This window comes from Peromyscus eremicus, chromosome 17, assembly GCF_949786415.1.
Source record: "Peromyscus eremicus chromosome 17, PerEre_H2_v1, whole genome shotgun sequence".
Taxonomy (NCBI): domain Eukaryota; kingdom Metazoa; phylum Chordata; class Mammalia; order Rodentia; family Cricetidae; genus Peromyscus; species Peromyscus eremicus.
In genome coordinates this window covers 17,725,537-18,299,803 of record NC_081433.1, presented here as the reverse complement: position 1 = coordinate 18,299,803, position 574,267 = coordinate 17,725,537, and the positions used below count along the sequence as shown (strand labels likewise).

General features: G+C 45.7%; 10 protein-coding genes, 2 long non-coding RNA genes, 3 other non-coding genes and 3 pseudogenes across 40 annotated transcripts; 7 read left to right on the top strand and 11 right to left on the bottom strand.

The window, feature by feature from the left end:
* Positions 1–1,807: 1,807 nt before the first annotated feature.
* Positions 1,808–36,188, top strand: Hgsnat (heparan-alpha-glucosaminide N-acetyltransferase). Its single transcript, XM_059244498.1, has 18 exons — positions 1,808–1,913; positions 5,603–5,718; positions 6,912–7,048; positions 7,456–7,577; positions 9,796–9,865; positions 13,674–13,743; positions 15,030–15,139; positions 17,802–17,878; positions 19,288–19,318; positions 20,874–21,034; positions 22,557–22,672; positions 24,171–24,292; positions 25,126–25,252; positions 26,421–26,507; positions 32,965–33,042; positions 34,532–34,602; positions 34,700–34,812; positions 35,484–36,188. Exons 1-18 carry the CDS (start codon positions 1,823–1,825, stop codon positions 35,663–35,665), a joined length of 1,881 nt encoding a protein of 626 aa, XP_059100481.1. The 5' UTR covers positions 1,808–1,822; the 3' UTR covers positions 35,666–36,188.
* An 11,392-nt stretch (positions 36,189–47,580) lies between these two features.
* Positions 47,581–135,621, bottom strand: Kcnu1 (potassium calcium-activated channel subfamily U member 1). 8 transcript variants are annotated; one of them, XM_059244400.1, is made up of 28 exons: positions 135,042–135,559; positions 131,588–131,736; positions 121,553–121,672; positions 118,112–118,173; positions 116,955–117,045; positions 115,287–115,398; positions 113,862–113,937; positions 110,506–110,581; positions 103,057–103,257; positions 101,678–101,769; positions 100,386–100,496; positions 96,934–97,039; positions 93,219–93,301; positions 91,545–91,614; positions 90,613–90,765; positions 87,319–87,431; positions 86,681–86,749; positions 84,729–84,818; positions 84,519–84,616; positions 79,156–79,261; positions 73,422–73,521; positions 69,822–70,046; positions 66,250–66,436; positions 64,137–64,214; positions 62,690–62,829; positions 52,959–53,153; positions 51,047–51,157; positions 47,581–47,999 (listed from the first exon to the last, which is right to left on the bottom strand). In XM_059244400.1, the coding sequence occupies exons 2-28, from the start codon at positions 131,621–131,623 to the stop codon at positions 47,739–47,741; spliced, it is 3,162 nt and encodes a 1,053-aa protein (XP_059100383.1). In that variant the 5' UTR covers positions 131,624–131,736; positions 135,042–135,559; the 3' UTR covers positions 47,581–47,738. The 8 variants fall into 8 exon arrangements, with proteins under 8 accessions (XP_059100383.1, XP_059100385.1, XP_059100386.1 ...); XM_059244402.1 differs by lacking the exon at positions 131,588–131,736 and having other exon boundaries at positions 135,042–135,557; XM_059244403.1 differs by lacking the exon at positions 131,588–131,736 and having other exon boundaries at positions 135,157–135,557.
* Positions 135,622–135,777: 156 nt separating this feature from the next.
* Positions 135,778–158,534, top strand: Ash2l (ASH2 like, histone lysine methyltransferase complex subunit). Of its 4 annotated transcripts, none has more exons than XM_059244406.1 (17): positions 135,778–135,984; positions 136,584–136,647; positions 136,762–136,907; positions 138,754–138,842; positions 139,490–139,584; positions 141,240–141,335; positions 142,618–142,713; positions 144,863–144,938; positions 146,231–146,311; positions 147,250–147,343; positions 150,135–150,352; positions 152,121–152,288; positions 152,535–152,728; positions 155,445–155,537; positions 156,711–156,809; positions 157,728–157,787; positions 157,886–158,534. In XM_059244406.1, the coding sequence occupies exons 1-17, from the start codon at positions 135,809–135,811 to the stop codon at positions 157,991–157,993; spliced, it is 1,953 nt and encodes a 650-aa protein (XP_059100389.1). In that variant the 5' UTR covers positions 135,778–135,808; the 3' UTR covers positions 157,994–158,534. The 4 variants fall into 4 exon arrangements, with proteins under 4 accessions (XP_059100389.1, XP_059100390.1, XP_059100391.1 ...); XM_059244408.1 differs by lacking the exon at positions 135,778–135,984 and adding an exon at positions 136,066–136,143; XM_059244409.1 differs by lacking the exon at positions 135,778–135,984 and adding an exon at positions 136,070–136,181.
* Positions 158,535–160,141: 1,607 nt separating this feature from the next.
* On the bottom strand, positions 160,142–167,860 carry Star (steroidogenic acute regulatory protein). Its single transcript, XM_059244255.1, has 7 exons — positions 167,706–167,860; positions 166,583–166,690; positions 166,230–166,357; positions 164,668–164,826; positions 164,347–164,531; positions 163,872–163,965; positions 160,142–162,556 (listed from the first exon to the last, which is right to left on the bottom strand). Exons 1-7 carry the CDS (start codon positions 167,767–167,769, stop codon positions 162,443–162,445), a joined length of 852 nt encoding a protein of 283 aa, XP_059100238.1. The 5' UTR covers positions 167,770–167,860; the 3' UTR covers positions 160,142–162,442.
* Positions 167,861–174,037: 6,177 nt separating this feature from the next.
* Positions 174,038–186,562, bottom strand: Lsm1 (LSM1 homolog, mRNA degradation associated). The gene is made up of 4 exons (XM_059245072.1): positions 186,192–186,562; positions 181,464–181,532; positions 179,572–179,687; positions 174,038–174,638 (listed from the first exon to the last, which is right to left on the bottom strand). The coding sequence occupies exons 1-4, from the start codon at positions 186,235–186,237 to the stop codon at positions 174,468–174,470; spliced, it is 402 nt and encodes a 133-aa protein (XP_059101055.1). The 5' UTR covers positions 186,238–186,562; the 3' UTR covers positions 174,038–174,467.
* LOC131894782 (U6 spliceosomal RNA) lies at positions 179,061–179,164 on the bottom strand. Its single transcript, XR_009375015.1, has one exon. It is a non-coding gene; the product is annotated as a U6 spliceosomal RNA (small nuclear RNA).
* On the top strand, positions 186,466–204,572 carry Bag4 (BAG cochaperone 4). Its single transcript, XM_059245071.1, has 5 exons — positions 186,466–187,018; positions 193,050–193,154; positions 200,796–201,050; positions 202,567–202,818; positions 203,979–204,572. Exons 1-5 carry the CDS (start codon positions 186,509–186,511, stop codon positions 204,462–204,464), a joined length of 1,608 nt encoding a protein of 535 aa, XP_059101054.1. The 5' UTR covers positions 186,466–186,508; the 3' UTR covers positions 204,465–204,572.
* Positions 194,068–196,522, top strand: LOC131894667 (electron transfer flavoprotein subunit alpha, mitochondrial-like; annotated as a pseudogene).
* On the bottom strand, positions 197,535–214,175 carry LOC131894758 (uncharacterized). Its single transcript, XR_009375000.1, has 4 exons — positions 214,111–214,175; positions 200,937–201,059; positions 198,027–198,130; positions 197,535–197,851 (listed from the first exon to the last, which is right to left on the bottom strand). It is a non-coding gene; the product is annotated as an uncharacterized LOC131894758 (long non-coding RNA).
* Positions 214,176–217,891: 3,716 nt separating this feature from the next.
* Ddhd2 (DDHD domain containing 2) lies at positions 217,892–248,435 on the top strand. 3 transcript variants are annotated; one of them, XM_059244250.1, is made up of 18 exons: positions 217,897–217,986; positions 219,257–219,482; positions 220,134–220,324; positions 221,742–221,831; positions 223,006–223,126; positions 224,807–224,896; positions 226,073–226,208; positions 230,836–231,044; positions 231,290–231,357; positions 233,817–233,939; positions 235,117–235,212; positions 235,909–235,992; positions 236,094–236,249; positions 237,129–237,231; positions 237,348–237,518; positions 239,129–239,285; positions 246,041–246,148; positions 246,472–248,435. In XM_059244250.1, the coding sequence occupies exons 2-17, from the start codon at positions 219,263–219,265 to the stop codon at positions 246,120–246,122; spliced, it is 2,097 nt and encodes a 698-aa protein (XP_059100233.1). In that variant the 5' UTR covers positions 217,897–217,986; positions 219,257–219,262; the 3' UTR covers positions 246,123–246,148; positions 246,472–248,435. The 3 variants fall into 3 exon arrangements, with proteins under 3 accessions (XP_059100234.1, XP_059100233.1, XP_059100232.1); XM_059244249.1 differs by having other exon boundaries at positions 217,901–217,986; positions 239,126–239,285; XM_059244251.1 differs by lacking the exons at positions 231,290–231,357; positions 235,117–235,212; positions 235,909–235,992; ... (4 more) ...; positions 246,041–246,148; positions 246,472–248,435 and having other exon boundaries at positions 217,892–217,986; positions 233,817–233,934.
* LOC131894777 (U6 spliceosomal RNA) lies at positions 224,058–224,164 on the bottom strand. The gene has a single exon (XR_009375011.1). It is a non-coding gene; the product is annotated as a U6 spliceosomal RNA (small nuclear RNA).
* LOC131894779 (U6 spliceosomal RNA) lies at positions 226,807–226,906 on the bottom strand (annotated as a pseudogene).
* A 555-nt stretch (positions 248,436–248,990) lies between the features above and the next one.
* On the bottom strand, positions 248,991–368,074 carry Nsd3 (nuclear receptor binding SET domain protein 3). Of its 3 annotated transcripts, XM_059244254.1 has the most exons (24): positions 367,627–368,074; positions 328,986–329,707; positions 319,819–319,890; positions 318,432–318,594; positions 309,830–309,984; positions 306,727–307,242; positions 303,728–303,854; positions 297,641–297,741; positions 295,351–295,396; positions 292,265–292,395; positions 290,791–290,919; positions 289,821–289,947; positions 286,814–287,011; positions 286,271–286,444; positions 280,183–280,329; positions 276,745–276,901; positions 273,329–273,531; positions 272,611–272,723; positions 271,563–271,832; positions 266,910–266,993; positions 264,763–264,904; positions 263,125–263,231; positions 260,699–260,900; positions 259,652–260,094 (listed from the first exon to the last, which is right to left on the bottom strand). In XM_059244254.1, the coding sequence occupies exons 2-24, from the start codon at positions 329,661–329,663 to the stop codon at positions 259,853–259,855; spliced, it is 4,284 nt and encodes a 1,427-aa protein (XP_059100237.1). In that variant the 5' UTR covers positions 329,664–329,707; positions 367,627–368,074; the 3' UTR covers positions 259,652–259,852. The 3 variants fall into 3 exon arrangements, with proteins under 3 accessions (XP_059100235.1, XP_059100236.1, XP_059100237.1); XM_059244252.1 differs by lacking the exons at positions 272,611–272,723; positions 273,329–273,531; positions 276,745–276,901; ... (13 more) ...; positions 328,986–329,707; positions 367,627–368,074 and adding exons at positions 248,991–249,814; positions 251,272–251,442; positions 252,311–252,435; ... (1 more) ...; positions 253,244–253,334; positions 253,510–253,618 and having other exon boundaries at positions 259,857–260,094; positions 271,563–271,824; XM_059244253.1 differs by lacking the exons at positions 259,652–260,094; positions 260,699–260,900; positions 263,125–263,231; ... (19 more) ...; positions 328,986–329,707; positions 367,627–368,074 and adding exons at positions 248,991–249,814; positions 251,272–251,442; positions 252,311–252,435; ... (2 more) ...; positions 253,510–253,618; positions 253,739–253,843.
* Positions 261,073–262,328, bottom strand: LOC131894666 (putative ribosomal protein uL10-like; annotated as a pseudogene).
* Positions 339,246–339,380, bottom strand: LOC131894787 (small nucleolar RNA SNORA70). The gene has a single exon (XR_009375018.1). It is a non-coding gene; the product is annotated as a small nucleolar RNA SNORA70 (small nucleolar RNA).
* A 5,363-nt stretch (positions 368,075–373,437) lies between the features above and the next one.
* Positions 373,438–392,549, top strand: Letm2 (leucine zipper and EF-hand containing transmembrane protein 2). 8 transcript variants are annotated; one of them, XM_059244560.1, is made up of 11 exons: positions 373,450–373,643; positions 374,734–374,815; positions 377,246–377,696; positions 378,763–378,906; positions 383,670–383,807; positions 384,518–384,718; positions 385,838–385,957; positions 389,256–389,369; positions 390,494–390,586; positions 391,254–391,328; positions 392,225–392,549. In XM_059244560.1, exons 2-11 carry the CDS (start codon positions 374,769–374,771, stop codon positions 392,285–392,287), a joined length of 1,446 nt encoding a protein of 481 aa, XP_059100543.1. In that variant the 5' UTR covers positions 373,450–373,643; positions 374,734–374,768; the 3' UTR covers positions 392,288–392,549. The 8 variants fall into 8 exon arrangements, 7 of the variants coding, with proteins under 7 accessions (XP_059100543.1, XP_059100542.1, XP_059100539.1 ...); XM_059244559.1 differs by having other exon boundaries at positions 373,543–373,643; positions 374,416–374,815; XM_059244556.1 differs by having other exon boundaries at positions 373,575–373,999; positions 374,416–374,815.
* Positions 392,550–397,140: 4,591 nt separating this feature from the next.
* Positions 397,141–456,483, bottom strand: Fgfr1 (fibroblast growth factor receptor 1). Of its 5 annotated transcripts, none has more exons than XM_059244552.1 (18): positions 455,899–456,483; positions 443,096–443,274; positions 415,109–415,375; positions 413,298–413,387; positions 412,870–413,042; positions 410,225–410,348; positions 408,835–409,025; positions 406,746–406,839; positions 403,981–404,177; positions 402,898–403,043; positions 402,522–402,643; positions 401,640–401,750; positions 400,703–400,893; positions 399,305–399,427; positions 399,017–399,087; positions 398,555–398,692; positions 398,198–398,303; positions 397,141–398,089 (listed from the first exon to the last, which is right to left on the bottom strand). In XM_059244552.1, exons 2-18 carry the CDS (start codon positions 443,184–443,186, stop codon positions 397,913–397,915), a joined length of 2,412 nt encoding a protein of 803 aa, XP_059100535.1. In that variant the 5' UTR covers positions 443,187–443,274; positions 455,899–456,483; the 3' UTR covers positions 397,141–397,912. The 5 variants fall into 5 exon arrangements, with proteins under 5 accessions (XP_059100535.1, XP_059100533.1, XP_059100534.1 ...); XM_059244550.1 differs by having other exon boundaries at positions 406,695–406,839; positions 455,899–456,482; XM_059244551.1 differs by having other exon boundaries at positions 406,695–406,839; positions 413,304–413,387; positions 455,899–456,482.
* LOC131894320 (uncharacterized) lies at positions 407,439–412,341 on the top strand. Its single transcript, XR_009374884.1, has 3 exons — positions 407,439–409,105; positions 410,878–411,049; positions 411,562–412,341. It is a non-coding gene; the product is annotated as an uncharacterized LOC131894320 (long non-coding RNA).
* Positions 456,484–574,267: the final 117,784 nt, after the last annotated feature.

The window sequence follows — 574,267 nt, the reverse complement described above, 5'->3', positions numbered from 1 at the left end:
GAGACAGGGTTTCTCTGTGTAGTTTTGGTGCCTGTCCTGGATCTCACTCTGTAGACCAGGCTGGCCTTGAACTCACTGAAATTGGCCTGGCTCTGCCTTCCGAGTGCTGGGATTAAAGGCGTGCGCCCGCTACCCGGCCAAGAATGACATTCTTTCGCATGCTACAGTGAGCAAGCCTTGAAAACATACTGCATGGAAGAAGCTGCTCATAGAAGATGGCATGTTACATAATTGTATCGGGACCATCCAGGTCTAAAACCACAGAAACAGGAAGATGAGTGTGTGTGTGTGAAGGGCTGGTAGCAGGGCGCAGATGAAGAATGGGAACTGACTGACTACTATTGGAAGTGATGACCTGCTCTGAGATCACACAATGAGAGATGTTTACACAACAGTACTCCTGCTGAGTTGTATCCAAAGGGAAAAACTGAAAAGATTGACCACGAGGCTGAAAGTTTCTGGGCCTCTCCCTTGATGAGGGCAATTGTGGTCAACCTCAGGGGTAGTTACCATGGAGTGGTCTGGAAGTACAGAGTCCAGAGAGGACACCGAATACAAGAGAGGATGTAAAACACAAAATCTTAATTCCTTGTCTCACGTCAGAGACACCTTTCCACACCCTAATAAGGAACTGTCACTTGGCACAGATTCAAAAAAGAAATATCAGAAGAGAAGTGAAATGGAACTAACCACATTGCTATAACTGGTAAAATGTGTGCTCTGTGCCTCTACATGCTTCTGAGAATGGGCTTTAAATGCTCCAAAAGTCTTGGCATGTTTTTTTTTTTTTAATTCCCACAAAAAAAAAAATCTATTTTTATAATTATTTCAGGTCTGGAAGGGAGAAGCCAAAAATCGTAAAAATAAGTAACAACACACATGACTGTATAAGTGACATGCATATGGTTTCCTGAAACTGGAGTTACAGGTGGTTGTGAGCCACCTGATGTGGGTGCTGGGAACTGAACCTGGGTCCTCTGCAAGAGCAGTAAGCATTCTTCCAGCATCATGAGTGGCTATGTGAAGGTCTGATCATTTGCACTGCGCAGTGTGATCCCATCCCATCTTTGGCCATTTGGATTGCTCACACAATTTTACAACTAGAAACAATTTTGTCACAAATTGTGCCTGTTCTCTTTCACAAGTGATGGTTTCTCTGGGAGTACAGACAGCAGTGTGGATCTGCAGAGTCCTCATCGGTGGGCACCTCTAACTTCCACAGAAGATTGGCAGCAGCCTCTTCACGGTGCCAGCACCAGGAGACTTTTTAGGGGGGTGTATCTTTCCCTCTAGTTAGTGAACGCCTAGAGCTTGTGCGTGTGCGGGGGAGGCTCTGCAGTCTTGTTTGTTACCCAGGAATCTCCTAGAAAGTAGACAGAGAGGCCTGTAACACCCGTTTGCACGTTGAAAAGCTAGGATGCAAGAATTTAGAATGCTGCTCAGGAAGGTGGTGAGGGTGAATGAAGGGAAGCAAAGGCCACTCTTCTGGATGTTTCTCCCCACAGAACGGAAACAAGGCGCAAAGGCTAGAAAACAGCCAGGCAGCAAAACACTGTGGCGCTAAGCATGGCACTAGCCGGGCACACACTTTCCCTCGGAGAGGGGCGGGGCTAGGGAAAGACAGGGGGCGGGGTCTACGGAGACTCGGCCACGCCCTCCCCTGCGGGACCGCGGCGGTGACGACACCGGAGCGGCTATGAAGGGCGGGTCGAGCTCGCGCAAGCGCCCGGCGGAGGAGCGCAGTTCGGCCGCGGGGACCGAGGAGCGCAGCTCGGCAGCGGGGACCGAGGAGCGCAGCTCCCCGAGGCAGGCGGCAGGCGGCATGGGCGCGGGCCCGGTGCTGGCCGCGCTGCTGCTGGCCGGCTCGGTGCTGAGCGCCGCGCTGCTGGCCCCCGGCCGCCGGGCGGAGCCAGGTGAGCGACCGACCGCGCGCACGGGCTCGGGGCGGCGGGGACCGCGCGTGGGCCTGCCCGGGACGTCCCCACCACCCCCGGGGCACAGGACCTGAGCGAGGCGCCGGGGCCGCCCTGGGGTGGACCGCAGTGCCGGCAGCGTCGCCGCGGGAGCTGCGACCCCGGCAGCCCAGCCCGGCCTGGCTTCCCGGCTGTGGGTGGCACCCAGCCCGGGGTGGGTGCTCAGTCCGTCTCCGAATCCACCAGGGGAAAGGGTGAGAAAAATAGGAATTCTCGACCCCTTCTTCTCAGGACCCCAGGGTCCTGCAGCACCATCTCACAAACTCCCCGAGCTAGTTTGGCTGGAGGACTGAGGCAAGTGGACAGACCCCCTTTGCGCATTGTTTTGGATAGGGCCTGTCATCTGACCGAGGTGTGCCGCCTGCCTCTTCCCCACCATCCACCCCCTTTTCCGTATCAGAACTTGGGTGGGGTGTCTGTGTGAAACACACCCCTCCACCTTCCAAACGTTAAAAAAATATATTGAAATAATGCAAAAAAAAAAAAAAAGTACAAAGGAAGGTGTAGGAATTCAGGACTTTAGGAGTCTTGTTGGGAGGAGAGGTTTTACAAACTCATGCGGAGTTTGGAGTCTGGTCAGGGTCTTTGAACTTTTTGTTGCTGTTGTTTTTGAAGCTTCCCGGGCAATTCTGATGTTCAGCTAGGACTCGGTATGGTCCTGAGTAACATAATAACAATGACCAGAGCTTTGCGAGTCTAGAACCCACAAGGGGAACCGAAGCATGAAACGCGCCGCTAAAGATGAAGGACTGGCAGTACAGTCATTCCCACCACGAAGGGATGCTGAAGTATAGAGAAAAGATGAACAGGTGCACAGGGAGTTACACTAAACTCGAAAAGGAAGACCGTCAGAAATGAACGATAGACTGGAGAGATGTCTCCAGGTTAAGCCTACTGGCTACTCTTCCAGACAACCCGAGTTCGATTCCCAGCACCCATATGGCAGCTCACAGCCATGTATGACTCAGCTTCTAGGGGTTCTGATGCTGTCTTCTGGCCTCTTCGGGGACCAGACACTCATGTGGTAGATATACATGCATGCAGGCAAGGCACCTAAACACACTTTAAAAAAAAACATTAACAGGAGAAATGAAAAAGAAAATTACGACAAAGATAAACAAACAAACAAAAAAAAACCTAAGAATACCTGGGTTTAGGAAAGGGATTAAATAAGCATTCCAACATATATATAGGAAAATAGTCACTCGGGAACATTGGGAGGACATGTTCAAATTTGGTTTTCTTTTTATCAACTGAAAAGTGAGGGAGACATCCAAAGGCTGGTTGAGAACCAGAGGCTACAAAGCAGATACAATTCCTCTCTGGAGTGTGGTAACCCAGACATTAGCTGCTACAGCTGCCTGGCCTTCACTTAGACCTGCCTGCTAGCAGGTCCTGACCGGGAAGCAAGTTCGTTGATTTCTCTAGGTCTCACAGTGGTGCCTGCCTGGAGCTCCAGCTATCTGGGAGACTGAGGCAGGAGGATCCCTAGAACCTGACAGTTCGAGGTCAATCACTGCAATGCAGAGAAACCCCAACTGGAAGGAAAAAAAAAAGGACACTAATACATTGTACAAGACTTTTGGGATGTGGCACATGGTTAGAAAGTCATTGTCAGCCCCACTGAATAGGACTGGAATTTCACAGTACTTTTGAGATTGTATTAAAATCTTTGAGGGGTTGGGGATTTAGCTCAGTGGTAGAGCGCTTGCTTAGCAAGCACAAGGCCCTGGGATCGGTCCTCAGCTCTGGGAAAAAAATAAATAAAATAAAATAAAATCTTTGAAAGACTATTTTGGGAGGATAACTTCCCTCATGAAAGTTCATTCTCTAGGTCCTTTGTAAATAAATTAAATAAATAAATAAATAAATAAATAAATAAATAAATAAATAAATAAATAAATAAATAACATACAAGGCTGACAAAATGTCTCAGCACTGAAGCGTGTTGTCAAGCCCGCCTGCTGAGTTCAGTGCCTGAAGTCTACATGGTGAGGGGAGAGGACACCCCAGTCCCTCAGTGATTATCACCTCTGTGCCACCCTCGTGACGTCACCTAGCCAGCCAGCTGTGACCTGGACCCCTTGAATGAATGCCGAAGCTGAGAGTCTTTCTGCCCTTGAGTCTTCTCACAGACTTCTTACCCCTTCCCAATCTGCTTGAAAGCTGGCAGGAGATTCAGAATCCCCCACCAGAAAGATGAGGCGCAAGAGGTCTCAAAATAGGAAGAGGCAGAATGGCCCAGGAGTCTTGCCCACCTGCACGTGTGAGTTGGGAGGGAGGGCTGCAGTCTGCATTTTTGTCTCTTGGTTGTTTGGTGTTTTTTTTTGTTGTTGTTGTTGTTTTTTTTTTTTTTGGTTTTTTTTTTTTTTGGTTTTTTTGAGACAGGGTTTCTCTGTGTAGCTTTGCGCCTTTCCTGGAACTCACTTGGTAGCCCAGGCTGGCCTCGAACTCACAGAGATCCGCCTGGCTCTGCCTCCCGAGTGCTGGGATTAAAGGCGTGCGCCACCGCCGCCTGGCTGCATTTCTGTTTCTTTTACTGCGCCAGTCAACGTAAGTGGGATTTTGTTACAGTTATTAGGATCCCAAGATCAGAGGCCTGGCATCCGCCCTCGGCTTTGCTTGGCCTTGGGTTGGAGGAGTGGCTTCAGCAGACAACTGGCAAGTGCAGGAGGGTGTAGCACTTGGGCCCGATCATCTCCTATCAGCTATGATGCTGGGAGAGCTGGATGAAGGTGCAGTAGTCGGTGCAGGCTGGACTGTTTCTAGACGGTGTCGCCCAAAGGAGTGTGGCTGGCCATGCCCCAGCTGCTTGTTGCTGTGCATCACGTGCTGGTGGTCAGGTTGGGCGCCCCGATTGGATCTTGACCTTGGTGCGCCTTCTCAGTGAAGTCACTGGGCTGGACTTTGACGGTGATGGTCTTGCCTGTCGGGGTTTTCATATACAGCTGCATCTGGGTGTCTCCTCATGTGATGTTTATGTGTGTGGGTGTTTTGTCTGCGTGAGTGTCTCTGCCGGAAGAGGATGTCAGATCTCCTGGAACTGCAGTTACAGATGGTTGTGGAGTTGTCATATGGGTGCTGGGAGTCGAACTAGTGTCCTCTGGAAGAGCGCTTAATGGCTGAGCCATCTCTCCAGCCTTTGATGTCTCCTGTTGCCTCCCTGGAGAGAGAGAGCTGCAGTCTGCATTTGTACCAAGCTGCTGGGGTTGAGCTCATAACTAATGTGGTAAAGTCTAGACGTGGGAATAATAGACTCTTGGTTCAGATCAGTGATTTCATTGAATGGCTGTGGCTGTGGGCGTGGGCAAAGCTGTGAGCTTTGTTCTCTTTGTAACCTAGCTCATGACATCTTTATCGTTGGAGACACCTCAGTTCAGTGAATGTTACCTCCTCACACACACTGCATGTGAATGATGCTGACGGAACCTCAGTTGTAGTTGACCATCTGTGCCAAAGGGCATCTGTGTGGCGTTGCACACAGGTACATCTGCACACTTGGGGCAGTGTGCTGGAGACTCCAATGCTCCAGCCTGTAGGTATTTGTGAAGCGCTGCTGCTGGGTTCTGTCTGTCTGTCACCCTCAGGTGCTTTGGGTTTTTGTAAATTTTCTTTCTGATTCTTATCAGATGTAGATGAAAAGAGGAATGTGGAGCTGAAGATGGATCAAGCTTTGCTTGTCATCCACAATGAACTGTTGGGAACAAGCTTCACTGTATACTGGAAATCTGACTACTGTTACCAAGTAAGTTTTGTATGCATCCTCACCATTGGCCCTGGGGCTTGTTTGATACACTCTTCTGATGTCCTTACATCTAAGCCCTTTTCTTGTTCCCTTCAGATTTACAGGTACGGAATGGTTGGCAGTGATAGGTATTGCTCCCTTCTCCTTTCTTTAAAAAAAAAAAAAAGAAAAAACAACTTATTTATTTGAGTACTTACTGCTAGGCCACATGTAACAGGAATTCTTATTAAAAATAAAATTTTTGTCTTGTTTTTTGAGACAGGGTTTTCTCTGTGTAGCCCTGGCTGTCCTAGAACTCACTCTGTAGACCAGGCTGGCCTCAAACTCAGAGATCCACCTGCCTCTTCCTCCTGAGTGCTGGGATTAAAGGTGTGCACCACCACCACCACCAACAACAACAACAACTAAGATAATTATTCTTATCCAGTAATTTTATTTTTAGAAATTTACATTAAGGAAAGAATTTAAAAAGAACAAGAACCTCATGTGTGGATATTTTAAAACAATCTATTTATATGACAAAAATGTAAAGCTGCAGTAGAAAAGCTTTGAAGACATAAGTACCCACAGTTATCATAGTTGGTGACATATGTGTATTAAATAGAAATATGTAACATCGGATCCTGTAAATTTAATAGTTAAATAATACTCATGGAAACAATAGGATGCAAGATTTAAAGTATTTATTAACTTGTGAAAAGTTTACTTATAAAGACTGTTCAACTCCATCCTGGAAGTCATCATTTTAATATAAAATGGGTAAATTTTATCCGAATTACTATAGTTTAAGTTTTTTTTTTTTTTTTTGGTTTTTTGAGACAGGGTTTCTCTGTGTAGCTTTGCACCTTACCTGGAACTCACTTGGTAGCCCAGGCTGGCCTCGAACTCATATAGATCCGCCTGGCTCTGCCTCCCGAGTGCTGGGATTAAAGGCGAGGGCCACCACCGCCCGGCGTTTAAGTTTTTTAAAGTACAAGGAAAAGTTAGGATTTTTCGCTTGGATATTGTGTCCCTCAACCACTGAGAGACTTTCGAGACCCCTAACAGGACGAGAGGTGTAGTTAATGGGAAAGACTGCCTAACAGTGCAAGGCCGTGGCTTTGATCCCCAGCACTGGCAAACAGCAGCAGCAGCAGCAGCACCCCGACACTGCGGACACCCCGACACTGTGCCTGTTGTCTCTGTCTCCACAGTGCGCCTTCCAGCCTCTGGCGAACGTCTCTCACGGTGGCAGGCCTGCAAAGCCGAGCGTGGCAGCCGCCTCTGTGAGCACCCAGCACGGGTCCATCCTGCAAGTTAATTATACCGGGGGAGAGACTGCAGCTTGCAGGTCTGTGCCTGCTCGTCATGGTCTAACTTGAGTCTGCTTTTTTCCCTCCACGGTGTTTGTTCTTCCTCTCTTTCAAACATGTTTTCTTAATCTTCCCGATCTGTATATAAGAATTCCCATTGCTCCTCACTGATGGTGTTACCAGAATCTAGCTTAAGTGGTTCTCAACCTTCCTAATACAGTTCCTCATGTAGTGGTGACCCCCCCCAAACCATAAAATTATTTCATTGCTACTTCATAACTGTAGTTTTGCTGCTGTTATGAATTGCATTGTAAATATCTGAGATGTAGAATAACTGATATTCAATGCCATGAAGGTCATGACCCACAGGTTGAGAACCACTGGTCCAGCTCCTTCCTTATTTCCTAGTGTAACTGTGTGCCTTCATTTTACCTGCTCTTTTTAGGCTGGAATACACATTTGGAGAATTTGGAAACTATTCCCTTATGGTACAGCATGCTGCCACTGGAGCCAATGAAATTGCCTGTGACCTGGTTGTTAATGAGAATCCAGTCGACAGTAACCTTCGTATGTATATGTTTCTTCGTTAGTTTCTTAAGTTTGTGTTTTCAAAGTCTTCAGGCTTGTTGCGTCTGATGCCTCATGACGTGTTCATTAATTTAAAACATGGATTATATATTGCCTCTACCATCTGTTTATGGTACAGTTGTAGTTTCTTTTTGGTGCTGGGGATTAAAATCAGGACCTCAGACATGCTGAAGCATGTGCTCTACTGTTGGCCTATACCTCCAATCCCAGTTTGGTGTTTTAGTAAGAAAATTACATGATGTAGCACCATATTTTGATGTTGCTAGGTCTACATATGCATTTTTACAGAGCACACGCTTTAAAGAGTCCATACAGTAGAAAGAAGCTAGAAAGAAGCAGTTAACTTTCTGTTTGGGGATTTAGGTCACAGTGTTTCCTGTGAGCCTTAACACTGACAGCTAGCTGAGGTTCCCTTACAGTAAACATCCTTCATTTTCTTATAATTCCACTGCAGAACATCTTGAGCCCTCTCTAGATATTAATGTGTGTGATGCTCTGTAAGGGACAGTAAGGAATCTTTGCATCATTAATAAGCTCTGTTCACAGAGAGCTAAGAGTGACATTATTTTAAAAGAATGTAGAGCTGTTACCCACGGGCCAGTGTGGGACAGCTTAAGCAGTTAAAAGAATAATGAGGCCCAGCAAGATGGCTTGGCAGGTAAAAGCACTGGACAGCAAGCCTGAGGATCCAAGTTCAGTTCCCTGAATCTCACATGGTAGGAGAGACCAGACGCCTACAAGTTGTCCTCCGGCCTCTACACACGCACAGTGCAGCACTCATACATACACACCAAACAGTCAAAAAATATGAATGTTACTGATGAAAAAATAACATATAAAAAGTGTAAAAACACAGGGTTACTATGGAACAAAGAAGATGAAAATAAAAGCAATACTTGAGTTGCCTTTGGAGTAACGGGCACTTAATGTGGACAGTAATTTAAAATTGTCAGTTGAGGGCCAGCGAGATGGCTCAGCAGGTGAAGGTGCTTATTGCAAAGCCTGAACCTGGCACCCACTGTTTGCTGTGACACCAGATACACAGGCTTTTGCCAGCTTAGCCAATCTGTGTCACGTGGTCAGCTGCAAGAGGTGCCACCTCAGTGTGTACATGTGTCGCGTGGTCAGTTGTGGGCGGAGTCTCCTCGGTGTGAAAGAGTTATGGGTACCTTTGCATGACACTGTCTGAAAAACTTTCTGAATACCCTTTATCTAGCTCTGCGTATGTCCTTAAACTATATAATCATACCATAATTTCCCTGTATATAATGAAACTTAACATTGACACAGCACCGCTCTGTAGACATTTAAACGTCCCAAGCTGTCTTTTTTTAACATACATTTGTTTATTGATTGTGCTGGGGTGCCACAGTCCACATGTTGTGGAATCCCAGGACAGCTCTGGGGCTTTTGCTCTCTTCTACCCCGTGGGTTCTGGGGTCGGAACTCGGGTTGTCAGGCTTGGTGGCAAGGGCATTGCTAAGCCGTTTTCCTTGGTGTCATTTCTCGGGATCTGACCCAGGATCCCGCGCTGCCTTAGCTGTGAGAACGGCTCTGTCCCTTCGGTGTCCCCCTGCCCTTCCTTTGTCTTCTTGACCTTGATGGTTTTGAAGAGAACTTGCTCTTGAGTAGACGGACCCTGTTGGCTGTTTTCTCATGAGGAGGTAGAGGTTTTCCATCTGGGGGTAGAAAATTCCCCAAGGAGAGTTGTAGTCTCCTCCATGTGGAATGACAGGAGACATCTGCGGTCCCCAGACCTTCTGCAGGACCCATATGTGTTATGAACATAGGGATGGAATGATACCATGTCTGGGCTTTAAAATATGTTAGCAAAACAAGAAGGAACTTAATATATGAGACCTAGCAGTGCCATTTTTTTTTTTCTGAAGATAGAACCCAAGTCCTTGAAAATGCAGGGTCCGTGCTCCGCTACTGAGCTGTGTCCCAAGCTCCAAGAGAGACGGTCTCTTGATAATAGTAATAAATCATCCAGGAGCTGAGTGGTAGATGGGAGTATATCATGACATGCTCCTGCATGCTCCATTCTTAATCGGTGATTCGAAGTTTAACATAAGAATGTGAGCTCTGCTCATATTTGTTCCAACTGTCACTGACAGGGTAGTGTAATGCCCCAACAGCGCTGATCCTTACGATGGCATTTTGAGGATAATAGTGGTTTTTTTTTTTTCCTTTATAGCTGTAAGTATCGCACTCCTTGTTGGTCTAGCACTCATCATCGCGATATCTTTCCTGAGGCTCCTGCTGAGGTAAGTTGTTGAGGAGAGCGTGACTAGGAAACAGACCCAGAATAATGTACCCAGAAAGGGAAATTTGGCCCTCAACTCACCGTTATCCCCTCTCAGGCCAGTCCCCAAAAGCAAACACACATAGCTGACGATTATTCTGTGTTTAATGAGCGTTTGTGCATCTGCTGTGTCTGTTCTGGTGCTGGGCATCCGAGCAGACGCTAACGTAGTCTCTGACCATAAGGCATGCTCGTGAAGGTGCAGATGGGCTTTTGCCTTCCATTCTCCCAACATGGTTGCAGAGGAAGATGTTTGAGAGACATTTAGTTCCTAAAGAACCTCCAGGATTGAGTTTGGTTAGTAGAGGTGGTTTCTAATATCTTTCGGAGAAGGCTGCCACACTGGAATCTCCTCCTCTTCTCTGTTTCTGAGTCTTGACGACCCCTCCACTCCATCTTTCTCTGCTCCCCATGAGCCCAGGGGTCAGGGGGCCAAAGTGCAGCACCAGGGCAGCACGTAGCTCAGGACCTCAGCGTGGACTCCCTTTCCTGTGGGCAGAAGCATCTGAGTGGAGAGGGCATTTGGCCTTCTCTGCCTAGTTAACACTGATCCTGGTGAGTGAACCAGTGGACAAGACAGATCCTGGTTTAATCAACTCGAAGATTTAATTAATTTATTTTTAAAAAGTAGTTTGTGTCTGTCTCTCTGTGTGTCTGTCTCTCTGTGTCTGTTTGTGTATCTGTCCGTGTGTGTGTGTGTGTGTGTGTGTGTGTGTGTCTGTCTGTCTGTCTGTCTGTCTCTGTGTGTGTGTGTGTGTGTGTGTGCGCGCGCCCACAGAGACCAGAGACATTGGATCTCCTGAAGTTGGAGTTAAGGTAGTTGTAAACCACCCAGTGTAGGTGCTGGGACCCAAACTCAGGTCTTCTTTAAGAACAGAATACATTCTTAATTGCCAAGCCATCTCTCTAGCCCTTCAATCAACTGTAAAGGATAGTTCTTTCATGTTTTAAAGGGAAGAAGGGTGGTCATTGGACACACACATGTAGCCCCAACAATTGGAGGGTAGAGGAAGGAGGATCTTGAGTTTGAGTTCAAAGCCAGCCTTTGCTACAGAGTGAACTTGGCCTCAGGAAGGAAGGAAGGACGGAAGGAAAGAAATACTGCATTTTTCACATGTTCTAGGGTCTTGGGTCTGCTGAAGGACTACATCATTAGTAAGCTGTGTTCTGTAATGAGTCTTTCTCTGGCCCGCCAGCAAGCTCCCAAGTAATGACATGGGGACTTCTTATTGTGAAAGCTCGGCCTATAGCTTAGGCTTGTCCCTAACTAACTCTTATAACTTAAGTTAACCTCTTTATATTAAGCTACGTTGTCTCATGTGGCATTCTCTCTCTTCCATCTTGTACCTCCTGTTTCCTCTCTGTGTCTCTTGGTATCTCCTGCCCCTTGATTCTTTCTCCTTTTTCTTTCTTTCCCTGGAAATCCCACCTATTCCTCCTGCCTAGCTATTGGATGTTCAGCTCTTTACTAAACCAATCACAGAATGTATCATCACATAGAGTACAAATGCCCCTCAACAGTGTTCAGATTGGGAGAATGAAAATATAACCGTAGTTTGGCTGCCTTGAGGGAGCTTATGTATTCTGAACTTTCTAGCTTTGTGAGTGTTGGAAACTGTTTCATCCCGTGTCTAAGAAACCTGACCTTATCACGCGCTGCTTGGATGTGAACATTTGACTCAGCAGCTTCCCGGGGAGAAAGTAGAATTCTTGCTGTTTCATTTCCTTGGAGTCAGTTATTAGCTTGTCAGTCTTCTGGTAAGATGGACCTGCTGTTTTCATATAGCAGTGTGCTTTCTCTTGGTGCCTCCATGTGAATGGATCTGCCCCTTCGCTCCATAGTGACAGACAGCTGGAATGAGCTGTTCGCGGGGAGGAGACGTGCATCTTGTCATCTTGCCCTCTGTGTAATTGGACTAATCTTTGCCTCTCCTGGGGTGGGGGTGTGGACTGAATGCTCTGGCGGGAGGGGCGCTAACGGCCACCCCTTACCTCGTTGTTTCCCAGTATCCCTGTGTAAGTTCAAGGACGTTTCAAGAGTGTCCCCCTCCACTTGGAGAAGAGGCAAAGACAAGTGTGTGTTTGTTTTAAGCGTTTCAACTTCCCCATTTTGGTGCCTCCTTGCCTGTGTCTATTTTAATGTTCTCATGTGATGGTGACGTGAGCAGTGCTGTGTGGACCGGAAGTGGTCCTGGTGTGGAAGAGGAATCACAAGTGGAAACGTTCGCTATGTGGAGTATGTGTGGGGCTCATCTGCACACTTGAAGTGTGAAGAACACCTATAGCCAGGGAAACTGAGCCGGCGATGGGACGGTGGTAAGGAATGTTGCTGTCATTCACATGCAGTGATGGGAAAGGCCTGCGCCATGGCACTGGCCACCAAGCCTGACGACCTGACCAACTCCAGTTCCACATGGAGGAGAGAACTAACTCGGGCAAGTTGTCCTCTGACCTCCACACCATGACATGTGCACACCTCCCCCACATTCTAAATAAACTCAAGAAAATCACTGTAAAGTATAATAACATCATGACTGTGTTTAGAAATAAAACAGTTTTTCCCTTTTACAGATACCTCAGTGTTTATGGATGAGGTGATTTTATGCCCGGGCTTTCTGAAAATTCTAAAAGGCAGTGAGTCAGGAGGGGAAGTTAAAGTAAAATTGCCCACGTGTGGATATTTGAAGCAAAGTGACTCATTGTATTTATTAAAACATGGGCGGCTTCGTTTTAAAGCAAGCCGAGATGTAATTTTTTGGTTTTTTGTTTTTTTGTTTTTTTGGTTTTTTTTAAGACAGGGTTTCTCTGTGTATCTCTGGCTATCCAACAACTCACTCTGTAGATCAGGCAGGCCTTGAACTCAGAGATCCACCCTTTTTTGCCTCCCGAGTGCTGGGACTAAAGGCATGCAACACCATGCCCTGCAAAATATTCTGTTTAAAAAAAAAAAAGTGTGTGTGTGTGTGTGTGTGTGTAGCAGGGGCATGCACATGTGTGGAGGTCAGAGGACACTTGGGAGTCAGTTCTCTCCTACCATATGGGTTCCTGAGATCAAACTCGGTTGTCAGATTAGGTGGCAAACTGATTTACTTGGTGAGCTGTCTTGTGGGCTGGAGATCTTTAGAGAGATGTATGCTCAGGTAGAAATCTCACCTTAAAGAAAATCAATGAGTGGATTTACCCTTTTGCCAACCGTGCAAATGAATTTAATTTTAAATTAGATCGACCATACAAAGAGAAGAATTGGATCATTGCCAACGAATGCTCGCTCCAGCTTGCTCGGTGTGCACGGGTGCATTTGTATGTAGCCGCAGTGTGCATTGTATGTAGTTGCAGTGTGCACGTGTGCATTTGTATGTAGCTGCAGCGTGCATAGGTGCATTTGTATGTAGCTGCAGTCACATAGACGGTGCTTTTTGCTTTTGTATGTAATCGTCCATCTCTTGTGTGTTCTGTGGAGTCATTCCTGGGTTGAGTGGTCATAATTGTTGCCGTGTGCTTGACTTCTGATTTTAATAGCAGTCAGAACCCTGGTGACAGAGAGCACCCTGGTGACAGAGAGCACTGTCTGGTGAGATTTTCACAGCTCTTTGAGTCTCCACCATTATTAACTCATGAGGCTCCTGCAAACTTTGATCTCTATTTTGCCATTTCTAAAAAACTTTCATAAAGTTTATGGAACTTAAATTTTATTTTAATATCTAGTCATTTTGAAGATATTACCATTCAAGAAAGAAAACTAATGGAGGCTTTTTTGTTTTTTAATACAGGTTGGATGACTTCACTAATTGGATTTCTAAGGCAATAACTTCTCGAGAAACTGACCGCCTCATCAATTCTGTGAGTTATTCGAGTTTACATGTGTTGTCTGGGAGGTTTTTCTGAATTTGAATTTATAATTTCCCTTTTAGTGAGCATTATTGTCCAGCTGAATACACTTTAATTATATCGTGGAAAGCCAGACTGTATGTCCTGAATGTTTTCCCTGTGCTGATTTCCTAAGCCAGGGCCTGTGCATGCTGCACAGACTCTCCACATGGAGCAACATTCCTCATCAGGACCTAGATTCCTCTTCCTGTCTGATAATCCTGGCATGTGGGATTGTCAGAGTAAGCCAGCATTCCTGCATGCTTACTTGTTTACCTGCTTCATTTTTCTTTTTCATTCTCTCTCCTTAGGAGACAGGGTCCCATGTAGCTTAGGCTGACCTCTAACTTTCTATGTAGTGTATAGCTAAGGATAGCCTTGAACTCCTGATCCTCCTTTTGTCCACCTCCTGAGGGATGAGGTTACAGGCATATGTCATCTTGTTTGATTTTGTGGTACAGGGAATCAAACCCAAGGCCTCAAACATGCTAGGGAAGCACCTTTCCAGTCATCCCAGCCCCCTCACATCTATTCTCTATTTTATTACTTATTTATTAATGCATGTGTATGAGAGAGACACATGGGTGTAAGTGTGTGCATGCATGTGCGGTGCCTGCATGTAGCGCTCAGAAGACAACCTTTGGAAGTAGATCTCCTCCTTCCACTGTGGGATCTGTGGTGAGGCCTGCACGGCAGCCACTTCGGCCTTGGCCGTCTTGCTAGCCCCCAGCATGTGTCCTAAGTAAAGAGTAGCCCTGTCCTCAGCTTCTGTGGAGGTCCTGTACCCCTCTCTTTCTCAGTGAGGGTGGAAGTCTGGGCTGCCTTAAGATGTACAGTTTTCACTAAGCAGCCAACCCTGTTGGAAAATGAGCTGAAACATCAGTATTAAACATGTAGATGCCAGTGGCCATTGCGATGATGAAATATACTAATAAGCAGTGCCCTTGTGTCCACGTCGGTTCTGGACGACCGAAGAACCAGTTCGCACCTTATTTTTTTTGGTGCAGGGGGCTGAACACGCGATCTCTCACGTGGTAGACAAGCACTCTGCCACTGAGTTACACCCTCGGCCCCAGAACCATAAAAATGCGAATAAAGAGAGAGAGAATCAAACCTCTGAATGGGATCCTTACAAAACCAAGTTGTTGTCCCAAAGTTCCCCTTGCTTTTCCACTCTAGTTTCTTTGCTGAAATGTCAAATAATGAAGTCTGTTCCTTAGCCTCATTAAGTACCGTCTCTTGCTCCCTTTCTTTGGAAGGAGCTAGGATCCCCCAGCAGAGCAGACCCTCTCAGTGGGGACTGCCAACCAGAGACGCGCCGCACATCTGCCTTGCCACACCGTCTCCGAAGTGTGGACACATTTAGGGGGTAAGTGGGGCTCACAACCTGGTGGGGACTGGTCCATGTCAGATTTTGTAGTCCCACACAAGCCCGTTCTTAGCTGAAGGTATTTGGCATATTTTTAATTTTCTACACTGGTGGAGTGTGGCACTCAGCACTCAGGCTGAGGCAAAAGGATTGCTGAGAATCCAGAGCCAACCTGGGACACCTAACAAGACCCTTTATCAAAAACCAAAAAGGAAAAGTAGTGTCTGCGGCCTCTTTCCTTGGATTTGTCGTGATAAGGGGCCGGAGTATAGGCAAAGCACTTACTTAGTCATTCGGAGGTCATTCCCCAGCACCACAGAAAGCAAACAGAAAAAGTGAAACAAAAGACGAAGTCCTCATGAGGTTGAGAGAGGAGAATGGAGGAACATAGCCAGAACAGTTTCCACTACTGTGGTTAGTAGTCTGGGCAAGTGGCTGTGTTTGGGCCACCCTGTGTCACTGTGTCTAGTGAGAAGCAGCAGCTGGGAAGGTGTACCAGCCCACAGCTGCATCCCACCCTTCAATATTAGAGCGCCTTGAATAACAAGCCCTCTGATGGCAGATCCACAGTCGTGTCGTAACTTGTCACACTGTGCTTCTGGTAGAAGGGCAGAGGCCAAACTCTGACAAAGTAGATAACTGTACAGCCCCAAACCAGATACACAGTGTCAACTCTTCAATTTCTTCTATCTGAGAAGGACTGGCTTCTGCCAGTAGCCCTACATATCCTTCCCAGACTCCAGAGTCCCGAGGACACCATTAGATAAATGGGCGCCGGGTCCTGTGTTGGGATAAGCTGCCCCTATCCAGAGCCCTTAGAGCCAGAAGTGTTTCAGAGTTCCGAGTGTTTAATGTTCACACTGAGAAATCTTGTGACTGGGACCCAAGTCTAAGCACAAGTTTACTTTTCTTTCCTGTATCCCACATGCATGATCTGAAAGTGACCTTAAACAGGATTTTCACTGTGCCTGTGGGTTGTTTGTTTGTTTGTTTGTGTCTTTTGGGGCAGAGTGAGGCATGCTGGGATTCATAGCAGGCTTTACTCAAGGACAGCAAAGACTGCGTCACCACCGGCCGCACCTGCATTTTTAGTGAGCTGTTGTGACAACAGTGTGGTGTGTCCTACCTGTGGCATCACGGACGCATGTGCTTTTCATAGGTGTGGGGGAACCCACCCCCAGTTTTTCCCCAGGGTACTCTTGAGGAGAGAGGGATAAGAGATATTAGGTAGAAAGATAGAGGGAGAGAAACAGAAACACAGGATAGCCTCGGGAGGGCCTGGACCAATATCCACTGGCCCCTTCTGTATCTTCTAAAGGGCTTTATAGGAACACCAAGGGATGGAGCAAAAGCCAAGTGCATACCCTACCCAATCTGGTAACCACACATGTGGTCAAGCAATCTTCTAATGCAGCCCTGCTGGGTAAAGCAAGCTCCGATCTCACTAGGAAACCTTTGTGGGCCTCCACACATAGGTGTGTTTCACAACTGGAGAAATAGAACCACTGAGTTAAATAACTTTCTCATTCACTGAGCTGCTCAGAGGGAGAGTTAGGCTTCTGTCGTAGGCGGTTGGGTCACAAGGCACACACAGGCAGGTAGATCTCTCAGCATGTCTGTGTGTTCCTTCTCAGGAGAGCTACAAGGATAGCCTGTTCAGAGTCCATTTGAGTGTATTCTTTTTCCATCTGTCTTCATTGACACTTGGAGATGAGAGGTTCATAGCAGGACAGAAACCAGCATTATGTGCCGAGGATGTGCCTAACAAGAAAGCAAGACTCAAGCTTTGGACCTTCTGTTTTCTGAGTCCCAAGCTTCTCTGTCTTCTGTGACAGTCAGCCTGAGATACCAAAATAATTTAAAAAGTCGCATTACTGGAAACATATCCCTTTGTTTTCAGATCATAAAATTCAGTAGCATAGGTAGGGTGTGGTGGCACACACTTTTGATCCCAGCACTCAGGAGGCAGAGGCAGGCTAATCTCTTTGAGTTTGAGGCCAGCTGATCTACAAAATGAGTTCCAGGATAGGCAGGACAGTTACACAGAGAAACTCTATCTTTAAAAAAAAATTGTTTTTTGTTTTTTGTTTTTTGTTTTTTTCTGAGACAGGGTTTCTCTGTGTAGCTTCAGAGCCTGTCCTGTATCTTGCTCTGTAGCCCAGCCTGGCCTCGAACTCACAGAGATCTGCCTGGCTCTGCCTCCCGAGTGCTGGGATTAAAGGCCTGTGCCACCATCACCCGGCGAAGTTTTTTTTAAGTGTGTGTGTGTGTGTGTGTGTGTGTGTGTGTGTGTGTGTGTATTAGTTGGGGATTCCTGGTCATGGCGCATCTGTGAAGTAAGAGACCGCTCACCGGACTGAATTCTCCCCTTCTGCTGTATAGGGCTGTGGTCTTTAGGCATGTAGTGAGGGTCTTCACTAACTGCGCCATATTTCCAGCCCAAGTGTACATTTTTCATGAGCTATTGTTAGAAATGTTGGTGACAGAACGTCACCGTGTGGTCCCTCATAGTGACACCAGATAATCATATCTTACATTCTCCGCTTGTGTCGCAGACTACTCTGCAGAGTCGCAGTGTTAGGGGACGCCCTTGTCTGAAAGTGTCCGTCTGCACTTACGGATTTGTCGTCGTCACACGGTCCTTCCTTTGTTTGCCTTACAGGATAGCGCTCATCGTCATGGTCTTCGTGAATTACGGAGGAGGAAAATACTGGTACTTCAAACATTCAAGTTGGAATGGTAAGCTACAAGTCCCCCAGCCTCACCCCCCCCACCCCCAGAACTGTGGACCAGAGGATGGCTCAACATTCCTGTGGGCGCCCCACCGGGGCCCTCGCAGCCCACTAGAACCACCCTGGGCACCCCACCGGGGCCCTCCCAGCCCTGTAGAACCACCCTGGGCGCCCCACCAGGGCCCTCCCAGCCCACGTAGAACCACCCTGGGCGCCCCACCACGGCCCTCGCAGCCCACGTAGAACCACCCTGGGCTTACTCAGAGCCCTTTGGTTTTGTTCTTCCGTGGATCTAGAGTGATTCTCTGTAATAACACAAAGACTGGATTTTTTCTGCTGTGAGACTCTGTGTCTCTGTGGGAAATATAAGACTTGGTTTTACATTATCATTGTTACAGTGTAGATAGCAGAGCTACCGTATTCTTGGGGGTGTCTGCCTCTTCTAAGACTTAGAGTCCTTCTTGGGGTGCCACTGAGTGTGAGTAGCACTTGATAATAGCTATAAATCTGGGTGGGTAGTTGCTGGACAATGGGTATTTTAGAACCAGGAAAATGGCATGGAATACCTGATCGTTACAGACACGGACTTTTGAGAACTTTTAGTTGTCTTTATTCTGGCCAGACAGAATATTTTCTTTTATAAAAATAAATGTTTTTTACAATATATAATATAGTTACAGAATATCTTTGTTCTGTAAAAGTCCGAGAAGCCTCTAAAAGATACTCATTATGTTTGACCACTGGTACCCAGATTCCATGCATGGAGGATGGAGTGTGCAGCTGATACAGCTCAGTACTCAGACCTGGAGTCCAGATGCTTGTAGAACCTGAATTGTTCTTATTTATTGTTCAATAGATAACCTTAAGTTATCTATTGAAAACAAGAGTTATTACTTGGCCTTTTGGCTGCGGTCAGGTGTAAAACAAGACTCGTGTGCTGGCAAAATTGCTCTTCAGGTAATGGTGTTGACTGCCGACTTGAGTTCAGTCCCCAGGACCCACATTCCTACAAGTTGTCCTCTCTCCACATGCCTCCCCATCATAAATAAACACCTAAAGTTAACAGAAGAAAAGAGTCCTGTCTCCCCTTCATCCCTAAACACCGGCTTCTCTCTTGTGTGACTCAGTGGTTTCTGTTACGATCCTTGCTGGACATTCTGCCGGAAGCCGTGGGTGTCTGGTGGAAGGTGATGAGTACTGCTGGGAGGTCACAAACCCGTCCACAGACGTCCAGTTTGAATGGTTTATGATCAGGGAGTCCTCCCCGGCCCCAGGCCCAGTGACTGTATGTGGCCCCTGTCTGTGGGTCGTACTTTCTGTGGAAATATGCGGGGAAATGTACACGTTTTGGAGTTGGGGAGTATTTCTGTCTTAGAACCCTTCTGTCTCACTGTTTGTTCTCGCGCCATTTCGCAGGACTGACTGTGGCCGACCTCGTCTTCCCATGGTGAGCTGACAGTATACTGTGAGGGTTAGACACGGTAGTGATGAATTCCGGGTGCCGATACTGCGTTGGTGATAATAACAGGAAGGGGCAAAAGCACTTCCCCTTCCCCTTGGAGTCATTTAACCACAAGCGAGCCCAGACTTGAAATCTCCTGCTCGTTGGCTTCCACCTCCTGTGTGTGGCTCGAGTCTGAACCCGTGTCTGCTGGAAGGGCTGTGTCTATCCCTCTGTCTGACTGTTGTGTGACTGTCCATTTCTGTCTGTGGGTGCTGTGTGTCTCCCTAACAAAGGACTTCACTCTGCGTTTGTTGAATGGCACCAATGGGGGAGGGATGGGATGCTTCACAGAAATCTTTAGTAGAGTTCTACAAGGGATTAAGTCGCTGGCGCCAGCTGATCCCACCTGACACAGACAATAAGCGTCATTATTTATCAACCAGTACAGTAGTAGAGTAAAAACACTCTTCCCTAGTGGACTCTCGGTCTTGTCAAGGCGTATTTCCTGTATGATGCGGCACTTGTGTTTACCCCAAGGCTTTGAGCATTTCCAGTGCTTTGTCATCGGAGACGGTTCCAGGAGAATGTCTCAGATGTTGGCACTCCGTGTTTCATTACTACCATACACTCAAGGTTTGAGGAGAAATATTTGTTTTTTTGAGAGGATTTGGATAGGGCGAGTATTGTTTGCCTGAGATCTGGTAATGACTTCAGCATGCTGCTCTATGAGACAGCTAAATCCTGGAAAGGAAGCCAGGGGACTCTGGGAGGCAGCCAGAGCAAGCTGCATCTCCCTAGCTCTGAGCCAATAACTAGGAAGAATATACTGTGGTTTTATATTGGTTACTTTTCTCCTCAGTGGGACAAAATACCTCACAAAAGCAACTTAGAGGAAGAAGTTACTTTAGCTCAGGGTTGTGTAGCAGTGGAAATGGGAGGCAGCTTTCTCACACTTGAGAACCAAGCAGGAAGCCGAGTCTCGTGGCAGGAGCAGGGCTGCTCCTGTCCTCTAGCCCCACCCTGCAGCCCTGTGCTGGCCCCGTAGGCCTGGTGTCCAGAAGGCCCCGTGATCTCCTAAAACCCCACCAAATGGGGACCAACTGAACACGTGAGCCTCTTTTTTTTTTCTTTCTTTTTTTTTTTTTTTAAAGGAGGTGACTCCTTCCTACCAAATGGCAAGAGACAGAGACAGAGACAGAGAGAGAAACAAACTTTTTTTTCTTTGAGGAGAAGGAAAGATTCGAATGTTTTGTTTCTGAAGGACTTGGATGGCGTGTTAACACAAGCCCCTTGGATCCCAGTGTCCATAGCTTTCTTCTCTTATAAAGTTTGCAGGGTTTGTCCATGGAAATCTCACTTACTAGCCAGTTTCCCTCCTACAGCAGGACTTGAAGATGTTCTGTCAAAATTCCCAGCTGTTCCCCCCCCCCAATATTATGACACTGTTTCTGTGACTGGCTGCTGTGGATGAATAGCATGTCACCTCTCTCCTATAAGATATTACGGATGCATGTGTAAAAATTGGAAATGGCCACCTACCAATAGCCTTTCTTTTTAGGTTTGTATTTATTATGGGAACTTCAACTTTCTTGTCAATGACCTCTATCCTACAACGAGGATCTTCAAAAATCAGACTGCTGGGGAAAATTGCATGGAGAAGTTTCCTGCTGATCTGTATAGGAATTGTCATTGTCAACCCCAACTATTGCCTTGGTCCATGTAAGTATCTCTGCCCCTTTGTTTATATATAGTCAGGTTGAACTATGAAAAAGACTTGTTTTATATATGTCCATGCATATTAAAAAATATGTGTGTGTATGTATGTATGTACATATGTACATACACACACACATTCACACACACATATTTTCAGTGTTTGGGTTCAAACCCAGGCCCTTGTACATGCTAAGCAAGCTTTTGGCCACTGAGCCCCACGTGTCATAATCTAACTTAATTCTTCCATCCCGGATCCCTCCCACAGGACTAATTATTAGAGAGTATGTGTGCTGCTTGTATATCGCTGGGCATTATTACACCTAGCTTGGGAATTTAGTAATGGGAGGCACCTCTGTGACTACTCCAATTCCTGTGATACGAAAGAAAAGTCAGGCTGAGTGAGGTTGAAGTCTTGTTTCTGGGCCATGTCCATGTGTGAAGGGACAGAGGAGGAAATGACCAGGTCACTTTGCTCTCCGACTCTGTCTCCTGGCCCTTTTGGTCCCACGGACTGTTAGTTTAAGAATCTGTCCTTGCTGGGTATGATGGCGCACGCCTTTAATCCCAGCACTTGGGAGGCAGAGGCAGGCGGATGTCTTGTGAGTTGGAGGCCAGCCTGGTCTACAGAGTGAATTCCAGGACAGCCAGAGAGCTACACAGAGAAAACCTGTCTTAAGAAAAAAAAAAAAAAAAAGGAAAAAGACTCTGTCCTTGCCTGTGTGCCAGCTGTCCTGCTGGGAAGGGGACTCTTCTCCTTGTTTCTGTGCTCTTCAGCGACACCAGGTAGTGACAGAGGATCTGAGCTCCTTGCTCTGTACCAGATACACAGGGAAAGCAGCAGTTACTGTTCCGGGGGCTTGCCTTGTCTCTGGCAAAGGAGAACAGATACTTGCACATCAGCCAAGTCTAGGCCTCGGGCAGGAAGTGCCTAGAAACCTCAGCGGTTCTCCACCTCCCTCTTGCTGCGGACCCTTTAATACAGTTCCTCATGTGGTGGTGACCCCCAACCATAAGATTATTTTTGTTGCTACTTCATACTTGTAATTTTGCTACTGTTATGATCATAATGTAAATGTCTGTGTTTTCCGATGGTCTTGAGAACCTCTGGCTTAGAGAGAGATCATTTTGCTGTATTCCACATGAAGTGTGCTCTTCCCAACCTCAGGGGAACCTTTATAGGGTTTGCTAAAGGCTCTCTTCCCCATACAGCCTGTAACCTGTTGTACAGGGTGAGCACTGTTTTGGGTTTGGTCTGCATGTTTCTGGTGACATGAGGGTTCTATCCATATTCCTAATAAGGAGCTGGATGCAGTGCCACAGGGAGTCCCTGCTTTATCCCCTACTGAGTGAAGCTGGCTGGCGGCTTGTTTACAGAGGGCACCACATCCTCAGTCCACGTGTATTCACGAGCTATGACAATGTACTTTAGAAATAACATAGACATGGCTCCCCTGCAGGAGACAGTACTGTCTCGGGGTAAGATGCATCTGCTGGCTTAGCCTTTGGGGGCTTGTGTCTTTGGCAGTGTCTTGGGATAAGGTGCGGATCCCGGGTGTCCTGCAGCGGTTGGGAGTGACGTACTTTGTGGTTGCTGTGTTGGAACTCATCTTCTCAAAGCCTGTCCCTGACAGCTGTACCTTGGTGAGAACCTTACCTGTGTGTGGGGTGGAGGCGGGGAGCCCTGCGGGCCGTTTATCAGGTACTGTTCCCCTTCTTTTTGAGTCAGGGGCTTTCATTGGCCTGGAACTCCTTGGGTAGGCTTGGCTGCTTGGCCAGTGAACCCTAGGGATCCTCCTTTACATGGGTTCCTGGGATGGAACCATGGTCCCCTACTGACCCACCTGCCTTCTCATCCCCAGAAATCCTGTTCTTTACATGAGGGGAAAGTTCATGGTATGGTTTCCTGAATTTTCTTTTGTCTTTTTTTTTTTTTTTTTTAGTTTTCTGAATTTTTATATTACATAGTGTACCACTGTACTTCTGCTAAGAAAATACTTTTTTCTGTTTCCATTAATTGTTTCCTTTTGTTTGTTTGTTTTTTGCGGCAGTGAGACAGGATCTCACTCTGTAGACCAGGCTGGCTTCAAACTCACAGAGATCCTCCTGCCTCTGCCTCCTGAGTGCTGGGATTAAAGGCGTGCACCACCAACACCATGCTCTCTCTATTTTTTTTTTCCTGATGTAGTACTAGGGATTAAACCCAGGGCCTCACATGTGCTGGGCAAGTGTTCTACACTGAGCTAACCCTCCAGCCCACGTATTTCTTTTTCCATATTTTTTTTTTTTTTTTTTTTTTTTTGGTTTTACGAGACAGGGTTTCTCTGTGTAGCTTTGCGCCTTTCCTGGGACTCACTTGGTAGCCCAGGCTGGCCTCGAACTCACAGAGATCCGCCTGGCTCTGCCTCCCGAGTGCTGGGATTAAAGGCGTGCGCCACCACCGCCCGGCCAGCCCACGTATTTCTAACTAATGTTTTACTGTGATATTTCAGAGTGCAAGAACATCAGACATCATCAAACATGTTAGATCATATTGGGTTGGGTTGGGTTTGGTTTTAGATAGGGCCTGTGTAGTCTAGACTGGCCTCAAACTCACTATGTTGCTGAAGGTTGACCTTCAACTCCTGATCCATCTGCCTCCACTTCTCAGGAGCCACTGTACCTCACATTGTTAGATCAGCTTATGTGTGCAGGCCAGAGAACACCCTTGGGGGCCACATGTTCCCTTTTTGAGATTGGGTCTCTCACTGGCCTGGACCTAACCAAGTAGTCTAGGCTTGCTGGCCAGCGAGCCGAGGCCTCTACACTAGGGTTACAGGCCACACACCAGCCCTTTGTGTTTGTTCTGGGCTTGGATGGGGTCCTTAAGATATCAACTGAACCATCGCCCCAGCCAGATGATTTGTTGTTGTTGTTGTTTTGTTTTTCTAGACAGGGTTTCTCTGTGTAGCTTTTGGAGCCTGTCCTCGAACTCACAGAGATCCGCCCGCCTCTGCCTCCCGAGTGCTGGGATTAAAGGCGTGCGCCACCACCGCCCGGCCTCAGATGATTTTTTTTTTATTCAGCTGTAAAGGCCCCAAACCAATCACCAGGCATTTCCCAGATTCACTGTTGCTTCACATGCCCTGTTCTTGCCTCTCAGGAGAGAAGCTGTCTTTCTCTTCGCGACATCACTTCCAGCTGGCCCCAGTGGCTTATCGTTTTGATGCTGGAAAGCATTTGGCTGGCTTTGACATTCTTTTTACCTGTCCCTGGGTGCCCTACGTAAGTGACCCCTTGCCAGGTAATCCCTGTGTGTGTGTGCTCCTGTTTGTGTGTGGGAGTGCATGTGTGTGCAGGTGGGGGGTGCATGTGTATGCGTCTGAAGGCTGGAGGACGGGGATTATTCCTCAGTGGCCATTCCTGTTTTGAGACACAGAGTTTGCCAGGTAGGCTGGCCAGGGAGTCCCAAGGATCCACCTATCCCCGCCTCTCCAGGGCTGGTGTTACAAGCATGTGCCACCATGCATGGCTTTCATTTTTTTTAAATAAAAAATTATTTTATGTGTATGAGTGTTTTACCTCCATGTATCTCTGCATACCATGTGCATGCAGCGCCCGAGGAGGCCAGAAGGAGGCATGGGATCCCTAGAACTGGAACCTCCATCTGGGTTCTGGGAATCAAACCCAGGTCCTCTGGAAGAGAAGCTTGTGCTCTTAACCACTGAGCCATCCCTCCAGCTCCAATGCATGGCTTGGCTGGCTTGCTGTCTCTGTCTTTCTCTCTCCTCCCTCTCTCTTTCCTCCCCTCCACCCCCCTTATGTGGGTTCTGGAATCTCTAGTCACAGGAGTTCTCTCACACTTTCCCCTCCTTTGAGGCTCTTTTCACATGGAGAAGAGGGTTGAGTCTCTCAGCATCACCCTGAGTAGAAAGCGGACCTGCCTTCCAGTGATGGCAGCTGCTGTCTGGTCAGAGAACACAGACAGGAGTTGAGAGGTCGGGCTGCTGTGAGCCGGTTTGTGTGAGGCTCTTTGGATCTGTCCCTTGGGGACCGCCACTGCTCAGCACTGTCCCTGCTGCGGTCCTGTTAATTAAGTACGCCTTTCACTTCCTTAGCGGCTACCTTGGCCCTGGCGGTATTGGGGACGAGGGGAAGTACCCTCATTGTACTGGAGGGGCAGCTGGCTACATCGACCGCCTGCTCCTGGGAGACAGTCATCTGTACCAGCACCCATCCTCCGCTGTGAGTGAGCCTTTCCTGCTCTTGGAACTGGAAAGTAGGGAAGTAGGAAGACCTAGCCAGTTGGACACCAGTGTGATGGGAATCGTTGTTGTTAGAAAACTGGCTGGTTTCATGCCTCACATGTTCACTCTGTTGGTAGGGGAGGGTATTTTTGATTGTGGAGAGAGACTGAACCATATAAAACAAGTAGCACTTTATTTATCTCTTTAGGCCTCCAGCCCCAGACTCTGGAGACAGGGACTAGAATGCAGGATGTGCGTGAGGCGTCCCCCCTGGGTTAGTCTCTGGGAGGAAGGCAGCTGAGGGAGTTGAACTGCCTGTGTCTGTCTCCTCAGGGCTCCCGTGCTCTCGGTGCAGCTGAGGTGGCATTTGAAAGCTCTTCCGCACCCACGGGGTGAGGGGCGGGTCCCACATGTTCCTTGTTGGATGTGGACTGTCCGCAGCCCAGGAACGGTTTGGAAAGACAAACAAAGTCCCATGCTTTCTTTTTTTCTTGTTTTATGTTGCTGGGATCGAACTCAGGGCCCAGGGAACTGTGACCTCATCCTGCAGCTCTCTTTAGTCAAGGACCCTGGACAAGGGTCTTGACTGAGACCTTTTAACAATTAATATTTCTAGTAGCTGGGGATGAATCTTTCAGGCCTTGCAATGGTTGAGGATACATTGTACATTTCCAGAGTTCTAGAATCTCATGTTAAAAATACAAATGTTTTATTTTAATTGACTAATTTTTTTTGTTGTGTTAGAGATTAAAACATGGGCCTTCTAAATGCTAAGCATACACTCTTCCACTGGACCACTCCCTCTTCCCAGATGTTTTATTAAATGTTAATTTGCCTGGAAAGAAGGTTAGGAGCTGTTGAAGCTACAGTGGGGTTGGCTAAAACGGAATGAACATGGAATTCCTGTCCCACTAGGCATTTGTATTTGGTTAAACGTGGTCCAACACTCTTGGCCACATGTGATAATGTGACTGAGCAGGATCATGGCTTACTGTGCCTATGATGCCTATAAATTGCCCATGAATTTCTGCTGTAAAAGCAAAAAACAAAGCAAAAAGGGAAGGAGGGAGGGAGGGAAGGAGGGAGCGAGCGAGCTAAAAAGCATCAACAATTGAAATGTATTCAAGTTTGCATTCTGTCTGAGAGCTGTATTCTGTTTCGTTAAGGTCCTCTATCGCACCGAGATGGCCTACGACCCAGAAGGGATCTTGGGGACTATCAACTCCATTGTGATGGCATTTTTAGGAGTTCAGGTATCTGCTCCTCTATTCGGCTATCTTTTCCAAGTTTGTGACGACTGCTAACATAACTAGAAACCACCTCACTGGAATAGTTGAAGGAGGTCCTCTGCTGCCCTCCAGGTCTGGTCAGTTCTGGTTAGGATCAAGATTGTGTCAACTAGGATGGGATGCCTCAGCAATTCAGATGACTGGCTGAACCCTTACATTCTGGGGACTAAATTCTTACTAGTTCTGGGTGTATTTTAGCCCAGGAGTTTGTACATAATGAGTTCCACTGATGGCCACATTTATTGTTTGTTTGTTTGTTTGTTTGTTTAGGTTCCTCTGTATAGCCCTGGCTGCCCTGGCTAGCCTCTAACCTAACTCCTTAGGGATAGGCCTGCCTCTGCCTCCAGAGTGCTGGGATTAAAGGTGTGTGCCACCAGTAACTTAAAGTCCAGAGGTGGCTGTATTGTACAGGATTCTTTTAGCTATCCTGGGTTTTTTGTTTTTCCATAAGAAGTTTAATATTATTCTTTCAAGGTCTGTGAAGAACTGTGTTGGGATTTTGATGGGGATTGCATTGAATCTGTAGATTGCTTTTGGTAAGGTTGCCATTTTTATTGTGTTGATCCTACCTATCCATGAGCATGGGAGATCTTTCTATTTTCTGATATCTTCTTCAATTTCTTTCTTCAAAGACTTAAAGTTCTTGTCATACAGGTCTTTCACTTGTTTGGTTAGAGTTACCCCAAGGTATTTTATATTATTTGTGGCTATGTACAGGATGATGTTTCTCTGATTTCTTTCTCAGCCCTTTTATCATTTGTATATAGGAGGGCTATTGATTTTTTTGAGTCAATCTTGCATCCTGCCACATTACTGAAGGTGTTTATCAGCTGTAAGAATTCCCTAGTAGAATTTTGGGGGTCACTTATGTATACTATCGTATCATCTGCAAATAGCGAATGTCTGACTTCTTCCTTTCCGACTTGTATCCCTTGATCTCCTCTTATTACTTGATCAGTTTTGTCTTACTGCTCTAGCTAGAACTCTGAGTACTATATTGAATAGATATGGAGAGAGTGGACAGCCTTGTCTTGTTCCTGATTTTAGTGGGATCGTTTTGAGTTTCTCTCCATTTAATTTGATGTTGGCTGTTGGCTTGCTTTATATTGCTTTTATTATGTTTAGGTATATTCCTTGTATCCCTGATCTCTCCAAGACTTTTATCATGAAGGGGTGCTGTATTTTGTCAAAACGCTTTTTCAACATCTAATAAGATGATTATGTGTTTTTTTTCTATTAGTTTGTTTATGTGGTGGATTACATTGACATATTTTCGTATGTTGAACCATCCCTGGATCTCTGGGATGAAGACTACTTGGTCATGGTCATGATTTTTTTTGATGTGTTCTTGGATTTGGTTTGCCAGTATTTTATTGAGTATTTTGCATCAATGTTCATGAGAGAGATTGGTCTGTATTTCTCTTTCTTTGTTTCATCTTTGTGTGGTTTGGGTATCAGGGTAACTGTAGCCTCATAAAAAAGAGTTTGGCAATGTTCCTTCTGTTTCTGTTGTGTGGAACAATTTGAGGAGTATTGGAATTAGTTCTTTGAAATTCTGGTAGAATTCTGCGCTGAAACCATCTGGCCCTAGGCTTTTTTTGTTTGGGAGACTTTTAATGACTGCTTCTATTTCCTTAGGGGTAATAAATCTATTTAAATGGTTTATCTGGTCTTGATTTAATTTTGGTATGTGGTACCTATCAAGAAAATTGTCCATTTCTTTTAGATTTTCCAGTTTTGTGGAGTACAGGTTTTTGAAGTATGACCTGATGATTCTCTGGATTTCCTCAGTGTCTATTGTTATATCCCACTTTTCATTTCTGATTTTGTTAATTTGGATATTCTCTCTCTGCCTTTTGGTTAGTTTGGATAAGGGTTTGTCTATCTTGTTCATTTTCTCAAAGAACTAACTCTTTGTTTCTTTGATTCTTTGTTTCTATTTTATTGATTTCAGCCCTCAATTTGATTATTTCCTGCTGTCTACTTCTCTTGGGTAAATTTGCTTCTTTTTGTTCTAGAACTTTCAGGTGTGCTGTTAAGTCACTAGTGTGAGATTTCTCCAAGTTCTTTATGAAGGCACTTAGTGCTATGAATTTTCCTCTTAGCACTGCTTTCATAGTGTCCCATAAGTTTGGGCATGCTGTGCCTTTGATTTCATTAAATTCTAGGAAGGTTTTAATTTCCTTCTTTATTTCTTCCTTGACCCAGTGGTAATTCAGTTGAGAGTTGTTCAGTTTCCATGAGTTTGTAAGCTAGCTGTAATTTGTGTTGTTGTTAATTCTAACTTTAAGCCATGGTGATCCAATAAGATACAGGGGTATTCCAATTTCTTTATATCTGTTGAGATTTGCTTTGTGACTGAGTATATGATCAGTTTTAGAGAAGGTTCCATGAGGTGCTGAGAAGGTATATTCTTTTGTGTTTGGGTGAAATGTTCCATAGATGTCTGTTAAGTCCATTTGAGTCATAACACCTGTTAGTTCCCTTATTTCTCTGTTAAGTTTCTATCTGGCAGACCTGTCCATTGGTAAGAGTGGGGTGTTGAAGTCTCCCACTATTAAGTGTGGGGTTTGATGTGTGATTTAAGCTTTAAGTAATGTTTCTTTTACAAATGTGGGTGCCCTTGTATTTGGAGCATAAATGTTCAGAATTGAGACTTCATCTTGATGGATTTTTCCTGTGATGAATATGAAATGTTCTTCTTCATCTCTTTTAATTAATTTTAGTTTGAAGTCTATTTTGTTAGATATTAGGATAGCTACACCAGCTTGCTTCTTAGGTCCATTTGATTGGAAAATCTTTTCCCAACCCTTTGCTCTGCGGTAGTGTCTGTCTTTGAAGTTGAGGTGTGTTTCTTGTATGCAGCAGAAAGATGGATCCTGTTTTCATATCCATTCTGTTAGCTTGTGTCTTTTTATAGGCGAATTGAGTCCATTGATATTAAGGGATGTTAATGATCAGTGATTGTTAATTTCTGTTATTTTTTGGTTTTGGTGGTGGTGGTAGTGTGTGTATATGTGTTTCCTTTCTTTGTGATTTACTGGTGTGAGATTATCTATTGCCTGTGTTTTCATGGGTGCAGCTTACTTCCTTGGGTTGGAGTTTTCCTTCTAGTACTTTCTGTAGGGCTGGATTTGTGAGTAGGTATTGTTTAAATGTGGTTTTGTCATGGAATCTCTTGTTTACTCTGTCTATGGTGATTGAAAGTTTTGCTTGGTATAGTAGTCTGGGCTGGCATCTGTGGTCTTTTAGTGTCTGCGAAACATCCATCCAGGACCTTTTGGCTTTTAGTCTCCATTGAGAAGTTGGTGTAATTCTGATAGGTCTGCCTTTATATGTTATTTGGCCATTTTCCTTTGCAGCTCTTAATATTCTTTCTTTATTCTATATGTTTAGTGCTTTGATTATTATGTGGCAAGGGGACTTTTTTTTTTGGTCTAGTCTATTTGGTGTTGGGCATGTCCTTTTTAGGTTGGGAAAGTTTTCTTCTATGATTTTGTTGAATATATTTACTGTGCCTTTGAGCTGGAATTCTTCTCCTTCTTCTATCCCTATTATTCTTAGGTTTGGTCTTTTAATGGTGTCCCAGATTTCCTGGATGTTTTGTGTTAAGAATTTATTGGATTTAACATTTTCTGTGACTGGTAAATCTCTTTCCTCTATCGTATCTTCAATACCTGAGATTCTCTCTTCCATCTCTTGCATTCTGTTGGTGATGCTTGCATCTGTTTCCTGTTCACTTACCCAGGTTTTCCATTTCCAGAATTTCCTTGGTTTCTGTGGTCTTTATTGCCTCTATTTCAGTTTTCAAGTCTTGAAATGTTTTCTTTACCTATTTGATTGTTTTTTTCTTGGCTTTCTTTAAGAGATTTATTGATTTCTTCCAATTTTTTGTTTGTCTTTTCCTCAATTTATTTAAGGGAATTTTTTATTTCCTCTTTAAAGGCCTCTATCATCTTCATGAAGTCATTTTTAAGGTCATTTTCTTCTGCTTCATCTGCATTGGGATGTTCAGGTCTTGCTGTTGCAAAATCACTAGGTTCTAGTGGTGACATATTGCTCTTTATGTTGTTACTTGTATTCTTACACTGCTGTTTCCCCATCTGGTTTGGGATAGTTATAGGTACAGGTGTTGATTCTTGTGATGTCTTTGTTAGATGGGTCTTTTGTTCCTTTATTGTCTTTTGGCCTGCATGGCCAAGGGTTCCGGTGGTTGGCTGGTCGTCAGGTCGAATAGGGTTGTCTCAGCTGAGGTTTGTGGGGTTTGGGTGCCTAAATGCAGCAGATCATCCAGTTCTTCTGGCTGGTGTGGGCTTTACTTGTGCCATGGAGCCTGTTCTTCCTACCGGTGTGTGTTGTGCCTGTCCTTCCGCCTCTTCTTCTGGCTGGTATAGGTGGTGCTGGTGCCTATAGGGGCTCCTGTAGGGGCTGCTGTTCTTCCAGCTGGAATGGGTGGGGCTTGTACAGGGGCTGCTGATGTTGCGGCGGATGGTTGGCCAAGGGACGATGATGGAGTCAGTGGGTTTGGACGGTGGAGTGGGTCACAGGTTACAGCGTCCAGTGGGTGTCGGGGATGGTAGTGCAGACTGCCCTCAGGTCTCTCACCAGTTGGCCGGCTGAGCATGCGTGTCTTATGCCCAAGTCAAATCTGGTTCCTCTTGGAGTATCTCGTGCACTTTTGTTATCATTCAGAACAGTCTTGGTTTCTCTACCCAAAGTTCTCTTTGCTGGCATTTGAATATATTCCTTGAGGCCAACAAACTGGCGAGGAGAAGGCTTGTACAGCCGTCCCAGAGAATGTAGTATGATGACGAGTTTCCCTGACCATCAGGGCAGCCACCGGAAGGGTCTGTGGAGTACAGAATGTGGCTGTAGTATGACTAGGAACCTCAGGTTTTAATTTTACTTGATTTAAAATTTAAATTGTCAAGTGATGGTGGCACAAGTCTTTAATCCCAGCACTTGGGAGTTTGAGGCCAGCCTGGTCTACAGAGCGAGTTCCAGGACATCAGGGCTACACAGAGAAACGCTGTCTCTAAAAACCAAAAAGAAAACTATTTTTTTAAATGATCACACATAGCTAGTGGTAGTCTTATTAAATGGTACAGATCTAAAGTGTAAACAGTTTGGGGATTAAGTCATTTTATATTAATGGGTTGAAACTCTCTCTCTCTGGCACTTGAGTCTCTGTTTTTACATACATTCACCTCCTCTCTGCACAGGCCTAGGCAAGCTGAAGTCTGCTAGAGCAGTGGGTGTAGTGTGGAAATTACAGGCCCAGAGCTACACTGCCTGGGTTTGACCCTGGTTCTCTCACTTACTGGCTGGGTGACATCTTGGTATGTCACTAGTGCCAACATCGTAGGGGTGTTATGAGGAACACCCCAAGAACTGGCACACAGGCAACACTTGCACATTTTAGCTATTATTATAAATTATTAACAGTATATATATCCTTTGATCCTTTCCAAGTTTGACTCTGGTTTCAGAGAGATTTCATGCAGTGTCCCGTCGGAGGTTTTCAGTTTTCCCTGCATCCAGTTCCCTTTTGCTCCTATGCATCTTGGGTAGTGCCACCAGACCAGACAGCGTAACCAGTTTGAGCTGGTCTCCTGTCACTTTGGTGGGCATTAGTTTTAGTTTCCTTTCTATTAATGTGCTCAAACACTGTCAAAAAGCCATGGAGGGAGGAAAGGGTTTGTTTCACGTACAGGTCACAGTCCACAGGGAAGTCAGGGTAGGAACTCAGGCAGGGACTTAAAGCAAAAGCCATGGAGAGATGCTGCCCGCTGCGTCGCCTTCAGGCTTATGCTCAGCCTGCTATCTTAGACATCCAGGTCCACCTGCCTAGGGGTGGTGCCACCCACAGTGGGCTAAGCTCTTCTGTGTCAGTTAGCGAAGCAGACAATCCCCCACAGACCGTCTGCAGGCCAGTTTGTCAATTGAGGTTCCCTTTTCCCAGGTGGTTTTAGGTTGGGTCAAATTGACAATAAAAACTAAGACAAGGGGTGACTTTGCTGGGCTCCCCATCACCTCTAGGAGAAAGGCCTGATCTGAGTGAGCGCTGCTGGGCCACCTGCTTGCTCCTGTTACTGCGCTCTCAACCTCCCGGCACGCAGAGCTGCTGTGACATACGGTTCTGTGTGTGCTGTCCCCTTCATCTGCACGTCCTGCCTGCTCTGACCCTCTCCGACATGTAGCCTCGACACTCCCCATATGACGTCCGCCTCTCTCGTTGGTCCCACGCTCCTCCCCAGCCTCCACAGGGTATAGCGGTCATTGTATTCCTCTGTATGCCCCCAGTGTCTAGAACCTGTACCTAGCAAATAACTCCGTGTGCTGGATAGTTAAGTTGATGGATGAAGAAGAATCAAGACTTCATCTTAGGTGATTCTCTTGGTCATGATGTTGTCTTCTCCAGGCAGGAAAAATACTGCTGTATTACAAGGATCAGACGAAGGCCGTCCTGATGAGACTCGCCGCCTGGTGCTGCATCCTTGTAAGTAACCCGTCTTCCCGCTCCAGCTGAGTTCTTGTTTGTTTGTTTTCTGAGACAGGGTTTCTCTGTGTAGCTTTGGTGCCTGGCCTGGATCTCGCTTTGTAGACCAGGCTGGCCTCGAACTCACAGAGATCCGCCTGGCTCTGCCTCCCGAGTGCTGGGCCAATTGTGTTCTTAAGACTGACACTTACTTAAGAAGAAATGAAATGCTGAGCAGCCGCTGGCTCAGCATGATGGAGAGCATTTCACTTGAATAACAGCATTCACAGAATAACATCTTTAAAAAATCATTCCTATTTTTTTCCTGAGCGTGGAACCCAGGGCCTGGTGCATGCCCAGTACACACTCTACCGCTAAGGTATGCTCCTAATCACAAGGAGGAAGACATCTTCACATCTAAATGCTCAGGCTTCTTCTCTTAGAAAACTGTGTTATATAAATAACTAAGAGCGCTTGCCATCAATGCTCCAGTGAAGGCTGCTGGAGGAAACATGTAAGGGGTGCTCTGCATGGGGAGCCTTATCAGAAGGAAGACCAGGCAAGGGGTGGGGCTGTAGCTCAGCAGAAGGTAGGCTTAGCATGCATGACGCCCTGGGTCCCATCCCCAGCACCCCCTAAGACCAGGTGTGGTGGCACATGTCTGTAATTGAGCATGAGGAAGCAGAGGACCCAAGATCACCCTTGACTACATAGTGAGTTTGAGGCCAGTCTGGGATACGTGAGACCCTGTCTCAAAAACAAGAGAGAAAATAAAGGGCTGGAGAGATGGTTCAGTGGTTAAGAGCACTTGCTGCCCTTCCAGAGGACCTGAGTTCAATTCCCAGCACCCACATGGCGGCTCACAACTATCTGTAATTCTAGTTCCAGAGGTCCAACACCCTTGTACAGACATACATGCAGGCAAACCACCAATGCACATAAAATAAAAAGTAAAAAAAAAAAAAAAAAAAAAAAGAAAAGAAAGAAATGGATATTTAGCTGGGCGGTGGTGGTGCCCACCTTTAATCCCAGCACTTAGGAGGCAGAGACAGGTGGATCTCTGTGAGTTCAAGGCCAGCCTGGTCTACAGAGCCAGATCCAGGACAGCCAGGGCTACAGAGAGAAACCCTGTCTTGAAAAACCAGAGAGAGAGAGAGAGAATAAAAGTGGAAACAGGCAGGTACGCATGCGATGGTTTTTCAGAGCAGGAGCATCCCAGTTAAGAACACGATGTACACCGACAGGCTGTTCCTTTCCCCAGCCTTGCGGAGTCACATTCTCTTAGAGTCGGTATGATTCCTCACTTACCTTCTCTGACTCAGAACACCAGAAATGGTTTTGCATGATAGTTTAGTTACACATTTTAGAGTAGGTTTCCAGTTAAAAGAGCAAAATAAAAGGTGTGATTTTCCGTCCTCACTAGCAGTTAAGTGACTAATCCTTTTTTTAGTCTTCAGTGGACTGTTTCGAGGTTGTAGTACACACCTTTAACATCCTCTTTTCTTCACAGGGGCTTATTTCTGTTGCCTTGACAAAAATGTCTGCAAATGAAGGCTTTATTCCAATAAACAAAAATCTCTGGTAAGCAGGGCGGAGGGTATCACGTTACGGGTATTTGTCACGTTGAAAGCAGGTGTTCCTGGGGTGCGGTGACCTTCCCTCACTCATCTCCCTCTAGGTCCATTTCCTATGTCACCACGCTGAGCTGCTTTGCCTTCTTCATCCTGCTCATCCTCTACCCAGTTGTGGATGTGAAGGGGCTGTGGACGGGAACCCCCTTCTTCTATCCCGGTGAGTCGGCTGGGACCCATTCATAGCAGGCGGTAGAGACCAGGCAGACTGGCTCAAAGAGGCACTGAGCAGCCTCAGAGCTGAAGGCTCTGTCCTGGGGACACATTTCCAGAAAGCAAGCTAAGAAGAATCCAGCAGGGGCTGTGCTGCCCCAGCTCACAGGAGGTCACTGGCCTGTTCCAAAGCACTCCACCCATCTTTACACATTCGGCTTCAAATAAACTCCGCTTATTTTCAGGCAGTATAAAATGGCACAGTACTGGATACGACCCAGGACATACTGATTTTAATAAGAGATAGGATTGTCCTTTTTATCCGTGTGTGTGTGTGTGTGTGTGTGTGTGTGTGTGTGTGTGTGTGTGTATGTGTGTATACAGGTGCACATGTGCCAGAGTACAACTTGCAGGTGTTGGTTCTCTCCACCATGAAGGTTCCTAGGATAGAACGGAAGTCATCAGGCTTGGCAAATGCCTTTACCTGCTGAGCCGGCTTGGTGCTCCTAATTCCTAAGAGTTTAGAAATGCACGTCGCACTTAACTGTCTAAGCTGTGCATCACTTATTTGGGGCAGTAAGTGATAATGCCAGCGCATGCTTTATGTTTTTTATTGAATTCATCTCAAGAATTGTATGATTGATTGATCTGGAAAAACCATGTTGTGATCTCTCTAAGGGATGAATTCTATTCTGGTGTATGTTGGTCACGAGGTGTTTGAGAACTACTTCCCTTTCCGGTGGAAGCTGCAGGATGACCAGTCACACAAAGAACATCTAATTCAGAACATAGTGGCCACTGCTCTCTGGGTGCTCATCGCTTACATTCTCTATAAAAAGAAGATATTTTGGAAAATCTAACGGCATTCACTCACTGGAACTCAATGTTGCTGGAGGAGCCAGTGGCCCTGAGAGGAAGATGAAAACATTCTCTATTAAAGGGATCCTCCCTCACAAAAGGGATGTACTTCCAGATGCTGTGTCCAAGCTGATTTGCTTAGACATCAGAAAGCTGCCTATATATTTTTTACTTACATATTTGAAATGTTATGCCCTCCATTTTCTATGAAATTGATACATTTGGAACATGTGTAGAAATCTCCTTGAACTTCCCAGAGCGGGTTTTCTATGGACATTTTGCCTCTAATGGAGGCCAAGGTTGGTGGGCTGGTTTGACTCAGAGGTAGAATGTCTTCCTAGCTTGGACAGTTTGGTTCTTGCTACCACAAACAAGCAAACAACAAGAACACAAGGAAACTCCCAAATAATTGAGGGACCGATTCTCAATTTCCTGAAACCTGCCTCCCGTGTGTCTGTACGTGCCGAAAACAAACGCCATGCTTCCTGTTGTGAGACTTCTATAAAGCTTTTTTAGTGGACTGTGTCATAATGCTGTCTTTTCTTTTTCATAGCATGCACTTTAATGTTTCTAGAAAGCCAAAGTAATTTTTCTTCCCGACGTTCAGGGCTTTGATGGGCCCACAAAATGCATTTTCCAAAGCTACTGGCTTCCTTTCCCCACCTGGAAAAAAAACCTGAAGTATAGACTTATTATTGTCAGCTACTCTGGTAGCTCTACCTGTCCACCCACCTTACTAGTTCCTGCTGTCTGTCTGTCTGCCTGTCTGTACTGGCATGTCTCCAGATGGTACCTTGGCATCTCTAGGTACCCAGAGATGTAGCCGAGGAAGGAAGAACATCTGTTCCTGCTGTGGGTCCTCTGAACTGCCTCCCGTGAAGGTACGGGCCAGTCCCATGGCCTGTCATCTGTGGAAGGAAAGAGATGGGATGCTCCGACAGGTCTCCCATGCTTAGATGTGATAAGGGGGGGTCAGGTCTCCCATGCTTAGATGTGGTAAGGTGGTGTCAGGTCTCCCATGCTTAGATATGATAAGGTGGGGTCAGGTCTTCCATGCTTAGATATGATAAGGTGGGGTCAGGTCTCCCATGCTTAGATGTGATAAGGTGGAGTCCGTCAGTAGCTTCTCTGAAATCCCCACTGTAATCTTACAGAAAACCCTGGAAAAGGAATAATAGCAAAACCTTTTACCACTCCATCAGAGCGAATCTTAGCGAATGGCTGTCCACAGTTTCCTAGGAGCGAGGGTGATATTTGTGAAAACAGCCCTTGTGTGTTGTCCATATAATTCCCTCTTGGGGATTTTCCCTGAGTATTCATATTTAAGGAGGATCATGGTGGGGTTGTACTTCAGGCCACTCTTCTGTGGTGACCTGGGGACATTTCAGTGATTGCTCATTCATTTGTGGCTTTTGAGTCTCTCTGCCTTATACATTCCCATTTTAAAAGTACATATTTAATCATTGCTAAGTCTCAGTTCTGTCTCCCTCTTCCATTCTGCCTGCCTCATTCTCCCTGTTATGACCACTGGGCTGGTCTAGAAGCTTGCCTCCTTCTGTGACTGGTCCACTGCCTCCAGATTAAACTCGATAAAGCAGGAGTTGGATCAAACCACCATCCTGTCCAGTCGACTGTGCCTGGGCCATCTCTGCCCGGTACAACCTCTTCATCTGATCCCAGCACCCTGCAGCGGCGTTTTCCCACCTCCTTCACAGCCTGCTTGCGGTCGGTCGGTCGCCCAGGGGCGGCCCTCCCTCCCTCTTCCTCTTCGTTTCTCCTGACCTGGATTTGATCTGTCATTTAAAATGCCCCACTGTGGAAGCACTACCTCTGATCCCATTCTCATCCAGAGCTGGTATCTTCTTCGGCGTTCTCAAATATTCATCTTGTGGCATTAATCGCTTCTGCCTGTGTGTGATGGTTATTTTTTTTTCTGTTATCGTGATATTAATGGCAAGAATGACACATTCTTCTGCATCTTTGTGGCGCCAAATGCACTGCTTTGTGCTCAGCCAGTGCTAAATAAACATTTATTAAAGCAAAACAATGTGGTTTGGGGTGTTTTTATTTAAGACTAATTTTTAATCATGTGTATGGGGGGTTGTGCACAGGAGTGCGGTGCCTGCAGAGGCTAGAAGAAGTCACTGGATCCCCTGGGGCTGGAGTTATAGGCACCATGAGCCACCCAGTGTGGGTGCTGGGAACGGAACTCCAGTCCCCTGCAAGAACAGTGAGCACTCTAAAGTGCTGAGCCATCTCTCCAGCCTGTTTTTGAATGGTTTGACCGCTAGTTATGATCGGCATGTCTGATGGTCTCTTGTGAATGCTGATGCAGCTGTAATGGGAACAGGCCGCATCAGACACGATTTCAGCTTCAACGTCTTTAACACATTTCTTGTGAAACTTTTAAGCAAGGTGGGAAAGCACATTGCTAATGTTCGTCTTTCATTATATATTTGTATAATGTTTTCTCCCAAGTTTAGTGAGCTGCTTTTCCTTTTGCTAGTTACGGTCCTTTGGACATCGGGTCCAAAATGGTATTCATCAAGCTGCCATCCTTTTCTACACTCAAGGCCGATGGAAATGCTAGATGTTTGCATCACACTGTAAAACGCCTCAGACTTCATAAACTGTGTTTTCAGTTGCACATGTCAAAACACTGTCAAGGCCAAACACATTAGCAGATGTCTGTGGTCCCAACATGTGAGGCAGAGGCAAGATCACAAAAAGATCAGCCTCAACTACATAGTAAGTTGGAGAGCAGATTGTGAGACCCTGTCTCTAAACAAAACAAAAAGGCACAAAAGACCAAATAAGCCAAAAGTGAGCTGTAAACCTTTCTCACGGCTGGTGGAGCGTGGAGCTACAGAATCCACGACCGTCGGGGTTCTGCTGTCTCTCTGTCTGGCAACTGGAGACTGTCCTATAGCGATGCGTTCTTTTTCTCAGTTGCCTGTGTTTCTCAGCCAGCTTTTCTTGTATTTTATCACGTTTGTGGTCACATCTCCACTGCTGTACTGTGTTTTTTCTTGGTACTTGTCTGGTGACCTGGTTGCTGTGACACTGGTGCCCAGGCAGAGCTTGGGGAAGAGGTAGTTCTGCCACTGAAGCAAACCGCAGGTCATTTCCACATCACAATCACCAATGATGGACAATGATATCACCCAAGCAAGGAAGAGAGTCCTCTGGACACCACGCCGAAGGCAAAAAGCAGCCACATTCTTTATCAAAACATCACAAGGAAGGTCTCTAGGCCACTTACTAACATTCTTCCCCTCTGAAACTTCTGGAGTTGAGCCCCCAAAGTTCAAACTGGCCTCAGCACTGTCTTCTATGCGTCTACAGGGATGGCCCATTAAACCACACCTAAAGTGTTCAACTGTTTTCCTAGCCCAAAGTTCCAGAGTCTTCCATGTTCCTCCAACAAACAACATGGTCAGGCCTGTCATGGCAATCCCCTAGTTGCTGGTACCAACATCTGATTTAGTCACTGTTCCGTTGCTGTGAAGAGACACCATGACCAAGGCAACTTACACAAGGAAGCATTTCATTGGGGCTTACTGTCTTAGTTTGGGTTACTATTGCTATGATGAAACACCCTGACCAGAGCAACTTGAGGAGGAAAAGGTTTATTCAGCTTATGCTGCCACAGCATCAAAGGAAGTCAGGGCAGGAACTCAAGCAGGGCAGGAACCTGGAGGCAGGAGCTGATGCAGAGGCCGTGGAGGGGTGCTGCTTACTGGCTTGTTCCTCATGGCTTGCTCAGCCTGCTTTCTTATGGAACCTAAGACCACCAGTCCAGGGATGGCATCACCCACAATGGGCGGGGCCCTCCCACATCAGTCACTAATTAAGAAAATGCTCTACAGACTTGCTTGTCTACACCCCAGTCTTATGGAGGCGTTTTCTCAATTGACTCCTCTCAGATGACTCTAGCCTGTGTCAAGTTGACACAGAATTAGCCAGCACACTTAATTTACAGTTCCAGAGGGCTAGTCTGTTATCATCATGGCAGAGAGCGTGGTGGCGTGCGGGCAGGTGCTGGAGCAGTAACTGAGAGCTACATCCTGATGGAGAGATGAGGAGAGAGAGACAGAGACAGAGAGACAGAGACAGGGACAGAGACAGAGACAGGGACAGAGACAGAGAGACAGAGGGAGCCTAGGCCTGGCATGGGCTATTGAAACCTCAAAGCCCACCTCCAGTGACACACTTCCTCCAACAAAGCCACACCTCCTAATCCTTTCAAATAGTACCAAGCATTCCAATATATGGTCCTATGGGGACCATTCTCATTCAATCCACCATACTTAAATTGTTGGTGGTGGGTTTGTTTGTTTGTTTTTTCTCAGTTGTCAGGCATTTCCTTAAACACAACCAGCTCACACTGCTATTCCTTTTGTCTGAGCCATTAACTTGTTCTTAGTTCCTGTACTCATTACATCAACTTAATTTGTTATAATTTCCTCAGGTACTCAAGTCAAGTGCATAATCTAATTTTCTTATGTTCCAATCGTCATTCTAATGGAGATAAATTTTATTTTCCAATTTTGTTTTTAAAAATTATTCATTTTTGTACACCTTTTGTACTTAATGTTCTTTGATTCATCTTATATTCATTTTAAATAAATAATTTTATATTCCATTAAAAAAATAGCATAGCATAGCTTAGCTGTCCTTTCAGAACAGAATACTACATTAAAGGACCGTTAATCTTCAGGAAGTAACTCAAGTCTGACAGATTGAAGCTGCAAATTCGTCCTTCTAAACAGCCAGCGTGCAACCTGACCGGGGAGTCGCTAGCGAAATGTGCCGAGAATTGGAATGCTGCTAAGCGTCACTGGCTAGAGTGGAGAATTCCCTGGACAAAAAAGCATTGAGATAATTATGAAAATGTAAATGATCCTTTGCAAAAAGCAATTGTGCAGGAGACTCCTTCAGTAGTGTTATGCATGTTTTGTTCCATAATCAAACTAATTAAAATGTTGTAAGGCACAAAGAAATGCCATCATTCTCTACAGAAAGCTGTTGTATTCCTGGCGGACAGGTTGTTCTAAGGAATTTGAAAATGTACTTATAATAAAATATTTTTTGAGATACAGTCTCTCAATATAGCTCTGGCTGTCCTGGAATCCACTATGTAGACCAGGCTAGCCTTGAACTCACAGAGATCCGCTTGCCTCTGCCTCCTGAGTGCTGGGATTAGAGGCATGCACTACTCCACCTGGCCATAATAGACAATTCTGTCAAGCAAATGAAAATTAAACAGGCAAAAAAAAAAAAGGTCGTTTTCTGCATCCCTCTCATCCTGAGTCCCAATACCCATTTGCTTTTGAAGAGCTGATTCTGTCAAAGGCTTTTTCTATTAAGATGATCATGTCAATTTTGTCTGTAAAGCCACTTATGTGGTTTATTACATTTATTGATCTATATACATGGATTAGTTAAACCATCCCTGCAACTTGGTCATGGTGTATGTTTGTTTGTATTCTGTTTGCAAGTATTTTATTGACTATTTTTGAGTTTATGTTCTTTCAGGATATTGGCCTATTGTTTTCCTTTTTTTTTTTTTTTATTGTGTCTTTACGTGGTTTGGGTATTAGAACGGTCCTGGGAGTGCTCCTTCTGCTTCCTTTTGGCTGTAGATCTTCTTGGAATGTTTGGTAGAATTCTGCTGTGACTCCATCTGTCCCTGAACATTTTTTTTTTTTTTTTTTTAGCTGAAGGCTTTTTATTATTGTTTCAATCTCCTCATTTGTTAGGGGTCTGTTTAGGTTGTTGGTCTCTCCTTGGATTAATTTTGGTGGTTTAACTGAAACTAGAAAACCATCCATTTCTTTTAGACTTTCCAGCTTCATGGAATACAGGTTTTAAAAATATTCCCATATAATATTCTGAGTTTCTTTGGTGTCTGTTCTCTGTTTCTGATTCTGTTTATTTGGGCTATCTTTTTCTTCCTTTTGGCTAGTTGGGCCAAGAATCTGTCAATCTTGTGTATCTTCTCAAAGAACGCAAAAATCAGCTTCTCAAAGAGCTTCTAAGTCCGCTCTTAGACTAGTTGAGTCTTTGCATTGTTTTTTGTTTGTTTCCATTTCATTGATTTCTGCTCTGATTTTTATTATTTCTCAGCATTGACTGGGTTTGGATTTGGTTTGTTCTTTTTTTCCAACTTTTTAGTTGCATTATTAAGCCATTTATTCATGCTCTGATTTTTTAATGTAAGTACATAGAGCTATAAATTTTCCTCATAGGACTGCTTTCAATATGTCCCAAAAGTTTCATGTTTTCATTTTCATTTAACTCCAGGAAATTTTTTTTCATTTCTTTCTTCATTTCTTCTCTGATCCATTCAACATTTAGTAATGAGTTGTTTCATCTCCAGGAGTATGTGTATTTACTAGAAGTTTGTTGTAAATTTTAAGTTTTATTGCATTGTGATCAGATTGGATAGGAGGTATTTCGATCTTTTTGAATTTGTAAAGATTTGTTTTATGTCTCAGGATGTGGTCGACTTTAGAAAAGCCCCCATGTGCTGCTGAGTAGAATGTGTATTCTTTGGCATTTGGATAGAATGTTCTGGAGCTATCTCTAAGGTACATTTGACATATGGTGTCAGTTAATTCTGGTGTTTCTGTGTTTATTTGTTGTCTAGGTGACTTGCCTGTTGAAGAAAGTTGGGTATTTAAGTCACCTACTATTAGTGGATTGGTGTTAATCTGTGTCTTTAGTTTCAGTAGTAGATTTATGATGAAATTGGGTGCCCCCAAGTTTGGTGCATATTTATTTAAGATTGCAATGTTGGGGCTGGAGAGGTGGCTTAGCAGTTAAGAGCACTTATTGCTCTTACAAAGGGCCTGGGTTCAGTTCCCTGCACCTACATGGTGGAGCACAAGCCTCTGTAACTCCAGTTCCAGGGGATCTATAGACCTCTTCTGACCTTACAGGACACTAGGCACATGCATGGCACACATACATACATGCAGGTAAAACACTTACATACATAAAAATAAAATAAGTACATCTAAAATGAAAACTTCTTAAAAGTGTAACAATTTTAAAAAGATAGTCGTCTTGGCTAGCTGTTCTCTTGAGTAGAATGGTGTCCCTCTTTCTCTCTTCTTATTGGTTTTATTTTGAAGTCTGTTTTGTCAGATATTAGGATAGAGACATCTGCTTACTTCTTGGACCCATTTGATTGGAGTGCTTTTGTCTATCCATTCACTCTATTGTAGTCCTGGGCTTTAAAACTAAGATGTGCTTCTTGTAAGGATCAGACAGGTGGGTTTTGTTTCTTGATCCATTCAGCCAGTCTGTGTCTTTTGACTGGAGAATTGAGTCCACTGATATTTAAAGTTATTACTGAAATGTGTTAGTTGTGGTCTTCATGCTGCTGATTTTTGGTGGTGGTGTGTTCTCAGTGGTCCTTTGTGTTTTAATAATTAAATTTCATATTTCTTCCCATGTTCTCTGCTATGCTCATTCCTCTCTTCATCCAGATATAATTCTTTCTATGTTTTCCTTAGGTTTGATTTGTTGGATGTAATTTTTTAGGCTGTTTATATCATAGAAAGTTTTTCTTTCTCCTTCAAACATGTCAGATAGTTTTGCTGGGTATATTATTCTGTGTTAGCTTTCAAAGTCTTTTAGAACATGGGATGTATTGTTCCAGGTTCTTCTGGCCTTCAAAGTTTCCATTGAAAAATCTGCTGCTACTCTGATGTGTTTTTTTTTTTATGTATGTTGTATTTTTCTCTCTTGTAGCTGTCATTACTCTTTCTTTGTTATGTATACTTTGTGTCTTAACTATGACATGCCATGGGAATTTTCTTTTCTGGTATTCTCTATACGGTGTTTTGTGTGCTTCTTGTATCTGTATGGGTATGTCTTTCTCATTTCCTCCTATGATCTTGTAGAAGATATGCTTAATGCCATTAACTTGGGATTCTTCTCTCTCATTGTACCCATAATTCGAAGGCCTTTCTCTCTCTCTCTCTCCCTCTCTCTCTCTCTCTCTCTCCTTTCTTTCTCGGTGTCCCACATCTCCTGTGTGTTTCTTTCTCGTGAGTTTTTTTTCATATTCCATGTTTATTTGGTCTAGATCTCCACTTTTATCTCTGAGACCTCGTATTCTGTCTTCTGTTTCATCTATTCTACTTGTAGGGCTTTCCTTTGTGTTTGGACTACTGGGTTTTTCAATTCTCTCTTCATTTCAGACTGAGTCCTCTTCAGTGTTTCCACTTCTCTGCTGAATTCCGTTGTCAAGCACTGGATTCTCTGTCATCTTCTTCGGTCTTAAGTTTGTGTGTTCTTGGCCATCACTCGGGAACTTACTCTCCTTCGGCACTTCTCATTTCACTGAGCTGTTTCTTTGTGTCTTCTTTTGATTCCTTGAAGTCTTTTATAATTGTTCTTTTAATGTCTGTGTCCTGGAGGTCATCCAGGTAATTCTCACTAGCAAGCATTTCTGCAGGAATGACTGCTGGGTTTGTTTGTTTGTTTGTGTTTTTGGAGCTGAGGACCGAACCCAGGGCCTTGTGCTTGCTAGGCAAGTGCTCTACCACTGAGCTAAATCCCCAACCCCAACTGCTGGGTTTTAGAGAGGATACTGGCTTGACCTTTCCTATTGTTATTTCTGCAGTGAACTCTGAGCCTGTGGACATCCTTTGTTAGCTTTGAGTTAATAATCAGTGGATCTGGATGGGGGAGATGATAGGATGTGGGGGTGGGGGTGGTCTAGAGGTTGGAAATGGCTTGGGTGGAATAAAGTCAGGTGGGCAGAGGGGACTAGGGTGGTATATGGGATCTGCATCCTGTTTTCTTTTTCTTTCTTCTTTCTTTCTTTCTTTCTTTCTTTCTTTCTTTCTTTCTTTCTTTCTTTTTCTTCCTTCCTTCCTTCCTTCCTTCCTTCCTTTCATCTTTATGTGCATTAGTGTTCTGCTTGCATGTCTGTGTGAAGCTATAAGATCTTGTAGTTACAGACAGTTGTCAGCTGCCATGTGGGTGCTGGGAACTGAACCCAGGTCCTCTGGAAGAACAATCAGTGCTCTTAACCACTGAGCCATCTCTCCAGCCCCTCTGTTTCCTGTTCTAAGCCAGGAGCGTGGGAATAGATGAGTGGAGAGTTTGGATATGACATGGGAGAGTGCTATGGGATGGCAGATGTTAGGGAGGATACTGGGCCCCTGTGGTGGTTTGAAAGAAAATGCCCCCCAAAGGGAGTGGCACTATTAGGAGGTGTGGCTTGTTGAAGTAGGTGTAGCCTTGTTGAAGGATGTATCTCACTATGGGGGCAGGCTTTGAGGTCTCCTATGCTCAAGATACTGCCCGGTGTGACAGATCACTTCCTGTTGCCTGTGAGTCAAGATGTAAGGACTCTCAGTTCCTTCTTGGGCACCATGTCTGCCTGCATGCGGCCTTGCTTCCTGCTGTGACGATAATGGACTAAACCTCTGAACTGTAAGTAAGCCACCCCAATGAAACGTTTTCTTTTATAAGAGTTGCCAGCTGGGCAGTGATGCCTTTAATCCCAGCACTCGAGAGACAGAGGCAGGCAGATCTCTGTGAGTTCGAGGCCAGCCTGGGCTACAGAGCAAGTTCCAAGAAAGGCTCCAAAAGCTACACAGAGAAATCCTGTCTCCAAAACAAAACAAAACAAAACAAACAAACAAACAAAAAACAAAAAAAAAGAGTTGCCATGGTCATGTTATCTCTTCACAGCAATAGAAACCCTAACTAAGACACCCATCCTAGAGCGCCCCTAAAGGGAAGGCAGGAATGGCCAGACCAGGATAAAGAACTGATTCTGGACTCAGGCTAAATGTGGTAGATTTTGGAAAATGCTTGGATGAGGAGGTCAGGGGTGCTCCAGGGCTAGACTCAGGAGGAGGATATGGGATGTGTGGTGGGTATGGAGTGGGGTGGAGGAGACGACACAAAGGGTCCTGTGGGTGGCTGCAGGTCCTGGTGGAAGCCTAGATATTGGGTACCTCGTGAGAGGAAGTGACGGAGCTAGGCTGTGCAGAAGGCTAGAAGAAGCCAGGCTGTGCCAGGGTACTGCTGGACCTGGGTTAGCTCCAGCAGGATGCAGAAAACAAGCGGAGGGGGGGGGTACTCACCAGGCTAGACCCTAGATGAGGATGTGGAAAGTCTGGGCCTGGAGCGGGGCGGTAGAGAGGGAACAAAGGGTCCTGTGGGGCGGGGGGCGTTTTAAAACTTCGTCATCTTGATTTCTAATTTAGGGGGTTGAAACATTGCCTGCTTGAAGCTACTGGTCTTCACTAGAAGCATTGTGTCCTGGTTAGGTTTTCTGGGGGGTTTGTTTTGTTTTGTCAATTTGATACAAGCTAGTCATCTGGGAAGAGAGAACCTCAACTGAGAAGATGCCTCCATCAGATGGTCTGCAGGTGAGTCTATGGGGGCATTTTCTTGATCAACGATTGTGAGACAGCCCAGCCCACTATGAGCAATGTCGCTCCTGACCAGACGGTCCTGAGAGGTATAAGAAAGCAATCAGAGTGAGCTCTGGGGAGACAGCCAGTAAGCAGCACTCCTCCATGGCCTCTGCATCAGCTCCTGCCACTAGGTTCCACCTGCCTTGAATTCCTGTCCTGACTTCCCTTCATAATGAACACAGTCCATAAGCTGAAATAAATCTTTTCTTCCCCCAGTGGCTTCTGGTCCTGCTGCTCATCACAGCAGTAGAAACCTCATTAGGATGTTATGGGATGTTGAGTGAGGCACAGGCACCTGGGGTGCTGCTGAGCTCATTCTATGGGGCAGACCAAGAACTATCCATCCTGGAAAGAAAATCCATTTAGGTAGGAGAGCGAAGTGACAGAGAAGAGCCGTGACAGAGAGACAGCTCGAGATCTGTGGTGGGGGACAGGAAAGCTGCAGCTGCTTAGAGTAAAAGGTGCAGAATCATGAGCATCCCTAAGAGAAAGGACAGTCACAGAGCCCAGGGCAGCTGGAAGGAAGTATAGACTGAGGAGGAACTTAGATGCACCAGCCACAGAGAGAAAAAAAGAACAAAAGTTATGTCATTAGAACAGAAAAACAGCTTCCATCAAGGGGCGTGAGAGGCCAGAGATGAAAGTACACCTGGGCTCTGGGTAGGACTTTTTAGTATTATTACTAAATTTTTTTCATACAATATATTTTGATCATGGTTTCCCCCTCTCAAATCCTCCCACCTCCTTACCCAAATTTATTTTCTTTATTTCTCTCTCTTTCAATAAAATAAAACACAAAAATGAAAATCAAAACAAACAACCAAAAAATCCAGTAAGACAAAAAATGCCTAAACAAAACAAGTGTCTTCCAGACACAACGGGCCTGATCGTCCTGGGCTCGCAGACTGTGACAGCACACAGAAGGCCTGCCCAGGTTCAAGCTGGGTGGGGGCCCAGTGCTCAGAGAGGGAAGTGGACACGGGCTCCCACCCCTAACGAAGAGACTATCTCTAATTTATACCCACTAGCAGAGGGATAATCAGTTTACTCCAGTGGAGTCTCACTGGGTATATGAACCGCACTGCAGGGCAGCCTCCTTGCCCAGGAGTAGTTGGCCAACACAAAATGGAGAGGACTTTTTACAGTCTCCCTAGCCTTAGCAGTCTGTAACAGCTGTAATGCCCAGGAGCAAGGAGTGGTCCTTCTGAAAGGAACTCATCCCTCCTACCTAGGTTGCCCAAATTCTGCTGACTCCTTGCTTCAGTGTGATCCCGAAATATTCATAATATTCATTTTAATAAACATCTGCCCCGTCCCAGGCAGGTACCTAGATCTCATTCATAGACCAATTAGTTCCGGTTCCCATCAGCATCTGTCCATGTGGAGGACGACTTCTTAATTCAGCTCAAAGGAACCCATTTCTTGTTCAAGGGAAAGAGGGCAATGGACTTTCCTTTAATACCATCTATCACGTTCATCTTTATTCATCACATCGGATCCAGCGGGATAAGAAGGTCCCTCCCACAGCAGCATGGGCTTGCCAGCCAGCGTGTCAGCCACTGAGCCATGGGCACAAAAACAGCATACTTCCTTCTTACTTTTCTTGACCACTGGAAGCAAACGCTTATGAAGGGTAGACTCGGGAGCTGAGGTGCTGAGACGTCTTCTCTGCCACTGTGCTGACTTTGGGGAGCTGTTCTGGGCTCTCTGGGGCCATGGCCATGACATTTGTGATGTCATCGAGAGTCTGGGCTGAGGGAACCTTTTCCAGTTTGTAAGGAATCTCTTTCGTTTTGTAACAGGTGGTGCTAAACGGGATGGCACAGAACACGAGATCTGAGGGCAGCAGGTGAAACTCATTAGCTGGCCTGGTGATCACAAACCTGTAAGGGAAGCCAGAGATAAATTCTGAGACCGCTCTTGGACAGTGCGGCTACAAGCCATGCCCCAACCAAAGATGACATTGTTCCCCCTTTCCTTCATTGGCACACTGTAACGGGAGGGGTCCTAGAGTCTGACGTTCTTCATCTCTCTACAGCACGCTCACTTTGGCATGGGATCTCAGCTCTCTGAGAGCAGTTGTTCCCATCATTTGAATGAGAGAGAAACAAGACTGTACTTGGGAGAGTCCATCCCTACTGGCTTATCTGACTCCAGGTTTGTCTGCTTTCAGTATACATGCACTAATAATACTTCCCGTTAGCACAACTGTGAGTGCTGAGGCAAACTGGGGTACAAGATGGGAAGACTGGGAACACTCGGTCCCAGGTGCAATGCCCTGGGTTCCACCCCTGGAACTGCAAACACACAAACAAAAGCCAGTGCAGTACTTGACTGGGGGAACGCTCCTTTGACCAGAGAAACCAAACAATAAGGTTTGCTTGCTACAACATGCCGGTGTCCCAGATATTTCCATATAGATTTATATCTGTCTTAACCTGATGTGTATGTCACCGAATTTTATACAGAATACAGCCTGACCAAGAATAAATGCATTTAAAAACCCAAATTTCTTTTCAGAAGAAATCTGAAAGAACACCCACAGCCTGGGCCTCCATGAGAAGACTTTCAGGAGAGCCAGACACCTCAACAAGATGTCAAGTTCGGAGCCAACCTCAGCAGGCACGAATTAGTACCCAGGACTCATGACCAACATGTAGGCAGGCTGACCTTGTGTGGCTTTCACCTGCCCTTCACTGCTCCCACAAAGGTCCCCCTGTAGATGTAACCAACCGTCTTATTAAATAAGAAACACAGAGCCGATTCAGAGAAGAAAGCCAAGAGGTCAGAGCTAAGAGCCTTACCCTTCCTGCTTCAGCTATCCTGCTTCAGCCAAGAGAGCTCAAATTCCCAAATTATGTGTAATTTTACTTTGTTAAGGTTAAAACCTTCCTTTTTGAAAAAAAAAAGGGGGGAAGTGCTGTGGGATGTATGGCAAATGTGTTGCTAATTAATCAATAAAACACTGATTGGCCGTTGGCTAGGCAGGAAGTGTAGGCGGGACAAGGAGGAGAATAAAGCTGGGAAGTGGAAGGCTGAGTCAGAGAGACACTGCCAGCCGCCACGATGAGAAACAGCTTGTGAAGATGCCGGTAAGCCACGAGCCATGTGGCAAGGTATAGATTAATAGAAATGGATTAATTTAAGCTGTAAGAACAATTAGCAAGAAGCCTGCCACGGCCATACAGTTTGTAACCAATTTAAGTCTCTGTGTTTACTTGGTCGGGTTTGAGCGGCTGTGGGACTGGCAGGTGAGAGAGATTTGTCCTGACTGTGGGCCAGGCAGGAAATCTCTAGCTACATCCCCCCTTTCTTAAGTATGCAGACACGACCTCCATCTCCTCTCTGCACAGTGTCCTCCTCCATCATCTCCTCTCTGCACAGTGTCCTCCTCCATCATCTCCTCTCTGTACAGTGTCCTCCTCCATCTCCTCTCTGCACAGTGTCCTCCTCCATCTCCTCTCTGCACAGTGTCCTCCTCCATCATCTCCTCTCTGCACAGTGTCCTCCTCCATCATCTCCTCTCTGCACAGTGTCCTCCTCCTCCATCATCTCCTCTCTGCACAGTGTCCTCCTCCATCTCCTCTCTGCACAGTGTCCTCCTCCATCATCTCCTCTCTACACAGTGTCCTCCTCCATCATCTCCTCTCTGCACAGTGTCCTCCTCCTCCATCATCTCCTCTCTGCACAGTGTCCTCCTCCTCCATCATCTCCTCTCTGCACAGTGTCCTCCTCCATCATCTCCTCTCTGCACAGCGTCCTCCTCCTCCATCTCCTCTCTGCACAGTGTCCTCCTCCATCATCTCCTCTCTGCACAGTGTCCTCCTCCTCCATCTCCTCTCTGCACAGTGTCCTCCTCCTCCATCATCTCCTCTCTGCACAGTGTCCTCCTCCATCATCTCCTCTCTGCACAGTGTCCTCCTCCTCCATCTCCTCTCTGCACAGTGTCCTCCTCCTCCATCATCTCCTCTCTGCACAGTGTCCTCCTCCTCCATCATCTCCTCTCTGCACAGTGTCCTCCTCCATCTCCTCTCTGCACAGTGTCCTCCTCCTCCATCTCCTCTCTGCACAGTGTCCTCCTCCTCCATCTCCTCTCTGCACAGTGTCCTCCTCCATCATCTCCTCTCTGCACAGCGTCCTCCATCATCTCCTGTATCTGCACTAAGAAATCTTCATGCTAAGAACCCCCACAGACAACCACCCTTACCTTACGTTGTTCATTTATCCCTTCCCTTGTTACTATAATGTTCTTCCTTCTCTTACGTCTTCCTCTCCTCCCCTTTCTCCTCACTTGAGCCCACTCTTTTGAGTAATTTTACTTGTTCTCTGCCTGGAATGGTTCCACCAACCCATTTCTCCCTGGCTTCTACCTACTTTCGTTCTGGTGACAGACAGTCCTGGCTGGAACTGCTGTTCTTGACTGTGTGCATGCATCTACCTTTCTTTTACCTTTTCCCTCTTTGATCCAGATGTTTTCTCTTTCCCACAGCTAGCAGAATGATCTCCTTTGAATAAAACTGGAGTCTGAACACAGTACACTGACGATTTAATAATACAAACCACCATGACCAGAAGGTAGCACTCATTAAACATTTCCCAGTGAATCCAGCAGGAAGCGAGGGCATCTCTCTGATGTAGACAGTGGCTTCATGATGGAGATAGGTCATAGAAGAACTCTTATTTAGAGCCTATATTTTAGTTTTCAATAGAGACAGAATCTCTGTTCTCCTTACGAGGTTCACGGGATTCTGATCACATGCTTCCTGTTGTTTAGACCCAGTCTTCCATATTCTTACATCATTATCTAGCCCCCTGCATCCTGGTACGCAAAGGCTGGTCTGGAGCTCTGGATTTGGCTTTCACTGAGACAAAGTAGCCTTGGTTCCCATGCTTACAAGATGGCTAGTACCTTTCCAGTCAGCATACTCCCCTTTTGTTTTCTAGGTTGTGTTCGCCTTCATCCATCACACGGTATAAGCCAACACATAGGATCCCATAATTATCTAATGAGCCACAGAACAGCTGTCCAAAGGTTTTTCTTGGCTGGGAAGAGAACAGAACAACAGGTGTTTGCTGAACACCTTAATCGAATGGTTTCAAGAACTTATTTGAGTTTGGTTCGCCTGCTCTCTGCTGCAGACATCTAGAAGACCTAACAGCCATTCATCTGCCTGTGGTGGCAGTGTGAAGTGGGCAGTCACCCCTTTATCACTCTGGCTTTCCCAGAAGCCTCTGGTGGGTGTAGTGTGGCGCATGTTCTTGAATGTTCTTTTCCTGTTGCTAGCTTTGGCCATTAAGAATTAATCACGGGCTGGAGAGATGGCTCAGAGGTTAAGAGCACTGACTGTTCTTCCAGAGGTCCTGAGTTCAATTCCCAGCAACCACATGATGGCTCACAACCATCTATAATAAGATCTGGTGCCCTCTTCTGGCCTGCAAGCATGCATACACTATATACATAATAAATAAATAAATCTAAAAAAAAAAAAAAAAGAATTAATCACGAGCAACAGGTTCAAAAACTCAGTTTTAGAGTAAACTTCAGGAAGTCTTAAGTATTCCTGCTCTAAAGCTCTGGTCAGCGAGGCCATAGTTCAAAGGCAGGGGCAGCTAGGTTAGATGCACCTGGAACAGCACGGTAAAGTACTGCTCAGCTCTGTGCTTCCTCTGGGCCCATCCCTCACCAGGCAAGTGCAGGTGAGAATAAATGTAGATGGTATTTGTGCCTGGAATTTGCAGGCACAGGCAGGCCATGCTCATTTGGGCAGTATATGTTGGGACATGTGCAGAGAGTGCAGAGGTCTAAAGAGCATGCTCCTTGGAAGGGGCCCCACTGATATCCACTGAAATAACACTGGACAGGTGGATGCAGCGTCACTCAAAACTAAAACAAAAAGCATAACACTGAGAAGCAGACCGTTTGTGATCAGGCTGCACTCTGGTTCCTCAATGAAGAGCTGCCACCCCACAAAGTTGCTCATGGTGTTATCTTGTTATGGGCCGCCTATATCGTGGGCCAAGACAGTGTCAGCATATTCTATGAACCAGTGACATTCTTAGACTCGGTCACCGAGTTCTGCCTGACCACAGCTAGCCTTCTAGCCTCACCAGAAGTCTTTAGCATTTCGGGTGTTGAGGTAATAATCAGAACCTGGACCACACTCCTTAGCTGGACCCCCACTGTGACATGGTTGAAACTGTGGCGGCCTCAGTAAGCCTCAGTGTCTCGATCTGTTAAGTGAAATTCGTTACTAACTCAGGTCATCCCTGGACAGATTAAACACAAGAGACGGAAGCAGACACAGAGGAGATCTAGGGCTTCTGGGAAGGCTGAGATCAAGGGGGCTGAGGTCTCCATAGGACGCCAACCTTGCTGCTGCACCGTCTCATGACAAGGCCAATGGGCAAGAGAGGCCGCATGTAGGAGAGAAGGGAGGAGCCAAGCCAATCCTTCTACAGATCCCCCACTTCCGCTAGTGATAGCTAGCCCATCACACCCCATCAGTCTTTTAATGGCTCATCCTTCAACACTGTTGCATTAGGGACTGAGTTTCTAATACAGGATCTATAGGGGACACATTCGGACAAAGTGTTGGGCCTCTCTGACAGTAAATGCAGCTTTAGCTGGAGAATGGAGAGAATTTCTTTCTTTACCTCTTGAGATTGTTGCAAAGAATAAACACAACTGATGAAAATGTACTGTGTATAGACACTGTAGCTATAACGCTGTATTGTATTCAACGTTTACTAATTATTATTTCTGTGCTAAGTGATTTATGAATTCAAGCAGCCTAGACCATTGAGACTCAGAGAGTTAAGGAAGTAGGAAATAAAGTAGACTCACCTTAATGTCTGAGAGAATGGTTTTGTCTAAAGAGAGAAGCCCCAGCTTACACCGTGCCCTCCCAGAGAGGACTGTGGCACAGCCTTCATGGAAACCATAGTGCTTCTCCTTAACCAGACATTGTTCCATCTGAGAGCTGATACCTCCTGTCACCAGCATCTGAAGTAATTCCAGGACATGATAGTTGTAGAAGGCCTGAAAAGCAAAAGCAAGCCATGTGTGAAATCAGAAGGGCCGGCACATGAATGGTGGAGGTGTTGGGACGTGGAGATTTCATAGGCATCACCATTTGATGGGGCTCATGGTGCAGGACACGGCTTTTCATTGTCACTGTGGAAATCGAGGGCAAGTTGGCAGTTTGGGTAGAGAGCTGGGCTGGTCAAAGCAAGGAGAAAAAAATCAGTGAGGCGGGTCTAGTTCCTACAGTGCAGACGCTGGAAAGTGAATACTGGTGCTGATCTCCAGAGCCCTCTCCCTCCATAAGTGAGCAGAGTAGTGTGTCAAGTCACAATCCTCAAGGATCTTCAATGCACATTTTAAAATGTATACATAATTAATGAGATCAATTTTTCCTTGAGGTCACACTGACATTTCTGTCATCTATTCTTGAGTTTTGTAAGAGTTGCCTTGGTCATGGGGGGTGGGGCGTCTCATCATGGGGATGTGAATTTACTTACATTCCTTTGAATAATGGCCTCTTTAAAGCCATGTAGTGATGTCACACAGAAACACATGGGGTTCCCATAGTTCTTTTCACCACAGTAGCAGTGATAGGTGTCAGATACATAAGCAGAGTTTTGGAATCTTTGGTGTCTTAGTCGCTGTTCTGCTGCTGTGACAAGACCCCATGACCAAGGCAACTCTTATAAAAGAAAGCATTCATTTGGGGGCTGGCTTACAGTTGCAGAGGTTAGTTCATCATCATCATGGTGGGGAGGATGGTGATACACGGCAGACATGGTGCTGGAGAAGTTGCTCAGAGTTCTACATCCTGAACCATAGGCAGAGAGAGAGAGACTCTGGGCTTGGCAGGGGCTTTTGAAACCTCAAAACCCACCCCCAGTGACACACTTCCTCCAACAAGGCCACACCTACGAATCCTTTGAATCCTTTCAAATAGTGCCACTCCCTGGTGACTAAACATTCCAACATTTGGGATTGTGAGAGCCATTCTTAGTCAAAGCAGACATTTGGCATCCAGGTGAAATCAAAAGAGGGAATGGCGACAAGTTCTCACACAGAAACAAGCTGGAGTCTAGACAATCTGAAGTGTCTCCCTAAACTCCCTCTCCAGAATGACGGCCACAACCTTTCTTATGTAGTAGGTTTTCTCAAGCTGACAGAACATATATTTTCTAAGAGTTTTATTTATTATTTACTTTTCAGGTTGATAGGACAAAGGAATGGATTCTGTAATGGCATCTGAGTATATATGTGTCTTTATATTTTCTTCCCAGTCCTCCCCTCTCCACCGTCCTCCCCATGCTCCTCTGCCATCCAGCTGGTTTCCTTTATTCCCCCAGTTAGTCCTCACTTTCCTATTACATATATTCTATTGCCTTGTATATTCCCACCTCCCTTAATATCACACTCCCCTCTCATGACCCCCTAGTTTCATGACCTAAACACACACACACACACACACACACACACACACACACACACGTACACACAACACAACACAAATATGCACATGTACACACACAAATACGCACACAGAGATATTATACACATATATGTATATAAAATTTTGGATTCTGCACACAAAAGAAACATGGAGTTTGTCTTTCTGCATTTGCCTTATCCCATTTAACATAGTGATTTGTGGGTGCATACCTTGTCCTGTGACTGTCATGGCTTCATTTTTTCTATGGCTGCAAACAATTCCATTGTGCTTATGTGCCACATTTATATTATAATAATGAATACTATTCATTATTCATACGTCGATGGATAGCTGGCTGGTTGTATTTCTCAACTGTTGTGAACAGTGCAGCTATAAATATCAATGTATAAGTACTTCTGCAGTATGATGGCTTGGAGCCTTTTGGATATATGCCTAGGAGTTAGTTGGGTCACATAACACTTCTATTTTAATTTTTTTTTTTACTTAAAAATATCAATTTTAGAAGAGGGTCAATTTTTAAAGAATATTTACCACTTTTTTCTTAAAATTGATTTAAAAAAAGAATGCCAATTCTAACTGTATATAAGTTCCTTAAGATGTATAGTCTTTGGGTCTGGAAATGGCATGTGATGTTTTTATTTGCAAGTTTTTTTAATAAGAAAGTTCATTAAATTTTTTCTGTGTGTACATATGTGTAAAAAGTGCATGCCCACATGGGTGCTGGTCCATGCTCCTGTGTGGGAATGTGGAGGCTAAAGGGAGAAACTGGGTGTATGCCTCCTGTCACTCTGGCCTTTACTACTTTGAAGGCAGGATCTCTCACTGCCCCTGGAGCTTACATTACTTTGGGTAGGCTGGCAGCCAGCAAAACCTAGCAACTCTGTCTCCATCCCCACCAGGCGTGCACGGGTCCACACTCAGCCTGTTCTGTAGACCCATCCCCACCAGGCGTGCACGGGTCCACACTCAGCCTGTTCTGTAGGTCCACCCCCACCAGGCGTGCACGGGTCCACACTCAGCCTGTTCTGTAGACCCATCCCCACCAGGCGTGCACGGGTCCACACTCAGCCTGTTCTGTAGGTCCATCCCCACCAGGCGTGCACAGGTCCACACTCAGCCTGTTCTGTAGGTCCACCCCCACCAGGTGTGCACAGGTCCACACTCAGCCTGTTCTGTAGGTCCATCCCCACAAGGCAGGCATGCACGGGTCCACACTCAGCCTGTTCTGTAGGTCCATCCCCACCAGGCAGGTGTGCACGGGTCCACACTCAGCCTGTTCTGTAGGTCCATCCCTACCAGGCGTGCACGGGTCCACACTTAGCCTGTTCTGTAGGTCCATCCCCACCAGGCAGGCGTGCACGGGTCCACACTCAGCCTGTTCTGTAGGTCCATCCCCACCAGGCAGGCGTGCACGGGTCCACACTCAGCCTGTTCTGTAGGTCCATCCCCACCAGGCAGGTGTGCACGGGTCCACACACAGCCTGTTCTGTAGGTCCATCCCCACCAGGCAGGCGTGCACGGGTCCACACTCAGCCTGTTCTGTAGGTCCATCCCCACCAGGCAGGCGTGCACGGGTCCACACTCAGCCTGTTCTGTAGGTCCATCCCCACCAGGCAGGCGTGCACGGGTCCACACTCAGCCTGTTCTGTAGATGCTGAAATCTAAACTCTGGGCTCCACACTTGCACAAGTACTCAGAACCATCGAGTCATTGCCCAGCCAGAGTTTTAGATTTGGGGGAGTCTGCACCCCGATTTCCAGGGTGTCTGCAGAAGTTTACTTTCCTACAGCCGTGGACAGGGTCCGTCATTCCCTGCATCCTGGCCAGCCTTGGCCTCATTGGTTCGGATGGCCATTCTGCCTGGGGTGAGAGAAGCCCGAAGCAGTTGACTCTTCATTTCCTGGTGGCTGAGGATTTTAGAATTGTTGGTGATGCTCTCCACTGTACTTTCCATTTGATTTTTTTCCCTTCCCACCCTTTGGTTTTTCTTCAAAAACGTCACTTTTCTTACTAAACTTGCTCTCACCTGGCTGACTTTGTTCATCTTTCTGACTCTCTTGTCCAGCCCGCTGGCTCCGTTCTCACTTCTGCTTCCCCGTCAAGGGCCTGGGGTTGGATCCATCTGCTGCCTGTGTCCTCCTCCGGGTCACTGACCTGGTCCTCACCTGGGGTTTTACCTATTTGAATGTCTGAGCAGTTGATGAACTCTGATGTTTCAGAGGCTCCATGCTGCCTTGCCCTCCTGCGTCCAGTGGCCGTTGGCACATCTTTTGGTTCCGATGCCTTTCTTGTTTGTGTGGATCTTCCCACTGAACAGCCTTCCCTGGAAAGCTCAGCTTCAGCACGGGGCAGCAAGAAGGAAACAGCTCTGCAGCACTACGTCAGCTCCCACAAGACAGACACACACTGGATCATTTATGACGCGCTAGTGTATCACCACAACCGAAAATAGCAAAACTGCTGTAGAGTGTGGTATGAAGTTAAAAAGCATCTGGGGCAAGTGTAGAAACAGTAAATGGAGCAGAAGAAAAGCCACTTTAAAAACACAAAAGGAGAAAGAAGAAGGAGAGTGGAGAAGAATGGCATGAAGGAGAAAAAAAGGAAAGAACACGGGATTGGGGAAAAAGTAGAAAGCTAAATAAAAAGAATTTTCAATGGTGAAAAAGTTTCAGAAACAAAACTAGACAAATAGAAGAAGGAGATAAAAATAGAAACAGAGTATTTTAAAAGACAAAGATGTCAAGATACTTTTAAATGTAGACAGAAAAGCCGGGCGGTGGTGGCACACAACTTTAATCCCAGCACTCGGGAGGCAGAGGCAGGTGGATCTCTGTGAGGTCCAGGACAGCCAGGACTGTTTCACAGAGAAACCCTGTCTTGAAACAAACCAGAAAAAAAAAAAAAAATAGAGAGACAGGAGGTGAAAAAACATGGAGGTCACAGAATACAAAAGGAAACTCAGGAAAATAATAAGTGTCCCCCAAATAGAAACTTGCATAAACAAGATTAGATGAATACATAAAGCAAAAATATAAATAACTGAAAAATAGAGCCGGGTGGTGGTGGTGGTGGTGGTGGTGCACGCCTTTAATCCCAGCACTCGGGAGGCAGAGCCAGGCGGATCTCTGTGAGTTCAAGGCCAGCCTGGTCTACAGAGCGAGATCCAGAACAGGCACCAAAACTACACAGAGAAACCCTGTCTCAAAAAACCAAAATAAATAAATGTAAATTAATTAATTAATAACTGAAAACAGTGCTGTAAAAATCGTGTTAACCATGTGGGAAAACAAAGGACTCGTGTGAGGGATAAAAAGATGAGGTGCTGAGGCGGTTACTTTCTGGGTCCTTGAACACTAGAGACTCCCATGCATGGGGAGGTCAGTGAACATGTGGCCTCCTTCTCTTCAGGTCTGTGCTGCTTACATATCTACTGTCCAGCTCCTCTGTCTTCCTGTGACTGGTTTCCTCCTTTGCTTATCAGCGGCCTCTGCTGGCCGCACTCTGCTTTGCAGTCTGTGTGCTGGGCAGTTTCTCACTTCCCTGACCCAGATTTTATCATCTGGGCAAGCTGCTTTAGCTGGCAATGTCTCCCAAGTGTGTTGGGAACACAGGAAGCAACCAACAGCCACTGGTAATGATACAGGCAGAGGAACTGCCTCTGTGCTTTCAAGGGCTCTTTCTGGAGGGATAGTACTGTATCATCTACACTCTTGGAGCTTCAGAGTTCTTAGGCTCTACAGCAGTGGACAAGCACATGGCTTCAGAATTTGATCCACCTGCTGACATCATGCTGATAACCATGAAAAGTCCAGGGTAATTCTCAGTTGGTGAGATCTGTTTCCAGCCCTAACTGTAGGGCTACTTTCCTAGTGTAATACTTTATAGCCAAGAGAAGACTCAGCATTAGCCAAGAAGCTACAGAAAGAAAATGAAGATATAATTACTGAAACATAAACTACACCTAAGAACACTGCGGGAGCCCACAAAAGCTTCCTAGTGAGATCTCAGCTTGCTTTACACAGCAGGGCTGCATTAGGGGATGGCTTGACCACAGGCGTGGTCACCAGGTGTCTGGGATGGTCTGCCCTTGGCTGTGCTGGGGGGAGGTCTTTTGTTCCACCCCTTGACATTCCTTTAAAAGCCCTTTAGAAGAGACAGAAGGGGCTGTGAGTTTTGACCCAGGCCCTCCCAAGGCTGTCCTATGTTTCTGCCCCTCTCCCTCTACATTTCTATCTACATATTCCTCGTTTCTCCCTACTCAAGAGTACCCTGGGGATAAAAAGAACACTAACAGCCCCAAACCAACAAAATGACAGCAACCAATATAAACGTATTTCAATATTAATGGCCTCAATCCCCAGTCAAAAGACACAGGTTAGTTGAATGAATTAAGAAAAAAAAATCCATCATTTTGTTGTCTACAGGAACCTCATCTTTATGAATAGGCATCACCTTAGAGTGGAAAGATGGAAAAAAAGTTTTCCAAGAATGGGACCAGAAAATGAGTAAGAGATTAAACAATTCATTACTGAAGAATGGATCAAAGAAGAAACTAAGAAATTAAAAATTCTTGGTAAATGAAAACAATACAGCAATACCTTTGGAACACATTAAAAGTAGTTCTAAGAGTGAAATTTATAATTCTAAGTACATATCTTGGTTAGGGTTTTTATTGCTGTGAAGAGACACCATGACCACAGCAACTCATAAGGAAAACATTTGAGGGGGCTCACTTACAGTTTCAGAGGTTCAGTCAATTATCATCATGGTGGGGAGCACGGCACACAGACGTGGTGCTGGAGAAAGAGCTGAGAGTCCTACATCTTGCAGGAAACAGGAAGTCAACTGAGACACTGGGTTGTATCCTGAGCATAGGAAACCTCAAAGCCCACCCCCGCAGTGACACACTTCCTCCAACAAGGCCATACCCACTCCAACAAAGCCCTATCTCCTAATAGTGCCATTCCCTATGAGATTATGGGGGCCAATTATATTCAAACTACTATAGTACAATTAAAAATAAAAATGAGTACAAATATATCATTTGATGGTACAACTCAAGAATATGGAAAAACAAGAACAAAACAAACCCAAATCCAGTAGATGGGGGAAAAAATAATAAAAACCAGAGCAGCTACTAATGAAACAGAAATAATACAAAGAATCAATTAATCCAAAAGCTACATTTTTTGTTTTGTTTTGTTTTACCCCGGAGACAGAGTTTCTCTGTGTAGTTTTGGTGCCTGTCCTGGATCTTGCTCTGCAGACCAGGCTGGCCTCGAACTCACAGAGATCCTCCTGGCTCTGCCTCCCGAGTGCTGGGATTAAAGGCATGTGCCATCACACCTTGTAGCTAGAGTTTTCCTGCCTGGCCCACAGTCAGGACAAATCTCTCTCACCTGCCAGTCCCCCAGCCGCTCAAACCCGACCAAGTAAACACAGATACTTATATTGGTTACAAACTGTATGGCCGTGGCAGGCTTCTTGCTAACTGTTCTTACAGCTTAAATTAATCCATTTCCATTCATCTATACCTTGCCATGTGGCTCGTGGCTTACCGACATCTTCTCATGCTGTTTCTCATCGTGGAGGCTGGCAGTGTCTCTCTGACTCAGCCTTCCACTTCCCAGCTTTATTCTCCTCCTTGTCCCGCCTATACTTCCTGCCTGGCCAATGGCCAATCAGTGTTTTATTTATTGACCAATCAGCAACACATTTGACATACAGACCATCCCACAGCAACACCTGGCTGCAAAAGCTCCTTTTTAGAAGGTAAACAAGATTGACAGAGCATTAGCCCGAAGAAAGAAGGAAAGAAAGAAAGAAAGAGAGAGAGAGAGAGAGAGAGAGAGAGAGAGAGAGAGAGAGAGAGAGAAGAAAGAAAGAAAGAAAGAAAGAAAGAGGGGAAGTAGTTGAACGACTGAAACCTGTAACAGTAAGAAGACTGAAATAGTAATAAAGAGCCTTCCGACTGAAGAAGCCCAGGACCAGATGGATTCACAGGAGGATTCTACCAAACCTTCAAAGGAGAGCTACAACTAGTACTTCTTAAATTATTAAAAAGAAGAGAAGAGGAAGAAAGCACCCCTAAATCCCTTCTGTGAAGGCAGTATCAACACCCTAATACCAAAACAGGTACAGACACAAAAAAAAAAAAAAGTAAAAATACAGGCCAATATCCCTGATGAACAGAGATACAAAAATTCTCAATAAAATACTTTAAAAAACTGAATACAGGCATAGAAAGATCATCCACCACAACTGAGCTGGCTTTGTCCCAGAGATGGAGGTCAACAGACCCAAGTCAATCAATATAATAAATCATATAAATGGCCCTAAAGACAAAAATCATGGGTTGGGGATTTAGCTCAGTGGTAGAGTGCTTGCCTAGCAAGCACAAGGCCCTGGGTTCGATCCTCAGCTCAAAAAAAAAGGGAAGACAAAAATCACATGATAATTTCAATCGACGCAGAACATTCAATATGCCTTCATGACAAAAAGCGTCCTGGGGAATGGGATTGGAGGAAACTTACCTAAACTTAATCAAGGATATATATATATGACAAACACAGGCAACATTACCCTGAATGGAGGAAAAACAAAGTAATATCATTACAATTAAGAACAAGACGGGACTGTCCAGTATCCAGACTCCTTTTCAGTACAATGCCTGGACCACCAGCTAGGGTAATAGGACAAAAAAAAACGGAAAATAAAGGGATACAAATGGAGAATACCGTCAAATTATCCCTCTTTGCAGATAACAGGATAGTATACAAAACGAATTCCAAAAATTCCACCACGGGGCTGGAGAGACGGCTCAGCGGTTAAGAACAATGGCTGTTCTTGCAGAGGACCTGGGTTCAATCGCCAGCACCCACATGGTGGCTCACACCCATCTGTTACTCCAGTCCCAAGGGATCCAACACCCTCTTGTGCCTTCTGAGGGACTGCACTTACACACACACACACACACACACACACACACAGAAATAAATAAAATTTTAAAAAAGATTTAATAGCTGGAAGAGAAGGCACCAGGTGGGTGTTTAGTGGTTCGAGATCCAAACTCACCTCCTTAGCATAAAGATGTCTTCTGCATTGATACTCCATTACTGCTCACGCCCTTATCCATTTAACCAAGACACAGTCCTAAGTTAAACATGTAGTACTAAGGGATCTTAGGGGTTAGTTGATGGCTAGTGTTGCTTTTGACCTCATGTGCTGAACACTTCTATAGGACACACTTTTGTGGCCTTGTCTCTTTCCCATAGACCTCACCATGGGCTTTAGAATATTTATTCTTAGGTTTTTGTTTTTGTTTTTTTTATAAATTGGAACCCCTTCCCCCAAGCCCCATATTTTCCTCTCCTCCGGCCCTTGCCCTTGTGACCCATGTTCAAGTCGGTCTCCACTGTATCCTGCACAGTGCCCAGCACAGTATAGGCGTTCGCTCTTTCAGAATGGATTCTACTTCAGAGAACCCTGTGATGGATGCCAAGGATCTACTTATGGCTAAAGAACTACTGAACCATCACCGGGCACTTCAAATGGATCCCAAGAGAGGCGCAATGCAGAGAGAGATCTGGCTTAGATCTGAGCAAACCTCCTGCTCCTACCCAAGGCGCAGCCTTTCCCCTTGGAAGTCCTGGGTCCCCTTACGGTGATTTCTACATGAACTTTTGGGGTGACCTACTGAGCTCTAACACTTGGTCTGCCCAGATGAATTCCAAGATCTATGTTTGGTACCCATCCTCCCAGCCATCTAGGACCCCCGAGCCAAGACTGCAAGATTGTAATCTGAAAAATTTGAAAAGACGAAATAATGACTGTGAAGTTGCCTTTTTGAAAATTCATAAGAGGTTAGAGCCAGGTGGCAGTGGCGCACGCCTTTAATCCCAGTACTCGGGAGGCAGAGGCAGGCGATCTCTGTGAGTTCGAGGCCAGCCTGGGCTACAGAGTGAGATCCAAAACTACACAGAGAAACCCTGTCTTGAAAAAGAGAGAGAGAGAGAGAGAGAGAGAGAGAGAGAGTTTAGAACCGTGAGCAGTGGCCTCTCCGTGAGGGGCTGGCTCAAGGGGACTCTGACTCAGCTGCACCTACCGTGGCCAGAAGAGAATCCAAGAAGTTGCCTGAGAAGACAGTGCCCGTGGAGAAGGAAGTGCTGAGATGCAGGCTAGTCCCTTTGAGTGCCCCGTCTAGTCCTCCGATCTGCTCAATAAAGTGGATGTTGGAGGGATTCTCTGTAAGACAAGATGAAAAGGCAAGGCCAGCGCACACGGGAGAATCAGAGACGGCTGCCCGCAGGCCTCAGCTCAGTCCTCTCTGGCCCAGCGAAGCTCTATGGTGGAGTGTGCCCCAGCAACGTTCCTTTGTGTCTCTCTGTGGTAGCCCAATCAGTAAAGTGCTTGACATACAGGCGGGAAGAGCCATTTGAGCCTAGAATTTATGTTTAAAAAAAGGGGCACCATGGGGCTGGAGAGATGGCTCAGCAGTTAATAGCACTGGCTGTTCTTCCAGAGGACCCGGGTTCACGTTCCAGCACCCACATGGTGGCTCACAACTGTCTGGAATTCCAGTTCCAGGGGATCCCACACTCTCTTTTGGCCTCTGTGAACACCAGACATGCGTGTGATACACAGACATGCAGGCAAAACACCCATACACATAAATTAAAATAATAACAATAAATAAAACAAGGAGAAGCTGGGCCTGGTGATTCATGCTTATGTCCCAGTGCTGGGGAGATAGAGGCAGATGGGCCCCTGGGGCTCTCTGGCCAGCCATACTAGCTCATTTCCTTTCTCAAAAAACAAAGTGGGGTCTAGAGAGATGGCCCAGTGGGTAAAGACACCTGCTGCCAACCTTGATGACCGAGTTTGATCCCTGGGACCCATGTGGTGAAAGGAGAGAACCACCTGCCCCATGGTGTCCTCTAACCTATTCATACACACACCATAAGACTTTGTCTGAATTCTGCTGGGTCATTTAAACCAGAGGCCTCCAAATTCCTCCCCACTCTCCCACAGGTTGCATATGCTATACCAAAGCCAGACCGAGGCTCGCATTTTAGCCTGACCCTTTCCAGCAAAGAAGAGCAAAGACTGAGGGTCCGGCAGGTGACTTGTTAGTTAATGTGGCAGTGGGTGTCTGTCTCCAGAAGGTCTTTGGCTGAACAAAGCCTGTGGTCCCTGCCGGGTGGTAGAACATACCTCGTCACCTCCCCACCCCTTGAATTTACCATCCCTCTACTTATACACTTAATTGTTACATCCTGGGAGTCAGAGACGGTTAAAGAGAAGAAACAAGATCTGCATTAAGTTTTCAGCCATCTAAGCAAGTAGACTGACAGGTGCCGGTTCAGTTGCTTGGAACAGACTTCAGTGGACAATGTCTCCATCTGGGTAGAAGCCCAGTGGGCATCCAGACAGCACCAAAAGGTTTCTGGGCCCCATTCTGGTTCCCTGGTCCTCTGACTGTGGATTCTAGAAAGAACTTGAGGTGCCATAAAAATCTCTCCCTTGAATATTCCGCTTCTAAGGCAACTTACTCAGTTCAGTGAGAATGGGGATCTGCTGGTATCTTCTCTTCCCTTCATGTTTACTAAAGGTGGGTACAGCCTTGGCTTCTACAGACAACGAAGAGAGGATAAGAACAAATAAACAGCTCGCAAACCTTGGTTGGATATACAGTAACACTATGTAACCCAGTGATTTAGCTCAGCAAAGTTACTTTCTGGTCCAAAGCCCAAATTCTCTCTATATTTAGAAAAAAGTCGACTATAATTTTCCCTTGGTATCTCCAGGGAGTGGAGTCCCTGTAAGTATCAATCCTTGGAAGCTCAAGCCTTTTCCTGGAAAATGCCAATTATTTGCATATCTCTGGTGCCCATTCTCTCAAATACCTTAACCTAACTTCAGATGGCCGCTAATCCCTACTACAGTGTAAATGGCTATAATAATGTTTACACAATAGCAATGTAAGGTCTGTAAATGTTTAGATGTTTAATATAGATGCCTTTTCCCTGGAATACCTTCTGTCTGTGGTTGGGGATAAATCCACAGATACAGAACCCACAGTTCAGAGGGTCAACTGTATTCAGTCTCTACTCTTTTTGAAAGGGATGGTACATGGTGTGTGTGTGTGTGTGTGTGTGTGTGTGTGTGTGACAAAAGTCTCCGACTAGTAAGGTATTAGTGTTTGAGTAATATCTCAGCCACATTAATATACTTATATTACTTCTAGGAAGCTATTACTGAGTTGACGCTGTCACTTCAGGTGTGCTTCTGGAGACCCCACAATGGGCTTCTGGCCCCTAATACTATCTGCCACTTCAAGATCCTCTGGAGGATACTGCTGTGTCTCCTTTCCGCTCCTCAGAGCCAAGCGGCACCTGTCTCTGAGAACCCTGCCTTTACCTGGAATGCCTTGGGATACTGTAAAGACTACTCTTTGATGTGGAGGAGGTAGCCATCAGAGTCCTGCACTGTCTAGAGTTGTCAACCTGTTCCCCACGCAATACGGCATGACCGGCAACCCTTCAAGCTTCCCACAGACATGCCCAGGAAGTCTGGTGCTCTTATGGATCCTTTGGAGAGTCCTCACTTCCGTCCCCACAACCCCAACCTCCCGGGATGAATCTCTACGGAAAGGTTAGGCTGGCTTCCTATGTGAGCTTATCAGGATGTCAAGATGCCGAAGATTTCCCGACCCTGTAAAAGGCTCACCAGACATGAGGGGCAAGCTTCCTCAATCTCAGTCCTGTGGACCTTTAGTGTGCGGCTGCCCTGGGTACTCAAAGAGTTTAACAAACAGCATGGATGACCTAACCAAGAGACGGCAGCAGCCCTCCAGTTATGACAACCAAAACTGTCGCCACTGACCTGGGGAAACCCAAAGGAGGCTGTCCACCATCAACTGGTGCATTATGGGCCAACCTCCAGCCCTGATATAGAAACTAATACATCACAGAAAATAGGCATCTTTTTCGCTGAATTAATAAAAGGTGGTTAATCACTAGCTATTAAAAACAAAAACATTTGACTGAGTGTGGTGGGTACACATTTAACCTCAGCCAGCACTCAGGAAGCAGAGGTAAGTAGATCTCTGTGAGTTTAAGGCCAGCGTGGTCTATAGAGTGCATTCCAGGACACAGTGAGACCCTGCCTCAAAAAAAAAAAAAAAAAAAAAAAAACAAAACAAAAAAAAACCAGAATAAAAAATTTTAAATCTTTCTATCCTATAAAGAAAGTTAAGGTTTTAAAACAATAACTGAATAACATCCTTAGTTTCTATGCTTTCCAATATTATATTAACAGCAAAAATAATGCCTCTTACATTTCAGTGCTTTTTTTCTTAAAACAGGAAACCAGCACATATGAATTCTACCTTGAAGATGGATATGGTTTTCATATGACTTAGAATTCCAGAGGAGATAACTGGGTTACTCCTACCATAATATTGTCAGAGTCAGAAAATCTGTGACTTCTGTCCCAATTATCCTCCTCCTCCTCCTCCTCCTCCTCCTCCTCCTCCTCCTCCTCCTCCTCCTTCTCCTCCTCCTCCCCCTTCTTCATCTTCATAGAAAAGTTGCTCAGGGAGGACTGAATTATCTTTCCTTACCCCACCCTCCCTAGGCTCTTCCCCTCGGGAGTCGTTCTGACCTAGCTCTGAAGGCCTCTGGGTAGGGCCGCTGACCCGCAGGGATTGGATGTTGAGGGTGGCCATGATGGTCTCGGTGTCCACCAGAATCTGGCTGCTCGGTGGCTTGGATGGGGCGGCTAGGACAGCACACATGGAGCACTGCTCTATGTTGACTGCGTGCAGATCTCCAGTGTAGAGTGCGGATCCCTAAGGAGAGAAGTCCACGTTGTGAAGGCGTTGTCAGAAGGGCATCTCGGAGGTCACGGTTCACGGTGGCGGGTCTTTGTGGGTGATGCAGGGTTTCAGCTAAAGCCTCCCCAATGGCTTGTCTTTAAAACTTAGTTTCCAGATGTCTGATACACTGTCCTGATCAACAGTTAATATCTCCTATGAACTGATGTCACAGACCTCTCTCAGAGGACAAGTTTGGATGAGACAAAGGGGAATGATGGGGAGCAAAAATCCATTTTCACAACCCAAGTAAGAGAAAAGGAAGCAAAAGGGGACCACAGTGATGAAAAAGTCAAAGAGAGGAGGCATCATGGAGCTGAAGGTCAATTCTACACCTCTCACCCTTGCTAGATGGCCATCCCGCTTGTATTCTCCAAATAGCCAGGAATGGAGGTCCACCTTTAGGAAGCTTGGGATCTGTCTTAGCATTTCTATTGCTGTGATAAAACACCATGACCAAAAGCAACTTGGGGAGGAAAGGGTTTATTTGACTTACACTTCTACATCACATTTCATCATAGAAGGAAGTCAGCGTAGGAACTCAAGTAGGGCAGGAACCCAGAGGCAGGAACTGAAGCAGAGGCCATGGAGGAGTGCTTCCTACTAGCTTACTCCTCAAGGCTGTGTGACCTGCTTTTTACAGCCCCCAGGGCCACCAGCCCAGTAGTGGCACCACCTACAGTGACTTGGGCCTTCCCATATCAATTATCAATGAAGAAAATGTACCACAGGCCAAATTGGTGGGGGCATTTTCTCAGTTGAGGTTCCCTCTTCCCAAACGACTCTGGCTTATGTAAACCATTACCTTTCCTTTCTTGTTCATCCCCACAATCTCCTATTAGTATTAATATCAGAACATAAAACATAAATAATTTTTAAAGTCTCACAGTCTTTAAAACTTTCAGTCTCTTTAAAAACATCCATCATTTCTATCAATGTTCAAAGCCTCTTCAAAATATATAAAGTCTTTCTAAACTATCCCAGGTCTCTTAACCATGGGATCCTATAATATAAAAAATAAGTTAAATATTCTCTTACTCCAAGAAGAATCAGGACATAGAATCAGATCAAAGTAAAACGAAGTCCAACGGTATATGGACTTCTAGGATTCAATCACAATCTTCCAGGCTCTAAGGGCTTCCAACAGTACACATAGCTCATCTCATGTCTCAGGCCAGCTCTACCCCATAGCTGACACTGTACTTGGTGGTCGTCCCAGGTAATGGAATTCCCACTCCGGGATTTCCTGCTGCAACTGGGCTCGACTTTCACCAACAGCCTCTCACAGGCTCTCTTCAGGGACTCTACCCCTGCTACATGGTGCGAAGCCTCAACTTTCTCTCTGACTCCTTTAACCCGGAGACTTCTGCTTTCAACTGAGGCTTCACCTTTACCAACGGCCTCTACCGGCCTCTCACATTGTCAGGTCTCAGCCACTCTCCATGACTCCTTGATGCCTCCAAATTAGTGCCATGAAGGGGACACTCTTACACATTACCAAGTTCAGCTGCCAGCATAAGGTACAGCCTTGGCCTCCTCAGGACCCACAGCTTCCATGTACTGAGCTTGAGGAAATCCTCCCAGATTTATGATGCTCAGTGATGCTGGTCTTTTCTTAGTCACCTCCAGCAAATCAGCATCCATTGTCGTAATAAAGCAAATGTTTCACCTTAGTGGTTCTGGTCCCTTCTTAACCACAGCCAACTCTTCAGCCCGGCTGAGCAGAACCACAAATTCTTAAAGCTCAAGATACGGAACAGCACGGACAGTCTTCGATGGACCCTCCAGCTTCCTTCTGAAACCCCATGAGCCTCCACTGTCTGCACCGCTCTCAGGGTTATCTTCAAAGGTCAAACAAAAGTTCATTAACTCAACACTCAGTGGCTGCTCCAGCCCCGAGTTCCAAGGTCCTTCCACAATCCTATCCAAAACACCGTCAGCTCTGTCGCAGCAGTACCCCAGGAGAGGGCCTAACATGAATCACTCCTAACACTAGCTAAGGCTGGAGAGTTCTAGGCATGTTTCTCTCCTGTTGTGTAGAGTGGAGCAGCGGGTGAGGGACAGGGGACTTTATGGTGGCTTTTTAAAAGACAGCAAATCCAATTTGCTTTTTACAAAATCAATACTCAGCCAGGCGGTGGTGGCACATGCCTTTAATCCCAGGACTCGGGAGGCAGAGGCAGATGGGTATGTGTGAGTTCGAGGCCAGCCTGGTCTACAGAGTGAGTTCCAGGAAAGGCTCCTGTCTTGAAAAACAAAACAAAAAACCAAAACCAAAAACTAAAAATAAAAACACACAAAAAAAGAAAATCTACTCCTTATACACTGCCAGGATTATTTCATAAAAATTCAAATGCTCTGGTGCATTTCAGAGTGCATATAATGGGCTTTTCATCCAGGGAAATGGTGGCATAGCTTGGAGTAGTTAAATGTAAATATGAAAGTTAAATGTAAATAGAATGTCAGCTAGAATGCTGCACACTCACACTGTTTTCTGTCTTAGCCCATTCTTCTGCTTCTGTAACAGAATGCCACAGACTGGGTGATTTATGAAGAAAACAAATTCATGTCCCATAATTCTGTAGTCCAGGAAATCCCAGAGTGAAGGCCCACATCTTATGAGTGGGGGTACTGGGGACCACCTGGCAAGAGTGCACACACAGGACAGATCATGAGGCCAACTTTCACAGGAACCCACCCCAGAGTAGCTAGCCCCGTTCTCACGGTGACAGCATTAACACATTCAGGGGAGCAGAGTCCTCATGCTTGATCACTTCCTTTAGGTCCCAGCCCTCAGCACAGTCACAATGGAACAGTGGCATTCCAACCACAGGTCCCTTTCAACAGAGCAGACGGAACCTCCTCTCCGTGTCCTCCCTGTGAGGGCCCACGTGTGGCTGTGTTCCATGTAAGATGTGACCAGAAAAGACGAGAAAGTCAGAGCTCAAAGGCCCAGCCAGCACCAGCTTAGGTTTAACCAGAAAAGGAGAAGCAGATTGGCAAACATGGAAAAAATTCTCATTTGTACACAGCCCATAAAACATGCTGGTCTGAACACAAACTCAGGAGCCATGATGTCTGGATTTCAATCCTACTCTGTCCACTCACCTGTTCTGTGATCTTGGACAAGCTGCCTACTTGGAAACCTACTGTTCCCACACCTAAGGTTCAGCATTTTTATATCCTACCCCAGATGATCATTTAGAGGATTAAATGAAGTAACACAGGCAAGCTGTTTAGCTGGGTCTCTGTCACACAGTGGGTACCACATAACTGCCATATAACCATATAACTATAAATAGCACTACTATCATTACGAATACTAGTACTATTATCATCATTATCCTTGTGCAATGCTTACAGGCATAATGTATATCTGGGGAAAGTTCCGGAGGAATCGCCATTCTCTGTGGAAGTATTCCAGAGGCCCGATAAATACAATGTCCTTCAGCTCCTGCCGGGTGTAGTTGCTGGCTCTCAGGGGCATCACGAAGTTCCGAAGCCCCACCAGGGCTGAGTGGGCGTCTCCAAACACGCACGCTACAATGTGGTCCCGAAATTCATGTTTCGACTTGTCAGTTCGTTTCTATGGATACACGTGCCAGACTTAGGTCAATTTTACAAACAGGCAGGAGTTCTGTGTTGAGCCCCACCTCTTCCCCTCCTGACTCTCTAGATGTCTCCAGAGTAGTATTTTCATAGGCCAATAAAATCTTTCAACTGCTTATACAAAAATGGAACTTATATATAACTGGTACAGTTATGGCATATATTCTATATATACACATACACGAAGGAAGTACACACATACACACATGTGGAGGGTGTATACGTGTATACTTCTTACTCTTCTTTTTGTTAACTTTCAGTCTGGATGAATGAATTAAAATTCAGGTCAGTATCATTATTCAGAATATGAAAATGTGTCAAACAGAAAATTTTAAATTGTGTTTTTAGCTTTGCCAATACTATATGGTATGATTAAATAAAAAACTGAAATTTATCTCTTCAAGAGAGCCCTGAATATTACATAAGGTTGCACATCATGTTCTAGTATTCAGTGTGTTCTCTTACAGTTGCTGGAATCATTGAAATTGCCTTTTTATGTATCAAGAATGGCTGATTATTGGCAGGTTCATATGATTACATCTAATAAACTGAACTGATTTGATAAATTCTTTATCAAGTTGACGAAATTCATAGTGAAGTTAAAACCACTCGCTGCTCCTCTGAGGATCAGAGTTCGGTTCCCAGACACTTTGGATGGCTCACAACTGCCTGTAACTCCAGATCCAGGGCATCTGATGCCCTCTTCTGGCCTCCATGGGTACACACACACACACACACACACACACACACACACACACACACACACACAATCTTATTTTAAAGCTCCATGTGATACCAAACATTTAATACAGCTCATGCTATCATCATCAGGAAAGTTCACTGTATCTCTACACTGGAAACTAAACAGCACGTAAGAGACACATTAGATTAGGATTCTGCCACATTCACAGAGAGACACGAAAGCAGCAAAGATATTGAAAACAGAGAGTGATTTCCTTCAGAGAACTGCAGTGGGAGTGACAGAGCGCTTGGTGAGGAGGCACCAGGAGACTCAATTTTGTGCTCTGCCTCTATCTTAGCTGGATAAATCAGCAAACTGTTTTTACCTTCTATGGTCTTTAAATGTACAAAATAGTCAATCTTTCACGTGGAAATTGACTAACCTTGAAGGTCCACACGTGCCAATCAACTTCCATTTGTATTGAGCTCCGAGATTGTGTTTTTGTTTGTTTGTTTGGGAGTGGTTTCTTGTTTTGTTTTTTTATATTTTTTAAAATTTTATAAATTTATTTTATTATTTTGTGTGGGGGGGGTCTATTGCCTCCATGTATGACTGTGCACTATATGTGTGCCTTATACCCACAGAGGCCGGGAAAAGGGTACTGGATTCCCCTGGAACTAGAGTTATGGACAGTTATGAGACATTATATGGGTGCTGGGAGTCAAATTTGGGTCCTCTGGAGGAGCAGCCAGTGTTCTTAACTGCTGAACTGTTTTTCTAGCCTCTGTGTGTGTGTGTGTGTGTGTGTGTGTGTGTGTGTGTGTGTGTGTTGAGATAGGATCTCATGGTGTAGCCTTGGCTGTCCTAGAACTCATTATATAGACCAAGCTGGCCTCCAATTCACAGAGACCCACCTGCCTTTTGTCTCCTAAGTGCTGGGGTTAAAGATGTGTACCACTACACCCCACCCAAAGCTTTGAGAATTGAAAAGGAGGATACTTGAATGTTGGTAGAGACTGTTACATGTATTTAAATTTCACATGTGTGATCTCTATAGCCTACACACATGAAAATTAGAGTATTTCAAATGGACATACATAACAGTAAGAAGTAACACCTGACACTTCCACTTATTTGATGAAATCACTACGTACTGGGGAAGAGTCTCTTTCTGTAGGGATTGCCTTCTGTGGGATAGAAAACTACTTTTCTGCAGAGCTACCTAGAGACTGATATGGATGCTAATTAAATTATTAGGTGGTTGTCTGTTTAATCTGATCAGTTTTAACTGGAATAATGAAGCCCCTAAGTCAATCTCATGTAACATGCTGAAGTCTAGTAGCTGCTCGGCTGAGGTGAACTGAACAATCAGAAACAATGTCCATGGCAGACTGCATCCAGGAACACAGGTAGGAAATCCATTGTCTCCAACCAACTATGGCAAAACCTGTCTCGAAGTTGAGAGAGATGTGGTTTGACAGAGTGCCATCTGTTCAAAGTAACACCGAATGAGCGTGTCAACTTGACCCTTCTGCAAGCAGAACCGAGTTCAAAGGCTCTGAGTTTCTGAAATCTGGAATTTTCATTCCTGGGGACAAAAAATTCAAAACCCTAAACATTATAAAAACCAGAGCACCTACTAAACTCAACAAATGACTCCGCATTTGCTCTGAGCTACATACATTCTACTGCTAGTATTTTAAGGGAAGTACAAAGACTTGTTTGCATGCTTAACAGATATAATCTAACAGAACCCTCTCTCCACAGCCCTCCCTGCATCTCTTGGGTGTGTGGATCTGGGTCCAGCTTTTCTTAAGACCTGCTTCCCACTGGAAAAGCTGAACACACATCTGGCCTCCTGCTCAGCGGGTGACGTTTACTTGTCACGGGTAGAATTGAGGGAATAATTGTTTGATGGCTGATCTATCTTCCAGCTGCTATGACAGCACTGAGAAATGGATGATTCTGATCACACGAGTGGTCGTGCTTTATAAATGTTTGGAACATATTCTGTCAGGCATTGATACTGGCATTGAAGCACAAAGGTGGGGTGCAGGAGGGATGGTATATGCACTAAAATGCTTTTGAAAAGCAAGAAAATATTTATAGTTATTAAATCGTCATAGGAGGGGAAATTACTGGAGAGCAGAGGTGGGAACAGAACTATAGTGTCTACAAGGCTTGGTTAACAGATACTGTTTTTAGTTAATGTGTTAAATATAAGTATAGGAAAGTCAAATTTTAACCAATAAATTAGGGACATTTTTAAAATTTTAAAACAAAAGAATGCAAAGTTCTTGTAAATATGTTTATCTGACACCTTTTGATTTGTTAGGTTCCAGGAAAGCATTGTTGAAAATAATTTCAGATAAACTGTTCTAAGAAGGACCTCACGGGGGAAGTCACCTGCGTTTTAAATCCCAGCACGTTGCCCACAGTCTTTGTTACGAGCCACATGGCTCATGGCCTGCGAACATGTGCGTGTGCGTGTGCGTGCGCATGCGTGCGTGCGTGCGTGTGTGTGTGTGTGTGTGTGTGTGTGTGTGTGTGTGTCTAATGTATCTTTCGTTCCAAACTCATGGTTTCCAGAAGAACTTCCTGTGACTCACAGATCAGTCTTCCCGCTTCAGACCATTTCTGTTACCTGAGCTTTGAGGTGTGGTCACCTACCAGAACCACCTTGTCCAAGGGCGTTGATCTGCACCAGTGAAACATGCCACTGCTGTCCAGCTGGTCAGAGTCCTCCGGTGTGTCGCTTACCATGATGCCCCTGAGCAGAGAGAATGGAGAGTTGGCCTGAGAAAGTTTAGAGAACTAGTCTAACACTAAGGGCAGAGCCGGAGTTCATTGGCCAGGGTCAGTCACGTGGCTCCTGCTAACACTTAAGGGCGCTGGGGAGTACCGATGTCTTTCCAATGAGATACAAGTTCACCAGCAAACAACAGAACCCTCCAAGTACAAAAGCCAACATTTCCATCTCTGCCAGGGACCCTGAAGAACTTTGTCTTGTGTTTTACGGACGAAAGGTGATAGCTAAAAAATTATAAAGCCTGTACTTAAGGCTTACTTGAGGGCACTCATGCTCAGAATACCCAGCTCTCCTTTCCTCCCACATATGGACTGGTGGACACAGCAAGTTAGGTCCGAAGATCTGTGAGGAACGAGGTCTGAGGTAGAGAGAGGCCCCTGTGGGAATCTGCACTGCTGGAACCACACACAAGGCTGAATTCAGTGCCCAGAGAGGAGAGCAGAGCAGGGCAGGCCATGAATACAGCCCCGGGAACGGGGAGGCTGGACGGGGCGTCTGAGACCGACAGGTCAGTAAAGCTGTCACTCCCGATCCCACCACTACTCTAGTGGCCAGGATCACGGGAAGGAGCACGACCGTGACCGGATACAGTCACAGAGACAACTCAGGAAGCAGGAGAAGAATGTGCTCGGCAAGCTGCGGACATTAGAACAGAAAAGGGTTCAGGACCTTGACCTGGAGAGACCGACCGTGCTCCTCACCTTCCCACCTCCACCACTGCCAGCCAAGCGGAAGGACAGGAAGGACGCGGAGGAGGCTGAGTGTGGTAGAGGCTTAACTCGGTGCGCCAGGTGAGGCGAGGGGGAGCAACACCAGAAAGGGGGTACAGGAGCTTGACGCCTGAGGTCAGAAACGCTCACCACCTCCCCGACCCCACCACTTGCAGGGTGAACAAGGAGTCAGGAGCGAGGGAAGAGCATGGGGCACGCAGAACGCGCAGCAGCCTGCGGGATAGCAGAAGAGGCATTTCTACACCACTAAGAGCTACACCCGGTTAGTATTCTTACGCTCTGGGCTTCTATGAACATATCTTGCTTTAAAATTTGTAAACAAAGATGAACTAAATATCAACTTTAAGGACGTCTGTCCTCTCCCAGGTATAGTGGTGCACGCCTTTAATCCCAGCACTCGGGGGAGGCAGAAGCAGGCAGATCTCTGTGAGTTCAAGGCCAGCCTGGTCTACAAAGCAAGTTCCAGGACAGCTCAGACTGTTACACAGAAGAACCCTGTTTCAAAAAAAAAAAAAACCTCTCTGGAGCGGCAAGTGAGATAACTTCAGGAAACCCAGTGTGATACAAGATGGATGGATAAGAACACCTAGACCCTCCTCTTACACGTCTGCCTTGGACCATTTCCTCGTTCTTCACACGGAATAGAAAAATTAAGGACAATAGAAGAACGACCACTGAGTTACTTGTTTTCACAGCCATATTAAAGAATGGGGAAAGCCAGTGAAATAAAATGTCTAAAACTACACTTACGGATTTTTTGTGGCTCTGGCTTTGCCCATAGCAAGACAACCCTTTATCATAGAGAGGGCCTGGGAAAGAGTCCATGAAGGCCCAGTCATGGCTGCTTCTAATTATGCACGATCACATATGTTGTCTCTGTAAACATAGCTCTCCAGTGTAAATCACGCTTTCTAGCAACTTTCTAGCAGGTGTGTAACCACGGTGTATGCACTCATGCCCTTGTGTGCATAATACCAAAAGCCAAGCATGTGTTCTTGAGAGATCAGGGATGTCATTTCTCACAGCACTCTGGTTGGGATGGCTCTCTGATGCACAGAGGCACCACATTCCCCCTTGGCTTGTCCATATTGCCTTCTCCCCACCTCTTCAAACCCCTCCTCTCACGTGAGGCTTTCTGGAAAAGTCCCTGAGGCATCACCTCTTCCTATGACTTTCTGCTGGACCCTTCACTGTAGCACCCGAGGAGATGCTCCCTCATTTGGCCTTGGATGTACTCCTACATCCTGTTTATCCAGTGGAGTTGCTGACAGTGTGCCGTCTATAGCCAGAGAAGCATCAGGCACAATGCCTATGCAGCACAGACGGCTCTCTGCAAACACCTATCTACCAGCTGTTTTTAAAGAGTGAAAAACCCACAGCCCAATGGTATTCTGTAGCTTTTGACCCAAATGTCTGTGATGTCCCAGTCCCTTTCCTTCATCTAAGCCTTGGACCTTCCTCACTGATTATCTCATCTAGTTTCAGAAAAATCCTAGAGTAGAAGGCAAGAAAGTTCCCACGGCCTTGCATGTCTCTTAGAGATGGCATCTTTTGGCATCTGAGACATATGAAATCTGCCCCACCTTATTATCCATTTAGACTCATTTCATTTATTTTCCCAAGTGTATAATGAGTACTAACCCAGGCCTGATGACACCAGCCAGTAATCATGCTCCTTGGGATTCCTAAAGTGTAGGACTGCCATTCTAAGGCCAGCCGGGGAATTTAGTAAGACACTGTCTCAAAGAAAACGTTCCTTTAAAGGAGGCCAGGAATAGAGCTAAGTGGTAGAGTGTTTGTCTATCATCTGCAAGACCCTGGGTTCTATCCCCGATACCATGAAGGAGAAAATATATTACAACATGTCTTAGTTAGGGTTTCTATTGCTGCAATGAAACACCATGACCAAAGAGCAAGTTGGGGAGGAAAGGGTTTAGTTGGCATACACTTCAGCATTGCTGTTCATCACTGTAGGAAGTCAGGACAGGAACTCAGGCAGGACAGGAACCTGCAGGCAGGAGCTGATGCAGAAGCTATGGAGGTGTGCTGCTTACTGGCTTGCTTCCTATGGCTTGTTCAGCCTGCTTTCTTACAGAACCCAGGACCACTGGCCCAGGGATAGAACCACTCACGATGGGCTGGGCCCTCTGCTTAATGATCACTGAATAAGAAAATTGCCTTACAGCTGGATCCTAAGGAGGCATTTCCTCAGCTGAGGCTCCTTCCTCTGATGACTCTAGCTTGTGTCAAGTTGACACACAAAACTATCAAGTACACAACACTAAGGAACATTTAGTGAGAAGTATACTTGTGTGTTGTTTTCTTGTTATTATTATTCACCTGGCTAGAACTCCCTTACCCTGCCACAGCCCCATGGCTGGCAAACACCTTCCAGTTTTCTGTGATATCTGCTTTAGATTTGATGTGTGTGTGTGACCATGCATTGCCCTGTCATGGACTTCCTTCACACCACACATCCTTGAAGTAATCCATTTTCTCCCAGAGGGCAGGATTGCCTTCTTCATAAAATGTGAATCTCCCTGAGTGTGGTGGCGCACACCTTTGATTGCAGCACTTGGGAGGCAGAGGCAGGCAGAGCTCTATGAGTTTAGGGCCACTTTGATCTACAAACTGATTTCCAGGAGAGTCAAAGCTACTCAGTGAGACCCTATATCAGAAAAACCAAAACCAACCAAACAAAAAACCACAAGAAAGTGTGACCCTGTTCCAGTGTGGATATACACAGACATATGCCGCATTTTCTTGACCCTTCCATCTTTGATCATGGGCCCCTCGGCTTGCCTACTGTGAAGGACGATGCAAACAAAGGGCCAGTTTGTTTGTTTGTTGGTTGGTTGGTTTTTTTTTTTTTTTTTTTTGACACAGGGTTTCTCTGTGTAGCTTTGCACCTTTCCTGGAACTCACTCTGTAACCCAGGCTGGCCTCAAACTCACAGAGATCCGCCTGCCTCTGCCTCCCGAGTGCTGGGATTAAAGGTGTGCACCACCACCGCCCGGCTGGAATCTTTTTGAGATACTAATTTCATTCCCTTCAGCTAAATATTCAGAAACTGGATTATTGGATCACATGTTGTGGTGATTTGAAAGAAAATGGCTCCCAAAGGGAGTGGCCCTATTAGGAGGTGTGGCCTTGTTGGAGGAAGTGTGTCACTGTGGGGGCGGGCTTTGAGGTCTCTTTTCTCAAGCTTCACTCAGTCAACAGTCAGTTGACTTCCTGCTGCCTTCTGGTCAAGATGTAGCCAGCACCACGTCTGCTGCACGCTGCCATGCTCCCCATCATGGTGATAATGGACTGAACTTCTGAAACTGTAAAGCTACTGCCTCAATTAAATGTTTTCTTTGTAAGAGTTACCACGGTCATGGTGTCTCTTCACAGTAATAAAGGAAAACAAAAAAACCAAAAAACCCTAACTAAGACACATGTATATTTTAATTTTTTTGAGAAACTTTCATACTATTTTATATAAAGGTTATACTAGCAAAGTACGTGTACAGTTAATGTCATTCAATCATTTAAAAATCTGCCATGTTGGTCATATTATATAATGTCATCATAATAGCTTATGTTCCACTGATAATATATTTACCTTTAGGTGATCACAATTCTCAATCCTTAAGGGTCCTCCTAGATTATTATTCTTACTAAATCGAAATGTTGCCTACATATTACAGATATGTTTTCATTAAAATTAGGAATGACAAATATTTTAGATTGACTTGTTTTTTTAGAATCAACTAAACAAATCTTTCTCCACCTTGCTTTCTGGTTGGTACATTTTTTTTCTTTGTTCTTGAGACAGGGTCTCCTCACGTAGTCAGGTTGGCCTCACACTCACTGTATAGGCAAGGATGACCTTGAACTCTCAATCTTCCCCAGTCACTGGACAAGTATCTGCTGACATGTCCAGTTTTATGTGGTGTCAGAAACTAAGCCCAGGGTTTTGTGTATGCTAGAGCAATCTACCAACTCGGCCATGTCTTCATCCCCAGGTAGTCATTTTAATACACTGAAGAACTGGAGAGAAAAGAGCTGTGGAGGGAGAATTCTTTGGTCCCATTTTGCAGATTTAAAAACTTAAGCAATTTCAGCTGGGCATAGTGGCACACACCTTAACCACAGCACTGGAGAGGCAGAGGCAGGTGGATCTCTAGAGTCCAAGGCCAGCCTGGTCTACAGAGTGAGTTCCTGGACAACCAGAGCTACATAGGGAGACCTCGTCTCAAAAGAACAAAACAAACAACAACAACAAACAAAACAAAAAACCTTAGGCATTATCAATTTGTTACAAGTATGAGGGTGGATTAATAACAAAAAAGCTACTTGGGGCTAGCTAAAAATTAGCTCTTTCACTTACAGAGTACCTGAAAGATGACCTGAAAGAATTGTATTGCAAAATAAAAATTAAAAAAAAAAAGAAATACAATAAAAAAAACATGAAAAATCAAAAAAAAAAAAAAAGAAAATCGGGTGCACAAAATTATTAGTGATTGGCACAGAGATCTGAGCAGTGGTAGGAAAAAGTATGTGGTATGGGGCCAAAGTAGGGATGAATGTATTTTGTAAACAGCGATTCCATTGGTCTACAGAGGTGCCAATAAAGCAAGTGTTTTAATCTAAGTCAATTATTTTGTTGTTATTGTTTTTTGAGATAGGGTCTCTGTGTGTAGTTTTGGGAGCCTGTCCTAGAACTCGCTCTGTAGACCAGGCTGGCCTCGAACTCACAGAGATCTGCCTGGCTCTGCCTTCCAAGTGCTGGGACTAAAGGCATGGGCCATCACCACCCGGCTTAAGTAAAATTTTTAATGTCGAGTGACATAAGATGTCGCCATTCTGTGGTTCTTACCGGTTCTTAAGGCTTGCGATGGAGAGCGAGCTCTCCTGTTCTCTTGCAGAATCCTGACATTCTGAAATGCAGGAGGTGCTGCTTTTCACCACCACCATGGCTGGTCCTGCACGTACACAGAAACCTCAGTGAGTGGCATGTCATCTCTCACCTTCTTACCAGGGTCTTTTTAACCATTTCCACTGACTGAGTCATTTCCAGGCACCTGCCTAGGAAGAATCTGAAGATCCTTAGCTATTGCTAGTCTGAAAAGATGGTTATAGAAAAGTCTTTGGTTTCCGTCTATACCAGTGGTTCTCAACCTGCAACCCTTTAATACAGTTCCTCACGTTGCGGTGACCCCCAACTATAAAATTATTTTTGCTGCTACTTCATAACTGTGATTTTGCTGCTGTCATGAATCATAAATATCTGATATGCAGGATATCTGACATGCAACCCAAGGGATCGCAACCCACAGACTGAGGACCACTGCCCTATAGACTCAGACTGCACAGGCTGCAAATCCCCCTGGCAATATCTCTGAGTTACTTCTGCACCTTCTTATGTCTTCCGAGGGGCAGAGGCTGGAGTTCCCTTAGGACCTGGAAAGCCCAACTACACAAACCCTGGCCTTCCTGCACATGCTGGGCAGGTGCCAATTCACTGTTGTCAGGTGTCGTCACTAGTTGACATTTGATCTTCCCTTTGAGGGCACTTTTATTACTAATTTAGACTTTTTTTTTTTTGGGTTTTCGAGACAGGATTTTTCTGTGTAGTTTTGGTGCCTGTCCTGGATCTCACTCTGTAGAGGCTGGCCTTGAACTCACAGAGATCCCCTGGCTCTGCCCCGCCCTCCCCCCCCCCCCCCCAGTGCTGGGATTAAAGGTGTGTACCACCGCCACCCAGCTAATTTAGACTTTAAAAAAAATCTTCATCTTCCCAAAGTATGTCTCAAACTGCTTGGGAATTTCCACATATTGAAATAACTTAAAAACTAATAATTTTCTCTTCGGCAAAAATGAGAAGGAACACACCCTGACTTTTAAGGATGTTCATGAGGATATATGCAAGAGTATTTGAAATCGGTAGATTAAATGAGCAATATTGAGATGCTGTAGGATGGGGAAAAGTGACACATGAGACATCACTTCTTCCTGTACACAAGTTCTGCTACTCAGTAACACCAATCTCTTCCTGAAACTCAGTTCAAGTTTATCAGTTTATGTTACTTATCTTTCTGTCCATCTGCCTTTCTATGATGACAGTGTACAAGTAATAATTTTCTCATATTTTAGGACAGAAATGGTAGAATGACTTCATGTTTTCAAAGTAAATTGTTAATATCATGACCCAGTTTACTAGGGTTTTCCAGTGAGTACCTTAAGGAAGATTTCTATATAAACAACTGTGGTGGTTTGAATAAGAATGGCCCCCAGAAATTCATAGATTTGAATACTTGGTCACTAGGGAGTGGCACTATTAGGAGATGTGGCCTTGTTAGATTAGGTGTGACTTTGTTGGAGGAAGTGTGTCACTGGGGGTGGGCTTTGAAGTTTCAGAAGCTCAAGCCAGGCCCAGTGTCACTTTCTCTTCCTGCTGCCTGACAATCCAGATGTAGAACTCTCAGCTACCTCTCCAGCACCATGTCTGCCTGTGTGCCACCATGCTTCCCACCATGATGATAATGGACTAACCCTCTGAACTGTAAGCCAGCCCTAGTTAAATGTTTTCTTTTATAAGAGTTGCTGTGGTCATGGTGTCTCTTCACAGCATTGAAACTCTAACTAAGACAATTAAACTTCAAAAAAAGAGAAATAGATCCAAGACCTGTAAAGACTGAAAGACATTAAAGTCCTACCATTCATGGCCAACATTTTAGGATCTTTCTTTTTCTTCAATGAGAAATGGCTTTTTAAAGAGTTTCAAAAGAGAAAAATTGGGTTTCCTAAAATACATGCATAATGGTTGATATTGTCAACAGAATCTAGAATCACCTAAGAGACATGGCTGTAGACATACCTGTGAGGAATTATATAGTTTAGGCTAATTGAGAAGGGAAGGCCCACCGTAACTATGGGTGGCCACAATCTATGGGCTGGGGTTGTGGACTGACTGAAAAGGAGAAAGCAAGCTGAATGTGAGCATCCATCACCTCTGTTTCCTCACTACAAACGTGTCGCTAGCTGCCTCACCAGTTGGTCCCTCAGCCAAGACTTCCCCACCATGATGAACTGTATCCTCGAATGGTGACCCCAAATAAACCCACCCACCCACCCTTCCTCCCTCCCTTCCTTCCTTCTTCCCCCTCTCCCTTCCGTCTGTGTTTCAATTGCTTTTGTTACAGCAATAAGTTACTAACAGGGAAAACTGGTACCAAAAAGTTGAGTCGATGGTGGGATAAATCTGATTATGTGTGTTTTAGGCCTTTGGAATGGGTTTTTGGAAAGAATGTGTAAGTTTTTTAACTTCGGGCTAGAAAAGCCCTTGAATACTGCAATTATAGCTAAATGGGAACTTCTGGTGGGAGACCAGAAGACAAGAACGCAGAGAAATATAGACAGTGAAGCCTGGCTCATGTTTCAGAAGGAACAGGGCTCTATAAGGGATTAGAACAAAGGTCACTCATGCGATATTCTGGCAAATAATACAGCTGCATTCTCTGCCTGTGTCCTGAAAACTTGAGAGAAGTTGAATTTAAAGTAATGGACTAATTTGTTTGATAGAAGAAATGTCAAGAGCATTGAGTATTCAGGCTGTGAAACAGTTACTGCTCACGGCTCTCACGCAGGTCTACAATAGGCAAGAGTAGAACAGAATGATGTTAAAGATGAGCATTTTGCCAAGAAAAAGAGCTCCAGAAAATTAAAGTTGCAGCCATGGCATGTGCCAGCAAGGCTCTGTCACAGAAACCTTCTGCTCTGCACTCAGACAGTAGGAAAGCCTCAAAGATAAGACCCCTCAACGAAGGCTCCAATGTAGAAGAATGCTAATTCATTTGAAAAGTCAGAGGGTCTAAACTGAGAAGGCCACCCAGGGGATGCCCTGATCCTAGAAAACATCTAGGAAAGGGTTTCCCCAGGGGCGGCATACAGAAGCTGTAAACACTCTGGTCCTGCGTATGGTACTGGTTTTGTAGCAGGAAAGGTGCAAGATTGAGGCGGTCATGGAGTCGTGCACTGTGGCCGCAGAGAGCCCTGAGGCCAGGCAGTGTGTAGCAGGCTCAGAGTCCCTGCAAGCGTGCCCTGAAAGCTGCTGTGTGTGTGGGGCTGCCCAAAATACCCGCTCCTGTCAGGACTGCGTGGGACTCTCACGTGGAGACTTCCTTGACTCCTGTTACATGTTCTTTGAGGTTTTTTGTTGTTGTTAAGTGCTCATAAATTACTTTGTGTAAGTATTTATCTGTCCTCTCATCTACTGACCAGTTGGTAAATATATTCATGATAATTTTTAAACATAATTGCTTTATGTGTTGTTTTACGTCCTAAGACAGATCTAAATAACAAAACTCACAGCCCTTTGATTTAGAATCTTCTAAAAGTTATCAATCATTGCTGTTAACATATGCCTAATTTTAAGATACATGTATGTGTATGGGTTGACCTGTATGTATATATAAACATATGTATATATAAACATTCTAAGGTAAATTCTGACCACTAAACACAAGTTTTGATTGCTAAATATGAGGGTTTGTTTTTTGGTTTTTCGAGACAGGGTTTCTCTGTGTAGCCCAGGCTGGCCTCGAACTCAAGAGATCTGCCTGGCTCTGCCTCCCGAGTGTTGGGCATAAAGGCGTGCGCCACTACTGCCTGGGAGAGGATTTTTTTTTTTTCAAGGTCTTTATCTGTGTCAAGCTGAAATAAGATACAATACAAAAATTGGGGGAGGGGATGATCATTGGAGAAAAAAGAGATCGGGAGGTTGGAGAGAGCTCAGTGGCTAAGAGCTCATGCTGCTCTTCAGGGGATCTGAGTTTGGTTTCCAGGACTCACATTAGGTAGCTCACAACTACCTGTAATTCCAGCTCCTAGGGGATGTGACACTCTCTTCTGGCCTTCACAGGCCCCTCTGCACACACATGGCATATACTCATACAGACACAGACCCATGCACAAAAATAAAAGTTAAAACACATCTGGAAGTATTAACTTGTTTAAAGATATACCAAGACATCTTAAGACTTACAGGCAAGCCTAGTCTGTTTTATTATGTTATAAATACAATTTCTCTTGCATAGTATTTGGGAGACAATACCTCATCTTTGTGCTTTCAGGGTTAGCATGTTTAACTCATGTCCGGGCACCGCCTCCTGTGGGCTGGGACCTCCCACATCAACCAATAATTGAGACAGTGCCCCACAGACCTGCTGACAGGCCAATCTTATGGAGGTATTTCTCAGCCGCGATTCACTCCTCTCAGATGATTCTAGCTCAGGTCAAGTTGACATAAAACTAGCCAGCACACGGTGTTTCCCTTCATCTATAATTGTTTTGTGGAGAAAAAAGTGTCTCAAGAATTGCGTAGGTAAGCCGGGCGGTGGTGGCACACGCCTTTAATCCCAGCACTCGGGAGGCAGAGGCAGGCGGATCTCTGTGAGTTCAAGGCCAGCCTGGTCTCCAAAGCGAGTTCCAGGAAAGGTGCAAAGCTACACAGAGAAACCCTGTCTCGAAAAACCAAAAAAAAAAAAAAAAATTGTGTAGGTAAATAAAATAAAGGGAATAAATAAATAAATAAATAAGATAACAAAGTTTAATCTATAAAATGTATTTTTGCCAGGAAAGTCATATTTGGACTTGATCAAGTTTTTGTTTTAAGATACTGGGATGAAAGCACTAATGTTTTCCTGCACTGAAGTGGCAAGAGTTGCTAGCGAGCCACTGGGTTCGACTAGACAAAAGCCAGAGTGACTTTCTCACATCACCGCGTCAGAATAAACTCCCCACTGTTGACAAGGGGAAAACGCTCAAAGACCGGTCAGAAGGCACTAACTTCGTGGACAGTCTAGCTGTCAAACATGGGCTGGATTTTCAGGCCGAGGTTGGGAAAATCGGTGTGCTGTAGGGAAACAGCAGTGGCTGCGAGTCAGCGTGGCCGAGGTAGAGTTTGAGGGTGCTACTTAGTGGCCATGTGACCGATCACCAAATCTCTTCGGAGTTCATTCTCCTGGCCTGTAAAGGGAGTTGAACTGGGCAACCACAAAGGTACTGTTGTTTTTCAGCTTTAAAAGACCACTTATCGGGCCTTGGATGCCCAGCGGGAAGCACATGCCTTATCTTGGCCAAGTTCAAATGGTCCTCATCTTGTCAGTGATGGAAGCCTCTTTCCTCTCCTTGACCAGACCCCCAGCAAACGGGCTGAAGACAGAGATAATCTGTGATTACCTGTGAGCTCTTCCTGGCTCCTGGTTTTGCAGCCACATTTTTCAATTAGCTCAGGATTGTGTACATCTTTGTGACAGTGGGAACAGTAAAAGAAGGCCCTGGACAATGAGAATAAATGGAGAATGATTTAAGTGACAACTAAGTCTGTCTCCCATTAGGTTCTGTTTGCTTTCCTGTGTCCTCTTCATAATGAATTGCAAAGTGAAGTACCTTTTGACAGCTTGTGAGGATTCGGCAATGAAGAACCCGAGGGTGTCCTTATCCAGCCTCACCTGAGCCGGGGGGTTTAGTATAAGACTCCTGGAAATGGAAGAACCAAGGTAGTGAGTTTCCGCTATCATCTGCAGCAATATTTGATATTTCATGCTGTCCTTAACAAGGGATTCTCTAAGTTGATGTATTAAAGAATTAAGTCTATTTTATTTACTGCTAAACATGGTAGGGAAAGTGAATTTGCCTACATTTAATCTGTTGTGTGATTGCTACTAAAGAATGCTGAGGGGGGCGGAGAAGAGCTTGACTGCTGGGCAGAGTGGACGCTCCTCCCTTGGAACAGTCAGGACCCTGAGACTGACTGACTAATCCACCACGTGCTTGCTGCCTTGTTGCCTGAGGCAACCCTGACAAAGGAGGCATGAACAGCCTTATAGAAATGCTAGTAGTGCTCATCCCTGGACCCCCTAATAAAACAAAACTACATCTAATGAGGTCTGGGATATAGCTCAGTGGAGTAGCATTGGCCCCGCACACACCAGGCCCAGGGTTGGGTCTTCAGAAAATCAAAATATTCCAGATGAACATTCTCTGGTGGCAACGCAGCTCAGTGCCTGTCTGCCTGAGCAGCTGGGTCTCTGGGGGGACAATCAAACAACAAAAAAGGAACTGTCACAGCAGTGTAACGAATTATCAAGGTGGATTCCAACGTCCCTTTTCTCTTCCAATGGCTTATGTGCTCGAAAACTGTCATGAGATTTACCCAGGTCTTCCTTGATGCAGCACTGGGCCTCAGGTAACCGTGGTCCTCAGTTTCCCTCACTGCTCAGGTAACCATGGCCCTCAGTTTCCCTCACTGCTCCTGCTACCAGAATGTCCTGTCTTTAGTTTCGTTGATGCGTACATCCAGGGTGATGAAGCCCTTCACCTCCTAATGCCCCTCAGTTCTTTCATTTCTGATACTGTCCTCCTTTCCTTCTCTAAAAGTTACTTTTGGCCAGGTTTGGTGGCACATGCCTTTAATCCCAGCACTTGGGAGGCAGAGGCAGGTGGATCTCTCTGAGCTCAAGGCCCGCTTGGTCTGCAAAGCAAATTCCAGACCAGGCAAGTAAGAGTCTACTTCAAACAATGAAAAGAAATAAATACTACATAAACAAATTTACTTTTCTTCTGTTCACTTTAGGATGAAGTTAAGTCTTGATTCTGGCTAACTCTGTTGTCAAGATAGTTTAGAGTACATTGGGAGTGTGAGAGAATCCTTATGAATAGACATGGGCGTCTAAACAAAAGCACACTGTTTTGGTAGACAATGTAGGGCATTTGGTGAATATTTAACTGAGAATAGTAATGAGGAGTGTGATTAGTTTTGACTCTCGAATAATATGGATTTGTGGCCCCTAAATATTATCATTAGCAAGCACATGCCTAACGCATCTAGGGACTGTTGAACAGCTCCTTTTGTGAGGAAGAGAAGATCTCTGAGTTCATGTTAAACTTCTACTTATCTCTTCTTGATCTTTTGGCAAAGGTCAAGTGTAAATATCTAGTTATAAAGATACTGTCACAAAATATATAGGTACTTGGTCTGAAAAATTGAGAAGAGGCACAATAATAACAATAATACACCTGATTGTACTTGTAAGAACTTATAAACTTATTTTGTCTTGTTATTTTTTCTTTTTTCTTTTTTTAATTTGGGGTGGAATCTTGCTATGTAGCCCAGCCTGGCCTCAAACTATCAGTGATCCTCCTGCCTCAACCTCTCGGGTGTCGAGGTTACAAGTCAGTGCTACCATATCCAGTTATAAACTCATAACTTACAAGCTCTTGAGAAATGCCAGTGGTCTGATCAGACCCCCTCTCTCCTTCATCTACTCTATCAGCAACAGGTCTAACTCCCCAACAACACACACCAAAACCTTGGAATCCGTGAAACGCTTTATCAGTACCGACAATTGTGGAAGACGGACTTGTGCTGGATGGCTATCAGCATGAGATGCAGCTTCACAAAGCAAAGCCTGGGGGAGAAAGCGAAGGAGTCAGGAGGAGAGACACAAGCAGGAGGCTGGTCTACATGAACAGAACCGATCCTTTACGCTCTGTGCTGAGAAGATGAACTCCGCTCAACAGAGAAAGAAACGCCTCAATATAGGTCAACACTTAAAACTGAATCCACCCAACACGAACTTTAGCAGAATGCCAACGGGGATGGAGGTGAGCCTGTCCCACGTGCCCTGAAAAGTGCTAGGATCTAAAGCTGCAGTTCTCACTCTGTGGGTCACGACCCCTCTACAGGTCAAATAGCAGATATCCCGTATATCAGATATCTATATTATGAGTCATAGCAGTAGCAAAAGTACAGTTATGAAGTAGCAACCAAAACAATGTTATGGCTGCGGGCGAGCACAACATGAGGAACTGTATTAAAGAGTCGCACGCAGCGTTAGGAAGGGTGAGACCCGCTGATCCAGAGGCTCTGAACTAACTGCTCTTCCATCTCCTGGGTTTGTACTGGAGCCTTCCTCCATCAACAGTGTGGGATGAGGGCATTGCAGGGAGAATCGGGGAAGGGCTTCATGTAACATACCGGCAGACCTCGGGAAATGTCATCCCGGTGAAGGCGTCAGAGAGGCGCTGGGTCAGAATTTTGTTCTTCAAGCTATTCAAGAAATATTTTTGCCAGGAATGTTTAGGAAAAACCTAGAAAATACAATCATACCATATAGAGAGTTACATATAGACACGTACATATACAAACATTAACATGTACAGCGTATTAATAAGGGAAACTGACGCTCTAACAGGCTGCATAGACCGCTAAGTACCAAATCAGTCTCCACTGCATGTACGTCACAGAGAGGAGCTACAGCCTAGTGTTCAGGTGGAACAATGTTAAAGCAGGAACTGAGACTCATCTGTTTTCAGTGGAGTCCAAGATGATGTGGGCCCTCAACATCAGTTTCTCCCCAGAAGGCACTGTGAAAGAATTCCGGGAAAGAAGCTGTGTCTGCAAAGGCTGGTTGACTAATTAAAACTCCAGTGCCCGTGGAGAGTTTGGAAGGTTGCAGGTCCAGAGCCTAATTACAATTTTTCACAAGCCTCCTAAAGAGCTATGCCTTACCTACCTCTGTCTGACCTAACTTCCTGATAAATAAATAAGAACCTTTGGAATATATTAACTTAATAAAGCCCTCCTTAATAAATTCTCCACCAATCAAAGGACTCAGAATGCAATCAGAAGCAGAGTCCTATAGCTGAGATTTCTCTGCCTGGCTGTAACCGCCTTCAGGCGTATCTACTGATGTCTTTTTAAAATGTCTTGATTTGTGACTTTCTTTGTTCTATTACTATAAAAACTCCATAAAACCACTTCCATATGGGAACATGAGATTCGTGGTAAAATAAATCTGTGTTCCTAATCCCTAGTTACTCAAATTTGGCTCCAGAATAAGCTAGCTTGTTCCCTTGGAGGTAAGAGCTACATTTTTAAGTTAAAACAGAATCAAGTTTCCTTGTCGGGATTGAAATAGTTTTCTCTGGCTCACTGCTAACTTTAGCACAGCAGCCTTACTGTTTTTTGAGACACTAACCGTAACCCGGGAGGGACCATGTGGAATCTAAGCTGTCATTCTCTGGATATGATGGCTTAGGACCGACTTTGATTAATCTTACTTTTGACTGAAAAATCGCATACCACAAAGAAAAGAATATCTGTGGCTCCTACTGAAAATGAGAACCCTTCACAGGTTCATAGAAATCAAAGATGATGTTGATCAGGATTGATAATAATGCCAACCCTAAGGCCAGCAGAAGGTCTCTAGAGAAATGAGACAGATGAAAGGTGGCTTTTCTCTGGAGTTACAATGGAACCCAGGACCTTGCACACGCAACATCCTGCCCCTAAGACACATCCCAGCTCTAGAATATACATTCTTAACAAGGCTGAATGCCACCTAGGGGAGGTCACTGGAAACTTCTCTTGGGATTTTGTATAAGGCAGCTCCTCATCTCCTCTCCTGCCCTACAATGAACCTTACAGTACTACCTCCACAAAGGAGAACATATGCCGGAACCATGGATGAAGACGGAAATCGCTAGTCTCTAGAGCAACTCTTGCTACGGAGATACACGGGACCTCAGATATTTCTCCTCAAACCATTTAGTGGTTTGAAAAGTGCCCCGCTAAAACTGGCCACCTCTTCCTGATAATTTGGCACCCTCCCCTAGTCCTTTCCTCCATACTGAGATCAAATGAATCTCCTGTGCGTTCTCAGTCTCAGACTGTCACAAGGAGAGCACGCGGCCATCAACGCCTCAACTACTAAAGAAACTGACCAAGTGTTTCCAGCCTGAATTATTTAGGTTTTAAAAGGATACACCTGTTGATGGAGATGAGCTCCTTAAAGCTCAGAAAAGACAGTACGAGGACAAAATGCATTTAGGCCAGAACAATCTGGGGACTCACACAATCCAGCTGGGTAAATTTCATCAAGATTGAAGCATAAGGTAACCAACCCTCTAGGCCTAGAGGCGACAGGAAATGTTCTTCCGGCTACAACATCTCACAATACAATTAATAAAGGAAACAAACACTGTATATAGGATCTTCATTTCATTTATGTTCTCCAGTCATGGATGTTGAAGTCACAACAATCAAAGAAGACACTGAAAGCCTGTCACTTTCTCTACACACTACACAAGTCATCCAGAGCCATACACAGTCACCGCCAAGTGATGGCCAGATCCTGGTCATATCCAGGCTCACTCACTCCCGACTACCCAAGGCTCACTTCTTTTGTTCTATGTATTACATCTTCTTATTCTCAGAAAGAATCACTGCAGAACTGTGTTTCTGCTGGAGTTAGCGTCCTGGAAATCTGAGCATCTCTCTACACTCTTGCTTTTCCTTAATAACACGGAGGAAGATGTAGAAGAAGCAAATGGAGTCCAGAGAGGCCAAGAGGAGCATGATTAAGTCCAGAGAGGCCAAGAGGAGCACCAGCGCACGAAGCAGTAAACGCAGGGTGAGAATGAGATGGGCAGTGAGGCCGTTCTTTGCAGGAGCTTTGGGAAAGGACAACAGAGCCTGCCCCCGGACCCCAGGGACATCTCAGGGAAGCCGCTGGACGGCCACCAGTGGGTACAAAACAGTGATCCCCTTTTGTCCCTCATTTTGTCCCACACAAGGGATCTAAGGTCTAAGGTGGGAAGTGGTGAGTGGATACCCAACGTCAGAGCCGGGAAGACTGAACCAGATGGCTCTGGCTCCTGGAGTGCTGCTCACCAGCTGACTCTACACACAACCTGGTTCCTAAGCTTTTCCACACCCTGCTGGTTACTTCCTGAAAACATCACTGAGAGGCAGCGTGTGACCACTATTTGATTTATGATCACTATTCCTGTTACTGGGTGGATCTGTCCTAAAGTAATCTAGAAATTAATTAGATTTTAGTTATTACTCATATCATTTCTATTTGATTAATATAATAATTATACTAATCATTTTATATTTTATTTACATTTAAATATTTCTCTGTTAAGACTAAAGCTGTTTACATTTTGACTCTCAATAACTCAAAGTACTTCTTAATTTATGAAACTATTTACATTTACAGCATCCTGGGATGTAGGTAGGAAGCAGACTAATATCCTCTGTTTTGCAGCTCGATGCTATAAATGTTTTAACAATGACTTCTTCAAGGCCAGGGAAACACCTGGAACTTGAATCCAGATCTTTCGATCCTTCCCTTCCCAAGAGACAAATCCTATTTCTTGGAGACTTCTTGCATTCTTCAATTTTTTTATTTTTCTTTCAACTTCGGATTCTACTGGGTGGGATGTGGAGAAAGAGCCAAGACTGAATATCACTTTGTAAAGTTACCTTTTGGTTCTGTTCGATAAACAGAGTCGTAAGAAAGGTGCACAGGCCTGGCACCAAGCAGCCTTGAGCGATAAATCCAAGCTTGAGTTCTGCGAAGCAGATAATATTGTCTCCGGCGCTCCAGTTCCAGGTGGGGATTTTTGACAGGAAAGCCTGTTTCACGGGAGAAAGGAAGTCGGGCGTTAAGAACACAGACACCGGGTTGGAGAGATGGCTCAAAGGTTAAGAGCACTGACTGCTCTTCCGGAGGTCCTGAGTTCAATTCCCAGCAACCACATGGTGGCTCACAACCATCTGTAATGAGATCTGGTGCCCTCTTCTGGTCATACATGCTGTATACAAAATAAATAAATAAATCTTTTAAAAAAAAAAAAAAAAAGAACACAGACACCAGCCGGGCGGTGGTGGTGCACGCCTTAAATCCCAACACTCGGGAGGCAGAGCCAGGTGGATCTCTGTGAGTTCGAGGCCAGCCTGGGCTACCAAGTGAGTTCCAGGAAAGGCGCAAAGCTACACAGAGAAACACTGTCTCGAAAAACCAAAAAAAAAAAAAAAAAAAAAAAAAAAAGAATGCAGACACCACAAGAAACCTCTCCTGGGTGCACACTTTCTTTAAGTAGTTTTCTCTTCACTCTTGAGAATAAAGGTAGCACCAAGGTCGATGGACTCAACAGACCACAGCCTGCATTTGACAGGGTCTGTCCACCTCCAGTGCTGCTACAAACAAACAAACAAACAAACAAGCTGAACTTGTAACGGTCGGGTCAAAGGGCCGAATTCTAATTCTGGTCCTTGCTGGTGTCCCTAAGTGAGCCGCCATTTTAAAGAGACTCCAAATCTCATCTATTGCTGACATTTATTTTTAATCTGTAGATCCATGAGGATACCTAAAGATGAGAAAACCAAGTGTGCTCACTCAACGGCCACGATACCTTGTTGTGGGACTGCAGGATCTGAATGATGATTCTGGTCTGTGAATTGTAGTTCTTGATAGAGAGCACCCTGAAAAAACAACAATATGCTCAACAGTCATGGGTCATATTGGCTTTGTAACATAATCCGATTCAGAGTTCAATTTCCTGTGAATAAGTGTGGGAGGGACTCAGTACATTACAAAACTGTTAGCTTGTTTCTACGTTCTATGTCAATAGTTATTTTTCATATACATATTTTCACTTTATGTATATGAGTGTTCCACTCAAACATATGTACGTGTACCACAGGGCCAGAAGAAGGTGTCTGAGTCCCTGGAACGGGAATTGCAGGAACTGAACTTGAGTCCTGTGAAAGAGCAGTGAGCCACTATACTGTTTTCTGAAACGTATTGACAATGATGTGACCAGAAAGGCAACACTGCTTAGGAGACCAAGTAACAAATCCATGGGAAGGTCAGGATCTAGTATTCGAAAACTGGAATCCATTGACAGGAAGAAATAAACAGTTTCACATACCTTAGCCTTGCCCCTGATGGCTTGAAGTGGCTAATAGAATGTTTTATTTTACAGGTTAAGAGCCTAAACTATATCTTCTGTTCAATGTACCATACATGATGTCATTTCTCAACTATTTCTTGCTCTGTGTAGAGTCATCTTCAACCACACATATTTATTTTGCTCTAGGAACAGAGCCACCAAAATCCTATTTTGAGTTTCTGTCACAAGGCAAGTTCCTGCTCACAGATACTCGACAGTTGAAGTTGGGAACACTGACTCCCTTCACCCTGAGAACCCTTGCCAGTGTGCACAAACACATCACACTCAACCGTGTGTCCTCTTTCCCTAGAACTACCAAAGAGGAATTCCAATAAATAAAGAATACAACTAGGATTTGTGGAATATTCCTTTATACTGTGGGAATATATGTCACTGTGATTGGGTTAATAAAGAAGCTGACTGGCCAATAGCTGGACAGGTAGAGGTTAGGTGGGACTTACAGACAAAAAGAGAGCGAGAAGAAGGGGAGGAGTCAGAGAATTGCGAAGAGATGCGGAGAGAAGGAGATAAACTTGCCGTACTGAGAAAAGGTACCAAGCCATCAGGTAGAGCGTAGATAAGAAATATGGGTTAATTTAAAATGTAAGAGTTAGCTAGCAACAAGCCTGAGTTATTGGCAGAGCATTTATAATTAATAAGTTTCTGTGTGACTACAAGGATTCACAAATGGCATCTTTGTTTTTGAACTGAGGAGGATCTTACTCAGAATGACACTATCTAAATACTAATCTGGAGTTACAGCTGGGAATGCAGCTCAGTTGGTAGAGTTAACACATGATGTCCTGGGTTTGATCCTTACCACCATAAAAAGGGGGAGAGGGTGTTTGTATGCTTGCTTTTAAAATGTTTCCTTATCTATAGGAAACATCAGGGGACATGATGGAGAAGGTCATACCCATTAGGATGTTCTACTTTCGCTTCCCTTTGCATTCACTGTTTTGGGGTGCATGGGGGACAAAAAGCAGGCAGAAACCTGGCATATGATGAACCCAGTGAATTAGAGATGCATCTCCCCTCATTTAGTGCTGTGTGATAGGCTTGGTTTTAGCGTATAAAGAAGAGCACTGTCCTTGGAGCATACAAGAATAAAACAGAGGCACGCCAGCGTCTCACCTCATGATGTTTGAAATGTCTTCGGCATGCAAGTCGCTGCACAGAGAGTTGGCTAGAATCAGGCAGGCTTCTGCAGACTCCACCTGTTCTTCAGATCAAACAGCGGCCGTCAGCTTAACGACAAAGGGCAATACTCTAGCATTCCCTCTTGGAAACTGTTTTACGGTTTCCTCAAACTACCGCCAACAAGAAGAGCACATGTAGGAAGGAGTCACGAACCACACGTCTTCATATCAAGACCACCGTCCTACAAATGCTCCCAAGGCTCTGAGGGCTGCAGCTGATGGACCAGGGCACAGGGTCTCTTACAGAAACTGAAAATTGCTTTACAATGGGTACAGTTTCAAGCTGTACTCTCCTATACTATATATCACCATTATTCACGTCTGCTGATGAGCAATAAGACCTTTTCCAGGGCTGGAGAGATGGCTCAGAGGTTAAGAGCACTGCTTGTTCTTTCAAAGGTCCTGAGTTCAATTCCCAGCAACCACATGGTGGCTCACAACCATCTGTAATGAGATCTGGTGCCCTCTTCTGGCTTGCAGGGATATGTGCAGGCAGAACACTGTATACATAATAAATAAATAAATAAATCTTAAAAAAAAAAAAAAAAGACCTTTTCCAGCAACTGCCAGCACATTTATCCACCTTAAGGACACCAAACAATGGCAGAATTGTTCACAATGAAGAGTCACTCAACATTTGGGATCTAAACTTTAAAGTGCCAGAAAATTATTGAAATTACTCCTACAGTAACAAATTATAAGACAAAAAGATTATGCTGAGTCTGTCATTTTCTGCTTGGGAGTCTTTGCATTAGCTCTATAGACCAGTGGTTCTCAACTTTCCTAATGCTGTGACCCTTTAATACCGTTCCTCATGGCGTGGTGACCTCTAACTATAAAATTATTTTCATTGCTATTTCATAACTGTAATTTTGCTACTGTTATGAATCACAATGTAAATATCTGTGTTTTCCAATGGTCTTAGGCAATCCTTGTGAAAGGTCATTTGTGCATGGATCACCCAGTGAAGGAGAAATAGATGAGATCTACATAAGCAAACTGGGGGTGAAGGGGGTAATGGAGGGCAAGGGATGGGGGATGAGAACATAGGGGAACGGGAGGTTCTAGCTGGAAGAGGGACAGAGTGGGAGAGCAAGGAAAGAGATACCATGATAAATGAAGACATCATGGGAATAGGGAGAAACAGAGTGCTAGGGAAGTTCCCAGGAATCCACAAGGATGACCCCACCTTAGACTACTGGCAATAGTCGAGAGGGTGCCTGAAATGGCCTACTCTGGTGATCAGATGGCTGAATACCCTAACTCATAGAGCCCTCATCCAGTGACTGATGGAAGCAGATGCAGAGATCCACAACCGGGCGCCAGGCCGAGCTCCAGGAGTCCAATCAATGAGAGAGAGGAGGAATTCTATGAGCAAGGGACATCAAGATCAAGATGGGAAAATGTACAGAGATGACCAGCCAAACTAGTGGAAACGCATGAACTGTGGACCAATAGCTGTGGAGCGCCCATGGTACTGGACTAGGCCCTCTGGATAGGCGAAACAGTTGTTTAGCTTGAACTGTTTAGGGGGCCCCCAGGCAGTGGAATCAGACCAGTCCCTGGTGCATGAGCCGGCTTTTTGGAGCCTAGTGCCTATGGTGGGACACTTTGCGTAGCCTTGGTGCAGGGAGGAGGAAATTGGACCTGCTTCAACTGAATCTACCAGGCTCTGCTGACTCCCCATGGGAGACCTTGCCTTGGAGGAGGTGGGAATGGGGGGTAGGTTGAGGGGGAAGACTGGGGGGCGGGAGGAGGGAGGAGGGAGAAGAGGCGAATCTGTGGTTGGTATGTAAAATGAATAGAAAATCTCTTAATTAAAATAAAAAGAAGGGGTCATTTGACCCCCAAAGGGGTCATGACCCACAGGCTGAGAACCACTGCTGTAGACTTTTGCTTTGAAGTGAATTATTTAGGTTTGTCACTTAGATACCAGGAAGCCATTTTTGATCCAACACCAAACTTTACTATTCACTTGGCCATTGTTCATTATTTTTAGCCTTGGCCTTGCTAGAATTTCCACTATTTTTCTTAATGTTTATCTTATCAAAGGTCAATATACCAATATCTAAGAAGAGAAGTTGATGTGAACCAACAAAGACCATATTTGGCTATGCAGCCTGCTGAGGGAGAAAAGTCATCAGCAGAAATCTTACCCAGCTGCGAACCTTGCAAGCTACAATAATAACTGGCCTAGCAAACTACAGCCATGCATGTAATAGTGGTATGGCTGCTACAGGAGTAACCAACTCTGATTAGATTTAGGGCCTGGGAGTAGAAAGAAACCCGGGCCTGGTACTGTAAAGCCAAACCCATGGCTGGGAAGTTCACAGACACTAGGAGAGAACCTACTAATATTACTTTGATAAATGGACATACTATCAAACCACCTTCTAAATACATTATCTCTAAACCCATAGGTAAGCATAGCTTCTCGTTAGAGAAGCTTCTTTACGTAGTGGACAGCAGTCAAAACAGAGCCAAGCATCTGGTCAAAGTGCAGAGGTTAAGTGTCTGTTAAGTGATCAGCCACAAAGTGGACATCTGTGTCACGCCCCTCCCCTCCAAGGTTCAGAGAACATAGTCAAATTGTGTGGTGGAAAGATCCGCAGAGACAAAGGTTGAGAAGTCCGGGGAGAAAGCGGTGCATTCTGGCCGTGCCAGGCCTGCTGCACCTATCAACCCCCAGTAGCTGTGCTTGCCTGCGTAAGACCTGAACAAGATCAAGCCAGTCAACATCCCCGCACGGACTGGGGACGGTACAGCCACCAGCCGAGGAGTTGTTGACAGTTCACCGCCACTAGTGGAGGAGGAAATGGGCTTTTCTTAGGAGTGTGGTTCCTGGGAGGCTGACCACACTCCAGTAAAGAGTCTCACACCCATGTGTATATGGGCAGCACTAATTGGACTCAGTGAGTTATAAACAATAAAACAAGAGCAAGAGAGAGAGAGAGAGAGGGAGTAATGTCAAGTTGGGTGGGAATCCAGAAGGAGCTAGATGGGGAGAGGAGCAAACATAGGTAAAACAGGTAGTATGTATATACAAAATTCTCCAGGAATAAATAAAAATAAAGGGCGTGGGAAGAGGACATCATATACTGTGCAAATAAATGTTTCTGATTTATATTTATTTATTTATTTATTATGTATACAGCATTCTGTCTGCATGTATGCCTGCAGGTCAGAAGAGGGCGCCAGATCTCATTACAGATGGTTGTGAGCCACCATGTGGTTGCTGGGAACTGAACTCAGGACCTCTGGAAGAGCAGCCAATGCTCTTAACCTCTGAGCCATCTCTCCAGCCCTGATTTAAATATTTTTAAAAATAAAAGACATAAAAGAACACACACTTTTATTATCTACAACTTTTTCCAGACCCCTTAAGTAATAGAATAAAATCTCATAGAGAGTATGATGGAATTTAAGAAGAATGTAAAAGTAGTATAGATCAACACTGAGGTCTACTTGCTGTGAGTCAAGAAGGATTTGGAAGTCAGTGATGTTCTTTTTCTGATCAATGTTTAAAATCGTGGAAGCTGTGTTTTCCTCCAGTCAAAAGACTTGGACTGCTAGCTTCTGACGCAGCAACCCAGCCCACCGTTCTCACTCCCGGCTTACGGAAGGGACAAACAGAGAGAGTTAGATCTTACTGAAACTCGCTTCAGATCCTCGAACTTCAGTGCGGAGCCACATACGAATGTCGTGAAGGACAAATTGCACTTGAGTAAGGTCTCCAGTTCCAAGGACGGAGGCGCCCTAGATGAAAGAGTTGAGTGGCAAAGATAAACCCAGAGCTTGGCTCTGCTTGGTGGTTATCTGACTTGGCACATTTACTAAATCCCTAATTCCATCAGAAGCCATCTGTATTCCATTATATATCCATACAGCTAGAGGACGTTGGCACAACTAACCCAATCTACAAATGGGTCTGTAGATGAGGCCTGAGCAACCCTAGTGCACAAAACCGAAATAGAGAAACCATGAATCAAATAATGCAAACAATTCAATTACTCAGAGGGATACAGCATTTCAGGGCTGGAAAGATGGCACAGTGGTTAAAGGCACTGACTGCTCTTAGGGCAGACCAGATTTCAGTTCCTGTGACCTACATAAGGTGGTTCACAACCACCTGCGAATTCCAGCTCCAGGTGGGCCAATGCCCTCCTCTGGCTTCCACAGGTACCTGCACTCAAACGTACATATCCACCAACATATATACATAATTTAAAATTAAATCTTAAATAGGAAAAGATATAGCATTTGCAGGCATGGTTTAACAAAATGGCTTCTAAATATATGAAGTGAATACAGACAGAACATGAGAATTGATCCTGTTACTGGCGTGAACAATTTCAACACACCTGTAAATGATAATCGGCAAGCATTTTAAACACGGGTTTAGTGTTGTGCGATTTTTTTTTCTTTTTCGAGACAGGGTTTCTCTGTGTAGCTTTACGCCTTTCCTAGAACTCGCTCTGTAGCCCAGGCTGGCCTCGAACTCACAGAGATGCGCCTGGGTCTGCCTCCTGAGTGCTGGGATTAAAGGCGTGCGCCACCTCCGCCCAGTGTTGTGTGGCATTTTCATTGTGTTCTGACAAATAAAGCTTGCTTGGAGTCAGAGGACAGAGCTAGCCACTAGCTGACCATAGAGGTTTGAAGAACTGTAGAGAGAGGAGACAGGAAGTGGTAAGACAAGGCTGAGAGAGGATCTCAGCCTTTTTGGACCGCCACCATGCCTGAATCAAGGCATTAATTTTAAGTCTCTTAGTGGAAAAAAAGGGCCAGGATGAATCTGATTTGACCACAAAACTCAACTACACTCTGAAAGAAGAACTACCTCTAATCCTTCACGAATTATTCAGAAAATAGAAAATTGGCTTCCAAATGTATTTTATGAAGCCAGTGTTAGGCTGACAGCAAAATCACATAAAGACACAACAACAAAACCATCTCCCTGGGGAAAAGAGAAACAGAAATCCTCAACAAAAGACCTGCAGACACATCAAAAAATTTCACTCACCATGATAACCTGACTTCATTGCAGGGATGCAGAAATCGTTCAACATATGCAAATCAATATGCTTGCCTCAGTGCATCAGTGAATTCAACTGCAGAAATCATAGACTTTGACAAAACCCAACATCCTTTCATGATAGACGTCCTGGGGAGATTAGGGTTAGGCCAACGTATCTCAACCTAACAAAAGCTAGACACAACAAACCTACAGCCAACATCATGTTAACACAACAAGCCTACAGCCAACATCATGTTAACACAACAAGCCTACAGCCAACAGCATGTTAACACAACAAGCCTACAGCCAACATCATGTTAACACAACAAACCTACAGCCAACATCATGTTAACACAACAAACCTACAGCCAACATCATGCTAATTACAGAAATGTCCAGAGTATTATCACTAAAATCAGACACCGATGCCCACTCTTTCCACTTCTATCTAAAGTCTTAGCTAGACCAAGAAGACAGAAGAGGAACTAAAAGGGTACAATCAGAAACAAAGTCAAAGAAGCCCAGTTTGTAGATGATATTGCAGTATATGTAAAAGATCCTAAAGACCCCACCAGAAAACCCCCCAAAACTGATCAACTCTTTCAGCAACGTGGCAAGCTTAAAATTTACACACACACACACACACACACACACACACAACAACAACAACAATAAAACCTAGTGGCCTTTCTATGTCAATAACAAATACATTAAACAAGAAATCAAAGAAACAAACCCCATTTTACAATATCCTCCAAAACAAAGAAAGAGGTTGGAATAAACATGACCAAAGACAGGAAAGATTTCCACAGGACAGTTTTAAAACACTGAAGAAGAAACTAAAAGATAGAAAGGTCTCCCATGCTCATGGATTTGAAGAATTAAGATTTCAAAAAGACTATTTTTGGCCAGGCATGGTAGTACACATCTTTAATTCTAGCATTCTGGAGACAGAGGTAGGCAGATCTCTGAGATAAAGGCCAGCCTGGACTACACAGTGAGTTCCAGGACAGCTAGGGCTCCATATAGAGATCTGTCTCAACAATAAATGAATGAATGAATGAATGAATGAATGAGTGACACTGGCTATCCCACCAAACGCAATTTACAGATTCAATATGATCTCCATAAAATTTCAGCACCATTCTCCACAGGGGGGTAGAAGGAATCTTAGATTTCTGATGAAAACAAAAAAGACTCTGGATTGCAAAACAATTCAGAGCAAAAATGATAATGAAGTTTCAATATGTGTGATTTCAAGTTATACTATAGAGATATAGTAATAAAAACACCGACACACAGGTGTGGACTACCTCTCTTTGAGTCATTGATCAAAAGGGTCCAATAGCCTTCCAAAAATAAAGGCCAATGCCGTTGTTCTTGGTTACCCACCAGAACTTGAAGGTAAGACTCTATTGCTGAAGACATCACATACCTGAATCCTGAGACACGGAAAACTCAAGCTGCTCCCGACCTGGAAGCTTCATCCCTACTGCTAGCTTTCATAGTACCAAAGTGTCCAAAAACCGAGGCACTTAAATAATGTAAGTAGAGATGCAGAAAAATATCTGGAAAGATAGACTCCAAAATTTTTGCACTGGTTAGGTCTGGACAGGAAGTTAATTTTCTTTTTCTACACTTCATCTTACCAGAAAGGCTGAGAAGTAATTATTTTTTCTATTTTTGTTTACTATTGTTTCCTAAAATTTCTATAAATGTTACAAGTGTAATTTCCTTCCATTAAAAAATACACACGGGGTTGGGGATTTAGCTCAGTGGTAGAGCACTTGCCTAGCAAGCACAAGGCCCTAGGTTCGGTCCTCAGCTCTGGAAAAAAAAAATACACACATAGCTGGGCAGTCGTGGCACACACCTTTAACCTCAGCACTCGGGAGGCAGAGGCAGGTGGATCTCTGTGAGTTCGAGGCCAGCCTGGTCTACAGAGCGAGTTCCAGGACAGGCTCCAAAGCTGCACAGTGAACCCTGTCTTGAAAAGCAAAAACAAATAACAGCAACAACGACAACAACAAATGTAGACACATTCCAACTATTCATTTAGAACATACTGAGCCACACTGATGCACTTACTCTCCGAGGAACACAATCTCAGTGTTGATTTCTCCCGACCTATGGCGGAGGAAATTCCTCAGAAAGGCAGTCACACTGTCAATCGTGATGTTTCCGCAGACCACGATGAACCTAGGCAACAAGAAAGGGGAAGAGGAGCATCTCAAGAATGGAAGGACCGCTCTCCACGGTATCGGAGGGAATGGACTCCAAGAACCGCGTCCCCCACCCACACACAAATGGTCGAAATCTATAGATGCTCCATGTCCTCATTTAAAATGGCGTAAACGTGCGTGTGACCTACACATGTCCCTGGCCTATGTGAAGTCATCTCTTGTAAAATCTAATGCAATGTAAATGTTATATGAATAGTTGTCACGGTGTGCTGTTCATGGAATAATGAAAAGGAAAGCAATCAATGCAAGTTCAGTACTGATGCAAATTGTTTTTAAATATTGTCTATCTGAGGCTGGTTGGACCCCGAGAATCTGATAGATCTGACTGTATCTTCCTGTCAAGATGATAGAAGGGCAATTAGCTTAAGTTGTTTTCAGTAAGTTTTGTCTATGAATCCTTTAGAATTTAGTAACATAAACACAAAGGAGTTCAAAGCATTGGAAGCCTCCAGTTCTATGGGCTTTTGCCTCATCTCAAAACATGCATGTATGCCAGGCGGTGGTGACGCACACCTTTAATCCCAGCACTTGGGAGGCCGAGCCAGGCAGATCTCTGTGAGTTCAAGGCCAGCCTGGTCTACAGAGCGAGATCCAGGACAGGCACCAAAACAACACAGAGAAACTCTGCCTCGAAAAAAAAAACCCCAAAAAAACCAAAACAAAACAAAAACAAACAACAACAACAAAACAAACCCAAAACAAAAAAACACCGTGCATGTCTCCAAACAGCTGCATTATACAAAGATTTCTGGGAAAGCTACCATTATGGTTATAATTGTCACAATTATCTATCACATAATAGACTTACTATCTCCTATACTTGCAAAACTCTGCTATTCACAAGTGTCATTATTTTGGGGGACTCTCGGTCTGTCTGTCTCTCTCTCCTCTCTCTCTTTTAGGTTGATAGAAGTTGATTAAACACTCTTATGAATAGATCTATCAGCAATTTGTAACAAGTAGTGAACATCCTGTTTATATGGCATTCATTCTAACACGATTCTCTTCAGTGAATGAAAACCTTTGGCAGGGCGTGCCCTTGGGTCTGTAGCTGTGACAGGCAGTATGCGTCCAGAACAATACACGTGGCCAACAGAACACTGTAAACTGTAGGAATTGTATGGAAGAGCTAATTACTTCTTTCCTTTGACTGCTTCATAGGACTTGGTATATTTCCTCCTGTTGGTAAAGAGCTCCACCATTTCCGGGATGCAGTTTGCAAATAGTATCTAAAAAAAAAGGAAAAAGAAAAGTTCCTCAGGGCTCATTACTTTGACAGATATTCCTAAGTTACAAGGCTATCAAGAAAAAGACAAGAACACATGAATGTCTTTCATCTAGCACAGTGGATCTCAACCTTCCTAACGCTGTGACCCTTTAATAGAGTTCATGTTGTAGTGACCCCACCATAAGATTATTTTCCCTGCGACTTCATAACTGTAATTTTTGTCACTGTGATGAATTGTAATGTACACAAATATTTTTGGAGCTAGAGATTTGTCAAAAGGGTCATAACCCACAGGTTGAGAACCACTGATTTAGCAGAAGGCTGTAACAGTGAGCTGCATTTAAAAGAGAGATTATATTTTCCCCAGTTTTTTAAGAGTTAGAATTTTGATTAAAATTAACAAATTGATGTTCAGTTTCAAAATAATAAACACAAATATTAGACAACTTCTCTACAAATTTGTCCCTTGATGGTTTCTAACTTCTTTCTTATTCTGATTTCACACTGTTTGGACTGGTTAAAAAAAAAAACAACAAAAAAAAAAAAAAAAAAAAAAAAACCAAGGGCTGGAGAGATGACTCAGCAGTTAAGAGCAGGGGCTGATCTTCCAAAGGTCCTGAGTTCAATTCCCAGAGCCCACAAACATCTGTAATGAGATCTGGCGCCCTCTTCTGGCTTGCAGGCATACATGCAGGCAGAACATGGTGTACGTAAGTAAATAAATCTAAAAAAACCCCAAAACTTCACATGTGACACTGGAGGGACCAGAGAGGATGACTGAAACGTCCGTCAGAAGGTGACCCTGGTCATGGCAATATAAAAACGGTGGAGTGGAGCACACAGTTATGTTTTTTAAAGAGATCGGAAATAAGAAATGAAGCTTCTTAGCCCCTCACCACTCCCCTGAGCCAAGCATAAATACTAGTTTATCTGGACTTTCCCTGGAACTAATTACTGGGGTAGTAAGTGACTGTCATTTGGGAGAGATGGCACAGAACCAAATCTCACATGATCTTCTTCAGGAGAAGATTTCAGTCTGATGGGGGAAAAAGTGGAGGAAAATGGACTTGCTTGATTCAATGTAGAATCTACCTCCGTTCACCCCGGAAACCAAGGAGCTGCACTCCAGGTTCCAGGGTACATGATTTGGAAAAGGTGGAATCTGTGCATCTTTTCATTTTCACATACACTGAATAAAGCGACATTCACTTTCAAATCTATATTGTTTCCTCACCATTAACTGAATGCTTTATTTGTATACTCAAGAGATAATAACAATACTCCTCACCAAACTTCCAAGGGAGAAGAAAACGATGAAAGTCCGTCCTAGGGAGGTCTTGGCCACCACATCCCCAAAACCAACGGTGGACATTGTTGCCGTTACCAGATAAATGGACTCAAAATAGGACATAGACTGTGAATTTCTACCGTTGAGCCAGGGATCACCAGAATTTTCCACCTGTCCAAAGAGAGATGGCAAAGGAAAGGTCTGTGAATAGAAGAGAAGGGAGGGAGAAGGCAAACACTCCATCAATTTCCCTCGATTCAGGCCAGAGACAAGAGCAAGTGACGGACTGCAGCTGCTGAGAGCCCTCCCAACCGTGAGTGCTGATCAGGAGGCCTTGTTTCCACAGTGAGGATTATCACTGACATCACTAGGGGCATGGGGCATGCACTCAGATCTGGAACACCCTACAGGGCTTGCTGCCTGCTTCCCTTGAGGCCCGGAGCATCCTGGAGCCAGGGGTCTCCGGCAATCACCATTCATTTTCATTTTTGAAGAATATGGGGAAAAGCAATAAGGGAGCTGAGCCTGGGTTTCAGTGAGCTTAAGCACATGGCCTTAACATCTAAGGAAAAGCAAACTTTTCCAGGTTGATTCGAATGAGGTGGTACCAATTGGCTTTTAGTCATGGTGTTTCCTCACAGCAATAGACACCCTAAGGCAAGTTGGTACCAGGATAGTTGAGGTGTTGCTGTGACAGATGTGACCGTGTTGTTTGGGGGAGGATTGTGGAAGGACTTTGGACCTTTGGGCTAGAAAGCCCATTGAGTGTTGAGAGCTCGGTGAGCCGTTCTGTCAGAGCTTAGGAGATAAGAATGTTGAGAGCAGTACAGACAATAGGAGACCTGGCTTATGACTTTTCAGAGGGAAGCAGATTCTACCAGGCCCTTTGTGTGCCGAATCTGTGGTTCTGGTCAGCGGGGGCTGAAGAATCGGCAGTGATGAACAAGAGACCAGGACCACTAAAGTAAAACCTTTGCTATACTGGGACAGTGGATGCTAAGAAGTTAGCTGTGATTAAGAGACCAACATCATTGAGGTGAAATCTTCTGGGAAGTGTTTTTTGAGAGTGAGCACACAGAAACTGTGTTCCAGAGGTGGCCAAGGTTGGACCTCCGACTGGCAGCCGAACTTGGTAGTGTAAGAGTGACCCAGGTGGTACTGGTTTTGAAAGCATGAAGGGGCCGTGGAGAACAGCTTAGGTTTGGCATGATGAAGAGAGCCTAGGAGAAGCTATTGGTCAAAGTGCAGTCCAGTTGCAGAAGACCCAGCGTTTTGGAGATGCTAGGACCGTGGGATGACCACCAAGAACAGCAGCAGCCGTGGAGTGGAGCCTGCCCTAGCTTAGAAGACAGTTGTGTGCGCGGCAGAGGGCAAGTTGGAGAAGCGACCCAAGCCCTTTGGAAGAGTCCAGAAGATGGTGAGTGAATCCCAGATAATTGGATGCTAGCTGTTTATACTGTTGGAGTTTAGTTTTGCTTTGTTCAGATTGTGACTGGGCCCTGGTTCTACCCTCTTGAAGTAAGGAGGTATTTAATTTTTATTTTTATAGGAGCCCACAGCTGAAAGACTTTGAACTTTAAAAAGAGATTTTGGATTTTTAGAGACTGGATATTTTAAGGAGACTTAAGTTTTAATGTGTTTGAACTTGTGAGGACTGTAGTACTTTTAAAGTTATTTATGTTTTGTATTATATCAACATTAACATGCCATCTTGGGGATAAACGAGAAAGGAAAACTTCTAACTGAAGAGTGGTGTGTTTGTGTGTCAAGGTGACAAGGGATCGGTTGTATTGGCTACTTTTATGTCAACCTGACACAAGCTAGAGTTATCTGAGAGAAGGGAACCTCCATTGAGAAAAAGCCTCTGTAAGACTGGGTTGTAGACAAGCCTGTGGGGCGTTTTCTTAACAGTGGGGAAGGGCTCCGCCCATTGTGGGTGGTGCCACCCCTGGGCTGGTGGTCCTGGGTTCTACAAGAAAACAGGCTGAACAACTGTAAGAGCAAGCCAGTCAGCAGCACTCCTCTATGGTCTCTGCATCAGCTCCTGCTCCAGGTTCCTGCCCTGCTTGAGAGTTCCTGTCCTGACTTCCTTCAGTGATGAACATGACATGGAAGTGTAAGCCAAACAAACCCGTTCTAAGACAGTAGGTACACATACCAGCATGCCACCATCATTTCCCTGGTCTTTAAATTCATTAATGACCACATTTTCACCATGACTCTCCATTCCCAACTTCTTAGTTTAATTCACTCCCTCTGTGGTTTGATTTTTTTGTTTGTTTGTTTTTTTGTTTTTTCGAGACAGGGTTTCTCCGTGTAGCTTTGTGCCTTTCCTGGAACTCACTTGATAGCCCAGGCTGGCCTCGAACTCACAGAGATCCACCTGGCTCTGCCTCCCGAGTGCTGGGATTAAAGGCGTGCGCCACCACCGCCCGGCTGGTTTGATTTTTTAATCAGCACACATTTCTGAAAGGGGTGTTGCTTTTCCCCTGCAGACTTACGATGCCAAGACATGTTTACTTTCAGACAGGTCTCATATCATCATCTGACATTGATCAGTGCTACCAAGCAATCTGATGCTGCTTTCTTTTGCTTCCTTCTAACAGTCTTTCCTTCTTCAGCTTGTCCTCTCTTCTTATCCTTGAAGATCAGGGACTGCTCCACACAGCGCAGAGAGGGTAGATCCATCCCTGCATTGACAGAACTGGACCGAGAATCATGTGCCTACCAGGGAAGAAGCAACCATTACTGTCCCTGAATGCTACAAGACACATCATCAGGAATCTTTCCTGTAATGCCACTGAGTTCTCAGGCTCAATGCAACACACAGGCATGCTTTATTTGATCTAATAACTTTATTAACTGAGAGTCATTTCCCCTAGTGCACAGTATGGCTTTTCATCTACAGATGCCAGACTTTCATTTCAAGCATTCCTTTGGGAACACTCGGTATGTGTCTAGTGTGTTAAGTCTCTTTGATGGCTCTGCTTCACTGATTTAAGTTTTTCTCCTCAGGTGGATCTGTCTGTTCTCATGCCAGTGCGTTCTCCACAGTGCTGTCCTCCTGGCTTCTCAATCTGTTCTGTCACTTTTTTTCTTTTGCATCTGGTTCCTTCTTTTTTTGCACATGGCTTCTGTTCCACTGGACAGTTTATTCTTCTGACGTCTTTGAGTCTACTCTTCAATTCTTTCTATTGTTTAGTAATCCGTTAGTCACATGTTTTTCAGTCAAGGTTTTTAGGAAGTGTTTTATTGTTTGATAATTTCATATATATATATATATATATACATGTATATTGGTCATTTTCACCTGCCCCCATTATGCTTTCTCCCACTGAATCCTTTCTTTGTCCAATAAGATCTGCTCCTACTTTTGTGACTTTATGTCGTTGTTAGTGTTGTCTGGGAGGTTTTGGGTCTGACTCTGAGTTCAATTAGGGTTGCTTTCATGAAGGTGAATGAGGAGGTATTTACTGCCATGGGCAAGTTACCCTGGCTATTGCACTGATAGTCAAAATAGTTTATGCCTTTGTATAAAGGATCCTGTTAGATTTTTATAGGCTCATTTGCACTTGTTCAAACAAGGAGGTATTTTTCTTAACTCTTCTATTGTTCCACTTGGCAAATCACATTAAGTAGCTTATAACCATTGTATTCTGTAACTACCTTTTATTATTTTTGTGAAATTTAAGCTTAGGCACTATACAAATTTCTATCTAGTTAATACTCAAATTTGAGGCGGGGTGGTGGTGGTGGGGTGGTGGTGGTGGTGCATGCTTTTAATCCCAGTTCTTGGGAGGCAGAGGTAGGTGGATCTCTGAGTTCAAGGCCAGCCTGGTCTACCGTCTTGAACCCTAAAAAAAATGGAATGGTATCACTGTTTAGCTGAAGGATAGTGTCAGTACAGGATGGCGAGGCAGTGGGTCAATCATAACTTTGATTTGGGGCTGTCATTTCTAACATCCTCTCAACAAAAGCTATTTTCTGTGCTCTTGGATAAAGCTCTTTTAGTTCAGGTGTTTGTTTTTTTTTTTTTTAATTTTTCTTTTGTTGTTGTTTACATTCTCAAAATCAGTGTGGTTCAAAATAGAACCCTCGGGGTTGGGGATTTAGCTCAGTGGTAGAGCACTTGCCTAGCAAGCGCAAGGCCCTGGGTTCGATCCTCAGCTTAAGAAAAAAAAAAAAAAAAAGGAACCCTCTTGTTCCCCAATCCTCTGATGGCTTCTCCTTTTTTTTTGAATGAACCCTTGCTGGAGACGTCCTCATCTCGAGGACCTGCATGTCCAGCATGCTCCCATGCTGAGAGGGCTGAAGCCCAGACTTCAAAGACTCATAGACATGTCCGGTCCAGCAGCACCTACACCCAGGCAGCAGCTATTCTGCTATGACCTCTGGTGACCTTGAGAGAACAGGGTGTCTAGACTCCTGTATGCGCCCAAAGAATCCAGAAATCCACATTTACATGAATGCTCCATAAGAGTTAGCAACTAACCAAAAAGAAAGGAAGGAAGGAAGGAAGGAAGGAAGGAAGGAAGGAAGGAAGGAAGGAAAAAGAAAGAAAAAAAGAAAAACCAAGACAAAAATTAATGAAAGAATTAGTCAAATAAAACATGCCTTTAGGCCCCACTGAGCCTGAGACCTTCTCACTGGAAGCAAAGGTACAGGATGTCTTAGTGGTATCTCCTGTAGAATTCTGGGACAGCAATTGTTGCTTCTGCCCTGGAAAGAATGTAACTCTTGGTCCAATACTATCACTGTGAAGAAAATCTACCCTTTCCGTTCTGACACTTCAAAAAAACCTCCCTCCTGGCTGGACACTGAGGAGCGGTGTGCCTAGTTTCAGATTCCAAGGTTCTGTCAGAGACCGCGCTTTATGTCTGACGCTTTTCTTCTCTTTTTTCAGAGCTGAGGACCGAACCCAGGGCCTTGTGCTTGTTAGGCAAGCGCTCTACCACGGAGCTAAATCCCCAACCTGGACTCTTTTCTTAAGAAGCTATGCTGTGGATCTTTTTATAGTCATTGTTTAGATTAATTTCAAGAGAGAGACTCAAGTCAAAAAGACTTCCGCTGTTTTCTTTTTGTTTTTCAGAAAACATTCTGAAGACTTTTGGCACTGCATTTCAATTTTCCCATCCTCTCATAACTCAACTGTCCTGGAGCACTGAAGCCTGGAACTTTTTCTATTGAGGAAACCTACAGTGTCTCACTCTGCAGGGTAGAAACAAGCCTTTCCCTGTGGGTAGTTCCAGAAGAATGGAAATATCCCTAAAGGGTAGCCATAAAGCTCTCTTGGCAATAGGAACTCAACCCCTCACAGCAACTATCCAGTTTTAATAATACTGGAATTCTTTCATTGTCTTTTTTCCCAATAAAACCTAGATCCTTGTACAGCAAGTGCTCTACTATGGAACTATACCCTAGCCCTAGCTTCATTCTTTCACTTTTATGTATTTATTTAAAAGTTGCCGGGCGGTGGTGGCGGCGCACGCCTTTAATCCCAGCACTCGGGAGGCAGAGCCAGGCGGATCTCTGTGAGTTCGAGGCCAGCCTGGGCTACAGAGCGAGTTCCAGGAAAGGCGCAAACCTACACAGAGAAACCCTGTCTCGAAAAACCAAAAATAAATAAATAAATAAATAAATAAATAAATAAATAAATAAATAAATAAAATTTAAGAACCCCAAACTTCATGAAGATTTATCAATAAATCTTATGTAAACCCCACCTGCCCAAAGACCAGGTAACTTCCTGGAATGCTGGAAGTTGTAGTTCTTAGAAAATAACAAAGCCACATGAGAAATAATGGTGACTGTGTGACTTTGTCCTTAGAAAGCCCCTACAACACGTGTCTTGCTGACACTCACTGGGAACCCAGAGGTAGGTGGACCTGATCAGAGTCCATTTTTCTGGTAGGTACTTTATTAAAGCTTACTTCAGATTTGGCTCAAAATTGTGGAACTGGTTTTTCTTTCATGAATCTCAGGATTAACACTTACCTATGCGTTATAACTTTAGCCCTAATGAGATTTTTCATTAAGACCATATTTTGAAATATCGGAAGAGGAAACAAAGCTATCTTGATGGTGGGAGATGCAAAAATCATGACAAATATGATGATGGGAAACAAAAAGTAAAACCAAAAAGGTGAAAGTGAAAAGATAAACCTCTGGTCTAGTCCCTCTCCAGTTTCAAAGAAAAAATGCTCACACTGGCGGATGCCACTGGGACTACAAAGATGCTCATACTGGTGGATGGTGATATTTTATTTGTACTGAAATGTAATTTTATTTGTATGTTAATAAATAAAGTTGCCTGGGGGTCAGAGCTAATAGCAAGCCATAACAGAAGCCAGGTAGTGGTGGTGCACACCTTTAATCCAGATCACATGACAGGCAGATCTCTGTGTGTTCAAGGATACTGCCAGCATGGAGACACATGCCTTTAATCTCAATACCAACCATAGAAGATCTGGAGGTCTGTATAGACAAGCAGTAATGAGGAGATCATGTGGTTGGGTTTACAACCAATGAGAAGGCAGAACAGAAAGTCAATAAAAAGACAGATACACAGGAAGTAGGTCACTTGCTGAGGGGAAGGACAGCAGCGGCAGGAAGGGTAAGAAGAAGGGTTTTTAGTATCAGCTCTTACTACTGCTCTGACCTTTTGGGCTTTTAACTCTGCATTTGGCTCTGTGTTTCTTATTTAATAATAAGACTGTTACATCTACACTGGCAGATGCCATTGGGACTGCAAGGATGCTCACACTGGCGGATGCCACTGGGACTACAAGGATGCTCACACTGGCAGATGCCATTGGGACTACAAGGATGCTCACACTGGCAGATGACACTGGGACTGCAAGGATGCTCACACTGGCGGATGCCACTGGGACTACAAGGATGCTCACACTGGCGGATGCCACTGGGACTACAAGAATGCTCACACTGGCAGATGCCATTGGGACTACAAGGATGCTCACACTGGCAGATGCCATTGGGACTACAAGGATGCTCACACTGGCAGATGACACTGGGACTGCAAGGATGCTCACACTGGCGGATGCCATTGGGACTACAAGGATGCTCACACTGGCGGATGCCACTGGGACTACAAGGATGCTCACACTGGCGGATGCCACTGGGACTACAAGGATGCTCACACTGGCAGATGCCATTGGGACTACAAGGATGCTCACACTGGCAGATGCCATTGGGACTACAAGGATGCTCACACTGGCAGATGCCATTGGGACTACAAGGATGCTCACACTGGCAGATGCCATTGGGACTACAAGGATGCTCACACTGGCAGATGCCATTGGAGACTGCAAGGATGCTCACACTGGTGGATGCCATTGGGACTACAAGGATGCTCACACTGGCAGATGCTACTGGGACTGCAAGGATGCTCACACTGGCAGAGGCCATTGGGGACTGCGGTGATCTGCTTACCAGGTGAAGGAATCCTGCAGCTGTGAACCAGGTACTGAGAACTATTGACATGAGTTTGGAAAGCTTCACTGAATTACTAAAAGGACAAAGACAAAGAACAGTTAGGTCTCTGCAGACAGATTCTCAATCAGCACCAACACATTGTTCTTCAAAAGCCCAGCTTTCTGCTCACAGAGTGGCCCACAGACTGGAAGGTACAGCACCACCTGGGGCTCTGCCCTCACCTGTCAGTCTGCACGGTTACAGGGCCTCTGGATCATTCATGTATGCATCAAGAGTCTAAGAAACACTGCTGGAAACACATCCAGTGTTGTGCATTTCTTCAAACGTTATAGGTTTTACTGTTACCGTCTATCAGTCTGGTGGTTTTTTTTTGGTTTTTGTTTTGTTTTGTTTTGTTTTGTTTTGTTTTGTTTTGTTTTCCGAGACAGGGTTTCTCTGTGTAGCTTTGTGCCTTTCCTGGGACTCACTTGGTAGCCCAGGCTGGCCTCGAACTCACAGAGATCCTCCTGGCTCTGCCTCCCGAGTGCTGGGATTAAAGGCGTGCACCACCACCGCCCGGCCCCAGTCTGATGTTTTAAAGGCATACATGTGATCAGTACTCAACAAATGTACAGGGTTATAAGAACAAAACAGCAGGAGTCCAGGCATGGATTTGTAATGTAGATTACAGGAATGTAGTGACACACGCTGGACTCATACAGGATCCTTGAGGGAAAAGTAGGCTTAAGTCTGTCAAGGAGAGCCTAGAGTTTAGCTGAAATAGCTGCAGTTCCTGGCCTGGCCACTTGTCATGTAAAAACAGTCTTTCCAGCCTTGACTTCCTCACGATGCATACTTACCCCCGAGATGCACTTAGACTACAATATTGACATTTCTCATAAGAATGTAGCAGTGTGTTGAAAGAGATAGTTTGTACCTTTATTATTGTCTTTTAGAGATATTTAGGTTGCACTATATTAACCTGTAATGCAGGGGTTTGAACCCAGGACCTTGTAGATGCTAGGTAAAATACTCTCCCATTAAGCCACACCCTAAGCTCATGGCTCTGCTTCTCTAAGCAATAGTTCACTGCTGCTAATGGATATCGCCCATGCTCAGGGGAGCTGTTACACCTCTAAACCTGAAGAAATGTTTCTTATTTTAGTAGCCAACAAGAGGTGATTTCTTTTTTTAATTGATTACGTCTGTTCTTTCATAATTGTATACATGCATAAAATGCATTCTGATTACTGTCTCCTGCAACCCTCACTCATCATCCTGTCAATCCCCACCCTACCAGTCCTTTACCCAGATTCGCTGACTCTTGATTTTGCCTTGTAACTCACTTAATTTAAGCAGGCCTATCTTCTGAACAGTGGATTTGAACCGTCCATTGGAACCTAGTGGGGTCACCACTGGGTACACAACTGATTCTCCAGCTCTCTGAATTTATCCGTATAAACGGTTCATCAGTGAGGGGTAGTACCCTCTGAGCCCCTCACTCCATCCATGCCTGATTGGCAGTGGGCACATTCTTATGCAGACCCAGGGCAGACATCCATGGCTACTGTGAGATCACAAATACAATGGCTGTGTGTTGTATTTTCTTTCTTTTACTCTAGCCCCACGTTGGGTGCCAAGATGTTGTTGGCTGTTTTTTATTCTTCTGTTCTTTGGCTCTTTTAGGGGGCCTGCCACCCAGTTCCCAAATAAATCACACATGGAGGTGTATTCTTAATTATAAATGCCCGGTCTTAATGTGGCTTGTTTCTTGCCAGCTTTTCTTAACTTTAAATTATCCCATCCACCTTTTGCCTCTAGGCTTTTTTCCTTTTCTTACTTGTGTATATCTTACTTTCACTCTTACTCCATGACTGGATGGCTGGCTCTAGCCCCTAACGTCCTCCTCTCCTTATTCTCTTGCTCTTTCTTCTCTTCCTCACAGATTTCTCCTTCTATTAATTCTTCCTGCCTGCCAGCCCCACCTATCCTTTCTCCTGCCTCACTATTGGCTGTTCAGCTCTTTATTAGACCATCAGGTGTTTTAGACAGGCAACGTAACACAGCCTCACAGAATTAAACAAATACAACATAAAAGAATGCAACATATCTTCGCGTCATTAAAAAAAATGTTGCACAGCATAAACAAATGTAACACATCTTAAAATAATATTCCACAACAGCTGTGTCTTGCTCAGAGATGGCATTTTGCAGCCTTTCTCCTGATCTTCTGGCTCTTACACTCATGCTTTCTGCCTCATCTTCTGCAATATTCCCTTAACCTTAGAGGGGATGGAATACGTGTCTTGTATTCGAGTAGGGCTGAGTACTCATGTATCACTTATTATCAGCACTTTGTACAGCCATGAGTCTCTGCACTCAACACTGATCACTAGAAAAAAATGGTGTCTCTGATTAAAGCTGAAAGTAGCATTTGTCTATGGGTATAAATGTAATTATTTAGAAGGCAGTTTTACAGTATGAAATATAGCTAATAATAGTATTCCATCCATGTGCCCTTTGCCCCTATGATATCCCCTAGCATGGGTTTTAACCGGGTTCACAGTATCACACATGGATTTCCTCCCACAGCGCAGGTCTCAAACCCAAGCAGAGAGCTTGGATCCCATGACAGCAGTGCCGCTGCTGCACGAGTGGGCACATCATGTCTAGCAAGTTGGTCTTATAGCTGTAGGGTTCACAACTGTGTAAGACCATTGATACCTTTTCTACCCCAGCAGCTTGCACGGCATCTTCATGGAAGGACTATAAAGGCTAGCCAGCAGGGAGGACACTTTCAGCTTAGTTCCAGGTTGATTTCTCTATATTATACAACTAAGATGTGTGGTGTCTTCAGCAACTGTACCTTATCATCTACTCCTTGTGGGAAATCAAGAGAAATGACAAGAGGCTGCATTGTTTGGGGGCCTGTGGTCCTGACCAGGAACTCTATGGGAGGAACCCCCCTCTGGCACTGTCTGTTTAACAATCCCCAGCTTCTCGAACAGCTTTCTCCAGCCACACACAGAGAGGTGATTCTTAATAACAAATATATGAGACCGAAACCTTTGTATTGGCTGACTATTTTTGTTTTGGGTAGAGAGACCTGGAATGAAAATCAAAGCAGATCTACATACTGTAATTTTGCAAAACAAGGAACGGGCCATCTCTTTACAAGGACTGCCAAGTTTCCAGCCAGGTGCTACATGCTACGTGGAGGAAGTGAGGGGGGGGAGTGAGCACACAGATGCTGAGGGATGTCCCAGTTTTCACACTGGAATTCTGCTGGGACACGGGGAGCTTGCGGACCAGTTCATGTTTTCATTTCCCAACCCAAACTGCCGAGCTAGCACGCCAGGCTGGGCTACAGTTACCTGGACTTGATGACATGGAGGATCTGTAAGATTTTCGGGAGTTCAAGCAGCCTCAGAGCTCTTAGAAATCTGAAACCTACAAAGCAACCAGGAGAGAGTAGCCTGAAATATAATGTGATTGGGATGCACACACTCTCCTTTCCTGAAACCCTTAAATATAATGTGCTGTCACGTTACAGGTTTAAGGACACAAAGTTTGAATCTTGGTCCTGAAAGTTAACTAACTACTACTACCTAGAATACCCACTTCCTTTTTTTTTTTTTTTTTTTTCCCCAAGACAGGGTTTCTCTGTGTAGCTTTGCACCTTTCCTGGAACTCACTCTGTACACCAGGCTGGCCTCGAACTCACAGAGATCCGCCTGCCTCTGCATCCCAAGTACTGGGATTAAAGGTGTGCACCACCACCGCCCGGCTAGGGTACCCACTTCTATAGTTCCTCATCCATAAAGTGAGAATTATTATAGGACCCACCTTACAGCATTGTAGACCTGATCCCAAGCACATAGACACCAGCCTTGCATTTAACAGTACTGTTCATTTTACTCTACATTAGAATTTATAGGAAACTTGACATGGGTCCATTAAGCTCCTGATTATTCAACTTTTCAATACTCTTAGTTTTACTTAATATAGTTTGTGAACAATAGCAAGAATTTTTTTTTGGTTTTTCGAGACAGGGTTTCTCTGTGTCTGCCCTGGAACTCACTTTGTAGACCAGGCTGGCCTCGAACTCACAGAGATCCACTTGCCTCTGCCTCCCGAGTGCTGGGATTAAAGGTGTGCACCGCCACCGCCTGGCCAAATTGGTGTGTATTTTATAAACAATAAATAAAACATAAAATTTTATAAAAACCGATTGTTAAAAGCCCATGCATCGTCAATATATCCACCTTAAAGACAAAACAACTAATGAACAATTTAAAGACATGTTACAGCATATCTATATATGATAATTGACCTTGAGAAGGCAGGGGAGGTCATTCTTGGAGTCCAAATGAGATCCCAGCATAAGGGTCCATGGGTGCTGGAGCCCTGCCCCCTCTGGTTGTAGATATGGTTATCCCATCAAAAACTATTGGGCACTTGCTCTGTACCAGGTGTATAGCTACACGCTGAGATCAAGAAATGATTTCTGATCATTCTGATGATGACACATCCCAGCATCCATGAGGCAGAGGCAGGAGGATCTCTGTGAGTCCAAGGCCAGCCAGAGCTACAGAGTGAGATCCTATCTCAAAATAAAACGACAAAACAAAACAAAAACTGTTTCTGCAAATATAGTACAAAACTCTACAGTCAAGAGAAGGTTCTTTGAAAAGGCAGTGAGGTATTTAAAAAGAAAGATAAATATTCTAAATGAATGTTGAGTGGTTTGGGGTTAAAACAACATTGATACTAATTAGTGATTGCCACAGCACACTTACCTAGCCAATTGCTCTTCAAATAATAAGAAATGAAGGTTGGTGGTATGGTAAAAATGTCTACAATTGAATTCATCTCCAACCAGAATTTGATCTTGTCATCAGCTGCCCAAAACTGAAATGGAAACAACACACCCAAATTAGATTACCTTCGGGATTTTTTTAAAAAGATTTTAAAATTACTTTATGTACATAAGTGTGTTTGTACGTATGTAAGCCTGCGTGTTTGTATGTGCCCCATGTGCAAGCCTGGTGCCCACAGAGGCCAGAAGAGGGCGTCAGAACCTTTGGAACTGAAATGACACACAGTTGTAAACTGCCATGTAGGAACAGGGAACTGAATGCAGGTCCTCTACAAAGCATCAGGTGCTCTTAACTGATAAGCTATTTCTCCATTACCTTCCTACCATCGAGAATTTTAAAGGGACTGTGAAGGATAGTTATTATTCAGCTATATTTTATTCATTAACGAAAGTTTTAATCTCATGCTATTTAACACAGATACAAATACATTTATGCAAACATGCAAATGCATACATATTACATACAGAGATTGTACCTTGGGCTGAGTGTGGTGATACACAACTTTAATCCCAGCACTTGGGAGGCAGAGGCAGGTGGGTTTCTGTGAGTCTGAGGCCACCCTGGTCTACAAAGAGAGTTCCAGGACAGCCAGGGCTATATAGTGTGACCTGTCTCAAAAACAACCAACCAGAACAAAAGAAAAGTGAGAGGGAGAGAGAAATCATACTTTTAATGAGTGTTCTATTAATGAGCATATAGTCATTTTACTTAGTGGGCCCTAACTCTCACATTTAAACACTTTGAGCTTTCTACTGTCCCTAGAGCTTTCTGATATATCTATATAGACACTATGTACATTAATATAGGATATAATTCTATATGTATATATTTCATTTTATAGATCTGTGTGTATGTCATATACATAGAGCTTATTATTTGGGATCAGTGATGACATATGATTTAGGGCAGTGTCCAATGAAGAAGCTACAGCTTGCTTCATGTTTTCTGAGCTTCTGAATTTAGATTTAGAACACTAAGTTTTGATCTGCAGAGATGGCTCAGTGTTTAAAAGCACTTGCTGCTCTTGCAGAGGACCCAGATTCAGGTCCCAGCACCCATATGGTGACTCAGAACCATCTGTGACCAGTTCCATGGAATACCATGCCCTCTTCTGGCCTCTGTGGGCACCGTAGGCAAGTGGTGCCCAGACATACATGAAGACATAACACCCATACACCTAATAACAAAATAAGTAGAACTTAAAAACACTTGAAAACCAAATCAAAGATACAAATATAAGATGGCACACACACGCCATTAGTATAGCAATGACATTCAAGTTTTACAAGCTTCTGATTGTCAGTCAAACTTCCCCAGTGGAAGGCCAGACGCCAGTAAGGACTGTGGACACGGTGTTCAATAGCGGGATTGTTTCAGTTGTGTTGGGATTCTGGACCTGGCTTACACTTTCAAGCACAGCAGACGAGGGGTTTAGGTCTCACTAAATATTTAACAGCTTAGTATAGATCTACCTTTAGAGCCCGAGAACCAAGGGAGGGTGGATAACTGGGGAACTAACTGGTCTCTTTACATTGCTTCTGTGGGCGGCAGGGGGCGTAGTTGTTATCATTTTACCTAGGTACTTACCCTCAATCCAAAATAGAAACTGAAGAAAGCATTGAAACTCAAATCAACAGAGAGGGTTTTGTCTTCGGATGTAGAACACATTCCAGTGGGGCTGGAAAGAAATGGGACCGTTTTTTGTAAAGATGAAGATTTAAAAACCTCTGTCTACAGAGACGCTATAAGGGCGGGACAGGCAATGCTCATATTCACCGTGAGTGCTCCATTCAAGAAAGACTCATGCTCACATCTGAATGGAATTATTCTCCTTTGGGGAGTGGAACTATGACTAAGTGAAGGCACTAGACCATCCCTGGAGCTGAGAACAGTGGGGGAATGGCCCACGACTCCATTACAGAGCTTATCGGCTCCACTTCAACTGCGTAAGCTCAGATCCAGAGTTTTATGGTCCTTTGCAGTTGAAAAACCATCTATCTAGTCAGGATTTTTCAGCTTCTCTACCCCTTTGAGATAAGGAGGCTGCTTTAGCCCAAATGACTGGATCTGAAACAAATTCAAAGGCAGCTTCTAAAAGATGTGTCAGGAATTTACAAAGCAAAGACTACCATTTCCCTGGGTTTTCTCAGTTGGCGCGGCTTTTGTGGCCTGCAATTCTTATTTTTACCCCAGCTGGGTACTTAATATAATTTTCAGAGGTTTGGCATGAAGTTTAAATTAGACTGAGTTTAGTGTTTTAAAAATATTGCCCTAGCCTTAAGATAAATAAGAAGGGGAGGACTTAAAAGAATTGATCCAAGGTTGAAGTTTCCAAACCACACAAAGGTCTCTGAAGCCTAACAGAGGCTCTGAGATACCCCAGGACTTCTTTTTCAACTTGTGAGGAATTCAAAATGGCCCCATGTGAGGGAGCTGACAGCTGGAAGTTTCGAGTCCCAGAAGCTCTGAAGTATAGCTGTACACCGCACCCCAACACTAGCAATGGGGTGGGTGGCGCAAAATGCAGGGCAGATGCAGGCGCTTACCACAGAACTGGAGTCAGTGCTCACGAGGGGCAGCTACACGCTTACCATTTTGATTTCGCTTCTGTGAGGGGTGGGAGGCTGGGGGGGGGTGCACACATGCAAGCAAAACTCTATTTGACATCCCTGAAGAGAAATTCTAAAGCTTTCTAAATTAAATTACTGATAAAGCAGACAAAAATAACTGGGGTTTTTACTCACTCTGTTGAATTGATGAAATAGATTATAAGAGAGCCGATACTTAGTACAAAGACAAGGATCACCTAAAAAATAGAAAAGGACAGGGACAGATGCTCTTTTATTGACATGGACTAAATAAGCCCATGAAATTGTGTTTTCTATTTTAAATGAAGTAAATATTATAGTGTATTTTAATTACTATGTGCAGGGAAGGAGGAAACTGGTTTCCCTTACCTCACCTATATGTATGTAGCACTATGTTCAACATTCATTTAGGCCAGTATTTATTCATTCATTCATCCGTTCACTCATTCATTCATTCATCCGTTCATTGAAGAAAAGTGGATGAAGCGCTATACTAACTCAACATGTACCCATTTTACTTAACTTTAACTCTCACACACTTGAGTTCAGTGACTGCTTCCTGAGTGCTTAGCATGTGTCACGTGCTTCATTTCATGACGGAAATGAGGGCTAATAAACAACAGTCTTGGACTTGAACTGCCCGTGATGTGTCCTTGTGGACACTCCCCTACCCGGGAAGACGTTATGTGAGAAGAAAGTGAGTGCTTTCACCATGCCAGTTAGTCTGGTATAGGAGGCACACACATTCGGTGGAACAAAGCCCCCAGCAGGAGGGGGTACATCAAAGAGGATAATAGGGGTGAGTGTGTTTATAATACATTGTATACATGCATTAAATTGTCCCCCCAAATCTTTCTTATACACCCAGGACTATCTGTCCAGAGTGGTATCACCCATAGTGGGCTGGGCACTCTCACATCATCAATCATTAATCAGGAAAATGCTAACAACTGATGAAAAGAGATGCCATGAATTTGAAGGAAAACAGGGAGGGGTACATGGGAGGGTTCAGAGGTTAGAAAGGGAAGGGAGAAATTTTGTAATTAAAATAAAGTCTTAAAAATAAACAAGAAAAAGAAAATGCCCACAGACTAAGTATATTCTCAAATAAATACAAGAATAAAAATCCAGCTATAAGCCGGGCGGTGGTGGTGGTGCATGCCTGTAATCCCAGCACTCGGGAGGCAGAGGCAGGCGGATCTCTGTGAGTTCGAGGCCAGCCTGGTCTACAGAGCTAGTCCAGGACAGGCTCCAAAGCTACAGAGAGAAACCCTGTCTTGAAAAACAAAAAACAAACAAAAAAATCCAGCTATATATATTTATGTTGGAATAGAATTATCCATAATAGAAGGTACCAAAAAGATAATAATTAAAATGCAAATATCAGCTAATATTTAATATGCCCTAAGTGGTTTATGCATATTATTATCTAATTCTCTATAATACTCCAAGAAGGCCTTATAAATCTCCTTTACAGTCATTGTATATAGGTGAAATCCAATTTATAAAAATCAGTTTATAAGGGCTGGAGAGATAGCTCAGCGGTTAAAAGCACTGGCTGCTTTTCCAGAGGTCCTGAGTTCAATTCCCAGCAACCACATGGTGGCTCACAACCATCTGTAATGAGATCTGGTGCCCTCTTCTGGTCTGTAGGCATACATGCAGGCAGAATGCTGTATACATAACAAGTAAAAAAAAAAAATCTTTAAAATGAAAAAAAAAAATCACCTTATAAAAAGTCAGCAAGCAATAGGCTGAATGTGAAGAGTGACCCCCAAGGCCAGACTGCCCTCCTCAAGGTCAGAGCAGGAAAACCCCCGCCTGTCTGGGACCTGTGCTCAGCTGACATTTTCTGGCTCAAGCTGGCTCCCCAGCCCTGTATCCCCTTCCAAAGCCTGAGGACACTAATCTGCCAGGCCAGGTTTAGCCCAAGAGAGACTGAAGAAGACCAGCTCCTACAAGCAGAGGCACAGCCTCTGTTGACAGCCGAGAAGAGTGTGCACACCAAGGAACAAGAAATGGCTGCAGTTAGCTGCCATGGATTGACCAAGATTGGCCTGTGGCCCTCATGGGTGTCCACTGGGCCTGTCAGCATCCACTGAAAAATCCCCCTGGTAAACTAAAAACAAAGTACGTTGTCTAATAAAAGCAAGAACAAAAATCCAGCTCTATGACACCTGCAAGAGACACAGGTCAGAGGAAACAGGACGAAAGGGTTGAAAGGGAACAAAAGTAGAATTTACATTATGCTGATACTATATTATAAGATATGCCAGAAGAAAACGGATATTCCCTATTGGCTAAGAACACTAACAAGACAGTTTAATAAGTGACTCTTTGCAAGTAAGACTATACCATTCAAATTCTGCTGGAAATGGAAGACATCCAATAAAAAAAAAAAAAAAATGAAGGCTTTGACATGCCCCTTTCAATCATTCAGCAAATAATTAGGGACACTGAAAAGTACTGCATGGGTATCAGACAACACATATTCTTTCACAATCCATTAAATGGTAGTAGAAGTTGATTGTGTACTAGGCAATGAAGCATTTCTCATATATTCTACAAAATGGCAGTGGTTAAAAACAGTCATCCTTGGATCATAACTTTCTTGTGGTGATATTTTGTTTGTGCGCAAACAAATAAAGCTTTCCTGGAGATAAGAGTGGTGAGCCAGGGGCTGGAGACATGGCTCAGAGGTTAAGAGCACTGACTGCCCTTCCAGAGGTCCTGAGTTCAATTCCCAGCACCCACATGGTGGCTCACAACCATCTGTAACGAAATCCGATGCCCTCTTCTGGCCTGCAGTCATACATACTGTATACATAATACGTAAATAAATCTTTAAAGAAAAAAAAAAGAGTGCTGAGCTAGCCACTAGAGGCCAGGCAGTGGTGGCACACACGTTTAATCCCAGCACTTGGGATCTTATGCCTTTGATCCCAGTACTTGGGAGGCAAATACCTTTAATCCTAGCACTTGGGAGGAAGAAACAGGACGAGACATGGCTGGGCAGAGAGAAAGGAAGTGATAAGGCAGGGTAGAGACAGGATCTTGGCCCCCTTTTGGTCTGAGGATTCGGCTGAGGTAAGAAGTCTGTCTTCTTACTCGGCTGTCTGCTCTGCTTCTCTGATCTTTCACCTTTCATCCTTGGTATCTGACTCCAGGCTTTATTATTAAGACCAATCAGAATTCATGCTACACTTTCCTTCTTAGAAACTAGAAAAATTAGCCACCTAATCTAAGCCCCTTCGCCTCTACAGGAAAGTCAAAGCATACAACACTTTCCAAACAGATGTTTTTCTAGTATTTATGTTCTAGACACATCTCTATGAAAAGCACAAAGTGCACACGACTTTACTAATAAAACTTTCCTTCTAGCAGAGGGGCAAACAATAAGTATAAAATCTAAGTAATTTTGCTAACTTAGAGAAAAATAAAGCAGATTGATGACTAGCGCACCCTACACACAGTGCTTAAACACAACTAAAACCACCACAGAAGAATGCCTACCTGTGTGACCAAAGTACAGAGGGGACTATGATCATGTCCACGGCTACAGTTCATTGGCATGAGAACAGTGTAAGTGAAACTCACCAACACTCGCCCCACGAAGGTCTGTGCAGAAAGCAACACTTCTATGCGGTCATGAAATACTCTATAAAAGTAAAATCTTCTTAAAGGATTAAGGCCACTTCTCCCTGATGAGAACAGTTTCTGTGAGCAAGAAAAAGGAATGGCCGGTGAGCTGCAGCTCAAGAGAAAGGATCCCTCTCTAGGCTGGGGAGGGTCTTGTCATGGTATTAGTCAGAAATGATTCTACCTTCCCCAACCCAGGAAACGAACACTGTGACCACTAAACATTTCCTAGAGCAGTCAACTAAAGAGATTTCTAAATGCTACAAACTACACAAACACACCAAACACACACACACACACACACACACACACACACACACACACACACACACACACAGCACACGTTCACCATACACATTAATCTGCAGAGTATCAGAATTCTTTCCCCAATAATTTTATAACATTGTTTAAAGTCTTGTCTTCAAAGGTTTTCTTTATTTTTATTTATATATATGGGTGTTTTGCCTGAATGTAATGTCTGTCCACCAAGCATATGCCTGGTGCCCAGGGTAGGCAGAAGAGGGCATCAGATCCTTTGGAACTAGAAGTATAGACAGTTGTGAGTCTCTGTGTGGGTGCTGGGAATTGAACCCAGATCCTCTAGAAGAGCACCCAGTGCTCTTAACCCCTGAGCCATCCCTCTAGCCCTGTTTAAAGTCTTTAAAGTAGAAACAACTGCAGAGTAAACTGGCTTATCAATAAAATCTAGGAACTTCAATACTAGATATTCTCAAATATAAAAACATAAAATCCCTATTACTAATAACCTTAACTTTTTATTCTTATTTCAAACTATGTTACTTTATACCACCTAAACATTAAGAGATATATTTAAGCAAAATTTGCAATATTAATTATGATACATACATAAAAATGTATTCTATCACAAAAAAACTACTATAATCTCTTCCAGGAAGAAACAAAAGTTTAAGAAGTGAAAATGATAACAAACTACAGAGGACTTGATGCAATTCTTCCACTGAGCTGATGGTGGTGGTGCACGCCTTTAATCCCAGCACACGGGAGGCAAAGGCGGATGAGTTAGAAGCCAGCCTGGTCTACATAGCAAGTTCCGGGCCATCCAGGGCTACATAGTGAGACTCTGTCTCAAAACAAACAACAACAAAAACACAATAGTCATGTGGCATTGAAGAAAGAAATTTTGCAGGGCGACGGTGGCGCACGCCTTTAATCCCAGCACTTGGGAGGCAGAGGCAGGCGGATCTCTGTGAGTTCAAGGCCAGCCTGGGCTACAGAGTGAGCTCCAGGTCAACCAAAAAAAAAAAAAAAAAAAAAAAAAGGAAGAGAGGAATTTCAAATAATGTCATCTTCATAAAGCATCATTTGTTCCCATTGTCACCATTTGTTCCAATCATTTGTTCCCACTGTCATCATTTGTTCCCACTGTCATCATTTGTTCCCATCATTTGTTCCTGTTGTCATCATTTGCCAGCAGTTAATCACATCAACCTTTGCAAAGTGAGTTAGGCTCCAGTAAACGCCCAGGCATTTGTGGCTGGTGTAGGTAACACATAAAAACACATAAAGCACATATACATACAGACACATACGAATCATGCACAAAGACTGTGCAAAAGAAAGACTGAGTTGCTGTCTGTGCCTCTATGACTCCCTTCAGTAATTAACAAAACTCTCTGAAACAAGGTCTTATGAAGCCTAGGCTTATCTCAAGCCTACATTGGACATACAGTCTTCGTAGCTCTGGCTGGCCTGGAACTTGCTATGTAGACCCTTATGTTCTTCTTTAAAATTATATATATTCTCTCTCTCTCTCTCTCTCTCTCTCTCACACACACACACACACACACACACACACACAGAGCAATCTTCCTGCCTCAAGTGACTAACCCACAAAGTACCACATTTGGCCTTAACTGGCAATGTTTACAGAAGTTTTCTCAGAACAGAGACTCTGGTGCGTCCATCGTCATCCATGCTCACCAAGTTTTGCACTGGTGGCCTTGAGCCCTGCTTTCTGCCCTTTATGACGCATCAGGCTCATTAGCCTGAAAAATCAAGGAAGGCCTAAACTGCTTGCTAAACACAGACATGTGCCAAACTTAGCTCCAGTCTTCACACACAGATGTCCCAAGCAAGGGAACTGACCAAGATGGCTCCTGAATGATTGATGCTTTGCCATTTTTTTGTGATTTTCAAGATTACTCTGAAAATGACTAAGATGATGAGTCCCCCGAAGAAAGTCACGCAGGAGGAAAGAATAAAGGCTCCTTGGATTTCAATATTGCAGGACTTTTCCTCCACTTCTTTCTCATTCAAATTGCCTAGGTGTGAGTGAAACATCTTGAGACCACACTGTTGGCCATTCTATGATGTCACGGTCACTTGGCAACAGTGTATTGCATCATCTTAGGACTGGATGTGAAAGCCAATGAGAAGTTCAAGGGACAAGAGTCTGGTGAAACCCACACTGCAGTTAACCGCTAGAAAATGGTAGGGCCTACCAAGGGCAGCCGTCAGTAGATGGGAATTCTGGACCCCATGGGTACTTCTCTATGCCCCTGAGGAATTATACACTCTGGGGCTGTTAGCAGCTGGCTGCCCATTTCAATGGACCTGTTTAGTCACACAACTTCAAATTTTGTTTCTGGTGAAATACATCCAATGATCTCAAAACCGGTTCTGCATCTTTCTGAGACAACATTACAGTCTTGATAACGTTAGAAAAAAAATTCTTAAAGATTTGGGTTGTGTTTATTCTTTTAAAAAGCTGTAGGTAAACAGTAAATTTAAGATACAACCTAAAGACTGGTTATTAATGTTGAAATTTGTGTATTTTTGCTGAGAGAGTGGAAGAGTAGATTCTGGGTGTTCTGGACACACATACATTGTCACATGCACATCCATACACACACAGTAACTATGAAATAGTGTGTTTGATGATAATTAACCATTTCAATATGTATAAATAGTTAAGAACACCAAAAACATATCTATTTCAAAAATTCATTTTAAGATTATTATATATATAGATATAATTTTGTTTTTCATTTAAATAAGAATGGCTTATTATTATATAGGTATATATATTATATAAATATAATGATTATATATATTATATAAAGTATTTCCACTAGTAATGTCATTGGTTGCTTGATGCAAGATCATCAAACTGCCCCCCCCCACCATCTATTCTTTGTCAAATCCTCCTCTTTCTTGTTTTTATCTCTGTCCTGTCAGTAAAACCTCTGGTCCAACAAAGTTCAGAAGGAGATGAATCCCTTTTATGTCATGCCTCATCGTTTATACACGAGCGGTAAGTGGAATTTTAATTTCCAGTGGCGAGCCTGTCTCGTCTCATCCTAGATGATATGACATGAGATGATGGGAAACAGGAAAACAGTGTGCTCCTCAGCAGCCCATCCTGATCACTTTGTGTAGCACGCTGTCTCCGGGAGACAACAGAGGCATTTCTTGGACTGCTATTACAGTTCTATGTCCTTCCTCTAAGCTTTTCTGTCGTTTCTACTACACCCCGACATTGGGCTGTAGCAGCAACATGACCCTCCCTGGTCTACATGTCAGAAGGTCTGAGTGTGGTGATATATTGTGTACCCTAATAAAATTTACCTGAAGAACCGAGAGACAAAGGAACAAGCCACCTCTTACCTCTAGGACTCCTCAGCCTGAAAAAACCTTTAGTTCCTGTCTCCTCCTGCCTTATATACCTTTCTCCACCCAGCCATCACTTCCTTCCTAGTGCTGGGATTAATGGCGTGTGCCTTCCCAAATACTGAGATTAAAAGCATGTGCCACCACCACCACCAGGCTGTTTTCTCTCCTACTGAGTCAATCTCATGTAGTCCAGGGTGGCTTTGAACTCACAGAGATCCAGACGGATCTCTGCCTCCTGAATGCTAGGTTTAAAGGCATGTGCCACCACTGTCCGACCTCTATGTTTAATCTAGTGGCTTGTTCTGTTCTCTGATCTTCAGGCAAATTTTATTAGGGTACACAATATATCACCACATCTGAGCGCCAGCCCTGGCCTTTCCGTTGAGTCACTGTGCAAGATCTATGTCAAACATGATGATTACTTGATAGAATTATTAATGGCATTCTATGGGGTTGGTTTGTTTGTTTATTTGGTTGGTTAGTTGGTTTTTGAGACAGGGTCTCTCGGTGTATCCCTGGCTGTCCAGGAACTCACTCTGTAGACCAGGCTAGCCTCAAACTCCAAGATATGCCTGCCTCTGCCTCCCAAGTGCTGGGATTAAAGGCATGTACCACCAGCACCTGGCTGGCATTCTATGTTTTAAAGAGAATACTTAAAACTAAATACAAGAAAAAATGTTATGCTAAGCACGGTGACACTGTGTGGTTCAGGATTCCAGACACTGAAGTAAGAGGATTGTGAGTTTGAGGCCAACCTGAGCTACATAGTGAGGCCTGGGTTCAGGATTCCAGACACTGAAGTAAGAGGATTGTGAGTTTGAGGCCAACCTGAGCTACATAGTGAGGCCTGTTTCAAAAAAAAAGAAGCAGGGGCATAGGAAAGGAGAGGAGAGGAGAGGAGAGGAGAGGAGAGGAGAGGAGGGAATAAATGAGTATAGAAAACAAAAACAGAGCCAGGCAGTAGTGGCACATGCCTTTAATCCTAGTACTCGGGAGGCAGAGCCAGGCGGATCTCTGTGAGTTCGAGGCCAGCCTGGGCTACAGAGCGAGATCCAGGACAGGCACCAAAACTATACAGAGAAATTCTTCTCTCAAAAGAAAGAAAGAAAGAAAGAAAGAAAGAAAGAAAGAAAGAAAGAAAGAAAGAAAGAAAAGAAAGAGAGAGAGAGAGAGAGAGAGAGAGAGAGAAAGAAAGAAAGAAAGAAAGAAAGAAAGAAAGAAAGAAAGAAAGAAAGAGGGCTGGAGAGATGGCTCAGAGGTTAAGAGCACCGACTGCTCTTCCAGAGGACCTGACTTCAATTCCCAGCAACCACATGGTGGCTCACGACTACTTGTAATGAGATCTGGTGCCCTCTTCTGGCCTGCAGGGACACATGCAGGCAGAATACTGTGCACATAATAAATAAATCTTTAAAAAAAAAAAAAAAAGAAAGAAAGAAAGAAAGAAGGAAGGACAAAAAGAGCCAGTGAGATGACTGGCGGGGAGTGTCTGACACTAAGGCCGACAACCTGAATTCAACCCCTGGACCCATACAGTGAAAAGAGAGAACAAGGTACTGCAGGTTGTCCCGACATCCACACTTGCACACGCAAGAAATAAATAAAATGTAGTAATTTTTATTTAAGAAAAGAATAGAGGGCTGGTGAAATGAAATGGCTGAATAGGTAAAGGGCCTGCCAGAAAGCCTGAGGACCTGAGTTCAATACCCAAGGACCCACGTTGGGAGAAGACCAATTCCTAAACATTGTTCTCTGACCTCTGCATTTCACCATGGAATTCGCGCGCGCGCGCGCGCACACACACACACACACACACACACACACACACACACAGCATTTAAAAATGTAATTTAATTAAAAACAAAAAAAAGATGCCAGTAACCATTGCAGTCCTTTTCCAAATGAAGAAAGAGGGAAGGAGATAAGTTCGTGAAGAATCATCTGCAGAGCTAGAGGGATGGCTCAGTGGTTAAGAACACTTGCTGCTCTTTGAGAGGACCTGAGCTTGGTTCCCAGCACCCCCATCAGGTGGCTCACAACCACCTGTAACTCCAGCGTCAGGGCATTCAACACCTTTGGCCTCCGATTCATTTGTTTGTTATAGACACATGCATGTGCTTCCATGATCAAGCATGTGCCCACGTACGAACATACGTATCCACAGGGAGGCTTACAGCTATCCGGAAAATAAAGTCAGATATCTATACACATTTATTCAGACTACTTCTGCTTCAGTTATTGTAATTATACTATTTTCACTTTTTTTTTTTTTTTTTTGGTTTTTCGAGACAGGGTTTCTGTGTAGCTTTGGTACCTGCCCTGGACTAGCTCTGTTGACCAGGCTGGCCTTGAACTCACAGAGATCCACCTGCCTCTGCCTCCCGAGTGCTGGGATTAAAGGTGTGCGCCACCACCGCCCGGCTATTTTCACTTTCTTAACTTTCACCATTTAATATTTACAACAATACGGCATCCTTTCCCATTCTCTTTTAGGCAACTAAGCTATTTTTCTCCTTAATATCCCCAGACCTACCTACATGGTGGAAGGAGAGAACTGACTCCCAAAACATGTCCTCTGACTTCCAAGTGTGTACTGTGGCACACTAAGGAAGTGTGCAAGTGGGGCTAGGGATATGGCTTCATTGGTCGAGTGCTTGCCTAACATGCACAAGACCCTGGTTTGAACCCCAGCACCACACCAAACCTGGCATGGTGGCACATGCTTGTAATGCTAACACTTGGGAGAGGGATGTTCAAAGTCATCCTGGGGGCAGATTCGGGGCAGACTTTGTTGGGGGTGGAAAAAAAAAAGCAAGCCTGGCATGGTGGTGCACACTTTTCCTCCCAGCCCTTAAGAGACAGAGGAAGGCAGATCTCTGTGAATTCCAGGCCAGCCTGGTCTACATGATGAGTTCTGGGACAACCAGAGCTACACAATGAGACCTTGTCTAAACAAATAAAAAGGAAAACAATACAAAAAAGAGACTAAGGAGATAGAACAGAGTTCTCTAAAGAAGAAATGCAAATGTACAATAAAGATGTTTAAAGACTGCAACATCCTTAGCCATGAACGAAATGATATTACTCAAACTACTCTGAGATTCCATCTCCAGTCAAAACAGCCATCCTCAAGAAAACAAACGACAACCAATTCTGAAGAGGATATGGGAAAGAAAAAACATTAATTCATGGTGGGTATGAGTGTAAATTGGGGCAGCCATTATGGAAGTCAGTGTGGAGGACTCTCAAAACCTAAAGACAGAGCTACCATCCAACGCAGCGATATCACTCCTGGGCACACACCTGAAAGGACTCTATGTCCTACAGCAGAAATACTCGCGCATCCACGGGCATTGCTGCTCTATTCACAGTAAGAGGGAAATGAAGTCAGCTCAGATGCCAACAACAGCTGAATGAAAATGAAAACGTGGTACACATGCGCAATGGAATTTTAATCACCCATCAAGAAAAATGAAATGACGCAGTTAGCAGGAGAATGTATGGGACTGGAAAATACTCTATTAAGTGAAGTAATGCGGTCTCAGAAAGACAAGCACCATATACTCTCACACGAATGCAGATCTTAGGTTCTAGGTTTTTTGTTTTGTTTTACATCATTTATTTTGTGTGCGTGTGTATGCATGTGGAGACATGCACACCGAGGCACATATATACAAGTAAGAGGACAACTTGCAGGAGTTGGCTTCTCTCCTTCCATTATGTGGCTCCCAGGAATCTAACTCAGGTCATCAGGCTTGGCTGCAAGTGCCTTTACCCACTGGCCACCTCACTATTCTCTTAACTTCTCATTTTTATATATGCTTCATCTAAATGGGAAAATGGAGCCTAGATGCCAAGAAAATAGAAAGCGGCCCATCCATGGGGGAATGTTACTTTACACACACACACACACACACACACACACACACACACACACACACACACTAGCTGTATATGCCTATCCTGGGTCTTTGGTGTTCTCATATGAAATTTAAGATTATTTTTTCAATTTCTGTAAAGAACCGTTAAAACTTTGATGGAGACTGTGTTGAATCTGTGGACTGCTTTTGGTAAGATGGCCATTTACACAATATTGATCCTACCAATCAATCCATGAGCATGGAGTCTTCCTCTCTTCTGGTATCTTTATCAATTCTCTTTGCAGTGTTGTGAAGTTTTAATAGTGTAAGTCTTTCACTTCCTTGGTTAGATTTATTCCAAGATTTTTTGAGACAACTTCGAATTGTATTGCTACCATGTTGTCTTGGAATGCTTGTTGTTTGTATAGAGGAAGGCTACTGACTTATATCCTGCTCCTTTGCTGAACGTGCTTATCAGCTGTATAGTTTTCTGGTGGAGTCTTTAGAATCTTTTATGTACAGAATCATATGTTGCTACTTTGGCTTCTCCCTTGTCTGTATTTATCTCCTTTATCCCCTTTATTTATCTTATTATTCTAGACAGGACTCCAAGTACTATGTTGAACAGGAGCGTGAAAAAATGGGACATCCTTGTCTTGTTCCTAATTTTGGGGGAAGGCTTCAAACACATGTTCTCTAGAGTGAGCAACATTTCCCAATTACCAAGAACTGGCTAGGCACAGTGATGCATACCTTTAAGCCCAGCACTTTGGAGGCAGAGGCAGAGGCAGATGGGGCTCTGTGAGTTCAAAGCCAATGTACTCTACACAGCAAGCTTCACAGTGAGACCATGTCTCAAAATAAAATTTGCCTCTTGCTCAATATGAAGTTGTATGCCCTGGGAAACTTCTCAGTCTTGGGCAAATTGAGATCACTGGTCACCCACATGACACCATTTGTGTGTTCCAGCCACATGACGCCCTCTTAGTGGGAACATACAAAGCCCTTCCTTCTGCAGTCCTTTGTGGTGTGCTGTCTCTGCTCTCTACCCGGTGCCCTCATGACTCTGGGACCTGCCATCCTTCAGGTCTCCACTTCCTCAGGTCTCAGCACCTCCTCCTGACTGCCCTAAGGAAGGAATCCCACTAGCTGCTCCGCTGGTCTCTCTTACGGTGTTCAGACCCTTTCTTGTTGGTTTTCATGGTAGAGTGGTGATGGTGGTGTTTTCTTTTAGACAGGCCTCACATAGCCAGGCTGGCCTTAACCTTTTGATCCTCCTGCCCTCACCTAAGAATTGTGGGAATTATAGGTGTGGGCCACCGCACCCGGCTCAGACCCTTTCTTTGTCCCACTCCATAGTACTCATAATTATTTGACTGGCCTGTTTTTCTCCCCTAAGACTGTGCACTCCACACACACACAGTGTGTCCTGCTTGTTTTACTCAGCACTAAGCGCCCTGCATCTAATATTGCACCTGACACACACCTGGCAAACTGTATGAATTTCATCGAGTGTGTAAATTACGGATCCTTAAAAATATTTGTTAGGGGGATGAAATGTAAAGCTACATAGACCTTAACCCAAGTTGTCCATACTTCTCTATTCCACATTCCTCACTTCTCACTGCAAACTATTGGGAGGGTAATACCTTCCACTCATGGATGTGTACCACAGTGGTGTGTGTGTGTGTGTGCATGTGTGTGTACACGTTGTTGTTGCAACCAAGTGCTATTCAAGGTATAATTATTCATGCTGCTAGCTTCAAATCCGATAACTTCATGGCACTACTGAGTTATTTTGTCATGGTAGGTAATCTATGTTTGGAGATTGGGAAGTGGGTAACTCCGCAGCAATATGACCCTCTACGATTACTAAGAAAGTACTTTGCTTATGCCTGAAAAGCTAGTAAGAATGAAAGGCAGTAGATACTCTTTTGAATATCTACTATAAGCCAGAATGTCAAATGTTGTGGGGCACACATGCAGATACGTCCTTTTTTTTTTTTTTTTTTTTTTTTTTTGGTTTTTGAAGACAAGAGTTTCTCTGTGTAGCTTTGGAGCCTGTCCTGAAATTTGCTCAGTAGACCAGGCTGGCCTCAAACTCACAGAGATCCACCTGCCTCAGCCCCCAAGTGCCGGAGTTAAAGGCCTGCATCCCCACCCCCTGCCTTTTAAGACTTAGAAAGTAAACAAACTTTAAAAAATACACAGGCAACTGCTTTATCCTCGAACCAGAGAAGGTATTTTAAGGCGCTTCAAGAACAAGGGAGAGAAGTGGGGTGCTGAAACACGGTCACATGATAGTAGAGGAGGAGAATACCAGGGGTGGGAAGGTTTGGGTGGGGTTGGGGTGGGGGATGGGGAAAGAGGAGTAGGGAGGGGTTAACCAAAACTAAAGATGTATGAAAAATACATGTGGAAACATACTATTCTGTAGGCTGTTCTTTAAAAAACGCACAAAAAAAATTAATGGAAGTACCTTGCATGGGTGGCTATTGCTGCTCCCAGAAGCCATAGGTTATTAAACAAAAATCCCAATGCCAGGTGTGAGGTATCTCCTTTGAGTTGTTGGTCAGGGAGGCCCCAGAGGCCTCCCCAAACAATACAAGCTCTTGCCATTCCTCTTGGCTGCCAACAGAAGTAGAAGGCAAGATCATATTGCTGAAGATATTATAGGACATAGAGAAATCAATCTGGAATTGACCTAAAAACTTTCTTCTTGTTGACTAGCATTCATAGTGCCAAAAGGAGCTATGTAGATTACTGGAGGAGAAATGATGTAGAGTCTTACTCAGATGTGTACCCCTGTGAGCTACGATACCAACCTGCAGGCAAGACGTGCCCTAATGCGACAGTATTACGACTGTTATGGAGTTAATAATCAAACACTTTCTGCTTAGATCAGAAGTCTGCTCCACAAGAAGGAATTCATGCCTGATAAACCTAGTCAAACACTCATGGCCCCAGAGGTGTTAGGCCCTAGTATGGTAGGTTTTGGGGAATATTATTTTAAGGTGTGTTACATTTATTTATGTTGTATTTGTTTAAATGTGTGAAGCTGTGTTACTGTGACTGTCTAAAACACCTGATGGCCTAATAAAGAGCTGAACGGTCAATAGTGAGGCAGGAGAAAGGATAGGCAGGGCTGGCAGGCAGAGAAAATTAATAGATGGAGAAATCTGAAAAAAAAAAAAAAAAAAAAAAAAAAACAAGTAGCCAGAGAAGGAGGGGGAATTGAGGGGCCAACCACCCAGCTACACAGCAAGCCACAGAGTAAGAAATAATGAAAGGTACACAGAAATAGAGAAAGATAAAAGCCCAAAGGCAAAAGATAGATGGGATAATTTAAGTAAAGTTGGTTAGAAATCAGCCAAGCTAAGGCCGGACATTTATAATTAAGAATAAGCCTCCATGTGTGATTTATTTGGGAGCCGGGTGGCAGGCCCCCCAAAAGAGCAAAAGCAACAATAGGTAGGGTTCCTTGAGAACCCTGGGAAACAAAAACAGAGAAGCAGGCCAAGCAATGTCCTTGAATGAATGTCAGCTTCCCCATATCCCTCTCACACAGCTCTTTACTTACTAAACCTTCCTGGAGGCCTTGGGAAAGGAGAAGAAACCACGCTGTGGTTTAGTCTCTGCCAAAATGCTTGTGTGACCTTGCTACATTCCTTGAGAAACCCTCCATTGCTCTACATATGATGGAGGTGTGGGTAGGGGGCTTCCAGCAAGGGTCTCCAGGGTTCTTGGTTCTTTTGAACAGATGTTTGGCTGGGTTTGCTAGCATAATTCAAAGCTATTTTCCTGAAGAAACCTCAGTTTTTTGAGGTTTTCTTTTCTTTTCTTTTCTTTTTTTTTTTTTGAGACAGGGTTTCTCCGTGTAGCTTTGCGCCTTTCCTGGAACTTACTTGGTAGCCCAGGCTGGCCTCAAACTCACAGAGATCCGCCTGGCTCTGCCTCCCGAGTGCTGGTGACATCACAACAATATGGCTGCCTGAAGAAGACCAGAACAATGACGATACTAATAGCCATGCTAACATGGAAGGGGCCCTACCTCTAGACAACTACAGATAAATAACTAGTGAGAGAAAGAAAATCAGTCTTCCCCAGGGATAGGACCCCTAATGGTTATATAGTACTGAGTGGTCAGCCTTGAAATCACTACATATACAGAACATTAAATGCACTCAACATACTATATTTATATATTTTATGCATATGTGTATGTAATCATATATATATACATATAACAATAATAAAATGAAATCATGAATTTGAGAGGGTAAGGTAGGGCATAGGAGGGGTTGGAGGAAGGAAAGGAAAAGGGGAAAAGAATGTAACTATATTTTAGTTGAAAGTTCTTCACACATGCTGTTTCTTGGGTAAGCATCTCTTTGTTGATGGACTGGACTATCACTTTGGGAATGCCACTTAAAAATGAATCAGTGTCTCAAGATGTGTATATGGAACTATTTAGTGGCTTTTCACCTTACTACTATTTATGTGGTTTTCAGTGGTGGGGATGGAACCCAGGGCCTCTCATGCATACCAGGCAAGAGGTCTACCACTGAGCCACATTTCCAGATCCATTACAGCTCCTCTATGTTTGCATTTAAGTTACCCTCTCTTTAGTTTTCATCAATAGAAATGATATTGTGATAACTACTTTCTTGGTTTTCTGATACAGGTATCCTAGGCTGGCCTCAAACTCTTTATGTGGCCAAAGATGATCTTGAATTTGGGTTTTCCTTGCCTCTACTACCACAGTAGATCACAGAGATATGTGACCATACTCAGTTCATGTGATATTGGTGACTTACTCTCAGGGCTTCTGCATGCTAGGTTACATTTCCAGCCTATACTAACTACTTTTGGTGAAAGTTTACTTTGGAAGGAACATGATCTGTGATGGTTTGAATGAGACATGTCCTCCACCGTCTTGGGGATCTGAACACTTGGTCCCCAGTTGGTGTGATATTTGGGGAGGCTTAGGAGGTGCAGCCTTGCAGGATCAAGTATGTCACTGGGGGCAGGCTTTATGAGTAAAAAGTAAGGCTGTTTTCTTGGAGTTCCCTCTCTCTGTGCTTGGCGATTCTGGCAAAGAATGTGAGTTCTCCTTAGCCGTCCTGGAACTTGCTCTGTAGACCAGGCTGGCCTTGAACTCGGAGATCCACCTGCCTCTGCATACCAAGCACTGGGATTACATGTGTGCACTACCACAGCCTGGCCTATCTAACTTTTATTACAACTATTGTTATAACAATTATAATATTGTTCATAACAAAAAAAAAAAAAAGAATGTGAGCTCTCAAGTCAAGCTGCCTGCTGCTGCCTGGGGTCATTTCTCTCCTCTATCATGTCTTATCCCTGTGAAACCCTCCGCCAAAATAAACTCACTTTCTTGCTTAAGTTACCTTTGCTCACAGAATTTTCTCATAGTAACAGGAAAGTAACTATCAGTAATCTAATCCCTAATTTTTTTTAAAATCTATGTTCTACTGCAATTCACTCTTTTAAAAAAAGCTAATGTAGGGTCAATGAGATGGCTCAGCGTTGTTGCTAAGCCTGAGTTGGATCCCCTAGAACCCACACGGTGGAAGGAAGGAAAGCATATTTTCCAGCGAGTTGTCCTAGCACGAGAGAGAGAGAGAGAGAGAGAGAGAGAGAGAGAGAGAGAGAGAGAGAAAGAAGAAGAAGAAGAGTTGGAGGAGGAGGAGGAGGAGGAGGAGGAGGAGGAGGAGGAGGAGGAGGGAAAAGAGAGGAGAGAGAAGGGAGGGCGGGTGGGGGAGGGAGAGGGAGAGAGAGAGAGAGAAAAGAAGAAGAAGAAGAAGAAGAAGAAGAAGAAGAAGAAGAAGAAGAAGAAGAAGAAGAAGAAGAAGAAAGGAGAGGAGGGGAGGGGAGGGCAGAGGAGAGAGAGAGAGACTGTTACAGTCTACCTCCTAGAGTCTGGAGACCATAGGCTTCCTTCCACTCACTCCAGGGTTTCAACTACCAGCTAACATCCACCTTCTCAGTCTTCCGTTTCCGCTCTTGTTTTGCTAGGCACCAAACCTGTCTAAACTCAGTTCTCCGGTAGCCGACTCTGCCCCGGGGCTTGCTTCCTTCAAGTCCTTCTGGAACAAGCCGCTTGCAGCTCGTCGCGAGCGCGCACGGTTCTTCCAGCCTCCTCGGGCCAGATGTTCACTCGCATCCTCTCCACCCTCTCCTCCCTCGGGCTCCGGAATCTATAGTCTCTCCAAAAGCCATGTGGAAACGGGCTCTGCGTGGCGAGCCACGAGGAGGAGGACAGCAGCTTACAACAGGTGTGAGCTAGCGAGTGCTGGGTTTTTTCTGGAAGTTTCAGACGTTTCATTAGGAACGTTCGCTCTGCACAAAACGGCGTAAAGGCAACGCTCTCTCTAATCCTCATATGCGCGGTGGCTCCCACTCTTAGCCACGAAAATGAGCGGGCTTTTTTTTTTTTAAGCAATAACGTACATCCTAGAGGAAAGCACAGGAGAGACCTCGTGCGGCTCGCCGCCCCAAACATGGGCTCTCCGTGTCCCGCTCTGCTTTTTATGGCCTTAAAGCGGGCTGCTCAGAGAGCGTGATTCACAAGCAAGCGGTGGGACCGGCGAAAAGTCGTTCCCACTTTAAGAAGCAGCGCAAGGCGGCAACTCACGGAACAGAAGCTATTCTCGCGAGAGCCGGCGAAGTGGCAGCCATGGCGGCGACGGGAGCAGGACCTGGCCCTGGAGCGGGCTCCGGTCCCGGTGCAGGAGCGGCTGCAAGTGCCACAGCGGCAGAAGAAGGAGAGGCGGAGCCGGTGGCCGCCGGGGCCGGAGAGGGGCCGTCGGCTGCCCCGGGAGCGGAGCCCAGCTCCGGAGAGGCCGAGAGTGGGTAAGACATCCGCAGCCCACGAGAGCGAGCGCGGGAGGGAGGGGAGGGGAGGGGAGGGGAGGGGTGCGACACCCCCCCCCCCCCCCCCCGAACCCAGGCCCTGCGGCCAACGGCTCGCTCTACCCGGTACCCTCTGCAACCCTGCGGGCTGCTTAGCAGGTTGGCTCTGAACTACACCTCAGACCTCATTTCCATCGGTACCAGTGGGATCCCGCCAAGCGTGTTTTCCTCTCTCCCTCCCGCCTTTGCACCCCTTAGGACCTAGCTGGTCACTCTTCTAATACTAGTTCCTGAAATAGCCCAGGAAGGAAACCTCCGGTCGTTACCGGTATGGAAGAAGTCACAGTCCTTCTGAAAGCACTAGGACACCGAGATCTTTGTGACTCTTCCAACTCCTTGCCATGTACACACATGTCTGTAATGACCAATTGGGCTTCACAGTCTTGAGTGCATCCTTTCTAATTTGGATTGTTTCCCTGGGCATCCAGTCCAGGACAGACTTAGACTGGGAACTCCATCAATGTTTGGTTCAACGGGTTTTGTTTCGGAGTAGGTGTTCTGAAGTTCATTTCTCTTGAAACTTCCTACTTTCTTTATAGGGATGCAAATTTGGTTGATGTAAGTGGTCTGGAGACAGAATCTTCTAATGGAAAAGATACTCTAGTAAGTATTATCTTCTTAGGCCTTTGAAAGACAAAGCAAGATTTTGTTTAAAGTTTTTTAATCTAATTTTAAAAGTGTAGTCAGTCAACCCATTTGATTGCCCTGTGCCTCCAGGAAGGTGCTGGCGATACTTCAGAAGTGATGGATACCCAGGCGGGCTCTGTGGATGAGGAGAATGGTCGACAGTTGGGAGAGGTGGAGTTGCAATGTGGAATATGTACAAAATGGTTTACAGCTGACACTTTCGGAATAGACACCTCGTGAGTACACTTTGTAGTCTTATAGAGAGCGCTGTGTAAAATTTCAACACTGGGCTGGAGAGGCGGCTCAGCAGTTAAGAGCACTGGCTGGCTGCTCTTCCAAAGGATGGGGTTTGATTCCCAGCATCCACATGGCAGCTCACAGGGGTCCGGGAACTTCAGTTCCCCAGGATCCACTACCTTCTGGCTTTTGCACAGATATACAAGCAGGCAAAAAAAACCCTATAATTGTGAAAATTTGAAGAGAAGGGTGCATGGGAGTGAAAAAAAAGGGGAAATTATGTAATTATAATCTCAAAAAAATGAAAAGCATTTTTAAAAACAACACCAAGGGAGAATTTTTTCTTCAACATATTCAGCAGTTGATTCAGTTTGTAGACAAAATGAGTAGGCAGTATTTTGTGCTCACCCTCACCCCTATTTAGTGACCAGTATGCTGACTGGAGAATTGTTATCAGTTAGTATATTTTAAGTATTGAAAGCAGAGGCCTATTAGGTAGACTGTGCTTGCTTTTAAACATACTACGATTGGGAAAAAAGACTATACAATTAGAAGAGATTATATAATTAGATTTGAGACTATATATTTTAAATCTTGTGTAGTTTGGGTTTGGTGTTTGCATTGGGCAAAGGCTGCTGTTGCAGAAATGTGAAGGTGTGGCATATAGTTCAGTGGTAGTGTTCTTGCCTGCTGTGTGCAGAACCCTGGATGATCACCATCATCAGAAGGAAACTTTTGATTTCTCAAGAACATTGAGATAATCAATGAGTGCTTTGCCTAAAGCATACTTTGTTTCCTTTCTGATTGCTTACAATCTATCCCATAGGTATCTTATATTTTTCTCAGACAAAAAAAAAATTATGTCTAGACATGTACCTATTCTGGAGAATATGATACAATTCAGAGAATTCAGAAAATCATATGATCCAGAGAGAAAGGTCTCCTTTTCTATGGAGTAGCTCATTAGCTAATAGGTGAGTCTTTTTGACTCGGTATGAGTAACTATTAAGTTGATGGCTCTCTAACTGTAGCTGTCCTGGAACACCCTTCGTAAATCGGGTTGGCCTTAAAATTGCAGAAAACAATTTCTGCAATTGCAGAGATAGCTCCGTGGTTAAGAGTACTGACTGCTCTTCCCTAGGATCCGGGTTCCATTCCCATATGGCAGTTCACAACTGTCTGTAACTCCAGTTGCAGGGGATTGGACACCATCACACATACATGCAGCAAAACACCATTGTACACAAAATAAAAATAAAGCATTAAAAAAAAGTTTCACATTAAAAAAAAAATGGCAGAAATCCTCCTGCCTTTGAGTAAGTCTTTGTGGTTAAATTTTGAGGCCAGGCAGGGCTGCATATTGAATATCAGGCTAGCTAGGGTGATACCACCAGACCTTAGAAGGAAAAAAAGAAATGTATATTGAGTGGAGCTGGTGGTGCATAACTATAATTCAGGTACTTAAGAGGGTAATTCAGGGACTTAGGAGGCTAAGGCAGGAGGATCACAAATTCAATCAGTATGGGCTGTAGCTCCTTCTAGACCAGGACCCTATCTCAGAAAAAGCCAAAGAGTGGACTGGCGAGATAGCTCAGTGGATACACACTTCCCAAGCAAGCCAGGCAACATGAGTTTGATCTCTGGGACCCTTATGAAGATGGCAGGAGAGAACTGAGCCACAGGGTTGGCCTCCCACACGCGCACCTTGGCAAGTGTGCCCATACATGTGTCATGTATACGCACGACAATAATGATAATAAATAAACTTTTTAAAGGAAGAACAAGTGAAGTCATAGAAACGTGTTCAGTGGTTCACTAATTCTGTGTAATCTGGCTTACCCACAGATCATGTCTACCTTTTATGACCAACTACAGTTTCCATTGCAATGTGTGCCATCACAGTGGGAATACCTACTTTCTCCGGAAGCAAGCAAGTAAGAATAACTCTGGAGTATTTTAAAAGATTGTCCCTTGGAAAACAAAAGGGATCCAGGTTAGCACACTTAGGATACCTTTGTTTAAGAACTGGTTGGAATTAACTTGGTATCTCCCTCTGAATAATGACAGTTGCCCATTTCAAATTTATTCAGTTACTGCTTTTGGCTGCCCCCGTTACTATTTTGTAGACCACTGTCTTGGTTTCTCTACCTGTTGATGCGATAAAAATACTCTGACAAAAGCAAGGTAAGGGAAAAGGTCTTGGGGGCTCACAGTTCCGGGTCACAGTGCATCATGACTGTGAAGTCGCAGCAGCCGGCCTTTGAGGGAGCTGGCCTCATTGACTTCATAATTAGAGACAGAGCAGTGTGTTTAAGCTCTGCTTGCTTTTCTCCTGTACAGTTCAGGGTCCCCTGCCCAGGAAATAGCACTACCTGCAGTGGGCAGGCCTTCTGAACGCCACAGAATCGAGATAATCCCCCACAGACTGGCCATAGGCCAGCCGGATGTGGATAATCCCTCCCTGAGACTCGGGTGGTCTAGATTGCGTCAAGTTGAAACATCACATCTACTGTGTTGAATGTGCTCCTGTTGATAGAAATCCAGTATCACAGATACATCTTTTCCTTTTGTTTTTTGATAGATTTAAAAGAAATGTGCCTTAGTGCTTTGGCAAATCTAACATGGCAGTCTCGGACACAGGATGAGCATCCGAAAACCATGTTCTCTAAAGATAAGGTATAGTGAGAATTAATGTAATTGCTGTATGCTAAAGAGTCAAGTGAAACTTCTAGATATCCTCTTTAACCACTCTAGTCTCGTCCATTTTATGGTAAATCATCTAGTACTTACCCTATTTTTTCCATATGGGGAAATGATAATTTACCAGTTTCTTAGTAGGTGTCATTTGGCTTAGCTGTTAGTATTATGAATCCTTAAATAAACTTGGTTGGCTTTTTGGAAGCAAGCAAGTCATCTACCACATAATCAAGTCTGGTGTAAACCAGTCTCTATATAGCCTTGGCTGGCCTGGAACTTGGCGGCATCAAACTGAGTCTTCCTGCTTCAGCCTCCCTGCTTCTTTCCCTAGAAAGAACACAGAACTGACTGCCTGGTTTCTGACCTCATCATTGTCCCTGCAGTGGAAAATTGCTAACTGGCCAGATGAGGGCCATTATGGGCAGCAGGCAAAAATGGACAGGATGGGGGCCACCAAGATACACTGCTGTCCTGTAATTTCTATCATTACTTTAGGATGTAGTCTTGTGAAGGAAAAGTACATGTAAAACACCATTGTGTTACAGGTCAATAGGCTCATACAGCTTGTGCTTACCGTGCGTGTCTTTATTATTGTTTTCTCTTGTGCTTGAGTTAATCTCACAATTCTTTCATTGTGACCCTAGAATCGATAATACATAACTGCATTATTGTCCACTGAATTTCTGACATTTGATTGTCTCTCATCTGACCAAGATAGCTTTGTCACCTTGACAGCCAAAACCTTTGACACGTGTGTTTCTGAACTCCTTGTTTTCAGAATGACAGAGTAGTCCAAACTGTCCTTATACTTTCCCCGATTTCCTTTTCTATGGAGTAAATACTTAGTTTCCAAAGGATTGACTGTGCTGGTTCTGGAAGGTGATCTAAAATGGTGGTGTTGTAATGCCAGAAAATCAAGGGCAGTTGTTGTTTTTATTGTGTAAGCAAGAGTTGGCAAGCTGGGTCACCATCAGAGTAGATGGAAAGGAGCCTTACAAGAGAAGTTTGTGGAATTTTTAAATTCATATTATGACTCTGGTTACAGAGGTTGTAAGTAAAGAGATGCATGAGTTAAGGGTATCTGGTTTATGATTCTGAGTGATCAGCAATTCTAATATTAAGAGCGAGAATAGAACTCCACAAAGCAAACTTAGAAGGTGCAGACCTCCATCTTAATTACAGAGAAGACTGAAACATCCTCAGGACACAGATACAGAAGCTCAGGAGAATGAACTTGGAAGTTGCCTTCCAGTTGACAGGGCAGGGAGTATAACTTATCCCCAAGTGGACTATAAGCCTGAGTACCAACAATCTGTGTGTACTGACTTGAGATCTCCATAATGTCTGTATTTGGTTGGTGGTTTGTGGTTGCTGGAGACAGACGTTTACACTTCCACTCTGTGCCCTGGCCTGAACCTCACAGCCACCTCCTGCCTGCACCAGGTGCTGAGACTGAAACTGAGCCACCCTGCAGGCTGTGGATTGTTTTTGAACAATTGAATATTTGTCCAGTACTTAGAGCTACAGGAGGATCTTTGTTTTTGTTGTAATGAAGTCTTTAAAAAAGGCTACTTTGTGTGTGTAACTTTGAAAGCAGTTTTAATTCTTAATAGATTTTTATTTCTTAAAAATAGGATATTATACCATTTATTGATAAATACTGGGAGTGTATGACAACCAGACAGAGACCTGGAAAAATGACTTGGCCCAATAACATTGTCAAAACAATGGTAAGTAAATGAAAATTGAATAGAGATGATCAGTTTCAAAATGCCAGTATTATTTCTAACAGTTAAATTATATTTAGTTTGAAATAATGTGACAGTTGAGAGAATGCAAATAATTTGATATTAATAATTGAATGAGATACAGGTAGTTATAAATTTTAATTTTTTTTCACACAAATTCAGTTAGTAACAGTGTTTTATGTGAATGTCATTGTCCAAAACTGCTCTTATGCTCTGAAACCCTGTCTGCAACTTTTTGGTTTGTTGGTTTTGTTTTCTTTAGATTTATTTATTTTTTATGTATATGTATGTGTATGTGCTTGAGTGTGTGTGTGTACCACGTGTTTCCAGTGCCCATGAAAGCCAGAAAGGACCACAGGGATCCCCTGAAATTAAAATGACAGATGGTTTGAGTCACCTAATACTGATGCTGGGAACTAAGCCTGGGTCCCCTGGAAAAGCAGCAGGCGCTCTTAACTGCAATTTAATTTTATACTAAACTTGGAGACCATTTTTGGGTTTTGATTAAGTAAAAAAAGTCTTGTTCTGAACATTAATTTTAGAAGTAAGGAGAGCACTTGGGGAGAATTCAGCAGTAGCTGCCCACTCTGCTTACTCTGTGAGAGGACAGAGGAGAGTTATGAAGCACTGGCTCTCACTTTTCTGTCTGTCCTGTGTCGGGTCTCTTGTAGCCCAGGCCTTGACCTCAGCACTAGACACAGGGGACTGGACTTCTGACCTTCCTCTACCTTCCTCTACCTCCAGAGTGCTAGTCATGGTCGTGTCCCACCTTACCTAGTGTCTGTGCTGTACTAGGGTCCAACCTGTCTTCATGCGTTCTGGGCAAGAACTCATCACCAGAGCTACTGCCTGATATGGGCTCTCTCTAAGTGCCTCTTTCATTTTTGTGGTCATGATTCATTTTCCTTGTCTCTCTCTCGCTCTCTCGCTCTCTCGCTCTCTCTCTTTCTCTTTTTGTTTGTATGTTTGTTTGGTTTTTTTTTTTTGTTTTTTGAGACGGGGGTCTCTATGTAATCCTGACTATCCTGGAACTCACTTTGTAGATTAGGCTAGCCTTGAACTCACAGAGATCCTCCTGCCTCTGTCTCCCTGAGTGCTGGGATTAGAGGTGTGAGCCACCACCTCCTGGTGTAACTTTCTAATAAGATGATCCTGAGGGTTTTTGGAGAGTACAATTAAGAATTGACATTTGGAGTTGATGACTAAACATCTGCACCTCTAAGTAAAAAATGTTCATTATTACTAAGATACTGTTTCCTCATAGAGTAAGGAAAGAGATGTCTTCTTGGTAAAGGAACACCCTGACCCAGGAAGCAAAGACCCAGAAGAAGATTACCCCAAATTTGGACTTTTGGATCAGGTACATTAATCTTCCTTCTTTCATTCTCCCTCTCTCTCTCCCTCTCCTTCCCCCCCCCCCCCCCATAGTGAAGCAAGTTTGGTTCACACTGGGCTGGAGATGTGCTGAGTTGATAGAGTGCCTGCCTAGCAGCACTGCCTAACCTGGGCTCGTGGTGTGCTCGTGGTAGAGCACTGGGGAGGTGCAAACAGGAGAGTCATGGCTTGAGGCCATCCTGGGTTACGTGAGGCCATCCTGGGCTACGTGAGGCCTTCTCTCCAAAAACAAGAGGCTGAGGAGATACTCCTGCTTCAGTTCTTGTACAAGCATGAGAACTTGAGTTCATATCCCCAGTTCCCCAGTACCCACATACAAGCTGGAAGTTAGCAGCATGCATCCATAAACCCAGGACAGAGACAGGCAGACGGGCAGATCCTGGAGCTTCCTGGCCAGTCAACCAAAATGCCAAGCTCGGGTTCAATGAGAGACAGTCTCAGGAAATAAGGTAGCGCCAGTGAGATGGCTCAGCTGGTACAAAGTGCCTGCCACTCACGCCTGATGACCCGAGTGATCTCTGGGGGCCGTGGTAGAAGGGAGAGAGCAGTTTGCAAAGTTGTCCTCTGGTCTTTTCTATTTTGGTTTTTCAAGACAGGGTTTCTCTGTGTATCTCTGCCTGTTCTGGAACTCACTCTGTAGCCCAGGCTGGCCTTGAACTCAGAGAATCACCTGCCTCTGCCTCCCGAGTGCTGGGATTAAAAGTGTGCGCCACTGCCACCCTGGAAAGTTGTCCCTTAACCCCTGCATTTGCGCTTGCACTCAGCCACATACCAAGAGGCAGCTTGATAGAGGATGCTTGGTTATGTGCAAGCCCCTCACGCAACACGCACGTGTATCTACTCATGCACACAGAATTGTCTGCATCTGTCTGTCAAAAACACAAAACATAGGGCTGGAGAGATGGCTCAGAGGTTAAGAGCACTGGCTGTTCTTCCAGAGGTCCTGAGTTCAATTCCCAGCAACCACATGGTGGCTCACAACCATCTGTAATGAGATCTGGCTCCCTCTTCTGGCCTGCAGAAATACATGCAAACAGAACATTGTATACATAATAAATAAATAAATCTTAAAAAAAAAAAAAAAAAAAAAAAAAAAAACACAAAACATAGGCCCGGAGCATGTTGGACTCCAGTTGAGTGGTTATTGATACCTGGAGGAAACACTCACCTTAACCAGTGACAAGTGTTTTAACTTTGTGTGACAGATCTCACTGTAGCCCAGGTTAGCTTAAACTCACGATAGTTGTTCCTGCCTCAGCCTTACACTTGCTAGGGTTACGTGTGTGAGCCACCATGCCTAACTCAGGAACCAGTTTTGATTCTGGTTGTTCCTCATTGTTAGGGCTTATTTTTTGTAAGTTTTTTCTAATCTTCCTGTTACCTGGAATTTTTCTCCTAAAAACATTTTTTGTGGTGAAGAAATTTTGGAGAATATGTTTTGCTAAGAACTTACGGTAAAAATTAATTTCCATTTTTTGTTGCATGGCAAAGGACACATTGGCAACTAAGAAGGCTTTTCGATTTGCCTTAAAATGCTTGATTTGCTACCTCTTTTTGAGATGAGATCTGTCAGTGTGGCATAGACTCAAGAACTCTCTGTTCTCGGCCCCCTCTTCCTAGCCACTGCAGTGGAAGCTGACTACAGCCTGTATAGATTTGAAGAGCTGGGGGTGTGTCTCAGTGGCATTTTTGTAGAATGGCCAGTGGAAATTCAGATTTCTGCCTCATCAGCGGAAAGACACAGCTATGTGAGCCCGAGTTCCTGGAGAGCAGAACCGGGGGATCTAAGCACATTGGCCTGCGCGGCTCACCCTCCTCACCTGCATGGTTGTTGAGTCCATCCTGGATTCATCCTGACCTGCTACACACACACACACGCACACGCACGCACGCACACACACGCACACGCACACACACACACACACACACACACACACACGCACACACACACTCCTTCATGAATTTATGAAGCGTCCGACTTGGGGACCTTGCAGGCTTGCTTTTTAGGATTATGGCTTTCATTTTCTTTGCTCTAATTTTGTCTGTTTTTTGAGCAATTGCCAGATTAATTTGTTCATGTGACCTTTTTTTTACTAGGCTATTTCTTCTTCTAGGATCTTAGTAACATTGGTCCTGCTTATGACAACCAAAAACAAAGCAGTGCTGTGTCTGCTAGTGGGAACCTAAATGGTATGTGCTTAAATATCCTGTCGGGGTTCTGTAGGATGACCCAGACCTGAGTGATTGTTAAGCTGCATGTGCATTCAAACTGAGATTTCAGCAGCTGGCCAGACACTTGGGAGATGACGTGGGAGAGCCCTCTGGCTACTTTACAGCAGGTCGGTCTCAGGAGGAGTACTATTAATATGTTAGTTATACACATTTATGGGATGTACTGTGAAGCTCTGATTATGTGAGCATTAATAATGTCTGAAATGACACAGATTTCATGTACTGTTTCTGAGGACTTTCCAGGTTAGACTTTCTGTGTTGTTAGATTTCATATCTGTATCATAATAAACTCTTAATTTGGGGAATCGTTTGCTCCCCACCCTTTTCCATAGCTCAGCTGTCACTTGGTAAGCTGCTATGTCCATCTCATTTTCTTGCCCTGAATTTCAGCCTATTCATATGACAAATTTCTGTATGGATCACCCACTGTGGCACCCCCCCCCCCCATTCCCTCTAATTAATAGAGGGAATACTCTTCGCTGCTAATCTACTGAGAACCGGGGGTGGGGCTGGGAGGTAGCTTAGTGGATGTCCATCCACACATGGCATCACTCATTAACTTGTCTGTTAGAATTGGAGCATCTTAGCTCTATAAATCCTATCCAGTTAACACTCTAAGGTGTGTCGGAAATACAAGTGTGTTTATTATCTTACACCATGCTTTCCCTTTCTAACTGTTGATGGTTGACAATACATAGTGCCGCTTCTGTTCTTACAGGTGGAGCCACTTTGGGAGGTGAATCCTCTCTGTCTTCTCTCAGCCTCAGACTTAAGTATCTTGTGGTTTGAAGTGCTTTTTGCTGAGCTTTGTAGAAGCTAAACTACGTAATTTACAGCGTTGTGAAAGTGGTGTGGCGGCACTTACTATGGAGCTGTAGTCAGTTCAGTGGTGGGAGTGAAAGCTTGATGTTGTCATATTCTGCATTCTGACCTAGCCAGCCAGAGTCCTCTGCAGGGCTGCTTGCTCTGTGCGAACAGCCCTGCATGGCAGCAGAGGATTTGGCAGGTTTTGATTGATAGTTATGTCATCACAACTGTTTAACATTAAACCTTTTATGAGCTCTATGAATAACAGCCAGGTTCATAAAAGGACATTCTGCATTAATCTGGTACTGTGTGTGCAGAATATGACCTGCCCTTCATGTCTTTATTCTTTTTATTGCAGCAGAAATGCTGATAACTTCCAAGCTTGTCCCCGATTTACATATAGTACTCTCTGCAGTTGTTTACATAAAGGTGTTTTTCTGCAGTTCAGGGACATTTTCTGGAAAGAGAAAAACAAACTGAGAGACATGATAGAAATGGACAAAAATTACAACAAAATACAGAAGGTAATACTTCTTGTGACCTGATATAGCTAAGTGTTCTAACATAAAATAAATAATTGTTTTATTTGCCCTAAATTCCACAAACCAGGTTCATGTAATGTACTGAATTCATTGGCTCAGTCTTCAGTGTATGATGTGGAACTAAAAACTGCCTACTAAATTTCAAGCCTCCATTCTCGAGTCATGTAACTATGAGGAATTTTCAAACACTGGAGAGAAACACCTTTTTAGTATTCTGTTTTTGTTCTCTGTTTGGTGTACTTTTGTCTTGTTGGGTAGTGCTTTAAGTAGATACCGCCTTATGTTTATGAAATAAGCAGTTCAAGTGAGTGGACACTGACCTACAATCAGGACATTCTCATCGATGTTTGTATTGAGTGGTGAAAAACAATCCATGCAATTGTTTCACTCTTTTTTAGCTGTGGGTGCTTGAATCTGAGTACAAATGCATTTGTGTCACAGCCCCCTGAAGTACCATTGGTTACAGTCCATTAGAAAGGGCTGGAGAGGGGACTTGGCCAGTGAAGGCACTTGCTGCTAAGCCTGGTGACTTTAGTAGGTCCCTGGAACCCATGTAAAGTACAGATACAACTCTACAGAGTTATCCTCTGACCTCCGCATACATTCATTGATTGATTGATTGGTTATTTAATCTTTTTCTTTTCTTTTTTTTTTTTTTAAGAAGAAAGGAAGGTTGAAGATATAACACAGATACCAGGCATATTAGATTTGTGTGACCTTACTGTCAGAACTGGCCCAGGACGTTGGCTGTGAGATACAGTGGATCCTTTCAGAACCAGGCTAAAATCCAGTCTACATCAAGAAAAATAAATCTCTGTGGTGTTACACAAATGCACATTGGTGAATGGTAGTCGCCATGGACTTTGAGGCCCTTGTGCCTCCACAGTGGCTCTGTGAAAACATGTGCCTTCTCTTCAAAGGGGGAATCGCAGCAGGAAGCAGTGGGAAAGGAAGAGGAGCCAAGCGTAAACAGCAGGATGGAGGGACAACAGGGACCACCAAGAAGGCCCGAAGGTGGGAGCTCCCCACCCCACCTCCCCCACCCCACCTACCCCACCCCACCTCCCCCACCCCACCTACCCCACCCCACCTACCCCACCCCACCTCCCCCACCCCACCTCCCCCACCCCACCTACCCCACCCCACCTCCCCCACCCCACCTACCCCACCCCACCTCCCCCACCCCACCTACCCCACCCCACCTACCCCACCCCACCTACCCTCATCCCACCTACCCCACCCCACCTACCCCACCCCACCTACCCCACCTACCCTCATCCCACCTACCTCACCCCACCTACCCCACCTACCCTCATCCCACCTACCTCACCCCACCTACCCCACCTACCCTCATCCCACCTACCTCACCCCACCTACCCCACCTACCCTCATCCCACCTACCTCACCCCACCTACCTCACCCCACCTACCCCACCTACCCTCATCCCACCTACCCTCATCCCACCTACCCCACCTACCCTCATCCCACCTACCCCACCCCACCTCCCCCACCCCACCTACCCTCATCCCACCTACCCCACCCCACCTACCCCACCCCACCTACCCCACCTACCCTCATCCCACCTACCCCACCCCACCTCCCCCACCCCACCTACCCTCATCCCACCTACCCTCATCCCACCTACCCTCATCCCACCTACCCCACCCCACCTCCCCCACCCCACCTACCCTCATCCCACCTACCCTCATCCCACCTACCCCACCTACCCTCATCCCACCTACCCTCATCCCACCTACCCCACCCCACCTACCCTCATCCCACCTACCTCACCCCACCTACCCCACCCCACCTACCCCACCTACCTACCCTCATCCCACCTACCCTCACCCCACTTACCCTCACCCCACCTACCTCACCCTGTTTATTTGCTGCAGGCAAATCCACTGAAAGGGAAAGAACCATCATGTTAAGGCTAAGAATATGGGGGTTGTTTGTTTGTTATTGTTGAGTTCTGAGCACCTGGTAAGACAGAATAAGTTCAAGTGAGGTCTTCTCTATGAACTCATGACTATAAAAATAGACCCTTGCACTGGAGATACAGTTCAGTAGTAGAGGGCTTTCCTGCATGTGTGGGGGTGAGGCTCCAGGTTGATTTCCTAGCGTTGAAACGACAAAAGGCCCAATAGTAGTGTCTTCTGTTCTGGGGAATAAAGTTCCCTTAGGAGAGCCCTAGAAAGAAGGCTAGATGGGGAAGAGGGAATAAAGCTTACTAACTGTTAGCTCCTCAACTTCTGCCTCTCCTTTCTCATGTCTCTTCCCTTCCCTTTGTCCAAAGCTGAGGTGATAAAATCCAGGTCACTTCTGATTTAGACTGGCAGCCAAGAGTAAATCTGCTGTCTCCAGGTTTCTATCCCTTGATTTATATATCAAATAACTACAGAAGGCCGGAGATGTGTATAGTCAGTTCATATACCGAATGAACTACAGAGGGCCAGAGATGTGTATAGTCAGTTCATATACCGAATGAACTACAGAGGGCCAGAGATGTGTATAGTCAGTTCATATACTGAATGAACTACAGAAGGCCGGAGATGTGTATAGTCAGTTCATATACTGAATGAACTACAGAGGGCTGGAGATGTGTATAGTCAGTTCATATACTGAATGAACTACAGAAGGCCGGAGATGTAATGAACTACAGAGGGCCGGAGATGTGTATAGTCAGTTCATATACTGAATGAACTACAGAAGGCCGGAGATGTGTATAGTCAGTTCATATACTGAATGAACTACAGAGGGCTGGAGATGTGTATAGTCAGTTCGTATACCAAATGAACTACAGAGGGCCGGAGATGTGTATAGTCAGTTCATATACCGAATGAACTACAGAGGGCCGGAGAAGTGTATAGTCAGTTCATATACCGAATGAACTACAGAGGGCTGGAGATGTGTATAGCTCAGTTGGTAGAGTTCTTCCTAACATATACAAAGCCCTGGGTTTGATCCCAGAACTGGATACCCCAGGAATGGTGGCATAGGCCTGTAGTCCTTCGCTGGGAAGGTAGAAGTAGGAGGATCAGGTTGGCAGGGCATCCTCAGCTACATAGTGGATTGGAGGCCAGCATGGGATACAGAACTCTTTGTCTCAAGAATTAAAGTGGGCCCAGAGAGACAGCTGTGGTCGAGCACTTGTTGGTCTTGCAGGGTACCTGGATTGGCTCCAGCACTTACATGGTGACTCACATCCGTCTATAACTACAGTTCCAGGGGAATCTGATGCCCCTTTCTGGCCTCCGTGGACGCCAGGTAGATGTACATGCAGGCAAAACATTCGTACACATAAAATAAAAATAAGTCTTTTGAAAATGAAATAAATGTGCTAAAAGAAGCCACCCTCATTCACCCTGTTTCTCCTCTGCCTTCTCCTTTAGTATGGCTGCTCAGTTTGTAAGACGACAGAGAGTGCATGTGTAAAGATTCCTCAGGCCTTAGTTGTCAGTCCCTACAAGCTACAAGTGATTTGATGACATTTTTGTTGTGGGTAAGGTGATTTAATGGAGTTAAAGAAAGCATTTGTTGTAAAGTTGAATGTGTTCCACCAGAAACAACAGATCAGAGGCCTTTTTTCTTTCTGAGACAGTGTTTCTCTGTTTTACCCGGGCTATCCTGAAACTCACTCTGTAGACCAGGCTGGCCTTGAACTCAGAGATGGCCTGCCTCTGCATCCCAAGGGCTGGGATTAAAGGCGTGCGCCACACCACCTGGTTTAGAAGCCTTTCTTCAGGATAGAACACAGGTGCACCAGAGTGCTTCAGTTTCTTCATTGAATCTTTCTTTTTTTCAGTGACCCTTTGTTTTCTGCTCAGCGTCTCCCCCCTCATGGCTACCCTTTGGAACACCCATTTAACAAAGATGGCTATCGGTATATTCTAGCTGAGCCTGACCCTCATGCCCCTGACCCGGAGAAGCTTGAACTTGACTGCTGGGCAGGAAAACCTATTCCTGGAGACCTCTACAGAGCCTGCCTGTATGAACGAGTTTTGTTGGCTCTACATGATCGAGGTGTGTACGTTTAAATGATGATTTGAAAATGGTGCTGGTTAGTTTTTTTGTAATCTGGGAAGAGGGAACCCTAACTGAGAAAATGCCTCCACCAGACTGGCCTGTGGGCAATCTGTAGGGCATTTTCATGATTGATGATTGATGTGGGAGGGCTCAGCCTATTGTAGGAGATGCTATCCCAGGAAGATGGTTCTGGGATACAAAAGAAAGCAGTCTGGTGGGCAGTGGTAGTACACGCCTTTAATCCCAGCATGTATCAAAGCTCACATGCAGCAACACACCTCCTCCAACAAGCACACACCTACTGATTATTCCCAACAGTTCATCTGCTTTGGACTAAACGTGCGAGTATATGAGCCTGTAGGGGTCATTCTCATTCAGATCACCACAAGCCCTCCTTAGGTTTACTTCATGATTTTAGTTATGACAGTGATGTCATGGAGGTAAGCTTTGTTCTCATAGTGCATCTCTTCCATCCATTACTGATTACTAGACTAAGATGGTGTCTTGTAGGCTTATCTGTAGCAGGCTTTCTCTTGGGCCACCAACCAGCTCCCAAATCATGACACAGAGACTTCTTATTAGTTAAGAATGCTCATCCTTATCTTATGCATAGCTAGCACTTAGAACTTAACCTGTTTCTCTTCATCTACATTTTGCCTCGGGGCTTCTTAACTTTCTTCTGTATGTCTTTCCTGCTGTCTCCTGGCTGTCTGGCTTCTGGCCCCTGCGTGACCCTCTCTTTCTGCCTCATTCTCTTTTCCTTCTCTTTCTTTCCTTTTTCTAGAGCCTAGATTTGGCCTCCTATTTACTCTCTGCCTGCCAGCCCTGCCTGTCCTCCTTCTGTCTAGCTATTGACTATTCAGCTCTTTATTAGACCAGTCAGGTGCCTTAGGCAGGCAAGGGAAAACAGTAACACATCTTTTCATAATTAAACAAATCCATCATAAACAAATGTAATATTCCACAACACTTACCTACTGTCATAGTTTTACAAGGAGGTATGTTCTTTACTACCCTGTAACATTTCTAATTCAACAGTATGTTGTGTTGAGTTAGGGTTGGACCAGAGGAGAAGTGTGATTGGATCATTGGCTTCTTTGAAGATGCTCTGGCTCCTGGAGCCAGGATAAGCTGTTGGGTGTCGTATCTCTTCCCAGATCAATAAGGCTTGGGCTCCGTTCTTCTGCGGTAGTCAATGCCACAGTACTGGTTCTTTGTTTCACTGGTTAGGGGGAAAGCCCTCTCCACAAGCCTTCTCACATCTGCCTGCCTGCCTTACGTCACTGTTATTTTTCTCTGGTTGTTCTGTTGTTGTTGTTGTTTTGACTGGTTTGCCTAAGCTGGCCTCAGACTTCTAGACTGCAGGGATCCCACTGTAGCTGCCTGAGTAACAGTTTTCTGGTTTCGGTGATGTTGCGGTTACAGATGATACCATTTAGAGATGTTGACAGAAGGGGCTCCCAGCTGTGCTGGACTACAAACACTTGGCCTAATAATTCCTGCCGTTCTCTTCTTTTTACAGTCTTTTTGTTGGTGTTTGAGTCAGGGTCTCACTGTTACCCTACCTGTCCTGGAACTCACTCTGTAGACCAGGCTGGCCTCTAACCCACAGAGATCAGCCTGCCTCTGCCTCCCAAGCGCTAGGATGAAAGGTGTGCGCAACCACACCTGGCTCTTTTTCTTCCGCCCTTTTTAAAAGTCTTTGTGTAGTCTAAGGGACTCGGGTCTCTGAATATCTCAAATCTTTGAATCTCTTTCACTGCAGCTCCCCAGTTAAAGATCTCTGATGACCGGCTGACTGTGATTGGAGAGAAGGGCTACTCCATGGTACGGGCCTCTCATGGGGTACGAAAAGGTGCCTGGTACTTTGAAATTACTGTGGATGAGATGCCACCAGATACTGCTGCCAGGCTGGGCTGGTCCCAGCCCTTGGGTAAGCAGGGGGCACTGTGTGAGCCTCACAGAAGGGGTAATCTGGCTCATGGTTTATGATTACTGGTTTTACTAGATTATGGTCTTAGAATTAAATTCCTGAAGTAGTAGCCAGTTTGGTATTCCTAGAAAACTGTAGAGATGGTTGGTAAGCGGTTTACAAAGTTGACTGAAGAGGTGTGGAGAGAAAAGTAGAATCAGAGTTAACTGTAACTGTCTGATTTCCATGTGTCTTTTCATTGGGCAGGTAACCTTCAGGCTCCCTTAGGTTATGATAAGTTTAGCTATTCTTGGCGGAGCAAAAAGGGAACCAAGTTCCACCAGTCTATTGGCAAACACTACTCATCTGGCTATGGACAAGGAGACGTCTTAGGGTTTTATATAAATCTTCCCGAAGATACAGAGACAGCCAAGTCACTGCCGGATACTTACAAAGATAAGGTGAGATTGCCCTCCTTCAACAGCATCCTGGCCTTGACGACCCGTGGCAGTCAGAGCCTATAACTATTGCTTGAGGTCTGTTGTGATGGTACCCCATGGTGTGTGTGTTTTCATATCCTTTTATATGAATGCTTTCAGAAATAGCAATACAACGGAAAGAATTAAGGGTTTACTACCTGAATAGTCCCCTAAATTCTACCATTAACATGTTATCAATTTATCCTTTTTTATTATGTATGTACCTCTGGAAAATTGATGGGCATCATTGTAATTCCCCTTATAGGTATGTCTGGAAATGTATTATTAGTCATTGTTCAACTTTGGTTTTATATATATATATATATATATATATATATATATATATTTTTTTTTTTTTTAAGGAAATATACAAATTTTAAGTTTTTTCAGGTACAGAGTTCTTTCCAAGTTTTTTTTTTTTCTTAAAGGATTTTAGGATTTAAGTCAAGCCCAGGGCTTCTACATGCTCAGCCAGCACCTTGCCGCTGAGCCCCGTCTTTTTTTTTTTTTTTTTTTTTAAAGATTTATTTATTTATTATTATGTATACAGTGTTATATCTGCAGGCCAGAAGAGGGCACCAGATCTCATTACGGATGGTTGTGAGCCACCATGTGGTTGCTGGGAATTGAACTCAGGACCTCTGGAAGAGCAGTCAGTGCTCTTAACCTCTGAGCCATCTCTCCAGCCCAGAGCCCCGTCTTTTTTTAAGTTGTTATGTATGTGAGTGTTTTGCCTGCGTGTGTGTATATGTATGCACCATGTGTGTGCGTGGTGCCTGAAGAAGGAATTGGATTCCCTAGAAGCAGAGATCTAGGTGGTTGTGAGTTGTCATGTCAATACCATGAATCAGACTGGGTCCTCTCTACAATTGGAACAGTTGTTCTCAACTGCTGAGCCATTTCCAGCCCCCTTTAAACAATTTTTAAATTGCCAAGAGGTGGTGGCACATGCCTTTAATTCCAATACTCGGGAGGTAGAGGTAGACAGATCTCTTGAGTTCCAGGACATCCTGGTCTACAGAGTGAGTTCAAGGACACCCAGGGCTACACAGAGAAACCCTGTCTTGGAAAAAAAAAAAAAAAAACAATTTTAAATTTATTTACTTTTATGAGTATTTTGTCTGTTTGTATGTATGTGCACTATGTGGGTACCTGTGCCCAGAGTCCAGAATAGGACAATGGATCCCCTAGGACTGGACTTACAGATTGTTCTAAGCTCCTATGTGGGTGCCAGGTCCTCTGGAAAAGCAGCCAAGTACTCTTAACTACTGAGCCATCTCTCTAGCCCCTCTATTCAATGTTGTTGTTGTTTAAGATTTATTATTTTTATTGTTTAAAGATTTATTTATGTATATGGGTACTTTGCGTGTACATCTAAACACCAGAAGAGGGCATCAGATCCCATTATAGAGCCTCCATGTGAGTGCTGGGAATTGAACTCAGGACCTCTAAAATAGCAACCAGTGCTTTGAACCACCAAGCCATCTCTCCAACCCCAACCCACTATTCAGTTTTAATGGTGCCTTTTTTAAAAGGAGATTTTTTTTTAAACTATTTTTAATTGTGTGTGTGTGTGTGTGTGTGTGTGTGTGTATACACACCTTAGTATACCACTCAAGAGGTCAGATGTGTGTGATCCCACTAGAGTTGGAGTTACAGGTAGTTGTGAGCCACCTCCCAGGGGGCTGGGAACCAAACTCAGGTCTTCTGCAAGAACAGTACCTGCTCCTAACCACAGAGCCATCTCTCCAGCCCTGATGGTGTCTTCTGATGAACCAAAATGTTAAGCCTATTTTCGGGTTTTCCTTCTGTGTGTATTTCGGTGACTTATTGATGTGCCCACGAGTCATGAAAATGTCCTCCCATGTTTACCTTTGGCCTCGAATTAGGTCATGGATGGCTTACTTTTTGTATAGGGTAGTGAGGTTGAACATATTTTTTCCCTTGGGAATAGCAAATTGTTCCAATGTTATCGGTTTAACTGCATTCTCCACTGAATTTCTTTGGTGTGTTTAGAGAAAATTCAAACAATCATACAAGTAACTCTTCCAGTGATCCCAAAAATGTTGTTATAGAATAAGAAGTTTGAGGCTCTGTGGAAAATTTTCCCCATAATTTTTCAATTAATTTACCTTCTTTAATAGGTATTTTGTGTATTTTTTAAAGTGTATATGTATAGTTCTCTTACTAAAGGCTTTTTTGGGAAATGTTTAACAAACATGGCCAGCTAGTCTCTTTCAAAAAGCACTTAGGAGCCAGGTGCTGGTAGCACATAACCTTTAATCCCAGCTCTCAGGGTAGAGGCAGGAGGATCTCTGAGTTCCAGGACATCCAAGACTGTCACGCAAAAAACCCTGTCTTGAAGGAGAAAAAAAAATCAGCACTTAGGAGCCAAGCATAGTGGCTCACACCTTTAATCCCAGCACTCGGGAGGCAGAAGCAGGCTGATCTCTGTGAGTTCAAGGCCAACCCTGGTCTACAGAGTGAGTTCCGGGACAGCCAGAGCTACACAGTGAGACCCTGTCTTGACAAAACAAAGCAAAACAAAAAATACTTAGGAATTGAAAAATTCACAAAACTCAGTGGCAAAGACTTTACAAGGACGTGGCACTGTTTGTGTGAGTCTGACTTTGTTTTCTCCATGGTGATGTAGCTGATTCTTCAATATCTGTTTTTTTTTCTTTCTTGATTTTTCAAGGCTTTGATAAAGTTCAAGAGTTATTTGTATTTTGAAGAAAAAGACTTTGTGGACAAAGCAGAGAAGAGCCTAAAACAGACGCCCCATAGTGAGGTGAGTCACAATCATAGACAAGTCAGGATAATAATGCTTTGAAGAGCCAGACTCCTGGAGGATAAAAGAGGCAGCGGCAGTGGCGCACGCCTTCAATCCCAGCACTAGGGAGGCAGAGGCAGGTGGATCTCTGTGAGTTCGAGGCCAGCCTGGTCTACAGAGCGAGTTCTAGGACTATCTTGAGTGAGGCAGCTGAGGCCAAAGGGTACTGAGGGAAACTGAAAAACTAGGCTGCCTGCAGCAGAGAGCTCACTTCAGTCCATCACCTGTGTCTTGTGTAGCATGAGAATGTTCTTTCTGGGACGCTAAAGAAAGGGCTGGAAGGACAGTGACCTGATAAGGAACCATGCAGGAGATTAAAGAAGCCAGTTAGATAGACACTCTTCTTGAAGGAGATGCCAAGGACAGAGGGAGACCGGAACTAGAGGAGGAGACCCTGCTGTGTCACTTGGAGATAGCAGGGGCTGGATGGCTCACTCTGTCATCTAGAACTCTCCCTGCCTTCCCTTCCCAGGAGCATATGAGTCAACCTCAAGAGCCAAAGATCAAAACAGAAAGGGGAGTGAGGAGAAGTTAAGTTCTGAGAAGCCACATGGGTCAGTGGTAGAAGTGGGATAAAGAAACTAGAGCTCTCAATGTTTTAGGGGGAGAAATTCTATCAATTAAAAACTAAAACAGGCAAGCAAAAGCCCTTGCCAGAAAGTCTGATACTTCTTACAAATACAGTGTAATGAAAGCTGGTGTGTGCATGTGCCTGTGAGCACAGTGCTTATGAGGTGTAAAGCAGGAGTTTAGAGTTACTCTCAGCTGCAGAATGAGCTGGAGGCCAGCCTGGACTACATGAGACTGTCTCAGTCCCTCCTCCAAGTAAAGTATAATGAATAATGGAATATTCATTATAAACATAAGAGTATATAGCATGGAAATTCAAAAACAAGCTTAAAGTCAACCGAAATAATGTATGTTTATATATTAATTTACTTGAAAAGTCTAAAGTAGCATATAAATTTAAGATACGATATAAAATGTATGTTATTCTTAGAATGAGTACATTATTGTCATTCTGGAGGGAGTATTAAGTATTCCACAATTGAGTTTTTTTGTTTTTGTTTTTTTTTTTTCTTATTTTGTTCTTTTAAAAATTCTGAAGAAAAACCTTGATCTTTGTTTCAGATAATATTTTATAAAAATGGCGTCAGTCAGGGTGTGGCCTATAAAGATATTTTTGAGGGGGTTTACTTTCCGGCTATCTCGCTGTACAAGAGCTGCACGGTATGTACCCTGCGTTTGGTCTGTCGTATGACTTAAAGGAAGTGTGTGTGGGTTGTGATGAAAGAGCCATTGATTTGGGAGGAAAGTGATTTCTAGAAAGAAGTCCAAACAGCCTCTGGGAGGCCTGGAAATGTATACACATCTGGATGTCTCAAGTATTTGCAGATGCACTGTGCTTTGTAGGTGTCATTGTTTAATATGAAAGATACAAAGCATATGCACTCGTGAGTCACTGGTGTCGTATGTTTGATGATATCATGTGTACTGCCATTGGTAACTATTGCTTATACTTAAAAAATGTATATAGCCAGGAATGGTGGTGGTTCATGCCTTTAATCCCAGCATTTGGGAGGCAGAGGAAGGCTGATCTCTTTGAGTTCAAGGCCAACCTGGTCTCCGCAGTGAGTTCCAGGACAGCCAGGCCTATGCAGTGAGACCCTGTCTCAAAAATAAAAACAAAAAACAAAAAGCCCTGCATGAAGGAAGGTTATTGCTTGTTCACAGAGGAAAAAATAGCACATGAAGATTTCCATGTATTAGTGTCATTACCTCTCTATCAAAGGAAGATTAGGAGATCTATAGGCTGCAAACAGAAATCAGTGAGAAATCTATTTCTACCTAGCGCTTGATAGACATTAGGGTGTTGACCACTTTTAACAATGTTAATGTATCTCTTGTTCCATTTTACCCTAATTATCTCAGCGACATTGTTTTTATTTTGAAACAGGGTCTGCTGTGTAGTTCAGGCTAGCTTCAAACTCAGGATCCTCCTGCCTCAGCCTCTCTAGTGTTGGGGTTACAGGCATGCACCACAGTTCCTACTTCCTGTAGTTTTCCTTTAAATATCCCCTGCCAAATGAAACGTTTATTTTCTTTTTCCATTTTTCCCCGTGTCTACTTGAATTGAACTTATCCCAGGTTTCCATTAACTTTGGACCATCCTTCAAATACCCTCCAAAGGACCTCACGTACCACCCTGTGAGTACCATTACCATGTCTACAATGATTCCTCAGCGTCTTTGTCTCTTGCTGTGGCTTTTGTAATCATCGTTTCCCTGTTTGAATTCCTCCTACAGGTGAGTGACATGGGCTGGGGGGCTGTGGTAGAGCACACACTGGCTGATGTTCTGTACCACGTGGAGACGGAAGTGGATGGAAGGCGCAGTCCACCCTGGGAACCCTAACCAGTCCTTGCTTCGGACATCTTTCTCTGGAATAACATTGGGGTGTTGCTTTTGTTTATAAAGTGTCAAATGTTTTCCCAAAGATGCTGCAATACACTTTTTGTCGATGTAATAGAGGCTGGCTCGGTGGACTGCAGCTGTTTCCCCACCCTTCAGCATTCCCTCCCCTCTTCCAGCTCCCACTCTTACTTTGTTGAGTGCCATACACCAACAGCTGCTGATTCTGAAGAGCCCACAGACTCCCTGTGAAACTGGTGCTGTGCAACGTGCCTGCCAGCAGGACTTGTTACCTTCCTGTATTTTCTAAGAAGTGAATAATCATGCCCATTATGCATATTTAAAGATGTTGGCATCCCTCCTGGTTTCTGAGAGGGGCTGAAATCAGTGGCAGTACATTCCAGAGCAGTCTAAAAGTTACCTTTTTTTGGTGTGGAGTTTGGGGATCTGTGAAGCTAGTGGGTTTCTACGAACTGTAATTGTGAAAGGAATTTGCCTGCAGGTTTAACACTTAGATCTTTTCTCCAATAAAACTTGTTCTCAAGCTTGTGTGGTTCTTGTCTTCATTTGAGGTTGAGTTCCTCCTGGTGAGTGTCAGCAGTGTGAACAGGAGCACTGGAAGGCTGGACAGGCTTCCGACTTAGACTTCACTTTCTTCCTTTGCTCTCTTCTGGTGACAGTGTGAGCAGTGTGTGAACAGGAGCAGCACTGGAAGGCTGGTCAGGCTTCCGACTTAGACTTCACCCTCTTCCTTTGCTCTCCTCCTCCCTGGGCAGCCAGGCATTTCCACTGTCATGTGGGAACTGGAATCTCCAAGAGAGCAGGAGTGTAAGGCCTCCTCCAGCAGGAGTGTAGGGCCTCCTCTAGCAGGAGTGTAGGGCCTCCTCCAGCAGGAGTGTAGGGCCTCCTCTAGCAGGAGTGTAGGGCCTCCTCCAGCAGGAGTGTAGGGCCTCCTCTAGCAGGAGTGTAGGGCCTCCTCCAGCAGGAGTGTGGGGCCTCCTCTAGCAGGAGTGTAAGGCCTCCTCTAGCAGGAGTGTAAGGCCTCCTCCAGCAGGAGTGTAAGGCCTCCTCTAGCAGGAGTGTAAGGCCTCCTCCAGCTCTCTCTTCTCTTTGATGTTGTTGGATGTTGATGTGTCCAGGTTTTCTTGCCTGCCTTCCTTTCTACTGGCCAGCCAGTGGTTAAGATACAAGAATGACAATGATCCTTCCTTTAGGAGGACCCCTTAATGGCCTCCCTTTTTAAATACATCGGTCTGTGGCAAATGCAAACCCCTAGACTTCCCTAAAGGCTGCCCTCTATAGTGTTTTTGTTTTTTTAACCTAAGTGCTAGGTAAAGTGATTCACCAGGAGCTAGGTGGGATGCAGAATTATCAGAGCATTCCTATTGTTCTTCTAATTACTTTGTTTTGCTATTTAAGAATTTCCTCAAGGTTCAAATGAATATCGTCTTAACACAAATGGCAATACTATTACACCTGTCTCCTACTGAATCACTCATCCGTTCAGTACCTTGTTTGGTTTTGATTTTTGAGGCAGGGTCTATGTAGCCTGGCTGGCTGCAGACTGACAGATATCTGCCTCCTTTATGGGCTAGGATTAAAGATGGATCACCACAATTGGCTCATCCTTTTACTATCTTAACAAGAAAACTACTGGAGTCGGTATTGTAAACTGGGGTCACAGCCTATCAGTTTCTAGACACCTACTAATGCAAGGATTGGTCTGAGAAAGACAAGCCACTTACAAAGTGAGACCATGAAGTTATGAGTAGAAACTAGAGGTGAAGTATTGGCATATAAATAGCCATGTATAAGTCTTCTATTCTACCTCAAAACTAGATGTTTGTGTATTTGGCTTTCATATGTTGAAGGTTACCAAAGTAGTGCTTTACTTAACAATACTTAGTGTCTGAAAGGAAAAGGCCAAATGGTGGTGGGTCATACTATTAATCCCAGTACTCAAGATGCTGAGGCAGGAGCATTCATAGGAGTTCCAAGCCATCCTAGGCTACAGAGTGAGTGAGACCCTGTCTCAAATGAACAATATTGAAAAAACAATGAAAAGCGTATGTACAGTTGTGAACTTGCATGTGTTACTAAGTTTCATTTGAAAGATTCAAAAAATAACTACCCATCTATAGTTGCCTATAATGAGATTACCATTGACAATTAGTTTTATTCAAATGTAAAATTAAACAAAGGGGTAAAACATCTCAGACAGCACAAAGATACAGTTACAGGGTGTGAAGGAGCAAATGATAGTTCAGTGTTTGCTAAAGGGCCTTTTCTTCACCATCGGCCTTTTCTCTCGAAGCCAGCATACTTGGTGTGGGACTGACTCAGCAAGCGACTGCGTTCCCTTAGCTGATCATGACGGTTCTGGCAGAAAAGCCCTACAACTGCCCTTCCTCACCCTGAAGCTCCTGGATGAGCAACAGTCTTAATCTGTGTCCAAAGTAGACTGGAAGCAATCAGAATGAGTTATAATAAATACCAGTTGTTATATCTTAAAACTTCAATAAATAAGTATTCACACTGCTTCTGCTTTACTCTTAAATAAGCTAAAATTCTTTGCAAAAGACAGGAAAATGGGCTGGCAAGACAGCACTTCAGATAAAAGTGCTTGCTGCCTACCCAGTGAAAAGCTTTAGTTGTAATAGTTGGGGGTTTTCCCATCCTTAACACATTCAACAAAGGAATTCCAGTATATATATATTTATGTGCAAGATTTTTTAGTATGGGTGTGAATGTAAATGCGTGGAGGTCAGGAAGTTCTGTGGAATCAGTTTTTCAGTTCCCTCCTTCCACCTTTATGTGGGGTCCAGGAGTCACCCTCCAGTCATCAGGCTTGGTGGCAAACATTTACACACTGAGTCATTTTGCTGGCCCCCAACTTAAATCTTTAAAGCATAATTTCTCTGGCTCCTGGAACAGAAATTTGTTATCACCATATCGCCTTCTAGATATCTTCTCTTCCCAAGTGGTAATATTTTAAGCTTTTCAAATAAAGTTGCTAGCTCTTAGCCAAGCTGCCATCTATCTAATCTGTATTCATAACTAAACTCATAAATAATACACATAGTTACTTTATCTTGGCATTATTGGTCAGTATTTCTTATTTGGTATTACCCTTTTAATTAGATAAATGAAAGCCCTGTTATCATCTTCCTCTTTTAGGGCTATGAATCTTAACTGATAGCTCTAAATAGTTTCTGTTTGTTTGTTGTGAGCTGGTCTCACAGTGCTTCAAGCTTGCCTGGAACTTAGGACAATTCACCTGTGTCGTCATTTGGAGTGTTGAGATTACAGCTGTTGAGCCATGATGCCTGACTAGAGGGTTTTTTTTTTAAATGATTATGGTGTTCAGCCTGCATATTTGTATGTATGTCTGTGTACCAAGTGTGTGCCTGGTGCCCACAGAAGAGGTTCCCTGGGTCTGGAATTACAGTTGTGAGCTGCAATGTGTTGCTGGGAATTGAACCTGTATCCCCTAATGAGCAGCCAGTGCTCCTAACTGTTGAGACATCTCTCCAACCCATTTTTGTATTTTGAGACAGAGTCTCACCGTGTAGCTCTGGCTATCCGATGTAGACCAGGCTGGCCTCAGTATTACAGGGACCCACCTATTTCTGCCACCCAAGTGCTGGGATCAAAGGCATGTGCCATCATACTGGCTTTAGGCTAGAGTTCTTTAAGAACTAATTTAGAGCTGTGTTTGTGAGAAAATTACATTTTTAGGAAAGAGTCTAAACAATCCAATGATAATCTCCAGAAGTGTTGTTCCCTTTGATGAACTAGGAAATTTGAACCCACAGTCTTGGTCCAGAACTCTAATGAAGCTGTGACTCCCAGCACAGATTCTGTAGAGTAGGACTTGACAAGTACAAGCTGAAATTTGCATGTATGGTGCTTTATTGTGATGGAATAAGTAGAGAAGCCAGCATAATAGTTTTGTTTCTCCTTGGAGAAAACAGAATACATACTCTGGAAGGGTCCATTTGTGGGTAGCTTGATGTTCTGGGCCTTTTATGGAGGAGCAAAAGGTCACTGGAGTTCCCTGGGTAAAACCTTGCATTGTGCACACACTGCTTCAGGCAGTGGCATTTTGCGCTCATAAGACAACAGTTCCTGATTCTTAGCACCCCGCCTTGCCACATCAGCTACTGGCATTTTGAGCAGGATTTTTTAAGTGAGCATATACGAGCCTAGAAGAAAGGTTTACCAGATGTCTATCCCTTAGCCTCCACCTCACAGCTAATCGGTGGAGAGGCCGGAGGTCTTTTCCTCTGGGCTTCATCTCTGTTTTCCTGATGGTCACTTTTTTACCAGCCAGTCCTAGTGTCCGATGACACTGACACCCCTGTTGTCATCCACTGAAGATCTGAAAGAGACTTGCAGGCTTCCTGCGGGGGTCTGCTGGTGGCATGCAGGTTGATGTAGTGGGCACGGTCCTTAACACCGGGCCTCAGAGGCAGGGCTGGACTCCAGGCGCTTGCGCAGGTGGTTGGCAAACTCCATCTGGGTTTGCGATAAGACCTGGTTGATGATGGTCTTCGGCAGCCACCCCTAGAGCAGAGACAAGAGCGTTGGTGTCTTTTTGTTTGTTTTTGTTTGGGTGGTGGCGGGAGGTTCAAGACAGGGTTTCTCTGTGTAATAGCACTGGCTGTCTTGGAACTCACTCTGTAGACCAGGCTGGTCTTGAACTCACAGAGATCAGCCTGGCTCTGCCTCCCAAGTGCTGGGATTAAAGGCGGGCGCCACCATGCCCAGTGAGCATTGGTGTCTTGTGGATAGATACTGGTCTCCTGTACTCTGACACAGGCAGGAACGCCCAACAGGGTTTGGTCTTCCTGTTTAGAAGTGCAGCCTTTGTTGCTCTATTATCAGAGACAGGATTCCCAGCTGTGTGGTCCTGAGAAGTCTGTTTGCCTTTCCCATTACCTCCCTTTTGGGCCTAAGATCGCCTCTTTCTTTCTTTTTTTTTGGTTTTTCAAGACAGGGTTTGCCGGGCGGTGGTGGCGCACGCCTTTAATCCCAGCACTCAGGAGGCAGAGCCAGGCGGATCTCTGTGAGTTCGAGGCCAGCCTGGGCTACCAGGTGAGTTCCAGGAAAGGCGCAAAGCTACACAGAGAAACCCTGTCTCGAAAAACCAAAAAAAAAAAAAAAAAAAAAAAAAAAGGGTTTCTCTGTGTAGCTTTGGAGCCTTTCCTGGAACTCATTCTGTAGCCCAGGCTGGCCTTGAACTCACAGAGATCCGCCTGCCTCTGCCTCCCAGGGCTGGGATTAAAGGCGTGCACCACCACCACCACCACCGGCCTAGATCGCCTCTTTCTAAATGGCCATATTTATACATGAAATTGATTTTCTTTTTGAACCATTTCAGTAGGTCCTGGAATCTTGGACGTGTGATCTTCCTACTTCTGCCTCTAAGTACTGAGATGTTAGATACCGCACCCAGCTTTTCAGATGAGGTGAGAGGAAGCCTTTGCAGGCTTCTACAATGGTAGATTAGCAGGCCATACTTAAGTCCGTTGCCTATCCAACAGCCCGGGATTCTATCAAAATGCAAGAGGAAGACAGGCAGGATGGCTCCGTGGGTCACAGCGCTTGCCTCACAGGTGTGACACATGAGTTCAATTACTGGAACCCACGTACAGGAGGAAGGAGAACCCCGAGCCAACAGTGCCCCCTGACCTCCACACTGCTGTTGACATGTGAGCGCCTGCACTCACACATACACATCACGCACACACAACAATAATAAAGTGTTTTAAAAGTCAAGAAAAAAAATGCAAGAGGACACTTCCTCCTCTAGGTTGGGGGACAAGAGCATGTTTTCGTCACTACTCCCCACTCCCAGGCCACCTCCCATGCCCCTCACCTTGAGGTCAATACTGAGCAGCCAAGTGAATTTCGTCTTTGAGGGACTTCCAGCCAGTGGGTGAAGCACCATGCAGGTGGGACCCTGTTCAGCTCTGGGAAATGAACAGTCAAGGCAGGAAGACGGGTGAGAGGTCTGCGGATCAACGACACTCGGACATTTCCAGAGTCCCTTGTGTTTCCCACTTCATCAGGAAGTACTTCACCCAAAGTACTGGTTCACAGCTGGTATGGCTGCCAGCTCACCAGAACCTGCCCCCTGGTCGTCAGAACACAGAACACAGAAGCCTCCCCCTTGCTTTAGAAAATTAAGATTCCTAGACGTTCCCGGGTGGGTCAGAACAAACCAATTGGCTGCCGAAGTGGGGCCGCTCTGGGCCTTCACTGTTGAGCCGAGAGTGAGGTTAGGGATTGGCTTCTCAGAGGTGGGGCTCTGGATTATGACAGTGCGGTTTTGAGTCGGCTGCCAGCCTTACCTGATGACACCACTTTGTTCGGGCATCTCCCCACAGAGTGTGGCCATGCCTGCCAACACACAGGTGGAGCCTCTGCGCTTGGCACAGCGCACGTTCACGAAGTCACGGGGCCCCACCAGGTTGCCCGCTGCTGCCCCAGCCAGCTCATGGGTGATGACTGTGTCTTTGCCAATCTTTTGCAGGACCTAATACAAGGGAATCAGAGTCAGGACTCAGCCAGTGGTGGGCTAAGCACCCATAGTTTGGGATGCCTTTGGCCTACCTGTTAGACTGCACTCTCTTGGGTCCCTGCCAGCCACACCTAGGCTTCCTTCTCCTCACCTTGATCTCCTTGACATTTGGGTTCCACTCTGCCATTGCCTCCATGCGGTCCACCAGTTCTTCGTAGAGTCTGTCCATGGGCTGGTCTACCACCACCTCTAACCGAAACACCTTGCCCACATCTGGGACTACTTTACTTAGCACTTCATCCCCATTTTCCTGTTAGGGACAAAAGAGAGCCACAGGGTTAAGGTGAGAGAAAATCACTCCTGGCCTAGGTCTTAGACAATACTGGGCAAGGGACCAGCAAGTCTAAGCTGAGCACTGGGGACCTGGATCTCTACCTGATGAGGATCCAGTAGGTAAGCACCGCTGCCCCCAAGCCTTGTATATCCACTCAAGACTGCCTTGGCTTAGTGATGAATGTTGGTACCATGGGCAGGTCTAACTGAAACTGAAATGACCCATACTTCAAAGTTCAAGGAGTCCAAAAGACAGACCTGGAGTGTAAAATGTTTGCTCTACAACTAGCCAATTATAAAGAGGGAACATTGGGGTTTTTTGTTTGTTTGTTAATATATCATTTTATTTCAGAAGAATGTGGGGCCAGAAAGTTTCAATGATTTGCCCAGGGACCCTTAGCAACGAGCAGGGCTGAGCCTGGATCCCAGATTTTTTGACTCCTAAACTATTAGTCTATTATTTCCATTACTATAAGAACTTCAGCAACAAGATGTTCCCTCTGAACTCTGGGTGATGAATAGTGTGTAAACTTTTGCTAGAGATAAGGTCACCAAAGTAGATCTAATAGTAGAGCTACTGATTTTAACCTAAGTCTTGTTACTGGCCCCCAGCAAGGGATACAACACTCAGGGCAGGGCTCCAGATGATACTGGGCCACGTTTGTATACTCGAGCTCTGTGGCAGCATAAGCCCACATTACCACTGCAAGTTCGTCTACAGGGTGGGCTGAACAGTACAGAGTATACACTAGCATTGTAAATACTGGGTAGTATGTCCTCCAATGCACATGGAGTCTCCAGAGTGCACGGTTTCTGTTGGATGAGTGTACAGCATTTGGAGGGTAGTTAAGAAATAGGAACAGCCGGGCGGTGGTGGCGCACGCCTTTAATCCCAGCACTCGGGAGGCAGAGGCAGGCGGATCTCTGTGAGTTCGAGGCCAGCCTGGGCTACCAAATGAGTCCCAGGAGAGGCGCAAAGCTACACAGAGAAACCCTGTCTCGGAAACCCCCCCCCAAAAAAAAAGAAATAGGAACAATGTTTCTCAATCAGGTCTTATGGAGGAGGGTTATCTGAGAACATATTCTTTGTTTGTTTGTTTGTTTATTTTGAGACAGGGTCTCACTATCCCTGGCTGGCCTGGAACTTGCTACAGAGATCAGGCTGGCCTCAAACACCCAGAGATCCCCATGCTTCTGCCTCCTGAGTGCCACCGAGATTTAAGGTGTGCACCCTCAACCCAACCTGAGAACAAATTCTTAGGAGAATTCTCAAAATAAAACTACTTGGCTGCTTATCAACCGTGAATGAGGTAGGAATCCCAGCGAGCGTTGAACACGTCAGTGAGACCATCCAGGTTCCTCACAGCCACCCCCACTCACCTGCTGGTTCTCCTTCTTCCAGCCTTCCTGGTTGCTGAGGATGCCCAAGGCCTTCTGCATGGCCACCTCTCCCTGCTGGATGTAGGACAGCTCCTGCTCACTGTAGAGTGTGTCTTCCAGCTGAGAACCTGTATACACAGCGGCAAAAAGAAAGATCTCAGTTCTCATCTCTTTGCCTTCTGAATGTGCTCAGTCCTCAGAAGAGACAAGATCAAAGGCATAGGGGCCTATCTGAAGGTCAAAGAAGGTCAAGGTAGATAGAGGAGTTAGGGAGCCAAGGCAGGGAAAAGGCAGGCCTTGTGAGCAACATTTGTACCCTAAGCCCCATCACTGCCAGAAGGCCCAACATTTACCAAGCAGCGAGCTCCGACGCCGAACCTGACTGATCCATTCAGGGCTGGGGTCCCCCAGTGTCCGGTTCAGCTCCTGGCCAATGGCCAGCATGGCTTGGTGCCTCAGTCCTGCAGAGAGGGAAGGAAATTTTTGCCAAGGAACTAGAAAGTCCCTTAGTGAGGGGCTATACAGTCCACTCATCACAGAGGAGCAAATTGGCTCAGGAACAGATTCCAGCAGGGACCTGAACTGGAGCCGTGTCTTTACATCCAAGTGCAGGGTTAAACTTCCCCCAGCACTTCCAGGGCCTAGAAATCGCTTTTCCATCTTGGGAAATAAGGATGGACTGGTCATCCTGCCTGGACACAGAAGTTTACCTGGGCCTGTCGTAAACTAGAGAAAGACTGCTCAGTGAGTCACTGGGTATGGAGCAGGATACACCCGTCTCCTGAGGGTTACTCCACCACCAAGATCTGCCTCTTGAGTGGCAACACCCCACCCCCACCCCAACGCCACCTTTGCCTTGCAGATGTGCTGCCCAACTCTCCTGCCACCCCCCTTTTTTTTTTTTTGAGACAGGGTTTCTCTGTGTCGTTTTGGTGCCTATCCTGGATCTTACTCTGTAGCCCAGGCTGGCCTCGAACTCACAGAGATCCGCCTGGCTCTGCTTCCCGAGTGCTGGGATTAAAGGCGTGCACCACCCCCGCCTGGCTTTCTCCTGCCTTTCTTATGCTCCTCTTCCCAGACAGTGTCTTGGGCTTGCCAGGCACTGCTTCTTATGAGTCAAGGCTGGCTTCTGTCTTTCTCTACCACCGTGGTAAAGACATGCCTGGGACCCTTGGTTCAGACCTGGTCCAGTCCTGAAGAAGGGGCAACATCAGAACTAGCTCCAGAAGAACTGGGGTCCTGGAGCGGAGGCCAGAAATGACAGGACTTCGGTGAGATATAGTATCTTACTATCCAGCCTAATTTTTGGGGTGAAAAACCGAGGTCCAGAAGGGAAAGGACTTACCCAGGCTCACCCAGTAAGAGGCACAACTGGGACCGAAGCCTAGGTGGCCTGTCCCCTATCCACGAGCTTTCCTACAAAACTATATTGCCTGGAGGCTCTTGGCAAGCTCTTACGCCCCCCCAAACACTCACCTTTCATGTTCCGCACATGTCTGTAGGAGCTCCCGGCACACAGCTTAAATGTGGCTAGTAACATGCTTTCCTGGCAGATGTGGCAGGCCTGTAATTGTGGCTGTAATCAAGGGCTTGTTCTTCCTGAGCCGCTCAAGGTCTTGAGTCCTGCAGCTGTGGCTCTGCCTTAAATGCTCCCAGCGGAAGGCTGTGCATCATCGCCTGGAGATAAAAAAGCCATCAGTCACCGTGCGGAGGGTCAAGGATGGAGTGATTGCCTCATGCTGCAGTGTTGGCCAAGGCGGGAGGGGGCAGAGTGCGTAGAAGGGAGTAGATGAGGGTGGGGGGGGAGGGGAGGGGAGGGGAGGAGACGACGGACAGGCCACTAAGATGGGGCAGTTTGACAGAGAGCATATTGCTTCTCAAAAGTTTTAAATGCAAATGTTTAAGTCCTCAAGCCCCAGATTCAGCATTCACTTAAATGCCCACTAACTGAGGTGGATCACCTCTACACAGAAATACTGGCCGAGAGAGTGAGCCTGGGTAGGTAACAACACTGCAAGACCAGAGCCAGGCGTGGTGATGGTGCACACCTTTAATCCCAGCACTCTGGGGCAGAGGCAAGCGGATCTCTGTGAGTTCGAGGCCAGCCTGGTCTACATAGTAAGTTTCAGGACAGATAGGGCTACATAGAAATACCCTATCTCCAAAAAAAAAAAGCTGCAAGACCATCAGTCAGGCTCAGAGGGTGACGGTGACCGGCTCAAGAACAAACAGGATGTCAGTGCCATGCACTTAGCAATAGCCTAAGTCCTCAGGCTGGCCCTGGGTCCTTCTACCAGTGTCCTGAGCACCCTGTGTGTTCGACTGTTCATTTATTTGCTCACCCATTGATACAAATCACCACTCCCCGGCCGGGCGGTGGTGGCGCACGCCTTTAATCCCAGCACTCGGGAGGCAGAGCCAGGCGGATCTCTGTGAGTTCGAGGCCAGCCTGGTCTCCAAAGCGAGTTCCAGGAAAGGCGCAAAGCTACACAGAGAAACCCTGTCTCGAAAAACCAAAAAAAAAAAAAAAAAAAAAAAAAAAAGATTCAAATCACCACTCCCAAAGCCCTGTTCTACGTTCTCATTTTTGGGGACTGTCCGGATATATTGGCCCACTCTGTAAGCTCCCTAGCAGAGAGTAACTTGGGCCTAGGCTACACCCTGCTCCTTCCTCAACCTTTCCTCAAGCAGCTGAGGCTGGGCCAGCCCTGCCACAGGACTTGGCCTGTGCAGAAAAGTGGGGAAGACAAAGTACTTAGATATCTACTTCCATCAGTCTTTGCAGGTAGGGGATCCTGTGGTCCTGGGCAAAGATCCATGGAGCCTTTGAAGTGCCTTGGTTGGTCCCAGACAAGCCAGGCAGGAAAAAAGCTCTAGGTCCCAGGACTGCCAAGATCTCTTCCTTTCAAAGGTGCCTTGAGGCTGCTTCTAAGCCCAATAAATTCCTATGGCAAGAATGTTGCCAACAGTGTCATTAGCCTTGGCCTGCCCCTAACCCTGCGGCCAGCATTTGACTCCTGTATCCTGTGACTACCGTCCTGAGGCAGGACAAAACCCATCCTCCTCAAGGCAATTGGATAAAAGGACGAATAGGTAACCATACAGGACCGCTGAGTCCTACAGCCTACATTTCTGGCCTGATAAAGTTGTGTGAGAGGTCCTGTGAGGGTTACTGCCTTGAGGCACCCAAGGTCCCAAGATCTAGTCCCTCACACCCACTATGATTACTCCACTTCTTCGGTGTTCATTTTTGTCCATCCTGCTGTCTTGTAACTTGTCCCTGATGCACACTCTCCCACTCAGTGCCACTGGAAAGGTGTGACCCCATGACCTGTCTCTTTGTGGGGTCGTTTTAAGACGGATGTCTAAACCCAGGCTGTCCTCAAACTTGCTATGTAGCTGAGATGAGCCTTGAAATCCCAATTCTCCTGCCTCTATCTCCCGAGTCCTGGGATTCCAGGCATGCGCTGCCTCATCTCAGACACAGATACTGCTTCCCTCTCCAAACTGCAGCTTGTGCCTAGGCAGAGGGTGTGCTGGCAGGCTTGGCTGCCCAGGCTCCTCCCTACCCATTGCTTGGTACACGTGTAGCCTCAGATACACGTGGGCCTTCCTTCAGCGGTGGTGCTAGGCAGTTGGGAGGGGGTTGAGGGGGACAGGCCGTTCAGATAATGTTCAAGGTCCTGCTATTGCCATTCTGTGGAGAATTATGGCTTTCAGAGGAAGGAGGGGGTAGTGTGGGCAGACTGCAGCACCGAGGCATACAGCTGTTGCTGATGTCAGAGACGGCCATTGACTTAGGGAGGGGGTGTTGAATGACCTCCCCCAGGGCCAAGGCTTGCCTTCTCTGTCCTTTCCAGGCCGAATGACTACTTAACTCTTGCTGTTCCTCTGAGGAAAAAGGTCAAGAAAAGTCTGGAATGTCCTCTGATTCTGGACATCTAATTCTGGCTCTCCCTTTTGATTAGAGTACACCCCACATGAAAGGAGGACCAGACGTACAGAGCAGGCAGGGAGAGGGGCAAGGCTTCCGAGCAGAAAAGGGAACGCCATTAACTACTCAACCAGCCGATACTGAATGTCCCCTACGAATATTCAATTATGACCCTGGGAGTATGACCATGACTCACAGGGACTCAAAGCTGAGGAAGAAAGAAGCGCCACACAGAAATCCTCCTACCTCTGCCTCCCTAAGTGCTGACATTAAAGGGGTGGGTCACCCCAGCTCAGTACTTCCATTTCTCTCTCCCTGCCTACCACTTGAGGTCTGTGGTTAAAGGCTCGTGCCACCATGCCTGGCTTTTTGTTGTTGTTGTTGTTGTTTTGAGGGGGTAGGGGGAGCCATTTCTTTATAATTTTACTTCGTATTTGTCCTCAATGCATTTCTGTGTACCACTGAAAGACCCTAGCCCTTCAGGCTTACACCCCCAAGCCTCAGGAAGAGAGAAACTTCAAGCACCAGGAAATGAGAAACTAAAAATCTAGTTCCCAGGGCAACCTGACTCAGCCACTACTCAATCATCCCTGTAACAATATAACAATGTAAAAAGATTCCTGTTAAGAGATGTGCTCAGGGGCTGGAGAGATGGCTCAGAGGTTAAGAGCACTGGCTGCTCTTCCAGAGGTCCTGAGTTCAATTCCCAGCACTCACATGGTGGCTCATAACCATCTGTAATGAGATCTGGCGCCCTCTTCTGTATACATAATAAATAAATAAATCTTTAAAAAAAAAAAAAAAAGAGATGTGCTCAACTGTGACTGGGATAGTTGCAGGTGTTCCAGGAAGGACCACCGTGACCTGTGTGTAAGCTCCACTTCCGCCCTGATACCCCTCTTGAGGTTTATGTAACTGTACCCCCTCTGTGATCACCCTGTGGTCAGACCATGTTCTTGTAAAATGAAATTGTATGGGAATTGTAATCTTATGGCTTTTGTGGGTTTTTCCTTTAAAAGTACCCATATGTCTACAGTAAGATGCGGCTCTTGCTCTTAGGAGCAGAGTTTGCCCTTCTATATAGAAGCTTAATAAATCCTCGTGCTGTTGCATCAATTGGACTGGAGTCTGGGTTCTTGGGGCGCCCACTTGAGACCCTAAACTTTGGGGTCCAACACCATTTGTGTGCCAGGGTCTCATGGAGGCCCAAAGAGGGCATCAGGTCCCCTGGAATTGGAGTTAACAGTTGTGAACTGCCATGTGGGTGCTAGGAACCAAACCAGAAAAAAGCAGCCAGTGTTCTTAACCACTGAACCTAAACCATTCCTCTAGGCCCTCTTTAAAACTGGGGAGTTCCAGTTTAGACTACTAGCAATAGTGGAGAGGGTGCCTGAACTGGCCTACCCTGGTGATCAGATCAGTGACTACCCTAACTGTCATCACAGAGCCTTCATCCAGTGACTGATGGAAGCAGATGCAGAGATCTACAACCAAATACCAGGCTGAGCTCTAGGAGTCCAGTCGAAGAGAGGGAAGAGAAATTCCACGAGCAAGGGGCTTCAAGATCATGATGGGGAAACCTACAGAGACAACCAAACCCAACTAGTGGGAACTCATGAACTTTAGACCAACTGCTGTGGAACCTCCACAGGCATGGACTAGGCCCTCTGCATAAGCGAGACAGTTAGTTGTGCAGCTTGATCTGCTTAAGGGCCCCCTGGCAGGAGGATCAGGATCCATTCCTGGTGTGTGAGCAGGCTTTTTGGAGCCCACTACCTATGGTGGGACACCTCGTACAGCTTTGAGGCAGAGGGAGGGACTTGGACCTGCCTCTACTGAGTGTACCAGGCTCTGCTGCCATGGGAAGCCTTACCTTCTTGTAGGAGGAAATGGGGGGTGGGAGGCTGAAGGGGTGGGAGGAGGGAAGAGGGGGAATCTGTGATTGGTATGTGAAATGAATAAAAAAAATTCTTAATAAAAAATTTATTTTTTTTTCTTTTCTTTCTTTTTTTTTTTTTCCAGACAGGGTTTCTCTGTGTAGCTTTGCGCCTTTCCTGGAACTCACTCTGTAGTCCAGGCTGGTCTCGAACTCACAGAGATCTCCCTGGCTCTTCCTCCTGAGTGCTGGGATTAAAGGTGTGCGCCACCACCGCCAAGCTAAACATTTTTTTTTTTTAAATTGGGGAGTTCACTATGTTGTGGAGGCTGGTCCTGCCTCTGCTTCCCTGGTAGCTAGGACCCATGTAGCCCGAAATTTACTTGGTAAATGTAAAGACCTACTGAACAGAGAAAAGCACCCACAAAACTACCATATTTTTTTTTTTTCCAACAGAAAAGGCCTCTCCGGAGTGGGGACGTGCAAGGTGGACACTGCAGTTCAGTTCCCTGGAAGACAGCGGACAACAGACAACAAGCCCCCGCTCTGACCCATGGAGCTCTTGAGATGTTTTCTCGGAACTTCTGACACACATTCTTTACACCTGACATCTGTGGCCTACAGCTGCGGCAGCCTCAGGGGAACATCTCTGTGTCATCCACTCACTTCCTGATTGCTCAGGGCGCCTGGCTGTCCTCACCTTTTGCTCTCTGAAGTGTCTGAGTCAACCTGAACTGACACCTTTATTTTCACCCATTTATCTGTTTTGAAGACAGGGCTTCTCTGTGTAACTGCCCTGGCTGTCCTGGAACTCACTCTGTAGCCCAGGCTGGCCTCCAGCTCACAGAGATCCACCACCTGCCTCTAGCTTCCGAGTGCCGGGATTAAAGGCATGCGTTGCCACCACCACCCGGCTCATTTATCTGTCTTCCATCAATCCAGCCTTCAACAGCTTTACAGTGAAACCTAGTATTTCAGACATCACTCAGATGTTGGGGCTACAAGATGGAGCGGACAGAAAAAATCCCACTCTTCTACTGGTTTGGTTTGGTTGAGACAGGGTCTATGTAGTCCTGAAACTCACTGTGACCAGGCAGGCCCCAAAGTCACAGAGACCCTCCTGTCTCTGCCTGGCAAGTGCTGGGACTAAAGGTGTGCACCACCACACATGGTTTTTACTTTTTTGTTTTTTGTTTTTTAAAAGACAGGAACTCGTGTAGCCCAGGCTGGCCTCCAATTCACACTGTAGCAGAGGTTGGCTTTAAATACTGGACCTTCCAGCCTCTCAGCCTCCCACGTGCTGGAATTATAGACAAGTGTCCACACACTCAGAAATCCCAGTCTTAGGCATTTACTTTGGGGGCTGAAATAGTAACAAAGGAAGTATGTGGGATAATTACATTACTGAGAATCATTTCAATGTGCTTATAAGCCAATTTTCACACTGTTGCTTCCTTCCTGCCTGTTGTCTACTAAAGCACACTGCTTTTAAAACGTCATCTGCTACACTTACTATGCAACCCCGACTCTCCAGAAATCAAGTCAACGCAGTGATGTCACTATGAATCAGTAGTTACTAAACACCAGTTGGGGATTTTTGAGTGTGATGACCTAAGCAAAAGGTGACCAAAACTTAAGTGTAGAGGACTTGGAAATCTAGCTAGAGTAACAGAAGACTGAGAACGAAGCACGTCATGAAGACATTCTTTCTTCTGAGAAATAGTTTGGAATAGCTGTGGGTAAGGCAGGGTTCAAGTTTCTTAAACAAGAGGCTTCTGTTGTAACTGGTTCCTTGAAAACTCCCTTCTCAATCTTGAAACTTGGTCAGATTTACAAACATGAAAACGGGGACGGGGACCCAAGATCGATGTCTTGACGAGCAGGCAGCCACGTGGATTGTGACGGCGGGGGATCCGAGCATCCGAATACCACCCCTTCTGCAGTGGTGAATTTTCTCTTTCCACCAGCGGTAACTCCATTTTGTGAAATAATATGACATTATGGGATTCATTCTTTATTTACAAGTAAATGAAGAAATATCTTTTAAAAAGAAATGTAAACTCTGAGATAAGAAAAGCAATATAAAGACGTGATTCTTGGCTCCACAGTGACTTGTGTGAGGGCAGGTCATGTCACTGTTTCTTTAAACAATAAAGCTGGGCATGGTGGAACACACCTGTAACCCCATAAGTTAGAGGTCAGCCTGGTCTACATAGTGAGATTCAGGTTAGCCAGAGCTATATAACAAGACTATTTGAAACAGAAAAGCAAAACAAAACATACAATGATTTTGTTAAAAACAAAAACAAAATTGCATGATATCTTCATGGGGGCCTATGTGAAAGAATAAGGCCACCTTTCACTAGACAGTCTTTGGTCAATGTGCGAGGTGACCAGGTGACAGCCCTTGCTCTCTAGAGCAAAGGTCTCAGTACTCATCCAGAGTGTCTGCTCGAGGGATGGAGAGGCCCCGGTCTTTAAGGGCCTGAACCTTCAGCTTCTCTGCCTCCAGTCTGGTCTGCTGTTCTACCCGCTGTTCCTCTAGAATCTCTTCAATAGACACCTGCTGGAGGGGCGTGTCGCTCTCCTTTTCCAAGTCCTGCAAAACAGGCAGGTTTGAACAACTTCCCATGAAGTCCAGAACAGAAAACCTCACCAACAGATCCCGTATGGCGCTTGGGCTGCTTTTCCTAGCTGTGCTAAGGCTGAGATACCCTTCTCCTACAGACAGAGACAAGCAGTGACAGGACACAACATATCCCACTTAGAATGTGCACACAGGGGTTGGTATCAGTGTGCACAGCAGAGGTTCCGGTAAAGACCCATGTTAGTCAGGGGTAACTTTGTACAACAAGTGAAAGAACAGCTTTAGCTCCACACAAACCCTGAGCTTAGGCGGTAAGTCAAAGGAGAAAGCGCTTACTGTACACTCGTGGAGACCGAGTTTGACGCCCTACAGCCCACATGGAGCTGGACACCGCAGCACACCTATGATCCCAGTGCTCCTGCGGCGAGATGGGAGGACAGACAGGAGCATCTCTGGAAACTGAGGCCCAGTTCAACTGGGGTACACAGTGGAAAGAGAGCCTGTCTCAAACAAGGTGCAAGATGAGCACTGATACCCAAAGTTATCCTCTGAGCCCTCCCTGCACACTTGTAAGTGTGCACCTGCACTCACACATCTCTAAGGCTGTTTACAGAAAGGTATCTTAACTATGCAGGATCCAAAAAAGTATTCAGGCCACAATAGCTACAGATAAGTCTTGTATTTTACATTTTTCTTTTTTTTTTTTTTTCTTTTGGTTTTTTGAGACAGAGTTTCTGTGTAGCCCCGGCTGTCCTGGAACTCTCTGTAGACCAGGCTGACCTTGAACTCAGAGATCAACCTGCCCGTATCTCCCGCTGGGATTAAAGGCGTGAACCACCATGCCCAGATGATACATTTTAATAAAAATATTACTTCCCTTTCCTTATTTCAAAAATACATACACACTGTAGGAAATGTATGATATTAGCAGACAATCTGAAACTTTAAAAATTATTCATGATTCTAGTATGGAACACCAATACTTGTTGGATGTTATCAATTGTCAGGTGTAGGCCCGCCAATCTATTTGTGACCAGAGGCACTGAGTCTGTTTATTGTTTGGAACTGCGTCTTCAAACTGTGTGTGGGTCTCAGTGCACGTGTGACGGACGGTCTAAGGACAGCTGTGGAGTCAGTCCTCTCCTTCCACACTCATTGGCTTCTGGGAACTGAACTCGGATTGTCAGGCCTGCACAGTGCTTTAAACCACTGAGCCATCTCACTGGCCTAGGAGCCATTTTGTTCCGTGGTGCCGGGGATCAACCAGAGCCCCGTGTATGCTGCCAAGCCCTCTACTGCTTAGCTACGTCATCAGACCAGGTGTATACGGGATTTAAAACAAGAACAAACCCATAACGCAAATAGTGACTGTCAATTTTATTTTCATTTAACACAGCATAATATACTTAATACTTGTCATAAACATTTAATAGCCAATTTTGTAATGCAGAACTATAAACGAGTCTCACTAAACATAGATTTTATCATTCTTAAAATGTATAGGTATTATCCGTAACATGGAAAGCCTACATAGATAAAGTAGCAATATATTTCTGCCCTCTCCCCCCCAACTCCTCCCAAACAGGATCTTCGTTATAGAGCAAAAAGTGTCTGTCCTAGAATTCACTATATAGTCCAGGCTGGCCTCTACTCATTGATCTCCTCTAGTGAATGCTGGGATTACAGATGTGCTGCTTACCCTCTGTGACTTTTTTTTTAAATTTATGACTAGCCAGGGGTGTGGGCAGAGACCAGACAAGGGTGTCATACCTTCTGGAGCTGGAGTTAGTCAGGTATGAGCTACCGTATATGGGTGCTGGGAACTGAACTCAAGTTCTCCAGAAGAGCTAAGAGAGCAGTAAGCACTCAATTATTGATAGCCATCTTTCCAGTCCCTTTTATGACTTTTGATGAGGTGGTTTGGAAAGGCACCGACCAGAAAAAATCTGCAGATGTTTCAGTCTGGATAATAACTGACACATGCCTCCAAGGTCTCAGAGCTCAGCTGTTGTGATATCAGAGGGAAGACTCTTAGCAAGAGGTTAGAAGCCACACAAGTTGCATAAGTTACCTGGGTCAAAAGTTATCTGCTAAAAACTACATATGATCACCTAACCCCTCCCCTCGTAACCATGGAGTGAAGAAAAGACAATGTTCTTAGCTCTGCTTTCCGGGGCTTTTCAAGGTCTTTCACCCACGGAACTACTAATGATGACCATGATGGGATAATCTTTTAAAGAAAACTTTCTTAGGACTGAGATCCTTCATCATCAAACAGAATCCAGGCACTTTGTTTTCTTTTTGGAATAAGGTCTTGTGCAGACTGGCTATAAACTTGAAATCTTCTGCCTCAGTCTCCACACTTCTGATATCACAGGCATGTGCCACCATGGGGTACCATTAGAGACGTCTTCAGCAAAGCAATGCTTCTCTAAAGATATGCTGCTTATGAGTTGTCTTGGGCTTTAATATGTAATTTCTTCAGACTGACTGCTGACTTACATAATCTTTTTTTTGGTTTTTCGAGACAGGGTTTCTCTGTGTAGTTTTGGTGCCTGTCCTGGATCTCCCTCTGTAGACCAGGCTGGCCCTGAAATCACAGAGATCTGCCTGGCTCTGCCTCCTGAGAGCTGGGATTAGAGGCCATACATAATCATTTTTTAAAAAAGGCTAAAGAATGTTACGAATGCTTTACACCTATGTATGTATGTGCACTGTGTGCATGCCTAGTGCCCACAGAAGGCGTCAGAGTCCTTGGAAGTTAAGTTACAGGTGGTTGCAAGCCACCATGTGGGTGCTGGGAACCGAACCCAGTTCTCCGCAGGAGCAGCAAGTGCTCTTCACTGCTGAGCCCCACCACAAAAAATATTTTAAAATGATGAGGTATTAATACATTTCACAGCAGTGCTTGGGAAGCACACGTATGTTTATGTACATGTGAAGGCCAGAGGCTTACGTAAGTGCTTTATCACTCCCTGAGTTTTTGAGACAGTCTCTCAAGGAACCTGGAACTCTTGGTTTCAGCTAGACTGGCTGGCCTCTGAGCTCCCTGCCAGTGCTGGAGTGACAGCTTTGCCCCACCATGCCTGGCTTTTACGTAGGTGCCCTCACGCTTGTGTGGCAAACATTTCCCCTGTGAGCCATCTCCCCAGCCCAGGATGTTGGGACGGTCTCATGCTGACCTCAGACTCCCTCACAGGTGGGTTAAGCGGTTTCCAACAGGAGGGCCTCTCCATCAAACTATCCCCAACAGAACTTTCTCATTTTCTTGAAAGAGTGTAAAAAGAAAAATAACTACACACAAAACTGCTCTACTCAAAAGACTTCTGAACACTAAATTAAGACATTGCTGACCACTGAGAGACTCTAGAAACCAAGTGAGAACACATCAAATGCAGGATGTTTCTGGCAAACTGGTTGTTCTCATTCTTTAACGTCTTCCTCTCTTCCCTTCCTTCCCCCTCTTCTTTCGTGGCATTATACACGCTACCAAAGCACAGCACTTCCGAGCCCCAGCCCCCACCCCACTCTGAATGTCAACCAGTCTCACAGGGACTTGATTTTCCTAGCAAACACAATAGGATTTAAGGCTTAAATAGAGTACTTAAAAGAAAATCTGAATACTTCAAACATATATGTCTATACACACACACACACATAATCATCTTCTGATGTGCATACACACACATATACAGAGCAAGCAGTAATACTTCAGATGTAATTTAACATTTCACTGGCTGCTCTTTCTGTCACAATACTCAGGTCCCTCCTCCTCCTCCTCCCTAGTCCCGAGTTCCACTCTGAAACCTCACAGTGGCTTTCCCTACACCTGTTGTTTTCATTTTTAAAAATATATACAACACTTTCCTCAAATGCTGCTGATTAACTTCATGCCACGAAAAATTAAGTGCAACCAACCATTTAATTTCATTATTCTTTAAATTCTTTAAATTACATATCTATAGTATGTGCATATGAACACAGGTGTCCTGCGATCCACTGGAGCTTGAGTTATAGACGGTTGTGAGCTAGGAACCAAACTCAGGCCCTCTTAATCACTGAGCCATCTCTCCAGCTCCTAACCAACTACTTAAATGACTAAAATATTCCAACCAGTAAGTCTTGTTTTCAGTGCTAAGCAAGATTTTACCATTGTGAAATACTCCCAGCTCTAAATTATACCTTTATAAATCAGGACATATAACAAGTTCTGTAACTTTTTGCTATCAGAGATTATTTAAAAACCACAGAAGGATCAATGTATTTGTTCTTGTTTTATTCTTTTGAAGAAGGTATTACATTTGAGCCCTGGCTGGCCTGGAACACACGCTTAGCTTCAAACTAGAGGAGATCCACCTACCATCCTTCCCAACTGCTGGGATTATAGGCAGGAGTCACCACACTCAGCAACATTGTTTCTTTCTTTCCAGATGAACAAACATGGAACACTTAACGGATCTGTGTGCCATGCTTGCACAGAGGCCACGCTGATCTTTGTATTATTCCATTCTTAGTATATGGGCTAACGAAGCGAACACCAGCAATGCTGTTTTCTATCAGATAAAGCCAACGCTATTTTGCTAGTGAGAGCAAATCTTTAAAATGCAAAAAGGCGCCGGGCGGTGGTGGCGCACGCCTTTAATCCCAGCACTCGGGAGGCAGAGGCAGGCGGATCTCTGTGAGTTCGAGGCCAGCCTGGGCTACCAAGTGAGTTCCAGGAAAGGCGCAAAGCTACACAGAGAAACCCTGTCTCGAAAAGCCAAAAAAAAAAAAAAAAAAAAAAAGCAAAAAGGCAATGGAATGATGTTAATTACCCTTGGCAGTGCCGCTCTGGTAACTACAGCTTCCCTGGCTAGTGGGTTCTTGTGAGAAGCTTGCTGCAGTCGGGGAGAAGGCAGCTAGCATCAGGGCCCAGATCCACAGCAGCTTAGCAGTTTTCACTTACTATTTCTCCTAGCAGGACCACATTTTCTCCTCTGACCACAAAAATCCCTCGAGGAATATCACCGTACTTTTTGCCCACATGAATGCGCTCCACAGTCTGGTGCAGGACTAAGTTAGCTACAAGCACATAGAGAAGAAACAGATTCAATTATTTAGTTATTTTTTAATTTCACTGATTATAACAAACCATTAGGAGAATTTGGTATTTTCGGTTGGGTTTTTGTGTGTGGGTGGGGTGGTGTGGGGTGGGGGGTGGGTGGGAGTGTGTGGGGTAGAGTCTCACCCCAGCTTCACCTGGTCTGGAAATCACGATGTAATCCAGGCTGTCCCAGATTTTGTGATGATTCTCTTGCCTTAACCTCTTATACATGCTGTGATTGCAGGCACGAGCCAGCATACGTTCAGTTTTAAGAGGCATTCAAATAAGGAAAGAGTATTTCCCATTATGTTGGGCTAATGAATGAATGATGGTAGGAGTAAGTTACTTCGGTATTATTTAACTGCTAGTATCAGCATGGTCCCTATAAAATATAAACAAACGGAAATCTGGAAACTTGAACCTAGACAACGGCCAAGATTAAAGCTCTGTTCTTTTGGAAGGAGTTTTTCTTTGCTGTGAGAATATGTGTATGTAACTTCACTGAGGTTTAATTTTTTGTTCGGTTCTTATAATTCATGCAACCCAATGTAATTTTTATGGACTATGACACAGCAAGAATCTTTTCAGGGCTGGAGCCATGGCTCAGAGGTTAAGAGGACTGGCTACTCTTCCAGACATCTTGAGTTCAATTCCCAGCAACCATCTATAATGAGATCTGGTGCCCTCTTGTGGCATGTAGGCATACATGCAGACAGAAAAATTAACCCTTCAAAGCACTTTGATGACTCTAACTTAAGATTTAGAACACTAAGCTGTAGGAATTATTTTTCTTTTTTCAATTAGTACTACTCGTCTTACTTGAAGTAAAACAGAAATTGATGTTTGTATTGTTTTGGTGTGAGATGGTTCTCGATCTGTTTCCAACAGGATCCTTTTGCCTCAGCCTAACAAGTATTTGACACTATAGGCGTATGGCTGGCTGGCTGCTCATACCTTGTAAATTCTGGTGTTTCAGCTGTGTTTACCCTTACACTCAAATCCAGCGACCTAGCAGATGACCTACAAACGTTCAGTATGACTGAGAAGCTTCTTATACCAAAGGGAAACATAAATCTTACTTCAGAAAATGCAGATTGAAAAATGAAGACTGACTGACCCCTAAATCTGGAATATTCCTATATGGAAACAATTCAGTTTATTGACTGACCCCTAAATCTGGAATATTCCTATATGGAAACAATTCAGTTTATTGACTGACCCCTAAATCTGGTATATTCCCATATGGAAACTATTCAGTTTATTGACTGACCCCTAAATCTGGTATATTCCCATATGGAAACTATTCAGTTTATTGACTGACCCCTAAATCTGGTATATTCCCATATGGAAACTATTCAGTTTATTGACTGACCCCTAAATCTGGTATATTCCTATATGGAAACTATTCAGTTTATTGTTCCCCCTCCCTCAAGAAAAGTTTCAGGAAATGGCTTCTACTCTATTGACAGGGAGGGATGGCCTCCAGGAAATGATTTGAAGACTAACTTTATTTCTATCATTTGGCTCCCTCTAATGGGGAAAATAAAAACACTAGTGAGAATCAGTTTTAGAATACACACTTGTAAATATACAAGCTTTTAAAACACCTAACCATAATTTGAAAACAATTTACTCACCCCAAACAGTTCCATTTTGCTGACACATGGGAAAAGTTAGAAATAAGTAAATCTGAATGTGAAGTAACGCCAAAAAAATTCAATGGGATTAAAGAGTAAGATCATAGCAATACATACCAAACTGATCAATGCTTCTTAAAAAACCTATAAGTGTCCTTCCATCTCGAAGTAGGACCAAGTGCTTTTCTGGGGAAAGGAGAAAAGATCTTTAAATAAAAGCTATCCATTTCAGTGAGCGTACATGGTAACAATAAACATATGTTCGTAGCTGTTTTAAGCTGTACCAGACCCTCTTCTAATGTATTTAAGGTGGAGTTCATTGTAAAACATGTGTGTGGAAAACCACGGCAGCCTGGGATTTAGATGACGTCAGTATTGGAAGGACTCAGAATAGTACTGTAGAGTTAGAGAAGGACACTGGACAGCCAGGAAGGGCAGCTGGCTCCAGGCTCTGAAGTCACACTTAACCCTCTTAGTGTCATATAATTTCTCCATCGTAAACAGAGAAACTTAGTCTAGATAGTTTTTATTTTTCTGAGAGGATTTTACATAACCTAGTTGGGCTCAAATTTACTATACAGCTAAGGATGACCTGCCTTCATCTAAGTGCTGGAATTACAGAAGTTTATTTACCTTCATCATCGGCTAGGTTTCTATGACCTTACTCCTAGAATTATTTCAACTAGTCTTCCTCACATTTTCCTCCCCTCCGTTTTTGATTTTTTAAGACAGGGTTTCTCTGTGTAGCCCTGGATGTCCTGGATCTCACTCTGTAGACCAGGCTGGCCTTGAACTCAGAGATCCGCCTGCCTCTGCCTCCTGAGTGCTGGGATTAAAGGCGAGCACCACGACCACCACCACGACCACCACCACCACTGCCCCTCTTCACATTTTGCTTTCAATTAAGGAAATTTGAAGTGAAAACAATGCTTCAGAGTGGCTGGTGTACAGCCAAGAAGCAAAGCCTCCAAAATAAATCTCAAATGCCTCAGACAGGTAAGACTTGATGGTGACCTGGCACAGGAATTCAGTTAAAAGCTGAAACACAATGTGTGTGTTGCGTTTGTGTCTGTGTGCATGCTTGCAGAGCCCAGAAGGCGGCATCAGACTCTTGGCATGGAGTTACGGGCAGCGCTCAGTGAACTGCTGATGGGGGTGCCAGCAATTACTCTGGCCCTCCAAAGACAAGTGTGCACATAACCACTGAGCCATGACTCTAAACCAGGGATACTCAACTTGTGGGTCTTGACCCCCTGGAGTTGAATGGCCTTTTTGTGGGGGTCACATATCAGATATTTGCAGTACAACTTATAACAGTAGCATAATTGCAGTTAGGAGTAATAACAAAAATAATTTTATGGTTGGGGGGGTTACCACAACATGAGGAATCATATTAAAGGGTTGAAGCCTTAGAAGGTTGAGAACCACTGGTCTAAACTATTCTGAGGTCTGAAAGTCATCAATCTTATGAATTTATATTTACTGTAGGACAAAAACAAGTTATGGTGATATTTTATTTGAAATGTGATTTTATTTGTATGTTAATAAATAAAGTTGCCTTGGGGGTCAGAGCTAATAGCAAGCCATAGCAGAAGCTGGGCGGTGGTGACACACGCCTTTAATCCCAGCCCTGGGAGGCAGAGGCAGGCATATCTCTGTGAGTTCAAGGCCAGCCTGGTTTACAGAGTGATTTCCAGGAAAGGCTCCAAAGCTACACAGAGAAACCCTGTCTCGAAAAACCAAAAAAAAGAAAGAAAGAAAGAGGCGATCTTAGGCCCAAAAGGGAGGTAATGGGAAAGGCAAACAGACTTCTCAGGACCACACAGCTGGGAATCCTGTCTCTGACAGTAGAGCAACAAAGGCTGCACTTCTAAACAGGAAGACCAAACCCTGTTGGGCGTTCCTGCCTGTGTCAGAGTACAGGAGACCAGTATCTATCCACAAGACACCAATGCTCACTGGGCATGGTGGCGCCCGCCTTTGATCCCAGCACTTGGGAGGCAGAGCTAGGCGGATCTCTGTGAGTTCAAGGATACTGCCAGCATGGAGACACACGCCTTTAATCTCAATACCAACCATAGAAGAACTGGAGGTCTGTATAGATGGGCAGTGTCGAGGAGGTCATGTGGTTGGGTTTACAACCATTGAGAAGGCAGAACAGAAAGTCTATAAAAAGACAGAGACACAGGAAGTAGGTCTCTTGTGGAGGGAAGGACAGCAGCGGCAGTGAAGGGTAAGGTTTTTAGCGCTTAGCTATTACTCTGACCTCTTGGACTTTCATCTCTGCATTGGCTCTGTGTTTCTTATTTAACAAGACGGTTACATCTACAACAAGTCTTGTTTTTTTTGAGACAGGGTTTCTCCGTGTAGTTTTGGTGCCTGTCCTGGATCTCGCTCTGTAGACCAGGCTGTCCTCGAACTCACAGAGATCCGCCTAGCTCTACCTCCCGAGTGCTGGGATTAAAGGCGTGCGCCACCACCACTCTGCTAAATAAATCCTTAAAAATACTATAGCTTCAAGCCAGGAATGGTGGCCCATGTCTGTAATCCCAGAATTTTAGAGACTAAGACAGAAGGAATGCTGTGACTGAAGGGGCCTGCCTCAAAGATGAAATCAAACCAAATAAAAATCAAATGAACAAAAACCGAAGCTTCTGACAGCAAAGGTGGTCAGAAGAGTCAAAGCTTCAATGAGCCAAGATATGCATAAAGGGACACAAGCCTGATGGTGACACATAACTAAACAAATATCGGAGCCAGACAGATAAAAACATAGCTGAGCCAGGCATGGTGGCACACACCCTAAATTAGAGCGCTCGAGAGGCAGAGGCAGGTGAGTTCCAGTACTATGTAGAGACCCAGGATCGGGAGAGAACATTGTGTGTGCTGTCATAGGGGAGTGAGGGGTAGATAAATGGTTGGAAAATTTTCAGTAATAGAGAAGGCCTGGGATCCCCAGAGAATTATGGGAAGGCTTGAAAACATAAGCAATTTTAGTAAATGGCAGGATTTGCTGTTAGAGGCTTCAGGTAATTCAGACATATAAGGAAAGGTGAATGTAAAAGGCTCCACTAAAAGAATATTCCATTACACTTCACAGATAGGCTTATAAAGTGGTGTGTATGTGTATATATGTGTGTATGTAGCTATAATACATATAAATCTATATAAATATTTATAAATATATGTAATATACAATATATAAAAATATGCATTGACTGTTCTTCAAGAGGTCCTGAGTTCAAGTCCCAGCAACCACATTGTGGCTCACAACCACCTATAGTGAGATCTAATGCCCTCTTCTGGCCTGCAGGCAAACACGCAGACAGAACATTGTATACCTAATAAATAAAACTTTAAAAAATCACTGATAACTGAGAATGCAATCTTAGATGCTCTCTAATTTGCAAGCTCACAGTAAATTAATTTTTTTTAAACTTTTACTTGTTTGAAGCTGCATAAATCATTTGGTGTTTGAAAGTCACAGGATTAAAATAATTTAAAAATGCTGCTAATGGGCTGGAGTGATAGCTCAGCACTTAAGAGCACTGGCTGCTCTTCCAGAGGACCCAGGTTCCATTCCCAGCACCCACATACATAGTGGCTCACAACCGCCTGTAACTCTAGTTCCAAGGGATGTTATTATGTCTTCTGGTCTCCCCAGCACCAGGCAAGCACACAGTGCACAGACATACATGCTCACACACTTTTTTTTTTAAATGCTGTTGGTTTTTTTTTTTTTTTAATTTTAGAAATGCTGTTTTAAAAGCTGGACAGTGGTTGTGCACACCTTTAATCCCAGCACTTGGGAGGCAGAGGCAGGTGGATTTCTGTGAATTGGAGGCCAGCCTGGTCTACAAAGGGAGGTCCAGGATAGCCAGGGTTGTTACACTGAGAAATCCTGTCTCGAAAAATCAAAACAAACAAACAAACAAAAAACCCCGACGTTTGAGTAATCATACAGTTGAGGAATCATACCAAGAAAAGAATTTGGCCAGCCTGGTCTACAGAGTGAGTTCCAGGAAAGGCGCAAAACTACACAGAGAAGCCCTGTTTCAACTCCTCCCACCCCCCCCCAAAAAAAAGTGGGGCTAGAGAGACGGTTCAGAAGAGCAATTGTTGCTCTTTCAGAGGACGAGTTTGGTTCCCAGCACCCAAACTACATCTGACTTCGTGGTTATCAGGCACACACATGGTGCATGTACATGCAGGAAAGACATGCATAGACGAAAAAATAAAAAATAATCCTTAAAAGATAAAACTGTCTCCTCGTGGTTTGTACAGGACTGACCCATTTTCAGTAAAAGCAAAATTGTCGAAGAGACAAAAGTTAAGTTTGAAGTGAGTTAACCTTTCTTGCAAAGTCAGTTATTACGCCCGACACCTGTCTCTACAGCTTTAATCTGAAAGTGCTAAGGACCCTCATAGAGAAACGAGATTGCAGGTGGTTTCACAACAGAAGGCCCGCGTTGACTGCTAATTAAATTCAACTGCTGTTGTCTTAAGATTTTTTGGGGGGGGTTTGGGTGGGTCCTCCCGTAAGCACTCTCATCCATCCACCGTCAAATAGAACTTGGAAATACTACAGTGAAGGACAGGGCACACGAGGGAAGTCGCCTGGACCACTTTACAGTTCGCACGTCGGATGCTGCACCCCTCGGAAGGAGTTCCAGAGCTTGCGGGGTGGTCAGCACTCCAGGGACAGAGGGAGGCAGGTTAGGGGTGGGCTCCGAGGCTGTGACGACACGCCACCCCGCCGGGGCCCAGGGCTCACTCTCCAAGCTCCAGAGGACCCCACTCGAGACAGGGTCCCACAGCAGGCTTCCCCCGGGGAGAGGTACTCACTGTCGATGTCCTCGATGAGGCTGGCGGTGCCGGGCATATAGTTCATTTTGAGCTCAGGCAAGGCTGCACTGGACAGCCGTGGTGGGGGGGCGAGGGCGTCCAGTCGCCCGTCGGCGGGACGCGGACGGGAACCCGCCGCTCACCTGCAACTCAATTGCCGCTAGCCGCCGGAAGCGCTTTCAGGTTACTCCACCCACTTCCGGTATCGCGTGTCCGTCTACATAAAGAGGCGTGCCGGGCGTGCGATCGCTGGCACTGCTTCTTGCTCTCTGGGCAGTGAAGTGGAGTGCAGGCCTAGGGGACCGAGGGCGGAGAGCATGCGTTTCTCCCTGCGTGACGAGCGCCGCGCCGCGCTTGGCTTTCCTGCTCCGGAGCCCGGAGCGACGGCTACGGTCCATCTCCTCCCGGATTTCGGCGTGCCCGGGACAGGACCGGCTCCGGATTGGCTGCCGTCGTCCGACCCCTTTCTCCGTCCGCCAGTACTTGTCCTCCGCCTGCGCCTGCGCGATGGGCCGGCCGTGGGGGGCGGGAAGCGCTTCGCGGCAGCGGAGCCCATGTCGGCCCTGAGGCGCTCGGGCTACGGCCCCAGTGACGGCCCTTCGTACGGCCGCTACTACGGGCCCGGCGGAGGCGATGTCCCGGTGCACGTACCTCCGCCCTTATACCCTCCTCTTCGCCCCGAGCCTCCCCGGCATACCGTTTCCTGGCGAGGGCGCGGGGGCGCCCCGGCCGAGACCACCTGGCCCGGAGAAGGCGCAGGTGGCGATGCCTACTACCCCTCCGGAGGCGCCTGGGCAGAGCCGAGCAGAGCCGGAGGCGGACACCAGGTAAGCTTCGCAGTCTTTCCCGGGGATCCAGTAGGGAAGTCTTGGGCGGAGGTGAGGACCATTGGGGGGTTTTTAGACTTAGGGTTTGTTACGATTCAGGTTTCTGATTATTTGTTCTTCCGAGGAGGGTGCCGAGACAGAGATTGGAGACGTGAAGGGGGGGACATACATGTATGCTTGTGTTCTGTTCCGTGCGTCCCTTCGTGTTTACTTCAGCCATCATCGGTGTGCTTGTTCACATCAAGAAAGCAAAAATGATTCTGCGCTCTGACTTCCTAGGCTTTTAAGTAGCAGGCTGCAGGATCGCTCTCCCGGGAGCGTAGGTTTAGAGGGATCGGGCTGTAACAATTTATCCTGCGTGGCTAGGGCAGCGGCAGCCCTAGTGGTTACTCAGCAGCCCCTCCCGCGGGGAAGGGATTGAACGCCGGGGGTGGGGTGGGGTGGGGGTACTGGTCATTTAATCCCTTATCGTTAAAGCTTTGCCTGGGATTGAATCACGAATAATCAATGTTGCAAAGTAAAAAATACCTTTATGTTCTATTTAGTCACCACAAGACGGAAAGACAGATGTTGTTAATGCTTCCCTATGTTTGAATGAAGAAGGCTCTGAGAGATTAACTTGCTTAATATGTTTGGACCTGTAACATTTTATTACCTGTATACATGCCAAAAATGTATTTCTAGTTTCTCCTTCTTTGGAGCTATTATAGGACGGTGGCACACATCTTTGGGCCTTCATAACATCTTTATTTGCTGAAAATGAATTACAAAATTCTCACACATTAATGACGGGATTACAAAATAGTACAGTGCGTGGGAGATAGCTGGGTAGTTCCTAAAATTTGTGGCAGAGAATTAGCTTATGATCCAGCAGATCCACTTATTAAGTATACTCAAAAAGTGGAAATCGGCAGGGCGGGGGTGGCCCACACCTTTAATCCCAGCACTGGGAGGCAGAGGCAGGCTGATCTCTGAGTTCGAGGCCAGCCTAGTCTGCAGAGTTCCAGGACACGCTCCAAAGCTACACAGAGAAACCCTGTCTGGAAAAACCAAAAAAAAAAAAAAAAAAAAAAAAAAAAAGTGGAAATCAGTTGGTGGTGCATGCCTTTATTCCTAGCACTCAGGAGGCAGAGTCAGGCCAGCCTGGTCTGCACAGTGTATTCCAGGACAGTCGTAGCTACATGGTAAAACCTTGTTTCAAATAAACAAATAACACAAAAACAAAAAAGAAACTGGAAAACATATGCACATAAAAAATTTTAACACATCTTCATAGCATCATTACTCACAATGGCCAAAATTGGAAGTAACATATAGTTATCAACTGATGGCTGGATTAGCAAACATGCCATGTGTTTTAGAACATAACATCCAGAAAGTTATGAAGTTCCTATACATGTTTGTTTCAACATAGATGAACCCTGAATATATCATACATGGTGGGTGAAGCTAGTCACAAGGATTTTGGTTTCATATTGTGACTCCATTTATATGTAGTGACAGAGTAAGCAGTTCCTAGAGACCCCGGGGTTGGGGACTGGAAAGATGTGTTAAAAAACTGGGCTCCAAAGTGATACAGTGTTCTGAAGTCAGTGATAATGGCTTCACAATTTTGAGTACCCTAAAAACCACTGAATTGTATACTTTAAAGGTGGGCTAAGTATTTCTCTAAAAATTGTGTAAGAATAAAAACATGCAGTCTTAGGAGGTTAAGGTAAAGAAGAATCCATGTTTTCTGTGCTGATTGAGTAAGCAGAATGGAATAATAGGGCATTGGACTTCAATCACATGATCTAGTGATGAGGTATTCAACCTTTTTAAGTACCCAAATTACAGATCAGTTGATGAGGAAAAGGAGTTGATCTTTAAACTGCCGACTGGCTTTTTTTTTTTTTTTTTTTTTAGATTTATTTATTTATTATGTACACAGAGGAGAGTGCCAGCTCTCATTACAGATGGTTGTGAGTAACCATATGGTTGCTGGGAATTGAACTCAGGACCTCTGGAAGAGCAGTCATTGCTCTTAACCTCTGAGCCATCTCTCCAGCCCTGCTGACTGGCTTCTATTGAGTTTGCTTTATTATCAAACTAAAAGTCTGTTTTCTGGGGATAGAGATAAAAAGTTAGGGAAAGACTTGCAAAAAAAAGCTAAAGTTTGGTGTCATGTAGTGAGTTTTAAGGTTTGGTTGGAGTAAAGCTGTGCACATAGTGTATGTTATGGTGCTAGAGTAATTTGAGATAAAACTGGAAATGTACAATGGGCATTTGTTTTTGTTTTTTTTGTTTTTATTTTTGTTTTGTTTTTGGAGACAGGTTTCTCTGTGTAGCTTTTTGAGCCTTTTCCTGGAACTCACTTTGTAGACCAGGCTGGCCTTGAACTCACAGAGATCCACCTGCCTCTGCCTCCCTGTGCTGGAATTAAAGGCGTGCCCCACCAACGCCTGGTGGTACACACCTTTAATCCCAGCACTCTGGGAAGGCAGAGGCAGACGGATCTCTGAGTTCAAGGCCAGCCTGGTCTATAGAGCAAGATCCAGGACAGGCACCATAACTACACAGAGAAACCCTGTCTCAAAAAACAAAACAAAACAAAAAAAGAACACTGGATACTCTTCCAGAGGACCTGGGTTCAAGTCAGCCACCACTTGGCCCCCTTCTGGCCTCTTCAGGCACCAGGCACACACATGATGCATATACATACATGGTGTTTGTAGTATTTCTGTTGCCCCTGCTCTTGGACGGCCACCAGAACTAGACGGTGAAATCCCTGTTGTTGAAGACACCACATACTTTGTTTGCAGGGCAGAGAAATCAAAGTGAGACTGAACTGCAAGCTTTCTCCATGCTGACAGCTTTCATAGTGCCTTGAGTAGCTGTGCAGGCTACCTGAGGGGAAAAAAAATCACGAACAGTCTTCACCAGATAGGGACCCATGCTCATCCACTAACTTACCTGGCCAGATGTGCCCACTTGTGTGATAGTGGCGCGACTGTTAGAGGGTTGACGAAGCACTTTGTATTTGAGTCCCACTTTACAGGAGAGCATTCATGCTTGTTCAAAAGCCTGTGGCTGGGGAGGTCATGAACCCACCCTTACGGGGAAACTGCTACTACTGTTTTGCTAAATGGACAAATTGTGCCCACTGAAGATCTTCCTTCAAATTCTTTGTGCTCACAGATCAGTGCTGTTGTCCGGTTTGGTCAAAGGTTTGCTGTTGTTGGTAGTGGTGGGCTCTGTGTGTTGTAGTGGGTGGTGATTAATGCTGAGATTTATCCCTGGTTAGTGTGCTGGAAAAAAAGTGTCTGTTGAATGCTCAGCCCTAGATGGGTCGTGCATTTTATCTCTTCCAAGGCTCAAAGAACATTATGGAAGTGGGGATGGAAAGAAAATAGAGGAAGGAGAAGGCTGTCATGGGAGCCTGTCTTCTGGTATGGCATGGTCGTTGGCACTGATGAGCTCCCAGCAACTGTGTAAGACCTGCACAAGGTTGGGTTTAGCAGCACTCCATCACAGACAAGAAGAGACTCATGAGGCTCCACCTTTCTGAGGATTTATAGGCCATAAACAGAGGCTAGCAGAGCGTGGCCGACAAGGCACCCCCTTCCAGAGGCGCTATTGACAATCGATAGTTGGGGGTAGGGGTGGTCTTCAGTGGTGTAGCCGCTGTTAAGTCGTCCATGCTTCTGTAAACAACCCTTCATCCAAGCTCATGTGAGCACCTAATTAAATGCGCTTAGAGATCTGAGAGGAAGTTGTTGTGGAGAGTGAGAGCAAGCCTACTGAGGAGTCTCTTGTGATTCTCAGCAGCGCTGAGTGCCTTCTTGAGACTTAGGCTAACAGTGCAAAGCGAAAACAGAAGAGTGTGTGGTCCAGGCGGGCAGGCAACCCATCTCTTGAGGAAGCTTAAGATCAAAGGATAGAAGTTTCCAGACCAGCCTGGCACTCTGTAGAACCCTGTCTCAAAACAATAGCAAATGGCTAGGGATGTACCACGCTGGTAGAATACTTGCCTAGCATCACAAAATTCTGGGTTTAATCCCCAGTGTGGGAAGAAAAAAAGAAACTAAACGAAAAACAAACTGGAGAGCTGCTTGTGTTTTCTCTACACAGTGGATAACTGCATTTCGACAGGGTTTGGGTTTTGTGAGGTGAGTCTATCTGAAGAAGGAAAAGCAAGGGACTGTGGTGTCAGGAAATTCAGTCGGGAAGAGAGGAAATTAGTGTGGGGGATACTGGTAAAAGTGAACCTTGTAGAGTCAGCTAGAAGGCCAGACCCTTGGTGGAGTTTTGAAGATTTAGGCTTAGCTTCACCACCTCTGGGGCAGTCAGCTTCAGCCCATGTCTTCTCATGTCTTTACTCATGAGTTAAAGTCATGGAAGAGAGTGTAGATAAACTATAACTCCAGGTTTAATCCAGCAAAACCAACAAACCACAAAAAGTAACACAAAAATCCTCTTCTTTAAAGGAAATAAAAATGGTTTGTTAGGAGCCAAAGTACACTTGAGCTGTGAGTTCAAAGCAAAGTAACTCACCTTAGTGAATAATAAACATGTCATGTCTTAAACTAGCTGTCAGTACTTTAGAAAGGTGTAAGAATTGGTTTGGAGGATTCTTACAAGAGTATAGTGGCTTACTGCAGCTTATTTGAAGAAGAGCCTGAAAAGATGTTCACAGCTAGACTTACTCTTTCAAATGGTGACTGTTCTATTCGAATTGACGGCACTGAAGTTCTAGGTCATAAGCAGAAAGCTTAGCCATAGGAGAAAGTACTAGAATACAAAGAAACAGATGTACGTCCTTGTAGTTAACTTGAGCAGTAATAGTTCCATGTTCCAATGTTGTTGAGTCAGTATTCTAAAGAGTGACAAATAACTTTGTTGTACTGGTTGAACAGGCTAAATATCTCCTATCTGAAATGTTTGGCACCAGAAGTATTTCAGGTTTCAGATTTTTGAAAGATACCTCATAAACATAATGAGTTATTTTGAAGGCAGGACCTGAATCTAAACATGAAATTCATTATGTACAACTTTTACACAAGGCTTTGAAGGTAACTATACACCATGTTAATGCCTCTGCATTTTGTTTGTTTGTTTTGCTGTGCTGGGAATAGAACCCAGAGCCCAAAATGAGCTTGGTAAGTGCTCTGCCACTGAGGCACTCTCCCTGTCCATTACATGCGTTTTGACTGCAGCTTATCACATGAGGTCAAGTGTGACTTTTTCCTCTTGGGATGTCATATCAAAGCTCAAAATGTCCAAAATTAGAGCAGTTTGGATTTCAGGTTTTCAGTCATATACTCAACATGTGCTGACAGAGGTAGTGACTGGAATTGGGAAAAGGCAAACCACTGCCTGGGGTTTGCTGGTCATCTTGACATAGAATTCCTTTTATTATCATTTCGGTGTGTGGTGTGTAATGCACGAGACCAGCCTTTACCAGCTCTCCAACAGTTGTTTTGTTCTGGGGCTTGTGATATACGGTGTACTTCATCTTTTTAAGTTTAATAATGGTGATAGTGGCTTTATTTTATTTTTCTCCTTTTATAGTGGCTTTATATTAGGGCTCCTTTTTTTGTCTGCTCTTTTTGATCCCCATTATCTTGCCTCTTGTTAGAGGTATCTATTTTGCTATCTAACCATTATTGAGAGTGAATTGGGCCAGGCAGTGGTGGTGCACGCCTTTAATCCCAGCATTCAGGAGGCAGAGGCAGGAGGATCTCTGAGTTCAAGGCCAGCCTGGTCTACAGAAGAGTTTCAGGACAGCCAGGGCTGTTACACAGAGAAACCCTGTCTTGAAAAACAAACATAAACAAAACAAAACACAAAAAAAGAGTGACTTGGGCATGGTAATGCACACCTGTGATTCTGCCTGGGAAGGTAGAGGCAGAAAGATTGCAAGTTTGATGCCAGCCCTGGTGCCAAAGCCAGTCTCAGGCCAGCCTGGCGGACATAGGAAACTGTTTCCAAAGAAAGCATCAACAACAGAAAGAATGCTTCTGAAATTAACTTGTTTTCCCTTTTTCCTTAGGAACAGCCACCATATCCAGGCTATAATTCTAACTACTGGAATTCTGTGCGACCAAGGGCCCCATACCCAAGTGCATATCCTGTGAGACCAGAGTTACAAGGCCAGGTATGGTTGAAAATTGAGATTTGTTTTTTCTGTCTTTTCTATCTTTTTTTTTTTTTTTTAAAGACAGTTTTATGTATCATAAGATGGCCTGAAATTGTATGTAGTTGAGGATCACCTTGAATTTCTTGATTCTTATGGCTTCATCTCCTAAGTACTAGGATTACAGGACCCTGTTACCATACCCAGTTTTATTCATTGTTAGGGATCAAACCCAGAGCTTCATGAATACTAGGTAAGCACTCTGGCAAGCTTCAATTTAAAAAATTATTAGCGTGTATTAAATATATATAATAATGGGTTTCATTTTAACAGTTTCATTTTTTTTAATTTTAAAATTTTTCACTCAATATAGTTTGATCATATTCTTTTCTGTTGCCCAGTTCTTCTCAGCTCTCCCCACCTCCCAATGTACCCAACTTGTTCTTTCTCTCAAATAAAAAACAGGGAAACAAAAAAAGAAAATAAAAACAGATACCAATAAGACCAAAATAAAAAAAAGCAAAAAAAAAAAAAAAAAAAAGAACACAGGAGCCGAGCGGTGGTGGCGCACGCCTTTAATCCCAGCACTTGGGAGGCAGAGGCAGGCAGATCTTTGTGAGTTCAAGGCCAGCCTGGTCTACAGAGCGAGATCCAGGAAAGGCGCAAAGCTACACAGACAAGAAAGAAACACACAAAAAACCAGAACTTCGTGTGGGCCAGTACCCCTGGACATGGGACCTGCCCTGGAGTGTAGTTGACACACCCAGTGTTGCTTGTTGGAGAAAACTGATTTTCCCTTTCTCAGCAGGTACTAACTGCAGAAGGCTTCTTGGTAAAGGATGGTAGTTTGTGTCCACTTGCCCTTTTCTCTGTTGGGATTTTGTCTGGTGTGAAGTTCTGCAGCTCTGGGTTGCTCTGAATTCACGGTACCTTGGTAATAGGTGAATATGCAAGTGATTCTGTAACACCTGTTTTGTTAAATACCATCACCGCAGCCAAGCATCTTGGAAGTGAAGTGTCTCACTTGGTGGCTGGAACCAAATGTGACAATGGTAAAGTAGCTGGTGTGGCAAAAGTTCTGGTGGCTTAGCATGATGCATACAAAGGCCTTCTTCCAGAGGAATGAACACCATTGACTTTGGAAACTCAGAAGCAGTTCAGTTACACAACATTTGTGCTGGAGTGTCTGCCTTGTGAAAGGACCTTTGGCCCAGAGTAGCACCCAAACTTGATATTCCCCAATTTCTGACATCATTGAGATCAAGTCACATGACACATTTATGACACTATGCAGGAAATACTTTATAAACAGTGAAGTGTGATGACAGAAAAATGAAGATGTTTTCTTTTCAGGGAACTTTTTTTATTTATTTATTTTATGTTTTTCCAAGACAGGGTTTCTCTGTGTATCCCTGGTTGTCCTGGAACTCACTCTGTAAACCAGGCTGGCCTTGAACTCAGAAATCCCCTGCCTCTGCCTGTTGGGATTAAAGGCGTGTGCCACCACTGCCTGGCTCTCAGGGAACAACTTTGGAGGCTGCAGCAACAAGTGGAGGTAGTTCCAGTTCAGGAAAGGCACCACGTTCTGTGCCAGCAGGAGTAGGAGCGTGGCTAGACTAGACATTGATTGACTAGACCTAACTGGTGCCAAGGTGGTGGCGTCTGGGGTCCGAGTTTGAAGTTGTCAAATGACTGGCAGGTCAGCTACACGGTGCAGTCGGTGCTTCCATGATGCTCTCCATGCTGGCTTTGTTCCTAACGGCATGCAGGCTGGTCAGACAGGACAAGTAGTAGCACCAGAACTTTATATTGCTGTCGGGATGTCTAGAGCCATCTAGTATTTAGCTGGGATGAAGGACAACAGGTAATTGTAGCTATTAACAAAGACCCAGAAGCGCCGATTTTGCAAATGGCAGATATGGAAGTCGTGGATTTACCTTGTTTTGTTTGTTTGTTTGTTTTTTGAGACAGGGTTTCTCTGTGTAAGTTTTTTTTTTGGCACTTTTCCTGGAACTCACTCTGTAGTCCAGGCTGGCCTTGAACTCACGGAGATCCGCCTGGCTCTGCCTCCCAGTGCCGGTATTAAAGGCGTGGGCCATCACTGCCGGGAGGATTTACTTAAGATGGTTCCTGAGATACTGAAGGAAAAATTAGTCATGATCATGCCTTAAGAAAACTGTCCAGGAGGTGGTGGCCCACGCCTTTAATCCTGGCACTCAGGAGGCAGAGGCAGGTAGATCTCTGAGTTTAAGGCCAGCCTGGTCTACAGAGTAAATTCTAGGACAGGCAGAGCTACACAGAGAAACCCTGTCTTGAAAAACAAAAGAAAGGAGCGGGGGAGGAAAGGATGCAGAAGCAGTGATAAGGAGAACCCCAAGTTCAGCCCCAGCCCAGGCTTCACAGTGATTGCAGAGTAAGACCCTTCACAGACAGACGTATCCGCGAAACTGAGAAGTAGGGAGAGAGTCTAAGTAACTGCTTGTGCCGCTCTAACATGGTTATATGTGGGGAGTGCTCTTCAGCCTTCCCTGTGTCATCTGTACACACCTGAAACAGTTAGTTTCCTAAATGTTTTCATCCGTACTTTAGTATTGTGGGATGTGTGCTGGGTGTGCGTGGGAGTGTGCACAGTGCACTTGTGGAAGTCAGAGACAGCTCTCAGGAGCCTTTTCCCTGGGCTCTAGGGGTTAAACTGCCATCATTAGCCTTGCAAAACAGGCCCTTTCACCCCGTGAGCCCTCTCTGCTGCCCTGTTGCACACTTGTGTGCTTGCCTGTCCTGTGCAGCTTACAGACTCCCTGACAGAACTTCCCCTCAGCCTCTTGAGTGCAGGAATTGTGTATGGGCCTCTGACCACCACACCCAGCTTCTTCTCCCTCCTCCTCTTCCATATTAAACAAAAGTAGAAATAAATGTTCGCTCAGCATCCACAAGTCTCAGCCCTTGACCATATTGTCTTTATCTTTGGAGTATTTTCTTAGAATATTTTGAAGCAAATATCAAATAACATATTTTATTGCTTGTAAGTAAACTTAAATATGTGCATTTAAAAACAATAAAAATGAAAACAAAAAACTACCATATTGTGGTGGTTTAAATGAGACTGTCCCCATAGGCTCTGGCATTTGAACACTTGGTCCCCAATTGGTGGTACTGTTTTCGAGATTTAAGTGGTATCTCACTGGGGAGGACTTCAAGGGTTTAAAGACTTGAGTCACTCTGAGCTTGCTCTTTCTGCTTTGTGCTTATAGTTTAAGATTATGGCTCTCAGCTTACTGCTCCAGCTTCTGTGCCTCCGATCCACCACAGTGGACTCAGCCTCTGGAACCAAAAGCCCACATGAACTCTCCTTCAGTTGCCTTGGTTATAGTGTTTTATCACGGCAATAGAAAAGTGACTGATATACATAGCATGACTAAACTTCACAAGGGAGTGCCAGCCAGATACCTCAGTGGGTAAAGGTACTTGTCATCAAGTCTTATCACCCAGTTCAGTTCCTGGAGTCCACATGCTGGAGGAGACAGCTCTCCTCTGGAGTCATTGTGTGCTGCAGTATATGTGCACATATGACCTCACCACTGTTGCACACACAGTAAAGAAGTAAAGAAGTAGATATCACCAGGCATGGGGGTACACACTTTTTCCTTTAGATTTCTATAAAGTCCCATATGGATTTCAGTGCTAAATAGTGACATGTATTGCCGGGCAGTGGTGGAACACGTCTTTAATTCCAGGACTCAGGAGGCTGAGACAGGCAGATCTCTGTTCAGGCCAGCCTGGTCTAAAGAGCAGGATCCAGGACAGGCTCCAAAGCTACACAGAGATGTAGCTGCAACGCCGGCATTACCGTCACCCATTCACCATGTCCGAGCCAGGGACTGTGGATTAAAAAATAGAGACAAGAGACAGCGGGTCATTCGCCTCAGCAGAATGCCAAATGCCGTTTATTGAAAGAGGGAGGAAACCTTAAATACAGGCTTACAGCACAATGGGGAACCCCAGAGGGCAGAAGTTGCTATTGATGTTTACATTCTTGCATCTAAGCTGTTAACGCCCAATATGCAGGATACACAAACAAGGAACTTCCCTAAAGCATTCAGGAGGGTGGATACCGGCAGGGAATTAGCATAGGGAGGACATCTGGTCAAGGTCGGCAAGCAGGCAAAGGCTTTACTCAATATGGGAGGAGACCAGGGCCCTACACAGAGAAACCTTGTCTCAAAAACAAATTAAAAAAATAGTGGCATGTATCAAGTTTCAGAGATTTTTTTTATCAGTGTAATAAACTTCAAAAAAATCAACATGATTTCATGCATTCAGAGGAGAAATATTCCTGGTTAAGTGCAGCTGGCTTCTGAAAGACCTTCATTTTTTTTAGCTTCATAGTTTAGAAGTGGGGGCTTCTTTCTTCAGTTCGCTGTAATCGCTTCACTTAGTAGACTTTGTATTGTTTTTGGGACCCAGTTTGTTCCAAGGTTCTGGGTTATTCTTCCTGTCTCAGCCGACATCTGGGCTGTACAGTACATACAGTGCTGCTCCAACACCTCCTGCTTCAGTAACTACGGAGAGAGGGATCAAGCTGGGATGCTTCTTGGCTTGCCCGATGATCTAGCTGAGTATGTTTGCCGCAGAGGCTTGTCTCCACTAAGCCAGGAGAACAAGAGCAGGACACAGACACTGAGCAGCTTCTGCAACCTGGCGGAGGCTATGGCACACACCTTTTTTTTTTTTTTTTGGTTTTTCGAGACAGGGTTTCTCTGTGTAGATTTGCGCCTTTCCTGGAACTCACTTGGTAGACCAGGTTGGCCTCGAACTCACAGAGATCCGCCTGGCTCTGCCTCCCGAGTGCTGGGATTAAAGGCGTGCGCCACCACCGCCCGGCTAGGCACACACCTTTAATCCCAATACACAGGAGGCAGAGGCAGAAGGATCTCTGAGTTCAAGGCCATCCCTGTCTATGTAGCAAGTTCCAGGACAGTTAAGCCACATAATGAGACCTGTTTCAAAAAAAGAATTCTTACAAGGAAACGATTCTAAAATTAAACTTACTTTGTTTCCAACAACAAATTGAATAAAATTCAAAGAATAGTCCTTGGCTGGAGAGATGGCTCAGTGGTTAAGAGCACTGGCTGCTCTTGTAGAGGACCCAGGTTCAATTCCCAGCACCCATGTGGCAGCTCACAGCTGTCTGTAACTTCACTGTCTGACACCCTCACATGGCTATAGGCAAAACACCAATGTGCATGAAGTAAACGTAAATAAAATTCCTGAAACTTCCTTAAAAAAAAAAGAAACAAAAAAACGAATAGTTTTTATCTATTTAGTCATTTCATTATACAGGACACACACGAAACATGTTTTATATATATATAATATATATATTTTTCCTGGTTTTCTTAAGACAAGGTCTCTGTAGCTCTGGCTGTCCTAGAACTCACTCTGTAGCCCAGGCTGGCTTTGAACTCACAAAGATCCGCCTGCCTCTGCCTCCGCCTCCTGAGTGCTGGGATTGAAGTTGTGCACCACCACTGCTCAGCTTTAGATTCTATATTTTGTGTAACTAATTTTTTAAAGAGTTCCTTATTTTGCCGGGCGGTGGTGGCTCACCAAGTGAGTTCCAGGAAAGGCGCAAAGCTACACAGAGAAACCCTGTCTCGAAAAACAAAAACAAAAAAATAAAAGAGTTCCTTATTTTTATTTTATAGCTATGGATGCTTTACCTGCTTGTATGTATGTCCACCATATGTATACAGTGCCCATAGAGGCTGGAAGAAGCCATCAGATCCCCTGAAACTGGAGTTACAGCACCATGTGGGTGCTGAAAACTGAACCTGGGTCCTCTGGAAGAGCAGCCAGTGCCTTAACCACTGAGCCATCTCTCCTACCCTGTCTTTTTTGTGTAATTACAAATAATGTACATGAGCTACTTCATACCTGTGACGTTTTTCTAGTTGAATGATTTCCTTGGGAAGCCAAGTTACACACCAAAAAGTCACATGATGTCTTATCAAATCTGTACCTTTTTCAGTCTGAACACCTCAAGGGCTTCTGGGGAAATATTACTTGGCTCTTTAATCTCTTCTTGTCCCTGACACACGCAATCCTTTGAGCAGTTTTATTTTGTTTCTCTTGTTAATTTGTCTTTTGAAACAGGTCCTACTAATATTGGCCAGGCTGTCTATCTTCTGTCTCATATTCCTTCTGCCTCATCCTCCTTAGTGCTGGGATCGCAGGTGTGTGCGCGCGCATACATACATACACACACACACACACACACACACACACAGTGAGGCTCCTCCCTTCCTCAGACAAGGTCTCACTATGTAAACCACTAGCTACAAACATGAAATTCTCCCTGCCACAGCGCTGAGACTGCACCCAGGTGCCAACACAGCCATTTTAGTCACGTGTAGTGAAAATGAAAAGGGTTGGAGACAGCAATGGTTACAAGAAAACCTGATTGTACAATTGTAAAAGCTAACGTGGGGCTGGGGAGATGGCTCAGTGGACAGTGTCTGCCATGCAACCACGATGGCCTGGATTTGGATTCCCAGAGCCACACAGGCTAAATGCAACAGCCATGTCTGTAATCCCTAGCCAGGGGTATAAAACAGGGACTAAAGAGACTGTCAAACAAGTTCACAGACAGGTGAAAGAAAGGACTTACATTCTAGATTGTGATGCTGTGAGAGATGCATGTCTCCTCCACACACACACACACGCACACACGCAGGCACACAGAAAAGAACAGAAAACATTAAAGTAGTAGTTTAAGTTTAGGGCTTCGCTTTAATCTTATTTGGAGCACTAAGCAGAATTCTGGGTATTAGCAATGTAATAGTGTGGGTAGATGATTTAAAACTACAGGGAAAGGAACTGGCACTGTATCTTGGTAACACACTTGTCTGGCATGTACAAGGCCATGGGTTTAGTCCACAGTGCTGTTTAAGGCAACAACCACACTAGTAAGCAGTATACTGAGGAGTTTGTCTGTTGTTGGTGTTATCTGGGAAGCAGGGTGGTTTCATTGTTCAATATGGACTGTAGAATCAGACTTGGGTTCATTTCCTGAACTCATCATAATACTTACAGCAATGTAATCACCATCTGTTGAGCATATTGAGTCATTTAGTTTTGTTATCTCCCTTAATTTTCTCAGTAATCCTGCAAGGTAAGTTTAGGCTCTTCGTGTTTCTGTTAGAGAAACTGAAGCTAAGAGTAATTACAGAGTGAGGGCTATGATTTCTCTCTTTATCCTTTCTTTTATATAGTGTACTTTTTTTCTCATAGAGGTACTTCTTTTTTTCTCTAGCTAGCCCCCCAGGTTTCCTAGAGTTGCCTTCTCTGGATCCGAGTTCTCTCCTAGTAGATGTACTTGTGAATTATATTTGAGAAAGCCTTTGAGAAGGCCATTACTTTGTCACTTCATCATCATCACAGTAGATTCTTCCATTGATGCAATGTAACTTAAAGTCACAGCCTGAGTACATGGCTGTGGTTATAATAGGGAAGAGAAAGAGTGCTTCCTGGACTGCTGAGGTGCTGAGATTTTCATCAGTTACCGGTACCTTTTCTTCCTAAGGTTTCCAAGGTTGGACAGTAAGTGCATTTCAGCTCTTTAACTCATTGTCTTTCTTCCCCTCTGGTCTTCATTTTTTTCAGAGCTTGAATTCTTATACAAATGGAGCATATGGTCCACCATACCCTCCTGGTCCTGGACCAAATACTGCCTCATACTCTGGGGCTTATTATGTACCTGGCTACACTCAAAGCAATTACTCCACGGAAGTTCCAAGCACTTACCGTTCACCTGGTAACAGCCCAACCCCAGTCTCTCGTTGGATATATTCCCAGCAGGACTGTCAGACAGAAGCACCTCCTCTCCGGGGTCAGGTCCCAGGATATCCTGCTTCACAGGTAAGCAGTCTTCTGTCAGGGAAAAAGGTCAACAGTGGAAAGTTAGTTATCTATACAAGTAAGAGTTTAAGAAAACTAGAGCCAGGCATGGTGACATCTTTAATCCCAATAATCATGTGGCAGAGGCAAGCTAATCCCTTGGAGTTTGAGATGATCCAAGGCTACATAGTGTGGCCTTACCTCAAAAACAAAACAAAAAAGAAAACACTGTGGATGTTTAGAGATTTTTCTATGAAGGATTTTGGCCAAAGGTACCTTAATTATATATAGTTCTTTTAAATTCTAAGTTATATTTATTGTTTGTGTACGTAACGGGAGTTGGAGGGATGATACACGCACACAGCCCATGTGTGGAAATCAGAGGACAACTATGTGGAATGTGTTCTCTCTTTTTACCTTCTGTAGGTTCCAGGGATCAAACTAAGGTCACCAGACTTGCACAGCAGTGCCTCTACCCACTGAGCCATCCACCAGCCCTCAATTACAATTTTTTCCTTTCTTTTTGAGACCAGGTCTCAGTATGTATCCCTAGGTGTCTGGAACTTCCTGTACAGACCAAGCTGGCCTCAAACTCACAGCAGTCTGCTTGCCTCTACTTCCTGAGTGCTGGCACTAAAGACATTTGCCACCATACCTGGTTCCTCTCTTGTCCGCCCCCTTCCTTTTATTATTTTTAATAGTGTGTGTGCGTGTGTGTGTGTGTGTGTGTGTGTGTGTGCACATGTGATTGTGTGAATGCAGGTTCTCACGAAGGCCAGAGGTGTGAGAGCCCCTGGAACAGGAGTGACAGGTTTGAGAGCTCCCTGACATGGTGTCTAGGACTTGAACTCGGGGTCCTGTAGAAGAGCAGTGTGTGCTCTTCACCTCTGGCACATTTCTACAGCCCCCAATCAACTTATGTAACACAATAAATCTCTAGTTGTTGTTCAGAACTTTTCCTAACTTAAGCTTTTCCAGTGCCGTCAGGTGGTATATATTAATATGCTAAGAATATGCCATGTTGGACCAGGCGGTGGTGGTGCACACCTTTAATCCCAGCACTTGGTAGGCAGAGACAGAATCTTTGTGAGTTAGAAGCCAGCCTGGTCTACAGAGTGAGTTCCAGGACAGGCAGGACTGCACAGAGAAACCCTGTCTCAAAACACTAAAAAAAACCCTAAAAAAAAATATATGCCATATTTATTTCTGTTTTGAGAATTCTACTGTCTTTGCATTTATAGCATATGGATTCATTTATCTGTAGTGTTTTTGGGAAATACATATACATGCTTTCATCTAGTGGATTTTAGGTCTTAATCCTGAGTTTTTGACCAGCTCTGTTCTTTGTATTTTTCGAGTCCAGGTTTCTCAGGTGTGGAGAATTTTTTGTAATTGATTAATGAGTTACTAGCAGGTCAGGACCTGTCCATGCTATTTTTTATTACATTTAAGGTTTTTTTTGTTTTGTTTTGTTGTTGTTTTGTTTTTTGAAGCAATGACTGACTAAATACTTGCATATTTATTTTTCCCAATCTAGAATCCTGCAATGACCTTGCCCCATTATCCCTATGGAGATGGTAACCGCACTGTGCCACAGTCAGGATCGACTGTCCGACCACAAGATGATGCCTGGGCTTCTGGTGCTTATGGGATGGGGGCCCGTTACCCCTGGCCTTCAGCTGCACCCTCAGTCCCACCTGGGAATCTCTACATGACAGAAAGTGCTTCCGCCTGGCCTGGCAACAGTTCTCCTCAGCCACCTCCTTCACCGCCACCCCAACAACCTAAGGTAGAACACCTTCCACATGCTGTTCTTTTGATCTCTAGGTGATTAAGAGAGTATTAGATGACACGTCTCTGTATTTGCCATTGGTGAATGGAGACTAACTGCAAAGTTGATTACTACCCTACAGCATTAGTGCAGCTTAATTTACGTTTTTGTTTTTTTCTTATAGACGCTATTGCTTGGGGATTGTTTGTTTGTTTTTCTTTTAGATTCTTATCTTTTGTATTTTTTTTTATGTATAGATGTACTGGCTACATATATGTTTATGTACCATGAGTGTGCCTGGTTCCTTTAGAGGCAGATTCCCTGGAACTAGAGTTACAGTTATGAGCTGCCTTGTGGCTACTGATAATCAAATTTGGGTCCTCTGGAAGAACAGCCAGTGCTCTTAACTGCTAGCCATCTCTCCAGTACCATATCTTTTTTAAAAAGACAGAAAAATGCTTATTTTTTACTGTGATACTATCTGAATGTTAAACAGAATCAAGCAATGTATTTTATATCCTCAAATGATATGTGGACAGAAGATGAAAAACTGTAAAGTAGCACAGCACTATCTGGTGTCGTTTACAGAAGCCACAGACAGAAAAGTGTCTGCTTTGGTTTGGGATGAGTTCCTGAGCCTTTTACTATTTAAGGAGGAAAACTAATTATTCAGTCATTGGATGAATTGTGAGGTAGTAAGATTGATTGTGAAGTGTTCACAAAAGTGACTTGCATTGAGGTAGATTCCAGCCATCATATTTAGGAGTTTGGTGCCTTTTACTTGAAAGGGCTTCCCCTTTTTATCTTTTTGTTTTATGTATGTATGTATGTATGTATATATGTATGTATGTATGTATGTTTTTTTGAGGCAAGGTTTCTCTGTGTAGCTTTGCGCCTTTCCTGGATCTCGCTCTGTAGCCCAGGCTGGCCTCGAACTCACAGAGATCTGGATGCCTGGCTCTGCCTCCCGAGTGCTGGGATTAATGGCGTGTGCCACCACTGCCAGGCCCCTTTTTATCTTAACAGTGTTTTTCTTCATGATTAAAGTGGGAGCCAGTTTTATTGGTGGGAGTCTTTTCAAGTACTTTCCTGCTTGGGAAAGATGTGTACTAACATCTCTGATGTTGATGGCCTCCCATTGACACAGCTTTTTCTCCTTCCTGTCTTCCCATTCCCAGGACTCTTCCTACTCCTATAACCAGTCGGGTCAAGGCCTGAGCCGACACGGCTTTCCTTGCAGTGTCCATCAGTATGAGTCTTCGGGAGCAACGAACAATGAGAATTCAGACCTTCTGGATTCTCAAGTCCAATACAGTGCTGAGCCTCAGCTGTATGGTAATGCCACCAGTGACCATCCCAGCAATCCAGTTCAGAGTAATAATCTCCCTGAAGAGTGTTTCACTTCAGATGAAGGCACGCCTCCAAGTATTAAAAAAATCATACATGTGCTGGAGAAGGTCCAGTATCTTGAGCAAGAAGTCGAAGAGTTTGTAGGAAAAAAGACAGACAAAGCATACTGGCTTCTGGAAGAAATGCTGACGAAGGAACTGTTAGAACTGGATTCTGTTGAAACTGGGGGCCAGGACTCTGTCCGTCAGGCCAGGAAAGAGGCCGTCTGTAAGATCCAGGCCATACTGGAGAAATTAGAGAAAAAGGGATTATGAAATAATTTGGAATGAAGGGTAAGCCTGTTACTCATGTGGCCAAAGAACTCTTGGATTTGGTTAGTTACCATCTTTTGAAATGCCTGTTATGACAAGAACAACACATTCCAACTTTGACTTAACCTGAAAGGAAAAGACATGGAAAGCTGGCAGAGGACTGGAAGAGCGCGTTACTGGATTCTGTCGGGTTTCAGATGACTGAACAGAACAGGAAACTGGAGTTACCAGTACTGCCAAGTAGACCCACTGCTTAAGAAATCCATGGGCGTCTCTAGGCTGCTGCTTATCAGCAGGAGGGAAATAGACTTTCCGTAACAGGTTCTCAAAGCATAATCTGAGACAAACAGGCTGTTTTGTAAGCATCCAGACTGTCACATTTTTGTGCATTGTGACTGCATATGCTTCCTGTGTAAATTATAGCTTAGACTCTTGGACTTCGGTTTCGTTCACAAATGTAATACTACTCTACTTCTTGGTACATTTTGTAGTACTATGTTTAATATAATCAAATACCGGCAGCCAGATAGATGGGCAGTTCTGAACAGCCACACCCCTTCCCCACTGGGATAGCCTGCAGTGTGTAGTGGGCTCCTGAAGTCAGTCATTATCTCCTCTTTGTGTAGCATGTTATGTTAGGGTTCTTCCCAATTCTGCTTTTCATAGTCACCGGGAAGGTGAGTTTGGAAATTACATTAACCTAAGAATGACAATGTTTGTGGACATTGGACTTCTTTGCTTTTTTGTTGTATTTGGATAAAGATCCACTTTTACAATTGCTTTTTTAAGAAAAATATCTTTGGCTATTGCTGCTTCTAGAGAGCCTTATGATAGAAATCTGAAACCTAAATGCCACAGTTAGTATAAATAGCGACTGCAAAAAAGCAACAAATACAATGATTTAATAGTACCATTCTCCATTTAATAGTTTCTGTGGGGCAGGTTTGAGCTCAGTGTATAGCTGATAGAAGGAAAAGGAGATTTACGCTCAGGGAATGCGTCAGACATAGCTAAAGTAGGAAATTCATGGTTTTTTAGATTTAAATTTGGTCTTTACTTCATAGAATAAATTACATAAAATTGCCTGTTTCATAAGAAAGATGTTATTTATTATTAATAACAGGGGCCTTTCTTGGTTATCCATGTATGTTATTATACAGAGACAGGTAAATAATTTACCTTTTAAATCTAAAGTGAGGTCTAGCGTACAGTATCTGCTTTTGCAACAAAAGCAGTTTCGTAGTAAAATATCAAAGTGATACTTGTTTTCTAGACTAGCGGGCCTGTGTATTAGTAATAGTAACCTACAGCCATCCGTTCTACTCACATAGAGCCAAACCAATGCCAACATATGATGAGTAGAAAGGTAGTAAAAATACTACATGGAGGCTGGGCATGTGGCAGAGTTAGTAGAGTGTTTGCCTCGCATCCATGAAGTCCTGGGTTATATCCTCAATGTTGCATAAACCAAGCATAGTGGTATATACCAGTCCCAGCACTTGGGAGGTTGAGGCCGGAAGATTGCAAGTTTAAGATCATCTTCAGCTATATAATGAATTTAAGGCCACCCTGAGCCACAGGAGATCCTGTCTCAAAAAACTAAAAGGATAAGTGATTCAAGATGTCATGATTTTATCCAAGAGTCTTGTTTTTAAAAGATTGTATTTGGCTGGGTTTGGTGGTATACACTTTTAATCCAGGCAGAGGCAGGTAGATCTCTTGAGTGCAAGATCAACCTGGTCTACAGAGAGTTCCTGACCAGCCAGGGGTACATAGTGAGACACACACTAACTATCTATCTATCTATCTATCTATCTATCTATCTATCTATCTATCTATCTATCTATCTATTTATCTATCTATCTATCTATCTATTTACCTACCTACCTACCTAACTACCTACCTACCTAACTACCTATCTATGGGATGTGTGTGTTTTATATCTACAAGTTTTATTTTTGAAAGAGAATTTCATCTCAGATTGGCCTTAAACTTTGTATGTACCCCAGGACAACCTAGAAGTTCTGATCCTCCTGTCTCACCTTCTATAACAGGTGTGTGCCTGGTTTCTGTGGTGCTGAGGATCAGACTCAGGGCTGTGTATACTGGCAAGCACTGTACTGAGCTACAGCTGTAGCCCTGATTCTCTTATTTTTGGCCTAATATAGAAATGTTTTTAAAGGGTTTCTAAGATTGGCATGGTGACACACACCTGTAACCCCAGCATTTAGAAGCAGGCAATGACTCTCTGATTTTGAGGCCACCTTGGTCTACATAGTGAGTGCCAGACTAGCCAGGAGTGAGACCTAACCACCCTTCAAAGAAGTTTTCTATAAAATATGACAATTATACTTAAAAGTTTAAGAGGAGAAACCTTAAAACTGTGTTGCCAGCAAGACAGTGACAGATTCAGAAGAACACATTTTTGCTTAACTGTGCTGCCCAAGATGCCAATTTCTGTACATTCTTCAATTTTACATATTGTACACGTTATGCACACATGTACATATATGTGTATATATATATCTTAAGTTATTTTTTGAACTATTAACATGGTTTTAAACTTACAGAAGAGTCGTAAAAACAGTAGGGTTCCTGTGTACCCTCCTCCATCTATCCCCTTGTTTTGACATCTTCCCTAACTAAAACAGTTGTCAAAATTAAGAGTTAATCTTTTATAGTGCTCTTAATATTAGCTAAAGTAGCAAGCTAAAAGTCGCTATCTTATTAATCTTTTTATTATTAGCATCCTCTCAACCGTTCCAGATCCCATTTTGCATTTAGTTGTCCCGTCTCGGTAGTCTGTCACTCTGTGACGCTGTATCATAAGGATAGCCGGTGTTGTCGTGCATTGCCGGTGTGGTTCACTGAGCACTCTGCTGAGGTGGTGTCTCCTAGGATTCTCTACCGTGAGCTTACCCCGCTTTCCTTTGTAATGACTGAGTATTTGCTAGAGATATTTTGAGACTATGCAAATGTCCTGTTTCTGCTTAGAGTTTGCCTCTCCTATCTCCTGGCAGGTCTTGCTTGTGGCATTTACTACTGTGGTGTTCAAATGGTGATTTTTCTATTTCTTTCATTTCCTCTATATTTAATAATTGGAATTCTTCTGGAAGGAAGAACTGTGGTTTCTGGATTTATATTTTTAATTTTATCAAGATATTCAGGATAGGTACGAACTCAGAACTTAAAAGATATAAATCATGTTAATTGATTCCAAATGGCCAGTATCAAAGAACAAAGCAATGTTGGTGACCTGTCTTTGAAAATATAATGAATTTAAGAATGAAAGTAGTACTTATATGATTTGTAAAATTTGTCTGGCTTTTGACTTAAAATTGATTTGAAACTGAAACAATTTTCTTTTGAAATTTTACATCTAGACTTTTTTAAAGTGTCTAAATTTATATTACTTTGGGGATCATTTTTGTCCAATCTTGAATAAAATTACCTACACCTGGCATGATAAACAGCTGTTCTCTAACACGTTTGTTCAGGTAAAAATCCCAGTGTAAACATTTAACCAACCAGCCCCAGTGAAGTGTCTGGAGCCAGGTTCTGTGTGTCTCTGCCCATCAGTGTGTGCTTATTTTAAATGCTTCTAAAGAATGAGGTTTGTAAAAACAAAAAGCACCAACAGTAAAAGGAATGGGGTTTGAAAACAGTGCTTTAGTTAGTTGACATAAATAATAACTTTTAAGTTAACCAGGTTTTTTTTTTTAGGTTGAAGGGTATAGATTAAATTGTCCATCAAGAAAAGCCTTGAAGGTAGATAGTTGATAAGAGCTTTCTTTTCTTTTTCATCTTTTTGTTGTTGTTTTTTCGGTTGGTTGGTTGGTTGTTTTCAGAGACAGGGTTTCTCTGTGTAGCCCTGGCTATCCTGGAACTCACTCTGTAGATAAGGATGGCCTCAAACTCACTGAGATCTGCCTCATCTTTGAATTTTTTATCTCTCTTTAACTGTTGTGAGTTTCGGGCTAGTGAAATGGCTCAGCAGGTAAAGGTACTTGCCACCAAACCCGAGGACCTGAGCTGAATCCCCAGGGTCCACATGGGGAGAAACCTGACTCAATAGTTTCCCTCCGACTTCCACGTGCATACCATAGCATGCCCTCCCCACCTTCAAAAATAAGTATCTTTAAAAAATTAAATTCTGAGTCAAATCTTTGAAAAACAGCATTCTCCTAGTCCCACCCTATTCTCCACAGGCAACCACTTAATTTTGTTAGATTTATTATTTTATGTGTTTGTTTCACCTGCATGTGTGTATGTTCTATGTGTGTGTCTGTTGCTCTTAGAGGCCAGAAGAGGGCATCAGATCCTATGGAACTAGAGTTACAGTTGTGAGCCATCATGTGAGTGCTGGGAATTGAACCCAGGTCTTCTGTAAGAACAAAAAAGTGCTTAGCTAACTCTATAGCCCAAAGCTACCTCTTTCCAATATAAAATATACTTTTAACATATCTCTGATTTTGTTTTGCTTTTCGAGACAGGGTTTCTCTGTGTAGCTCTGGCTGTCCTGGAACTCACTCTGTAGACCAGACTGGCCTCGAACTCACAGATAACCGCCTACCTCTGTCTCCCGAGTGCTGGGATTAAAGGTGTGCACCACTGCACATGTCAAATCTCTGATTTTTAAATAACACACAATTGTGTTTTTCTTCTCTCTTAATCTTGGAGTCCTGTCGTTCTGAGTCAGCACAGATGGGCTGTGAACTTGCTCTGTAGCTTTGGAATGGACTCTCCCTGCCTCAGCCCTCCTGTTTTTCCTTCATGCAATGATGATAATCAGTTCTTTTTCTGCTCCTTCCACGTCTTGGTCTGTTTCTCCCCAACGTCTGAATATGGTTGCGTAGTTACTTCTTCGTGAATACTAACAGAGCTCAGCCCTGTGGTGAGTGGTGGTTTCCTCAATTCCTTGTTTTCCCTGGAATCGTTTACCTGGTTTACTTGGCTGCTTATGTCCTCAATGATGTGCTTGACCTCTAAAGTCCCTTTTCGAGATCTGTACAGTATGTCATTAATTTTAGACTCCTGAGGAGTCTGCTGGAGCCTTCCTTACATACATGGAGAATTCCCTTTGCCTCTTGTTTTCCTATAATTTTTTTTTAATCTTTCTTTCTTAGCTTATTTCAGGAGATGTATTTTCGGTAGCTTCCTGGGAAAGGGTACATGGAAAATGTTTAACTTTAGACCTTGCATAATTTAAAATGTCAGTTCTACCACACATTAGACTGAGAGTTTATTAGGTGAATATAAATAGTAGGAAATGATTATTTTAAGAACTACAGCCTGGTGGAGGTGGCGCACACCTTTAGTCCTGGCACCAGGAGGCAGAGGCAGGTAGAGCTCTGAGTTTGAGGCCAGCCTAGCCTACCAAGTAAGTTCCAGGATAGTTAGAGCTACACAGAAAAACCCTGTCTTGAAAAACATACAGACAAAAAAGAACTATAAATTATTCTGTTGTCTCCAGAGTTTAGTTTCTAGAATTGCTTTTGAGAAGTGTATACTTATACCGCTGTGGCCATCTGTATAAGACTCATTTTCGGCCGGGCGGTGGTGGCGCACGCCTTTAATCCCAGCACTTGGGAGGCAGAGCCAGGCGGATCTCTGTGAGTTCGAGGCCAGCCTGGTCTCCAAAGCGAGTTCCAGGAAAGGCGCAAAGCTACACAGAGAAACCCTGTCTCGAAAAAAAAAAAAAAAAAAAAAAAGACTCATTTTCGGAGAGAGGGCAGCTTTGAATGTAGCCTAGGCTAACTTCAAACTCAGTATGTGGCCAGTGATAGCCTTGAACTTAGTTTTCCCACCTCTACGTCTCAAGTGCTAGGGCTATAGGTTTATGTGACTATTCCTGTGTTTCGTTTTTAACACAGTGCTGAGGAACAACCCCAGTGCCTCATGCATTCAAGTCAAGCATTCTACCAGTTGAGCTACACCCTTAGCCCAACAAGACCCAGTTTTTATTTCCAGATGCACGTAAGATTTTTGTTTTGTTTGGGACAGGTTTTCTCTGTGTAGCTTTGAAGTCTGTCCTGAAACTCGCTCTGGAGACCAGGCTGGCCTCGAACTCACAGAGATCCATCTTCCTCTACCTCCCGCGTGCTGAGATTAAAGGTGTACGCCACCCTGTTGGGCTTCAGCGGGGTTTTTGATAGCAACAATGGTGCAAGCTGTCAGCAGCAGCTTTCCCCAGGTCTGTGGTGATGCATTATTATGAAGATAGTTCTTAAACTCTAAGACTGGAACTTTTGATGACCCTCACAGCCAGATTTAATATACCTCGAGTTTACTTAAAACTGCTATTCTACTGTGCACTCAACCTATTTGTTTAATCTTCCTGTAAGAGGATGATGCAACAACCAGCCTTACTTGCCGTGGGTTTTCATGTAACCTAAGCAAATGCATGGCTTTTGTAACTTTAAGTTAGGTACTCTTCCATGCCCCTGGCCCACACAGTAATGCGTATGTGTTTGTAGGTGTGTTAGGACCATCATTTGCTGGAAATAGCAAATAGGCTGAACGTAGTTTTATACAATGAATATCTACCCTAAGTGCTGGAAGCAGCATTGAGGTAAACTGTGTGTGTTATCTGGGTTAGCTAGGTCCACTGGGAGTCAGTGATTTCATCCCTTGTTACTCTGTTTCTATGAAGTATCTTTCATTCCTTCCCTATGTGACGCTTTCCGTGTTGTTCAATGAGAGAGAACAAACCCTTCGTTATACACGCACCAGGGAAAGACAAGAGTCACAAGACAATATTCAGGCAGGCACAAATTCAGATTCATGCACAGATAGAATAACAAGACAGAGCGAAGGAGAGAATTCAAATCTGGCTTGCTCTTGGTTAGATGACACCGGAAGTGCTTTAATATCTGTCTTTAATATGACACCAACACATGGTTAGTGGCTCTGAGTGTTGGAGAATATTATTTTAAGGTATGTTACTTTTGTTTATCTCTTTGAAGCTGTGTTACTGTGCCTGTCTAAAACACTTGATGGTCTAATAAAGAGCTGAATAGCCAATAGTGAGGCAGGAGAGAGAAATAGGTGAGGCTGGCATGCAGAGAGGAGAAATAGAAGAAATCTGGGAGAGAAAAAAAAAAAAGAAGTAGCCAGAGAAGGAGGACGACCCAGGGGCCAGCCACAAAGTAAGCCACGGAGTAAGATTTATACACATAAGAATGGGAAAAGCCCGGAGGCAAAAGGGTGATGGGGTAACTTAAGATAAGAAAAGCTGGCAAGAAACAAGCCAAGCTAAGGCTGGGCATTCATAATTAAGATTAAGCCTCTGTGATTTATTTAGGAACTGGGTGGCACGCCCCCCCAAAAAGCAAAAAAAAACATTTTGGAGCCACGTGGGGTGCCACAATGTTTTTCTTTTTTGGGGAGCCCACTGGGTGGCTGGCTCCTGAAGACCTCCTCCTTCTCTGGCTACTTCTTTTCTCCTCACCGATTTCTCCCTCTATCCTTTTTGCCCGCCTATCCTTTCTCCTGACTCACTATGGCCGTTCAGCTCTTTATTAGACCATCAGGTGTTTTAGACAGGCACAGTAACACAGCTTCACAGAGTTAAACAAATGCAACATAAACAAGAGTAACACACCTTAAAATAATATTCCCCAACATCTGAGTTTGTTATTAATGTGGTCAAACTGATATAGATGCCATCATGTATCCTTTTGTAGATGTACTGTTTTATCTGAAGTAAAGATTGCCACTTAAGTGGGTTCCTCTTGCAAGGAATTTGAGGACCTCCTCCTCCATTTGCAGGATATCAAGGGCTCCAGACATCATATGGAGATTTCCATTTAAGATACAACATGAATCAAGAACAAAGCTCATGCACCTCCCTGTTCTCTTTCAAACTCATGGCCTTTCTCTTTCATCAGTTCCTATTGCATGCATATATGTATTTGTATATACAAATATATTCCTAACTATAACTATCGAATCCATATAACGTTACTTGTATGTATGCTTTTGGGGTTGGCCATGTGACATTGGACAGGCAACTGGTGTCTCTTCCTTAGAGAGGGATCACCTCTCCCACTCCCAGCTTTCTTCTGTTAGCTGTGATTCTTTGTGGGCTCAGGCCTCGGGGGCTTTTCCCTGAACAGTCTGGCACCATATGCAGTTTTAAGAAGTAATAGAGATAGCTCAGTGGTTAATCGCAAGTTCAAATCCCAGAACCCACGCCAGGCTAATCACAATCACTCCAGTTCCAGAGCATCCATGCACCCTGAGGGCACCCAATGTCACACACACACACACACACACACACACACACACACACACACACAGTGACTAGTAAACAATCCCGGGGCTGGAGAGATGGCTATGTGGTTAAGAGTGCATACTGTTCTTGTAGAGGACCTGAGTTTGGTTCTCAGCACTCACAATCAGGCAGCTCACAACTTCCTGTAACTCTAGGTCCATAGGACCCAACACCTATTCTGGACACCAAGAACACTGTGTTCATGTGCACATTCCCCCACACACACATATACACATAAAAACATAAAAACTTTTGCTGGGCAGTGGTGGTGCACGCTTTTAATCCCAGCACTCGGAAGGCAGAGGCAGGTGTTCAAGGCCAGTCTGGTCTACAGCGTGAGTTCCAGGACAGTCAGCGCTACACAGAGAAACCTTTTCTTGAAACAAACAAAAAAACAACAACAAAAATCTCTTTAATGATATAGAGATTTCATGTAGCCTTTACCCAGTTTCCCTGGTGGCAACAGGGGACTTTGCTGCAACTGGCTTGGAACTCACTGTAGACTAGGCTGGCCTCAAACTTGCAGTGATCCTCCTTCCTCCAGAGTGCTAGGACTGAAGTTAGACTCCATTCACTATTCCTGGCCACATTTTGCCCATTTTCTAACTGGATTTATTAATAAACTGTGATAATACAGAGAGTTCCAATATACACCTCACCCAATTCCACTGTATTAACACCTTTATTGAACATTTTTCTAAGGGCCATCCTTGGTTTTTACCTGAAAATCTTTTTTTTTTTTTTTTTTAATTTCAAGATTCCATGCAGTGTATCATATTCCATTTACCCATCATGTCTCCTTAGGTTATCTTACTAAGTTCTCTGGCTTCATTTGTTTTTGATGACCCTGACAGTTGGAGAACCACTATCATGTGCTTCATAGATTGGCTTTCCATTAGTATTTGATATGTTTCTCCTAAAAGGCACAGAGGTGGCTTGCCCTTCTCATCAGTCTCACCTGTCTGTCTGTCTGCCTGCTCATCTATCTATACTATGTCTAATATTAAATATATATATAGTAGGTAGTATATATACTATCAACATGATAGTGTAGATATTGACCACCTTAATTAATGGCTAGAATAATATCTATCATATTTCTTCCCTGTAAAGGTATCCTTTAAAAATTTTCTCTTCATCTTATAAATGCACCCAACTTACCTTATAAACCCATTCTAAGTTGAAAATTTCATAAGTCAAGATGTACTGAGGGCCAATGAGATGGCTCAGCAGGTTAAAGGGGGGCTTGCTGCTAAGCCTGACACCCGAGTTCAATTCTCAGCATCCACATGAAGGCGTGTCTTGTTTCTTTCCTATCGCTGTGATAAGACACCATGACCAAGGCATCTTATAGAAGAGTTTATTGGGGCTTACAGTGTCAGAGGGTGAGTCCATGACCTTCTTGGCAGGGAGCATGGCCGCAGGCAGGCAGGCAGGCAGGCAGGCACTAGAGCGGTATGAGAGCTTACATCTTGACCTGTAAGTACAAGGAGAGAGCTAACTGGGAATGGCCTGGCCTTTGAAACCTCAAAGCCTGCCTCCAGTGACACACCTCCTCCCACAAGGCCACGCCTCTTAATCCTTCCCAAACAGTTCTACCGAGTGGGGACCAGGTAGTCAAGGATATGAGCCTGTGGGGCCAATCTCATTCAAACCACCACGGTGGGAAGAGAGCACTGCCTCTCACAAGTTGACCTTTAACCTTTACATGTGCACTGTGTTATGCATATCTGCACATAAAAAACCAATGTTTAAAATACCGAATTGAATGAAATATGGCTTACCCTGGAAAGAAAGGGGAATGAAATTTGATACCTAGCAGTTATTCCAACATTGGGTACACATCTTTTTAGGCACCTTACGAGACACTAGCGTTTTGTGGTAGATCATGGGTCAGCAACTACCTGAGACCAAACTTAACTCCCCACCTCCGTTAGTTTCTGTATTGTCTCCTCCGTGGCTTTTGTGTTGGCAGCAGGACAGTGGATTAGTGGCACTCGAGACCTTGTGGCCACAAGACTCTATTTACCTGATTTCTGTGCTAGAATACTGAAAGGTAAAAAAATAGAAGCGCGTCTCACAGTTTACATTTTACTTACACACACACACACACACACACACACACACACACACACACACACTTACTTAGTGGCTAAGAGTGATGGATTTTAGCGGCACTCTTACCCTGCGGGGGAAAAATCACAAAACACGACAGAATCCACTAACGAGTTTTATTAAGACAAGGAGAAAGGGATAGATTTGATCAGGCCTGTGGAAGGACACGTGTGAGAAGAAAGGGTGGGGGAAAATGAGGCCTGCCTTTTAAGGGCCAGCTTGCCCCTGCACACACAGGCCCACTTGAGTACTCCACGCATGCGCATAGATCACGTGGTCACATCACGATTATGTGACCATGCAGCCATGGGGCATGGGTTACGTAGGGAGCATGGCCCAGAAATGACTAAGTGTCCCCCCGGCATGCACGACCGTGGGGGCGTAGTTGGAATTCCTATCATCGAGCACTTACTTGTTCACAAAAAGGACTGGGTAGAGTCCAACTCCCATAATCCACACCAGGCAGTTCACAACCACAGTGACTTGTAACTCCAACTCTCTGACCTTTGAGCACACCCAGATATACACACAAACATATAGATAAATATTTAACAAAAAGATTTACACACAACTAAAGAAATATTTAACAAAAAGGTTCATAAACAACTAAGTAGTAGCCAGAAAAATTAAGTGAGCTTTTATTTATGAGAGCTATTACAAATATTTGCCTGAAACTAGCTACCTTCTTGGCCTCTGGGGGAACCTAAAATTTATTCTGAGGCAGTGTATGTTTCTCAGAGTACAGATCCAAACTACTTGCATCTAAATCATATGGAGCACTTATTTAAAATGCTGATTCTAAATACACACACACATCAGATTCTTGGATACTGCCAAAGACCCCCTGGAAGGATTTCTGGCTATATACCTGGATATTCGATTATTACCAATGTATGTCATGCCTGCATCTTTTATGGCATTCACTAAGATAAAGCCATCTGCTTACCTGTTTTCTCTTCTGATAGGACTATGAACTTCAAGGTGGACATTGTACTAACTACTTTCGTGTTCCAAGTTCAGAGTGGGCACATGGACTGACTGGAGTTCACAAAGGGGGACACCCCTGGACCTTTGAGATTTGGGAGAGGCTTCCAAGAGTAACAAAAACAAAACTATTTTCATGGAACCACGAGAATCACATTTAAGGTTATGGTCATCTTTGGCTACATAGTGAGCTTGAGGCCAGTCTGGGGTACCTAAGATCCTCTTTCAAAAGAAAACAATAAACTATTTTAAAACTCAAGCAATAACAAAGCAAACTCACAAATAAATCCAAGACATGCTGGATGGATTTTAATGGTATCAGGATATGAGAAATTCACTAATATGTTTTCAGATTCCAAATCGCAACTTGCTATTGATAAGCATTAGTTGTGGGGCTGGGTGCAGAGCTTTGAAGCAGAGCTCTTGCCTAGGATACCCAAGGCTCCGAAACTGAGTTCTGACACCGCAAAATAAAAAGTAAGGTCCAGGGCCTGGAGGCCTAGCTCGGCAGTTAAGAGCAACTGTTGCTCTTGCAGAGAGAGCACCAGGGGTTGGCTACCAGCACCAAAGTTTACAATCACCTGTAACTTCAGGGGATCTGATGCCTCTCCTGGCCTCCACAGGCATGAGGCACACACATGATGTACACACATACATGTAGACAAAACACTCATACACACAAAGTAAAATAACCTAAAAAAGATTAAATGCCACTGTTAACGTTAATCTCTCTATCTCTCTCTCTCTCTCTCTCTCTCTCTCTCTCTCTCTCTCTCTCTCACACACACACACACACACACACAAATATGAATATAATGATTTTTAAAGGTTGGAGAACACTATGGGGCTACATGTAGCAAGACCATCTCAAACAAAGCAAAGCAAAACACACAGAAAAAGGCGTGTTAAGTAAACAAGTGGAGCCCGGTGGTGGTGCCCACCTTCAATCCCAGCACTCAGGAGGCAGAGGCAGGCAGATCTCAGAGTACAAGCCCAGCCTGGTCTACAGAGCGAGTTCCAGGACAGCCAGGGCTACACAGAGAAACCTTGTCTCGGAAAACCAAAAACCAACCAACTAACCAAACAAATAAGAAAAACCAATAAAAAAGTAAACGTGTGGATATTTGTGTGTGGCTGTTGATTTGCGGACAATTAATATGAGATTTAAAAAAAAAAAAGTCCACACTTTCAGTTCCTTCTCGGTTTCTGAAAATGCTTCCAACCCTCGCCTGATGATCAAGTCAGAAAACACGAGAGCATCTTGTTTTTCCTTCCTGTGGCCCCCGCCAGCCAGGCACTTCATCAACCAGCCAGCCACAGCTCTATCTCCAGAGTGCTGGGAACACGGGCACGAGCCGCCGCCTCCGCCAGGTGACATCATCTAGGACCCAAACACCTCCTTGGCTGCAATCACATCCCGTCAGAATCACCTCTTGGGCTTTCACGGATACCTTTTTGGGCAACCTCTCAATCCAGATTAAAAAAAAAAAAAAAAAAAAAAAAAAAGCGAGAGAGAGAGAGAGAGAGAGAGAGAGGGAGGAGCCAAGGCCCCCAGGACACGGCTGCAGGGCAACACCGGCGCCCTGCTGCTCTCCAGCCTCCTTCCAACCCATCCTTCATCCCTGTATCCTCCTCCACCCACCCAGTCGGGCCCCCTAGGTGTCAATCAGGACCCACCAGGGCTCACGATGCCCCGATCCCCCTTACGGGAAGCGCCAAGGGGCTCGGGTGGGTCCTCCCTCAAAAGCCTCGGGCTCCGAGCCCGCCCCGCCCACTCCGCCAGCGCGTGCCCGGCGCGTGCCCGGGCGCCCGACGCCCGCCCGCAGCCGCAGCCGCAGCCGCAGCAGCAGCAGCAGCAGCAGGAGGAGCTACGTCTCGCGCGAGTCCCCGCACCTCTCGCGACACTTGGGCGGCGGGTCCTCCTGCGCCTCGGGTCCTAACCCGGCGGAGCGGCCTCGGTCCAGGCGCGCCGCTCACCGCCGCCGGCGTCGTCGCGGGAACGCGGTGGAGCCCGCCGTGCCGGGGATTGGGGCGCGGCCGCAGGCTCCGCCCCGCCGTCTCGCCCGCCCCTCCCCGCCCGCTCCAGCTCTCCCCGCGAGGGCCCAGAGCGCGAGCGGTGGCGGCGGCGGCGGCGCTGCCAGGCGAGTCCCGGTGCGCGCGGGGGGCCCCCCGGGGCCGGGGATGGGTGGGTGGCTGGGTTCCGGTGTCCACTGGACCCCCCTCCCCCGGCATGCGTGGGCCAGGGCTCGGCTGCTCCTTTCCCCGGGCGCGAGGCCCGGAGCTGGGGGCAGTAGCGGAGGGCAGGCCGAGGGCTCCCTCGGGCGGATAACGGGGAGGCCCCGGGAGCGTTTGTTCCCCAGCTCAGCTTGGCGGCCCGGCCGACCGTGCCCGGCTGCAGGGATGCTGCTCATCCATCCTCCCACGCAGAGCTTTGGGTTCTGCTGCTGTGTCTGCGGCGCTGGAGCGTCGGCTCGCTGGAAACTCGTCTATGTCAGTCTTGGTGGAGGGGGCCGTGGAGGTCACCTGTTAACTTTGCACCCGCCACTTGGGCGCCCGAGGCTCCCCGGGGCTGCTTGGTGCGCAACTGTGGCCGCGGGCGAAGTTCTCCTGGGGGGGGGGGGGGCGGTAAATGTACCGCAGCCCCTCTTGAGGCACAGCTTGGAGGATCAGCCAAAATGGTTCTTAAGTGACTAGTTGTGTTTTCCGTATTTTTAAGAGTCTAATAGTTGTATAAATGTGAGACAGTAATGTTTATGTATAACTGTTTATTTCTATTTTATGTGCATTGCCTGCATGTATGTCTGTGTGAGGGGGCCGGATCCCCTGGAACCGACAGAATACATGACTGTTGTGAGCGGTGTCAAGTGGGGGGTGCTGGGAATTGAACCCCGGTCCTCTGGAAAAGCAGTCAGTGCTCTTAACTGCTGAGCCATCTCTCCAGCCCTGGACCTGGGGCGGGGGGTGGGGGTAGTCTTAACCTACCTGTTCCGACTATGTCACACTGTATGCCACACTTGGAGGCATTACTATTCAGCCTTTGCTACGTTTAGGTTGATAATTGTGATATATCTTGTTGCAATCAGTTTTGACCACGTGTTTCTTGAAATTTCTGGGTTTGTTAAAGACCTTTTTGTCTGATAACACATTTTAGTTTTCTGAGGAGACTTGGGATCCCGCTCAGTGCAGAATGGTGGAGCTGAACATTGTTTTCCTCCCCCCGAATAATTTTATATTTTTGTTTTAAATTATGTAACTTTTAAAATTTGCTGTTTGTTTTCAAGAATGGCTTCCAAAAAACGATCATTGTGTGTGTGTGTGTGTGTGTGTGTGTGTGTGTGTGTGTCGGGGGGAGGGGGCCACGTGAACATTTACAGTGTTCATAGAGGCAAAATAATTCTGATAGTTTTATTTTGTGTTCTAGAGCGAAATGTCATCAGTGGAATCTCACCAGGAGCAGCTGTCTCAGTCAGATCCATCTCCATCACCAAACTCCTGTAGTTCTTTTGAGCTGATAGACATGGATGTCGGCAGCTCCTACGAACCGGTTTCTTCCCATTGGTTTTATTGTAAGATAATAGATTCTAAGGAGATGTGGATTCCTTTCAACTCAGACGATTCACAACAGCTGGAAGAGGCACATGGCTCTGGTGAGAAGGAAATGGTGACTTGTCACAAAGATTCTAAACTCTCAAACTAAAAAGTAATCACCCTTACTGTGATCGATATTACAGTTAAATTTTAGAAGCTTTCCATTTTCATCCTTTTTAAAACTGTACTAAATTTCTGAGTAATCTAATATTTTCTGTATTCTAGCTTGTGTTTTAGTTTGTACTTAGAAAGTATGTGTATAGAGTAAGGTGTCACATTGCAGAATGAACTAACGTCATTTTTTTTTTCTCATGAAACAAAAATAGTGTTATTTATAATTTATCATCATGATTGTCATTAATTTACCTTTTGATCCTTCAAACAAAAACTTAAGAAAAATCTTCATGTGTATGTATGTATCTGTATGAGTGTGAGAGAGAGTGTGTGTGTGTATGTGTAAGAGACATTAATTGTCTTAGAGAAAGAAAAACTGTTCAGGTAGTATTTTTTTTCTTTAAAATATGATTGGTTTTGACGTACGAAAAGTAGTTCATGAGAAAGATATCAACTAAATTCCATTTACTTTAATATGTAACCAGGTAGAAACTGTCTACGTTTCACGTGATTATTTGGAGTGTAACTTGGAGTTGTACTTTGGGAGAGTTACTGTGACATACTGTACTTCATTTCTCTTTTGCAATTCTTAATAGGAAAGGATTGTAATGAGAGAGTTGTTCCCACCGATGGGGGCAGATACGATGTTCACCTAGGGGAGAGGATGCGGTATGCCGTGTATTGGGACGAACCGCCTTCAGAAGTGAGACGGTGCACGTGGTTTTACAAGGGAGACAAAGACAATAAATACGTTCCCTACTCAGAGAGTTTCAGCCAAGTTTTGGAGGTATCCCTCTACTTCTGTTTACCTACCATTTTCTTCATTTTTTCCCCTTCAGTCGTTTATTTTTTGTTTTGTGTTGTTTTAATTCTTGTAACATATTTTGTGTAACTTCCAGGAAAAGCTTACCTGCCTTTATATCACACTTTATGTAATTTCTCTTTGCAAGTTAGTTTCAAGTCAGAGTTTTAATTTTAGATTTAAAATTTATATTTAAAATTTTATAGAAACTGTATTATGCCTTTTAAATGAAATGTAAATGTTTCCCTAATGGTAATTATTGTTAACATTTAAAATGTGACCAGAAACCAATCTTTTGACTTCATTTTTTTTTTTTATTTTTTGAGACATGATTCTCTGTGTAGTCCTGACTGTTCTAGAGCTTGCTCTGTAGCCCAGGCTGGCCTCAGACTCAGAGATCTGTCTTCCTTTGCCTCCCAGTGCCAGGACGAAAGGTATGTGCCATGACACCTAGCCTTTTTTTAAATTTTTTATTTTAATGAGTGAGTGTTTTGCCTGTGTGTAAGTGTACCATATGTGTGCAGTGCTCAAGGAGGCCAGAAGAAGCAGTTGAATCCTCGGGAACTGGAGTTATAGATGGTTGTGAGCTGCCATGTGGGTGCTGGGAATTGAACCCAGGTCCTCTACAAGAGTAGCAAGTGCTCTAAACCACTGAGCCATCTCTTTAGCTCCAATTTGTAATGTTCTTGCTCTGAGAAATAATATTGGCTTTCTCGAAATTGAAATAGAGTGTTATTGATGTACATGTGTGTATGAATAGTGATAGAATTCAAAGTAGTATTTTTAAAATCTCTATTGTTTTTTGTTTGAGACGGGTGTTTGTTTTGTTTTGTTTCTTGAGACAGAGTCTCACATACCCTAGACTGGCCTCAAACTTGACAAGTAGCTGAAGATGGCTTCAGCTTCTGATATTCCTGCCTCTACCCCCTTGAATTCTGGGAATTCATCACTGTACTTGGTTTTATGCTTTGCTGGGGATAGAATATCGGACTTTCTGCATGCTAGGGGAGCACTCTATCAGTTAAACTTCATCTTTTTGAGACAAGGTTTTGCTGTGTATTTCTGGCTGTCCTGAAACTCACTGTGTGGCCCAGGTGGGCCTCAAATTCATAGTAATCCTCCTGTATTAGCCTTCCACCTGCTGGGATTACAGGTATAGTCCACCACACTTGGCTGCTGGTCATTGTAAAAGAATGTTAATGATCTGGGAATCTAATTCAGTGGTAGAGTGCTTGTCTAATATATGCAAGGCCCAGGATTCATTCTCCAGCACTACACTACCAAGAATTTTAAAATGCATTTGTTAAGTTGGAGAATGATTTTCTTCCTGGAATTCATTAATAAATTCAAGTTTAACAAAAAGCTCTTGGAAAGTCTAATATAAAATATATTTTATTTTAAGGAAACGTACATGCTTGCTGTAACTCTGGATGAATGGAAAAAGAAATTAGAATCTCCAAACAGAGAAATTATTGTATTACACAACCCAAAGGTAAAGTGAAGTAAAGCATGTCACTGAGATTTAGATCAAAGGTTAATGTATTACTAAGGAAAACCATTGATCTTTTGTTCTATGTACGCTACATAGGATAACCTTTGGCATAGTTTATATTAAATTCACTATTACAAAGTTATTAATGCTTATAGTCATTATTCACTCCATTTAGCTTTTATGTAAGGATTTTCTTCTATATGTGTATGATGTATGTGTATATATAATATATATGTATGTGTGTGTGATTTGTTTACAATGTATGTGTGAATGTGGGTGTGCACATACAACAATGTGCTTTTGAAGTCAGAGGACAGATTTGAATGTCAGTCCTGTTCTATCTGGAGACAGAGTTCTTCATTGTTAGTTAGTCCACAAACTTTTAAGGCTTCCCTTGTCTCTACCTCCCAGAATCCTGTGCTCTGCCTTCCATCTTAGCATAAGAGCACTGGGATTAAGATGCATGTGTTGTTGTGTCCACCATTACATGGGTTCTGGGGATTTTCACTCAGGTCCTACTCGGTGATAGCAGTGAGTGCTTTATGCACTGAGCCATTTCTCCAACCCGAAATAAGAATTTTCTTAGGGAAAATTGTGCCACTACAGATTAAGAAAATCATCTATACATTATGTAAGCATGTCTTTCATGTATAGGATTTTTTTTTTTTTTAAGACAATGTCTCACTGTGGAGCCTTGGTTGGCCTTGAACTCACTGTGTAGATCATACTAGCTATGTAGACCAAGCAGACTCAAACTCATAGAAATTCTTGCCTCTGCCTCTCTAGTGCTGGAATTAAAAGCATACACCACTACACCTGGCCTATGTGTTATTGAAATATCTGTTAGTCGGGCTGGAGAGATGGCTCAGAGGTTAGGAGCGCCCATTGCTCTTCCAGAGGTCCTGGGTTCGGTTCCCAGAGCCCACATGGCCGGCCATCTGTAATGAGATCTGGCACCCTCTTCTGTATACATAATAAATAAATAATTAAAAAAAAAAAAAGAAATATCTGTTAGTCTAATAATATATTTCAGAGTTCTCATTTTAGGTTGTAGGAGTTGCATCTCAGAGCTCCAGTTGAGGTTTGGTTATATGAAAGATGTGTTTCTATCATTCAAAATGTATTAAATCACAAGTTAATGTAGAATATATTGCTCTGATCTTTTCTATTTAAGCTCATGGTGCATTACCAGCCAATTGCAGGGTCTGATGAATGGGGTTCAACCTCCACAGAGCAAGGGCGACCAAGATCAGTAAAAAGAGGAGTTGAAAACATCCCTGTTGATATTCACTGTGGTAATGTTAATCATTTATTTTCTCTTATGTTCTGATATGTTGGTTTATTCTTTAAATTGTGGCCCTTTATTCTTTTGATTTATATTACTTTAAGATTTAAAAATGATCTTTAATTATATAGGCTTATTCTAAATTAAGATCAACATCACTTCATCTAAGTTGTTTGGGGTTTTTTGTTGTTGTTTTTGACAAAGAGTCTCATGTAGGTTAGGCTGGTCTCAAACTCTTCTTATAAGGATAACTTTAAAGTTTTGATGCTCCTGCATCCATAGCTCTTGTGCTAAGAGTACAGGTGTGCCTCAACTACGCCTATTTTATGTGATGCTGGGGATCAAACCTAGGGCTTCTCTGGACATAGTAGTGCACATCTTCAATCCCAGCTCCAACAGAGGCTAGTGGATCTCTGTGAGTTTGAGACCTGCCTGGTATGCATAGTGAGCTCCAGGACAGCCTATGCTACATAGTGAGACTTTGTCTCAAAACAACCAGACGAAAAACCTAGGGTTTTGTGTGTGCCAGGCAAGCATTCTGCCAATTGAGCTACATCTGGGTGATTTTGTGAGTGTGTGTGTGCGCGCATTCAGTGCAGGCATGTGAGTGTGCAATGCTTGTGTCCAGAAGCAGGAATGGGGAGACCAATAGGTGTGTTCTCTATCAGTCTCCACCTTATTCCCTGAGACAGGCTCTCACTGAGCCAGGAGCTCACTGTGTGGGCTAGCCTGGCTGACCAGTGAGCTCTGGAGAATTGTCTCCACTCTCCTGTGCTGGGGTTGGAAGCATGTGCAACCATGCACAGATGTTTATGTGGGTGCTGGAGAGTCAAACTCAGCTCTTCATGCTTTCGCACTCTTCCCAACTAATGCACCTCCTCAGCTCTGTTTTTTGTTTCTTTTTTTTTTTTTCCTCTTGGTCTCTGAACCATTTATTTCTCAGAGATAGAGAATGCTTCACGAATTTGTGGGTTATCTTTACAAAGGGGCCATGCTAATCTTCTCCGTGGTGTTCCAGTTTCAGCATATGTGCTACTGAAGCGAGCACTGGCTTTTTTGAGGTGTGGTCTCACAGTGTAGTGTGTACAGGCTGGCCTACTCCAGGGTACGTTCCCCAAGTGCGGGAATCACAGGCGTGCACCCTCCTCCTCGGCTGTTAAAGACTGTAACAGTATTTAGTATTTGGTGGCCATGGCTGTAATCCTAGGATTTGTGGGGTGGGGCAAGAGCATCAGTTCAAGGTTAGCCTCAACTCCATATCAAGTTCCTGTGTCAAAACAAAACATTAAAACAAAGCAAATCGCATTTTTAAAGAGTGCATGGGGGTTTCTTTAGTATTTTTTCTAGAGCTTACAGTTATTTCAAAATAGTTTTAAAACCTGAAGAAAATTTTCAAGGACTTATATAAGAATATTTATAATACCAGCATTCATGAGGCATAGATAGGTGGATTGCTATGAGTTCAAGGCTAGCCTGTTCTACATACTGAGTTTCCGGCCAGCCAGAGCTACATAGTGAGACTCTGTCACCAAAAAATAAAGAAAAAAATTAAAAAGTAAAATTAATGTACTTTTACTAAGTAAGAAGTTAAGTATGTGACTATTTTGTGGCTTTAAAATTATCTTTTTTATTTTAAATTTTGTTATATTTAGAACCTATTTCTAATTTTTCTTTTCAATTTTACTTCTAGGTGAACCTTTACAAATAGATCACTTAGTTTTTGTGGTACATGGGATTGGACCAGCTTGCGATCTCCGTTTTCGAAGCATTGTTCAATGTGGTAGGTTTGCAGAGCATGTAAGATAGATTGCTTAAGAGGAATTATCTCCTGGGAGCCAGGATCAAGCATTGTCTTTTGGTCTGTTGTCTTAGTTACGTAAGAAGATTTGTAGAGCTAAAGATGGAGTACAAGGGAGTGAAGCTTCCCAGCTGAGACCTAAGTGCTAGGGATTTCCAGAGACTTAACTCTTAGCTAGTAATCCATGAGTGAACATGCCTATAATCTCTGTGAATTGTTTTACCCAGCCTGTTTATAACCAGACTTAGAACAGTAAAGATGGGACTTGAAGTAAATAATAGAAACTTAACTGCGTTAATTCATACCATGACAAACCTCTGGACAAACCTCAAGCTTTAAGTCATGAATAGAACTTAATTTTGAAAGGTAATCTCTTCAAATCTGGATGCTGTTCAAAGTCTGCCCCACTTGGGAGTTCGCTTCTCCTTGGCAGTGGTTCTGAATAAACTAGAATTATGGTCTGCAGGGTTAAGGTTGATGTGATAAGAATGTTGAAGAGCAGTGTATTTTTTTTCTTTAATCTAAAGTATTAAGGGCTGGGAAGATGGCTCAGCAGTTAAGAATACTCACCAGCTGCTTTTCCTTACGATCAAGCCTCGATTCTAGCACCCATGAGGTGGCTCACAAACTCTCTAAACACCAGTTCCTGGGGGTCTGATGCCCACTTCTGGCCTCTGTAGGCAGTGAATGCATGTGGTACAGACACGTGCAGGCAAAGCACACGTAGGAGTCAAGTAAAAATAATCTTTAATCCCAGCACTGAAGGCAGAGGCAGGCGGATCTCTGTGAGTTCAAGGCCAGCCTGGTCTACAAAGCGAGTTCCAGGACAGACTCCAAAGCTACACAGAGAAACACTGTCTCGATAAATAAATAAATAAATAAATAAATAAATAAATAAATAAATAAATAAACACGTCTATCACATTAGCATGCAAATTTGCTTTCACCTTTAATAAATGGTAAAATTAGATGCTATCTAATCAGAATTATTTTAAAACAAGTTTTTATTATTTTATTTTTCCTAAACTACTTACTCTCCAGTCAGTGTGTGTTCTAAGCAGATGTCGTTAGGCAGGATGCAATTGCATGTTTTGTTGCAACCCGAGTCTGTGTATTAATTGCTTCGCTGTTGATGCATAAGTTATTTTTCTTTTCTAGTTAATGATTTCCGAAGTGTTTCCTTGAACCTGCTACAGACACATTTTAAGAAAGCCCAAGAAAATCAGCAGATTGGAAGAGTAGAATTTCTTCCAGTCAATTGGCACAGTCCTTTGCATTCTACTGGGGTGGATATGTGAGTAGTCCCTTCTACCCTTAAATTTTTAGCTGTGATTGTAATATTCTGTGATCATCAATATGCTTAAGGACATTTCTGCTATACTGATTATGCATTACAGTTTTTACCCAGGTGTGGTGGCGCACCCCTTTAATCCCAGCACTCAGGAGACAGAGGCAGGTGGAGGTAGATGGATCTCTGTGAGTTCGAGGCCAGCCTAGTATACATAGTGAGTTGCAGGACGGTCAGGACTGCATAGAGAGACCCTGTCTCAAAACACCAATAATAATAATAATAATAATAATAATAATAAAACAATAAGCTTCCCACGAGAGCAGCATCTTTGACACTTGGGCTTAGTATTCTTCTTCTCTTTCACAGCCTTTCTGTGGGACAGGGTCTTACTGTAGCCCATGCTGACTCCGAAGTCTTGCTCTTCATGCCTTTGTCCCAGTATTGGCAGTACACATGTGTGCTGTACTTCCGTGTACAGCTTCAGTGTGGAGTTCTTATGTTTTTAATGTTTTATGTATATGGGTGTTCTGCCTGCATGTCTCCACCCACTTACCAGTGTATAAAGGCATGCTTGGCATATATCAGATTAAATTTGTGGTTAAAAAGTACTAAATGCTTCCTGAATTTGCATGTCATCTTCACACAGGGGGCATGCTAATCTCTGTATCATTCTAATTTTAGTATATGTGCTGCAGAAGCAACCACTATATAATTTCTTGGAGATGTATCATTAAGTGATGGTCAGTCCTTTATCTTTAGCTATCTCTGGTTAAAAGTAAAGACTTGTCCCTGATGTGATTAACACATGCCTTTATGCAGGCGGTTGTGGCGCATGCCTTTAATTCCAGCACTCGGGAGGCAGAGCCAGGCAGATCTCTGTGAGTTTGAGGCCAGCCTGGTCTCCAAAGCGAGTTCCAGGAAAGGCGCAAAGCTACACAGAGAAACCCTGCCTCAAAAAAACAAAACAAAACAAAAACAAAAACAAACAAACAAAAAAAACTGCATGCCTTTAATCCTAGCACGTAGGAGGCTGAGGCTAGTGGATCTCTATGAGTATAAGACCAGCATGGAGTATATAGTGAATTTTAGGACATCCAGGACCCTATAGAGAGACCTTGTTTTTAAAAACAAACAAACAAACACCACCACCCCACCACCCCCACCCACCTCCCCCCCCCCCCCCCGGCAAAAAAAAAAAAACAAAACCCTTTATTTATAATTACTGGTGTGTGCATGTGCTTACATGCAGCTACATTTGCTGTGGGTACATGTGGTAGTCAGAGGAGGACACATGTTGGAAGTCAGTTTTCTTCTTCCACTGTGGGTTTTGTAATCAACACTTTTAACTACTAAGCCATCTCACCAGCCTAATATTTTACATGTAAAAATAAATAAGTACATTAGCCGGGCAGTGGTGGCACACGCCTTTAATCCCAGCACTTGAGAGGCAGAGGCAGGCGGATCTTTGTGAGTTCGAGACTAGCCTGGTCTGCAGATTGAGTTCTAGGACAGGCACCAAAACTACACAGAGAAACTGTCTCAAAGAAACAAACAAACAGATAAGTAAATAAATAAGCACATCTATCACATTAGCATGCAAATTTACTTTCATCTTTAATAAATGATAAAATTAGATGCTATCTAATCTAATCAGAATTATTTTAAAACAATTTTATTACTTATATCAGTAAATGTTTGATATATACTTATATTCCTGCATACCTAGGGTCTCTGAATGTATGATATTTACTTATTTTATATACCTACATACCTGGGGTCACTTAAACATGTTTTGGACAAAAAGCGATTACAAATTTAGGAATCCCTGATATGTGTTATTTTTAAGTATGTATAATTTATTTAATAAATCAATACCATTCAAAATGTACTGACATACATACTACATTTATACACAAAATTCTCGAAAAAAAAAAAAAATGTAATTACTAAGCAAATGTTCCTGAGGCCTAGTTTGGTAGCAAATGCCTATAATCCTAGCATGTAGGAAGTGGAGGCAGGAGGACCAAGAGTTCAGAGTCATCCTGAGCACATAGCAGTTTTAAGGTCAGTCTGGTCTACGTGAGATCCTATCTCAAAAACCCTTGACTTCCTGACTGCCCAAACTTCCACAGCGCTGGGATTGCTGCACGCCACCCTGGTTTATGTGGTGCTTGGCGCATGCTGCTTGGCAAGCATCCTGAGCTGTGTCCTTGTCCATCACACATTTAAAAAATCTATTCTTTGATGATTTTACATATGTATTCAGTGTACCTTGGTATTTACTCCAACACTCCCTTCCACTGTCCTGTAACCTACCTTCTCTCACGTTTTTTTTTTTGTTGTTGTTGTATTGTTGTTGTTTTGTTTGTTTGTTTGGGGCTTTTTTTTTTTTTTTACATTTTTAGGTAAAAGTAATGGTGGAACATAATGGTGACTTTTTTCTGTTGGCCCTGCATTGGTAGTGAGCAGCCCCTCTTCACCGTTATCCGTGGTGAGGTCAAGACAGACCAAGCCAGGATGGAGCATCTCTGATTAGTCTGTCAGTACCACCTCTCACTGTCTGTCGTCCATTTTTCCCTTTCCATCTGGAGTTGTGAAACTGTCTCCTAGTTGGAAATTTAAGGTACACATTTCTGCTCTGAGAATGCTGTGATCACACTTAATTGTTTGAAGGATTTTCCTTCAGTTTCTTGTACACAGAGAAATTATTGATCTTTTTTTATATGTAGTATATCATAGAAGTGTTACATGGTTTTTGTTGAACTAGGAAATAAAATTAACAAAAGGAAGGCTTAAAGCTCCTATTAATAATGCATGTATCTCTAAACTACTTTCATGTTTAGCTGTCAAAATCTGGTTGGATTCATCTGAGATCTGTATATAATTAAGGAGGTTTTTTTTCCACCATAGTTTTTTTGTTTTGTTTTTGTTTTGAGTCAGGGTTTCTCTGTGTATCAGCCCTGTCTGCAGATCAGGATGGCCTCAAACTCACAGAGATCCACCTGCCTCTGCCTCCCGAGTACTGGGATTAAAGGCATGCGCCACCACTGCCCAACCTATAATTTTCCTTTTTAAAATGTTACTTTTTATTTTTGGTTTCTTATTCAGAGATGACAATTTAGTCAGTTAACTGGTACATTAGCTGATCTTTGAAAAGGGAACTCAATTTTAAATCTGTAATAACCATAAGTAATTTGTATTATGATAAAAAATAGTATCTAGTGGGGTTGGGGATTTAGTTCAAGACCATAGTCCTCAGCTCTGGGGGAAAGTATCTGAACATATGGATCGGTGGTTAAGGACACACGCTGCTCTTGCAGAGGTCTCAAGTTCAGGTCCAAGCACCTACATGGTAGCTCACAACTTCCTGTAACTCCAGGTCTAGGGACCTCAGCACCCTCTTCTAGCTGTGGTGGCACACACCTTTAATCTGAACACTCAGGAGGCAGAGGCAGGAGAATCTGTGTGAGTTTGAGGCCAGCCTGGTCTGCACAGCAAGTTCCAGGATGACCATGGCTACATAGAGAAACCCTGTCTCAAAAAAAAGGAGAGTATCATTTCTAGTTAACAGTCTGATTTCCACATCCAGGGCAAGAGGGAAGCTGGTTCAGCCAACTTTCCCAGTTTCTGCTCCCTGGGAGATCAGTGTTGTGAAATGAGACCTTTCCCTCAGTGCCCTTCCCTTCCTGGGGCCCACACCTCTTCCCCAGCCCCTAACCCACCTCCCCCTGAGAAAAATGCACATGGGGGATGGGGTGGGGGCGACCAGAGGACCCTTTTCTGTGGCATTAGATGGGGGAGGGACAGCTGGGGTTCCCCCACCTATTCCACCTCCCTTCAAACTCCTGGCAACCCCCAATCAGTGTTTGAGCCTCCTTGCCCCCTAGGTACCCTTTGGTGAATCCTTGGTGATGATTTTGGCAACTTCAGGAGTAAATGGCCATCTCATAGAGAAAACAATTCCAATTTCCAGTGTCTACCTATACAAACACAGATGTACACACATATTTAAAACTAAAATCCAAGCTGAGGATGTCGGTGTACACCTGGAATCCCATTACTGGAGAGGCTGAAACAGGAGAATCATAAGTTCAAGGGCAGCCTGGGCTACAAAGTGGCATGTTGTTAATTTTTTTTTTTTCTAAACTGAGATTCAAACAGACAGTGCACTGAAATGAAATGGCATCTCTCTCTCTCTCTCTCTCTCTCTCACACTCTTTCTCTCTCTCTCGTTTTGTTCTGTTTGTGTTTTGTTTTTTTCAAGACAGAGTTTTTCTGGGTAGCCTTGGCTGTTTTGGAATTTGCTTTATAGACCGGGCTAGCCTTGAACTTGCAGAGATCCGCCAGCCTCAATGGCATGTATCTTTGCCTTACCTCAGTATTTCTTTTCTTTTTCTTTTTTCCGATTTCTGTATGGAAACTGGGTTGTCTATCTGATTGCCTCTTTTTGCTTCACTAAACAACGTTTTTTCCAGCCTGTGTTTCTCCATTTTGCTAGGTATCTCTTGTGACATTGAATCTTTGACTCTAAGCTTTAAGAATAAGCTAAATAATAACTTAGAAGTAACAATGGACTGCATTTAGATTTTTTGCTCAAAATAATCTTTTTTTTTTTTTTTTTCCTCCTCAGAGATCTGCAGCGGATAACCCTGCCCAGCATTAATCGCCTCAGACACTTCACTAATGATACAATTCTGGATGTCTTCTTTTACAATAGCCCCACCTACTGTCAGACTATCGTGGACACAGTAGCTTCTGAAATGAACAGAATATATACACTTTTTCTGCAGAGGAACCCTGATTTCAAAGGGGGTGTATCCATTGCTGGTCATAGTTTAGGTAACAAATGAATTCCCTGTAGCCAGAGAGGACTATCACATTTTGAAACACAGTGTCTTTAATCAGTAACAGATTAAGAGAACTTCAAGTAATCTGTGATGAAGAATTTGGAAGGGGTTGGAAGGGTGGTGGTAAATTGGAACGATTCTCTGTTGATTTTCTACATTTGTAATTGGCTTATAACTTTTTTGTATAAAAGACAGCCAATGTCTTAGAAATTGTCCCTTCTTCTATTTTACTTATAGGTTCGCTTATATTGTTTGATATCCTAACAAATCAGAAAGATTCTTTTGGGGATATTGACAGTGAAAAGGTAATTTAGAAGTTAGATAGGTTCTCTTGTAGTATTCCATACTAAGGATTTTTAGATTTTCAACCTTTGTGTTTAGCTGAGTTTAGTCTTACGCCATAATGTTAAATGTACATTTATTTTAACAGCTTGGTAATTATCTTGTCATTCTTTTGTGATAGAAGCAAGACAGTATTTTGCTTCTATAAATCACTGCCATATTGTAAAATAAGTATGGTGTTTTTCTTCTCTTTGTAAATGTGCACTACTGGTGCATGATAGAGTTGTAGTTACTGAGTTAATTGTTGATTGCCTGTGAGGATGTCAAGAGTGACTTGGATGATTTATAGAAGTCATGTTTGGAAGCCAAGGGGAAACATGGTGGTGAAACCTCTCTCTTCATCAGACACAGTCCCATGAACATTTTATCATTGGTAGTAGTGATTTGATAGTTGATAGAAACTGTCTTCTATTTTTCTTTTTATTTAAGTGTTTTGTGAACCCTTGGTTAGGAATTCTTCCGGGACTTGGGCTCTGTCTTAGACTATTTTATATTTTTTTTTGTTTTTTAGATTTATTTTTTATATGTATGGCTGTTTTTTTTATATTAATCTATATATGAGTATTTTGCCTGCATATTTGTATGTGCATCAGAAGGTGCAAGGTCCCCTGGAACTGATGGCTGTGAGCTACCATGTGGGTGCTAGGAACTGAGCTCAGGTGCTCTGGAAGAACAAGTGCTCTTAACCACTGAGCCATCTCTCCAGCCCCTAGATAGTTGTTTTGCCTGCATTTATGTATCTACATCATGTTATGAGCCTATTGCCCCTGAAGGTCAAAAGAGGGCATCAGACTCCATGGAACTGAAGTTGCAGATGGTTGTAAGCAGCCATGTGTGTGCTAGGAACCAAACCCAGGTCCTCTATAGGAGAGCAAGTGTTAACTGCTACGTCATGTGTGTGAGTGTTTGGCCTACAAGTACATCTGTACACCACACTTGTGCATGGTGCCCTCCAAGGCCAGAGAGGGCATGAGATCCCCTGGAACTGGAGCTCTAGATGGTTGTGATCTGCCGTTGAATCCAGGTCCTCTGGAAGAGCAGCAAGTGCTCCTAACCAGTGAGCCTTCTCTCCAACCCTCACAGTTCGTTTTCTTTTCCTTTTTTTGGTTTTTCAAGACAGAGTTTCTTTGTGTAGCCCTGGCTATCCTGGAACTAGCTCTGTAGACCAGGCTGGCCTTGAATTCACAGAGATCTGTCTGCCTCTGCCTCCTGAGTGCTGGGATTAAAGGCATGCGCCACCACTGCCTGTTTTCTTTATTTCTTTCTTTCTTTCTTTCTTTTTTTTTTTTTTTTTTTTTTGAGCTGAGGATCGAACTCAGGTCCTTGCGCTTGCCAGGAAAGCGCTCTACCACTGAGTTAAATCTCCAACCCTCCTGTTTTTTTTTTTTTTTTTTTTATTTCTTAAATTGTGTTTCCTTAGTAAGAGCTCAGTAATGATGATGAAGAATATTTTTATTTTCATTTTTATTTATTTATTTTTCCATTATCAGCTTGATACAATATAAATTCTTATCCTGATAGTGAAATGTTTCATTGAGGCTTGCCCAGTCATTGAGTGAAACCAAAACTTATTATAAGCCACGGTCATCCTAGGGTCCCCCCTGCTATGTAGCCTCCCTGGTTCTGTGGGTTGCAGTCTGATTGTTCTTTGCTTTATATCTAGAATCCACTTATGAGTGAGTACATACCATGTTTGTCCTTCTGGGTTTGGGTTGCCTCACTCAGGATATTTTCTAGTTCCATCCATTTGCCTGCAAATTTCATGCTGTCATTGTTTTTCTCTGCTGAGTAGTACTCCATTGTGTATATGTACCACATTTTCTTAATCCATTTTTCAGTTGACAGGCATCTAGGTTGTTTCCATGTTCTGGCTATTACGTATAGTGCTGCTATGAACATAGTTGAGCATGTATTTTTGTGATATGATTGAGCATTCCTTGGGTATATGCCCAAGAGTGGTATGGCTGGGTCTTGAGGTAGATCAATTCCCAATTTTCTGAGAAACCGCCATACTGATTTCCACAGTGGTTGTATAAGTTGAATATTTTAATATTAATTTAAAAATATATTTTTGCTTAGCATCATGGTACAAGCCTTTAATCCCAGCACCTGGGAGGCAGAGGCAGGTGGATCTCTGAGTTTGTGGCCAGCCTGGTCTACATAGTGAGTTCTGGGACAGCCAGAGCTACACAGAGAAATCCTGTTCAAAAAAAAAAGAAAAAAATAATTCAAGGTCACTCTTACGTACATAGTGAGTTTGAGATCAGCCTGGACATTATGAGACCTTGTCTCAAAAACAGGGCAAAGTACTTAATGTTAGATTCATTATTTTGAATAGCTTACATAATAAATTTCAAATTATAAAATTATATTAATAAAATCAAATGAATTTGAATAATAAGCTTTATGATGTAATTTTTAGGGTTCGTTAAGAACTGTTGAGGATCAAGGAGATGTACCAACATTAGAAGAAGATCTGAAGAAGCTTCAGCTCTCTGAGTTCTTCACCGTCTTTGAGAAAGAGAAAGTCGATAAGGAAGCTCTGGTGAGAAGAGGCTTTCAATTGGATGCCAAGCCATTTTCAGTGTTTCTGTCTTCATCATGTTTCCCAAGAACATGCCCTTTGGAAGTTTTTTACTTGTAAATATTTCACCACTAATGATGATCTTTAGCATTGTTTATCTGCTTTTTATCATATAAAATGATCTTTGCTTTGTGGCAGTTCAAGGTTCAGATCAGACGTGTAATAGAGCAGGCTAAGCTTGGAGAAGGTGTGGGTCGAGAGCTGACCCTGGCATGCACAGTAACCGCCCAAACTCTTATTCTCTGTTACAGGTGACGGTCTGGACCGTCGGGGTTTCTCGTCCTCATTTTCTTGTGCGTTTTCTGGTTTATGATCTATTGTTCACATAGCTGATGCTTAATGGCTGCCTGCTGTGATCAGGCCTGGGCAGCAGGGTGCCAGTAAGATGGGCCTGCTCACGGACTCCAGTGTCAGTTGGTCCTTAGGAAGGCACATTAGTTAAACTGCAGTTGCTTCATCACAGTTCCCTTAAGAACTGATAAGGAGACGACACAGTGGTGTAGAAATGCAAGGGAGAAGGAAGTCTCTCCCACTAAAAGGAGTGACACTTACATTGACATTTTGATGTGAATCTGGTATGTGTACTTCTTTGTTGGCCACATGTTCTCCCAGCTTGTGTCCGTCAGGAGGAGTATAATCCTGAGAAACTGACAGCTAAGTGAAGTCATTAGATACCAGCTTGCCTAGTTCTTTTTTATACAGTATTCTATTACTGTCATATTGATAGTGAATTGTTTGTTTGTTTGTTTGTTTTTGTTTTTGTATTTTTGAGACAGGGTTTCTTTGTGTAACAGCCCCGTCTATCTTGGTACTCACTTTGTAGACCATGTTAGCCTCAAACTCAGAGAGATCTGCCTGCCTCTGCCTCCTGAATGCTAGGACTAAAGGTGTGTGCCACCACTGCCTGGCGACAGTGTAGTTTTTACTAATACTTCTGTTCTTCTCAGATTATTTTATGAATAAGACAAGACTTTCTTTCTCAAAGTTACTTGTGTGTTATGCCTTTAGGGAGCCAAATCAGTATAGAACCAAGGACAAGAGTGACCCTTTCAGAGTCTACAACATTTACTTGATTTTATTTTGCCTAGAAATTAAAAAGCAAAAACAAAAACAAACCTGTTTTGTGTTCTATCCCTAGGCTTTATGTACAGAAAGAGATCTTCAGGAAATGGGAATTCCCTTAGGACCAAGAAAGAAGATATTAAACCATTTCAGGACCAGAAAAAACTCAATGGTGTGTTTCTAACCTAGCCTAGTGGGTGAGACAGTTCCTTGACAGTGGCGAGAAATCCTTAGGCTTTGTGAGACAGTACTCTGCTAACCAGATAGACGCTTTGTGAGACAGTACTCTGCTAACCAGACAGATGCTTGGGTTTGTTTGCCACACTGGGGGTTAAGCCTAGGCCTCACACATGCTAGGCAGGTACTTTAAAACTGAGCGATACCTCTATTACTCTGGCCTTAAACTCAGAAAGATAGGCCTGCTTCTAACTCCTCCCAAGTGCTGGAGTTAAAGATGTCCTCCGTCATGCCCAGAACTTATTTTTGAAGATTTATTTCATTTTATTTTTTGTTTTTATTTGATGTGTTTGTCTGGTGCCCATGGGGATCAGAAGAGGACATTGGATTCTCTGAGACTGGAGTTACAGATAGTTGTGAGCTGCCATGTGGGTGCTGGGAATTGAACCCCGGTCCTCTGAAAGAGCAGCCAGTCTGCTTAACCATTGAGCCATCTCTCCAGCCCCACTTTTGTTTTAAAGCACGTAGGGATGTCAGTTCATGTAAGGCAACTATTAGAGTTTCAGTAGCTTATCTTATTTTGTGAGGGGCTTAGAGTTATTGGTTGCCATTTGGAAGCTTTTCCTTTGACATTAGGCGCTAGTTTCAGTGGATACTATCTCCACATAGCTATTGTTTTTATTCTTTTTAGGGTGTTAATAGACCAGCCACATCAGCTTCAGAGGTAAACATCCCCAAGGAAAATGGTGACTATCTAGATGTTGGCATTGGGCAGGTAAAAATACTCTTTGTTTTCTGTCTTAACTACTATTAGTCATGTGGTAGGAACAGATAAGACTCATTATTAATGAGAAATACCTTTTTTCTTCCTTCCAGGTGTCTGTAAAATACCCCCGGCTCAACTACAAACCAGAAATATTCTTTGCCTTTGGATCTCCCATTGGAATGTTTCTTACTGTCCGAGGATTAAGAAGACTTGATCCTAATTATAAATTTCCCACATGCAAAGGTTTCTTCAATATTTACCATCCTGTAAGCATTGAATAGCTGCTATATGGTTTTACCTAAATACTAGAATTTCTTAGCAAGCAGCATGTAATTTTGTGTTGTTTTTTCTTTTTCTTTCTTTCTTTCTTTTTTTTTTTTTTGAGACAGGGTTTTTCTGTGTAGTTTTGGTGCCTGTCCTGGAACTCGCTCTGTAGACCAGGCTGGCCTCGAACTCACAGAGACCCGCCTAGCTCTGCCTCCTGAGTTCTGGGATTAAAGGCATGCACCACCACCACCCAGCTGATTTGCTTTTTCTCTATTATTCTTTATCAACTAGACAGTTGGTAGTATTGATTAGGAAGAAGTAATTAGGAGCTGGCAGTGGCGCACACCATTAATCCTAGCACTCAGGAGGCAGAGGCAGGTGGATCTCTTGAGTTCAAGGTTAGCCTGGTCTACAGAGCAAGTTCCAGGACAGCCAGGGCTACACAGAGGAACCCTGTCTTGAAGAACCGAAATTAAAAGCAAGGAAGTAAGTAGGTAGAAGAACTGTGCATATTCATGAGTATGAGACCAGAGGATAGCTTTGGATACGACTTGTCAGATGCTGTCCACATTTTTTTTTTTTTTTTTTTAAATGAGACAGGGATCTGCCTGTCTCAGCCTTCCCTTCCCAGTGCTGCGATTTACAAGTATTTGTCATTGTGCCCAGTTTTTGTTGTTCTGTTTTTTAAATGTGGGCTCTAGGACTCAGACTTGGGTCCCTTGGCTTGCAGGTCCAGCACTGTGTTAACTGAGCTATCTCCCAGCCTATTACTGTACCTTTTTACAAAATAAACGTAATTGTTTTTGCCTAAGATACGTAGTTCCTCAAACTGTCTTCTTTATTATGGATAAATATTTAGCTTTCATTTCCCTATGTAGTTTGATCCTGTAGCGTACAGGATTGAACCAATGGTGGTCCCGGAAGTAGAATTTGAGCCAATGCTGATCCCACATCATAAAGGCAGGAAGCGGATGCACTTAGGTGAGTCTGTGTGTAGAACCTGATTCTGGGTAGTTGAAGAGTATAAACTAAATGGAATTCATTCTTTTCTTTGCTCGCCTTAAACTCGACAGCATCCTTTATTCACTGTGTTTCAGAACTAAGAGAAGGCTTGACCAGGATGAGTATGGACCTGAAGAACAACTTGCTGGGTTCACTGCGGATGGCCTGGAAGTCTTTCACCAGAGCTCCATACCCTGCCTTACAAGCTTCAGAAACAGCAGAAGAAACTGAGGCAGAACCTGAATCAAGTTCAGAAAAGTCCAGTGGTCAGTGGCACTGTATAGAGATGACCTGAGGGACACCATGCTGTGGAGTTCTTGCCCAGGGTCGTCTTTCCTTTTCCCTTTCAATTATGTAGGATCTATTCTAGGAGTCATAGCTGTCTGTGAACTATGCTAACCTTTCCTGACATTTTAATACCTAAAATTTAGGGGAAAATACTACGTGAGGAAAATGTCAAGAGAAACTATTAACTACCCTTGAAAACATTTCCCACTTTGGATTTGGGAATGATGTTAAGTGCCTACTCTGTGCTGGGCATGGTAACACACACCTTTAGTGCCAGCACTTGGGTGGCAGAGGCAGGTGATCTCTGAGTTCAAGGCCAGCCTGGTCTACAGAGTGAGTTTCGGGACAGCCAGGGCCGCAAACCTACTCTGTGAAGTACCTACTTAAAAAACATAATTTGTGTGTGTGTGTGTCTGTGTCTGTGTGTGTGTGTGTGTGACTGTGTGACTGTGTGACTGTATGGCATGTATGTATAGCTGTCTGTTGAGACCAGAAGAAGGTATTGGATCCTCTGGAAGATCAGCAAGTGCACTTAACTGCCCAGCCAGCCCTCCTGTTCCTATTTTTTTAAAGACTTTTTTTCTCTTGTGTATGTGTGTGTGTTGAGTGTGTATATATGTGCACTGAATGGGTGCTGATGCCTTCAGAGGCCAGAGTCATTGGATCCCCCGGGAGTATTGTTAGAGGGGTTGAAACCTACCTGATACAGGTGCTCGGAATTAAACGCGGGTCGTTGGCAAGAGCAGCAAGTGCTCTTCATTGCTGAGCCATCTGTCCAGCCTCGGTAGCTAGCTTTATAAGATGAGTGTGTGTTTGTGTACCAGTTCTGTTTCCATTGCTGAGGACTAGCTTGGATACTCAGTTCCTTATAGAGTCTATCCTCTATCCCTGCATGCATTTAGTTTATAAAATTCACGACACATGACTTACAAGTGTACAGGTGATGAGATGTGTGGATCAAAAGAAGAAATTGAACAAAATTAGTGTGACTTGAGGAGCTATAAAGAAATTGAGAGGAGCCGGGTGGTAGTGGCGGAGGCGTATGCCTTTAAATCCAGCACTCGGGAGGCAGAGGCAGGTGGATCTCTGTGAGTTCGAGGCCAGCCTGGTCTACAGAGCGAGATCCAGGACAGACACCAAAACTACACAGAGAAACTGTCTTGAAAAACCAAAAAAAAAAAAAAAAAAATTGAGAGGAAGACAGAAGAGAGCCCTTTGAGCAGAGTACCACCTCAAAAGGTAACCGTGGAATCCGAAGGAGTGCTGAATCTTTAGGTGTATGTGTATACATCTTGTGTACGTGTGTGGGTACACAGTCATGTGGAGGACAGTGTCTTCCTCCACCTTAGTTTGTGTAGACAGGGTCTCTCACTGAACCCAGCGCTCTTTAGTTGGCTAGGAAGCCCTGGGATCCTCCTGTCTCTGCCTCCCCAGTGTTGGGATTACAGATGTGTGCTGCCTTGGCCAGCTGTTGATGTGGGTGTCTGGGTGTTCCTCCTGCTTGCAGGGAGGCCCTTAGCCAGCTCCACTGAGTCATTTTCCCAGGTCCTCTGCTTAGGTTCTTAGGATGGCTTTTCTCGTCCAGAAGTTAACCCAGAAGAGACGCCCGGGGAAGTTAAAGAAGAGCTTCCCATCAACGTGGGAATGCTGAATGGCGGCCAGCGCATCGACTACGTGCTGCAGGAGAAGCCCATTGAGAGTTTCAATGAGTATTTATTTGCTCTACAGAGCCATCTGTGCTACTGGTAGGTGTTCCGTGGGTGGTGGTGGTTTTGTTTTTGTGTTGTGTCCTTACCTAGTCTTCCTTTCAGCTCCCTGGAGGTGAGTCCAGGGTCTCAGAAGTACTGGCAGCCAGCCTCACCCCAGCTGGCTCCCGTCTTTAAGATGTATCTTTTGAAGCCGTGTGTGACTGCTCATGCCTCTAACTCCAGCATCTGTGAGACTGAGTCTGGAGGCTTTTGAGTGTAGGCAGCCTAAACTACCCACTGAAATCCTGCTCCCCTACCCCACCAAGAAAAAAAAAAAGGAAAAAAAAAAAAAAAAACATTTAAAAGCATTTACAGTAGCTAAGGCACATGCACATTACTAAATATAATTAATTGCCTGATGGAATGTAGATCAGAGTAGTGGTGATTACTAGATTTTGTTAGTATAACAATACAGCTTCATCACCAATGAAACAGAAATAAAGCTAGAAAAATAAGATGGGGCACAGAGAAGTGTTTTTAAAAGATGCTCACCTGTAATCCCAGTACTGTAGAAGCTGGGGCAGGAGGATTGCTGTGACCTTGGTTTTGTTTTTAATGTTCTGAGGAATTTCTCTGTGGAACACTGATAAAGGGATAATTATCTGGCATAAATCACTGTCATCCCTATATGGTAAATAGAATCAAACTAAAGCTCAACAAAATCGGTCATTATAGGGAGCTAAAATAATGCTCTTTCAATGTGTTCTCTTTAAAATGTTTTGCTTGTTTACCTTAAAAACATTGAATTCTTTTGGTTCTCGCTCAGGTCATAAGTCTTGGTGGCATATATGTACCTTTACAGCTGAGCCATCTTACTGGCCCTGCTTGTTTGCCTGTATCCTGGAACTTGAGAGATGAAGGAGGGTCAGGAGCTCAAGGCCATATGCTGCTTCTTTTGAGTTTGAGGCCAGCCTGGGCTACGTGAGACCCTGTCTTAAAGCTCAAAAAGCTAGACCAAAAAGAACGGCCTCTCTTAATCTGGATTAAAAATTGTCTGAGTCGGGAGCTGGAGAGATGGCTCAGCAGTTGAGAGCATTGGCTGCTTTTCCAGAGGTCCTGAGTTCAGTTCCCAGCAACCACTTGGTGGCTCACAGCCATCTCTAGTGGGGTCTGATGCCTTCTTCTGGCATAAAGTTGTACATGCAGATAGAGCACTCCTTCATACATAAAATAAACCTTAAAAAAAATTTCCGAGTGGTTTGAAAATCAAAGGAAGATGAATAATTTTTAAAAGAGCTTCTTTCATTTCATGCCCTGCGGAGTTTCCCCCCACGTAGCTATCATGTTTCTTCTAACAAAGAAAATGAAAGAGGTCTTTTGAAATGTAGATATGGTAGACGTGTTTTTGTCTTATCTACTGGTAGTTCTGAGCGTCTTCATTCTTTTAGCTACAGTGTTCCGTTTAGTCAGTCACAATTGTGCAGCCAGTCCTTTGCTGACCACCTTTGGTTTCTGTCCTTTTACTTCTCCCTCCTGTCTGTGTCAGTCCATCCGCTCACGAGAGCGTCCGTAAGTACACACTTACACACGGAATTGCTGGCGGAAAGCTATGATCTGTAACATTGATAAATGCTGCCAAACGGAAGTCGTCCTTTACAAAAATTACCACATATTTATTGGTGTGGGTGTGTGCATGTGGATTCCAGTGACCTGATTCCGGTCATCAGCTTGGCAGCCAAACTTTACTCACTGAGTCAGCTCCCTAGCCCACATTGTCCATTTTCACATCCTCATCATGTACATAGTAGAATGTTTCCCCATAGCTTTTTGTACATAGGTTTTGTGTGCATTTGTGTGTGATGTATTTACATGTTTATGTACACATGTGCATGCAGACACAGGGATATAATGCACAGTTGTATATGGAGACCAGAGGTCAATGTCAGTGTCTTTCTCAAATGTCTATACCTTATCTTTGAGACGGGTCTCTCACCTGGAGCTCATTGATTAGGTTAGACTGGCTGGTCGATGAGCTGTAGGGAAAAGGCCTTTCTCAGGTCCTCCCTCCCCAAGAACGGAGTTCGTGGATGCATGCCTCCTAACCTGGCTTTTATGTGGCTGCTGGACATCCAAACCAGTCCTCAGGCTAGTGCAGCAAGCCTTCACAAACTGGCCTGCCTTCAAAGTTTCGTGATCTATGAAACCATTGCCACAATCATTAAGTGACAGTACTCATCACTCAAAAGTTTGTGTTCCATTGTAGTCCTCCTATATTTCCAGGGACTGACCTGCTTGTTACTGTCGTGTGCATGTGACATCTGTTTGCAGTCCTTCTTAGTTACTTTTCAGCTGCTGTGACAAAGCACCACAACCAAAAAAGCTTATAAAGGAAACAGCTCACTGGGAGTTAGAGGTTCAGAGGTTGGTCCATGACTACCATGGCGAGAACATGGCAGTGGGCCTGGCTCTGGAGCAGTGGCTGAGAGCTTGTATCTCAAGACAGCAGCCAGTGTGGGGCAGAGGGAGAAAGCCACCTGAGAATGGCCAGACTTTGAAAACCTCAGGGGCCACCCCCGTGGCACACCTCCTCCTAATCCTTCCCAAACAGTTCCACTAGCTGGGGAACAAGTATTCAAACAAAGGGACCTATGCAGGCCATTCTCACTAAAACCACAGAACCAGAATATATTTTCCTTTTTGGTTTAGTTTCACTGAAGGGAATTATTTCAAGATCCATTTGTGTTGTGTATATAATTTATTCCCTTTTAGTAAATGATCAGTATTTCTTTTTTTTTTTTTTTTTTTTTTTTTGGTTTTTCGAGACAGGGTTTCTCTGTGTAGCTTTGCGCCTCTCCTGGAACTCACTTGGTAGCCCAGGCTGGCCTCGAACTCACAGAGATCCGCCTGGCTCTGCCTCCCAAGTGCTGGGATTAAAGGTGTGCGCCACCGCCGCCCAGCCAATGATCAGTATTTCTACTGAATGTATGTAACTCATTTGTCTCTTTACATATGTGTGTTGTTTTTTGAGATAAAAGTCTCACTGTTCAGACCAGACTGGCCTCTAACTTGAGAACCTCCTGAGTGCTGGGATCCTCAGTGTTTACCACTCTTGGCTTCGTATTTGAAAACTTTTTTTTTTTTTTTTTTTTTTAAATGGTGTGGTTTTTTGAGTCAGGAATTCTTCATGTAGCCCTGGCTATCCTGGAACTTTTTTTGTAGACCAGGCTGGCCTTGAACTCACAGAGATCCACCTGTCTTTGCCTCAAGTGGTGGGATTAAAGGTGTTGCCACCATTTCTGGCTAGAGAGACTGTTTCCAAAGAAAACCACAGACAGGCAGACACCCTGGAATGGAAATAGGCTACTGAACTGGGAAGACAGCTATTCAAAAGCCAAATTTCCTGGTTTTTAGAAGCATCCATTAGCCAATACTTTATAAGTTTTTTTAAAGATTATTTTTAGCTAGGCATAGTGGTGCACACCTATAATCCCACCATTTGGGAGGCAGAGGCAAGTGGATCTTTGTGAGTTTGACGCTGGCCTAGTCTACAGAGAGTTCTAGAAAGCCAAAGCTGTATAGTGAGACCCTGATTGCTGGGATTAAAGGCATGTGCCATCACCACCCAGCTACTTGTTCCTATTCTGAAGATGGTTGAGCCTCTTACTATACACATAAGGGCCAGTTTTCCTTCCTTCTCTGGGAATTACCTATACCCTTCATTTTCACTTCTGCCTTAATTACTGTTCTATTGCTGTGATGACACCATGACCAAGGCAGCTTAGAAAAGGGAGCATTTAGTGGGGGCTTGCTTAAAATTTCAGAGGGTTGTTAGTCCATTATCATCATGGCAGGAGCATGGTGGTGGGCAGGCAGACATGGTGTTGGGGGAATAGCTAAGAGATCACATTCAATCCAGAAGATGCAGGCAGAGAAAAACACTGGCCCACCCCCAGTGACACACCTCTTCCAAGGCCACACCTCCTAATTCTTCCTAAACAGTTCCACTAACTGGGGGCCAAACATTCAAACAGAGCCTGTGGGGGCCATTCTCAATCAAACCACAGCTTTTCTTTTCTTCATTTGCATTGATTGGTGTTTATTATGGAAGCTGCACATGCGTTTCCCCAGTTTGTATTTGATATTGCCTGTATTGTCTTATTCTTAATTTTGTGTGTGTATGTCCTGTGCCCTCAGAGCTCAGAAGAGGGCATCAGATCCTCTGAAGTTAGAGTTAGGGCGGTTGTGGGTGCCTGCCCAGTGTGGGTGCTGGCAGTTGAGCTCTGGTCCTCAGGAGAAAGGATATTATGTGCCCTTCCCTGCTGAGCCATCTTTCCAGCCCTGCTTTGGTAATTGATAAGTAGAAATTTTTATTTTTACATTGTCAAACTCCGTGACCTTTGGTTTTTTTTTTTTTTTTTTTTTTTTTTTTTTTGGTCTCACTGTTCGGCCTTGGCTGGCCTGGAATTCCATCTATAAACCAGGGGGGCTGCAAAAGCAGAGATACACCTGTTGTGCCTCCCAGTGTTGGGGATAAAGGCATGTGTCACCACACTTGGCTTGTGTCATATTTAGATCTTTCTTGTCCCTCATCCCTGAAGTATACAGTCCCTTCTGATATTTTATATTCTCAGTTTTACATGTAAATCTGGATTCATTTTAAACTTTAGTCGTATATAGAGTGGGTGTCTTAGAGTTTCTGTTGCTGTGATAAAACTCAAGACTACAACCAACTTGAAGAGCTTAAGGTTTATTTCAGCTTACAACTCAGACCACACTTCCTCCCTGACTGAAGGAAGACAGGGCAGGAACCTGGAGGCAGGAACTGAAGCAGAGGTCACGGAGGATGCTGCTTAGTGACTTGCTCTCCATGGCTTGCTCAGCCTGCTTATTTATTTTGTTTTTCAAGACAGGGTTTTTCTGTGTAGTCCTGGCTGTCCTGGAACTTGCTTTGTAGATCAGGCTGGTCTCAAACTTAGAGATCCATCCACCTGCCTCTGCCTCCTGAGTGCTGTCAGCTTTCTTATACCACCCAGAGCTACCTGCCATGGGGTAACACCACCCATAGAAAGTTGGGCCCTCTCACATCAATCATCAGTCAAGAAAGTGCATCACAGACTTGCCCACAGGCCAGCCTGGTGGGGGCAGTTTCTCAGTTGAGGGTCCCTCTTCTCAGATGACTCCAGCTTGGGTTGAGGTGAGAAATCACTAGCCTGTAAGGTGGGGGAATGGTCTAGGTCATGTTTTGTTTTGTTTTTAATGTGGTTATTTAATTGTCTCAATACTAGAATGTGAGGGTCTAGCTTTTTTTTTTTTTTTTTTAAAGACAGTTTCACTGTGTAGCTCTGGCTGTTCTGGAACTCACTCTGTAGCCCAGGCTGGTCTCAGATTCACAGAGATCCACTTGCCTCTGCCTCCTGAGTGCTGGGATTAATGGCAGCGAGATGATTTCTTCTTCACTTAGTTTAATGGTTTGGCCCATTTGTAGGTTCTTGATAAAAGAATGGAAGGAAACTCAAGGACAGTTGGATTGGCATTCAGGAGAGGAGACAGAAAAGCAGGCTGCTTCAGGAGGAGGGGGACAAGAAAGAGAGTTCTGCTTTCTAAGCTCGGAGTCAGGAACGCTGGCTGGAGCATGGTGGCATATGTCTACAAGTTTAGCGCTTGGGAGGCTGGAGCAGAAGGGTTTCTGAAAGTTCAAGGCCAGCCAGGGTTACTTAACAAAACACTGTCTCAAAAAATGGGAACAGTCTGAACAATGCACAAGGCTCAGCAATGGAATTCTTCAAGTCACAGGGGGTGGGGTGTTGGTGGGGGATCAGAAATAGTGAGAAGGTGAGAAGTATCCAGACCTAGGCTAGTGTCCAGGAGAGACAGAATGCACTGAAAAGTTCTGACTTTGGAACTCGGAAAGTGGGCAGGCTTCGCCATGAAGATTGACAGGGTTTGTCTGAAGATGATGGGGACTGAGAGTTGAAGAATGGCAGAGTTCATTTTATATGTATGTGTATATATATAGAATATATATATATATATATATATTTTTTTTCATATTCTTTTTTCCTATGGGGATTGTGTATGTGGGTGGATACCTGTGTACCCATGTGAGGTGGCCAGAGGACATTTTCTACTTTATTCCTCTGAGACAGTCTCAATGCATCTGGAGCTAGTCTAGTGGCCAGGAAGTCCCAGCAAACCTCCTGTCTCAGCACCTTTACTGTGCTGGGATTAAACAGCCTGGCTATTTATGTGAGTGTTGGGTTCCAAACTCAGATTCCCATTCTTGCCCAGCCAGCCGTCTAGCCACTGAGCCGTCTCTCGAAGCCCCGTTTGATGTTTGGAATTCTGGGTCCAAACTTTATAAAAGTTTAGAATGAAGGTGACCAACTAGAAGACAGCTCACCGTTGTCTCGGGAGCCTCTGGAGCTGAGCACGGTGCTTTACTAAAGCTTGTAACCCTAGCGGTCCAGAGGCCTCGGAGGTAGGAGGGCTTCTGGGACTTCTGGACCAGCCGTAGCTGTAGAGTGAGTTCCAGGGACACTGTGGGCTCGAGTGAGACCCCGCCTCAAGCAAACAGGCAAGGCTTGGGACACCCTTGTCATTTACTACCTTAACGGGGAAGGTGCCAGGACCCGTACCTTTTCCTGCTTCCAGACACAGTGCTTTGCCGGATCACCTCCTACTACTGCCCGACAGTACATCTCTAAGTGCACGGTTTTGCAATACCTAAATAAATTCAAGGTACTTGTATAGATAAATGAAAAGCATATGGCACCAGACTGTTCCATCTTTTCTCAATCTTTTTTTCTACACAGGGAATCCGAAGATACAGTATTGCTGGTTCTCAAAGAGATCTACCAGACCCAGGGTATCTTCCTTGATCAGCCTTTACAGTAAAAATGGTTCGTCTGTGGCTGCTTAATGTAAGTTTTCAATGCAGTGTAGTGTTTCCATGTGAACATGTTACGAGGAACATTGGCACCTCAAGCCCTTATACAGATCTGTATTTGTCCCCACGATCTAGGGTTAATACTCACTCTGAAGACTGGTTAAAACTTGAAGGACGTATCCAGTGCCCACTTAGGGATCAGTGTCTGTTTTATCGTGTGCTTGAGATCCTGAGTTACCCCTGCTCAGCCGTCCAGATAGGGTCCTGGAAAGTCTGTGTTCGACAGTGGTGGTCCTGTGCTTGCTGGTTCCTCAGACTGAACTGCACGGTGACCTCTTCTCCTGCTCTCTCCTGTAGATGGACACCGAGGATCCTTCCTGAAAGTCTGTGCCTGTTGCTGCGGCCACGTCATGTCCTGCATGTTGCCTGCCTCACTCCACGGGATCTTGAGAAGAAAATCCGTTTGGAAATTAGTGGAAAGCAAAAGGAAGACTCATTGCTTTGTAAAAACACTCACTAGTTTTGTAGCTAAGGAGTTTACATCTTTTAATGCTTTAACAGCAGACCTTCCTTATTTAATACATGGAAAGGAATACAGTCTGTTTAGGGGGGCCTAGACAACTTTGAGAGAGGCTTACTCCTTACCTTTAGAAAGTGGACCAGCTTGGGAGTATAGTCTTAAGATTCAGAGGTCCTTAGGGTCCAGTCATTCTCTGTGTTCTCTGCACTGGAAGGCTAAGTGTACTTAGTGGACATGGAAGTACTGTTAATTTTCAGCCAGCCTTCTTTCCTGTGTGTAGTCTCTGAAGACAGGACTAGCTTACTAACTCGTTTGCTCCGGACACTATCAGCTAGGCTCTGGTAGAACCACTGGGGCCGTGTGCTGTTTTCACAACTCCTGCAGCTCCTGTGAATGTGGAGGTTGTAAGAATTGTATGCCTGCCCTCTTACAGCGAATTCCAAACTGGGTGAGATGTGAGGAATTACTGGATAATGCTCATGTTGGAGGTGACGTTGTAAGAGTCGGTCCACTACATGGCCTTTCCCAGCTGTTCATGTTGTCATGAGATCTTTTGGTAGTACTGACTGAAGCTGCCTGCTACTTCCAGCGAGTGAAGGAAGTATTGTGATGTAAAGGTCACTTCTGATGTTGCTGAGGTGGCGGCACAGTGCTCACTTAGAGTTGGCAGTCAGTGTTGAGCACACAGGCTAGCCGGGGAGAGCCCATATTCTGAAAGAAAACCCTCTTCACGGGGTCAGAGGAGCAGCTGTGTGCACTGTAGCTGGATCTGGAGAAGTGGAGTAGAGTTCTCTCGGGAACTAAGTTTTCCCAAGGTGTCTGCTTTTGTCTTTCCTCCCCTTCTTCAGCATGTGCCGGCATCTTCGTTCTCTTCAGGACGGTGCTGCATGCTCCTCAGACCAACCCCCAGAGTCCCACAGCTCTTCACAGAGTGAGTGGCAGAGGAGGAAGTTATGTTTGGATTTCTGTCTTTTTTTTTTTTTGTAAACCTATCATGGTATCCAGAAGCTCTGCATGTAACCCTCACTGAAGCCACCCCTCAGACAGCAGCGGTCTTTACCCTTGTTGGTACAGAAAAGAGGTTAATCACTGTGCCCTGGAGGTTACAGAGGCAAGCCTGGCCTTTCTTTCTCTGCTTATGGACAATGCAGGATAAACAAGCTACTGAGAAGTTCCAGGTGTATGGAATACTTTTTTTTCACACTCTCTTGAGTAGGAATTACTGAGAATCAAGTAGCAGTCATTAAATACTGAAGGGTTTTTGTCAAGTTGCTGTCTTCAAATTTGTTTACTCTTGTTAGCAGAATCGTTACTACTCAGAGTAAACCAAAGTACAACCAAGAATGAGTTCTTGTAACCAAAGATGGGCAGCTTGGCCCCGGAGCGCTAGCTAAACCGCTCTGCTCTGACATGCTTCTTCCCGGCAGTCCGGCATACTCTGACATGCTTCTTCCCGGCAGTCCGGCACACAGTAATTGGAAAGAGCTCGAACCTCGCCATCCACTTGTGGTGTTACTGTGCTGTGTTATGCAAGTGGGGAAGGTGGCGAGGAGCCTGTGGTCACTGTCGGCTGTTTACCCGCATCATTCCTCATGTACAGTCTCTTGACCGAGGCTGGTGTGTAAACTCTAGCCTAACAGCGTTTGTCCAGATTCCTGGCTGCACTCGGTGAGAGATTGTTTCAAGGGAAGATGATAGCACTGACCACCTTGCTGATATTTTGCACTTTTGAAATGCTTGTTTTATATGTGATTATATTTAAGACTTTAGTAAATGCTGAAATAAAACTATTGACCAGTTACTTTCATGTGGCCTTATCATCAAGAAAAATCAACATAGTAGCTATTTTCTCTTTTATGCTAAATTCAAAACAAAAATTTTAGGCAAATAACTAATACATGTTATTTTCCCTTGATTAATGTTTTCATTGCCATGAAGAGATACAGCTCAGAATTTAAAGTGTGGCAATGATAAATGTGTCTGTAAATACAGAAAACAGAGCCTGTCCTTTAGTACCTATAAATATTAGCTTGTACATCAGATACCACACTTAGTCACATATGTTCAGATGAGGATCCAGTGGTGATCTTAAAGTCCAAAAACTCAAGCATACACTTTTTCACTGTCAGATTTACTGGGGGGAGGGGGGCGGGGGGGGGAGGGAATACACTGAAAATATACTTAACCGTATGTTATAGCTGAGTTCATGCACACCTTTAATCCCAGCACTCGGGAGGCAGAGGCAGGCGGATCTCTGAGTTGGAGGCCAGCCTGGTCTATAGAGTGAGTTCCAGGACAGCCAGGGCTACACAGAGAAACCCTGTCTCAAAAACAAAGAGTATGTTACAGGAAGATATACATAAGACAAAATTTTATTTAAAGTATAACAGAGGTAGCTATTAGTTGATCCTCAAAGTGTCACGTTCTGATGATAGCCTATAATTGTTCCATATATTTTTTTGTGAATAGAAGGCAGAAAGAGATATATTTATCTTCCAGATAATATCTGTAAGTTTTCTTTTCTGATGAAGTAAAAAATTGGCCCAAATTGGTGGTTTTATTATTTAAGGCTTAATGGAATGTGGCCACAAAAAGTAAACAGACTTCAGCTGGCATCACCCTTCTTTATAAGGGATAGAGATTAAGATTGGTCATAAAGTCTTCAGGATAAAACGGGGCCATGAGAGTCTCCGTTGTGAAAAGGTCTCTTGAGGGACATCTACATAAATGTAAAGACCCTAGATCTTGGAACACCAATCTTATGGCCCAGCTTTATTAACCTAGAGAAAGAACTCCCTAAAGAGCCACTTTCCAGAACAGGCCCCAGGCAGGGATTGCTCAGGGTCTAGCCTTGGAAGTGGGGCGAAGTGTAGACAGATTCTTGGTGGAGGTGGGACTACAGTGTGGCGGTGTCCACACCTTCACCTCGGGAGAGGTGATAGCCAGAAGTTCTTGGCTTGTGCATGGTGTCCGGTTAGGAGGCTGACTTGCTTGTTCTCCACTGAGGTAGGTTCAGCTAAATATCCAAGTGGTAAGACTCACTGGGCTTCTTCTGTGAGGAGGGGAGTTTGTGCTTGTCCTGAAATGGTTTGTGGCATTCCATATCAGTCAGAGGAGGATAGTACTGCCTGTAGCAGACGTAAGCAAATGCCATTCCAATCATGGACCCCACTAGGACATCTGAGGAGAGAGAAATAGGTCTTAAAAAAAAATTTTAGACACTACACAGTTATAGAGGACTTGGCCCTCCAGGTTACTCTGCTTGCAGGGGCCAAGAAAGACCTCAACCCATGTTATAGTTTCTTTAGAGGGTCTTAATTTTATCATACAGTTATAAGATTATTAGCCACATTGTTCTCAAAACACCAAATCAGAACATACCCTAAGTTACATCAGCATGGGCTGAGTTCAAATCCTACCCCCCACCCCCACCCCGCCACCCCCGAGACAGGGTTTCTCTGTGTAACTGCTTGGGCTGTCCTGGAACTTGTTTTGTAGACCAAACTGGCTTTGAACTCCTAGAGATCCACCTGCCTCCGAGTGCTGGGATTAACCACTTGGCGAGTTAGAATTTTTTAACACAGAAGAATAACAAAGGTTCATGTGATTCTAATCATTTGCTGGCTTTCATTATTTAAGAATTCTGGCCAGGAATGGCCTCACATGATTAGGGTTCCAACACGTGGGAGACTGAGGAGGATAGTTTAATGTGAGGCTTGGGCTAGAGGGGGAGACCCTGTCTTAAAAAATAAGGGGGCCAGGCGTGATGAGACACACCTTTTAACCCAGCACCCAGCAGACAGAGGCAGTTGTATCTCTGAGTTTGAGGCCAACCTGGTCTACCTAGTTTCAGGGCCATCCAGGGCTACTTAGTGAAACCTTGTTTCACAGGGTTTGGGAGCTGGCTCGCAGGTAAGAGCGCTTTCTCGCATAAACAAGAGGACTTGAGTTCAATCCCCAGTACCCACGTAAAAAGCTGAGTCTCAGCCGGGCAGTGGTGGCGCACGCCTTTAATCCCAGCACTCGGGAGGCAGAGCCAGGCGGATCTCTGTGAGTTCGAGGCCAGCCTGGGCTACCAAGTGAGTTCCAGGAAAGGCGCAAAACTACACAGAGAAACCCTGTCTCGAAAAACCAAAAAAAAAAAAAAAAAAAAAAAGCTGAGTCTCCGTTCATGCACTTGTAACCTCTGTGCTGTGGAGGGCAGACAGGATTACTGGTGCCTGCTGGTCATCGGCTCCCCACACGACTGGGGTACACGCACCTGCACATCCACGTGCAGATATCCCATACACAGGTTAATTGCAAAGAATGTTGTGTGTGCGTGTGCATGTTGTGGGGACACGTGGAGGTGAGAGGATAACTCTGGCATCCATCCCTTCCTTCCACCTTTACAGGTGTTCCAGAGATCACACACAGGTCGTCAGGCATGTGCAACAAGTATCTTTACCTCACTCCCCGAGCCATCTCGCTGGCCCAAAAGTTAACTTTGGTTCTCCGTGACCCAGAACGGAACCCAGGCTGTCCACACTCACTCATGTGCTCGTTCATTCAGCAGACACGTAGGAAGCCACTTGGTGCCAGTGTCTAGGGTTCAAACAGGCGGAGCGGAAACTCCCGGGGCACACATAACTGCTCACCTTGCCAGTGGTGTTTGTAGTCACATGTGCGGGACAGCGCAATCACAGCGGCCAGGAGCAGAGGCGCTAGGAAGGCACAGAGCCTCCAGGATTCCCCTCGGCCTTGTGGGGTGAAGCAGTGTAACTTCCCTGCCAGGTAGAAGGAAGCAAAGGCCAGACCAGCAAACGCAACTAGAACAGGGAAGAGCTATGAGTCGTGTGTGTCTGTCGGTGAGAGCCCCAACACTCATGTCCAGATGGGAGGGCAGGGAGCAGGAGCAGGCTTTACCCATCTTGATTACAGGGACGGGAAATGAGGATTTTATTTTCTGCCCCAGTATTTTAAGTAAGAATAGTTTCTGGAGTTGGGGATTTAGCTCAGTGGTAGAGCGCTTGCCTAGCAAGCCCAAGGCCCTGGGTTCGATCCTCAGCTCAAAAAAAAAGAATAGTTTCTGGAATACAAGTTATTACTGTGCACAGTGCTGTAGACGCCTTACTTGTCTGTAAGTGGGAATCCAAAAACTAATAGACCTTACTGGTTCTCGGGAGCTACACAGGTAAGAACCTAAAATGCTCAGTGGCCCCCAACATATAGTAACCCTTGGATAAAGATGAGGCGTTTGTCTTTTGAGACCGGGTTTCTCTGTGTAGCCCTGGCTGTCCTGGATCTCGCTCTGTAGACCAGGCTGGCCTCAAACTCAGAAAGATCCACCTTCCTCTGCTCACCAAGTGCTGAGATTAAAAGTGTGCACCATCACTGCCTGGCCTGAATAAAGATGTTTTATGACTGGCAAGTAAGAAACAGCTCATTCCAGCGAAGCTTCACGGGTTAAACTCAGTCATTTTTAGAAATATGTATTGGAACTGGAGAGTTGCCCCGGCAGCAATTAAGAGCACTTGGCTGCTTTTGAGAGGATCTAGGTTTAGTTCCCAGCATTCACATGGCAACCGAAACTCCAGTTCCAGGGGATCTAATGTCTTCTGGTCTCTATAGTATGCTCACACACGTATCTACATAAAATAATAAAAAGGATTGCAGTAGTTCATCTGAGGTTCATACAGGAAGAGTGTCCACTGGGGAAGCTCTTCCGGCCCTCGTTCACCACATCCTTATCCCCTGTGCAGGTCAGATCGGAATGGGCCAGTCCATCCGGGAAGCACCGGTAGAAGAAATCTGGCCGTGGCCTGGAAGAAATGAGCATAGTGTGAGCACTCCAATCTACTCTTCCAGAAATCCTTCTTCAGTGGTAGTCGATGTCAATAATCCTGTTGACTACTGCTCACGTAATGTCCTAGGCAAAATAATGGAACTGGATTAGGATAGTCACTATACTGAGAAAAGAGCTTTAGTCACGTGGCCCACGTTTAAGGGGGAAAGTCTCGCAGCTGGAGGCTGTGGTGGGAAATTCGGTCAGTACAGGACACAGAGCAGGTGGCGGGCATGTTTAGGACAGGCAGAGGGCAGGGGGAGAGAGTTCTGGCTGAGAAAGATTAGTCTGAGAATAAAGGGGAAAATGCTTGGAGGCTGCGGGAGGTTTGCGTTTGTGTGTCCGGGTTTCTCACTTACCGGCCCACTATCAGCTTTACTGTGTTGGTAACGACACCGTTCAGAGCTAGGGCAAGGCTAGCAGCTGGAAGAGAAAGAAAGACACGGTTAGTGCTGTCTGCTCGGGGAAGAGCAGCTGCCGCCACCCTAGAAGCCCTCCTTTGCTGGAGGATGAATCCAACCAGTACGGAGCACAAAAGCAGCTGTGGCCCTTAGACCCCAAAAACTGGTGTAAACGGCCCGGGGCCGAGAAGCCAGGGGATCTAGGCACATCTGGGTTGACCCAGCTCTTACAGGGGCTGCTGTTTTTCTGCCTCACGGGGTAACAAGTGGGGCAAGAGGACATACTTTCGGGGTACCCAGTTTCCTGCCGTCCAGACGCGGCTCCAGTGGCTGCACCCCACAACTAGTGGCCAGCACTAGGTGGGCAACTGGAGGAGCACTTACCGAGGCAGGCTTGCTTGCTGTCGGTGGTGTCCGCTTTCTTCAGAAACTTGGCTAGGAAGATGAGGGACAGTGGAGTGAGAAATGCAATGACCTGGAAGAGAACACATGGCAGCTGCCTCGCACCGAGGCCGGCTGCAGAGAGCCCACCCAGACGCCATGCTCTGGATCTCAAGGACTCGGCTCCGGGTCCGAGAGCACCCGGCCGGGAGGAGGAGGAGGAGTCCCCGCGGGGCGGGAGGAGGGCGGGAGGGCAGCAGCTCACGCACAAACATGGGGCCGGTGGGGAAGTATTCGGCCTCCGTGTACGGGTTCCGGTAGAGCCACAGCTCCTCGGGCTGGATCTGGCGCTGGAAGGGAGGGAGCAGCTCGGTCACCCTGGGGAGGAAAAGGGCGAAGATTGACAGGCTCTCGGCGGAAGGACCTGCCGCCCGCCCGGAGCAGCTGCCGAAGAGCGAGCACCCCGGCCCGCCTGGGAGTGCTCCGACAAATCCTTACAGGAAGGCCACAAAGAGCAGGACCCGCACGCCCAGCTCCGCTCCCAGGGCCGCCGTCCCCATCCCGCCACGCGCCGGCCGGCCGGCCACCCGCTGCTGACGTGGCTCGGCCCGGGGCCCAGCGCCGCCTGGCGGGCAGCGAGGGGACACTCCCAGGGGACCTCCCCGAGCTTCCGGGAAGCTCCTCTGCTCGCTGTGACTACCACCTAGCGACAGCACAGAAGCACTCGCTGCCCTCGGGCTGATCGGGAGGACCTGGCTGTTGTCCAAGCAGCAGGCCACCTTTGGGTCTCAAAGCAAGGGGATGAGAGTGCCCTTCACCAGCTACCTGGTGCCCAGATCACCTTACAGCACACTGAAAGGAATGCCATCCTCCAGAGACCCTTCCTCTACAAAAGCTAAACAGAAAACTCACTTTAAAGAAACCATTTCTTAGCAGCATTTTAAAGGGAAAAACCGGGCTGAGATTGGGTGGATTTTTTTTTTTTTTTTTTTTTTTTTTTTTTGGTGTGACTCATTTCTCAGTAAATTGTACCATGAAATTACAGGCAAAGAACAAGCCCATATACTTAATTAGAACATACAGGACAATTTATTAAAGTCAACCTCAAGCAAGACCTGAAACCAATCGGATGCCATTAAAAACTTTTCCACATTCTTACAGAAGCAGAAAACACATCTGAATTCTAAAGTATCTGTAAAATTAAAAAGGCAAAATTTCAGTAAATACAATGTACAAAAACTGTCCCACCAGCACATGTCAGTAAGAAACGTAAATATCACAGGCAATCCCACATACACTACTAGTCCACAGTAATCTATCTATATACAGGTTAACCACGATTGGTAGGCTCATACTTTGCAATAAGACATTGGTCAGTCAACGAAATCCTTAAACTATGTTTACAAGTCATTATACAGTAATGCCCTAGAAGGATACCCCTGGGGAAAATCAGCACTAATTCCTTAGTGTTAGGAGTTCCTGGCCAAGTCAAAGAAACTAAAGAGACTGCCCAGTGAAGGTTGACACTTTGATATTAAGGACTCAAGTGGTTTAAGCAAAATAATATTTCACAGGATCTACAAAGTTCATTACAGGTAAACACAGATGTAAACATCTATAAAGAACATTATTCAAAGAACACAGAGAATGAAGACTGAATCTGCAGGTATTTGTTTATTTGTAATAATCAAATGGACACAAATGAAATTTGCCATATTGATTCAAAATATACACAAATCTTTGTATATAAAAAGATCTTTTGAGCCAGTTGTAATCAGTTAGCATCTTGGTTATTATTGGCAGTACAGTTACCATAGGTTACATAACAAAAAACGAGATGTTAGCTGACAACAAAAATAAATGTAAACTTCCCCATTCCTTTGAACTGACAGGAGCCCGATCCAGGAGCCCGATCCAGGCAAACCGGTGGGTACTTGAAGGCCATGGGCACACACCACAGCTCTGCCGGCAGGTAGGGAAGAAGACGGTGAAGCTGGGGTGCTTCTCATCCCTTAGCGGACGAGCGAAGTCACAGAAAACCAAGGACTGAATACTGACTCTGGCAACTTCTATTTTCCCTCTAACGTACACAGGAATGACTTTTAGAGCCTACTAAAGGACAAGCAATACTTTTCTCCCCTCCCCCGACACAGGTACAAGTGCTCACATTGGCCATTTGTCCAATGGCTTGACAAAAGCCAAACAATGTCATTTTTTTTTCTTTTTTTCTTTTTTCTCCTTTTGAGACAGGGTCTCTACATAGCCCTAGCTGTCCTGGAACTCATTACGTAGGCCTTGAACTCACAGACATGCGCCTGCCTCCGCTTTTGGAGTGCCGGGATTAAGGGCGTGCCGAACCATGCCTGGCAGACATGGCTTTTTGAAACAAGGGTTACACACAGCATTTCAGGAGTGTGACATAAATGCAAACACTACCACCCTCCACACACAACATACCCACACACCCCACACGCCCAGGCTTATATTAAAAGGAAAGACAAAAGACACTTGGGGATGAGGCAAACAAACAAAAAAGACAAAACAAAACCACAGGAAACAATTTCTAGAAATGCTGCTGATATCTCATGCAGGCGTCTCTTCCTCAAAGGTACCAACAATCTAAGATACCTCCGCTCCCACTGGAAGGACTTTCCTTTGGACAGTCTACACAGTGATGCTTCCCACTTCCTAATTTTACAAAGGAACTGGAATGACAATCACAGTCTCAAGTACTTGAAGAACCTGAACTGAATGACGCAGAGGTCTCAGTGTATAGGGGACTACACTGTACCTGTGATGACCACTCCCCATTTCCCTCCCTTGCTCTATTATGCCCTTTCTCCCAGGATCCCCAGTACCCTACCCAGGGTAAAATTTGGTGATATTTCAGTACATACAAATGTCGAGCTTTTCAATATTTGGTAATCCATTGAAAAGCTGTCTACATTTATTCCTCTAGTCCATCTGAAAATGGACCGAGGTCTACTTTTGTCTACAGATAACCAGAGACCTAGGTAGGGTGGTCCTTCGTGGAGGAACTTTCCACTTGCTCACTTCCTGTGTTCTCCACAGCGCCTCAGCAGAGCAGGGAGTGGCTGGATGCAACAGCCACGTGAAGAATAATTCAAGTCTAGAAATAAAGCAACTTCCCGATGCCCTTGTACTCATGAGAAACATAAAAACGACAAGTTTTCCAAGCCGTGAGACTCAAAGGCGATTTGTTTTTCTCTCTCATTAGGACATGATATGTGGCTGGAGGCGTCTCAGCTCTGTGGTGAGTGGATGCGGCAGGAAGAGTGTGGGACTGAAACAGAAAATGACAGGTAACAGCAGGTCCTGGGGGCCAGGTTCGACATTCCGAACAGATGCCATGATTTCCACCTCTAGGAACTCTAACCGAACTTAGCAGGTAAGAAAGTACTCAGAAAAACCGACTTCATGGAAGCTGTCCACCAGCCCAGCCATCTGAGTGTTTCCCATGACCACCGATACTCGGTGTCTCCGCTGCGCATCACTTACAGACACCCTTGCAAATACTGCGGCGGGTAGAGTGGAGCAGCTGGCTGCAGTCCCCTTCCACAATCCTCTTTTTAGTTCCAAATATGTCCCTAACTCATCGGTATATGTTAGTTATACAACACACAGAAATCTCCAAGTTCCCATGGTTCCCAAACCCAGTCTATTGTACAGCTTGGGGAAGATAATTTTTGAGAATGGAAATGGAGGAAGGCTTGCAGAGCAAAGGAGAAGATAAAACTCACTCCTCCACTCAGATCTCCACCACCGATGAGACTGAAGACGTGAACAGCTGCTTCAGCACGGGCAGTGAGGGCAGCGCCCCTTCCGCCCCAGCCGGGCACAGGCAGCTAGCTATTCTGGCAGCCCAGCGTGGCCTCCAAAGTACAGGGCCCAGGACAGCTTCATGACATCATTGCTAGCTCTTACCAACCCAGTTTCTAAAGCTTTACACTGCTAATCAGAAAGCTCGTCTTCCTAGGAATCCGAATGAGGTTAAAAATACCACCGTTAGCCCATGCTGCTTCAAGTGCTTTCATTTCCGGGCTGGATACACCAACCACAAATACTGCATACCACATCTGATTTAAAAGCTAATGAATACCAGCTTCAGACCATGGGTAAGCCTGGTGCCTTCTGGAATATGCTCTGATGCAGGACAGGCAAGCACAGTGTATGTATACTTAGACGCCCTCAACTCTAAGACAGACCTAGGCCAAAACGGCACAGGAAGATGCCCCTGAACCGGCACAGCAAAGCCAAGTTTGGAGCCCCGAAAGCTTCTGGGCCATGCCGAACTATTGTGAACCATCCCTTGGCTTGTGAAATAGCAGAACAATCCTATTAGTCATCAAAAAAAAAAAAAGAAAAAAAGAAAAGAAAAGATTTGAGAAGTCTTTGCAAAGCTCTTTTATAGATAGAGAAACAAATATGCCACACCAAAGAAGCTGAATAGAGATAGGTCAGCCTAAGGTATTTATAAATACATGATGCACTCTGGGGCTTACTATATAAAAGTTATCTGATACTAAAAAAGCATAAAGTCAAAAAGGAAACAAGATGCAATTTCATATTGGACACTGTTCTCATAAGAGTTACATTTGGAATATCAAAAGAAATCCCTTATCAGTGAGTTTAAAAAATGTTTATCATGTCTGTATAAAATAATATTTCAGTATGATAAAACCCAGATATCCTACTTTACTTTTTGAAAGGAGATCAAACTTCATAATTGCTAACGAGCCAAGTATAGTGTTTGCATGGGCTGTGCTTCCGCCATAGCGACTGCACTGGGGGCCTGCAGCATCCTGTCCTGCTCATCGGAGCCTGTCTAACCACAGATTACTAGAAATGCTACATCCAGCTAAGTGGCAGTTTAGGAGCTTAGAGAGGGAAACTGTAGTGTCTGTCTGTTGTCTATAAATTGCACATTTATATATATTTTAAAAAAAGGAGGCACAAAATTGCTCTTTCTTCCAGAGAAAGAGGTCTGAATTGATTTGTAAAAAATTAAAAAAGGACCCAACACACTGGACACAACTCCAGGATGTTGTAGAGCATCTCCCGCCCCACGTTAATGACATACTAGGTTCTTGAGGAGGATAAACCCTACTGTGTACCGCCCGCTGGTAAGCAGTTAAAAGTCACTGAGAAAGTTCATGTTTGTTTCACAGTAACACTAGTCTTCTCCTCAGTCCAGTGTTCCAGTGTCTCACGTGATTTCATGCAATACTGGAGTAGCTCTATCGCTAAGTGCTAGATGCAAGGGAATTCTGTGGGCACACACCGTGGTGGGCTCCGGTCTGCCATTCAAACGGAACATAATGTTTGCGAACACTGACTTTCTGGGGAGTGTTCTCAAGTGCTCTCTAAGAGGAAGCGCTCTCTGTGGCTCTTACAGACCCTGGAAAACTTCCTCCCCTTACTCAATGGGGATAATGTGAAGCATTGCATAATACTAAGAAGAAACTGTTCACATATAACTTGGGGATTGACTCTATTTCCACCACCCCCAAGTTAGGAAATCAACTGAAAAAAAATCTCTTAAAATATAATTCAGATTCAATTACACAGCTCTACTAGGAAACACGGTTGAGTGATCAGTTGGCCATTGATTGGCAGAGCGAAAGACAGACAATCAAATGCTCTTAAATTCCAGTAAGACTGGAGTCTACACGAAGTGCTCAGAAAATGGTGCGGATCTGATCCAACTTCCGGTCTGTGCCTTACTCTGTCTTTAGCTCCTTGCCGTGCGTCAGGATGACAGCAGTGAGCATTCCCCACGCATTCACAGCCCCACACATGCACTGTATCAGGAAACTAGATGGATGACACTCAGAGCCAGTGAGTGCACACATTCCCTCTAGACATTTCCCTCCATCCACATTTCCAGGTGGAGTTACTGCACCATGAAGCCCACCTAGTCTAAGACCACAGAGGTAAAGCTGTCAAGGCATTTGTTTCCAAGAGGCCAGACTGAATACTTGCCGAGAGCCTTCTCTGGGACTAGAAAAGGCAGGGAAAAAGGAGAGAGAAGTTAGCCTATCTATGGCTCAGTAAAGAGGTATATAAAGGTATGTACACACACACACACACACACACACACACACACACACACACACGGAGGTTAGATTGTTTGAGCTACACCTCTCACAATTCCTAAAAATGAAAATAAATAAAGGAATGGCTAATTTTGCTTTATACAACCAAGGGTTGCATCTTAGGCTTGACAATGATCTTATTAACAGATCTCTCTCTCTCTCTATTTCTCTCAATCTCTCTCTCTCTCTCTCTCTCTCTCTCTCACACACACACACACACACACACACACACACTTTAAAAACGAGGACACCTCTTTCGCTAGTGGCAAAGACACTGGAGCACACACAATAAAAGGCAAGAAAAGACCAAGGGAATTTCACTGTCCACCAAACTCTCCCCAAAGCAACAGAACAAACTAGAGCCCCGACACCGCCTGCTCAGCCTGTGAACTGGTTCCTGTCTCCCTGTACGGCCGTCTCAGCAACCGCCCTGGTTTAAATGCATCATCTGTTGTCCGCTTCCATTCTGAACAGCAGGGCAGGAAAGAACCACTGCTCACTCTTTCACGTCTTCTCCAGGATCTTGGGGTTCCCGTTTACATCTGATCTTGTTCCAATATTCTGGTGACACAGGAGATTCGGGGTTGTGGTCAGAGCAGCAGAGACGACCTTCTAGTGCAGAGGGTACCAGAGCCCCCTTTCCATGATCTTTACAAAATGAGTGTGGACAGAATTCACAGAAAGAGATGGCTGCGTTGTCACACTCGTCACACTGATGCCATGGACACTCCCACTTTCCTAAGGCAGGGTGGGAGAGGGAAACCACCTGTTAGCCTTACCCAGAAAGAGCCCAAGAGCCCCCACCCCACCCCACCCCCACCCCCCTGGAGACAGGGTCTCACTGTGTAGCCGGGCTGGCCTGGCCTACCTCTGCTCCCTGCGGCCAGGGTTAAAGGCATATGCCACCACGCCCGACCTTTTCTTTTCTTTTCAAAACAATGTCTGTCTATAAAGTCCAGGCTGGCCTCGAACCCCCAGAGATCCACCTGCTTATGCCTCCCAAATGCTGGGATTAAAGACATGCCTCACTGTACCTGGCTCATACCCTACCTCTTTGCTTAGAGACTAATTCCAACTGAATCCACCTTCAGACTCCAGCCAAACAAAATCTAGTTGTGTTATTTCATACAGATATGCGCCACTGGCCCAAACCCAGTGTCATAGGTGCCAACTACCCGCCCACGGTGATCATAATAAGAAACCTGTCCTTGCTGCCACATGAGGTGTACCCAATGTGCACAGAACAGACTTTGACTGGAGTGATCTGTTTCTCTTAAATGTTTCTTATTTCACAGGTCCACTAGAGAGAGCAGATGCATCCCGAGTCTGAAGCCTAGCTTACCGTACGGCGGCTGCGTCAGGTTAAGGCATAGGAGGTGGTAGGCTTTGGGACAGTCCTTTTTATCACACATGACCAGCTCTCCCCCATCCCCACACTGGAAACAGTAGTCCTCGTGTATCTGCTTTGGTTCTGTTTTCACTTTCCGTCTTTTCTTTAACTTAGCATTTCTCGACTTCTCGTCAGCAGCGGATGCACAGGCGGACTGGTAAGAAGGACAGACCACAGTTTCACTATCAGATAACGATGAAGCTTTACACACGAGAGTGTAAGTGCACACCACACGGCCTTAACTGCACCCCTGCACATGTCCTACGAACCAGAAGGGGCTATCTCACAACAGTGCACTAAAGCAAGGCCTGCAGTCCTCCCTTGGGGTTGATTTCTTTTTGTTTTATGTGCATTGGTGTTTTCCTGCATGCCTATCTGTGTGAGGGTGTCCTATCTCCTGGAACTGGAGTTACAGACAGTTGTGAGCCGCCATGTGGGTGCTGGGAATTGAACCTGGGTCCTCTGGAAGAGAAGCCAGTGCTCTTAACCACTGAGCCATCTCTCCAGCCCCTATTTCCTTAATTTTTAAAAACAGGCTGCTTTAAAGAGAGGGGAGAGGGAGGTAGGCCTTTATCACCAGGATTCTCAAATTAAGCTGGCTGAGTTGGTGGGTGCTTTGGAGAAATGGGTATAGAAACCAAACTCCATATCCTCCTCTGACTCTTCAGTCTTGAACGGGGCTTCAGCACGAGCAGGAGCAGCAGCCAGGAAGGCCTTGACATGTCAGCAAGTGGGAAGGTCCGCTCAGTCCCCACAGACAAAGCCAGAACCGGTATGTCCCCAGTACGTATGGTGCTAAGGCAACAGTTAGACACCCAATCCACAAACACTGGCCACACCGCCGGCTGAGTTTCCTCTGTGATGTCATGCACTTCTGTTCGGAACTTTAGATGTCTGCCAGGATCAAACACCTGCTGGTGATCAGCAGGGAAAAGGGGAAGCTACCCACAAGGTTCAGCAGTGTGGCTTCGCTGGCTCCCACCCTGTCCCCAGTCTTCAGCTGCATATCACTCAGAATTTCAGTGGTGAAATCGCCCCTGGAGATGTCAGTGGTGACATCTAAGGCTTAGAAGAAAGTGGTCTTCTAGAACCAGTGTTCTGGGATGCACAGTGACCTCCCATGGGGCTATGGCATCAGCATGGGCATCAGCAAGTCCCTGACCTCAGTGAGATCCTCCTTGGTGAACACAAAACCCACAACCCCACCCCAGACACAAGGCAACCGTTTGTTTTCCAGAGACCCCCCCCCCAATGGCTTTGCCTCAGGATGCTCTTGCCCATCAGCACCATAGCTGTCCCTCGGAGGGACATCTGCTTGGAACCTATACTGTCTGCTCCCACCATGAAGCATTTTGGATAATCATCTAAAAGTTCAATAATCTCCAGAGATTTGTTCTTTATTATGTGTAGGTATGTGTGTCTGCATGTGGGTATGTGCACATGAGTACAGGTGTATACAGAGGCCGGAGGCACCAGATCCCCTGGAGCTGGAGTTAACAGAGGGTTGTGAGCTCCCTGATGCAGATGCTGGGAACTGAACCCGGGTCCTCTAGAAGAGCAAGTGTTCTTACTACTGAGCCATCTCTCCAGCCGAAGTGAGATGATCCTAACAAAGTAGCTGGACTTCCAGGCTGGCCAGCTTCCCTGGGCATGACTGGTCAGTGATTGCTGGGTAGTGTTTAAAGACAAGGCCACGTTAATAGAGTCCCGACTGCTGAGCTATTGCTTTTCTTTTAATCGTAAGGGTGGTCTTAACTGCAAGCTGCTTTACTTTATTACTGTTCAGACTTCAGACAGCCTGCCTTTCCCCCAATGACCTAACTTACATGCTACAACATACACCTTTGTATTTATGTAGGGTTTTTTTGTTTGTTTGTTTGTTTGTTTCCCCTTTTTAGGCTAGCCTGGAATTAACAGCAATCCTCCTGCCTCTGTCTCCCAAGTGCTAGGATTATATGCTTGAGTCACCACACCCAGGTAACATTCACCACTTTAGAAGTATATAATTCAGGGGGTTTCAGTGCACTTCAGAACCTATCAGAGCTTACTAAAACGAGCTTCATTAAAGAGTGAGAACAGCAAGCTGGCCATGGTGGCAGAAGCCTGTGAGCCCAACATCTGGGAGGTGAGGGCGGAAGAATCAGGAGTTCAAGGTCATCCTCAATAAGCCAAGAGTTCTAGGCCAGCCTGGGCTCCATGAGATCTGTGTCAAAACCACCACCACCAGCTCCACCACAGAGGAGCAGTAAAGAGCCCCAACAGAGAGAAGGGGTTCTGGAGCCCTGCCGATGACAGTGACCTGAAAAGCCAAGCAGGTCCTTAGCACTCGTCCCCCCTCCCCCCCGCCCCCCTTGGCTGGGGCGCCCTGCCCGACTGACCTTTGGTCGTACTCCTAGAAAGCCGCTGCAGTTGTCTGCCCCACAGTGGCACACTGTCCTGCCATTGCCCAGACAGTCCAGGTTATAATTAAACGTTAACTCCATCCCTGAAACACAGGAGAAATGATCATTCACAGCGACGTCAGGAGGAAGAGCTTCTGCGGACACTGTCACGCCGCCACACGGTTCTAACACCGAGATCGTCCCAGCCTGGCAGGACGGCTCGGGGGTGACAGTGCTCACCATGGGAGCCTGACAACATGAGTTTGACTCAGACCCCACGGTGGCAGAACAGCCTAACCCTACAAGTTGTCCCGTCCTCATGAACACTGATATACGCACACATCGTGTATATACACACCAAACATAGTACAACTTTAAAGACTTCCTCCTTCCACGTCCCAGCTCACTAAAAACAAGGATAGAAAAGTGGGGACATTGGGTTAAAATCCCTGCCCACCAAGAAGCATGGCAAAGCTGATATTCTAAAAAGACGACACACCCTTTTACAAAAGTGGCTAAAAACAATGACCATGTGATCTCTGGTCAAGAACAAGGGCTTCTAGCCTAGCCCTCTTTTCAAAGCTAAACTCTAGTTTCCTGTTTTGTTTCGTTCTGTTTTTCGAGACAGGGTTTCTCTGTGTAGTCCTTGTTGTCCTGGAACTCGCTCTGCAGACCAGGCTGGCCTCGAACTCACAGAGACCCGCCTGCCTCTGCCTCCTGAGTGCTGGGATCAAAGGCGTGCGCCACCACCGCCCGGGCTAACCTCTAGTTTCTACATGAACACCATGAGATGGCATCGCGACAGTGTTTGGAACGCCTTCCACTATGAACCAAGTTCACTACACACTTGAAAGCTCCAGGGGTCCAAACTAAAGTTCTTGCACACTCTTTCAGCCGGGTGTGACCAGCCCAGAGTCTAGAAAGAGCTTCAGTTTGTCCTCATTGCGGAACTGCTCTTACCAACTCCCTAAACTAAGGAGGAGCTAAGGGCTGTGCTGAGACGCTGAGTAGGAGGAGAGTGGAAGCCGTGAGACATCTGAGGCTCTGTCTACCAAACAGACGGCTGTCAGAGCCGCAAACCAAAGAAAGAAAGGAAACCAGCTGATGTTGACACTGCAAATTACTTTTTAAAAGACTTACTTCCACTATTTTTAATTATGCGTATGTGTGAGTGTGGGTAGATGCCTGTGGAAGCTAGAGGTATGTCTGACCCCCTGTAGCTGGAGTACAAGTGGCTGTGAGCCACCCACGCAGATGCTGGGAATCGAACTCGGGTCCTCTACAAGTCTACACACTCAACCGCTGAGCCATCTCTCCAGCCGCCACAGCTAGTTACTTGTGTGTTCACAGAACCAGGCCATCGGGTTACAGTATACAGCCGCAGTCTTTGGGAAAGTCACGCATCTATCTGCACCGGAAGCAGTAACACACTCACGCACACACACACCCTCTACAGGTCCTCTTTTGCACAAAGCCAGCGAGTTTCCTCTTCAGATGTAGTTTTACTGCACTGGCAAATAACAGCCAGTTCCAAAAAGAGCATGTTGTCTTATCCAAACCAACACTCAGGCCTTAAAGGATAACGTCCTCCCCAACGAGACAGACACCCCCCAGACCTAGGACAGCACCCTTTACCTGCAGGGATATCGCAAAGAGCAAAGAGTCCTACTCGAACTTCTCCATTGACTGTCCACTTCTGCGTCTCACAGTTTGGATTGCAACTGTGGTTCATGAACCGAGAGTAATTTCCTTTGGGGCCAGCATCAATGATTCGGTCCTTCAGAAGGGATAAAGGGGGAGAACGCTTTTGACATAAACTAAACACAAGTCCATTCAGAAACACACAGTTAGGGGGACACAAGACCGCATCATGTACACAGCTGGAGTGTGGTCACTGGCCGCTCTGCAGACACCACAGCCACCCGATGTAGCCGCCCTATTGGATGGCCTCAGATCTGCACAGAATGGTGATGACGGAGCTGGTCCAGTAAACAGGTCAGCAGGCCATGTGTTCAGGTAGTTTTGATAAGAGCCATAACATTCAGATAACCAACTACTCAATTAGCTTGTTCTCAGCTTTTCCGTCCGCTCTAAGCCGGAAGGGAGACTGTCGTGCACAGACCAGTTTACACCATGCAGATGGAGAAGGGAAACGGGACTCCCCTAGTGAGGATGAGGAGACACACCCGTCTCAGCTCTCACGCGGGTACACTGTCCAGAAGTTATACTTTGTTTTCACTTACAGTGCAGTTCAACACACAGGAAACACTAGACAGTTGGGCCCTAACAATGTGGATAAGCTCTAGGCCTGAAGCCCTCGGATGTCACGCTGGTTGACCCGAGTCAGTGAGACTAGGCTCAAAGAGGCAGACTACAGTATAAACTGGCAGTTGAAATCAGGCTCATGAAACATGAAAGCTACACCATTTTCAAATAATGACATAACTATGTATAATTAAAATACTTTCAAATAATCCTTTTTTTCTTTTTTGAGACAGGGTCTCACAACATAGCTCTGGCTGCTGCGGAGCTCACTATGCAGACCAGGCTGTCCTTGAACTCAGAGATCCGCCTGCCTCTGCCTCCCAAGTGCTGGGATTAAAGGCGTGCGCCATCATGCCTAGCGATCTCTTTTACTGTTTTTTGTTGTTTTTCTGTGACGTTTTCACTTGTGATGAGGCTCAAACCCACAGCCTCACATATGCTCAGTAGATGCTTTACCACGGAGCCATGCCCTCAACCCGAATGATATTCTGAATCTTTTAGAAACATCCCAGAACACAGGGTACTAGTCTTGGTCCTTAAAGTGTGATGGTATACTAAACCCGCGACTGAACTGTACCTCGGCCTGGGCTTCCTGCCTTCTGTAAGGACTACTATAATAGAGATCATGGCTGCAATGCATGGGCAGATACATATCAGTCTAATGCTTGCATTCAGTCTTTGCCTTTTTCTTCCTTTTCGTCTTTTTGTGTGTTTGTTTTAGAAAGGATCTCATTGTAGCCCAGGCTGGCCTCTACCTTAAATCTCCTCATGCCTTAGCCCCCACAACGCTGGAGTACAGGTTTGTGCCACAATGCCTGGCTGGACTTTTATCTAAGTTAGCAGTCTACTGCCTTTTTCCCGTGACAACACTCACGGTTTCTTTGTTCGAGTGTGCTGCCTGCATGTACGTGTGTGTGTCACACTGTGTTCCTGGTGCCTCTGGAGATAGGAGAGAACACCAGACCCCTGGAACTGCCGTTTCAGACCGCATGTGGGTGTCGGGAACTGAACCCAGGTCCTGTGAGAACAACAAATGCTCTCCACCACCGAGTAAGTCATTTCTCCACCCGCTGCTGCCCCCACCCCTCCTGGCACTTCCTTTATCGAAGCTTAATAAATACACAGAAAAGTTCTGAGATTTTGGTTAATCAGAAATCTCAAGGTATTTTATAACTCAGTATCAGAGAGTTGATTCCTCCGACAGTGATAAAGAAACCAGGTCTCTCACTGACTCAGATGGAGGACAAGGACCCAACAACTCTAGCCTAGACAAGACCACTTTATTTCTGGTTAGCATTTCCCTCTCTCGCGAGACTCCGACTATGGAGGGCTCCTTCTGTACTCCTGAGATAATCACAGCACTGACTACCGAGAATCATATTATACTTAGAGAAAATGAAATTTAGAGAAACTGAGTTCAATATAAAATTATGAACAAAACATAAATGTCCCTTTTTCTCACCAAAAAATAAAAGCAATTTTACCTTGGTAACAGTTAACATATAAAAATTAGTTACACTGTTCTCGTGCGCTCGCTTGATTCGGAGTCTGCATTCTTCTTCATCAATTAATTCACCAACATATTCGTTTACAAATTCACCCTGCAGAGAAGCATTCAACACGTGACTGTAAAATCCGTGCACTGGACTGTAATGCATTCTTAACACCACATGTACAAACCAAGAAAATTAACTAAAAGAGAAAAGAGTAGCATGTACTCTTACAGGGCTTCCACAGTGTGCAAGTGTATGTGTGTCTGTCTCAAAAAAGAAAAAAGAGGGCTGGGGGCTGGGAATGTAATACAACTAGTACAACCCATGCCTAGCTTGTACAAGGCCACGGGTTCAATCCCCAACAGCACATAAACTGGTGTGGTGACACATGCCCATAATCCTAGCACTTGGAAGGTACAGACAGGACATGTTGATTTCTAGGCCGGCCTGCAGCACGTGAGAGCTTGCCTTAACACCAAAACCCTAAGCTGGGGGGTCAGAAGTGGCTTAGTGTGTAACCTAAGTTTGATGCTATGAACCCCCATGATGGACAGAGATGTTCCGACTCCTACCCAGCACTACGGTGTGCAAGTGTGTGTCTGTCCCTTTTATCTCAGACACGCTTTTTAAAAATGTAAAAGACAAAAAACAGAGCCGTGAGCTGTGAGTTGGCTTAGCTGGTGAAGTACTCCCCTCACAACTGTGAAGACCCGAGCTCAGGTCCCCATAACTAAGAGGCCACCATGACGGCAGATGCCTGACATCTGGTGACGGTGAAGGTGAGGACCAGATGAATGGCTAGGGCCAGCTGCACTATCTGGAGATGTTCTAGGCCAATGAGAAACCTCTCTAAACAGCAGGTGTGACCCTGCTGGCCTTCTGTCAATCTGACAAGAGCGTGAGTTATCTGGGAAGAGGAACCCCAAATGAGGAAACGCCTCCACCGCATCGCCTGTGGTGAGTCTGTAGGGTGTCCTCCTGGTTAATGATTCAAGTGGGAGGGTCCAGCTCGCTGTGAGTGGTTCCCCCCTGGGCAGGAAGCAGGCTGGCCAGGCTGTGGGGGCACACACCATTAATACCAGCACTCGGGAGGCAGAGGCAGCCTAAGTCTACATAGTGAGTTTCAGGACAACCAGAGCTTTTTTTTAAAAAAAAAAAAAAAAAGGAACGCAAGCTAGCTGAGCCCTGGGGAGCAGCAGAAGCAGCTGTGAGCAGGGTTCCTTCATGGCCTCTGTTCGGTTCCTACCTTGAGTTCTGCCCTGACCTCCTTTCATGATGGGCTACAAACTGTAAGCTAAAATTAGCCTTTTCCTCCCCAAGTTGTAAGACATGTTAAAGGCATGAAAGCACCTTAGAAACAACACCCGGGCTGTCATCGGACATTTACATGCATGAGCACACCTGTTTTTACACCTACACGAAAACAAAGCAAAAAACAAAACAAAACAAAAACCTGAAAATACTACTTCAACCCTGGAAATAAATGGTTTTTATTTATTCATGGGCATTGGGGTGGCACTGTTCCTGTACAAGTGCTTCAAAAGGTACCGACGTGCTTGTCTTTTCTTGCTGAGAGTGTTATTTATTCTATAGTCCCAAGTGGTACCTGTGGTACGTCACTAGATCTTGGAATAAAGCTACCCCCAACTTTGAGGCCATTACCATCACTATAATCACAAAGTTTTAAGAGTTTGTAGCTGAGGAGGTGGTGGCCATTGGGGGAGAAACAGAAGTCCGAATCTGAAGCAGAGAGGATATGCGTTTGCTCTTTAAACCTTCTATTTTGAATAAGTATATTTACAGAGAGCTGAAAAACTACCAACTCTGTACCATTCACTCAGCTTCCCCCAATGTAACATCTTACAGAACTAAAACACAGCACTAAACTAGAACACTGGTGTTGGTGCACACACCCCATTCAGCCCTGGAATCCTGCCACCACACAATCACGGTCGAGACTGTCCCTGCACCCCAGGATGCCTTGGGTTTTCTTCAACGGCCACACCCACCCTCATGACTCCAGCACCCTGGTTTCCTAGCTCTTGTCAAACACTAGTCCATCGGGATCATTCTGTCACTCAAGGGTGTTCTATATGAATTTATATAATGTGTGATCTTTTGAGACTGTTTTCTAAAATTATTGAAGTACGTGGATGTTTTCCTTGCATGCATGTCTGTGCTCCGCTTGCATGCCTGGTGCCCTCTGAGGCCAGAAGAGGCAGCAGATGCCCTGGGTCTGGAGTTACAGACGGTTGTGAGCTGCTGGGAATCCAACCATGGTCCTCTGGAAGATCAGTCAGTGCTCTCAACCGCCAAGCCATCTCTCCAGCTCCTAAAGACGTGTTTTTATTCCAGGAGATCTGATGCCCTCTTTTGACCTCTGCAGGCACCAAGAAGACACACAACACAAACACATGCAAAACACTCACACATAAAACAAAGATTTTTTTATTTCATGTATATGAATGTTTTGCCTGAAGAGGTGTGTGAGTGTGTGAGTGTGTGTGCATGCACGTTCACCATGTGAGTTCACTATGTCTGTGCAGTATCTGAAGAGGCTGTAAGAAGGTATCACATGCCCAGGAACTGGAGCTCAGATAGTTCTGTGTGAGTGCTGGGATTCAAACCTGGGTCCTTTATAAGAGCAGCAAGTGCTCCTAACCACTAAACCATCTCTAGAGCCATGGGACTAGCAAAAAATAAAAAATCCTAATAATTCAAGCTAATTCTCCGGAGATCTCCCAAGTTCTGTTCCGGTTGTCTTTAACGCCTTGGTAGGACCCTTCAGCGTGGCTGTAACACCATTTCTTTAACCATTTACTCACTGGAGAAGACTGGCCCATCTTTCCAGACTTTTGCTATTATAAAAATACAGTTGCTCTGCACATTTGGGAAGAGTTTCCATGTGATTACAGATTTTCATTCTTCTGGCTTAAATAGCCAGAGGGGAGATTTGTTGTATAATACAGTAAATGTACGTATTATACAGCATGTTTAGAGAAATCTGCCACCAAACTACTGCTCAAAGTGCCTGTTCTGCTCACACACACACACACACACACACACACACACACACACACACACACACCCCATGCAGAGATGCAGGGCTTTTACATCCTGAAGAACTTGCTACTGCTGCTGCGCTTTGAACTGGTAAACTCCAAGTGGCTACAAGGGAGTGAACCTCTGTGTTTATCTAACTGCTGACCTTTTCGTCTCCAAAGCCATGCTGACTCCGTGTAGAGCAACACATCATCTGTGGGACTCACAGCATTTCAAACTCAGAGGAGAAGAGGCGTCTTGAGAAACAAGTATGTGTGTGCTTACCGTCTTAACACTTTTGCACTCCACAAACAGATTCTCCTCAGTTCTCACAGGACAGCTGAGAGTAGGTATCAGTAATGCAGACCTACAGCCTTGTGCCCAGGACTGCGCCCTTGGCTCCTCATCACTCTTTCTCCTCCCTCATTAACCCTTCACATTCCAGCTAAAGTTATTCTCTTAAATTCCAAATGTGGCAGATTGCCAAGGTCGCCCCAGATCCCACTTGCGATCCATGCCGTCCATCATGATCCCTCCCCCAAGGATGTGGCTGTGGTGACAACATGCATGCGCTAACGAGACCGTGTTGTCTAAGATGTCAGCGATCGTCACGCTAAGTGGAAACTCTCATGCCTCAGGTAGCAAGGAACTAGGCAGCCATTGAAGGTTAACTTGTTCTCGGCCGACAGCAGGAGGGGTGATCTCAGAGCAAAAGCACTCAGTCCACAGTGACAAAGAATGGATGAGTTCTATAGCCTCAAGGAAGCTGGGAAGTGAGTCCCTCCCCGGGTGAGCTGCGGATCCAAGTTTGGTTGATGGCTTGCAATCCTAAGTGAACCCAGCTGAGCACTGCCTGGACCCCTGACGCATATCAACTGTGATAATAAAACATGCACCACATTTACTCTTCTGTGTGTTCTGTCTGCATGTTGTCCATGTATCAGGCATTCTAACACCTGAGACCCACCATTTCAACAGTAGGCTTTATTGGAGATTTTTGTTTTTCTTGTAAGCTATTTGGCTTTAAGATATTTTTCCAATACTGTGATAAAAAAAAATTGTTTCATGGTGTGAAAATAAAAATAAGTTACGTATGTTAAAGCCCTCAGCTCCTTCTACTGCTCTCGAACATAACCTGAGGCCTCTAACAAGCTCTGGTTGTGCGGACTAGGACAATGGACTATTATTATTACAGTCTACGTTAGTGACATGGTGACTCGGTCACACTTATGGTTAATGTTAGGAGGCTGGAGTGAAGTTCTGGGTTTGCTAGTCTCTGCCCCAGTGTATAATCAACATAATTTATTATCTCACTTCTCTGGCATGTCCATCCACCATGAAAAGCAACAAGAAGAAAGTATGTTTGAATCATTTCACCTAGTAATTAAAAAAAAATTCAAGTACAAAAACACCAATGCCTTTCTATTTAAGCTCATCAAACAATACTCACAGTTTACGTACACTTTATTATCCTTTTCCCACTCTTTCTTTGCTCAGCAAGTCCAAACTCTGTGAGAACCCTCAGTTCCTGTCATAAATAGCTGTGCTTCCCGTCCCAGAGGCAGGACCTATGGAAGCATCCTAAAAGACAGAGGCGCTGGCCCATCCTACTGAGCTGTGCCTCCACCAGATTACCTTCTTAATGCTTCTTTTGGTTCTGAGGCCCCAGCCTCTCCGCTCCGTTTTGATGATCTCTGCATCGGGGTAGAGCCTCTTTGTGAAGCATTGGTTCTGACAGCGGTCCCCAGCAGGGCACACCTGCGGGTGACACTCGTACTGTGACATTCTGTTCAGACACTCCGACTCCAAGCCACAAGGGTTTTCATCAGCGGGCTTGCAGTTACAGCGGGGGATCTCCGACAGGTCAGCCACCTGGACTGGTACCTTCCCTATCACTTTGTTAGCCTAGGAGACAGGACCGAGAGTGAGAGGGGACAAGGTGAGGATCTGAGAGCAACTACAACACCAAAGCATCGTGACAGGACCCTGAGGAGCTCTTTAGCTTAACTTCTCCTGAATAAACTAGGAGTAAGAACTATGTCTATTTACTACACAAAAGTGTTCAATTTGATGTTAATTCTCATTTGTTTACATTGCTTGCCACAGACTGACAGAAATTTAATACCCGAAGTTAAGAGAAAATAAGCTATCTGTGAATCTCTGGAAAAGAAGGGCTAAAGATCTACATCCTCATTTGGTTGCAGGATAATCTGGTAGAAACAGAACAGAATTTCATATAAGCCATGGCTCCTGGGTATGGAATAGCTTGCCAAAGACCCACTCCTCAGCACCACGAGTAGATTCCACCCTCAGCACCACAGGGAGATCCCACCCTCAGCATCACAGGGAGATCCCACCCTCAGCACCACGGGGAGATCCCACCCTCAGCACCACGGGGAGATCCCACCCTCAGCACCACGGGGAGATCCCACCCTCAGCACCACGGGGAGATCCCACCCTCAGCACCACGGGGAGATCCCACCCTCAGCACCACGGGGAGATCCCACCCTCAGCACCACGGGGAGATCCCACCCTCAGCACCACGGGGAGATCCCACCCTCAGCACCACGGGGAGATCCCACTGATGCAGCCACAGGAACTACTAGCCTAACAAGGAGACGCTGGCCGTCAGGGAACATGTGTGCAGGTCACAGGGCCTTTGACCACCGGAGCGTGTGCTCACCTTGATGTGCTTGTAGGGCGGTGGCTTTCTTGAGGTTTTCTCTATCTCCAGAGCCTCCTTACTCTCCCGCTGTGCTTTCAACTCCTGGAAGCGCTTTGCAGCTTCCTCCAGTGCTGATGGGAAGAGCAGGCAGGCCATTATCGAAATGCAAGCACACACCAGAGCGTGAGAAGCTAAATTCCACCACCTCAGAGATGCTCCCTCCCCGTCGTGCCCGGGGCTTACTTTTTAGATATCCTGGAAATCACCAGTCACCACCATTATAGAGTTAAGAAGAAGTTAGGATACAAGCCATCAAACACTATCCTGGTGCATCCTCAGAGCAGAGGTCCGACATCAACCACAAAGGCCTCTAAGGGACTCTACTCAAGTACCTGAGTACCCTGTCCTGGATTTAAATGACGTCTACCCTTACTCAGAAAGGTAGACTTTCAAGCCTGTTGTGCAGGCCCCAAGCTCTTCCTGGGAAGCCTTTTCTACCCCTTCGTGGCAAAGGAGCTTCACCTGGTTAAAAGACACTTCAAACACAGCATAGTGTTCATGTGCTTATGCATCTCAAACCCGAGTCTGATGTCACGAGAAGTTTATGGGTACAAAATCATAATGCCTGGAGAAGATTCTCAAGCAACGGAAGAAACTTCATGTGCAAATAGGGGGACTCTAAGAAACACGCACTGGAGTGGTAGTTCTGAGTCACTCTAAGCACGGGTCAACTTACCTTTTTTGAAGGTCTTGTTAATGCTGGTCTGTCCCTCAGCAAAGCTTTTGTCTCCTTCCACATAAGGGAACACTCTGCCTTGGTGTACCCAGTAGTAGTCATGAGACCCAAAGAAGAACACAGGGAAGTCCCCCAAGTCGTGCCTCAGGCCCTGGATGTTCAGAGGCACAGACCTGGGGCTGCAGATCTCTGCAGGCCACCATCTGAAGATAAGAGTGAGAAAGAAAAAAAAAACTCACAGGGGAAGAGAGAACGGTTCATAGTTCAAGATTCATTCAGATTCAGACTCTAAACACACACACACACACACACACACACACACTACTTTGTGTTGTTGTTGTTTTTCTAGACAGGGTTTCTCTGTGTAGCTCTGGCTGTCCTGGAACTCGCTTTGTAAACCCAGCTGGCCTCACAGAGGTCTGCCTGTCTTTATCTCCTGAGTGCTGGGATTAAAAGCATGCGCTGCCACTACCTGGAGACCCTGTTTCCAAGAACCCCAAAAAACAGGCTGGAAAGATGGCTCAGTGGTTGAGAGCACTGGCTGCTCTTCCAGAGGATCTGGGTTCAATTCCCAGTATCCACACGGCAGTTCACAACTGTCTGTACTCCTGTTTTGGGGGATCCAATGCCCTCATACAGACAGATATGCAGGCAAAACATCAAAGAACCCCCCAAAAAAACACCACACACAAAACTATTAATGAATTAACAAAATAGTGCACACAGGCTAAACAAAGTAGGCCTTAGATGCCTTATTTGGTTTCTTTCCTTAAAAGATTAACATTTAAAACTTGAAAAATATATATCACAAACATCAGTTGTAACATCTAACAAGAAAAGGACAATGGACTCATTTTCCAGCTCTGGAACTGGTACGTTAACTAATACAATTGTAGCCCATTTTAACTGTAGAGAATTCACTTTCCCAAACCTGACTTAAGATTTTCCCAGGTAGAGAAGATTATCTTTCAAGGAATGAAGGATTGTTTCTAGCAGTCAAAAGAAAACTCCTGAGAATAAACCACTGCCATAGTAAAGAGTGAGCATGACATGCAAATCAGCATTTCCTGATTCTAACCAAGCAGGGAAAAACACCCCATGATCTGATGTACCAGGTTTTATGCCAGTTGGTATTTCAGAATCAATCTGTCTTAATAAGCACAGGGTGGGGGTAGAGAAAATATCCCCCCTTACGATATTGTCATGAAGACTATTAACGTTAGATATACGTTTCTCCAAATATTAAGAACACATTACAGGGCAGGGCAGGGTGGGCCACACATGTAATCTCAGTACTTTGAAAGCTGAGATACAAGCATTATGAGTTAAAGGCTAACATATACAGAGAATCTGTCCCCATAAAACCAAACTGGAAAAAAAAAAAAAGAGCTACATCATATCCAGATCCACCCTTAAACACACACACACACACACACACACACACACACACACACACACACACACACACACGATGGTTCAGGAGTGAAGACACCACCAGGCCACCAGGCCTGGCCACCTCGATCTAATCCTGGGACCCACATGGGGGAAGGAGACTGACTCCTGCAGGTTGTCCTCTGACCTGCCCATGCCCACTGCGGCTGCCACATGTGCTGCACACGCTCCCATTCACACACACGGAATAGTTTTCTTCTAAGATTTACTTTTATGTGCATGGATGTTTTGCCAGGTGTCTTTGGAGGCTTCCCTGGGTACCCAGAACACAGGTATACATGTAGAGAAAACACCCATACAAATAAAATAATAAAAAAATTAAAATTAAAACCTTAAAGGAGAATGTTTTTAAATAATGTTAATCACACACATAATTTAAAACTTTTTTGTTGTTGTTGTTTGAGACAGGGTTTCTCTGTGTAGCTTTGGCTGTCCTGGAACTTGCTATGCAGACCAGGCTGGCCTCGAACTCAGAGATCTGCCTGCCTCTGCCTCCCCAGTGCTGGGATTGAAGGCGTGCTCCATCACTGCCTGGCTTATGTTTTTATTTTTATGTGCACACACATGTCTGAGACCAGAAGAGAATATCTGAACCCCTGGAGCCGGGGTTACAGGAGGCTGTGCGCACCTGACGTGTGCTGGGAACTGAACTGGGGTTTTCTGAAGAGCAGCACGTGCTCTTGACTGTCTCTGCAGCCCCTGTTCTTGTCCCGCTCAGAACTACGGCTTGGGTTGTCGAGGTGGCTCAGCAGGTAGACAAACTGACCTCCTGAGTATGTCTTGGGACCATACGGTAGAAGAAGACCCGATTCCTGAAAGCTGTTTTTACCTCTATAATTGTACTGTGTGACAGAGGCATGCCCCCATTTAATAAGTAATTACAAATGGCTCTTATTGGAATAATTCCACTCTTTAGATTATATGTTTTTTTTTAAAAAGCGCTCTTTATACATAGCTTAGGGCTACTTGAACACAATGGGCCTGGTTTAGAATTCAACTAACCTAGCTGGGTGGTGTGGTGCACACCTTTGATCCCAGAATTCAGGAGGCAGAGGCAGGCAGATCTCTGTGAGTAAGATGCCAGCCTGGTCTACAGAGCAAGTTCCAGGACAGTCAGAGCTATTACACAGAGAAACCCTGTCCTTTTTTTTTTGGTTTTTCGAGACAGGGTTTCTCTGTGTAGTTTTGCGCCTTTCCTGGAACTCACTTTGTAGACCAGGCTGGCTTCGAACACACAGAGATCTGCCTGGCTCTGCCTCCCGAGTGCTGGGATTAAAGGTGTGTGCCACCACCGCCCGGCGAGAAACCCTATCTTGAAAAAAAGAATCAAATGGATCTATCTTGACAAGGTTAGAAACTCTTGATCTTATTAGAAACTAGAAATTATGGGACTGGCAAGATGGCTCAGTGATTAAGAGCACTTTCGGCTCTTCCAGAAGACCTGTGTTCAATTTCTGCACTCACAGGGCAGTTCACAACTGTCTGTAACTCAGTCTCAGGGGATCTGACACCCTCTGTGGCCTGCATAGGCAAGCACGTACACAATATGTAGACATACAGCCAATCAACCATCCATACACATAAATTCAATAAATAATGGTTAGAAAAAGAATTTAAAAATAAATATAAAACTAATATACAAAGAAAACAGTCTCTACTCTTTATGTAAATCCTTTCATTCCAAAATTTAGTAGTACATAATTCATTAGTATAAAATAATTCTCAGAACCTAACAACAAAGTAAAAAACCGACTCTTAAAGAAAAAGGCAAACAAACAAAAACAAAGAACCATAAAGAGCAGCAGAACTCCTCCAACCCCTAAAAATACACCAAACCCCATTTTCTTTCACCCCTCTGTGGAGGGAGCCGAGTCTGTCTCTCTGCCCACATGCTAACAGCACTAATACAGATTACCAACCCGCTCGGAACAGTGTTACTTCCCACTTGTCCTTGGAAAACTTGCCTGTAATTTCCCAGTTTGACCCAAACAATCTGCTTGTAATGCAGTTTCTTGCCAGCTTTACAGTCATTGCAGTTCCAGCAGCCTTCTGGCATGTCTATGTTCAGGCACTCCGGGTGGAAGGAAGCCGGGCATGTCTCACAGCAGAGCAATTTTCCACCTGGAAACAGACACACAGTCTTAGGGACTGAGAAAGGAAGGAGAAAGTCATCCTTTACAACATTAGATTTTATTCAAGTGGGAAAAACAAAGGGATGGTTGAGTCATATCCAGAGTGATGGTCTAAAACAGGAAACACATGAAATAGCCCGTTTTTAAGACTCCAGGAGCTAGAAACTCGGAGCTCTGAGTAGGACCAAACCACTCAGTGCCCCTTAGAACACAAGCAACTGGGGAGTCAGGTGTCAGCTAGCTAACACATCACAAAAGAGACAGAAACTCTTTAACCCAGGGAGATTTGAAAGTAGGGTTTCAAACAAACAGCTTTCTTTTGCTCTTCTGAGTGAAGAAAGAAAGCAATAACCATGCTTGTACTTTAACCCACTGTCAGAATGCACTAAATCCCTTTATAATAAAATCAGCCAAGAATGAAAACAATAAGTTGACCAGTACTTCTTTTCTTCTTCAAATACCAAAGTAGAACACAGATTCTGAAAACAGTAGTCATAGCACCGTTACCTTTTCAGTGAGGCAGACAGACAAACAGGCTATACAGCAGTGATCTGTAACCATTCCATCACCAAGGATTCCCTTTCTCCTAATTATGACCCATATTTTCAAAATCATACCAACCCAAAATCAACTTGCACTTCAATATTAGCAATTTCCTCCCCTTTATTGGGAGATCGTCTCACTGTGTAGTTCACACTTCCCACTGGGGTCCTCCTGCCTGCCTGTCTCCCAAGTGCAGGGACTGCAGGCATGCACCACCATGCCTGCTCTCCTATTTCTACTGACCAAAGATATGCATAACTCTGAACCAAAAGCAATGCATTTTATAGTATCATCATGTTGAATGGGTTGAAGTCATAGCCAAATAAATCTCATGTAACTATATTGTATAAATGTGTAATTCTCTTAATTTTCCCAAAATACTCAAAAGTTTTCTTTGTATATCTATTTTTCTGACTTAAGTTTGAGAACCACTGCTTTATAGCACAAAACTAGGTAATTCTCAGAGCAAAATGAAGTACTACATGCAAACCCTCTTTTCAGGTTCCTACTAAGTTCTCTCTTTTTAGACTAAAATGTTCCCTGGCTAACACCAAAACAGGTGTGACAAACAGAATAATCCTTTTAATGCAAACCAATAAAAACGGGAGGGGGGGTGGAGATGATGAGGTGTTTCTAGCATGAATATCAACAAGTAACAGGAAAGGTGGACCACTGAAGACAACGAGGGACGTTCCACTGACAAGTCAGTTCTACAACCTACAAGTTGGCAGAGATTGAGAGTCTCACAGACAAGACCCAGAGCCTTCCATATAACTTGATCAGATTACCTGCTCCTGCCTTTTACAGTTTAGAAATCTTGCCTTCCTGCACTTTCAGACCTCTGACTGTTACATGAAAACAAAGAGAGAACCTACATACAACCAGCGATGGACAAGCACTGTATTTCCTCTGCCATCTTGGACTTCAGTCCCAGGCGCTTCCCCTTCTGACTGCAGGTGTCAATGGGGATTAATTGGCTCAGTTTTCCAGCCTTGAGATTAGCTGCTTGGATGTTTTAAGTCTGTGGAAGGGACAATCAGGAAGGAGACCTGCCTTGCAGACAGCCTTAGAGGGGGATATGTGATGATTAGCAGCACCGTGGAAGTTGGGCTGGCCATGTTTACTGTCAATGTAAATGGTCCTAAGTTTCAGCCTTATTTCAGAGGAAATACAGAGCCAGAATCAGTGAAAATTACCAGGATAGAGATGTTCAAAGTACGTAAGAATATAGAAAAAAGGAAAATATGAATGGTCTACCTTGATGCTATGCATAAAAACAAAACCACGGGGGCAACAAAAACCTGCTTCCCACATACAAGAGAGGAAGTCTGTCACTCAGACTAAGCAGAGGGCTCGAAACCACTTCAGTTATGTCAAGGTTAATCCTGAATGCTGGAAACCAAACAACTGAGTTAATCTCATTTTACAAACGCACTGACAGGCTAATTCCACTTGGCTGAGGAGGACCGCAGGTCCCGCCCACCTCCTTCAGAAGCACAAGCATCACCAGTAAGGCGATGATGCAGTCTGACCTCAGCAGACAGTGAACAACCGGCCACAGGCCAGTCCTCTCTCCGATACCCCTAGTGGGCTCCAATCACCTCGCTCAGATATCAGTCTTCCAGTTATTAGTTGCCACTTGGGCCAACAAAGGAGCAAGGATACATCAACTCGGCAGCATGAATAGCAAATACTAATAAAAACCTATGTTTAATGTGCATACATGGTATAGTAGGCATGAATAATGAATTTTTCTTTATCGATTCTGAACTTGGACCTTAGGTCATAATGAAAATATATTAAGCAAATGAATTTTTCTTTATCGATTCTGAACTTGGACCTTAGGTCATAATGAAAATATATTAAGCAAAAGCCCTATCCATACCTTCCAAACTCAGATGTTTCCTCTGGGTTAACAAAGCCCCAAATAAACATGAAGTCACTTTCCTCTCTATTATAAGCAGGCTATGGCAAGTTAAGCACAAATCAAGTTTTCGTGCATGAATGAGACTGATTGAGAGAATACGAACATACATGTAGCTCATGGTTCTTTTGGAATAAACTGCCCATTGGCAATTTGATTCGGCTACCTTGCCCTCAACCCCAGCTTCCCTCCTAAGGGAAGGGCACTTGTTTTCATAGCATCTTAACTAAATATTTAAGAAATAAAACAATAGACTATGTCCTAGAAACAATCTTTTCTAGTATCTGTTACTTTGGCTTTTTTCCCCTATATTTTGGTTGTGAGCCTAGCCTTTAACGCTGAGCTATCTCTCCCGTCCTGGCTTTTTTTTCTAAATAGCCTTTCTTGTTAGTTAGCTTATAGGTAACGACAAACTATACCAGGACTACCCTAATATAACATGAATGTTAGTTCTAGGTCAAGCAAATAAGAAACAGCCTTTCAAATAGTCCTTTATGTTAAGTAAAATTCTAGTCTTTAGCTTTTAATAACCTACATCTTTGGAATGTGTGAAAATTGACTCAGGGAGAAAAGTAAAAATTTGTGATGACAGAATTATTTTAAGCTTTTTTTCAATAATTTTATAGCCATATGAAGACACAGTCAGAACCACCAAGGCAGAATCTACCAAAAGCAACAGGCAGTGCTTGACAGGCATACATCCCCCCTTTATTTAAAGAGAGAGAGAGAGAGAGAGAGAGAGAGAGAGAGAGAGAGAGAGAGAGAGAGGGGAAAAGGCAAAAATAAACTATTTTAATTATTACCTTTCTCACATTTCTTTTGGGAGGCTGACGAAGAAGGAATCATAGGTAATCTCATCAACTCAGCACGGGTTGACTCATTCAGTAGGTAGTGGGATTTATAGGCATAGGAACTGAACATGGGGTCTGAATGGTCCTGAACTATCAGCCCTATATGAAACAAACAGAAAGAGATGAGCTGCGATGAAACTACCCATGATTCCACGAGGGGAAAAAATCAGCACCTATTATGGCCCACGCCTTACAGTGAGGGATGGGAGTGTATGAAATGCAGCCCTACTTCCCTGGACCTTACTAAAGGAGTGCAAATCATTTCAGATTTTATTTGGTTTCTTTTCTGCCATCATAGAAAGCAATTACCACCTTAAACAGCTATAGAAAGTTCCTCTGATCTACGTAGAGACCTATCCTATCGGAGGAAAACAGAAGGTCTGCTGTAACACACTGGCTCCCAACACCTCCTGTTAAATTTATCATGCAGCTCTATGCCATTTCCTACGCGGGCACTGTGATTCTAATGATAATTACTCTGCAGTTATTAGTTTCTAATGATCTAGGACTTGAGAGAACACATCAGAACAGTGTCACTTAGGGACCATTTGAGAAGAGGTCTGTTTTGGAAGGGTCACCACCAACTCTTTCCTATGGTGTATTCTTCATCTGATGCTGCCCTCCACGGAGATGGGTCCAAGACATGTGTGAAGTAGGTGAATGAACAGAACTTGACACTGCCACTAAAACAGTAATTTTCTAAGAAGTTATGTGATGTCAATCCTTTTTTATCCATTTAGAGCAAAGACGTGGGATGAAAGAAAGAAAGAAAGAAAGAGAGAGAGAGAGAGAGAGAGAGGGAGGGAGGGAGGGAGGGAGGGAGGGAGGGAGGAAGGAAGGAAGGAAGGAAGGAAGGAAGGAAGGAGGAAGGAAGGAAGGAAGGAAGGAGAAGGAAGGAAGGAAGGAAGGAAGGAGGAAGGAAGGAAGGAGGAAGGAAGGAAGGAAGGAAGGAAGGAAGGAAGGAAGGAAGGAAGGAAAGAAGAGAAATGAGACTTTTAAATGAGGAAGGTCAAGCAGAGTCCCTCCACTCAGAGCTGAGCTCAGGGAAATCACTCAGCCTAGGATTCAGTGTTCTGACCCACAGAAACAGGAAATGCTTCCTAAGGTAACTGTGGCAATTATTTCAAATTGTGTCCATTAGAGTGTGATTTAATATGCAAAATAAACTGCTATTATTACTATTAAAATAATAAGAAAACCCTAACCTATCAGCTCTATTACAAACAAAGGCATAAAATGTTAAGAAATCTTTATTTGATAGAGTACTCAAGATGCACAAAAAATGTAAATAATATAAACTGCACTGAAAGATATCTCAATATTTCCTATGGTGTTTCAAGTTGGCTGGGGATGTGTGTGAAAGCTCTAAACATAGTTCTAGACCTTTCCATCCTTAAGAATTAGTTTCATGACTTTATTTTTTAACTAACTATTTAATTAATTTGTGTGTGCTTGCAAGCATGTGTATACATGCATGTAAGTGGAGGCCAGAGGACAACTTGCAAGAGTCAGTTCTCCTTCCATTGAGTGCAGTCCTGGGATCAAACACCAGGCGGCCACGCTTGGCAGCAAGTGCCTTTACCCACTGAGCCATCTCAACGGCCCCAGCTTAATGATTTAAACATCCAGTAACTAAGGACTAAGAAAAAATACTTTATGAGGATGGAAAAATTCTTAATAAGGCTAGAAAGATAGAAAATAAGTTCCATTTTCTAATACTAAAACAAATTATTAAAATATTTTCTTTGGCATATGGATTTACTATAGTTAGTCTCCTTAAAAATAGGTGTCCTGAAAGTTTAAAATATTACTTATTTTTTTTCTTTTTGGCTTTTTTGAGAGAGGGTCTCATTATGTAGCTCTGGCTGTCCTGTAATTCACTCTGCAGGCCAGGCTGGCCTCAAACTCACAGAGATCTGCCTGCCTCTGCTTCCTGAGTACTGGGATTAAAGGCATGTGCCACCATAACTGGCTTACATATTTATACTTTAAAAGACTTTGATTTAAACCTTCTTAAATCTCAAATATCTGATATGTTTAGAATAAATTTTTTGCAAAAAGCTGTGAGAGAAAATGAAGTTAATTTACTATACAATTAAAATATGTGGGCATTCATTTTATGGGCTTTTAAATAAAGTATAAACAGATATAAACACAGGTTCTGGTTCTGATTCTGAATCACCAGGCTTTGCCCCATGCATGTTATCATCAAGCTTTTGGTTAATGGGTATCAGTTTAATTTCACAAAGTGGCAAGAGTCTCTGTAAGTATACCATTTCCCACCTGTCCTAAATTAAAATAGCTTTAAAGAGCAATCAATTTAAAAGAATAAAAAAGTAGCCTGCTGTAATGGTACAAGCCTTTAATTCCAGCACTTGGGAGACAGAGGCCAGCCTGGTCTACAGAGTGAGTTCTAAGACAGCCAGAGCTTTCAGAAAACGAAAATCAACTAAACAAATAAAACAAAGTAATCAATTATTAAATGAAACACAGCACAAAAAAATACTGGTTAAAACAATGACTGAACTGGACTTCGAATATACTCCAAAGTAAGCTATCATACTAACTATAAACCAACGTTTTTTGTGGACTATTATGAAGGGCTGGAAGAGCCGTCACTGTCACTCAAGTTCCCCATGCTATGCATCAATTCCTAACTCACTAGTGTGGGGGAAGAGACGGCCCATGGACTAAGAGCACGGGCTTTTCTTGCAGAGGACCCAGGTCTGATGCCCAGCACCAACATGGTGGCTCACAACCACTTTGAATTCCAGCCCCAGGGGATCTGATGACCTCTTACGGTCTTACGTGCACTGCACACACACATGGCTCATATACATACATTCAGGTACAAACAAATAGTCCTTTCTGATCACCACTCCATTCAGTAACAGAAGATGGGGATAATTTCTTATTTGCCTATCTGACAATGCAGCAATGAGTATTCTGGTTGAACCCCTACCTGCTTCAAAGCGGGGAACTGTAACGACTCTGGCTTCAGGCTGGGATAAGGATGGGTGGTAGGAAACTGGTCTAGCTTGGGTTCAATCCCCAGACCACAAGCAAACCAGCAAACCAAAGCCAAAGTAACAGTGTCCCCTACTCTGATGGCAGATAGCATACATGCTTACGAAACTGAGGCTACAGGTAGAAAGCTTCAGTGTAAGGAATCCAGTTGGCTGGATATACAAGGGGCTGTGTAAGCTGCTAAGACAGATGTTTACTTAGTCGTTAACTGCCTACCTCCTTTCAGGTTTGTTTGTTTGTTTGTTTGTTTTAAATGAGAGATTCAAAAGCAAAACCACCCAAAATAATCTTTCATCCTACTTAAAGGCTATTATATCTTACAAATTGGCATGGTAAATAAAATGCCTACAGTTCCAGCTACTTGGGAAGCTGAGGCAGAAGGATTGCTTGAGTTGACAAGTTTAAGACCAGCCTCCAGACAGAGCTCATCTTAAAAGAGAAAACAGAAAGGAAACCTTAAAAAAAAAAAAAAAAAAAAAAATGTCTAGTACTCCTAACAAACTAACTGGCTCCTGAAGCAAAACCAAACAACAAAAAGTTGTGATCTTCAGAAGGTCTAAATATAGCATAACAGACTTGATACATCTTGTAGTTCCTTTAAGTACTACATAGAGGAAAATGCAAAAAAAAAAATGAAAATTTTATTTAAAAAAAGGTGACATTTTAATTAAAATTAAATAAAAAGGAAAAAAAAGAATTTAATTATAATACAGCCAAGATAAAGATGGACAGTGTGAGCCAGGCAGTGGTGGCACATGCCTTTAAGCCAGCACTCAGGAGGCAGAGGCAGGCAGGTCTCTTGTGAGTTCGAGGCCAGCCTGGGCTACAGAGTGAGTTCCAGGACAGCCAGGGCTACACAGAGGAACCCTGTCTCAAAAAACAAGAAAAAGATGGACAGTGTGTATCACAGTCCGTGAATTATGTACCGTGTGGTGCTTTGAATAAGAACGGCCCCCAGGGCTGGAGAGATGGCTGCTCCTCCAGAGGTCCTGAGTTCAATTCCCAGCACCCACACGGTGGCTCACAACCATCTGTAATGAGATCGGGTGCCCTCTTCTGGCCTGCAGATATAACACTGTATACATAATAAATAAATCTAAAAAAAAAAAAAAAAAAGAACGGCCCCCATAGGCTCATGTGTTTGGTCCTCAGTTGGTGGGACTGTTTGGGAAAGGTTTGGAGGTGTGGCCTTGTTGGAGGAGGTGTGTCACTGGGGTTTGTTTTCTCTCTGCTCCTGGTGACTGCCTCAGCATGTAAGCTTTCCATACTGCTCCACCACCATGCCTGCCTGCTGCCACGCTCCCTGACATGATGGGGGAGCATCTGAAACTGCAAGCAAGCCCCCAACTAAATGCCTTCTTCTAAGCTGCCTTGGTCATAGTGTTTCCTCACAGCAGTAGAACAGTAACTAAGATGGAATTTGGTAACAGGGAGTGGCATATTGCTGTGGCAAGCTTGATCATGCTGGGTTTTGGAGAAATGCGGAAGACTTTGGAGGAGGAAAGCAAGGTTGAAAGCAGTAAGTGGGACTTAATGGGCCACCCTAGTAGGAGTTTGGAAGACGGCAGAGGTAAAAACAGTGTGGACTATGAAAGTTTCAGCTCAATGTTTCAAAGGGGAAGAATATTAAGCATGTGGCTTAGAGACTATTCTTGTGATATTTTTGGCAAAAAAATGTGGCTGGTTTTTGCCCTTGTCTTTAGAATCTGCTAAAGGCTAAATTGAAGAATTTTGGATTAATGTTGTTGGCAGAAATTTCAAGACAACCTAGTATTGACTGTGTCATGTGGTTATTAGTGATCACTCTTATGCAGATCTACAATGAAAAAGAACAAATAGGGAAAAAAAGAAATACAAAATGTACAATTTGAGGAGAAAAAGAGCATGAGGAAATTTAATGTTACAGCCAAGTCTTGTACTCAAAGAGATGAGAAGTTTAAAGACCTGATTCAAAGTGGCAAGACCCCACTCAGCTAAGCCTATATCTTGTAAAAAAAAAAAAAAAAAAAGAAATGTCTAAGCAATCTTTTGCTTCTAAAGCAAAGAAAACCTACTCAACAAGGACAGTGGCAACAAATCAAAGGCTATGCAAATGTAATCCAAGGAAGGGTAGGGCCCCATCCAAAGCAGAGGAGCAGAACTTGGTAGCAAGCACCCCTACACGGCTCTGGCTTTAGAGGCAAGAAGGATATATAAGTAGAGGGGTTGTGGAATCTTCCTCCACAGTGAAGGACAGATGCTGAGGCCAGGTGTGTGCCAGGGGAGTCCCTGCACAGAGACCCTGAGAGGCCACTGTGTGAGGCTGTCAAAGTGAAGCCTGGATTGCAATGGAGATCCCAGGGTGTTGGAGACGCCAGGCCCTGGGATGTCTGCCAAAGAGAACTGCAAATGGAGCGTGGCACCAGTCCAAGAGGAAGAAGCGTGGAGTGGGCTGCAGACAACAAGGCTGGAAGGAGGGGGGATCTCAAGAGCTCTTAGACATCAGACATGGACGTGCAGAATTTGGAGTTTGCCCTGCTGGGCTTTGGTACTGCTTTGGTCCATGTTTTCTCATTAAACTCCCTTTCCCCATTTTGGAATTGAAATGTATATTTTGGGCCAATGTATGTTGGAAGTATATAATTTGCCTTTTTTTTTTTCCTTTTTTGAGACAGGTTCTCTCTCTATATATAGCGTTAGCTGGCCTAGAACTTGTTATATATAGACCAGCCTTGCCTAAACTCACAGAGATCCTCCTGCCTCGGCCTCTCCAGTGCTGGGATTAAAGGTGTGGGCCATCACACCCAGCTTAAGGTATTTTTTAAAAGCAGATGTTAGCTTATAGAAAAATTAACTTTCTCACCATTTGGATGTCTACCTGAAATGTTCTCTTTTAGTAATAACAGGATGGGTTCAGCACTCCTAGGACATAGTGCTATGCAACATCTGGAGCTCTCTCCAATGCAGAGACACATTTAAATGGAGAAATATGCCAATGAAGTCAGAACAAAAGATAAAACGGGTCGACACTCACCTCTGGCACAAACGAAACAAAAGCCTACGTTTACGGCGGCAGCAGACTGACTACTCCGTTTGGAATGGTTACTACAGATGAGAATGTGGGAGGACACAGAGACGCTTCCAGCAGCAACACAGGCATCTCCAAAGTGATAGGCGACTGGACACCTCAAGCATCTCATCATCCGCCCTGTGTGAAGACAGGTCAAGAGCGGTCTACAGCATGCTGCTATGATGCTCTGTGAGCTGGGCTCCCCGCCAGGTGACACTGGTCACAGTCATTACGAAATGATCTTTTCTAGGTTGACTGTCATCGCTATGCATCCCAGTCCCCAAATGCAAGTTGATAATCATGTAGGGATCCTCCAAAGGAATCAAATACTCTATCTACACTTGAGGAATTCTTGAGTGTAGTTTGAACTCCTGACAAGTCAGCTGCTGTGGCTCAGCTTTTCAACTTGGAGATAAACAGAGAGAAGGCCCGACACCGTTGACGAGGCTGTGCTGAACATACGTGCGCACTGCACTTTGGACATGTCCCTTCTCTAGCTCTGCCTACCTTTACTTGCTTTGTAGATGTCCTTCTCCACAGAGCAGGAGGAGCAGCAGTGCTGGGGACAGCGGAACCCCTTCGACTCAAAGATGGTAGTGGGGAATTTGCGGACACAGGCTTCATGATAAAACTTCCCACAGACACTGACGGAACAACGCTTCACATCCTTACCAGACACTTTACATGAGAAACATGGGTGCTGGCCTAGAAAATGGATGACACACATAGGTTAAATAAGATCTGATTAAAGCATAGTCCATTTCATTTAACCTTTCCAAGTGCTGGGAGTAAGTCCAGGTACTTGGGCATGCAGGCAATTACTCTTGACAATGAGCTACATCCCAGCACTTGGGTTTTTTGAGATAAGGACTTTTTTATGTACCTTAGACCAGCCTCAAAATTGCCATCCTCCTGCTTCAGTCTCCTTAGTGTTCAGATTACAGGTGCATACCTCCACATAAGCTAACTAGTCCTTTTATAGAGAAGCAGCTATAGATATGAAAGTGTAGCTCTGAGAGAAATTCTGCTGTTACACTTTCGAATTCAGCATACAAAAAGAAACCCGAGGCTGGAGAGATGGCTCAGTGGTCACAAGCACTTGCTGGTTTTCCAAAGGACCTGGGTTTGATTCGCAGTACCCACGTGGCAGCTCATAACCATCTATAATTCCAGGCCAGGGCACCCAACACCCTCTTCTGGCGTCCTTGGGCACCAGGCAGGCTCACAAACATACTTATAGACAAAACACTCATACACAAAATAAATTTTTAAAAATGCAAGAACACAGCTAAATTAAGATCATAAAACTAGAATTCTCAGCACTTCAAAGGTGAAGGAAGGAGGTCTCAAGAATTTAAGGCCAGCCTGGCTTACACAAGAGCTTACACAACCTACGCCAGACTTCTGTAACTCATTAAAAAAAAAAAAAAATCCCTTCAATCCTACCTGCTGCTGCTGCTGCTGCTGTGTGTGTGTGTGTGTGTATGTGTGTGTGTGTGTGTGTGTGTGTGTGTGTATGTGCGCGTGCACATACTCATCTATGTGGAAACTGACATCTGGTCTTCCTCAATAGCTCTCCCTTATTTTCTGAGGCAAGGTCTCTTGCTGAAGCTGGAGCTCAATGTTTCCAGCAAAGCCTGAGCAATCTTCCTATCTCTGCCTACCTGCTGCTGGGCTTACAGGCATGCAGCCACACCTAACTTTTACATGGACACTAGGGATCAAATTCATGTCCTCACGATTACACACAAACTATTTTAGTAACTGAGTCATCTCTTCAGACCTCTCCCTCATAGAAATATTCCTTTAAAATGAAGTGAAGTCTCCAGGCAGTGGTGGTGCACGCCTTTAACCCCAGCACTTGGGTGGCAGAGGCAGGCAAAATCTATGTGAGTTTGAGGCCAGCCTGGGCTACAGAGTGAGTTCCAGGATAGCCAAGGCTACACAGAGAAACCCTGTCTTGAAAAAAAAAAAAAGAAAGAAAGAAAGAAAAATGAAGTGAAATCAGTATTTGCTGAGAGGATTAACCAAACCTGGTTCTTTGAGAAAATTAGCAAATTTAATATCCCTGGTTTGAGTAATACAAATGAAAGAAGAACAAGTATCAATATTATTAGTATCAGAAACGAAACACGAGACACCCCAGTAAACACTACAAACATTAACAAGATTACAAGGATATCACTGCACTTTTGCTAATTTGAAAATTCAAATCAATGAAAAAACAACTTACCAACACCGGAACAAAAATAAACAGAAATATGTTTGACTTGGTCCTCAGTAGGTGGAACCATTTGGGAGGGATTAGGAGGTGTGGCCTTGTTGAAGGAGGGATGGGCTTTGAAGTTTCAAAAGCCCATGCCATTCCCAGTTAGCTCTCTCGACCTCAAGGCTGTTGTCTCAACATGTAAGCTCTCATACTGCTCTAGTGCTGTGCCTGCCTGCCTGCTGCCAGGCTCCTCACCATGCTGGCCATGGACTCACCCTCTGAAACTGTAAGCCCCAATAAGCTTTCTTCTACAAGTTACCTTGGTCGTGGTGTCTCTAAACAGCAACAGAAAAGTAACTAAGACAACTAGCTATGTTGTTTCAGACTGCTTTCCCTGCATTTAAACAGAATCATGGATACATAGAACCATAAAGTAGCATATTTCTTTGTATGCTGTTATGATAGGTGTTGCAGAATACACAGATGAAGAAGAAATACATAATAAATGTCAAGTTTTAAAAAATTAATAGTAGGCTTGGCATGGTGGTGCAGGCCTTTAATCCTTGCACTGGGGAGGCAGAGGCAGGTAGATTTCTGTGAGTTCAAGGCCAGCCTGGTCTACATAGTGAGCTCTAGGACAGGCCAGCCAGGTCTACATAGTGAGACCCTCTCTTTAAAAAAAAATTAATAAGCTGGGCGGTGGTGGCGCACGCCTTTAATCCCAGCACTCGGGAGGCAGAGCCAGGCAGATCTCTGAGTTCAAGGCCAGCCTGGGCTACAGAGTGAGTTCCAGAACAGGCAGCAAAACTACACAAAGAAACCCTGTCTCAAAAAACAAAACAAACAAACAAACAAAAATTAATAGCATCGTTTTTTCCACTAAATATGTAATCATATTTACATAGTTTTATTATAACCACATTTATATTTAGTATATTATATTTAAGTATTTACTATAACTATAGTTAGTTTTGATCAGTACTTGTTGAGGTGTACTAAAGGACTTTAAACCTGTTTATTAAGCACGCATACACACTCAAATCTTAGACCCAGTTGCAAAACAGCCTGATTCACATACTCAATAAACAAAATAAATTTATCTATTTTTGGGGGGTGGGGTCACGGGCACATTGTGAGTGGAAATCTGGACTGCTTTTTTGACCTTGGGAAGCTCAATAATGTATGATATCTTAACTTGCTGAAATACGTATGGGAGGGGAGAACAGCTTAACAAGAAAGAGACAGAGTCAAGGGAGATACCACCCAGCACATCCTCCCGACTCAGTCTTCCACAGCACAGCTCACCAGTTTCACACTCCTCGCAGATGAACCTTCCCTCAGGGACCGCAGTCAGCCCCAGGCACTCCAAGTGAAAGTGTCTGCAGCACTCCCCCTCACAAGAGACCAGACAATCACCAGCGGTTTCACAGATCTGTAAGAGAGAGAAAGCAGCAATTCTTAAACTAGAGCATCAGAACTGACCAGGGTACTTGCTGAAGTGCAGCCCACTGGGTTTTTCTCCTAATAGTCTTTTTTTTTTTTTTTTTAAGATTTATTTATTTATTACGTATGTATACATCATGTATGCCTGCAGGCCAGAAGAGGGCACCAGATCTCATTACAGATGGTTGTGAGCCACCATGTGGTTGCTGGGAATTGAACTCAGGACCTCTGGAAGAGCAGTCGGTGCTCTTAACCTCTGAGCCATCTCTCCAGCCCCTCTCCTAATATTCTGAGTTAGAAGGTCTAAAAATGGGACCCAAGAATTCAAATTTCTCTATTCTGGTTTTTTTTTTTTTTTTTTTTTTTTTGAGACGGAGTTTCTCTGTGAAGCCCTAGGTTTGGTTCCCAGCACCTCCATGGAGCTCACACAGCTATATGTTAACTCCAGTTCCCGCTTCTGACCTCTTCAGGTACCAGGCAAACATGTGGTGCACATACCCTCATGCAGGTAAAATGTAACATTAAATAACTCAAAAAAAAAAAAATTAAAAAGGAATAGGTAGCTGGGCATGGTGGCATACTAGTCCCAAACCAGTCTGGTTTATACAGCAAATTTCAGACCAGACCAGGCTACAAAGTGAGACCCTCAAAAACAAAACAACAAAAACCCAATGAATGACAAATATTCCAGTTCAGGACAGGGAGAGCCACCAATAGTCTTAGGACCTACAGCTTTACAGCAATGTAATAAAAACAGAATGAAATAAAAACCCAGGCGCTCAGGACACTGCTGGTAGAACGGGATCACGTTTACAGGTAGCCACCTGCCTACCTGACACACGGTGTCCTTCTTACTCAGGCCAACGCCTCTCCGAGACAAACTGGAGTCCACCGACTGTGAGTCAGAAGCATCTGCATCTGCAGCCGCTGAAGGGCTATCTCCTTCTTTCCCAAAGCCTACCTATTTGGAAAACGGCACAGGATAAAGAAAAAACAATCCTGCAGACACAATGCAAGGCCTAGTGCAATTGGCTCAAATCTATCTCAGAACAGCCTGTCTGCCTGCCTGTGTTCCTGCCAGCCAGCCTGTCTGCCTGTGTTCCTGCCTGTGTTCCTGCCAGCCAGCCTGTCTGCCTGTGTTCCTGCCTGTGTTCCTGCCAGCCAGCCTGTCTGCCTGTGTTCCTGCCAGCCTGCCTGTCTGCCAGCCTGTCTGTGTTCCTGCCTTCCTGCCTGCCTGCCAGCCTGCCTGTGTTCCTGCCTTCCTGCCTGCCTGCCAGCCTTCCTGCCTGCCTGGCTGCCTGCCTACCTATCTTCCTGCCTGCCTGCCTGTGTTCCTGCCTGCCTGCCTGTGTTCCTGCCTACCTTCCTGCCTGGCTGCCTTCCTTCCTTCCTGCTTGTCTGCCTATCTTCCACCTATCTTCCTTCCTACCTTCCCTTCTCTTCCCTGACTCCTTCCTTCCCTCCCTCCCTTCCTTCTTTCAACCCAGGGATGCTACGTATATGTCATCTGGGAGAAACTGCCCCTAATATTTAAAAAACAACAATGTCAAAACTCCTCTGGTTCTGTTATGTAAGAAATCTACAAAGTAAGTTACAAATAACCAAAGGAATTTTTTTTTTTCCTAGCCAAGCTACATCTTTAACCTCAGCCCTGGGGAGGCTGAGGTAGGTAGGTGCCTGTGATTTCAGGCCATCCTGGTGTATATGGAAAGTCCCAGGCCATCCAGGATTATATCACGAGGCCCTGTCTCAAAAACATATTTTTAGAAGTTTTTATTTTATTATTATTGTTGTTGTTGTTATTAGTCAAGGTCTCACAATGTAGCTCTTCTGTCCTGGAACTGGCCTGGAACTCAAAGAGCTGCCTTCTGAGCACCAGGATTAAAGGCATGTTCCACCATGCCAGGACCTTAATTTTTTTTTTTTTTTAAACAAGGCTGATGACCACCACCACCACATAAAGCACCTGACTTGGATGGGTGTAGTTCTCAGACCCTGATTACCCTACATTCTCTTACAAATGGACCCTGAAAGTCTGTCTGGAGGTTCAAGCAGGAGAATGCAGATCTTCCCTTGGGAAAGGCCACTCCCTTCCATTTTCAGAGTTGCACATGGAGCGAGGAGGAAGGGGCATCGACCCACGCGGACCTACCAGGCAGGTAAACTGAATTATCGCGGTAACCAAGAGTTCAGCCCTGCACCCTGCCACGAGCGTTTACAGTTCCCTGGTTTCTCCCACGGAAGCATGCTACGGTGGCTGGCAAGGCAAGAAAGAGCAGCCTGGCCAGACCCCTGCCCACACTTACCTGCAGATCACTCAGTCCTCGAGAATCGGAGTCAGACGTGTCTCTGTACGCGGAATTAGCTGTGTCCACATCGGTTGAGGCGCGACTCCTTTTCTTTAGAGGCTTACAGGAATCTGAAATCTCGCTGGCACCTTAACACAACACACTGAAATTAATCCTAAAATAGTACTTAGGGTTACTGCTTTCATTTTCTTGTAGGAGAGTATTTTCTTTCCCCAAACTCATCTTAAGTGTGTTGAGGGGAATTCACAGCTCTCTGGAGCATTGAAGTTGCAAGTGAAAGCTTCAGAAGCTTCCGGCCTTCCTGGTAGAGGTGGTTCATTTACAACTGCGCTATAACACGTTAAATTCAGTTCTGCTCTACCGCTGTTTTCACCAACAGAGCCCAAGTTCCAATCTAGACATCCACTTAATCAGAACTGAAGGCCAGCCCATTGATCTGGAGCAGTTCAGAGAGCCTTTCGATTTTGTACGGGAAGACATGGAACCCAACACAGTGCGCTTTACAGATATGGTTGCAGAGACATCTCCATCTTGTTTTATTAGGGATGTGACAAATCTTTGATTTGTATTCGATTCGTACACGGATAGTGCCATTTCAACCCCCCAATTTTGCAATTCAGTTGATTTTCATCCCCCAAATCAATTTGGACGTTCCTAATTGTTCTTTCCTAGTAACGTGGCATTTATTGTGACCGTTAGCAAGTGCTGCAGCATGCCTACACTGTCATGCCATGTGGGAGGCACATCACTGAGGGCTGTGATGGACAAGCAGTGTTCCAGAACAGGAAATCACCAAGAACCAGAGTAGAGGCCTCCGGACTTTGGGAGGGAAGGAATAAATATATATTTGAAAAAAAAAAGGCAGAGAATAGTGTGGAAATTTTTTTAAAACTGCGTGTAATACAAATCCAGCCAAAACAATAGTGCAAAAAGTTACAAAGCAACAATCTCTTGGGCTAATGCAGTAGGCTATACGGAGATAGCCGTGATGAAATGTGCAGATAGGCACGGTGAATACCAAGGAACCAAGGAGACGGTTAATATTGCCACCCACAGTTTGTTTTCCATTTTCCCCCCAAACTTTCCATACAACAAACACATCTAGACCAGCCCAGCAAGCTATGGTGGAAGTGCAGTCCAGAAGAGACTATGGAGCAAGAAGTCTCCTGAGGCCATGAGGATCCGCAACAGGCTGGATGGGAGCAGCGCTTGGTGTACAGCCATGTTCTGTGGTGGAAGATGTGGGCCTCGGGAGACTGCTCGGGTTACTGGAACCTCGTTATCACATCCCATCCTACAAGTTTGCACTGAATGCTTCCTGACAGCTACAAATGAGGGTGCCCTGCCCAGGTTAACGCTGATTAAAAAACACAAGTACACAAATCTATCTCTTTCATTGCTGGTGTGTGGAACCAGAACACCACCACAAAATATTTCCTTGGCCTAAAAGATCACTGAATTAACAAGGAGTTTTAACAGAGGAACAGGAGTGCTGTACTGAGAGGCTTTCGAAGGGAAACACAGGTACCGCCAATTCCGATGAGTTTCTGAAAATGCTAGAAAAATGACAGACCGGTGAAGACAGCTGTCATGCTGTCCTCCAGGATAACGGCACTAACGTTAAAAAAAATAATAAGAGCTTTTAATGATTGTAATGGATACAGTTTGGGCCATCTGGCAAGACCCTGCAGATGTGTATTAATGATGCTTTATTTAAAAACAAAACAGTCCATGTTGGAATTGATCAGGGTAAGTTAATGGTGGTTTTTAGGCTGGACCCATGATTTAAGCTGTACCCATCCAGCTCAGACAAAAAAATAAAAAGAGAGAGGAATCATCTGAATGTTAAAGCAATTGTTCAGAGTCTTGAAGAAACCAGGCCAGAGAACGCCAATAATGATGATTGGCAAAATCAAAATCAAAACGAAAGAAACTTTATCGAGCCGCCGACAAAGAAATCTTGCACGGAGACTCCAAGTCTGGAGTTTCTGGGATGAAATTGTACAGGAATCTCAGTCCACAGTTTCCTCATTCGCTGCGGAGACGGAGCTGTCACTGAATCTGACAGAGCCCTGCACTCCTCGGTCCGCCGCCGACCCTGTGGAATGGTGGAAACACAACGCAATCAGGCCTCCTAATCTCGCAGCGATCGAGCGCGATGTCTGTTCTTGGAGCTCCGCCAAGCAGTGTTCCCTCCGAGAGGCGTTCAGTTCTGCTGAGGATCTCCACGGAGACCATCGCTGCAGACTTCTCCCCGAGAATGCAGAGAGGCTGGTGTTTTATTTTATTTATTTTTAAATAATGCAATTTGCCCAGAGTAAACTACAGGTATTAGATACAGTTTGAGCTCACCCAAATCGCATGAGTCATGCTATGGAGTCTGTACTATACTCAGATTGCACACAGAAAACACATATATAAGTTTAAGGCTTCTTAAACTTTGTGCATATCTCAAATAGATTCACGTATGGTCATCTAATAGTGGCCATAGTTATGCTATGGGTCAATTTACAAAAAGATTGTACAGCACTGTAAAGTGTGGCAACACTGTTCCCAGTCAAGCTGTCCTGTCTGTTTGCCATAGTCCATTTTTGACAAACATTAATAGCTACTATTCGGTATTCAGTCGAATACCAAAAAAGTGGATTCGTCACATCCCTAGTTTATAAGCCAATGAAATCCCAAATCTTACGGAGAAAAGTTGGAAACAATATCAAGTCTACATGGTGTTCTCCAATTTACCAAAACAAGAAAGACTTTTCATGTGGAGGTACAGAGTAGGATCAACTCTAAAAGTCAGTCTCTCTCTCTCTCTCTCTCTCTCTCTCTCTCTCACACACACACACACACACACACACACACACACACACACACCACACATGAACTCACACAGATATGCACACACACATGAACACACATATGTGCACACACACGCACACCAAGAGGGGGATGAAATTTCACACTGAAGAGCAACAATGATTGACAGAGACAGACAAAAAAAAAATACATGAAGTACAAATAAGTTATTCTTAAAAACTGGTTTAATCAAAGAAATGCCAAGCAGCATCATAATACTGACTCACCTTTCTGTAATCCAGTCTTCAGGGAAGCCTGGGGAGCTGTTTCAACCTGTTTGGACAGAAAAACCACAGCATTAACAGGAAGGTTTTTCACTTTTAAAAAATAGAGGGAAAAATCACATTTTCATTGATCTAGGTAGTGACGAGTGACCAATGGTTACCGAGAGTCTGAATTCGACCCCCTCTGTGGGGTCAGGGAGGGTTAAGTCCTATCTGCCTGTGCTGAATACCAAGTGCCAACACACAGCCACATGCTCTTCCGCAAAGGCTTCCCACCACTCCCTTGGTACAGGAAGAGAACGAGAGTATTTTCCTCAGCGTCTGGGAGGCAGGAGGGGGCTGTTTCTTCGGCCAGCCCCAACGTTGCTCTGAACCCCTCCCACCCCAAAGACATTAGGATAAAGTGTTACTTACTATGACACTCAGGTTAATGTAACTCACGCCACTTTAAGACCCTTCCGCGCCTGCACTCACAGCTAAGTTGCTGAGAACCGGGACCCTCTCTGTGTGGAGTGCTATCTGGCTCCATACAGCTGGCAGCTCAACACTTGTGCTGCTACAACAAGCTTAGAAAGTCTGTGACACTGCAACAGCACTTTCTGGAGGGCCTTATGAACAAGGTCTTGATCCTACATCAGGAGAGCGAGATCAGAAGTTATTCTGCCAATGTCTATGTCAAACACGTGGTACGGGAGACTGAACCATCGGAAGAGGGAACAGATGCTGTTTGGAGAGGTTCCTGTTTAGGCTAGGAGTGAACTGTATGTTTCTTTAAGGTGTGAAGTATGCATGTTGAAACACATTTTGTAAATATTTAAGGATTGTTCTAAGCTTTTTAAAAATTTTTTTATTTTTTTTACAACAGGTAAAAAAACATACAACAGGAATGCTTTTTGTACGATACAATTAGTTGTACAAATATAAAATCTTCTAAACAATCACTGGTATTATTCTACTACTAACTATATATAACACAGTGGCAGTAACATTTGTCCCATTATTTTTACTCATTCTGTTTATAAATTTGAAACTGACTGGTCACAGACTGAATTTGGGAACCAGGTGGCAAAGTCACAATTTCATTTTGGTAACAAATACTATAGTTTTGTCAGACTTGGAATTTTTTGGAATTTCCTAGATATGGAAATTATGATAAATGACAAATATTACTAAAATTTTAGCTAAATATTCTCAAGAAATGTTTTATATGCTTGTGATACCATAGAGCACCCACAAAGTTAGCTTTTAAATTTGGAAATTTAAAATTGTGAAGATTTTTAAATAAAAAAAGTACATACTCTTCCATGGTAAATGGCTTTAAAATATTAAACTTACTGGAACTAATTCTGGAATTGTTTTAATAGTAGGTGGTTGGGCTATAAAAAATAAATATTCTAAAGCTGGTTGTGGCGTCAGACACCTTTAACCCCAGCACTGGGGAGGCCGAGGCAGGCATCTAGGAATGCCCGGCCAATCTGATCAGTACACCGAGTTCCAGGCCAGCCAGGGTTATACAGTGAGACCATTTCAAAAAAATGAAGAAAGAAAAGGAAAGAATATTCTGGGGACACAGCTCAGTGGCAAAGTGCTTATCTAAAAATGGATATTCATTCACTTTTTAAAAATTAAAAAAATTCTGTGAGTTTATAATTTATAGGAGAATCATTTCTAAGAGTTATTTGAAAAGGTAATTTAACATGTATATTACTACATTGATTACACCAGTTGAACACATTCAATCAAAATGTAATCCCCTCCCCACACACTTTTTCCTTGAATATTGTTTATCTAACAGTCTGATTTCAGATGAGTGCCATTCCACTGGAAAAATAACATTTCAAAAGATCTGCGATACCAACAGAAGAAAAAAAAAACAGATCATCTATGATTACCTGCTTCTTAAATATAAGAATATAAATTAAATTAATTTGATTTGTTTAAAAAATAAAAACAATATATACCAGCAGCTTAAACCCAAAATCAAAGTTTTAAAAAGGGAACTCCAGGATGGTTCCAAGTAAAACTCATGAAAACATGAACTCATTGTGCTTCTAACAGAATTTCAAAATGAATGTAAGGGTCCTGCCCCGCTGCTTCCCATCCCCCAACCCTGTGTCCTGGGACAAGGCTGAAGCACCGTCCCAGGACAGCTGTGAGAAGTCACCACTGCAACCCAGCAGGACAGATGGAAGGAGAGCTGAGGAAGGAGGCCAGGGCGGGAGGATCTCTCTGGTGATAAGAGATAAGCCACCACATCCCAGACACTCTAACTCGCTACATGTAGGAAGCCAACCTGCTCCTTCTTGGTCTTCTTCTTTGGCACAACCTCGGCGGATTTCTCTGACTCAGATCGAGTCCTGACAGATCTCCTCTGCTGCTTCTTCTCTCCTGGGCCTGCGGGAGGACAGAAGCACACAAACAGAGAAAACTCACTAAGGGGCGTGACTCCTCTGGTTAAGAGCTGACCAGAGTCTTGACTTTTTTATCTATTACTGACAGAGTGTTAATTGAAAGTCATTGAAAAGCTTTTAAACACTTGGGAACACAAAATCATTTAACAGCTCAAATAAACAGAGAATGGGCTCTATAAAAGACCCAGTTACACATAAGGGAGATATTGATTTAGTTTAGTTTTAAAACGGCAGAGGCATAGTTTACTCCTTCAGGCTGGTCAACACACTTAAGGAAGGGTAACTCAGGGGATGCTATCCCATACACACAGAAGGACCGAGTTCAGATCCCCAGCAACCACTTTAATCCCACTGCTGAGGAGGCAGAGGGGGGTCTAGCCAGAGACTCTGTATCAAAGGTGAAAACCAACTGAGAAATATACCCCCAGCTGCCTCCACACACAGGCATATGCACTTGTGCGTGTGTACACACACACACACACACACACACACACACACACACACACACACCCATTGGTTCAAAATCCAATCGCCAGTACACATTTTGCATTTTGCACCTTAAGTAAGCTGAACACATTTTATCTATGAGGAGCAACGCAGTGGGCACATTGTGTAAGTTATAGTACTGCCACACCAGCCGAGTCAGAGGAAAAAGCAGGACAGGCACAAACATGGGACCAAACACAACTGTTACCTTGACTGTCACACGGGTGCTTGCTTTATGTCACAAAGCCCTGCACAAGATCCCCTGCACCACACAAACCAGGGCACTTGGTAGGGTGAGGCATGAAGGTCAGAAGTTCAAGGTCATATCCCCCCCCCCCCCCCCCCCCCCGAGACAGGGTTTCTCTGTGTAGCCCAGGCTGGTCTCAAACTCACAAAGATCTGCCTGCCTCTGCCTCCCAAGTGCTGGGATTATTAAAGGCGTGCACCACCACCGCCCAGCCAAGGTCATTCTTAAGAGTTTACCTGAGACTAACCTCAAAAAGAAAAAAGTGAAATAAAGACAAACAAACAAAAAACTAACCATGGGAAACTAATTAGGACATATTATTGGTATTTTTCCATGCTAAATAGTAAAATAAGCTTAAGAGGTGTGTGTGTGTGTGTGTGTGTGTGTGTGTGTGTGTGTGTGTGTTGAGACGGTGGTCTCACTCTTGCAGCCTTGGCTGACTTGCAACTCAGAGACATCCATCCAACTGTCTCTGCCTAAGTGCTGGGATTAAAGGCATGAGCCACCATGCCTGGCTTAAGATTTTTAAACAGTACAATTGCTTAAAAATAAACTGATAAAAACTTACATGGACCTCATGTGAAAAATAAAAACTGATGTGGCAGTGTGGAAGAACACCGAGCCAGGAATGAGTATCTCTGTGACACCACGACCAGCAACACCTTCACTGCGACTATTTGTCAGGTCTGCAGTACAACTGACGGAAGGCCCTTCCTTAGAAGACTCACTTCCTGAGCCGGTGGGATGGCTCAGCAGGTAAAGGTGCCTAACACCAAAGCCCGATGAGCTGAGTTTCAGCCCCAGACCCCACATGGTAGATAAACAGAACCAACTCCCCCACATTGTCCTCTGACCTCCCGTCACGTGCCTCCTTTACAATCAGATAGAAACTTCTCCCATGCAGCAATGAAGGTAACCTTCAAAGTTCTGCATTTCACTGCTCTGGGTTACAGAGAAATGCTGCCTTCTCCTGGGTCAAATCCAGAACAAAGAGCAATCTCACTGTTTTGTGTTTGGTAGAGTCAGTAGTTTGGTAACACTACAGTATTTGTGTGTGTGTGTGTACCTGTGTATGTGTGTGTGTATATGGGCACACAAGCCACAGTGCCAGTGTGGAGATGAGAGGACAACTTGTGAGAGTGTGTTCTCTCCTTCCACCCTGTGGGTCCTGGTAATCAAACTCAGGTCTTCAGGTACCCACTGGATATCTCACCAGCCATTTTCCCTTTCGTGTATGTATGTATCGGGTATACCTGTGTGCATGCATGTTCACAAAGGTTTCTATGTGTACAGGTGTGTGTGCAAGTCTGTGCACATGCAGGTGAAGGCATGTTCAGGAATCAGTCAAACCCAGGGCTCACTGATATGGACAGGCCACAGCCACCTTCTGAGGCTGGAATTAGAGGCGGGTTACCATGCTCATCTGGCACTTGTGTGGGTCCAAGGAATCCAAGCCCCTGTCCTCTTGCTCACTGTCAAGTGCTTTAGCGGCAAGGCTATCCCCACGGTGCAGCAGCAGTATATTCCAGAACAATAATGAATCTGCTTCTAGCACCAAAGTCACAGTCTAGTCACAGAAGTCAATGGCAGTTCTGGAACTATCCTTTACTCTCAACTTTTCTCCTTAAACTGATAAAAATGTTTAATAAAACAAGAGAGCCTGCCCTAAAAGACCAGCTGAGGATTTCAGAGATCTCATGCTCTAGTACAATCATCAGTACTCAAGTACTACCTAGAAAAACAAAAATGCAAACAGCTTGGAAGCAGCAGCAAGCAAGCAAGCAAACTAAACCTGCCTGTTTCTAGAGTGAAGTGTGGACTTGGCTGGCAAACAGTCCAGACTGCCGTTACCAGACTTCCTTACCATCATCCTCTGATGTGTTGACCAGATCTAACTTTTGGCTTCTTTGGGACGGGCTCTCATGTAGACTGGACTATACATGAACACACCATCTACTCAAGGGTGATCATGAAATCCTACTCTCCTTGCTTCCTTCTCTAGAGCTGGGATTACAGGCAGGAGTCAACATGCCACTTGAGGTGGCACCGGGGTTTGCAGCCAGGGCATTGTGCATGGCAGGCAGACACTCCACCCACTAAACCACTTCCCCAACCCCGACCTACTGTCTTACAGAGGGGGAAGCAGCATGACTTCTTAAGATGATTCTGAAAACTACCCAAAGAACAGACACATTTAAAACCACTAACAATTTTTATACTCATTTTCTGGGGTGGGGGGACTTGGAAAAGAATGTAGTAACCTAGTATGAATGTAAATGTCATTCTTCAAACCACAGAAATATGTCAGCGGCACAGTTAATGTGTCAAGAACGTTCCACTTGCAGCTGAGATGCTACAATGGCTTCTAAGGGGAAATAAGCTTCTCTTCTGACCTTTGGACTACTAAGTGATTTTTACAAAAAAGTGAGATGATATTTGAAAAGACAAAAGTATGCTTATCAACCATGAAGGTTAAATTAAACTAAAACCAAAATCAAAGCTGTAGCACCCATCCCTGAAGGGAGGTTCTAGTCAAAACTTAGAGCCTAACCTCTATGTGTCTAAGGAAGAAAGCCAGTTGCCTTTTCTAGGCACAAAGAATGAGAACATTCTACTTAACAAAGAAAACAAAGATGCAAGTTCACAGCGGAACTTGAATTTCACAATGAACAGATCACACAAATACATGTTCAATAGCTGAAGGGAGGGACGAGAAACACGACCCATTCATAAAAGCTGTGACACTTAAGTGTCCAGTGAAGCCGCCGGGCAGTGGTGGTGCACGCCTTTAATCCCAGCACTCAGGAGGCAGAGGCAGGTGGATCTCTGAGTTCGAGGCCAGCATGGTCTACATAGTGAGTCCCGGGACAGCCAGGGCTACACAAGAGAAACTCTGTCCCGAAAAACAGAAAATAGTAAGTGTCCAGCATGAAATTAAGAATTTATTTTCCCCCTTCTTGGGAGACTAGAGGTGTGTAAATAAAGATCTAGACATCTCACTTAAAGTAAGACAAATTAACAAAGCTGTTATAAAAACTAACATGCCTACTTGAGCAGCTGAGGCCGAAGGGTTTTGTTTTGAATAGTCACAGCAAGCACATATCACATCCTGGCCTCAGTCACTTGCTCATCTCCAGCTTCGCTTTACTGATGGTGTCTGACATGATGCAAGCAGCAGATCCACTGCCACCTGCTACCCCTTGGTTCTTTAGCTCGGCTTCCTTTCCCGACTTGACACTGGATAAAGACTCTGCTTACTGTGCCTCCTTAACTGTGCCCAGTGCCTTCCTGAATGCTCTTGCTCTGCCCTGCATCCCTCCCACCAGTTTAGAGAGCTTGCCCAAGTCTTTTTCTGAATGGTGGTTATTATACAGTTATTGCAATAATTCAAACTCTGTATCCTCCATCACAGATTTGCCTGGATTACTACTGATTCAAGAGCTCTACGTCTGCTTTTCCAGACCCCGACTCTTCCAGAAGATAATTTGCTCAGTACATTATTACAGTACATTAAGAAGGACACTGGGTCAGTGAGATGGCTGGGTGGGTAAAGGCACGTGCCACCACGACTGAGCTCCATCCTGGGACCCCACTGTGGAAGAGCAGACCCCAGTTCTGCAGGCTTTTCCTGACCTCTGTGTGCATCCACAGTGGCACACATACAAATAAACAGTATATCATTTTTTAAAAAGGAGAAGTATGTATTTGGTCTTTGCTCTTCATTCCCAAATCCTTTCTAATTCTCTGAGTGGTACGAACGCATATCTGTCCTGTTTAGTCTTTGCTCTGGTTCTAAGTAGATGACAGAGGATCTGTCTTTTACTGAAGTGAGATAACTCCTGATGGGCTGCTGAGCAGAGGCTAGGCACTAGAAGGACAGAGCCACACTAAGTTTGTAGTTCCAAGCCTGAATTCCTGCCCAAGAAGGGCAGACAGGCTGCAGCCAAGTTAATAACAGGGTGTACCTACGTGATGAAGCCTCCTGAAATCCTCTGAACTATGGCCTTAGAACTTTCCGATGAGGACACGAGAGGTACAGCTCTCTGTATCTGCTGTCAGGGAGTCTCTTCAGCTGCCTGCATGTCTGTACCCTCTGTGGCATCTTTAATAACAAATTGGTACGCTTCAATGAAGTGCCTACCTGACTTCTGTGAGCCATTCTAGCAAATGACTCTCACAGGTAGTCCTCCGAGATCCACATGCATGCCATGGCATGTGTGCACGTGCACACACACTCACACACAAATAAATAATGTAATTAAAATTTTAAATCAAAACAGAGCCTTCAACCTTCCAAAGGCACACCCTTACTAAATACACGGATTTTTCTTCCTGTGTTTTGTTGTTCCCTTTCATTCTGTTTTATATGGCCCTGGCAGGCCTGGGGAACTTGCTGTGTGGACCAGACTGGCCTCAAATTCACAGAGATCCACCTGCCTCTGCCTCCCACTCCCTGCTTCAGGCATTTCTCTTTTAAGGAAGAGTAACGGTGCTTAGTTTTCAGTTCAGGGTGTCTGTTAATCAGAGAACCATCACATTAGAGTACCTAGGTCCTGGGTCCAGAGCTACAGACACTGCAACATCTACCAACAACTGTGTTTCCAATCGAGGAGAAAGGAGCAAATGGTGAGGAGGAGGAGGATGTCTACTGCTGCTGGAAGAGTAAGCTGCTGTCCTATGCACAGAGAAAGGACTTAGAACACGTTTACAACTCATAGCTACACTCGCCCCCATCTCGTTTATTTATTGATTTAGAGCTGGGGTGTTGCTGGTTTCTTTTGGCTGGGATTACATGCTCACTACCATACTCAGCATAGAACTTATAGCTATATTCTTAATTATGGGACTATCCTAGCATTTAAATTCCTGTAGGGAAAAGAACGGCGAATAAAGTTCTCTAGTTCTGCTTCATTCTTTTCCTATTAAAATAATTGCTTTTAAAATAAAAATCTTTAAATTTAATTTTATGTGAATGAGTATTGTGCCTACATGTCTATCTGTCTGTCTGTCTGTGTACCATGTGTGTACCCAATGCCTGTAGAGGCCGGGAGAGGGAGTTAGATCCCCTGGGACTGGAGATACAGAGGTAGCAGACAAAGGAAGGCTTGTCACTATGAAACACTTATGCACGTGTGCCACTGCGATCTGTTTTCATTCATCACAATTTCCCTTCAATAATGAAAGCTGCTTCGGAACCTCTCGGGATGGACCCAGGTACCCCGTCGGTCATACCCACCTGCAGAGCCAGATGTTGCCTCGGGAGATGACGTGTTCTGAGTTGGCTTCTCATTTCTCTGACTCGGCGAGGAGATTATAAGCCTGTCTTGCCCCCTGACACTTATTTCTGTTTTGTTACCAATTCCCTTTAAAATGAGGCAGAATAAGAAACAAGTGATTAGCAGGCACATAGTATCGTGAGCTTATAAAGATGGTTTAACATAATCATAATTTGCTCAAACTTGTCAATTATGACTAGTCATTATCAGAAAAATTTTATTAAGTCACCAGGATGTATTTTAAAATATACAATGAGATCACTTGAAGGAAAAATGAAAACTATTTGCCTTAAGTCCAAGTGATAAATACCCTTAATAAATGAACCTGCACCATCCCATTTTCTGTCAAAAACAAAATAGTCCCTAGTCTGAACAGTTTCTTTCTTTACACCACTGTCATTTGGTGAAGTCATCTGTCACAAAAGTAGAAAGGCCAATGTGCCTTGAGATGAGAATATCTTTAAATAAAGATATATGCCATTTATGTTTATAAAATGTGATCAAATAGGTCACATGGAGCAGAAAGCAGGTTCAGTTAACTTAGATATTAATTTAGGTATTTTTTTTAAGATTTATTTATTATGTATACAGTGTTCTGTCTGCAGGCCAGAAGAGGGCACCAGATCTCATTACAGATGGTTGTGAGACACCATATGGTTGCTGGGAATTAAACTCGGGACCTCAGAAAGAGCAGCCAGTGCTCTTAACCTCTGAGCCATCTCTCCAGCCTCTAATTTAGGTAATTTTAATGTATTGAAATAAGAGCCATTTTAAGTGTTCTATTTATTTTTCAAAAGATCTATTTGTTTTTAAAGATTTATTTTCATTTTATGTGTATAAGTACTTTGCTCGCATGTATGTGCACCAACCACATGCATGCCTGCCGAGACCAGAATGTGGCCTTGGATCTCTGGAACTGGAACGATGGCTGTGAGTCACCATGCGGGTGCTGGGAACCAAACCCAGATCTACAAAAGCAGTGAATGTTCCTAAGGGCTGAGTCATCTCTCCAGCCCCCAAAGATCAGTTTTATCTTGAATTTCCTTTAATAGTTTTAGGGTAAAGGGGTATTTTTTCATACAGAAGCAAATAAAACTATCTTTAAGAATAAAGGCAATTTGCATTCAAACACTATGCAAATGTTGCTATCAAAAGAGTCACAAGAGGGCTGGAGAGATGGCTCAGTGGTTAGGAGTACTTGCTGCTCTCCCAGGGAACCGAGTCCCGGCCCCAACACCAATGTTTTGGGGCTCACAATTGCCTGTAGCTCCAGCCCCAAGGGATCTGAAACTCTCTCTGGCAAGGAAAGGAAATGAGAAAGGGGAAAGAGAGGAAGGAGGGGAGAGGAGAAAGTAAAGGAAAAAGAAAACGGAGAAGTGGAAACTATACTTCAAGCATTTCTGGGGAGCTGAGCCCTACTGAAATCAATTAAGCCCGCCAGCAGAAACAGATGAGTGGAGGACCCTTAACATTTCTAAGAACGTTCTAAGTCTGAAGCATCCCTACATTTAATCAACTATTTTAATGTGCATATGGTAATGGAGAAAAAAAGCACAGAATTCCTTAATATACACATGTATAAGATGCAACTAAATCAAAATCACAAACCCCAGACTAAGGAGCAGGTTGTGAGGTATGCACATATTCCAGTGTTACAAAAAACTCTGACACCTTCAAGCCAAAGACTGTCTTCAGTGGAAATCCAGGGCAGACTGGTAGAGGTTTTCAGTAGCTGATCTATACCAATGAATCACCTTTTCCTCACCACAGGTCATTATAGGATCAACATAGCAATGAAATGTCTCTAAAATTCACTGAGATAACCTAAGCTAAGAGGAAGCCAACAAAACTCCTGGCTCAGCAATGCCAAACTGAGTGTGGCCTTGACTGAAGCAGCTTCAAGCTAGATTAAGGGAAGGACTGAGCAAGGTACAGGCACAACTGTTAGGAGAAGTCCTGGCCAGGAGGCACAATCAGCCCATATTTTTATTTTTTGAGACAAGGTTTTGCTATGTAGCGCAGGCTGGCCTTGAGCCTCTGCCTTCTGAGTGCTAGAACAATAGGCACATACTACCAAGCCCAGTCAGAGGAGTATATTATCTAATAGAACTCACAATCTGAAGAGTTAAGGACATGCAAGAAATCCTCACTAAATCTGCACAGTCCAACACAGTAGCCACATGTGGCTGACCTGAAATGTGGTGAGTCTCAGTTAAGATGTAAGCCATGGCTGGCGGATGCAGCTTGGTTGGTCCAGAGCTTGTCTAATGTGCAGGATTCCTAGAACCAGCTGCATGTGGCATGTCTACAATCCCAGCACTTGGGAGGCAGAGGGAAGAGAATAAGAGGTGCAGGGTCATACTCAACTACATAGTTTAAGGCTAGCCTGGGCTATATAAGACACTAGAGAGGTGGGTGGAGGAGGATAGACATCGAATTCCAAACACTTAGATGAGAGAAAAAAGTAGGAAACAGCTCATCAACCACCTTGTACTGACACATATTGAAATAATGTTTAGGTACATTGAGTTAAATGAACTGTGTAGTTAAAATGCAAACAAAACAAAACAAAAAAGCCACTGCCGGTACAACCAAACAGATCAGCAGGCACAATTGTTCCAGTAGATTTTTATATATATATATAACAATTCAGATAAAAGAAAAATTTTAATAAAAATCATACTTTACAACAAAGAAAAACTAACTCTACGAATGAGAAACAGGCAAGCTGCCCGGTTTTTTCCATTACTTTCAGGAGCTAAGCTCCATCCTGGCTGCATTGCTCAAGATTAATCGACTACAGATGGGAGTCTTACAACAGGGAAACGGGAGAACACAGCTTTTTGCCCAGAGTAAACGAGACTGTGTGCTTCAAATGCAGTGGATCCAAGGGCACTTAAATCACATTCTTAAGTGGTTTTAGTACCATTTCCCCAAGCCCCTAGAGAACAAGAGGTACCTTCGTTGAATAAACAAACTGATCAATGAACTTCCCATCTCCTGTCGCGTTCTGAAGAGCAAACACTTGTTCAATTTTCACAACTGGAGACATATTACACTTCTGCAAATCTAGGCTCCCTTTGTGCATTGTGATGGAGGCTGGTAAGGATTTCCTCGCGGCCGCTGTTTTCCAGGCTATTTTAACAGGAGGGGGCTCTTCCTCCTCCACACTTGTGTGCCGCCTCTGGCTCTGTCTCCGAAGGTCAGTACTTGACTGTGAGGAGGCCACCCCCCCAGCATTGGTCTGTTCTGGCTGACTATTGAGCACAGATCTTGGTCTTCGAGGTTTCTTAACTTCGGTCTTGGAGGTAACGTTCTTCTTTGCTTGGGATGAAGCCTCTTCTGGCTGCTTGTCAATGTAGATGAAAGTGTACTGTTCCACTCTCTCTTCCCGAGTCATCTTCAAAGCCTTCTCCGCATGCGCAATGCCAATGTCCCACTGGGCGCGCTCTCTCTGAGGCCGGGGTTTCCGAATCTTTATAAAAAAGATACAGGCATTAGATGAAATTTTAGAGATCTTTTTTAGTCCAACAAGCACATTAAAACCGACATGTATTTTCCAGGCACTCTGCCATTTTTTTCAAGTACACATAAATACTTTTAGATTCTCCAGACAAATAAATGGAATGTGCTGATCCCTCACCATTAATAAACTATTATTACTGCTGGGTGGTGGTGGTGGTGGCACACTCCTTTAATCCAGCACTTTGGAGGCGGAGGCAGAGGCAGGTGGATCTCTGAGTTCGAGGCCAGCCTGGTCTACAGGTGAGTTCCAGAACAGCCAAGGCTACACAGAGAAACCCTGTCTTAAAAAGTGGGGGAAAAAAAAAAAAAACAACAAAACCAAAAAACAAAAAAACAAAAAAATAAATAAGCATTCAAGCTAGTATTACTCTATTAAATGTCATGAAGGTCTGTTCTTTTATCTACATTTCTTTTGTTGATCACTCTGCTGAAGAACACCCCAAAGAGGAGTTGTCCTTCCACATCATATTTACTCAATAGTAATAATGGAAACGAAGAAAGACTATAGAAATGACTTGTTTTCAGGGGCCAATAAACACTAACATTAAACATGCCACTCCCACGTTACTATTTCCTCCATAGGTAGGCAAGGAAGTCAGGCACGTTTGGAGATGTGGCCAGCCCACGTTTGGAGATGGGGCCAGCCCAGGTTTGGAGATGGGGCCAGCCCACGTTTGGAGATGTGGGCCAGTCTATGCCAATAAGCAAACATGGATGGACTGAGAGAAAGGAGAAAACCCAAGGAAGCAACAAAACCAAGAAAAGTGTGTGTTGGGGGATGGGGCGGTGATGATCAAACCCTGAATCCCTTTCCACAGTGGTTGAGCAGAAGAGTCGGGTGGGCAGGAGGGGAAGAAAGCTTTGAACAAAAGTGTGTGAGGTGACCAGGGAAGTTAATGGAAAGTGATGAGCAAAGCATCTAAGAGCTGTTGAGATGGGCCTGAGGTGGCTCGGCAGGTAGAGGCACTTGTCTCCAGGCCTCACTAACATCCCTGGGACCACAAGGCAGAAGGGGGGAAACAACTTCCCCAAGTTCCCCTCTGACCTCCACAGACACATCGTGTCAACTATACATGGGTACCCAAAAGAAATGTAACAATAGGGCCGGGCACGGTGGCACACACTGTCAATCCCAGGACTCAGGAAGCACAGAAACGCAGGTCTGTGGGAGTTTAAGGCCAGCCTGGTCTACGAAGCAAATTCTAGGCCAGGCAGAGTTAATTAGTGAGACCCTATCTCAAACAACAACAATAAATTCAGTAATAATAAAAAAATTTTTTTAGGAGTCAGACTATAAGATGCTATAGTATACACTAAATGTCGATGACTAAATCTTTAAAATACAAGCCTGATAAAAATCAATTAAAATCCTTTTTATGTATTGAAATTTGCTTAGGCCCAGTACTTGGGAGGCAGAGGCAGAGGCAGATTTCCGTGAGTGTGAGGCCAGCCTGGTAGTTTCAGGACATAATGAGTTTCAGGACAGCCAAGGATACAAAGGGAGACCCTGCCTGGAAAAGCCACTCCCTCCCTCCAAAGACCAGAAGACCAGAGTTTGATTCCCAATACCCACAGCAGGCAGGCATCGCACAACTGCCCACTAGTCCAGCTCCAAAGGATCCGATGCTTCTGGACTCTGTTTTTTGTTTTAATATAAAGAAGAAGAAAAGAAGAAGGAGAAGGAAGAGGAGAAGGAAGAAAATGAGAAGAATTTTTTAAAAGCCTGTGATAAAAGTTGGTGGTTTTGTTGGTGGTGGTTAAAACTCTGGATTTGAACCCAGAAACTTGCCTGTTCTTGCCTCCTAAATGCTGCGATTAAAGGCACGTGACATCACTCCTAGCCAAAATGTAGCTTTTAAAAGTATAAAAATTAGGCCGGGCGGCGGCGGTGGTGGCGCACGCCTTTAATCCCAGCACTCGGGAGGCAGAGCCAGGAGGATCTCTGAAAGTTCGAGGCCAGCCTGTGCTACCAAGTGAGTCCCAGGAAAGGCGCAAAGCTACACAGAGAAACCCTGTCTCAAAAAAAAAAAAAAAAAAAAAAGTATAAAAATTAGAAATTTCTGAATTATAAGAGGCCTACTTTAATTTCATGATATACTTGAAAAAAAATCATCCTTATGAAACCCAGCACTAGATACAATGAATACATGAAAATAACGTAATTAAAACATAACCAAGTTAAAAAGATAAATAAAAGAATCAACAAAACATACTGAGAATTCATTTCCAAAGTCTAATATTCGCCACCACTTCAAATGTACTGAAGTTCCCTAACTCTTGTTCTAGTCCCTGGGTCTCTAACTCTTGTGGCCTGAGACTGACCGACCGACCAGTAACTTTGAAGTGCTGCCTCACTAATGAGTGCCTGGATGACAGGCACTCACCACTCTGACCAGTTGTAAATGTGTTAATGTGTTAACGCACAGTGGAGGTAGAGTTGAGCAGCAGACTGCTTGTCTGTCATGGGAAAGACCCTGGCTTCCATCTCCAATGGAACAAACAAAACAAAGCCCACGTATGGGCTGTCAGTTAGTTACCTTTTGTTTTTCAGAGTGGTTGCTGGCTTGTTTGGTTGCCTCGGCTAGTAACTCTTCATACTGTTCGTGACCTTTATACTCCCGTACCCGTTTCTCATGAACCCATGCCCTCTCTGGCTGGTTGCTAAAAAATTGGACATGATATTCCCGGGCACCTGTAAGTAAAAATTCATATTAATTATGTTAGGACATAAAAATCCACATATAATTTGCCAAAGGGATCTTGAAATACAGTTTTCTCAGTATTTTTTTCCATTAAAACTTGGACATTTAAAATTGCCCAAACACTCAGTAACCTCATAACTTTAATGGCTACTATAAAATCATTCCACATGATTAAAATCAGGGTAGCAAGTTTTAAGAGAAAGAAATGTGAAATTCAGTTAATCACCCCATTTATTACTTTGATTATATAATTTATTTTTTACTTGTCTCTAATATTTTTACAAACTGGAATATAAGTACACAATGTTTCCTTCCCAAACTGTACATGTTTCCTTGGACTTTTAAGAGCCAAGTACTGACCAGATCATTTTTCTAGCTATATAAACGTAAGATTGTTTTAGGGGAACTGTGACCTCTATAGTACTGTCATAATAATATTGCTGATTTCTCCTTTACGCTTCAGACAAAAGCAACAGCAGATAAAATGTCTGGCATCACGACACAAATACTGCATGGAACTCCACCCAGCTGCTGGGTGCTTCACCACCATACACTGGCACTTTTTTAAAAGGATAGTTTCATGTGATATCCTTAATAAACCAGCAAAAATGATTAATTTTCCTACATTTCAGCCTTGAATCTATGCCTCTTTAATACTCCGTGTGATAAGAAAACAAGAGAAATGAATGAGACACTTCTGCATCCTGGACAGTGAAGGCTGCTGCATTGAGGGGAGCATTAATTATGGTCATTTGGTGGCAAGATGGAATATCTGTCACTAGAAAATGTGCCTTTCTGCTGCTATTCAGACATGAGCAGGTGGCAGGTGTCTCTCAAGAATGAACTTCTATTTCGAGGAAAACAGCACTATTTGTTATCAATAATACAGTTTGACCTTTCAGATCATTATTAGAATTCTGGGAAACCTGCCTTTGCCTCTTTGAGTTCGCTTACTTCCCCAAATCAAAGAACTCCTGAAAAAATAAGTGGTGATTTAGAAGAATATCTAGCTAGGCAACAGGTGGATCTCTTTTACTCTAAGGCTAGCATGGTCTACATAGAGTTCCAGGACAGCCAAGGCTACATAGAGAGACCCTGTCTCAAAAAGAAAGGAGGAGGAGGAGAAGGAGGAAGAAAGGAGAAAGGAGAAAGGAAGAGGAGAAGAAAAGCTACAAACTAATGTGTCAACTTATGAGAGATCTACATGACTCACTAAAACAAGAAATTTATTTATTTATTCATTTATTTGTTTGTTCGTTCATTCATTCATTCATTCATTCATTCATTCATTCATTATTTATTTATTGAGGCAGGGTTTCTCTGTGTAGCTCTGGCTGTCCTGAAACTCACTCTGTAGACCAGGCTGGCCTCAAACTCACAGAGATCCACCTGCCTCTGCCTCCCGAGTACTGGGATTAAAGGCGTGTGCCACCACCGCCTGGCATCTTTTTTTTTTTTTAAATATTTATTTGTTTTTTAAAAATGATTCTTTGCCAGGTGGTGGTGGCACATACCTTTAATCCCAGTACTTGGGAGGCAGAGGCAGGTGGATCTGTGAGTTTGAGGCCAGCCTGGTCTACAGAGTGAGATCCAGGACAGGCTCCAAAACTACACAGAAAAACCCTGTCTCAAAAAAACGAAAACAAAACCAAAAACCAAACCAAACAAACAAACAAACAAACAAAAAGACTAGGGATGTAGCTCAATATCAGAGCACGTATAGGGGACCTTGGGATCAATCCCCAGCTTTTCTCACCCACAAATCTAAAAAGCAAGAGCAAAAATAAAGTAAATCCTGAAGACATGAAAACTCAAGAAGCAAACGCGTGTCTCTGAACAACTGACTAAATTTTCTACACTTCCTGTCAAAGGTGCATCATACAAGGAATGTTTTTATATATGAGAAATAACGCAGGGCTGAGAGATGGCCACGTGAAGAGTACACCCTGCTCTTCCAGAGCACTGGAGTCTGTCCCCAGCACCCACATCAGTTGGCTCGTAACTACCTGTAACTCCAGCTCCAAGGGGAATCTTGTACCTCTAACCCGGGTGGTCACCTGTACTTAGGTGCGCATACCCACACCCCAAATTTTGAAATAATTTTAAAAAATCTATTTCAAAGTAGAGGCTGGAAAGACGGCAAAGCAGTTAAGAGTATGTTGCTCTTGCAGAGGATCAGGGCTGTTTTCAGCACCACGTGGCAGCTCACAACCATCTGTATGTAACTCCATAGATGCAATACTCTTTTTCCGGCACCCTCAAGCACCAGGGACACATATGGTGCATATACATACATGCAGGCAAAACACTCATACACATAAATATTTTTAAGCAAAATGATGTAAAGCTAAAACTATGTACTTTTATAATTTTAAAAATATTACTAAGCCAGGTACACACCTTTGGTGCACACCTTTGATTCCAGCACTCACGAGGCTCAGGCAGGTGGATCTCTGTGAGTTCGAGGCCTGCCTGGTCTACATAGTGAGTTCCAGGATAGCCAGCCTACACAGAGAAACTCTGTCTACAAAACAGACAAATTTAAAAACTAGTAATAAATAAACAGATAATAAAAATATTGCTGGTGTTAAAGCAAGCATGGGAAGACTGCTGAGAGGTGCGTGCCTTTCCTCCCAGCACTCAGGAAGCAGAGGCTGACAAGTGTCTGTGAGTTCCAGGCTAGCCTGGTCTACATAACGAATTCCAGGCCAGTAAAGGCTGCATAATGAGAGCTGGTCCCAAGAAGGGAGGAAGGGAGGGGAGGGAGAGAGGATGCAGGATGGAAGGGAAGAGAAAGCATGCATGCGGAATGAGGCTGGGAAAAGAGAAGCTGGCTCAGCAGACAAACACACTTGCCACACAAGCATGAGGAGCTGAGTCATATCCTCAGCCCCTGGAAGAAATCCAGGCAAGGCCTCCTGTGCCTGTAGCTCAGGGCTGTAGGAAATGGAGACAGGATTGGTGGGGCTCTGTGGCCATCAGATAAGCTCCAGCTTCAGGGAGAGATCCTGACTCAAAAGGAATACGGTGGAGACTGACTGACAGTAGGACACCCCACGTCCTCCTCCAGCTTAGTGTGTGCACAGGTACACACACCTACACGCACACAGAGGACAAGTGCAGGTGCTCTATGAGGCAGTACTCCGGAAGCATGAGGACCTCAGGTTCCAGGTCAGCCGAGGTGACACAGTGCCGTACTTCAAAACCAAAACCAACTTCCTCCCCAGGAAAAACCCTCTATCAAAGACCTTCATTTACATGTTTGTTAATTATAAATATGTGCAGAGAAAAAGAATCACCTCAAATTTTTCAAAATTTCCTTTTATTTTACAAATACAGTGTGTGTAGGTGTTTGGCCTGCATGTATGTCTGCACACGTGTGCCTGGTGTTCAAGGAGGGCTGAAGAGGACATGAGAACCTTGGAACTGGATTAAAGATGGTATGTGGGTGCTCGGAACTGACCTGGGTCCTTCAGAAGAGCAGCCAGTGGTGTTAACTGCTAAACCTTCTCTCCAGCCTCCCTCAAATTGTAATAGTATTTACACAGATGCAAGAAGAGATTATGGATACCTGTTGGTTTCTGACATCATACTCAGAGTTTTGCTCTTCCCCAATTAATATACAGTATTTAAAAAATATTAAAAGCATTAATTTCAACTTAAAATGAGAACTAAATGAAGATACAATTTAAAATAGAAATGTGGACTAAAATTCTTTCAACATACCCTCGCAAGGAGTTATCATCTATTTATTTGTTTGTTTGTTTGTTTATTAGTTTTTCCAGACAGGGTTTCTCTGTGAAACAGTCCTGGCTGTCTTAAACTTGTTTTGTAGACCAGGCTGGCCTCGAATTCACAGAGATCCACCTGTCTCTGCCTCATGAGTGATGGGATTAAAGGCGTGCGCCACCACTGTGCAAGGAGTTATTATTATTATTATTAAAGTGCAAAAATACGTTGTCCAGTGCTAACAATGTGAATAATAACAACTGTAAACCAGTGGCTACTACAAACAATCAAGAATAACTACAAAGTAGCTTAGATATAGAGCAGCACAGAGTGCTCACAGGAATCATGTACACAACAAAATTAGTCTTGGTTTTCAGAGAAACTGTGAGAAATCTACTTTATTTAAAACTGAACTGCATGGCTGTAACAGGATATTATTTGGCAATAAATAGTGATAAAGTACTGAAACATGTCAGAACATGGATAAACTCCTAAACCATGCTAAGTGAAAGAAGCCACTAGACTGGCAAAGACAGAGGCAGAAGATTCTTGCTGACAGCTTAGCCTCCAGGGGGCAGGAGGGAATTCTAGTGATAGCTATTGGATGTAAGATTTCTCTTTTTGGGGGGTGGGGTGATAAAATTCTTAAATTAGATTGTGGTGATAGTAGCACAACTCAAAATGGACTTTTAAAATTACTAAATTCTAGACTGGAGGGTGGTGGTGGCATATGCCTTTAATCCCAGCAATTGGGAAGCAGAGGCAGGTGGATCTCTGTGAGTTCGAGGCCAGCCTGGTCTACAGAATGAGTTCCAGGACAGCCAGTGCTACACAGAGAAACCCTGTCTGCAAAACGAAAACAAACAAAACAAATCACTAAATTCTGACATTTAAATAAAAGGGTAAAATTGAGTCAGGCTTGGTGGTACACACCTTTAATCCCAGCACTTGGGAGACACAGGCAGGCAGTTCTAAGCCAGCCTGGTTTATACAGGGAGTTCCAGGCCAGACAGAGCTACATAGTGAGATCCTGCCTCAAATAAATAAACAAAAATAAATAAATAAATGATTAAGTTTTATACTGCAGGAATATTTCAATAAAGCAATTAGGTTTTAAAAGATTAAGGACAAAAGAACATTTATGATTTTAATAAAAACATGAATGATTTTTAAATTCCAGATTCTCAAATCACTAAGAGTAATATAAACACAGTTTCTGGCACTAAAGTAGAAAACTGCCTAGGAGCATCTGACTAGCAGATGAATTAATGAATTAAACGTGACTGCTCCTGAAGCTGCAGACACGGCTCTAGTGATGAATGCACTGCTTTCCCAGAAGGCCCAAGTTCAGTTCCCAAGACTCTTCATTCAGGACGCTCACAACTGCCTGGAGCTTTAGCTCCAGGGGACACGAGCATCGAGGGCAACGGCATGCATGTGCACATACCCCCCCACTCACACACACAAGAACTCAAAATGGAAAAAAATAAATCTTAAAAAGAAAAATGTGAAAGCTCCTTATATGATCTCAAGGTTGCTTTCTTGACAGGAGAGAACTGAAGAGCCGTGACTCGCGTGGTCCCGTTTTGAAAGCTCTCAGGGTCTAGATATGGACAGGGATTGTTTTATTTCAGAAGATTTAGTCTCTTGAGTAATCCTGCCCTGTTCTTCTCCATTCAGAGTTCCAAGAGTTCCAAGGCACTTCACAGACTCTGACCTAACACTCTGAGGAAGACTGCCTGGATTCAACTATTGAGAGCTGTAGAGCAAGGGTTATAACAGGATGGTTTGGAGATGACTTCTCTGAGACACCTCAGATACACCTCATTGTATCTGCCGTGAGCATCACAGAAGAAAATGCTCAGTCGGTAAGTAACAGATGTAGCTCAGTTAGTCAAGTGTTTGCCTAGCATGCAAAGGCCCTGGGTCCCTTCCCAGTACCCACTAAAGCAGGTGTGGGGGCAAATGACTATAATCCCAGCAGAAGGCAAAGGCAGGAGAATCGAAAGTTTGATGTCATCCTCAGCTACACAGCAAGTCTGAGGCCAGCCTAGCCACACGAGACCATGCCTCCAAAAGAAACAAAGAAATAAAAAACCTGAAGAAAATACATAGCAGAATCACCTAATACAGTACCTTGCACAAAACCAGGCAAACAGCAGTGTTCATTTTTTTCATTCCTGCCAAATTCTAGTCTCCCAGCTTTGGATGGGCACACACTGTCAAAATGGAAGATGGGACGCCACACCACCTACTACACATAGGCAGGCTCTTACTAAGTGTCACCAATAGGGTGGAACCCCCAAATCTTATTTGCTAGATTTAAACAGATACGTTTTTCTTCAAGAAGGAAGTCTGATGTAAAAGAATAATATGCAAAATTGTCACAGATAACAAAGAACTCAACACACGACAAAGGTGAGTTCACAAAGCAAGTACCCTGAAATTAAGTTACAAGCCCAAATGTCTTTGAACTAAGCAAGTCACTTCCAGGTGGGAGAATCTTAGGAAATCACTACACATGTTTTGGTCAAAACCAAACATCATGTTTGGACAAAGTACAAACAGAATGTAACTTTTCTTAATTTGAACATTCCTAAGCTAAGATTACCTATTATAACTAGATCCAAGCTATCCTCCCATGTTCTATCAAATCCACAAGGCTTTCCCAGTATAGTTAGAGTCATGAATGAAACAGAAGAGGATGAAGCACCAAGTGAAATTTAATACGATGAAAAGTACTTGTTTGGGTGACAGTGATTCCCAGAGGAACCCATAGTAAACTAATGATCAATCCAGTTAGGCATGGTGAGATAAGACTGTAATCCCTGAACTCAGAATTATGAAGAGAAGAAGGAGCTTGGGAACAGCCTGGACTTATACAGAATGAGGCCCTGTATTAAAACAAAACACAGCATAGTTCCAAAAAAGGCTTAGCTTATACATTAAACTCACATAAAATATCCAATCACTTACTAATAGGCTTTTATTTTTAAATGCAATCTGAAAGCCAGTAAGATTAGTCTTCCAAACAAGGAAGCACGAAAGAAATGCCAAGCAAACCCGGAGACAGTCCGGGGCCTCAGACCTGTGATCTTGACTACTCAGAAGGCTGAGTGAAAAGCCCGTAAGCTCACAAGCCTGCCTGGACTACACAGCGAGTTCCAGGCTGGCCCGGGCCATTTAGTGAGACCCTACTGGGGCTCACATTCCAGAGCATGGTCCAACACAGCAGGGAAGTCACAGCAGCAGCTTTGGAGAACTGTTCCATCACAACCACAATTGAGAACAGAAAACAGTGAACTAATTAATGCATGTGGTGCCTGGGTCACACTCTCCAGTTCTGTTTTGGGTTTGTTTATTTATTTACTTAATTTATTTTGGAGGCAGAGTCTTGCTATGTAGCTCTGTAGCCTGGAATTTACTAGAAAGATCTGCCTACATCTACTTCCATAGTGCTACCACACCACGGCCCACTTGGACTTTTTTTTAAGAAACTGAACAAAACATCCACTCATTTATTCATTCACTGGGGTAGTGGTTGCACAGAGGTCAGAGGACATCTTTCCAGAGAGTTGGTTCTCTCCTATTGTATAGGTTCTGAGGATCTAACTCAGGTCAGCAGGCTTGGCAGTAACTTAACTTGGTAAGTTAACACTCTTGCCCACTGAGGCACATCACTGGCTGGCTTTTGATGTTTTGTTTTTTGTTTTTTGTTTTTCATATAATCATGGATACCATGCCCAGGGACTGACACTACACACATCTCTTCTCACATCAGCTAATGTAATTAAGATAATTCCTCAGATATTTTCAGAGGTTCATCTCTCTGTTGACCAAAAAAACCTTTTTAATAAATTAATTAAAAGGTCTGTGGATGAGGAGGCTGGAGAGACGGCTCAGTGTAAGAGTACATGACACTCTTAGAGAGGACAGGCTTGGTTCCCTGCACCTCCATTAGACAGCTCTCAACTGCTGTAACTCCAGCTCTGAGGGGTCTAAAATCCTCCTCTGGTCTCTGGGGGTGACATGGTGCACATATGCCAACACACACACACAACTGAAAATAAAAGGAAATCTAAAACCACCAAAAAAAAAAACAATGGGGGGGGGCTACTAAAACTCGGTAGTACAGTGCTCACCTAGCGTGTGTAAAGCTCCCATTTCAATTCCTAGTCCTGGGATCTGATGCCTCCTCTGGCCTCTGTGGCACCAACACCCACACACACACCCACACACACACACACACACACCCACATACGTAAAAAAATTTGTTAAAGTTTTTATAAGGGTTGGGTGTGATGACAACGCCTTTCCTGGCATTTAGAAGGTAAAGGTAGGCATCTCTCTCTGAGTTCCAGGCCAGCCTGAACTACACAGCCAGTTCCAGACTAGCCAGGGCTACATAGCAAGAAAATAAAGACATTAGTTACAGAAGTTCTCTGCCAGTATAAAACAACCATAATTATTTCATTTATCATTAAAAAATGAGAAACCCCTGAGGAGGAGAGGCAAGGAGATTGTTGGATGGTTGGAGACATAAGACCCTGTATCAAAAACACATAATAATAAACAAAAATTTGAAAAAGATTCATATTTTTATGTCAGATAATATATATGCATATTCTTACATTCACATACAACGCTGAATGTTCACTTTTCTTTATTGCAAACTTATTACTTAGTATCTATTTATTACTTTTCTTACCTCTTGTGTTAATTTTGGTATGGACCTCAAGCTGGGGATCACTTGAAACCATACAAGGCCACCAAGGATAGGTTCCCACCTTGGACCAAACAAGATCACCAACCTGGAACTTAACACCAGTGGACGCTTCTGTTGTTGGAACAGAAGACAGTATTGGCTGAACCTACAGGAAAAGGTCACAAATCTCCATCAGAAGAGAAAGAAAGAGGGGGAAGGGAATGAAAAGGAGATGAAAGGGAGGGAGGGAGGGAGGGAGGATGGAAGGAGGGAGGGAGGGAAGGAGGGAAGGAAGGAGGAGAGGGAGGGAGGGGAGAAGAGAGGGAGAGAGAATGGGAAGGGAGGGAGGGGAGGGAGGGGAGAAGAGAGGGAGAGAGAATGGGAAAGGAGGGAGGGGAGGGAGGGGAGGGAGGGAGGGAGAGAGGGAAGGAAGGAGGCAGGGAGGACGGTGCAAACTCTGAGTAAAGCACACCCACAGCTTACAGGGGCTGGGGAGATGGCTCTGTGGGTACAGTGCTTGTCCCTCCAGCATGCGGAGCTGAGTCAGAATCCCCAGGACCCATATAAAGGAGGTGTGCTAGTGTGCATGCAGAGTCTCAGTGTTCCTAAGGAGATGAACGGTGGAGAAAGAACACTCTCCACAAGTTCACGGGCCAGCTGCCTGGCAAACACAGGACAAACAACACAGAAACCCCATCTGCAACAAGGTGGAAGGACGCTGTCCTCTGACCTCCGAGCTGGAAACTGTGGCACGCACACAACCATACTCACACACATGAGCACACACACGGTGCCTCCAATGTGAAAATTATCTTCCATCATATTCTTCTCTGCTATCTATAACTAGCAAAAAAAAAAAAAAAGAAAGAAAGAAAGAAAAAGTAATAAGCCCATCCCAAATACTGAAAACAAGACTACTGGTTTCTGTTGCCAAATTAATGATGAAGCATTTTGAGAGTTCAATGAAAACAAAATGACCATGGTTTTTATAAGGAGAATAATTCATAGGAATTTGGAAACTATCTATTCCAGTGAGATCTCTGACATAGAGACAGCCATGGCGCTGTGATGGCGCACTGCAAAAAACCTTCACTGTGCTGTTACCTCATTTGTTGCTGTTTTAAGATTTATTTATTTTACTTCATGTGTATGAGTATTTTGCCTGCATATGAGCAACATATGCATATATGTAACATGTATGCTTAATGCCTCTGGAGGTCAGAAGAGAGTGTTAGATCCTCTGGAACTGGAGCCACCATGTGGGTGCTGGGAATTGAACCTGGGTCCTGGGGAAGAGCAACCAGAGCTCCTAACTGCTAAAGCCATCTCTCCAGCCCCGCCATCTCTTCCTGACATCGTACCTGGTCACTGTATTCAACAAGCCACTCACCGGGACGGCTTCTTTGAGCACTGGCTCTTCTCTTGGTTTTTCTGGTGCGGTGTCCACCCTCTCATTTGGTCTCTAGGCAGAAAAATGTAGAGACAGAATAAAGCGGCAGGAAACTAGCAACTGTGGTGTATGAACAGAATCAGAGAAAACTGAACGGTATGGAGCATGAGGGAAACACCACTGACGTGAGGAGTGAGGTTATTTGTGCAGTACATGACGGACACTGGTGCTAACACTTTCCACTCAAGCACTTAGAACTCATCTCTGACTTCATCACCTAACAGCACTGCTCTAAGCAAACTGGCTTTTTCCTCTTTAAAATCTGATTCCTTCTCCCACCTGCTCCCACCCCGGGTACTCTGTCTGATGTGTGGGGAGGTCAGAAGACAATCTGGGCATCCATTCTCTCTTTCCACCTTTATATGGGTGCCAGGATCTGGACACAGGTCACCAGGCTTACTCAGAAAGCATCTTTACCCTGTGAGAGCTCACCAGCCCGACCAGTTTTCTTTTTTAAATTTAACAGACTAAAGGAAAAACAGGGCACTGAAACTGCTCATAAAGTGTATCCTGGAATCTTTCTGGAACCTGCGTTGGTAATGTATATGGAGAGCCTCACATTTTCAGACTCCTGTCCAGTATATTTTCTAGAATTGTTGCTGGAAAGGCACTGAGGAGAAAAACTGTTAAGTGTGAAGATCTGCAAAGCATCCTGCTTATAAAAACAACACGGTGAGACAATGTAGATGGGGCTGGAGACAGTTCAGGAGTTAGGAGCACCTGCAGTTCCCAGCACCCACATCTGGAGGCTCACAACTGCCTGGAACTCCAGCTCCAGGGAAGCCAAGGCCTCTGACCTCTGAAGGCACTCATGTGCACATGCCTGTATAGACACACACACAAGCATAATTCAATACATGAATAAGTTGTTTTTAAAATGTACTTATATAAAAATAAAATTGGAAGCCAGGTAGTGATGGTGCACACCTTTAATTCCAGCACTTGGGAGGCAGAGGCTGGTGGATTTCTGTGAGTTTGAGGCCAGCCTGGTCTACAGAGTGAGTTCTGGGACAGCCAGGGCTGTTACACAGAGAAACCCTGTCTCAAAAAACCAAACAAATAAAATAAAATAAAATTGGTTAAATTATGGTATAAAGGCAACATCTACATTATCTACCTACCTATATATATATACACACACATATATATAATATACATATATATGCACAAATATGCATGTGATGTGAAAGCAGGAAATGGGTATTTGTTGGAAGAAAGGGGACCATCAAGACAGGGGTGAGGTACCAGGGAAGGGCAGTACTTACGCAGGTATGAATGAGGAATGACGTAGGAAAATGTCATACTGCAACCTACTATTTTGTACATTAACTAAAATATTAATTTAAAATAAAGGAATCTAAAGTTCAATGTATCAATATTACTTTTTAAATCATGAGTCCCAGAAATACATTCTTTTTAAAGTGAACTTTGGAAAACTAGAGACATGGCCCTTTGGTTAAAAGCACTGGCTGCTCTTGTAGAGGACCTGGGCTCGGTTCCCAGAACCCACGTGGAGGCTCGCAGCATCCACAACTCCAGGTCCAGGGAATCCAGTGCCTTTTTCTGACCTCTAGAAGCACCAAAGCATACACATGGTACACAGACCTACATGCAGGCAAAACACTGGTCAACATAAACAATCGAAATTTTTTGAAATAGTGAACTTTTGGCTAGCAGGATGGTAATGGCACTTGCCACCACACTTGGTAAGCTGAGTTCAATAGCCGGAACCCATAAGGTGAGGACAGCCTTGATTCCTTCCGGCTGCTCACCAAGCTCCATTTGTACACCATGGCAGACCCATACATCCAACACCACAGACGGGTAACTTCAAAGTAAGTGTCTAAGTTGGGTCTAGTGTTGTGCACTTGTAACACCAGATACTTGGGAGCTGAGGCAGGAGGACAGCTGGAGCTGAGGACAGCAGAGTGACAGAATTTTTGTCTTTAAAAAAGGGGCAGGGAGATAGTATAGAACTGACTACCCTAAGCTGTACTCTGACCCCCTACATATACACACATATTAATACTGATAAATAAAAAATTTTACAGGCAGGTTAGATGATGTAGTCCTATAGTGTAGTGCTTGCCAGAACATACATGAGGCACTGGGTTCATTTCCTACAGGCTATAAGAAAACAAAGAGTTAGCCGGGCGGTGGTGGCGCACGCCTTTAATCCCAGCACTCGGGAGGCAGAGCCAGGCGGATCTCTGTGAGTTCGAGGCCAGCCTGGGCTACCAAGTGAGTTCCAGGAAAAGGCGCAAAGCTACACAGAGAAACCCTGTCTCGAAAAACCAAAAAAAAAAAAAAAAAAAAAAAAAAAGAAAGAAAACAAAGAGTTTCTACAAGGCAATTTGGAACTAGTTACCAAAGTCTAAAATATATTTACTCTTCAATTCAGAAGTTACATTTCAGGAACGAATCCTACAGAAACACAAAAAAGAAAAAATTTAACCAGAGGGATGATAATTATAGTATTAATTCATGGCATTAATCCACACATCTATCAACATCTTCAAACATTTTAATAAAAAAAAAAAAAATCAATGTGTACCTGAAAAAGATCTGACGCAACATAAGACAAATGTATTAACAGTAATTATCTGTTTTGACAATGAGATTAGGGAAATACTAAAAGAAAGTCTACTTTTGTATTGTTTGCATTTTCTGTAAAAAGCAAATTTTCTCAGGAGACAGAGGCAGACCACCCAGGGCTAGTGAGACTATGTCTTAAAAAATAAATAAATAGATAGATAGATGAGATAGATAGATAGATAGATAATTCTATGAAGTAAAAGGTTTGTTTTTATTTGTTCGTCTGGTTTTTGTCTCTCTATGTAGTCCTGGCTGTCCTGGAACTCACTAATGTAGATCAGGCTAGCCTCAAACTCACAGAGAACCAACTGCCAGGTCCCAAGTGCTAGAGAGAATTAAAGGTGTGCACTACCATGCCTGGTAAAAGATTTTCTTTCTTTCTTTCTTTCTTTCTTTCTTCTTCTTCTTCTTCTTCTTCTTCTTCTTCTTCTTCTTCTTCTTCTTTTTTTTTTTTTTTTGTTTAATTTCTTTTCAGAGGATACAATTCAGATGGCTTAAATAAGGTCATATGCTTATAAACAGATATGGCTCTGACCTCAAGGCTTCTCTGAGAAAGGTTATAATCTGAGACTCAAAGGAAGAGGAGCTGGCTTAGGAGGAAGTGGAAAAAGAAAACACCAGGAAGAAGCAAGTGGGTACAGTGGTTAAAACAGGAGCAGCTCCCAAAGGCTCATGATGAACACTTGATTTCCAGTTGGTGAACCTTTTGAGAAGGATTAGGGGGAGTGGCCTTGTTGGAGGAAGTGTGTCACTAGGGGTGGGCTTTGAGGTTCCCAAAGCCCACACTGAGCCCAGTGTCTCTCTCTCTCTCTGCCTGCTGATCAGGATGCAAAGCTCTCAGCTACTTCCCAGCACCATCCTATCTGCTTCCCACCACGATAATCATGGACTAACCCTCTAAAACCATAAGCAAGCCCCAAATTAAATGCTTTCTTTTATGAGTTCCTCGGTCCTGGTGTCTCTTCACAGCAATAGAACAGTAACTAAGACAGCATGTATAAGGTACCCAAGGTTAAAAGGCAGATTTTCTTTTCGATGGTGATGGGGCAGGGGGAGTGGTTTCGAGACAGGGTTTTTCTCTGTGTTAACAGCCCTGGTTGTCCTGGAACGTGCTTTGTAGACCAGGCTGGCCTCAAACTCAGAGATCTGCCTGCCTCTGCCTCCTGAGCACTGGGATTAATGGCGTGTGCCGTTGCCCTGGCTCTGCAAGGCACCTGTTTTAATATGCCTTATTAGGGCTGGAGAAATGGCTCAGCAGGAAGAGCACATGGCAGTTCATAAATGTCTGTAACTCCAATTCCAGGGGATCCGACACCTTTTTCTGATCTCTGCCGGCACCAGACACATACACAGTGCAGACATACATGTAGGCAAAACACCTATGCACATTAACATAATTAATTAATTAGTTAATTTCTTAAAAAAAAAAAAAAGCACACCTACTGACCCACTGACCAAGGAAGAGAGAAGCTAAAAGATGAGAATGGAAGAGTAGGCTAGATTGCAAGAGCCTTGTGAACCAGGACGACGTGTTTACATTTCATCTTAAGTGCAAGGAAAAGCCACTGAAGAGGCTTAGGCAGACATGTACTAAGTCATTTTTGTTTAAAAGATGCCGTTGGCTGCCATGTAGACAGCGTTTCAGAAGGAAGCAGGAGGGGAGCAGAATGCTTGACTAGGACTGTGCAGTCATCCAGGACAAGGCGGTGGTGACCGCGGACAGGCACAAGCTCTGTTAGACGCTTCTGCGGTGCTCCTGAGCACACGCAAGGAGTCAAAAGAAGACGGGGCACATGCCTTTAATCCCAGCACTCGGGAGGCAGACGCCGTGGATCTCTGTGAGTTCGAGGCCAGCCTGGTCTACAAAGCAAGTTGTAGGACAGCCAGGGCTGTTACACAGAAAAACCCTGTCTCGAACAAACAAAAAGAAAAACCGCAGAATTCCTCCCTGATCTAATGAGTCCACGTCTAGTTGTGTCCTCAGATAGCAAGCAGAGTCTCGGAGAGCTGTGTCTACAGCTGCGCTCGTATCAGTGCCACTCCAAACAGCGAAGACACGGGTTTGACACACACACAATATGTAAATTCTGGTAGAATTTAAGCTCTAACAACACTAGCTAAATAAATGATATGAGCAAAACCATATTCCCCCAAAGAACAAAAAAAACTACTGAGCCGGGCGTTGGTGGCGCACGCCTTTAATCCCAGCACTCGGGAGGCAGAGCCAGGCGGATCTCTGTGAGTTCGAGGCCAGCCTGGGCTACCAAGTGAGTTCCAGGAAAGACGCAAAGCTACACAGAGAAACCCTGTCTCGAAAAACCAAAAAAAAAAAAAAAAACAAAAAAAACTACTGTTCACAGTAATGATGAGAAAAAAGGAAGCTGGATAGATAGATGGCTGAGTGGACAAGATAACTTGCTATGCAAATGTAAGAACCTCAGTTCAGATCCCAGCATTTATACCTGCAACCTCAACACTGTGAGGAGTGGAGACAGGGGAATTGCTGGGGTTTGCTGCCGGCATGCTCCAGGCACAAAAGAGACCCTACCCCAAGGGTGAGGTAGAACGTGATAGAGAGGGAAACCCAGCATTCTCCATGAGCCTCCTACTGCCCCTACATGCATCAAACAGGCACATGCATTTGCACATACACATACACATATACTACACACACACACACACATACACACACACACACACACACACACACACACACACACGAACAAAGGAAAAAATTTACAGGGGATAAAGTGTGCCTTTTTCTTTTACTGTCTGAGTAACCAAGTTTATTGTTTTTTAAGTGTGTAAAAGAAGAACATTTTGCATGTGAACATTTTTCAAGAGCAAAAGGGCATGTACTAATGGCCCACACCCCACTCTTCTTCCGTCATCATGGGGATTCCCCAGCCTGTCTGGAACTCTGTAAATGTTCCTGCCTGAAGGTAAGTGCTGTGATCTTAGACCAGCTCCACCATACAAGGCTCCTAGACTAATAGAGCAGAATGCAAGCCCAGGAACTAAACGGACTGTTTAACCTGGCTTCTTTATCTGGGAGGGGTTTTCATTTACTTTTTGTTTGTGTTGGGTTTTTGTTGTTCTGTTAGTTTTTTAAGACAGGGTCTCATGTAGCCCAGGTTAACCTCAAACTCACTATATAGCCAAGGATAACTCTGAATTTGTGATCCTCCTGCTTCTACTTCCTAAGTGCTGGGATTATAAACTTGCACCATTAGGATATGTTTTCAACAAACTTTATCAAAAAGTGTGGCCTAATAAATACAGTTAATATTACCCTACTTGCCAGATTCTTTTTTTTTTTTTTTTTTTTTTTTTTTTTTGGTTTTTCGAGACAGGGTTTCTCTGTGTAGTTTTGGAGCCTGTCCTGGATCTTGCTCTGTAGACCAGGCTGGCCTCGAACTCACCGAGATCTGTCTGGCTCTGTCTCCCGAGTGCTGGGACTAAAGGCGTGCACCACCACTGCCCAGCACCAGGTTCTTTATAGCCAAAGTAAGACAGGCCAGCACAGCAGTTCTCAGAAACTAATAAGCTAAAACCCCAATCCAGATCTCCTCCGTTTTTGTGATTCTCCCAAGCCATTGTGCATCCATCTCTCTTCACTATAGGTCTAGACAAGACAGGCTACAATGGGGGTGGGAATGCTGCTCAGTGATACGGCACGTGCCTACCCTGTGCAAAGCTAGACTAAAAAGAAATGCTACAGTGAGCCTGTCGGGTCCCCCATTTATTCATCTACTCAACACAAAGTCAAAATGAGACATATGGAAGGTAGTTCTGTGGAGGGTATTTGTTAAACGACATCAAGAACTCATGAGGGGGGTGGAGGGATGGCTCAGTGGTTAAGAACATTTGCTGCAGGGCTGGAGAGATGGCTCAGAGGTTAAGAGCACTGACTGCTCTTCCAGAGGTCCTGAGTTCAATTCCCAGCACCCACATGGTGGCTCACAACCTTTGGTAATGAGATTTGGTGCCCTCTTCTGGCCTGCAGACATGCATGCTGTATACATACATAATAAATAAATAAATCTTTAAAAATGTTAAGAAATTTGCTGCTCTTCCAGAGAACCCAAGTTCAATTCCCAACAACCAGAGCAAGTGGCTCCCACCAGCCTGCAACCCTTAACTCCAGGAGCCCCCAGGCCTCTTCCAGCCTCCATGGGTTCCTGTCTGCACGTGCATACACACAAGAACCATGATGACTGGGGAGACAGCTCAGAAGACAAAGGCACTCACTGCTACACCTGACAAGCCGAGTTCAACTCTTGGGAGGAGCAACATGGTGAAAGAGGAGCACCTACTCTCCCAAGTTACCCTCTGACCTCCACACATGTACTACGGCATGCATGTGTACATGTGCATGCACACACAGACACACACAACAGATGCCTTACAAACAGCATTTTAGAGAGCACTGCAGTGCATGCTAATCTTAAAAACCAATCAAAGAGGAAGAAAGAGGGGCAGTGGGTGGAGAGAGTAAAGCAGTTAAAAGCACTGGCTGCTCTTCCAGGGGGCCTGGGCTTGATTCCCAGCACCCACATGGTGGCTCATTACTGTAACTTCAGGTCCAGGGAATCCAATGTCCTGTCTGTCTCCACAGGTACTGCATTCATGTGGTACACAGACATACATGCAGGCAAAACACCCAGACACTTAAAAATTATTTTAAAGAAAGCATTTCATTCTATATATAGATGTTTTACCTGCATGTATGCTTGTTCACCCCTTGCTTGCCTGGTGTGCGCAGGGGCCAGAAGAGGAAGTCAGATCCCCAGGAACAGCAATTACAGACTGTTGTGAGTCACCATGTAGGTACTGGGAATTGAACCCAGGTCCTCTGGGAGAGCAGCCAGTGCTTTTTTTTTTTTTCCCGAGACAGGGTTTCTCTGTGTAGCTTTGCGCCTTTCCTGGAACTCACTTGGTAGCCCAGGCTGGCCTCGAACTCACAGAGATCTGCCTGGCTCTGCCTCCCGCGTGCTGGGATTAAAGGCGTGAGCTACCACCGCCCGGCAGCATTTCATTCTAAAGCCTTCATTCTTACAGATGTAGACTATGACACCAGACTCAATTCTGTTTCTTTCATAGCATGTGACATCCTTTAAACCTTTGTGTGGGGGGTGTGTACATATACATATATATGTGCACACAAATGAACTGGAAGATAAGCACTGTGAGCAGACATCCTTTGCTTTGTACTCATTCACACCTTCAATTCTTAGAACAGTGCCAGAAACATGATATTCAATCAACATGTGTTAAATGAGTAAGAAAATGACAGAAAAATAGGAAAAGATGTGAAATACCTACTTTACCCCCCCCCCGGGGGGGGGGGGAATCAATCACATTCGAATCATATGAAATAATAGGATCCAGCTGCCCAAGAAATGTTCAATTAACAAGAAGTAATCTTTCTTTAAACCAAAGAATAAATTAACTTACTCAGATATATAAAATATGAAAGCAAATAACTGTCACAAAATAAGCATTTATTAGTTTCTTCCTAAATGCATATCTAGAAAACATCTGTAGTTTACACCACAGACTCTTCATTCAAGTTAGAACTGCGCCGGGCGGTGGTGGCGCACGCCTTTAATCCCAGCACTCAGGAGGCAGAGCCAGGCAGATCTCTGTGAGTTCGAGGCCAGCCTGGGCTACCAAGTGAGTTCCAGGAAAGGCGCAAAGCTACACAGAGAAACCCTGTCTCGAAAAACCAAAAAAAAAAAAAAAAAAAAAAAAATCAAGTTAGAACTGATCTATTACACACTTACTATTACCTTGTTGCCATGAAACTTCACAATCAAATCTCAGACAGTAAAATAATCTACCAGAGCTGGGCATGGTGTCTCATGCCTTTGGATTAAAAACCAAATAAATAAATAAACAAATCAACAACAACAACAATCCACCAGTACACATGGGCTTTTATAAAAACTCCACCTAAAGTCCTAATCAGTGTGTTTAGATAATCTGACTTTACTTTTTTATTTTTGAGACAGGGTCTCACTATGTCATCCTGGCTGGCCGGGAACTGGCTATGTAGACCAGGCTAGCCTCAAATTCACAGAGATGCACCTGTTCTGCGTCTGTCTCCACTTTCCAGCCACAAACCCAGGGGAAGGCCCCGCTTGTAAAGAGCTCTCCCACTTCTGCTTAGTCAGCAGCGAATATGGAAACAAGTGTTGAACTATCTGCAAATCTGGCCCCACATAAACGAAATCCCAGCTCTCTCTGCCTTTTTTCCATCTCCCAAAACCAAGAGTTCGACAGAAGCAAGTAAAGATATTTGAGCCCCTCAAGATAAGAAAATAAACAAGCCGGAGGCTGAGTAGACGGGTCTGAGTCCGAGGCTAGCCTGGTCTACAGAGAGGGTTCCAGGTCAGCCAGAAGCACCTTGCTAAGGATCACAGGAAAGAACTCACCAGAAGTATACTTGAAGAGACAGACAAAGAAAAAGATATCCAATCCCCAGTAAACAGGAAAGGTGCCTCACTCACACTCTGTGCCTCTGGCTCTAACTTGGGGGTCTTGTGTGGCCGGCGCTCTTCGGGTCCAGACGCCTCGTGCCTGCTGCTCTTTTTCCTCTTCTCCTTCCTGCTCCCGTGCTTTGACTTCGTGTGCTCACTCGCCTGGACTTCATTTAAAAGGTCCCCACAAAGGGAGGACTCGAACAACTCCCTGCCATTCTGGATAGTTTTGGTTATTTTTAGTTTAATCTCAGGTGAGCCTGTCTTCTTTGGGATTACAGTTTGTGGTACCGAAGGAGGAGGAGGAGGTGGCTGTGGAGGAGAAGGTTTTTCCAGAATTTCATGTGGTCTTGTGTTTGGAATTTCTGAATGGTAATAGTCAGTGGGGCTAAAGTTTCTAACTGCACCAAAACCGTTGGCTGACCCATTGGGATACTGGTTATATGGCGGGTATTTGGTCTGAGTTTCATACAAGCCGATCGATGGTGGGTAGCCATTTGTGAGTGGAGGAAGGTCTTCTGTTGTGGGTGGATACTGAAAACCTTGTTGCAAAGTAGCTTCGAAGGGTGTCTGGCCACCATCTTCAGCAATGTCACTGCTGTTATCAAAGGCATCCTCCTGGCGGATGTTGGCGGAGTCAATGAGTTGAGGTGGTTGCTGAATTGTGTTTCCCATGATCCCTTGCATGAAAGAGAAAGAGAAATCCATTGTTCTGCTCCAGCATCCTTAACTTTCCCTTTCTCTCATCGAGCCTAAAATTAGAAGAGGAAGATTAAAAAGTATTAAAATTCTAATAGGCAAGAAGCCAACCAATTGATAAGGATTGCACAAGTGTTTTAACCCTAATTTTGACATTCAGGTATGCAGACATTAAACCTACATTAACTCTGACATAAGACAAATCGGATCTACTAAGGAGCCCAGGCTGTCCTTAAACACTGGGGAGCCTCTTCACTCATCCCTCCCAGTACTAGGATTATAGGACACACCCAGCAAAAATCCTGCTCACGTTCGCAACTTTAGCGTGTATAAGTAATTGTCATACATATATACTTCACACCTTTTGTTTGTTTGTTTGAGACAGGGTTTCTCTGTGTAGCCCTGGCTGTCCTGGAACTTGCTCTGTAGGCCAGGCTGGCCTTGACCTCAGAGATCCACTGTCTTAGCCTCCCTAGTGCTGGGATTAAAGGCTTTGCCACCACCACCCAGCATTATACTTCACTCTTTAAATGGTTGCATAGTAAACTGTAGCATCACTTTAATAGATTCAACTATGTATGCACTACAAATCAACTAGCTGCTTACAAGTTTTTAGTATATAAACACGTCTACAGAAAAAGTTTGGAGGCAAAGTCTCACTATGTGGCCTAAAGTGTCCTCAAACTCCTGGTCCTCCTACTTCTGCCTCTGAGGACTGGGATTTTAGGCATGCACTACCACAAACAGCTCTTGAATGTTTCCTTCAGCAGTGTACACTATCTATCATATGCCTGTCATCCCAAGACTGAGGAGGCAGAGATAGAAGGATCTTGAGGTGGAGGCCAAACTGAGTTATATATAAGGAGACCATGTCTCACAGAAGGGAAAACAAAACAGAAAACTTCAAATTATAAATCTGTGTATGTATCTATTCATACAGAACAGATTTAAAAACTTTATATCTAACTGCAAAATTGTTCTATTGACCATACTATGTCAATTTATAATTATATTAACGGTGTGTAAAGATGTCTAATTCTTTATACTCTTGGCCATGATCTAGTTGTTTTTAAAAGTGAGGTATACAGGACATTCATTATAAAATGCAAATGCTAGTGCCCTACTCTTGAAGAGTCCAGCTTAATGAAGTCTCTCTGTGTGTTGGGAGGCGGGGAGCAGTCTCTCTCCCTGTGTGTTGGGAGGCGGGGAGCAGTCTCTCTGTGTGTTGGGAGGTGGGGAGCAGTCTCTCTCTCTGTGTGTTGGGAGGCAGGAAGCAGTCTCTCTCTCTGTGTGTTGGGAGGCGGGGAGCAGTCTCTCTCCCTGTGTGTTGGGAGGCGGGGAGCAGTCTAACAAAAACACAAAGAAATGGGTAGGACTACTATACCCGACCCCTAGAACTGCCCTCCCTGGGGCAACAGATGGCAGAGAGCAAGAGCAGCACTCTCACTTCCTCAGCATCCCCTCTGACCAGGTATTTTATACAGTACCTCATTTACCCTTCACAACAACCTGCTGGGTAGCGAGGTGTTGTGATTCCCATAAGAGAATGTGAAGGTCTGAGTGAGGGGTTAAGTGGCCTGCCCGAACCACAAAGCAAAGGGTAGCACTGGACTGAATACAGGCTCAGGTGCCTCTAAAGCCCATGGTCTTTAGCACTGTACTATTTCCTCCTCCAAGCTATCAGTTTCTAGAGAATTCGTTCTTTTTGATCATGTGCTTTATTCCTGGACAACTGTCAAAATAGCAACTATTCTAATGACTATTTCTGATGTTTAAACAGTGCTTTATAGAGAGTTCAACATGAAACCCTCCCAGTAACCTTTGCCCAGATATTATCTTATGACAGATGGGGAAGTAGAGGCAGAGAGAATTGAGACAAGTGCACACAACTCCGTCAACTGACAGTTCAGCGTCAACTCAGCTGGCTCCAGCTCTGTGCTCCAGCTAATACACTCCATTCACTGCCAGTGCTGAGAAGTGTTAGGAATAATGTCTTAGGATACAGAGCAGTGACAGAGACATTTCTGCAATTAGATCCTTGACAAAAACAGAGTTCACAGCAACAGACGTAAGAAGATTCTCCTAGCTGGCTGCAGCTGTCAACTTGGACACAGCCCAGAGTTATCTGAGAGTCTCACTGGGGGACTGCCTCCATTAGACTAGCCTATGGACATATCTGTGGGCCTCATGGTTCCTGCCCAACTTCCCTCAAAGATGGATGGTGACCTGGAGTATAAGACGAAACAAACCCTCCCCATCCAGATCCAAGTTGCTTTTGGTCATGGTTTTTATCACAGTAATAGAAAAGCAATGTAGAAAGGTGTAGATGGATAAATCTTTCCCACCAGCAGGTACCCAAATAACCAGTCAGAGGCTTAATATTAATTACAAACTGTTTCATCTACGGCTCAGGCTTCTTGCTAACTACCTCTTTCATCTTCAATTAACCCATTTCTGTTCATCTATGTTTTGCCACATAGCCGTGGCATTACCAGGTTCTGCTGACATGTTGCTCCTTGGGCGGCGGGCTGACGTCTGCTCTGATTCCACCCTCTTCTTCCTGTATCTCTCTTGGATTTCCCACCTGGCTCTTATCCTGCCTTACCATAGGGCAAAACAGCTTCTTTATTAACCAACAGTAGCAACACATATTCACAGCTTACAGAAAAACTATCCCACAGCAGAAAGGGTGACTTCTAATTCTAATTCTACCACACAGAGCACCACACAGATGGAAATAAAAACTTTCGATTGATACTCAACTTAAAGGCATGTTAAATATTCACACCCAATAAGATGCAACCTGTATTTTTAGTTGTGATCACTGTTGTAGATGACATAAGCTTCCAAACGAGTCTCCCAACTCAGTCTACATTTTCAGATACACGTATTCAGACTCAAGCTTCTCTACTTTTCATTAATACCAAACAAAAGCTACCACGAATTGTGACATTTTTCTTATTTTCCCTTCTCTGGTCCTAACTACAATGACAAGAGTATTTTTTTAGAAGTACTGAGGGTGCTAGGGATCGTACCCGAGGCCTTGTGTACCCTAGCATTCGCTATACTACTGAGCTACATTCCTAAAAAAAATGGTTTTAAATTGTGTGTGTGTGTGTGTGTGTGTGTGTGTGCGTGCGCGCGCGCCTCGTGTGCATACATGTGATTCAAGTGCCCATAGAGGCTTCCAGATCCCCTGGAGTTGAAATTGCAGGGGGCTGTGAGCTGCCCATGATGGGTGCTGGGAACCAAACTTGGATCCTCCTCAAGAGCAGCCATCTCTCCAGCCCCCAATGTGCATTCTTATTTCATCTGCAAACACCTCTGGAAGGCTGCCAAGGCAGATGTGCTTTCGCCTCACTTGCTAGACAACTACACGAAGTACCAGAGATGTAGATTTTCCCAGGGCCACAAAGCTAATTAGTGATTTGGCTTGAAGACTAAATTTCCTGCTTTCTAATCTTATGTTCTTTTTCACAGTATCTTTGCCAGAGAGAAACTGATGACATAAGAACAACCATACTTTAACCTCAGGAGTCACACATTCAGGACTGAAAGCAGGCCTTTCCCTATTCAACTTGGCTTCCCGACCAATTAATCACGGCTTCTGCCCTTTTTATTAGTCTCCTATACTACAAATCATAGGATCATAAGTGACTTTGTCTTCCTTCCCTGTTAAATCACAAAACTAATTTGAACAAATCCTATAGTTTCTTCTTTATGTTTTGCTTTCTGAGACAGTATCTCCCTATGTTGCCCTGGATAGCCTGGAACTTGCTATGTAGCTCAGGCTGGCCTTGAACTCAGATATATACCTACCTCTGCCTCCTGAGTGCTAAAATTAAAGGTATGCATCACCACACCTGGCAGTTTCTTCTTTTAAAATCTGATTTATTCTCTGACTTCTAATTTCAAAACACAACCAGCCCTCAGCACCTTATCCTAGACTATAATCATTGACACTTCTAGATATTTCTTGTCTTGTTTTTAATGTAGCCCAGGATGACCTGGACTGAACTCTAGGCAAGTCCAGCTTCCCAAATGCTAACTAAGATTAAAGGCAACAGTCACCACACCTGGCTACCTAGATATGTCTTGCCTCTAACTTTTCTTCACAGCAGTTAGAAAACAGTTCTTAAAATCAGACTTCTATAAGTCTAATTCCAAACTTAAAAACACTCTAGCTTCATAATTTAGCAAATCTCCTCTGTGCTTTTCAAGGTTTCTGTAACCTTTCCCCCATCAATCCAAACAGCAGGTTCACGAACCAACTTTTCTGAGCATTCACGGAGCCAAATATCTTTAAAGTGTGGACTCACTGTCACATTACACTTACTTAACTCTATAAAGCAAATAATATTTCCATTTCACATGAGGAAAGATTTAAAAAGGAATCAAAGGATTTGCTCTCAGTCAGCGCAGCCAACAGAAGCTGGCTGAAATGGTGGAGCTGAGATCTCACACGGTACGCTCTTTGCAAGTGCCTCCCATGTTCCTCCTATGGAAATGTCTCACTTCCCCCCACACTCCACTTGTAATCCAAATGCCTGCGGGAAGGCACTCCATATCTCAACTCTCACTTCTCACTCGATCTAAATGTGTCCTTCCAATCTTCCTTCCCAAAGAAGCTGCATCTGTCAGCTGTCCAAGCAGGAAGCCTCAGAATCACAGTACATCACTGAGCCTTATTCTCTACATATGTAACTCCCACTGTCTATGTCATCTCATCTCTTGATGAACTCTCTCAGCTTTCTGACTTCACAGCTCGCATTACCGGTTCAATGTGAAACTGCCCCCCAAAATGCTCATGTCTTTAAATCCTTGCTTCTCTCCAGGCGGCTTTGTTTTGGTATGGTGTGTGATTTTTAGAGGGTGTAGTCTAATGGAGAAAGTCATTCCAGGGAGGATGAGTCTCTCTCTTCCTCCTTGAACTAGCCCTTCCCTCCCCCATCCTCCACCTTCCGTCTCCTTCCACTCCCTAATGCACACACAGCATGTAGTGACGAGCTAGCTGCTACATGTTCTCCCGCCATGAAGAGAGGCTGCTCCACCAATGCCTTCTCCACCATGAGGAAGGCACCCTTTCCAACCATGAGCTAAAATTAACCTGCCTTCCCTTAAACTGCTGCATGTCAGGCATTTGGTCATAGCAACAAGAAAAGTAACTTAACAGAGATACCTTCCCAGCCTCCTACTTCTGCTTCTTCGTAGTCTATTTTCCCTTATAACATCCACTCATCTCTTAAAAGCAAATCCAATCACACAACTTATTCCCTCAAAATCCTTTAACACAACAAGGAAAACGAACCATTACTACAATCACCAATGATGACTCTCACAAATGTCATTCTGAAGGCTGTGGGTGTTGCTCCATTAGTTAGTACAGCATTTGCCTAGTGTGGTGGTCTCGAGGAAAACGGCCCCTATAAGGCCAAGAGGGGTGGCATTACTAAAGGTGTGGCCTTGCTGGAGGAAGTGTCTCACTGGGGGGTGGGCGTTGAGGTTTCAAATGCTCTAACCAGGCTCGGTGTCTCACTCTCTTCCTGCTGCCTGCAGATCTGGATGTAGGACTCTCAGCTACCTCTTCAGCACCATGTCTGCCTGTGTGCTGCCATGTTCCCTGTCATGATGATGATGATGGACTAAACCTCTGAACTGTAACCCAGCCTCAAATGTTTTCCTTTAGAAGAGTTGCCGTGGTCATGGTGTCTCTTCACAGCAATGGAAACCCTAACTAAGACACCTAGCATGCACAAGATTCTGGGTTCTATCTACAAGTCACAGGTACAGTGAAAAAGAAATGAAGGTATTGTATTCTGTTTAGTTTTTTGTGGGCTTTGTTGCTGTTGTTTTGAGACAAGGTCTCCCTGTATAGCCTTTACTGCCCTGAAACTATGTAGACCAGGCTGGCCTCCAATTCACAGAGATCTACCTGCCTCTGCCTCCCAAGTGCTGGGATTAAGAGAATGCATCACCACACACCTGCCATGGTTTTGTTGTTGCTGTTGCTGTCTACTTTAGTAAGCAGTATTGTTAACACGTAGAAGAGTATCAACATGGTCATTACCCAGAAGCCTCAGCACCTACCAAGACTGCCCACTGCTACACTCACTGGCCTCTGTTAAGTGGCTCAGATGTGCCATGTTCCTTTTTTGTAATCAGTTTTGATTTTTTTTTTTAAGACTTACTTAAGGTGTATGGGTGTTTGCTTGTGTATATCTGTGCACTACATGTATTGAGTGCCCAGAAAAGGTTTTTGCATCCTCAGAAACTGGGGCTACAAAAGATTGTCAGCTGCCATGTGGGTGCTGGGAACTGAACCTGGGTCCTCTGGAAGAGCAGTCAGTGCTCTTAGCCAGTGAGCCATCTCTCCAGTGCCCCGCCCCCGCCCTTTTTGAGAAAGGGACTCACTACACGCCAGAGTGGGCTTGAAACTGGTCCTCCTGTCTCGGCCTCCCGGGAGCTGAGATATAGGAAGACAGAGCTATACCAGACTTATGATCAGATTTTTAAAAGTTTTTATGTGTGTGAACATGTTTGTTTGTATGCAGGTACCCGTGTGAGCGCACGTGTGTAAGCATACATGTGGAGATGAACAGTCAACATCTGATGTGTTCCTCAATTACTTGCCACCTTATTTTTTGAGACAGTTTCTCACTCACCATAGTGACTAGTCAGACAGTAAGCAGCAGAACCCTCGTCTCTGCCATCTCAGCACCAGGATTACAGACATGTGCTGCAGTGCCTGGCTTTTCACGTGGGTGCTGGGGATCGAAACTGAGGCTATCATGTGTACGCCACAAGCACTTTACTGGCTGGACCATCTCCCCAACCTGTAACGACAATTGTTTTACGTGTGCTGCTTTGCCCGTCTGGACCACTCATCATCCCCTCGGTGGGGCTTTCTAAGGTCCACCAAACATTCTCCTCAAGAGGCCTACTTTTTCTCCTTTTTGGCCCTTACCATGATATATATTATACAAGGATGAGGATGTTCTCTAAGAAGTCTTCTAATAATTATCGCCCCCACTTACTGAGCTGTATATTCTAGAAGGGACATTTGACATTGTTCTGAATGTTCAATAAATAAATGAATGAAAAAGGCTGGAGAGATGGCTCAGGGGTGGAGAGTACTTGTTGCTCTTGCAGAGGACCCAGGTTTGGTTCCTAGCACCCACAGAGTGGTTTGCAACCACCCATAACTCCAGTTTCAGGGGGTCTAACACCTTTGTCTGTCCTTCGAGGACACCAGAAACACATGTGGTACACAGACATACATGCAGGCAAAACACTCATGCACAGACAATAGAGTGATAAATTAAAAAAAAAGGTTTAAAAAAATCAGTGATTGAAAGAACCCCGTCTCAAAAGCCTTAACTGTTATCCCTCCATTGCCACTTTCCTGAGCAGACTACCTTCCCTCACCCGGAAGCTAACTGCGGGATAGAATGTGATGTGCTTGCTCACTGTAAGAGGAAAACCGTCACAACACCTGACACCTGTGGGCATGATGGCACACCTGCCCTCGCACCAAGCACCAGGTGATTCAATGAGGAAGGACACCGACTCCAACAGGCAGGGCTGACTCGACACCCTGGTGAGCTGGGAACCTCAGTCTTTGGGGTTTATGATAAACAGAAGTAACTAAAATTATACAAGCCAAAACACCAAAGTTAAAACTGTAAAACTTCCCAAAAAAAATACATGAGAAAATGTTGGGCAAAAGACAGAAGCATCGTGGCCCAGGAAAGAAAAAGACAAATAAAATGAACTTCAAAACCATTAAGAAGAGGTAAATGACAGGCAAGAAGAGCGTATTTTCAAAGCATGGCTGACAAAGGGCTTTGTCTCAGAGACGAATTTTAAGTTTTAGGGGAGACTATAAGTTTGAGAGACGTGAACTTCCCACTGCTCACAGGTCTGTCTCCAACTGGTAGGTACATGCAACCCTCAGCCTCCCGAGCGCCTGTGCCTCCATGACTAGGAACAACTCGTATGACCCCAGGACATGAGGGCTCACTAAAAGTTTTTCAACAAAAAAGACTAACTGAAACAACAGTTTAGATATGCCACCCTAGATTACTTATTAATTAAAAACAGAATATATATATAGATATATAAATAATGGAAATTGTTGTACTTTTCTATTATTTGACAAACGTGACAACCAGGAAAGCTTATTTAAAAACAAAAGCATTGAATTGGGCTTCTGGTTTCACAGAGTTGGAGTCCATGATGGTGGAGCAACGGTATGGAGATGAGAGCAATTGAGAGCTAACACAGAGATCCACAGCAGAGGCAGAGAGACAAGCCTCCTTCAGCAAGACCACACCTTATCATTCCTAAACAGTTCCACCAACTAAGGACCAAGCATCTAAACGCCGGAGACTTACGTCTTAATCAAACCGCCACGGTGACATATAACAGCTGCCACTTTAACAAGTTACTAGCAAACATTCACCGCAGTGAGACACCATGACTACGTGGCTCTGGGACATGCCAGCACAGCGTGGTCCTGGAAGTAGTCTTTCCAAGGTTAAGACAAATCGAAGAAATGAAACCTGGGACCTGCAAGACGGCTCAGCTTAAAGGTGCTGGCTGTGTAAGCTTGACAGCCGAGTCTGATTCCCAGATCCACATAGGGTGAGGGAGGAAACTCACTCCACCAAGTTTTCTTCTCTCTCTAAACCTGTAAACACACACACACACATACTTGTGCATGTATGTGTAACATCTATAGATATATATAGAGACAGAAACATAGACAGACAGACAGACAGACAGAAGTAGGTAGAGATATAATCTGCGAGTCCACTGTGTTGTTCGCATGTACATAATGTTAAGGTTGTTTTGTATTGATAGCCGAACTGGGGCTCATCTCTGGAGAGAACAATCCCCCTCTCTCAGCAGTCATTACTTGCCGTGGACAGTGTCTAAGAACAGGACCCTCCCTTATTAGCATGTCTATCAGCATCGTCACCGTTTAGGCTGCTGCCATACTGTTGTGTTATCGTGGGAGCAGCTTCCTTGTCATCTCTAGGAGACACAATCCTTTTTGTTTATAATCTCGTTTGTGGTGCTGGGGTTGAACACAGGGCCTCCTCACACGTGCTATACGACTACTCTGTCTACATCCACAGCTGCAGCTAATAATTTTCAAGAGTATAATAATGCTAATCTGACTTATAAGAGAATTCCTTATTCTTAGAAAACCCATGTCTTTCTTTTTCTTTTTTTTTTTTTTTTTTTGTTTTCAGGAAGACTAAATGTGAGATTTATTACTAAACATGATTTGGTGGGGTACAGGACAGCACAGTAGAAGCCTGAGGAGTGTAGGTCTGTCACTTGTCAAGGGCACCGTGAGTGGGTTTTTATTTGACCCCTCAACCAGGGAACTAACTTGCACTTGGCTCTACCGAGGGCCTCAATCATATGTTCCTTATTCTGCAGTTTGGTATGGATGGACATGATGACCTGGCCACTGTGGCCTGGGGCTCTCCAAAAGCACCACACATACCTGTCTGGAGCTAAGTTTAAGGACAGCACTGAGATCAGATGCACATGAAACTACCAGGAACATAGCTACCAGGAAACTGTCTCCAAGGTCCCTTAGGGCAGCCTGTACAGGCAACAGGCAGCATTTACTACCAAGGACACTACTGTTCGCAGCCCCTGCATACCAGGCCTCCATCTAGAAAGGGACCTGGTCAGCTTAACTGGCTGTAGATTCTGTAGATTCCTTTCTTTCTTCCTTCCTTCCTGCCTTCCTTCCTCCTTGCCTTCCTGCCTTCCTTCCTTCCCTCCCTCCTGCCTTCCTTCCTTCCTTCCTTCCATTCCTCCCTCCCTCCCTCCTTCCCTTTCTTTTTAATTTGGGGCAGGATCTCATTATGTACTCCTGGCTGGCCTGTAACTCACAGTGTAGATCAGGTAGATTCAGAGATCCACTTGCTTCTGACTCCAGTGCTGAGATTAAAGGCTGATGCCATCATACACAGCACTCCTTTCTAAAGTACACGTTGAGAAAACAGTTTGATTGTCACATTGTTATTTTGTGTGCTCGTATGCACATGTGGGCATGTGTCAGAGGATACCTCTCAGGAGTTGGCTCCCTCCTTCCTTCCACTTACGTTTGGTAACAAGTGCCTTCACCTGATGAGTCCTCTGGCTAGTCCACTTTTTGTTCTGTTTTGTTTAGACAGGGTATCACTAGCTCTGGCTGGCCTAAACCTCACAAAATCCACCTGCCTCTGCCTCCCTAGTGTTGGGAATAAAAGCACATGTCACCTACACCCAGCAAAAAGTCAGTTTTTTTTTTTTTTTTTTTTTGGTTTTTCGAGGCAGGGTTTCTCTGTGTAGCTTTGCGCCTTTCCTGGAACTCGCTTTGGAAACCAGGCTGGCCTCGAACTCACAGAGATCCGCCTGCCTCTGCCTCCCGAGTGCTGGGATTAAAGGCGTGCGCCGCCGCCACCACCACCCGGCTAAAAAAAAAGTCAGTTTTTTGATAATGATTTTTTTTCAAGATACTTTGGAACTACACGTGTTATTATTCTATAGTGGCTTTTATACACAGGAGAGCCAGGCAACAAGCTGCAAACAGCAGACACGTGGCCTGACGCGAGGATTAGAACCTCACAAGAGGACCATTCTGTGCCGACTGACACACTGTTGGCTCAATGCCCAGTTCTAAGACATGTGGACCTATGATTTCAGGCAGCGTTTTCTGGATCCCTCCACCTTCCTTAGATCCTTTTCTAGAGCCCGTGTCTCCCTTGTACAGGGCTGTTGGGAGAGTGAACAGTTAGTCCACAAAACCCACTTAGGACAGTCCTGTTGTGGTTCGCCCTCAGCGCCTCTGCCCTATTATGTGACACAATATTGGATATAAAAGAACTAGTCAAAAGAAAAAAGAGAGCTGACCTAAGGCATCTACAATGAGTTTTTATTTTATTTTATTTTATTTATTTATTTATTTTTTTTTTGGTTTTTCGAGACAGGGTTTCTCTGTGTAGCTTTGCGCCTTTCCTGGAACTCACTTGGTAGTCCAGGCTGGCCTCGAACTCACAGAGATCCGCCTGGCTCTGCCTCCCGAGTGCTGGGATTAAAGGCGTGCGCCACCACCGCCCGGCGTGTTTTTATTTTTAATTGTATGTGCACGAGTATTTGCCTGCAGGTATGTATGTTCACCATATGCATGCCTGATGACCATGGAGGTCAAAAGAGGGTGTCAGATCCCTGAGAACTAGGGTTACAAACTGTTGGGAGCCTCCACATGGGTGCTGGGAACAAGAGAGCCCATACAATGTCTTTAGTAAGATTCAATGTGTAAGGCTCATAAACTAGCAGTAAGCAGTGTGAAACCAACAGTGCCCAGGAATCAAACTGCATTGCCACTGTTGTTAAAAAAGACATCCGAGGAAGAAAACAAGAAAACGAATGTGAAGCAAGGAAGCACTGAGGCCACGAACGGCAGGCTGGGGAACTTAGGGAGTTTTTCACCCACTGCATTAAAACCACTCTGTACAAATAATTGAACGTTCTGACATCTTTGTGTCCTACATGAACCTGGCAAGGACAGCAGACCTCAGGTGGGGGTGAACCCTGGTGGCAGAGTGCCTGCCTGGTGCATATAAAGCCATGGGTTTGGTCCCAGCACTATAAATAAATGATATATAAACACACAACGGATCCTACTTCTTACAGAAAATGTAACAGGGATAATGTACTGGCACAAAGAGAAATAAGAGCAGGGCTAGAGATGGGTCAGTGGTTCAGAGCACTTGCTGCTCCTGCAGAGGACCCCACTTGGACTCCAGGACCCATGTGGTGACTTTCGACCATCTGCAACTCTAGTTCTATCAGATCTGATGCTCTCTTCTCACCTCTGTGAGCACCAGACACACAGGTATTCTGCATGCATACATGTGAACAAAACATTCATACACAGAAAGTAAATGTTTTTACATTGTTGTAAATAGTTAATATCACCAATAATTAACCCTTAGCAGTTTACTATGTATCAACACTCTCCTAAATGTTCTTGGGTTTTTGTTGTTGTTTGTTTGTTTGTTTCTTGGTTTTTTGAGACGGGATTTCTCTGTGTAACAGCCCTGGCTGTCCTAGAACTTGCTCTGTAGACCAGGCTGGCCTCGAACTCAGAGAGATCTGCCTGCCTCTGCCTCCTGAGTGCTGGAATTAAAGGTGTGTGCCACAACTGCCTGGACCCTAAATGTTTTATATTTGTTACATGATTTTAGTACTCCCCAAATACTTCTCTATAAAAATACTATTATTATCCACACTATTCAAATGAAAAGCCAATACCATAGCCCTCATACAGTAAAAATAGGTTTCAAATACACACTTTGGTCAGTAACATCAGCTCTTAAAGAGTAATTTTCCCCAGTTCTTCAATATGTGAAGTAAGAAAAAAGCGATATTCCCTACTGCACATTTCCCACTCTCCTTCCCAGAGCTGACCCTTCGGTGGCACGACTAAACAACCACACCGCTCTTCTAGCCATTGTAATCAAAACTTCCTTTGGAGACAGGGACCTTAAACTTCCAATCCTCCTGCCTCTACCTCCTCGGTGGCAGTATTACACATGGGCCACCATATCTGATTTTATACTGAGCTGGGGATCAAACCTCATGCTCTGTGTATGCTAAGCAAGTACTCTACTAAGTGATCTATAACCCTAACCCTGTAATCTGTATTTTTTTTTTATTATACAGCATTCTGCCTGCATGTATGCCTGCAGGCCAGAAGAGGGCACCAGATCTCATTACAGATAGTTGTGAGCCACCATGTGGTTGCTGGGAATTGAACTCAGGACCTCTGGAAGAGCAGCCAGTGCTCTTAACCTCTGAGCCATCTCTCCAGCCCTGTAATCTGTACTTTACTGTACTTTTAAGTAAATAAAATTGCTCCATAATTTCTGATAAACTCTTGCTTTTATCAAAGTTTTAAAAAAGGTGGGGGAGGGAGCTGGTAAAATGGTAAAGGCCTTTCTACCAAGCTCGATGACACCAGTTTCGATGCCTGGAACAGAGTGGATGAAGAAACCTGATAGCTCCACGTTGTCCTTTGGCCCTAGACTGCACACGTACATCATGACACACTCATGCCCATACACGTGCTAAATAAATAAACACAATATTCTTTTGAAGGCAGAGTGCTGGTAAAGCAGCTCAGTCGGGAAAGGGCTTGCTGAGCAAACAGGAGGACCTGAGTTTGCGTCCCAAGACCCATTTAAAAAGCGGAACACAATGGTGTACTAGGGAGGAGACCGCTGGACCCCAAGCGCTTGCTGGCCTGCAGACCTAGCCAAATTGATAAGCTCCAAGTTCACTAAGACTTGTCTCAGGTTTTTTTGTTTGTTTGTTTTAGAGCAATTGAGGATGACACTGATGTTGACCTTTGGCTTCCACACGCATATACACTAAACACACACACACACACACACACACACACACACACACACACTCTCGCATTAAAGATAAACTTGATGAACGCTATTGTTTTTATAATTTATTTTATGTTTATTAGCATTTAACCTGCATGTATGTCTGTGTGAGGGTGTTGGATCCCCTGGAACAGAGTTACAGACAGATGTGTGCTGCCATGTGGGTGCTGGGAATTGAACCCAGATCCTTTAGAAGAGCAGCCAAGGTTGTTTTTTGTTTTGTTTTGTTTTGTTTTGTTTTGTTTTGTTTTGTTTTGTTTTGAGACAGGGTTTCTCTGTGTAATAGCTGTAGCTGTCCTGAAACTCTGTAGACTAGTCCGGTCTCAAATGCCTCTGCCTCCTGAATGTTGGGATTAAAGGTGTGCACCACTGCCACCGCCGCCACCACCACCCCTATCCCCCCACCCCCACCCCCACACCCCGGCTGCAGCCAGTGCTCTTAACCACTGAGCCATCTCTCCAGCCCCTTGATGAATGCTTTTTAAATTTTTGTTGCAGCTATCCATATACAGAAAGCAAAAAAAAAGGAAAAAAGAAAGGAAGGAAAGTGGGAAGAAGTTAAAAATTATTAACTAAAGTTGCAGACTTTTCATGGGAAGATTGATAATTTTAAAAAGTATAACAAGCCAGGCATGGTAGATCACATCTTTAATCTCAGCATTTAGGGTGCAGAGGCAGGTAAATCTCTCTGAGTTCCAGACTAGCCTAGTCTATGTAGTAAGTTCTAGGCCAGCCAGGGCTATACAGAGACCCTATTTAAAAAAACAAAAACAAAAACAAAAACATGTCATCTTAAGACTCATCACAAACAAAAAGAAATGCTGTACAGAGCTCTTGGAGGGGTAGGACTGGAGAGATGACTCAGCAGCTGAGAGCACTGGCTGCTCTTCCAGAGGACCAGGGTTCGGTTCCCAGCACCCACGTGGTGGTCCACAACCATCCTTAACTCCAGTGCTGTGAGATCCTACACCCCCTTTCTGGTCTCCTTGAGCACCAGGCACAGACATAGTGCACATACATACATGAAGGCAAAACATTCATACACATAGAGTAAAATAAATAAACCTAAAAAGAAATTAAAAAAGAGTTGTTGAGGTCTTCCCAAAGACTCCAAGAGAACACAATCTCAGGGAATATCCTTGGCAACATTTGATTGACAACTAACTGCTTACCTTGCCACCATCGAGATTCCTTTTAGTTCCAACCAAACTTCCCTAGATTTTAAGTCCCAGAAATGGCATAAATAAAAAACTTCCAGGGAACATGTAATATAACCAAATATATCTTTAAAATCATTACATAAACACATCTACTTAAAATCCTGTTATTAGTACTGCATATCTGAAACTAAAAACACAGTTTCCACATAGTCAGTCAATGGAATAGCATGAACATCCAAAGCTCCTCCAGTAAATAGAATCTACTATACTAAAAGGCCGAGTCTATTTGAAATAATCACATTTTAACAACTAGAGAAAAGCAGCTGACCATAACGGTCTCTATAATGTCCAGAACAGATCCTTTATTTTACCAGGAAAAAAAAGGAATCAAAATGTTTCTTCATGTGAACTGTTACATGGAGCATTTCTCTACATTTATGATAAATGTAGTCACAACCTGTTTCCATAGCAACAAGAGTGTAATGCATGCGGTCTATGAAAATGAAGCTACTAACCTGATCCTCAAAAACCAGGCAAATTCACTGTTTGGCCACTACCATGGCAAAAATAAAAAACAGCTAAGACATATAACCTTGAGTAGAGAGTCACCTTTTAAAAAAAACAAAACAGTGTGCAGTCTTTGACATATACAGAGGTGCCATACTATTTTGGTTCTGTGTTCAATTATATTTAATATCTGTATAGACATGATCAATGAATCTTGGACTCTAAGTTACAAATTTTGAAGCTAAGTGTGGTGGTGCACACCTTTGATCCTACCACTCCAGAGGGAGAGGCAGGCTGGCAGACTTCTTTGAGTTCCAGGACAGCCAGAGTTACAAGCCATAATCCTATGTGGTGGTTTGAATAAAAATGGCCTTCATAGGCCCAAAGAGAGTGGCACTATTAGGAGGTGTAGCTTTGTAGGAGGAAGTGTGACCCTGGGGGCAGGCTTTGAGGTCTCAGAAGCTCAAGCTAGGTCTAGTATGGCACACTGTCTCTTCCTGCTGTCTTTGGATCCAGACATAGAACTCTCAGCTCCTTCTCCAGCACCATGTCTTCCTGCACACGGCCATGTCCCACTATGATGATAACGGACTGAACCTCTGACACTGTAAAGCAGCCCCAAGTAAATATTTTCCTTTATAAGAGTTACCATGGTCGGGGGCTGGAGAGATGGCTCAGAGGTTAAGAGCACTGGCTGCTCTTCCAAAGGTCCTGAGTTCAATTCCCAGCAACCACATGGTGGCTCACAACCATCTGTAATGAGATCTGGTGCCCTCTTCTGGCATGCAGACAGAACACTGTATACATAATAAATAAATAAAATATTTAAAAAAAAAAAAAAGAGTTACCATGGTCATGGTGTCTCTTCATAGCAATAGAAACCCTAACACATCCTGCCTCAAAAAAAAAAAAAAGGAAAGAAAGAAAAAAATCATCATCATCATCATCATCATCATCATCATCATCATCCTAGGCAGTGGTGGTGTGCACCTTTAATCCCAGCACTGGGGAGGGAGAGGCAGATCTCTGAGTCCAAGGCCAGCCTGGTCTACAGAATGAGTTCCAGGGCAGTCAGGGCTACACAGGGAAACCCTGTCTTGAAAAACCAATAATAATAGTAGTAGTAGTAGTAGTAGTAGTAGTAGCAGTAGTAGTAGTAACAATAATAATAATCTATAATTTTTGTATTGCCCATTTTGATTTCATAATTTAAAATTAACTTTTAGTAATGTAACAAACAAGTATGCATTTAGAATAATGGAAGTGTGTTATTTTGCTTTATACCTATTTTAAAACTGTCAGACACTCAGCAGCTATTAGAACAGAAGGAAAAGTCAAGTTCTGTACTCTACACAGGGTCCAAACTACACTTACTAACATTCTTCCTCTCTAACTCACACAGGGGGTTTTGGTTTTTGGTTTTTTAGTTTTGTTTCATCTTGAGACAGGGTCTCACTGTATAGTCCTGGCTGGCCTCAAACACTGAGATCCACCTGCCTCAACCTCCCCAGTACAAGGCTCTCATGGGTTGTTTCTACTCAAAATTTAATGTTACCATTAAGTTACAAATGTTGGTAGAGCTTTTGGAAAAAAAATAACAAAAGCCCACAGGGTTCTAAGAACCTGACCACACCTCCGCAGCACCAAAAAGGAAATGAATAACAATGTTTACCTTCACAAAAAGTAGCTAGAATTGATAAGCATCTCATCCATTTCCCAGAGATGAAAGGCAATACCGGAATTTGGCACAGTAACCTCAATAGAAGGCCAATCTTTCAGACAAAATGGATCCTGCTTGAAATTTTTCTGTGCGGCAGGCACTACAAACAAACTTTCAAGTGGAAGTGGTTGCCTGTTTGTCTTTAGATTATCCTGCCCTCCGAGAGAACACACACCAGATTACAAGACTTACTATTCTGCCAACAAACAAAAGGAACTGCTCTCAATGACATTTTATAAATACTTATACAAAACTCTAGGTAGAAATATCTAATTTCTGATAAAATTTGGGCACTTTCTCTCAGTTTGTAAGACTCACGGCAACGCAAACACACAGATTTTCAGGCCACTAGAGAATGGCATTATCTCTACAGGTTCTTTACCATTGTTTTCAGTTTCCTGCGACTTTTTAAAAGACAATTTGATGGTATCAAAATGTTAAGGTTTGAAAGAACTTCTACCAAGCTGGGAGTAGTGGTGCATGCCTTTAACCCCAGCACTGGGAAAGCAGGTGAGTTCCAGGCCAGCCTGGTCTACATAGTGAGTTTCAGGACAGCCAGAGCTACATAGTGAGATCCTGTCTCAATGAAATAAAATTAAAAAAGAAGAAAAAGAAAGAAAGAACTAACTGCCACCAATTTAGCTGAGGCTAGCTCTGAAAGTTTAAGGCTATGATTTATAGGGGAGCCTTTCCTTCAGTGACTTTTCAGCATCGCACTAATAGAACATTATTATCCCATTAAGGCAGCATGGCCTTTTCCTATAAGAATTAACATTCTGTTTCGGTAACTTTAACTGTGCTGTGGGTCTTCACTAAAGGTACTTTCCAAGGTAGCCTTTCAACAAGAAATCGAACCTGATGACTAATTGCTGAGTTTAAGTGGAAAACTTACTTGCTTAAAAAAATAAACAATTGAAAAATAATTAAAATAACAACTTGGTTTGAGAGATGGCTCAGCTGGGAAAGGTGCCTGCTTCCAAGCCTGACCACGTGAGCTCAATCCAGGTTGGGGAGAGAACCAATTCCTACAAGTTATCCCCGACCACCACCTGTGTTGGTATCACACACACACACACACACACACACACACACACACACACACACAAATGGAATTGGATTCTTAAATAAAGATAAATACTAAGGAGAGACTACATTCACTTTATATTTTCATGTGCCCTCACTCACTTTCCACAAAGGAAGCAGCAAATCGTATCTAGTTTCTGTAGTTTTCAGGGTGTCCTCCCAGCTCAGCCTCAGGTAGCTGAATGACACACTGCACTAAGCCTCAGATTTTGAAAGAGATTTTTTTTTAAAGTGTTTATTTTATGTGTAACAGGAATTGGGGCCTCTTGCTGGGTGATGCTCTGGATATAGAAATGACGGCTGTACGACCTGTAAATACACTAAAGTCACACCACTGTAGACTTTGAAGAGTGAGCCTTAGCCAGGCATGATGGTGCATGCATTAGATCCCATCACTGGGGAGGCAGAGATCGGAAGTTCAAAGCCAGCCTGGTCTACATAGCAAGTTCCAGGCTAACTAGAGATACATAGTGAGATCCTGTCTAAAATAAAATTAAATCTTTAAAAAGTGAGCTTTAATAAGCATGAATTATGTCTCAAAAAAACAAAACCTCCCACCAATAGACAATTTCTTTCTTTTTCTTTTTTTGGTTTTGTTGAGACAGGGTTTCTCTGTGCAGCCTTAGCTGTCCTGGAACTCGCTCTGTAGACCAGGCTGGCCTTGAACTCACAGAGATCAGCCTGCCTCTGCTTCCCAAGTGCTGGAATTAAAGATATGTGCCACCACCGGTGAGCAGACTATTTTTTTCTTTTAAAAAAAAAAATGAAAGTATGTACATTTCACAACAATAAAATTTATATTAGCCATTTTAAAAATTACTGATTTCAATGTACATGGTAATCATGCTTCACAATAAAATGCTTATCACTTATCACTGAGGTACAGTAATCAGAAGGTGAAGGTGGAAGGACAGACAGAAACGGAATGACAACAGTCACAGACCCACGCCTGCACACAAGTGACACAGCAGAAGCACACAGAAGGGATGCAGCATTTAAAAACGGCTCAGAAACAACTGCTGACCACACAGATCACACAGATTAAAATAAAAGGAATCGACGAGCTGGGCGTGGTGGAGAACACCGTTAGTTCCAGCACGCAGGAGGATCCTGGGAGTTCCAGGCTCTAACCCAGGTCAAGTGTCTCCTCCACTAACATAGCATTCTACTTACATTCCACCACCACATTAAATACCTGGTTTAGGGCTATCGTGTCATAAAGGAAAGGGGGGTGTGTGTGTGAAGGAAGCATGACCTCACAACATTCATATAAGAAAGAACAGTAAAATACTCCACTACGTCAATTCTGGACACCAGCTGCTGTCCCCTACACTCTGCAGGCTGAGACAAGGGTCAGTGAAGGCTCATGCCAGCTCCTTCCTTCCCATTCTGCTGCTGCTGCTGCTGCTATAATGGGAAAGAAACCAAATGTTACAGCCCAGTTACCCCACCCCCCTCGCCCCAACTTATTCAGACTTCTCTACCAAAACAAACATTTATTGGGTAGACACTGTGCTAAGATCTAAAGTTCCAGGGCTGGAGACTCAGACAAGGTCCCTATAATCCTACAGCTTACAGGATCATCAGAGAGAAACGCAATAAAGGGAAATGCTGGGGGTGCCGCTCAGAGTCTACTCCTGATAAGAACGTTCACTTCATACGGAGTGCCTGCATTCCGTCAAGTCCTGAGCACCAGAGATAAAAGATAAATGAGGCAGAGCCAATCCCTCCTGGCAGAAAATATCCAGGGCTGAGAAGGTGAAATTCAGGATATCAGTCCTTTCCAGGCTGAGAAGAGCTGAACTCTTCTCTGGACTGACAGCAGATAGCACCTCAGAGAGTTCCAGTTAAGAACTTTCTGGGTTCCTCAGTATATAAGTACCGAGTGAGTTAGTTTTTTGAAATGTTTTTCTTGATGTGCTGTGAAATCGGAGGCATTTAATGAAAACACACCACATAAGTGAGAGTGGAGGAGCAGATACTAGAAACTAAGGAAAGAATGAAGTGTGCATTAAGAACACTGGAATAAATCCTCATTTAACACCCACAACTAACTGCAGTATCTGGCACATTATCAATAAATCAATTCTCATAGGAAAAACTATCAGGGAGCACAGGACTGGGTTAACCATCAAAATATTTTATTACCATTAACTGTAAGTGTTACTGAGATGTCACCAGCGGTTAACATGATTAGAGCTGACTCCACATTGGCTGCGTGCTCCTGGGAGGTGGTACATACGTGTGTATGTACATGTCTGTAGCCTAGAGGTTTTCCTGTATCACTCTCCATTTTCTCTTTTGAGACAGCTGGCCAATGAGCTCCCAGGAATCCTACCTGTCTACTCCCCAGTTTCAGGGTCACAGGTGAACTGCTACACCTGTTTTGTGTGTCAGGGTGGGGAGCGGTACTGGGGATCCACACTCAAGGTTTCACACTCGTGTGGCGAGCACTCGAACAACTGAGCCAGCACCAGATCTGCTATCTGTTGCTTGTCTGAGTCCAGGTCTCACTGTGCAGCCCTGGCTGTCCTGGAACTCTGTAGACCAGGCTGGCCTCACACTCAAGAGATCCACCTTCCTCTGCCTCCTAAGTGTGGAATAGAAGGTGTGCGCCACCATGCCCAGGGAGATTGGCTCTTTCTTCCTAAAGAACTGGTGAAGAAAGCTCACGAAGTATCTGCAACATCACTTGTATGCCCAGCACAAAGCCTGTCAGCAAGTCATCAGGTCACTGTGAGAAAAACAACAAGATAAAATTTACCCCAATTACTCTGAAACCCTTTTAATAGTTATAATATGCAATTTTATTTTAGCTGGTAATACTTTCACTAAAACATAAAATTGGAAAGCATTTTATGAAATGCCAAAAATAAGGCCAGTGAGATGATTCAATGAGTAAAGGTGTTTGCCACCAACCCTGAGACCTGAGTTAAATCCTCACAACCCCCAAGACAGAACCAACCACCACAGCTGTCTTCTAACCTCGACTCATGCACCACGCTGTGCACACACATTTAAAAAACAATGTTTAAAAACCAACATCCTGAAAACACACACTATAAACAACATATCACCTAAGGGTCACTGGCTAAAAATACCTTTTCAGAGATCTTATTTATGTAACCTTATATAACGTGATATTCTCTACCGTAAGTCTAATAACTCTACAAGCATATATAAACTACTGACAGTGTGCTCCAATTCATATTAGGTACATTATGAAATACTGTCTTTTGTATCAGTATATAAAAATTGGAGTCACTGTTAATGGGATTATAAGAAACTGTCATAATGTTACACTGATGAAAATATTAGAATCTTGACCTCTAGTAAAGACAACTACAAGAAAAAGAAAAATGACTTTTTGATATTGATTATAGATAATTCCAAACCTGTCCTAAACAACAAAATCGAACATATTTGAAGTATCTTTTTGCACAGCTTCACTACTGACAGACTGGCCAGTTCAGATATCTAAGATTCATGTTGGTCTTTTTGAGACAGTATCTCAGAGATCTGCCTGCCTCTACTTCCCCCTCCCAAGAACTATGGTTAAAGGTGTATGACACCATAACCAGCAAATGTAGATGCTTTTAAAATCCAAAGCGAAGTGCGGCAGTACCGTCTTGTGTCATAGACGAGAGCAACTCTCAACAGCCATTCTTGGGAACATCTGCACAAGGTGGAATACACTTTTAATCCCAGCACTCAGGAAAGGGAGGAAGAGGCAAGAAGACCTCTGTTAGTTCAAGGCAAGCCGGAGTTGCAGAGTGAAACCCTATCTCAAAAACAAAATGAGTTTGGCAGTGACACACACCTTTAATCCCAGCACTCGGGAGGCAGAGGAATGATATCTCTGCACTCGAGGCCAGCCTGATCTACAGAGTAAGTTCCAGGACAGCCAGGGCTACCCAGAGAAAGCCTGTCTTGAAAAAAGCAGAAACAGAAACAGAAACAGCACCAAAGCCGACCGGCCGACCAACAGAATCCACCACGCCCTCACGTTGCACTCCTTCTGCAACCCCATCCCTAGTACAATGGATGAATACAGAGGCCGCTGAATGATGCACAGACAGCAGAAGACAATCTCGCCTGTATTATTCCACTGGGTGTAAAATAACTACAAGGATCCTATACGTAATTCATTGAAGAGGGTTAGAAAGAACACTGAAGGCATTCAAAATGGTGGAAGGAGCGGGTGGTACACACTTTCAATCCCTGCAGAGGGAGACAGAGGCAGGTAGATCTCTATATATAAATTGCAGGTCAGTCAGGGCTATACAATGAGACCTTGTCTCAGAAAAACAAAGTTGCGGAGGGAAACCTGGAGACAGCTCAAAGGTTGCTTGCTGCTCTTGTACAGGACCCTGGTTTAGTTCCCAGCATCCTCATGGTGCTCACCACTATCTGTAACTCCAGTTCCAGGGGATCCAACACCCACTTCTGAACTCCAAAGCACGAGGCATGTATATGAATACATACATACATGCAAGCAAAACACTCATATATGAAATAAAAATAAGTAACCAAAAATGTTTAAGATAATAAATCATTAATTTTTTAAAAGCTTATTCTATACAACAAAAAAAAAACTGTATCAAGCAAGCATTTTTCTAATGAGTAACTTTAAGTAGAAAATTATTTTGTAAAAATAAATGACAGAATCAGAGGATAACTCAGTGAGCAAAGTTCTTGCTACAGAAGTATGAGGACCTGAATTTCGGTCCCCAGTACCCACGTAAGCCAAGTATGGCAGTACACATCCATAACCCCAGTGCTGGAGGAATGAAAACAGTGGGTACCAGGGGCTCGCTGGTCAGTCCAGCTAAAATGATGAGCTCCGGGCTGGAGAGATGGCTCAGAGGTTAAGAGCATCAACACCAACTGCTCTTCCAGAGGTCCTGAGTTCAATTCCCAGCACCCACATGGTGGCTCACAACCCTCTGTATGTAATGAGATCTGGCCCCCTCTTCTGTATACATAATTAAAAAAAAAAAAAAAAAGATGAGCTCCAAGTTTACTGAAAAACCTTGTTGGAAAAAGTTGGGGCTGGAAGGATGGCTTAAAATCACTTGCTGCTTTTGAAGAGGACCTGGGTTTAATTCCCAGTCTCTACATGGAGCTCAGAACCATCTGTATCTCCAGTCGCATGGACCAGACATGCTCTTCTTACCTCCTCCAGCTGCACGAATGTGGTGCAGACACACAGCAGGCAAAACATTTACATGCATAAAAGAAACCCTAAAAAAACTTAGGGTAGAGAAATGATGAAAAGACACCATAGCACGAGCCTCAGGCCTCTACATGCACCCCAGAGGTAAGAGCAACCAACACACATGGACGCATACCAAAATAGACACACACAATTATGAACAAGTCCCCTAAATAAAGGCTTTCATTTACATTTTAGATAATTGTTTCATCATTTAAGAATATGCAGGGGCTAATGAATTTACTCAGTGGCTAAGAGCACTGTAACTTTTGTAGAAGATCTGGGTCCAATTCCTAGTACCCACATGGAGACTCACAACCATCTGTAACTGGGGCTGACACCCTTTCCTGACCTCCAGGAGCAAGCACATGGTGTGTGTGTGTGTGTGTGTGTGTGTGTGTGTGTGTGTGTGTGTGTGTATGTATGTGTATATAGATATAGACATATATACACACACATATATGTATATATATGCAGGCAAAACACTCATACATACACAATAATATATTTTTAAATTTGTATGGAAGCCTGGCCTTGTGGTGCACAACTTTAATCCCAGCACTCAGGAGGCAGAGGCAGGTGGATCTCTGTGAGTTCGAGGCCAGCCTGGTCTACAAGGGCAAGTTCCAGGATGATTAGGGCTACACAGAGAAACCCTATCTCGAAAAACCAAAAAAAAAAAAAAAAAAAAGGAAAGAAAGAAAGGGAAAGGGAAAGGGAGAAAGGGAAGGGGAAAGGAAGAAAGGGAAAGGGAAGGGGAAAGGGAAAGGGGAAGGGAAAGGGAAAGGAAGAAAGGGAAAGGGAAAAGGGAAAGGGGAAGGGAAAGGAAGAAAGGGAAAGGGAAAGGAAGAAAGGGAAAGGGAAAGGGAAAGGGAAAGGAAAGAAGGCAGAGGCAGGCAAATCTCTGTGAGTTCGAGGCCAGCCTGGTCTACAGAGCGAGATCCAGGACAGGCACCAGAACTACACAGGGAAACCCTGTCTCGAAAAACCAAAAAAAAAAAAAAAAAAAAAAAGGAAAAGAGGGAAGAAGGAAGGAAGAAACCTGAGCTGTCTCCCAACACTGTATAACTGAAGAACTCAAACTTCAGATGCTCCTGCCTCCACTTCCCAAGTACAGGGATTGTAAGCATGCACTAGTCCAAAAGATACAGACATGAATTCTACATTTAAAACATTTTATTGCAATATCTCTGAGTCTGAAGCCAGCCTGGTCTTCAGAATGAGTTCCAGCACAGCCAGGACTACACAGAGAATCCCTGTCTTGAAAAACCAAAAACCAAAACCAAAAAAACAAAAACAAAAACAAAACCAAAACGAAAACAAAACAAAAACCATTTTCTATATGCTGTTGTTAATTCCGTTGACTAAAAAGATTTTAGGGAATCTGAAGAGCTGGCTCAGTGATTAAAAGCACTGGTTGCTCTTGCAGAGGACCAAGGTTCAGTACCCAGCACCCACATGGTGGCTCACAACCACCTGTAACTCTAGTTCCAGCCCTCTGCTGACCTCTGCAAGCACCAGGCATGCATGTGGCACACAAACATACATGTAGGCAAAACACCCAAACATAAATCTAAAAATAAAAAAAGAAATTTTAGGGGACTGTACCTGAGCAGCAGGTACAGTCAAATTCCAGGTCCCATCTCACACCAAAAAACAAAAATAAAGAACTTCAGAACTGTCCTTTTCAACTCTTTTTGCCCCTAACTTTTTTTTTAAACTGGGGGTGGGCATACATGAATACCAAGTTGTGCACATGGAGATTGGAGAGTTACTTGTAGGAATTAGTTCTCTCCTTCCACCATATGGGTTCCAGGTTCCAGGGAATCAAATTCAGGTCTCCACAGGCTTGGCAGCAAGCTCCTTTACCCATTGAGACATCTCACCAGCCTGTATTCTGGGTTTCAAACAATTATTATTAATAAGCTATTTTATGTGAATGGGTTTATTAACTTCAAAAATAGTAAACACTGTGGGGGGGACATTTATAGCAAACATTCTTGGGGGAAGACATTTAAATATCGAATGCTGAACTGGAGATGGCTCAGTGGTTAAGAGCTCATTGCTCTTATAGAAGAGCAGAGTTCAGATTCCAATACCCATGTCAGGTGTCTTACAACTGCCTGTAACTCTACCTCCAGATGCCCTCTCCGGCCAATTCAGGCATCTTCATACATATATATATTCACACACAGACACAATACACATAATATAAATTTTTTAAGTTTCTAAAAAAAAAAAGGGGGGGGTCCATGCCTAGCTGCTGCTGCTGGTGGTACACACCTATAGTCAGAAGTTCAAGGTCATACATAGCAAGTTTGGGGCTGCTTGGGCTGGAGAACATATCTCAAAAGGAAATTCAGTTCTCTCCACCATCTCAAAGCTCTACCACACAGCGCTGATCGCACAGCACTGATCTCACATCGTTGATCTAGTAAAACACCGTCCTTCAAACAACCTCAGGAAAACGTTCTTCCAAGCTGACAGAAATAAAGTTAGTCATGAACACTCTGAAGAAATGGGCAAATATTGTGATGCAAGAAAGAAATCAGCCTGGCATGATGGCACAAACCTTTAATCCTAGCACTCAAGACTCAGAGGCAGAGGCAGGTAAATCTCTGTGAGCTCAAGGCCAACATGATCTACATAGAGACACCCTGTCTCAAAAAAAGGAAAAAAGAAATAAGAAGAGAGATCACATACACAGACATTTAAGCAATCACACTTCATGCTAGAATAAAATGTCAGATAAACCCAAGGACAAGCAGAATGTCCACAGAGTAAAAAAGCACGTACTATTAATACTGGTCTTAAAAGTCATGTGACTTGAATCGTAGTCAGGAAACTTTTGAAAAAAAAATTTTATTTTATTCGTATGGGTGATTTGCCTGCATGGATGTCTTGCATCATGTCTATGCCTGGAGCCCTCAGAGCCCAGAAGAAGGTGTTGGATTCCCTGGAGCTAGAGTTACAGGCTGCTGGGCTACTACGTTGGTGCTGGGGATTAAACCCAGGTCCTCTGGAAAAGCACCAGTGCTCTTAACCATGGAGCTATCTCTCCAGCCTTGTCATGAAACTTCTAAGGGCCAGGCATAGTGGCTCACCCCTTTAGTTCTATAACTTAGGAGATAGAGGCAGAAGAGTCTCTGTGAGTTCAAGGCCAGCCTTGTCTACATAGAGAGTTCCAAGACAGCCAGAGCTACATAGTGAGACTGTAGGAAGAAAGAAGGGAGGGAGGGAAGGAAGGAGGGAGGGAGGGAGGGAGGGAGGGAGGGAGGGAGAGGAAGAAAGAAACTTCTAACTCAGTGTGTCAATCTGGAGATCTAACCCCTCTGGGCTCTCACATACAATGTAAGTGGACGTTAAACCACATGATGAAGTATCTGAAATGACTCCAAACAATGGGAAGAGATGCCATTCCTCCTAGATATCCACAGATAAATGTATAGCTTGGGTTTTTATTTTGACATGGACATATATGGCTTTTAAATTAACTTTAAGTCTCAATTATTTAATGACTTTTATTTGCAATATCAAACATTAAATGAAATTTACCTCCAATGCTTAGCTACATAAGTAAGATTTTAGAGGTACAAAAATCAGCATGACTATCATACTGTCTTCATAACATTTTCTAAGTAATCGAAACATGTCCAAAGCTATACATTTTCCTCTAATTTTTCTCTTTACATTTAAAAAAATTTTGACAGAACAAAAAAAAATTTAAGTATAACTATGCTACTCCACAATCTGGTTAGCTGTTGCTATCACCTTAAATATTTCCTGAAACTTTCACTTGAAATTCCCCACTTACAGTGTGCTACAGTCCTGTAATGTAGCTCAGGATTTAGAGGCTAGCCTGGACTACATGGTGACACCACACACACACACACACACACACACACACACACACACACACACACCTCAAACAAACCAAAGTGTTAGAAGAAAACTAATTTTCAAAGAAAGTAAAATATCCTGTATCAGGAAGTGACCTGCATGACGTGGAACATAATTACTTAATGAGAAAAAATTTAAACCTACATCTTATTTCACTTAACCATAAACCCTGTTATTAAATTCAATCCGTTTTAACTTGATTATGATTCCATTGAATTATTCCACATTTCAGATCATAGATCAGTTTTTTCGGACTAAAGCACATTACTTAACGACCTTATGGCAACACAAAGCTTACTGTAGAACTGTCCCTTGATCTACGTTCAGTTCCACCTCCACAGTCTCACTTTGGTCTCGACCACACCACACAACAAACATGGCTGCCACTGAATGTATGCTTTAAAGTTTTGTCCAGGTTCTTACCCCAGAGTACTGAAAGTTACTACAAACTAGGCAACTTCTTTTTTAGAAAGTATTTATTTTATGTGTATGTGCATGCGCCTGAGCATATGTATATATACTGTATGTGTAACACATGGGTACAGGAGACCATGGAGGTCAGAAGGGGGCACAGGGTCCCCTAGAACTGAGTTACAAGCAGTTGTGAGCCACGTGGGAGTTAAAAACAAACCTAGGTCCTCTGCAAGAGCAGTAAGCACTCTTTTTTTTTTCAAGACAGGGTTTTTTAGTGCAACAGCCCTGGCTGTCCTAGAACTCACTTTGTAGACCAGGCTGGCCTTGAACTCACAGAGATCTGCCTGCCTGTTCCTCCTGAGTGCTGGGGATTAAAGGCGTGAGTCACCACAGCCAGTAGGCTCTTAGAGTTTTATAAATGTTCATTTTACTTTTTCATACCTTGGATTCTCTACTATCCTCAAGTCAAATATATATATATATATATATATATCTGGGTGGTGGTGGCATGTGCCTTTAAACCCAGCACTCAGGGCACAGAGGAAGGTGGATCTTTATGAGTCTGAGGCCAGCTTGGTCTACAGAGTGAATCCAGGTCAGCCAGGTTGTTACACAGAGAAATTCTGCCAAAAAAAAAAAAAAAAAAAAGACAAAAGTAATCCGTGTTTTAAAGTACTAAGCAATACATAAAACTAAAAAGCCTAAGTTTTAATTCTTATAACAATGTCTGGTGTTTCCTGTTTTGTTTCACTAGTTTTATCACTTCAGGATTTTAGGCTCAATTATATTCAGATTTTACACCACTTACTGGTCTCATCAGAACACTAAGCACTGGTTCAGTTACAGACGAATCGTGTCACAATAACAACAGTGGAAGTCAATTTGGACTGGAAAGTTAACTTCTTGTTCATACTTGTACCAGCCCGAACTCTCTTTCTGAGAACACCCACACAACCTATGCAAAGATGCCACTCCAACATATTTTAACATCTACTAAGGCAACCAAGTGAGTTCATTTCTTCATCCACTAGACACATAATTACAGACAACCTCAACTGCAAACAGCGTTACCTTTCTTCCTTCTTTCCTTTTTAATACCAGAAATCAAACCCAGGGCCTCATGATGCACAGAGAAACACTCTACTGCTGAGCCACACTCTCAGCCTCCAATACTTTACTTCTGTTTTCAAGAAGTACATATTACCAACTACATGCCTGCTCCAGTCTAGGTACTTAGCACTTTCAATTTGCAGCTCTACAACTAAGAAGTAGTCATCTCTATTCAACGACAAGAATATTAATCCTTGGTGAAAAGGTGAAGTGGGGTAGGAACTCACATCTCAACTTGGGCCCTTCAACTCCACTGCTGAGCCAAGAGGGGAGGGAGTCGGAGAGATGGCTCTGTGGTTGAGAGCACTTGCTGCGTAGCCATGAGGATCTGAGTTTAGATCACAGCACCCACATAACAAGCTAGGCATGATCTCACAAATGCACGTTTGTAACCCCAGTACTGTGGGGGCAGAAACAGAAGGTTTGGAGGCTTGCTGGCTAACAGCCTAGCAGGAAAAAGAATACAAGTCCAGGTACAGGGAGAGACCCTGCTTCAGAGGAAACAGGCAGGGACGGAGAGAGGAGGAAACCCAACAACTCTGTGCTTATGCACACAGGTGCATATAAACATGTACGTATACCATGCCCCCAACACACACACAGTTCTGCTAACTGCTTAAAGCAAACACAACTGGAGAACAACTACTGGGATAAAGGTCAGTTAGATCAAAGCAAATCTCTTACAGTGAAATGGATAGGTAGAACACACTGTCCATATACTTCCCCCAGCCCCCAGCAGGGTTTCTCTGTGTAGCCTTTGCTGTCTCCTGGAATAGCTCTGTAGATCAGGCTGGCCTTGAACTCAGAGATCCACCTGCCTCTGCCTCTGGAGTGCTGGGTTCAGAGGCGTGCGCCACTTTCCCCGAGCCAGCGTACATTTTTAAAGAAGGTATTTATAAATCAAATTGGAATCAGAATGTTTTACTTTGTTCATTTAGTTACATGTATTTATGTATGTGTCAGAGGCAGAAACATGCACGGACCACAGTGCTTATGCAGAAGTCACAGGAAACTCAGGAAAACCAATTCTCGCCTTTTCACCATGTGGATTCCAGCCATTAAACTCAATTTGTCAAGCTTGGTGGAAAATACCTTTACCAGATGAGCCACCTATTCAGGCTTTTTTCCCTTGAGACCAGGTCTCACTGTCTAGTCCTTGCTGGCCTGAGCTCATTGTGTAGACCAAACTGCTGGCCACCAACTCACAGAGATCTGCTGGCCTCTGCCTCCCAAGTGCTGGGATTAAGTGTGCACCACTCTGCCCTGCCAGCATTCCATTTGTTTGTTTTTAAGATGTGCTCTTCCCAGGATGCTTAAGCTGGTCTCACACTCCAGTAGTCAAGGCATCCTCCTGTCTTTGACTTCAAAGTATCTAGAACTCTGGCAGGCACCACCTCATATGCACTTGAGAGCAGAGAGAGTTCCAAGACAGCCAGGGTTACACAAAGAAACCCTGTCTCAATCAATCAATCAATCAATCAATCAACCAACCAACCAACCAACCAACCAACCAACCAACCAACCAACCAACCAATAAAAGCTGCTCACACCTTTAGTCCCAGCACTCAGGAGGCAGAGGCAGGTGGATCTCTGAATTTGAGGCCAGCCTGGTCTATAGAACAAGTTCCAGGACAGCCAGGCCTACACAGAGAAACCCTGTTGTGAAAACTAACTAACTAACTAACTAAATAAATAAATAAATAAATAAATAAATAAATAAATAAATAAATAAATAAATAAAATAAAATAAAATAAAATAAAATAAGAGCCAGCCAACTGATCTACTTATCCGAATTCGTTTCTATGGACATTTAGAAAAAGCTGCCAGTGCTGATACCATGTTACCAGCCTTAAGGGCAAGTAAAGTCTTTAAGGTCCTCAACACTGCAATGTTGGAAATCTGTTAAGACTTCAAATTAAAAGTTCACTAGTTCTAAGAACTTCATCTTGAAAAAGTAAATCCAATGTCATTTTCTTTGAAGGACTACAGCAAGCCAATTAAGGCAAAGAACATTCTAAATGCAAAAAATGAATAAATAAAAATTGGCTTATTAAAAAATAATTTTGGGGGACTGGAGAGATGGCTCAGTTGCTCTTCCAGAGGACTGGGGTTCAATTCCCAGTAGCCATATGACAGCTCACAACTGTATCACTCACACAGACATATATGCAGGCAAAACATCAATGCACATAAAATAAATAAATAAATAATTTTTGAAAAAATAGTAATTTTGAAGTAGACTGAAATCTGAAGACTTATTCTATATTAGATGGCACTCTTTTTGGTCTGAGACATCTAGAAAATTTCAAATTCTCCCGTTCCTGAATTAAATAAGTATTGTGCTTTCAAATTCATTTTTTAAAAACTGGAGTTATTGTATGGGTATTATAAAACAACCTAAATAAAATGTTATTATATAGCTTACATAAAAACTATAATGTATATAATTCTTTTTCGTTTTCCCATTTGCTTTCTCCTCTTTCTTGACTGAGATCCCCATCTACCCCAGCTTGGTGATACATGCCTGTAAACCCCAGCACTTGGAAGATGGAGGCAGAACAGGAGTTCAAGGCTAGCCTCCTCCAATTAACAGGTTGAGGCCAGTCCGTCTCAAAGAGGAAAAAAAAGGATTCCTATCTGGTTCATGTAGCAGCACACGCCCATACTGTTCAAGGCCTCCAGTTACACGGGGAGTTTAGTGGTGGGCAGCCAGCCTGTGCTACTGGAGACACCCCCCCATCTTAAAACAAAACAAACAAACGCCACGCCTATAAATTTAAATACACTAAGAATCCTCCTTCAGGGATGCTTCTCAAATTCGAAATCTTGTTAATGGCAGATGTGCTACAGAAGAAACAACACACAGCAAATCCAGCAATTCCTAATTCACAAAACTCAAACTATGTCTTTTACCTTTTCATGTCCCACTATAGAGGTGTTATGCATGTGCCAGTAGTGTTCAAAGAACTATATACTTCCTAAGATTAGCAGTAAAAATGAAAATGAAACTGGACGCTTTTACAGAATACAAGATAGGACAGGCAGGCTGTTGAGGGGGTCACAGACTTGCCTGGACAGCCTGACTTCCTGAGTTTGATCCCTGGACCTCAGAGTGGAAGAACATACACCTGCACTCACACATCTAGACACACACAGTGAAATAAAGACAGACTTTGAAGTGAGGTCACTTTAGTGTATCTAGTTCCTAAGTCAATCTTTTTATTTCGGAAGATGAAATACGTTGTGTGAGTGTCTGTGGGTCAGGGTAATCCCAGGAGTCGGTTCTCATTCTCCACCAGGAAGGCCCCGGTGATCCACCTCAGGCCGTCAGGTGTGGTGGCAAGCCCTTCACCTGTTCAGCCGTCTCACCCCGAGGCCCCTTCTTATTAATATTTACGAAAAGATTAGTCTAAAGAAATAAAGCTTATTACTTATTTAAAAACACAAGTGATAGATGTGTTGTTTATTAACAAAAAAATCATTTGAATTGCTTCTTCAAAAGCTAATACTGTTTTTTTTTCCCCTCTGAAGTAAAACTAAAAACAGCATTGCATTGAAAAACAGATTTTTATGAATACCAAGTTCTAAATCTTTTTACAGCTTTAACAGTTTTAATTTCTTGGGACTGATCTGCCTGTCACTGTGGAACAGTATGCGTATGACTTTTGTTTGGAATCACAGAATATATTTTCTTTTTTGGTCCAGCTTAACAGAATTAACTCAAGCTTCATCCATGTTGTGTTTATCATTTATTCTCTTTTTATAAATGATCAGTAAAGATGTAACACAATTTAACTCTCTGTGTGTGTGTGTGTGTGCGTGTGTGTGTGTGTGTGTGTGTGTGTGTGGTTTTTTGACACAGAATTTCTCTTTGTAGCCCTGGCTGTCCTGGAACTCATTCTGCAGACGAGGGTGGCCTCGAACTCACAGAGATCCGCTTGCCTCTGCCTCCCAAGTGCTGGGATTAAAGGCGTGCATCACCACCACCCAGCTTTGACAACTATTTTTGATAATTATGTATTTCTGGACTCTAGTCCACTCATCTATCTTTATGCCAATAAAACACAATCTCTGGCTTTATAAACCCTGGAAAAGGGTAGCAAAGGGTAGCGTAAGTCTGGGCTGGAGAGATGGCTCAGCGGTTAAGAGCACTGGCTGCTCACCCAGAGGACCCAGGTTCAGTTCCCAGCAACCACATGGCAACTAACAACTGTCTGTAACTCCAGTCTTTAATATCCACAACAGGTAAGAATTTTTGCTTTAAGAGATTCAGTAAGTGGGGCACAGTGGCACAAAACTATAATTCTAGCAATTGAGAGACAAGGTAGAAAAAGGCATGAATTTAGGTATGCTGGCCTGAGCTATACACAGTAAGTTTGAGTGAATTCATTTAATATGAATTCATGGGAACCTATTTTTGTGATAGGAAAAAGTAATTTAAAAAATAAATCTCCTAAGATTTTTTTTTTTTTAATTGAGACAGGGTCTCACTATGTTGCCCTGGCTATCCTGGAACTCACTATGTAGACCAGGCTGGCCTCAAACTCAGAGATCCACCCACCTCTGCCTCCCAAGTGCTGGGAATAAAAGCATGCGCCACCATGTCAGACCTGTGATGTTTTTAAAACTATTGTTTTTAATTAAGTATTTTCAGCTCATTAAAAAAAAAAAAAGAAAGAAAGAAAAGAAAACTTGACCAGCGTCTCAATTTTACTTTAGGACCAAGACTAGGCTTCTGATTTTTTTTCCTTCATTGCTAACTATTTCATTGACAATTTTATTACAACAAGGAAAATTCTGTCAAAACCTATTTCATTACACAAAACACAAACTTCAAGATAGCCTGGATATAATGAATTTACACATAAAAACATTTTGTCCATATGCTACCTGTCAAAGAGTGAAAAAAACGTAAGCATGAACCCATGCCTCACTGCAACTCCCTGGAACTCATACTGACTGACACTGCCTGACCTCAGCTCTCAGCTTGAGCTTTAAAGAACAGCTCAAAGACTTTCAGAGTAAGGAAGCAAAGTAATGTGGTCTTGAGATCCAAGTCACTGGTTTGTCACCAAAGCCTTGGACTTTTATACAGGCCTCAATTTTTTTCTCCTGTAAAATAAGTTAGGTTGTACCATTTATCTTCCATTCAAATAGACTGTCACAAATGTAGTCAAAATCAACTATACTCTTATAATAACAAGAGAATGATTAACTTAGCTGGACCTAATGGGAAATGCCTTTAATCCCAGCACTCAGGAGGCAGAGGTAGAGGCAGATCTCTGGGAGTTTGAGGCTAGCCTGGTCTACATAGGGAGTTCCAGGACAGCCAGAGCTACAGAGTGAGACCCTGCCTCAAAAAAAGAAAATGAAAACAAACAAACGAACGGGTTAACTTAAGTGGTAGTATTCCAAATAGTGGACCACTACCGGACTCTAACAAAAGTTGCAGGTCCACGTGCCTGCTGAGTTAAGGAAAACAGTGGCCAGCACTGTGCTACACAGGATCTCAGCTACATGGAAGACTGAAGCAGGAAGACAAGAGAGTTTGAGGCCAGCCTGAGCAACTCAAAGTAAAAGAAGAAAAGGCCAAGGGGTAGCTCAGAGGCCTGGGTTCTAGAATTAGAGTGTGAGCCCTTTATATGTATGTTAAGTAAATCCACAGAAACTGTCTAGGCACTCAAAACACTTCCAAGTAGTTACAGTGAGAACTTGGGGCACTATTCTTTTGAAATATTGTAAATAACAAGCATGTGTTGTTCTTATGACTTTAAAGAAGAAACTATGAGAAAGTTTGCTGCTCTGGGTTCTATAATCCAAAAGACCAATACTCAAATACCAGCCTGCTTATTTAAATATTCACTAACACTTGTAATGTTGTTATCTAACCTGTTTCTCCATTTGCAAAAAGCAGTTAGAAGTTGAGTCTCAGAAAACCACAGGGAAGATAAAGGAAACCATTCCTGAGGACACAGCATAGCACACTGCAAGAGGACACTATTACTGTAGCTATTACTGTATATTATATAGACTATTACTTTAAAATTCCAGAAACTACTGTCTTTAGAGTGACTCTGGACAGTTGGGCAAAAAAAAAAAAAAAAAAAAAAAAAAAAAGTTTTGTGGGCAATTAGCTTTCTTTATTCAAGATTCCTTTAATCATTATAAGACCATCTGTGAATGTGCCACTCAGAACAAAAGGGAAGAGGGATGTAGTTTAGTTGGCAAAGTGCTTTTAAAGCCCTAGGTGGGACCCCCAGCACTCCACAAACCAGGCATGCTATCACATGTCAGATGGAAGAAGATCGGAAGTTCAAGGTCAGTCTCAGCTATATTGAAAGTTTGAGGCCAGCCTGGAACATATGAGACTCTGTCTCAATAAACAAGTAAAAAGGTATTAGGGTTGTGGGGCAGTGGTGGCGCATGCCTGTAACCCCAGCATTCACTCTGTGGATTCCAGGCCAGCCTGCTCTACAGAGTGAGTTCCAGGACAGGCTCAAAAGCTACAGAGAAACCCTGTCACGAAAAACCAAAAAAAAAAAAAAAAAAAAATTAGAGTCAGAGAGATGCTCAGTGGTTAAAAGCACTAGCTGTTCTTCCAGAAGACCCAGGTTCAATTCCCAGCACCCACACAGCAGCTCACAACCATCCATAGTTCCAATTCCAAGCAACCTCTTCTGGCCTCCATGGACCCAGACATACATACAGGCAAAACATTCATACACAAAAAAATAATTTAAAAAAATTGTAGCCCGGCATGGTGGCGAACGCCTTTAATCCCAGCACTTGGGAGGCAGAGGGAAGTGGATCTCTGTGAGTTCGAGGCCAGCCTGGTCCACAAAGCAAGTTCCAGGACAGCTAGAGCTTTTACACAGAGAAACTCTGTTTCGGGGGGGAAAAAAAATTGTAAGTACCAACTAGGCTAATGATGAGCAGAGCAGTGATCAGCGCAGATTTAGATTTTGGGTGTTTAATAACTACAGTAGCCTTCTTCCAAGGAACCCAGAACAGAACATTCTAAGACGGTTCATTCAAGCTTCCAAATAGACGTTTTCTATTGTAATATACAATGGCTCATTTTCCTAAAAATAGTGGCACTAATAGTTCATGCACATAAGTTTACTAATTACAAATAATATGTCAACCAAGAAAGAAATACAAATAAAATACCTGTATCAAAATAAATTCTAAGTATATGCTGAATGGCTTTTTTGAACAGAATTTGTCCCCAGAATTTAAAAAAAAAAAAAAAGTTCAGGCTATATATTGTCAAATCAAAATACCCCGTTATAAATCCAACATTTATGCCAAGTCTAATCTCAGAAAGTCCTACTCCAACAATATTAAAGTTTTCCACCAAACCCCACAAAAACTGAGAGAATATTACTACTAAGATTTGTTGAATCAGTCTGTAGTACAAATGGATTGCGCCCATTATATAGTTAACAGGGCTTGCTGGTATTAGAAAACAGTTTCAATACTAACACATGGGCTAAAGTTTGGATTACCACAATTACAATCATTTTTTAAGTAAGGCACATATTGAAAAGAAAACAGATTTCACCCAGTACCAATTTATCTACTTTACCAAAATTTAGACCCTTAGGAACTATTCAGAATCATACAAGCAGTTATATCAGAATACATGAAAGAACATGTAGCTTTCCTGAGAGTGACAGGACTTCCCATCCACCCACCCCCAAAGGCTGGCAACTCCATGAGGACCTAACGCTTACATGCCCACTTCACAGATCACAGTGCTGTGCTGAACTGGCATTTCCAGACTGCACTGAGCCAGCTACATGAAAGCAAAGCGAAGAGCTGATAGAAAGCTAATTAAAAAAACATCACTCATAACATGCATATCACCTATCACCAGGAACGTTTCTAATTTTCCAATATTCAAAATTAGGCAAGCAGATCCATCTACCACAGGCTGATCTTCCCCACCCCTTCCTAAGAGTGCCCCAAGTAAAATAACCGAGGCAATTTCCTTGTTTACTTAAAGAATTGCAAAAAAAAAAAAAAAATGTTGACTTGCTTCTGAGGTGTCTGAAACCGATCAATATTTAAGACTTTTCACAGTCATGTTTGAAATACGACAGTAATGATTTCTTCAGTTAGTAAAAAGAAATCTAATTTTAAATTTATAAAAAGGGTTGAATTTTACACTGCAATTTATCAGTATGCTTTTTTTTTTTTTTTTTCAACCAGAAGGAAGAGGGGAAAGAAAGGGAGAAGCAGCAAAACACACAAGACGGAAAACATCGCTACCTCCTTTGGTGGTTATGAGTAATTGTAAATGACCCAAGAGGTAAGAGAAGTTCATGAATAGCAAAGGGGGGGGGGGGGGTGTAACAATGTGAACTGGTCCGTTCCAGATTCACGCAGATGTCGGAGAGGAAAAGGAATTTATTTACACTGCAGTGCCTGGCAGCAAACATGGCTGCCCCTGCCCCCTTTAAATCTGAATAGTCTTCACTCCCTCACCAAAACCATCAAATTATGGCCATGTCTCTCCCTGTCTCCCTACCATAACACAAACACATCTCCTCTTCTCTCAGAACAGTAACACCCACACCTCCCTCATTTCACAACAATCACAACCCATAACCACTAGCTTCTCTATTTCTCCAGCCCTGAAATACAAGACAGAATACACACAAATATAGGAACAAAAGGCTTTCCTTTCTAACCACTTCAATAATCCCCATCCCTCTTTTCCTCACACTCTGTGACGCCTGGTCGATAATTCCCATCCCTTCCAACACTCAGCTAATGTCCTTCCCTAGCCTAATCGTATGTCTTTCAGTTTCCTGCGTCTATTTCCTACCCTGCGATTGCATCCTGACACCATCATTTTTCATCCCCATTTCCTAATCTTATCTTTTCCTCCACTTTGATTCACTAGTTTCTCCCTGGATTCCCAGAAGATGCCTCGTTCTCCATCAATCCTCTCCTATCCCTTTTCCCCAACTCTTCTAGTTTCCACACTCCATTCCAGACCTCCCTCATTTGCAGTCTACCGAGGTCTCTAACGTCCAAATCTAACTCTTCTCTTCCCTCCCCCTCCCCCGTTTGCATCCTTGTCCCCGCCCCCATCCCACCTCTACTCCCAATTCCCAGCTCAGCACCACTACATCATATCCCAAGCTTACCTGCCCCACCTCCCAATTCCTTCCACACCCACCTTACCATCTGCTCGTATTTCCTCTTATTTCCTCGAACCCTTTTCAGACCACCCGGGGCAACTCCCCTTCCAGGGTCTCACTCCTTACCGGTGTCTAGGTCTTAGGTCGCCCCCACCCCAAGGAGCCTCCTCAGCCCTGACGTGCAACACACACACACACACACACACACACACACACACACACACACACGCACGCACAAGCACTTTACCTTCAGTTTGTTCCATTCTAACCCCCCGGCCGTGTCAGTACGATCACAGGAGAGACACGGAGGCCCGAAGTGGGGCTGGGTTGCCGGCAGCTGCCGGGACCGCGGGCGCAAGAGACGGAACCGAGCTAGGCCGCATGAAATCCTCGGACTAGATTTCCCTCGCGCCGAGCGCCCCTGCCATGGCGGCCGGCACTGAGGAGGGCCACGGCCCGGCCGGCCGGGCTCGTTTGCGGGCAGACGGAAGGCTGCGGGCGACGCGGAGCGAAGGGGAGGCGGCCGGACGGGGGTCGCCGAGTAGCTGCTGGTGCCGGAGAGGAGCCGGAGGCTGGCGGCCCCGAAGGGCAGCGGGGTCCCGGGGCTTCGATCGAAAACTGCACACCTCTCCTAGGCGCCCGGCACACAGCCCCGGCCTCGGCCTCCGTCCGGATCTCCGCGCCCGCCAGCTCCCGCCGCCGTCGCCGCCGCCGCCGCCGCCGCCGCCGCCACCGCCGCCGCCGCTGCCGCCGCCTCCGCGCACAAAGCCCCCCCGCCCCGTTCGGCGCCGCCGCCGCCAAATCCTAGGTCTCCCATTGGCCACCGGCCGCGGTGCCTGCCGGGAAATGCAGTCCTGGGGCCGGGGCGCCGGGAGCGAAGGAGGAAGAGGGCTCGTCGGCTGCGGAGAGGAGGGGCGCGCGAGAGTCTGGAGCGGACGCGAGACCGCAGGCGATGAGGCAGAGGGACAGGAAGGGCTGGTGCGGAGGGGCGGCCGGGTCGGGCCTGCGAGGCTAATACTTACTAAACGGCAGCACGTACTAGACGCCATATGGTACTCGAGCGGCCCTGCTCTACAATTCCTAGATGTTAGGAAGAACCTAATGACCCGTGCGCGATTACGCAGACCGGGCAAGGGCTCGGGTTCGGGAGTCGCTGTCACTCTTGACAGCTGTCAGCAGAGCGCCCTGGCTCCCCCGGCGTCCCGACCCGGGGCTGCACTTTAAAGGACAAGAAGCCTGAGCCTGGGCTGTCTCCCTTTCCAGCCCCGGGGAGAGACGGAAGGCTGCCAGTTTGCAAAAGCACTGCGGGGGGATGCCGGGCGGCGTCCGCGTTCGGCTCGGAAAGGCACCCCGACCTCCCGGGCAGGCACTGGACCCGGCTGCCCTCTTCCTGCCCGCACCGGGGCACAGAGGCTTGTGGGTAACCAGGAGGACGTCAGCGCGACTGCATCTCAGGCCGCGGGCCACAGCGAGGACTGCGGGCGGGTCACGTGCCCCAGCCCTGCGCTGCTGCTCGGGGCCAGACCTCCGCACCGAGTGACGTGGGGGTATTTGTCCCAGAGCGATCACCCGAGAGTGAGGGGAAGGAGGCAGTGCTCTGCAAACCTCCAGCCCTCCCCATTCTAGGAAACACGAGTAAAAACAACGACGGGGCCCGGGAAACAGTCTCGAAGGGGGCAGTGCAGATGGAGTTTTCCTGGGGCCTGGTGGTAATTACTTAGAACCTTCAACCCAGGGACGTGAGCTTACCGAAGAGACATACGTAGCGATCAGATGAGGAAACCGATACCCACTCTTTGCTGTCTGTTCTGGGAACTGCAGAACCCGATCGCTACGAAGTGTCATACTCTCTGTGGACACGACCAGTGCTCGAACTATTTGTCACCATTTCGAGAGATTTCTGATGTGTTTCTCTTTTCAAATACCACCTCCAGAATTAATTTTAGAGATTTTATAATTATATTTAGGAGTGTTTTGCTCACATGTATATATGTACATCTTGTGCGTGCCAGGTCCCCGGAGGAGATCAGAAGGGGTGTCAGACCTGCTGGAACTGTCTTTATGGATGATTGTGAACAACCACGTGGGTGCTGGGAACCGAACCCTGATCCCCTGAATTAACAAGTGCTCTTTACTACTGAGCCATCTGAAAGAACAAGTGCTTTTAACTACTGAGCCATCTCTCTCCAGCCCACCACCTCAGAATTTTATAAAATTTCTATATTTCAGTGATTTTATTTTTTTTTCCATTTTTTAATTTTTGAGGTTTGTTTTGTTTTGTTGAGACAGGGTTTTTCTGTGTAGCCTTGGCTGTCCTAAAACTCACTCTGTAGACCATGCTGGACTCAGAGATCCTCCTGCTTCTGCCTCCTGAGTGCTGGAATTAAAGGTGTGTGCCACCACAGCCCGGCCAGTTCAGTGATTTTAATGGGTACTAAATATATGTTTGTTAACATGACTGTTAAATACTAAGGGTAATACTGAAAACAATTCAATTGATTTTATTTATTTATTTAGATTTTTGAGACAGGGTCCCTGGCTGTCCCGGAACTCTCTATGGAGGCTAGGATGGCCTCGAACTGATATAGTTCTCCTGCCTCCGCTTCCTAAGTGCCAGGTGCTGGAATTAAGGTGTGTGCCACCATTGAGGGGGGCATTACTATTGTTTTTGTTATTTTAATTATTTATTATTAAAATTAATATTATTAATTATGCCAGGCATTGTGGCACACGCCTTTAATCCCAGCACTCGGGAGGCAGAGGCAGGTGGATATAGAGGCCAGCCTGGTCTACAGAGCGAGTTCCAGGACAGCCAGGGCTGTTACACAGAGAAACCTTGTCTCAAAAAAAAAAAAAAAAATTTATATATATATATATATATATATAATATATAAATTATTTTGTGTGTGTTAGTATCAGAGGACACACTTGTGGGAGTTGGTTCCAGACTTTCACCACGTAAGTTATAGACGTAGTGGCAAGCACCTTTTGTACTGAACCAGCTCCCTAGCCTACTTTACAGTTAATCTGTAAAATTTTGTTTAACCCAAACTGGCCTTGAACTCATGGCAATCTTCCAGCCTCAGCCTCCAGAGTACTGGGATTATAAACACAAACCACCATTCTCTGTTAATCTGTAACCATTTTCTGTTTAATCGGATTCATTTATTTTGAGATAGGGCTTGCTGTGTTGCCCAGGCTAGTGTCCAACTGGACTGAAGCATTCCTCCTTCCTCAACCTACCCAGCAACTGAGATTACAGGCTAGGACTACGGGGCCAGGCTTTTCACTGTTTTAAACCTATCCTTTGTGTATTACTACCACTTAAAGAAATCAAAATTTCGCCGGGCGGTGGTGGCGCACGCCTTTAATCCCAGCACTCGGGAAGCAGAGCCAGGTGGATCTCTGTGAGTTCGAGGCCAGCCTGGACTACCAAGTGAGTTCCAGGAAAGGCGCAAAACTACACAGAGAAACTCTGTCTCGAAAAACAAAAAACAAAAGAAATCAAAATTTCATTTATAAATAGGCAGATTTATAAAATAAAAAAGGTGCTGGGTGGTGGTGGCACATGCCTTTAATCCCAGCACTCAGGATGCAGAGCCAGGTGGATCTCTGTGAGTTCGAGGCTAGCCTGTTCTATAGAGTGAGTTCCAGGACAGGCTCCAAAGCTACAGAGAAACCCTGGGTGGGTGGGTGGGTGGGTGGGTGAAATAAAATAAAAAAGGTGAACAAGGTGAGTGATATGAACCTAGCTTGATCCTCTCCCAGTCCTTTCCACTTTCCAACTCCTATAATGCTCTTGCTTTTTTTTTTTTTTTTTTTTTTTTTTAAATGTCTGGAGAGACAGCCGTGGGTGCTGGGAACCGAACTCTTATATTTTTGGTTGTGAGCCTAGCCTTTAACGGCTGAGCCATCTCTCCAGCCCGCTCTTGCTTTTTTGATCAGGCATTTGGATTTCCCATTTAAGGAGCTCATAAATGTCCTTAAAGATTTCATTTTGGGAAACAGGCACACATAACACTTTATGTTTTCATCATCTAACATATTCGGAGGTTCAAAACATGCTAACTCTTCATAGCAAATGAGCAAACGACTCATCAAGACAGAAACAGAATAGGGCTGTCAGAGTTATGGCAGTAAAAACTTTTGGGGGCTTCTTTTCTGAAAAAAAAGTTTAGATACATAGATATAATTTACATTTATCCTAAAAACCAAATGTCAAGCCTGATAAAATATACAAGCCTGGAGAAAGTATGCATTTTATTATTATTATTATTAAAGTATTGCTTTAAATGAATGGGTTCCATAAGAAGGGTTCTTATCTCCCCACCCCCCCTTTTTTTTTAAAGAATTAGATTGCTGACTTGTGACCATGCTAGAAAAATCTACGTTTCAAATATTGTGTATGGGATAGTTCATCTGCTTATAAATACCGAATAAATTTTACCATGCCTGTTTGTAAGTGAATATAATACATGGATAAGAATTTTTCCAGTATAAAATATCTCATTATGAAATGAGAGAAATGCTTTTGCATCCTTTACTAATCTTTTCCAGAAAAGTACACATTTATGATAATAATGCAATGGTTCACTTATGAAATCAATATTAAAATTATTATTGTAGAGCTTATAATTTTACCATCAGAATTTTCAGGGAGAGAAAAGAAAGCTTTAGCCTGGTGTGGTGGTGATCAGGAGGCAAGAGGATCTCAGTGAGTTCAAGGCTAGCCGGGTTTACATAGTGAGTTCCAGGCCAGGCAGGGCTGCACAGTGAGACCCTGTCTGAAGGCGGGAAAAGGGCGTAAATTTCGTAAATTTTAATTCTTCTTGACGAGCGATTGTGAAACGAAACCCCAATGTGGAAAGTTGTCGGGCATGCACAAAGGGACCCCTAGCGGCCAAACCGAGAAGTTTTGCTTATTTTAAGTCGTCCATTCGGAAGGTTTAGTTGAAATACACTTTTGTGGATTCAAAGCGGCCTGCATTTCTTTTTTCTTCTCTCTTTTGTGGTTCTTTTGAAACAGGATCCCACTGTGTAGCCCTGGCTGTCTTGGAACTCACTTTGTAGACCATGCTGACCGAACTCAGAGAGATCCGCCCGTCTGCCTCTCATGTACCGGGATAAAAGGCATGTGCTATCGCACCCGGCCCTCAGAAACTATTCTATTTTGTACAGTTCATAATTTTATCATCAGAGTTCTCAGAGAGAGAAAGATGGAGAAAAATTTGAGCCGGGCATGGTGGTACATACCTTTAAATCCAAGCAGTCCAGCGGCAGAGGCAAGTGGGTCTACATAACGTGTTCCAGTCCAGCCAGAGCTACACAGTGAAACCCTGCCTCAAAAAATTTAAACAAAAATAAGTAAAAGAGCCCAAGTCGGTCGTAGTGGTGAACACTTGTAATCCAAGCACTCAGAAGGCAGGCAGAAGGTTCAGGGGTTCAAGACCCCTTTCTGCTACCTGTTAAGTTCCAGACCAACCTGTGCTACATACGATTCTAAAAAATATAAATAAAATTTGAAAAAAAAAATAAAAGCTGGATAAATGAATGGGAACAAGAATGCTTCCAAAACTTTCACTTTCCAAAGCTGGCTTAGTTGCCTACCCTAGGAACTGAAGTCTCTCCAAACCTGCAATGCCTATCTTATTTTAAATGTATTTTAAATATTGAGATTTCTACACAAACTAGTGCCAAGCGACAACATTAAGAAACCAGTTTCTTTAGTGAAATTCAAATTCCATATGAAGATTTCGGCCGCATTCCAGCCTTCGACCCTGCAGAAGAGGGATGTTTTCCTTCCCAATGCTGACCCTTCTGCCACCCCGACTTCACAACCTCCTCCGCCAACCAGAGACCTCCAGGCAGTTTCAGAGTTTGAAGGGACAGAGGGACAGACCATCAAAGCGATGTCATTAGTGACTCCAAGATGGGTTGCCAAGGCGACTATCAGACATTAGTAGACACTACAGAATGTGAGCAGGCAGGCGGGGGGCGGGGGGGGAACCGCAGCTTTGGTCCCCATAGTACAGACGCCCCCTAAACTAACTCCACCTAGAAGTCACTTCGCGGGCTCGTAAAGGGGACCTGACTGCCTTCCGCGTTGCTACCGTGAAGGACGCCAGCGGTTCCCAGAACTTGAGAGCTCATTGGGTGGTAGTGTCGTCACTCGGAGTGACGTCACAGGGCGAGGCGCAGGAGGCGGGACCATGGAGACTGGGCTTCCGGCCCCTCCAGCTCGGGGGGCGGGGAGGAATTGGGAAGGTAGGGTTTGGGGCCCCATCGTCCCCCCGGCGGCGCGCACTCCCTCCCGCGTCTCCCCCGCAGCGCCCCCGACCTGGCCCCTAAACTTTGGCGCCCAGCCGACATTCGCCCCTTCGGTGTACCCAACCCCACGCCAGCAATCCCCAGACCCAGGCCAGTCCGCCCTCCATCCCCTGAGGCCGCCGGCCGAGAGCCAAGGGCGCCTTCTGCACCGGGGCGGCGATCGCGGGGTGCAGAGGTGACCCCGCAGCAAACGCCGGGTCGACCGCGGGGCAGTGTGGCCCGTAGCCCGCGGCCGAGGGCCGGGAAGCCTCTGCAAGCAGGCCCGGCCCCCCTCCGGAGGAGCGTCAACCACGGTGGGGCCGGTTTCCGAGGTGCTGAGCCCGGTTCGCGATGTTAGCTTGGTGGTTGAGGTTTCCAGGGGATGGGGTGGGGAACTAGACGGGGAACCTCCTTTCGGCGCGATTGCCAGCTAGCAGAGTTGCTGCCAGTAGCTGAAAAGCGAGCGGCTCGGGGTGGAGAACGGTTTTAGTTAAAGGTACAGAGCTTGCTTAGTTCGGGCTCCGGAGATTTCAGTCACACTGGGATGGGGTCCGTTTTCATCTGCATCTGAACCATGAGAGGTATCATGATATCTTCGCTGTTACACACATGAAATGAGTTGAATATTTTTAGACTTTTGGGTTGACGGTAGCTTGGCCAAACAGTTATGGGAAACGGACTGAAAATGAATCCAGGATGTTTACTTTCTACTTGTATTTTCTGATTACAGATAAAGATGTCTTTCTCCTTTTAACCGTCGCAGCAGATTACTAGACACTATTGACCAGAAATAAAAAAGCCTTTGGAGGCCATATCGTCTTCACGAGCACCTTCTTAGAACCCATTTCTGTGTTTTGGGATCGCAAAAGTACCATTTTCACATCCAGAGCTAAGAAAACACTGTGACTGTTGGAAATGAACTTGAAGGAAATTTTACACCTTGACTATGCAAAACTCTGTCCTTGCATTAGTTTTTTAAAAATAACTAAATTCTGCTATTTAATTGATGCCTTTTTAAAATACTAAATTATTTACTTCTTTTGCCTAGGTCTCTGTGTTGGCTAGTTGAAACAAAAAATAAATATGGCCTTCCACAGTTATAATTCATTCTTAGCTATTTTGTGGACAAGGTAAGGCTTGGAATTTCCCACAAACATGTATATGAATTTGTTCATCTATTTGGAAAATATGTATGTAAGAGGACTGGCTTCTGGCCGGATGTAGCAACACATGCCTTTAGTCCCAGCACCCAGGAGGCAGAGGCAGGCTGATCTCTGAGATCGAGGCCAGCTTGGGCTATATACTGAGACCCTGTCTCGAAAAAAGAAAAAGAAAAAAAGATACCAATAAAACAAAAGGATTGTCATAGTATACAAAACCTTGCAGAATTTTAAATACATCCTTAGGAAGAGCATATTTAAACTGCTTTAGAATGCAGGCTGAGTAATTTTGTAGGTGTGTGATAGAGGGAAAATAGATAAAATAGTTTTAGCGTGGCATTTCTGTTACTGAATATACATGAGGACCTCAGTTGTACAAAGAGGTAAAATGGTTCATGAACATGCTCAGCCCAGGGCATGTTCCTATCTAACATCTCTTGTCACTTACATATGTCTTCAGAATATTACTGAAAACTCACCATTTGCCACATTCATTGTATATTTGCCCTTTTGGCCATTTAAAGAGTATTTATATTGATATGTTTCAAAAATATGATTGAAGCATAGGGAAAAAGTATCTTTTAGCCAAAAACAAAAACCAACCAATGCCTTGTCAATAGCTTTCTTTCCTTTTTCTCCTCTCTTCTTTTTTTTTTTTTTGGGGGGGGGGTGTTTGCTTGTTTGTTTGTTGTTGTTTTGCTAGACAGGGTCTCACTTTGTAACTCTGGTTGTCCTGGAACTCACTGTGTAGAACAGGGTGGCCTCGAAGAGATCCACCTGCTTCTGTCTCCTGAGTTCTGGGTTTAAAGGTGTGTGCTACTTTGTGACTGGCTGGTGGCCTGTAGCTCTCTTTGCTTGGACAGGGGTTTGTTTGTTTGTTTGTTTGTTTGTTTTAGTTTCTCGAGACAGGGTTTCTCTGTGTAACCGCCATGGCTGTCCTGGAAATTCACTTTGTAGACCAGGCTGGCCTCGAACTCACAGAGATCTGCCTGCCTCTGCTGCCCGAGAGCTGGGATTATAGGCATGTGCCCCCACTGCCTGGTTACTTGAATGTGTTTTATTTTTAAGATCTTATGTTCTAGTTTAACTATAGTATTAGAATATAAAAATCATTAGTTGGAGTGCTTAATTCTAATTCTTGTTTTTAAATGCTCTTGAAGAATTTTAGGGAAATTATGCCTCATCACTTTGAGGGAGTCCATAGACACAAAGCAGTATTACATAATTAGTTAGTCCTCACAGGGACGATGAAGTTGCTTCATTAAAACACTCTTTGTTATCACTAGAGTAGTTAATGGCAAAAGTCAAATCTTCATCTACTTTATGAGAGTAGATAGAGACAGTACAATCAAACCTCACCCCTGGCAGAAGTGTGTTTTCAAATGGATATTTTGTTACTAATAAGATGTTTTCAGGGTTTTTTTTGTTTTTTGTTTTTTTGTTTTTGTTTTTTGGTTTTTTGGTTTTTCGAGACAGGGTTTCTCTGTGTAGCTTTGCGCCTCTCCTGGAACTCAATTGGTAGCCCAGGCTGGCCTCGAACTCACAGAGATCCGCCTGGCTCTGCCTCCCAAGTGCTGGGATTAAAGGCGTGCGCCACCACCGCCCGGCGTTTTCAGGTTTTTTGTTATTTAATTACTAGAGAGCGCATACCCCTGGCATGCTTCTGGAGATCACAGGACAACTTGTAGGAGTCAGTTCTGTCCTTCTATCATCTGGGTCCCAAGGATTTAGCCAGGGTTTGACAGCAAGCGCCTTTCTGCCCTTGAACTATCTCACTGGCCTCTAGATGTTTACATTAATAGCTGCCGTACTTCTGTGTTGCTATAGCAAATTACCCTTCAGAATTAGCTTATTAATACTTTTCATAAGGATATGTTCAATGATGGCTGCAATTCAGCTGTTTAAGAAGTTATATTTCTGTGGGTAGAGGTATAGCTCAATGGTTGAACACTTGCCTACCGTGTGTGGACTACTTTTGCCTTCAGTTCCCAGCACTGTCTTCTCAATGACACACACTTTTAATCCTAGCACTCGGGAGGTAGAGGCAGGGGCAGGCGGATCTCTGAATTCCAGGCCAACCTGGTGTGCAGAGAGAGTTCCAGGACAGCCAGGGCTACACAGGGAAACCCTGTCTCATATATATATGAAAGTTGTATTTCTGGCTAGGGGGTTGGAGCTCAATGGTAGAGCACATTCTTAGGATGTGTTAGTCCTGGGTTGATGCCCAGCAACACACAAATACACACACACACACACACACACACACACACAAAATTGTATTTCATTCATTAATAAACATCAGTTGCCTACAAGCTTATTGCTTTGTTTTAACCAAATAAAATATCTTTTTTTGTTTGTACTAATACATCTCACTGAAAGAACGTTATTCTTTTTTTCCAGATTGCCTAGCCATTTTGTCTATCCTTCCTGCTCTCACTCCCCATCACTTGCATCTCTCCACTTGCCAGATTCTCATTTACGTGTGACCTATGTGAAAAACTATGGAAGCAGGAAGTACTCCTACCCGAGTCTGCCAGGCAACAAGGTCCATCCTTTGCGAACCAGACTCACACAAAAACTGCACACATCGACTGGCTGGCTACAAAATGTCCCCAATAAACCTCAGCCGGAGCAAATCCCAGGAAAGCCTAAGCCAACAATCCCTCAGCCTCCCAAAGAAGCGAAGACAGAAATTGCAGAAGAAAAGCGATCTTTTGGACAAAAAATCATGGACGAATTTAAACATTATTACAATGGATTCTCTTTACTTTGGATTGACACCAAAGTCGCTGCCAGAATAGTTTGGAGGCTACTGCATGGACAGACACTAACGAGACGAGAGAGGCGAAGGGTAGGCAAGAATCGCGTTTGACATGGAAAATGTAAAATTAAAACGAAGTAAAACTTCACCTTAAAACTCCTTAGGTAACTCCCTGATCACACACGAGGCCCCGGGTTTGATGTAGAGTGCTCCCCTCCCTGAGGTAGAAATTATAACTATTGATCAGAAAGCAAAGCTTCCTGCCATGCGAGGGCCTTCCTTGAGCAGCTAAGCAAGGACTCAGCCGCAGAGAACCTGTTTCCTTCTCAATCTTACGTGCCTTCAACTGGCTGGAATGTCTGCCTACAGTCGGAGGTTTTTCGGGTTTATTTTTATTGTTTGAAATTGTGTATGTGTCTGCTAGTGGGCACGTGAATGTGAGTGCAGGTGTCTGCAGAAGCCACAGGCATCTGATCCCCTGGCGCTGCAGTTACAGACTACTGTAAGCCACCTGACATGGGTGCTGGGAACTGAACTCTTGCCCTCTGGAAGAACAGCAAGTGCTCTTAATATTAAATATATATGTGCATTTTAAAAACCAATTTTAAAACCAAATGCAATGGAACATACTGTTAATCACAGGTACTGGGAAAACTGAGGCAGGAGGATCAGCCTGGGCAACATCGCAAACTCCTCCTCTCAAAAAGGAAAAGTTGGTTTTAACTAATACTGTGTTATCAAAATGTGGACCCTTAAGAGATGCCACTAATGCATACTGATTATCATAGATTTCTTTGAGGATAAATAAATAGCCCATAAATGCTACTTTCAGAGCTACGTTGAAGAAAAAACTTCACCTTTCCAGCTATAGAAAACCTTATTTTTAGCCGGGTGGTGGTGGCGCACGCCTTTAATCCCAGGACTCGGGAGGCAGAGGCAGGTGGATCTTTGTGAGTTCGAGGCCAGACTGGTCTACAGAGAGAGATCCAGGAAAGGCGCAAAGCTACACAGAGAAACCCTGTCTCGAAAAACCAAAAAAAAACCTTATTTTTTTTACACACTTTGAGTACCAAGGCAGGCTTTTTCGGTGGTGGCTCTTGCTTGGTTTGAGGCACGTCCTGGATGTATAATATTGCTTATGCATTTATCTCTTCAGCTGTTGAGAACTTGCGCTGATCTCTTCCGCTTGGTTCCATTTATGGTGTTCATAATTGTACCTTTTATGGAATTCCTGATACCAGTGTTTCTGAAGCTCTTCCCAGACATGTTGCCATCAACTTTTGAAAGTGAATCCAAAAAGGTATACCTTTAAAAAAAAAAATTAATAGGCTTTGGTTTTTAGAGCAGTTTTGTAGGTTTACAGGCAAATTGGGCAGAAAGTACAGACTTGCCGTATGCCACTCATCCCCCACCCGTTTCCCGTTCGTAACAACTTGCATCAGCATGGTCCATGTTATAACCGAGTAACTAATGTTAACATATTATACACTATTATTAACGAAAGCCCATGCGTGACATTGGGCCTCACTGTGGTGTGCAGTTTTGGCAGCTCCACAGCACTGCCCTGTCCACCATCCCAGCGTCCTGAGGAGTAGTCTCACTGTCCCGAAACCCACGTGTCCTCTCCCTGTTTGGACCCACTGTGTTTCTCCTTCTGTCTGGCAACTGTAGACATTTTCACTCTAGTTGTGCCTTTTCCAGAGTGCTGTGCAATTTGAATCACACACTGTGCGGCCTTTTCAGACCGGATTCTTCCACTTAGCAATATGCATTTACAGTTCTTCCATAAAGGACTAGAGAGATGGCTCGGTGGTTAAGGGCACTTTCTGCTCTTGGCAGGGGACCCTGTTTCAGTTCCCAGCACCCATTTTCAGGGATCCAACACATAAAAAAATGAATACTGAAGTCCTTCTATGAAAAGACATGATTTTAATAATTCTATTTATGAATATGCAAGTGTTTTCTAAATCCATTCACCTTTTGGAATTTGATTGCTTCTAACTTGGGCAGGTATAAATAAAAATGCAATGAATATGTGTGTTCAGGGTTTTTTTTTTTAACTTGAGCAACAGTGATTGCACACAGTAAGACTATATCTAGCATTGTAAAAATTTGCTAAACTGTTTTCCAGAGCAGCCATGCATGCTGCATTCCACCCAAGAATGCTGCTCTCTGTTTTCCCCAGCACTGCTACTGTGCTTTGGATAGTAACCATTCCAATAGGTGTGGAGTGGCTAGCTCCTGTGGCATCTCTGTAACTTCTTTCAGGGAATGTATGTTTATTTTTCCCACCATTGGGATGTGTGTGTGTGTGAAAATATGTGTATGGTGTACATGTGTGTGGATGGCCATGCATGTGTATGCAAGCATGTTTACCTTATATAGAGTTCTGATATAGATAGATAGATAGATAGATAGATAGATAGATAGATAGATAGATAGATAATCAGCTCTCCACTTTGTATATTGAGTAGTCAGGGTCTCTCACTGAAGCCCACAGCTCACTGATACAGCTCGTGTAGCTAGCCAGTTTGCTCCTGTGTCCACAGAGTAGGACTACAGGCAGGCGGAGCTCGGGTTCCTATGCCCGTGTGAGCAAGCGCTTTACCCGCTGAACCATCTCCAAAGCCTCTTTTGCCCACTTTGCAGTTGGGTGTTTTGGTTCTTATTGTTGTTTTGAGTTCTCGGTGTATCTGTATACAAGTCCTTTCTCAAATATAGACTTTGTAAATATTTTCTCAAAATCTTTGCCTTATATTTTTCCCCCAGTCCTGGAAATGGCGCTAACTTTTTTTTTTTTTTCCTTTCCATTGCTGTGAATGGATCCCAGGTCTTTGCCAGTGATAGGCAAATGATTGAGTAAGCCACACCCCATACTTGTGGTTCTCTTTTCAGAGGACAAACACTTTAAATGACCATGCCTTTGGCGTTACAGCTAAAAGCTGGTTAACAAACTCAAAGTCACTTAGATCTTATGTGTATGAGTGCTGGTCTGCATGTATATCTGTGCATCAATCACATGCATGCCTGGTACCTGAGGAGGCCAGAAGAGGACATTGGATCTCCTGGAACTGGAGTTACAGAGGGTAATGTAGGTACTAGGAACTGAACCTGGGTCCTCTGGAAGTCAGTGCTTTTAACTCCTGAGCCATTTCATCAGCCCCAAGTTAAATTTTTCTAATATTTTTTCCTAGAATTTTTATAGTTTTATAATTTGTCTTTGCATGTACAATCCAGTTCATTTTTATGAAAGTTTGTAATAACAGTATCAGGGTTTTTTTTATATGTAAATATCTAGTTTTTCTATTATTGTTTATTGAATGTTCTATTTCTACTATATTTTATTATTTATTTGTTTTGTTGTTGTTTTTAGAGACAGGGTTTCTCTGTGTAGTTTTGGTGCCTTTCCTGGAACTCACCCTGTAGCCCAGGCTGGCCTCGAACTCACAGAGATCTGCCTGGCTCTGCGTCCCGAGTGCTGGGATTAAAGGCATGTGCCATCACCGCCGGCTCTGTTTTTGGTATTTTTGAGACAAGGTCTCACTATGTAGCGCTGGCTGTCCTAGAGCTCACTATGTAGACCAGGCTGTCCTGTGATTCACAGAGATCTGTCTGCTTCCGCCTCCCAAATGCTGGGATTATAGGTGTGTGCCATTATGCCCAGCCTCTCTACTGTTATTTTAACTGCTTGAAAGAGAGGAAGGAGAAAGAGATGGAAAGGAGAAAGGAAAGAAGGGAGCTATAAGTTCAAGGTCAACCTGGTTTACCTAGTAAGTTCCAAAAAATAGAAAACAATAAAAGAGCTAACGTGATGGCTCAGAGTTTAAGAGCACTGGCTGTTCTTGCAGAGGACCCAGGTTCAATTCCCAGCACCACACTGTGGCTCACAACCATCCGTAACTCCAGTTCCAAGGGGTCCAGTGCCTTCTGGCCTCTGTGGACAGACACACATGCAGGCAAAATACCCATAAAAATAAAGATTTTAAAAGGTTTATTTAAAATAATAATGAAAACAAACATCTACTGTTAGTTGGTTAATGAGTATTAGGTATGGTTTATCCTCAGTGTCTGTGAAGTGTACCAGGGAAGGTGCCTTAGTGACCAGAAAGGGGTTGGACTAGAAAAGAACACCTCCCCCCCCCCCCCCCCCCCCCCCCCCCCCGTCCCTGCACACAACACACTTGCCACCCCCAACTGTGTCTCTACTAGACAGTGTCCTAGAGGTGGAAGCAAAGCTCTCCTCATGGACAATGAAATCTGTCCATCAGTAAGCCTGGAAAATGCCGTTTAAAAAACAGAAACTGTTTCAGGGAAGGAATTTGGGAGCTGAGGTTCAGAGAATGGGTGAAGTTTTACCACAGTCCGTAAGTCTGGGAGAAGGCTGGTCAAGGACTCGGTAGCAGGAGGCAGACAAAAGGGATGTCAGGTTGGAAGGCATCGCCACTCATAGGAGTTTGAACAACTTCACCTCTGACTATGGTGAATAGAAGCTAAAACGTGAAGCAGTAATGGGCGACATGATTAGAAAATTATTTTAGGAAAATAATTTTCCTGGCCGAAGGACGGAGCCAAGAGAAGGAAATAAGCAGGACCTACACCATGAGGCTGACTTGAAGATAGGTCTGAGATAGTTCCTTTTTTCTTTTCCATCCTGTGCTTGTGTTTTGTTTTGTTCGAGACAGAGTCTCTCTGTGCAGCCCTGGCTGGCCTGGAACTCCTTATGTAGAACACGCTGGCCTTGAGCTCACAGAGATCCACCTGCCTCTGCCTTCTGAGTGCTGGGATTAAAGGTGTGGGCCAGCACATTTGGCTCCTTTTTTTTTTTTTTTTTTTCTTTTAGTGATGTGAGGAATAGAATCCAGGGCCTTGTGTATGCTTGGCAAGCACTGCTACTGAGCTATATCCCTAGACCTTAATTTGAGATTAAAGTGGAAAATCAAACTATAGTGTTTAACTGCCTGGAGATGGTTTAATTCACTTAAGCTCTAGCTGGATGCCCTCTGCAAGCTGCTAGAATTGCAGGCCTTAATTTACTTACATTTAAAATAATCAGGATCTAGAAACAACCCACAGCATTCTAATGAAAATGTTCTTGAATAAGTGACTTAACTGTATCCACTTCTATCTATCCTGTGCCCAGCATTTTGACCATGGTTATTTCAAAAATTCTACCACTGCATTTCTGACGATGAGTGAGGATTTACAACTACTAGTCAACAGTGTCTTAAGAATGTACATTAAGTCAGGCATAGTGGTGCACACCTTTAATTTCAGCACTCAGGTGGCAGAGGCAGGTGGAGCTTTACGAGTTCGAGGCCAGCCTGGTCTACATAGTGAGTTCTAGGACAGCCAGGGATCTATAGAGAGGCCCTGTCTCAAACAAAACAAACAACAACAACAACAACAACAAAAGAATGTATATTTAATTCTCTTCTGTATAGTGCTCCCCCCCAAATCTATTACAGCACATAACACACTATATTATGATTAGATATTTTCTATTTAAACTGTAAAGTTGATTAGCATACAGTTAGTTTCTTTGTAGAGCAAAATCTGGGGCTATCTACCAGAGTTTGGCTTAAGTAGCAGCCTAGATGAGGTTAGGAGGTAGTGAGTCATCTGATAAGAGAGCTTTTCACTGGGGCTTATCATCAGTGTGTTAATGAGAAATAAATGCAAGATTAAGGAGACAAGTTAAGTAGATGCCCCTTTACAGTGGTTGGGTTTAGTTTGTTTTTGTTTTTTTTTTTAAGATTTATTTATTATGTATACAGTATTCTGCTTGCATGTATGCCTGCATGCCAGAAGAGGGCACCAGATCTCATAACAGATGATTGTGAGCCACCATGTGGTTGCTGGGAATTGAACTCAGGACCTCTGGAAGAGCAGCCAGTGTTCTTAATCTCAGAGCCACCTCTCCAGCCCCATGGTTGGGTTCTTACAAACTTGCTAATAGTGTTACTATAATATGTGTGGTGGGGATGCCCAGCAGCAAGGAGGTAGTTATTTCTCTCATCATTACCAACCTGCAGCTGGGATTAACTTTTTTCCTTTTCTATTAAGGAAGAAAAACAGAAAAAGAAGATGGCTGCAAAACTGGAAATAGCGAAATTCCTTCAGGAGACAATGACAGAAATGGCGAGGAGAAACCGAGCCAAGCTGGGAGACGACTCCTCACAGCTTTCCTCCTATGTCAAACAGGTGTCGGGCTCACGATAGGCCAGCGACTTCTGCTGGAGTTACAGAAGAAGCACATCATCATGATCATCCAGAGTGTTCAGAATCTTTGATATGCCACATAGATAAATTATAAATACACAGCATTTTAAACATTTAGTTTGGAAAAAAAAACAAACAAACAAACAAAAAACACAACAAAGCTACCTTAAAGGGATCATCTTGGAAAGAAAGCTCAGTACAAACTTTAGAAATACTCAAAAAAAAAAGCTGGGTGGTGGTGGCACATGCTTTTAATCCCAGCACTCGGGAGGCAGAGGCAGGTGGATCTCTGTGAGTTCGAGGCCAGCCTGGTCTACAAAGCGAGTTTCAGGACAGCCAGGGCTGATACACAGAGAAACCCTGTCTCGAAAAACCAGAAAAAAAGAAAAGAAAAAAAATACTCCTGATTTTTTCTAGTGACCAAGTTTGATTCTAGAAAGATTTGTGTTGGGGGGTGGGGCAGGGGGTGTTAGACTAGGCATTGAACCTGGCATGCATTCAACACAAATACCCAGTCTCCCACTGAGCCACAGTTCCACACTAGACCTGTTTTTTATTCCCAGTGAACCACAGGATCCATTCCCATACAGGCCATAGTCTCTAACTGCTTTGACATCTCTCTCAAATAGTCTATTAGGAGGTTTATGTAAAGTAGGAAACTCCTTTTAACTGGCCTTTGTCCCATTGCCTAGGTCCAAACAGGCCACAGGCCGAGCACTAAGGAGATAGTTCGCTTCTCTAAACTCTTCGAGGATCAGTTAGCCCTGGAACACTTAGATCGACCCCAGCTGGTTGCCCTGTGCAAGCTGCTGGAATTGCAGTCCTTTGGAACAAACAATTTGCTCCGCTTCCAGCTCCTCATGACGCTGAAGTCCATAAAAGCAGATGACCAAGTAAGATTCAAACCCCAGCAATAAGGGGTACGGGAGGCATGTGAGGGTACCTTTGTGAAGTGCATTATTTTCTGTTGGGTCTGCTGTAGACTCATTCTAGCAAAATGAATGGTTTAAAAGTCCATTACTATGACAACTTCAGCTCTCGCTACCCATTTCAATATTTGTTGTGTCAGGATCTATTTTCCTGAGAAGGCCATTGTAAGCAGCCACTAATCTGGATGTATTAGCTGGGACTAATCTAAAGTAGTTAGGACCCGCTGAGAAGGAAATATTGGCTCAGTGGTTTCTTGGCAACACTCCCCCATCACACACACACACACACACACACACACGCACACGCACACGCGCACGCGCGCACACACACGCACACGCACCTCTGCCTCTGTTTTACAGAGGCACTCATGTCAAAGTTAATCTTCTACTTGGGTGAGTTACTAAAACGAGGGCAGCAAAGCACAAGGCTAGCCATCTTGCGAAGGATACCTTTGGAGTATAACTACTAATTAGGCTCCTTTAAAACCTGGAAAGAATGTTTCCTGAATCAGAATCAGCTGCTGTAATACTCTACTTGGGGAGCAGGTTTCCCCCAACAGAGAAGACATGAGCACATTGCCCTCTTTAGATTTGGGGATCGGTATAAACAATACCGGTCCCAGAGCTGTAGTTTTGGGTCACATGCACAAATTGTTATTTACCAGGAGTCTTGTGGACCAGAGAAGCCATTCTGAGGGAGTGATAGGAAAACAGTACTGAGACACACAACTAATAGTATTGGAAAGCTTTTCACGACAGGGTTTTTTTTTTCTAACAAGCCCTAAAAAGGAAAAGGAAAAGGAGAGGTTACAACCAGGCAAAATCCCAACCAAGACAGGAAATACTCTCCTGATAGAATGTCGGGGGCGGTTCTATGACTGTCTTTCATTGCTGTCCGTCCGTCCGTCAGCAGCATCCTTACATCTCACTAACCACCTTCCAGAGCTGCTGGTCTGCAGCAGTCCGGGTAAGGGGCAGAGGGCCAAAGCATCGGATTTGGGTTTCTGTCGATTTTGCTGGACTGGAGGCGTGGAGTGAAATGGAAAACCAAAGATCCAACACTGTTCCTTCCACTTCTTGCAGATAATTGCCAATGAAGGGGTGAAGGCCTTGAGTGTGTCAGAACTACAGGCTGCCTGCCGGGCCCGAGGGATGAGATCGCTGGGCCTCACAGAGGAGCAACTGAGGCAGCAACTCACAGAGGCAAGCCGCACTCCAGCCCCCTTCACGAGTTGTAGTAGTCAGCTCTCTGTTGCCTTGGCAACAGGCATCTGGTGGAAGGGAGATTTATTTGGGCTCATGGCTTCCAAGCCTTCAGCCGGCAGTTGGCAGTTGCTTGGTCCCATTTCTCTGGTTCTCTGCCAGCACAGTTTATCTTACAAAACTCCGCAGCAGAGATGTCTTGTTCATTTTATGGTGGTCCAGAAGCAAAGAAAGACGTGCACGACTTTAATCCCAGCACTCGGGAGACAGTGGCAGGCAGATCTCTGTGAGTTTGAGGCCAGCCTGGCCCACAGAGTAAGTTCCAGGACGGCCAGGGCTAGGAAATGAGATCCTGTTTTGTTGTTGTTTTGTTTTTTAAAAAGGCAAAGAGAAAGGAGACGAGGTCCCTCAGTTCCCTTCAGTGGTCTAACTACTTCCCATGAGGCCCCTCACCCCGTAAAAGTTCCACGCTCCCTAGTAGTGCCATAGTCTGGTGAACAAGCTTTCAACACACAGAACTTGGAGGAACATTGAAGGTTCAAACAGCTAAGCCACCATGCCTCATTGGCTTTATTTCATGGAACCGTTAAGCATACTCTCAAGAGGTCCCTCTGTTTTTCTCTTGGATAGGGACAGGGAACCGCGTAGTTATAGTGGTACCATAAACTACCGCAGTTAAAATGATCACAACAGCAGCCCAGAGGTCACAAGTGCAGGCTGTGTTCCCTCCTGGAGTCTGGGGAATAACCCACTCCAAACTCCTTCAGATGGGTGGCTCAACCGTGTGCCCTGCAGCTGTAGGGAGGAGGAAGTTCTCACTTCTCACTGCCAGCCCACCCACTCTCAGCTCCAAGGGGCCCCTCCTCCATCTGCAAAATCTGCCATGTGCCAGACCCCAGTCATGCCTCACATCTTACACTTCCCATTTTGGGCCTCCAGGTCTAGTAATTAAGTAAAGCCCCGCTGGACCTTATCTCAGAGTAGACTGACTTGGGACCTCAATTCCATCTGTAAAATCCCTCCATAGCATCTGGACCAGTGGTTCTCAACCTTCCTGATGCTGTGATCCTTTACTACAGTTTCTTATGTTGTGGTGACCCCCCCAACACCATGAAATTAGTTTTGTTGCTACTTTCTAACTCTAATTTTGTTACTGTTATGAATTGTAATGTAAATATCTGCGTCTTCCTGTGGTCTTAGGCGACCCCTGTGAAAAAGTTATTCAATCCCCAAAGGGGTCATGACCCACAGGTTGAGAACCCCTGATCTAGACTCATGTTTTAATAACTGGAAGGTGTGTATACATGGTAGATCTTGAGGCCAACTTGGAATTTGCCTATGCCAAAGTAAGGTCCTTGGCAGAAATTCTCATAAAAGGGCTCTCTCTCACTGTCGGTCTGTGCGGGGTCCAGACTGTGTCCGGAGCCCACTTGGGCTGCTTTTCTTCTTGTGCTCCAAATCAGTATACAGTGTTGGCTTTGGGAGTAGATGCCTGTAGCTCCCATCGGAGAGCACACTTTGGTTCTAACAGCAGCAGTGCATTTGAAAACCAAGGAACAGCTCCTGGTGAGTCCTCCGTGTTAGCAGTGTGAAAGCTACTGTAACATGTAAAGGTTATTTGGGGACAGGAGCCAGGGTTGTCACTTGGAAACCACGTTAGGTGGCTGTTCTCCTCATACACAGCACACTAGCTATAACTGGAAGATGAACATTTATAGAGAGTAATCCCAGTGCATGGGAGGGAGGCTGAGGCAGGAGAGTGCCATGAGACAAGCTTGGGCTCTGTGGTAAGTTTCATGACAGCATGGGCTTCAGAGGGAGACCTTGTCTCAAGAAAATAAAAGATAGTTAAAATGATAAACGTGAGCTATCTTTTAACAAAGACATGTCATCCACATATCAGCCAAGTTCAGACTTGCTCAGATCTTGGATAGAAGGGCACTTATGCATTGCTAGTTGAAAATGGAAACACCAGGAAGACAAACCACATCATCTTTCAAAATTTAAAAACCTTCACACACCCTGCCTGGCTTTGGTAGCTGGTACCTATAATCCTAGCATTTAGGAAGCTGGACAGAGGATCATCAAGAGTTCCAGGCCAGCCTGCGTGGTAGAGGGCATGAAACCCTGTCCTGAAAAACAACAGAAAACCTGGAAGCCGGAAGCATCTGATGGTCAGCTGAAGTTGCAGGCAGAGTCAGCTGTGAGCTGCCTGGTGTGGGTGTGGGACCCGAACGGAGGTCCTCGGCAAGACGTTTGGTGTGTTTAGAGACAGGGCCTCACTATGGAGCCCTGGCTAGCCCAGAACTCTGTAGACCTGGTTGCCCTTGGGCTCAGAGATCTTGCTACCTCTACTTCCTGCCACGCTCATCTTTGCAGCGCCGTTTTTAACGCCTAGAATTACCCCAGAGGTCATTAGCAGGATTATCAGATAAAACACAGCACTGCCATACAATGGAAACCTGTCCAAATATTTAAGGGGGCGTTACTGCATCAACTGACATGAATCAACTTCAAGGTGTTTCAGTGGGGATAAAAAGCAGAGGACAAAAAAGGCTAGTAAAAAGGCTCGTCTGGTAAAGCCTGACACCTGAGTTCAGTTTCCAGAACCAGTGACAGAAGGACAGAATCCCTTCAAAAAGTTGTCCTCTGACCTTCACACTGGGCCCACACTTATGCATTTTATACACACACACACACACACACGCACGCACGCACGCACGCACACACACGCACACACTCACACAAACAAAACAGTATGTGTCACTCGTTCTGTAGAGATTTTACAAAACAATGTGACGTAGTGGCCCATGCCTCTAATCCCAGCACTTAGTCTTGGGACAAGAGGATCCCAAGTGAGAGACCAGGCTGCATAGCAAAAATAAAATAACAACAAACAAAACGTGGTCATTTTGATGCTTTAAACCTTCGTTCTAACGATGATTTCTTTGGTTAGTAAGGTTGGTTATTATTTTGAAACAGGCTCTTACTATATAGCTCAGGCTGGCCTTGAACTCAGCTTCCTGCCTCAGCCTCCCAAGTCTAGATTCCAGGATGCCCTGGCTTCTGGTGTATTCCTTCACACCGTCTACTTTTTGCTTAGAGAGGATCCGGAACTGGCTGGAGAGTTTAAGTGACCAGTGGGAGTGGTTGTACTTGCCCAGGGGCAGAGGCTAGGAGGCTGGTTCTTCCATCCTTGTGCCACAGGTTCTCAGTGTGCTGGGGAAGCAGCAGATGAGCAGACCTCCTTCCTGGCTGCAGCAGCCTCTGACTCATGTCTTGTTGCATTCCGCTCCAGTGGCTGGACCTCCACCTGAAGGAGAATGTGCCCCCTTCTCTTCTGCTCCTGTCTCGAACCTTCTACCTGATAGACGTGAAGCCCAAGCCTATTGATCTGCCACCGAGTATAGAGGTCAGTGGGTGGCGCTGACCCTGGACGGCCATCGTGCGGTCTTCATTAGCAACCCCTAAACTCGCCTCCTTTAAACCATGGCTCCTTTTCTTTGTTTCATTTGTTCAGATGTCTACACATTTTCAAGCCAATGAGGACTAACTTAGAATGTTAACGTTTTTGTCTCCCATCAACTCATTAATCATTTTTTTTTTTCACTTGTAGTTTTTAAATTGTTTCTGTTTTTCAAGACAGGGTTTCTCTGTGTAGCCCTGTCTGTCCTTGAATTCCCTCTGTAGACCAGGCTGGCCTCTAACTCAGATATCTACCTGCCTCTGCCTGCCTCCTGAGTGCTGGGATTTAAGGCGTGCACCACCACTGCCCTGCTTTTATTTACTTTTTTTTTTTTTTTTTTTTTTTTTTTTTTTTTTTTTTAAGACTGGGAGCAAGACCATAATTGCCAAATTGTTTTGTGTTTTGAGGGTTTTGTTTGTGTGTTTTGGGATGCATCTCACTGTGAAGCCTTGATTAGCCTGGAGGGTCACTATGTATACCAGGCTGGTCTTTCTGTTTTTGTTTTTTGAGACAGGGTTTCTCTGTGTAGCCCTGGCTGGCCTAGAACCAAGTATTTTAAATCCTAGATTCTAAATAGTGTGGAACTTTATATATAGGGTGCTCAAAATTCAAATGCTAACTTGCTATTGTAGGTACATATTTCATGAAACTCAAGAAGGGCTTTGTCTGATAAAGAAAAATGAGTTTGACTTAGTCTACCAGGCATGGTAGTGCACACCTTTAATCCCAGCACTCAAGAGGCAAAGGCAGAGGACTCTCTGTGAATTCAAGACCAGCCTGGTCTACATAGTGAGTTTCAAGTTAACCTTCACAGTAAGATGCATCTCGAAACAACAAAATAGAGAAAGATGTAGTCAGGCATATGCCATTAATCCCAGCAGAGGTGAGTTCTAAGTCAGCTAGATCTACATAGTGAGACCCTGTCTGTCTCTTATCTCTGTCTGTGTCCCTGACACACACACACACACACACACACACACACACACACACAGTGTCAGAGGAAGGCAAATCACTTCAAGGCACATATTCCTTTACCGGAGCAGTTTACACTGACGTAATGTTTTCCCCAGGTTCCAAAGACAAGCCCTGTCATAGCGTCATCTACACCCCGTGAGTCAAAAGAAGATGTTGTCGATCCTGCACCTCAGCTAAAGGGAACTAAGGTTAGCTACTTTCTTTCTACTTGATTAAGCTGGAAAACTTTTTCTCAGTGTTAATTTTCTTTTCCTCCAAACAAGATCTGACGGTGTAGCTCAAGCTGGTGTCAAACTCCTGATTCTTTGCCTCAGCCTCCCAAGTGCTGAGATGACAGGCATGCACACCCAGCCAATTCTCCGCATTTTTAATCCTCCCAACGAAACAGATTCATTGTATTCAATACATTACTACTTGGTAATAGAGAACCTCTATTATGCCGTTTAATCTTTCTTAAAAAAATTCAACATACAGGAGGAGCCATGTAGCTCATTGGTAAAGGGCTTGTGGGAAAATGTGAAACCATGGCTTCCATCCCTGGCTGTGCCAAAAATAATTTTTTTTTTTTCCTAGACAGGGTTTCTCTGTGCAGTTTTGGTGCCTGTCCTGGATCTCACTCTGTAGACCAGGCTGGCCTCGAACTCACAGAGATCTGCCAGGCTCTGCCTCCCGAGTGCTGGGATTAAAGGCGTGCGCCGCCACCGCCCGGCTTTAAATCAACATTGTAATTACATGTAATTTTCAGATTAGTTTGCCTGTCAAAACCTACAGGATAGACAGTAGTTGAGTCCCTGGTATTCATGGTGGAGCCTCATGTTGTATTAAATCACTAATCTCTCAGTTCTGATGTTCAAGGATGAAGAATTTATACAACTGTCCCCAGGACCATCCCCACTCATCACACCATCAGCAACTGTTTCCAAAGAAGCAGTAAGTAATCTATGGAGAAACTACTCTCCCCTAGTCATCTGTAAGGGCACAGAGACTCCAGAACCATGCATGGTACCACAAAACACCGCATAGTCTTCCCGTCATCCAAACAGGAAGCTGTAGGCTGGACTCCAGCCATGCCCTAGTTGCTTTTTACCTCAGTTATCCAAAAGTAGAGGAAAAAAAAAAAAAAAAACCCAACCCCCACCAATGCAATGGTGGAGCAGGACCTAAGCAGGTAAAGTCTAGGAGCTAATTACACTATAGGCAGAACCTTATTTTTTTATGTGCTAAATGCAAAATAGTTTCCATATGTTATACAGTTTCCACAGGCTTCTGATGTCAGGAAATACTAGCAGGAAAGCAATTAAAGTTTTTAGGAAAATGCACGTAAATAAGAAATTTCCGTGCCCACTTCTCCCATTCGGGTGAAGGAATGTGGGGACCGGCAGAAAGCACGACCCAAGTGAACAGTTAGGAAGGTCACTCGGTGGAGGGAGTTGTTGGGGGGCAGATGAACTGTCTCTGTGTGACAGTTCCACTGTGGGATGGGCCAGTCTGTGAACCTTGTAGCTGGGTAGGCATTCAGAAAATGGTCCCAAGGCCCATGCTTGTTTGTATCTTCACCTTTATGACCAAAGCAATGGACACAATGACGTCATGGCCACTGTCTAGTTGCTTTTCCTTGGGGGAAGGAGCAGGTGGAGGAAGCTCACGCTAGTCCAGGTTTTCCTGGAATTGAAGTCCGTTCTCCTGCCTCACCCCCCTGGGGGCAGGGATTACACTCAGGCTACAGACATTGAGCCTGGCTTCTGGCCATTCGTTTGGCTAAGAAGGTAAAAGGGGATGGGATGCCTGAAGAATTTACACTGGTTAAAGTCTTGCTTTGTACCTAGATCCTCCAGGCCAAATCCCAGAAGACCTCCCAGAACAGCAAGGCGAATTCCAAAGGAGCCTAAGGACCCCTTGAAGATAGAGCTCACTCTCTCCAGTCACTGTCCCCTCAGCAGTGACATCCATGAAGGAATGCTAGCTAAGACTGGCTGGCTTGAGATAAAGGACCAGTCATTAAGTCGTTGGAGGTCTCGTGACCATTGCAGAGACTCGCGCTGACACCATGTTCAGGCCATTTAGAGAAGCTTAATTGCAGTCTGTTTCTACTGTATCATTGAGTCGTCCTACTAAACTCTACATAAAGCCCACTCCCATGTTGTTTCGGAATGGCTTCCTGTTTGTGTGCACTTGACGGGGACAGTGTGGGGGAGGGAGCTGTGGGCCCCATGGTTTCTAGGCAACTACTCTATCACTGGACTGTATCCCTCGCCCTTTTCCTTTTTTAAATTTTGAGGTTAAGATCTAAATTGCCCAAGCTAGCCTTGAATTTTAAACCCCACTCCCCCATCTCCCAAGTAGCTGGGATTACAGCCCATTTGGTTCAGAGCTTTGAAGAGGAAATGTATTCCACATGGAGTCAGCTTGGCACCTTGGATACCTCTGCCTCCTCTGGTGTGGAAGCCCTAGTCAGAACATGGAGACCATTTTTAAGAGCACCTGGCAAACCTTTGCAGCGAGGCTCCTCGGTAGAACGGTGTCCTAAGTACCTGGGGGCCAGGTTGGATATACTTCCCAGTAGGGATATACTTTCTTGAAAGAAAAGGGAGTTAAAACAGATTCGTGGTGCCAGAGGGACTAGTCCTTCAGTGGTTAAGACCATTTGATCTTGCAGAGGATCAGGGTTCTGAACTCCACGGGTACCAGTCATGCATGTGAAACAGTCCTAAAAGTAAATCTTAAAAAAAAAAAAAAAAGATTAGTCAGGCAGTGGTGGCACACACTTTTAATCCCAGTACTCGGGAAGCAGAGACTAACAGCTCTCTAGAGAGAGGCCAGCTTGGTCTACAGAGTTCCAGGACAGCCAGAGCTACATAGTAAGACCCTATCTGGAAAAAACAAACAAAAAAGGAAAAAGACAGACATCCCCATCCTGTGTCTAGGGGCTGCAGGAGTCTGGGAGGCGGACACTACGCTAGCACATCACTAATCTTAACCATTTGTGCTGGTCACCCGGCCACAGTCACAGAGGTTGGTAGTCAGCTCCGATACAATCCCTTCGCTACTTGGTAACAAACAGTAAGCCAGATAGTTATGCTTAGTGTTCTCCTTCCACAAGCAGCCAGTCAAGAGCGTGTTCCTTTGGCTGTGGAGAGAGGAAGGGGAAAGTATTGCTGCCTTTGCAGATAGAGTTAGGGTTCTTACTGTGAAATTGAAAGTTAGATGGAAGCACAGCCTGGGATCAGAAATAAGAAATGCCAACAGCTCTTTGCAGCAAGTTCCTGTGCCTCAGCTATTTCTGTTTTTTTGAGAAAAGGTCTAATACAGTCCTTTTTTGTTTTGTTTTGAAAGTGTAGCCCTGGCTATCCTGAAACGTGCTCTGTAGACCAGGCTGGCCTCGAACTCAGAGACTAGGACTAAAGGCGTGCGCCACCACCGCATCCTTCTTAATCCTCATGCTTGGTCTCCTATGCTAGCAACTGAACTACACCCCCAGCCCAGAAAATGTACCTGAAAATGTTCCCTTGTCATAGAGGACGAGTCCCACCCTGTGCTGCTAATTAACTGATTTCTCCAGACTGATGAAGCCTCATCATTTTATGTCGCCATTGGTCCGACCAGGCGCCTCACAATAAAACTTCCCTCTTTTTTTTTTTTTTAAACTTGGTGTACTTTATAGGTATGGGCTATGGGAACAGGATTGGCTAGTTAATTGGCTTAATCCTGTTTCAACTACATGACTCATGTGGCTGCCCTCTGGAGCTTTCTAGCCTTCTCAATGGGCAGAATGGGAACAGTTAAATCTAGGAGCCCAGTCACTGTGGGCTCCGGTTGTGTTTCTTTCTTGTTCTACGTTGTGTTCTTGGAGAAAGGGTCTCCCTGTGCAACCTTGGTTGGCCTGGAACTCACTATATAAAGCAGGCTGGCCTTGAGTTTAGAGAGATCTACCAGCCTCTGCCCTCCTGAGTTCTGGTATTAAAGGCGTGCGCCACTAGGTCCATTCTCTTGTTATTCTGTTTCATTTGTGGGATTTTTGTTTTGGTTTTTTGAGACAAGGTTTCTCTGTGTAGCCCTGGCCGTCCTGGAACTCTCTCTATAGACCAGGCTGGCCTCGATCTCAGAGACTCATCTGCCGCTGCCTTGTGAGTGATGGGATTAAAGGCATGTGCCACCATAGCTGGGTATTTGTGTAGTTTGTTTCATGTAGCCCAAACTGGCCTTGAAACTGTTTTTGCTAACTTCTAGGCTAGTAAGATACTTGATACATCTCTCTACCCATCTTACAGATGGTATCAATGTTTCTGTTTTCAACATCTGGGATCCTTGGCCATAACCCCAGGCTGAAACCTCACGGGCAGTGCTCTGGCCACTGATTAGCAACCACAGTCGCAGATCCTAAGGATGGAAGTGCACCCGCAGGAATGATTTCCATGCGAAGCATCACATGACGAGTCCCTGAGAGCCAGCTCTGGCGCACCACCGGAACCTATGATTGGCAGCATGGCATTAAACACACCACTTTTACTAGAACATGCATGCATCTGGGAGGCAGTACAGGAAAGATGATTCTGAACACTGTTATATGTCCAGTGAGGGAACTGGATCCAGGGTCCTTCATAACTTCAGTGTGGATGTTTCATTTGCTTTTAGACAGGGTCTCACTGTGCATCTTTAGCAGGCATTGAACTCACACCATAGACCAGGCTGGCCTTTGAACGCAGATTTGCTTGTCTCTGCTTGAGTGCTGGGATTAAAGGCGTATGCCACCAGGACCAGCCAACCTCAAGGTTCTTGCTGGTCTTCTCCCTTCTTGGTTTCCACCAGCTAAGCGGCTGGAAGGCCGTACCATGTTGCCTCAAAGTCCTCTCTCCTCTCCCTCACTGTCCTCTACTCCCCTGCAGATGTAGGCGCCTTGGTTCCACCAGCTGCTAATAATCCCACTGGGTACAATTTTGGACCCTCTCTAACACGCACCTGGAGTGACATTAGACACAGCTCACATCTTACACAGAATTCTGCCGTAACAGTTGGTAGCATTTAATGGTACTACCACCCTGCCCTTGTGCCGGGTCTAATTCTGCACAAGCCATATTGGTCATGTCCACAGTTTTAGAATGCCAAACCCAGGCCAAAGATTCCCACTTGTAGGCCTGTTACTTCTGAGAAAACTGGCCTATTACCTAATACTGTGGGGGAGATTTGAGCTTGCTGGCGCCACCCGGTGGCAGCTGATAAACACCAGAGAGACTTCATTACCATTAAGGCAGATTTCTTACTTCATCTATGTTCAATCTCACTTACCTGAAATCAATATATTACATTAACAGAGCCAAGGGACTGATGATCTCTAGCCTATGGCAATTAGAAAAGATGGAAAGGCAGTATTGATTGACGGCTTGGCCGTATTTTAACCCCCTGGAAACCAGACAGATGAAGTACTATGACAGCATGTCTTCATTATATAAGCTGGGCTCCCTTTCCCAAGAGACCCAATCTGGTCATCTAAGTAAAACAGCCATTTCATTTTCCTCCAGGTCAATTTCACTGTCCTTTATTTGATAGCCATCCCTGTCTCTGGGGACATTTGTGGGCAATTTGAATAGCCACAGCAAGGACTTCAGGGCCTTATAGTTCCTAGCACCGTCCCTTGAGTCAAACACACACACAGCCCTCGGTAGAGTCTCCCATCCATTCACACACCATTGCGTCAAGCAGAGGCAGATATTATGGTCACTCTTTTAACAAGGAAAAGACACTATGGTATGGTCTCCAAGCAAGTGAGTTTGGGCTAAGATTCATTCCCTGGCCTTCTTTGCCAAATTATGCCTTCTTTCAGCATAAACAAAACAAAACAAACAAACAAAAAAAACCCCACCACTTCGTAATACTTTGACGGTTACATGTTTACAGAGAGAAACAATGATATCTCTATGGTGATGACCACAACCACAGCTACCAAAACTGCCCGGTTCAGACCGTAAAGAACAGCCCTGACCCCTACAGGATGAAAGCATATTGAACTGTTTTGTATTCAGCCGTGACCCAGCAATGCGCATCAAGGATAGAGCAGCGCTGGTCTGAATAAGATGCCAAGGTACCACTTGAAGAGGACAATAACCACCAGCAGGTGGCAGAAGTTAGTTTCCAAGCAGACCCAAACCAAAGGAGCTTGTTGTTCCTTTTCCTGAGGGATGGGTGGAGTTTGTACAGGAAAAACCATAAGGAAGCCAAGATCAGGGACAGTGGTAACAAATGCAACCTGGTAACAGGGACACGGGAAGGGAAGGAGATGTATGGGAGAGGAAAATGCAGAGTAGGTTGGGAAAGACGAGACAAGCTTTGGGTGACGTTCTCTCTCTCTCAGATGCACAGGCGCAGCCAGACAGGGCTTGGGGTTAAGTTTCTGTACGGTTCATTCTTCCGGTTAGCTAGTCTCGTCCCCTCTTAGGTCTATGGTCGGAAGAAACAAGCTGGTAGTCTCGATTCTCCTCCCGCGCCTTTCCCAAAGCATCAGAGATAGCAGGGTTGTCCGGGAGGTCACAGGAAAATACAGAAAGCACCCAGTGCCAACAGCACACGACCCCTTCGTCCCTGCCTCCCTCCTTTGCAGGGGACATCTGCTCCCTTTTCACACGCCCAGGATAAAAATGAAGCAGCAGCAATTTTTATTGAGGGACCTAAACTGAAAATAGGTTTAAAACATAATTTAAAAAAATAAAACAGCAAAAGTAGCAAAAAATATATGACCTTTTAAAAAACATTTTCCTTTTTGTTGTTGTTTTTAATATATAGCAACGGATGCTTCCCAGCCTCCAGGAGCATCTCACCCAATGGGTAAATCTCTAGTAACGACCCTTTTAAAAAGACATGTAAATATATACTCAGATTTATACACTTTGTGTTTTCTTCATAGCTATGTACAGGGAGCCCCGAGTCTAGGGCTCAGCCCCAGGGCCACATCACACTGCTCCCCATCTCTGCCTCACTGTCTTCTGGTACCAGGTATTTGGTCAGCAAAGCATAATCAGTATTGGAATTAAGAAGCCGCTGGTACCACCCATCGGGAGCAGAGGCTGCCTTCGGGTAAGGCCTGAACAGAAACGCACCCCATTGCTTCAGTAGCCCCAAGGCTGCTCCCACCAGAACACAGGAAGGAGGCTAATGGGTCAACCAGAAGACTCTTGGTGAGCTCTTGCACGCCTGGCTCCATTTGCTTCCACTCCCCAGGCCTCTAAGGAGGCGCCAAGCAGCGGGGGCGGGTCTTGGTCCAACACCTGGGAAGGGGGAAGTGGCTACCAGCAAGAACCTGCCTCTGGGCTCCTCTCTCCCACAGCAGGTGGAGAAGAGGAAGAGAGGTCTTGGGGGGGTGGTGGTGGTGATGATGGGGTAGGCCACACAGGAAGGCCTCAGTTAACACACTGGCTCTTGCCAGCAGCGAAGGAGAAGAGGAAAGACAGTGTGTCCAGCAGGGAATTATGGGTGAGGGGCACAGGTGATGACGGAACAGGGGGAAAGGCTGGGAGGCTGGGTAGTCAGCGCCGTTTGAGTCCACCATTGGCAAGCTGGGTCGGGTGTCGGGGCAGACAGGGTTCCTCCGGTAACGGCTCATGAGAGAAGACAGAGTCCTCCCCTGAAGAGCAGGTGGAGCTCCGTGTGTCGGGAAAGCTGGGAGAGTACTGGTCCAGCGGCATGGACAGGTCCAGATACTCCTGGGACAGGAGGAAAGGGCGGGTGGCACACAAACCTTCCCACAGGGCAGTGTCCCCTTAGCTGCCTAGACGATGAGGGCCCAAGTTCCAGCCCAGGGCAGCTCTCACCTGGTTGGAGGTCAAGGCCACAATGCGGTCCAGGTCTTCCACCAGCTGCTTGAAAGTAGGCCTCTGAGAGGGGACTGCGTGCCAACAGTCCCGCATCATCATGTACCTGCAGCAGGGTGACGAGGTCAAAGAGGAGGGGCCACAGCAGAGTAGGGGGAGGGATGACCAGGGAAGCTGCTCCCTCCACACACACAGATTTCACCATCCGCCTTCCATGCTCCCCGTTCCTTCGGAGCCTGAGGACCTCAGGAACCTCCCATGAGCCGCGACGGACAGACCCAGCGTGCCAAGGACGGACTCCACTGGTGCTGCCTACCAACAGCCCCCTCCCCTAGTGTTCCCCCAGTCCGTGCTTACAGCTCATTGGTACAGTTAGTGGGCTTGTCCATTCGATGGCCCTCCTTCAGCAGCTTGAAAAGTTCTTCCACAGGCACACCAGGGTATGGGGAGCCACCCAGAGTGAAGATCTCCCACAAGAGCACCCCAAAAGACCACCTACAGGAGAGCACAGTGCCACCGTGAGGTATAGCCCAGGGCTGGGCCGCCCTAGGGGTTCTCGCCCACCCCGTCTTCTTGAGAAGTCAGCACAGCAGGTGCTCATCTTGAACCTCTCCTGCCCCAACACAGCCCTCAAGTTCAGGGGGCAGCATGGGGCAATGCAAAAGAAGGCTGAAACATGTTCATGGGACAAGACAATGCTCCCCCCTCAAACCCCCCCCCCCCCCAAGGGAGGAGAGAGATTCTCATCAGCCTAGGGATGCTGGACTGCTAGTACTCTCCCCCCAGCATATCCCGGGTAATTGCGTTTCTCAAACTCACACGTCACTCTGGTGGGTGTAGATCCGGTCAAACAACGCCTCAGGCGCCATCCACTTCACAGGCAGCCGGCCCTGCAAAGCAGCAGTGGTGTGTGTGTGTGTGTGTGTGTGTGTGTGTGTGTGTGTGTGTGTCACAGACAACTCACGGGATGAATTGATGATGGCTCATGGGACAAGCAGGGCATGGACAGGTGGGACCCAGGGCACGGGACGCCCCTTTTCTTAGCTCACACAACCCCACTCTGTGTATAGCGGAGAGCACAGAGAAAACCTAGGGCAAGACACTTACATTGGTGGTTTTTTTATAGTAGTCAATATGGTGAATGTCTCGAGCTAAGCCAAAGTCTGCGATCTTCATGACATTGTCCTCTGTCACCAGGACATTCCTAGCAGCCAGGTCTCGGTGGATGCACTGCAGAACGGGAAGGACAAGAGGGGCTGACAACCTTGAACAGTGCTCCACACAGCCATCTAGCCCCGCCCCCCTATTCCAGCACTTACTGTGAGGTAGGGAGCAGACCACTTTACCTCACAGGGCTTCTGCCCACACCCCTACCATACCCTCTACACCCCCCCCCCCCCGTATCCTCTAGATGACCCCCCTCAAAATATCCCTTAATTCCAGACACCTCCAGCTGTGGTCTTCCCAATCACTTTAGCAAGCTCTCCTTCTTTCTTGAGCTCAACCTCTAGCTTTTGGAACTGTACCCCCAAATCAGAATGTTCAGGCCTATGCTCAGTCTGTGGAGGTGTGTGTACTGGGCCCTGTCCGCCCCGGCAGAGCATGTCTGCCCTGGGTCGGACTGAAATCTGCGACAGGCACTTTGGCAGACACAATTCATCTTATCCTCACGATAAGCATAGAGATCAGCATTCCTATTTTCTATCTGAAGAACTATAGAGCCTGGTTCAGCGACACATGCTTGTAATCCCAGCACTTGAAAGACCAACACAGGGTTGGGGATTTAGCTCAGTGGTAGAGCGCTTGCCTAGCAAGCGCAAGGCCTCGGTTCGGTCCTCAGCTCCCCCCCCCCCCCAAAAAAAAAAAAAAAAAAGATGACTGCCTATAAGTCAAATTCTAACTTCTTGCTGGGCAGTGGTGGCGCATGCCTTTAATCCCAGCACTCGGGAGGCGGAGGCAGGCGGATCTCTGTGAGTTCGAGGCCAGCCTGGGCTACCAACTGAGTTCCAGGAAAGGCGCAAAGCTACAGAGAAACCCTGTCTCAAAAAACCAAAAAAAAAAAAAAAAAAAAAAAAAAAGACCAACACAGGATAATCACATATTAAAGGCCAGCCTCTGTCACCAAATGGGACCCTAGCCTTGAAAAGAGAAAAAACATGTATATAAATTTAAAAAGAGCTGCCTAATTCTATGCGGACAGTGGCTGCAGAGAAGTCAATTCAATCCGACCCGAGGCTACAAGGGCTTTCCCAACTCAGGTTCCTGAAGAACCTAACTAATGAAGCACAGGGGTCAGGCTTGGTGCACCCAAAGCTCTAAAGGATTAACAGTCGTAAGCTGGAGCCAGGGACAGAAGTGCATGTTAGCATCCCAGGACCAGAGAGACTGGGCCAGGCGACGAGCGAGCTCAAGGCCAGCATGGACTATGTAGTCATAAATCGGGGTGCTAGGCGGATTCAGTCCCACCCTGCCTTTTCTGGGGAGGGGTGCCACCAGGCTCCACACCTTCTTAGAGGCAAGATACTCCATGCCCCGAGCCACCTGATAGGCACAGGATACCAGATCTTTGGAGGACAGCTGTTCCTCGGGGTTGTGGCTGGGGTTGTAGCAATATTCCAGCCCAGGAGGCCTCCGGGCCTGCAGATACTCCCGAAGGTTGCCCTTGGAGGCGTACTCCACGATGACATAAAGAGGTCCTGAGAGCACAGAGGTAGAGAGAAACCACACAGGCCAGGCAATAGGTCAGCAAGTGTAGCTACACCCAACGGGAGCCCCTGCTCCACATGTCACAGCCCGCTTGTGTCCCATGCCTAATGTCAACTCCCCTTCCCTGCCTCTTCCAGACGGGAACAGGGAAAGTCAGAAAAAAGACTTCTTCCCAGTGGAGTCCAGAAAGTTCCCAAGCAAAGCTGAGGGTAGGAACCTGTGGGGCGTTTACCCAACCACCCCCACAGTTCCCCAGAGTTTTCTTGAGTGCGAGCAGCAGGAAATATTAGATAGAAGGATTTATTGCGGAGAATATCGCAGAGATAGACAGATAGAAAATAAAGAATAGCCTCGAGAGGGCCTGGAACCTATTCCAATGGGCCCCGACTGTCTCTGCCCCAGGGTTTTTATAGAGACGCCAAGGGGTGGAGCAAAAGACCTCCTCCCCCAGCACAGCCAAGTGCAGACTATCTCAGACACCTGCACTCAGGCCCGTGGTCCTAATCATCCTCTATGAGGACCTGCTGGGTAAAGCCACGAGGAACCCGAGAACGGGCTCCCACAGACAACCCTATTGCAGACTCCAATAACACCCTTGTTCCTATTCACGCACTGAATCTAGCTGTCAGTAAGTAGTAATCTTGGACGAATGCCAGTCGGCCCAGCCCGGCCCCTGAGAAACACATGAACCTCCCTGCTAAGGCAGTTTCTCAGCTGACGCCCGGAGCCACCCTACCGTCCTGTGTGCAGGCCCCCAGCAGGTTGATGATATTCTTGTGCTTCCCAATCATTTTCATCATCTCCATCTCCGAGATCAGATCCGACAGGTCCTTCTCTGTCGCGTCGGCTTCACATACAAACCAGAGAGTGTCATGAGGGAGGCGGGAGGAAGAGCTCAGGGCTGGGGAAGCAGATCCTGGGGGGGGACCCCTTTTCTCTGGGACTTGCTGCCATCCTCCCACCCCCCCCCCCCATCCAGGAGTCGCCACTACCATGTGGTACTGAATGTGGCTGGAGAGAAAAAAACCAGCCAGTTATGGGACTAAGATGAGCACCCGAGCCCAGGTCAACATTAAGAAGCAAAGTAAGGGGCTGGAGAGATGGCTGACAGGTTAAGAGCACTGGCTGTTCTTCCAGAGGTCCCGAGTTCAATTCCCAGCACCCACGTGGTGGCTCACAACCATCTGCAGTGAGATCTGGTGCCGTCTTCTGGCATGCAGGTATACATGCAGACAGAACACTGAATACATAATAAATAGGAGGAAAAGAAAGAAAAGAGAGAGAGAGAGAGAGAGAGAGAGAGAGAGAGAGAGAGAGAGAGAGAGAGGAAGGAAGGAAGGAAGGAAGGAAGGAAGGAAGGAAGGAAGGAAGGAAGAAAGAAAGAAAGAAAGAAAGAAAGAAAGAAAGAAAGAAAGAAAGAAAGAAAGAAAGAAAGAAAGGTAAGATTTAAACACTCAGGGTGTGCCATCCCCCTCCAGTTCCAGATTAGACCCTCAGGCAGTGTAGCAGGTATGAGCAATGACGGCATCATAGAATGCATTTCCTTCTATTTGGTCCAGACCTAGCTGGCTTAGAAAGGAAAGAGACCACCATGGCCGGAAACAGGAGCATCACTCACACTTCAACATCTTCACGGCCACTTTGGTCACGCGGTTGGGTTTGTCCTTATCTAGCCCGATGGCCTCTGCCAATACCACCTGCCCAAAGCAGCCCTCTCCAAGAGGTTTGCCTAAGACCAGTCTTGGGGCAGAAACAGAGAGAGAGTGACAGTCAGTCAGGGCTGGACATACAGTGAGTGACAGTCAGGGCTGGTAAAGGTCAAACTTTCACAGGGCAGCTCATCCCCATTTCTCCCGGCATTCCACCCCATCAAGAGCGGGGAGCAGCTGAGGCATCTCGTGTGGTGCTTTTACTACCTAAAAGGCCTCAGCATACACAACTGCTAAACTAGGACAAGCGTGGGGATCCTCGGGAGGAAAGTTACGGTGGATTACCGGTCTCTCGGCAGCTCCCAGCGGGGATCTTCGGGAAGCTCATATTCAGAGACCCCAGCTAGCATGGGGGTCCCACTGGAGGAGAGCCGTGAAGGCCGAACCAGGAGAACCCCAGAGTTCATGGATGCACTGGAGTCAGCTGACACCTGCAAAAAAAAAGAGTGGGGTCACCCTTCTAGCAAGGCGAGCAGGAACGGGTAGCTTTTTGCCGTAACACAGATTTGCTTCTATCCCTAGCATGGCAGGGTCAAAAAAACAAAAACAAACAAACAAACAAACAAACAAAAAAAACAAACATGTGAGGTGGAAGCTCTATTACTGAGTAATTTCTACCATCAAAAACTCTTTCCGGCCGGGCGGTGGTGGCGCACGCCTTTAATCCCAGCACTCAGGAGGCAGAGTGAAAGAGGATCTCTGTGAGTTCGAGGCTAGCCTGGTCTCCAAAGCGAGTTCCAGGAAAGGCACAAAGCTGCACAGAGAAACTCTGTCTTGAAAAATCAAAAAAAAAACCAACTTTTTCCGAATCCCAGCCCTCAGGCAGTGGTGGCGCATGCCTTTAATCCCAGCTCTGGGGAGGCAGAGGGAAGCTGGTTTCTGAGTTCAAGACCTATCCATACAGGATAACCAGGGCTACAAAGGGAAACCTTGTTTCGGAAAAAACAAACAAACCAACAAAAAAGGCTTTCTGACCTCCATTTTACTCACCCATTCAGTGAGCATACCAAAGATACCTCTTCCAACTGAGTGTCTTATAATATCATAATAGCTCTTTTCTCGTTCCAACTCTTGGCAAAAACTCTCCCTCAGACTATGGATACCTAACCCCTAAGGCACCTTTCTGGGTCAGCCGTGTTCTGACCTCAGGTGATGGAACAAGGCCTTTGTGGTTGGGGTGCAGGGTAGACAGGCGTGGAGCCAGAGTTAGTTTCTAATGTGTCTGGTCCAGACGTGGGAGCAAAGTCCAACGTGGTGGACGAGGAGCAGCCAGGGGGTGGGTGGGAAAGGGGGCAGGCCCCGGAGGCCCAGGAAGAGACGACAAGGCAGTGTGGTGAGCGTGCAAATCCCCCATCTACTTTCTGTTACCTGTCTGCGCAGAGGGATGCTCTTGGCCAGCTTGTGCACGGCCATCTGGCTGTGGAAGTCACTCTTCTTGGTACCGCTCTTCATCTTGTAGATGATGACGGAGCCCACCATACAGGAGATAAGGAAGGCCCCGGTGCAGTAGATGATAATCTCCAAGTAGAGCGGCGAAGTCATCACAGCCGGTCTCTCTTCCAGGGCTGAGTCGATGCGGACAGGGTGTCAGCAGTTTATGGGTACTTTGCCCGTGAGAGGTATGCCCCATGAGAAACCCAGTACCTGCTCCTCTCCCCCTGGGAACTTGTAGGGAAGGGGAGACTCCAGCTAGATCCCAGTATCAAAAGGACCAGACATCTTGGGACCTCTGAGGCATCCTTAAACAACTCAAAGCCCATAGAGGATAAAGCCTGGGCTATCCTGCTACACAAGTCCAACACTCATTAACTCCAGAACTACCTTGCAGCTTCCTACTAGGCTAGATGGGCACCAGAGACTTCTGCAGCACCTCAATGCTGTGCACATATATCATATAGAGACAGGCTGTTATGACCAAGGGACCAGGGTCCTCAAAGCACAAGATGGCACTCAGAATAAGGACAAATGGACGCCCATGGTAGCCATCCTGTGTCTTACTACGTACATGACACCTCTGTTAGATCAGACCCGTAAATGCCTAAAAGACAGGCAAAACAAATGTAACGTCTAAATACGTGTCTAGATGAAAAAAAACATGTATTCGGCAGCTCTTAAGGAACCTATCATGGCTCCACAGGATTCCTAAAATGTAAGGAACCGGGAGATTTGGGGGGTGGGGTGGGGAACACATCTTTTTACTATATTCTTTCACCTCTGTTTAGAATTCATACTGCTGGGGGCGGGGGTGCATGCCTTTAATCCCAGCACTCAGGAGGCAGAGGCAGGTGGATCTCTGTGAGCTGGAGGCCTGCCTGGTCTACTAGAGTTCCAGGACAACCAGGACTGTTAGAGAAACTCTGTTGCAAAAAAAAAAAAAAAAAAAGAATAGAAGTCATACAGTCCTGGCTAGTTTTTATGTCAACTTGACACAAGCTCAAGTCATCTGAATCGAGGGAACCTCAGTTGAGAAAAACGCCTCCAGGGCTGGAGAGATGGCTCAGAGGTTAAGAGCACTGACTGCTCTTCCAGAGGTCCTGAGTTCAACTCCCAGCAACCACATGGTGGCTCACAACCATCTGTAATGAAATCTGGCTCCTTCTTCCGGCCTGCAGACATATATGCAAGCAGAACACCATATACATAATAAATAAATCTTAAAAAAAAAAAAAATAAGAATTTCAGAAAAATGCCTCCATAAAAGTGGGCTGTGGGCAAGCCTGCCTGGTACTTTCTTATTAGTGATTAATGTGGAAGGGTCCAGTCCACTGTGGGTGGTGCCATCCCTGGGCTGCTGGTCCTGGGTGCTCTAAGAAAGCAGGCTGAGCAAGCCATGGGGAGCAAGCCAGTAAGCAGTACCCCTCCATGGCGTCTGCATTAGCTCCTGCCTCCAGGATCCTGCCCTGCTTCAGCTCCTGACCTGACTTCCTCCAATGATGAACTGTGATGTGGAAGTGTGAGCCGAATAAACCCTTTGCTTCCCCAGTTGCTTTTGGTCCTGGCGTTTCAACACAGCAGTCGTGACCCTGACTAAGACACATACTCATTCCCATATGCCGGTTAGTCCGCCTTTCCCTTCGGCACAAGAAACAGTACCTGCCTGCTGGAACCTCCTTCCCCTGCATGTGTACAGCCCTCGTCCTACAGTCCTCCCCCTAGGAACCTCAGCCAGCCGAAGAGGAAGTGACACCTTGGGAGTCCTCCCAGCCCAACCAGGAAATGACAGAGCTCAGGACAGGGAAGGTGTTGCTTGTCCTTCCCCAGTGTCGGAAAATGAAGGCTCACAGGAAGCATCGACTGAACAGAGACAGGGCCAGATGCTTCTCCGCAAGCGGCGGGGTGGGGTGGGGGGGCTGCTGGGCAAGCAAGATGGAAGTAGAGGAGGAACGCAACGCAGCAGCCACAGAACAGCAGCACTCAGGCCACGTGCAGGCAAAACCATCCTCGTCCTACGTCACCAACCCACCACCCAGCAGGGCTGCAGGCTCCTTCCTTCCTGGCGGGTACCCGGGACACAGATCTCCTTGCAGCTTGGGAGGGGAGGTCAGGAAGGATGAGCCAGAGAGGCATCGTCAGGCTAAGACAGGCCTTTCCCAGGGTAGTTCAAGTTTGCAGCTGTCCAGGCATGCCCGTCAAAGGGTAGCAGGATAAAGAGTGGGCCAGCAGCACCCAATGGGAGCAGTAAGCTCCGGTGGGCCGGGAACCTGGATTCGTGAAGAAGAGGTTCAGGGCTTTTCTTGCTGACACTCTTGGGACCGGCTAAAGACGACCCAGTAATTCAAACCCTTGGTACCAAGAGGATAAGGGAAGATGCTATACCCAAGGATAGAAGGAGCCTGTGCTGCCGCAAGGTAAACCCAGAGCTCATGCATGCATTACGCTGACCAGGGAGAGAGCCAGATATAGACGTACAGGGGGAGGCTGCCACATGACTTCCTGAAGATCCAGGAACCCCGTGCGTGGGCCTCAAAGCCGGAGCAGAAAAGGGCACACCTTCCCTCTCGGCCTCTCCCCAGCCCTGTAATGGATGCGTGGCTCCCATGGCAAAGGCAGAAGGACATGGAAAGGATCAGTGCAGTGTATACCTTCCAGAACGGTCAACCATGCAGAGTGATGGGAGAGGCCGATAGAGTTACCCGCCAAGCACGTGTACTCCCCCGCATCCTCAAAGGAGACATTTCGTAAATGGAGCACCTCCATCTCCTTGTCGGTGGTATTAACTCCGGCAGTCTAGAAGAGACAACGGAGGCAAAATGGACGCGCACAGGGCATGAGACCTCAGAGAGGCAGAGGAACAGAGGGGACAGAGGAGGGGACCGAAACCAGAGGAAGAAGAAACGCTCCCCAGCACATCTCCTTCGCAACAAGGCAAAAAAAAACCACCAGGCAGCGAGACCTGTTAGAGGAAGAGAGTCAGGCCCTCAGGGAGGCACTCCTGCAGACCTGAGAAGAGACGGACGGCTGGTTACGACCCTTCACCAGACGCTGGCAGCCACTGGCCCAGCCAAGCATGCGGGCGGTGGGCAGCATGGAGAAATGGGGCCCGGCGGGTGGGGGGCTGTTTGGTTTTGGGTAAAGAGAGTCAGTGGGGACAGATGGACAGATGGCAGGGAAAGACACACACACACACACACACACACACACACACACACACACACACACACACGACCTGCAGATATCCTCTTCACCACTGTTTAAGACTTCAGTCTAAAGTATCATTCCTAACACAAAGGACTATCTCACAAGTGCGTGGACGGGACGGGCATAAGTACTTACACACACACACACACACACACACACACACACACACACACACACAGAGAGAGAGAGAGAGAGAAAGAGAGAGAGAGAGGACACATAGATAAGGCACAAAGGGAGCCGTAGATAACCAACAGTACCAAACCAAAGCAGCCTCCCAAGCCAGGGATTTTTCCATGGCTCTGGGCATTAGGAACACAGGAGGAGGAAGGGTAGAGTTGGCGCTGGCTTCCCAACGTGCCCCAGCAGCGTGGGGTCTACATCAAGTACCCAGTATAGGGTCCCGTCCATGTCCCCATTACCTTTTGCCACAGGTCTGGTGACAGTGAGCCACGCAGACTGGTTAGCTTCACCAATATAATTGGAAACCTTACACACATACTCCCCGCTCTGGGCCTCTGTCACATTGAACAGGGTCAGCACCTCCGCATCCGAGCTATTAATCCCCGAATGCTGGAACAAACCAACGACACCACCAGTCAGTTGGGCAAACACTGGGATGTGGCCACGCTGTGCTCCCGGGGTGACTGTCAGTCAGGCCCCAGGAGCCAAGGGCAGGGAGACACTGAGACCTACCATCTTCTCTTCTGAGCGAGACAAACATGAAACCACTAATACGAAAACGGAAGAGGAAGTGGGGAGGGGGAAGGAAGAAGAAAAAGGGAAACGGAAAGAGGAGAAAAAAAAAGAGGGAAAAGGAGAGGAAGGAAGGGGAGGGAGGGGCCGGTGTCCCAAAGCAAATATTCTGTGTGTGTGTTAAACTTCCGCTACCAGACCAGGGTGGGGACTTGTAATTGGAGACAGAGCTCCAAGGCCCAGAGCTAGAGCTGGCCCCTTTCTTCCAGAATATTGTCAGCACCAGTGGCAAAGAAAAGGGACAGCCAGTAAATCTCCTGGACAGCCAAGGCAGGGGAGGAGGAGGAGGAGGAGGAGGTCTAACTTCTGGTTATTCCTGCGGCCAGATCCACTGGAGACTTAGCCAATTACCTCCCTGGATTAATGGAGCATTCAGGGACTATGAGAGTCTGGGGAGTGAGAGGAAAAAGGAAGAAAATGCCATTACTCCTCAAACGGCTTAGAATTGATAGGTGGCCTTTACTTTTCCAACTGTTTAAGCCACGCCCTTATCATTGACCTTGTTCGTAACTTGGGAAACATTTGCTGATGGAAGGCTGTGTGGTGCTAGGCCACAAGCAAGCCAGAGTCTCAATGCCTTCCTTGAGAAATTGATCCAAGGTCCCGAATCACTCTCAAGGCTCTTTAGAAGCCAGCAATTATTATCACCACCCCCCACCCTCTGCTCCCAGCTCATCCCCACCTTCTGCTGTCACCAGCCTGTGGCTAGATCCCTACCAAGATGGAGTATGTGCCTTATGGGGAAGGCTGAGCCCTAATCCCAGGCACTGAGCCCCAGGGGACATCTGGTCACCTTCCCAGCATGCTGGCCAAGAATGAGGCTAAGATTACCTTCAGGATCTGGACATACGGCAGGTTGTCTGGGCCAATCTTACTCCCATTCACCTCAATGTGCTTCAACCACTGGATGTGAGGCTGTGGATCACTGTACACCTTACACATGAACTCCACATTGCTGCCCAGGGCTACTGTCTTGTTGGCAGGTAACCCTGCCTGAAGGATGGGCCGGTGAGGAGATCGCTCTGCAGAGGAAGAGAGAGGATGGACGTGTTAGACTCGTCAATGGTCTGGTCCTGGCTGGGATGCTGGGATGCTGGCAGAGGTAAGGTCTACCTTGGTTCTCCAGTATCCTTTCCAGTGCCTCTGTTAAACTCCAGTCCCTTGAACCTGGTTTCAGAGAAGGGGTGCCATCTCCTCCATTCCTGCACCCACATTTTCAGGCACAACCAAGTCTCTTGTCTAAGCAGAGATACCCCCCCCCTCCCCCCGCATTCCAATATCTTAGGCCTCCCAAGGTCTTCCAGACAACAATCTTCTTCCTGAACCACATCAATGCCAAGGCAGGTGTTAGCTATGAGGCTCTGGGCCATACACGCTCCAGAGCAGGAGACCCACAACCTTTACGATCACGGCCTTGAGACAAACAACAGACTGTTCTTCCTGTCTCCCAAAACGCTTGGGGTTCTACATTCAAAGGCACTTGGCCTCTGCACCTCAGTGTGAGCACTTGGCCTACAGCTACTCTTATCATGCCTATACTGTAAGGATACAAAGGGCAGAACTCAGGGCATGAATTTAAAGAGCCTGGTGTGTTAGTGGTGTTTATTAAACAACAACTACTATTAGGCTACAATTCTCATCACCGCACCAAGCTATGTCTTTCAAGACATGTAGCATAATAGTACCAATTGCTTAATGAACAACAACAACAAAAAAAAAAAAGCGAGCCAGGAATGGTACTGCATGCCTTTAATCCCAGCACTCAAGAGGCAAGGCAGGCAGACAGATCTCAAGTGAGTTCGAGGTCAGCCTGGTCTACATGGCAGGTTCCAGGATAGCCAGGGATGCATAGACCCTGTCCCAAATAAATGAATAAATAAAGAAAAAAGTGAGGCTTCAGGCAGGCCCATCCTGTAATCCTAGCACTCGGGAGGTTGGAGAGCAGGAGGATCATCATGAGTTCAAGGTCAGGCTGCACAACACAGCGAGTTCCAGAGCGGCCTGGGCTTGAAGTCTGAGACTGTATCTTAAATTGGAAGGAAGGGAGGGAGGGGAAGAAGGAAGAAAAGGAGGGAGGGGGGCGGGGGGGGGGGGGAAGTGAGGCTCAAAGTGGGAAGCACAGTGCCAAACGTCCGGATTCCACCCCTAGGGCCTCAGGCTCCATGGCCGCCTTTCCCCACCCCGTTCTCCTCCTCCCGACCCTCAGCTTTGGCCTTCTTACCCACAACATCAAGCTGGTAGGTGTGGTTAATGCTGCCATACTCATTCTCCACGATGCAGGTGTAGTTGCCCTTGTCGGAGGGCACCACGGAGTCCATTATGATGCTCCAGGTGGCGTAGCGAACCTGTAGGGCACAGCCAAGGAAGGGGCTTTGTTGAGCGTCTGGGGGACGGTGTACAGGAGAGCAGGTAGCACATGCTACAGTGTTCGCCAAAACAAAGCCTAGAGGGACTAGTTCTTGCCCTAGTCACACTCGGAACACACCCTGCAATCTAAACTAGCATGGTGTGAAGACGCTGGACACCTTCTCGGTAGCATTCCAAAGCAGCCACGATCCGGAGAAGGACGCCTTTGGCAAAGTCTCCTAAACTCACTGGGAATCCTCTCCATGTCCATCAGTTTCATCCCTGTGCCTGATGTGGCTCTCCTGCTACTCTGGACACCGAGTTTCAAAAGCTCAGGGTCGGCAGGACGGATCAGTGGACAAAGGCACTTGCCACCAAGCCTGGGCAAGTTTGATTCCTAGGACCCGCGCCGTGGAATGAGGCAACCAGGTCCCGCAAGCTGTCCTGTGATCGCCAAATGCACAGCGCTGCTTGCACACAAGACAAAATTGCAATTCAAACAGAAAAAAAACCTCTCTCTTCTTCCAGCTGACTCTGGCCAGATCTGTGCTCAACCTTCCATCTGCTCTTCCTCCGAGGCCCTAACTGAACAGTGGCTCACCACAGCTGTCCTTTGACATCGGCCTTCTTAGCAGGCTACAAAATCGTCCCAGGCCAGAATGCTGGCTTGTCCTAGCTGAAGCACGGCAACATGCGAACAGTAAGTACTTGGTAAGTTAAGGGGAAGCTTTCCCATAGTCCTCCTTAAAAAAAGAAAAGAGGAACTAGGTGTGAGGGTGCACGCCTTTGATCCTAGCATTCAGGAGGAAGAGCGGGCTGATCTCTGAGTTCCAGGACAAACTGATCTATAGAGCAAGTTCCAGCACAGCCAGGGCTACACAGAAAAACCCTGACTCAAAAACAAAACAAAATAAAACAACAACAACAACAACAACAACCAAAAAACCCTAAATAAACGATCAAGTAAATAATAAAAAAAAGAAAGAAGAAGAGCTATTATTGCTTTTAAGTGTGTGTACATGTATGTGTGTGTACACACGTGAGTGTGGGCGCCCACGGAAGCCCTGCAGCAGCTGGAGTTGTAGGTGGCTGTGAGTTGCCTGATGTGGGTGCTGGGAACCAGACTCTGGTCTTCTGGAAGAGTGATGTATGCTTAACCACTAAGCTGTCTCTCCAGCCAGTTCCTCCCTCTGCTTTTCTTTCTCATACAAGAGCAATGAGAAGCCGTGCGTGGTGGCACTTAGGACCCAAGACTGGAGGACTGGAGTTCCAGGCCAGCCTGGGGTACAGAGGGAAGAAACAGTCTCCAAAAAGTCAGAAGGAATGAGAAAGAGACTCCAGGTGAGATGGGACCTATTTGGGAACCTTGGGGATCATCAGGTCTCGGAGGAAGAGAGTCTCATCGGAGCAGCTTATCAGCATAGGAAATGCCTAACGGTGTCCATGAGCCACACGAACGCTCTCACACGGGGTATTTCTTGGCACAAGTCCAGTGAGTTTGTTGTTCTCACGTTCTCTTGTGGGGAGGTGACTGGTTTTTCCTTTTAGGACTTGGGGGCTGAGGACGTGACTCGATGTGGGTTTAGCATGCAGAAAGACAAGGGAAGGGGGCATGGGTTGTATGCACTGACAGCTTAAAACATACCTACGCTCTTTTATCTGACCATTTCATTTCCAGTAATCTGTCCTGAGAAAGGTCCTTTTTAAGGCGCCAGGCACGGTGGCACACACATTTCTTTAATCCTGACACTCGGGAGGCAGAGGCAGGTAGATCTGTCTGAGTCTGGGACAGCCTGCATACTGAGTTCCATAACCAGGGCTAAGGAGAGAGACCCTGTCTCAAAAACCAAAGAAAGAAAGGAGGGAGAGAGGAGCTAATTGGCTGGTGAGGTGCTCCGTGGGTAAAAGGATTTGCCACCAAGCCTGACACCTGAGTCTGTCCTTCAGGACCCACAGAGTTGGAGAAAACTGACTCCTCCAAGTTTTCCTCTGATTCCCCATATTCATATCCCCCCTTCCCCCCCGAAAATAAAAATTTTTAAAGTAATAAAAAAAAAAATCAGAACACTGCAGTTCCAGGGGATCTGACACCCTCTTCAGACCTTTGTAGGCACTAGGCATACATTTGGTGCACATCCATATATCAGATGAAACGATCATTGATGCATGTAATCCCAGCACTCGGGTGGCAGAGGCAGGCGGATCTCTGAGATGGAGGCCAGCCTGGGCTACAGAGGGAGTTCTAAGACAGCCAGGGCTACAAAAAGAAACCCTGTCTAGGGTTGGGGATTTAGCTCAGTGGTAGAGCGCTTGCCTAGCAAGCGCAAGGCCCTGGGTTCGGTCCTCAGCTCCAGGAAAAAAAAAAAGAAGAAGAAAAAAAAAAGAAACCCTGTCTAGAACTGGCCCCCCAGGCAACTAAAATAACAACAAGATAATAAAGGTATTTAATACGGGTTTCCTATCCCAGCCCTCCATCCAATGTCTTCTTCTAACTTTTCTTGGGTATGCACACACACGTACCTTATAGCCTCCAATGCGGTGGTCAGGTTTGAATTCTTTGCCATTTTTCAACCATCGCAGAGTGGGATTGGGTGTTCCACTGGACGGGCACTTGAACTTCACCGTCTTGGCCGCCGGCACTGCATGCAGCTTCTTCTCCATCTTTTCTGGGGATGTCCAGTACGGGGCGACAGCTGTCCAGGAAAAGCCAAGGGAGAGACAGATGAGGGGAGCAGGAATGGTCAGGCTCAGAAGCAAGGGCCCAGGCAGGACCACACGCACCCCATCTTCTCTCTGCTCAACACCTCAGGCCATCCCGAGGGGCAGCAGCCAGGCGCCACGGCCCACAGGCCCTCTGAACCTCTCTCCTCCCGTTTAGGCAGGCCTTCCCCTAAGTCTCAACTCCCGCGTCTCACAGGCAGTAAATAAGGAAGAAAACAGTGTCTCACGCCTACGGTTTGGTTTGGTGTTGTCTGTCTCTTTCTCCTCTGAGGAGGAGTCATCGTCGTCGTCGTCATCCTCCGAGGAGGGGAGCGCATCTGCGAGAAGAAGGGAGTGGGGGCGCTGAGGTACTTCTGAGCATTCCCACATGGGCATGCAAACAGAAGTCACCTCATCAGGACCAGCTCGGTGCAGTCACGGACAACACACCCATCCATCCCAGGAGGACTCCCAACCTTCCCAGATTTTGCCTCAGTGACAGTCTGCGTTTAAGAACCGCATGCTCCAGCGCTCATCCTGGCCCAAGGCATCGCCTTCCGCCGAAAAATCCAGATGGCTCCAGCTGGGTCAGCTACGCTTTTTTTTTTTCCAAATGTATTTCATTCCAGCCTACACACCAAGGCCTCTCAGCTAACAGTACCACCTGGGTACCCACAAGAGCAGCTGAGGAATCGGTATTCTTTGGACGCACACCACTGAGAAACCCAGGCAGGTCTGGACACTCTGGGCCTTGGAGCTACTTCTAAAACCGTAAGATGGATAGCTTGCCATCAGGATCCTCTAGTATAGATCTGCTGAGGGCTGGGAGCTGCATGCTTCTTTCTCTCCCCCCCCCCCCCCGAAAGATTTCTTTTTAATGTATGTGTATGTATGTGAGCCTGCATGAATATGTACCAAGTGCATGCAGGAGCCCAAGGGGGGCCAGAAGGTGTTGGGCCCCCAGGAACTGAAGTTACAGTTGTGAGCACACACTGTGGGTGCTGGGAACCAAAGCAAGAGTATCAAGCGATCTTCACAGCCGAGTCATCTCTCTAGCCCCAGAGCTGCCTTTTTTATAGTTGTTTTAAGACAGGGTCTCACAGTGTAGAGATGTAGACCAAGTTGGCTTCAAACTCACAGAGATCCTCTGGAGTGCTCTGATTAAAGGTGTGCACCACTATGCCCGCCTACAACTGCCCTCGCTCCCCCCAACTGGGACGCACTCCATTTAAAAACAGGCTGGGTTTGGTGGAGCACATGTTTAATCCCAGCACTTGGGAGGTAGAAGCAGGCGTATCTCTGTCAATTTGTGGCCAGCCTGGTCTACATAATGAGTTCCAGGACAGCAAGGGCTGTGTAGAGAGACCCTGCCTCCAAAAAAAAAAAAAAAGAAAAAAAAAAAAGGCTTGTTATCCATTCACCAGAGGTCTCTCTATTCCCCCTTGCCACACTTGGGGGCTAAGGAAACATGTTCCTCAACTGGGGACAAGTTCTAAATGATGCCTGGGAGAAGGTACCAAGCCACATCTTGGCATCAGGAAAGTCCCAGCTTGTCTTTCTCGGATCCCAGTCTTGTGAAAAATCACATTTATCTAAAGGAAGCATATTCCCAACAATAAGAGCTCCAGGCTTGCCTGGCTGCACTCATAATGTTCCACGAGCTAGACAACAGGTGTTTTGTTTTTTTTTTCCACAAAGCCAGGATATGGCAGTGTACCTGAGTCCTTCCCACCACAGCAGGAACCTCACCGTATGCTCTCAGGCTCCAATCACTAACCCCAGGCCTGGACAAGATGAAGCTGGCTGAGCCCCAGCGAGCATGACCGGGCATGATGTGGTGGAGAAATCACAGGGTCTTAGCAGCCCCAGGCCACTGGCCTGGCATCTGCCCTACCTGGTCAACCTCTGGAGAGCTAAGCCACGCAGCGGGCAGGGAGCAATGTTAGTGGGCGCCAGTTCCGAAGCAGAGTAGGGGGGCACGGAAGGAAGTTGGCCTCCCTTTAACCCGAGCGAATGAAGTGGGAAGGAGCGGACGGGGGAGAGGGGCTTTGCTACCAACCTGAGACATTGACGGAGAAGAAGGTGGTGTCGCTGCCAGAGGGGCTGCTGGTCACGCAAGCATAGAGGCCGGAGTCGGCCGGGATGGAGTCCCGCACCTCCACCTCCTCCCCTGTGATGCGGGTGCGGTTGCTCTCCACCAGCTGCACCCCGTCCCGCAGCCAGTTGATGCTCTGCACATCATCCCGCAGCCGACAGCGAAGCTGGAGCAGGTCACCAGGGTGGACCAGGAGAGACTCCACCTCCACAGGGACTCCCCAGGGCTGAGCTGCAGCCACCCAGAGGGGCCGGGAAGAAGAGCCAAGTTGGTGCGGGGGTGGCGGGGAAGGAGGAGGAGAGAGAAAGGGAGTTAGGTGAGCCACAGGGTACTGCACTGTCCGGGCCTCAGTGGAGGCCACAGAGCTGGGGACTGGACTACGGACCGGTTGGAAACGAGGGGCAAACCTGAGACCCCACCTCCCTCTCCTCCTCCACCCCACTTCTTCGTGAGTCAAGGAAGAAAGAGGCCAAGTTAGGAAGCAGCTGCAGCAGCATTAAGCAGTGTTTGTTTCCACTTCCCTCTATCCTAAGGGGCGAGGTTTTCCTGTATCTCAAATGCCCCCTGCCCCATACGCCGCTCAGTTCTTTGCCAAGAACAGCCACTTCCCACCGGAACACCCCATTCCTTGTGAGCCCCGTCAGCTTCGCCTCTTTCCCTAGCGAATAAACCCCGCCCATCAACAAACCCAGCAGCCCCGTCCACCCAAGATGAGAGCAGGCGTGTTTGGTCGACCGACCGGGACTCCGGGTACACATGACTCAGCGAGGGTGGGGGCCTGGCCCTCCAGGAACACAGATGCACGTGTGGGAGGGACAGCCAAGGAGAGGTCAGCTCAGGGGAGCCTCCCGAGAACAGGTGTCGGGCCCGAGGCCTGCAGCTGCTACAACAGCACATTTGCTCTGGCAGCAGACCCGGTACACATAAACCCTTTCTCGGCCGCTGGCTGCCTGGGCGCACGGGCTCCTGCACCCCACCTTCCTCCTGGAGAGACACAGCGTCACCCTGTGCGGATGGGCGTCAGAATGGCTCCCAAATGCTCAAATATTTGAATGTTTGATCTCTGGTTGGCAGAACTGTTCTGGGAAGGATTAGGAGGCATGAGCTTGTTGGAAGGGGTGTGTCACGGGGGTGGGGTGGGTGGGTGGGCCTCTGAGGTTTCAAAAGCCCAAGCCGGTCCAAGTCTCTCTCAGTCGGTCAGTCTGTCAGTCTGTCTCTCCCTCCCTTCCTCCCTCCCTCCAACTTGTGGATAAGATGTAAGCTCTCAGCTACTGCTCCAGCGCCATGCCTGCCTGCCTGCCTGCCTGCCTGCCGCCCACGCTCCCCACCTAGATGGTCATGGATTCACTTGAAACTGTAAGCAAGCCCCAAATTAAATGCTTTCTTTTTATAAGTTGCCTTGGTTTTGGTGTCTCTTCACAGTAAGAGAAAAGTAGCTAAGATAGATACATACACACACACACACACACACACACACACACACACCCCTAAGCATCCCAGGCGCACACACACACACCCCTAGGTATCCCAGGCACATACACACACATCTCTCACACACACATACCCCTAGGCATCCCAGGCACACACACATCTCTCACACACACACACCCCTAGGCATCCCAGGCACACACACACACACACACACACACACACACACCTAGGTATCCCAGGCAGAAGTGCTAGAACTACCCCGAAGCCCCAATGTTATGGAGAATACTGTGGTATGGAGTAGGTGAGCTGACCCCGAAGCCCCGATGTTATGGAGAACACTGTGGGGTATGATGTGAGTAAGCTGACCCCAAAGCCCCGATGCTATGGAGAACACTGTGGGGTATGATGTGGGTGAGCTGACCCCGAAGCCCCGATGCTATGGAGAACACTGTGGGGTATGATGCGGGTGAGCTGATCCCGAAGCCCCGATGCTATGGGGAACACTGTGGGGTATGATGTAGGTGAGCTGACCCCGAAGCCCCGATGCTATGGGGAACACTGTGGGGTATGATGTGGGTGAGCTGACCCCGAAGCCCCGATGCTATGGGGAACACTGTGGGGTATGATGTGAGTAAGCTGACCCCAAAGCCCCGATGCTATGGGGAACACTGTGGGGTATGATGTGGGTGAGCTGACCCCGAAGCCCCGATGCTATGGGGAACACTGTGGGGTATGATGTGGGTGAGCTGACCCCGAAGCCCCGATGCTATGGAGAACACTGTGGGGTATGATGTGGGTGAGCTGACCCCGAAGCCCCGATGCTATGGGGAACACTGTGGGGTATGATGTGGGTGAGCTGACCCCGAAGCCCCGATGCTATGGGGAACACTGTGGGGTATGGTGTAGGTGAGCTGACTCACCCGTGTCAGCAGGAAGACCTGTATTCTTGGCACTACAAGTAGCCAGCCACACTGGCTGAATAAATCCCTTTGCTAAGGAGGACGCAAGGAAGTTTCTGTTCCTTTCGTATGTTCCAATGTATGGCTGGCCTCTTCCTCCACAAGAATGTACCAGGTGCCCCTCATGGCTGCCACCGGCCGAGGCTCAAGTGGAACTGGTCACAGGTGCCTGAGACTCTGGAAGAGCATGTTCCCTCAGCTCTGGCTCTGACCCCATCCTTTGCTCCTCTCTAGGTGCTCACCAGTGTTCAGACTGGCAGGTACCTCCTCCTGGAAGCCAGTTTTCACCACCGTCTGGTGAGAGGATCCCAGAGTTGCGCAATTAACTACTTGTGGATCCAATGACATGGACAGTCTCCCTATTGTCATTCTTCCTGAGTTCTTTTCCTTCTACCTTTTAAAACTCCATCCATTTCTTTAGTTATCTGAGACAGGGACTTGCTACATATCCTAAACTAACTACAGACTTGTGATGATCATTCTGCTTCTTTTTTTAACTTATTTTTATTTCATTTGCATTGGTGTTTTGCTGCATGTTTGTCTGTGTGAGGCTGTCAGATCTTGGAGTTACAGACAGTTGTGAGCTGCCATGTGGGTGCTGGGACTTGAACCCAGGTCCTCTGGAAGAGCAGTCAGTGCTCTTAACCAATGAGCCATCTCTCCAGCCCCGATCATCCTGTTTCTGCCTCTGCCATGTAGGGATTTTGGGTATGTACTACCATATCCAGGCCCCGCCCCCCTGCCTTTTTTTTTTTTTTTTTTTTAAAGACATGGTCTTTCTTTGTAGCCTTGACTGGCCTGAAAGTCACAGATCTACCCTGAGTGCTGGGGCTAAAGGTGTGTATCACCACACCCGGCTTACACTCAGACTTTTATTTTCTGAGACCGTCTTACTATCCAGCCCAGGGTATCTTGAACTCACTGTGTAGCACAGTCGTGTCTGTTTGTGGGCATGTGCATGTGAGTGTGGGCCCCTATGGCGGCCAGAGGCTTCAGATTAACCTCAAGCTGGGAGTCATAGCCAGCTGTGAGTCACGTGACACGGGTGGTGGGAACCCAATGGGGATCCTCTGACCTTAGTCACCGAGCCATCCATCCCTCCAGCTTCTCACTTCTCATTTGAATGACTCTCTTTCTGATTTGTACTGGACACCTTAGGTACATGGCGGGCGGGCGGGCGGGCAAGCACTGTTTTCCTTCCAAGGAGCTCACACATTGTTGTTTATCAGCCTGAGGACTCTCCCCTAAACACTGGGCCATCAACAAAGGAAACAAACTACTTTAAAAGGGTCTGGGTACCAGCAGGCGAACACATGTTTATTTTTTGTGAATCTGGTCAAGGGGTGCACCACGGCGGAACACGTGGCTGATTGAAAATAGCTGTGGTGGACTATTCCTTCCGTTTCTAATGGTCTAGGGCTTTGCCAAGAGAAGAAAAACAGCTTGGCCTTGACCCTGAAGGAAAACAGCAAGCGCTCCTCTTATTGATCCCATCTCTTTTCCCTCAAGTGATCTCACTGATTAAATATTTTGCTGCTCAGGAGCGGCACCGGCTATTGGTCGACAGTGAACTCAGATGCTCAGACTCAGGCATCAAACAGCCTACTCACACAGGTCCCACAGACAAAGAGTGGTTCCCAAAGAAACTTGGCAAAAGGGGGATTAAAAAAAAAAAAAAAAAAAAAAGACAGGCATCACTTCCAAGGGAAGGAGCCAGGGATCTGCCCTTTTGCACGGCCCTAACTTCCAGGCAGTGCTGATGAACGTGGAGAAGAAACTCATCTCTGGGCTCTACAAAATCTCCAGGAACCAGCTTTCTGGTTTCCAGGTTGCCTCTTCCCCCGCCTAGAGCCATCCTGGGATAACCTCCGTCGCGTTCACACTCTCCCCATCGCCACACTCTGGCTTACATCGTCTCATACAGCTGTCCGCATCAAAATCGTACCCTGGATAGAAAGTAAGACCCAAACCCTCTTGGCCTCCGAGGCTCCTACCAATCCTGTCTTCCTGCTCTACCCAACCACATCCCTGCCTTGCACCGAGACCTGGCTGTGCCTCGGTACAGCTGCATCTCCCCTGCACGGAAATCGGACTTCTGCTGACAGTGGACATAACCTCTTGCGTTCTTCTGACTCAGATTAGTCAAAGTCTGCCACCAGAAACATCCCAGCAGCGTTCAGTCCACGACAGTGGTTAAGTTTTCATACATATTCAATACAGACAACAATAACAACAACAAATGTTGCCCAAAGTTTCTCCATCCATAGTTGATTGAATCAGCAAACATGGGAAACCCACAGACATGGAAGACAGAGTTAGAAAACCATTCCAAAAATCTAATTTTAGACTATTTTTATCTCCCTGCCACAAGAAAATCCATAAGCTATAGAAGTGACTCCTGGTTGGCCTTTCTAGAGCCCCAGCTGTCCTGGAATTCATTCACTAAGGAGACCAAGCTGGGCCTCGAACTCACGGAGATCACGTGTCATGTGGGCAAGGTTCTTCGATGCCATAGTTTTTGTCTCAGTCTGTCCGTCCGTCCTTCCTTCCTTCCATTTGTTTTGTTTTTAGGGGCAGAGCTTCCTTGTGTAGCCCTGGCTGTCCTGGAGCTCGCTCTGTAGACCAGGCTGGCCTCTGCCTCCAGAGTGCTGGTTAAAGGCGTGTGCTACCACATCTCAGTCTATGTCTTTCTTTTTAATGGCCGAATAGTGTTTTGGTGTATGGTCTATCACATCTCGGTGACAGCTGGAAGACACTGGGAAGGACTGTCTCTCAGCGATGACAAGTGCCCAAACCATCTCCTCAAAACTAGAAAGCAAATGTTTTCCTATCACTTAACAGCAGGAACACAGAAATGGGTCTTTTAGACGACTCATAAATCAGCCAAGAGCCTGTAAAACATTAGTGGCCTTTCTAGTTGACAGCAGGGCCCTTAGATATGTTAGCTCTCCATTCATAAAACAGAGATAAGCCATTTATCATGGGAGGGGACAGAAAGGTGACCGATTGGACTCTTACCTGTGTTACTGTCCCATAGAGGGGCCCTGACCTTGACCCGGTTCCTAGGTAAGGTGGCAAATTGCTCACGAACAAGCCACGGTGGTTAAAAGTGGTGTGGCCCGCACTCATGTCTTCCTTTGACAAGAGGTACCTGGCATTCTTTTGAAAACGTCCTCTCAGCTGGACGTTTTCAGTCAAGACCAACGGGCTAGAGCTACATGGAGCAGGTGTACCAGTCAACGAGAGACCAGCTACCTGCTACTTTTATTAAACTGGCTGTGAAGAATGAAGAACAGGAGGCCATGCGATGACTCGGCCACTGGAAGTCAACAATCCAATTCTTGGAGAATGTGACCATGAGTACAGGACCAAGCAGCCAGATGGTTCAGGGTAGGGCACTTGCTGCCAAACCTGATGTCCCATGTTTGACCCTTAGAACCCACAGGGTGGGAGAAGAGAACCAACTCCTGGAAGTTGTCCTCCGATCTTTTTTTTTTTTTTAAGATTTATTTATTTATTATGTCTACAGTGTTCTGTCTGCATGTATGCCTGCAGGCCAGAAGAGGGTACCGGATCTCATTACAGATCATCATGAGCCACCACAAGGTTGCTGAGAATTGAACTCAGGACCTCTGGAAGAGCAGCCGGTGCTCTTAACCTCTGAGCCAACTCTCCAGCCCGTGTCCTCTGATCTTAACATATATACAATAAACAAACAAACATAAATGTCTTTATTTGTTTGTTTTGTTTTTCGAGACAGGGTTTCCCTATGTAGCTTTGCGCCTTTCCTGGAACTCGCTTTGGAGACCAGGCTGGCCTCGAACTCACAGAGATCCGCCTGCCTCTGCCTCCCGAGTGCTGGGATTAAAGGCGTGCGCCACCACCGCCCGGCATAAATGTCTTTAAAAAAAAATTTTTTTTTTTTTGAGACAGGGTCTCACTATGTAGTCCTGTCTGGCCTGAAACTCACTATGTAGCTGTGTGCTTCATAAAAGGTCTGCCTGTCTCTGCTTCTAAGTACCGAGATTAAAGGTATGTCCTTCCAGGCTGCCTGAAAACATTTTAAAGGGGGCTGGAGAGATGGCTCAGAGGTTAAGAGCACTGGCTGCTCTTCCAGAGGACCCAGATTTGGTTCCCAGCAACCACATGGCAGCTCACAATCACCTCTAAGTGCCAGTTCCAGAAGATCCAATGCCCTTTTCTGGCCTCTTCAGACACCAGGTATACATATGGTGCACAGGAATGCACACGGGCAAAATACACGAACCCATGAAAAATAAAAATAAATAATTCTTTTTAAAAAACCCACTTTTTTCCTTTCCTTCCTTCCTTTCTTTCTTTCTTTCTTCTTCTTCTTTTTTTTTTTTTTTTTTTTTTTTTTGAACTCACAGAGATCCACCTGCCTTGGCCTCCCAGTGCTGGGATTAAAGGTGTGCGCCACCATCGCCCAGCCAAAAAAAAAAAAAAAAACACAACTTTTAAGAATCAAATACGAAGTCATTCCTCAGTGTGTACAATGGGTGGGGATGCTGTGAGGAAATGTCAGACCTTTGCTTCATGTCTCTCACCCTGAAAGATGAGACAGACAGGGCACCGTGTCTGGAGGCCTATGACGTCTGGATTGTCAGAGATCTGATGTGAGGCTGATAATGTCTGACGACGAGTCAACAAATAATGTTCACAGATTTGTCCGCGGGTTAAAAAGTAAGCTGCAGAGACAGACAGACAGACAGACAGACTGTGCGTGCTGGAGTGGGCAGCTTAGACAGAGCTTGCTGTGAGCATCCTCAAGACAGCTCAAGTCGCAGCCCTGAATCCTAAAGCCCGTGCCTACAACCGTCTGAAACGTCAGGCGTCCCAGCAACAGGGAGGCTGAAGAGGAAGACCCAGAAGTGATTGACAGGTTGGGCTACTGACAGGAACACAGAGAGAAGGGGGGGGGGGGAGGAAAGAGGGGAGGCCGGGAGCGAAAGAGGGGGAGAGGTTTTCATACTTGGCTGCCGACCCCTGCTCGAGGCAGGCTTGATGCAGATGAAAGGCCACGGAAAGGGGCTGGACCAGCGATCCCCGAGAGGGAGGGAAAGGATGTGCCGACTCTATCCTGCTTCTCTAGGAGTGGAGGGGAGGACCACAGGGAGGACCACACTTCAGTAATCTTCAAGAAACCGGCCGCAAAGGGCATGGGAAGGAGATCTTTCTCACAGTGCTTTTACGTTGATTAATGGGAACGAAACCCCACCGCCCCCCTTCCTGTTTGTACCTCAACTATTCTGGCCATGTCACTTCCCAACAAGCCAAGAGGGGTGGCATTTTTGCTTATGGCACAGCCGGCCAGAAATGTCCCAGTCACTTAGCAGGTAATTCTGGCCTGAGTATGTCGATCAGATCTCTGGACTCTAAATCCGTTTTTCTGACATGAGCCCTATCTATGTAAGTGGGAAATGAAGCCTTGAGGCCCAAATCCATATAAATCTTATTACACTCCAGCTTGTACAGCGGTCAATAGAAGACAGCCATTAAAGAGATCCCCTAGGGACACACCTGTCTGTGGAGACCGTAAACGCAGTCCACTCGCGCCACATGACTAAACAGAGCCGGAAGAGCATTCCATGTTAAAATGTCACTTCCTGAGCCGGCAGGATGGCTCACTTGGTAAGAAAGCTTGCTCAAAGTCTGACTGGAGTTCTTCCTCCAGGACTTGAGTGGTGGAGAGAACGGACTCCTACAAGCTGTCTTCCGCCCACCACACTTGTGCACCATGGTGTATATGTGCAAGCACACACACATACTCACACACACACACACACACGCTCACAACATCAAAAATAAATAAATGCAATTTTTAAAATTTATAAAAATATACCACGTCCTTCCCCAGCCCTGGTTCCATTAAAAACCAACTTGGGCCGGGCGGTGGTGGCGCACGCCTTTAATCCCAGCACTAGGGAGGCGGAGGCAGGTGGATCTCTGTGAGTTCGAGGCCAGCCTGATCTACAGAGTGAGTTCCAGGAAAGGTGCAAAGCTACACAGAGAAACCCTGTCTCGAAAAACAAAAACAAACAAACAAACAAAAACCCAAAACAAACAAACAAAAAAACCAACTTGGGTTGAAGGCAATGTCATGCCCAAACCCTACATCTTTACGTGACTGCAACGAAGACAGACAACATATTTGCAAAACCCTTTGCCATGCACCCTGCGTGACGTTTCCCATCATTGCCTAGGGATACTTAAACAGCTGTGCACACGGGATACCCACACACAACAGAGCCACGCTTTTCTCCAAACCACCATCTCCTCTGCAAGCAGGCTTACGGAGTTCATGGTGTGTCGTTGTGTGACTTTCTGGTGTGGGGCTATCAGCTCCTGATAACAACCCCGAGACTTGATATTAATTATGAAAGCCTGGCCTTAGCTTAGGCCTTTTCCCAACTAGCTCTTCTTCTAACTTAAATTAACCTGTCTCGATTAATCTACCTTCTGCCACATGGCTTGGTTACCTCTGCTCTTTACTGAATGTCTGACTTCTTCAGAGTCTCTGGCGAAATCCGCATGCCTGGATTCCTTCTCTAGGTTCCTGTCTCTCCCCCAAGTCCCGCCTATACCTCCTGCCTAGCCATTGGCCATTCGGCTCTTTATTACACCAATCACAGCAACACATTTTCACACAGCGTACAACTATCCCACAACCATTGTGTTCTCTCTGTTGTATGGCTGTGGAGCTTATTATATCCCATGTACAGTTGTCATTGTGTGTTACTTCATCAATCCCCCACAGCAACCCCGTGAAATAGGTACTATTAGTTAGTATCCTCATGGCTGAGATGGGAAATGGAGGTGTAGGTGGTACAGGGTTCATTTAGGACAATCCACCTGGGTAGTAAATGGTAGAGCTGGGATTCAAACCCAAGTGCCCTGGCTCTTCAGAACACACGCCTACCATGCTCCAGCTCACCTTTTGTTGACTTTGCTGTGTCTTTTGATTTGCTTTGGGTTTTTGTTGCTGTTGGCACAGAATGGTCCAGGCTGGTCTTACATTGATCATGAAGCTCATAGGGACCTGCCTCTGCCTCTGGAGTTACCACATACAACTCAGTCTCACCATGTCTTTACAATCCTTGACTTTTAGAGATTGAAAAGCCCTTACGGGGCAAAACACTGATGCCATCTAATGGTCCCTGGTGTCCCCCTACCTTCTTGCAAGAGATTCTAAAATTGGCTACTCTGGGCTTATTTGCCTTTTCTCCCACTATCTCCTCAAATCCACACCTCACCTCATAACAATACCATAAAAATGCTTTATCAGCCGGGCAGTGGTAGCACAGGAGGATCTGAGTTCAAGGCCAGCCTGGTCTACAGAGCAAGTTCCAGGACACCCAGGGCTACACAGAGAAGCCATGTCTCGAAAAAAAACAAAACAAAACAATGATGCTTTTACCTTGTTGAGTATGGAGGCGAACAACTTGAATCCCAGTACTCAGGAGGCAGAGTCAAGCAGATCTCTGTGCCTTTAAAGGCAGCCAGGGCTACATACTGAGAGCCCATCTCAAAACAAACAAAGCAAAAATAAAAACAAAACAAAACAAAAACAATGCTCTTAACTTGAAGGACTCCTTCAATCGAGCAGGTTTGGGGATAGGGTGTATCCTCGTGGCAGGTGTACCTCCGAATAACAATGCCCTTTTTGGCACTGCACGTGACATTTCACAAAACATGTTTCCTCGGGATCATGTTATCTGTGTTGCTGCTCCCCCACGTAAAAGAAACGGAGGCCAGTGAGCTTTCTTGCAAAGTCACAAAGCAACAAGGCTCCAGGTGTCTGGTCGACTGTGTCCCGGGACCCTCCCCCACGCTTCTCATCCCAAGTGTGTTCTAGATAGCGAGAGAGGACCCACTGGCGGCAGGCACTGCTGCAGCGTCCTGGCCATAGGGAGACTCTCAGCCCTCGTGCTGTCCTCCTTGGCTTTTAGCAGTCAGCTCAGCAGATACCTGTCTTCTCACCTTCACTGACAGTTTACAGCTGGTAACCTCTGACCCCCACCCCCACCCCCACCGCAGAAGAACTTTAGGTCTTCAGGGATGCCCGGCACAAGAGCTCAGATGACATGCTATCTCCTGTGTTCTTTTTTTTTTTTTTTAAATATTTTATTATTTATTTTATGTGTACGTTTGTGTGAGGGTGTCAGATTCCCCTGGAACTGGAGTCACAGACAGTTGTGAGCTGCCATGTGGGTCCTGGGAATTGAACCTTGGTCCTCTGCAAGAGCAGCCAGTGCTCTTAACCACCGAACTGTTTCTCCAGCCCCTCTCCCGTGCTCTTACATTCTGAGATCCCCACATTATTTCCTCCTCAAGAATCCAGAATTGCTGGGCATAGTGGCATACACTTTAGCCCCAACACTTGGGAGGCAGAGGCAGGCGGATCTGTGAGTTTGAGGCCAGCCTGGTTTACAGAGTGAGTTCCAGGACAGCCAGGGCTACACAGAGAAACCCTGCCTTGAAAAAAACAAACAAAATCCAGAGGTTTTTGTTGTTTTTTGTTTTGTTTTCCGTTATCTCCTCTCCCCTGCCTCCGTGGTCCAATCTCCCACTTCCCCATTATATCTTTTTTTTTTTAAACAATTTATTTAATTTTATTTTATGTGCATTGGAATGAAGGTATCAGGCCCCTGGAACTGGAGTTACAGACAGTTGTGAGCCGCCATGTGGATGCTGGGAATTGAACCCGGGTCCTCTGGAAGAACAACAATCAGTGCTCTTAACCACTGAGCCATCTCTCCAGCCCCCCCCCCATTATATCTTATATCTAGCTTTTTGCCCATCCTAGAGACTTTGCATCTTTAAATGTCTTTCTCTAACAACAGCAACAGATCACTTCAAACTATTCCTGGGGTTTATAGTTAAAGAAAGCCCATCCCTCGCTCCTCCCTTGAACACTCGAGGCGAACGTTGGCATTACAGGCATTTCCCACCATCCCCACTTGTGGTGCTCAGGACGGACCACAGGGCTTCCCACAATCTAGGTAAGCATTCAACTGAGCTACATCACCAGCCCTGGTTTTTGTTATTATTATTATTTTTTTGTCTTTGAGAAAGACTTTCACTATATATCCCTAGCTAGGCTGAAACTCCCACACACAGACATCCACCTGCCTCTGCCTCCCAAGTGCTGGGGTCAAAGGTATGCTTCGCCACACCTGGTAACCAGATCCTTTCTTGTTTGATCATTTTAGAGATAGCCTCCCCGCACCCCCCACCCCTCACCCCCCCTCCACTCTGTACCAACTCCCCATGAGGCATGGGGTGGTCCAAAGTAAGATCCTCCTGCCTCAGCCTGGCCTTCATTCCGTTTTTAAATGTACCCCCACCACAGCCTTGAAAGTGTTTGTGGCTTCATTTGTACAATCAGCCCTGATGCCTGACTACCAGAATGGTCCACGCAAGTGTCTCATCCCCTCTCAAAGGTCAGGACTGGTAATGACATCTTAGGCACCAAAGGACTCTGCCCTCCACAAAATCCAGAGACCGGTCCTTCGAGTGATGTCTCAGGGTCATCCCTGTTCATCGCTTGTGGTTGGGATTTCGGGGTTAAGAAAATGAAGGGAGGAAGGCACCTGGGTACCATGAGGGAGATGGTGGTCCAGGAGTGTTTACAGTCTTGGCACAAGCTCCCAGAGATAAATGAGGGAGCAATTGTGCATGTGGGAGGAATTCGGGGTGGCTTTGAAAGCAACTTAAAAGGAACTAAGAACAGCACTGCGGGACTCCAGGGGCCCTCGGCAGAGGTTTTTTATTACGTTATCTTGACTTTGAAATAGAACCGAAAACTTACTTTACTCTAGTAAGACCAAGACAGAGCATGGAATCGCAGCGACATCCCAGGTGAGAACTATCTTCTGCGAGGGCCCGGGCATAGAGAAGGAGCCCGTAAGAGATCTGTGACTCCTAAAATCCCCTCCATGAAGGGACGCGGCTGCAAAAAAACGGGGGACCATAGGTGTGCGGTAGGGGAAACAGGGGCGCCAATCAATTACTAGGGCCCATCTCCCTGTCAGCAGCATCCAGGCCCTGACCTGGAGGTTGGGACAGGGGTGGGGTTTTTTGGTTTTTTTTTTTTTTTTGGGGGGGGGGTTTGTTTTGTTTTAATAGAAAAGGGAAAGGAGCAAGAAGGAACATTTTGCATGCAAATGGGCGGCTGCCAGAACAGCCCATTAAAATGTAAAACTCCACTTTCAGCTGACAAAATGGTGCAAGCCACAGTGCCTGCCACAGGGGCAGCAATAAAGCCAACAACAAAGGGGCCGAGGGACAAGGCGGCCTGAATGGCCTCTGTCAGCAGGTCCCCTCTCTCGTTGCCATGGGGACTCCACCGGGGCTTACTAAAGGTATTTCCTGAGGAGAAAGGCAGCACACACATGCCCAGGCAGCCGAGCTAATCCTGACAGGAAGCCATCGCCATTCAGGAGCCCAGGGGCTTGGGGCTGAAGTTTTGTTTTGTTTTTATTAAAAAAAAAAAAAAAAAAAGATTTCGGCCTGTGGTGTGTCCCACCTCATCACTGGTAATTTAGTGCAGAGCTGCCCATGAGGGCCCAAGCCGCAGCTAGGGCCTTTGCCTCCACCCCATGACCCCCCAAAATCAGCTCCCCAGGAGCTGGGCTGGAGGAGGTAACGGGCAGAACCTTACTTGGGAGTCCCAGGGCAAGAGTTTTGGTTCAACCTTAAAACAGACAAAGGCAAGCCTCAGAACTGTGTTTGGTCAGGGCTCCAACTTTACCTGGGAGTATCATGCCTGTATTTTCCCCACTGGGAATAGGGTACCCAGGCCCTGGTGTCTCCCACCCCCACTGCAGCCCGGTCCAGCTGCAGGGGTTGTAATTAAGTGATTAACAAAGGAATCAAGTCTTCCCTCTTCCCGCAGCAAAAGTTCTGGCTCTGCTGATAGAACCCTGGACCAAGCAGGGGAGGAAAAAAAAAATCTCTTCCTGTACCCTTTCCCCCAGCTGGTTCCTTGATACACTTTGCTCCTCTCTCTCCCAGCTCACTGGCCAGAAAGAAGCTAAGAGGGGAGGTGGGGATACCCCGCAGCTCCAGGAAGGGCGGGCTGTGCTCAGGGATCCCAGAAGTTTGAGTCACCCTGTCTCCGTTGGCACCAGAAGAATGCAGCCATGGCAGATTCGGGGAAGAAAGCCAACACCACAGCTGGCAGTGGGGACAAGCTCCTGTGTGACAACTTCCTCCTAGGGGCAGTGCAGGGGCCACTAACATTTCCTGAGCAGCTTTAAATGGGAAAAGCCATCCCCAGCGGAGAGCGGAAAACCGAAGTGGTCCCAGATCGCAAACTGGGTCCCGGGCGCTTGGAAAGCCTATGCTTTGGAGGCTATACTCCGCCTACGCGTAACACACACAAACCTACAACATGGCCCGGATCTTGACAAAATCAGAAATAAGAGTTTGTGTGAGCATCGACACTGCCCGCCCGCCGCCCCCACCCCCCAACACACAGGTGGATCCAGCCAGGTTCTCTTCCTTCACCGCCAGTCACTTCCTAAATCCACTTCAAAAGTACAATTGGTCACCCACTCAGAGACCGCCAAAGAACATCTCTGCCAAGTTGTTGGCCCGGGGTGGGGGTGGGGGTGGGGGTGTTACGTGTTACAGGGTGGTGGTCCTGTTGCTAAGGAGGTAGCTTGGACCCTCCCACTACTGGCAGGGAGCCCAGGCCTCCCAGCCATGTGTCTGCAGCTGCGACCTGTCATGCACTTCCTGGTCTGGGTTCTGTAATGGAAAGATCATTAAGCGTGGGGGAGGGAAGGGAGTAAGCGGACTCCGCAGGGAAGAGGTAACTCAGCAAGTCCCACTCTTCCCTAGGCCCTGACCTTAAAGTCTGCTCAGGTTCCTTAAAGAAAGGAATGCACTGCCCTGCCCCCAAGTGCCCCGAGCCTCCTCGGGCCGCCCCTCTCATCCCCCCTACCCCCCCACCCTCCCGGCAGGCTCGGAAGCTCCAGTTTGGAGAAGGAAAAGGCCGGCAGCTGGGCAGGAAAAGGTTCAGTCCCCCGAAACTTGCTGATCCATTCAGTAGGACAGTCAGCTGTTTCGGAATGTGCCTTCTGCACCCCCCCACTCCCCACCCCCCCCCCCAAAAAAAACCCCACAGATGGTGCTGGAGTGAACAATTTGCTATACGCGGTCACTGATGCCTGCTGTCTGTCTGCACTGTGCCAAGGAGTCTGGGGGTGTTTAGGTCTGAGAGCCCCCGGCTTTAGACCACCCACTCCAGGGTGGGGAAATGGCCTTCTCACCAAGCGTCATCATGCCACCCCCCCCCCAGGAGAAATGCCCACAGCTGGGGCACTTACTTGGCATTCTTGAGGCTCCAGCTCAATCCCTACTTTCACATTCACTCATACATTATCAAAAAAAAAAAAAGGGGGGGAATGGTCTTTGGTGGCACACACCTTAAATCCCAGCATGCGTGGGTAGGTGCATCCAGAGGCAGAGGCAGGCAGATAACTGGGTCTGCACAGCAATTTCCAGGCCAGTCAGACTGCACAACACCCTGCCTTTAAAATAATAATAATAATAATAATAATAATAATAATAATAATGACGATGCTTATTTTTACATTATGAAAATAAACACAATACAACCTCTTAAAATGACATAATATGTAGAAAGCTGGTTAATCGGTGTCAATTAGGGAAGGTGAAAAGTTCCAGAAACTGCTGAACAGGGCTATGAATGTGGGTGTGGTGGCCCATGTCCTGCAAGCCTAGCTCTTACAACACCGAAGCAGGGACACTAACAGAAGTTCAAGGGCCAACCTGGGCTACACAGCAAGTTCCAGAACAGTAGGTCAGCCTGGAGAGACTCTGCCTCAAAAGAAACATGCAGTGATCAATGCGGTAAGCTTAAGCTTACATATATTTGGATCTAGCTAGAACAACAACGGAAAAGACCCCGAGACCTTAAAGATCTGGAAGCCACAGATGCCCAGAATGGAGACTGGAGCTTCATTGATAGCCCCTCTGTCCACAAAACATTCTGCTTGCAGTCTCTACTTCTCACACACACAGCATCAAAGATGAGCAATCTCCTGCTTCAATACTCAAAAGAGCACGGTGTGTGTGTGGGGGGGGGTCTGACTTAGGAGGGGGGTCTCTCCATAGAGCAGAGTCTCTGTACCTTTCTACACGGTAATCCAGAGCCATGGGACTCTTGGGGTACAGACTCCGTCCCTCAGCAAAACAATCCTAATGTCCTCTGGAAAGAGAGGGCCATCTAAGATTCACTTAGTCCCAGGCCCACTGGCTCAGACAGCAGAGGCAGACTGGGCTAGAAGACCCTACTGCTGTACACTGTGACTCTGGGTAAGTTATCTCCTGTTAGGACTCAGTCTCCCGCCAGTGACCTCCAGCGCTAAGCCCCTTCTAGCCCACCTTTCACCTGAGTTCCAAGATTAGAGATTCACCATGCCTGGCCAGCTTTCCCTTTTTAAGATTAGAAATGTTGAAGGCAGGTGTGGTGGCACTTGCCTTCAAGCCCAGCATTTGGGGGCCAGAGGCAGAGGCAGGTTCATCTCTGTGAGTCTGAGGCTAGCCTGGTCTCTATGGTAAGTTCCAAGATAGCTTGGGCTACATAATGAGACCCTGTCTTCACACACACACACACACACACACACACACACACACACACACACAAAATCAAAAAAACCTTTCAACTGTAATATGGTAGGAAAGTAAAAACAAAGTTGACCATATTCTAGGCTACTCACATGCCACACAGTCTTTCTTGCCATGTCGGGCATTAGCTAGGCTCCCAAGCAGCCCAGGATCACCAGGGCAAACAAATGATTTTTCATAAAACAGGCTTGGGAGAAGAGATGCTGAAAACTGAGCTCGGAACCTTCACGCATGTTAAAGCAACCCAGGCACTAATCTACATCCTCTACCTTAAATGGCTTCAAACTCAATGCCCCTGCCTCAACCACCCAAATAGCTAGGATTACAGGCCATTACAGAGAGTTACGTCCCCACCATGGCTAAATTTAGGCTTTGCGTTAGATGACGTGGCCATCTTCAGGCTAGGGTAAGCGTGCTGAACACACTTAACGTGGGCCAAAGCTATGATACTGAGTAGGTTGGATGTGCTAAAGCATCTTTTTTCAGCGATTTATTATCATTATGTATGTGCACAGTGCCCCCCTGTGCCGTGGAAGCCAAAGGACAACTCTGTGGGCGGCTTCTACCTTTACGTAAGTTCTGGGGACTGAATTCAGACAGCGGCAAGAGATTCCCCAGGCTTGAGCCATCTCCTCAGCTCGGACTACGCTACACTTTAGAGTGTAACCCGTTACATATCAAACGTTTTTTTAGGCTTGACTACCTGAGTTCAGTCCCTGGGACTCACACGGTAGAAGGAGGAAAACCGACTCCAGCCAGTTATCTGCGGACCTAGGTGTGTGGTGAGCTTCACTATGTAAGGCTGTAAGAACACTGTTTACAAGATGACAAAATCTCTTCGTGATACGTTTCTCAGAACATCGTTAACGCAGCAAATTAATATAAATATCTCTATATATTCACCCATAATACACACTAACAGATGTGACCTACAGATAAGCAATTTGCCCCTTTACTCTGAGCAAAAGGCCATCTTACGCAGCATGAGATGCCCTTAAATAACCTGGCTTAATGTCTTTATTTGATGTGGGCTTTAAATACTACTCCCTAAATGAGTTCTTTATTGCATCTACAAGTCTATTATTAAAAGTTAATGCTGCCGGGTACGGTGCTGCATCCTTTTAATCCCAGCACTCCAGAGACAGAGGCAGGAGAATCTCTGTGAGTTCGAGGCCAGCCTGGTCTACCGAGCGAGTTCCAGGACAGCTAGGACTACATCGAGAGACCTTGTCTCAAAAACCCAGAACTAAACAGAACAACAACAAAGTTAACGGTGGCCAAAGCTAAGCCTGACCCATGGTGAGGACAGAAGGGACCCACTCAAGCACTCATGAGGGGAGATCCTAAGGCTATTCACTTTTCCTTTTTGGTTACAGAGTCGGTCCAAGTGCCAAATCGGGAAAGACAGTTACTAAATTTCAACACACTGTATTCTCTTCCCAGTGCGCTACTGTGTGGAGTGGGGCCTGCATACCAAGGCACGTGATCACGTAGATGTCTGAGGTTCTCTACTTCCATCATATCAGTCTTGGGGATTAAATTCAGGTAATCAGGCTTCACTACAAGTGTATTTACCCACTGAGCCACGTTCCTGGTCCTTGCTTTGCTGTGGTGGTTGTTTTTATTTAATTTTATGTGTATATGTGTGTGCCTGAGTGTGTATGTAACACACGTGTGCAGTGCCCTAGAAGGTGAGAAGAGGCATCAGGTCCCCTGGCACTGGAGCTACCGTGGGTGGTGAGCCACCATGCGGCTGTGGGAATCGAACCTGGGTCCTCTGTGATAGGTAGCCCTCTGCCTCCCTCTCTCCAAACACAGTTTTCACACTGGTTAAAGGCTGGACAGAGACGGCTCAGCAGTTAGGAGCACTTGCTACTCTTGCAGAGGACCTGGGTTCTGTTTCCAGGAAATCACATGGTCACTAACAACTGTTTGTAACTCCAGTTCCAGGGATCCACTGACTTCTGGTCTCCAAGGGCACCAGGCATGCATGTGGTACACTTACTACACTCAGGCAAAAACATTCATGCACATTAAAAAAAAAAAAAAAAAAAAAAAAATCTTTTAAAAAGCCTGATCTATAAAGAAACCTCTACTCTGCTGGCTGACACTTTGGGGACCCGACTGTAACCTCCCCAAGTTTGAAGTCTCTACATTAGTATGCGAAAGGAAAGTTTTGTTCTACAGATGCTGTAGGTCTGGGAACGACTTTCTTTAGGGCACCTCACAGACCTGTGATTGATGGAAAACCTTGCAGAAAGGAATGAACTGTCCTACTGAACTAATGGGGGTCATCCTAGTATTGGGGAGGCTGAGGCAGTGGGATTACTAGTTTAAGGGCGGTCTGAATAACCTCAGAATGTCCCAGGAAAATCAACACAAGGCAGGTATCTCAAAGAAAGGTGAAGTCAGCCTCCTGAGGATTCGTGTTTCTACGCCTCGACTCCAGTTTGATGTGAGGATACGGCACAATACAATACTGAAATAAAGCAAAACTGTAGTAAGGCCTCCCTTGGAATCCTACGTCTCCCCTTCACCAAATGTCTAACTACCTCAATATACCCCTCTAATTATGGGACTGAGTGAGATCATCCTAAAGACGCAAAAACCTAAGTGTGCAAAGTGTGAAGATGCCACAAAGTAGCATTTAATCTTATCTTAAAAGAGTTTTTACTGGAGTTACCACTTCTGAGGTGTATTTTGATAAGAGTCACGCAATCAAAATTTTTTTAAAAAGGAAGGCTGATGAGATGCTCAAGCCCAAGTGTTTGCCACATAAGCTCTGATCCCCAACACTCATGTGTAAAAAGCTGGGCACAGCAGTGAGCCAGCCTCCCACCCCATCCTCACTGGGAAGGTGGACAGGAGGACCTCTGGGACTTGCTGGCTAGCCAGTTTAGCCAGTGGTAAGCTTTAGGTTCAAGGGACAGACCCTGTCTCAAAATAAGGGAGACACCCAGAGAAGACCCTTGGCCTCTCTGCCCCTGTGCATGCACACAGGAGCACATGTGCACCCAGCACCCTCCCTCAGCCCCACCCACTCCCCACAATTCTTTTGTTTTGGTTTCTCAAGACAGGGTTTCTCTGTGTAGCCCTGCCTGTCCTGGAACTGCCTCTGTAGACCAGGCTGGTCTCGAACTCACTGAGATCCGCCTGCCTCTGCTGCCCCGGTGCTGGGATTAAAAGTATGCGCCACCATGCCTTGTCAAAAAAAAAAACCTTCTTAAAACATTTTTTAAGGTAACCACCCTTGGCTGCATAGGCAAATTTTATTTATAAAAATGTGTTTAGCTGGGTGTGGTGAGTCAACTATAATTTCAGCATCCAGTAAGCTAAAGCTAGAGAATTGTAGCAAGTTTAGGCTACATAGTGAGTTCTAAGCTAGCCTGGACTATAGTGTAAGACCTTCTGTCAAAAAAAATAAAACCACCTTTGCAGTTCAGGAGTGATGGACAGAATACATCCAGGACTATAATGAAACCCCATCTAAAAATAAAAAGAAAAGGGAAATTGCCACCTTCCTAACTACCAAACACAACCTAAATGATTTCCTGACAGTAGAGAAAGTGGGTAAAACTGTAACTCACACAAGGCAATACTATGTAGTTACTACCAAAGAACATTCTGTATAGGAATACAGATTTAAGTTACAAGCTAATAATACACTATATATGTTCTATTTCTCAAAAATAAACACAAGGAGAAAATCTAAAAAAAAAAATTTAAGTCAACCATGATTATTGATTGTTGAACAGTGAGATCTAAGAAATTATTTTTCTGCCTGCACAGTTCTGTAGTTTCTGGATAAACTACATAATAACATTTTAGAGGTTTTCTTGTTTGTTTGTTTATTTATTTTTGTTTTTCCGAGGCAGGGTTTTTCTGTGTAGCAGCCCTGGTTGTCCTGGAACTTGCTCTGTAGACCAGGCTGGCCTCGAACTCACAGAGATCTACCTGTCTCTGCCTCCCAAATGCTGGGATTAAAGGCATGTGCCACCACTGCCCAGCTGTTTTTACTTTTTTTTAAATTTTAATTTGTTTGTTTGTTTTGCTTTTTGAAACAAGTTCTCCCTATGTAGTCCTGGCTGTCCTAGAGCTTGCTATGTAGGTAGACCAGGCTGGCCTCAAACTCATAGAAATACACCTGCCTCTGCCTTTCCAAGTGCTAGAATTAAAGCACACACCCCATCAAAAACAATGTTCTTAGCCAGGTATGGTAGCATATACCTTTAATCCCAGCATTTGGGAGGCAGAGGCAGGTGGATCTCTGTGAGTTGGAGGCCAGCCTGGTCTACAGAGTGAGTTCCAGGACAGCCAGGGCTGCTACACAGAAAAACCCTGCCTCGAAAAACCAAATCAAACCCAACCGAACAATGCTCTTAAAGATTGATGGTGGCATGAATCTGTAATCACAGTACTCAGAAGGTGAAAGCAGGATCAGTCTTTGCTACATACTGAGGTTCAAGATCAGTCAGGGTTACATGAGACCCCCCCTCTTCAAAAACAATTAGTGAAGACATTCTTTTCAACTGCGCAGATCTTTGTTCTAATGGAATAAATAGGATCGTTTACCTAGTATACATGAAGCCCTGGGCACTAGGGTGCTGTGGGGATGACATGTCAAAAAAGAAAAAATAAATAAATAAACTGTACAGCAGAATAAAGTAAGCATTCAACTACAAAATGAAAAAAGAAGGCCTAGGAGTCATCCATAACATGGAGACACGGGGCTAGCGAGAGGCTCAGGGGTTAAGAGCACCTGTTGCTCTTGCAGAGGACCCTGGTTCAATTCCCAGCACCGACATGGTGGCTTACAGCCATCTGTAACTTCAGCTCTAGGGGATGACTCCTTTTCTGGCCTCCACAGGCACTGCATGCACATAGTAAACACCCACACACATAAAATAAAAACGCAGTGATGTAGAAACAAAAGAAACCTCGAGAAAGAGGTGACCTTTTAAAGAAAATCTAGTGTAAACCCAAACTAAATCTCAAGTGAAGAATCAAGTACATACCATGAAGGAGTTATAAAAAGTGGGGGGACATGGGGGCATTTCACGTTAAGGGAGCTGGATAAGCAATGGTCATGTATAAGGTGCATGCTACATTCACGGGGGAAGGTGGGGGGGTGGGGGGTGGGGTGGACACATTTGGACAGATGGACGGGAATCAGTGAAGGAATGGACCGGTAATACCCAGTCTAGCAGTCACTGTAGAGAACATTGAGGAAACAGTTAGATCTGGGCCCCAATTTTCTTTGCTAATTAACCATCTGAAATTTCAGCGCTGATGTTTTCTACCCCGGCTCACAGGCAGCGAGCCTACGTTTGGCTGAACTGCCAGGCCCTCTCACCCACTCTGCCTCCACGGTCAGGGGCTGGGAAACAGCTGCTTTCGGGCTAACCCACAAGGCCGCTGCCCCTACATCACCTCTCTTTACACAGGCCATCCCAGGGGGCTCAGCAGCAGCACAGCAACTCAGGGGATAAGGACCCTCTCTGCAGCCCTGCTCGGTGTGAGGACAGCAGGGACCTTGTGGGAAGCAGAAAAGAGACACTGGTGTTTAACCGAAGCCTGGGTCAGGGGCTGGGGGAGGGCAGGTGCCCACCGCTCTACTTACTGGTAGCAGAGCCATGAAGAGGGCCCAGGAGACCGTTTTTTTTTTTTTTTTTTTTTTCCTTACTAGTCACACCTTAAGTGGACAGTCAGCAAAATGAAAGTCAGAGGCCGCCCAGACTCCAAAAGGTTTCCCCTAAGGCAGGGCTTCTCAACCTTTCTAATGCTGCGACCCTTGAACACAGTTCCTCATGTTGGGGTGACACACACACCCCCAACCATAAAATAATTTTGTCGTTACTTCATAACTTTAATTTCTGCTACGGTTATGGATTTTTTTTTTTTTTTCTTTTTTTGGTTTTTCAAGACAGGGTTTCTCTGTGTAGCTTTGCGCCTTTAGTCCAGGCTGGCCTTGAACTCACAGAGATCCGCCTGGCTCTGCCTCCCGAGTGCTGGGATTAAAGGCGTGCGCCACCACCGCCCGGCCCGGTTATGGATCTTAATGTAAACATCTGATATGCAAACCCTGTCGGGGTCAAACCCTGTCGGGGTCACGACCCACAGGTTGAGAGCCTAAGGGAATGACTTGGAGTTTGTCCCCGGGGCCCTTAGAAGCCCAGGTAAGGCAGTTCACTTTTCAGCTAACTTACTTGAAACCCAGAGAAGAGGGATAGGGTAGGGTAGGCAGGCAAAAAAAAAAAAAACAAAAACAGTCTTCGAGAGGAGTCTGGGTATGGCCATCCTCTAGAAGCAGAGGGCAGCTGAGCAAAACGCCAAGAAGAGAGAGAGCAGCTGGGTCTCCTCTCCCTGTCAGGGGACAAAGAGTTGTCTCATTTCCAGGTTCCCTGGAAGAGGGAAGTAAAGGTGTTGTGCAGGGGAAGGAGACCAGACTTTCCAATAGCCTAGAGGAATGAGGCCCTGTGAAAACAGGACCTAGCTGCTGGCCAGGCTCTCTGACCCTGCCCTCACCCCTTGGATAATGATTCCCCAGATAACACCGCGTCCCCGAGGCCACCCATTACAGCCCAGAGTCATCCTGCTCCTGGTTGACAGGACTTGCCCCTGGCGGAGGCCCTGCTGACCCACTCTGTGCCGCCGCTGAGGCACACTCCTGCAGGATCCAGCTCCCTCCGGTTCTGCCCTCCCCACAGGTAGTCAGTCCCAGACACCAGGTGACCGAACCCTGGCTTGATTCTTTCTAAGGGCTCCCTCCCCAGCCCCCACCAGCGACCGGGCAAGTCCTCCTCCTCCGGACAACCATTTGTTCTTTCTCCCCTGAGAAATTCCTCCTCCTCCTCCTCCTCCTCCTCCCTGACTTCGGGGAGTGGCTGGCAAAGCCGGAGTGGAAAATCAGTGAGGCTAATGGTGTAGCAATGCAGGAGCTTGAGCCAAGAACACAGCCTTGGGCGGCTCTGCTGCCCCGGGCCTTGCTGCTGAGCAGGCCGCGTGAGTGCCCTCACATTCTCCCACAGGCCGAGCCCGGCCCTGCCACCACCCACCGGCCTCCACGAGCAAGCACCTTTCAGAGGCACTGGGCACCCACCTCAGGGGAGAGGGGGTGCGACGAGGTGTGTGTGTGTGTGTGTGACAAGGTAGGTCCTTCAGCTTAGGACACACCTCAGACTTCACAGACCTAAAGCTTGCACCCTCCATTGAGGGGGTGGGGTGGAGGTGTGTGTAGGGGTGGAGGGGTGATGGGGGGAGTCATTCAACACCTTTTGCTTCATATAATTCCCCTTCGCCTTCTGAGATCCTCTACCATCCAGTGTGAGAGTGTGTTAGAAACAAACAGGGTCTTTTCACAAGAAATTTTACTGGGGGTGGGGTGCGGTCAGGGTGTATCCCCAAGTGTTCCTGGCCAGCTATGTGACACTGTTCCCCAGTCCACACCAACAAGCTAAAAGTAGCAGGACTACAGCGTGCCTATCAGCGAAACGCTCTGATACCTAGCTAGGCTCCCGGGCAGCTCGGCTGAAATGGACACCCTCTAGGACCAAAGGTAGCTCAGGACCCCTGGTGGGGTGGGCGTGGGAGGGCTACCAGGGAACTGCGACTGAGGCCTGGGGGGTGTGGGGTGTGGGGTGTGTGGACGGCAGATTCTGGCAGCCTCTGCCTCTCCCCATAGGCACAGGTTTCTGCAGAACAAGGACAAAGCCCCGCTTTGTGGGACACAGGCGGCCTGCAGCCAGCAACAGAGCTGAGCAGCTTTTCCATTAAACGTAACCTCTCCTCCCTGCAAAGCAGCCACCAGACCCCTCAAATCTGAGTGGGTGGGAGGAACTGTAAAGCCTCCGCCATTAAAACCGCTTATGAGTTGCAGGTTTCTGTGGATGAAGGAAAAGTGTCTCAAGACTAGAGGTCCTCCCACTCCTGGCTCCTTCTAGGGTGCTCAGGAAAAAGGGAAGGAAAGGCCACCACTCCCAACCACCACAAGTGGCCTTGCAAAGTTTTGGACACAGCCACTCACTGATTCCCTCAGGTCCTGTTCTCAGAGAAAAATACGTGGAAACAGGCTTCCTCAAGCTCCAGTCTCCTAAAGTGGTTCTTATCTTTTGAAAGAGGGTATTCTGCCCCTGGGCCTGTGTCCCGGTTTCATTTTACCCACAAACCTCAAAGCCCCATCTGAAACAGACTTAGACTCGGTAATATGGCAGCAAAAGGGAGAAGGAAGGAGAGGGAGAGAGAAGGGAGGGAGGCTGGTTTTCCTGGAACCCTTATTAAATCAACTTTGTAAGGACAGCCAGAAACTGCAGGCCTCCCAGATCCCCCAGGGGCGTTTGCAGAGACTGCCAGGATTGCCTTTGGTCAGGGGAGGGGCTGCCAGCTCCTCTCCCCCTTCCCCCCAAAGCCTTTCCAAAGCTCTCAGTGGAAGCAAGGTTTGGGATGGTTTGTTTTCAACTTCTGAACCAATCTTTTTCACATAGACAGCAATTGTTTTTGAAGACAATACCAGCATTACTTAATAATAATCAGCATGGCCAAGACTACAATATGCTGCATGTCTGTGTTCCAAAAGAGTTTACACAGCACGGGAGAGAAACTATTCCTGTGACATCACAGTTATGGTGGTTCTCATGTTCTGACAAAAAGCCCCCCCCCCCTCCTTCCCGCCGCCCAGGAGCAGGGTGTGGTGGCATAAACTTTTAATCCCAGCATTCGGAGGCTGAGGCAGGTGGATCTCTGTGCGGTCCAGGCCAGCCTGGTCTACATAGTAAGTTCCAGGACAGCCAGAGCTACACAGTGAGACTCTGTCACAAAGGAAATAAGAAAAGAAATGAAATAATACAATGACCCATGTGGGCATCACAGGTGAATAGATTCATAGTCACCATAAAATTATATTCATTACATGAAATCCTAGAACAAGCAAAACTAATGTATGGTAACAGGAAGCAAGTTGGAGACCACAAGGAGCACGGGAAACGCTTTTGGAATGACAAACTGATGATCAATCTCTTGACCTGGGTGGTAGTTACCTAGGATAGTGTAGCACTTACGAAAACACACTGAATTACCTGTCTAAAATTGGCACATTTTATACTACATAAATTATACTCCAATTAACTGACTTCAGTCTTGACTACTGTACAGCCCAGGAGTTCTTCCCGACTTCTCCAACTCCTCCTTCTATTCCAAGAACCATTTCTGTACCAGGCAGCGGCGGCGGGGCACGCCTTTAATCTCAGCACTCGGGAGACAGAGGCAGGCGGATCTCTTGAGGCCAGCCTGGTCTACAGAGCGAGTTTCAGAACAGCCAGGGCTACACAGAGAAACCCTATGTTGAAAAGAACAAAAACCAACCAAACAAAGACCTTCCGTCCCCTAGCTCCAACTGCCATGGCTGCATGGCCTCTGCTTCCTTTCCAACGCTGGGCCGACTCAGCGGCTTCGATGACCCTTCCCCTCCACTTCTCCAACTCCTTACGTGAAGACCTTCCAGAAAACTGCCTGCCTGCCTACAAGTGCCTGGGACACGGTCTGAACTGCTTGCTTTCCTTTCTTGGGCTGCAAAGAGTTTATTAGAGAAAGGAGGAGGGAGAAGGAGAGGCTGAGGAGGAGGAGGAGGTAGAGGCTGAGGAGGAGGAGGAAAAGGAGAAGAGGAAAGGGAAGGAGTAGTGGGTAGAAGAGGGGTTGGCAGCCAACCACCCATGGAATCTATTTCTAGAATGCCATTACGATCCCTGGTTCCCTGTCTCATTCCCTCTGACTGACACTCAACACAACCCTTCTATCTTGTCTGTGGGATAACAGTGGCAGGATGAAAATAGCAACTCCCACTTTACATGGAAGTGTCTTATCTGTATTACGACGCCGAAGCCTTCAGGAGTGTTTCCATTTTAATGATTTGTCGCAGAATGCAAACCAGTTTTCTGAAAACTGGATCGTGTCAGTAAACGTCCAATTCCTCAGCAAGGATCACTTCAATACACTAAGTCCCTCAGCGAGATGTAAGCCTTCCGAATGCCGGCCGAATCCAGTTTTTCCAGGTGTTACTTTCCACAGTTGCTTACTCAGTGAGCAATACCACTGTCCATACTTCGTAAGCCTCCTGACGACATAGCTCACTCATTCTGCTCCACCTTCAATGCCCTTTATTAACCCCCTTGGGGACCTGTACCTTGGTACCCTAAGGTAAGATTAACAGGGTAAACACCTGTAATCCCAGCACTCAGAAGGCTGTGACAAGAGGGTCATGAGACCAGCCAGGACTACCCAGCAAGATCCTATGTCAAAAACAAAAAGATAAAAGATCCCTATTTTCTTTTTTCTTTTGAGACAGAATCTCTCTATGTAGAACCGGCTGACCATACAGGCCAAACCGGCGTCAGATTCAGAGATCTGCCTCCAAGTAGCATTGGGATTAAAGGCATGTACCCTCGTGGGCAGGAGGACCCCGACTTTCTAGACGCACCTCAGTTCTGTGCATGACATTCCCATTGCATTCTCTTACAAGTCCACTGTGTACACAGCTTAACTACAGTCAGCTAGGGGCTGGAGAGATGGCTCAGCAGTTATGAGCACTGGCTGCCCTTGCAGAGGGAAGTGGGTTCCCAGCACCCATATGGCGGCTCACAATCATTCTTAACCCCAGTTCCAGGGGATCCATGAGTCCTCTTCTGGTCTCTGTGGGCACCAAGGATACATGTAGCCCACGTATATACATGCAGGCAGAAGACTCAAGTACATAAAATAAAAATAAATAAATCTTCAATAAATAAATACAGTCCGCTTCCTATTTATTGCCTCTGCACCGCTTGATGATAACCTCCCTGTAGGTGGAGAGGTTCTTCTCCCTTGCTTTGACCTCCCAGTGTGTTCTGGCTCATTTATGTCTTTGGTTCAGCTACCGATTGCAACACAGAACAACATTCCTATTTCAGCCACGGTACCATCCAGAAAGTCTCACACTCTTCCCTGGCCCTCTCTCACCGCCATCTGTACACACAGGCTCCCCCACTGGTCATTAAACAGGTCCCTGACAGCTTAAAAGAACGGCCCTGTGAACACGGCCGCCATCGTCACATGCACGCCAAAGCCTGTGACCCACTCTGTGCCAGCCTTCTCTGTGACCAGCCCCTAACTCTCAAGCCACACTGCCTGTTGACAGCAGAGACATCCCAATGTTTCTCCTCTAGCTCCCTCAGAAGCCATCAGGTATCTTACGAGCAGGAACAACCCCTTGGGGACTTAGAACACACCACAGGCCAGGGGGGCCTCATAAGGCTCCCGTGCCCCATCATGCCTCCTGGTTCCCAGTCTCCTCCAAGTCCCCCAAGCAGGCCACCTCCAAAGCAAACTGTTCATCAAACCCCTAAACAAGAACTGGGTGACAGAGTCCAAAAAGACATGTGTTCATGACTGCTCATTCTATAAGAAGATGCATCTCCGGAACAGCTTTCTGGAAGCCAGAGGCCAATTATCAAGTTCTTCTTATGCTAGAATGTCTCCTCTAAATCTATATTCATGACACTCTTCCCCACCGCAACACTCCCCTTTTTATGATCACCTGAGTTGAAGACCTAATTACATTGTTTCCCCAGAAAAAAACAAACAAAAAACAAAACAACAACAACAAAAAAAACCCATAAACATATCCCGAGTACCTCACCTCTGGCAAGTGGACGGCACCAGTCTTCATGATCTCTGCCTCTGACAAGCCCTCTCGTATACATAACCAAGCCCAAATCAACCCAGGTGTTTTAGGCATCTCCCCAACCGGAAGGGAGCCCTTTGCTCCTCCAAGGAGAACATCTTCCCAGCAGCCCCCATCCCCCTCTGTTTCCTCAGCTCAGGGGTCCAGCTGACCCTCAGCCTGGTGTCTTACCTTGTTCAGGCAAGGTCGGGGCTGGCCTGGCCATGCAGAGTGTGGCTGTGACCAGCACAGCCCAGAAGAGGAGGCACCTCCAGCTCCACATCCCAGTGCTGCGCTTAGAGGTCGGGGACAAGGCTCCACACCTCCATGGATACTCCACCTTGAGCTTGATCCGCCTTCTCAAGCTGTCTCTGGGGAAAGAAACAGCAGCTGTGATAGAAGTTGGGGATGGGGAGGGGGGGGCAAGGAGAAGAAGAAAGTGCATCATGTCCATGGTCAACCTGCCCAGAAGGATGCTTGAAATAACTAAGTGCTTTTTAAGGTGCAAAGGGAATCAAGCCTATCCCAACATCGGATCAGAGGTAACAGGCTTTTAAGTTTATAATGCAGTTTGACCCCCAGTGGGGCGCTTTGGGGGAGGTGATAAGCTCTTTAAAAGATAGACCCTCATGGGAGGTTTTAAGCCAGTTGGGCACACGCCCTTGGAGAAGATTATAGAAATCCAGTCTCACATCCCTCCTCACCCTTTCTGTTCCTGGCCATGAGTACATGGACAGCCCCAAGCAAGCCCCGAAGATTCTTTTTCATCCCACCATCAGGTGTGCCCAAAAGCAACCTGTCAACCATAGACTGAAACCCATAAAACCTTTTCTCTTTCTAACTTGATGACCTCGGGCATTTTGTTAGAGTGATGGGAAGCTGGATTCCACCCTTCAATTCCTCAACTATGTTTTGAATACAGACTAAGTTGCCGAGCTGGCTGGGACTGTCCACCACGAAGTCCTTCCAGATAAAAGCCTCGCTCATTAATGGGAGGAAGTGAAGGACCTCATGAAAGTCCCCAAGAGCCATATTGTGAGCAAGGGCATGGAAAAAGTGTTGTGCAGTTTCAGGTCCCAAGGACTTTCAGCGATGTGGGTTATTGTCAACATGGCCAAGTCCGAGAACCACATCACATACAAGCAGTATGTCATGGAAATGGCACCAGGAAACCCCAGTCACAAAGCTGGGTGCAATGGAGCACTCCTGTAGTCCCAGCACTTGGGACGGAGGCAGGCAGATCTCTGAGTTCAAGGCCAGTCTGCTCAGAAAGTTCCAGGACAGCAGGGATACACAGAGAAACCCTGTCTCAACACCCTGCCCCCCAAAAGAAACCCCAGTCACAAAGATATGAATCTCTCAAGATGCAGGCACACAATACAAAGGCAATGAGAGGCTATTAAGGGCCTTCTGAAGCTAGGGAGGTTAAGCGGAAGATGCCGAAGAATCCTAACCACAAGGCAGACTTGCTTTCGTCGCCCACTCCAAGCTTGGGAATCAGATGTGCAGCTACATGGCCAAGGGTTGCCAGCTGTGCGAACCAAAGGCCCAAACAAGGCTGAGGCTGCAGCTGCAGCTGCAGCTCAGGCCCAGGCTTCAGTTCGAGCTCCGGCTCAGGATCCCAAAGGTGTCTAAGACCCTGTAAAAGCCAATATGAAAGCAGACGGACCAGTGTGACCGCCCCTCCACCTCAATCCCAGCCACACATGCACTCTTTGTAATGGTTGCTGTCCTGTGCAAATTTAAAAAACAAAACAAAACAAAGCAGATCCTTCCTCAAGTTTAAGTATTGTGCAATCATTTCAAGAGACAAGGATCTGATGACTCCCCCAGGCACAAGACTTCATTCCATCCGGGACTAACCAATTCGTCTGGTGAGAGGCAGAGAGGTAAAGAGTCGGGGAACAAGTCAAGAAACAGAAGGCATGATGGGAGGCGGTGCACACCTTTAATCCCAGCACTGGAGAGGCAGGCAGATCTTTCTAAGTTCAAGGCCAGCCTGGTCTACACAGTGAGTTCCAGAACAGCCAAGGCTATGTACAAGAAAAGAAAGAAAACAGAAAAAGGAGGTAAGTAGGTCACACAGAATATGGAGACCCTGCTAAATCTCCATGGACAACATGCAAGAAGATGCTAGAAGAAGCCTTTTTTTTTTTTCCCCCACCATGGATGGAATCCAAGACTCTTCACAGGCTAAGCAAGTGCTCTACCCCAGAGATCCATCCCCAGCTCTCCAGGTCTTTCTTTGTGCCTCTAAAACATCAAGAGTCACAGGCACCTCCAGTCTGACCTGCCTCCCTCCCGGAGATCGCACGCGTCACCACGACTTAGGGTGAAGACAGAGCAGGACACTGGGAGGTGGATCCAGCTACCTGAGGTTGGATGGTGATGGTTGATGTCTGACAACCATGAGTGGTGGGGGATGAGGGCCCTCCACACAGTCAGGCACAGTCAAGGACTTTGCAGCCCTTGCTAAAGCCCTTGACAATTCCCGGGCTTATGATGGCGATTTACTTTTGATATTTTATTTTATTTTGGTTTTTTTCGAGACAGGGTTTCTCTGTGTAGCTTTGCGCCTTTCCTGGAACTCACTCTGCAGCCCAGGCTGGCCTCGAACTCACAGAGATCCGCCTGCCTCTGCCTCCCGAGTGCTGGGATTAAAGGCGTGCGCCGCCACCGCCAGGCCTTATGTTTTTGACATTTCAAATGTTTTCTCTACTATTGCTGCAAGTGTGCATGTGAGGGCGTGACTGTGTCTGTCACAGCACACGTGCAAAAGTCAGAGGACGACTCCACGATGTCGACCCTCTCCTGCCTTTACAGGGGTTGTGGGGACTGAACTCACACTGGCAGGCAGCCATCTTTCCCTGATGAACCATCTCACTGGCCCTGTGGTGGTAAAATTTAAAACAACTTCCTAGGGTCCTAAAGAAGAGATAATCGACGGCAAAACGTCTACCAAGTGACAAGAACTTACTGGGCACTAGGTGTGGGGGTAACCATCTCTGTCTTCCAGGGTTTTTTTTTTTCTGTCCTCCAAGGCTCCAGGAAACCATCTAAACTATTCAGAGACTCGGCCTCCGGAACATGTCCTAATGTGGTGTGAGCCCTACCTCCGCCTCTCCAGTGAGTCAGTGCTGACTGGCAGAAAACCCCTGAATTCTTGGCCAGCAGAACATGTATGCGCTACCACTAGCTGTCTCCAAAGGCTTACTAAAAAAAAATTAATAATTTCAAACCAAAAGTGAAGTAAATATTTCTCTTCTGTTTTTTTTTTCCCCCTGAATTTAGGAAATGGACTAGAAATGGAAGGAATATTTACTGAATACTCTGTGGACTCTACACAAGTAAAATACATTTATAACTATAAAACTTTCTGTAGTCCCCCTTTCTGTTTCTAAGGGATAGTACTAGTCTCTACTAAGAGAGGAAGAAACTGAGGGTCCAAGAACTTAAATACTAAGCGGGGCAGTGGTGGCACACACCTTTAATCCCAACACTCAGGAGGCAGAGGAAGGTCAATCTCTGTGAGTTCGAGGCCAGCCTGGTCTACAAAGCAAGTTCCAAGACAGTCAGGGCTGTTAACACAGAAAAACCCTGTCTTGGGGGGAGGAGGGAGGAGAAGACGGGACTTAAGTACTTTTCCCAGGGAAATGGAGCTGTTTGTAACACTAGGACTTGATCCCCGGGCCTGGGGGATATTAATTCAGGATGGGAAAATGCAAATAATTTGGCCACACCTACCTGAGATCCAGCTCAGAGGAAGAATGGCCGCCTAGCATATGGGAGGCCCTGAGTTCATCCCCAACACAGAAAATAAAAAAACAAAAACTAGCTCTCCACCTGATGCAGACACTAGAGAAACCAAGGGGATAAGGACAAATGCAAGCTAATACTGGAAATTACAAGTTCCTGATTCTGTTTCTTTGGTGGGCAGAAAGACCGTTAAGAACAAATTCCTCAGGGCCCTTCAGGACCCAGGGTCAGGCACAATCTCAGGCCAGTACAGAAGTAACACTCACCCAAAGGCGCCTCTAAACCCACATCTCACATTCCAAAGATACGTCTAATCAGTATACGCCTGTTATCTGGAAGGTACACTTGACAAAAAACCTGAGTCCCACAGTAACCCTGACTACTAAATCTTTAGTATCAACAAAGGGTGGATGGGAGGAGGTGGTGTCATCGTGCGGTGATTGATTAGACTGCTGCAGAGGGCAGCTTCCACCTGTCACCCTGTCCCCTGAGATGTTCACCCACCTACCTCCTCCTAGGTATTTAGCCTATCTCCCTCCGTCCCCAGTGATGAATGTACTTCAGACATTTCAGACTTCTGGCACCTTCTCTCTGACTCATTTCCAAAAGAGGTAGAAGAGTTCCTCATGCCTCTCCCTCTCCCACCCTCTGGGCCTCAAACTGCATAACAAAAGGATGCTATAGACCCTCGGCCTCCTGGTACCAGCTCCGGGAATGAACAGGTTGCTAGGTACATGCACCTGGATGTATCTGTAGAGCTCTGCCCACCTGTAGAGCCTTCAGTGACACAAACCACAAATCCAAATGCTGTTTGGAATCCTAGAGACGGACACCTTAGCCCTTGGGAATCGCCTCCTTCCTTCATTGATTGACAGATGGGACCTGTAGCCTTGCTGGTGTACACAGCAGTTTCCCCGAAGTGCTACATCTGTTTCCCCACCAGTCTCCTCCACTATCAGTTGAGGCCCCCAGAATTCAAAGCCCAATTTGCCTAGACAAAGAAGTCTTAAAGAGAGGGCAATGAGGAGACCACACGACCTCAGTTTTCATACTTGTGGGAAGGCTAAAATATTCGTCCTGAAGACATCCGGGTGGTTATACAGACCAAATGGACAGGGTGAAAGAAGCTGAGTGTGTCTCTTGTAAAGTACTTACGCAACAGAAGTTTCAGTGCCTCTAGTGGGAAGCCGGGGCCTGGAATACTTGGCCTTGGCACTTCAAATTCTAAAGATATAAAGAGTCTATTAACACCAAATCTCTTTGTCTAAAAATGATGCAAGAAAACTGGCTGATGCGTTCAGGGCCAAGTATTATTATCACCATCGTCTTCCTCCTCCTCCTCTTCTTTCTCTTAAGGATTTTATTTATATGAAGGCGCTCGTATGCATGTGCGTGCGTGTGCGTGTGCGTGTGCGTGTGTGTGTGCATGCACCACATTTGTATGGGTGCCCAAGGAGTCCAGAAGAGAGGCCATGAGATCCCCTGTTGCTACAGTAACAGGAGGTTATGAACCACCTGACATTGGTCCTGGGAATGGAACTCTGGTCCTCCTGAAGAATGGCGAGATCTCTTAACAGCTGAGCCATCTCTGGCTCCTGGGTCTTCATCTCCCTGTTTTCTAGAGAAGGCGGTCAATGGACGGTCCCATTTATGACCCTGCCACCCTGGGACAGTCAGCTTCCCACCTGAAGGAGACCAGAACATCTGTCTTGTAAGGAGGCAGCACAGCGAAGAGCCTGCTCTCTCCAGCACTAGTCTGACAGAAGAAATAATAATGAACTTGCATTTAGAAAAATCATTTTCAGAATGATGTATGTGTACGTTTTGCATGCTTGTCTGTCTGTCTGTGTACCATGGGTGTGCCTGCAGCGGCCAGAAGAGAGCTTCAGATCCCCCTGAAACTGGAGGTAGAGATTGTGAGCCACCATGTGGGGGTGCTGGGAACCAGACCCAGATGCTCTGAGAGAGGTAGCGCTCTTCACCACTGAGCCATCTTTCCAGACCCCAAACTCCTTGTGTTTCGAGTCACCCCTTGACAACACTCTCCTATAGAACATACTTCCCCCCTCCCCACACTCCATCTTCACATCCTCAGCACTCTAGACTCAGTTGGCAAATCTGGTGACTCCTGGCCACGTGCAGCTGTTGAGCTATTGAAATATGGCTCCTGCCAACTGGGGTGCGCTAGAAGTGAAAAACAGAAACTGTTTGTGAACGTCTCGCAGGGGGAAAAAATGTAAAATATCTTACCATTTTTTTTTTTTATATTGGGGCCAGGTACAACGTGTACTTCAGCACGCTTGAAGCACTGAGCTCAACTGCCAGCACTCCCAAATTTCTTATATTGATGACGTGCAAAGGACGATATTTCAGAAATGACAATAATATAATGAAATACTAAAACGCAATATGAATACAATGTACTCTCTCTCTCTTTTTTTTTTTTTTGTTTTTTTCGAGACAGGGTTTCTCTGTGTAGCTTTGGAGCCTGTCCTGGAACTCACTCTGTAGACCAGGCTGGCCTCGAACTCACAGAGATCCGCCTGGCTCTGCCTCCCAATTAAAGGCGTGCGCCACCACCGCCCGGCCAAATGTACTCTTAAAACCCAAACAAGTAAAAGTGGATGTCACCTGTTTCTTCTCACATACTTCCAAATGAGGATGCTATCACCCCGAAACTGAAGGAGGCTCCCACAGTATTTGCAGATCTGTACAAGTGCCCCTCTTCCACAACAAGGCCAGGTTCAACCGAATCAGTGAACCCCATCTCACAAAGCTCTGCTTCCACAGGCCGCCTAGCGCCTCAGCCCTGTCCCTCCGATTTCCCAATAAACTACCAGACCTTTTCCCATGGTGCTTACGTCACCTTCCTGGACGACTAATACTCATGTTCCCCACCCTCTTCTCTCCCCGAGTATGCTGGCTAGTTTTATGCCAACTTGACACAAGCTCGAGTCATTCTGGAAGAGGGAACCTCAACTGAGAAAACCCCCACCAGAGTGGCCTGGGGGCCAGCCCGTGATGTCTTTTCTTGATTGATGATGACTGATGGAGGGCCCAGCTCACAGTGGGCAGTGCCACCCCTGGCCCGGTGCTCCTGGGTGCTATAAGAAAGAAAGCAGGCTGAGTGAGCCACGGGGAGCAAGCCAGTGAGCAGCGCCCCTCCAAGGCTTCGTCAGTTCCTGATGGCAGGTTCCTGCCCTGTTTGAATTCCTGTCCATGACTTCCCTCCACAATGGACAGTTTCCTGGAAGCGTAAGCTGAAATGAACCCTTTCCTCTCCATGTTACTTTTGGTCGTGGTGTTTCCTCACAGCCACGGAGAGCAAGACAAACCCTGACAAAGACATCAAGAAACTGCAGGCTTCTGTGGAGCAGGACCGGCTTCTGAGCGCCTTTCCCAATACCCTCGGCCCTCAGCATGTACATAGGGCATACATGCTAGAAAGGAGGAAAGGGAGGCTGAAGAGAAACACACCCGGGCCTAGGATCCTCTTTGTGAAACGTCTGGAACCATGCATGTTTCAGGATTAGAAGTTGTTCGGGTTCTAGAATATTTGGATAGGCTTTGCCAGGAAAGATCCAAACGTAAGATCCAAACGTCTTACAGTCTGAAACTCTTTGACTGCCGACATGACATGAGTGAGCATCTGGGAGTCTAGGTTTCTCAACCTGTATATTCGTAAAGAGAAAAGATGAGATTATCGGGGGGGGGGGGGGGGGGGGGCCACAGCCGGTTCCCTGTGCTAACCAGCCACACTCTAGTCTAAACACCACCACTAGAGAAATGTCCTAAACATATGGAGGCCCCAGAATTGAGGACTGTGGTACGGAAGTATGAATCCCTCTAGATGGGGATAAGACAGAGGTAACTTCTCCCTCACATCACTTTAATAAACATTTTTAAATGCTAGGGTAGTTTTGCTTACAAAATTGTAACTGCTACAAAAGAAATGCTAATTACGGGGCTGGAGATGACTCAGCTGGCTGCTGGCGATGAGGACCATGGTTCAGTTCTAGTGAGCTGGGTTCTGAGTTCTGGGACACGTGTTCATACTCAGACACACGCTTACACACATAGATAAAAATAAAATAAAGGGAAATGCTACTTGCTTGTGTGTGTGTGTGTGTTTTATGAAGAAGTTCGGTTTATTAAAAATAGTTTCAGCACGGGGATTAAGAGAAGGAAACAGGGCTTCCAGAAAGGAGGACACACCCAGGAGTATGGCTGTGGTTCCTCCAAGACCAAGTGACCGGGTTGATTTTTCATCTCTGTGAAAAAGTATCCAAATGACTGGCAACAAGGCTGGGGGGTTAGCTCAGGAGTAAAACTGCTGGCCTAGCAAGTACAAGGCCCTGGGTTCAGTACCCAACACCGCTAAAACAAAACAAATTCCTGTGTATGTGTGTGCGCGTGAGTGTGAGTGTGAGTGTGAGTGTGAGTGTGTGTGTGTGTATTCACACACATGAAAAGTATCAAGAAATCTTTTATATGGAAAATTATTAATAGCTGTATGGGGCACACGTGTGTGTATCATCTCACTCACACTCAAGAGGCCGAGACGGGAGTATCTCAAGTTGGAGGCCAGCCTGGCCCTATGTGAGAACCAGACTCAAAAACAAACATGGGCTGGGGAGATAGCTCAAGAGTTTCGAGCACTTGCTGCTCTTGAAGATCTGGGTCCAGTTCCCAGCACCACAGGGTGACTCATAACCCCCTATGACTCCAGTTTCGGGGGATCTAAACATCCTCTTCTGAACTCCTCAGTGACCAGAAGTGCAGGTGGTACACATACATACATGTAGACAAACACTCATACACATAAAATAAATACATCTGAAAACAAACAAACAAACAAAACCCGGTAACAAAAATACAGCAAGCGAAACAATGTAGGAGGCTTAGCTGTGGAGACAGGACACACGCGTGCAGTGCTGCCATATTCTTGGAATCCCTTACCCAGGTGAACATTTTATTTCCAGGCTTGGTGGGAGGAGGGGTGCCCACAAGTGAGGTGTCTTCCTGGAGGGTGCTAGTAAGTAAAGAATTCCTATTTAAGGACAGTGCAGATTTGAGGGGGGAAACAAATATTCCATCCCCTATGAGGTATTTGAGTCTCTGGAATCACCAGCACCTTCTCTAAAGATCCACATCTGGACTCCCGGGTACATTTAGTTAGACCTCTTCCAGAGCCCTGGGAAGGAGAAATGCAAGACCGAGTTTCCCAAGAGGAAATTAAACTCCTCTTAAGTGATGACAGCAAGGTTTTTTCAGAGCAAGACGTCAGAGTCAATTCTCACTTCTTTTCCTCCTGCGGCACAGGCCCCGACTTTCCAGGGAGGAAACGGGGGTCCACTGGGGGGGGGCCTCCCAGGGCCCATACTGGCTTCGAACTCAGCATGTAGGATGGCCTTGAACTCCTGACCTGTATACGTCCCTCCAGAGGGCAGGGACGACAAGTGATACTGCATTCTCTCAGAAACTCTTCAATAGTCATTTGGATGAAAGAGATCACAAAAATTGGAGGAAAGAAAGGGCCATTGGGGTCAGCAAGACAGCCCAGCAGGTGAGGGAGGGGGCCCTCTGAACCCGCATGCAAGGAGAGAACCAAGTTCTCTTTCTTTCTTTTTCTTTTTTTTTTTTTTTCTGGTTTTCCGAGACAGGGTTTCTCTGTGTAGCTTTGCACCTTTCCTGGAACTCACTTGGTAGCCCAGGCCGGCCTCAAACTCACAGAGATCCGCCTGGCTCTGCCTCCTGAGTGCTGGGATTAAAGGCGTGCGCCACCACCGCCCGGCTCTTTTTTTTTAAGAAGATTTTCTTTTCAATTACCCATATATGTGTGTGGATATGTACATGCCAGTGCAGGTATCTACCGAGACAGTAGATTTCCTGTGAACTGTCTGATGTGCGTGCTGGAACTGAACCCAAATCCTCTGGAAGAGCAGCCAGTGCTTCCCCCACCCCCACCCCCCCCCTCCCCAGACAGGGTTTCTCTGTGTAGCCTTGGCTGTCCTGGAACTCGCTCTGTAGAGCTGGCCTTGAACCCAGGGAGATCCACCTGCCTCTGCTTCCTGAGTGCTGGGATTAAAGGTGTGCATCACCGCTGCCCGGCTGCAGTCATTAACTGCTGAGCTATCCCTCCAGCCCCCAAAACCAGTTCTTGCAATCTACTCTCTGATAGCCTCTGGAGCATGGTGGCACCCATGTGCACACACAGAAATGAGCAAACAAATGAAATTTTAAGAACTAAAAAAAAAAAAAAAATGAAAGAGAAGGGCCTTCGGAGACACTAGCTGCTTGCTAGTTCTCACGAACAAATCTTTTAAGAGTCTTGCATCAGGCCAATATCACAAGTAAGCCAAAAAGCAGATCGCTAACAGCAAAGTCTACAGATTGTCTTTGGTCCCCAAGGTTCTGGAGTCTGCCTACCCAATGCTCCACTCAACTTCCTCACCTGGAGTCCATCCTGAATACAGCTAGCCCTGGTTTAGGGCGCCCGTCTGCATTCTAATCTTCTCTTGTAAGGAGCCGGCGATGGCATCTGTGATGCCCCTCTGTTCCTTCCGCTCCTTAGCTTCACTTGCTGTTTAAAGGGTACCACAGGGAACTGAACCTTCCAACACGCTTCGCGGCCTGAGGCCAAGGAAAACAACACTCTAAGACGACACCTTGGAACCAAGGAAAGCAATGCCTACATAGCTCCAACCTCCCCTTGTGAAAACACCCTTGAAGCTGGCATTGGAAGTACACATGGCTCTCCATCCATGGCCCCTCACTGAAAAGCTGGCACTCCGTTATGTGACTAAGAGTAAATGCAACATATTTCAAGTAGCTTGTCACCGATGAAAGGCCATAACTGTCCCGGCTGCCGCCAAGCCCCAGAAAGCGTCTCAGTCCCCAAACACTCAGCACTGAGGGGTCAGCAGGGTCTCGGGAGTGCGTCCCAACTGGGGAAATACATAAACAGGCCATTAGGGAGGGAGTGGAGCCACCAGGACAGTTGGCGGGTATTAGTTGAGCTGGCCGGCCTTAGGTCACGGAAAGGAAGGGACACCACCCCAGCGTGGGGGTAATTGGCCAGACCATGGCCGGTCCCAGGGGCCCCGCTACTTAGCTTTAAAACAAGCCTCAGAGAAACCCAGAGCCTGGCCAAGAGAGGAAAACAGGCACTTTCTGCTCAACCATCTCGGGGCAATGGATCTACAATTTAGATACTATTCCAAAAAAAGCACTGGTCCGGAGGTGCAAAGACCAGGGTACATCTGTGAAGGAAACAGTCACCTTAATTACCATGTCTAGAGAAAGTGCGATTTCATTACAGCCTCCAAAACTACCGCCCCAAGGAGGAAACCAGAGAAGTGTTTTCAATTTAAAAGACTGGAGAAGGTGAGAGGCACCAATTCTCCCCACCCTGCCGCCAACTTTGGACCCTTTGGACACTTTGCTGCCCCCGCCCCCGAAAAGAGTATTGCAAAAAAAAAAAAAAGTGGACATTCCATCCCTAGCCCTGAAGTCATTGTTTAAACAGCCAAACACTCCATTTTAAGTTTCCGAGGGCTGCAACCCAAGGAACTCACTGAAAACACGAGGTGCCTCTGGCTGCCATAGCACCGGCCGCCGCCCGCACCCTGCTTGCTCCCGCATCGAGGACGGAGCCCCGAGATAGGTGGGCTCGCAGTGATCACACGGGACAGACGCTCCAGCTATAATTAAAGGGCGAGGCGATGCTTTGGTTCCAGTACACGTCAAGGCCTATTTTGGCCCAGACCCACCGACAAGGGCCACCTCTTGCAAGCAAGGCGCTCCCAAGTGGGTCCAGGGAACTGTGGCTGCATCTCCCAAGATGATTCTTCGGCACAAGCCCCGCCACCCATCGCTTGCCACCAGCAGGAGAGACAAGTGTGGAGGAATCCAAAATCACTTGAGACCCACAACTTTCTTTTTCTCTTCCAACCCAAAGCCTCCTCTCCACATCTCAAATTTTAAGGGGGGGTGGTGGTGGTGGTGGAAAGGACTAGTGGAAGAATCTCAGTTTTAATTTAGGAGGGGGAGGGGGAGGAAGAGGGATGTTTAATAATGTGGCTGCGGTGTACCCGTGTAGGGTGAAACGGAACCAGATGCGGCAGCTACATCTGGAAATGGGGGGTTGGGTAGGGGAGAAAAACGCCATCGAAATGCTTTGCAAATGAGTTAATAGCTTCTAGGCCCAGAAAGAGAGAACTCCTCCTGCACTCCCAAGGTGTCCTGCTGCTTCACTGGGGGTAAATGTCTATTACAAACTCCACTATTTTAAAAAAAGAGTCAGTAAATTCCTCCAAAAATATGGGTACTCGCCTGTCTCATGCCGCTGGCGACACCACTGGAGGAGGCGCGGGAAGCACGGAGAGGGGGTCTGGGCCAGAGAAGCAACAAGCGGCAGCGGAGGGCTCCGCACCGGACCAGCCCTCCTCCCTTCCCCCACTTCCCAGAACGATCCTGACCCCGCGGCCCCCTCCCCTTCTCCAGATCCCTTCCGAAGTCCTCTAGTTCTAAGACTTAAGCAGAACATCATCACCACCACCACCCCTCGGAAAGGGGGAGATCTTTGCTCGTTCTCCGCTAAAGCCGATTCAGCCATTTGGTGACGACACCTCCTTCAAACCTATTCCAAGACAAGCTGGCTTTCCCCGCCACTTCCTTCCCTCCATCAAGCCCCCAACCCAGACCCCAGACTTGCCCGGACGTGGAAAAACACTTGAAAAAGATCCCAGATGTGGGGTGGTGCGCTCAAAAGCCACCACCGGCTGAATCGGGGTGAATCCTCACAAGAGGACCAAAAGAGATGGAGTGTACACACACACACACACACACACACACACACACACACACACACACACTCCACCTCGCAGTTCACTCCCGCCCTCCTCCCCAGTCCGGGAACCCACGGCCTCCGCCGTCTTTTCCCCCCCGGGGCCGGGAGGGTCGGAGTCAGGACTTGGAGCGTTGCAGCTGCCTCGCCAGCTCCGGAGCGCGAGTTGGCGGAAAAGTTGGGCAGCGGGCAGCAGCCGCGGGCCCCGCGCGGGGAGGGGGCGCAGGCGGCGACGCTGGCCGAGGGAGGAGGGACAGGGGCGCCGGGGAGGGAGTGGAGCTGGGGAGGAGGGGGGGGATCGGAGGAGGGAGGCGCGGGCTGCGGCGGGCTAAGCGCGGGGGCCGCTCGGGACGCCCAGCCAGCCGGCTCTGCGGACGCCGGCGACTCTTACCTCACTTGGCGCTGCGGTCCCGCCTCTGGAGAGCTCGCTGTGGCGCGGCGGGTGTCTGTGTCTTGCGCTCCAGCCGGTCGTCTCCGGGCTCCGTTCAGGTCCTGGCGGGGTCGCGGGAGCTCCCCGGCCGAGGCACGACTCCCGGCGGCACTCGGAGCCCGGCGCCTCCAGCCCGGGCGGGAACAATGGAGCCGAAGCTGGTGCCCCGGAGGCGGGGCGGGGGGGAGGGCTCGGGTCCGCCGCCGGGGGTCCCCAGATCGTGCGCCCCCAGCTCTCCAGAACGCGGCGGCGGCGGCTGCTCACGCTTCTGGCAGCCCGGGTTCCATCGCCCCTTCCGGGGGGGTGCCACGGCGTGCAACTGACTGCAGCACTGGTGTGGTGCGCCCCTGGGACCCGGAGAAAAGTCCTCCGGCTCCGCTGCTTTTCCAGCTGCGGCGCGCGCTCGCGGCCGGGAAAGGCGAGGTCGCCGCAATGCGCTAAGCACAGGGTCCGTCTAGTCCGGACGTTGCGGCCCAGCTCCCTGCGCAGCCCGGGTCCTCGGCACGCAGCGACTGCACCGGCGTCCCGGCTCCGGTTCGGCGCCACCCGCTGCCGAGGGCCCCGCAACGGTACCCGCAGGAGCGCTCCGAGCGCTGTGCGCCGGCGAGGCGCGAGGGCTCGCTCTCTCACTCCCACCCGGCGCTAGTCCCACCTCCTCCTCCTCCCCCTACAGATGCCTGCTGGGCCTTGTAGTTCCCAAGCCCCAGCCCGGGAGAAACCCGGAGCAGGGCAGAGCTGCTTTACAGTTTGGTCTGGCTTGAGTATCGCCTGGAGGGCGCCGGAATTTCAGGCCATGAATAAATCAGAAATTTGGGGATGGGAGTATGTGTGTGGGGTGAGTGGGGGGCGGGAAGGGACGGGGGACTGGCACTCTTAGTCTTGAAGCTGTACTTGGCAACTCGGTCTTCCGTTATCCGTGTGTCTTGGGGAATGAGTTTGGTGCTCTAAATCTCAGTTTTCCATCTGTAAAAGGGAGATAACAATACACACAAAGTGGAGGTAGAAATAGGACCCTCACATGGCTCACAGTAAATACAAGTTGTTTTTATTGATGGATGAGTCGGTCTTCCCCCTCAGACCCTTTCCTTGGATCTCAACTTTCCCCAGCCACATAATTTAGGTTTTGTGGTTCACTCTGGAATGGACCCTGCAAATTCTACAGTGCCGTTCTTGGTAGCCTCAGAAATCAACAGCTTTCAATGAATGCTCAGGAAGCAAGCAAGAAACGAGTGGTGTAGGAGAGGAGGGGTTTTGTTTGTTTTGTTCTTGTTTTTTTTTTTGTTTTTGTTTTTTTTTGTTTTTTGTTTTTTTTTGTTTTTTTTTGTTTTTTTTTTTTTTGCTGAGGAATTAACCAGAGCCAACCCAGAGACCCTACAGTGTGCTACTATGGCCCTCAATGAAAATGGCTGAAATGCCCTTCCTACCAGATCCATCCACAGAGCGGTTAATCTGTAGTTCTTTAATCCAATGGGCATGAATCCTGTTGGGGATGTTGAAAAATATAATACTTGGTCCGGCTTGCACATGCGGAATCGTGATATCCCCATGAAGCAGGCTAAGAATTGTAAGACACTTGGGAGGGTCTTTACTTGACCTGCAGGAACTCAGTTTCCAGCACCGAACAAGGCAAAAGTGAAGTTGCACACCAGCCATCCTAGTCCTGGGAAGGTGGCGGATCAGAGGCTCAAGGTCGTCGTTGGCTGTATAGGGATTGAGAAGACAGCCTGTGCTGGAGACCCTGTCTCAAACAAAAGGGAAAATGGACTGGGGTGCAGCTTAATTGGGAGACAGAGTTTTGATTCCAGCACCACCCTAAACCTGAGTGGGTGGTAGAAGCCTGTGGACTTGTTGCATAGCAATGAGGGGTCCGGGAGGAGGGACTCTGCAAATTTTCCTAAGGGTTCATGGTGACTGCGATGTGTCATCTCGTTCGGGGGACCACTGGAAGGGTGGGAAGTCCGCCACACTGTGAAGAATTCTTCCACCACTCAAAGACTTTGGACATGTCGTGCATCTGATAAAAATCAAGTCAGAGGTGTCCCTATGGGTCTCCCCCATGAGAGTCAGACTGAGTAATGAGTGTCAGTGCACCAAAAGGGTGACGCAAGTCAAAAGCCACTGTGAGAACTGTTCCCTCGGGAACCCATCAACAGAGGGAGCGGTGACAGCTGGAATACCAAACTCTCTGGCTATTCCCTCCGCATTGGACAGTTTTCTATGTGACCACTAGATGACAAAACAGTAAACTATATGATATTATCACATTTATGTCCAGTGGAGGGGAAGAAGGGCTGGAGTTTATTGATGTATTGACTTTCAGGGTTTTGTTGTTGTTGTTGTTTGTTTTGGTTATTTTGAGAGGTAGTCTTATGCTGTAGCCCAGGACAGCCTGAAACTCACTCACTATGTAGCCTCAAACTCAACTCAATTGTCCAACCTTTGCCTCTGAGTTATAAGCCACCAGCATGCCTAGCGAAGCTGGATGGTTAGCTCAGTGGTAGGTCCTGTGCTTAGCTTATACAACCACCTGGGTTCAAACTGGGGGAGAGGGAGGCGCAGAGAGAACACGTTTACTGAGTGCCTAGAAGGTAAACATTCGGTAAGTACTTTCTGAGCAAATGAATAATCAAAAACTAAATAAAAGGCAGAAAGGACAGCCAATATTTAAGGGTTATTACCCCTATAAGCATATCCGGGCACTGTTCAGCCCCTCAGCTCCTAGTCAGGCCCCATTTATCCCCTCACAGAAGCTGCCCAACAGCCTTCTCTGCCACCCCAGGCACCTGGAGATGCTGCTGCCCCCTGCTCTGTCTACTGATTTAACGTAAGTTTTGCTAGTTTTCTTCCTGCTTGGTTGTTTCTCTCCAGCAAGCTTCTACACTGTCCTGGGGCAGTGTTTTCAACAGTGCATCTCACCTCTCTGAAGAGATTTTTCTTGAGATATGTACAACGGTTGTTTGGGGCCTGGCTGCATGTGAGAAACTTACCAGAGGAAGATACCTACCACTTGAGGTAATGATAGGGAAGGTGAGTCACCGAAATGCAGACCTAAGGGCCCACCATCCTTCCGCCTTGTCCCTACGGACGGACGGTATGTTGCACTTCATTTCAGTAGTTCTTCTGATAAAGATCTCTATTCACTTAGACAAGATCTTACTATGACTTCTACACCAACCTCCCCCGAAGTAGGGATTCAGGACTGCACCACCAAGTCCTTCTAAAACAAGAGGTTTTTTAATACAGCCTTGGGCTGGGGATTTGGCTCAGTGACATGCTTGCCTGGGAGAGTTCTCGCTCCCTTGGCTCCTCTCTCTCTCTCTCTCTCTCTCTCTCTCTCTCTCTCTCTCTCTCTCTCTCCTCTGTGTTTTATATAATTAAATTTATTAAAAAATATTATAATAATTTTATAATCCAGTCCTTTTAATTTTGATTTCTTTTGGAACATCTGAAGAGCATGTAGAAGCTAGAAGTTGGAAAATATGCCCTTGCTGTAACCAGAAAAAAAAAAAAAAAGATCCACGTGCCTATTTAGCGTTGAGGTGCAGAGTTTGGCACCATTAATGCGATTCCTCTATAGATTTAGGGGAATGGGAATCAAAACGAGTAGTCAACTTGCTAGCTGTCTGTCGGTCCACCTGCTCTCCCGGAAACAGCTAGAGAGGCTGGACTGGAAGGTGACAGGCCCAGAGGAGGCAGTAGTGTCCCCAGATCCAGCCAGGGCGGCTGCTTTTCTCTCTGAAGCATTGCTGGGGGGGGGGAGGTCTGCGACACTCCCGCCCACGACACTCCCGCCCGGCTCTTTGCAGAGCCCCAGACCCTCGCAGGAGCCGACGCTGCTCAGGGACGCCGCAGGCCACAGGGTGGGGCAACGGCGGCGGCCCCGGGCCTGCACGGAGGGCGAGGGCGCCTGGCAGTTGTCTCTTTACCGGGAAACGTAATCTTCCCTCCGAGATAACAAAGAGCTGGGAGGGTCAGGAAGGGTTGGTAGGCCCCTCGCCTGGCCAGTAGGTCGGCAGAGGGGGAGACAAAGGCCCTTGCGCTCTAGGACCAGAGATAACCAGGGGGCCTGCAGCTTCTGGGGTCTGTGGGAGGAGGTGGGGGGATGCGGAATACAAGTGGGGAGCTCTCCCCAAAGCCCCGGCTGCCTTCTTTGTTTTGGAACACCGCTGCAGATCCTTCCCTCTGCGGTTCTAGCAGGAAGGCAGGAATTCTACAGCAGGGCTCTCTCTCGGAGCTGTTAACTCGGAAATCGAGCGTGCCCACTGGGGCCGAGCGAGCAACCCCTCCTGCTCCGGCCATCAGTGCTTCCTGGTTGGGAGAGATGAAGCAGAGGCTCCAGGTCCCGGTGTGATTCCCCTCCTCGCCCCCCTCCCGCCCCTCCCCCGCCCCAGCCCAGCCCGCTGGAGTCCTTGGAAGGCTGGGAACCGGCCAGGCTAGCTGGGACAGCCATCGCAGGAGGAGATGCCAGAGCTGGGGACCGCCTTGGCCTTCCGTTAAAGTGGCTGGTTCACAAGTCCTGGGGAGCCCCTGGCCTTCTGTAAAGTGTCTGGTTCACAGGCCCTAGATAGCAGGTGGGCCGCTTGTGCCTTTTGCCCCGGGCTCCTGGAGTTAGGGACAGCAGCCAGCTACCATCTGGCCGCCATTTGGTGACCCCTGGCTGTTCCTAGCGCAGCATCAGTGAGTGAATGAAGGGGGTGGAGGGGGGGGGAGTGTCTTGTTTGGCATGATGTTTTTGTAAATAACTTTCGGTTCGTTTTATATGCTGAGAGTGGGAAAAGGAGCTGCCACATTCATTTCTCTGGGGCCCCGAGGAGGACATTGGTGTGTCAGGCTCTGCTGGGCACAGCCTCTTAAGAGAACAGATTAGGAAAGGCGATGCCTGCACCTTGAAAGATAATAGACACTGATCGAGCACCCAGACTTGCCTGGAATGATGAAGGCTATCAGGCCCAGAGATATATGGAAGGATGGGTTAGGGCGACATTGGGTCAGTTTTGAGTGTCGGTTCCGAATTTGCCATTCCCTTCTGCAAGTGTGATTGTGGCCAATTTCCTTCTGTTCGTTCGTTCTCTGATGGTACCTTGAAGATTCCAAGAGCAATTCTTAATATTATTGAAAGGATTAAATGAGATACTACAACAATGCACCTGGGCATGATGCCTAGGACATTGTAGGTGCAGCATAAATACGGGCCATTGTTATGACGTTGGACCAGGAACTTTGTTTCGGCCCAGGCCATCTCTTTTGCAGCCTAGTTTCTAGCTTCTGTGCGACTTTACTATCCACTCTGTACCTCTCTGCCTGCTTGAAATTCCTTTCCTCTAACCCCAGCTTCAGAAAAGGATATTTTTTCCACTCTTACTCCCCTCCTTTTTGGCACCCCAAGATAAGCAGCCCCGCTTTGTTAGGGGTCTTGCTGTGACACAAGAAGAAAACAGAAACATGTATGGAAAAGCAAATCTGAAGAACCTTGGTCTCTGGTCTAACTCTCCAAGTCCCTTCAGGACGCCAGCTGAAGGCGAGTTGGTCTTTTGCCCTGTGTTTTCCTTCAGGACACTCTGAAGTTTCCCTTCCTCCAGCTCACAAACCTTTCCCACCTAAAGCCAACAATTCATCTAAGGCCTGGAGACGCGAGAGATGACAGAGCAAACACTTTGCATTTCTGAGAAGCCCCAGGGTGGGTGGGTAGGTGGAGGTGGGGGTGTTTCTAAGGCTTCTGCTCTTCCTAGGGACAAAGATCAAAGATTCAGGGTTAGACAGAGACCCTTGGGGAGTGAACTTTGAAGTGGATTCCATCCAAGTTGCAAACAATTTCTGCTAGGTGGGTAAGAACTTTTGGTGATATCAGGAGAGGTTGAGCTAAAAAAAAAAAAAAAAAAAAATAGGCGATGGAGCTGAAGATAACAGTAGAGCAGTTACCTAGCATGCTCTAGTCCTGGGTTCATTCCCCAGCATTACATAAACAGGGGATCTCCAACACCAAGTAAATGGAGCATGCTTGTAATCCAACACTCAGGACATAGAGTAGGGAGGATCAGTAGTCCTGGGTTATCCTCCTGCCTGGGTGAGTTTGAGGCCAGCATGATGCCCTGTCTTTAAAGGGGTGAGGGACAAAAGAAAGAAAAAGAAAACAAAGCATCTGGCCCCAATAATCTTTTTGGTGAGATTATCACATACTAATAAAGGCCAGAAGAGGGTGTTGGATTCCTTGGATCTAGACTTTCAGGCAGTTGTGAGCTGCCTGACAGGGGTGCTGGGAACAGAACTTGAATTCTCGGGAGGAGGGTATTGGTGAAATTATTAAGGCCACTCCACGTAGTTAAAAGGAGATTTATTTAATGGCGTAACTTACAAATTAAGGGATAGGTAGGTCGCGGGGTCTGGGGAAGGTATATCGCAGTCCAGCGGTGTTCTCTGGAGCTCTGCTTGGCCCACCTCCACTGTCCAGGGTCCCGGAACAGAGCGAGCGCTGGCCGATCCAGATCTCGGGTCTCCAGGGGCCTCCCTTGGCCCTGCCTTGTAGGTGTGACAGTTGCCGAAGTCTCAATGGGGGTTGGAACTTCCAGATCAAAGCTGGAATGGCTATCCACTACAGGAGGGTGCCCAGTTTTGAAATTACAGAAGTACATGATTTATTCTATCAAGTTCCCTGTGGACTAGTTAGATGATGAGAATGTACATTGTATCCAATGCTTTTCACTCACAAACAATGCTGTGACAGCTATTATTGTATACGTAGAATACAAATTGTCATGGGTCTCTAAGGGAATTCAGTTTCACCTTCTCATGAATACCAAACTCTGTAGGCACCAAAAATCCAAGGATGCTGGAGTGCCTTACATAAAATGGATACTATTTGCATATAACACATGAACTCCTTCCCATATACTTCAAATCACCTCTAGATTACTTATAATTCTTCTTTTGTTTGTTCTGTTTTTCGAGACAGGGTATCTCTGTGTAGCCCTGACTGTCCTGGAACTCTCTGTGTAGACCAGGCTGGCCTCAAACTTAAAGAGATCCGCCTGCCTCTGCCTCCCAAATGCTGGGATTAAAGGCATGTGCCACCACCACTCAGCTACTGATACTTCTTAATAAAATGTAAATGCTATGTAGATATTGTTATACTATATTGTTTAGGGAATAATGGAGAGAAAAATAATTGTGAATGTTCAGTAGACGCAATCTAAAAAAAATATTTTTGCATTCTAGGCTGAACCTATGAATGCTGAACCCTTAGATATGGAAAATCAACACATTGGTCCATCTAGAATATCTAGAAAGAAACTCACAACACTGATGGACTCAGTGACGGGTGGATCAGTGGGAGCAAAGAGGCTTTAAGACTCATCCTTGGGGTTGGGGATTTAGCTCAGTGGTAGAGCCCTTGCCCAGCAAGCGCGAGGCCCTGGGTTTGGTCCTCGGCTCCAGAAAAAAAAAAAGAAGAAAAGAAAAAAAGACTACGTCCTTTAGAACTTGAAATGTTTACCTTGGGAGCCAGTGATACTGCTTAGCAGGTAAAGATACCAGCTGCTGTGCTTTATGTCTTAAGTCCAAGCCCAGGCCCCACATGACAGAAGCAATTAACTCCTGCATGCTGTCCTCTGACCTCCGGAAGTATGCTGTGCACGCTGACTAGTTTTGTGTCAACTTGACACAAGCTCCACCAGTCATTTTGGAAGAGGGAACTGCCATTGAGAAAATCCTCCACCAGCGTGGCCTGTAGGCCTGTGATATCTTTTCTTGATTGATGACTGATGGAGGGCCGAGCTCACCGTGGGTAGTGCTGCCTGCCCCTGGGCTCGTGGTCCTCTGTGCTATAAGAAAGCAGGCTGAGCAAGCCATGGGGAGCGAGCCTGTTACCTGGAAGTATAAGCTGAAATAAGCCCTTTTCTTCCCAAGTTATTTATGATCATGGTTTTTTATTGCATCAATAAAAACCCTAATTATAATACTGTGGTACACATGTGCCCGTATGCTGCATAGGCATATCACACACACACACACACACACATACACACACACACACACACACACACACACACACACAATTTTAAGAGTTGAAGAGATGGTTCAGTGGCTAAGTGCATTTGTTGCTCTTGGAGAAGATCTGGGTTCAACGCCTGGTACCCACATGATGGCTGACAACTCTTCATAACTCTAGATCCAAGAGACCTAGATGACTCCTTCTGATCTCCAAGGTCACCAAGTACACATCTGGTACACGTACATGCTTGAAGGCAAAACACACACATAAAATAAATAAATCTAAAAAGAAACAAAATAAAATGTAATTTTAAACAACTTAAAGAAAATTTTACTATATACCTGCAATTTCTCCCTAACCAATTATTTCTTCCCCCTGTTCTATTGATACAAAAAGATGGTGATCTGTTAACTAAACTGCTTTGTAGCAGGCTTTCTTGAACCACCAACCAGGTCCAAAATCAAGATATGGAGACCTGAGTTGTAAATGCTCGTCCTTAGCTTATGCTTGTCCCATTATCTCTTATAACTTATTTTAACCTGTTTCTCTCCATCTACGTTTTGCCTCAGAGTTTTTTTACCTTTCATTCTATATGTCCTTCTCCATGTGTGGCTGGCTGACAGGCCCTGGGACATCTCCCTTTCTTTCTCTGTCAATCTCCTTTCTTCTCTCTGGAGCCTAGATTCCTCCTCCTACTTATTCTCTCTGCCTGCCTGCCCCACCTATCCCTCTACTGCCTACCTATTGGCCATTCAGCTTTTTATTCGACCAATCAGGTGCCTTAGGCAGGCAAGGCAACACATCTTTACACTGTTAAACAAATGCAGCATAAACAAATGTAACACACCTTTACATAGTTAAAGTAATATTCTGTAACAATTACTAATAATAGTTATCTTTGGGGGTGTGACAACTTCTTTTTTTAATGTACTGTATTTATTTTGGATTTTTGAGACAGGGTTTCCCTGCATATCCCTGGCTGTCCTGGAACTCTGTAGACCAGGCTGGCCTTAAACTCAGATATTCACCTGCCTCTGCCAGAGTGCTGGGATTAAAGGTGTGCATAACCACCATCTAACCTCTTTATTATTTTTAATTTTAATTTAATTTAAAAAAAATTTTAAGGCAGAATCTCACTGTGCAGCCCTGGCTGACCTGGAATTTATAATCACATAAAAGAGCCAGGCTCGATGGGCGGTGGTGGTGCACGCCTTTAATCCCAGCATTCAGGAGGCAGAGGCAGGCGGATCTCTGTGAATTGGAGGCCAGCCTGGTCTACAGAGCAAGTTCCAGGACAGCCAAGGCTACAGAGAGAAACCCTGTCTCGAAAAACAAAAGAAAGCCAGGCTCAGAAAGCTGCCTTACAGTCCTTGTGCTGGGAAGGTAGATAACTGGAGGGTTCCTGGTCTAAATGGCCTTGAACTACAGGTTCAGTGAGAAGCCTTTCCGTGAAAAATATGGGGAGAGTTATTGAGGAGGACATTAACCTTTGGCCTCTGAATGTGCACGTGCACATACACCCATGCACACACACCTGCAAGCACTCATGTGGATATACACAAGCATACACCTACACATTTACACAATAAACAAAGTGAAACAAAACCCCTAAATCTACATTCAGTGGAGTCCTAGCTAGTTTTATGTCCACTTGACATATGCTTAGAGTCATCTGAAAGGAGGGAACCTCAGTTGAGAAAATGCCTCCATAAGATTCAGCTGTAGGGCATTTTCTTAATTAGTGATTGATGGGGGAGGGTCCAGCCCATGGTGGGTGGGGTTATCCCTAGGCTGGTGGTCCTGGGTTTTATAAGAAAGCAGGCTGAGCAAGCCATGATGAGCAAGCCAGGAGGCAGCACCTCTCCATGGCCTCTGCATCAGCTCCTGCTTCCAGTTTCCTGCCCTGTTTGAGTTCCTGTCCTGGATTTCTTCAATGATGGAATATGATGTGGAAGTGTAAGCCAGATAAACCTTTTCCTCCCTGGTTTGCTTTTAGTCATGGTGTTTAGTCACAGCGACAGAAACCCTAAAACAAGTTGGTACCAGCATAGTGGGGTGTTGCTGTGACACACCTGACCATGTTTTTTGGGGGAGGATTGCTGAAGGACTTTGGAACTTTGGGCTAGAAAAACCATTGAGTGTTGAGAGTTCAGCGAGCTGTTCTGTAGGAACTTGGAAGATAAAAATGTTGAGAGCAGTACAGACAATGGAGGCCTGGCTTATGAAGGTTCAGAGGAAAGTAAAGACTCTACCTGGCCATTTGTGTGAAGAATCTGTGGTTCTGGTCAGCGGGGGCTGAAGAATCGGCAGTGATTAACAAGAGACCAGAACCACTAAAGCAAAACCTTTGCTATACTGGGACAGTGGATGCTGGTCTGCTGGAGCTGAGAAATTAGCGGTGATTAAGAAGAGAACCGCATCCCTGAGATGGAATTTTCTGGGAAGTGTTTCCTCAGAGGCAGCACAGAGAAGCTGTGTTCCAGAGGTGGTCAAAGTTGTACCTTTGTGCTGGAAGCTGAACTTGGCAGTGTAAGAGTCACCCAGGTGGTGCAGGTTTTGAAGGCATGAAGAGGTCACGGAGAACAGCTGAGGCTTGGCACTGTGAGAGGTCAGGAGAGGCCATGGGCGAAGGCAGAGCCAGAGCAGCAGTGGAAGCCCCAGGATGGAAGGGGTCACGGAGAAAAGTTGAGACTGCCCCATGAAGAGAGCCCAGGAGAGGCTATTAGTGACAGCGCAGCCCAGTTGCAGCAGAAGACTCTAGCATTTTGGAGATGCCGGGACCATGGGGTGACCACCCCTCACCCCAATGGTAGAGTGGAGTCAGTTGGAGCTTAGAAAAGAAGCTATGTGTGCTGTGATGGTGTATTCGGAGAAGTGACCCCCCCACCAACATCCCCTGTGGAGGAGCCCTGAAGATTGTGAGTGAATCCCAGATAATTGGACATTGAGTTATTTGCACAATTGGAGTTTGGTTTTGTTTTGATCTGATTGTTACGGTGCCCTGGTTGTTTGTCTTGAAGTAAGAAAACATTTAACTTATTTTTTATTTTATGGAAGCCCACAGTTGAAAGAGTGCATTTTAAAATCTTAGGTTTTAAACAAGATTTTGAATTTTTTGTTGTTGTTGTTTGTTTTTTGAGACAGGGTTTCTCTGTGTAGCCCTGGCTGTCCCGGAACTCACTCTGTAGACAAGGCTGGCCTTGAACTCAGAGGTCCACCTGCCTCTGCCTCCTGAGTGCTGAGATTAAAGGTGTGTGTCACCACTGCTGGCTGAGACTTTGGATTTTTAAGAGACTGGATTTTAAAGTGAATTTGCAAAGACTGTGGGTCTTTTTAAGTTTGCAAAATGTTTTATATTGTGATGTTGATGTTAATGTGTGATCTTGGAGATAAACAAGAAAGGAAAGGTTATGGCTTCATAGTGATATGCTTATATGTCAAGCTGACAAGAGGTCAATTGTCCTGGCTAGTTTTATGTCAGCTGAAAGGAGGGAACCTCAATTGAGAAAATGTCTCCATAAGACCCAGCTGTAGGGCATTTTCTTAATTAGTGATCGATGAGGGAGGACCCCAGCCCAGTGTGGGTGATGCCATCTCTGGGCTGTTGGTCCTGGGTTCTATAAGGAAGCAGGCTGAGCAAGCTCCTGCCTCCAGGTTCCTGCCCTGTTGGAGTTCCTGTCTTGACTTCCTTCTGTGATGGACTATGATGTGGAAGTGTAAGCCAAATTAAACCCTTTCCTCCCCAACTTGCTTTTTGGTCATGGTGTTTCACCACTGCAGTAAAAACCCCAACTAAGATAAATGGCATGGTCTTTAGGCAAGAAGAGAAATCATGAAAAATGGCCTGCTAGGTGGGTGTCCATTTGGGTAGGAACAATCCTAAATAACCCCTTACTTGAAGGGAAAGAGATTGTAAACCACCTGGCCGTCTCTGGGAGAGAACTCAGTCCTTCTTCAAGGGTAGCACTTACCTGCCAAGTCATCTTTCCAGCCCTGTTTGTGATTTACATCTTCAAATTCTGTGACCTCGACTCCTGTGGAGGAGTAATCCAGCCATTCTTTATCTTCCTCCGTACGCAGTTCCTCCTTACGCAGTACAGATTCCTGTGGGTGGCAGAAAAATATTGTTGTCGGAAAATTTGGTATTTGAGTGGTCAGCTTCTAACCTCTTGAGAATATGGTTGGTGGAGTTTCTTTCTCTTCTACATTGAAATTGTCCCTATTGGCGTGTTCCTTTACGTCTATTTCATTTTGGGCTTCATTAGTATCTTCAATGTTGTTCATTGTAGTGTCCCATCCCCCCTCCCTGCTGGTCACCTGCTATGACTGGAGTGGAATTTCTTTTCAATGATTTGGACTCAGGCTCTGCAATGATACTGTAAAGGCTGGGAAGAGAGAGAAGGGGAAGAGAAGGGGCTGGCAGTTCCTGGCTTCTTTCTGCACCTCCTTCCTGTGCTGGAGCCTGTGTGTATGGTGTGTGTGTGTGTGCATGGTGTGTGTGTGTGTGTGTGTGCATGGTGTGTGTGTGTGTGTGTGCATGGTGTGTGTGTGTGTGTGTGTGCATGGTGTGTGTGTGTGTGTGTGTGCATGGTGTGTGTGTGTGTGTGTGTGTGCATGGTGTGTGTGTGTGTGTGCATGGGGTGTGTGTGTGTGTGCATGGGGTGTGTGTGTGTGTATGGGGTGTGTGTGTGTGTATGGGGTGTGTGCGTGTGTGTATGGGGTGTGTGCGTGTGTGTGTGTGTGTGTATGGGTGTGTGTGTGTGTGTGTTTTGAGGCTAATAGTTAACATTGTTCACTATGAGCTGGCAGCACACTGAAGTGCCCTTCCACAACTTACCTCATTTAAACCCCACGGCGATGAGCCGGGTACTATTAGCAACGCCTGTTTCACAGACGAGAAGACTGAGGCTTCCAGAGGCTGACCGATACAAGGTAAGGCGTAGAAGCAAGCCTCCACATCCAAACAGGCTGACTGCAAAGCCTTCCCCACAGGAGAAGAGGCTACTCTCCATTAACGTGACTACAGGGGGGATTTAAAACTGCTCTCTTGAAAACTTCAGTTATTTAAAAAAATACATAAAAATTTCAACTAGGCAAAAGGAGTCGTGAATGGCTTGAGCGGTATGTTAAAGGGAGCTTGGTAATAACCAACTTGAATCCATACCAGCTCTGTCCTGTCAGATCCAGTGAGACAGGGTGTGTTTGTTGAGGATTACACAAGTTTGTGCAACAAAGCACGTGAGTGTTGAGGAGGGACCAGTAGGGTAATAAAAAAAAAATGTTGGGGCTGGAGAGATGGCTCAGAGGTTAAAAGCACTGGCTGCTCTTCTGAAGACCCAGGTTCAATTCCTAGCACCCACATGGCAGCTCACAACTGTCTGTAACTCCAGTTCCAGAGGACCTGACACCCTCACACAGACATGCCAGCAAAACACCAATGCACATGAAATAAATTTTTAAAAAATGTTGAGGGGCTGAGAAGACACCTCAGTGGATTAAAAAGTCCAGATCCCCAGAATCCACATATACTGAGTAGGTGTGGTGGCCCACCTGTAATCCCCGTGGGAGCAGAGAGAGGGGATCCCAGGAGTCCACTAGAGTTGGCTCTGAGGTCAGTTAAGAGACCCTGCCTCAGAATAAGGTAGAGAGCAATCAAGGAATACTAGCAACATCAGTTTTCAAGCCTGCTTCAGATCTATACACACACACACACACAGACATACACTGCGTATAAGCACCTCCACACATGTAAACACACATACTTTCATACATGCATACATATCATACAGACACATGCAAAACAAAAACAACAATAAAAAACCCAGCCCACTGGTATCTGACACGTATGGGTTGGGATCTGTGCCCCTTACCCAGGTTTCAGGGTCACCCCAACTGCTCAAATTCAGCTGGTCTCCCTGGAGGTGCCGGTCAGGAATTATGAGTTCATGTGAGGCAGGGCCAGGGAAAGTATGGCTGGCATTTTTAAGGAGACTCACCCAGCCAGTGCAGAAAATGTATTTTAAGAAACCATATCTCTGTTATGAGTAGGTCCAGGGAGAATTGAGATGGAAAAATTCTTCCAAATCAAGTATGCTTTCTGCTATGTATGTTTCAATTTTATTTTTGTCTCTCCCCCCCTCCCCCATACACACCCTTCACCTGCATTTAATTCCATCTACTTTGGTCTTCCAAAGTTTTGGGTCCAGGGGTAAGAGGCAGTATTCAGGCTCAAGAAAGAGCTTTGCAGGACATGGTGTCTGTCACCAGCACTCAGGAGGCAGGCCGACCTCTGTGAGTTTGAGGCCAGCTTGGTCTATGTGGTGGACTCCAGCCAGCCAAGCTACACGAGGAGACCGGATCTCAACAAACAAATGATTTTGTCCATTTCACCGTCCGTTTGGCCTTATCGGAAGCTGTGTTTGACCTGTTTCCTTCTCTCTGAGACATCAAGAAGCTAGGGTAGTTGGAACCTCTCGCCTAGTAGCCCCCCCTTGCCTTCCTAAGAGCAGAATGTGAGTCACTAGTTGCCCACTTTAGCGTTGAGCTGAACACCTCGACCAAAACCAAGGTGGTTTTGTTTGCTTTTTTGACACAGAATCTCACTATGTAGCCCTGGCTGTCCTGGAACTCGCTCTGTAGACCAGGCCGGTCTCAAACTCACAGAGATCCTCCTGCCTCTGTCTCCTGAGTGCTGGGATTGAAGACATGCACCACCACATGCAGTGAAGATTTATTTTTTAATTTTTAAATTGTGTGTGCGTACAAGTGCAGGTGCCCGTGGAAACCAGATCCCCCTGCAGCTGGAGTTACAGGTGGTTGTGAGTCATCTGATGTGGGTTTTGGGAACCCATGAGTCCTCTACAAGAGCAAGCAGTGTGTACTTTCAACCACGGAGCCATCTCTCCGGCCCTTTAGTGCAGTCAATGTCATTAAAATAGTAAGTGAAGCCGGCAGTGGTGGCACACGCCTTTAATCCCAGCACTCGGGAGGCAGAGGCAGGCGGATCTCTGTGAGTTCGAGGCCAGCCTAGTCTACAACATGAGATCCAGGAAAGGCGCAAAGCTACACAGAGAAACCTTGTCTCGAAAAACCAAAAAAAAAAAAAAAAAGTGGACTAGCTAGCACAGAACATTTTAAATACGGAAGTGAAGAAAGAATCCATACAATCCAGGAAGACAAGTGTCCAACACGTCCTCCTCTGTGTGTGTGTGTCACTGAGCCCGGCCCATGTTTCCACCAGGAGGGCCACCTCCCCTCCAGCAGCAGGCTAGAGATCAAGCAAATCCAGTCTTCATGGCTTGGAGACTCCGGGTAGACTGGCTGAGGCAGCTAGCTCTGCGTTTTCTTCTCTCCAGCATTTCCACTGAGGGCCCGGGAAGGGAGCCAGGACATTTGATGATGTTTGTTTCTATAGATACCTTGCTCTTTCTTTTCCTTCAGATCGGATTATCATGTGTTGGCGGCAGCAAAGGAGAGTTCTGATGACAAGTAGAGAATTGGTAGGGAGCACACCGTAAAATAAATACTCACACAATCTCACCCAGGCAGCAAGCTGCCTCTGTCCCAGGCCCTGGAAGTTTCTGCTTCAGGTATAGCCATTTGTTTTTAACTCCCGAGCCCCTTAGGAAAAAAAAAATCTAAATGAGACTTTCACTGGCCTTAATCAAAACACAGAATAACCCAAGACTAGCACTTGTTTCGCCGGCCTGCCTGTATTCCCCTGGAGACTAGAAAAGCATTGTTCGGCTCAGCACACACAGGGTTGTTGTATCTTCCTCCTCCTGTCACTTGGACAAGTTGAACAGTGGGCCACTGTGGGTCACTTTTCCTCAATTGTAAAATGGGAGGTCCCTGATTCACGGTTATTTGACTCAGTGAGATCTCAGCTCCGCAACGGTGCAAAAACCAGATGTGTTATGTAGCAATCATATACTGAATTTTCAACTTTTGCTTTTTTGAGACAGGGTCTCACTATGTAGCCTTGGCTGGCCTGGAACTCAGAGATCTGTCTTTCTTTGCCTCCAGAGTGCTGGGATTAGAGGTGTGTGCCACTGGGCTGGGCCTCTGATTATTTGGCTTGGGCTAGTCATGTGCAGTGTGGTACTGGGTGGCCACAGCAACCGAAGTCCCTCATCACCCCCATACTGTGCCCTGCTGTGCAGTGTGGCTAAGATGGGTGTTTGGTAGATAGAGGTACCTTTGTTGCATTTTCAGCTTATGGTGTCCTCAGCCTAGAATGGGTTTGCCTCATAGTAGGGGGCTGAGCAGCTATCGAGGGTTGTGAGGATACACAAAACTACTTGTCTACAGGCCTTTGCGTGGCACCCGACATATGACAGGGCTCTGTAGCCACACGCAGCCTTTACAGAGCTACCGTACAAGGTTCTAGAAACTGAAATGGGAAAGAGAATGAGCAAGTAAGGAGAAGAAACAGACCACTGGTCTCCATTTCTCTCTTTCTCTCTCTCTTCCTCTCTCTCTCTCTCTCTCTCTCTCTCTCTCTCTCTCTCTCTCTCTCTCTCTCTCTCTTTCAAGCAAGCCTGGCAAGTACTCTATCCCTAGCATAGCTGTTAATGAATGCTGTAGGGGCTGGGTATCTCAGTGGCCACGCACGAGGTATCCTGGGCTCAACCTCGGAAACCTAAATAATAAAGGATGCAATGCTAAAGGTTGTGGACTATCTCCAGGGTTCCTGATCCCGGCTCCTGTCCCGGGGCCTGCCTCTCCCCTGTAGGGCAGACAATGCTGCCCTTCTGCTTGTCTTCAGAAAGTTCCCTTCTCTAGAGAATCTGTCAAAGAGTTAAGGAGCAGGCTCAGTACTTTAACTGCATTTTGTAAAGCACAGGGCTCCTCAATCCCTCACTGATCCACGCTGAGTCCTACAGGATGTGGGTGGGGCATGCAAGCCGAGGGGTAATACGATGAAGAAAAGCTGCTTCTGCCCAACCGGGGAGCTTCTCACAGACCCACTTGCATCCAAAGCCAGTATAAGCATGGGATGTGGTGGTTGGGTACCCCCTAAACACACCCCCATGCTTCCAACCACTGCAAATCTGGTGGGAACTGGAAGACAGGTGACCTTTGCCCTGTGCATCTTCTAAAGCAGACCTCTGCAATCCTTCCTCATGACAGGTGGAAAAAAAGCAACTTTTGGCCCAGTTCTAGGGAATTTCAGAGTAAATTGGGTGTCGGGCATGGGGGGGGGGTGCGGCTGCAGGATGTACAGTCGACTTCCCTCATGTGTGCTTTTCTTTTCCTTTTTTTTTTTTTTTTGGTTTTTCGAGACAGGGTTTCTCTGTGTAGCTTTGCACCTTTTCTTGGAACTCACTTGGTAGCCCAGGCTGGCCTCGAACTCACAGAGATCTGTCTGCCTCTGCCTCCCGAGTGCTGGAATTAAAGGCGATAAGACTTCCAGACTGCACCATACATACTCCAGCAGCAGGGAAAGCATGATTGAAAAGCAGCTATTTGGGGTGGGACAGCTGGGGAGGGAGAGACGGTCCGTGATGGAAGGAGGGCTTGCTGAGATATGAGCTGCAAGGATGGGCTAATGGCATAATATAAGAAAAAGGTGATTCCGTGTGGAAGGAGGAAACAGATCAAAGGGGGACAAGAGAATGCAGGTAGATGAATGGCCGGTGCCTAGAGTTGGGTAGGTGGTTGCTGCAAGGCTCTGTTGCTATTGGAAGAAAGCTCCTTACTTGGAGCCTCTGGGTGGAGTCATTGTGGGATTCCAGAGGGGACTCAATAGAGCCTGTCACAGAGGCTATATTGTCTCCAGACAGCAGTCCCCCAGATAGCCTCCCGGCACCCCATGCAGCCTCTGCTATCCCTCTGTAGCCAGGGTTCCTAGTGCTAGCTACATGGAGAACTGTTCCCCATGTTTTCTATGAACACAATGACACTTCCAGGGATGAGTGTCCACTCCTTCCCAGCTGTTCGGATGCTAAATTCCAGAGCCTAGAATTTAATAGGCCTTCTTGAGGTGGGGCCGATTAAAACTGCAAATCGAACTATTTTAGTTGGTATAGAAAGTAGCCTCAGAGTCCAGACCTGACATTCACACAGGCTAATTGAAAAGTTGTTCATAGCTGGGCAGTGGTGGCTTGGGAGGCAGAGGCAGGCAGATGTCTGAGTTCGAGGCCAGCCTTGTCTACAAAGTGAGTTCTAGGACAACTAGGACTATTACACAGAGAAACCCTGTCTCAAAAAGTAAAAAAATAAAATAAATAAAAATAAAGAGAAAGAAAAAGGTTGTTCATAGTAAGGCATGGGTATCTTTCAGGGATGAAGGAAGGTAGGAGAACTCTCGGTTTTAAGCCTGTAGCCCCTGGCAGGACCTTCAGGGTAGCACTCAGGCTGCAGGAGAATATTGAAGTCTTCATTAGAGAAATTCTGACTTGCACTGCAGGGGTCACAGAGCAACACTTTCTCCTCCTAGTATGGCCCATGCTCTGTTCTAGGCTTTAAGGCCCAGGGGTGTTGCCTATGCATTCTCATTGTATAGAGAAATGCAAAGAGGGAATACCATTTGTCCAGTTGGATTCAGATCGTAGAAGATGGGCCGGAGAGACGGGCTTTCAATGATGAAGAGTACTGTCTGCTCTTCAGAGGACCTGGGTTCAATTCCCAGAACCCACATGGTGGCTTAGAATTGTCTGTAACCAGGCATGCAAGTAGTGTACAGACACACATGCAGACAAAACACCCATACACATAAAATACATACATACATACATGGTGGTGCATGCCTTCGATTCCAACACTCAGGAGGCAGAGACAGGTGGATATCGATGAGTTTGAGGGCAGCATGGTCTATATAGTTACTTCCAGGACAGTCTCTATGTAGAGAGATGTTGTAGGATAATCATTTTGTACACTGTGAAGATGTCTTTGCCAAGACGCCTTCTGATTGGTTTAATAAAGAGCTGAAGGGCCAATAGCTAGGCAGGAGAGAATAGATGGACTTCTAGGGGAAGAGGAACTCGGGATGAATCTAGGCATGAGAGACCAGCAAGACGCAGATGGAGCTGGACATACAGAATGAAGGAGAGGTAAAAGGCCATATGGCAGAATATAGACTAATAGAAACAGGTTAATTTATGAGAGCTAGTTGGGAACAAGCCTAAGCTAGAGGCCACGCTTCCATAATTAATAAGTCTCCATGTCATCATTTGGGGCCTGGAGGCTGATAAGTCTGACTACAGAGAGACTTCTATCTCAAAACAAAAAAGTTAGTGCTGGCCGGGTGGTGGTAGTGCATGCCTTTAATCCCAGCAGTTAGGAGGCAGAGGCAGGAGGATCTCTGTGAGTTCGAGGCCAGCCTGGTCTACAGAGTGAGTTCCAGGACAGCCAGGGGAGACATACACACACACTCCTCTCTCAAAAAAACAACAAAGCAAACAAAAAGTTAGTTCTGGCTAGGGTGTGGCACAAGTCTGTAATCCTAGAATTCAGAGGATGGGTGTCTATTTCAGAAACTGCGTGTTTTTGAAGGCAACACAACGGGGTAAGTTAAGCAGTCTGTGCTGCCTGTGTCGATTTTCACAGAGTTCTGTATGTTGGGGGTTTTTGCAAATGGGTCTGTGGAATGTGTGAGAAAAGATATTCCTGGTCATGAAATGATCTCTCTGTTTTAGATTTTCTTTCCTCTATGGTAAATTCTTCCATCTCTTTGCATCTTAGTTTATAAAAATTTTATTTTTAAAATTTATTTAATTTTTTTTGTGTTTTTTTGTTTTTGTTTTTTTAAAGACAGGATTTCTCTGTGTAATAGCTCTGGCTGTCCTGGAACTCGATTTGTAGACCAGGCTGGCCTCGAACTCCCAGAGATCCTCCTGCCTCTGCCTCCCCAGTGCTGGGATTAAAGGTGTGCGCCACCACCAACTGGCCTTATTTTTTATGTGTGTGTGTGTGTATGCTCATGGTGTACAGATGCCCAGAGAGTCCAGAGGAGGGTATCAGTTCCCATGGAAGTAGAGCTACAGGCAGTTGTCAGTGGTCTGACCTCGGTCCTGAGAATTAAACTCTGGTCCCCTATATGTGCAGTATACGCTCTTAACTCATGAGCCGTCTCTCCAGCCCCACCTCACACCATTTTTTTTTTTTTCTGAGACAGGATCTCACTGGGAAGCACTGGGTAGCCTGGAACTCACTAAGTAGATCAGGCTGGCCTTAAACTCACAGAGATGCCCATAACTCTGCTTCCTGACTGCTGTTACAGGAGTCAACGGCATAGAGTCAGGCTCTAACCACATACACAGGCTGTCTACTTTTCCTCCTTCCCACTCCTGGTCTCAGAGCTGTCTTCTCCTGGAGGACACCTAGATGCCAGTACATTCTGCAAGTTCATCTCTCACAGGTGGGTCAGGCTCAGACTCAGCAGGCTTACCTAAACCAGATACTTTTTGTGACGCATATTGGCTCATACATTTTGTATTTACCTGGCTTACGTAAATCTCCTCTGATCTAAATTAAGCTTCTGGAGCAGGGGCAAACAGTTTTTTTTTCTCTTTGTTCAGTAACTCTCCACCCCTTTTGTCTGTTTTTTTTTTTTTTTTTTTTTTTTTTTTTTTTTTAAACAATGCAGTTGAGTTTGTACTTGGTCCACAAAAGGTCAGGTAGACTGAATTATATGGCTGGCTGGCTGAAGCTGGGAGGTAGCCACAGAGGATGGGAGTTTAGATAATGGATGGGTGACAATTGAGGCTGTGTTAAAATGGTAGAGGAAAGTACAGTCCTCACAAACCCCCAAGCTCAGTTCTGGGACATGACTTAGTGGGAAAGGACCTAGGCTGTAACATTCCTGGGCAAGGGAGAAGGTGTTTGAAGCCCCTGAGGTGAAGAGCCAGTGATTAAATTTCCTCTTTATTTTGGAATCTTCGCAGCTTCCTCTCAAGTGGGTTACTGAATTGGAAAGTAGATTCATCTAGCCTTCCAACCCCTGAGTAAAAGCGGTGATCATGTTCCTCCCCCTCAGCATTCTCACTGTCTGGGAGGAAGTGCCAGCTTGGCGTTTACTGTCCCAACCCAGAAAGGTATGGTCAGACTAAACCAGAGGTTACTCTTTGCCTTATGCATTTGTGAGTGCACGCATATGTGTGCACATGCGTACACACACACACACACACACACACACACACACACACACACACCTTAAGAAAGAAGACTCTCGCTGGGTGATGGTGGCACAAGCCTTTAATCCCAGCACTCGGGAGGCAGAGCCAGGCGGATCTCTGTGAGTTTGAGGCCAGCCTGGTTTACAGAGCAAGTTCCTGGACAGGCTCTAAAGCTACACAGAGAAACCCTGTCTCAAAAAAAAAAAAAAAAAAGAAGGAAAGAAAGAAAAAAGACACTTCCTGCTCTGAGGCAGGGTTCTTAGGCTGCTTCTGTGGCTCTCAGTCCAGCGTGCATGAAGACTGAGTAGGTCATTCAGCTTTTAATGGACCCAGTCAGGCCTTTGTGCTGTGGCCTGCAGTACTGTCCTCTGCAGAAAGAGGCCTTTGCTTAGAGGGGGTTTTGATATCAGCTGGAATAAAAGTATTCAGAGAGGGAAGAAGTCGAGAACTTACCACACATAGGGAACCGTAGCTGCCTTAGCCAAGGGGCATCAATTGTTCAGAAGCCATTTTTTTTTACCTCACTGCTATTGTCTGACCCAAAGAATAGAAAAGAAGGAAGGCCTCTCCACCTCCTCTTCCTCAGTACTTACTTATTTTGGACTTAGCACTAAAGGACAGTAGTCTAGATTAACGAAGTTCATTCATTCACTTATTTTAGTTATATAATATATATGACACATATATAATATTTATCTATTATATTCATCTAGCCTTCCAGTAAAAGCAATAACCTTGTTCCTCCCCCTCCACATTGTCACTGCATGGGAGGAAGGAGTAAATATACTGAGACCCAGTCTCCATGTGTATGTAGATCTGGCTGGCCTGGAACTCTATGTAGTCCAGGCTGCCCTGAAATTCACAGAGAACCACTAGCCTCTGTCTCTTGGGTGCTGGAATTTTAAAGATGTGCACTACCTTGCCAGGTTATTTGAATATATTTTCAATTTTTTTTTTAATTTTTAATTTGTGTGTGAGTGTGTGTGTGTGTGTGTGTGTGTGTGTGTGCGTGTGTGCCCCTGTGAATGGAATTGCTCTTTGAGGCCAGATGCACTGGATCCCCGGAGCTGAGTTAGAAGTGGTTGGAATCTAACTCGGGTGCTCTGCAAGGGCAGTAGGAGCCCTTGATCTCAGAGCTGTGTCTCTAGCCCCTTAATTTAAGATGTGTGTGTATGTGTGTGCGTGTGTACACACAATGTGCGTGTGGGTGCACATGCCGTGGCAGGTGTGTAGAAGTCAGAAGACAGTTTCGTGGAGTCCGTTGTCTCCTTTCACCTTTACAAGGGCTTCAAAAAATGCCTTTTACCAGGTGAACCATCCTGCTGGCCCTGTTTATTTAGTTCTTCCATCCAGACACCTGATACACAGCAAATGGATTTTGGCATCCAGCGGCCTTTGATTCACATACTGAAATTGAAGAATTTGATCACAGTCATCTTTAGATCCTAGGTTTTATATAGATACATGAAATTATTTGTCTATATGTGTCATGAAGCTAGAAGCAAAACTGTCTGGGAGAACAAAGGATACTAGTGGGGGGAGGAAAGGGAAGGAAGGGGATGAGCATGGTCAAAGCTTATTGTATACTTATATGATAATGTTGTTAAGAAGCCCGTTACAGCTGGGCATAGTGGCACCCATCTCTAATGCCAGCTCTTGGGAGGCAGAGGCAGGCAGATCTCTGTGAATTCAAGGCCAGCCTGGTCTACAGAACAAGTTCCAGGCCAGCCAGAGCTATACAGAGAAACCTTGTCTCAAAAAACAAAAACAAATGACTAGGCACATGATTGTATGTCAATCAGAAAGTTCCCATCATGCTTGATTCTAATAGATAATTGTCTCGTCACCGCAATGGGCATATAGAACGTCGTGTTACATTTCTTCGGTTCCTGGTGAAGGAAGAGAACTACAGAATTGTGATGCGTAGGGAGAAACTTCAGGAAGATAAGAGTTCACTGGAAGAGAAAGAAAAACCTTGTCCAGGTGAAGAATGTCTAGAGATGGAGCGAGATTTTGGGAAGTTGTTCCTACAGAGGGGAGGGATGGGACTGCAGGGCTGAGAGACAGGATGCTGAAGTGCCTCTTTATCCCAAGGGTCAAGGATGCACTAGGAAGTGTAAGCGAAGACTGTCTCTTTTGGACCTGAGTCTCCTGCATTCCTACCATGCCAGGCTGCCGAAGGGCAGTTTGGTGCAGGAGGACTGGCTGGATGAGTGAAAGCTGATGACAGCTGAAAGCTGACGACAGCAGCCTTCACCCGGCTGTCTGGTGACAGGGAGTTTAGGAAAACCTCTGAAACCAGAGAAGAAAAACACTCACTTTCCCTTTTTGGCAATCTGAAGTGTCTTTGTCGGTTCAGAAGCAAGGTAGATAGCAAGAAGGAACAAGTCTGAGAACCTGCTCTGCCGCAAAACTCTACAGGCTTTACTCTTATTTAATTTAGGCGTTCATTTTAACTGTAAGATCATTTGTTGTAAGATCATTTGAGAAACTTCCATACTGGTATCCATAGAGTCTGGATCAATGTAAATTCCCACTAGAGGTAAATCAAAGTTCTCTTTTCCATACATCTCATCAATATTTGTTATTATCTATTTTCTTAATGACAGACATTCTGAGGATGGTTATAATTTTTTTTTCTTTGAGACAGGCCCTTGCTGTGTAGCACAGGCTAGCTTCAGATTCTCTGTGTAGCCCAGGTTTGCCTCTAACTCATGACCTCTGCCTCTATCTGCTGAGGGATGGGATTTTAGACATGAGCCACCATGCCTAACTGGTTAGTATGTAAAGGGAGATAGCTCTTCATGCTTCTGGTACCAACTGGTACAACTGTATCAGGAACCATTTGGTAAATGGCCTTAAAGCTGGGAGTTTGTGATTATTCTCCCATGGGAACAAGTCCTGGAGAATTCTTGGACCTGTGTGTGAGGTAGCTAGGGCTGGGGCAGAAAAAAGGCCTTACAGCAGCCACAACAGGGGATAATCCGACACTCATTGCCAAGAAGATGGGTCAACAAAGTAGGTCCATTCACTCATGAGATGCTGCCCAACAACGAAAAAAAAAAATTGAAATTATCATCATCGTAGATATTAAAAGTATATAGGGAGAAACCAGTTTGTCACAGGAAAATGCAGTGTGATACCATTTTTTAAAAGCTCAAAGCAAGTACAATGAAGTAAGATGTTAGTCAAGGATATACACACTGTCATAAACTCTACACCCCAAATCAGGACAACATGAAGTAAGATGAGCCAGTGGGTCCCTCTGTACAGTTAGAGAAGAGCTACAGGAAGATTCAGGGCCGTAGGCGATGCTCCATTTCTGAAGGCAGATGGTGTGTTCATTCTGTTAGTTTGGGATTCGTTAACTGTCAGCACAGTCCCTGACAGAGCGATTGAAGGGGGAAAGATTCAGCTGGGCTCAGGGTTGCAGAGGTCTTGGTCCCTCTGGGTCACGTGGTGGAGTAGCTTAGTTAGGGGTAGGTCAAAGCCAGGAAGCTGTGAGCAAGGGTGAAACCAGGGTCCAGACTACCTTCAAAGGCCTTCCCCTGAAGACCTGCTTTCTGTAGGTAGCTTCTAACATAGTGTCACTATTGCACTCGTGAACCAACACATCTCACACACACACACACACACACACACACACACACACACACACACACACACCCCTAGACATTTTAAAAATTAAAAAAAATATTTATTATTGCATCTCAATACATATTTTCTTTTCAGGTGGTCTTTCTACATATCAAATAATTCATTATAAAAAAGTTAGATTTGTTTGCTGTTTTAGATTTTTTTCAATTGAAATTAGATTTTTTTTCCATACAACTTATTCTGATTATGGTTTTTCTTCCCCCAACTCCTCCCAGATCTTCTCCGCCTCCTCATCCACCCAAATCCACACCCTTTCTTTCTCTCTTTCATTAGAAAACAATCAGGCATCTAAAAAATAAATGAACAAACCAGAATAGGACAAAACAAACAGAAAAGAAAAAGAGTCAAAGGAAAGCTTAAGAAACACATACAGAGCCGGGCAGTGGTGGCGCACGCCTTTAATCCCAGCACTTGGGAGGCAGAGGCAGGAGGATCTCTGTGAGTTCGAGGCCAGCCTGGTCTACAGAGCAAGATCCAGGACAGGCTCGAAAACAACACAGAGAAATTGTGTTTCAACCCCCCCCCCCAAAAAAAAAAAACCTAAAACAAAACACATACAGACATAGAGACACACACATTCTCATACACAAAAATCCCATAAAAACAAAATTGGGCCGGGCGGTGGTGGCTCACGCCTTTAATCCCAGCACTCGGGAGGCAGAGCCAGGCGGATCTCTGTGAGTTCGAGGCCAGCCTGGGCTACCAAGTGAGTTCCAGGAAAAGGCGCAAAGCTACACAGAGAAACCCTGTCTCGAAAAACTAAGGTTAAAAAAAAAAAAAAAAAAAAAAAGGAAAAAGCTCAAACAGGGCATCATTAGACTTAAAAAAAACCCTCCAAAATTATCATTGAATTTGTTTTGTGTTGGCCATCTACTGCTGGGCATGGGGCCTGCCCTTAAGTGGTTTGTTTCTCCAGGGAGAGATTCGCTTGAAGAAAACTAATTTTTCCTTTGCAAGTAAAAAGTTGGAGGTAGCTTCTGGATTAGAAAGGGGGGCTTGCATCTACTTCCCCTCTCAGGGCTGGGACCCCCATCTGGCTTAGAGCTGTGCAAGCCCCATGCATACTGCCATAGTGTCTGTGAGTTCCTGTGTGTGTCAGTACGTTGTGTTTAGAGGACCTCGCTTCCTCGGTGTCCTCCATCCATCTCTTTGACCCGGACAATCTTTTCACCTCCTCCCCTTCAGGGTTCCCCAAGCCTTGAGAGGAGGGCTTTGATGGAGACATCCCATTTAGGACCGAGAGTTCCAAGGTCTCCTATTCTCTGCGTACTGGCCGGTTGTGAGGCTCTGTATTTGTTCCCGTCCACTGCAGGAGGAAGCTTCTCTGATGATGGCTGAACAAGACGCTGATCATAAATATAGAAGAACATTGTTAGGAATAATTTCACAGTTATGTTCCATTAGCAGACAGTACGTTTTGGTTTTCTTCTCAGTCTGTGGTCTTAGATCCTTGGCTGCCGGAACAATGTCGGGCACAAGTTCCATCTCATGGAGTAAGCCTTAAGTCTGATTATCTGTGTGCCACGATTGCACCAATGTATCTTGTAGGCAGGTCACCTTTGCAGATCGAAGGGTTTGTAGCTGGGCTGGTGTTTATGTCTCTCTTCTGGTATCATGCAGAGTACCCTCTAGTACCATGACCACTGGTCCATAGGAGTGAAGGCTCTTTACCAGCTCAGCTTCTCTGTGGTCAGTGAGTCATACAGGTGCTGTCTTCAGCTGTAGGGCCTTACCATCAGTTCGTAGAGAGCAGACAATAGCCTGGGTGGCTGTTGAGAGGTTTTCATGTCACTCCTTCGGCCAACAGTCTGACTAGATGTCACCCACTCCCAGCACTGGAGGTTTTATTTGGCGACAAGAGATTTCTAGTTGGGGCTTGGTCTCAACCCATTATTAGGTGATTCCATTTAGATTTCTTTCCTATATGTATGTATTTGAAGAAACCTCTAATATATTAGGGTTCCGTATGACTCCCCAAATGGCCATTAGCTGTCCCTCCCCATATTCTCTTCCTCTTCCTGACCTTTGATCCTCCTAGTCCAGCCTCCACCCCCACCCCCACCCCCTGCATCCATGCTTAACTATCTATTCTGTTTTCCCCTCCTGGGGAGATCCTTCCCTTCCCACTAGTCCCTTACTCTATAACTAACTACTGTGATTATACAGAACATAGCCTGCTTATTGAAGACTCCACAGCTAACATCTGTGGATAAGCAAATACATACCATATTTATCTCTTTGGTTCTTGGTTACCTCACTCAGGATGATTTTTTTTCTAGCTCCATCTGTTTACCTGAAATTTTCGTGATTTTTTTTTCTTTTTAACAGCTGAGAATATTTTTTTAATTTTCATTTTTTCTTTTCTTTTTTTTTTTAAAGATTTATTTATTTATTAGGTACACAGAAGAGGTTGCCAGATCTCTTTACAGATGGTTGTGAGCCACCATGTGGGTGCTGGGAATTGAACTCAGGACCTCTTGAAGAGCAGTCGGTGCTCTTAACCTCTGAGCCATCTCTCCAGCCCCTAATTTTCATTTTTTAATGTGTATAAGTGTTTTGCCTGTATGTATGTATGTGTACTCCCGGCATGCCTGGTGCCTCTGGAGATCAGAGCCTCTGGAACTGTAGTTAAGAATGATTATGAGCCACTATGTGTATGCCAGGAACCGAACCCAGGTTCTCTGAAAGAGCAATAAGTCCTCTTAACAACCGAGCCTTCTCTCCTGTCCCATAATTTGTTTGCTTTTGAAACAGGGTCTTCTGTTGCAGAGGCTGGCTTGGAACTTGCTCTGTAGCTGAGGATAGCCTTGAACTTGTGATACTCCTGCCTCCACCTCAAGACTGCTGAGATTATAGGTATGATCCACCATACCTGGTTTATGCAGATTGAACCCAGGACTTTCTGCAAGCCAGGCAAGCACTCTGCCAACTGAACTACATCTTTAGCCCTAACAATGTTTTAAAAGTTAGAAAGGTACATAAAGATATATAATGGAAATTGTTCTCCAAAGGTGAATGACATTTTCAGAGATTGTGTATATTATAGAACAATTTATACCTCCATCTGTTAGAGGTAGGTTATTCTTTTGAATTACACTTGCGTGTGCATGCACATGTGCATGCATGCATGCACGAGGTGTAGATGCAGAGGTCAGAGGACAACTTACAGTAGCTGATTCTTCCCTTCCGTCATGTGGGTCTCAGGGATCAAACTCAGGTCATCAGGCTTGGTGGCAAGGACCTTTACTATCTTGCTAACCTTAGAAATGGACTATACTTGACAGCAAGAATGAATGTATTGGTATGTATTCTAGTTTTTCTGTGAACTTTTTTTTTTGAGACAGGGTCTCACTATGTAGCCCAGGCTGGCACCTTGAACTCCCAAAGATCTACCCTGCCTCTGCCTTTGCAGTGCTGGGATCAAAGGCATTTGCACCTAGCTCACACCTAGCTTTGTGGATTGTTTTGTTTTGCTTTTGATTTTCTTGGTTTCTCTGTGTAGCTTTGCACCTTTCCTGGAACTCACTCTGTAGCCCAGGCTGGCCTCAAACTCAGAGATCTGCCTGACTCTGCCTCCTGGGGGCTGGAATTAAAGACGTGTGCTGCCACCTCCACCCGGCATCTGTTGACTGTTTTTAAACAATGCGGTCATCAAATGATAGAAACCAGGTCAGGGCCAGCAGTAAGTCTAAGGAAGAAAATGGATTTGCCTGTCTGTGATACTCCTGAAGAAACAAAACAAAACAAGAACAACCAAATGCAGAGTATAACAGTGTGTGCCTATAATCTCCACATTCGGGAGGATGGTTGAGGCAGGAGGATCACACATTTAAGGCCAGCTCAGACTACTGGACTACATAATAAGTTTAAGGCCAACTAGAGCTACATAGCAATGTCCTGGTTTTTTTTTTTTTGTTGTTGTTGTTGTTTTTTAATAAAAGACTATTACTCATAGGGGAATAAAAACAAAAAACAAAAAACCTCAGAGAAATAGGACTCATTTAAAGAGCAGAAGATGGTGAGACATGGAATTTGGATCTATTCAATGCTCTAGGGATGGGAATTCAGTCACATCCTATTGAGTCAGCGCAAGGGCAGAGGCAGACGATTCTTCCTTGACCTGAGCTGTAAGTGTCTCAGACGAGCCGTGAAGCTGTGGAGAGGAGGTCGCACTCCAAACCAAATGAGAGCAGGAAGCGAATCCATCAAGCGACAAGTAGGTATTAACATCAAGTATATGTCAAGTGCGTGAGGGACTCAGGACTGTGGAGTACCAGGGAGGCAGGGAGCGGAAGTGTGCGGGCACTGACGCCAGGAGGGGTTCCACGGCTGAAACCACAGGCCTGTCAGTAGAAGGGAGGTGAGCAGCACCCAGGAAAAGGTGTGGTTCAGAGGCAGCCAGCCTGAGGAGCTGCCAGGGGCTTAGCTGATCTGGGAAGGCTTCCCAGAGGAGATGGCTTTCAGGGCCACTTGAATGAGGGAGAGAATCAGGCTGCTGGATGAACTGTGGGCAGGTGTTTTAGGGCAAGTAACGATCCACACCGTCAGACCTGATGGTGTGCGGGGTTATCATTTTCCTGTTGTGTCTTTTTGTGTCTCCTTCAAGATCTCAGAATCTGGTGGGGGGCTTCCACGATAGGCTCGTAGCGAGTGAGCGGACACCAGAATGCAAATGAAGAATTCAGCATCCTGGGTGTCAGCTGAGACCGAAGGACTGGAACCCGATGAAATGGTCCAGGCAGAAATAAAAGCCGAATATCGGGAGGCATAAACTATGGGTGGGGACTAGAGGCCTGGGTCTACTGCTGGGCTATACAGAGACCTTTTTGGGGATGGGGCAGGGAGCTCTTCCTAGTCTAAGTAGTTCAGTCATTGATAGCTGAAAGAAACAAGTCTTCCAGGCCATAGACTCAAACAGCCTCAGAGCTGCAGAGCGTAAACATCATTTATGATCACGCCTGCCAAGCCTTCTCTCTAAAGATCATTCTCATACATCGTTTTGTTTGTGTCTCATCATCACCCATGAGGCAGGCAGGTATGTATTAAACCATCTTACAAAGGTGGAAAATAAGAAGCAGACTCCAGGGCTCCACTCTCCCTACATTCCCAGGTGGATGTCAAGTGACGTTCTGAGCATGCGGAGTACCGGTTCGGGTTCTGAAGCCCTGATGCTAATTGTTTTTGTTTTTTTGTTTTTAGACGGGATCTCTCTATGTAGCCCTCTCGATGGTCTGGAACTTGATATGTAGACCAGGCTGGCACTGAATTCAAAGAGATCTATCAACCTCTGCCTCCCAAGTCACGGGATTAAAGTCAGGCACCCACCAGCAACAAGGTTGGTTTGTTTATTTCCACCCAGGCTAGTTTTATTCTCCTAGCCTTAAGGTCATTCTGGGTCACTTTCACCTAATCTCACAACTGGCGGTGGTGTGTCTGCCACACCGGGCAGACTTCCACTTGCTCTCAGGCCAGTTAGGGTACACCCTATAATCCCCGAAAACATGCTGTAAATTGGCACTCAGAACCCAAAGGACCCATCCTCTGGGCTCTCGGGGGGCAGTGGCAGAGGCCGTTTGGGCTCTAGTGTGAGGGGAGTGTCTTTGCTTTTCTCCCAGCCTGGCTTCCTGTCTAGACATCTTGAATGGTCCACTGCATTTAGCATGCTGAGTTAGCCTGCCAGCTCTGTCAGGCCCACACAGTTCAGTACCCAGTGCTACCACCTCCCCCTCATCAGGCCTGAGTTCTGGAGGGAGGGATTGGTCACTGAGGACTGAGCCCAGGAAATTGTATAACGAGAGGGTACAGGGGACCGTTAAAGACGCCAACATGCCTAGAGGCAGTTCAGTATCCCAGAATCCTGTCCCTTTCCACCCACACCTGAAAGAATAGGTTGTCACGGCAACTTCTCGAAGGCCCCAGCATCCACAGTCTCATTGGTCCCCATGGGCCACTGAACTTGGCTGGGAGGGAAGGACCCGGTTCTTGAATTGGCTCTGGGAAGATGTGAGCAGAGAGTAAACATCTGGAATATCTGGTCTCCAGCCAATTCTCTCCCCTTCTTGGGCTCGGCTTTACTGGAGGGTGACCCCTGCAGAAGAGGCAGAGCTAGAAGAAATATCATTCTAGCCAGGTAGAGCCACGATGCTGGGGCTTGTTTCCCCAAACAGATGACCTGCTCATTTGAAGCAGAGCGTCACCTGCCCTGGCCCCTCAGGGATCCTGACACGGGACTTTATGGTGGAGGAAAGGGGAGGTGATACCTGTTCCGCCTAGCCCAGGCCACAGAAGTAGTTTTGGCTTTATGGGATCCATGGTGGCTCTGAGAGACTTGAAATCAAAATCAGGTAAAGAAGCAAATCCCAGTTGTGTGATGTCCTACAAGACACAGTCGGTTTTCTCTATCTGGGACTCCACAACCATAATTCAACCAGCCTTGGGGTGTTCTTTTCAGCATTCCTAAAATAAACCATAGAATGTAACAACCGTTTATATGGCATTTACATTATATTGGGTATTATAAGTCATCTAGAAGTAATTTAAGGAATATAGGAGGGTGTAGACAGCTTCTATGGAGATATAACTAAATATGCAAATGGCATCTTCAGATCTTGCCATCCTGAAAGTCATCCACCATGGATGCCGCAGGAGGGTCAAACCTGACCCAAACTCTTCTTAAAACAAACCAAAATAACAACACAGTGGGGTCTGATGGTGTACACCTGAAATCCTAACTGTCAGGAGGTGGGAGCAGGAGGGTCAGGAGTTCAAGGCTAGCCCGTAGAACAAGAGATCCAGTCTCAAAAAAAAAAAAAAAATCTAACCCAAACTGCCAGGTCATCAACAATAAGAAATGTTAGCTAAACTGTTAGAACCAAGGAAAGCTTAAGGAGACGTCACCTATGGAGCAGCCATGTGCAAAGCAGCGTGACCACTGGTCTAGGAGTCTACTATTAACATCAATAACCACCAGTTTTGCCAGAGTGGTTTTCTGTTTTGAAACACATAGATTTTAAAAAATATGTATTTATGTACTTAGGGGTGTGTGTGTGTGTGTGTGTGTGTGTGTGTGTGTGTGTGTGTGTGGTGTAAGAGAGGGGTGGGGAGAGGGAGGGAAAGGGAGATGGAAAGAGAAGGGAGAGAGAACAAACTCTGGGAGGCCAGAAGAGGGGGTTGAGTCCACGGGAGCTGGAGTTGCGGGTGTTTGGGGGACACCTGGCTTGTTAAGCAGGTGCTGGGATCTGAACCACAGCCCTCGTGGGTGCGCCACAAGCCCTGGTACCGTTGAGCCGTCTCTCTAGTTCCCACACAATACTTTTTCTCAAATATTTTTGTTTCACAGGTCCTGGAGAAACAGTTAGGCAGGAAAGTGCTTGCTGAGAAAGCTTGCTGACCTGAGTTCTGAAACACGGCACCGACACCAATCTGTCTGTAAGCCCGTCTGTAACCCCAGCCAATGCTGGGGTGCGGTGCTGGAGGCAGGCAGATCCAGGGGCTCACTGGCCAGTCTAAACAATTGGTGGGCCCAAGGTCAGAGAGCATCCCTGTCTGAAAAACACACAGGCTTGGAGAGATGGCTTGCAGTAAGGAACACTGGCTGCTCCGGCAGCGGACCTGGGTTCTGGTCCCAGCACCTCACACGATGCCTCACAACCATCTGTAACTCCAGCTCCAGGGGACCCGTCACTCTCTTCTGGCCTTCATAGGCACCATGCACACGCGTGGTACACATACATACATGCAAGCAAAACATTCATGCACATAAAAATAAAACTGAAAAAACAAAAGAATGAAAAAAAAAACAATGTGGAGAAAATGTTGAGAAAAATGCCCAGCATCTACGTCTAGTATCCACATGAATTTACTGGTATGTGCATACACACACACACACACACACACACACACACACACACACACACACACTAAATTTTATTTTGTGGGGCTGGGAATGTAGCTGAGTTTTTAGACTGCTTACCTTGCGTGCATGAAGCCCTGAGTTTGAGCCCCAGCACCATATAAAACAGCTGTGACGGTACACATTCTCTTTGGCCACATAGCAGGTTTGAAGCTAGTCTGAGTTACATGAGACCCTGTCTCAAAAAAAAAAAAAAAAATTACACACACACACACACACACACACACACACACACGCACACTTATATGTTCAGAAATAGCTAGGCATGGTGGCACATACCTGTAATCCTAGCACTTGGGAAGCTGAGGTGGAAAGATTGTCATGAGTTCAAGACTAGCCTAGGCAACATAGTGAATTCCATGACAGCTGAGGGTAAAAGTGAGACCCTGTCTAAAGAAAAAAGGGGGGTGGGGGACGTGAGGCCCCGGCGTCAGCATGACGCTGTTGATGTTCACTGGGTCACATGGCTGTGGGACTGTAGTGTGTGTTAGGGTTACCTACTGCCAGGGTATGTGGAGAAAAACAAAACAAAAAAACACACAAAAAAACCACTTGCCTTTTGTTTGGGTTTTGCTGCTGGTGGTGTTCTGAGGCAGGGTCCCAAGCTGGCCTTGAGCTGAAGGTTTTCCCACCTCTGCCTCCTGAGTGGGCCGTGACAAGCAGAAAGAACACTTCTAATGCATCTAATGCATTCTCACTGAATCACCTTTAGGACTTCGCCTCACCATTTAATCTCTCTAGCCCCTGGGTGAGGGGGGGACACCGAGTCACATCTTGGAGGCCCTGGTTCTAAGGTTCAGATGCATTCTGTTACTGCATTCTGGCCTACGGAGTCAGATGGCAGCCAGAGGGCTACCTGGGTGTCCTTCCAACCTTCCCTAAAAATGAAGGGTGCTCAGAGTCAGGAGTGGGCTGGATATAGACTCCAATTTTCCCAGGGGAAGGCTTTGAGAAGCTCCACCAACGAACACAGAAGAAAGGAAGTGGGCTGGCTGCGTGGATGGACAAGACAATTTGGTTAGAAACCAAGGCCAAGGTGAACACTATAAGCATTACATAGAATAAAGATGTGTGGGAAGTGACAGCCATTTTCCAGCACCGTTCACATCCCACCTCGTCCCTGAAGCTCAGTGTCTGGTCGTCCGCCTGTGAACCCTTCCAACCCTCTTACAGAATGGCATTCACTCCACACGGCTTGCTAGTAATTCTAAGCATTCATGGCTTGCTCTGGTATACAGGGATTCTGCTCTTTGTTGGTGGGTTCTTATGGAAATGTACTCTGTCGTCTTTAAGTCTGAGGTCACAAGAAACTCAGGTCTCGGGCTGGAGAGATGGCTCAGCGGTTAAGAGCACTGGCCGCTCTTGCAGAGATCTTGGGTTCAGTTCCTGGCACCTACACAGCAGCTCCCAACCGTCTATAACTATAGTTCCATAGGAGTTGATGCCCTGTTTTGGTGTGTAGACACACATGCAGGCAAAACACCCATATCAGTGAACAGATGAGTCTGTCTGACTAGGTAACAAACAGGCTGGACTCGAAGGAGTGGGCATTGTGGGTGGCTTCCTTGAAATGAGTCTACAAGTGCTGCTGAATGATAACTACAGATCTTTTTCCCCTTCAGAGGAGGGGAGTACGAGTTACAAACCAGTGATGCTCAGGAGACCACGTCCTCAACACCCAGGGCTTGAAGCTTGGCTCTTCTTGACTTCCAGAACCATACTGTTTGATCTCAGCTCTGTCCGCCCCCATGATCCTCCTTTCTGGGGCCCTGGTCACTGTAGCCTTGGTGGCTTTACCCTTTTGACTGCCAGGCTGGTGTGTCAGTTTGAAAGCCTTGTCTGGTAGACTATACTCTGACCTAGATCGTGAGTTATAGTCTGTGAATTGGCTTGGGCTTTTCAGGGCAAGCATACCTGGGTTTCCGTACCATACCTTTCCCCTAGAAGGCTCAGTCCTAGCTTTAGTGTAGGTATGCCCAGTCAACGGGGGTGACCATATGGGTTCCTCAGTCTTCAAAGGCAGGAGCCTTTCATTTTGGCCCGGTAGCTTGTCATGTCTCCAACACCTGACTGATTCTTCCTGTTGCGTTTCTTGTCCTTGCTTGCCCAACCCCCTTTCCATTGATGGGGAAATTCTTTAGAAGGGAACACAACTCACCTACCTCCTCAATCACTGCTGCTCCCATGGAGCTCGGGAACTTGTCTATCCCGGATCCAAAACGCCCACACAGTCTGTATCCTAGCGACTCTGGGAGCTTTCAGCCCCAGCCTGTCTGTGGCCTGTGAGGTAATACCGGGACGTGAATTTTTGTGAATGTGTGTGGGTGTGACAGGGAGTTGTATGTTGTGTATAGATAATAAAGGATGTTGGTGTGTATGTAAGTTCTATATACACCCGTGTGTCTTTGTGTGTGTTGCAGTGTTACATGTATGCATGTGTGTGTGTGTGTGTGTGTGTGTGTGTGTGTGAGTGTGTGGGTGTCTGGTAATGTATACATGAATAAAAGCTGAGTCTGTGCAGAGGAATAGTGTCATGGCTGCTTGTGCATGTGTGGGTGTGCCAGGGTATGAGTGTGTGCAGGTGTCTATGTAGGAGATAAGAAAGACAGCCAATGGGAGGTGGCACATGCTTTTAATCCCAGCATTCAGGAGACAGAGGCAGGGGGAATCTCTGAATTGGAGGCCAGCCTGGTCTACAGAGCAAGTTCCAGTATAGCCAGGGCTGCGCAGAGAAACCCTGTCTTGAAAAACAAAGTTCTCCAGCTGAATTCTGGGTGGAGAGTCAGGACTAGATCCTGACTCTCTCAGACTACAGCCTGGGGTGGGGGAGCTTTCACTACCCTCCGCCTCTAAAGTTATCCCTCTGAACACCAGTGGGCCCTCCACAGTCCAGTGGGCATTTGGACATATAACCAAGAGGTCATGTCACTTCAGCTCCTACGGGAGACAGTTCCATGAGAAAGGCCACTCACCGCCCTCTTCATCTTGGTCCAGTCCACTGCTACCAAGGGCAGGGCCAACCATGCTCGAAACATTTGGAGTCTCCTAGACCCCACAGCCCAAGGAGATGAATTTGGCAGCAGACACCCAATGGCAAGAAACTGCTGACACAGGCCTGAGGTTGTGCAGGCTCTGCTGAGGTGATGGATGAGGGCCTTTCAAGTGAATCGAATAGAGTCCATGCATAATACATCTTTATGGAAGCGGATCCCAATTTGCATCCCATTAAATAGCTGAGGTCTCGGAGGCCCTGAAGTACAACTCAAGCCCATGTCAGAGGGAACCCTGAGAGGGAGGTGCCGGGGTTTAGAGGCCAGGTTAGTGGACAGGGCCATCCCTTCGTGTCCTCTCAGAAACCCCAGGCTTGACTCTAGTGGCTTTGGGCATACTTGGTGTCCCCAGGCTTGTCCTAAACAAAACCAGATTTCCAAGGCTGCTGTCATGAATATCCATTGTCTTGTTGGAGAATAGTGTGTGCCTCAGTTTCCAAAGATGAAAACGGAGCCTGAAAAGGACACAGGCTTCTCCTGGTGAGGACTGGGAACTGGGGACAGTGGAGAGATACACAGTAGACAGGTACGGTTGTGCTGCAGAGTGCTCATCCCAGAGCGCCGGGACATGTGACCAGGCCGACCCGGCCGCGCTGTACCCTACCTACACCAGCCACACTGTCTAGCCTATGCCCCTCACCAGTCTTCCCTTCTGTTTTCGGATCTGGAAAGGAAATACAATCACTTGCCCTGCAGAGCCTTTAAGAGCTTGGATGGAGGGTCTCTCTGAACCCCAGAGGCAATGCTACAGTTGAGAAGGTGAGGCTGGCCCTGGACTGAGGTTAAAGACGTATAGGGGAGAAGAGGGGCACAGAAGACACGATGGAGCCCAAGACTTAACCATTCGTTCTTCCTTCTCCTCCCTGCATGCCCCAGGCTTCCTCTGCTGTCAGCCAAGTTGGTGGCAATAGTAGCTGGAGCTGGCCAAGAGGGGCCTCACTCAGCTGGGTGTCGTTTGGTTTCCTTTTGGAAGGAGAGGTCTAGGTGGGGAGGAGCCTGGGCAGTGGTCAGGACAGCTAAATTGGAGCTCTTGATATTTTAAGAGCAGAAAAGAATTCTGGAAAAACTGGAAGATGAGCCAGGCAGCAGGGGGAGGAGGAATGTAATCCGCTGGAAGAGGAGGACCCACTGGAGGAGGGGCTGGCTCGGATCAGAGGCTGGGGCCACAGTCCACACCCTTACTGTCCAGAGGTGGTGCCTGGCTCTTCGGTTCTTTCCACATTGCAGTGCTGGAGATGGAACCCGGGGCCTTGTGCATGCTAAGTGGCCATTCTAGATGGAGCCGCGCCACCACCGCCAGCCTTTCCGAGTCTTAGCTGGGATGAAGATGCTCTCGTGGTGGGGGAGGGGAGGCTTACATCTCCGCCCCGGGACCAAACCCCTTTGTATACACTTGGCTCCGTTCTGCTGGCCACTGGCCTCTCTCTTGTGTTCTGTTTCCCCCGCCCCCCGCCCTGACTCAAGGCCCCAGACAAACATCAGGGTTCTGTGAGGCCATCCTTCGGGTAGCCAGGTCGACTGGTGTTCCCAGACGCCAACGGCTCTCTGCAGTTTGCGGAGAGGCTGTGGTCAGGTGAGTCAGCCCAAGGCCCAACTCCTTGTGGGATGTGTATGGCCTCGGTGATGTGGCAGGGTCGGGCTTTGGGGGAGGAGGGTTTAGTTTCTCATCTCTCAGATGTATACAGCTGCCTGATACTGTAGGGCTCAGGCTGGCCTCAGACTCTTAGCAGTCCTCCTGCCTCAGCCTCTCAAGTGCTAGGATTACAGGCATTTGACAGCACCCCCGACTCCAGGCTGCACATTTTATATGACATTAACGGAAGGGAACTGTCTGGCACATTAGGGCCCTAAATGTTTTCCAGTTTTCCTCTCAATGATGAGGGAGCAGTGGAGCAAGCTGGTACAGGCGTTGGGGACACCATTTGGTAACACACCTTAATCCGTAGGGATGGATGTCCTAGGATGACTACAGGGGTTGGTGAGCCAGGCATCACTACAGAACTGACATTATCAAACAAACTCAGGTCCTAGAATGTCCAGCTATACTTCAGTTTTCTTAGTTTTTTGTTTTGTTTTGAGTTTCTCTTTGTAGCCCTGGCTGTCCTGGATCTCACTCTGTAGACCAAGCTGGCCTTGAACTCAGAGATCCACCTACCGCTACCTCCCAAGTGCTAGGATTAAAGGCATACATCACCACTGCCCATACTTCTCAATGTCCCATCATTTTCTTGGGGGTGGGGCAGGGGGAGGGACAAAATGGGAGGCATAAAAGTTCAATAAAAGGTGCACATGGGCAGTGGTGGCGCACGCCCTTAATCTCAGCACTTGGGAGGCAGAGGCAGGCCGATCTCTGAGTTCAAGACCAGCCTGGTCTATAAAGTAAGTTCCAAGACAGCCAGGGCTACACAGAGAAACTCTGCCTTGAAAAACAAAACAAAAAAAAACAAACAAAAGAGGTGCAGATGCATTTTTTTTTCATCTCTTTTGTTCTGGGGGAGGTATCAGGGGCGGGGTCTTGTGCATCCTGAGCAGAAGTCTGCTATTGAAGGTAGGTACACCATGAGCTCCTGTAGTGTTTTGCAAGTCCTACGGAGACTGTGAAGGTCTAAGTCAAGATGTTACTGCACGTGTACAGCTTACTGTAATTGTCCTGTAGTGTGGCAATAATGTGCCTCTCGGCCAGGATGTTATACTAGAGGGCAACTGTCTAAATGTCCAGCCGTTTGAATTGATGCCAAAGCATACTAGGTCCCAAAGCCCGAGAGATGTAGCTTGAGAGGCTGGAAATCTCCATCATCCAGAGGCACGGGGGCTTTTTACCCCAGGTCTCCCTCAGATTTCACAGTTGTTCTATCATTGTTCTGCCAGGGGCTCTGTTGTGCTGGCTATTGGGCTTTTTTTTTTTTTTTTTTTTTGGAGTTGTTATTATTGCTATTTGAGTCTTTTGTCACCCAGGATGACCTTGAACTTCTGATCCTCCTGCTTCCCACGATTACCCAAGATTATCACACCCGGTTTCATTCAGTGCTGGGAGTTAACCTTCCTATGTGCTAGGCAAGCACTCTACCAGTTGAGCTACAACCCAGCTAGGTTGATTTGTGCCTTGAGACAGGGTCTTGCTATATATAGCCCAGGCCTGGCCTTGAACTCACAGCAATCCTCCTGCCTCAGCCTCCTGAGTCCTGGATTATAGGTGTGCTCTACCTTGCCTGGCTGTTTTGTGATTTTTTAAAGAGGTGGGTTGATGTTTGTGACTTGGTCAATAACCTCAACAATAATTATTCTTTCCTAACAGACTGTTTGCTTGCTCGGTGAGACAGGATTGGTGGATCTGCCATCACAGCTCAATCCCAGGGCATTCCGTGGTAGTGACTATTTCCCAAAGCATTCTTCAGTTGGTAATATCATATTACACCAATGCATTTATCAGCCCACATCTGAGGGCTAACTACTGCTGTATAATCATTGTATACCTGTTTGGATGCTCCTCGGCTGATAGGGTGGCCGGGCCTCTGATTACCCCTTCAGTTCTGCGGTTTAGTTGGCTGTTACTGTGCAAGTTTTCATCTCTTAGGAGTCAGTTAAAATGTGGAGCCGTGAGCAGGTGATTCTGGGGCAACCAAGTGAGTGAATGACCAAACACTTCACGTTCGTGGATCACAGGCTAACGATGTCCTTATCCATGACTGTATCTAAGCTACCTCAACAAGTTTTTCAAACATTTTAAAACTTACTGTTATTGTGTATATGGGGTGTGTGTGTGTTGATGCCCACATGCCGTGGTGCTCATGGCGAGGCCAGAGGACAACTTTTTAGAGTCAGTTCTCTCCTTCCATCTTTGTGTAGATTCCAGATATTGAACTCAGGTTGCCAGGCTCCTGCAGCAAAGTGCTTTAATCCACCGAGCCCTCTCGCTGGCTCCAGGGTCGAGAAGGTTCATTCACTCTGTTTGCCTTTGCTATTGGCTGCCCCCACCCCATAGTTTTTCTAACACATTTGGCTGTTCGATTTCCAGGTTTTAATGCAAGATCACTATAATTTTCACAGACCAACTGGGTTGCCATGATGCTCACTCACGCGGACTTGCCTCGCTTTGCAGCCCTGGACCACTCTGTTGTCAATGGTGACTGATTTCCTTTCTACCTGAGGAGTGAATGGGGAGGTGCATCCGTGGAGATCATTGTTCACGAACACTTTCTGCTGTGTTAGGATAGTCAGGACAAATGGCAATAGTTACCTAACATTGCCTTCTTCCCTCCCCTGCTCTTCTCCCCACCCTTCCCTCTCTCCTCTCCTCCTCCCCTCCCCCTCCCTTTCCCTCTCCTCCTCTCCCCCTCCCCTCCCCTTTTCTCCTTTCTCCACTCCCCTCTCCCGCCCTGAGACTGAGTCTTATTATGTTGCTCACAGGCTAACGTTGATTCTTGATTCTCCTGCCTCAGCCTCCCGAGAGCTGGATTACAGGTGTGCACCATCATGCCTGGCTTCACTTCCTGTTGCCCATGGTGTTCGATGCTCTCCTGGCCGCTGCCGCCACCTCTCTGTCTTATCTTACTGGTCTCAGTGGTATCTACTGGGTGCAAGGCAGTGAGAGGTGTAGGGTAAACAGAGGCCCTGCTGAGACAGGTGCATAGCACACTGGAAGGGTTTCATCTCACTGGACTTCAGAGACCTAGCTCCAAAACAAACCAAAGAACAGCAAAAAGAGCCTCAAAGACCCAGAAAAGATTCCTTTGAAGAGAAGGGACTGTTGGGGAACCGCGACTCTCATGGGACAACCTATAAGGTCGCAAGCCTTTTGACGGTAGGGTCTACATCTTCACACACACACACACACACACACACACACACACACACACACACAGAGAGACAGACAGACAGACAGACAGACAGAGACAGACAGAGAGAGACAGAGACAGAGACAGAGAGAGACAGAGAGGAAAGATTGGCACAACCTTCCAGATTTTTGCAATTATTGTCCCAGTTTCTCTTCGTATAGAATTTTCAGTCTCTGAAATGAATGATTCTCTTTGGGGTGGGGTTGGGAGAGCGTGTCCATTGGGGCTGCGCCATTCGAAAAGGTTTTTCTATATTATACTATAATCTCCTATTTACAAAACCAAAAGGAAAAGGACTTAGTACTTTTAAGTGCAAATCAGAGCGTGAGCCACCTCCTGGGAGGCTGGGAGATGTTGATTCTGTATCAGTTTTCCCAGGGGTGAGGGGGGAGCCCACAGGCTTTATCTCAAGTTGTTCTTTCACAATTTGGTTCGGTTTACATTTCTTTTTGGCAAGGCCCATCTTGCCAGGGAGCGTAGAGACCTGGCTGCCCTGTCAGGTCCACCTAATGGATTTGGAAGTGAACCGTTTTCTCTGGCCGACTAGGGAGCCAGCTGGTGCGGGTCTCGGCTTCATTCCCTGACTTTGCAAAAACAGCCTTTCACTACACTGACTGTAAGCACCGGGAGAGGCCGCATGGATGGACGCCTAGACCCTTGGGTTTCCCAGAAGGGAGGGCTTGATTTATGGGATGGATATGGGTAGGGAGACCAGGAAAGGAGGAGGAGAGAAGGAGGAGGAGGAGAGGAGGAAGGGGAGGAAGAGGAGGAAGGGGAGGAAGGGGAGGCTCAAAACTAAACCAAAACAAAAACTAACCAAAGGAAAGCCCTGAATGCTGACAGGATTCCTTTGGAGAGGAGGGGCCGGTGGGGAGTTGCAACCTAACCCCCTGGGACTCCAGCTCAGAGGCACAGCTGGGCAGTTCAGTGAACCCGTTAGTAACATGAACTTGGTTGCTGTATTTCTCAGCTTTGGCTCATGCATTATTTACCTGGCATAAGTAAACCTGCTTCTCCTGCCGTTGCTGGGGAAACCACTTTGATTTATCGAGTTCTCTTGTAGTCTCCACTGAAAATGCTCCGTAGTGGGAGGGAGGCAGCGGGCAATCCCAGGTCCCAGGGGCTCGGGGTATGGAGCGATATGGGGAGTCCCTATTTCCTCTGGGGAGAGCTCATCAGGGAAAGTATGGATTTCAGCACTGGGAACCCCCAAGGCTGTCATTTCCTGGTTTGTGGGACTGTCCCCTGCTAGCTGCTTATTCAAAAATCCCAAGGAGAGAGGTGGGCCTTTTCCAAGGCTCTGTGGAGGCCACAGCAGCTGGGCAGAGATAGGCATCAGTCTGCACTGGGCAGGAGAGAAGGGAGTCAAGTTTCCCCAGGGGCTGTTTCCCAGGTAAGTCAGCCTTGGGGAACCAGTTTCATGAGCACAGGTAGAGTGGTCCTCCCTGCTCCAAATCCCACTTTAGCTCACCTTCTGGGAGCACCCTTTTGGATCACAGAGCTGGGGGGTGGGGTGGGGCGGGGCTCAGGAAGGGATTGAGACTCCGAGCTCAAATCTCAGTGTTTTTATTTATAATGTGCTGACGTGCGTGTTGTGTAAGTGGAAGGTGGATGCTAAGATCTGCCTTAAAGTGTTTTGGGGGAACGCTGTTCACTGAACTATGCTAGGTGCAAGGCTGTGTGATGCGGAGTGAGGGCCCAGCAACTTCGGTCCCACATTGCCTTTGCCGGATAAGGTTCTGACATCACCACCACAAAGCTTTCTCTTGATTGCTATTGATTTTTCTTTTCCTCCCTTTGTTCTATTTATGGCTTCTTGGCCATCCACAATTGCATTATTCCTTTAGAAGTGGGCTGGAGGTAGAGAGCTCAGCCTGCTCTGGGCCCACCCAGCCTGAGCTGATCTTCTTTCTGGTCTCTGACCTTGTGTCCTTCTCCTACGTGAAACGCACCTGTGGAGCTTTCCCCATTCCTGGAAGGAAGCTACTATTTGTCAAAGTCGGTGGACGTATCGGCCTGGGGGGACAGACTCAAGATCTGTCAAGAATATGTTTACAATGATCTTTGTACTCACAAAGTGTTTAAATAAGCAACAGCCATCAATTCAAGAACTTGGAGGTAGTTTAAAAAGGAAATTCCCAGCTGGGCCTAGTGGCTCACGCCTGGCTGAGACAAGAGGATCGAAGGTTCAAAGCTTGCCTCGGTTACTTAACAAGATCCTGTTTCAAAACATAAAAAGCAAAAGGGCTGGAGCTGAAGGTCAGAGGTAGACTACTTGCCTAGCATGATTATGGCCCTGATCAAGCCTCAGTTCTATAAGAAACACAGATGCAAGCGAACCCCCAAATGTCTCAGGTACATCTTTCTAGATTCTCTTTTGTCCTTCTTCCCGGGGCTATTTTGCTTATAATCAAGCGTATGTTTAAATTGGTATCTAACTACTATTGAGACGATCTGTAGGCATTCTGGCATTTTTAACACTTCTGCTCTTCAAGTAGGTGTTAAATGTCCCCCAAGTGACTTACTCTATCTCCACTTAAGCCAGTTGCCCTGCTCAAGGCCTCTGGCATTCCTGTTTTCTGTTTCTGAAATGGCTTCAGGGCCCCCCAGATCTGACTTCATCTAGAACTTGTTCCTATAGGGTAGATGTTTCACTCTGTAGACCAGGCTCTTGAAGGTACATCTAATTTATTCCAAACTAGATAATAAATGAAAGAGAACGTGGGTTGTCACACATTGAGGTAGGAGAATGAATTTCTCCCTGAGGGAAGAGCCATCCAAGGAGGCAAAGGTGTAGATGGTGCCTAGGCTGGTAGCTCTGCCCAGGAGCTTCTGCTAGGCAGACAAGATCCCGACATCACTTGCATTTCTAGTAGATTCTTACAAAGCGCTGAGGGTGTGCTTGGAAAGGACCCACTTGTCTAAGCAGAAAAGGACAGCAAAGCAAGACAGGGGAACAGCTGGGAGGGTTCAAGGTCACAAAAGGAAGGCTGGAGAGTGTGGCTGAGTGGTAGAGCGCATGCATGGGGAGTCGGGGTGGGTTCCGATAAAGGATGGGGAACAGCAGACTGGAGAGGCAGCAGGGCCTTCGGAGCAGCGGGAGGATGTACATGTACTCACGGGTATGTTTGAGTTGGGGGTGAGCTCAGTCTCTGGCCATTGACGTTTCATTTCACGGGATTCTTTTCAGCATTATCAACACTGCAGGCGCTTTTGCTGTTGGGGACAGGATCTCACTGTGTAGCCTTGGTTTACCTGTAGACCAGGCTGGCGTCGATCTCACAGAGATTTTCCTGTCTCTGCTACTCCAGTGCTGGGATTAAAAATATGTATCACCACACAAACAGGGTCTGGATATGCTACCTAGGCTGACCTCAAACTCTTTTTTTTTTTTTTTTTTCCAAGACAGGGTTTCTCTGTGTGGCCCTGACTATCCTGGAACTCACTCTGTAGACCAGGCTGACCTCAAACTTGGATGGACGTCCATCTTCCTCTGCCTCCCCAGTGCTGGGATCAAAGGTGTGCACCACCACCCCTCAAACTTGACCTCAAACTTCTAGATTCAAGCCATCTTCCTGCCTCAGCTTCCGGAGCGCTGGGATTCCAGGAGCCAGCGCACCTGCCTGTTTATTTCTGCTTGTTCTCTGGCCACAGCTTCTTCCGTGCAGGAAGAGTTGGCTAGAATTCATTACACGCCAGTTCTGCACTTGGATTTTAAAATCTTATTTCGTTTACTCCTCCTGCTGGGCACTGGAATAGGAGCTGTTCCAGCCTTATTATGCCGCTAAGGAGACGAGATCAGAGAAATCATGCACAGTGCCAGAAGCTCCAAGCTTCAGCCACACCCACATTCTGCTCCTCCTCACCACTTTAGGCATGGGGAACAACCTTGAGGTTGCCTTACCCCAACTTGTCTTTTTTTTTTTTTTTTTTAAAGACAGGGTTTCTCGGTGTAGCTTTGCGCCTTTCTTGGAACTCACTCTGTAGCCCAGGTTGGCCTCGAACTCACAGAGATCATCCTGGCTCTGCCTGCCGAATACTGGAATTAAAAGTGTGCGCCACCACCACCCAGGGCTTCCTTGTCTTATTATTATCTGCTTTTTGTTGTTGTTTTGATTTGATTTGATTTTCAGTGTTGGGGAGATAACACCTGGGGCCTTGAGCTCTCCCACCGAGCCTCACCCCAGCTCCCCAACCGCGGTCTCCTCAGTGCAGATTTCTCACAAAGCTTCACCGAGGATCTCTCTCGCGTGCCTGGAGCTGAACTGGGTGGACAAAGATGCTGAGTCTGAAGAGCAGGCCCCACCTGGCAGGTGTGAGGGCATGGCTGCCGGCCTTCAGAGATGGGCAGATAGTTTTGTTCCCGGGATGGGCCTCCTGTCCCACAGCCTTGCTCTTCTCAGGCTGCGCTGGGGCAGCAGCTGGGTTCCTGGGCCTCAAGGTGCCAACGGGGCCAGTTGTTCACAAAGCCCCACAGCTACGGGAGAGATACAGTCTTCCCCCGGGGAGCGAAAGCTGATACTGTAAACACTTAGGGCTTTATCTTTGATCTGCTGGGTCATCAGAGCGCTCCTCTTGCCCAGGTAGAGTTCCCAGGGGAGGGCTGACCCCAACCTTTGGGAAATGCTGCCTGCTGAACAGATGGTAGGGGCTGAGAGGAGCGTGCAACAATTACCCCTCCAAACCTGGATCCCAGACACTGAAATTCCAGTAAAAAAAAAAAAAAAAAGAAAGAAAGAAAGAAATGAAAAGATTCTTGGGGGTGATTGTGATTTAAATAATTTTTTTTGCTTTTTGTTTTTGAGACAAGGTTTCTCTGTGTAGCCCTGGCTGTCCTGGAACTTGCTCTGGAGACCAGGCTGGCCTTGAACTCAGAGAGCCACAAGCCTATTATTAAAGGTGTACACCACCATCCTCAGCTCTTAAAATTTTTTTTAAAGGATTAATCTATTTTTATTAACCTATGTATATGAATGTTTTGCCTGTATGTATGTATGTATGTGCACCATATGCATGCCTAGTGCCTGAAGATGTTATGATCAACCACGTGAGTCTATTTAATGGGTAATAGGGATTTATTTAATGGGTAATAGGGATTTATTAAGATATAAATTGAGGAAATACACTCACGAATACAGAACCCAGTAAACAGCTGAAGTCATCCTCTGTTCTGACCAGCAGTGAATCCACCTGGCAGTCCGATCAGGCCAGGAAGCAGGAAGAAGAGACCTCATGACCCCTCTCCCTTTCCTTATAAGAGGTCACATACAACGGCAAGAAGCACCACCCCCTTTGGGCATATAGCCCAAGGCCATGGGCAGAGCAAATACCACTACATGAAGATGTCAGAAGAGGGCATAAGATCTCCTGGGACTGGAGTTACAGCGGGCTGTGGGCTGCCATGTAGGTGCTGGGAATCAAACCGCTGTGCTTTGGGAAAGGGTTCTCTCAGGCCCTGTGTGTTTGGGTTTTTTACTTTAAAAACCGCTCCTTTCTAGGGAAAAGGCACAGCATGCATAATTTAAAAAGTTGCACACATCTTTAAACTTAATGGGATATCACAACCAGTGCCAGGCCCGCAGAGCCTTCTGGGTAGGATGTCTGAAGGAGTCCCAGGCTCTGAAGCACCCTGTCCCATGTCATTGAGGGAACTGGGACAGGGCCTCATTCTTTAGCTCAGGCTGGCTTCCAATTCACCATGTAGACCAGGCTATCCTTAAATTGTTGGCAATCTTCCTGCTTCAGCCTCCTTAGTGGCGTTGGGAGTATAGACATGTGCCACCATGGCTGGCCTTTTGTTAGTTTGTGCCGTCTGACTTCCTCTTTATCAGAAATGTTTCCAGTTGTTTAGATCCAGAGGCACAGACACTTTCACATATGATTAGGGAAACAGGTGGTGTACAGTTCTGTGGGTAATGCACAGAAAGACCAAGTCTGCCCTCCAGGAGGTTCAAGTCCACTGAGGAGCTATGGTGTTACTCAGTAATAGACTGTGTGCAAGTACAAGGGTCTGAGTTCAATATCCAATATCACACACACACAAGAACTCTTATTAAGATTTCCACATGCTACATACATATACATCATACCTACCTTGCAAAATACATTAATTTCTAAATTCTCTCTCTCTCTCTCTCTCTCTCTCTCTCTCTCTCTCTCTCTCTCTCTCTTCCAAGACAGGATTTCTCTGTGTAGCCCTGACTATCCTGGAACTAGCTCTGTAGACCAGGCTGGCCTTGACTTCACAGAGATCTGCCTGCCTCTGCCTCCTGCATGCTGGGATTAAAGGCCACCACGCTGGGCTTAATTTCTAAACTCTCGATGCAGACCTAAGTGCGATAGAAAGAGAAGAAAAGAGGTGGGTGTAGGCTGCGGTGTTTTTGAGGGAGCCCCGGACTCTAGGTCCTAGGGGTTTTGGGTCTCATCTGCCTTGAGATGCAGAACAGACCAGGTGACCCCCAGCCTCTACTGGCTAGAGAATGGCAGATCTGCTCAGCATGGTGCCTCACGGGTCCTGACTCTTCCAACGGGTCAAAACTTCTACAGCTGTGTTTGTGTCTCCAAAGTCGAACAATGGGAAGAGTGCTGGAGTTTCTGTATGTCAGTCAGGCGGCTCCGTGTAAATCTGGGAACGACACCCCTTCCTCAGTAAAACTGGTCATGTTTAGTGCACCTTTTGCTTTAATTTTTTAAAGATTTCTTTTTTTGATCTGTGTGAATGTTTTGCCTGCATGCATGTCTGTGTACCACATGCACGTCTAGTGTCTGTGGAGGTCATTAGAGGGCACTGGATTCCCTGGAACTTGAGTACGGACAGTTGTAAGCCGTCACATGGGTGCTGGGAATTGAACCCAGGTCCTCTGTAAAAGCAACAAGTGCGCAAACCACTGAGCCATCTCTCAGCCCTTCCCCTACCGTGTACCGTGAAGAGCTGTTTATGATAGCCTTGGCTGTGCCTCGCACAGAGCTTTCCTAAGCATCAGCTGCAGTGGCCAGTGCGGAGGACACATCTGTGCTCACAGTCTCACTTCCGTTGGCTCCCTATGGCCAGAATACAGAAGACCCTGGTGGTGTATACACAGGGTTCAAAGTGCGGAGAAGGAAGTTTGTCTCTAAGAGCGGAGGGGTGTTTAGCCTGTATGTCTGTCTGTGCATCACCTGTGTGCCTGGAGCCCATGGAGGCCGTAAAACAGTGTCAGATCCCCTGGGACTTGAGTTACAGATGGTTACAAGCTGCCCTGTGGGTGCTGGGAATCAAATCTAGGTCCTCTGGAAGGGCTGCCAGAGCTTTTCACCACTGAGCCATCTCTCCAGCCGCTGCATATACATTTTTAAATTTGAAGTTCAAGGATATCAAGGACAGTGTTGGTATTGCCCTTTCTCAGGTGACTAGTCCACCCAAGTATGAGCCATCCCAGCCACATGCTCCTACCACTATGACCCATGCCTTCTCTGCCATGAGGGACCAGATCTTTTCAAGCTGTTGAGCCAAAACGTTTGAACCGGTACTGTTGGTTATAATGTGTCGCTCGTGGCTGGCCGCGGAGGCCATGCCAACGGACGAGAGCGCTGCGTGTTCCGGTGGCGGAAGAATCACGAGCCATGGTTACCTTTTAGAGCTTTATTAGGAGGGAGTGAAAGAGAGGGAGACAGAGAGATAGAGAGACCGCGCGGAGGGGAAAGATAACACGGATGGAGAGAGAGACCCGTGGAAGGGCACACCCGCTTTTTAGGCTGGGACGCCGTCACAGGCTGGTGATGTCATAAGGACATAATCCTTACAGCTACTCCCTTAAATTATTCTTGGTAGGGTATTTGGTTACAGCCATGAGAAATATAACTATTAATAATAATATGAAAAATTGGTACCGAGGAGTGGTTGTTGCGACTCTTAAGACTGTGTTTGTAACTGGATTATGGGAGTGATATGGAGGAGTTTGGAGCTGTACGCTAGAGAATCCCTACAGTGCTGTGAGTGCAGCTTAATGGGCCATCCTGGTGGGAACATGGAAGACCAAACTGCCAACAGAAATGTGGCAGTGACTCATGAGGCTTCAGAGTGGAAAAAGGACTCTCGTAGGAATTGCGCTGGAGGCCATTTGTATTGCATTCTGGCAACAAGATGAAAACAACCAGAGCCACAAAAGCCCAAATGAACAAAACCGAAGAAACAAGCTACTTTCGGCCACGGGCTATTAATTTGGATAAGGTGAATTCAAAAGCAAGGGGCCGTGGTGGTTTGAATACAAAATGGCCCCCATAGGGTCATATGTTTGAATACTTAGTCATAGGGAATGGCACTATTTGAGAAGGATTGGGAGGTGTGACCTTGTTGGAGGAGGTATGTCACTGGGAGTGGGTTTTGAAATTTCCAAAAGCCCAAGCCAGGCCCAGTTTCTCTCTCTCTCTTCCTGATCCCTGAGGATCTGGATGTAGAACTCTCTGCTACTTCTCCAGCACCATGTCTACCTGCATGCTGCCATGCTCCCCACCGTGATGACGGACTAAACCTCTGAAACTATACGCAAGCAAGCTCTAATTAAATGTTCTATTTAAGAGTTGCCTCGGTCATGGTGTCTCTTTACAGCAATAGAATAGTGACCAAAACAGGGACTAACTTGTCTCCTGGAAGAACATCTAAGACCACACAGCATGCAGGCTGCCTCATGGTTATGCCTCACTGAGCTTATTGAAGTTTATGATAAGAATTCAAAGCAGAGCAATATGAACAATGCAGTTTGGCAAAGAAAAGAGAGACAGAGGCTGTTAGAGTGAGAGTTGATATGATGTCTGCAATTATAAAATAAAAGAAGAAACACCTAGCCAGGCAGTGATGGCTCACGCCTTTAATTCCAGACTCAGGAGGCAGAGACAGGTGGATCTCTGTGAGTTCTAGGCCAGCTTGGTCTACAAAGTGAGTTCTGTTTCAAACTCAGAGAAACCCTGTTTCAAAAAACAAATAAGCAAACAAATAAATAAATTTTAAAAAGGAAAAACCCTTGACTTTGCAGTGGGACAATAGAAAAAGTGACTTTGAGGGAAACCCTTCCCCTTCGGGAGAACTTTAGAGCACAACAGTGAAACCTCATTTGGAAAACTTTCATTTGTAGAGAGTGACTGAGCAAGGACCTTTGGAGCATCCTACTTGAGCAGAACTACCTAGGAAAGTGTTTTCCCAGGTTCATCCTCAAGGCATACAGAGGTTGCAGCTGTGGTCCTAGATGGCCAGGCTGTATCTAGAGCTGACAGCAGAATTTGGCATTATCTATAGGCTGTTCATTTTATAGGCATGCTAAATGCAAGTTACAGGGTCAGAGAGGCTTTTTACCAGGCCACAGAAAGCCACTGAGGGTAGGCAGTGTGGAACAGGGTCATACTTTCTGAATGGAGCTCCTGAGTGGGCAGGTATAAAGCTATGCAGGTTAAGCCTAAATTTCAAAGAAAACCCCAGGATATTAGAGATGCTAAAAAAACATGGGTTATTCACCAAGGAAAGGTGCAGGTGTAGAGTGGATCCAGCCCAAGAGAAAGGCTACCTAAAGCAGTTAGAGCCCGGATAATGCCAAGAAGAGTTCCAGATGCTGGACAGGGAGCTTTAGGGTTTGGTGTTTGTTTTGCTGAGTTTCAATCTTCCCTTGCCATGACCTCATTCTCCCCTTTATTCTGTGCCATTGTGAGTTCTTTTTCAATTTTATAAGGGGCTCGAAGTTAAGAGACTGAGTCTTAAAAAAGACTTTGAACTCTGTGCTATGTGTGTATGTGGTGGTGGTGATTTGAGTGTGAATGATCCCCATAGGCTCACGTTTGAATACTCAGTCCCCAGCTGGTAGAACTGATTGGGAAGGATTAGGAGGTGTGGCCTTGTTGGAGGAGGTGTGTCACTGGAAGTTGGCTTTGAGATTTCAAAAGCCAAGGCCAGGTGTCTGCCCCCCCCCTCGGCCAAGTGCTTATGGATCACATGTAAGCACTCAGCTGCTACTCTAACACCATGCCTGCCTGTTGCCATGCTCTCTGTCATGATGGTCACGAAACTGTAACCAAGCTCCTAATTAAATGCTTTCTTTTGTAAGTTGCCTTGGTCCTGGGGTCCCTTTCACTGCAATCGAACAGCGATGAAGACAGAAGGAGGTACAAGGGACTGGGGCACTGCTGTGACAGGCCAGATCAGAAGACCTTCCCAGTGAAGGCATCAGATCTCAAAGAAAGAGGGAGGAAACAGAGGTCTTGGGCTCCCACAACTCTGGAGGGCAGGATGCCATATCCTTAGGCTGTGGAGTTTGCTTCTGAGCCGAAACTTGGCGCACATACACCTTAGGCCCTTGCCAGGCTTCTGTTATGGCACATGTCACCCTCGTTTTTATTCTACCCATTATTTCCAACAGTGTCCTTGGGAACGATTTTTTTTTCTTTGTTCAGAATGCAATGCAGGACCACACACTACATATAATCATCATTGTCTCTTTACTGTCATAATTTTTCACTCAGGGCCTTGAGCATACTTGACAAGCACTCTACTGCTGAGCCGCACTTCAGCTCGCTTTACTCTGGTTTAGACGGAATGCTTCTTAGCTTTTCTTCACATGTCCTATGCTCTTAACTCGGTTTTGTTTCATAAAGTAGCTCCAATTAGGCCTTGACATTTTAAAGTAATTTAGGCCAGCTATTAGGAGAAATATCCTCAGTTTGGTTTTTAAAAATGTCTTACGATGATCAGGTTCAGATTATATTTATAAATATCCCTCTTTGTCATCAAAGCTTTGCAAAATAGATATTTAAAAATCATTACTTGTTGGGCATGGTAGGACATGCTTTTAATATCAGCACTCAGGCTGAGGCAGGTCATAGTGAGAATAAGTATATATTATGTATATATAATTTTAATTGTATGCATGTATGGAGCACAATGAATACATGTGTAATATATAGGGTATAGTGATGAAATCATATTTTTCACTTCTGTCTCCTTAAATTTTTTTTCATTAAAAACAATTTTTTTTTTTTTTGAGATGGCCTCACTATGTAGACCAGGCTGGCCTCAAACTCATGGAGATCTGTCTGCCTCTGCCCAATGAGTGATAGAATTAAAGGCATGCACCACCACACCCTGCCTATTACTTTAATTTTTATTAGCATGCAATACTTGTACATATTTTTGAAGTAGGCCAGATAATCCACTTATCCAGGATGTACTGATTAAACCAGGATAAATCCTGTGAGCATCTCTTACGCTTGTTTTAGGTTGGGAGCCTTTGGACCCCTCTTTTCTAGATATTCATGAAATACCTGCTGTGCTTAGGATTCTAGAATTTAGACATACTCACTCCAATACCAATAGTTTTCCAAGTTCAGTGTTTATTTACAAGTGGACATTTTACCATAATGAAGAACATTTCCTTTACTGTGGTGGTTTGAAAGAGAATGGCCCCCACAGGGGTCCTATATTTAAATACTTGGCCCCCAGTTGGTGGAAATTGTTTGGGAAGGATTAGGAGGTGTGGCCTTGCTGGAGGAGGTGTGTCACTAGAGATGGGCTCTGAGGTTTCCAAAAATCCATGCAGGCCCAGCTAGCTTTCTCTGCCTCCAGCTTGTGGATCAGAGTGTAAGTTCTCAGCTAATGTTCCAGCACCATATCTGCCTGCTGTCACACTCCTTACTGTAGTGGTCAGGGACTCTAGCTCCCTAGAACTATAAACCCAAAATAAATTCTTTCTTTTATAAGTTTCCTTGGTCATGACAATTGTCTTATGGTTTTTATGGATGAGAAGAGATACCACGACCATGGCAAATCTTATAAAGGAAAACATTTAATTGGGGCTGGCTTACAGTTCAGAGGTTTAATTCATTATCATCATGGACAGACGCATGACAGCGTGAGGCAGACATGGTGCTGGAGGAGGAACTGAGAGTTCTACATCGGGATCCACAAGCAGCAGGAAGTGACAGTGACACAATGGCCAGGCTTGAGCTTCTGAGACCTCAAAGCCCACCCCCTAGTGACACACCTCCCCCAACAAGGCCACACTTCCTAATAGAGCCACTTCCTGTGGACCTATGGGGGACATTTTCTTTCAAAGCACTACAACAACTTTTCTTTTTATTTTATTGTGGTTTTTCTAGACAGGGTTTCTCTGTGTAGCCCTGGCTGTCCTGGAACTCCCTCTGTAGACCAGGCTGGCCTCAAACTCAGAGATCTGCCTGCTTCTTCTTCCTGAGAGTTGAGAATAAAGGCGTGTGCCACCATGCCCGGCATGGCAACTTATCACTACAGCAATAGAGAAGTCCCTAAGACAGAAGTTGGTACCAGGCTGTGACATGCCTGGCCATGCTGTTCTTTGGAAGGATGTGGAAGACTTTGTGACTTTGGACTAGGAGAGCAGTTGAATTCTGTGATCAGGGCTTAGTGGGCCATCCAAGCAGAGCTTGGAGGACAGCAATGTGGAGAGCAACATGGACAGTGGAGGCCCAGCTCAAAGAGTTTCGGAGGGCCAGGCGGTGGTGGCGCACGCCTTTAATCCCAGCACTCGGGAGGCAGAGCCAGGCGGATCTCTGTGAGTTCGAGGCCAGCCTGGGCTACCAAGTGAGTTCCAGGAAAAGGCGCAAAGCTGCACAGAGAAACCCTGTCTCGAAAAACCAAAAAAAAAAAAAAAAAAAAGTTTCAGAGGGGAACAATATTGCCAACTGGGCTGGAGACCACTCTTGTGGTACTTTGCAAAGTTTATCGCTGCTTTCTGCTTTTGCCTTGCCTTTGTGTGACGCTAAAATGAAAAGTATTGTATTAATTTCCTTGGTTGAAGAGAATTCAAGACAGCCTGATCATCATGCATATTCATGCATAAGGTCAAGTCAGACGGGGGTCCCAGCACTAGGGGAGTAGACACACGCTCCCGTTCCTAACCTCTCACTTGTAACAAATGAAAGGACTAAGGAATGTTCTGCTCCTAAAAAACTTCAACAAAGGAAAGCTTAGACAAACATTACTCAAGGAGGAGGCCAAGTCCCCTTCCAAGAGGGCAGGTAGGCAGCAGCTTCAGCCACACGGTTCTGGCTTTGAAGTTCATGGTAGGATACGGGAGTAAAGGGGCTGTGGAATTTTTCTCTGTGACTAAGGAGAGCTACCGAGGCCAGGCAATGTGCGGCAGGGGAGTGCCTGCTTTTGTGAAGCTGTGAAAGTGAAGCCTGGATTGTGTTGGAGACCCCAGAATGTCGGAGATGCCAGAGCCTGGGGTGTCTGCCAGGGAGCTGCATGTAGGGAATGAAGCCAACCCAAGAGAGAGAAATGTGTGGCAGTCAACAAAGATGGAGCCATCCAAGCCCTTTGACATCAGACATGAAGTAATAGGTTTTGGTTTTGTTTTCGTCTAGTATTTCCTCACTATGCTCCCATTCCCCCATTTTGGAATGGTAACGCATATCCTGTGACATTGTATGTAATTTGTTTTTTGCTTTTACAGGGGGTTCCATTAAGAGATTGCCTTGAGTCTCAGAAGAGACTTTGGTGTAAACAGAGGCAGAGTTTTCTGTCCCAACTGCCTGGTCCCAAATAAACACACAAAAGCTTATATTAATTACAACACGTTCGGCCGATAACTCGGGCTTATTACTACTTGCTCTTACATTTAAATTAACCCATTTCTATTTACCTATGTATTGCCATGAGGCCGTGGCTTTACCCATCCTCTGGCATCTTGTTTGTTGGGTGGCTTGCTTGTGTCTCCTGACTCCCTCTTCATCTGAGTCCTCTGTGTGATTGTTCCGCCTAAACTTATCCTGCCTTGTCATAGGCCAAACAGCTTTATTATTAACCAATGAGAGCAACACACATTTACAGCGTACGGAAGGATCATCCTACAGCACTTTGGACTTTTGAAGTTGGACTGATTGCGTTTTGCACTATGATTTAGCCAGAAGCCTATGAAGGGCAGGGAGTGGAATGTGGTGGTTTGAATGAGAATGGCCCCCATAGGCTCATACGTTTGAACCCTTGATCCCCAGTTTGTGAAACTTCTTATGAAGGATTAGGAGGTGTGGCCTTGTTGGGTTAGGTGTGTCGCTGTGTGTGGGCTCAGAGGCTTCACGAGCCCGAGCCATTCCCAGTTGGCTCTCTCTGTCTTGTGATTATATCTCAAGATCCTCACTGAGCTCTCAGCTAATGCTCATGTCACACTTGCCTGCCCGCTGCCATGTCCCCTGCCGCTGTGGTCATAGATGCTAACCCCCTATAATTGTAAGCCCCAAATAAACGCTTTATTTCTTTTTCTTAATTATTTCTTTTATTTTTTTGAGATTATATCATTTCCCCCTTCCTTTTCCTCCAAATGCTTTTTTGAATAAGTTGTTTTTTTTTTTTTCTTCCTGGTGTCATATCACAGCAATAGAAAATTAACAAAGGCATTTACTTTAAAACTTTTCATTTTATTATCGTTAATTTGTCTGTTAGAATTCTAGTCAGGATTCTCTCGAGTAACAGAACTTATAGATTGAATCTCTCTATATTCATAGAAAAGGGCTTTATTAGAATGACTTATCGGCTGTGGTCCAGCTAATCCAACAATGGCTGGCTATGAACAGAAAGTCCAAAAATCCAGTAGTTGTTCAGCCCATGAGGCTGGGTGTCTCAGCTGGTCTTCAGTACATGCTGGAATCCCAATGGAGTGGGCTCTAATGCATGCTGGTGAAGAAACAGACTTGCCAGCGAGGCGAGGACAAGCAGGCAGAGCAAAAACGTCCTTCTTCTATATCCTTACATAGGCTTCCAGCAGAAGGTGTGGCCCAGGTGAGAGGTAGGTTTTCCCGGTTTAAAAGATCTGGATTAAAGGCATGTCTTCCTACCTCAAAGATCTAGATTAGAAGTTGATCTTTCCACTTCAAACTAAGCAAAAATCCCTCAGAAGGATTTTGGGGGTTTTAGTTCATTGCAGAAGTAGTTAAGTTGACAACCAAGAATAGCCATCACAGTGTCTATGTACAGTATCTATATATTTGCATACCATGATGCATACGTGGAGGTCAGAGGGCAACTTTCTTGAGTTGGAATATTTCCTGTCACTTTTACATGGGATCCTGGGATCAAATTCAGGTGGTCAGGTGTGAGCAGCTGGTACCTTAACTTGCTGAGTCATTGCTTTTTCAAGTGGGCTGTATGGGTGTGGGTATCAGTATGAATTAATAAGCTGGGATTTTATTCTGTGTTAAAGCCCATTACTATTATCCTTTATTTCCTAAAACATCATAGATGTGGCTGCTGCATGTGGCATTACTCTTTACCTGTTACATATTCACCTGTTCATTTATTTGGGGGTGAGGGTTTATTCAACCAATACAATTTTTTTTTTCTGGTACCCAGGTAACAGATTCTTAGTCCAGAGCTCTTCCCAAGACTTTTCCAAGCTGGGCATGGTGATGTATACCTTTAATCTCAACACTCAGGAGGCAGAGACAGGCAGATGTCTGTGAGTTTGAGGCCAGCCTGGTATACAGAGTGAGTTCCAGAACAGCCAGGGCTACATAAAAAGGCCCTGTCTTCAAAACACCAAAAAACAAACAAACAAAAACAAAATCCTTCTCCAACTGTCCATCAAGGCCCTGCTGTCACTAGAGAGCACTTTTGGCAACTGGTACTCCTCATAGCTTATGCAGGAATCAGGGATAGATGGTGCCCAGTGTTCAATGACAGAATTCTCAGAGCACTCTTGCACATCTCCCTTGGGCCCTTGCCTTTAGCAATGGGAGAAAAGGTTCCTAGAACTCTTCAGAACTTCTGTCATTGTGGCGCAATTTCCCAAGGGACTCCTGCTTGCCACACAGTGACAGTGACAGGATTCGTTTCTCATAGTGTACAGTCAGTTGGTAGGTCTTTGGGTCTCTCTGTGGTGTTGTAATAGGAGTCTGTCATCTCCTCAGCAACCTTCCCTTCTTCTTTTGGTACTTTGCCTCCAAGTTTGGAAGAGATGACCCCACCCCACCCCCATTTCTAGCTTATGTTCTAACATGTGAATGTGGTGTGTCCCTCAAGTCCTATGTGTAGGTTTGGTCCCCAAGTGAAACCTTTGAGAGGTGGGTCCACTAAGAGCCCTTAGGTTACTTGGGTAGGGAGGATACCACTGAAGAGTATTTTGGGACCCTAGTCCATTTAGTTCCCTCTGCTCATTAACTAACTGATAGTTAGGAGCCATGGTGTTCACCACCACAGCTTCTGGTCACCCTCTGGCACCTGCTCCCAGATGCTAATCTTAGAATGGAACCTCAAAATGGGGCCAGAATGGATCCTTCTTCCTTATTAGGTAATCACCTCAGGTAGTTTGTAGAGATACAGAAGACTGACTAATGTAGCATGTGATCTGGAAGAGACTGGCCCAATCTGACCACAGAGATCACCAGGCTAATTCAGAAATAGGCACATGACCTGAGCTGGGCCCCTGGGACTCAACACAAGGTTGATGCTTTTGGAAAAAGTGTTTTCCTGGGCTGAAGGTGAAGCTGGTAGACTGCTAGCCCAGCTTGCCCAGAGACCTGGGTTTGATCCCCAGTTCTGTATAAACCACATGTGGTACACATGCCAGTCACCTCAACACTGGAAAGGAGAAAATAGCAGGGAAAAAGAGGAAAGAAATGAAAAATGTATTATTTTCTTTTCACAAGACTTACTAGTTACAAGCAACCATGTAACACGAAATTTCTGGGGTGTTTTGCTGCCCTGCTCAATGATCCTGCCTGAAGATGGGAAGTCAAGCCAGAGGATGGGGCAGAGTCTTGGCTGACATTAGTTTAGTTCTGATCTCACTAAGCCGGAACCCATCTACTCCTGGACATTTTAGTTTCGAGAGCCAAACAAATCATTTTTCTCTTTGCCGGTTTGATTCAGGGTTTGGTCATTGCAACGAAGGGTCCTAATTTAACCCAGTTCTTTTCAGTCTTAACCCCCACTTCCCAGAGCATCAGAGTCTCACGGATTAGATCATGCACCCAGGCAGGGCTGCAGCAGCCAGCTTCATGGCTAAGTGTGTAAGGAGACCGTGACATGGCTGCCACTCTGGCTGCTGGTCTTCTGGGCTTTAGCTAGTTTACCAAAGCTTGCCTGGTTTCATTCAGTTTTGTCTTGTTGTTGTTGTTGTTGTTGTTGTTGTTGTTGTTGTTGGTGTGTGTGTGTGTGTGTGTGTGTGTGTGTGTGTGTCTGCTTCTTTCTCTTAGCTTGCTAGGTAGCTGTAAGACTCAGGTAGGATTAGTGTAGATACGCACTTATCCTATGCAGCTCACCCCCATGTCTTCTCTCCCCTCTCTGACTCTGTGTAACTTAAGGGTCCGGGCATCTTGGAACTTTCAGCATCCTGGATAAGTAACAGGGTGACGGCAGAGTGACCAGAAATTTGCACTAGTTTTAATTGACTTCATCTGCTAGAGTGGGGTATCTCACTCACTGAATAACTTTATGTCACATGCTTATGCAAATCAGTATTTGTCTTTGCGCTGACAGCCCTCATCCTTGTTTTGTTCCGGATGCAGCAGCAGAGGCCAAATGTGCCATGTTCTCTCTGGTGACGGCTGCCAACTCTCCAAATGTCACAACAGGCATTTCACATGGGAGCCTGTGCCGGTGTTGAGGGTGGCCAGGAAGCGTCTATGAGCTTGTTGTTTGTTCTTCTTTATTTTTGTAATACACTTGAACTTTATTGAATTGGTAGAAAATCGTTCTTACCAGTCAATATAGAGGAATAAAAAATTGTTTTTTTCCTCGTCCAATCCTGCTTTTTTCAATAAGCAATGTAACTAAATTCACGTATTTTTTTATACTTTTCTACGTACACATTTTCCCAGATTTTAAAATATAGGCTACCTCTCTTAATTCTTTTTTTCTTTTTTTTTTTTTCTGGTTTTTCGAGACAGGGTTTCTCTGTGTAGCTTTGCGCCTTTCCTGGAACTCACTTGGTAGCCCAGGCTGGCCTCAAACTCATAGAGATCCGCCTGGCTCTGCCTCCCAGTGCTGGGATTAAAGGCGTGCGCCACCACCGCCCGGCCTCTCTTAATTCTTAATACAAAAAACTATCATTTTGTGTGTGCGTGTATATATATATAGGTTGTTTGTTTGTTTGGAGAGAACTAGCCCAACCCAGCCTGGAATTCAGAGAGATTCTGTTTGCCTCTGCCTCCTGAGTTCTGAGAATAAAGGTGTGTGCCACCCCACCCAGCACTTAAAATTTTTTTTAAGCTAATAATTACCATTTTGTGGTCACTGTTTATAGATACTGTCTTCTATTTGTGGGCATATCATGATATTTCTGTAATTGATCAATGAGTTTTTCCAGGTAGTTTATAGCTTTTTTTTTTTGATACTTATTATATCAATACTAAAATAACTAACTTTGTAACTGTTATCTTTTATGTTCAAGGAAATATTTGTTAGTTCTACTCTCTTGGTTCATATACTGTGTAGTGGGTAGCTGTTCCAGCTTTAACCAGGAGCCCCAGGGAGGCTTCTGGTAACTGTCATGCCTACCTATGACCTGCCCCTGAGGCAGGGCCGAGAAGGGAGCCCTTAAGACCTGAGACCTGGATGTGTCAGCTCTCTTGGTTCCTGGTTATCCTGGATGCTGGATGGTAGACCGAGCAGAGTTCTCCAGAGAACACCGCTGGACCGCACTTCACCTCTCCCGGGTCCTGTAACCAATCCCTTTACTTGCTCTAAGTTACCCCAAAATAAACCTCCCTTTTAGCTACATGGAGTTGCCTTAATAAATCCCCCAATAATACTGTACCCAAAGGACCATGCCTACGTCAACATCTCCTGTGTCAGTCGGCCAGCTACACAAGACATCTTCCTGACCCCCTCTCTAGGACGTGTTTTTGTTTTTGATTTTTTGAGATAGGGTCTCAACTACGTAGCCCTGGCTGTCTCGGAACTCACTTTGTAGACCAGGCTGACCCCAAACTCACAGAGATCCGCCTGCCTCTGCCCCCTGAGTGCTGGGATTAAAGGTGTGCACAACCCCTGCCTGGCTCTAAAGCATGTTTTTTGACAGAGCCCTATTGAACACAGAACTGACTAAAAAGGAGCCTAGCTCCAGACCTGATCTGACAGCCATTGTTCTGTCCTTTTCTTTTCTTTGCCCTGATGCCCTGAGCATCTCAGTGGCCTCCATCATCAGTGACAAGGTGTTATTGGGGTAAAGTGCCTTTGAAGTCTCTAGATGCGTGAGATAATAAATCTCTGCTCTCCAGGGATGCGGGGAAGGGTGTGAGACTATTGAATGGCCTCAGCAGCACTGTGTGTGTGTAGTAACTACTTAGTAAATATGAATAAGAATAATCAATGCCGTGCCGGAAGGCTCTCTCTGAAGGGTGGGTCAACTCTGAGCCATCTGAGAATGAATGGACCAGGCAACTGAAACCCATACATGATCTCAAACCTGATCCTAAGAGTTAATAGGTTCAGGTGCTTTACCATCATTCACCACCCCCCAGACCCCCCACCCTACCCCCGACTCTCCCCCACCCCCCACTCCCGCTGGACCGGCTAAAGTCAACCCTCTATTTTATTGGTTTCATTTCCATGGAAATTGAGCTGTGAAATGGCCACCAAGACGGGTGGCTGAGGGACACATCATCAGCAATCCCGTGAGTGAGATGATAACGTCTGTGATGTCTCAGAAGCAACATCTGAATCACTCAGGTCAGGGCTGCCAAAGGGCCGGGCTGATGCAGCGAGAGACTTCTGAGCTGGATGGAGCGCGAAGAGCAGGGATGGAAGGAAAGGAGTCAGATGAGTCGCCGTCTAGGGCTGCCTGGCTGAGCTTTGCCTTCTAGGTTATTCATCCATTCCAGCTTTAAAACAGGCCCCTCCTGCATGGGGCTGATCTAAGTGCATTTTAGCGGGGATCCCTGCTGGGAGAGAAAGGACCCACTGTATGCTCAGAACATCTTCAGCTGCTCTTCAGCTAGGGTCCCTTCTGCAAAAAAAAAAAAAAAAAAAAAAACCGCAGGGGTTGGATTGTAGGATTCCAGGAGTCCTCTCCTCCCGCTGCCTGAAGAATTCAGTCCGGCTGCTCCTCGGTGGGGGTGGGGGGAGGGAGTGTTCAGCAGGAAGAAGGGACAGATGGGCTCCTGCTGGACTGTGTTCAGAAATGTGGTGTGTGATATACAGCGTGAATGAAGTGTGGTACCCTTTAAACGCGCCCCCCCCCCCCTCCCCGTGCTGCTCCACTCTGCCTGGCTCGCTGGCTCTCATTCACAGTACACTGTCACTCTCCCACAGGCAAACCTTAGACACTTTTGCACCGGGAGCCTACACACACACACACACACACACACACCCCAGCCGACTCTGACACACGCTCTGTGACTCACCGCTGATCCATCAGTACACCACACACACACGGGATGACTCAGCAGGGACCCTCACAAGCAGGCTTACCCTCCCTACAGCCTCTGCCGTGGTGGCAGGCCCTCCCGCCTCCCACGCGGGGTCCTTGGTGGAGCGTCTCAGCGAGGCCTGCAAATGATTTGCATTCTTGGCTCCTCGGAACTGCCTGTTCTTTGTCTTGTGTTTATGGTTCAACCCTTTCCTTACCTTGTTCCCCTCCCTGGCTGGTTTTGGAACTCAGCAAGCAATCCCCCAGTCACTTGACCAGCCCAAGCGGCTTTTGTTTCTAAGAAACTTAGCCTCGCACGAGGGGTCCTTTTCCCACAGGGTCTCTCATCCCTCCCTGACCTGGATATCTCTGCATAGCTTCCCAGAGCCCTTGCTGGGAAAGTCTCCAGTATTCGTGTCAATGGTACCTTTCAACCGAGGAAGGGGCTGAAGATGTCAGTCACACAGATGGAGAGTGTAGGTACCTGGATAGAGGGTGGCCTTGAGGTCTGAGGGCAGCCATGAGGTCTGAGGGTGGCCATGAGGTCTGAGGGCCTCAGAGGGCCTCCTTTCTTCCCAGAGGACTGAGCAAGACCAGTTTTTTTTCCGAAGGTCAGAGAAGAGAAGGAGTTACATGTCTCTGTATGATGGACAGACGACGGGCCTCAGCTCCTGCCTGGACCTACCCTTGCGTGGGTTCCAGGAAGAGGTGAGAAAGTCCTCATGCTATGGAAGATCTGTTTTCCTTCTCTCCCACAGGGTGTCACCAAAGAAAGGTGGCCACAGAGAAGAGCGAGGAAACAAGCCAGTTGTGGCCGGGGGCTTTGGTCTTTGTCTATTTCTCCCACATTTTTCTGCCCCCCCCCCCCCCAAATCAGTACTAGAGCATGCAGCTCACTGGGTAAGTACTGTACCACTGAGCACTGAGCTGCATTCTTAGCTCATCTCAATAGCCCTGTAGCTCCACCGAGTGAGTACCCATTTGAGTCTGCCCCTTTGGTTATCAAATGCCCACAGACCTCTTTCGGTCCTTTCTTTTCTTTCTTTCTTTCTTTCTTTTTTTTTTTTCCGAGACAGGATTTCTCTGTGTAGCTTTGCACCTTTCCTGGAACTCACTTGGTAGCCCAGGCTGGCCTCGAACTCACAGAGATCCGCCTGGCTCTGCCTCCCGAGTGCTGGGGTTAAAGGCGTGGGCTACCACCGCCCAGCCGGTCCTTTCTTAAAGCAGATAAGACCAGTGTTGCGATCAGGTCTAGGGACACAAAGTGATACACAAGAAAAAGTAGGGAAAGATGCTAAGGACGTGTGCTGCCTATGCTTGGGAAGGCAGGAGTGGCTTCCTGTAGGTCCCCCCTGACTACAGCCACCGAGTCCCAAAGTCCTGCTGACCCCCTCCCCTAGCCCAGATGGCACTGGGCTAAGTGCTGTCCTGGAAGCAGGAGTGGGCTATCTACACCGAAATCCTGGCCGGGAAATGCTCCATGGGAGTCTACTGGTCTCTTCCATCTGTCCCATGATGTTTTATGCCTAGAAACAGAGGCATGCTCATGCTAGTTGCTTATATCTCAGGGTTGAAATGGCCCTTTCAGCTCTAAAGTTTCGAGCTTGGTGGGTCTTGGTTGCACTTTTTCCTTCCTTCTGCTGGTTTGGAGAACGGTATCTTTGATTACCGTGGAGCCGCTCTGCGGAGCTAGAATCCAGACGGACCCATCTTGCTTTAGTGGAGTTTCCTTTCACGTCCTCAGCCAACACACTGGGGGGATTTCCTCAAGGCTTCCCCGCAGCTGACCTGCTGCTGACTTGGGTTCAAGATTGCTTTGCCTCGAATAGCCGAGAACATCGTGGACATTGCCTGGCAGACTCTGCAAGCCTCATCTGGCTTCCATCAAGACCCTGGAGCTAGTGGGGTGGTGGTGGTGGTGGTGGTGGTGGTGGTGGTGGTGGTGGTGGCGGCGGCGGCGGCGGCGGCGGCGGCGGCGGCGCATGCCTTTAATCCCAGCACTTGGGAGGCAGAGGCAGGTGGATCTCTGTGAGTTCCAGGAGAGTCAAGACTGTTACACAGAGAAACCTTGTCTCAAAGAGAGGGAGGAAGGGAGGGAGGGGAGGGAGGGATATATATATATATAGAGAGAGAGAGAGAGAGGGAGGGAAAGGAAGGGAGGGAGGGAGAGAGAGAGAGAGAGATGGAGAGAGAGAGAGAGAGAGAGAGAGAGAGAGAGAGGGAGAGGGAGAGGGAGAGGGAGAGGGAGAGAGGGAGAGAGACCAACCCTGGGGCTCAAGTGGAGAAGCTCCTTGTCTGCTGGACATTGAAAAACAAGAGCTGATCCACATGGATAATGCTGTGCTCTCAGTGGAAGTGTGCGGGAGTTTCTCCACAAGTCTCTCCGTGCTGTGAGTCTTCTTGCAGAGACCGTATAGCAATGAAGACAGCTACTCTATTTAAATACGCATGGCTGTGGAGGAAGGCCAACTCACAGCTCAGGCATACCAGGTATAGAGAACTGGCCAAGATCCATGACTCTAAGGCACCTTTTCTGCGGTTGCTGTGCTGGGAATGGAATCCCGGGTTCTGTCCCTAACCCTCGTAAGATGTGACTTCTACCTCTGTTCCGGATAAACTTGACATATGGAAATTTAAGACGATGTTTATTTAATTTGGTTCCAGGCTAATTTACTGTCTAAGCACTTTTCTACAATATTGCTTTACTTAATGTTCATAAAATCCCTCTGAAGTAGGCACTCGTGTGTGTGTGTGTGTGTGTGTGTGTGTGTGTGTGTGTGTGTGTGTGTGCACATGCATTTCAAGACAGGGTTTCTCTGTGTAGCTCTGGCTGTCCTGGAACTCACTCTGTAGCCCAGGCTGGCCTCCAGTTCTGAGATCTGCCTGCCTCTGCCTCTGCCTCTGCTGGGACTAAAGGTGTGCTCCACCACTCAACCCTGGGTTGCTGCGGAAGATGCTGAGGAATTAGGTCAGATAACACACTTAAGGGGACACAGTGCAGCCCCCAGTGGTGAGTATGGAGCCCCTGCATGCCATGGGTGGTTAGCCTTGACCGGTACCCAGTCCTCAGCCCTCTGGTAAGAGCCCACAGAGCCTGTTTCCCCAGCTGTCAGCCCCTGATCCTAGAGTAGCAGGAAGTGGGTCCCCATGAGCTACAGAGCCATGAAATGGGCCACAGTTCTTCATGACACCTTTGCTCCGGCCCAGGTCTTCTACTAACATGTGGTCTTTGTCCCTACCCCAGGTCGGCCACTTCCTTGGCCCTTCCAGGGGCAGCAGTCACTGGAAGCAAAGCCCAAGCTGGCTGCCATTCCCCCTCACTGCCTGACACCCTCTCTGGGGGTTCTGCAGAACCATTGTTCTCCAGCTTCAGCTAGTGGGCCTCTTTTGGCAAGGCCTTAGTGGCTTCTTATTTACCCATTAACAATTAAGCTCTAGGCATTTAACATATAAACATAGAAAACATCAGCATAATTACAGCCGAGAATTCAAAAGCTTTTGGCAAGGAAGGGCCTGAATATTTACTTAACAAAAGAATTCCTTACTCTAGTCTTAAGAAATAAGACACAATAGGATTCAAACAAGCTAGCTTCTCTAGTAAATTAAAAACATTCTTTTACTCATTCAAAATATGATTTGTGTTTTTCAAACACGCCTCAAGCAGAACTTTGCCTGAGAACACACAACAGCTCTTCCCTCTGAGCTCTAGCCTTCTTCAGCCTGCGCCCTTTCTCACTAGATGGGGCCTCCCTGGGCTCACTGTGTGTGTGTGTGTGTGTGTGTGTGTGTGTGTGTGTGTGTGTACATGTGTGAAATCCACCATTAGAGATGCTGTTGTAAGCTTGTCTCCTACAGATGAGCATCTTCTATTACCAAAGAAGAACACCTGTTCTGAATCTGGGCTCTGTCACACGTTTCTTCTGTGATTAGAGGAGCACAGGCCAGTCTGTTGGGTCCAGGGGCCAGGGAAGGGGGACAAAATGAGAGACACCACCAGTGGGTTTACTGGGACAAAAGGGTTATTCATTTCTTCATTCTGATCTGACGATCTACACTGATTCTGAAATTCTGTGATTGTTAGTCATTTGGGATACAAGAGTGTGAATAAGAAAACAGGATAGTTTAAAAAGTGACCAACAGGTCAGCTGCACAGTTAGGTGGGGTTAAAAGCCAGGCTAGATGCCCAGTCTCCCTGCCTGGGTTTGGTGGACGGATGAGACTTGGAACATTTTGGGTAGAACTTTGCAGAGACCACAGTTGAGTTTTAGTGGAAGAGGAACAATGATGATAAACTAATGCACCATGTTGTATTTGCTTCAATCCTGGCACTGAAGCAGCTACATTGTGTATGGTGGTGGTGTGTTGGTGGTGGTGGTAGTGGGGTGGTGGTGGTGGTGTGGTGGTGTGGTGTGGTGGTGGTGGTGGTGGTGGTGGTGGTGTGGTGGTGGTGTGGTGGTGGTGTGTTGTGGTGGTGTGGTGTGGTGGTGGTGGTGTGGTGTGGTGGTGGTGGTGGTGGTGGTATGGCGGTGGTGTGTTGTGGTGGTGGTGTGGCGGTGGTGGTGTGGCGGTGGTGTGGCGGTGGTGTGGCGGTGGAGTGTTGTGGCGGTGGTGTGGCGGTGGTGTGTTGTGGCGGTGGTGTGGCGGCGGTGGTGGTGGTGTGGCGGTGGTGGCGGTGGTGGTGGTGGTGGTGGTGGTGGTGGTGTGTTGTGGTGGTGGTGTGGCGGTGGTAGTGGTGGTAGTGGTGTGGTGATGTGGTGGTGGTGTGGTGTGGTGGTGGTGTGGTGGTGGTGTGTCGTGATGGTAGTGGTCTCGACAGGGTCTTGCTATGAATCACAAGCTGGACTGCAACTAATAATCCTCCTGCCTCAGTCTTCTGAGGGCTGAGGTTACAGATTTAAGCTACCATATTAGGCTAGCTAGCATCTTATACTTTGACTCATATAATCTTCATAAAAATAACCATAAGGGCCAGGTGGTGGTGGTGGTGTACGCCTTTAATCCCAGCACTCTGGAGGCAGAGGCAGGTGGATCTCTGTGAGTTCTAAGCCAGCAAAATCTACAGAGTGAGTTCCAGGACAGTAAAGGCTACACAGAGAAACTCTATCTTGAAAAACCAAATAAACAAACAAACAAACAAACAAATAAAATAACCATAAGGAATTTTGCTCTCCCTCAGGATGGTTTTTATAGTATCTGTGATGGTTAATGTTGATTCTCAGCTTGATTGGATTAAGAAGCACCTATGGAATTAATGAGGTATACCTTTGGATGTGTCTGTTGCAAGGACACACCAAGACCAAGTTCTCAACACAAAGGAGATTTATTTGCCCCAGAGGGACAGAGACAGGGGATAGGAGAAAAGGAAGAGGAGAGAAAAGGGGTAAGGGAGCAAGGGAAGAGATGTTTGCTCTGAGGGACAAAGGACTGCCTCTCTCCAGAGGAGACAGACATGGCCCACAGGCAAATGACAGTTTATAAAGGGAAAAGGGACCCTCTCAGCACCCCCAACCCCCCACTCCCCCACACATGTTAGGATGAGTTGGTTAATTTTGACTGGGCATGTTAATTAGGATAGTCAAAGAGGGCTTTTGATTGCCGGGGCTTCAATACTTTGATAGCTGGACCTTGGTGGTCAGCCTCAGGAGGAGGAAGTGGCCAAATAAGGGAATAGACCTTGATGGCCAGCTTTAGAAATGTAACCTAATGGTTTAGCAAGGCAGAGGGAATGGGAGAGGGCAAGACCTCCCAGAGCCATATTGTGCCATGCTCAGGCAGGCCTGCTGGAGCCCTTCATCTGCGAGGGCATTTCCAGAGAGGACTGACTAAGGGGGGAGAGGGGCTGCCTTGAAGGGGGCTGGCCCCTTCCCATGGGAAATAGGAAAAAAACCAACTGAGAGTCATCATTTCCCTTTCTCAGCTTCTCGCTCCTCTGAGATGTATGTCCCCACTGTTGAGGAGCTAGCTACCTGCTGCTGTTTCTCCACCGTGACAGACAATGGCTCCTTAACTAGGAGCCAAAGCTCTTCTTCCTTGATGGACATATGCAAATCAGGCAAGCACCTACCATGGAGCTAGACCCCCAGCTCATAGGTGCTTCTTGTCAGGAAGAAAAGTGAGCAATACAGAAAACTGTGCTGAGAAGCAGGGTGATTGTTGTGACACATCTTTCTACGGGGGTTCTAGAGCCTTTGAAATTGGTTTGTGAGGAGAGTATGGAAGACTTTGGACCTGTGGGCTAGAGATGCCCTAGCATACTGAAAGCAGAGCTTCATGGGGCATTCTGGTCGGAGCTAGAAGACCATGCCTTCAGTCATGCAGGCTGCACGACTTTGCTCATGAGATGTCAAAGGGAACTAAAGACTTGGGAAATGAGCTAGAAACTATTTGGGTTAAATTCTTGTAAAGGAGCTGTGTGTTGGTTATTTTTGTGTCAACTTGACACAAGCTAGAGTCATTTGGGAAGAGAGACCCTCAGTTGAGAAAATGCCTCCAGGAACTAGAGAGACGGCTCAGTTTAGAGCACTTGTGTTAATCCCACCGGTGGAGAATAAGACTACCACCACAATTTAAAGTCAAACTTGAAGCAAACTTTAATTAGATATTGGCTAAGTGAGTGGGCTATGGTCAGGTCCATCTCTGAGTCACAGTTTACAGTGGTTTAAGTATTTCCCATCAGGTCCAATCAGGGGCAAGCATACATCCTGACGTACCTCCAGCCTACACCCAGTCAAGGGCAAGCGTAGCATAGTCCTGCCATATTTCCTGCCCGTGAACCTCCTGCCCACATGTGACCAAACACATCCAGTGCAGATGGGTCCCACAAACTTGTTGAGGGGAGTGAAAACATGCTGCTCATTATCTCCCATAAACCATAGCCTCCAGGATTTCAGGATCCATCTGTCCTTGGGCAAGGGGCTTGTAGATCAGAGGCATTTTTCTTTCATGAATCTCTAAGGCATAGTAATTAAAACTTAAAATGTAACTTTGGTTCTCACAGTTGCTCTTGCAGAGGACCTGGGTTCAATTCTCAGCACCCCCGTGGTGGCTCACAATCATCTGTAACCCTGGTTCCAGGGGATCTGGCTTTTGCGGGCACCAGGTATGTGGGAGGTGTGTATATTTAGATGCAGGCAAAGCACTCACACATATAAAATAAAGTAAATATAAGACACCCCCCACCAAAAAAAAAAAAAAGAAAGAAAGGAAGGAAGGAAGAAAGGAAGAAAGGAAGAAAGGAAATATCTTCATAAGATTGTCCTGTGGGTAATTCTGTAGAACATTTTCTTGATTAATGACTGATACAGGAGGGCCCAGCTCACTGCAGGTGGGGTTACCCATGGGCTGGTGGTCCTTTGTTATATAAGAAAGCAGCCTGAGAAAGTCAGTAAACAGCATTCCTCCATGGTCTCTGCTTCAGTTCCTGCCTCTGGGTTCCTGCCCTGAGTTCCTGTCCGACTTCCCTTGGCGATGGAGTATGACCTGAGAGCTGTAAGCTGAAATAAACCCTTTCCTACTCAGGTTGTTTTTGGTGGTGGTGGTTTATCCCAGCAATAGAAACCCCAACTCTGACATGCTGGTTCCCTTCCAGCCTATATCCTGAGAATTTGAGGGAGGCTGAGTTCAGAAATGATTGGTTAATTTGTTTGATGATAATTTAAAAGACAGAATAACATTCAGATGGTGGCATGGTTATTGCTTACTGTGTTTACTCAAATTTATAATGAAAATGAAAGGAAGATAAGATAAATGTGTCGTTTAGCGGGGAAAGGAATGTAAGTGTAGTTACAATTTTGGAAAAGGTAGATAGACTAGTACAAAGGTGGCTGTAGTTGCTAGATTGGTGCCATCAAAGAGACTCCTCTGCTTTGTGCTGGGACAATAAATAAAAGGTCTCTTGAGGGGACCCCATCCAATGACGGCTCCAACTTATTAAAATTTAAATTTATCGGAAGGAGGAGGCTGAACGGAGCCTGCTACCAGAGGTGCTGTTCCCTACGCCATGTCCGTACCTGGAGGAGTGTTTTCCTGGGTTCAGCTTCAAAGGCGCCTGGAGGATGCTGCAGCTGTGGTCCAAGGTGGTGTGGAGTGGGGAGGCAGGCAATATCTAAAGCTGGCAACAGAACTTGCCATCATCCAAGTGTTTCTGATTTTGCAGATATGTTAGATCCCAGAATGAAGGTGTCATGGTGGCTTTCACCAAGGTTCCAGAAAGTTTCTGAGACCGGGTGTCCTGGCTAGCCTTGTGTCAAGTTGACAAAAGCTAGAGTCATCTGAAAGGAGGGAACCTCAACTGAGAAAATGCCTCCATAAGATCCAGCTGAGGGCATGTTCTTAATTAGTGATGGGGAAGGGGCAAGCCCATGGTGGGTGGTGCCATCCCTGGGCTGGTGGTCCTGGGTTCTACAAGAAAGCAGGCTGAGCAAGCCATGAGGAGCAAGCCAGTAAGCAGCACCCCTCCATGTCTTCTGCATCAGCTCCTGCCTCCAGGTTCCTGCCCTGCTTGAGTTCCTGTCCTGCCTTCCTTTAATGATGGACTACAGTGTGGAAGTGTAAGCCAAGTAAACCCTTTCCTCCCCAAGTTGCTTTGGTTGTGGTGTTTCATCACAGCAAGAGTCACCCTAACAAGTTGGTGCCAGAATATTGGGATGTTGCTGAGACAGACCTGACCATGTTTTGGGGAGGATTGTGGAAGGACTTTGGAACTATGGGCTAGAAAAGCCCTTGAGTGTTGAGAGTTCAGTGAGCTGTTCTGTGGGAGCTTGGAAGATAATAACCCTGAGCACAATGCAGATGAGGGAGGCCTGGCTTGTGAAGTTTCAGAGGGAAGCAAAGACTCCCCAGGCCATTTGAGTTAAGAATCTGTGGTTCTGGTTAGTTGGGGCTGGAGAATCAGCTGTGATTAACAAGATACCAGAACCACTAACATGAAATCTTTGACTTTCCTGGGATAATGGATGCTGGTCAGTTGGGGCTGAAGAATCATCTGTGATTAAGAACAGGCCAGCATCACTGAGGTGAAGTTTTCTGGGAAGTGCTCCCTCAGAAGCTGTGTTCCAGAAGCATCCGAGGTTGTACCTCCTTTGGGAGCCGAACTTGGTAAATGTAAGAGTCACCCAGGTGGTGCTGGTTTTGAAGGCATGAAGGGGTCGTGGAGAGCAGCTGGGGCTTGGCACTGTGTGGCAGGGCTGGAGTCCCTGAAGAGAGCTGAGGAGAGGCTACTGGTGAAAGAGCAGCTTTAGTCACAGAAGATCCACAGCAGCAGGTGTGGAGTGGGGCTGGCCTGAGCCTAGGAGACCATCTCTGTGTGCTGCAGAGGGCAGAGTCGGAGAAGTGACCCAAGCCCTTTGGGGGAGCCCAGGAAATCGTGAGTGAATTCCAGATAATTGGATATTGACTTATTTATACTTTTGGAGTTTGGTTTTGTTTTGTTCTGATTGTGACTGTGCCCTGGTTCTACCTTCCTAAAGTAAGAAAGCATTTATTTATTTATTTATTTATTTATTTATTTATTTATTTTTGTTTTTCGAGACAGGGTTTCTCTGTACTGTTTTGGTGCCTGTCTTGGATCTCGCTCTGTAGACCAGGCTGGCCTTGAACTCACAGAGATCCACCTGGCTCTGCCTCCCGAGTGCTGGGATTAAAGGGGTGCACCATCACTGTCCCAACCAATGCTCTTAACCACTATATCATCTGTCCAGCCTGAAAGACTGAAGTTTTAAAAGATTTTAGGTTTTAAAGAGACTTTGGATTTTTAAAGGGACTGAATTTTAAAGCATTTGAATTTGTAAAGACTGTGGGTCTTTTTAAGTTTGTAAATTGTTTTACATTGTGATCTTGCTATCAATGTGTGATCTTGGGAATGAAAAAGAAAGGAAAGGTTATGGCTTAACAGTGATATGTTTGTGTGTCAAGTTGATAAGAGGTCAATTGTCCTGGCTAGTTTTATGTCAACTTGACATAACCTAGACTTATCAAAGGGGAACTTCAATTGGGGAAAAAAAAGCCTCCATATGATCCAGCTATAGGGCATTTTCTTAATTAGTGATTGATGGGGGAGGGCCCAGTCCATTGTGGGTGGTGCTGTCACTGGGCTGGTGGTCCTGGGTTCTATAAGAAAGCAGACTGAGCAAGCTAATAAGCAGCACCCCTGCATCAGCTCCTGCCTCGAGGTTCCTGCCCTGCCTGAGTTCCTGTCCTGACTTCCTTTGATGATGGACATGATAAAGAAGTATAAGCCGAATAAACCTTCTCCTCCCCAAGTTGCTTTGGTCATGGCGTTTCATCACAGCAATAGTGACCTCAATTAAGACACCAGGCAATGTAAAAATTCCCAAAATGGAGCTCCTGAGTGGGCCGTGAAGCTGTGAAGGGGAAGCCTAAGTGGCCGTGGATACTCCAGGGTGTTGGTGAGATATCCATCAAAGAAAGTTGTAGGTACGGAGCTGAATTGCCAGGGGAGAGGCTATACATGCAGCCGATGGCCAAACTGGGGGAGTGGAGCTACCCAAGGCCTTCAAACCCAGGTGATGCCACCAGGAGCTGCCGATGCTGGTATGGAGCTTTGGTCTTTGATGGTCCTCACTAGATTTTGGTCTTATGTTAGTACCATTTTTCCTTATTGTGTCCTCTTCCTCCCCTTTGGAATGGGAATGTTTATTCTGTGTCTTTGTATACTGAAGTATCTAACTTGTTTTTTAATTGTTTTAGGGGTTCACAGATTGTTTAGTCTCCGAATAGACTTTGGACTTTTGAATAGTGTTGATAATCAAGACTGGTGACTTTTTTAAAAATTTAATTTCATGTGTGTGAATGTTTTGCCTGCAAATGTGTGTGTGTACTGTACACATACCGCTTGGTGCCTACTAGGGCATTTGATCCTCTGGAACTGGAGTTACAGATGATTGTGAGCCTCTTTGTGGGTTCTGGGGATCACATCGGGGTCCTCTGGAAGAGCAACCAGTGCCCTTACCCACTGAGCCATCTCTTCAGCCCCAAGATCGGTGACTTTTGAAGTTGAAATTATTGCATTCTCTATTACAAGATGGCCATGAACCTATGGAAACCGGGGTGGAATATTATGGCTCAAAGTAATGTGTTTGGGAGTCAAGTTAACAAGAGATGGACTTGTGATTGTTCAGGTACATACCACCCTGCCCAGCTTCTCTATGTGGATGGTAGGATAAAATTCAGGTCATGTTTGCAGAAGAAGTACTTTATTGATAGTCATCTCCCTAGGTGCATGAGAGTTCATTTTCATTATCAAACTGACTGGATTAAGAAACAGTAACTTGGCAGTGGTGGTGAATGTCTTTAGTCCCAGCACTTGGGAGGCAGAGGTAGGCAGATCTCTGGTTTTGGGGTCAGGCTGGCTTATAGAGTGAGTTCTAGGACATTCGGGGCTACACAGAGAAATCCTGTCTCAAAAACCCTCCAACCCAGAGGGAGAGGGGAGAGAGAGAGAAGGAGAGGGGGAGGGGGAGGGGGAGGGAGAGGGAGAGGGAGGGTGTGAGGATGGGAGAAAAAGGAAGTTAGTAGGCACACTTTTGGATGTGTCTGTGAGGGTATTAACTGTCCTAAACATGAGTAGCATCTTCCCACGGGCTGGGATCCTGGGCTGAATGAAAAGTGCCAGCAGCATTTTCTGCCTGTTTCCTGTTCCCCTGAGATGTGGAGGTGAGGGGTCTCGGGTGCACGGCCCTGCCATGGTTGAGCTACCCAGTGCTGTGTCTTTCCAACTGTATGGACTGTGTGCTCTCAAGTGTGAGCCAGGTAAGTCTGCCTTTCCTCTGGTTGCTTCTTGTCAGGTATTCCATTGCAATAAGGAAAACCACACACCGTTAACGCAATTGTGTGTCTACGGACAATGTGTCCATTTGCAAACCCACTTAATTAGCATCATCTCACAGCTTGCTTTGGCATTCAACATTATTGAGATGTGTTGTTAATTCAACATAGTCCACAATTCATTTGTTTAAAATGTGTCTCATGAGGGCCGGCAAGCAGGCTCAGCAGATAAAAGCACTTGTGTCAAGCTTGAGGACCTGAATTTGACCACAGGACTCATGTGGTGGAAGGAGAGACTCCAGCAAGTGGTCCTCTGACCTTCATATGCATGCCATGACAGGTGTGTGATATGTGTGTGTGTGCACGCATGCGCGCGTGTACACACACACACACATTAAATAAATGCAATAAATATATGAACTAGATGTGGTGGTGCATGTTTTTAATCCTAGAACTCAGTGGATACAGGTAGATCTTTAGAAGCTGTGAATTTGACGCCAGACTTGTTTACATAGTAAGTTCCAGGCCATCCAGGCCACCCAGTAAATGTTCATATTAACGTGGTGTGTGTGTGTGTGTGTGTGTGTGTGTGTGTGTGTGTGTGTGTGTGATTTAAGATAACTATAAGACATTCTTTTGAGTAGCTCATATTTAAATCATTAGCAGTATTTTTTTTTTTCCTGTCCATTACTTTTCTCATAGATGTGATCAAATACAGGATGAGAAGCCAGTGAATGGAGAAAGGGCTTTTTGGCTTACTGTTGCAGGGGTGACAGACTGTCACGGAGGGGAAGCCATGAAGGAAGGGGCTGGAGTCACCTGGTTCCTTGCATCTGCAGTTGGGAAGCAGAGTCATGAGGACTTCTTTCTTGTAGCTGGAAGTTTTCCCTGCCCAGTCCTGCAGCTGCTCAGACCCACGTAAACACACAGAGGCTTCTATCAGTTACGAACTGGGTGGCCTATGGCTCAAGCTTCTTGCTATCCCGTTCTTACATCTTAAATTAACCCATTTCTAGTAATCTGTAAGTTGCCACGTGGCCATGACTTACCAGTATTTTCACATCTTGCTTCTCCTGGCAGTGGTCTACAGAGCCTCCCTCCTCTCCCATCTCTCTTGGATTTTCCCGCCTGGCTCCATCCTGCTCTGCCATAGGCCAATGCAGCTTTATTTATCAACCAATCAGAGCAACACATATTCACAGCATACAGAAAGACATTTCACAGCAACCTCTGGTCTATTTGCTGTCTCCTTTTTATGCAGTCTGGGACCCCAATCAATGAAATGGTGTCACCGACAATTAAGGTGGGTTTTCTTCTTACATCGCCTGATCTATCATCATAAGGAGCTGAGAGGCTAATGTAATCCAGATAATCCCTCACATGTGTGTCCAGATGCTTGTCTTGTGTATGGTTTTTAGTTCCTGTCAAGTAGACAACCAATATTGACCATAACATTAGCTTTTTTTTTTCATTTTTTTTTTTTTTTTGGATTTTTGAGACAGGGTCTGTCTTTCTTTTTCTTTCTTTCTTTCTTTCTTTCTTTCTTTCTCTCTTTCTTTCTTGTTTTTTGTTTGGTTTGGTTTGGTTTTGGTTTTTTGAGACAGGGTTTCTCTGTGTAGCTTTGGTGCCTGTCCTGGATCTTGCTCTGTAGACCAGGCTGGCCTCGAACTCACAGAGATCTGCCTGGCTCTGCTTCCCGAGTTCTGGGATTAAATGGATGCACCACCATGCCTGATCAAACACTGGCTTTTAACAATGTTTGCTGTTACAGGTAATGCTACAATAAACCTCTTAGAACTTTCTTTTTGGGGTGTGTGTGTGTGTGTGTGTGTGTGTGGTGATTGAGACAGGTCTCATGGAGCCCTCCAGAGCTGACTTAGAATTTGCTGTGTAGCCAAGGCTGGCTTTGAATTCCTGATCTTGGATGTATCTCCCAAGTGTCAGAATTATAGGCACTAGTACTTTTTATTATCAAAGTATAGGTTTCAATTTTTGCCTTACCATTATTTTAGTAAGTTGAACAATATTGTAACTTTAAAAAAAGATTTGTTCACATATTTATGCCTGTGTGTGAGTGTGTATATGTATGAGTCTGTGTACACATGCAGAAATCAGAAGAGGTTGTTGGATGTCTCTATCACCCTATTCCTTTGAGACAGGATCTCTCCCTGGGGCTCACATTTTCTCACCTAGAGGAGAAGCTAGGGAGCCCCAGCAATGGTCATGTCTCTGCCTGCTTCAGAGCTGAGTTGATAGCCATATGTGAAACAATCAGCTTGGTGTGTGGGTCTGAGGATCCCGACTCTGGTCCTCAGGATGGTGCAGATCCAAATGTTGAGTCAGGCCTCCAGTTCCAACACTGTAATCTTTGCTTGCTTTTCCTATTTACTCCTCCCCGTTTGTTCTCCTGTACTTTGTTAGCCTTATTGTACTGTAACAAATACCTAAGACAAACTTACAAAGCAAGAAGGTTATTTGGGCTACAGCTTTGGAAGTTCCAGTCTATGTTAGGTGACCCTGTTGGTTTTAGGTCTGTGGCGAGGTGGAGCACAGCTGTTTACTTCCTGGGCAGGTAGTGAGAAAAAGGAAGAGACCAGAGTCCTCCATCCCCTAAGAGAGCATGCTCACAGTGACCACTTCCAGAGCCTCCCACCAGGCCCCCACTCAAAAAAAGTCCCCTTCAACTTCCACGGTGCCACTCTGGAGATCAGGCCATTAACATGGGCATCTGGGGGACACTGGGCTATCAAGTGTGGCACCCACTTATTGCTCGGCCTTTTGTTCAGATGTCAGGTGTCTTCCTCTATTGTCCATTGCCTTAGTTTTTGAAGACTGAGAGTCTCCAAAACTTGGAGGTCACTGGTTTAGCTAGGTGACAGCAAGTCCTGGGGTCCCCCATCTCCCCCTTCTCAGGTCTGGGATTCTGGGCATGTGCTGTTGTGCCTGGCTTTAATGTGGGTGCTGGGGAGTGAACCCCGGTCCTCACATCTGTGCCTCAAGCACTTACCAACTTCACCTTCTCCGCGGGCCCCGCCTCCCGCTCATCTCTTAAAATAGATGTTCTAATGAAAAAATCTGGCAAAGAGCCAGGTAAAGTGGCACGTGCCTGTAATCCCACTTGGGAGGCTGAAGCAGGAGGATGCCAGGTTTGATTCCAGTCTAGGTTACTGAGCAAGATGCTGTCTCTAAAAGAAATAGAGAAATATAAAGAAGGGTAAGAAAATACAATTGACTTCTTTGGGTACAGAGTTTCAGCACAGAGGTAGGCGGTGTAACCACACTAGCATCTAGGATGAAGAGTAATTCTGTTACCCCATGAAGCTAAAGCATGAATACATTTCTTTGTTGTTGGTCGTTTTAACTCTTTTTTGCTCTTTTTCCCTTTGGGGGACCTGCCACCCAGCTCTCAAATAAATCACACATGGAGGCTTATTCTTAATTATAAACACCCAGCCTTAGCTTGGCTTGTTTCTAGCCAGCCTTTCTTAACTTTCAATTGTCCCATCTACCTTTCGCCTCTGGGCTTTTATCTTTCTTACTTCTGTATGTCTTACTTTCACTTTTACTCTGCAGCTGGGTGGCTGGGTGGGTGGGTGGCTGGCTGGGTGGGTGGCTGGCTGGCTGGGTGGCTGGGTGGCTGGCTGGGTGGCTGGGTGGGTGGTTGGCTGGGTGGCTGGATGACTGGCCCCTAGTGTCCTCCTCTCCTTGTTCTCTCCTTCTTTCTCTTTCCTCCCAGATTTCTCCTTCTATATATTTATTCTCTTTGCCTGCCAGCCCCACTTATCCTTCCTCCTGCCTCACTATTGGCAATTTAACTCTTTATTAGACCATCAGGTGTTCTAGACAGGCACAGTAACACCGCTTTACAGAGTTAAACAAATGCAACATAAACAAAAGTAACACACCTTAAAATAATATTCCACCATGTTTCCTGAATAAATAGGGGACTATTCTAGTTGTCTCTAAAGTTTCATGACTTTCCAGGAATATATTCATTTTATCCGATCTACAGATTTACTTCTATAAACTTGTATAATTTCCCCTTGCCCTCTTCTTCCTCTTCTGTTCTTTGGTTCCTTCTGAGTGTGTGCTCTTCCTACCTCAGCTGTACTAGTGGAGACTACAGGTGCTGTCACAGGTATTTTTAACTGGCTGTGGGGTCTGTAGTGATGTCCTTTCTCTCACTCTAGATGCTGGTAATTTATGTCCTGCCCCTTTCCTTCCTCCCAGCTTTGTTAGCTGAGGCTTATTGGTTTTATTCCAATTTTAAAAGGAGTTTTAGAATAATCACTTGATATCTTTCTTCTTTTAATATAAGCACTTCATAGCATATCTCCCTCCAAGCCATGGTTTAGCTGCAACTTGTAAATTTTGATGTGTTGTATTTTTAATTTCAAGTATTTCCTAATTCGGGGGTGCTGGGAATTGAACCTAGGGCATGGCGTGTCAAAACCATAGTCTACCAACTGAGTTACAACTCCAGCTCCAAGACTTCTCTTTTTAAAATAACTAAAATATTTTATTTTTATTTTACACGTGTGTGGTTTGCCTGCATGTATGCATGTGCTTCTCATGAGTGCCTGGTACCTCGTCAGAAGGCATTCGACCCTGTGGAACTGGAGTATGGATGGTGATGGGCCACCGTGTGGATTCTGGGAACTGAATCTGGGTTCTCTGCAAGAGGCAACAAGTACTCTTAACCACCGAGTCATCTCTCCAGACCCTTTAAAAACTATGTGTGCTGGGTGTGGTGGCACATGCTTTTAACCCCAGCACTTGAGAGGCAGAGGCAGGTGGATCTCTGTGAGTTTGAGGCCAGCTTGGTCTACAAAGTGAGTTCCAGGACAGCCAGGGCTACACAGAGAAACCCTGTCTTGAAAAACTAAAACCAAAACCAAAATTGTGTGTGTGTGTAACACGGAGAGAGAGAGACACACACACACACACACAGACAGACACACAGACACAGACACACACACATACACACACACACACAGAGAGAGAGAGAGAGAGAGAGAGAGAGAGAGAGAGAGAGAGAGAGAGAGAGAGAGAGAGAGAGAGGAGAGAGAGACAGCCTTGGCTGGCCTGGAACTCAGAGATCCACTTGCTGCTGCCTACAGAGTGCTATTAAAGGCACACCATTGTGTCTGGATCAGACTTCCCTTTTGACACAGGAGTTGTATGTTGTTGAATCTCTACACTTCTTCTCCCAGCTCCCCCCCCCCTCCTGTCTTTCTTTCTGACAGAATCTTGTGTATCTCAGGCTGGTCTCAAACTTGCTCTGTACTGGCAAAGGACCTTCAGACCTTCTTGATTTTCTTGCCTGTTGGAGAATATTATTTTAAGGTGTGTTACTTTTGTTTATGTTGCATTTGTTTAGCTCTGTGAAGCTGTGTTACTGTGCCTGTCTAAAACACCTGATGGTCTAATGAAGAGTTGAACTGGCCAGTAGTGAGGCAGGAGAGAGAAACAGGTGGGGCTGGCAGGCAGAGATAATAAATAGGAGAAATCTGGGAGGAGAGAGAAAAAAGAAGTAGCCAGAGGAGGAGGACTCCGGGGCCAGCCACCCAGCTACACAGCAAGATAGATAGATGCAAATAATCAAAAGTGAGGTTGGTAGCTGTCTTCATTAAGGTAAAAGTTAAGCTCCTAGGACAACAACCAAAAAAAAAAAAAAAAAAAAGAAAAAAAAAAAAAAAGAAAAAAAGTGTGAATACAGTCGGTTAAATAAGATGGACGTGTGTCTGTCACTCAGTTTCTAATTGAATGGTCCAGCCTGGTGGGCCAGTTCTGCTTTGTGGAATTCTGTGGAGACCCAGGGACTTCTCATTGTTGCTGTGCTACTTCCTGAAGCGTTTGACTTCATTCACATGGCCAAAGCTGTTCATGTTGGTAGCGTCCATGAGAAAGGGAAAAGTGGACAAACAATTTCCTTTTAAATCAACTTTTATTTTATTTTTTTTTACATTTAAAAAATGTGTGAGCATGAGCCAGGTGTAGTGATGCAGAACTTTAATTCCAGCACTCAGTAGGAGGAGCCAGGCTGATCTCTGTGAGTTCACGGTCAGCCTGGTCTACAGAGAGTTCTACATAGAAAGACCCTGTCTGAAAATAAAAAAATCACACACAAAAAAATTGTGTTCGTGTGCACACGTGCATGAGCCCACGCTACAGTACACATGTGGAGATCAGAGAACAACTTTTAGGAGTTGGTTTTCTCCTTCCACCATGTGGGTTCTGGGAATCCAAGAAGTCTCATGACCACCTCCCTTCAAACACTGAAGTCCAAACTCACAGTATCTCATAATGTGACCTGTTTGGAATCAGGCTTGGATGTAATTAATTAGATGGAGTGATGCTGGAGCAGGTTGGGCTCTAGTTCATTTAAACTGATAATGCTGGACATGTGGGGGCTGGGGAGACGGCTCAGCAGTTACCAGCACTGGCTGCTCTTCCAGAGGACCCGGGTTCAATTCCCAGCAACCACATGGCAGCTCACAGCTGTCTATAATTCCCAAGATCTGACACCCTCACACAGACATACAGACAGGCAAAACACCAATGCACATACAACAGAAATTTAAAAAAAATTTAAAAATCCTCCAATATGGCAAGACTAGCCATGTCTGAGAACGTATGGGAGGGACACGTGGTTGAGAGACCCTAACTCAAAGAATTAGGTGGGAGAGCAATTAAGAGGATTCTTGACATTAACCTTAGGCCTCTCTGTGCCTCTGTGTGTGTGTGTGTAAAAGTATAAGTACACATGTACTTGCTCACTTACACACACTAGGATGAGGGAAAGTTTTGGACTTACATGGCTCACACACATGCAAACATGTATATCCATGTGCATTATGCACACATGGACACACACATGCACACACACACACACATATCCCTGCACACACACACAAAGGAAAAAGAATAAAAAGGGTTGGAAAATCTGGACTCAGGCACATCTTCAATCAATGCCATAGGGTCCATGGAGAGGTAGAGGCCAAGACAGCCAACTGGAACAGGTTCCCCTCATCGGTCTCAGGAGGATCCAGTCCTACACCACCTTCATCTGGACTTCTGGCCTCCTGAAAGGCGAGAACAAACTTCCTTGTTTAAGTCCAGTGCTGGGAAAGGGTGAATGATGGAGATACAGAGCACAGCTTCTGCTCACAGTGAAGGACAAAGGATCACAGAGGCTGTGTTTGTAGCACAGAAGACTGCCCTGATGCTCTCAGAACCACAGGGCAGATTCCCTCATGGGGTGAGGGGTGGAGGGAATCTGTCATAGCTGGAAAATGTAGGGTGTGGCTGGGCCTTCCTGAGTCCCACAGAAAAATCTTCCCAGAAAAAGGATTTAGGAGAACACCCAACACAGGAACTGAAAACATTGGTTTAAGACCGTGTTTATTTATACTTGGAAAGTTTCAGAAAAGGTTTTCTAAAACCACCTGGAACAGATACCTCGATTAGCAATGCAGAATTTTAATAGCTGTTGGTTTAGTTTGACTATTTTGGGGTCGATTTTGGTATTTTTTTTTTTTTTTTTTTTGCTATCTAGAGCTACGTTTCAGCTGAACTGTTGAGTGCACAGAGCTGGAGCCAGGGTTCTAAACTCTTAGGGGTAAATAGAGGCTGCAGATTTGTTCCCTAACGCTGTTTGAATTCTTCCTTTTTCATTGGTCAGTTGTTTGCTGGACACTTGTCTGGTTTATTAATTTATTCTTTGAAGGGATCAGCGTTTTTCTGGCACTCACTTATGTTTGAGGCAAGGTCTCATTATGTAGCCCTGGCTGTTCTGGAACTCTCTGTGGTTCTCAATCTTCCTCAAGCTGCGACCCTTTCGAAAACACAGTTAGTTCTCATGTTGTCGTGACCCACAGCCATGAAATAATTTCCACTGCTACTTTACTAGCTGTCATTTTGCTAGTGTTAAGAATCGGAATGCAAATATGTGTGTTTTCTGATGGTCTTATGCGACCCCCACAAAGGGGTCACGACCCATGGCTTGAGAACCTCTGCTGTATTAGATCAGCCTTAAGCTCACAGAGATTTGCTTACCTCTACCTCCTAGCTGCTGGGAATAAAGGCATATATCACCATACCCTGCTATTTATTTATGGTGTGTGTGTGTGCAACACACTTGTGCATGTGCACTCACGTGAAGCTACAGCTTTTGAAAGTCAGTTCTCTCCATGTACTGTGTAGGCCTGAGGATTGAACTCAGGTCATACAGCTTTTCGGGATTACCTGCTGAGCTATCTCAATGACCCAGCATTTCTTTTTGTTTTGTTTTTTTGAGACAGAGTTTTGCTGTGTAGTCCAGGCTATTTTCAAACTTGCAATCTCCTGCCTCCAACTCTTGAGTACTGGAATTAGGAGTGTATAGCACAAGGGCTGCCCGGCTTAAGTTTTCTCTTTCTTTCCAATTCACACAGAGACAATTAAAATGACTAAATTGTGCAAGACTTTCCAAATACAACAAAACCAATAGCCTATGCTCCCTTCCTTTTTCAGAAGCAACTTTCAACCTTTTCCAGCTCTATCAGTTGGCTCTTTGGGTAGTCTCCTTCATATCCCATGCTCATAATGCCTGGGTAAGCTCCTGCAGGGGCTCTGACCTTGACATCTTTGGGTGGACATTCTCCTTGTCTGTGCCTCAAACTCAAGGTGTGCGCCATCACGCCTGCCTTAGTCTATTATTTTGTTTTTGTTGTTGTTGAGACAGGGTTTCAGTTTGTAGCCTGGGCTGGCCTGGGACTCACTTTGTAGACCAGGCTGGCCACGGTCTAGATGTGTAACTTGCATAGCTTTCCCTTCCATTTGCCTGCTTTTCTCTATTTTTATTATCAAGTTTCCTCGAGGTGTACCTGTCTTATCTTCTGGAAGCCATCCTTCCTGGAGCTTTCCAATCCAGTGCCTTCTCCTCCAATACAACCATTGTCTTGGTATCTCCTCTTTCCAGGGTTAGCTTTATGTATCTCGTGGCTTCCTCTTTCTTGGTTAGCTTCCTTATTTCTGTATGTCACACCCTCCAGTCCCTTCCCTAGAGATAATACTTAGATTAGACATTTTGTACATGAAAAAAAAACTCTATCTTTACAGTAGATTACCATTTTATCAAATGTGAATTTGTTAATTTCTTCCTTACAATTTTGGAGACTGTGTCTCACTATTTCTAGATAACATTTTTTTTTTTGTTTGTTTTTTGTTGTCCTCCTCCACACAGGGTCTCAAGTAGTCTAGGCAATTTGAATGTCTTATGTTGCTGAGGATGACCTTGAACTTCTGATCCTCCTGCCTCTACCTCCAGAGTCAGAAAGCATTGATACTATATGCATATGTGTATATTTTTATATGTGAAATATATAATATATTTTCCTATTCTAGAAACTTGCAGTGTTATTTTTTTTTCCTTTTCTCTCCCCGCCCCCCAGGATTTCTCTGTGTAGCCCTGGCTATCCTAGAACTCACTCTGTAGACCAGGCTGGCCTTGAACTCACAGAGATCCGCCTGCCTCTGCCTCCTGAGTGCTGGGATTAAAGGCCTACGCCACCACTGCCCGGCCTTTTTTTTTTTTTTTTTTTTTTTTTTTTTTAGATTTTTGCAGGTGGCGGGAAACCAAACACCGATGTTCTAAACGTGCAGGAAATGCTCTTAACCACCGAGACATCAAGCTTGGTGGCAGGTGTCTCTACCTACTGGGCCATTTCACATGGCCTGGATGAATTTTCTTTTGCTATAACAAAATATATAATATGAGACAATTTATAAAGAATAAAGATGGGTTGGAGAGATGTCTCAGCGGTTAAGAGCACTGACTGCTCTTCCAGAGGACCCAGGTTCAATTCCCAGCACCCACACGGCACCTCGTACCTATCTGTGACTCCAAGATCTGACACCCTCACACAGACATACATGAAGGCAAAACACCAATGCACATACAATAAAAATAAATAAATAATTTTTTTAAAAGAATAAAGATCTATTTAGTTCAGTTCTTGAGGCATGATGCTCCTCTTGCCTCTCATGATAATGATGGGTACGGAACCAGGGCCTTGGCGACCAAACTAGACAAGCGCTCTACTGCTGCGACACACCCAGCCTATCTCTTCCTTCTTTTCTTTGGATGGGGTCTTGCTGCATTTCCTAGACTGTCTTGAAACTTGTAAGTCTCTCAAGCATGAGCAGAGATAAAGGCCTTGTTGCTGCATCACAAGGCCAAGGGTGCCACATGGGGAGAAAGAGGAAGTGTGCCAAAGTTACCTCACTGGGCTTTCTCTCCCTTCATGACCTCATTTCATTCTCATCGGCTCTCACAGGCCCTCCTTACCTCCAAATAACTTCCAAATATGACTTTGGGATTAAGTTTTCAATACAAGAATTCTTGGGAGACATTTTGAAAAAGTCGCGTGCGTGCGTGCGTGCGTGCGTGCGTGCGTGTATGTGTGTGTATGGTGTGTTAGTACCAGCATGAGTACGCCATGGTACTCATACTCAGAGGGCAGTCTCGGGTGGTGGTCCTTACCCTTCTACCTTAAGATAGGGTCTCTTTTTGTTTACTGCTATTTACCCGAGGCTAACTGGTTTATAGACTTCTGGGGATGCTCCTGTCCCTGCCGCCTCCTACCACTGTGCTCATGACCAAGCCCAGCTCCACGTGAGTCCTTAATCCTCGCTCAGGTCCTCACACATGTGCAGTAAGCGTTTGATCCACTGAGCCCCCCCCCCCCCCCAGCTCTAACAACAGTACAGATGCAGACAAAAACCCTGGAAGGAAGATTGCATAGGAGAACCGCACTTTCAGATCACACTGTCCTTGTGGTCCATGGAATCAGGAAGTTGCTGTTATCAAGATACCAGTGAAACACAGGAGGACATCGCTGCAGATAGCTGACTTTCGGTGTGGCCCTGGGTGGATGACTGGCTGAAGAAGCAGAATCCAGCCAGGCTTCCCATAAATCCTGTCTGACCAGGATACCTGCTGCTCCCACCTTCTAGGACAGTGACTCACCTAAATCTGTACACAAAGGAAACGTTTAGAAGCTAAAAGTAAGCAGGCCGATAGGAACAGAAACAAATTTATCAAAAAACAACCTTATGGCCATTTCCGCCCTTCTCTTGTTCTAGATCCTCCCCTGGACACGAGTCTTTCCATCCACTTAATGTCATAACTTGTCTTCAGCCCTCGTCTCTCGTGGATTCTTTGTGCTCCATTATTTTGGATGAATTTTTCCTTGCTGCCTTCCAGTTCAACACTCATCATTTTTCTCTTTATGACATACTGTCTAGAGTTTAACCTGAATGTTGACTTAAATCACCGATTTTGTTTTTACAGCTCAGATTTCCAATGGGTTCATTATTATTTTTTTTAACTTTCCACATGCTCCTTATCTACCTTAACGGATTAAATTTCCACTTAATATTTCTTAACATGTTTTTAGTAGCTATTTTACCTTTCAAATTTATTGGCACCATATAGATAAAAACGTGTGTGAAGGCCCTTTCTACACTACTCTGTAAACCATTATCAACTAAAATGAAGCCATGTTGATTTTTACCGTCCTCCGAAAAAGAACATTAGATTTCTTCATGGTACGTATTTTGGAAGTTTGATTTGTAGACCCATTTGGAAAGGCAGTTCTGTCCCACATACACTCTAATTTGTGTGTGTGTGTGTGTGTGTGTGTGTGTTCAGGTCTTATTTTTTTTTTTTAATTGAGGGTGCAGTTAGTAGGGTTTTTTTTTTTTGTTTGTTTGTTTGTTTGTTTTTTCGAGACAGGGTTTCTCTGTAGTTTTGCGCCTTTCCTGGAACTCACTTTGTAGACCAGGCTGGCCTCGAACTCACAGAGATCCGCCTGCCTCTGCCTCCCGAGTGCTGGGATTAAAGGCGTGCGCCACCACTGCCCGGCGCAGTTAGCAGTTTTGTGGTTGGTCTCCTAACCCCTCATTCCAGAAAAAAAAAAAAAAAAAGGGTTCTGTATTGTTTCATGGTTCTTTCTCTTGTGCTAGACTAACACCCATCTGGAAGTGGAGCTGGTGGATGGCTTCCTCCTTGTAAGGCTGTGTTCTTCTTACCCTCTTGGGTCAGTCTACCCAGTCCACAGAATCTCACAGCAGCATCTTCCTCCAGCCTCCTGTCCCCCAGGAAACCTTTTTTGTTTTGAAGAGTAAATGTTTCTATTAATGTAAAAGGGACATTAAAAATGTATGCTACTCATAAATGAGTATCTAGACACTTCTCCAGAGTGAATATGCTCCTGTGTAATGGAAAGGGGCTAGAACTCTTTAGAGGGGCCTCAACCGACCCAGAGCAAGAAAGTGAACTTAATTGTCTCCAGAAGGCTCCTGGTGCCTATCGAGGCACTGACCTTTCAAGTGTAACTCCGTGTCCAGCCTCTTTAACAATCCCAGGGAACCCAGAGCCTGGCACCCCCAAGGCACAGCTCGGCTTCAGGTTCTGCCCTGCATCTACCTCACAGAAGCTGACCTTTTTCAGCCCAACGCTGTGTATTGAGCACTCACCGGTGCCTTGTGGCTGGAATAGAGAATTCACTATTCCATCTTGACATGAAGTCCAGCAGCCTTTTAATGAAAAAACATCCTTAGGACTGGGGACCCAGGGAGATGGGAGCAGATAGAGTCAGCTTCAAGGATGGAAAGCTTTTGCATGCTCCAGACTGAATTCAGATGTTTGTCCTTTAGACGGTAGATATTTAGTACAAAATTGCCTGGAGGTGAGGGAGATAACTGTGGACAGATACACTCTAGAAACAGTGCTCTGGCTAGACCAGAGAGGGACGGATGAAAGAGGCACCCAGGGTTACCAGCTGGTGAGAAGTCTCTGTAATCCTGATGAGGCAGGCCCAGGGCCCCCAAGGCAGCAAAGGTGAGGGATGGTAAGATTGGGGGCGCAAATCCAGGAGATAGGTGGTGACTTATTAGATACATGTAGGAACAATTTTTAGTCTCTGGAAATCTGATGACAGGTAATACAACCCACAGAGCTTAAAGAAATAAAGGAGAAAGTTCGCGAGGATCCATCTTTTTAAGATTCATTTATTTTTTTTTATGTGCATTGGCATTTTGCCTGCATATGTATGCCTGTGTAAGGGTGTTAGGAACTGTAGTTACAGACAGTTGTGAGCCGCCATGTAGGTGCTAGGAATTGAACCCAGGTCCTCTGGAAAAGCAATCAGGGCTCTTAACCTCTGAGCCATCTCTCCAGCCCAGAGGATTTATGTCTCATTTAGCAATTTTGTCAGTGGTTGGTTCTGTGGGTCCTCTCTCAAGGTCCCGGACCTGGTGCCATAACTCACCCAAAGATGTATGTCTGTGAGTCCTGCTGGTGGGAACTGAAGCCTAGGCTCTTCAGAGCGACAACTCGGAGGCATACCAGACGGCAGCCTTCAAGTTTCCTCAGGTCGATGTTTCTGCCTGTGAAGCGTGGAGAGCCAAGAGCCATGGAGATGCATTAGGGTAGACAGTCTTTCTTCTGGTTGGTCAAAATCCAGTTTTTTGCTCTCCTGGCGTACAACTTCTGCTTCTAACAGAGACGCAATCTCTCCCAAGCACCTCTTCAGCCTGGGAGTGTCCAGGAGGCAGAAGAGGCTTCTTCCCTTAGTTCTTCGCTTTTACCTACCTACCAGCTTTTCCCTGTTACAGAGGGCCCTTCAGTTTTCCAGTTAGCCAGGCTGGCTGTTGCTGTCCCTCAGATCAACTGTTACCTAAGAAATGATCTGAGAAGGTTCTAGAAGCACACCACTGGCGTCGGAGGTTTCTAGCTCAGACCCTAGGAGTTTGCTCTATGAAAGGCTGAGGGCGGAGTGGGGGGGACAGACTGAAGTATACAAGTCTGTTTTTCCAAGCCCCCACTACACAGATGGGCACTACTGGTGTTATGGCTAACTTTAGGCTGAAACAGAATAGGTTGCTATGACCTGTGAAATCATAATCCCTCCCTACATCCCATAGATGAGGTCCGGAGAGGCTGTTACTTGTGTAGGGTCAAACCAGGAACAGTTTATTTCATTCTTCCTCTCCACTCCCAAAGGGTTTTAGAGCCACCATAATGACCTTTGGGGTGCTAGAGCCAACCAGATATTGACATTTGGGGGGGGGGACTGCACACCTCTTGATCCCATGGGCGTTGTAGAATCTGAGCTTGGGGTCTTAAAGTCCTACATTCGTCGTGAGTTCTCCCTGCAGGCTCTGCACCTGGGATGAGAAGAATGAATAGAAAGCTTGTTTAGTAGGAATTTCTTCCCTCTGTTGTTTGCTTTGGGTTTTTTCCCTCTCCGTTCCTGGCTTCTAACCCAATATTTGGCTTTCTGTAAGCACTAAATATATATATTTTCATTTAACCCCCAGAAATATGGCTTCCTACCTGCTTCCCACCACCGGATCCCCAGCCTGGAATGAAAACACTACCCAGAGGGCATGGCAGCACTGTTTGAGCGGGGGCAGTTCCGGGGAGGGGGGAGGCGCAGCGCCAGGAAAGGGGAGCACTCACCCACGCGGGACATCTCTCAGTCCCAGGCAAGGGAGCATCCAAGGGAGGGAGGGAGGGAGGGAGGGCAGCCACGCAGTGGCTTCCTGTGCCCTCTTCTCCACCCAGAGCCCTGCTCCTCTCTGGGTACAGCGCCTCCGCGCACCCCAGGTGGAGCCGTCAGGGTCAGGACACACAAGAACTCCACCGTTACCCACCCTCGCATCCCACCGAGGCTGCGCCCGCCCGGGGGTGGCTGCACCTTTCCGCTCACTGTAAACAGTCAAGCGGTGGCGTGAGCTGAATGAAACCTGACAGTGGAAAATTCCTTTTGCACAGCCTCCGCAGGCCGTGCCCTAAGCTGAAGCCGCAGTTATTGAGTACCGCCAGCCTGGCTGTAGAGATCCGTCACCAAAGAGCCTGCTGGGATGGGGTGACCGCTTCTCCATCGGAGGTGGCCCAGGAGAGCGGGACCCCCAGCTCAGCACCAGCCCAGTCCCTGCCTTGAAAGAACCCATGTGCAGTAGCACTTGGTTTTCCAAGTCTGCGGCCCTCCCTGGCAGTGCGTGTTTCTGTCTGGCCGGGCAGGAAAAACGCGAGACAGCTCCTTCCTACCCCCTGATTTACAGCCTTGCTGTGTTACTGAGGGAGGCCGACGGGCTCTGCAGATCGGTGGGGGCAGGCTTGCTTCCTGCCTGGGTTGGAGGCTGCTCAGGAACTGAAGTGGCTTCAGAGTGGCATCCTTCCTGGCTGAACTGCTGCGCTCTGCCTGCCCGCCCCAGATGCGTTGGCACCCCAGCGGGCCAGCTTGCGCGCCCCGCGGGGACCCCCCCCCCCGTGTGTGTGTGTGTGTGTGTGTGTGTGTGTGTGTGTGTGTTGCTCCTAAGTCCTGGTGTCTGACCTTCCTTCCTCTGTGCTCTTGTTGCCTCCATTCCCTCAAGTGGCTGGCTGTCAGCTGCTCACCAGTCACTGAGCACAGTAGGAACTGCCTAGGGACTCAAGAAACCCATTAAGTCTCTGGCCCTGCGCTCGCTAAAGAAATCAAATAGGAATGCTAACCTCTGCGACACGGAACTGAGAGCAGTTAATGAAAACACAGAATCTGTTTTATTTCCCACGCAGTCGCTATCCTAAACCCTGCCTGGATGCTGCCTCTCAGATCAGCCAAGCCCAAGCTCTCTACATGACCCATGAGTGATGGCCGTCAGTGAGGCGGTCCACCCCTACTGCCCACTCTGGGTTAGATCTCCCTGGGAAGCGTGCTGTGGCTTAGGTCACTCGGTCTTAACCTCTTGCGAGAGGGTCCCAAGGTTCTTCCCCTAAGACAGAAATGGGCTTGGCTGGTCTAGCTAAGCTTGGAGGTCCTTTGTCTGGTTCCTGTCCCCAGAATGTGTGCTCAGGCCTGAGCCAGAGTGAGCTGCCACACAATGCTTCCTTCCTGTTCCGAACCCTTCCTCCCGACCATCTGGACCATCAGAAACTCTCCCCAGGTACCTCTCATTCTACTCCAACATCAAGTGAGAGCCAGTCTTATGCTGGGCACTGATGTGGCTCAGCTTGTAGCAGATGTGGGTGCAGGAGGTCCAACCCTGTCCTCTGGAGCTCACGGCCCACTGACCCTTGCATATCACACTCCTACTTAGCGCTGCTGCCTGTAGTTAAGTCTTCCCAGCTAGAGATACATGACCAAATTCAGAACCTTAACAGATGGCCCACATTCAACTGGTGGTAGCTCCTTGGGTTCAAGTTTCTTCCTCCCTTGCCACTGGGACCTTTGACAGTTTTTTTTTTTTTTCTTTCTTTCACGAAAGGCCAGTGTCAGGTTGTAAAGATCACACACACATAGAAGGCACATTAGAAGAGTCCCTTCCTCGTGGGCATGGGGTGTGCCCTGTGTGAATCCCCCTGGATGCTGATTGGGATGGGAAGTCCTACTTCTATTCCTGCCTGCCTGATTCCTTTGGAGAGTGAGCTGTATGGGGGCAGGGCTGTGAGCAAGGGGGAGGGTGCAGACCGCAGAGTGGGAAAGACACCCAAGACTCGACCCACACAAGAGCTTCGTCCTTGGTGTCTCAGTGGGCAAGGCCGGGCTTGTCATCTTGCCCAGCCGCTGGTGGAGGCAGCAGAGACTTGGTGACAGCTTCCCCAGAAGAGATGAATGAAGCAGTTGTGTCCTTGGTGCGGAGAAGGTTCCAGATGGAGGAGATGTTTTCAATGGCAATGACCCCGGGATGGAATATTTCAATGAGTCAACAAACAGAGATATTGGCACTGGCTTCCCTTTGGTCTTGTGAGTACTTGTCGACCTCCGGAGGTATTCTTGGCACGAAGGGCCCTGTCTAAAAGCTTTTATTTTCTTCATCTCCGCCGACACTCCTCCCATCTCCTGCAGGGACTCCAAACTCAGATTCTTAGACAACAAAGGCGGTTATCAGAGTCCCAGTGGGTGAGTTCTCAAGCCAGAGGGAGAGTTTTCTCATGGCTCTACAGACCCCGCCCCGTTTTTTGTTTTGTTCTAGGAAGCATCAGATGGGCCACGTTTAAGGGGTCTCTTGGAAGTTGCTCCACACCAGCTCATGGTTTAAGAGGGAAGCTAAGGAGGGTGTGTTAGCCCTACTAGATGTCAGGTTGGTGACTTTGTAGTTTTATATAGCTGCTGGAAACTGGGGGGTGAGAGAGTGGGTAAGTGTGCCAGAGAGTGGTGGGTAACCCCGGAGACTGGTGGTGTTTAACCCACAGTGAAGGACAGGCCCCATACGAGGTCCTATGTGATGCCATTGGGATTGGAGGAGAAAAGGCAATAAGCGTGAAACAGTCCGGGCTGATGGCCGCAACACGGCAGGAATATGGTGGAGGTTGGTGGAGGTGAGATTTGGAAACCAGAGGTTCTGGCTTGGCAACCCTCTGGGAGGGAGACCTCTCCAGTCGCTGAAAGACTTACAAGCATCTTCTGTCTTACCTAAACAAGGTAGTTCAGGATGGATGTCTCTGGTTTTTACCAGCGCTCAGGGACTGCCTAGAGATTGAACGAGTTGGGCACTGGGGGCCTCTCTCCAGTTCTAAGAGTGTCTTCCACTGTGTTTGTGGTTGCAGCTAGCCCCGATGCCCTCTTGTTGACACCAAAGATGGCCGCTCGCTCCTGGGGGTGGAGGATCAAGGTCAGAAACAGAAACTGTAATTAAATCTTTTTTTATCCTGCCTCGTCCCCAGCAGGAGGTTATTCTTAGTGCCCAGTGAGGGGGCAGGAAGGGCAAAAGGCTGCCTTTGACCTTGTGACCTCCTGGTGCTTGGTAGAGGTTAGGGACTGAGTTCTCCTTGAGCATTTTCCGAGTCCACAATCTGCAGAACATGCTGCTTCCAGGACAGAGGGCATGGTCAAAGCGCTGAGCATCGGCATTTGCCATTCAAAGTCTCTAGTCCTCTGACTTTGGACCTTGGGGTTGAATGTGGGCAGTGCCCTGGAAGAGTTCTGCCTGTGTAGGCTGAGGCAGGTGTGGTTTGTATTCTCCAAACTGGCGTCCTTCGTGTTTTTTTTTTTTTGTTTGTTTTTTGTTTTTCCGACTTAGCCCGGCTGAGAAGCCTGCTGCTTCCCAACTTCTTCTTCCTCTGGAGTCAGGCCAGAGCCCACATTCCTGGCCTAAGGACCAGGGGCAAGACAGCAGAGGCCGTGGATTAGGCGTTTGGCCACTCCCTTCCCTAACGTTTTTCCAGGTGCAGCAGGAAGAGCTGTTTATTCTTCCTGCCTCCTCCCCAGGTGTGCTCTCTTCTCCATCCATCCCTTAGCCCATTCTTCCTCACCCGAAGGAAGAGTGGATCCGCCAAGGAAGTCAGCCAAGAGTACAACTTGGTCTGGCCTCCTGCAGAGAGGATTCCAGCGTCTCCCATTCAGCCAAAGCCAAGGATGAAAAGCAGTGGGACGTGGGGTTCAAGTTCTTGGAGTTCACGCTACAGATACTTCCCTTTCAAGAAGAAAAATGACTATCCACTGTGGAGTTGCCTCCAAAATGGAAGACCGAGGATCCTGTTCCCCTTGGCTACTCCTCCGGGCTGTGTTCTCGTTCACGTGTGTTTTTATAAACAGCAGAGCCCCATTTCGTTGGGGGCACCCTCCCCTCTAGTTCCTTCCTCTTTAGCTCCTCTCTCCCCACCTGCAGACCCAGCTGGAGCCTGCAGCGTTTCCCACACATGTATATGCAATCTCCTTCCTCAGCGAGTGGCTAGTTGTCTTGACAGGGACAGCACTGGGACGCCTCCCTATGTCAGATGGGAAGGTAGTTCTTGAAAACCTTCACCCTTGATGGCTACTGAGGGTATTTCGCCTGACTTCAGGTGTAGCTAGAGTTTTCCTGCCTGGCCCACAGTCAGGACAAATCTCTCTCACCTGCCAGTCCCACAGCCGCTCAGACTCGACCAAGTAAACACAGAGACTTATATTGCTTACAAACTGTATGGCCGTGGCAGGCTTCTTGCTAACTGTTCTTACAGCTTAAATTAATCCATTTCTATAAATCTATACCTTGCCACGTGGCTCGTGGCTTACCGGCATCTTCACATGCTGTTTGTCATCGTGGTGGCTGGCAGTGTCTCTCTGACTCAGCCTTCCACTTCCCAGCTTTATTCTCCTCCTTGTCCCGCCTATACTTCCTGCCTAGCCAATGGCCAATCAGTGTTTTATTTATTGACCAATCAGCAACACATTTGCCATACAGAACATCCCACAGCATTCAGGTCTACTGTGCCTCTCACTGTATCCCCCAGGTCATCTATTTCTGGCCCTGCTATCTTGTCATCTTTAATATTTTACTCTAGCTTTTTACCCCATGTCTGGCCATTGCCAGCTCTGCTGGGACCACTTACACATTGATCTCCTTACCTTTTTTTTTTTTTTTTGGATGGGGAGGATCTCACTATGTAGTTCTTGGCCTGGGACTCACTACGTAGACCAGGCTGGCCTGGAACTCACAGAGGTCCACCTGCCTCAGTCTCCCAAGTGCTGGAGTTCAAGGTGTGCACCACCTCACCTGACCTCCTCCTCTTCATTCTTGTCCCTCATTATCACCCCAAACTGAGACCTGGTGATTTTTCTAAATTTCTAAGTGGCTGTATCATCACATGCGTGGAGACCCCAACATTCCCCCATCTTGATGATGTTGACTGAGAGGCTCTGGGGAGTCCTTTTGAGAACCCCTTTTTCATTATACCCTGTTTCTCCTGGATCCTGCTTTTCCCATCAGCATGTGTTCTGGGTCTTGTCTCCAGACCTCTGCTGGGAACATCATTGTTCGTGTGTGTGTGTATGTGTACACATATACACATGAGTGCACATACATATGCACCCAAGCGTAGGTATCACTGAAAGCCTTTTCAAGACCTGGATGTGGCACACACCTTTAATCCCAGCTCTCTAGAGGCAGAGGTGGGCCATCTCTGTGAGTTCATGGCCAGCTAGGTCTTCATAGAGAGTGCTAGCCAGGATTACCTTGTACGACCTTGTCTCAAAACCAAACCAAACCAAACCAAAGACACAGCCTAACTGAGCTGCATAGTTTTTATGGAGAGATAGCTTAGAAATTAAGAGCACTTATAGCTCCTCCTCAGGACCCGAGCTTGGTTCCCAACATTCCCGTGGTGCCTCACAACTGTTAGTAACTCTGGTCCTAGTGAACCCAATGCACTTTTCTGGCCTCTGTAGGCAGCAGGCAGGCAAACACTCATACACGTGAAATAAAAACTTAAAAAGCTGGGCAGTGGTGGCTCACACCTTTAATCCCAGCACTTGGGAGGTAGAGCCAGGTGGATCTCTGTGAGTTCAAGGCCAGCTTGGTCTACAGAGCGAGATCCAGGACAGGCTCCAAAGCTACACAGAAGCCCTGTCTCAAAAAAACAAAACAAAACAAAACAAAATCCTTAAAAAAAAAGTCTGTCCAAGGCTCAGTTATTCTCCAGGGATTATAATGTCCAGGAAGAATTTCCTAATAGAACCCTGGCATCTACATCTTAAACACAACTTTAGAGTGTCCTTTGGCCTCTAGTTCGGGCAGCCTTCTGCCCTCTGGAATACACGTTTCTTTGTGACACTGAGATTGCCTCCTCCATGTACAGTCTCTCTTTTGATAATAGGGTGACTATTCTGTTTTTCATATCAGGATTCTCTTCTGCTTGTATACTTTGTGGAAACGTCTCCTGAGCTCTGTGTCTGTGGAAGCAGCTTTGGCCTAAGCAGAGCCGAGTCAGGGAAAGTGGTTCCAGGGTGGGCGTGGAAGCAAAATCAAGCCCCTGGCTGGGGGAAACGTTCGTTGGTCATTTCTGGGTAAGACGTTTCCTTTGCCTCTGGGAAATCTCTGAGTAGGATGGCTTTCCTCTGGATCTGGAGGGGAAGTAGCAACTAGCTTGGCAACCAGCTACGGGATGAAGCTGATCTTGTAGACGTCGAAGCCAGAGCTCAGAAAGAGACTGGGTGCTGATGTCACTAGCAGAGCAGAGGAATAGGACTGAAACTAAAACCAACTCGGACCCATATTTCCACTCACAGGTGTCTTTCAATAGCTGACTTTATTGAGATAAGTCTTAACTCTGTAGCCCCAGCTGGACTGGAGCTTCCTAAGGCTGACCCCAGACTTGCGGCAGCCCTTCCGCCTCTCCCTCCTGAGCTGCTTGGGTTGTGGTAGAACCATCACCATGTTCAGCTCTGCTCTGATTTATATCTCTGTTAGCCTTTACAAGCCGGGCCACCTCCTTTAACACTCCATTTTCCTGTTAGGGTCAAACCTGTAACCTCCAGGATCTAGGCAGGGATCCCAAGTTCTGTAATCTCATTTGTCCCACAAATTCAGCAAATCCAAAGTTGATCTTAGTTTTGTTTGTGTGACATAGGGATCTTACATAGTCCAGGTTGCCCTCAAAGTTACTGTGTAGCTGTGAATGGCCTTGAATTCCCCGACTTCCTAGTTCCGATTCCCCCGTATGGGGATTCCAGGCACGCACCACCCTGCACAACTCCAACATCACAGATCACTACTGTTGTTTGCAGTGCTGGAGCTTGGAGCCAGGGCCTTGTACATGCTAATCAAGCACTTTCCCACTGATCGGCATCCTCATCCCTAACCTGACCTTTTAAATCACTCCCCAATAACCTGCTTCTGGTCATATACTCTCTACCTTTGTTCATGGCTCCTCTGTCCTTCTGCTGTCCTAGCTAGGAGCTAGTTGTCATCAGACTCTTTGTATATCCCATATCCAGTAGGACACCTCATCCTGTTGGTTCTCCTCCTTTACCCCATCTGATCTGCCCCCTTGTCTTGGCCTACTTCTACATACTGACTCAGTTGTCCATCATCCCTTATGCTTTCCCATGCAGGCTCCTCACTGAGGCCAGTCTTCTAAGTTACAAGAGTGACCACTTGTGGCCTCTGTCCAAGTGATTCCTCTCTGTCTTATGTAAAGACAGTCTTCTAGATTATGACTATTGAGGCCTTCTGGTCTTCTGGAATGTTCCAGGTCTCTCAGGACTTTGCCTGTGTCTTCTGCTCTTGGAGTTTCTCCAGGAAAACTCTTACCCAGTGGCTGGGTTGGCTGCCCATTTCTGTGTCCACAGGTACATCTAACTGAGCCCCTGCCAGTCCCCTACATTATGTTGTCTTTACAAGGTGAGCAAGAATACTGTGCCCCTTACTTCTGTTAACCTCAGCCTTCAGCATAGTCCTTGGCTTGTAATAATTACTCAGTGGGTGCTCTCTGGGATGAGTGAGTAAAATGGACCTTATCCCCACAGCCCACTCTCTGCAGGCCTTTCTCCTTCTGGCTCTGAGATAAGCTTCCTCTGTTTGGGGGACATTATGAAGTATCTAAGGGACTCCTGAGTTGTTTTCCTGTCCCTACAGTCATTGCCAAAGGCAGTCTTTAGGAAGTGACCCTCCTTTGGGGTGAGGCAGATGAAGTGGGCCATGGAGAGGACCCCGAGGGTCAGCTTCTGGCAGCAGCATCATGTGGGAGAAGTAACCGAGATGTTTCTTCCTCAGGAATTCTGGGGCAGTTGAGACCATTTTGGTCCCTGGAATTCCTAGCAAAATGCTGCTGCTTTTTGCTTTGGGGCAAAATGTACAAAAACTTCTAGACTGTTAGGGACCAGGCAGGGAGACACTAAGAGTAGACAGGTCTAGTTGTCCTCTCTCTGGTCCTCTCCTTATGTACCTGCCCCTGTCCACTGTGAGTCACCTCCCTCATGAGCCTCTGTGCACCACTCCACTGTGGAGGCCGGAATGCGGTTTCACTCTTATGCAGGTCTGGAGACCCACACCGCGTGTACTCATCAGTCTGTAGATAGGAAGTGGGAATAGAGGTAGGAGGAGCCTGGGGCTGCTGGACGCGGGCTGCCGAAGCTGGTGAGAGGGAGCTGCACGGAGTTGGAAATTCTGAATTATGATGGAAACTGCTGACCACAAGCACGTGATGGGAACTAGCTGTGACGTCGAATCCTCCTCCCAGTGGCTTTAACTCACTGTGATGTCTAACCTTTCTCCGGTGGCCCTTCTAATGAGGTCCCGTTCCGGCCCAAGACGCCCCAGCTGCGGTAATTCCCTCCCCCTCCTGCACCTGAGTGGGTTTCAGCCCAGGTACAGAGGCCCTGGCAGGGCTGGCATCAGCAGGAGTAGAGAGCTGGACGGCAGGGCCCCGACTGTGCAGCAGGAACAATAAAACCCCCCTCCACCGAGGACATGCCTCAAATCCTTCTCCAGGTGGGGAAGCAATGCTCTTTCCGAGGGACGTGAGAAGGATACAGGGCCTAAGGCGTAAGCAGCAGCGTTGGGAAGAGCGGAGAAGGAGCAGAAGTCGATAAACAGTAGCTCAGAACCGCTTGGAGTGCCGGCTCTCTGCGCTATAGGCCCCCCAATAGCCTCTGTGACTGCCCAGGCCTCTGCCTGTCGGACTGCTCCTGTGTCCTGCTTGGGAACCACTGCGCGGCAGTCACCAACTCCACCATTCCCTTACATCCTGCTGCGCTCCCCCCCCCGCCCCCCCCCCCCCCGCCTCCCTCCCTCCATTATCTGAGCACCGACACCTTTTAAGTTTGTAGAGTACCATTCCTAGGGCTATCTGAATTTTGGGCTTTCTAGGGGCCATACTGAATGGTTGTGTTCGGGTCTCCTTCTCTCCCTCCCTGACTTACCTTGGCTTAGGCTTGATCCCGGGACGCAGAAGGGACGAGGCCCTGGCCCTGTCTTGAGGAAGGCCTTGTTTCGAGCCGTCTCTGCACAGGGACTGCCTGGCATTTCCTCGAGAGGAAGAGGGCCTCGGCTGAGAATAAAGATGCCACGGAGTTCTTTGCTTTCTAGTCTCTCTGGTAAACGCCCTTTGGAGGGGCTCCGTCTGGTGACCTCGCGTTCCCAGGTCCAATTTCCTGTGTGTCAACGTTGTTGAGGTTCCAGCCACTGTGGAAAGATTTGTAGCCAGAGGCCAAGGCCAGGGCACAGGGTTGGGGTGGGGGAGGCTGGTGGGAACCATGTGAGCGAGTAGACCAGCCCTGATGGGAGACAGTGGGCCTGAAAGTTCTCAGGTCTATCCCCCTCAGTTTAATGATGTGGAAAAAAACCGAGAAAAGAGCAGGAAGCAGCCTGGCCCAGCTTCAGGTGGTCCCCTGAGCTGCTGCTGGCTTTGGCCTCTTCTGTGCATGGACCTGAGTGTCCTGGGGCAACCCTATCAGCCCTTAACCTGCCCATGGTGCCCCTTAAGCCCAGTGGAAATCCTGCTTTCATCCTGGTCCCCACGAACCTGGCTGTTTGTGACCCACAGGACCAGACTGGCCGGTGCAAAACAGAAAAGTGCAATTTCATGTGGACAAATTCATAAAATAGCGACGGGAGAGCATCATTAAGCCAAGAAGGGGTCTGTCGACCATGCACAAAACAGGCCCCGTTCCCCCTGATATTTGTCTCACAGAGGGAAGTTCTCCAGCTTGACAACAACTCAAAATGAGAGTTTGTAGGCCTTGGTGACCGGTGGTGGAGTTAGCCCTGCCCGAGGCTCTGAAACTGCACCGTGAGATTCAGGGGTCGCCCTCTCCAGTGGCTTCCATATAAAACAGCTCCCCGCGTGTTTCTCTTCTTCTGTGTGGAGAACAAGGAAGGAAGGTGTGTGTGCATGGTGTGGCATGTGTTGAGTATGGGTGTGTGTGTGTGTATGTGTGTGTGGGGTACACATGTGTATGTGGTGTGAGTGTGTATAGTGAGTATGGTGTGTATGTGTGTATAGTGAGTACGGTGTGATGTGTGTAGTGTGTGGTATGTGTTGTGTGTATGGTGTGGTGTGTATATGTATATAGAGTGCTATGTGTATGTGGTGTGCATGTGTATGTGGTGTGTGTGTGAGTATAGTGTATGTGGTGTGGTGTGTGTGTACATGTGTAACTATGGTGTGTGTGTAGTGTGGTATGTGTATTGTATGTGTATATATGGTATGTGTATATAGTGTGTGTGGTACCGTATGTATGTACTTGCATGGGTTTGTGCATGGTATGGCCCCTGAAGAAGAAGTGTTGGTTTTCTGTTAACCTCTGCCCAAACTCTGTTCCTTTCTGAGGCACTGAGCGCAACTGTGTGCTCTTGTTCCCACAACCCAGGGATCCAGGTACAGTTGCTTTCCTGCTTCTGCCTGCAGAGTTAGAGGCCAGCCTCACTGCTGGGCAGGGAAGATAAACACCGGCCCCCAGAGCCACGCTGAAGGCAGAGGTGGGATTAATGGGTTTGTTATCAGGCACCTGCTGGGCAGCAAGTCTTCCCCCTGAGGCAGGGCACAGAGATAGAGGCTGGCTAGAGGAGACTCCTGGTGAGGGAGCAAAGGCTTAGGAGCAGGAAGGGATGGGTTTCCAGATTGGCAGGTGACTGAGACTCTGGGTCTCTGTAGCTGATTTGGAGGGAGAAAGCAGTCCTCCACTGAGGCACTTAGTATCCAGAAATGTTGGGGGATAGTGGACAATGCAGGAGCCTCCAGGTTCCTGCCTTGTCCGACCTTACAGTCTAGTCGTGAGATGTGCCTGGCTTCACTCCCTTGGGGGCGGGAGCCATGAGCTTGCTCCCTGGTGGGGTCTGTCTGCTGGAAAGTGCTGAAGAGAGGCTGGCAGCTTGGGAATCACGTGAAAAGCCAACAGCACGCTGGCACACAGCCACCAGGCTCTATAGAGTTGAGACGGTGAGATGCAGAAAGAGGCACGGGAACTGACGGCTGGTGGGAGGTGGGGTGCTGTTGGGGAAAGGGTTTGGATGTTGGGAGAGGGAGAAGGTGGTGAGCAGTGCAAGGTAGACACTGAGCGGGTGAGTGTTGGTGTGAGGATGATGTGGTGGCCCAGCTTTGGACAGGTGTGTGTGGTTTGGGGGAAGTTACTTAACCTCTCTGAATCGCATTGTTCCAAATATGAGATAGGAAGAAAGGATACCTCACAGCATTGTACAGATTACCTGAAATACCCCGCCAGCACAGTGCCAGGCAGATAGATGGTAAATGCTTGGAAAGCAATGGCAGCATCCTACAATTAACTACAAAGACATGGTAGGAAGGTGTGTTTCTAGGCACGACTTTTGTTGCGCTTGAGAAAAATGGAGTTTATTTGGGGAATAGATGAGCTTAAATGTTTTTTTTTTTTTACATTCAAGCATTTTTTTTTTTTAAAGACAGTCTCTCTATGTAGCCCTAGGACTCGCTCACTATGCAGACCAAGCTGGCCTCAGACTCAGAGATCCTTCTGCCTCTGCATCCTGAGCGCTGGAATTAAAGGCATGCACCACCATGCACAGCCAAGCATCTGATTTTAAAAAGCATTTATTTTTATTGGTGTGCGTGTGTGCGTGTGTCTGTGTGTGTGTTTGTGTAAGGAGCCCAGAAGAAGGCAGGCCCTGGGTTCCCTGGAGCTGGAGCTGTGGAGGTGGTTGTGAGCCACCTAACATGTATGTTTATATTGCTTTTTTGCAAGAGCAGAAAGTGCTGAGCCAACTCTCTAGTCCCCTACCATCTTATTTTTTAAAAAATATTTTTATTAATTAAAAAAATTTCCTAAGTGCATTCAGTGTGTTTTGGTCATATTCACCCCCCTCTCACTCTCTAACTCCTTCCAGATGAACTCCTTCCCATTTTCCCCTTTCAAGACTTATGTCTTTTTTCTTTTATCCACAGAGTTCAATTTGTACTGCCCGTATCCTCATGGGTATGGAGCCACCAGGGACGACACTCTAAAAAAGCTTTCCATTTACACTGTGTGTGTGTGTATGTGTGTGTGTGTGTGTGTGTGTGTGTGTATGTGTGTGTGTGTGTATATGTGTTGGTACACATCTGTAATCCCAGCACTGAGGAAGCTGAGGCGGAAGGATTGAGAGTTCAAGGCCAGTTTAGGCAATGAGATTCTACCTCAAAACTAAAAATAAAGAATGGAAAAGAAAGCTGTCTCCAAGGCCAGGTTCAGAGGTGTGCTTTGTGAGAGAGGAGGGAAGCGCAGGACTCTGGGATTGTAGGATCTTGGTGAGTTACTCGGTTTGCTCTAACTGGTTCTGTCCAGTCAGTCTTCAAACCCAGATTTTCATTGGTATTGTTTCCAGTGCTGGAGACTGAAAATAGGGCCTTGCTTATGCAAGGGAAACATTCTGCCACTGAGTAACAGCCTTAGCTCATCATTTTCACAGTAGAACTGAAATACAATATTTTTTTATGCCTCTTTGTGCTGTGGTGGTTTGAATGTAATTGGCCCTCATAATCTCATAGGGAGGGGCGCTGTTAGGAGGTGTGGCTTTGTTGGAGTGGGTGTGGCCTTGTTGGAGGAAGTATGTCACTGTGGGGGAAGGTTTTGAGGTTTCCTATGCTCAGGATACCGCCATGTCTCAGTGGACTTCCTGTTGCCTGCCGGATGTAGGACTCTCAGCTACTTCTCCAGCACCACTGCTGCTTGCACACCGTCATGTTCCCTGCCATGATGATAATGGATTGAACCTCTGAAACTGTAAGCCAGCCACCCCAGTTATGGGCTAGAGAGATGGCTCAGCAGTTAAGAGCAGGACTCCTTTTCCAGAGGGCCTTAGTTCAATCCCCACCACCCACATGACAGCTCACAACTGTCTGTAATTCCAGTTCTAGGGGATCCAACACCCATGGCAAAACACCACTGCACATAAAATACATATAAAAATATTTTCTTTATAAAAGTTGCCATGGTCATGGTATCTCTTCACAGCAATAGAAACCCTAACTAAGACATATGCCATGTACTGTCTTTTGTGTGTGTGTTCAAATGTGCGTGCACATCCATGTTGGAGCTAGAGGTCACCCTCCAGTGTTGTCCATCTCGTGTTTCTGAGATGGTCTTTGGTTGGTCTGGGACTTGTCGATTAGGTCAGACTGGGTGTGCAGTGAGCTGCAGGGGTTTGCTGGTTTCTCCAGTGCTAGGTTACAAACGTGTGATATCACACCGAGCTCTTCTTTGTGGATGCTGATGATGAAACTCAGGTCCTCATGTTCACATGGCTAGTGTTGCCTGTACATCTCTCCAGTTCTCTTGTGCATTTCCCCTTTACTTTCAGATGTCGTCAATATCTAAGTTAGGAGATAACCAAGAAACCTTTTAGATTGTACTACTGAAGGAATCATTAGAAATCAAAAGGGCAAAACCCCTGGAATTTGAGGGGGGTAAAATCATAATTCAGGAAGTTGCCTCGGCTTTGCTGGTATAAGGCCCAAGCTGTGAGATGTGCTGGTTTCAGGGGCAAGCATGCACGGAGGCAGGTGGAGTCTTTTGCTACCACCTTGCTCCCATCACCTACGAAGCTGGGAAAGCTGCTTCTTTACGTGGGACCCAACCGGCCTCCTTTCTAGAAGGGGACCTCGATATGGACATCAATATGTAAAGTAGACAATTCTTTAACCTGGCTTTCCACGGATGGGAGATAATCAGATGAGAAAACAGCTCACGAATCGATTGGCGACCATCATTTTAAATTGGAACGCTAAACGGTCGTTAAGAACTATGGCCACACCTGTATGTGTGGTTGCTGCTGATTGCTCTCTGAATGCTGAAGGAGAAAACAAGATGACCAAGTTCAAGTTGATTACACTTGTATTTACATGTGCACTAAACCTCAGCTGGGACCCACCCCGTCGCATTATGAGAAATTACGGGTAGACATCAGTGTTTAATTTTTTTTTTTTTTTTTTTTTTTTTTTTTTTTTTTTTGGTTTTTCGAGACAGGGTTTCTCTGTGTAGCTTTGCGCCTTTCCTGGAACTTGCTTTGGAGACCAGGCTGGCCTCGAACTCACAGAGATCCGGCCTGCCTCTGCCTCCCGAGTGCTGGGATTAAAGGCGTGCGCCACCACCGCCGGGCGGTGTTTAATATTTTTACATCTTACCGATTTTGAGCAATGTATCCCTTCCTACGAGAAAGCTGTATTTCAAATGGAGAAAGAATCCTTGAGTTTCTTTTTTTTATTTCAAATTTGAAAGGAAGCATAATCAACAAATGGCTTGAAAAGCAGCTGGCTTCAGATAAACAGTGTGACGAGGAGACACTGTCCTAGAGCTGTCCTGATGGTTGGCGCAATTAAAATCAATACCAATTGTTAAAAAATGATTGTATCCACTGTGAACTACTTTTGGTTGGTTTCTGTCAAGGCCCTCGCTTACGACTAAAGCCGAGTACATAAAATTCACACAACTCTTGGGAGGGGAGGGAGGTTTATATTGTGCCTCTGCTCTGTGTGTGTGTGTGTGTGTGTGTGTGTGTGCGCGCGAGTGTGCGTGCGTGTGCGTGTGCGTGCGTGCGTGTGCGTGCATGTGCGTGTATGCATGTGTGTGTGCGCGCGCGCGCGTGCGTGCGTGTGCGTGTGTGTGTGCGTGTGTGTGTGTGTGTATGCGCGTGCACATACTCTTTTCAAAGCTGAACTTGAACAGGACCCGAGATTCAAGGTTGAGTTCAGTGACTACATCCGCCAGGAACATACTTCAGCAGGACGGCGCCCCACCGTGCGTGAACTGGGATCTGCTGGGTCATGAGGGTGTGCAACATTTTGATCTTTCCTTAGATCCTTGTGTGGGAACAGCTGCAGGGGCCTTCACCCCACATCCTAACAAGCAAATGTTTAACTGAGGACTTGGTACGTGTCTCTCAGAGCTGAGGACGTCGAGTTGAGGGGAAGAGGAGGCTGTTGCCTTCAGACACTGGGTAGCCAGCCTCTCCTAGGGCTTGGGCAGCCGCTGGCAGTTCCCACAGTGGGCCGGTAACCAACCCACCCATTAGGAAAGCGGGAGTGGAGATGGGGGGAGGGCTTGGTGGGGTGGCCGTGGTTAAGATGGGAGGTGCCTCACTCGTGGTGTGAGGATGTGGTGCCTGAGAGAACTGGAATGTGTGAGGTCAGTGCGAGACCGTGCTGTGTGCTAACTGAAAGCAGAGGGGAGGGTTTGGGGTCTGAATCCTGGCTCTGTTGACGGGCCGTGTGGCTTTGGGCAGGTTACCTAATCCTGAAGCTCTAATTTCTTCTTTCATGGGGAAAACAAACAAAAAAGCAAGAAGAATAATGGCAGTAGATGATCCCGTACGTGAAGCGCTTTGCGTACATCTTGCCCTTGTAAACCTTAATAATGTCCAGTTAGTGTTATCATGTACAGAAAAGGAAACTGAGGCTTAGGGAAAAGACCAAGCCAATGATAAAGTTGAAGGGCTTCCTTCAGAAGCAGCCTCTCTCCCTGTCATGTCCTCAGGGCTGCCCCTCCCAGGCCCCCTTTCACTTTGTGTATATTCTGGGGCTCTCTGGTCTCTTTAACTGTCTGTACACACTGTGAAAGACGAGATTGAATGCCTGTGGTTTGTTTTTGTTGTTGTTGTTTTGTTTTGTTTTGGTTTTTCGAGACAGGGTTTCTCTGTGTAGCTTTGTGCCTTTCCTGGAACTCGCTTTGTAGACCAGGCTAGCCTGGAACTCACAGAGATCCGCCTGGCTCTGCCTCCCGAGTGTTGGGATCAAAGGCGTGCGCCACCACCGCCAGGCTAACACCTGTGTTCTTGACTAGCCTTTTGTTACAGGGCTGAGGGAAGCGGGGTTGGGAGTTAGTGATGATGGCGGAGATGACCTGACAGAGGCGCTTCTAACAAAGCTGAGCGTTGGGGGTTGGACCAAGTTTATGGACGGTGGAAGTACAGGAACCCAGAGGACCTCCTGCTGCCTCAGCACAGAAGGAGGGTGGTGGGTGGACCAGAAGTGGACAAAGAAGTGGAGATGCCCAGTAGACATACGTGGTTGAGGCCTCACTGAGATGTATAGACAGCAGGGCCTTTGGGCCGTAGAGACTTGAAATGAGGGGATGAAGCTGAAGGCTGAGGACATCAAGTTCCTTCACTGGAAGACCCCGAGTCCTAGGGTCTCTTGGAGTGTTGTGGGTCATATAGGCGTGAGGAGTTTTTCACATTTTTATGATTGAGAAGGATTTCACACAGATGTTTATTTATTTGTATGTGCATGGGTGTTATGCCTCCATGTATGTCTGTGCACCATGCATGTAGTACTTGTGGGGTCCAGAAGACAGCATCAAGACGGCATCAGATCCTCCAGGACTGGAGTTCATAGATAGTGTGAACCACCATGTGGGTGCGGGGACTCGAACCCAGGTCCTCTGGAAGAGTAGCCAGCACTCTTAACCACTGAGCCATCTCTCCAGCTCCCTTTCTCACAGATTTTCGTGTGTCACACTCCTTTCTCCTATGTTGTTAGAACCGCTTCATAGGGAGAATATAGACATGGCTGCCTGTGCTGAGACCATCCATGTATAAGCCTTCCTCCTCCTCCTCCTCCTCCTCCTCCTCTCCCTCCTCCTCCCCCTCCTCCTCCCTCTGACAACTCTCCACTGCAGGAGCAGAGAGGCAAAGGAGGAGTAGCAGTTCAAGAAAATGGCCTCTTAGAAGCCAGTGCTAGCGGAGTCCCCAGGAAGGTGGATGGAGGGCAAATGTGCACACATGTAGACAGGTGTGTCTGGGGGCTCCTTGTCAGTTTACTGTGGTGTTCAACATCACACCCTCTTACTGTGCTGGAGTGTGAGCCTCCGTTTTCTCCGGTAACAGTAACGCACAACAGCCGGGCCCCAGTCTGTGGGGAAGAGTGGCTCAGTCGAGCTCTCTCTGCTCATCTTGAACATGTGTCTGAGCAGTGCTCTGGGTGGCCCCGTGCCTGCTCCCAGCACGCTTGGGAGCCAGTCAATCTGTTCAGCCACCGGACTCCACCTCTGCCAAGTCATGTTTGCTGGCAAGGCCTACCTGGCTGACGTCTGTCTGGGCAGGTGAGATGGCAGGCAGCAGATGGGTACGTTATTTTTAGCCGCGCGGAGGGTGACGTATGCGACTTCCAAGGCCGCACGCCCGGGTTTGTGTTTATCAGGCATATGCACACAGACCCTGAGTAGGACAAAGAAGACGTTTCAGTAGATGATGCCAGGAAAGAGGCTTGCTGCTGGTCCAGGTAGAGCTCACAAGCTAAAGGCTCAGGCTTAGGAAATGATCCTTGAAGGTGTCCCCTCCTCATAATGGGCTTTGCAGTGTTGACCCTTCTGTTATGGCTTGACTGTGGTTTGTCCCCATCAAAAGTCATGATGTCATGGTGGATTGTTTTGTTGCTTTTTTTTTTTTTAAACACAGGATCTTGCTACATAGTCCAGGTTGGTCTGGAACTTACTGTGGAGCCAGGTTGGCCTGGAACCTAGCATACTCTTATTTCACCTTCATCTCAGGTATTCTGCTACGGCAACAGAAAATGGCCAAGACACCACCTTACCGTTCCTAGTCTTGATGAGTTCTGGCTATTCTTCTCAAAGCTTTTCCTGACATCTTTAGACAGTATTAGTGGCCCAGGTGGCCTGCCTGGTTGCCTCTGTTACTGCTGTTAACACACACCATTCCAATGGTCTGTTTCTTCAATGGCATCAAGGCCCCAGAGAAAGCACAGGTCCTGACTTACCCTGGGTAGTTGCTGCACATCACACCGTACTTGACAGGCCGTGGGTGTTCGTAATGAATACATTATATAAATTTGTCAATTTTGTGATATCTTCCCTTCCTCTTGGCCCTCACAAAGTATTCTAGGTTTGCGTTAATTTCTTTTTAAATGACAATGAATCAAATTGCTTTTGTCTCAAGAGTTTTAGTCCCCCACCAAGGCCGTTAGAGGCCTGGGGAATCAAGAAGACAGGGATGTGAATCCCTCGGGTTAAAAGCTGCTGTCTTGGAGTTACTGTTATTATTGGGTGTGTGTATGGGAAGGGGTGACCAACAGCATAGCAAATCCAAAAGCTGGTGCTGCCTAGGGCTGACCTGCCCTTGGCAGAAATGTTTGCCCAAGATAACTTTGCAGCTGGGCCCCACCTTACCTCAAAGCTGTGTCTATGTGTTAGAGCAGCGAAAGGTCAGGGAGAAGCTGGGGTCTCCTGGTGAGGGGGTGGTGGTTCAGCATGTCCTGTCTCCTCCTTCCTGGACTTGGTGAACTCTGATTGGGTCTGAAAGCCTGTACTGGTTCATATGTATTGATGGGTGCTCTTATATATACACAAATTTGTTTGTACACACAATCATGTGGGTGTGTACTTCATACATCCATACACACTTATGTATACATCTTATATGTACATACATATTGGTGTGTGCTTCTTATATACACACATATTGGTATATATCTCTTCTTCTCTAGGGACCTCATGGGGGATGTTCTACTGATGTCCAAGGGGTTAGGGTAGATGGAGTGTCTCAGGGGAAGGTGTCTGCTACCCTAGGCCTGTACCCAGGACTCGGACAACAGATCTGTTCTTGTTGCTGAGCTAGAAGGCCATCCAATAGACTCATAGATAAACTGACTTGGTCTCTTCTATAGTTGGGACCTGGTACCATTGGGAGACAGTGGAAACTTTTAAGTATTGGGGCCTTGTAGAAGCTCTTAAGTTATTGGGTGTATGTATCTACTCTTTGCTGTTATTGTTGTTGTTGTTTTGTTTGTTTGCTTTTTGAGACAGGGTCTTATATACCCTAGACTGGCCTCAAACTTACTTAGTTGAGGCTGGCTTTGAACTCCTGATCCACCTCCATCCACCTCTTAAGTGCTGGGATAACAGGCATGCACCACCATGCTCACTGGGAAGGGTGTGGGCTTGGAAAGGGTGTGGGCTTTTGAAAACTTCAAAGCCTGCTCCCAGTGACACACCTCCTCCAACAAGCTGACAGTTCCTAATCCTTCCCAAACAGTTCCACCAACTGGGGCCCAAGTATTTAAACATAGGAGCCCATGTGTTCCATCCTTATTCACACCACCACCTCACGGAGATATTGGGATCACAGCCCCGTCTCTCCTTTTCATGTTACAGCCACAGAAACGAGCCCCACACTCCCCACCATCATACGCTGACTTGTAAAAGGCCCAAAGCAGCAGGGCCAACCTACCACAGCCTGGAGCTTCCGAAACCATGAGCCAAAATCCAAAATAAACTTTTCATTGAAAAGAGTAGAATATTTCAAGTATGTTGTTATTAGAGTGAAAAGCTGAGTATTGGATCAGGCTTCCCCAGGGGCCCAAGTTTCAAAGGTGCTCTAGGGAAGTTGTCTGGAGATACAACATTTTCAGGAGGTAGGGACACAAAGGACAAGCCAGGTGAGAAGAGGGACAAGAGCCTGACTTAGGTGAAGACTCCGTGCTGTTGAAAGTCTGGAGCTGGATTTCGAAGCTCGCTAGGCCACCAGCCACGTGGGGGTGGGGATCGAGACCCTGCCTGGATTTTCCTCGTTGCGTCAACAAAATGAGATAGCAGGAGCTCTGAGAACATGTTCCTTCAGAGGCTGAAATTACACACTTGTGGCAGCCAGGACGGCTATTTGCAATAATCACTATTCTAGCATGGTTGGAAAAGCCTAGTAAGTGTTGCCCTCGTTTGAAATTCTCCCCCGATTCCCCACCCCACCATCTCCCCAGTGCTGAACAGGCCGAGAGGCAGAGTGACTATTTTCTGTTTGTTTGTGTCTCCAGAGCCAAGCTGTCTGGAACCACTGTCTGGAAGGCTTCTTCCCCATCCCGGCAACCGTACCCAGCAATCAGGAGGCACTGCAGAAACATCTAGAAGACCCAGAGGGGTCATTAGCCGAGGGTAGGAAATGTCTTTGTTTGAACCTCTGATAGTCACGAGGAATCCAAAACCAAAGAACAGTAGCTTTGCCCTTTATCTATCCCAGGAGCGCGTGAATGATGAAGGGGAGGATGGAGCTCAGCCAGTTGCACTGTGCATCACGGAGGTTTTAACACTGTAGACGTCTGGGCTGTACTGTAGAGATTCACTTGGCTCTTCAGCAGAATAAGGGGCGCTGTGGGCTTCCCTTGTGCAGCGAGAGTGAGAACCACTGGCTTCAGTGGTGAGGGGCTTTCTACTGGTTCTTTTGCCCACGCCAGCATCTCTGGGAGGGTGGGTGACCTTTCCATTCTCTTAGGTCACCCTGATCCTTGATTGTTTCTAGCAAGCCCCTCTCCGTGCGTTTGGAGGGGGGTTCACACATAATAATGCCCTAGAGCTTTATGTGGTTCAGTCAAAGCCATGATCTCACCTGTACTTTACGGGTAGCTTAAGAGACCAAAAATATTTTTATTATTTTATTATTTTTATTATCGTACGCACATGGATGTTTTACTGGCATGTATGTCTGTATACCACATGTGCGGCTGGTGCCCTCAGAGGCCAGAAGAGGGCATCGGATCCCCTGCAACTGGAGTTATAGATGGTTATGAGCCACCATGTGGATGCTGGGAATTGAACCTGGGGCCCCCAGCCTCTGGCTTAAGAGGTTTTTGAGGGCAATGCTGGCCATCTGAGAGTTTACTTTCACTCAGATTTTCACACCTGAGTGTCACATGACAGCTAAGTACCCCTTTCCTGGCGCATGGTTCTCAGCACTGGTCCTTCTCAAAATCCAGGTAGCGAGCATCTCTGTCCCTTCATGTTCCCTCAGCTCTTGCTAAGTCTCAAATGCGCGGCTTCCTGCTCTTACCTTGTGCTTTCTGCCTGGGTTTGGGTCGATTCATCTGAAACCACCTACCACCACTTCCCAATGGCTCCCTCCCTGCCTGTAGTCTCACTCCATGTGTCTGCATCCAGAGCGAGCTCACAGCAAACTGCGCAGTTGTCTGCCTTTTTTTTCTCATAATTTTATTACGTGTGTGTGCATACGTGACTATGTGTGTGAAAAACTGTGCATGCATGTGTGACTGTGTATATGCATGACTGTATGTGTGCATGCCACAGTATGTATGGAGATTAGAGAACAATTTGTGGGCCTCAATTCTCTCCTCTCACTATGTTGGGTCGGGGCAGGGATCAAGCAGGTCACGGGACTTGGTGGCAGGTGCCTGTACCTGCTGAACTATCTCCCTGGCCTGGCAGGGTTTTTGTTTTTTTGACAGAGTCTCACTATGTGCTTATGTTGGCCTGAACTCCTTATGTAACCCAGGCCCAAGCTGGTCCTGAGTTTTTCCTCTTCCTGCCTCAGCCTCCTAAGTATTGGGATTACGGGTACTTCTCGCCAGACCTGGCAGTTCCTCATTGCATTCCTAACATGGTTTAAATGTCTCCACATGACCTTTAGGACGGATTGCCGTAGAGCTGAGCGGCCTCCTGACCTAGCATGTCACCTGATGACCTGTTTTCCAGGAGCAGAACCTTGCTTGTCCAACCAGCTTCTGCTTCCAGTCTGGCTCTGCCTAGGCATTCTTTTACTTCCTCGAGGCTACATCTTACCTGTCTGTCTGTCTGTCTCTTTCTCTCTTTAAAATTCCTATGCATTTCTTTTTAAAATTTTTTATTCTTTTTTTCCAAAGATTGATTTATTTATTATGTATACAGTGTTCTATCTGCACATATCCCTGCAGGCCAGAAGAAGGCACCAGATCTCATTACAGATGGTTGTGAGCCACCATGTGGTTGCTGGGAATTGAACTCAGGACCTTTGGAAGAGCAAGCAGTGCTCTTAACCTCTGAGCCATCTCTCCAGCCCTTATTATTCTTTTTAGTAATGTGTAGTTGTGTGTGTCTGCATGTGGGTGACTGTAGGAGATTTCAGAGGCCAGAGGTGTTGAATACCCTGGAACTAGAGTCACAGAGGGGCCTCTGGGAGAGCAAAGAGTACTGTTAACCACTAAGCCGTCTCTCGGCCCCCTTACCTGTCTCTTAACAGCCAGCCCATGAGTCCTCCCCTGTCCCTTCCTGGGCTTGTCAGATGTGGGTTCCTTGGGCTCCCCCTCCATATGATAGCACTCAGCTGAAGCACTTTAAAATTGTAACACAAGGGTTTGTTTTTTCTCTGTGTAGCCCTGGCTGTCCTGGAATTCACTCTGTAGACCAGGCTGGCCTCAATCTCAAGAGATCTGCCTGCTTCTGCCTCCCGAGTGCTGGGATTAAAGGCGTGCGCCACCACTGCCCGGCTGTAACACAAGTTTTTTGTTTTTGTTTTTGTTTTTTTCCAAGACCAAGTTTCTCTGTGAAACAGTCCTGGCTGTCCTGGAACTCACTTTGGTAGACCAGGCTGGCCTCGAACTCACAGAGATCCGCCTGCTTCTGCCTCCCGAGTGCTGGGATTAAAGGCGTTCACCCCCACCGCCCAGCTCTGTAACACAAGTTTTGATTTTCTTGTGTTCTTTCCAACTACAGTGTGTACTTATTGAGAGGCAGAGCTGGGTCCTACTGGCCTCTTCCATAATGGGTGTGTGTACAGCCCCTTACAAGTCGGCCTTGGCTCTCACTGTGTGAACTCACCCAGTATATCTCATCTCTGCCGCCCACCTTTGCTATCTGGAGACCTGTCTCAGATGCGCTTGGTATTTACAAAACTCTAAGAGAGAGCTTAGCTTGGCTCCTCTGGGTGGACTCTTTCCTACAGAGATTGTGGCTTCTCTTTTGGGGGTTTCTCTTGATGGCTTTCAAGTCCTTCCATCCTGGGGACTTCAGGTTTTCTCTCTCTCCCTATCAAAATAATTCCAGAATAAGGCTCATTCTCTGTGAAACACAACTGCTGTCTTGCCCAGGCTTATTCCATAATTCAGTCAAGGAATTAATTTCTAACTGAAAATTTCAGGCCATAGGAGAAACCAGAGGAAGAATTTTGTGCGTGAGACAGCTTTCTATATGGATGCTCTTCAAACACAGCCATGCATTCTGTTTTGTTGGGGACGGGACAGTGGAAAAAAGGTAATGTTTGCTCACCTTCTGAAGGCAGAGATTAGAAAAAGAGAAAAGAAATCTTTCAAACTCACTTTCCGTCTTGGCACACCCAACACACCTCCCTGTAGGGAGTGTACATGGGGTGCGGGAGGAGGTGTGTTCAAGGTTTGCAAAAGGTGGGAATCGTGACCATGGATCTGTTCATGGAAGTGTAACAGCAAAAGCCAAAGGAGAAGAATAAGGCAGCCTGGTGGGAGGATGGGGGGCCCAGTCAGGTCTCCCTGGAGGTGTCAGAGGCAGATCCAAAGGGTGACAGCTGCCACTAAAGTAAGCACATCACCGACTCTGGAAAGCCTGGGAATGTGGCAAGTGACTCCTGCTGGGCAGGGCCAGGACCCACGTCCTACAGATAAACTGGCAGACCTGGCTTCTACACTGGCTCTGGCCCTCTGGGCGACAGGTGACCTGTACTCTTTTTTTTTTTTCCCCTTAGATTTATTTATTTATTATGTATACAGTGTTCTGTCTGCATGTATCCCTGCAGGCTAGAAAAGGGCACCAGATCTCATTACAGATGGTTGTGAGCCACCTTGTAGTTGCTGGGAATTGAACTCAGGACCTTTGGAAGAGCAGACAGTGCTCTTAAGCTCTGAGCCATCTCTCCAGCTGGACCTGTACTCTTTAAAGGCTGTGACTCCTGAGACCCAGGTCCATAAACAGTGGCTAGCCTGGTTCTACAATGAACAAGTACTTCCGGGTGATGTTAGTTACTGGCAGTTTTGGGGGAGATAGAGCTGAAAATCACTACATAGGATTAATCTTCAGACTCCTTTTTTTGTTTTTTTGTTTTGTTTTGTTTTTTTTTTCTTGAGACAGGATCTCTCCACTCACTCTGAAACTCACTCTGTAGACCAGGCTGGTCTCGAACTCACAGAGATCTACCTGTCTCTGCCTCCCAAGTGCTAGGAATAAAGGCGTGTAACACCTCACCCAATTTTCATCTACAGACTTCTAGCCAATACCCAAATGACCCTTGGGCTGGCCATCAAGCTGTTTCTATCTACCTCGTGAGCCCTCCTCCAGAAGTATATGCAGCCCTTGGCAGACTACCCATCATGGCCCTCTCTGATATCTTCTTCCCTCCTGGTAACCATGAGCATGATACTTCCCTCATCTCCTTCAGAGGCAGGGGACTTAGGGTGACTGTCAGGTAGACCTTATGTGACTGTGATAAACAGATGACACAAAGTACTTGAAGAGAAAAGTCTATCTGGGCTCCGAATCTCAGATGTTTCAGTCCCTTGTGGCGGAGAGGGAAGGGAGGAGGGGAGCAGCCCAAGCCATGGTGGCCAGGAAGTAGAGAATATAGGACGCCTTTGCTCATAGGCGTTTTTCTTGTCTTCTTTTTATTCTGTCTGCCCCCCGCCTCCACCAATGGGATAGTGTCTCTTGCATTGTGGATAGTGTTTCCCCTTTCTTTAATTCTCTCGGAGCTACCCAGAAGTGTACTATTCTAATGTTCCACGTGCTTCTCGATGTCACCACATTGACAATCAGCACGAATCCTCATGAGGAGAATAGGCCACAGCCCAGCAGCATGGTGGTTTGGTGTGCAATGTCCTTATACATTGCTAGACTCCCCAATTCCTTATTAGAATGTCATCTGTCACCCTAAGTCCTCCTCAGTCACTTAGTGTAGTGTGCACACACCAGAGCCCAATGGGCAGGCTTTCCTCAGCAGCAGAGTGGAGAGGTACGTGGAATGAAGGGACAGCAACCACCTGCAGGAAAGTGGGATGGTCATGAAGACCTGGGACACCTACCTTCCAGCTGGTTTCTACCTACAATGATCCAGATTCCCAACCTGCTGGGAGACTTGGGTGGATAAACACTTTCAACCAGTTCTGAATTGGAGGGGGAAGTTTTGAAATGGGCTAAACACAAAAATGTCCTCAAGATTATTACGTTATGGAGTCAATATAAATGGAGAATCTTCCAGAACATCCAGGTTGCTTAGTGGCCATCACTGTGCCAGTGAGAGGTGGCAGATCCTGTTGGTGGGGACCATCTGCTGATCTGTATGTAGTCCTTTAGCTATGAGCATCTGGAGGACGGGATTGGATGTCCCTGTCCCTTGGTCCTTCCTGTCCCATGGTCCTGTCTAGTCTAAGCCTCCTCCTTACACAGGCCCTGGTGTAATCATGGCCAAGAACTCAGCGGAATGTGTGAGAATCCAGGAATAGATCTACTAATCTCTTTGTCTTGAGGTCACAGGTCACGGGTTTGTTTTTTTGTTTCTGTGGAGAGAAGAGAAAGGGGTGGTAAAAATGACCAGATGGGATAAGAAGGCGGGAAAACTTAAACGGGATGGGAACACTTTAAGCTGAGTCCCGCCAAGAAGTTTGGATCATAGGGTATGGACTTCTGTAAACAGCCTGGAATGTGCCTAAAGAGTGTTTTGCATTTCTTAGGAGAAAAGGTAAGGGTTCCCTGGAGGCCCAAATGAAGTGCTGAAGCCCTGTCTGTCTGTCTGCCTGTCTGCCTGTCTGTCTCTCCTCTCTCATACTCTGACAGATCCAACCTCTTCACACAGCACAAAGCTGCTGCCGCTGCTGCCTAGAGGATCCAGGCTTGCCTGGAGGGCCAGGTTCAGTCCCCTCCCCTCTCCTCCATGGCGCCAGATGGGCTGTGAGCAGGTGTTCAGCAAACTTGGCCATCACCATGTTAGAGGCTTTGATGCCGAGGCTGGGCAGCAGCGCCTTTCCATGGAATGATCTCAGCTCCCTTCAGGGAAGGGAGGTGGCGGGGTCCCAGTTGGTGGGAGTGCGTCTGTGTGTGACCTTGGGAGACGCCTCCTTACCTTGGTGCCCAGCCATATCCCTTCCTGAATTTGTGGCTCCTGCTGCACACGCAGACGCTCCCATCTGTGCACAAATGCTCCCAATTCTGGGAGGAAACCTGGTCTGTCCAGGTGCAAATGATTGCCGCTTTACTATTGCAGACATCCTCTTCTCCCTTTTAAGCTGTCTTTGAAATTAAATTGAAAGAGGAATATTTGCACAGAGATTTCCCAGGGCCACTTTAAATCCACCTGACAGTCAGTGCCGATGTCCTCATTTGACTAGAATGTTCCTGTGAATGTTTCTGGCAATTATTATTATTATTATTATTATTATTATTATTATTATTATTATTAAAAATGTAGAGACTGGGAATATGGCTCAGTTGGTAAAGTGCTTGCCACAAAACCATGACGAGCTGAGTTTATACTCTCAGCACATAAACGCTGGGGACATGGCAGCAATAACCAGAGTGCGTGGGGCTGGACAACAGAGACGGGCAGATCCTCGCTGGCCGCCAGTCTAGCCAATTCGTGATCTTCAGATTTAGTGAGGCACCGTCTCAAACACAGGGCAGAGGGCTGGCAGGTAAAGGTGCTCGCTGCCAAGCCTGACTACCTGAGTTTGATCCCCAGACCCCACTTAGTAGGAGACAACTGACTGCTGGGAGGCTGTGCTTTGCTCTTCCTAAGCAACTCAGAACATGTCACACCTCACTCCAAACACACAAAATTAACGTGTGGAAGGCAGCTATGCTGGCCCCTAGTCTACATAGAGGTGTACGCATGTGCACAGACAAAAATGTGTTTAGTGGGGGCTCTTTCCTCCCTCTTCATCATAGGCCAGGGCTTCCTCCTCCTCCTTGTCAACTATTTAAGGCTTCTGTGATGGTACCTGCATCCCCCCTCCCCCCCGTTTTTTTTTCATCTTCGATGGTTTCTTTGTGTATCCAGGAGACATTTTATTTTTGCTTCTAGGCAACTGGAGATGCAGGGGGTGAGAGGGAGCTATCTCTGAGCTTCTCTAACCACAGGCCTGGGCTGGGTCAAGGCCTAGGTCTCCCGACTCTCCCTCAGCTTTTAGGAAAGTATCTGGAAAAGTTACGATTCAGGGGATGCGGAGGAATCAAGATGTAGTGTCTGAGATTCCCAAAGAACTAACAAAAAGGACAAGACTGTGATGGTGAGAGAGCTGCATCTATCACCCGCATCCTGCCTGTTTCCCACACTTCTCCTCTTCCCCACTCCACTCGGCATCCTGTGTCTGAAGTGCATTGGTAACGTTGGAAGATCTTGTTACCATTGACTGGGTTCTAATTTTCTTCTCTTTCTCTCCTCTCTAGAGCAATTCTATTTCAGATATATATGTATATGTATGTATATATGATTGTATGAATATAACCACATATATAATCACACACACACACACACACACACACACACACACACACACACACACACACACACACATATCTGCTTTGTTTTGTTGAGTCAGAATCTTTCTGTGTAGCCCTAGCTGTCCTGGAACTCTCTAGGTAGACCAGGCTAGTCTCGAACCCAGAGCTTCTCCTGCCTCTGCCTCCCATGTGCATGCCCAGCTCAGTTGTGATTCTTGACCAGATGTCTGTCATCCCCTAGTCATGGGACAGGCCCGAGAGAAGCTAGGCCAGTTGGATACTTGTATCTGTGGATAACTCTTGTTTGTCTTATTTCATGTAGCAATACCCAAATCAGCAAATAAGGATACAGCATTCTGGGGTCTGCAGAGATGGCCCAGTCCGTAAAACACTTGCCATACCAGCACAAGGAATTGAGGTTGATCTTCAGAACCCATGTGAGAAAGTCAGGCACAAAAACAGAAAGAAAACCCAGCTGACTGTGGTGGTGCAAGCCTTTAATCCCAGTGCTTAAGAGGTGGAAGTAGGCAGATCTCTGAGTTCTAGGACAAGCCAGGGTTACGCAGAGAAACACTGCCTGGAAAACAAAACAACAAATCAGGCATAACCAACATGCACCTATAAATCTTAATGCTGGGGAGGCAAGCTGCTCCTGCAGACAGCCCAAATTTGGTTCCCAGAACCCATGTCAGATGGCTTACAACTGCCTGTAACTCCAGCTGCAGGGGGACGTATGTGTATGTGTATAAAATTATAAATATTATATATATATATATATATATATATATATATATATATATAAAACTAAAACTAAAAAAATTCAAATGAAAGTGGAGAATGATTAAGGAAGATCTGATCTTGATCTCTGGCCTCCACACAGACAGACATGCATTTATGTGCTTGTGCACCCCCATACACACCTGTGTGCAAGCATACGTGAATATGCACACATCCAAAGATTATAGCATTCTAAATTGAATTTGAATTTCAGGTCAACAACTTCATTAAAATCTCTTGGACTAGGGATCAGCAAGAGTGGCTTGGGAAGTCTTCTAGGTGATGCTGACCCCCTCCAGAGGTTTCGAAACCTCCCTGGCCTATGGGATTAGTGAAGCCAAGGTTCAAATAACTGAGGTGACGACAGAGCCAGAAGCCAGGAGGAAGGAGCCGGAGCCAAGTCAGAAGATGAAGATTCTAGGGAATTGCTGTCAACACCATGCCTGTTTTCAGCCAGTCTTTATCTCCCGCAGGTGCAGCCTGCGCAGAAGACTGGGCCACCTTAATGGGCCAGAAGCAAAGCAGACAGGTTGAGAAGCATTGCAGATGTTTGGGAAGGTCATCCCGATCCCTTTGGAAGGACAACTCATGGTCTGTCACCTCTCCTGCCTTCCAAAGGATTAGTGTTCATGCCTTTCCACGAGAGCTCGCCTGGCTTAGACACGATAGTACAAAACCAGAATTTTCCCTAGGCTAGCTTGGTCTCCACACTGATGAGCGCAACAATCTACTTGGCTGTGTTCGAGACAGGAGTTCAGGGACCCATCCACACTATAGCTAGGCTGGGTGCATTCGATTTGCTGGCCAGTCCTTTCTTAGATGGCCTGAAGCACCTCTTTAGTACCTTGTATGCAGCGGGTACCCACAGAGTAGCTGAAACACGGTGCCTTCTGTTGAACAGACTCCCACATCTTTCCGCGCTCTCCTCTTAGTTTGGCTTTCTGTTGCTGTGATAAAATGTGGACTAAAAACAACTTGGGAAGGGAAAGGGTTCATTTCATCTTAAAATTCTCAGGTCTTGTCCTTCAGTAAAGGAAGTCAGGGCAGGACCCGAGACAGAGACCACAGGAGAATGACTTAGCTTAGCTTGCTGCTTCCTTTTGAAAAAAATTTTTAGTATTTTTTTAATATGGTGTTTTGACTGCATATATGTGTGTGCACCACGTGCAGTCTAGTACCCACAGAGGCCAGAACAAGGTGTCCGATCCCCCAGACTAGAGTTACATAGAGATGGTTATGAGGTGCCATGTGGGGGCTGGGAATCAAACTCAGGTCCCCTGAGAAAAAAGCCAGTGCTCTTAACTGCTGAGCCATCTCTTCAGTCCCTCAGCTTGCTTCTTTATATAACCCAGGACAACCTGCCCAGAGTTGGTACTGCCCACATTCGGCTGGACCCTCCCATGTCAATTATTAATTAAGAAAATGCTAGGGGGTGGGGCAGGAGGAGGGAAGAGGGGGTTCTTTGATTGGTGTGCAAAATGAATGAAAAATTTTTCTTAATTAAAAAAAAGTGGAACATATAAATGTGCACAACAACAACAAAAAAAAAAAAAAAAAGAAAGAAAGAAAGAAAAGGAAAAAAGAAAATGCCTCCACAGACTTACCTACAGGCCAATCTGATGGCGGTATTTTTTCAACTGAAATTTTCTCTTCTCAAATGACTCTAGTTTGTGTCAAGTTGACAGTTAACTGACATACCCCTAGTCCTAGTTCAGGGTTACTACTGCTGTGATGAAACACCATGACCAAAGCAATTTAGGAAGGAAAAGGGTTTATTTGGCTCACACTTCCATATCACTGTTCATCATTGAAAGAAGTCAGGACAGGAATTCAAACAGGGCAGGAATCTGGAAGCAGGAACTAATGCAGAGGCCATGGAGGGGAGCTGCTTACTGACTTGTTCCTCATGGCTTGCTCAGCTTGCTTTCTTACAGAACTCAGGACCACCAGCCCAGGGATGGCACCACCCACCCACAATGGGCTGGGTCCTCCCCCATCAATCACTAAGAAAATACTCTCCAGTCCCATCTTATGGAGGCATCTTCTCAACTGAGGTTCCCTCCTTTCAGTTGACTCTAGCTTGTGTTGAGTTGACATAGAATGAGCCAGCCCTCTGGTTCTAATATATTTGCTGGAGTAGCATAGGGTCTTCTGTCCTTTCATTTGAAGACACTCTTCTGATTCCTATGGTCTTGTTTCCAGCAGCCTCCATTTTTGCAAATTTTCTAGCATGCATTGGTTTTTAGAGGTGTAGAAACTGCAAGTAAAATGACCCAGAGACCTGAGATATGAGAGAAGGGTCGAGGATGGGCTAGCATTTGTGACGAAGGCCTGACAACCTGAGTTCGATCCCTGGAACCCATAAAAAGCCAGCATCAATAGCTTGTGTCTCTAATCCCAGCACTCTTAAAGGTGGGAAGATTAGAGGTCAGCTGACTTGGAGTATGGACAGCCACACAAACGAGAGACCCTGCCTCAAAAACGTGGAGGGAGAGCACTGACTTCTGAAAATGGTCATGTGACCTCCACAGTATGCACGACACATCATGCCTACATAGACACACACACACACACACAGTCAGACACATAGACAGATACACACACAGACACACACAGACAGTGGTCTACATAGTAAGCTCCAGGCCTGCCAAGCTGCATATAGTCTTCTCTCTTTCTCTCTCTCTCTCTCTCTCTCTCTCTCTCTCTCTCTCTCTCTCTCACACACACACACACACACACACACACACACACACACAAAAGTACAAAGAAAAAAGAAAAGAAAGCCACATTGTGACTCAGAGGGACTAATTGGGAAGGGAAGAGGAACAGCTCAGTGTGAGGGTGAAGAAACCAGGTCTTTAAGACGCTGAGCCCATGGGGGAGGGGTGGCCACTGGGGAATTTTTTCTGGAAGGACTTTGGAGGAGCAGGGCTCATCAGGGCCACATTAAGTTAGG

Coding starts and splice junctions, on each gene's coding strand:
- Hgsnat (XM_059244498.1), top strand. CDS start 1,823: ATGGGCGCGGGCCCGGTGCTGGCCGCGCTGCTGCTGGCCGGCTCGGTG. Junction 24,293..25,125: donor CCTGTCCCTGGGTGCCCTAC/GTAAGTGACCCC, acceptor TCACTTCCTTAG/CGGCTACCTTGGCCCTGGCG. Junction 25,253..26,420: donor ACCAGCACCCATCCTCCGCT/GTGAGTGAGCCT, acceptor TGTTTCGTTAAG/GTCCTCTATCGCACCGAGAT.
- Kcnu1 (XM_059244398.1), bottom strand. CDS start 123,916: ATGTTTCACTCACACCTAGGCAATTTGAATGAGAAAGAAGTGGAGGAA. Junction 103,258..110,505: donor CTGCAGGATTCCTTCACCTG/GTAAGCAGATCA, acceptor TTCTATTCACAG/ACCTTTCCTTTGCCATCTCT. Junction 91,615..93,218: donor GACATTTCAAACATCATGAG/GTGAGACGCTGG, acceptor TTGTTTTTTCAG/GGTGCTCTCTATCAAGAACT.
- Ash2l (XM_059244406.1), top strand. CDS start 135,809: ATGGCGGCGACGGGAGCAGGACCTGGCCCTGGAGCGGGCTCCGGTCCC. Junction 139,585..141,239: donor CCATGTTCTCTAAAGATAAG/GTATAGTGAGAA, acceptor TCTTAAAAATAG/GATATTATACCATTTATTGA. Junction 152,289..152,534: donor GGGCTGGTCCCAGCCCTTGG/GTAAGCAGGGGG, acceptor TTCATTGGGCAG/GTAACCTTCAGGCTCCCTTA.
- Star (XM_059244255.1), bottom strand. CDS start 167,769: ATGTTACTAGCCACATTTAAGCTGTGTGCCGGGAGCTCCTACAGACAT. Junction 164,827..166,229: donor GGAAGAAGGAGAACCAGCAG/GTGAGTGGGGGT, acceptor TGTCCCTAACAG/GAAAATGGGGATGAAGTGCT. Junction 163,966..164,346: donor GAACAAAGTGGTGTCATCAG/GTAAGGCTGGCA, acceptor TTCATTTCCCAG/AGCTGAACAGGGTCCCACCT.
- Lsm1 (XM_059245072.1), bottom strand. CDS start 186,237: ATGAACTATATGCCCGGCACCGCCAGCCTCATCGAGGACATCGACA. Junction 181,533..186,191: donor CCTCATCGAGGACATCGACA/GTGAGTACCTCT, acceptor TCCTTTCCCCAG/AAAAGCACTTGGTCCTACTT. Junction 174,639..179,571: donor TGGTCCTGCTAGGAGAAATA/GTAAGTGAAAAC, acceptor CCTGTTTTGCAG/GACTTGGAAAAGGAGAGCGA.
- Bag4 (XM_059245071.1), top strand. CDS start 186,509: ATGCGTTTCTCCCTGCGTGACGAGCGCCGCGCCGCGCTTGGCTTTCCT. Junction 193,155..200,795: donor GACCAGAGTTACAAGGCCAG/GTATGGTTGAAA, acceptor CATTTTTTTCAG/AGCTTGAATTCTTATACAAA. Junction 201,051..202,566: donor CAGGATATCCTGCTTCACAG/GTAAGCAGTCTT, acceptor TTCCCAATCTAG/AATCCTGCAATGACCTTGCC.
- Ddhd2 (XM_059244249.1), top strand. CDS start 219,263: ATGTCATCAGTGGAATCTCACCAGGAGCAGCTGTCTCAGTCAGATCCA. Junction 236,250..237,128: donor TCTTCAATATTTACCATCCT/GTAAGCATTGAA, acceptor TTCCCTATGTAG/TTTGATCCTGTAGCGTACAG. Junction 239,286..246,040: donor CAGAGCCATCTGTGCTACTG/GTAGGTGTTCCG, acceptor TTTTCTACACAG/GGAATCCGAAGATACAGTAT.
- Nsd3 (XM_059244254.1), bottom strand. CDS start 329,663: ATGGATTTCTCTTTCTCTTTCATGCAAGGGATCATGGGAAACACAATT. Junction 276,902..280,182: donor CCAAAAGAAATGTGAGAAAG/GTAATAATTAAA, acceptor GTCTGTTTCCAG/GTGGAAAATTGCTCTGCTGT. Junction 266,994..271,562: donor CCAAAAGAAGCATTAAGAAG/GTAATCTGGTGG, acceptor GCTTCTCTGCAG/GGTGAATTTGTAAACGAATA.
- Letm2 (XM_059244560.1), top strand. CDS start 374,769: ATGGCCTTCCACAGTTATAATTCATTCTTAGCTATTTTGTGGACAAG. Junction 378,907..383,669: donor TTGAAAGTGAATCCAAAAAG/GTATACCTTTAA, acceptor TTTTCTATTAAG/GAAGAAAAACAGAAAAAGAA. Junction 391,329..392,224: donor CAACTGTTTCCAAAGAAGCA/GTAAGTAATCTA, acceptor CTTTGTACCTAG/ATCCTCCAGGCCAAATCCCA.
- Fgfr1 (XM_059244550.1), bottom strand. CDS start 443,186: ATGTGGAGCTGGAGGTGCCTCCTCTTCTGGGCTGTGCTGGTCACAGCC. Junction 415,376..443,095: donor CCCGACCTTGCCTGAACAAG/GTAAGACACCAG, acceptor GGGTGGCTGCAG/CTCAGCCCTGGGGAGTCCCT. Junction 410,349..412,869: donor ACCGCATTGGAGGCTATAAG/GTACGTGTGTGT, acceptor TGTGCCCTACAG/GTTCGCTACGCCACCTGGAG.